At 41.6% G+C, this 571,920-nt stretch overlaps 7 protein-coding genes and 2 long non-coding RNA genes across 29 annotated transcripts; 4 read left to right on the forward strand and 5 right to left on the reverse strand.

The window, feature by feature from the left end:
- Positions 1 to 1,521: 1,521 nt before the first annotated feature.
- Positions 1,522 to 58,439, forward strand: LRRC28 (leucine rich repeat containing 28). 3 transcript variants are annotated; one of them, XM_082060545.1, is made up of 11 exons: positions 1,544 to 1,613; positions 3,009 to 3,089; positions 4,242 to 4,470; positions 8,551 to 8,591; positions 11,248 to 11,285; positions 12,042 to 12,179; positions 37,705 to 37,911; positions 44,793 to 44,895; positions 48,106 to 48,281; positions 50,842 to 51,001; positions 53,918 to 58,439. In XM_082060545.1, the coding sequence occupies exons 3-11, from the start codon at positions 4,303 to 4,305 to the stop codon at positions 53,988 to 53,990; spliced, it is 1,104 nt and encodes a 367-aa protein (XP_081916671.1). In that variant the 5' UTR covers positions 1,544 to 1,613; positions 3,009 to 3,089; positions 4,242 to 4,302; the 3' UTR covers positions 53,991 to 58,439. The 3 variants fall into 3 exon arrangements, with proteins under 3 accessions (XP_081916670.1, XP_081916671.1, XP_081916672.1); XM_082060544.1 differs by lacking the exon at positions 3,009 to 3,089 and having other exon boundaries at positions 1,522 to 1,613; XM_082060546.1 differs by lacking the exons at positions 1,544 to 1,613; positions 3,009 to 3,089; positions 11,248 to 11,285 and having other exon boundaries at positions 4,376 to 4,470.
- An 18,923-nt stretch (positions 58,440 to 77,362) lies between these two features.
- Positions 77,363 to 87,048, forward strand: LOC309443536. Its single transcript, XR_014184813.1, has 3 exons — positions 77,363 to 77,484; positions 86,653 to 86,781; positions 86,960 to 87,048. It is a non-coding gene; the product is annotated as an uncharacterized lncRNA (long non-coding RNA).
- Positions 87,049 to 104,733: 17,685 nt separating this feature from the next.
- On the forward strand, positions 104,734 to 188,737 carry MEF2A (myocyte enhancer factor 2A). 6 transcript variants are annotated; one of them, XM_082060543.1, is made up of 12 exons: positions 104,734 to 105,130; positions 138,688 to 138,886; positions 143,098 to 143,301; positions 160,986 to 161,117; positions 161,183 to 161,320; positions 164,238 to 164,457; positions 164,684 to 164,743; positions 174,492 to 174,682; positions 176,191 to 176,214; positions 179,791 to 179,917; positions 184,196 to 184,322; positions 184,813 to 188,737. In XM_082060543.1, the coding sequence occupies exons 2-12, from the start codon at positions 138,833 to 138,835 to the stop codon at positions 185,180 to 185,182; spliced, it is 1,647 nt and encodes a 548-aa protein (XP_081916669.1). In that variant the 5' UTR covers positions 104,734 to 105,130; positions 138,688 to 138,832; the 3' UTR covers positions 185,183 to 188,737. The 6 variants fall into 6 exon arrangements, with proteins under 6 accessions (XP_081916669.1, XP_081916666.1, XP_081916664.1 ...); XM_082060540.1 differs by lacking the exon at positions 161,183 to 161,320 and having other exon boundaries at positions 104,735 to 105,130; XM_082060538.1 differs by lacking the exon at positions 160,986 to 161,117 and having other exon boundaries at positions 104,736 to 105,130.
- A 132-nt stretch (positions 188,738 to 188,869) lies between these two features.
- LYSMD4 (LysM domain containing 4) lies at positions 188,870 to 197,894 on the reverse strand. Of its 2 annotated transcripts, none has more exons than XM_082060548.1 (3): positions 197,881 to 197,894; positions 195,553 to 195,840; positions 188,870 to 191,701 (listed from the first exon to the last, which is right to left on the reverse strand). In XM_082060548.1, exons 2-3 carry the CDS (start codon positions 195,823 to 195,825, stop codon positions 191,150 to 191,152), a joined length of 825 nt encoding a protein of 274 aa, XP_081916674.1. In that variant the 5' UTR covers positions 195,826 to 195,840; positions 197,881 to 197,894; the 3' UTR covers positions 188,870 to 191,149. The 2 variants fall into 2 exon arrangements, with proteins under 2 accessions (XP_081916674.1, XP_081916673.1); XM_082060547.1 differs by lacking the exon at positions 197,881 to 197,894 and adding an exon at positions 197,083 to 197,146.
- Positions 197,895 to 201,676: 3,782 nt separating this feature from the next.
- LOC309443729 lies at positions 201,677 to 213,873 on the reverse strand. Of its 2 annotated transcripts, none has more exons than XR_014184853.1 (4): positions 213,698 to 213,873; positions 212,433 to 212,603; positions 208,171 to 208,435; positions 201,677 to 202,524 (listed from the first exon to the last, which is right to left on the reverse strand). It is a non-coding gene; the product is annotated as an uncharacterized lncRNA (long non-coding RNA). The 2 variants fall into 2 exon arrangements; XR_014184854.1 differs by lacking the exon at positions 213,698 to 213,873 and adding an exon at positions 212,839 to 212,924.
- A 2,801-nt stretch (positions 213,874 to 216,674) lies between these two features.
- On the reverse strand, positions 216,675 to 395,992 carry ADAMTS17 (ADAM metallopeptidase with thrombospondin type 1 motif 17). Its single transcript, XM_082060557.1, has 23 exons — positions 395,860 to 395,992; positions 394,822 to 395,186; positions 386,003 to 386,168; positions 369,841 to 370,013; positions 359,434 to 359,517; positions 358,684 to 358,841; positions 351,680 to 351,723; positions 325,493 to 325,598; positions 306,853 to 306,993; positions 305,422 to 305,572; positions 293,624 to 293,725; positions 291,791 to 291,936; positions 286,563 to 286,729; positions 286,021 to 286,148; positions 275,746 to 275,866; positions 267,664 to 267,744; positions 261,312 to 261,469; positions 256,987 to 257,146; positions 254,942 to 255,077; positions 242,767 to 242,971; positions 238,623 to 238,775; positions 224,114 to 224,291; positions 216,675 to 221,120 (listed from the first exon to the last, which is right to left on the reverse strand). Exons 1-23 carry the CDS (start codon positions 395,927 to 395,929, stop codon positions 220,969 to 220,971), a joined length of 3,345 nt encoding a protein of 1,114 aa, XP_081916683.1. The 5' UTR covers positions 395,930 to 395,992; the 3' UTR covers positions 216,675 to 220,968.
- A 12,741-nt stretch (positions 395,993 to 408,733) lies between these two features.
- Positions 408,734 to 458,995, reverse strand: CERS3 (ceramide synthase 3). Its single transcript, XM_082060856.1, has 12 exons — positions 458,937 to 458,995; positions 457,907 to 457,977; positions 440,697 to 440,879; positions 439,000 to 439,117; positions 436,489 to 436,607; positions 432,776 to 432,833; positions 431,835 to 431,885; positions 430,574 to 430,666; positions 430,163 to 430,291; positions 428,329 to 428,435; positions 426,770 to 426,926; positions 408,734 to 412,353 (listed from the first exon to the last, which is right to left on the reverse strand). Exons 3-12 carry the CDS (start codon positions 440,876 to 440,878, stop codon positions 412,225 to 412,227), a joined length of 1,143 nt encoding a protein of 380 aa, XP_081916982.1. The 5' UTR covers position 440,879; positions 457,907 to 457,977; positions 458,937 to 458,995; the 3' UTR covers positions 408,734 to 412,224.
- LINS1 (lines homolog 1) lies at positions 456,091 to 470,222 on the reverse strand. Of its 11 annotated transcripts, none has more exons than XM_082060849.1 (8): positions 469,232 to 469,264; positions 468,021 to 468,077; positions 464,775 to 465,318; positions 464,580 to 464,669; positions 463,245 to 463,386; positions 462,399 to 462,989; positions 458,937 to 459,117; positions 456,091 to 457,977 (listed from the first exon to the last, which is right to left on the reverse strand). In XM_082060849.1, exons 3-8 carry the CDS (start codon positions 465,180 to 465,182, stop codon positions 457,062 to 457,064), a joined length of 2,328 nt encoding a protein of 775 aa, XP_081916975.1. In that variant the 5' UTR covers positions 465,183 to 465,318; positions 468,021 to 468,077; positions 469,232 to 469,264; the 3' UTR covers positions 456,091 to 457,061. The 11 variants fall into 11 exon arrangements, with proteins under 11 accessions (XP_081916975.1, XP_081916979.1, XP_081916978.1 ...); XM_082060853.1 differs by lacking the exons at positions 468,021 to 468,077; positions 469,232 to 469,264 and adding exons at positions 466,094 to 466,112; positions 468,661 to 469,164; XM_082060852.1 differs by lacking the exon at positions 469,232 to 469,264 and adding an exon at positions 468,661 to 469,164.
- ASB7 (ankyrin repeat and SOCS box containing 7) lies at positions 469,761 to 502,066 on the forward strand. Of its 2 annotated transcripts, none has more exons than XM_082060857.1 (6): positions 469,761 to 469,899; positions 470,702 to 470,796; positions 476,149 to 476,246; positions 479,760 to 480,073; positions 486,418 to 487,023; positions 497,069 to 502,066. In XM_082060857.1, exons 4-6 carry the CDS (start codon positions 479,863 to 479,865, stop codon positions 497,206 to 497,208), a joined length of 957 nt encoding a protein of 318 aa, XP_081916983.1. In that variant the 5' UTR covers positions 469,761 to 469,899; positions 470,702 to 470,796; positions 476,149 to 476,246; positions 479,760 to 479,862; the 3' UTR covers positions 497,209 to 502,066. The 2 variants fall into 2 exon arrangements, with proteins under 2 accessions (XP_081916983.1, XP_081916984.1); XM_082060858.1 differs by having other exon boundaries at positions 479,813 to 480,073.
- Positions 502,067 to 571,920: the final 69,854 nt, after the last annotated feature.

A 571,920-nucleotide genomic window follows, 5' to 3' on the forward strand; every position in this document is an offset into this window, starting at 1 on the left:
AGACACTGGCAACTGCAAACCTCTTAACTAGATCTACTTCTTCAAGTTGCACTTCAGAACAAGTTTTATTAGTTTCTCTATACAGGCACAGATGAGATCAGCCGTCCTTTTGAGTAAGCTATAAATTTCAAGCCCCTCCATTACTTGCTCTCAAAAGCACAAAATTAAGAACTAAACTGGTGAAAAAACACTAAAAACCTACTTAGCAAAGGGTCTCAGTTGTTCAGTGGTAATGACGTGGCAACTGTGAGGCAAGCGCTCTCCTTCACAGAAGATCAGATTCCGATGCTCCCTGCTCTGCTTATCATTTTTAGCCTTGTGACTACACAGGCAAGACTGCACACCTGTGCTGTGCAGGATTGGAGCTTCAGAGATCAGCTTTCAGATCTGAGAGGGAGCAGCGCTTTTTAGAAACACTACACAGAATTTGTATGACGCAAACCTGAGAGATCGTGATGGCATTGGTTAAGGAAAAAAAAAATCAGATTGGGAATGAATGAGTGTGATGATTGCAGGCTATCTGAGACAATAAAGAGAGAATGCTGAGTGACTGCTTCAGGAGGAAAGATGTAAGAGAAAGTGATGTGTGAACATTCAAATCACATTAGAGTTTAGAAGCAATGGCTTCTGCAAGGTATTGATCTTCTACATTCAGCTTCTTGGTTCCCCTGCAGACCTGCTTTATGAATCTTGTTAAGACAAGTTTATGTTAGTCTGCGGGAACCAGAAAGAGGATTTCTCCAGCTGGGATTCCTTTTCTTAAGCACCTGGAAGAGCTAATATTCAGAAAGAACTTTTCGTTCCCTTTAATGTTAAATATTCTGAATATGAGGGAGGTTTCTGTCATTAGAGTACTGACATAACACAAACAAGACCTTCCCCAGGATAGGATTTATGTATTGGGTCATCTCAATAGCTGTGAATAAATGTACATTTAAAGTGAAAACCAGGTGAATGGCACATAAGTAAATATGCTTCAATACTGTTTCAATAGCCAACTATCATGGGTAAAAATGGCCATGATGCACAGGTTGGGGTGTAGGCAGGATTGCCTGAGTGTCTCCAGTAGCTGTTAACAAATAAATAAAAGGCCATCTTAGTTGCACCAAAATTTAACTAGGAAGCTGGTCTCTGACCACCACAACTTTTAGCTGCAAGTGATGTTCTGTTAAGTTGAGATAACTGCTGTCAGCACCGGCCCTGTGTAAGGCCCGGGAAGGCACCGTGAGCCCGCAGGCCTCCCCAAGGACCGCCCCTGTCACAGCAGTGGCCGCGCGGCTCCCACCCCGCCACCCCGCCCCACGGCAGGCGGCGAGCGAGGCGCTGAGGTGGGGCGCCCTCTCATTGGCTGACAGCGGAGGGGACCCACGTCTGGGAGGGAAGTTAACTTGTGATTGGATGGTGGGCGCCCAACTGCTTTGTGATTGGATGAGAGGCGGGATGCGGGTGGTGAGTGGGCGGTGTCGTGGCGGGGCGCGAGGTCGGGCGGCGTCTCGCGAGAATCCCATGGCGGCCGCGGGTCTCGCGCGGCTGCGGCCGCCCCGCCCCCGGGCGCTTGGGCCGGCGGCGCCGCCGAGCGAAGGCGATCGCAGCTGGGCGCTCCGGCGACGCTGGTGAGTGACCCTTCCCCGGGCGGATCGCGGTCTGGGGCTGTGTGGCGTTGCCTCCCCTGCACTGTCCCCTGCTGTCTGCCCGCTGGACCGTGTGGCCACGGCTCCTTCTCCGTGAGGGGCTGTGAGTCTGCGGCAGCCCCCCGCACTGAGGCCCTGTGCTCCCCGCTGCTCTCCGGCCCGCACTTGAGGCGCGGGGGCGGCCTCCCGCCGCCTCCTCAGCCCTCACAGGCCTCACACACACAGGCCGGTTCCCCGCATCCACCCGTGACCGACCGGCCTCTCACAGGGAGCACCGAGCGGGGCTGCCCCGCCTCACAGACTCGTTCTCTCGTGCCCCGCGGCTCCTCCAAGTTCTCATCCCACCAGCAACCCCTCTCGGCCGGACGTCTGGGGGTTCTGAGCCTCCCGGTGCCAGCCCTTTGCCTGCCTCACAGATCCTCTGCTCAGTGTGGGCTCATTCCTGCCTTCTCCCCGCGCTGCGGAACGCTGGGTTTCTCCCCTGAATGACCCGACTCCTCACAGGGCCATCATCGCTGGGTGTATCTGTCCCCATCCTCCCTTTTCCCTTTCCTTGCAGACTGGCATTGTCTCCCTCTCTGCTAGTACTGTGTCTCGTCTCTGGCAAACCAGATTAGTTGGAGAGAAAAAGTTTGGCTGGTGGTGGAAGGGAGTGGGAGGGTTTTCCTTTGAAGTAAGAGCCAAAATAGAGTCGGGTATGACTGGACTTTGCATTTATGGACTTGCACATTTGTGTATTCATGTGTGCCATGGCTGAGTCTGGTCCAGGTGGCATGTGGAGTCAGCTCTGAAGAGAAGTCCACACGTGCAGAACACCTGAAAAGGGTCTCCGAACAAATTGGAAGGCTATTAAATGTTGATGTGTTTTTTGTGACTTCACAGCTTTTCATTAAAAAATATTCAAGGGGAAAGATCAACTTTACTATTTCTTGTATTGTAGCAATTAGTTTTCAAGTACTCTTGGACTATGCACATTAAAAATTCTGATGCTTTTCCTTGAGTTATTTTAATGCTGATCACATATCTGGAGTCTGGAGTTGTGGCTTAATTTCATTTATGTGTTGAACTGAGGGAGCTTTAGTGTTGCTAGTGCCCAGGGCCAGCAGTGTGTGTACCCTGTCTTCTTACAATAGCTAATGAAAGCAGTTATAGCAATGGTTCTTCTCATATAAATACTGTATAACCAAAGTCGCACTGATACTTCCTAATCTTATGTAGGATTCTCAACAGGGTAATAATTTGATTACAAAACCGATATTAGCATAGCTTGAATTTGGGATACCTCAAAACTAGAAAAGGTGTGCAGAATATTACATCTAAGTTGTGATTAGTCGTGCTTATAGGACTCTTAAGAAAATAAATGCTGTATTCTCACAGAAGGACATAGATCACTGGTGAAGGCTGCTTATCTGCAAATCAAGAGAATTACTGAAACTGATAAAGTAGTTTGGTTTGCAGGTACGGTCCAGTTGTGAATTTTCAGCTTGGTAAGGAGTTTTGTTTACAATGACTACCGTGTAATCAAATAGGATTCCTGTTCTTAACTCAGTATATTCTCTTCCAATATCTGTTGTGATTAGGAATCTCTCCTTCAGTAAAGGAATTAATTAAAATAGGAAATGCTATTGGTAGAAAGCAGTTACAGTTCTTCACCTTTTGTTAATGGAAATTAATTTACGCATGAGTCTGTAGCAAACTGGTAACTTTAAGTTAATAAGTAGTCTGCATTTATTATGTTCTCCTGACTTCTGAGACAGTTGAAAATATGGAGCATTGTTGTTGGTATCTAAATCTAGACAACATAATAATAAGTAGAATTTTGGTTATACATGGATAAAGGCTAAAGTCTGATTTCAGATATGAGTTAATTTTTAATTTGTCTACATACTTTTGTTGCCTGGTTTTGAAACTGTCAGTTAAAGCCTGACATTTAATTCTTGTTACTAAAAATAAAACCAGAAAGAGCTGAAGATCTGTCACATCTAGCTCTTTATAAATTTCCTTGCTGTATGTTTCAGATTTCTCATATATTCATTATTTTAAAAAGGTGTCGCTGGCTGTACATCCCCAATATCTTTTCCAACTGATGAATTCTTCCAGTAGTTTTCCATGGGAAAGCCTAACAAACTTTCATTGCATTTTGTCATTCTGGCTTAAAAGCTACACAAAAACGTTTCAGTCATCTGAAGATAAGAATTCTTCTAATAGTGCATTTTTCTTATCTGTGGATTCTTCTTTTAGCACACTTCACAGAATAGATGTAGGACATCAATAATGGTTAGTTAGAGGTTGTTTGTTTGTTTTGTTTTTTCCTTGTGGCAACTTTGACAAAATATCTGAAAGACCCATGGAAAATATATTTGAAAGAGATCATTATGAGTACCGTAAGATCTTGTCAGTCAGACAACATGCTAAAACTTCATGCAGAAAATAGTCAAAGACTTGTGTATAACATGCTGTGGATGTTCTGGGTACTTTATATATTGACTGGAACAAGTGTGTTCAGATAAATTATCACATAGTATGTAATAACTAACTTTCTGCAAAAGAATGCATGGCATACACCTTGATAACATTGTGGGGTTTTTTTTATCTCTTTTTGTCTCCTAGAAATGGCTATGCTTTCAGAAGATACAATGCACTAGATGTTGTGCTTGGAACAAGATTAGTCATGGCATCAGAACTATGTAAAACAATCTCTGAAGCAAAGCTGGAAAGGCACAAGAACTTGTTCTTAAATTACCGAAATCTCCATCACTTTCCTTTGGAGTTACTGAAAGATGAGGGGCTGCAGTACTTGGAGAGACTTTATATGAAAAGAAATTCCCTGACCACATTGGTACGGCATCCTCTTTATTGTAAAGTTTGCTGTCTGTATGTTTTGATTTTTGGAACAGAAAACACCCATAATTTTTAAAAATAATAATCTTATAGCAAATCTGATCCTGAATCATGCCATCCATTGTGAAATATGAGTATTTGGTTGTATTATATTTGAACTTGCATAGCTAATGTAGAGTATAATAAATGAAAGTTTATGACATTTTATGTTACCCATTTGAAGCTCTTTGAATATCTGCTGGGTGTTTTATTGTGAGGTTTCCTCTTTGTTTTTAACTGCTATAAATTTTGCTCATGTCAATGGTCAGGACTTTCTACTGTTAGGTGATAAAATACAGTCTAGTCTATATTCCTTCATTAAGCTAAACAACTTTTACCTTGATGTGTTGCTTATTCTAAAGACCTCGTCAATCGCAGGGTATAATTCGAAGCTTACTGTTAAGGTGCAAGTGAAAACTTGTATCTGTGAGCTGCTTTGACAGGAGAACAGTTAGTTTCAGGCTTGTGGGGTTTTCTGTTGTGTTTTTTTGTTTTGTTGTTTTTCTCTGAACTACACAAATTTTCACTCTGAATTCATGTTGCAACCACAGAATTTGGTGTAGGGTAGTTAAATAACTGCATGAGACATTCTGAGCTGGTAAGACTCTTATAAAAAGAGAGTCAAAACTTGCCACTGCCAGTAGGCTCAGGTCTCCAACTAATTCAGGTTTTTTTCCTTGGGCTCTTCCATGATATGTTAAGTAAAATAATAGTGCAGAGGAGCTGGAGGGCCTGACTACTTAAAATTCACCTTTTTTTTTTTTTTTTTTTTTTTCAGTGCTTCCTAGGAAAAGTCTAGTACTCCAGTTCAATTAATTGTTTTTAAAGCTTTGACAATGATACATTAGAATTCCTCAATGAGGGTTTTACTTCATGGGCCAAAAGCTGAAAGGATTCTGATGATTTTATGCCTTTTCTTCATCTTGAATGAGTCACTTAAGTTTGCATGTACTGTAGAGAATTATTTTGGCCTTTTTTTTTGTTTTGGGCAAGTCCTTTGCTTATTGATTTAATAGCAGGGTAGGATTCATGGTTACAAATTAAAACTACTTGTAAAAATAATCAAAGACTGTAAGCAGTTCTGCTTTGACACTTTGTGAAATTCAGTGATTATTGAATGGTGTAAGGTTCACAAAGTTTGCACTGCTCAACAGATTAAACAATAATGAAAGTTTTGCATATCACTTTTCTGCAAGTAGATGTTAGAACCTAGCTTGTTTTTTCTCAAAGCAATTATAAAATAGAAATCAACTGTTACCTGAGAAACTAGTTATTGAGAGGGAAAATTAACTAAAAACCATGGATATTGTTAAAGCATAAGCCAGAGCAAAGATTGAGTTTGGGGTTTCATATTTAAGAACAACCTGTGAAAATTGGAAAAGAACCTAGAAAGCAGCAACAAGGGATTTTTAGAGAACAAGCCCTATGAGAGAAGGTGGAGGGATTTAGGTTAATTCCTCTTGCAAAAAGAGAAGATGAAGAGGAAAAATTAAAATAGGAGGAATGGAGGAGAGCAGAAATCATCACGATTTTTGCAAAGCAGTATTTTAATAGTAATTTTTTTTTTAATTTCCACTGCTGGTAGGACAAGTTACACTCTCAGTAAAGAAGTATAAAGTAATTTACGTTGTGGCAGGAGGTGGGTGAATCATCTGAGAACAGTTGAAAACAAATAAGTTATTGAAGGAAGGTGTATTCCATCCACTGAGACTTTTTGAAAGAGAAAATGCACCAATTTCTTTGAGGGGTGGTCCTGTGTGAGAAAAATAATTTTAATGTCTCTTTCAGTCTTGTGCTTCTTTGCTTCTGTGCAAGATTATGAGCATTAGCTCATCAATAAATACTTTAAATTGTATATGGATTATTAACAGTCATCAAAACTACACCCGCACCATATTTCTTTAAAGTTAGGTGGTGCTTTCCTCCCACCATTTCATTCCTTCGGAGTTCTGAAAAATGTTGACTAAATCAGCTTTTGTTCTTTGCTCTTCTAAAATGACTCTAGTCCTCGACAGATGGCTCCTATGAAAATGTCTGGAATAGTTATTCTGACACAATTTACATATACCTTGCCTAAGAATAATTTTGTTTTTGTCTTCCTTGATAAGATGGAATTGATAAAGGGCTAAGGCATAATGAATCGATCAAGAAGCTGTATAGTGCATCTGGATCCCAGCATCAAGTTTTCCAACTACTCCTCATTAATGTTTGACTAATAGAATGTTAGCCTTGTAGTAGTCCTGTCTCCCTGTGTATTAAAAGGAAATGGGAGTTTGCAGTGTCACAAGCATGATCTAGTCATATCAAAGAACAACTGTTCTTCATTTACTAACTCACAATATGCAATACTGTCATGTTCAGACACAGCAGGCTCACTTTTTGAAAACTGTCCAGTGGGTGTGAGGGTGAGGCAAGGTTCATTAAACTGGTGACAGAATTGGTGATTCATTTATCATCATTGTTGTTGTCATGTCACCAGTAGAGACCAGAATTAGTCTTACCTCTCAACAGATGGATCATGTATGGTTTGGGGTTTTTTAATCTTAATTTCATTGTAGGATGTTCTGTTGAGCAATTTTGGATCAGATCCATTTGTTTTGTGGTACTCGAGAGGATAAGCAGTATTTCTATTATAGACTTGCTAAACTGTAAAATTGTCTCTCTCCTGTGTTTAGCTATCTTAGAATATGCAGTGGTTAAAGCAAGAATAAGAGCATAACCTTCATGTATAGTGTGAAAATAGTTTATGATTTGAATTAGTATTCCTGTTCTAATAAAGTGTTTAGGATGAAAGTGAATTTGTTTTTTCACATACCCTCTCTGTTTTTTAAATTAAAGCTTGAATTTTGTATGTTGCAGCCTTTGCATATTTCCCAACTTAAGCTTTTATCATTGACCAAATAAAATTCTGTGCAGAGGAGATAAATGTACTGCAGCAAACCTTCCAGTAGGTGGCAACAGTGGATTAGTTATAGCCTGGTTCTTGGGTCTTGACGTCAAGGGATTCATTTACTGAGCCATCATTTGCTGCTCCATAGTTAAAACTGATTTTTGCACTTGGATCTATGATGTGGCATGTTTGCTACATAAGAATATTATGCCTTCACTTTTTCAGGTTAGCATATGCCTTCATAATAAGTTTATAAGTACAAAGTTAAGTATTTTAGATTATAATATACCCTAAACTTGCATTACAGTGAAAATAGCATTTTTTTTTTACCAGGAAATTGACCATGTGACCAAGCTGCTTTTAAAATTCATTTGTCTCTGCATACATGTGTATTGTAAAAACTTTTTGAATAAAACATATCTATGTTAAAAGTAGGTTTCTTAAGCAATAAAACCATCTTAACCTTGAATAACTTTGAGTGTGGTTACCAACATATAATCTGAAACTTGTGAAGCTGATTTTATGATATATGTTCATGGTCATAAATGCCATCAAGAAACAATTGCAGCTAGGGATCAGTTAGCAGTTAGAAAATGCTATGCATGTTAATGTGTAAATATGGAAATCTAGTTTGATGGATTCAGCACTTCTGGCTTGGTGGTAATTGATTAAGCTACACAAAGTTTGTAGGTCATTTCCCAACTTAGCATCATTATGAAATAAAATATATCATGGTTAGACATCTTGTATAGTTCTTGTTCTGCTTTAAGTCTGTAAAGACTGCAGCCTCTTAGCAGTCTCTTAGCTTCAACTAACTCAATTAAATATTTTCAAAACTAAGGTTTTGATGATCTGTCTTTTCAGCCTCAGAAGTCTGACTACGTTTGTTTGAGGACATGTTAATGTCACGTCTAGGCTGCAGTTCTGTTTCAGTAGTGAATTGCTCACCTTTGATATATCCCAGATTGCACTGACGGAGAACGTGGGGGATGTGGAAATAGGGTGTTGTATACAAGCTCCTCGTTGCCATTTTTTGATGTGACTAGCTGCTGACATGTTTTAGTGTGGTTATTAAAATTACTTGGGTACACAATATGTGTGTGTCTGTTTTTTGGTTTGAAACCTAAAAAATCTCTAACTCTTTTTCAGCCAGAAAACCTTGCACAGAAGCTTCCAAACCTCGTGGAATTGTGAGTTTGTGTAGGACTTCTAATATATTTTTATTATGCTGATACATCTTAAAAATAATTCTAGAACGTATTGCTTGTACATAACCTACCTCTTTAAGTGTGAAGGGTTTACTTTAGAGGTCAAGAAAGGGTTGTGTTTGTTTTTTTTTTAAGGAGGTATATTCAGATGTATTTAGTCCCATATTAATTTTTTTTTTGTAATTTCTTGTTTATTGCATAACAAGAACTGTTATACAAATGTCTACACTGCTAAAGGAAAAAAATACTTGGTCCCCAACTCCTGTGTGGACTGTTGTCAGCCTGATAAGTACCAGAACCTGCAAATGCAATGGTCTGATGGTTGTGGCAGAGCCAGAGTAACAGGTTGCTGCCTCAAGCCCCTTTCTAGTTGCACATTTCCACCCCAGCTACTAGGAATATTGTGATCTCAGCCTTACTGGTTGTAGTAATAAGGTTTTATTTTTTCAACTCAAGTCACAAATTGTCAAGTAGGAGCACAAATGAGCAAGTAAGGGTAGTACCTATTTAATCATGATTGCTGTAGGCAGAGTAGTTTCTCCAATCTTGTCCAAAGAATGGATGTCACATGAACTGTGATATTTTGGCGATTAAGGTGTAAGTCCCTGAGTCAATGTCTTCTTCCCTCCTCTTTTTCTCCTTGTGAGTTAACTGTTTCCTTGTATGGCAGTATTGGCAGTGGGAGGGCTAAAAGGGACAACCTCCCTTTCAGTTGAGTAAGTGATGAACCATGGATTCTGTTTATTTAATTGAAAGCTCCAAAGAGGAGGAGGTGTATATCTGAGCAGTCTAATGCATTCAACTTTCTGATCTTGTCATCTTAATTTGGCCCTTGAAACCACACCTTTCTAGTACACGCGACCACAGTATAATTGAACCGGTTTGCAGGTCACTGCAGTCGCTGGCTTGCTTAAGAGGCAGTTTTGTCTCATCATGCCCAAGTCTTGAGAGTATGTTTGTGCTCTGAAAGCAGTAAAATAAATATTTTTGTATTTGATATACCTAGTATTTAATAATTAGCCATGGGGCATCAGGAAATCTCCCTGTTATCTGATGGTGCCTTCAGGAAAACCTGTATAAGTTTCAGCTTAAAATAATCTCTCACAAACACTGAATTGTAGGAGTCAAACCTAATTATTTGAGGTTCAGCAAGCTTAGTTGAACCACCATTACTGCACACATTCTGGTGGTCTAGAGAGAACTGCAGTGCGCCTGTGGTTTGTGTAGCTCTAATAGTACAAGTCAGTTCCTGATTAGACAATAAGAGATGTTTTGTTGGCTGAGAGGAGACCACAAAATCAAGATTTATTTAAAGAATAATTAGTTACAGTAGCTTTAAATTTTGAAAGACAAACTTAACTGATTTTCTGTTTCCTGAAAGTTACATCCTTAGCAATTTCACTATATATTTTTTAAAACGTCACTATTGTCTGTGTTTCTTTGTATATTGTGCCCCTCATACTGGGATATTAGGTGTAGTTCTTTATACCTTTTTTTTTTTTTTGTAGCTTGAGTGAAATAGTTCACAAGTATTTTCAGGAGCTGTGGCTGGAATAAGTAGGATAATTTTCGAACTGAGGTGTATATATAAGGATTTCTATAAACTATCTGCTATTCTTACGTTTGTTACATTTTTAATAAACTCTAAATGTTTGTAATTTGTTGAAAGAGAGAAAGAGAAGGCTCAGATGCTTCATGCAGTTGAAACGTTCATGTGTCTTTTTTGTTCTGCCTCTATCTCACCAAAAAGACAGGCTCCTACATTTGGAAATGCTGTTTGAATAGAATGGAAAAAAAATATGCTGTGCAAATAATTTCCAGGTGTGCCTAAGCAATTGGACGTTGGGTACGCAGTTTACCTTTACAATTAGATATCAATATTTGAAAATTTTGTTATTCTTACTTTCTACAAGACCGGTTTATTAATTTAAGCAATGTTGCTTGAGAACTAAATTGTGTGAAATCTAGGAATAAAGTTACTTGTAGAACTGGAAGTGCTCCAGCAGAGGGTGCTGAATATTCTTAGTGAGACATCTGGCCACCCTCCCTACCAACCTAAATGACCATGTGCAAGACTGGGTTTTTCTTTTGAAAAATGTACCCTAGGTTTGAAAAATCCACTTGCAGTGGGTAGATCATGTGCTTGTTTCTTCAGTCAATAAAGATGTAAGAGTTTATATGCAGGGGTAAATGTTCGTAATTGTATAACTTGTGTGGGTTTAGGCTTTTTTTTTTTTTTTTTTCTTCCTTGCCCAGCATTTAGTGTGGAATAACCTGATAAATCAAATATGGTTCATTCTGGTTATTCAATCTGCTTTATTCATATTCCTTCTTGTTTTTCTCTCATGACTCTCAAAACTGAAACCCATCATTATTGTAATTGTGTATATTTTGTTTTAAATAATTGTATGTCATTCTCTTTTATTTTTATGCTAATCATTTAATAATCTAAGTGAAACTTAAGTACCTATTCATTGCCAGTTTATACAGTTTCCACAGCTTTTGTGGTTATAGAGAGGAGTGGCTTTGAGGGTGCTCTTTCAGTCTGAAATTGGATATTTTGCAAACTGATTATGTAGCAAAAGTCCTTGAGGGTAACAGGTGGTGTCCTCTCCTTTTTTTTTTCTCCTCCCCCCAGGTACCTTCATTCAAATAACATAGTTGTTGTACCTGAAGGTAAGTAATCTACCAGCTCACAATAAGTGGCAGGAATAATGAAATATTCATTTTTCTTCTTTGAAGAGGCCTATTTTTCTTTATTTTCTCATAAAACATTAAAGATTTTCATGCAAAATATACCAGTGTAGTTCTTAGTCAATAATATCCTTGTTTATGCTATGTTAAATTATTTTAATGAATTCTCAAATGCACCTAAATGCTGTTTGCTTCAGTTCTAATTGCAGCAAGTGAAAAGGCTAAACGGCACTAATCTACAGAAACAAATATCCAGAGTGTCTTCTACTTTCAGCCAGTTAGCACACAGAATGCTCTGCTGCTTTGGATCGTGACACATTTGAAACCTGAAGTATCAGGAACTTGTACTAGTTTCCCTTCCTTGCCTTAATTGTAGAGTTATGTGCCCAACTTCAGGAAAGTATTTTAAACTCTTTCTGAGTATATAAATTGGATAGACTCAAAGCAAAGGAATGGAAAAAGTTATTTCAGAGCAGAATCAGCTGAGGAGAATGTAGAATTGGGAGTATTCTGTGCATCATTTTTTTTTTTTTCCTCCTTGTCTCACTGCCAGCCGTACTCTTTGTTAGATAAGTGTTTCCACAAACCGTCATTCAGTTGTGAGACCGGCTTTAATACATCAAAATCTGCTCAGACATAGGTGTTAGGTGCTTTGGTTTTTTTATCCTCTCATAGTCTTACTAAGATTTTAACATTACCGTTGGGTCACATTCATGTTTTAATCTGTTCTCTCACAAGCCATTGGCTCCCTCGTTAAACTGCAGTTTCTGGACCTAAGCGATAATGCCCTCGAAATTGTGTGTCCAGAGATTGGCCGCCTGAGATCTTTACGTCATCTTCGTTTGGCTAACAACCAGCTGAAATATTTACCTGCGGGTAAGTACAAATGCGGGAGGGATTACAGCAATGACAAATTCCGTTCGAACTTGATTTGCATAGTGATCTGCTCTAGGTTTATTTGTATCTTAGGGCTGAAGCATGGTACAACTTGTGTTTAAAGGCTAGGCAGGCGTTGTCATTGTATGTGTTGTACTAAATATACTCTGTAGTTAGAAAAAAGCCACATTGTATGTACTTAAGGTAAAGGAAAGTCCTGAAAAATGCTTCCAAAGTGGGGGAAAAAAATGTATCTATTCAACAGTCTTGGCCATTGTCTCAAGAAAATACTGAACTTCCTTGAGAAGACACAAAATGACAATGACAACTGCCATTATGATAAAATGATGCTTCTTCCAATTTTCCAGAATATAAAGGATTCCAGTCCTTCCTTTCTTTTTGCCCAGCAGCCCCGTTCTTGTATTTTCAAAAAAGACACATGTCTAGTAGGTTTGCCTATGGCAGTTCTACCTCACTCTGACAGTAAATAACAAATGTTTGTCTTGCTAGTTTATAATAAAAAAGCAAAATTTATTCAAAGTAAATGTGACAGAAAGAAAAAGTTGGCCATAGGCAGATTTTGATTTTTTTTTTTCCTTCTAAGTACTTTGATAAGCAGACATAACTGATTATTCTTCTCTCATTTGCCTTATATCTTTCCAGATCAGATGATGGTGAATTTTAATTTTTTTTTGTTTTTATTTTTTAATCTTTCTATGGCATATTTGCATCCTCTGATCTGCAGAGATCTGAGGCAAGCACTTCAAAAAACTGGTCTAACTTAATCTAACAGGATTAGCTTTTGGCTCTAATATTAACTAACTTCTCAATGTGACCTTCATGTGCTGGAAGGTGACATTGCTTATGCTCAAGAAGTACATTGCAATTGCTTCTTCAAGTTTTGGGTACAGAAGTCTAGCTGTTCTTTCCTTGGTACTTTTCTAGGCATAATAAGCTTAATAAGAATGAGTGAAAGGATGATTATGATTAAAAATAATAAAAAAAAATTATGTGACTATGTAAATGCTCTGGAATGAAATTTGATAAACCTGTTAAACGTTATGACCCAAGGCCAATAAAATTTCCATCAATTTTCAGATGTCCTACATTCAAAAGAAAGGAGCAACTTGAGTGTGCTTTATGTTCCTCAAAGATAATTTACCTTATGGTGCTGTACCATGAAAGAAAGACTTGTTCAAAGAAAAAGTGACACATTTTCTGCAAAACTTCACACATTAACTTAAAAAGATTCCAAAAAAGACTTTCAAAAGGATAATTTACATTACTGAAGGGTTGATTTCAAGTCTACCACATTTGATTAGGAACTGGTCTCAGCTGCATGTGTACGCTGCGTTTAATTTCTCCTGAAGTTTACAAGATTTGGTACTGAGCATTGCCCCAAAGTGTGTTTAGTTTTGTGTGCATGAAAATTTTGCATGCTTAGAATAATACTATTGTTGCCAACTTTTATATCAGAGAAGCCAGTGGTGCCTGGTCTTTCTGGTTTTGCTGGTAGTGTCCCATCAGTTTATACATATGGCATTTCTGTGATCAGAACTAATCCTGTCTGTTCAGATGCTGTCACTATCAACATGACTGGATATCATACAGCTTGAGTGTTATCAGTCCAAGCGAGATTAATCCTTCACTTACACTGGAGAATTAATCTATCTCGTTACGTGTTTACTAAACAGAACGCTTCCAAAAGAGGCCTTCCAAGCTTATTTTTGTAGTTTTCTTCCTAAAGTTGTGAAGCTTTCAAAGATGACTTTATAACAAAATCTTTGAGTTTGAAAATAATGTCTATGTTCAACAATTGAAAAAGCAGAGCAAAATAGTAAGTTCTGATGAATTGTTTTATCTTTATTTATATTGGTAATATGAATCTTCGTGATAGTGTTAAACAGTATTCTATCAGGAAAGGTAGCCAAGTTAATAAATGTGATGTGATTTCACTGCAGTACATCATTTCACTGTGTGTTAACTGCTTTCTTCACAGCAGATACGGCATTGCAATACGTGGTTAGGGAAAGACAGCTCTTAATTTATAATAAGTAGCCATTTAAGATATAATTTAGCTTCTACTAGTGGAGCTTGTGCAGAATGTAAAGCTCTGCAGTAAAAAATAGCTTTCAGGTATAGGTGATGGTCATTTATGGAAGTAGCTTTTCAAAACTTGGGACCATCATTTTCTTCGAGACTTAATCCTGCAGATATCACATGAATGGCTGTGAACTCTATCGCAGCAGAGGGTCCCGTTAAGAAAGGCTGACGAGTGTTCGTTGTGTAACCAGAGAGGCCAACTTGCGGCATCATGATGTCATCTCATCAAAAGCTACTTTGGACTTGTTCCCCTGTCATTCCTCTTGTCTCTCCCTTCTCAGGGTCTGGTGTTATAAATACCCTCAGGTTTTGTTGAAACTACATGGATATCTAGGAGGATACTCTTAGTAATATCCTCAATCAATTGCTGAAATGTCTGTTCTTTACAACTGCGGAACAGTTGTATGGTAAATGTTTGCTGTTAAGTGTCTGGACACCCACACTTTCCTATTGCATTTTGTATTTTAAGAATGATTCTCTGTTGTGTCTTCCTTAATTGTGATTAAGAACTGAAAGAAGCAATGCAATTAATAGCATGTGTTGAGTCATTATCCGTTTTAATGTTTTTGTTCCACAGTTGTGCTTTTACTGTTCTTTTTTAGTATTTAAGCTTTGCCTTACAGAAATCTAGCATAACGCTAATTTTAAAACAATTGACATAGTAAAGCTGGGAGGAGCGGCTGACACGCCAGAAGGCTGTGCCACTATACAGCGAGACCTGGACAGGCTGGAGAGTTGGGCAGAGAAAAATTTAATGAAATATAGTAAGGGCAAGGGTAGAGTCTTGCATCTGGGTGGGAACAACCCCAGATTCCAGTGTAAGTTGGGGAATGACCTGTTAGAGGGCAGTGTAAGAGAAAGGGACCTGGGGGTCCTGGTGGACAGCAGCATGACCATAAGCCAGCACTGTGCCCTTGTGGCCAGGAAGGCCAATGGCATGCTGGGGTGTATTAGAAGGGGGGTGGTCAGTAGGTCAGAGAGGTTCTCCTGCCCCGCTTCTCTGCCCTGGCGAGACCACACCTGGAATATTGTGTCCAGTTCTGGGCCCCTCAGTTCCAGAAGGACAGGGAACTGCTGGAGAGAGTCCAACGCAGGGCAACAAAAAGGGAGTGGAGCACCTCCCTTATGAAGAAAGGCTGAGGGAGCTGGGTCTCTTTAGCTTGGAGAAGAGGAGACTGAGGGGTGACCTTATTAATGTTTATAAATATATAAAGGGTGAGTGCCATGAGGATGGAGCCAGGCTCTTCTCGGTGGCAAACAATGATAGGACAAGGGGTAGTGGGTTCAAACTGGAACACAAGAGGTTCCACTTAAATTTGAGAAGAACCTTCTTCTCAGTGAGTGTAACAGAACACTGGAACAGGCTGCCCAGGGAGGTTGTGGAGTCTCCTATTCTGGAGACATTCAAAACCCGCCTGGACGCCTTCCTGTGTAACATCATCTGGGTGTTCCTGCTCCGGCAGGGGGACTGGACTGGATGATCTTTCGAGGTCCCTTGCAATCCCTGACATTCTGTGATTCTGTGAGTGTGCATAAAGATGTATGCCTTCAGTCTGATTGCAGACATCCTTCAGACTCTACTAAAGGTTGAGGCTCTGCTGCGGTTTCTCTTCAGTGTGGTAGGCAAGATTTCAGTCTCTAGGTACCTGTTTACATAAAACTTGTGAAAATTTAATAATGAGCACCTCTCTTCTCCGGTTTGGTCATGATTGTCCAACTAGCTTTCAAAAGTTACTTTGAGGGAGGAGATGGGGAAGAATGATGAAAATACACACAGACAGCGTGAATACATAAGCCTTAGTTTCCTGAAGAAATCAGGTAATACCGGACCAATGAGGGGGAAAAGGGCATTAGGTGAAGCATGGAAATCGTGTTCCTTGGGGATTAGAAAGCACTTTCTGTGCTGTGCCGCTCTTGGAGTGTAAATGATAATCCTACCTTTGTGCTTAGCAAACGCTATCAAATTGGTGTCACCCATGGATAAGATCGTGTGTTTTGGCCTTGAGGCACCTTGTTTAATTGTGCACTAGCACTGAAACGATGGAACGTCTGTCACGCATCATTAAATTGTGAGAATTGTTGAAAGATGACTAGGCTGAACTCAATGAGAAGCAAAGAGAAAATGTTGTCCAGAATAAGCATGTTGAAAATGAAATAGAATATAAAATGGCTGGAAGAAAAGGCTCTGTGAAATTCTCTTGAAGTTATGTTTTGAGTGTATTTTGGATAAGGTTAATAAGCGGACCAGCTTCTGCCTAATGCAGAATCCTCAGTAACTAGATTCTGTGGTAATCAGAATCACTAACTGAGAGACTCTGTCTTTGAGGGGAGAGCCGATTAAAAGAGTTGCAGATAAGTAAGAAGATGAGATTTAATATTACAAGGTCCTCCGGAGCCCTTTTTTTCATTGAAATGCACGCTTTTTTTGTTGTTGTTGTTGTTCTGCAAACTGTGAATCTTGTAACTTCTGCCTTTAACAATTTATTGGTTTATTTGGCTCTGGTACGTTTAATTCTTGAACGTGAAGTAAAGTTCTGGTGAAGTTTTCTACTATTTAACTGTAGCACTTAAATAATCTAAATTCTTGAGTGCCATCTGGAAATATGTAATGCCAGAAATGGTTTTTTTTGCAAAAATCTTAGAGTTGCAGCACAAACAGAAGATGGTTATCATTTCGTATTACATTAGCTCATATATAAGCTTGACTTAGAGTTGACATTTTCATAGTAGTGTAACATATTTTTTTTAGATATTTCTCCTTATTCAGATAATTGCTGTCTCACCTTAATTTAGAATTGTAAAGCTAGTCCTGAATGAATGTGCTGTCAGCAGTAAATTTTCTGAATCTTCTCACTTATGAATGACCAATTAGAAAGTTCCCCTTTGTTTCTCATGTTCATAATGCATATGATATTTCAACTCCATTCTTGAGAAATTCTATTTATTTTCTACTTTTATGTAAGAATGATTGCATCATTTGCAAAAAAAACCCCAAACAAACAGTGAGGTGCACTGGAAAAATTATTCTTCAGGAGTCCCAAAGCCAAGGTTGTCCCTCTGTTTTACTCTGTTACAGATTAGACTTGATTTTACTTTAGCCTTGGAAACTTTTGCTGTGAATTGATGGCTCTTCAGGTTTGAATTTTGGTCTTGTGCTTAGTGAATGCATGTTTGGACAACACATGACTTGAGAGACGGTGGGTTATACTGCAAGTTGGACTTAAGTTTTCGTATTTGACCAGGATTAGATTTTTTTATTGCACATTACTAGAGAAATACTTCTCCTCAGAAATGGCAAGTTGTAGCATCTTGTTCTAAGATTTAATTAAAAATGAGGTTATGTTTACTCAGCACACGGTGGAGTTAATTATAGATTTACTAAAATGAAAAGCTTAATGTTTTGCCAAGTCAAGAGCAAAAGCTTAAGTAATTAAACAAAAAATAGGTTATGGTTTATGATCCCAGCCCATCTTTTGGCCAAGTCCTCTTCAAGAAGGGAAAAAAAAAATATCGACAGTTATCTTTATATGGGCCAGACCAAGTTTTGCTTTGAGATTGTTGTGAGGGAACTTGAAAAACTAAGAGCTGAGTGCATTGATCAGGGAGAAAAAAAATAATTCCATACTTGATGTAAAGTGTCTGATGATATTTCTGTAAAATGCAAGTGGGGGTGACTGGGGAGCACCAGCAGCTGCTGAGGCGGGTGCAGATCTCTGCAACAGTCACAAGCAGGTTTAGCAAATGCCCTTACTTCGCTATATGAGAAAATGGGTGGCTTCCATTTCAAATTATCATTTCTGTGTGTTCTCTGGACGCTTCTGCATATTGCACCCACTGGGTGCCATTTTGCCTCATTTTGGTAGAATCTGAAGCAAAATTTATTCATCTGCCTTTAGAATTTTTGAAGTGCAATCTGCAGTAATATTATGGGGAGGTTAATAGCAAATATACTCTTCATTTTTCTTCAAACCCTTTTCCTTTTAAAGGTAAATTGTTTTAGAAATATAGTCAGTTTAAGCCTCATTAAAATACATTTGTAGGCTTGTAAAACTTCATCTTCAAAGCATTTGAGAAAGATCCTGCGAAGCTGATAAGGGAGTGTTATCCTCATTTTACAGAATGGAAAAAGGTGTTTTTAACAGAAGTGATTTGCTCCAGGCCACAGCAGGAGTCAGTGTTAGCCAGAAATAGAACTTGGGTGTTCCCATTCCATTTGTTAAGACCACACCTTTTTGAGGTTGCTCATATTTAATATTGGGGAGGATTGAATCTTTCCACCCGTTATTAGGAAATTAATAATTATCTCTCCATAATTAATAGCCCTCTAAGTTAATAGGAAATTAACAGCAGTAAGATCAGTGAGTTTTTGTAACTGAAACAGCTTACGCTTCCAGAAAGCTGCAGGAGTTCATGAAGATGAATTTTGAAAAATGTAACTTACAGATAAATACAAGATAATTTTCTCTTGCATAGGTAACTTCAGTGGCAATGACAAGAAGGCTTCAGTCATTATTAAAATTATAAATCAAACTGTAATTCTTCATTAATGCTTTGTCAATTTATAGAGTAACCGTCAGAATGTTAATTAATTATTGCTAAGTCTGTTTTTCCTAGGAATATGCTTTGTTATTCGGGGGCAAGAGAAACTTTGAGACATGAAAACTGCATATTCATTTCTCTCACTTTTAAAAAGTTTCTAAAAAGTACAATATCTGTAGTTACTATTCATACCAGTATTTCACTGGTAAAGACTTCTTGAATACCCAACCTAGTAATTCTGAATAGAGCTCAGTATAAGGTGTTTCAGTAAATCTTAATGAAAGGCATATAAAAACGACTTCTTCCTTACTTCCTTTGCACAGTAGATTTCCACTGATTATGGGTACAGCATGCCAATAATTCTATTCTTATTCTAGACCCTGGCATTAAAATATGTAGTCCTAATTCATTTTTTAAAACTAGTTTTTCATATTTTGATTTACAGCCTTCAAAATGTTAGGGAATAAATTTGGTGCCTTCTTCCCCTCCTCCCTGCCCTGTATTTCCCTTCTACTCTTATTACTGTCTCTGATTAGGGTAGGTTGCTTTGATACTTAATACTTAATTTTGTTAATAGTGATTGTGACTTTAAAAGCAAAGGCACAAACTGATGCAGACTCTGCCTTTTTTTCAGAGTTGGCATAACCTTAGTCCACTCTGCTTTCCTAATTTAGTAACATGTATAAAAATATGCACTACGGGACAGGTTTGGTACGCCAGGCACCCATCCAGGAGTGTGGTGTTTTTAAGTAAATGGACTTGTGGGGATTTGAGGAAAACACAGATTAGGTTACATGAGCTTTGCACTCAGTAAGTATGTGACTATTTAAAGGAGCATGGACTTCTAAATAAAAATCTCTTTTAATTATTAGCATAATACGTTGTTTTCCTTTGAGTAGGTTGAAGCCTAATTATTAAAAATAAGTTTTTCTTTGCACACATCTGTAAAATATATGCTCTGTTTAATAATGAATTTCTAGATGCAGTTTACTGTATAAAAGCAAGAGTCAGCATACTGAGGTTTACATTAGCTCTTATGTTCAACAAGAATTGGGGTTTTTTTACCTAAATCAATGCAAAGCTTACCCACACTTGCCTATTACTGTATTGTTTTTTTCAAATCAGGGTTAGTAAGGCTTCAGTAATTATGCTGTGCTAAAGTAGAAGAACAATAAAAATACCTGATATTATCTTCAAGACATTCTTTGGATTTCAAGGAGGAAAAGATTTTCATGTTTTGATCTTGTATAAACTCCAATAGAGGCCTGTCCTGACAGCCTGTGAGGACTGAAACATTTTAGAAGAAAAATTTCCCTTAGGAAATTATAGCAGAGAGTCATCTCTGAAGAGTTGGGAACCAAACAGCAACACGGATGGTTACTGACTGTCCTTGGGCTTTGTGACCTAAATAGAGGTGATCAAAGCACAGGGTGACATATTGTCCACATGCTGTTCCTGACAGATTGGCTTCCATGCATGTCCAGAGCGGGACCTATTTAATTAAAGGATGTTGATTCTGTGAGATTCTAGAAGACACTGCCTTGCTCGAACATTTGGTTTGGGTTAAATTCTCAGGAGAACTACCAGTATTTCAAGTTTATAGGGAAGGAAGTGAAGACAAACAATAAAAAAACTTCTATTAAATTCCTGGGAATTTTCATTAACAGAAGATTTTCCTCACCTGTATAGTGTATCGGAATGAGTCATCTGTATATACAGAGCTGCTCAATATTCTTTATTTGTCTGGTTGCCCCTTCTTATGGTTATTTTTTTCCAGTTCCCCCCTGTTAAGGGGCTTTTAAAAGCCTCCTTGTCAGCATCATACAACATTTTTAGTATACAGTGGAAGGTTTGTCATGTCACTGGATGCTGGGAGCAAAAACAGTAGTATAAACATACAGTCAGAGAAATTCTAGAGAATGTTTTAAGCTTAGAAAGTTGTTCTAATATATGCTTTTATTCCAACACTTCTTCCAGATAGGCTTCCATTGGGCGTACTGGAACTGAAATATTTCCCGTAACTGTAGCAGAAATGACGTTAAGAAACGAAAAAAACCCAACCAAACTATCTCTTTCAACAATGGCCTGTGGGATTCCTCATGGTGTTGCACAGCAGGTTCTCAAAAATGCATGTGCTAAGTATGTATGTGTTGTAATTCATTAATCTGAAAACTAATAGGAAACACTTGGAAGAAGCCATCAATGTCTTTCATTATAACTTTTAAATTACATATTCAAATATCAGCATCTCATGTGGCAGGAACAGAATAGCAAGTAGAATTGCAACCCTGGACTTCAGCAGGGCTAACTTTGGCCTTTTCAAGCAATTGCTGGGGGAAATCCCATGGGCAAGACTGCTTGAAGGAAAAGGGGCCCAAGATAGCTGGGTGGCATTCAGTGATTGCTTCTTCCACGCTCAGGATCAGAGCATCCCCACACGTAGGAAGTCAAGGAAGGGAGCCAGGAGGCCTGCGTGGTTGAATAGGGAGCTGTTGGGTATGCTCAAGCAGAAGAGGAGAGTTTACAGGTCATGGAAGCAGGGGCTGGCCACTTGGGAGGAATATAAGGCTGCTGTTAGAGGATATAGGAAGGCAGCTAGGATAGCCAAGGCCTCCTTAGAATTACAGCTGGCGAGAGGGGTCAAGGACAGCAAAAAGAACTTTTTCAAATACATAGCAGATAAAACTAATACCAGAGGCAATGTAGGCCCACTGATGAATGGGGTGGGTGCCCTGGTGGCAGAAGATACAGAGAAGGCAGAATTACTGAATGCCTTCTTTGTCTCTGTCTACTCTGCCGGAGGCTGTCCTGGGGAGCCCTGTACCCCTGAGACCCCGGATGAAGCCAGGTCAATGGAGGAGTTTGCTTTAGTCGATGAGGACTGGGTTAGGGAGCAATTAAATAGTCTGGACATTCATAAATCCATGGGTCCAGATGGGATGCATCCGCGGGTGCTGAGGGAGCTGGCTGAAGTCATTGCTGGACCGCTCTCCATCATCTTTGCCAAGTCTTGGGAAACGGGAGAGGTGCCCGAGGATTGGAGGAAAGCAAATGTCACTCCAGTCTTCAAAAAGGGCAAGAAGGAGGACCCGGGTAATTATAGACCGGTCAGCCTCACCTCTGTCCCTGGGAAAGTAATGGAACAGCTTGTCCTTGGTGCCATCTCAAGGCATATCAAGGATAAGAGGGTTATTAGGGGCAGTCAGCATGGCTTTACCAAGGGTAGGTCATGCTTGACCAACCTCATAGCCTTTTATGAGAATGTAACAAGGTGGATGGATGGTGGCAGAGCGGTGGATGTTGTCTACCTTGACTTCAGTAAAGCCTTTGACACAGTCTCCCACAGCATCCTCACAGCTAAGTTGAGGAGATGTGGTCTAGACAATAGAGTAGTGAGGTGGGTTGCAAACTGGCTTAGGGAGAGAAGCCAGAGAGTGGTAGTCAATGGTGCGGAGTCTAGTTGGAGGCCAGTATCTAGTGGAGTGCCCCAAGGGTCAGTGCTGGGGCCAATATTATTCAATATATTCATTAATGACTTGGACGAGGGAATTGAGTGTACTATCAGCAAGTTTGCTGATGACACCAAGCTAGGAGGAGTGGCTGACACGCCGGAGGGCTGTGCTGCCATCCAGCGGGACCTGGACAGGCTGGAGAGCTGGGCAGGGAATAACCTGATGAAATTTAACAAGGACAAGTGTAGAGTCCTGCATCTGGGCAGGAACAACCCCAGGTTCCAGTATAGGTTGGGAGATTACATATTAGAGAGCAGTGTAGGGGAAAGGGACCTGGGGGTCCTGGTGGACAACAGGATGACCATGAGCCAGCACTGTGCCCTTGTGGCCAGGAAGGCCAATGGCATCCTGGGGTGTATTAGAAGGGGGGTGGTTAGTAGATCGAGAGAGGTCCTCCTTCCCCTCTACTCTGCCCTGGTGAGACCACATCTGGAATATTGTGTCCAGTTCTGGGCCCCTCAGTTCAAGAAGGACAGGGAACTGCTGGAGAGGGTCCAGCGTAGGGCAACGAAGATGATTAAGGGAGTGGAGCACCTCCCTTATGAAGAAAGGCTGAGGGAGCTGGGTCTCTTTAGTTTGGAGAAGAGGAGACTAAGGGGGGACCTTATTAATGTTTATAAATATATAAAGGGTGAGTGCCATGAGGATGGAGCCAGACTCTTCTCAGTGGCAAACAATGATAGGACAAGGGGTAATGGGATCAAGCTGGAACACAAGAGGTTCCACTTAAATTTGAGAAGAAACTTCTTCTCAGTGAGGGTGACAGAGCACTGGAACAGGCTGCCCAGGGAAGTTGTGGAGTCTCCTTCTCTGGAGACATTCAAAACCCGCCTGGACATGTTCCTGTGCGACCTCACCTAGGTGTTCCTGCTCCAGCAGGGGGATTGGACTAGATGATCTTTTGAGGTCCCTTCCAATCCCAAACATACTGTGATACTGTGATACTGTGAAATATTGCTTTGTGTACTAGGCTTATTGGACTAGAAAATTCCTTTGTAAAATTTGCTATTCTAATTTAGCTCAATCACTGGAAAAAGTATTTTGAAATTAAGCTATTTTAATGAGCATGGCTTTAGTTAAAAAAAGAAATTGTGATATGGCTCAGTGCATCGTATTTCGAAGTACCTGCAACTTTATAAAACACACAACTTAAAAACAACCTCTGTGGTCATTACGTATCTAGAAAAGTCATCAGGGATGAACTGAAACTGGCACTGAGATTTCATGGCAATAAATTAAGGCTAAAATTCTACTGAACCAAAAGCCTAATGACCGTTTGAGTTTTCTAATATTAGTATTATAATACGTGAAAGTCTCTGAAAATTACTGGTTTCAGGTTTTCTATTCTTTCTTATGTATTTTAACAAGATCATAATGATTTTGGATCAATCACACTTTTTCTTAGGTCCTTCCTTTGGTTTTGGTGATGCTTCAATTTGAGAAATCTCTTCATGTGGCTTGGGCAGAGACTGACCTGTAAAAGGTTCCCTTTCTATGTGACAGTTCTTACTGGCCACAGAATCGTACTGAAAGTTACGGTGACAACACACGTCTGGAAAGAGATATCTCTCAGAATGGCATCATGTGAGTTCTAAGCATTAATTATACTGTATTCCTGGTAGAAGGAACATGATTTTAGAGGGTAAGAATATGTCAGTGCAAGGCTGCCTGTGACCTGCTGTTGCCCAGTTTTTTATTTTCAATTTTGATTCCTTTTCTGAGGCAACAAAATCCCAGATACCTATGTTTTTAGTGCATTGAAACTGGTTTCTGAGAATAGGCCGGTGCTGCCATTTATTCCCTACTACTCCATGTGAGATCCTTGTGAAAGTTGTCATGCATCAAACTTTCAGAATCTGGCCCCACCAGCCTCAGACCTTTTTCTCCCTCCTGTTCTTTTCCTCCTCTGAAAAGGAGTCAGTGAGAAACCTAGTGAGGAGTAGGTGAAATCAGGACGGAGGAGAGAAGAGCCAACCTCATTATTAGCAGCGATGCTCTCAAGCCTTTTGTGCTTCTGGCTTTGCAGTGCTCCACTTGTGAAAATCAAAATCTTTGCAGGAACACGTATGTTTTCTGAGCTCTGGGCCATGGGCTTTCCCCTGGTAGCCATCCTCCTCAAGGGCTTTTAGGTAGGAGATAAAGGACTTGTGCCAAGATAAAGGAGTTGGAGTGCTGCTTCTCATGTTGAGATACTTGGACGATTCGCAGCATTCCTGAGAGTATGGGAGCGGATTTAACCGGATTCTCTATTGTTCAGAGATTTGGTGCTGCCTCTTGAATCCTGGCTCACGCTTCTCTTTGGCAGCCCTTGGTTTCTCAAGTCACTGTAAGCCTTTTTTCTCCAGGGGTTTTCCTCTTGTCTGTGGGGGGTGGACAGGAGTTTTGAAGATGTTGAGAGTGCTTTAAGTAATCATGACAAGCATTCATCTGCAACTTAAAACTTTGTGGAGATGTTGGAGATCTTAAATATAACTGTAGAAACATGGAAGTTATGTTGTGTGGTTTTATGCCTTTTTATTAAATAAGTAGTCTTAAGAACAACTAATTTCAACAACATTTCATTAAACATAAAATTGTGTAATATTTTTCTAGTAAACTCAATTTGAGATTTCTCAAATCTGTATTGTTAAAATACAGATTAAAAAAAAGTTGTCTTGCATGTCCAAGTAGCTTTGAAACTTTCCTTAAAAAAAGTCAGCCAGTCACGTGGCGTATGTAGAATATTAAGTGGAAAGGAATTGAATATGAAATATTGATTTCAATGCTAGAGTGAGAAGAGGTCTTCGGATGATAAGGAAATCAGTAATAGGGCAGTGTGAAGATGCTGCTACCACATACAAATAGTTCCTACAGTAATGTAGTCTTTCAAACATCTGACAAAAGAAATGACAACCTGAATTTTCTAGGGTATATGAGAACAGAGCCCTGATGGAATGAAGCTACCCCACTCTCATCTCCACTCCTGCAATCGCTAGAGCTGCCACTGGGGAACAGAGGGCTCTTGCAGAGTCTCTTGACCTTTGAATAGACTCCCAATGACACGCTGAGCCGGAGGCCACAAGACAAAAGTGGGAAGTTTATGCAGCAGTATATAACTTTAAAGAACATTAAGTTGTCATTGCTGCTTTGATCAGTGATGGAGTATACTTTGATAAAACTCAGATAAAGGGCTTCAGGCTGTAGCATCAAAACAATGCATTCTGTTCCTTCTAGTTTGAAAAATGTATTTCTACAGTCTGTTTTTAAAAAGTGGAATGTGCTTGTGAGAACTGATTAAACCTGGCATACAGACCTAAATAATGAAGGTCAAATAGAATTATTTGGTTTTTGTGTTTTGATTGTTTGAAAACGTAGGTTTGAGATTTACGGAGGGGACTCATTGTGACTCAGTTATATACCACAGAAAAAAAAAAGACTCAGGAAGTGGCCACAGTTTAAATTCAGTAATTATTCCATTTGTGGTGTTTGTTTTATGTGAGTTTATTGACTGCATAGCAGAAGAGAGGAAGGAGAAGTGGAGGGTCTTTGGTTGCTTTTGGTCAATCTTATTCCTGTGGAGTTGAATCAAAGATGTAGAAAAGCAGACTAACAGGAATTTAATTTTGTAGGTGTGCAATTCTGTGTTCTAGTCTTGCTGAGTGTTTGAAGGTATTAGTTATATAGATATCTGAAAATCCATAAAGACTATAAACACTAACATTCCTGGTTGCTCTAATTTTCTGCATTACCTGCATGGGCTCTAAAGCTCTATGGATCATTACTCCATTCATAGCTCTGGGAAATCATCTCCTGCTCCCCCAAATTCGTGGTGGCATCTCTGATAATCTTGGTAATGGGGAAGGTGTGATGCTTCATTGCTTGTCTGGCTGATCTGCTGTACAACTGTCTCCAGTACTGTTGGAAATGAATGTAAACTGTTGTGTTAATTACGATAGAATGCTTGGATCTATGGTAAGATGTTGTGGGGGGGAGTGATTTTTGTTTGCTTTTGCACTTTAAAAAAAATCTAACCCCAAAAGGAATCTTTAGGGTTTTCCAACTTTATTCTTGCTCAAGCAAAAAACTACACTAAAATAAAATTCACGTAAGCTACTGTAACATTTTTTAAAGGTATCATCCCTCTCCTTTTGGAACTTCTTTGCTCAGCGTGCTAATCCTCTGCTGGAAGCACAGCAAAGCCTTTTCTTTGGAATTTGATACAAGGGTTTCTCCATGTTATGGCTGGCAACAGTCGCGTTCTGAGCAACATACCTTGGGGCTGTCACAAGGCGGATTCTCCTTCTTGCGCAATGCATGTAGTAGCCTGTCTTTACTTCGTGAGAGGAAGAATGTGGCACTTCTAATACGTTTCTTCCCTTTGGGTGTCTGTGCTTACAAAAATTGTCATTTATTATTGAGAGTTAACATATTCTGAGAAATTAACCTGAACTTGAGTGATCATATAGTGCCTAATATCAGACTAGCTTCCCAAGTAAAGGAATTTCAGAAAACGTTGGTTGGTAACTCATCTGTCAGCTCTGAATTCTTCTGCTGAGGATTCTGATAGTAAAGATCTGACTTGTTGCCTGGCTCAAGATACATGTGATATATATGAAGTTCACTTCTGAAACTTTGGAACAGATGCTCTTTAAAATACTTGTAAAAGTCTTTCTTTTAGAACTGTTACCGAAAAGTAAAACGGAACATAAAGGAGTTTTAAGAAGCTCAGGGCCTCTCTCATAAACGTTTGCCAATAGCTGTTCACATAGGTGAAGTCAGATGTGTAATTGACGGGGCTGAGCCGAAACCTCTAAACCTCTGTGCTGGGGAGTTGGATGTATGCTGGGAAAGATGTGTTTCATATACAAATGGTGTTTGTGTTTCTGTAGTATGAAAACTTCTTTAATACAGACAATCTGTTCAATAGTGTTTAGTCAGGCTTTCAAAGAACCTCAGCTGATATTAAACTGAGGGTCTTTTTTCTCTCAAATTTTTCATCGTTTTGTAAATGTGTGAAAAAGGAAATGGCAGTAGTAACTGCTTTGCAAATTCCAGGTTTACTTTAGAAGTGCCATACTGATTTCAGTGTGCTCTGGTGCCAAAGGCCTCTAACTTTGGTTGGCTGCACTGGCTTATTCCAGGAGGGTCGTAAGCAAAGATGAAGGAAGCCATACAAGCCAAATAAGCTTTTCAGGAGGGTTATCTCCATGCTTACTGCCTTTACTGACTTTGTTTAAAATAAATATATAAACGGTGAAAACTGCAGTTCATTGTATCCTTCACCACTATAACAAGGTTGGTAAAAGTTGAACGGTGTGTATCTGGTGTGGCTGCAAACTTCTTCATGACATTCAAGAGTCGTTAGTTCAAGAGCCACTTCAGCTGTTTAGTTTTGAGAAGAAAATTACCTGTTAACTAAACTAAAATAATTTGCTGCTCATTTTTCATGTGAAACCTCTTACTAATTAGAAAATTTTTCCGAGTCTTTTTTTATTACACCAAACTAACATTTGTGACCGGCACCTCTTGAAGCTTAGTTTTTGTAATTTTGAGGGTTGGGTGTTAGAAGGTAACTTTTTTCCCCCTTAAACTCTTAAGTCCTTATAAAGTTATATGTGAATGTACTTTTGTCTCTTTGGTTCCCTTGTTGATTTTTTGTTCTTTCCCTAAGCTCCCTGTAAGTTATGTACAGTGATTAGCTATATTAACGGCTGGTTGATTTTACTTGTGCATTAAGCAAATGCAATTTACTAGTAGGACTTAAGTGCTCAGGGAGGCTTGGAGAACAAAGTCATACAGTCTTGGAAAGTGAACAAACACAAATTGTTAGTGCTGTGCAGTAGAAGAATATTGCAATGTATTGATTTCCATTTTGACCTTGCTGGCCAAATATAATTTTCTTTTATACATACCATTGTGAGAGAGTTAAAATACTGCTTCTTATTGACATCCTTGTTTTACTGAGCTAGTCTATTAAATAAATAGGCAAAATAAAATGCATCATTTACTGACACTAAATCTAAATGGAAAAAGCCTTTAGAGAGAATGTGTAGAACTGCAGGTATTATGTGAGATTAACTTTCTTGTGGTTCATGTCACACACACAGAGTTTGATACCTGTATTTCAGTTATCTTAATTTTATTGCAGTGGTATTTAAAATAAAGCCCTATGTTTAACATAGCATTGTTCAAATCTGCCTTAAATTGTCGTTCTTTATGGAAGGCTTTGATACTGAGCAACTGCAAGTATACTTTGGTTGGTAATTATTTAATGTTTGAGAGCTTTATGGTCTAAGACTACTTATTGGTGTACCTAAAGGAATGCAGTTTGGAATGGCTGAGTTGGGGGGGTTGGAGTATTAATTGCAAACCCTGCATGTCTCCTTTGTGCTGATTTGGAACACTAAACAGTGGAATCTTCCCCTGATTAAGACAAGGCTTGCGGTTGCTCTCAGCATTTTGGAAATCAGGACATTGCTGGTGTGGTTTGAAGTCAGATGTCTTCTTTTTTTGGTGATAATCTTCGTTAGAAACTGCTAGGAGTTGGTCTGTACCATTTTCTCACTATGGTAGTAGCTCCTGCCTGCCCTTCTCAGGTGGTGAGTTGGCCGGTCTGCTGGTGGCTGCACGGACACCGCGCAGCACAGACGAGGAGCCAGAGAGGCTCCTGTTACTGCTAGAAAAGAACATCTGAGTCCTCAGCTCACACTTGAGAAAGATGCTCCTCTGTTATAACAGGGATATTTCCTGTGAATGTTTAGCCAGTCCCTCCCCTGTAATTACTGTTGCAATTTGTAGTAACTTCCAGTGGCCTGGTAGAACTCTTATTTTCATAGGACCAGTTAAGGCTATCCCATCCATTAGCATTCCTTTGAAAAACAAATATGGTGACTCTGCTGCTGTAAGTGTGGTTCCAAACTAAAGCTCTTCCTTGGATTCTTTTCCTTTCCCTCATCCCACTCAAATTTGTAGTTGCATTGTTTCGTTATGGAGGCAGAGTTTACCTTCAAGGAACAGGGTTCTTTGGTATCTCCCAGCAGTAAGATAAGTGAGCACAACTTGGCTTAATATAGCAAATACTTTTTCACTGCAAGATGGAAATCTAACCTGGACTATTGCTTCTGTTATGCATTTAGTTCTTGGAAAGGAATGGAGAAAAAGAACCCCATGAACCTCAAGAAAAAGGAAGAAAGATGTGTCTCTTTTGAGTTGGTTGGAAACGGTTGATAGCAACAGGCACAACAGATAGGTCTTTGCTTGGATTATTTAGACACTAGTGTAGTAACAGCTTAGGAGCTACTAATCTGTGTTTGTCAGAGGCCAGACCGTTGTGTCGATCTGAAGGTTTTCCTTTGAAGAAGAAGAAAGGAAAAAGCGGTGTGAGAATTTACAGCCAGGACTGGCCCTGTCTCTGTGGCTTCCTGAGCCATCCTTAACCTCTCCTTAGGACACTCATTTTGTTTGCCTTCGTTTTAGGCTACTAGTGGTTTGTTGTACTTAATCAAAGCAGGGCACTTAACTAGTCATCTCTGTCTGGCCAGCATCTTCAATTCAAATCATTAGCTCTTCACTTGATGCATGGAGTTTTTCTGGAAGGCTTTTTTCTCCTCTTCCATGTATTAATATTAGCACACAGTGAATTGTAGACGATGCGCAGCAGCAAAGACGGTAAGACATAAACAAAACAAGAGGAACATAACAGGTCTCATGCTTTATTCATGTCACATTTGTTTATGTCCGTACCACCCAGGAACACAAAAAGGAAAACAGCTGCTCCTCAAAGGAAAGACAACAGCAAAACTACATCACTTCCTAAATAAGAGACTTTTCCCTAAGGTGCTAGCAGAGTTTTTCATGCAATATACTTGATAAAGTACCATTCTGTCTCTTCACACTTTGTTTTGGCTCCTCTATCCAAAATTTGGGATATCATTTTAATAAAACCACAGAATAATATTAATATAGTAATTTCACATCTAGTACCTAGTTCTGTAGCAATGGTACCTTGCTGTGGGGCAGTGAGGTACTAGGCAGAGTACACTAGAACAAAATGAAAGGGTAGGTTGTCTTCTAAAAAAAACCAAACACCTAAGACAAACAAACAAAAAACCTCAAACCAAACAAACAGCAAACCTGATTGTTTCATGGCCTTGGGTTACCTTTGTGCATAAACAATTTTTTTTCCCTTCTTGCCCCTTCACCCACCTTTTCCACTTTTCTCATGCGTGTTAATTTCTGGTATTTTTACCATCTGATCTGTTCTGAGTGTTCTCATTGAGAGCATCAGATTTGGGACGATAATGGAATTCCAAACCTGCGTTGAGGGACACAACCTAGTAACTGTTCTGGCTCTGCACTCTCTGTCTGGTGCTTCAGTGCCGATGCTGTGGAAGAAGCAGAGTGCTGGATCCATGAAATACAGAACACTGCCAGTTTAGTTAATTTAAGCTTAGCTGTGATAAAAGACGGGAACCAGTGTCCTTTAGAAGAGTTTGATTTAACAAGACCCTCATGTCTGATGTCCATTTTCAGCGGCTTTTACCTGAACTAGAATTACCATTTAGCAAGACTAGACTTAGCCACTTTTCTCACCTTTCCTTGTGATTGATGGTACAAAATAAATAAGGTTTGGTACTAAATTTGCATATGGCATTTAGCAAGGTTGAGAAAAAAAATGTTCTATTTGGGTATGTTCAGTAGATGTATGTATTTTTCACTTGGTTTGGGGTTTTGTCTGCCCCTTAAGTGTCTTGGAGAAGAGTCTGTGGAGTTTATATCTGAAGTAGGTGAAACTGAGAATCAGGAACATCTTTTGAGGTGTTACTTACATGATTATATTCATTCACAAAGACAGTCTTGCCCCAGAAAAATCTTTTTCCTTTTGTTTCCAGCCAGGCTATTTGTATGAAATGCAACCATCAGGATTGCTTTAAAAGTAATAGATTCCAGTTTGATCAGCTGGGATAGAGTTGTGCTTTTTTTTCATAGAATATTTATGGGTTTGAACTCTCATTCAGCACCTTATCAAAAAATAGGTTATTCATAAAATAGTTTCTGCACTATCACAACATCTCTTGCAGTTTCTCTTCTTTTTTTTTTTTCCTTAAAATATTGAGCACATATTAGCCTACATAGGAAAAATACAAGGAAAAAAATCATCCTGAGGTCTGTTTGGCAAGAGAAACAGAACATTTTTCAAGCTCTCTCAAGAAACACAGTAAAAGATCTGCATACAGCAGTGTCAAATGTAAATGTGATTCAGTTTGCCTCCCCCTTTCTTTGTCCTTAAATCTAATTATACCAATTTTCAGTTACGGTCAAGCCTCCTTGTTTGAAGATGGCACAGGTCTATCATAAGTGCCAATTTGTGCTAGAAAATTTAATTTTTATAGGCTATGAAATGTGAGCTGTGTGGTAGGACCGTAAATGTAATGTAATGTATAATAGGCTATTTAATTTGTTTTAACCATCTTGAAATCTATTTAAGTTCTCCTGAGACATCCCAGAACCGATCTAAAGGAGATCTTTTCCCTCAAGCTCATAGTGATTTAAACTTATATTTCCTGTCCAATACAGTTTTAAATTGATAATAGGATCACAATTCAAATTCACAGGCATGTGTAGAGACTTACATTCTTTTTCTAATGGGAGAAGTAATAAGCTTTGTAAGTCTGAAAGACTTAAACCACCTTTTGCTCACCATTGCATGGTTTTACAGCTCGTCCTGTACTCAGATTCGTGGAAGTCGATTAAAACGGCATATGAAGGTTGAAGTATGGCAGCCACTTCTAGCACCCTCTATTCCTTTCCTGAAGCAACCAACTTTCTTTTTAGATGCCAAGATCGAGAGAGATCACCGGGTGTGTGAAGCCCAGTGCTTCACAATCGCAGCTGGTCATCACAGCGCTTGATTCTGGAAGAATTCACAGGAACGTGTCCCTGTGGGTACCACAGGCTGGCAGACATTGCTCTGTGGTATATAGCAAAGATTTTTAGTATAGCGTCCTGCAGTCTTGGGTCATCAACATGCTGCTGGGGTTACAGAGGGGATGGTGGGACGAGGGAGGTTCACCTCTGTGCTAGAACCCTTTGGTAGCAGCGTGTTAGATGCAAATGTTTGGAGGATAGTAACAAGACCATCATTGCCTACACTACAAAGGTATGTTAACATGTTTTCTTGCTCCTGATAAAATACTGACTACATACACAGATTGCCTTATTTTCACTGGGGGCTCATTATCCTCAGAGCAGTGGTGTCTACAAGATCTCAATGTAGGAGTAGGTACATTTTTGCAGTCCTAAAATTACATTTGGCACTTTGGAAGCAAGGACGAGGCTGATGTGGCCCCCAGTGAAAATGAGTTTGACACCCCTGCCTTAGAGAGTGAACCAGTTCAGAGTTCCTCTCTTTGTTCATTGTCTCAGAGGCCTGACTTGCAGCACCTTCTTACTCTGCTTATTTCCTGTTCCTTTTAATTTCATTTCAATCAGTTAAGTCTAAAAGTTCTTGATCTTCTTCCTGTATGATAATTTGGTTCTCTACCACATTACCAGTACTTTAAATGCTTGTTTCGATAGCAAACCGAAACCTATTTTTTTTTTACCAAGGTATAAAATGGAAATTCAAAACAAAGTAGACCCTTGAGCAACACTCCCACTAGTAATGTTTTCTCCATCCCAATAATTTGCCATGAGGTGTTGATACTGGTGTGTTACCATTAACCAAGAAATTGCATCAAAGAAAGATAAACCAGTGTAACATAATTTACATTCAGAAAGATCTGGGTTGCATTTTCATTCTCCTTTCTATGTATGTTCTAGTCATTGGTTACTCTTGGTTGCTCTTCCCTTAGAACAGGTGTTACAAGACACGGAGGAGGTTCACATTAACAGGGCTTTTTTGAACACAGGTTCTGCATTTCTTCTCCTAACCCTAGGCTGCTATCCCAGAAAATGTCCTATTCATTGAGAATCCTCATGCCTGAGTTTGCAATTTAGATATATAAACCATTTTTTTGGTGTTCTGGGATGGAAAGTTTTTAGTAGCCTCATTTCATTTTAGTAATGGATGTGGTAATTTTCAGTGCTTTGTCTTTGTTCCCTGAGGTATTCTGTCTCTGTCCTCATACGCAGCATTATTCTTACAGGAAAAAATGATGCAAAAAACTAATTCAATATTTGGTCTGTCCTCCTAATTTCTAGCCCTTGTTGACACCAGTTTTTCATTTCTTTCTCCTTATTTCTTGTTGAGAAACCTTTTGTTTGTCTGCGAGCTCCCATTTTCCTGGCCTCCTGGTGGTTTTCATTGAACTTCTGTGGCCTGACCTCCAAGTGCCAGTTCTCTTTGCTCATCAGTCCCTTTTTCCATTCCCTATAGGTTCTCTGCTTTCTTTTAAATACTGCTTTGAGGTGCATTCTCATGCAGGTAGGTCTGTAGCCCTTTCCTGTCCCCTTTTTTCTTTTACTTGGATGGAAAGACTCGGATAACATTTGATTTAAAGTAGATCCATGCCTTCCATACGCTCAAATCCAATTGTGGATGTGTTTCATATATCTTCGCATGAAATTTTGGGTTATGGCCCAACAGGGGAAGGTGGGATTGCTCTTGAAATGTAAAGAAAACTGTAAGTTATTTTTGAGTTATGCAGTTGGTGAGGCCTGTACCCGCAGAAGGTTAAGGAAGTTTAAATTGCCTTTGGCAATTATTATATGTTGTATAGGCTGCTTACTTCCAGATGGTATCTTTTCCTTTATGTAAAACCATGGAAATTAATTTTAAAAGCTGGTATTAATACCACCTGAATCAGAAATAATATTTTTCTTCTTTCTTCATGCTAGGTGTGTTTATACAAATACAGTCAGTTTTGTTAGAAGGTCAATTTTGGAAATTTCCTGAAATTCTTTCAAGGTTTCACTTTCTTTTTTACCATACAAAGGTATGCTGGTGTTTCTTTTCTCGTTGTGTTGAGAGACAAACTCGTTTGGCATTTTTTCATTGGAAAACCCAAACGTGTATGATGACGGTTCCCTGTGCCTTTCTCCAAGTGGCTGGGAAAGCCGTTACCAAGAATGCCAAAGGCTGCTTTTTGGAGCCACAGTAATTGCTTCTGAATCTTTGTGTTATCAAGGATGAAAATTGCTCAAGTGCTGGCAGTCTTAGAATACGGTCTGGAGTGTTTATGTGTACATCTGTGTCACTGGAACCACCTTCAGAAGGCTATAGGCAGGACTCCGGGTATAAAGGTGGGGTAGTGTGTAAATTTACAGTCTGTCAGCCGCTTTGCGTGTACTACACCACGAACATGTTTGTACCATATGGCCAAGCCATAGAACTGCCCAGCTGCCTGTGACGGCAGCAGTTCATGCAGATGGACACAGCTGAAACACTTGGGTCCAAAGAATCGGGCAAGAACTTCACCTTTGGCCTCAGGTTTTTCTGAGTCAGAGGTTTAGCAAAGCTACTGACGATTTGTTTGTTTGTTTTCTGGATTCTGATATCAAAATGGGTCTCAGTGCTCTGCCATGTTGATTTTGATAGTGTTAATCCTACAGCTAATATAAATTTGGAATTACACAGTTATGAATTTCATCAAAATGTAATTGGAACTCTGTGTAGTTTAATAGCAAGGTGTAATGCTTGTCTCTTTCTTAGGGATGGGGGGTGGAATCTCTGAATAAAAGGCCCATCTTTGTCAGTTCTTTTTATTTGGGAATAGCTATTTTCTTTTCTGGGTCTTCCTGAAATTTCCGAAGTCCACCTTTCATGTGCCTTAGTGCTTGCTGAGCTGGTAGCAAGAGAGAGATTTGTACATCCTTCCCTGTGTTTGTTAGCCAAGGCATCCTTCGGTATTTATGTTGCACGATTTTTAATGCATGGATAATAGTATTTTGTAACTAAAAGCTTGAAAAACTTACTAATGGGCTGTTTATATTTTGTGTTATTCCTCTTTATTGTTTTCCTTTAATGAGACTGAAGCCAATTTAGTGTTATTAGTAAATGTCTGAGCATGTTCTGCAAAATGAGTGTTCAACACTCTGGTGGTGAGGCTGCGTGTTGTATATTTAATGTGATGGCACTTCTAAGTTGTTTGGAGTACATTTTAACTTCTGCATGGGTCGGTGGGTGTTTCTGTAACATATGGCACTATATGTTGAAAGCGGATGTTTACATCTGGTATGCATTGGAAGATTAAGGTAGAGAGGATGAAGTTTTGGGCAAGTATGTGTTTTTTGGATGAAGGATAAAGTGAGAATACTTTTATTTCCTCTTAGATTTGAAACATATCATTCTAGCAATGCCTTTGAAACTCTGCCAGCTTTGCCAACAGTAACATTTATGGGATTTTGGACCTAAACTGAATTAGAAAACTGTTTTTAGTGGCAGAGAAAAAGGTTAGTGCATGAAAATAGCTGGGCCTGTTATTGACTGCATGTGGTCAGTGGTTTGGCTGAATGTAGGTGGCTCTTTTCCTGTCACTATTTTCAAGCATATGGCTTTGTTTGTGATGAATATAAAACTCTTTAAAAATGAGTTCTACTGCAGTTCTTTTGCAACAGTAGTCTTTTGCTATTTAGTAGTGATTATTTTGCTTTTGCCATTCATTTTCAATCTTGTAGTAAAAAGGAAACTTTTAAAATAAAGCTTGTGATTCCTGTTGGCTTAAAAACTAAGAGGTTTGAAGAATGTGGTCATCTGTGTATAGCAGCTGCTTTTGTCACTAGTGTTTTCTGAAAGGTTGGATATACTGCGGTGTTGATTCTGTATTGTAGTTAATGCTGGGATTGTTTGCAGTGGGCAGAAACTCCTTTTAAATGTGCACACACGTTTTGTTCAATTAGTACTTCTCTGAAAATCTCTAATACTGAATTATAATGAACTTCCCTTTTTTTCCCGTTCATGTTTTCGGTTTTGAAAGTAACATTTATAGCAGTTTTTCCGAAGGTCAACTTCAGACTTGCCTTATTTTTTCCCCATTGTGTAGAAGACAGCTTGAAATGAACCTTGAATTTGTTTTCCTCTTTAGAGGTTGTATACAAGGTGCTACCTTAAGCTCAGGGAATAGCAAATTTTGTAGCTCCTGCTGCAGAGAGAGCTTAAGGGCACAACAGACTCTGTTTAGCTTTAACAGTGTTACCGTATTTATATATTAAAAAAAAAAAAAATCTGTGTGATAGAGCTGTAAATTGTGCAGATTGTGGATTGTGTAGATTGTCTGATCTTCTCAGTGTAGAAAATTCCAGTGAATCTTGTTTTAGCATCTATCAGATGCAAGAGCTGGTTTCATTTAGCCGACAGCAAAGTACATTTGGTTCTCCAAGATGCTGAGAACTGCAGTAAGAATTAGGGGCACCAGGCACCTCATGAGTTGGTTCCATCGCTGTAAAGTATTAAAACACAGAGCAAAAGTTTCCCCATGTTTGGGGAAAATAAAGTATAGAATTATCCAATTTTTGGAGTAACTGTAAAAGAATAACAAAATAAATAATGGGAGAACCTGTGGAGATGCTTAATAAATTCATCAGTCAGTCCTTAGAGAAATACATCCTGGTCCCACAGACACAAGGAACTCACACTGTTGCATGATCACATCGTACAGGCTCTTAAGAACTTCATTTGTTACCTACAAAAAATAGTGCGATACTATATAAAATACAAAAAGTGCTTTAAAAATTCTTAGAATGTTAAAAAAGAAAATCTCTAGAAGCTGTAATTATTGCAAGTATAGGTTAGAACTTACTGTAGTATTTCTCTACAATATAACATAACACTGTAACTTGCAGTTTATTAAGAAATTTCTTTTCTAATTTAAACTAGGTCTTTTGAATTGTATTATGAAGACAGAGTTGTTATTCCTAAACGTGCTTGGTGAAAGACTGCCACTAAGCAAGAACTGCTATGCATTTATTTGTAAGTCTTGTTGCAAGACAATTTAAGTAAGGTACATATAAGCTTTGCATCCTTAAATTAAAAAAAAAAAAAAGAAATTTGCATGAGTTTGAGTTCATGCAAAACACCCGCAGTAACAAGAAGCTATTTAATGTGAGTTTTTTTGATTTTGGGGTTTTTTCCTAGTTCTGATTTGGGACCAGGAACCTACTTGATATGTCTGACAGTAGTCATTGTCACAATTCAGGAATGCTCTGTCTTGAGAGATCTCATGTTTAAATGTACTGCCTGATAGTTGTTCCTCATCAAAAAGATTTGAAATATGAAGATGCTGGAGATTATAATTATATCAGTTCTGAGCATGGATCAATAGACCAGTGAATTAAGAGAAAACCAGCACAGCTAACTGATGACCTTTGGTTTTGATTTATATGAGATATTTTCTTGTGGTCTTGTTTGTGAAAGTAATTCTATTAATTCTCAATGCCCCCTGTTTGGATTGCAGAGGTTGGAGACCTGAGGGAGCTGCAAACGCTGGACATTTCAACCAACCGTTTGATAACGTTACCTGAAAGGCTGCACATGTGCCTTTCGCTGCAGTACCTGACTGCAGACCGAAACCACCTGTGGTATGTTCCCCGCCACCTCTGCCAACTACCAAGCCTCAACGAGCTCTCCATGGCTGGGAACCGCCTCGCGTTTTTGCCACTCGGTGAGTCACCACCGTCATTGTGCTGGGGGGTGGCTCGGAGGAGGAAAGCAAACTTTCCATCCCAAAAAGAAAAAAAACCAAATTCAACAAGTAATTTTCTTTGATGCTAAGCCATACAAACTCTGTTTATAGAGTTGTCACAGTGATCCTATTGTTGGAAAATATGCTAATAAGTGAAAAAATATGCAGGTTAAGGTTTCATGTCTGTTTTAAAGCAGTAGACCATCTATCAAATTTACTTTATTTTTAGCTAACTGAGAAGAGAAAAAGTTTAAATGATGTTGTGTTTAAATATGGTACTATGTAACCCAAGCTCCACCACTTTGGGTAATGATCTGTTTCTATTTGCTGGATCTGATGATTTAACTAAGATTCTTCAGTTAGGGTTTAAAACTTGCCATGGAATCTCAGTAACTCCACGGAAACTATTTTTCATCATTAGGAATGTCAGTGCTGCATAATCTAGCGAAGGGTTTAGTCTGTGCTGTGTGGAGGCATCCATCAAAACTTCCATGGCAGTATCACAGAGTTTATCTGCCGTTCTCTCAACACTTTGGAAATGTCGAAACAGGTTGTTGTGGTTTAAGCCCAGCTGGCAACTAGGACCACACAGCCGCTCACTCACTCCCCCTCAGTGGGATGTGGGACAGAATCTGAAAGGTAAAAGTGAGAAAGCCTGTGGGTTGAGATAAAGATGGTGTAATAAGTAAAGCAAAAGCTATGCATGCAAGCAAAGCAAACCAGGGAATTCATTCACCGCTCCCATGGCAGGCAGGTGTTTGGCCATCTCCAGGAAAGCCGGGATCCATCACATGGAACAGTTACTTGGGAAAACAAAGGTCATTATTCCAAGTGGCCCCTCCTTCCTTTCTTCTTCCCCCAGCCTTCTATGCTGAGCAGGCTCCATGTGGCAGGAATGTCCCTTGGGTGAGCTGGATCAGCTGCCCTGGCTCTGTTCCCTCCCAGCTCCTGTCCCCCCAGCCCAGGCTGTGGGTGCTGTGAGGAGCAGAAAAGCCCTTGACTCTGGGTACGCCCTGCTCAGCAGTAACTGAAACATCCCTCTGGTATCAGCATTATTCCCATCAACACAAAACACAGCACTGTACCAGCCACTGGGAAGAAAATTAACTCTATCCCAGCCAAAATGAGGATACAGGTCTTCACGAGCAGGAGATGCAGTCAGTGCATGGTGGTTTGTTGTGGAAGTAGTTGTGTTGTCATTAAGTGTGGACTGTTTATTCTGTTTGTGAAAACCAAGTCCTCTTCCACAAGTTTGTTACTTTTTAGCTCTGCCATGGGCTAATCTCTGCTGCAATACAGTCACACATGCAGATCCGCCTTGTCATTTGAATAGCCAGTAATGGTTGTTATAATAGTGTCAGATTTTGGTGTTAATTAGATGCAGATGAAGTTACGATAACCACATTGAAAAGAAGCTGAACATTGAGGTGGCTAAGAATGAGATAATAATTTCTAAATTAATTACTTTTTATAGGTTTAACTTAATTTTTCAGCCTTAGCAATTTCATGTTTAAAGGAGTTTGATGTCTTTCTGATTTTCTTAGCACCTTAGTTTATATTACTGGAAAGTAAGTGCAAGTAATGTCTCCAAACATAGTGTTTTGGTTATGTCCCAACATATGTCATTGTATAAATGAGAAGACGAGTGCCAAGACGCATCATCCAGATTCCGCAGTACTAACTAAAACAAGCAAAGTAACTTCACCTATTTTGGCAAATATTTCCAACTCCATTTCATGAGACAGGGAAGATGAATCCTTTCAATTTTGCAAAAAGAAGATGCTGTTCAGTAAGATGAGATGTGAAATATTAAAAGGTAAAAGATTTGCTACTTTTGCACTAGTAGCTTATCGGTGAGTGAGCTGTGACCTGGATGAGCCATAGATCTGCTGAAGTGTTTCAAGTTCAAAAGGAGGAAATAAATCTCTAATATAATGACACACCTTCTTTTTTCTTTATTTTTAGACTCAAATTCAAAACATTCAAAAGGAACTTTTAAAATAACGGGAAACATCAAAGACTATCAATTGACCTTGTTCAGTAGTTCTTAATAGTGCCTCACTGGTGAACATTTGGAGATAATTTGCTATCTGTGGATATGAAACTGAACCATAAATCCTAGAGTTCAGAGGAAAAGGAGCACAGTAGAAATGTAAATGTTTAATCCTTCCTCTGAAGAATCAGAAGGCTTCGGAGTGGTCAAATGTGATGAAATAAAGTAGAAGAGAGTCAATGCATTGAAAAGCAAAAAGATTAAATCTATATTCTGTTGTATAGGAAAATACTTTTCTTGGTATACAGCACTACACAACAATTACTGAAGTTAAGGCATAAAGGTAGCATTATTTCTGCTAGCTGCACATGTTGGCTAATGTTTGTGTGTATTGCATCCAACTTTACTAGTTAAGGGCTGTGAGTAAGGAAGTTAAATAACAGTGAAAGATACTGCAGAAATATCTACAAGTGATATTCAAGCAAGAATTGTCAAATGATTTTTTTCCACTAGGAAGATGAGTAGAAAAGCAGACATTTTATTAATCTCCTGACAGAATGGGGTTTTTGTCTCTTTTTTTATTAGACATGTCCATGTTAGAAGAAATATGTTTGGAACATATTGCTTAATGCTTTTTAAAGTGTGACTTTATTTATTTCATATGGCGGTTGACATCTACTATGCCAAGGAATCCATTCTTCCTCATCTAAGTGTGTTCCTCTTAGCTGCCAGTGGAGCCTCTTGTTGAGTGTAATGGAAATCTGCATTTTCCTGTTCCTAGATTGATCAGTGTAAGATCCATTCCAGCACTGCTGGAGAGGTACTATGTAGTTTTTTCTCCTGTACATTCTTTCAAGGGAGGTGCATCTTAAGAAAAAAAGTGTGACACTATGAAGCAATTTCACAAAATACAATTAAAATACCTGATACCACTCTGACTTTCAGAACTGGTGAGTGAGCAAGCAGATTGGTAAACAATAATGAATTAATCATTTGTTTTGCAGAATACACTTAATTCTTGGATATGCTAGTATTTTTGTTTTAATTATTACTTTTCAGCTCTTGGATATTCCAGTCTACATTCAAAGAAACAAGACTGCATGGATCTGAGCCTTTGGGCCTTCCTAATAAATTTATTCGCATGGGGGGCGGGAAAAAGTGGAAACTCTATCCTGGACAGCCCTGTTATTGTCAGCTTTCTTGTTGCCCTAATAAATGGTCTTAGGAATTCTGTTCTTGAAGGGCAGATGGAACTACCGATCATTTTATATCAATCTACTTGAAATATGAATTATCCTTTGATAGAAATTTAACTTTAAAATTTTACCATTACCAAATGCTCCAATGCCTGAAAGCAAATTCCATTGCAAGCAGAAATTTGAATCTGATGACATGGCAAAAATAAAATAATTTATGTAATGAAGTACAAATAGAATTAAAATAGGCCAGAAAATCTCAAGTGTACTGGCAGTACAGGGTATGTTATGACAGCAAATATTCAGTGTTATATCACTTTATTGAGAGTTTATGTGTACTTTTTGTTTAGAAAATGGGTCTAGTAATTATCAGTGCACACTAAACAAAGGTCTTATTCTACCTCAGTATATGCTGCTTTTGTGTCTGTGCCCTCACAGTATGGTTAAAAGAGCATCAGTGCAGACACACAAGAGCTTTTGTTCCATCTTCAGCCATGTGGAATGCATATGCCAGGGCCCTGAGGTTAAAAAAAAAAACAGAGGGGGGAGGAAAAAGAAAAAAAAAAAATAGAATTGGGGTTTGTTCAGGACTCATGGCATTGGGTCATTTCTGGAGAAAGGTCTTTGATCTGCGGGCCTGGAAGGAGGAAAGTGGAAATGTTTTAGACACAGTACAGTGCTTGCAAAAGCCACATGAAAACCTTCTTTGTAGCTTGAGCCTTTTCATAGATGGGCAGCTTCCTTCTTTTACAGAGTTCTTCAGAAGCGTGTTTTCTAGAGAACTTTTAACAATATTTGTTGACTGATATAAGACATAAAAATTAATGTGGATGGGATACAAAGAGCTTTTTAAAGTGGTGATTTATTTAAATTTAAACTTTATGGATAGTGTTTGAAACTGGAAAAAAAAATCTTTTGGGGACTAGAAGATGCTTGGTTATTTAATGCAAAGAAACTATATCAAAGAAACATTTATAGTTACAGGCTATTTGGCTTTGGGAATTGAATTTTTCCTACTGAGATATTTTGTCTAACATCCAAAAATTTGCTTTAATTACCTAGGAAATACAGTCAACTCAGAACTCAGAATCTAAACATAGCATAAGATAAAGACAGAGGGAAGAGATGAGATGCAGCCCGACTCCCCCCTCAACGCATATGAAAAGAACAGCTTTAGGGCTTTTTTTGACTTGCCTGATTTTCAGTCAATTTGCATACATCTGGGTAGAAATGAGCAAGATGAGCCTCTGTTAATTTTTTTTTCCATTCTCTAAATTAATAACAGTAGCGCATTCAAGCTACCCAGCAACCCATGGTTTTGTGTTCACGGTGGAATTGGCTCTGCACCACGAGGCGATGTTCTCGGAGCGGTAGGTGTGCCGCGCACACGCTGGCTGCTTCACGTTTCATTGGGTGATTCTTTTCCAGCCTTACAGTATTTCATGGTGTTATAGTGCCTCAGCAGTGCAATATTTTTATTCATTGTAGGATAACAATGTTTTTGTTTTATCTAAAAATATCCCAGAGCTTCACTCAACTATTTTCAGCTGCAATACCGAGCCAAAATAAATCATCTTTTTGAGGTGTTAGCGCATAACGACGCACAGCAGCATCTCACAGCGGTGCCCATCAGTCAGCAGAGATATTTGTACTGGCTGCTTGGGGCAGGATAGTTGGTGGATGCAGCAGATACCTCTGTGAACTGGAATGTCTTTGGGACAGGCTCAAAGAGGCATGTGATGGTTGAACGGGACTCCGGATTGAGCAAAGCTCAGATTATGGTCCCTGAAACCTCTATAGACTGTTGCAGAACAGGGCCTGTATTAAAAGAAAAACAAAACAAAAGCACTCAGTTTTTTCTGTGTTAATATTTTTATTTCAGAGAAGGAATGTATTAATTTTCCATTGGTATCATCACTTGTTCTTTATATCAGAAGTTTGATAATGTGACACCCTCTGCAACTTCTTAGCAGAAGCTTTTCGGGTTTTTGGTACTTACAGCTGCCATTCAAGTGGATGACAGCTGGAGACTTTCAGTATATTTTAAGATGGCCAAACGTTTTTGGGGGGAGATCACTCAAAATATCAATTGCTTTATCTGCACTAAGTGGTGTCCAGAGCTCTTGCTCTTGTATTACCTACTGTCATAGTAGGAAATGATAAGAAATCATTACTCCAAATGGCATTTCTGAACAGAAATATAATGGAATTTTTTTAAACTTCCATTCAGTTCTTCACCACGATAACAAAAGGCTGATTTCTCTGGTTATGTGTATCTTTATGCAAACTGATGTAATTGACAGTTGATAGAGACAGGAAGTCAGAATTAGTCGATATTAGTATCGTCTTGCAATGTGGCTGATTCAGGCAAACACTTGCTTATTTTGCCTAGTTTCTATAACATACTCATAAAAGTTTAAGAAGTTGAATGGCATATGGACATTTTTGTTTATTTTTTCATAATACAATTTGTCTGGGTTGCAGCTCTCACCCCCCGGGCACAGGGCTCTCAAACACTGTTCACTCGCTTTGTGCTTTGTATTAAACACGTGTCTTTTCCCAAGCCCGTATGGTGAGCGGCGCAGGAGCTGCAGATGAAGCAGGCTGCCCAGATGACCCTGCACGTCAGCTTTCCTGCCACGTCAAAACTCTTTTAGACTATTCTTTTTAGTTCGCTGTTGGATTTGTCTTTTTTAATGTCTCGCATTAGCATGTTTTTCACTTGTTTTAATAGCAGGCAGATTTACCACTGACTAGTCCATGCTGACTAGACCACCACTGACTAGTCCACTGACTAGATCATGCTGATAAGCAAAATTCTTGCGTCTGAGAATTCTTCACAGAAGCCTAAATTTTAATTTTGTTCCATTTTCTCACTTAAATTTTCTAAACAAAAAAACCTATTCCATACCTGTATGCTGCTATCTGGAGGTATGTTAATATATTTATACTCTGTGAAGATATTGCTTAAACATGCTGTACTTTTAACTGCCAGCCATGAATATTTTCACAGAAGTCATGCAAGCAGCACACCTTCAGATGGAGTGATCCTTTACTTGGAGCCCCAGCCTTTGTTGTATATTATTCTGCAGTTTAATGCTTGTATATTTTCTTGTGTTCTGTAATTTACTGTGTCACATGGACTTGTTTCCAAATGATTACTGATTGTACTTGCCTATGGCTGATGTAATCAACCAAATATTTCTTCTTGGAGAAAAGAAAGAGTGGGACAGACCACATAATTGTTTAGATCTTTACCGCTTTACTAAAGATAGTGATGCTGTGATTTCGGTGACATGAGGTGAGTTAATGAAAACAGGTTTGACCTTATGAACTTGAAGTATGCACTGTAGATTTGAAATCAATTGTCCCTTTGCTTCTTCAAATTGACTTTAGAGTTTGTCAATGTTAAAATTTAATTATTTATAATGTGATTTTTCAGGGCTACTGGAAAGGGGTTTTTTTGTAGTAATTTAAAATGCTATTTTCTAAACAGCTTTTCAGCTCATCCATAATAAAACCATTGGCTGAAGTTTTACAACTAAGAAGTACTAATTTATGTTTGCTTAAATTGAGTCTAATTGTCTTATTTATAATTCAAGAGCATTGCTTTGCTTATAATTGTCACTGTGTCATCCCTTTTCCCCCTGACTTTTCTTTTCTAATCCCAGATTTAGGTCGTTCTCGGGAGCTACAATATGTTTATGTGGATAACAATATTCATCTGAAAGGCCTCCCGTCTTATCTGTATAATAAAGTCATTGGGTGCAGTGGGTAGGTATGAATTAATTCACGTCTTGCATACATGTTACTTGTAAAATTTCTCATAAATATCTTCCTGTATGATACAACTGATTTTGTGTGTGTGTTATTCAGAACTGATGTTGCTTTGAGGGGATTACTGCAGACCCTGGGGCTGTTATATTTTCATAATAAATCTTCTGTCGTTATTGCTGACTTTCAATATTTTAGTATTAAGCTGTAACAAATAGTGCAGTTATTCTGAAGGAATTTATAATGGTAATGCAAGGCCTAGCTGCATTTAAAGGTTGGCCAAAAATGTAGCCTTCACAGGCTTTCTAGAACTAAAGAATAAACCAAATATTTTTCAATGTGTTGCAGCACCTCTCTGGTTCATAAATTCCCCCACTCTGTAAGTTATGGGCCGTATCTGTCACGTGCAGCTCCTTCACTCATTTTATGTCCCAGTATCAGCTTCTTGTAGGTCTCAGTACCTACCAACTAAAATAAGTAACTTTTTTTAGGAATTGTGGATTGACAGGTATATTTTTACATGTGGATTTTTAAAAATATCCACGGCTGTCTCATGTTTGTGGTTAGGATGTGAGAAAGAAGTGGTCTGTCTAGGACACAAGCTTAATTCTTTCTGCACTGGCACTGGCAAAAATTAGGATCAGCGTCACCGATGAATGGAGCCTTACTGGTGTAAAACTGATCAGAAGCGGATTGTCCCCGTTGCCATCTAATTATAAACTTCTGGTATGCTAACTCTCAGCAAATCTTGCATTAAATATAAATTCCCTCTCTTCAGCCTGCACTCTACTGCAATATGTGAGATGCTGAGTCTTGGCATTTTAAGGTTTTTCTAATATTCCCGTGTCAGCTGGTTGTGTGGTATTTAAATACTTGCCGTTGGATTATAATTCTGCTGAACTGTGTGCAGTCTCAAGCTTCTACTAATCTTGTTTTTCAGAAAAAATAATTTCTAGCCTTTGTTCTTTCAGAACTGATTGCAAATTTTAAGACAGACATTAAATTGACCCTAAACGTAATAAACTGTATTGATTGTGACTGAAAACACTGGTGACAATGCAGGAAATAATATTTGTATTTGTGTACCACCAGATATGTGTCTTTATGTTGTGAAACCATCTCAAAACATCATAGATTATTTTCAAGGAAAATTTTCAATACAGGAAGAATACTTATATATAATATTAAGAAACCAAAGGTTTTATTTGATAATGTGCTGAGTGACATTAAAATCATGTAATAATGGTCGTGTGAAGAATTTCTGTGTTCTTTCCAAGAAGGCATTAGTAACCAATGTGGTGTTTTCATGGGCCAGGCCAGAGTTGAAGATCCGGGCTTTAGTGCTCTGTCTGGTCATCCACTGGAGAATGGAATCTGACATGCTACTGTTACTAGCAGAAAGCTCGATTTCTGAAAATAGAATAGAAATTGCATTGTGTAAGTAATGAATGTCTGGGAATCCTGCAGTCAGGCTGACTGAAAAAAAAATCTTTTTATGTAAGAGGTGATGATCTCAGCACTTAAAATAAATTTTGATCTTATTTTTTGCAGATTGGATTTCATAGTCTCCAGCTAGGTGTATGTCAGTATTGTTGAAGGCAGCCAATAGGTGGTCACAGCTTTTTCTTTTCCCCCAGTTATTTATTCACCAGGGTTCTTCTGCAGTTTAATTTTTTCCAGCTAGATAGAATGTCCTCTGTTCTACTTTTTAACCTCCATGGATTTTATGTGGGTTCATTTTTTAATTCTTTGTTCAGGCACCCAGTGTTACTCATAGGTTGAGACTCATTCCCTAATCCATCCTGATTTAGGGGTGTATATCTCTTGGATTATTCCTCTTGTTTTGTTTTGCTTGTTTACCTTGTTTTTCAGTGTTGTGGTCGGGCATTAATAGCCTCACCCTTTATGTAGAGTAAACCAAACAGGCCAGCTCTGAACTGCAGAAACTATGATGATCTTATGGGTGTGTGTTCTAGCCAAGTTGGTAAGGGGTTAATCAGCTTGGAAATAAAACATCCTAGATGTGTTTGTTGTCATAGCTAACTCATTGGGTATGGATTGCTGGGAAATGGATTGTTGGAATATTGGATCTCTGAATTCCCAATTATATTTTAACCCCATTAATGGTTTGTGGGAAAGTATTAAATATTTAACAAGAGGCTTATTGACTTGCTGTTTGATGCTGCCCTTTTTTGCTGTTTCTCTGGTCTGTTTTTCCTTTAATCAGAGGAGATGAGATCCTTTGTTATCAGAGAAGTACTATGAGATTTCTTTCACATCCGATAAGGTCAAATGCAGTTACCTCAGTTTTAGGTCCAATATCTGGGAAGGCTGACAAATTTGCGTTTCTGTTCCATTTGTTAGGACTGGCCCTAACAAGTTCCTCTTGGCTTCAAATTTAAGTTGTCATAAACAATTCCGATTCCCTTGTTGACTTCCCCAACCTCTCAGTAGAATTTTCCTATGCGTGTGTCTTTGGTATGACAGCTTGTAACAGGGATCACGTAAAGAGTTCTTATTTTTACTACAAGCTAAGTTTCTGTCCTTGGATCCAGAAAACCTTCCTTTTCCTCATATAATTTGGGAAGGACAAGGCTCGTAGACTTGCCAGGTATCTTCCCACTACAGCTTAGGCTGATTGTTTTATTTTTTGTTCACCCATCCACCCCCCACCCTCGCAGGGAGCTCTGTGGGTGAGGGAGGGTACAGTACAGAATCACCCGGTGGCACTTAAATGATATTTTTTGGTGCTTGTACTTTGCCTCACATATTCTAGTTGAGAAATCCGTTACCACTCTCAGCTGTTTGATCCAAAACACAGGAAGACAACTGTTAGGTATGAAACTGCTCCCCTATGTAAAATATTTAGTAATAACGGCAGAGTCTAAGAGAGATGAGCGTGTTGGCAAGGTAAGGGGCATGTAGTGCACTTGGTTCCCCTCCCTGGGATTCTGTGCTAATTTCTCCAGCTTTTGAATGTTGTTTGATAACTAAAGACCTCCAGATGTCCCATGACTAGCATGTCACAGAAGGTGGGGGTCTGTAGAAAATGTGTGTCAACAGATAATGCGTTCTGCAAGGAATCCTTGAAGGATGCTGCACTGAAGAACAGTATCAAGGATACTTTGGGTTGGTCATCTGGGCTTCTCCATAACATTACTTTCGTTTGTTTGTTTTCTAAACATTTTTAAATGTCTTGTGTCTTTCTAGTTGTGGTTCTCCAATCCAAGTTTCAGAGGTGAAATTGCTCTCTTTTTCATCGGGCCAGTTAACTGTGTTCCTGCCAGCAGAGGTGAAATCCATCGGGACAGAAACAGATCGCGTGCTGCCTTTGCAAGAACTGGCCATGAGGACCCTCTATAACACCTACTGCAGGTTTTTAAAAGGTATGACATTTCTGCATTCTTCAGATTACAGCGTGGAAGTGCTTTTCTGGCAGTGATAGGAACATTTCAAAGAGCTGGGCAAGGATTTATATTTTAAAAGATTTGTTTAGTCAAATTAGGTTTTAAATGCTGTATTAGAGCAAAAATGTCCAGTATCTAAGAACAGAGATCCAAAAACTATTTCTAAGGTCGAGTGGTGTTTACAAATGGTTTCTTTCTTGAGGACTGTATAAAGAAGGATGCTTTTTGCAGGAGAAACTATTTAATGGAAATAGATGAGAATTACAGTTCCTGAGGCAAGATTAGATGCATCAGCCACCAATGCAACCTCTTGCCAGGCTGCACACTCCTAAGCTGGCAGACTTGTTACACGTAAGGCAGAAGAAATGCGAGCAGCCTTGGCCGTGTCAGTACAACGTGACAGCTGAGCTGGTTTAGTTCTGCCCCAGTTCAGACTCTTTGCTCATCTGGTTGCGCATCGTGGGATCACATGACTTAGCAATATTTTATAATAACCTGCAGATTCAGATTTTTGTCAGATTTAGATGTATGGTGACTCCCCCCCGTTCACAGCATCTTTGGAATTCGTCAGCTTTGGAGGTGGAAGTAGAAAGCAGAAGGGCAGAGTTACGATGCGGAAGATCAGAGGGTTGTAAGGGGTCACTTGTACCATGGCCACTGGAGGAAATCATAACTGCAGAACTATTGCTTTGCCAGAAAAAGTGTACGAGAAGGTCTGCAGCAAATACACGGAAGGGAAGAAGCTTCATGTTGAGGGGCAGGGTGAACAAACAAGTCTGTGTCCATGGGACACGGCGCTGCTTTGTGGAGAACGTGTTCCCTGGCATAGACAACGTATTAATTGACCAGCTTGTAGTTGTGTATTTCTGTGTATCAGGAGAGGAGAAGCTTTTAGTTGTTTGCTATGAGGATATCAGCTGCACCAAAACTGCACAATGACAGTTGCTGTTTCATTTTCTTTTGCAAATTCTAGTCTTTGAAAAGGAGTTTGAGAACATCAGGTACAAGATCTCCTAAATCAGTAACTGCTTTTCTCACCCCATTGTGATTTGCACAATAATTTCTGGAATATGACTGTGAATGTGGTTCTTGAAGATGCTGAAGTTTGGTTTAGGAATAGCAAGTTAACATTGCAAAATCAGTGTAAGAAATGGTTCGTAGATGGCTTATACAAGGCCTTGAGCATGATATCTGTTTGCAGACAAGGTGTGGAACCTTAAAAGGGTAGTGAAACTTTTTTTTAATGATCTTTTCCGTTTCAGTTTTCTACACTGTACTTTGTAGTCTTTTTAGATATTTATATACACACACACACAAATATACCTTATTCAAGACTGTGCATCACCACTGGCGACACCCACATTTCACTGAGGGAGGAGTAATGCAGAGTTCAGGCAGGTGTTAGATAATGGGTGTTGGGGAAGCAGGTGGCACAGGTGATTAAAGTAGCAGATTCGATCTGTCACTGCCTAAATTTGCAGTTTCAAGGGTGCTGTTAAATACTTAGCTCCTCCTAGGTCAGTATGACAGAAGTGATTGGACTGCTTTTCCTCAATCTTTGCTTGGGTACAGAATGTAACCTTTTCTTTCTGACGCAAATGTACTATTAGTCACATTTGTCGTCTCAGTTGAGGCTGTTGCGGTACATTGTGTATAGGGTTAAACCGTACAGTGTTTGAAAGCTGAAACTGGTGTGATATCACAAAACTGATTTATCAGGTACTGCGTCTTGTCTTGATTACTCAGCACCTAAACTCATTCACCTGTCTTGGCTGTCTCTCAGTTTCTAGATGGAGATTAGCATCTCGGTTTTAATTTCTAAACCAGAATGTGGCTGGGGCAGAGGCTGATCAAATGATTGCTCTTTCACATGAAATGACCCCTTTTGGTGAAAATGAAGGCATTTTGTAAACTGTGGGGGCACACTGAAGAGGTGGTGAATGTACTGATCTTTTTAGAGTGGTCCCTTTGGTTGGACCTGTGAGAATTATGCTCGGCTGGATTGTATGTCGAGTAATTCAGAATACTTCAGATCCCTTTTTGCTGATGGTGGAGTTCGGGCTTTTTAGTGAGTTTAGCTATCCTGCTGAGTTGGTTGCTGAATTATGTTGGTAAAATAATACTGATATCCTTTTCAGAATTTTAATTATCATTACTAATTATTTTAACTACCAGTTATTAATTACTAAACACCTGTCTTGTTCATCTTTGTGTCTAACAATGCTTTATGATCTATTAATGGCTTTTATTATTTGCTTGAGCCATAATATTTTTACCTGGATATTTGGGACCAGTTAATCTTATGCCTGCAGATGCTAAAATCATACATTTAACTTCAACTTTTTGAACTTACACATGAAAAGCACCATGTACTTCACTCTAATTGTGGTAATTTGTGTTACGTTGCTGTTCTTTTGACAAAATCTTAAGAATGTGAGACAGCTTATTTTCTGAATTGTTCATGGATCTTGCTTGTTGTGCTTGCCGTTATCATGCAGTTGTTTTGTTACAAACCTTTTTTGTTTCTTTTCTTCTCTAGATTTGAACTTTCTGACCCCAATCTCACTACCCAAAAGCCTCTTGGAATTGCTGCACTGTCCCTTGGGACACTGCCACCGCTGCAGCCAGCCCATGTTTACCATTGTCTACCCAAAGCTCTTTCCCTTGAGGGAAACTCCAATGGCAGGATTGCATCAAGGGTAATTATACAGGAAATTACACTGGGGTTTCATTTAGGAAGAAAAACACCTTATGGAACAAAGCATAATTCTTAAGGATTTTTTTTAAAAAACTTAGCAGCCTTTCAAATCTAAAGCCCCTGTCATATGATTGCATATGAAGGCTGACAAATCTTTTCTTTTACATACATGTGTATTTATTAATACAAGACAACCAGCATACTGCTGTTAGGCTGTTTAACACAGGCTATAACACTTGCCTCTTTCAGACCGCTGTGTGATAGTGGAGGGTTTCAAAACGATGGGATTGACTTGGCTGTGGTGGCACAGCACATGCACGGCACTTCTGTGCCTTGGGAAGGAAATACTGCCTAACACCCAGTATTTCCCCTGATGATCTCAACCCCGAACTCAGGAGGATGCCACCGCCAAATAGAAGTGCTGTAGGATTAAAGGCAGAAAAAAACTCTAAAGCCAGAGCTTAATTAAAATGTTCTGTGGTAAAATACTCTTGTTTTTCTTTCCATGCTAATTAACTTGAGATATGCTGTGGAAACATTCCTACATTGTAACATACGTTTCATAGCAATACATCTCTTTAAACAGTTGTGTGTCCGCAGGATTCACAAGTCAAGCACGTTACAGTCATAGAAGGGACTCAAAACTGGGAGGTGGTTCAGGGAATATTGCCCTCATGTAGATAAAGATTTAAAATACCTTTGAGGTGAGCACTAATCATTTTTCAGTGATTCTTTGCCTAACCCCTATGAATCTGTAGCCTGCCATGAGCTAGAACATCAACAAATATACTTTCTGCAGTGGAAGAATATAATCAGAGAAATTTCAGCTGGTTCTACTAGGACAAAAGTGCAGTGCTGTTTGTAACTAAAAAAGAAAGTTTATGGAAAAGTAATTTGCAGTTAAGTAAATCCAATGCTCAGGTGCTTTTTAGAGAATTCATGTCAAGCCATTAGTTGCAAAGCATCTGCGTAAAGGTGGGGAGCAGAAAAGTGCTCTAAAAAGCAATGTTTCAAAAATTACTTGTTGGTATATATAATGCACAAGGATGCTACTTAGTTCTTGTCCTGCTGAAACCCTTGATTTGACAGCTAACTTCTATAAGAATAAGAAACCGCGTTTCAATAGATAGATCTTAAAAAAAAAAAAGAGACTAATTGGTGATTCAGGTTGATGGTTCCTATTTTCACAGCTGTATCACAGGTTATTTTGCTGTGAGTTTGTGACATAAGAGGTATCTGATTTGTAAGCAATTCAGCTTTATGAAATGAAAACAACTTAGGTATGCAAAATCAGGACAGGAGCCAGAACACTGCATAAATGTTATATTGGAAAAGACATCTTTCTTAGAAAGATCTGGTTGTGGTGATTGCATACTTCAACTTGCCATTCTGTTACACTTCAGTCATATGTTGAAATTCAATGGATTTCATGTTGAGTGAAATAAATTACTTTCACATTACAGTCATTATATTCAGGGCGGCATAAGATGTTATAATCATGCTAGAAAGAATTTCATTCAAGCCTTTAGCTCCACTAGAATGGTATAATTTTCTAAGCAAGTGTTGCAAAACTACTTGGTGGTCACTAAATCCTTGTATTATCCAAAATAACCCAACAATGGGAGAGTTTGGACTAGAGGCCTCTACTTTCTAAGTAATTGCTAAGCATTGCTCATTGTAGAATGCTATGAGATGACAGACACATCAGGAGACAGCTTTGGGAATTATTAAAGTTATGACTCAACGAAAGCATATCTGAAGGCTATTTTGGAAGAACAGTATATTAACGTTCTAAAATATATTGATGGAAACTATTTATTTCTGCATGGTTTTCACTTATTTAAAAAGTGATTATCATTCCCTCGCTTCGACAAGAATGTACTGCAAAATGTTCTGCAAAATGCCATGATGAATACAGTCTTAAGTAGCTGACATTTGATGCAAATCCAGAGAAAGTGAGATCTGAGCAGAGTAGCCCATCATCCTTATCTCTGTAGCTTGTGCACTTGACGTTGTAAGATTATGTGGAATTGTAGAGGTGTGATAGCTGGTTTAGAGAGACGTGAAGGACGGGGTTTCTGTTCTAAAGAGCTTACAGTGACCATGAAAACACACAGAGTAGGGATCCTGAACATTGGAACAGTGCTGATTAGCACATGCCACATCCACGCCAGTAACTTCTGTCTGCATTTCCTTATCACGTGCTGTATCCTCTTATAGGAAAGGATATTTCAGTGTTGAACTGGATTTCTGTATCAGAAGAAGCAGAGATGACATGAGTCCTGGGTAAAGTGGGATTTCTCAGTTAGTAGAAACCAGATCTTAGGATTTTTAAAGCGGGTATCTAGGTCCCTGCCGGGATGGGGGCAGGAGCAGGGTCAATGTGAGCGCAGCCAGGGCAGTGTCACACTTTCAAGTTACCCCCCCCGCTGTAGTACCAGGCACAAAGCGACAGCCCTGCGGGTCAATCGGCCTTTCTGAAGATCTGGGCCCAGCTCGTTCACTCAGCTGAGCCAAAGGAGGTCACTGGACTTCAGTCATTTCATGCGTACAAGCAGTAATTTAAGAAACACATGAGCAAAGCTGGAGCAAAGAGTTGCCCAGCTATTTTCCTTTTAGCTGTTAAACCTACTGGCTATGACACCCAGCCACACCCTCCACAGAAAGAAAAACCACATGCTGCTGCTTTAAACCTAATACATTAGAAACCAGGAAGGTTTTTGAGAACCCCTGCAATGTTTCCTTGCCTTTGTATCAGGCACTGATTATAGAGCAAGTGAACCTGCTTTTTCTAAAGTGTCCAGATCGGCTAATCCTGTATTTTACAAATCAGCACATTGTCTGCTGTGGAATGGGGCCAGGAGCTTTAATCTTCACTGACAACTGTTTCTCCCCCCCTTTATTTTTTCTTTTCTAGGAGGACAACTGTTAGTTTTGTGGCATACTGCTGCTCCACCCAGTGTCTGCAGACTTTTGACCTACTGAGTTGATAAACATGTAAAACTACTCAGGAGTGCTGCCAGTTTAAAGCTGCATTAGACGTCGTATCCCATTGGTACTGGAATTCTGTGTGTGCGCGTGTGCCAAGGCAGAAGTGCCCAGTCGGGAACAGTAAGAGGCACTTAAATCCTGCCCTATCAGGTTTGGATGAACTGGAGAAACTTTTCGGAAGTGTAAATACCAAGCCTTTAAAAGTATTAACTTCTCTCTCCTCCAAGACAGCGTACAAACCAAACAAATTCACAAGCTCTGACTTCAGGATTTCCAATATTTTTCAAATGCGGCTGTCTTCACGTTGACCCATTGCATCACTGGAGGCTGTTTTCATTCTTTTAACGGGGGGAAAAAAAAAGTCCAGTTATGACAAACCGGTTTTCATTTGTTCCCCATCATACTCATCACCCCTACAGCAGGATTCAGGTGTATAGATCTGAGCCTACAGAAACATTTGATGGATCCCAGTGACTTTCCCATTTAGCTTTATTTTCTTCCTCACATCTGAGTATTTTCCCCAGTGGAGTTATCCCAGTTGTATACCAGGTCTTTGACAGTTAACTGTGCTTTAAATCCACATATTTAAAAGCAGATCTTTCTTTCTGGTGTCATTAGAAGCACCACAGATTTATTTGGAGTAACTAAGTTATGATTGGAGACTAAGGATTCTGTTTTGGTAGGGGAGGCCGGTACTGCTGTCTGCACTGAGTGCTCTCGCTGCAGCATGTTTGAGGGTGTGCTATGTTTATTTCATTGCTTGAGTTTTTTATTTTTAAAAACACTTCCCCTTTTGCTTCTTTCAGTTCTTCAGGAAGAAAATGAATTTAAGGACAAATTTCACTTGGGGGGAAAAAAAAGCTAGGAATATGATTGTAATATTTATCTATATTTATTATATTTTTACAATTGCAGACTGTAGATCTGCAGAGAGTTGGTTTTCACCTTTTTCTATATTCAGCATTTGGCTGACTTGTGATAGTGTGTCAGTGGAGTGTGTTAACCTCAGAGACGCCTGGAAATCCGGGGTGGGGACGTATGTGCATCTCCATGCATAGGTAAATATGCATATATTGTTATCTTCACAAAGGGCTGTAAGATTTGTTTTCATATATTAATGGCAGATGTAGCACAAATTTCCACTATCGTATTTTTGGGAGTCCTTTTTTGTTAGATCTTGTTCATTTTAAATAAAGGACAATGGGTGGGGGAAAAAAGGGCCCAAAATGTCTGCATGACTTAAAATTTCAATTTTACCCTGAAACAATTTATACAAAATTATCCCCTCTTGACTTGTTTTGGAATATACCATTTTTAAAATACAATCCATTCTTTTCTTTTTTACTTTTATTTCTTAGATATAAACTACTTGTTGATTTGGCACAGTATGCTGCTCTGTGCAGTAGGTACTTAAAAGCTGAAATAGGAATGAATGAATCAATTTGTTATAAAAATGGCAAGATAAAGAGACTTATTTGGTAGAGCATTAGCATATGTTGTGGTGAGGTGTACATACTTGGAAGGGAGGAGGCACTAAAACATTTTCCTTTTGCCAAAGAAGCATTTGTCCCTGCTGCAGGCTTCCTGGCATCTCTTCAATAAAGAGAGTATCTTAAGAGCTTAAGAGAGGTCCAGAAAGGCAGGTTTTGAGAGCAGAATTTTTAGGTTGTGCATGTCACTTGTAAAAGCTTTGCTGGTTTTATTGGGTTGGTTTTAGAGAGTTGAATTAGCATTAAGAAATGTAAAACTAATTGTTCAGGAATGCAAGTATCATCCACTGTTTAAGAATTGTGAAACTTTCTAAAATAAATCCCATTTATTAAATCCGCCTTGCAGCAGGGGAAAGAGCCATGTCCGAGCAGACTTCGGACTATTGGATTTCTGACTCTGTCATTCCACTGATTGGTTTCCATATTGATATCCCCACCAGGCCTTCCCACCCAGCGGGATTTACCGCTGAAGCAGCAAAATGAATCTTCAGCTTTTTCCTTTTTGTTCGGTACTACACAGCTGAGATGTAAATCACCCATGTACAGTTATAACTGTTTCAGAAATGTACAAGTGTAGTACAGAATCTGTTTTTTTAATGGATAAGGCAACTATGATAGTGTTACAAATAGTATTTTTTGATACAATGCTCTGATCAGGAGTTTTCAGTATTATTTTTGCTGTGGCTTCCTCTGTTGTCTTTGAAGGAAATGTTTTGTTGAAAGTTTTTGTCCTTTTTTTTAGCAACTTACAGACTTCGAAGCACAGATTATTTCTAAATTCAATCTATAAAGCTTATTTTGGAGCTAAATCTCTTGATCAGCTAAAAGGCATTGACATTTGTTTTGTTAGGAGTCAGATCGTAAGAATGGAGCTTGATCTTTTTAATTACTACTATTTAAGTTCTATTTTCTTTTTTCATCCTATAATTGAATTATTTTTTTATTGAGTTCATACCAGTCTCTTTATTATTATCTACAAATGCAGTTCAGAAATTTAGTCTGTTCTATAAGCAGGATGACTCTTAACTAACACTTTAATAGATGATATTTCAAGAATGGAATGTTTAATGAATAAGTGGCTTAAATACGCAATGAAGCTGAAATGTCATACACTATTTTTATAAAACAAGGAAGAGGAAAGCCAATATATAGACTGAAAATGCAGCTTAAATTCATGTTTCTCTGTTTTTTTTTTTTTTTAATAGAAACAGTGTTTGTATTCATCTTTCTTTGGTTGATATTGTTCTATTATAGATTAAAATAAATCCATTCTCACTTGTCCAAATTTTTCTAAAGTTGTTCTACTGTAAGAGTATTTTGTAAGTAGCTGACATGATGAGAGCCAGCTCTGCAGGCTGCAGAGGAGAGAGGGAGCTTCTTGCTGATTGAACTGTGCATCACTTGTTTTTCACTACAAGGTGTTGCGATACTTGGACTTCTCTTTAACGCATATATTTCTAGGTGATTTTTGATTGCTTGCTCTTGTTCATCAGGTTAGTTCACACTGAGTTAAAATTTTCCTTGTACTGCAAAAGAGTCTGGTTCCAGCAGTTGAAAAAAATTACCATTTTAAAAGGGGTTTTGATCGTAAAAAGAGATCTTAACTCCTTGCTTTTTCTAGGTGGTATAAAGAGAGAGGTACAGGAGAGAAATGAGGGAAAGTAAGTCTGCAACCCATTGATGTCGCTATAATTTTTTTTCTGAGTAAATATTAACTTCTGATGCAATTAGGGAGCACAGCATAACTTTTGTTTATGTTGTGATAACAAGCACCATATTAATAAAATTGGGACCCTGCTGCTTATAGAAATAGCTTTTTGTTCTGCCACAAAGAAGCCAGAGGAATCTCTGGCTTTGTTTAAAAATCCTGTGCGAGAGGTTTTACCACGGCCACTGTTAGGTTTGGAACACTTCTTGGGAGCCTTCCTGTGACTCCCCGGGAGGATCAGAAATACAAATGTCCTTTCCTGTGTGAAGAACAAGGTCTAATATCAAGAAGTTCATATTGTTCTGGTTTGGCCTGATCGTTCTCTTGGGCTTTTACTGAAGTTCATGACAAACCTTCTGTTTACTTCGTTGTGGTGAGGTTAAGATCTTTCACTGAGCAGAGCGGAGCTGTTCGTTGCCAAGTTGGCTTCAATTCTTATATATCGAATTCTGCTGAATCCCTTTTTCTGGCACGAAGGGAGGATGAGACTGTGGTGACATCCGTGTGGCGACAGCGTGTCAGGTTCTACTGACATCCCGGCCGAGCTGACAACTGGAGGATGACAAACCTTTCACCAGAGAGGATGACTTTTCTGTGGAGGCCACTGCAGCCCCATCAGAGCACCACTGATAACAGAAGAACTTTGGCTTGATGTCAGTGGAGGTTGGATCAAGTTTTAACTGATGAGAGAGAAGAATGTGTTTTACCTTTTTTGTATTTCTTGCAAAAACTGCAACAATGATGTTGAAGTCCATGCCTGCTGCTAGGCAGCCTTTCTATCTGCAGCTGAATTTACGTAATTCCAAGATATAACTATCTTTGCCTCTTACCTCCCTCTTAATACTACTCACATTGTTGCAAAATGTTGTAGTTAACTTGAGATGGAAGAGGCTGAGTAAATTGAATCCAGAGTTTTTATTACTTTTTGTATTACAGACCTATTTTGTAAGAGACCAAAGGTCTGGTGGAAAGAAATAGCAAGGTTCATGTGAAGTCTTCATTACTTTTGCTTTTATGTGCCCTTCTTTGGATTACAACTTGAACTTGGATTACAATTAAGTTTGTTCTATGTCTGTTGAAAGCAAACGTGTATTGCTTTTTTGCTCTGTATTAACCAAATGTCACTTGGTGTGAAGGTGAGCTTGCTAGATGTTTTATTTAAAGTTAGTGGTGCAATTTATTGTATGTGCTTGTTAATAAACTATATTTTTTGATAGAATTACACTTTATTAAAGTTAACTAAATTCTTACTCCTGGGGCTATTAAGCTATGTTAAAATGTAGCATTTCATTTATATTTCAGTTCATTTGCGTAGCAAATAGCTATTAATATGTCTCTTGTCCCAAGGCTGAAGAGGTGGGGTGAAGACACTTCTTAAAACACCACCAAGCCAAACCCAGTTTACTTAATCCCTTTGTCTCAGACAGTGTAGTTCACCAGAGATTGCACAGCAGGAACAAAACCCATATGGAAACGTTACTTTAGACCCTTCTATGGATTGATCAAAAGAAAAGCAGCTTTCAGTAGGGCTGTCTTATGTGCCACCCTGATAGTCCCTAGATGTGGCTGTGGTTCATGTATTATTTACTAAGCAGCATTCAGCAGCTTTTTCCCCTGATCTAACAGATACCATAGGAACAAGGCTGCCAAAAATAAGTAGTAATTAAGCATCTGTTTTTCCAGTTATTTCGCTCCTTACTGTGCAGCATTTTGCTTCAGTCAAAGCTGCTGCTCTCTTCTGATGAGTTCTTTGAGTTGAATTATTGTATGTGTTTTGGGTGAATATGAGCATTCTTAAATGACATCTACGTTGGCCAAGGTGACTCTGAACATCAGTTACAATGGGTGCCTTGAAGGGTTTAGACATCGTTCAGGCTTCCCTGGTGCATATTTGCTAGTGAGTTTACAATGACTCGCCTTTTTAGGACTGTACAAATGACAACATAAATTTTCCTACCCTTGCAGCATCGGTAACCTCGGTTTTCGAGCAGCAGGAGGAGGTTGCGAGTCCCTCAGTAACTGAGATGGAGGGGGAGAACAACCCTTCACCTGTAACTTTGACCAACCGCTGCTGTGTCCCGTATGAATTAGAAAGAAACAAATGGGAAGAGCTTAACATCCTTTTCCTTTGCAATTAAAAGTACTTGGCATAAATGCAAGTGAAGTGGAAACTTCACGGACTGAATAATGCCATTGTGTGCAGGAAATGAGAGGAGCTGAGATCTCGCTTGGAAAGGCACTGGATGTTTTGTGACTTCTAAGCCAAGATTTAGGGCTGTTCTATGTGCTGACATTTTGGGAACTTGAGAGCCGAATTGAAATACTGCATCTGTATCTTCAAACTTCAGTGATCACTTAGTATTACAGTAGATCCCTCTCTGTTCCACACTGAAGAATCTTACCAGTATTCCCCTTAGGTGGCTCAGGGAGCCTGTGAGTGGCCATTTATAGTGATCTGATCTCTGCTACTTCACCAAGGAAGAGAGAGCAAGAGATAATCAAATGCTTTCTCTATCTTTTGACATTTTAAATAATTTTTTCAGCACCCATTATGCTGTTCAGACATCCCCTGCGCCCAGGCAAAAGACCTTGACACATCTGTGAGAAATCTTGAGTCTCAAGAACTAAAGCAGTTCTGTTGTTGGAGGTGCTGAAGTGATTTGACTTTCTGATGATGCCTTCCAAGTGGCAATCAAGAGCTCATTTCTCAGGTACCCTGATGCTCTTCTGTATGTTCGTGAGGAATGTAAATATTGACTGGCTCTTTCTGTCAAAGTAAGCTGTCAGTCATGGATGGCTGTTCTGTTGCTAAATACGACTACAACCATGGTATGAGGACCGGGGCCTTGAAGGTGTTCTGCTGTCATTGTCTGTGAACCTCATGAAGTTACAAGGCTTAACTTTTTTTTCTTCAGATCAATGGAGAAAGCTTTTGTGTAATGTAAAATGTGATGCTGAGTTTGTGTATTGATTGGTGCTACGAATGTGCTCTAAGTGCACTTCTGTAACAGCGAATCAAGCTATTCTGGTAAGAAAGCAAAAAATGCATTGTTAAATTCCTGTTTGGTGCAACTAAGGTCCACTGGAAGACTAGTGTTTTGTTTAAGAATGAGAAACCGCTCCGGTACGTAATCTATGGTAAAATAGAGATATGGTCTGAAGATAACTGGCAACATTGCCTAGATCTTACGAAAAATATGTTTAAAAAGAAAACCAGTGTTCCTTGTAGGAGCAAGTATTAACTAACGGTGACATTAATATGCCCCGTTCTGCTTTTTTTGATCCACTTTCTGGCTCCCAGAATTCTGCACTTGTAGCTATTATGTCAATATTATTATGTTTCCTTTATACTTTAGAATTTTAACCATTGATTTTTATTGTTAAAGCAATTAGAAGAATCAAGCTTAATATTTTTGGGTCAATTTGTGATAACTCTGATTGCTTCACTGGCACTGAAGTACTGAAACAGCCTGAGCATGGACTTGAATTTGGCTGCTTTTTCTTTTGCCCAGTTTCTGTTGGCTCTCTAATTTCATTTTACAAAAAGCCAAATCAATGTAGATTATACAGGAAGAGGAGAATTACCAAGAAAAACAGCTTTAACTTTCTTCAGAAAGCCTATCTTGGAATAGGGCTGGCAAGTTCTCCAAACGAATTCTAGGTAAGTGCTCCTTTCAGAGTAGGATGAAAAGCAGTGAGTTGTCCAGGCAGCAGAGAACCCCATGTCTGAAAGGACCAGGATTCATTAGTCTGTGTAGTCACACCTTACTGTTCTGTATCCTTGTTTCTATAAAAAACTGAGTAATTGCCAGGATGGGGAGTTAGTTTGTATCGTACCTCTTTGTAGAATTAAGATTGATTTTTATACTTCTATTGATACGCTCATTAGTTTCGCAGTTTAATACCTCTTTTGTTTCTCCTCCTGTACAGTTGCAAATAACAGCCCTTCTTTCCTTTCTCAGTGCTCACTCCTGGCTAGAAAATGTTGCTGTGTTCTCTGCTCAGTACACAAACTCATGCTGTGGTCCCACTGTCACTAACGTGAAAGCATCACCTGTGCGTTACCTGCACAGTGACACAGGTTTGTTCTTCAGCAGGCAAAAGCACCTAGTCATGTTTCTGTAAAATTATCCAGATCACAAATATGCAATCTATTCCTGGCTGCAGATAAATAACTTAAATTAATGGATTCCTTTATATTAAATCAGTACTTCGTATCAGATTTTTAGATCTAGTGGTATCTAATCCTGGCTCTAAAGCCAGGATGTTATGAAACATGGGGGCTTGAATTTCTCCGGTAGCTCTATCTAAACTGTAGCCAAACTTCTATCTGATTCCTATAAGGATACTTGGAAGCAGGTTTGAATTGAAAACCTCTTTTTAATTATCTCTTTTTTCCCTCCTCCCTCAAGGAAGCTCAAACGGTGCAGAACTGGTCCCCACCAGACAGACGGTTCTTTCCAGGTCAGTGCTGAGCCCGTTCCCCCCCAGCTCCCGCTGTCTGACACCCCTGCCCCGCTCGCTGCTCTCTGGCCCCAAGCTGCAAAGATGAAAAATATTGATTCCAGTCCGTCTCATTGAAATATTATCGTGAGGTGTTCACAGACATGCTTGGACTAGTCCTTACTTACAGGAACATTTATCCAGAGGGATCTAGTGTGTTTTGTAGCAAGAAGCTGCAAGAGAGAGAATGAATTTACTGTATTCATTTACAGTCAGTAGCCTGAGACCTTGCTGTGGCTTTAGCTATTCTTGATTAATTTCATATGTGAATGCTCCTATTCCAGAATAAAAGTGCCTTGTTATGAAAGAATTTAATTCCTTTAATTGCGTTTGGGAATAAGAACATCCACACACCTGGTGTTTAAATCAGAGACAGCTATTTCTCTATGAATTTACACCCTGCTCTCTTCTGGATAAGATCTCACATGTATTATAGCTAAATCCTTGTATTCATTTAACAAGACCTGATTTATTGTTTAAATTCTTTCTTTTGGGAAGTGTGTGGTTGGAAAATAAAAATTCTGCTTCCAAGGATAAGATTGGGGAGGGGGGAGAATATAAAAATTCTGAAAACAATTGGTTTGGAAACACTGCATTGGAAAACAGTTATATGTCAGATCTTATTCTACTGATTTATTCAGAAACATCTGTCTTTTGACACTTCAAAACCAGTTTATTTTGATATAATATTTCAAATTGAGAAATACAGCTTTGAAACATGGCTTTGAATTGTTTAAGTTTTTTTTTGCGGTGAAAATGTCTTCTGTGTCTCCACCGTCACATTTTCTGATGCAAACCCACGACTGGCAGGAATGCTTTGGGCTGCCTTCGCTATGCCCGGGTGTCGAGGTAAGAAGCTGTGCTCAGAATTCACTCTTACACAGCCCTCCTGGCTGGAGGTGGTTTGAGGTCCCTTGACACAACCTGAGGCTGCTGCAGGGTCTCAGCAACTGCTGTCACCTCCGTGTCCCTTGGGGGACTGGTGAGAGAGGAACCAATGAGGGGATATTCTCTCTGACCCATCCTCTGATTCTGACTCTGAAAAGCACAGTCCTTGGTTCTGCAGAGCAGCCTGGTGGGGACAGTAATGTGTTCCCCCTTGTTTTCTGTTTTCCAGTGTGAGTTGCTGCTCTGTTGCAGTGGTTTCATTTAAAGCTTACTGCTTTTTAGCTGCGTGGATCTGGTTCAGAGGGTTCTTGCTGTCAAAGGAAGGTTGGGCACTTCCATCGTGCAGCATGAATGCGTAAGCACAGGGAAGAGCTTTCCTGAAGATGCATTACTAAGCTCTTTAAGATTTAATGCTCTCTTGAAGTTCAAACCAGTGTAAGGGAAGGCTTAAGCAGCTTAATGGGTTAAAATGATCCATGACTGTGTCCTTCAGACAGTTTAAAGACCCTGTGGCAACCCAACGGGCCACCTGTTCCTCTCCCAGACAAACAGGTTACCCTCCTGACCTTTATTCTGCCACCCTTCAGTTTTGCCTGGCCCAGCTCCACGTGTGGAGTGATTGTTCTGAAGTTTGTCATTGTTTAAAATGCCACTTGCCAGAGTTTAATGTGCACAGCTGCAACCTGAGCCCATCGCCGTGTGTTAATAAGACTAAAACTGTTGGACTGGCACCAAAAGATCTGCTTGCACTTGGCATGTCATAAATTAACATCATTCTTACCTGCCAGGGATGATTCACTGCTGGCTCAAAGAATATTTAAACTTTAGAGGATGCCAACAAACTGGGCGGTGGTTTGACCTGCCACGTGGCCCGAGACGGCTGCTTTTCCCTCGGCCTCCGCCTTCCCTCTGTTGCCATGTCGGGAAACAGAAGCTCTTTATGGCGCTATGAGAGCTCGTGTTTGTGTGCTGCCCTGGCCCTCCTGCCCCCAGCTGCCAAAGGGCTGGCCTGTTTGTGGGAAGATCCTCTCTGCCTTCCAAATTCCTAACTGGATTGTTACTGCCGGGTTTGGGAGTGGCTGTGGGGGGTTAATGCTCGAGGAGGCTGCAGCCTGTCATTGCAGCAGCTTCAGGAGTCTTTCTTCCCACAAATCCTGCCTACCCCACGCGGGCAGGCTCGTGATGGCCTCTTAGCATCCCATAAATTCCATGGTAGAGGAGCACACTTGACCAACTAACAGCCCACAGCAACTCGTGCCCATGCCAGGCAGCATAGGAGATGGAAAGGGATGTCCCACGTGGAAATGATGGAGATCGTGTTGCAGGGTTATATGCCAGAGGTTGAACGTGCTCCTTGGAGCCCAGACTCTTGGGCTCCAGCATCACAGCAACTGACCCGCAGTGGGTGCTGGTCTGTCCCGAGGTGGGGACAGTGCTGCTGTCACGTTTATTCACTTGCTGCATCCAGGGAACTGCGCAGGCGGAGCTGCAGTGCTGCCCTGGCAGTGGGGACAGTGCCCCTGGGCTGCTGCAGGGCGGAGAGAAGTAAGATATGAAGGGACTGGAGGTAAAGACATTTTTGCTCTTTCTCATTGAAGTCTGTGGATGGGGGAAGAAGGTGGGTATCTCCTGTGAACTGGGGAGGTATTAACATATCTCCTTAGAGAGCCCAGGCCTTTTTATAATGATTCAAGATTTGTCTCCTCACACTTTTCCCTCAAGGCTCATGTGTTCTTCATAAAATAATGTGAAGGCATAATGTGCTCCTTCAGTTAAAACTGCTCCTTTGCTTTCCATGGTGTCTGCATTGCCTATTTACCTTGGCTCATCCAAATCATTTGTTAAAACCAAGTTTGCATAAGCAGTCCTGTGTGGACTTGGGACCCTTGAAGTCTTGCTATAGACATCAGGAGGGACAGAAATGGACCCCACATCTGTCTGAGACGCGTTTGAATCTGATGGAAATCCAAAGCGTTGTATGGAACAGGGTGTGACCATGATTTGGTTAGGGGTAATTACGGTACGCAACGCCAACAGCAGGCTGCAGTTCTTCTCATGTTCCACACCACAACTGCACGCAGGCTGGCAGTTTAACCCTCATGTAACTATTTCATTATAACGATATTCAATACCTTTTGTTTTCTTTTCCAGCAGGGAAAAAAACAAAACAAAACAAAACAACAACAAAACAAAACCCACCCAGCAAAACACAAATGGTCCACTATGTGGAGATCAGAAATGAGGAATCCTGGGAAGGGATCATCCTATTCAGCAGGACAGAGAGAAGACCTGACCCTGCAGCCCCAGCTCACCTAAAGACCTGATTCAGACCGCACTGTGCTCACCTCCTGCAGCAGCACCGCTGATGCATATTCAGAGCAGGAGCTGAGGTTAGATAGTGCCCAGGACAAGGACTGCAGCTCTGCTCAGCTTGCAGGCACATGGTGATTGCTGCCTGAGCTGCATAAAGGCTTGTGCTGCCTGTATTTTATTCTGCGGGTAGTGCATGTTGTCGGCTTTTATTATTTTCTCTTTATGCAAGGCTAACATGGAGTGGAGAGCTGGTTGCTGGGCAGTGGGGACTGCAGTTGGTAATAAAGGTCTGTTTTCTCACTTTCTCTATTTTTGTCTCTGGGCAGGATGAGGCACATCAGGGGAAAATCTGACTTGAAACAGAAGCTCAATTTTAAGTTGGAGTTAGACAGTCCTGCAGAGAGAGGTTTGCTTACACCACAGCTGCCCGTCATCTCAGGGTATGTGGCTGTGACTCCTCACACAGTGGCAACCCCTGGGGTTCACTTGGGTTGTGTAAAGTATCGTACCAAATCCCAGTCCCCGCGTCAGCCTGCGAAGTGGTGTTGTGATGCCTGGTGAAGGATGTCTGCCTGATTGATTGTCCCCCAGCTCCCACAGGTCTTGTGACCACACTGAAAAGGTGACATGTATCCTCCTGTAATGAGGGAATGGTCTTTATCAGGCATTGGAGTCAGGATTCCTGGGCCATACAACTTTTCTACCTGTTTGGGCCACCTACAGCAATTCTATGTATCCTTTTGTCACAGAGATGTTGCTTTGTGTTTGAGAGCTGGTGGTGGTCTGTTATTTGCAAAAGGATTTTTTGCTTGCAAGGAGAGTTTTGCAATCACCAAGTGAAAACTGCTGTTTGGAAGAACCCTGGGTTTGGTACAAACCTCTGAATCTCTCCAGGTGAGTCTGTTTTCAAACAAGGTCACCGGATATCTTCACATCTGCTCGGATGAGATGAACGAGTCCAGCTGGGCTGCATTTTGTGTATGCCCTGTCTAAAATGAACTGCAGAGCTGATAAATTCTTTACTTCTTGCCCCTGCCAAGGTCTGTGAATTACAGCTTCTTTCAGAGCTCAAGCTCAAAGTGCAGAGGCTGGACTGCCACAGCACCATGGCAAGTGTCAGCTGAGGGACAGGCTGTGACAAGCCTGGACATGCACTGGAGTCACTGCCCAGTCTGGGAGGGGGGACAACAACCACACTGCTCCATGGACAGCACTGGGATGTTTCTGTCCTTGGCACTTCAGTTTGAGGAAAGGTACAATCAGTGCTCAGCGCTGCTGGAGGTGGAAGGAAGGATTTGCCCCTTCTGCATTGCTGGTTGGTGGATGTCGCAGCAAGAGTCTGTAGCTGATAGAACTGGATTTTGCTTTTTTGCTGGTATAAAGCAGATCAGGATCTGGTCTAGGGTGAGGGTGTTTGTGCTTTGGCAGTGGGTGTGAAAGGAGAAACTCCAGAGGGTTGGGCGGCAACACGCTAGTTCTGTTCTCTTCCGTAGATGGCCTTCCGGAGACACGCTGGGTGAGTGGAAAATGTAATGAAATTCCCAGAGCCTCCTGGTGCACTACCAAGGTATTTTTGCCAGCTTTCCAGCTCAAGATGTTGGTGCAGCTGGAGGGGCCAGCTCTGAAGATAGAGCTGATTGCGGGTTAACCCCACCACAGCAGGAGGATTTCTGAGAGAGGTGTCCACCTCTGAAACAGCACACACTATAGCCACTGCTGCCTTTGGGGTAAAATGAGCTGAGTAAAGGACTCAAAGTACATCACGCTCTTTTCAAACAGCCTTTCTTTTTTGAAAGCTCATTTGTTTATTCTGGTTCGCAAACTGAGCAGTACAAACAGCAGTAAAAATGTGATGCATCCCAAATTCTAGCTGTGAGGATGGGTTTCATGACTGCTGCAGTCTGCGCAAGGTCTTTTAGATCCAAACCATGTGTGGGGCTTAGAGTATGCAAACTATTCCTGTTGTCTTAAAGATTTACCAGGGAGTGGGGCCTTAATGCGCCAGAATCTGTAAGAAGAGAGACCTGCACCACTGACGGTCCTGAGGGTCTTGTTTTAAGCTTCTATTGAATAGATTGATCATTGTCCTGCAGCATTTAGCGGCAGAGAAAAAAGCAGGCAGGGGGTTTAACAAGTGTCTCATATGGTTTGTGTTGTCTCTGCTCTGCTGAACCTTCCTTTCTGCTCACGCAGCAGGGTTTTTCTTTGCCTCTGTTTCCTTTGTGCAGATGGTAGCAATAGGTTTCGTTTCCCCCCCAGCCGTCAAATTAACAGCCTTGGCAAGCTTGCGTTTGCTGGCTAGTTTTGGGTGGTGCTGGAGGATTGCTCCACTCAGTACATTTCCAAGACTGGCTTTTTAACCCAAGCTCTATAAAAATAAACTTTTGTTGTTGTTGTTTATTTGTTTGAGAGAAGGGACCTTGGGAAAGCAGATATAAAATTTGCTCTGACTATATTTTGTCCGCTGAAGGAGTTGGCTTTGAGTTGCATTAGAATAGCAGATTGGCTTCTTGCACAAATCTCCCACAAGCAATGGGCTGAATTGGGAAAAGCTGGTGGGCAGAGGTACTGGAAACAATCTTCTGTTGTGTTAAAGCATCTGCAGGAGGGACTAATGAAAACTCTGGCATCATATCTCCAAACTCCACAGCAAAGCTTTCCAATCCATCCAGTTGCACTGATCGGCTTCAGAATACAAGAATATCCTGAGCTTGTGAATTTGCAATGTGATTTTCTCTTATTTTCCCCAGTCACAGTAATCCAATACAATATCAAAGAGCAATTGTAGAATGACAACCCCTCACCATTTTCCAGCGGCTTTAGTAGCAATATTCAGCTTACAGACAAATTACTGGTCTGAACTGCTTCAGTGATACAGACGCCGATGCGAGGGGATCCTAACCAGAAACAGGTGAAGAATCACCATTTTTCTTTTACAAATGTAACAACCCAACCCAAAGGAAGACACAGGCAGAAAGTTTCATAAACCTTTACAGAAAGCCCATAGGATGGCCATAAACTGAGGCAAGCGCTCCTGAGTCCTTATGCCTTCACTATTCTGTGTTATATATAAAAAATATAGAGTGTGTGTATATATATATATAGTAGATACAGTTCATATGCTAAGGGAGCTTAGCACAAATTTAAAGTTCTTTCATTGCCTGCCTACATGCCTTTCTAACTCAAAAAGCTCTGCTCTTGGCATCTTGCTGTAGTACAGCAGCATGTGTGGGCACATTAGGTTGGCAGCTTTGTGCATACTTGGTGAATCTTCACCTTTTGGGGTTTGGTTTGCTTTGTGGCAGAGACCTCTAACATGCTAGAGAGTGCAGGACCCAGGCTTTTGGCTATCTCCTCGATCTTGAGGATGTAGTTTGAAATGTTCACTCGCTGGGTGTTTCATTTAAACTTGGTTCTACTTGAAAAAGAACCTGTATATCCAACATGCTGCCATGCCAGGAACAACAAAAGACACAGAGCCACTGCTCAGCCTTGCATTTGTTTCTCACATGTGTTCCAGGACTGCTTTCCTCAAACCTCCTCACTGGTTGTTTTCGTCTGTTGTTAGAGCCATATGTCTCCGAAGGAAGGACCAGCTCTGCCATTTGAACAATCCTCCTCCATCTGCTGCTCCTGCTCCCGTTGCTGAAGCCGTGTGTGAAGTGGCACCTCGGTGGCATCAGTCTGTCTGTCATTGCTTGTGTGTTTCCAGTTACCTGTGCTAGGTGAGGTCATCACAAATATGCATTTTGGTGCTGGGCTTCAATGGTTTAAGTTTGTTAGGAATAAGAGCACTGCCATCGGCAATAGGATAAAAATTCACTGAGCGTTCAGACCCGCTGTTCTTGGGGAAACAGGGAACTGCTGCGTCTGTGAGTTGGCTCCCAGACGTGGGTTTCACAAGCCTGCGCTCACCGTGAGGGATAAGACCAGCGGCGACATCTAGTCAGATCTGTTCCATAGTTTCAGCTCTCTGTAGGCTAAACCTATGCTCTAGGTTTAATTCCCACCTTCAGCTAGACTTCTATTTTAGTGGAACCGGTAGTCTGCACAGCTGGCCTCAGATTTCCTGGTGGTAATGCAAAAAGGAGTCAGAGATGCTTGTGAAGTTTTCTGTCTTTATCAATGTGCAATATTCAGGGTAAAAACAGGCATCTCAGAGAGCACCAGATGGGCCAGAAGGTCTCCTTTGCACTGTGTGGGGTTTTATTGAGATGAATGTGGACTGCACAGCCTGGAACACAAGTTGTTTGTTTTAATTTACAAATTAAAAATAAAACCATGTTTATTTGCATCAGTTGAGGGGTCTTTTTCTCACAGCTGCTTGAGAAGTGAGATCTGTCTGCCAACTAAAATAAGGTTTAATGTTACAATGTGCGCTGGGAAGGGCAGAGCTGGTAATTACTCTGCGAGCAGCAGACACTAGTAGGTACAATATATAGAAATCCTTGTGAAGCGCAGAGCTCGGCTCTGGCTTGTGGCAGATACGGGACTGAGCTGCAGGAAGGTGTTGCAAAGCGGTAGCCACCTACAGCGAGTAACCCCTGTGACCACGTAGGTGAGGACATCGCATCTTCAGGGAGGCTCTGAGGAGCAGTTCTCTCTGACCACACGCTCCCAGCCAGCCCATGTCTGGCATTTCTGTTATGGAAAGCTGGTCGGGAGATGGCCAGAAACCCTCGTTTCCTTTTAGTCCTCTCTTGTCGAGCTCTGTGCTGCTGGAAAACACGCTTGTTGTGTTGGGCAGTGGTTTGCTCCCTGATGAGGAGAAAGCTCATCTTCCCAGGTCTGCTTTCTCCTGTGGGGACGTGTACAGGCTGTGAGGTCTGCGCGAGCTCGGTGTGGGGAGCGCTCTTTGCCTGCGAGATCCCCACAAGCCTGCAGGGAGGACACTTGTCAGACGGGGCTCTGGGTTTTTTCATCTCTGTTTGATGCCGATGAAGCGGTCTGCGGGGCAGCCATGGCTGGTGTGGGCTCAGCTGTGCTTCATCTGACTCATCTGGTACAGTGGAATAAATGACCGGGATCTGAATGTTGTTTTACTGTGGCTGAATCTCAAAGCCCAAATAACAGTTCAGTGTGGTGCTAGGTACGCTATCTATTTACAGACAGAGACTTCTCCTGCCTTTAGGGGATAAATGCAGGAAAAAGAGAGTAGGCAAGGCAGGGGAGGCTCAGAGAGGCTGGACCGCTTGACAGCTACATGCAGGGGCAGGAGTTCAAGTCAGATCTTTTGATGCCTACCAGAAAGGCTGTCTTTCCTCTTGTTAACAGCAAGGAAACATGGAGGAGCCTGACGGAGAGCTCAGATCAGACGGAGGCAGTGTCCTCTCAGACTGCCATGGGTCTCAGGCTTGTTGTGTTGTCTGGGCTGAATGAGCCCTGCTCAGCTCGGGATTTCGCTGTGACCAGAATTTAACAAGGCACTTTACAATGGCTTTGACACTCTTTGGGTAGATGAAGCTGGCTCAAAAAGCATCCACCCACTTGCAAAACAATGCCTCGGGCTCCGAACGCATTAAACTGTTGTTCTGCTGCCTACACGCAGCTTTCCAGGTGGAGCCTGGTTTTGATGTTATCCATCCGCCTTGATAGCTTGTGTGCCGGCTCACTCTGACTCCACCTCTCATCTCGTCTGTCTATAATTTGTATTCTAATTTTTGGGAGCCTGCTCGTTGCGAAGTCTTGCACAGACAAAGAATGGTCTTCATTTCTGAAAGTGTTTCTGCCCTTCTCGTTGGTCAGTCAGCCAAAAACCAGGAGCAAGACTTTGATAAAAAAACTGAAGGACACTGGATGTATTTGTTGGAAAACTGAGTCCAGTTAAGCACTCATCTCACTTATAGGGATGCTAAGGTGGTCATGTTAATTGCAAATTCTATCCCTGTTTTTTTCTTTAAGAATTGGTGATTTGGTGCTAGTTTTGACTTATTAGAATTGGAGAGACAAGATTTAAGTTCAGTTTGATGCAATGGAGATTCCAATTCTGAGTCAAGCTTTTTAGAAAAAAACACCAATCATCCCACCAACAGCTACGTTCCTTTTTTAACCTGGAGCATATAATCTTCCTTGGAACTCTTCTCAAGCACCAGAAGGGTGAAGAGGTGGATATTGTGGGTTACCAAATTTGGGGGCAAGGTTCGTGGTTTTTTAGTCTTTACTAATGCAGATTAACGTGTATCTATGTTGAAACTTACAGTGGGTAAAGAACCAACAGCTATCTGCCATAGTGCCGCAGTTGGCTGTGAAATGGCCCAAACACAGAAAAGATTTTTTAAAAAAAGAAAAAAAAAAAGCGGAAAAAAAGTAGCTGTCTTCAAGTATGTTTGAAATAATGAAAAGAACTGATGTGCAAAGCGATTAAGAGATCTTTGAGGATCAAAAGCCTTGATTCAGTTTTGCCAATGGAACAAAACTTTTCATCTGTTCTTATGTGGACCTTAAAGTAGGGCAGAAGGGTGTCGTTTTTAAATTATTTCATTTCAAAATTTACTTTGGGCAGGGGGAAAGGGTTCTTTCTGTTTGTTCTTGCTCTTGTTATTCAGTGTCCTTAACACAAAAGGCCAGCCTGGCTCTGAAATGAAGAGCAGGGTCGTTCTATGAACTGGTGGTTCATTAGTCTCCTTTTGATATGTCAGAACAGTAAGGGACCCTTTTATTTTTTTTCCCTTTCTAGTAGTGCCTGTGTTCTTAAATCAAGACATCTTCCCTCATCATGCTGCAGTGGCTGAATCTCTTTTAGAGATTTCCAAAGAGGGTTGTACCAATAACACTAATCTTGTGCAGACAGAGTGTACAGTCAAAAGTTAGATGCCTAAGGAAGCCAAAACCAAATGTTTTCAGTGCTTCATCCAGTAAATCCTACTTCCCGGCTTTGTATTTATTTGGAGCAGGATGCCATCCCCCAGGGTAAATCTGTGTTTTCCCTGGTAGCTTCTTGCCAGCCGGACCATAGAGCAAGCACAGCCTTGGGAAGGGGCGATAAGGGAGGCTCAGAAGTGCAAATTGCTGGATTCCAGCACTGTGAACTCATGAGCAACATGCCCTTTCTTGGGGAAGGATTGATGCAAGTAACAACAAAAGAAGGTGAAGGGATAGAGAGCAAAGACAGAGCAGAGAAAAGAGTTTGGGAAGGAGAGGACAAAGCTCAGGAATGTCCTTGTGGTTGTGTTTCTGCAGGGGACAGTGGAAGAGCTCCCTCTTCCTGTGCAGCCTGTTCCAACCATTGCAGGAAAGAGCCTGTCTCAGTGGTCCCAGCATCCACATAGCAGTATATTTCTTTCTGCATGGATCTGCATACTGGAGAAGCCACAGGACAGCATGGATTTGCTCTGCAGGTTCCCCAGACCAGCCCTGCTGCATCATACACCCCCACCAACAGGTTAGTTTTTAGAGCATTCATGGCTGAGTTGCAGGTTTGTTGGGTTTAATGACAGGAGCTGTGTGTTGGTCCTGTCTCATTGCAAAAGAACTGGTGACAGCAGAGAGGTTATGCGTTTCTGTTGCCTTTGCAGATGTTTTATTAGTAGGCATGTGGTGCCACAGCAGCACAGGTGCTTCCTGCGGCCTGGAGCTAATGTGCTTCTGGTGTGCGGTTTCCTGATCTCTTCTAACTCAGGTCAGATGGTAGAATCAGAGAACAGTTTGGGTAGGTGTGCTCTAACCTATTCAGTAGGGCATTTGTGAGACACCAGTTTAAAGCTTGTTCTCGCCTCTAAAACTTAATTAGTACAAGTCATATTTTGTCACCACATGTGCAGCAGAGACGGTAACTCCCGTTCATGCTGCTACGGGAACCACATCCGTGCTCTACACAAACTATCATGCTCTAGTGACGTACCAACAGCAATAGTGGAAACCTGAAAACATCATCAGCAAAGGCTGAAAACTGGATGTTCCCTTGACAGAGCAACATTCTCTGTTGCAAACCGGAAGAGTTGTGTTGGTAAAAAATTCCAGCAAGGTGTGGACTGCAAAGTGAACTGATCTGCTTTCTTTTTTGGCCTGTTTCTAGAGTAGCTCTGTCTCTTCCTGGCACTCCAATGTCCATACCAGTGGCAGGAGTGAATTGTCACCAGTAATAAAAGCAATTTTGTGAGCAATATGACGGGTGAAAAAATTACCTCCTATAGGCTGATGACTTCCAGCCTCTTGGACTTGAAAGCAGGCATTCATTAATTTACTGCATACATTAATTTACTGCATAATTTTTATACTGATCCAACATCATTATAAGCATGTGTCATTTCAGCATATTATCAATTCTAATACAGCTGTGAGCAGCAAGAAGAGTAAAGAGGACAGTCCTCATGCCTGTCCTTGCAATCCAGGGGTAGAGATGAGATTGTCCCTGTATTATCTTCTGACAGTAGATTCTCTCCTGGTGTTCACGTAAATAGTTATTTTTAGGAAGATCATATATTTCCCGGTAATTGTTTTAAATGCATCAAAGAGCTCGTTGATTTGAAGCCTGTGATTTATGGGTTCTCACTACTTTTTAATAGCTGAACTTAAATCCTGGATTCACTGAAGCCATTTGGAAAATTGGGATTATTCCAAGCTGGAGCAAAGGGAGGGAGACTGGTATTTTGCCAAGATCAGCAGTGATTCATTCCCACATTCATGCTCAGCATCCAGCGAAGGGCAGAAGCTGGGAATACTGTAAGGAGAGCTAGCAAGAGATTATCATGTTGAAGGTGAATCTGCCCTCCTCACTCCCTCTGCTGCTAGATAAGGTCTTTTGAATGAGAAGGACCAAATTCTGTCATGTTTTTCTTTCATCCCCTCTAAAAGCTGATTTATTTATAGAAAACCCAAGCCAACTAACTCACCTCCTGTCTGTAAGGCACAGGGAGAACTGAATATTTGCTGTCCTGAAGAATGTCCCTGTGGAGGTGAAGGACTGGAGAACACCTCAGGATAAATATATTCTGGAAATCCCTTACAAAGAGATGTTTTAGTGACCGCTTGGAATGAAGCAATGCCTGGTTAGCTCAGCAGTAAAGGGGCAGGGTGGACTGGGGACTCATCGCTGGCACATTCTGTCACACTCCTGTGATATTTGGCTCCTGCACACCCTGAGTGAGAGATGATCACAGAATAAATTACATTGGTGATAGTATAGTTTAGATCAGGTGATAAATCTTCAAGAAATATAAAAAGTGGACGCTTGCTGTGGTCTAAGATTAACGCAGTTTTGTTCAGCCTGAGGACATTTATGCTTCCAGTGCTTGCACCAGGGATCAGCCTCCATCTCCTAGGACAGACAGCTGGACAAATAGCCAATAGTACCTGGCTGTGAGCAATGAAAGGGGCTGTCTGTCCGTCCGGGAGCCCGTCCTCCCTCCGTCCCTCCCGCGTCTGTGCAGCTCGCGGGGCCGTGCTCCAGTAGCCACAGCCGTGGTTGTGGGGAGAGCAAAGCTTTTACAGCAGGGCAGCTGAAATACTTCGTAGTTGTGAGCCCCTTGGGACCCGTCTTTCCTCAGAGAGATCTGTCGTCCTTGTCCTCGGGCCAGCTGACGGTGGAGTAACATTTCTCATGGTGTTTCAGCTCTCCCAGCCCTGGGAGAGAAGCGCAGGGAGATGGTAAAGTAAATGGAGCTGAGTGTCCCAGTGTGGTTCAGTCCCAGCAGAAAGAAAAGGACTTTTTTTTCTCCCTCTTTTGCAGAGCAGGGCCACAGCCAAAACAGTATTTTCTTCTTTTCCTGATGTGATCATCCCTGTTGTGTATGTTTGAAGTACAGTAATTCTGAGAGCACTGCTGCCATGTTCAGGAGGCAAAAAATAAGCAAATTTATATTTGTGGATGAGAGGCAGTAATAAACCCCTGAATTTCCAAACACACAGAGGAGCATTGACATCTAAATACCAGAAATTCTGAGCCCTTACCTTGCTAATTCATGTGGCATTTGGAGGGGCTGTGGATTTTTATTTCATCCTGGCATTTGTGGTATTTCCTGCCATTAGGATAGGAAAACCCTTGTGTGGTAAATGCCGGCTTTTTCCTCCGTTGGTGGCAGCCACTGAGACCTGGGTTCATGAAAGGCAAACCATCCGTTTCAATACTGAAGGATCTCAGAGGTACCTGGGAAGGAAAATCTCGTCGGGGTTGAATAAGGACCTTGGTACTGTGACTGGCTGCCAGCTGAAAGGCTTTAAGCAGAATAAAGCTGGTCTTGAGATCCAAGAGTCTGGGGCTTAGAATTCATTGGGTGGTTTCAAAAACTATAGCTTGGAAACACTATGGATAGTAATTTTATTACAATGTCTTAAAAGTAATCTGCATATAAAGGTTTCAGGTACAAGTGCTGGCCCCAAGTCAGTAACCCAGGCTTGAGAAACTGCTGTTCGTATTGCAGATTAAACTGTAGATTGGGCCGTTCAGATTTGTAATGGAAAAATATTAGCCAATGTACTTTTGTCCCCTCCACCCTCTATCATCAGGGCATATATCGGATTGCATTATCTGGCAGGGTGTTCCAAATGCTATTTGAGAAGAGAGAGGAATGCAAGCGATGTCAGCAGAAAACAGCTGAGTAGCGGTTAAATTTCTTTGGCCTGAGTCTGTTCCACAGGGAGAAAGAAACGCAACAACTGGCCTTGCTTCGTTTCACCCCAACACAGACCATCCTTTGGAAACAGATGATTGTGAGCAATTTCTCTACAGAAGCCGGGGTTTTGGGGTGCTGCTGGGTGGACAAATCCTGCTCTGCTGGAGATGTGGCAGGTCGAGCTCAACAAGGCCAGCACTGGGTGTGATCCCGCAGTGGAAGGACTGGACCTTATGGGGCCCTGGCTATTACTGTTCCCTTGTGCAGCTGGAGGCTGTTACTATAGAGGGGCAGCTTTAGGTTGCATCTCCATGACCTGCTAAACTTTTTATCTCCATTGGCTTTAAAGATAAAAGCCTTAAGAGGTGGCTCAAGTGAACTTGCCCAGCACTGCAAAAGAGCAGTGGAGGTGCGTGCAAGGATACTGTTAGCTGAGAAGTTGGACAGAGTTAAATGGTACCCTTAATCCCCTTGATGCTGGCAGAGTCAAGTTAAAAGGTCTCCCCCACTTGGGGTGAGGGCTTTGCACGTGTAGATGCTGGTTCACGTAAGGGCAACGCTGTCCCTGCAGTGGGAGAACCCTCTGCTCCGCTGGCGTTTGCTGCAGTGCCGAGGGAAGGAGTCACTTCTGCAGCATCTCGTGTCATGAGCTGGTGGCGTGTGTTGAATATTTGGTCCGTGGAGGCTTTTTAACTAAGCAAGAATAGAGGCAGAAAATGCCTAGAAGCAGAATGGCTGAACAGCAGAAGAAAATGCAAGTTTTTCTTCTACCTGTCAGTCTAAAGCCTCACCTGACTTCTTTGCCTTGCATTCCCCATTTATCTGGATTTTGTCTGGTTCTTCACGTGGCAGAGATCCACATTTTTCTTCTCGTTCTCACAGCTGTTGTGAGCACCAGTTGGTTGCAGTCCCCTGACCTGGTCCTTCTTGGGATTTGGGGTCCTTCTTGTGATCTTTCTTGTCTGACTGGGGCTTAGGGTCCCTTCCCTTGCCGTGTTCTTTAGTTTGTGCCATTTCCTGCCTCTGGACCACTCTGATGGGACAGTTTGGTCTCCTCTAGGATGAAAACCCAAGTGAGCAAGAGAACAGGAAACAGTTTTTCTGATTCCCTCCCCAGCTTTGTTAGGGCTCTCAGAGGGAGATTTTCAGCAACAGCAACATAATTCCTACTTAAATACCTGAGTCAGATATTTTTTTCTAGCTCCTGATCTTTAGGGTTGTCTCTAGCATCAACCAGTGTCTGTTCTTCACAAATGTTTCGTATTGAAATATTTTCCAGGTGTAGTGCCCAAAAAGCTTCAGGTACTTGGACCTAATTCCCTTCGACTTCAGTAGGAGTTACGCAACTACCATTGCAGAACGTGGACAGGTGTTAAGGGCAATTTTGGGAGTTTTTTGTAGCTGAATGCAAGAGGAGCAAAACAGACCTAAGGAAGACAGTTTCTGCATCCTCCTTCTGTTGCAGTCAAAGGAAGATCCCCCATTAATTTCAATAAAAGGAGAAATAAACTATAAATCAGGAAATCAGAGGAAAATCAGAGAATTTGCCCATGAGTTTATTTTTCTGAGGGGTATGGAATAATTTCATATTCCTTAATGTTAGAGATCTTCATTCTACACTAGAAATAGTGTGGCTGATATTTTTGTATATAAAATTAAATTATTCAAAAAATTGTATGAATAGTTTTTCATAAGTGACTGCAAGAGTGACACTGATGTATTGAAACAGTATATTCAAGATCCTAAGCAAAATCCTATCTGGATCTTTTTTCTTTGAACGCATTTCTTCTCTTCCTCAATCCAGTCATTGCTGCGCTAGTTATATTGCCTAGTACAGCTTTCTAAAACAGAAACATTTTTATTTGCATGCAAATTGGTAGGAGGCAGCCTGCCTGTAGATACTGTGCTAATCATTACAGGTTCCATGGTTCATCAGGACTCTGATGCCTAATTGGCTGTGGGATTGCCAATAACTCTGGATAGCCTGATTCAGAGCAATAGGAATTGTTGAATCTACATAATAAAGCGAGTGTGATGAAAGGTGAGTGCACACCTACTTTATATATGTGTTATCATTCTCATCAAGGTCAAAGCATTTTTTTTCCTTCCAGATATACATATTCATAGAGCCTGTGCACAACTAATGAGTCGGAAGATTAAATGGTTGTGGATTAAGAACAAACCCTACTGTTCTCCTAATTAGATTGAAAGTTACTTAGTTCATCTGATTAGAATTCTGAATTCAAACCAGCTCACGCACCGGTGCAGCGCTCCTCAGCTCCTTGCAAAACCTGAGCATAAGAGTTCCTGGAACAGCTTAATAGTTTGTTTCATCCAGTCCCTCAAATCTCGGAGAGGGCAATGCCACCTCCAAGGGGTCACTGGCATCCCCCCCGAACTTCCACATGGGCAGAGGGGCCGCGCTGCCAGGGTCAGCTGGCACACGAGATCAGATTTTTTTAAATATTCCATCAGGGACGTTACTACTTCTAGTCCCTGCCAATAGGTATATTACCTAAGGTGCTGAGATAACTCCTTACTCTTGTAACTGCCGTGCATTAAACTGAACTGCCTGTTCAACACACACAAAGGTATATAATTAACTGCCATGACTCACAGGAGTCCTTGCCCTAAGCCCCAAGTGTCACTGCTTTCCCCAGAGCTTGGCAGCAGTTGTGCTGGTCCCAGGGCTCAGAAAGGGGCTGCAGCATCGTGGGGCTCAGAAAACCTGGGGGGACAAAGAGCCAGGTCTAACAATAGGCGTGAGTCAGTCGCTTTGCAGGTCGGTGATTTGATTTCCTGTTGCTCTGCTCTCTGGGCCGCTTGTTTTGGGGAACAAATCCTTATTAGCGCTTTATCTATAACCTCCTTGCTTCCACCCAGAGGATCCCCCTGTGCGTTATTTTCCTGACTTGTGCTGTGTTTCGCATCCTCCTACTCCCCAGCCGCGCAGCTGCTCCCGCTCCAGCTGCCTGCGCAGGGTTTTGGCAGCGCTCCGTAATGAACGCTGCTCCAGGATGCTTGGCTGAACTTCATGGCACCCACGAACATTTGTCCTTTCCCTCTAATCCCCTGAATTGCAGGAGTGTTCAGTATTTGGGCTTTAGATCCTTCCTGGTTTTATTCAGGTGTAGAAAAGGGGAGAAGGGAGGGTGACAGAGGGTCTGTTTAAATATAAAGAAAACAAGGTAATGGTTTGGGGCTACATTGCCCTAGTTATTTTATTTTATTTTAGCTTTTCTGTTTGAAGGGTGGGAAAGGACCGCAGGGTCTGACCTGTGTATTTAACGAAAAGAGAGCGCTGGAAGAGAACTTCAAGAAGTTTTCACAGGTGCATTAATATAGCGTAAGATTCCTGTTTCCTTAATGAAAATTGAAGTATCTTTCCATAACAGGTATGAAACAAAGAGGACTAAGAAATGTGTTGGCATTCAAAAGAACGGGAAAGTGACACTGTTCCTGTCACTGCTAGAAGGTTAAAATCCTGCCTGGCAGCCTATAAACTATTTAAACGATCCTACAGAAATTCCACTTACTGAATCATCTTTGGGATTTATAGCTAAATCCTTCACCCCAATTGAAGACCCAATGTACTCACAGTCCTGCCGGAAAATACACCTTAATGAGGGGAAATTGTAAAACTGGACTGAAAGAAAAAAAAAAAGCCCTCTTCAGCAAAGCGAGGTCCTTGCTGCAGTCCTCGTTTCACATGGCCATTGAGATGATGGCAGCTGTGCTGCTGTGATCATATGTGACCTAGATTTTCCTCACAGTAGTCCTGTGCTCTCCCTGATCTCGCGTAGGCCTGAATGAATTGAATAGAAACATTTCTGGATGCTTTCAGAGAGCAATGCTATCTTTTTCTCTCTCTTCAAACCGCAGCATCTGTTCCCTTGTGGTTTTCTCCCTTTGCTCTCACACAGTGGTTGTGAAAAAGGACAGGGCTGGCGGCGCTTTAATTTGGGTAATGGTGGATGGGGAAATCAGGGCAGGTGCGATTCCTCCGTGGTGTACTGCGGCACAGCGGAGCGTAGAACTCGCGTCTGTGGATTTTAGCGCTGATTGCACAAAAGGAAGACGGGAGGCTGTGGGGAGGATCGAGGGGTGAGGCCACAGCATCAGGAAGCCCCAAGTTTCTGCTCTGACCACAGGTCGGAATCTGGTGTCACCACTCTTAGGCACCACCCGCGTTAAGTTCTGCTGCCTGGGCTCAGAAACTACCCCAGTGCAAGATCCTAAATTGGAGAGACTCAGCTCCTCAGTGCATGCCCAAAATCTTGTTAATGTTGTTCGGCGGGATTAGGTGCAGGCAGGAATATGCTTGTTGCGTTGTAGCACCCAACAGAACGCCTGAGACGGTCCCCTTCCCAGCTCTGACACCGATACTATCTGTGTACAAGAACAAAAAATCACTCCATTTGGAGGGTCTGGGTTCAGGTGCTCGGAGGAAACAGATCTAGTGTGATTTCCTTAGGGGGCACAGCAAGGCTTTGCAGCAAAAAAGGCTGAAGCAATCTGTAGGGCAGACTGCTAATACTTCCTTCCTTCCATGCAGATCCTGCTGAGTCTGTTGAAAATTGAAGTTTCTAAGATCAGATGCAATTTTTTTTAAACTTAAACCAAGCAACTAGCACTCACAGTCAGAGTCCATTGGAGACTTTGAGATACTGTTCTGATAGGAACAAAAATAAACACTTATTCTCTGCCTCAGCTCATATGTAAAATGAAATTGTAACGATCCCATCATCTGCTGTGCAGAAAGCTGTGAGGATGACTTCTCTTCAGTGCTGTCTTCAGTTACAGAGCTGTTCTGACAGTGGCGAGTGAGTGTTACAGGTGTGGGTGGGGGTTCCTTCCGAAATTTTATATAACTCCAATATTATCTGTTCCTGTGATTGACTTGACACATGAATTCAGAACAGTTGGAGCTTCTCTCCCACTCTGGTGTAGCAAACTGGATGTGAAAATGACACTTCCCCCTGGGAGCTGATAGTTTGCTGTTCTGTGCATGGTGTTGTGTTCCTTTGTTCGCTGAACGTGGCATTTGGCAAGTGGTTTTTGCCACTTCAGGGTTGTCAGTTCTGTCTGCTAAAGGCCAAGATAAAGCTTCCCAAAAAGCCTTTCACTCTGAACAGATCTTCTCTGTAATGTACTGACTCGATGACAAAGGAACCGGGAGCTTAGAGGTGGTTTGGATTTTTTTTCCACCCCTAAGTGTGCACTCTTCCCTTGTCATGCTTTTATTTTAATGTGGTATTTCCTACCCTGCTGTAAACCCCAGGGTGGTTTTTGTCTTGTGACTCGGCAGCGCTTTGCCATGACATTCCTTTCATAACGCGTTGCTGATAGCACTAGATGTGCTGCTGGCTGCTTCCAAGACTTATCAGAGGGTTTGTACCCAGTGCACTTAGATAAATCCCGTGAGGAGGTGTGTTAGCAATAAGAAACCCGTTGTGATACGTTCATGACAAAGAAGTATTAAATACATGCGAACAAACCTGCGTTCCTCTAGAAAGTTGTGATTTTTTATACAGTATGGTGGAGCAACATGTATATAGTGTGTCCTTGTCCATAATGGTTTTGCTTCATCTGTAAGGTGACCTCAGTTTCTCGTTGACAGCAAAGCTGAGCAGCAGCATCTGTCCTTCTGAAACCTGGTGTGAAATACACATTGGTCATTATAAATTTGAGTAACAGAAATGTGAGAATTATCCATACCAATGAAACTCGCTTGGCTCTTGTTTTTAGTTGAAGAAAACAGACGAAATTTGTCATAGCATGCACAAAGGTGTCTGAATACATAAGAGATCCTCAGTAGATGTGACTTGATCCATCTTAGTGGAATTTGCAGCTTTGATTGTTGAGGTGAAGCCTCGCCATTTTTCAATGAGTTGTATTATTCCTTACACACCAAAACATATAGGATCAGACATGAATTCAGAATTACTGTGCTTTCAAATTATATGCAAATTGACCAAAGTAATAAATTAATATTTTGGCCTGTTTTTACAGGCTTCTGTAACACAGAATACAAATCACAAATCACCCAAAGATACCGGATCCTATTCTGTGCACCAGACTTTCCCCCTGCCATTTGGCAGTTGTCTGAATGCTCAGCTCCTAATGAGAGAGGGAGGATGACAATACACATAGGGACAAGGAAAAAGCCATAACTCATGTAAGAACATGAACAAAAGGAAACTTTTGTACTGAAGGGACCTCTCCTGTGTATTGTGTCAGAACTGTCACAACCTCCAGCTGCCAGAACAACCTCCAGGACAGGCAGATGAATATCGAAATGTAGGAAGACAGCAGTAGTGGGCAATCAGTCTGCAAAACTGGAGATAAAATACATGCAGTCCAACTGCGGATCCCATTATAATCAATGTATGTTGTTTTAGGGACTTTGCAGAAACCAGGGTTTGGCTTCACAAGATAAAATGAGAAATTTAAGAGGGACGAAGAAAGGCATTACCATGCTATTCATAACACTCCTTGTTAGAAAGCTGCCAGCTTCTTCTCGCAGAAACTTGAAGGAAGCTACAGGTGATGGAAAAATAAATTGGTCCCTGTGGGCACAGTGATTTGAACTATACATGTGTATTAGAGATGAGGCCGACGTGCTTTGAACTGCAGGTGAAATGGCAACGATGGTCCATGGAAATCTGGCATGTGTCAGTGATGCTGCTCAGACATGGTCAGGGTGTAATGCCACATTTTATTCAGGCTGAGGCTAAAATAAACCCTTCCAAGAGCACAGAAGTTGCTTGTTGGAAGAGTAAATGGCAGATTGCGTGAATGCTTCTGAATTTTCTGTCCCCTTCTCACGGTTGTACCTTGCAATATGGGGTTTGCTGAAGCAGTAGGAGAACATCGTGGGACAGTGAGGAACTGGATGTAGTTTCCTACAGGTCAAGCCAGCTGCCCATTGCTGGCTCATCCCCTTGTAACCACTTTTAAAGCACTGAGTTGTATACAGTACTGAAAAATGTCTGCAGCTTTTATAACCCCCCATACAGCTTTGGCTTCAGTCTGAAGCACAGTTACGTGGGCAGGGAGAAAATGTTCTCTGAATGAATCCATCATAAACATAGCGCCCGTCCTGTAATAGCTGGGATTGGAAAATAACAAACTAATAAACCAAAGTCTTTTATTTCTTCCCTTCTTGTAGATCACATGCTGAAGGCTTCTGAAAAGCGCCTCTGTCTCTCAGCCACAAGCCAGGAGCAGAGACAACCTTAGAGCTTGCATCAGTCAGATGTGCTGAAGAAGAAATATTTGCTGAGTTTGCCTGGGAACTCACAGCTGGGCTGGGCTTTAAATCTAATGGGGCAGGGCCGACGTTTTCCTATAGCTTTGTCTTTTGTAGAATAGGACTGTCTAGACCAGGATGCCTCTGACCACCCCACTGAGGCTCTCTAGTCTCCTGAAGGCTTTCTGCTCTGTAGTTATCCCTGGGGATTTGGCACCAGGAACCATCACAGAGCTACTGTCACAGAGAGCAGCTGTGGCTGGGTAATGGGAACTGGACTTGCACGGTTTTGTCTGGACTTGTGTGAGGTGACTGAATGGTGACAGAGAGGGAACAGGCTTGTCTGGAGGACCTGGGTTTGCTTTCCTAGATATGGAAGTCCAAGCAAAATATGAGAGATCTGAAAGCTGCTCTTTCATCTCTGGCTGTGCTGCCCAGAAAGAACTGAGCATGGCCAGATGTTGTTCACCCTGCAAGTTTCCCAGCAAGCTCAAGGTGAAAGATATTTTTCCTCAGTCCCATCCTACCAGCAGCGTGCACAATGAGCCCAGTCCTAGAAAATGTCAATGCTATGATTTTGTATATATAAGTATATAAAAATATATATAAATAGAAGGTGGTTTTGCTATCTAAGGAAATGCAGCACCTCTGTTCTTTGACCTTATAGAGAGTGTCTTTTTATCTTTCCTGAGGCCAGTTTTGAGTTGACAGTTTCACATCCAAGAGGTTTTCGTTATCCATGGAGTGTTTTGTGAAACTTCGCTCAGCTCTGTTACAAACATGAAGGTTTTCTTTTACGATTCAGGTGCGCAAAGCTAATGACTAAATGGCAGAGGAGAATCAGCCTTTGGGGGATAATTTGGTGCCTTCTCTTGAGCTAGAGCTCATGATGCTCTTGTTTCAATAACAGGACTCTAAGCTCACCTAGTGTAGTCTGTGCTTCTGATGACAGTCTGTAAGCTTGAACCAGCTTAAGGAGTAAAGTGTCCCCTTCCAGGGGAGCTCAGCATATGTTTATGGTGCTAGAAATCATCTGGATGCTATAGCAGCTTGAATTATAAAGAGAAAGACTAGAAATTTTGATCGGGGTGTCCAGGTTCATATCAAAATCAAACAGGCCCCCATGTCAACTATGGAAAAGATGACTTTCCGTGGCAGCCTGAAGGCAAATGAAATCACAAGAATTACAATCTGTTTCTCCAGACTCATTTGTTCCTCTTGTTTATTGTACTAACCATGTGGTCTAAACCCCCCCAAATTAATCCCAAGTTGACTACGCAATGAATTGCCGTTCCATTCAGGAGATCCATGGCTGTGTCCCCTTTTGGCAGTGCCAGTCTCTTCTTCGGTGGCCTCTAAACTCCTGCCTGGCTTTGCCCACTTTCGAAAAATCATCCACTTGTCCTGCTGGCCATATCCAACAGCTTATCCAGTCCCTAAGGGAGCTGAGAAGTTCTCTTCAAGTTACAGAGCTCTCCCATCTCTGTTCTGTCCTCCTTCTCTTTTACTCCTCACCATCTTTGCATAAATTCCACCCAGAATGGAGTGGTAGATTTTGCGTAGACGAGAGATTGCACAGGGCATATCTACCAAGTTGTTGCTCCTTTTGCTGTCACTTTTCTCCCCAAACTCTCCCTGGACTCCACAGACCAAGGACAGAGATGGCAGGAAAACGCTGCCTCAGATTAGTTTTTCTCTCCACTCCTTTTCCTGTATCTCCACATTTTCTCTGTGTGGTTTATTGCATTTGGGGACAAAGATTTTTTTTTTTTGTACCGTGCAGATAATACAATGGTGAAATACAACATTTGGTAAGTGGACAACCTGTAATCTTGTCTTCACAGCTCTTTTCCTTATGCTTACATCTTGAATGTGAGATTTGGATTTGCACATTTTCCTTCCTCTGCAGCACAGCCTCCCTGGTACAAAGCATTGGCTTTATTATATGTAACAGATCCTAGAAAGTTGCTTAGATCTTTATTTCTGAGCTTGGCACAAATAAGGTGGCATGAGCATTTTCAATGCTGTTCTCATTATGAAGGTACAAATTTTCCCTGGAACTCTACCATCATTTTTAGAAGAGAATTGGGAGCAATAAGAGTGAGTGACAGCTTTCCCCTCAAACCTTTTCTATTCACTGACAAGAAAGGATGCCATTTGGTTCCTTTGCAAATAAAATGTACAAAACAGTACTAGTGATACCTGAAAATATCACATAAAAAGTGGTAGTGAAAGGCAGCCCTGGTATCTTTTGAGAATGGACATTGTTCTTATTCAGTCTCAGTTGTGATGTGAAACTTGCCTTCCAGACCTGACTACACAACAGGCTATTTTGTGGAGACAGTCTCTTTACATTGCTTGACTGTAAAAGGCTTTAAAAATATATATATATTAAAAGCAGGCAAAAGGATTACATTACAAAAAATCATGCATGCAAATGAAAGCTGCTCAAATCTTTGAAAAATCTTCCTTAATATTATATAATAAGAAATACATAACTGTGCCTATTTTTACCATCATTTTCTTTCATTTGATGACATTCAATAGTAAGATTTATTATTACCCGCATGGAAAATATCCTGCCTGGGGGTGGTTGAAATAGATCCTGCAGACAAGTCATCAATCAGCTCGTGTTTATCTCTTCGGAGATCAGTGATATCAGTGGCAGGAACAATTTCAACCAATCCAAGAGTATTTACTGATAATAAAAGGAAATGTTCATGTGGATTTATACTGCGTCTCTCAGCAGAGGTCACAAAATATTTTTGCGGGAGGGCTGATTTATTGAGCCTCGTTTAAAGATGAGGCTGGGAGGGCTCAGAAGTGCTGGAGCTCCCTGCTTAGTCCTTACCCTGACACTTGCTCTCTTTCTGGGACTGGGTCTAACTTCCCTGGTAGAGGGTGACATGCAGAGGGCTTTCAGTTAATCCTGCTCTCCCTGTACCCACTGCTCACGAGTTCCTCTAAAACGATTTAAGACCAATGCAAACAAAAAGATCTTTTACATCAGATAAATATCATGCAAAATGATTGCCTTACTTTTCTAAGAAATGAATAGTAGCTTTTAACTTAATTCTGCTGTCATTTTAAAGCAGAAGGTCTTATATTTGTGTCCCTGATAGGTTTTTTTCAACATTTTATGACAACATTCAGAATATTTATAGGTATTGACTGAAGGGTTCAGGACAAAGATCTGTTGTCCTTGAGGCAAAATAACAACACTGACTTTACCTAGTATTTGCATCTCAGAGTAACCAGCCTGGAAATGAGACTGCAGTTGTTTTTTAACCCATGTATGATAGAAGTTTTCTTTCTCTCACTTTTGCGTTTTCTTCTTTGTGAAACTCAGTATTTATACTTACTGAAACAAAGAGCACTTTGAATCACGATTTGAAGTGTATGTTTTTTAAGAAGTTATAAAGGGGTCTTTTTTTGTTTGATTTTTACATTTTTGTCTAAGGAAATTTACTGGAACATTCATTTCTGTTTGAGAGGAAACTTGCTCTGTGTGGACAATAAAGATGTTGAGATCAGGATGAATGTCTATGGGAGATAATAATAGTGAATAAAAAAATGCACCAGTCCAGTACTCAGATTTTCCAGGAACTGCAAGAACTCAGTTCTGGGTTGTGTTTTAAATCTAAGCCCCATTGTTCCTGACTGGGTTCTGAGTCTGTCAGAAAGACTTCTTCTTTGTTCCTTTCAGCAGCTTCAATCTGAAGCATTTGGACCGGTTTCGTACTTTAAGCAAAATTTTTAAGATGTACATGTATTTTAATTCTTCCAGCTTTAGGATGTAAAGCAAAACATCTTTTTTCCTATTTCCTGTTGAACATGAGCAGAGTACGCTGGCACCAGCAGAAGTAATTCAACCTACAATGTGCCTGTGTGGGGATGGCCGGCGGTTATCAATGGTACGTGGTGTGTGCCATTAATACATTGCTCCTTTTCTGCCAGGGAACATGCCTTGTGAGGCAGCACAGCGCTAGCGAGAGCTTCACCTCCGCCATCCTGACAGCCTGGCGTGCGCGTCGTGGCGATGCTGACTGGACAGGCGCCGTGATTTGTTCTCCCGAGAGATACAAGGTGAGTGAGAACACTTTTTTCTTGTTGACGCTGTTGCACTTGGTAGCAATAATCACACAGTTGTACTGCCAGGACCAGAATTGAGTTGTGCCCTTTTACAAGTGAATGCCCTAGGCTGATAGTACAGTGATTTTTCTTCCTTTCTTTTCTTTCTCAGTCAGTATGGTTTGTTTTTCAGCCGAGAAGCTCTGGTGGTGACCCATGCTCTAAGGCATTCATTCACCTGGCCACGTGCAGGAGCCTGGGAAGCTGCTCCCCATCCACAGGTGGGATTTATTAGTGGGTAAAGTTACTCTCCTTGTAAGAGAAGTTATTTGGAAATGCTGTCACTCCCCCTTTTAACACCAACCAGTTAAACTTTCCCTTGCAAAATGCCCACGTAAGGTTTCCTGGCCCAGCCCAGCACCCACCTTTTGTCTCTGTGGCCGTGCTTGTTCTCCAAGTGTCACATCATGTGGGAAACAGTCTTTCATACCAAGAACTGCAAGAGTCCTAGATTCCTGTGTCACACTGCATTTGTAAGCCCAGCTCTGCTGTTGACAGACTGCTGGTCTTTGAGACAGCTGTGACAATACAACCCGGCAAATATCAGCCTGGAAAACACTCAGGAGTTTGTTGCCATCAGCAAACCTGGGGTCCCCAGGAGGTCGTTGTCAGCAGCGTGCGCGGCACAGCCGTCCAGTGAGATCGTGTTAGTGCTACCACAGAGCATGAACTCCTGCGAGGGGACTTGGCACTGGCTTCTGCTCAAGGGCAATTGCTGGAGCAGCTTGTGAACAGGAAGCTCACCAGCGAGACGGGCATCGCTGCGGACGGCGAATAGACCGTCTGTGTGCGCAGGGAAGGCAAGATGCACAGCTGGGAAACGGGAAAGAGATTTCTGTAAACCCGTGCTCTGAGGGGTAAGAGTACATTCAGGCAATGCCAATCTGTGGAGGAGTAAAGAAATTACTTCTGGCAGCTAAGACAGGTTCCTGGTCCTGCTGAATCTGACAGAATGCTGTGGGGAAGAACTGGAGATGTCTTGGTTAATGAGTATGGAAATTATATCAGTAGCTTGGCCATCTAGGTTTTAAATGTTGTCAATCTATAGCATGCAATGCTTCAGTAACATTTTCTGCCTGCCTAGTTTAAGGCATAAAAGCAAGCAGCCTCCCTGTAATGAGTCAGTATCTATAGACAGCAAGCTGTTGATAGCAGAGCAGGAATCTTGGCTTCTCATCTCAACAAGTTAAGTTTAAAGTAATCAGAAAAGATGGTGGGCAGGAGAGGAAGAGGGGTTGTTTTCTTTTGTTTTCACATCTTTGACTTACCTGACAAACTGAATTCCCCATGATTTTCCTGTCTCCTTTCTAGGCCCACAGGAACATTGTCTCAATTCCTCTCCTCTCAGCTCTGTGTGCACTCCAGCTCATGAGGTACACACCGACCCTCTTGCCCAGTTCATCTTTGCATCTTGGAGCATCTTCAGAATCTGAGCCACAAATGCTGGGATAAGGCAGAACCTATTTACTGTGAACACATTGTCACCCAGCATTTCAGTCCAGCAAGGGATAATTAGTAAAACTCCAAGACAAAGGTGGTGTGTATTTTTTAACTAGTGTGTGGAAAGGATCCTCTTCAAGGCTAATGGGTCTGTGGCTGTTGCAGACATCCAAGTGGGCCTTGCTGGCTCCAGAAGAGACAGGGAGTGACTCTGAGAAGGCAGAGTGAGGAATCTGACACTGCTGTGTAATTGAGGAAAAAGAGGCCATATGCATTATTTATGAGCAGAAGGCTGGGCTTAATGTTAACAAGTGAGAAGAAAGTGGCTTCCAAACACCGGCTTTCTGCTCTTCCCTGTAAGAAAGGCTTCTCTTTTAAATTGCTTGCATTTGAGACCAGGAGGGAGACAATGCTGTTATTTATACCGTGCCTTATTTTGTGTGTGTGGCGTTGTACAAGATTGAGGGAGAGGCAGGGATTGCCCCAAGGAGTGCACTCTGTTCGCTCAAGCTGTGGCAGAGATGTGTCATGCGTATTGCCCTGTAACTAGCTAATCCCCATCAGCTCCAGGCAAAAGATTTCGCTGCAAGACAGAAGCAAGCAGAATTGCTACCAATTTGGCATTTCCATTGGGCAGGGGCAGTTCTAAAAAGCGGAGGAATTTTCTCTGAATCATTCTGTCCACCGGGCGCCTTGGCCTTGCCCTCTCCTTGTCCAGCTTTGGGGCTGGATGAGCTGATCTTGTGGCTTTGGGCCTCTTACGGATCCCCCACCAGCGGGGTCAGTCCTGGCTGCCGTTGGGGTACGTGCTGGAACTGGCGTGAGCAGTTCAGCTCATGCTGTTGCAAAGTCTCACTGCAAAGTCTCACAAATGTGCTGCAGTTTTGTTTTTTAGCTGGTTTCCGATGATTTTCTAGAGAAACAAGGCCTGGGTGGCTAATGTCAAGTTTTGCTCTTAATGATGGCAACAAGTGATTATTGCTAGCAAGAGATATTATGTTCTGAAGAGCACTGGATGCTGAACTGCCTGTTTTTCAGGTAAAACACAGTGTGGGCTGAGCCAGGGCAGGTTCCTCCCTGAGGAGAGATCACTTGATTACTGAGCCAATGCTGCACTTACTGTCTGTGCAGCAGTCACACCTGGAGTCCCCAGGTAGAGCCTGAACTCTCTCCAGACCTCTTTCCAGAAAAGCCCAGCCATTAAAGACCCCACTGCAAAGTGGCTGACACATTTGTGTTGCAAATCTGGCACCCAGCAGTGATCTACAAGCCTGCATTTCCAAAAGTTGTATCCTGTTATTTTTTGCCAGTCCCAAAAGGTAACACCCCCCTGCCGCCATTTTCTTCCCTTTATAAGGCCACTAACTTCTCCTGTCACCATTTCTACATTACTGCTGGTTGTCCTTCCAATGGCATAAAATCCAGGTGCTGTTTTTGCTTCCTGATGTGATCCTGAGCAGCCAGTACTTTGTTTCTGGGAAGAAAATTAGCCCGGTGGGATAAGATGAGAATAACTAGGCCTCTGTAAAAGTCAGGAAGCAGAGAGTGAACACCATTGCACTGGAACTGATGGGGGGAAGAGTATTCTGTTCCTTGATTTCTAACAATGGCTCATTGATTCTTCTCTTGGTTCAATCAGCAGTTACTGCTTCTCCTTAATCCTGGTTCATAACAACTTAGTAGAGTGGGTTCTTAACAGAAATACCCCTGAGAAGTCATAATAATGGGGTGAAGGCGAAGCTGAAGAACACTGGGATCTTACCTGTGGCCCAGAACAAATGTATTAGAGCAAGGAATTGCTGTTTATAATAGGCCTTACTCCACAGTCCCTTTGCAGACAGGTTTGTGTGTGTGTCCAGAGAGGCCAGAAGACACATACTTGAGTGGTGAGAATGAATAGCACTTTCTTCTAATATGGAGACTACCGTTAAGTTTTCCCTGTCCTCAAGCTTATTACAGCAAAGAAGGTACTGACAGGAAGGGGTAACGAATAAGGAGGATTGTTGTAAAGATGGGATTGGAATAGGAGAGGCTGGAGGTGAGGCACAGCACCGGGGGAGGGAGGCAGACCGTGGGGGGACTCGTGAGTCACACGTCCTCCAGCAAGAAGCACTGACTCACTGGGAAGATGATCGCTTTGCTGCTCCCTTTCTGCTAAGACTGAGGAATCAGTTGATACTCAGCAAGCTCCCTGCTTAGAGAGTGAGATATAAAAGGGAAAGAAGCTGGAGACCGTGGAAAACTGAAGTGAGAGGCAAAGGTGAACCCTGGCAAGCGCGGCTGGTGTTTCTGCAGAGGATCCCTGGTGCATGGGCTGGATGTGGAGCAGCAGTTCGGCTCCTACAGCCCGGCTGTACCACCAGAGCCTTCAATACCTGTTTGTGCTCCTTGCACCGCAGGGTCAAGGCTCAGGTGCTCCCCCAAGGAGGCTCAGAGTCCTTGGAGCCAGACTCCAGAGCTGCCACCCACCTCCACTGTGAATGAAAGTACAGTACAATCAATGGGGGTGTGGTTCTGATGCTTGCTATCGCCTGTGCAGATCCTAATGCTTAACAGATGAGGAGAGTCATCACTTATTCTGCAGTATCTGCACATTTCTGAAACAAAATATATATATTTTTTATTGCTTTTGTGCACAGGGAGTAATTCTGCGTGGCTGGAGAAGGGGACAAGAGGGCCACGTGTTTTTCTCTTTCTCTGACAGCAGAGAAAGAAAATGTCTAAAAAGAATCCAAAATTACCCTAAAAGCTGATCCACACTCGGATTGTTACAGCTTGAGATTTCTTACAAGTGAATTGTAAAGAACCTTAATACACAATGTGTTGCTGTAATTCTTTTCAAAGCAGCGAATGAGTCCGAGTGTGTTTGTGCAGTGAGAGTTGAGGGCAGGGGCTGTAACTGCAGAGTACAGGCAGTCCCCGGCTCTGGGATCACAAAATGTGACAGCAATTGCAAGTCGGTGCTGCAATTTTCTATCCCTTTACAAGTTTTATGTTGGTAATGTGATGTAATTAATGAACCAGAGCAGAGCTGCAGAGGGGGAATAATTTTAATGCTTTTTTTAAAGATGCTACTAAATCAATGGGGCAGTTTAAAAAGGAATGATAGCCTGGAGATCGGGAAACTTAATACAAGAAATTAGGCAGGGTTTTGAGAGTGATCGAATCTCAAGTAGGCAGGTCGTTTGTGATCTGCTGCGTGGGCATTTATATGTTTGGCACACGCTGGCAAAGGCAGAACTTGCTGACTTTTAGGCCTAACTTGTCAGACTCTGCAGTCTTCGTCACAAGTAAAGATCCCCAGGACGTGGAAAAGGCACTGAGAGATTGTAAAGCACAAGACATGCTCCTGATTTCCACTGTGCAGGAGCAGTATTTTTCCACTCCTTTCATAGGTCTTCTGCCTAGCAGCTACGTGAGCGATGTCTACATGGTCTTTTGAAGGCAGATACGAGCTTACTCTGGCTGCTGTCCAAGAGAACCAGAAGCCATGTAGCTGCAGCTGATGTGCTACATGCCCAAGTTACTATGGCTTGCTGAGAAGCAGGATATTAGGTTGGGTTCAGGGCTCTGGCCAGCTCAGACCACAAGTAAAGCAAGTTTTCATCTGCATGCAGGAAAACATGTAGACAAGACTGAGAGAATTGGGGTTGTTCAGCCTGGAGAAGCTCCAGGGAGACTTTATTGTGGCCTTTCCATACTTAAAAGAGGCCTGTAAGAAAGATGGGGATGGACTTTTTAGCACGGCCTGTTGTGGTAGGACAAGGGGTGATGGTTTTAAACTGAAAGAAGGTGGATTTAGACTAGATGTAAGGAAGAAATTTTTGACACTGAGGGTGGTGAGAGTCTGTCCCAGGGTGCCCAGAGAGGTGTTGGATGAACCATCCCTGGAGACATCCCAGGCCAGGCTGGACGGGGCTCTGAGCAACCTGAGCTGGTGAAGATGTCCCTGCTCATGGCAGGGGTGGCACTGGGGGAGCTGGGAAGGTCCCTTCAACCCAAACTATTCTGTGATTATATGATTCTGTAAGGACAGCCAAATTGCATAGGATTTAGAAAACCATGTGTTGTTATCAGTCAGGGCAGGCAAGCTGACCCCGTGGAGCTCAGGCCGACACAACTGACTGTGCATCCTGCCCCAAGCACAGAGAGCAGCACCATGTGCTTGGCGTTGGAGCCAGGCAGCCTCTCCATGGCCAAAGAAAACTGCCTCGTGGGCTTGGTCCAAATTCTGTGGGCCTCCAATTGGCTACCCCTGTTGTAGAAACCCAGAGTTTCTCTTCTGTTTTGGATAGCAGTGACTCGTTATGGACAGGGAGGATTTGAATTCAGTCTTCACTGGCTCTGTGAGCTTTGGCAGGAGCTTTATAATGTGACACCTGATTGACCACACTGAATTCTGAACCATGAAAGGGGACAAGCACATAATGTGTTTGTGCAGTGCAACTCTTAGCTCAGAAGAAAGGCTGTCTCCACTTTGGATGGATATCTTTACTGGGTTTTTTATCTTCCTAACATTTTTTATTGTCTTAATTCTGAAGACTGCTTTGCTTAATTTCCTCATGCATTATTATTTAATGTTAATGAGGGAAGCGCTGTGTGTATATATATATGTGCTTATGCACACACGCTATGTATAATACAAGAAAGCAGGTATGTTTATATGTAAGTACATATGCAAAATTCAGTGTTGCTTATCTTAGAATGATACATAAAGATATTAAGGGTCCACAGCAAAACTGAAAAATGCAGTGTACTGTGTACTAGGCAGTATTGTGGTGCAGTGAACCAGGGACCTCTTTTGCCTTTCACTCAACACATGGAGTCCCTCCTCTCCTTCTCTTATAGTCCCCCATCTGCAACACTTCTGGAACATTAAAGCATTTTAAAAGCAGAAATTTGAGTAACTGCCTCAGTTACTTAGGACAGAACTACAATGTGAACAGGAAGAAGCTTTAATCAAAACATACCCATCAGGTGAAATCCTGACCCCATTAGGATCAAGGGCACAACTCTCACTGACCCTCCATGGAGTCAGGACTTTGCTCGTATCTTGTAACACTTGACTTTCCTGAATTTGAGGCATTAGTCCTATAACAGAATAGATAAGCTAAAAATAGAAAACAGTCTGACCTAAAATATTTTGACATCCATATCATAGTGCTTATTGTCTGAGAATACATCTATGTTGATTAATGCTAAACTGAGGAAAATGTGAATCATTGGAAAGAACTGGGATTGTACCAATAATTCAGTACTAGAAGCTACACAGACATGGACTCAGTGTGCAGTGTTTCCAGGAAAACTTTATTTGCAAGCTGTCAAATTCATCTGCCATTTTCCCACCGCCTTGGATTCACTTCTGAGCGGCCTGGGTGAAATATTCCAATCCAGTTCTTGTGGGCTATCAGTTACTCTACTAAAGCAACTTTTTCCTCTGCCTTTTACTGAAAACAAAGCAGTCACATCAAGTCAGGTTGCTGTGAGCAGCTTTTAAGAGAGATGTCGGTTGCACTTAGCACACAGCTGGGGCCAAAGTGAAGCTGTGTAAGAGCCTGAGCTGTTCAGCTGGAAATTACATCTTGTGCAGGAACCTAAATGTCAAGCTCCCCCGTCCCCTCACAGCCACAACTCTGACAACTCCCCTTTTCCCATGGCTCTTCTTCACTTTCCTACAGATGCAACTGTGCTTTCCTTCAGATACAATAAATCATACATGGGAATGCCACAATTTAAAGCAAGGCGAGCTGTCACCCAGGAGTTCAGATGACACTCAGCCACATTAACGAGTAAACAGAGCCCACAGGAAAGATGCCTTTTGAAATGTGCTGTGCAGTGCTAAAACTAACGAGCCAAAACAACGAGGGGAAAAAAGGGAATCATCAGATCCACCTAAAGCTATAGGCTATAAAGTCAGTTTGGTTGAGAAAAGCTCAAATACGAGCAAATCTTTGGGACAGTACATAAATTATATTTTCCATAAGCAAAAAGACAGCATATACTCCCAGCCTTGAGATGAGAAGAAAGCACTAAAAGAAAGACTAAATGTAACCATGCGAAGAGAAAGGAGCCAGAGTGAATGTGTTTCTTATTTTGGAACCTTCTCATGGCAAACAAGCAAGACTCGAGCCAAAATCTTCAGGACGCAGAAGGAAGTTGGAACCGTTAAACAGCCGCATGGCTCACGAGCAAGCTGGCATGAAGAAAGGGATCAGCTATACATTGTTGGGAAGGAGGCACACAGAGCGTGCAGTATGGAACAGGCATCCCCAGGGCATTTGGAGGCAATAACTATCAACAGTCAGTGGAACTGGCCCAAATTTATAGCAATCTAACTGAACGATAATTTCACTTTTGATAATGGAGAGGTAAAATGTGCACCAGAAGAAAAAGAAACAACTGGTGGTAGGGTATGGAAATGGTACTTTGCTTTACTTGCTGTTGCTATTTCCCTCAGTTCTGACTCTTGTAGTACACAAGTTTCTCTTCCATTGAACCACTTCTTAAATAATAATCCTCTGAAGGAACCTTTCAGATCTCTAACATGATGAGAGGAAAACAGCATTAGCTACAGTTCTTATGTTCGTGGTTACTTCATGTTGATACAAACAAAGTGCTTGATCTTGAATTAACAATAGCTGTGGTTTAGGTTTTCTTCCTTCAGTGAGCCCCAAATAACGCTTGCGTGCATAATTTGGTACTAGAGGCAGAATAAACATAAACTGTAATAGCTGAATTTTAAGGTTAATATTAAGGCTAAGTACATAACATTTTTTCTGAAGGAAGCATATATACTCTGGTTGAGAGGAAAGATGAAAACCATGTCTGGGAGAGCAACGGCTGATGGCTTAGTTCTGCATGATAAAATAAATAACTTCGATTAACTTCAAGCTCCAGTACCTCAGATGTTTGTTGTCACAGAGCAGCAGCTTGGCTGATTGGCAGCTCTGGTTTAGTCGACATGTGTTCACAGAAATTGCTCAATTTACATGGAGTACTTCAATCTGCTGGTTTAGAAGTTTCTGTCCCGCATAGACTAGCATTTCAGCTTTTGAATAAATGGAGGACTTGTAAGGGTCATTAAAGAAATTACTAAAGCTTCTGCAAATGCTATAGGCCAGATTGCTGACTGAGGTGCATAGTGTGCACGTGTCACTGCAGATACTTTCCAGATAATGGTACTGATTGAGATTCTAATCTGGACAAAGTGCTGGAGGCAACTCTCTTTCCAACACTCAATTATTCTGATAATGTCCTTGTTTTTTTCCTGTGTTCAAAATGTGTGGTCTGCTGCAACTGTGCAGCGCGTGTTTGGAGTGAGGGGGGAAAAATCAGTGAACAAAATTCATGCCATGGCAAAGGGCACTTGCAGCACAGTGGGGAGGACAAGGTGTTTTTACCATGGATGGATGAGCCAAGTAACCACCACGAGGAACGGCTGCATTTCTTCCCACAGGCTGCAGGACGACTCCTTACTGGTTCTCAACAGCCACATAGGAATAAATGTGAGGCACAGCCTGCTGCTAGGACTGTGTAATACGTTGTAGTGGCAAGGCTGACATTTTATTGTGCATATGCATCTTGTATCCTCCCTAGTGGGATGCCGATCCGTAACACAGTCTTCTAAAATCTCACATAACACAAAGAATTCAGACTAGTTTCCCACGGACGTTGCCCATAAAAGAATTTCTTAGAAGAGATAACTCAGCCAGGAAATGGGAACTAGGGGGCCGAATTCCTTCATTCAAGTCCATCTCCCATTGGTAAAGGATTTAAAAAATGGTCCCTATATGACTAATCCCAACTATGCTTCCCTAATTTCAGTAACAGTTTCTAGAGACGAGAGGTGAAGCCATTTGAGAAAATCAAGCTTTATTTGCTTTTTATTCATTAGGGATTTTTCTGCTAGATTGAATTACTAATAACACTTCATTTATTAAAATTCATGAAACCTAGATTTACTTTTCAGTATCTATATAATCTTCTGATCCTCAATACTTTTCATCAGGCTCAAGGAATGAAAACAAACCCAGCTGTTTCGTGTTTGCTCATGATCAACCTTTACTGGGATCATGTTAGCATTGTTCCGTACTCGTTACTAAATGATGGCAGAGTGCACGTTTCTGAGGCAGCGCACATCACCCATTCTTACCTTCAGCAGTTGACAACTGAAAATGGAGTGTACCCAATCTGGAAGGAGAGCCAGAAAATGCATTGCTGCTTTCACAGCTACCTCTGTCCCTCTCTCCACGCCATAAAATCTGCAGAGATAGCTGTGAATTTGGCTCACTTTCATTTATGTGTCCAATTGCATTTGTTGCTTGAAGTAAATGCACAAGCCCTAGGCAATGCACATAAGATTTTTGGCTTTTAATGGCTAGTTGAAAGTCTTTCCATATATGTTAGATTAAGCCATATTGGATTTAGTTAAGCTAGTGCTGGGTAGCCACTTTTATTCTGGACTAAGAGTGATTTGTGTCAATTTACTTTAAACCTATTCCTAATTGACTTGCACTGAACTGAACTAACACCTGATTTATGCCTTCAATTATCCCATTTTAACCCACAGCTCAGGCACGCTGTCCGGTTCCAGCAACTTAATGAGTTACCGCACATCAGCTGCGGCACGGTAACTGCAGCGTGCTTTCCTTTAGCCCACAGCAAACCTGAGCTGCCATGTGCCAGCCTAACCTCAGGGCCAAGAAAAAGAAAAGTCTAAACTGGTTTCTTCCATCAGAGATGGCCACAGGCGAGGAGCAAACACACACGGTCAATTACTGTGGCTCGGCCAATGCGTGGTAAGTTGTCGAGCGTGTTGGTACGTGAATGAGATCACTCATTCATATGTTCTTACCCTGAAAGTATCATTTTAAACTGGTGTTACATAAACAAGTGTAACTGTGGATATGGACACATGGACAAATTAGCATGGGGATAACAAGCCTTTATGTGTCAGCTTTTTCCATATGCCTACCTGCATGAAATGCGGGGTGATTTGAGGCAGCCTCCTCCTCTTTTACCAGGGGGAAGGTGTAGCTAAGGCATGGTAAGCTCAGAGCCTGGCTTCCATTGCAGTCGTGGTTTTAACCTCCTGTAGAGCAGTTCAGCTTGGCTAAAGTGTAATGAGCCAGATTTAAACCACTTTACACCAGTTAAACCATACCTGTTGCATATTCTACTCCTTGCTTAGGTGGTGCAGTTTTGCAGGTCAAATCTTTGAATTAATAAGAGACTTTCCATTGACTATACAGAGCAGTATCCTATGGAGAAGTTTGAAGATCCTTCATTGTAGAATCTAATGTAAAGATGAACTTGCAGCTTTCTTTCAAAACAAACCCCAGGACCAACAATCCTGAAATTTCAGCTTTTCTCCCAGATAACACTAGTTTTTGTACTCCACCCAGTGGGAGAGCTAAGAAGAAATTTACCTCTTTCCAATGAGGAGCACTACAGGATTTATTAAACTGAAACTAGAGATAGAAAAGTTCCAAATCCAGGATGAGTCTGGACCCTTTCAAACTATGACTGGGGCCAAAGAAACACAGGATCAAACAAAATCTTCGGGTGCTTTTCCTTTTTATTCAATAACTTGAACTCATTCTCAGTTAATCTTTCTCTACTTCCATATAATGAAAGGAAATATATTTGATTAGGTTATGTGAGATCACGTGGACTTGCAGGACCAGACATTATTATCTCGACTAACACGGACACATTTTGAACACTGCTTCTCACTCTATCAGCCACCGCCACCTCTGCAGTAATGTGACAGCAAGAGAAAAAGGATGGGAAGGCGATAACGTTTGCCCACGCAAGTAGAAAAGAACTTTCTGTCCAAAACCAGCTGGCTTGGCTTGGAAATGAAATGGCATTTCAGCGCGAGGTGACCTGTTTGCATGTGTGTCGGAGCTCTGTCTCCAAACACTTGTCCTAGATGCAACGGCGGGGTCTGTGAAGCATTTTATCATCAAGTAACCATGGGAAACAGGTGAGTTGTCTCAGTGCCAGTTTGTCTTTGAAACCGTTTGACAGATCAGAAACCATCCTCAGAGACTGCAACAAATGTGCTGCCATGTTTCATGGTTAGAACTCAGCATATTTTTAGTAAAGGGCTGAGAAAGTATGCGATAATCCTAAATCACAGCCAAGAAAACCATGAACCCCTTAACAAATGCCTGTTCAGATACAGAACTTGGAAATACATAACAGTTGATCCACATTGACACTCTGGTTCAATTTTTAAGGCTTGTTTTCCAAACCAAAGCATTTTTGCCTTTACCTGAGAGGGCCAGAGGGAGCAAGGAAGCTGATGTCTGATATTTATCCTGTGGGACACAGACCAATCATCCTAAATGTACCCCCAAAGAAATCAATGGGAAACACTCCAATGACATATTTGTACTGAGGAGTCTGGACGCCATTATCAAAGATTCAAAATGCACCTTGTAAACTACCCAAGTTTAAGAATTAAGCTTTATTTCCTAAGTTAGCTACTTTAAAAGTTTATTTGTGATGCTTTGTACATTACAACAGATCATGTAGAGTCACTGTGGGTTCTGTACATGAAGCTTACAAGTCAAGGCAATAAAATGTGCCTTTCTCTATGAGCAATTTGGTCAGTGGAGTTTACAGTGAAGCAGATAAAATGCAGGGAAAATAATGCTTAAATTTACATCTTAAGAGCAGTGCTAGCTGATCGCAGTGGGAGCTGAGGGTGCTGTGCACAAGTGAGGACCAGCTTATCTGGCTTTTAAGAGTTCCAGGAGTCTTTTGTCACTTGACGAGGCCCGTCAACTTCAGATCTACTTTAAAAAGTAGTTCAAAGACTCTTCAGGTATTATGGTCTCCTATATCTATTTCTGTCCCTTTTGTTTCCTAACAGCATGGGATACTGACCACACATACTGCTGTCAAATATAGAAATTAAACTTACAGAAAAAATGAGACATTTTTTCTTTAATCTCTTGGAAAATTTTCCAGACTAAAGCATAGTTCTTAAGTTGATAATACCCCTTTAAGAATTTATTTGCCAGGTAATGTTAGAAGACAAAAGACTTTAAGGTCAGTTTGAACATTAAAAAGACCCCCTTTAAAATCAATTTCAAATCTATATTAGAGATAACTGCAAGCAGTGTTTGAACAGGTCTCCAAATATATTCTACACCTTAAAAATACAAATAACTTTAAAATAATTCTAAGTGATATCTAGTTCTTTGGGAAAGGGGCAAGATCTGTCCTAAGAAATACTTTGTTGCATAAAAATAGTTTAGTGTTGTAATATATGACAGTCATAGTATGTATAAAGCTACAAAATTATTAACAGATGAAGGGCTGCAGTTTTTGAATAACATACTAAATATGATTGGGTTTTTAAGAGAAGTGAAATAATACAGTGCCATCAGAAGAGAAACGTACATTTTAATAATGAAAATATTGAACATAACTATTTTTCTTTAGATCTCCTAAGCAATCTGTGTGTTCTCTATAAGATGTCAAACTATACTGTGCGTATGTACTTTGCTCTCTATAAATATACATGTGCATGACACATTTCTAAAAGAGGTAAATAAGCGCTGGGGAAATACAGAAACAATGAAGTTCCTAAGAGAGGCTTATTTTTTCAAGTTATTAAAAGAAGGTGGCAAGCATTCACGAGGATATGAAAATTTAAAGCCGTCTGCAGGAAACTCTGAAAAATCTCTGGTTAAGGCTGCTGCCAAAAAATCTCAGCTATGTTATGTCAGAATGTTTAATTGCAAGCTGAAATTTTAATGAATGGAAAGATATGGCAAAAGCAGGAAGTTTCTGAAGCAACATAGAACAACCATGAAAATAAAATACCAAAGGTTGTAATCCTGAATGCTGTTGGAAGCAAGAATTTCCATCCGCGCTCTTACTCCTTTTCCTACTGTGCAGAATTCACCAGCTGTCTGGCTAAAGAGGTGAGTGGTTCTGGATATCATCTCCTGGGCTCAAGGCAGCACTTGTTATGTCTATGTGCAGAAATCAGCTTCTTTGCGTTTGTCATTATGGGTGTTTACAGAAATGCAGTTTAGGAATGAGGGGAAGAAAGGCAAATGTCAGAGTGCATTAAATAACGTATTTTCTTTACTTTCCAAGAAGCTCGCTCGCAGCATGACGTTACTATTTATATCAGATCTCTTAAACCCAGCTGTTGGTTCATGTTAACATGCAGAATGGTGAGAAAATCCCAGCAGAAGAGCGTGAATCCCAGAGAGACCTGTGTTCTGTCACTGCGAGGACCTATAAAATATCACAAGTTTTGCTGAGGTATGGATCAGGCATGCAGCCAGCCAGGCATGCAATACAAATATTTCCCGTGTTGATCCTCCAGTATTAGAGGGCCAACAGCAAAGCAAAGCGAAAACTGCCAAATGCTGCAACAGGCAACTTCAGATAACTTAGCTCGCACCCCTGGCTGGAAAAGTTTGAAAGAGAACTTCTACCTGTAACTCAAAACTAGAAAATATACTGTACACCCACATAACAGCATTCTTAGACAAGCTGTGTCTGATCTAATCTTATGTACCTTGGCCACAAGTTCTGGAAAAACAAATATTCCCAAGGCAGTCAGATTACTGAACGCAGCATATAACGATGTGGAAATATTAGTGGTTTACAGAGGGCAGTTTATGAAATGGATTGAGCGAATTTAATTCATGCATTGTCAGGCAATTTGAACTTAACTAAAATAAGGAAATCCTTACTTAATTATATCTGTCTTCAGTGGGACACCAGAGCCAAATAGTGGAACGGCAACACTCCCATCCACGGACGGGGAGGTCGGGGCAGTTTGTTCCAAGCCAGCCTTCTGAGAGCAAAAATCTGTCTGCGCTGACGTGGTCATTATGGGGTTAACAGGGTTACTCAGAGTGTTAATGGAAAGGAGCCATTATCTGCTGCTCTCTGGTTTCCTGCTCCCTAGGTGGGAGTCCCCCCTGCTCCATCCTTTGTTTCTAACGTAAGTTCCCATCCTGAAATGCTGCCAGTACAATTTGGTTTTGTTGCAAGAAGTAGTCCTTTACAAAATCTTCATTGATGGAGTATTTCCACCATTGTAAGTGAAACAATGTTAGGAATTAATCTGGCCTGTGATTTTAAGAAACTTTGTTCTTAAAAGCTTGTTCTTAGACCCTCTTTCCTCATGAAGGATAACTTAATTGTTTGGTTAATATGCAAAAGCTACATAACATCCCCTACTCTTCTCATCTATAGAAGTCCTGCATTTTGTTTTTAGACAAAGTTCACCTTCAGAAACGCGAGACTAAGAATTTTTCTCCAGGACACAAGATGAAAAAGCTGATTTCTGGAATGTAAGGAACATTTGAAAGGAGGCCTGAGAACAGCCATGGTACATCTCTGGGGTGTTTTGTAAGAAGGTCCTAAAACGTAATCTAAAAGTTAGAAACAAGATTTTGGTGGTAGTGCCTCCAAAATACCTTGAATGGGTGGGTGGAAATGCACTGGAATAGAGATGCAACAGAAAGCTTTATTACCATAACAACTGCTGGATGATGACTCTATTCAGCTGTGAGGCTATTTAGTTAAAATGGAAAGTACTGGTGACTTTAAAACATTTTTTTGCATAGCTTTTCTTTGTATTTGCTATGTCTCTGGGTTTATTTTTCCTTGGATATCATGGAAATTATGCTGGCCTGCTATTTGGACAAGTGAACAGATTTCAGGTGGTTCTTTTCGGTCTCTGTGTTGTATGTAAGATGGACAGAAGTGTGTTCAGTGGTTGTTCTCTTGTATCTCAAGAGTGATCCTAGCAGATGCTTGTGATAATTTTTCACTTGTCATATTGACACTCAGGTGTGAGTTTCTCTGGGGCTTTGTTATGTTGCTGCTTCTACGGTCTTATAGAGATCATTATTTTTTTCTCTGTACTGTGGATTTCTCTTAATCACCTGCAGCTTTGTATCCTTTGGATTATCCCGGTGCATTTTGCCTGTGCAGTTGTCCTGGAAATTAAACCTAATGCAGAATGTGGTGGTCAAGTCGTGCAGTGGTTTTAGTCATTATTATATTTAAATTATTATATGATTTTATTCTTGTCACCCTGAGGGGTGATACTTTTCACTTACATTATTGTGACATGTGAGAACATCTGTGACCTCCCTGCCACCCATTCTTTTTCACTAGCATTCCCAAGAGGGGTCTGCAGGAGCAGATGTCACAGCACATCATCACATATGGAAAACAACATCTGTAATTTCAATTGGATGCCATATTTTGCACTTCCTTTTCTCAATTGTTACATACAGCAGAGTTTCAATTGAGGGAGGAATGCATTTCAGTGGGAAAGCTGCTGCTCTGTACCCCTTAACAATGGTTTGCAAGGCATATATAGAAATCCCTTGAGCAACACATGCTTTGCTTATTCTCGTAGTGCCACTGAAAAGGACAGATTAGAACCAATTATTTATCTTTTGGGCTCCTGCTCTATTTTTGACAGCTTAGACTAGTATGATTACATACTGAAAATAATTAATGAGTGTATCCAAAGTCCTTGCTCAGGCCCTGCTTCACTGTCTTACTCAGACTGCCACAAACTTTTATAACTTAAATAAAGAATTCAGGATTTTATCTAACATCTTTTCAGCATATTGCTGCCATGAGAGGATTTCATGGTATAAATCATTAGATTCTAGTAACAGACCTTACAGATATTATGGATGATAGGTATAGTGACGAAGAACTATATTCATATAAAAATCAATGACATTTGGACTGTTCATGTTGAGAATTGTAAGAAAACTGTATACATTTAAATATCATCCTGATTATTGTAGGTCAGTAGCAATCAACTTGGAAATATAGTAGATGGCAATTACTGTATTTTGTGATTTGTCTTTCACACCTCTTACTGGCTTTTTCCCAGATGCACATTAAGAAGTGCATACTCTTGCACTTCTGTTCTGAATGAAAAGTGGATGTTTCAGAAGTTGTTCAGCTTATTTACTGGCTGTATGTTTAAATCCCAAGTAAAATGTACATTATAAAATCCTGAACTTCAACATTTCTTTGAGTTGTGAATTACTACTTCCATTTGAACTAAATGTTTGGAAAAGACAGTAGAAATTTACATTATTTTTGGGGGGAATGATCTTGGAGGAAATAGCTTTTTGCTTCTAATGGAGTGGATAGCAAGTTGATGTTTCTGTTGTTGTTTCTTGTATCTTGTTTTCTAACCATTTGTGGAGCTACTTTTTTGGTACTAGGTTAATAAGTGAGTCTTCCAAATATAAAGAACACCCCCTGATTTCTGTTTTCCAGAGAAAGCACCTTTGATTCTCATGTCCTGAAGCAAAGATGTGTGTGCACTCTCCATTGGTGATTTGGTCCTTTCAAATGGCTCCCACCACTTCACTAGGAGGCTGCAGGTATCTCTTGCAGGATAAATCTGGAGAAGCTGTAGAGCGCAGATGATTTTTGGCAAGTATCTTTTCATCATCAACATTTCATTTTTGGGTCATTCTTCAGCTGCTACCTTCTGTGAGCGACAAAGACGCCAATTTTATGTCTTTTATTATGAATTCCCTAGTAGTCTTTTTGGCTTCAAGCACAATTAATGGGAACTCTAAAGGAGATGTGAGGTGGGGACACATGGAGGAGGAACCAAGGTGGATTGTGGCCTTAGCCTGGAAGTGAAGACAGAGCTCACATCCTAATGATAATACAGCAATGATTTTCACAGAAAGCCAGTCATATATATATATATTTTTTTTTCTATGTGTGTATGTTAATGCATGTATATAGTGGGGAAGTGGTGGTGGTTTCTGTGCTGGTGACAGGGGTCGCTGGGCTATTTGCTGGTGGGAACTGGCGTTGATCTGCACGCTCCAGCTCTGAGAGGATGAGGGATCACTTATTGACCCGCTGCGCGGCGAATGCGGGACTTTTCCCCGCCGGTTTCTCCTCCCCAGGCGGGAGGCGAGCTGTGGCGGGGGCTGCGGGGCCCCGCGGTGCCGGACGGGACCTGCGGAGCAGCGACCGGCCGGGTGAGGAGGCCGCAGGGCCCGGCCCGCCCGCAGGCCCCGCCCGTTGCCCCTGGCAACCCCCGGGCACGGGGCGCGCGCGGCCTTGCCCTCCCGGAGCAGGCGCCTTGGCGCATGCGCCGCTGCCTGGTGGGGCGTGGCTGGCTACGTGCGTCACCGGCGGCTAAGTGAGGGACGGGCCCGCCCGGAGCGTGTGTGCGCATGCCCTGCCGCCAGGGCTTGGGAAGAGGGAGCAAGACCGAGAGCGCCTTTCGCAGTACGCCCGGCTTTGATTGGCTGTCGCTTCCCTCGCCTTCTCTCTGATTGAGCAGTGGCCTGTCAATCAAGGCTTCCACGTTTCATTACGCCCCGCCCACCAACTCCTCTCTGGTTGGCGGGCGCCGCGGTCCTCAGCGGGTGCTGTGATTGGTGCTGCCGCCCTTTCACTCCGGCGCGCTGGCCTATCGTCTCGCTGCTCCGCAGCATTGGGTCGGCGGGGAAGAATGTAGACCCGGCCGCTCCCCATGCTAAAACAAAATAATCCGGCAATGAACAAAACCGGGGCGCTCCCAGCCCCGCCGCCGGGCGCAGGTTCACCTCGTACTTCCCCACGCTGCCCCCCTCGTCCCGGCCCTGCCTGGCTCGGGTGAGCGCCCTCAGCGACGTCCGAGCTGCTCGGAGAAAAGAGCGGAAGGATATTCTTGGGAGACGTGTGACAGAGGAAGTAGTTCCGGCTCCGATTGGGCCTTGTTTCCCAAAAATAGCGCCCAGCGGGTATCCGTGCGCTGGTGTCAGTGTCTCCTGAGGAGCCTCAGCGGGGAGGCGGCAGGAGCGGCGGCGGGGAAGCGAGGGGACGCGGGCGGGTGAGTGAGCGGGGGGGAGGGGGACCCCTGATTTTGGGGCCGAGTGGGGGGGTTCGGGAGCGTTTCCTGAGCCCGGCGGCTCCGGACGGTGGCGAGGGTCGGAGGCGAGGAGCGGGGGGAGCCGAGGAGCAGGGTCGGGGGCAGGGGCAGCGGGCGGGGGCAGCCGCCGAGGGGGGCGGCTTGAGCAGAACGGAGAAGGCGGGTGTCCCCCCCCTGCTGTCCGCTTTCCGCTCCGTACAGCGGAGCGGGGGGTGCTGGCGGGGAAGTTGGTGCGGGGGGCGGGCGGGGGAGGGGCGGGGGCGGCGGGCGCGGGGTCCCGCGGGTGCGGGGGGTCCTTCGGGTGGGCAAGTTCCCCGCGGCCTCCCCAGAAGTTCCTTCCCGGCTCTCTGGAGGAGGGAGGATGGACATTTATGGACCAGGCCAGCCGGGTCTGCCCGGGGGCTGGTGCAGCAGGCAGGGTGGGGTGCGCGGCCCTGGCGCCCGGGGAGCACGGAGGTAAGATCGGCTTCCCCTGCGCGGCCGGGTGCGCTGCCCGCGCTGTGCGCGGCTGGGAAGGCGGGCAGGAAAAGTACCTTTTGTCCTGGTTCTCGGCAGCCACGTTGGGTAAGCGGCATCGCGCTTAAAAACAAACAAATAAACCCCCCTCCCAGGAGTGTGTCCGTGGTGTACGCTCCGAAAAATGAGGTTCGGGGAGGGAGGAGGTGAAGGTAGAAATAGTTACGGTAGTTGTGCAGTGCATAAAGGTGTGTGGCGAATGGGAGGAGAAACTGTTCGCTAATGTGTAAACTAGAGGATGTTTTTGTCCAGAGGAGGAAAAGATTGAAGGTACAGCTGTGTTCTTATTGCAAGGAGGATTTTGCGTTTGCCAGCTCTGTGCACAAGTCATGGGGATCGGAGACCGTTCTATTTCAGACTGGAAAGACAGTAAATTCTTTTGAATTTATGAGGCTGTGTCTTCCAATAATTTTTTTTACCTGCTTTTGAGATACTAGGTGGTGACGAGAATGGGATTGCTTAGAAAAAGTAAGCCATAGTGACTTGTTTGACAGGTAATTAATTTCAGAGTTGAGAAACAGAAGTTCTGTAGAAGGTGAAAAAAGACAGTTTAAGAATAGGGTCTTTTAAGTTGCTTGGTGTAAAACCATGATGTTCCATAGTCATGTGAAGACTAAATTTATTGGGAACAGTGGGGGAAAGGGGTTCTGGGAAGTACAGAGGAACAACAAAAAGGAATAATTTCTAAACAGGAGTAAGGGAAAAAAAAGTGGCTTGGTATGGAATTGGTCATGTTGACTGTATTTATTTTGAACCTTTTTAACAACCTGGTAAATTTTAATGGAGCATAAAGAAGGCTATAAGCTTTATGTTAACTGTCTACACAATTGTTCCTTATACAAGTGTTCTTTCATTTTTAGGACCTAGATAGCTATATTTTGGTATTTCTGTTTTATTATTGCTAGCTAGTGTGCAAATGACCTGCATGAAAGGTGTCAGAGCTTTCCTATAATCTGTCTGTTTTAAAAATTATTTTAAATGTTTATCTCTAACTCTTACATGTTAGAATATATTCTGTGGTTTTTTGCTGCTCTCCAACAAGGGATTTGCATTTGAGGGAGAACCGTGAGGTTCCTCTTTTAAACTATTTATTTCATTTAATTGCTAGAATATGTACAAAATGACATGTCTTTCAATTACATAATTTAGAAGAATTGTAATGAAGGATGTAATTTTAACACTTTTAGTCAGTAAAGAGCATAATTTCAAAATGATATTTTAAAATTTTGTACTTATTCAGCTAACAAAACAAAAATGAGAGAATGGAACAATGTGTCTTGATATAAGGGATTGTACTAGTGCTGGCCAGTTGGAGATGAGCCTTGTTTGATTGAGGGCATTCAGCTTGGAATTTAGGAAGGAAAATAACCCAGTGCCCTGGTTAGTTACTTTTCTCCTCCATAATTCTTTTCTAAATCTGTAGTTGACATGGTCCATTGGTAGTATTAGAGGAGTATCATCAGTAAATGAGAAGAATCCTTCAGTGAGAGGGATGGGATCTTCTTCAGAATGATTGGAGTGGAGATGGCAGTCTGTCTCTCTGCCACTGTGACTCATCTCAACCAGTCTTAATATTCTAGCATTTCTAATGATTTATTTGTGAGAATACCTTTGCAGATTGTAAGCTATGGTAGAAATTCATTAGCATTTGGCTTGTATATTTGCTTGTTTTCCTCATTTTTGTGTGTGCATATTTAAATCAATGTGCTTACAGTGGGACCATAGAATGCTTTGTGTATCTGTAGATATCTGGATTTAGATTCCTGAAATTTCACATAATGTTTTCCCTCTGTGACACGAGGGATGAAGAAATAAGTGAACACTGGTTTTTATGAAGCTACCTAAATTGATCTATAGAATTGGCTCACATTGGACTAGTAAGATGAGAAGGACTTGGCTGAATTAAAACTTGAAATAATTCTGGATAATAGAATATCTTATTATGGCAGAAGACTTGTGTTATTTAGAAACCTTATTGGAGCTGAATTGTGTGCACCTTACCTTAAACTGGTTAGTGTGGGCAGCCAAGCTCTGCCGCGTTTTATTTTAGAAGGTTAGCCAAGTTTCTCAGGTAACTTGTTGATGTCGTTCTGTGGATTCTGCACCCAAGTGCTGCTGCAGAGACCAGAAGCGCTGTGCGGTGCTGCCTCACCTGCGCTGGGTCATGCTGTGCATAACAAAACACAGCTGATTAGTTGTCTAACAATAGTAAAAGTAGTGTAGTAGAATGCTGTGTAATGTGCAAACATGTATTAGCTTGGGAACTGATTTTTTTTTTCCTAAATAAGAAATACCTTGAATTAGTACTAACTGTAGTTCATTATGCCTTGGGTGAGAGATGTGTGTTTCAGCTCTGTTTTTAAAACATGTTTTCTAAACTATAACATTAGCACATCTTATTCACCTCACCAGATTTTTATTTTGAAGAGGCACAGGCTTAAATGCTCTGTATAAAACTTAGGCTTTAGGCCTATTTAGTTGTGACAGCAGCCTGACAGTGTGTGCAAAACACTGGGACATACTTTTCCATCTCATTGAAACAAAACGTACTTTGAATTCGAACATCATGTGGTGACGTATATGCTGCATAACTTTTTAATACACTAAGTGGCTTAAGTTTTCACATTTCTTATATTTGAAAGATTTTATTTCACGTGTGTAATAATGTGTTCTGCAACTGATCAGATGGAACAAAATTCAGAATTTTGGTGCCTATTGTCTTGCATTCAGACTTGATTCTTTCAGGTCTGGTAAAGTAAGCAGGGAAGAGAAATGCACCATTTTTATTTTCTTGTATGTTTTACTGCTTGTGCTGAAAGGCTCATGTAATGCTTATTTGAATGGACTAGCCAGTGCATTGCTGAAGTGATACTGAATGTGGTTTTAGTTTAACTCTTTCTCCTATCATGTGAAATGAATAAAGTCTTTGGAGATGCAATCGCATCCTGAAATACCTAAATATAGCTGACTTTTTCCCTGAATGTTTACAAGGTGGTTTTGGCGTCTTATGAAGTTCATAAGAGTACAGCAAGACATTATTTTACTTTTCTCCCCCAAGCTAATTTTGTTGACCTTCTAGTAAAAGAATTCAGGAACTTTTTTGGGCAGCTAATGAAAATACATTTTAGATTATTGCTAAGAGTTAAAAACAGACTTCAACTGTGTAATGTGACAATAACCCTCCCCTCCCTCAGCATGTGTTCTGTGGTAGAGTACCAGCTAATAAATAATGCCATGGAGGGTTAAGTGTGTAGCCCACAGTAGTGTAGTTTGCTTTGTTTATTTTAAAGTAAGCATCTGATCTAGATTTCTAACCTTTACCACCCCCTTCATATGGTGCATTTTTATTCTAATGATCTTTCAAGTTACTGCTTGTGGAGTTGAAAAGAAGGGATGTTTTTTCTTCCATATTAAGGCACTTCGTATTTTTGTTTGTCAGCTGTACTTGTGTTTAATGGTTCTGTGAGACTTTTTCTAGATTTCTTTATCCCTAACTCAACTATGCTTTTCCTTAGGAACATAAACCCTTGTACTGTATACTCGCATTTCTATTTGACACTAAAGAGGATCTAATATCTTACAAGACAAGTCTGTTCCTGAGATTTCCACCCCTCCACCAAAACAGTCACTGAGATGGAGTATTTTAAGTTGTATGTATGTATGTATGTATGGTAGTCTTCCTTTCTCCTTTTGTCCTTAATCTGAGGCTGCAGTGAAGAATTAGGCAGGAATGACTATCAGATAAAGACAGGTAGATTTTGTGGCCACTCTTTTTCCAAAATTTTCATGCAGGGGAATATAGAACCTTTTCTACAGCAAGCACTGTGCTTTTTGTTCCCCGTGTGTTGTAACAGTACAAGTATGCCTGTATGATGAGAATACATCCTTCTTAATAAGACTGTGATTAATTGAATTATTTTTCAGAGAATTAACTACTTTATATTCAAAATGTTAGTGATGCTTAATTAGGTAGGTCTCCCAGTTATATTTGTCTCTGTCTGTGAAGAGCTTCTGAATTCTGCCGAAGTCCTTATGGGCCAGCCTAGAGTTTTGAAGTGCATTCTGTATTGCTTTGTGCTCAGCTGGATTTCACTGGTAGTTACATGCCTATTGTTGCATGGCTATTTTAAGTATACTAAGTTAAAAAGTAGGTGTTAGGAATTATCAGCCAAGCATTGTTGTAGTTTCTTGCTTTAAGTGCTTGCTTTGAGTATCTGTGTACCAGGCATTGGTGACAAAGCACTTTTCACTGTGTTGTGTTTGTGGTGTTTTGGTTTGTTTTTGAGAACTAGGAGAAAAATGTGTTTACCTTCCCTGTGGTGGTCAGAGATCACCTAAAAGGGTGGGGTTTAAAACGGATGGGTTTGTGCTCGTGATACTTTTACTGTGATAATTAGGGGGGAAGAAGGATTTTTTTTCCCATTTACTTCAATTTTTTTGGAAACTTGGCTTCATTTGAAGACCATATTGCTTCCAACATTGTAATATAGAATTGCATGGGTTGGACTAATGTTATTTTTATTGTTTGAAAGCTAACCATAGACCTGTGAGAATATGTAAAGCGGATATATCATCTCAATACTTGCAGCAGTACTTGGAAGCTGTGGTCAGTATTGAATTCTGTACCAATATACACAAGTCTGATCTTGTAATTTTCTGTGATCGCTTAAAATGTTTGGAAAGTCAAGGGGCATAAATTATTAAATTTTTAGCTGTATAAGCTTAAGCACAAATACGAGCTGTGCTATGGCCATGCTGTTAAAACATTTATTTCTTGAAGATATTGGAGTACAGAGTTGAGAGAAAGAAGTCAGAGGAGATGATTTTGGCATTCCTCAGGATGCATGGGAAGGTATTATAAGTCTAAAACGATGGGATATGGAAGAATTACAAACCGTTGTAATAGAAGAGAGTAAGCAAGTAGTTGAACCTTGAGAGACACACAGATACACATATCCATACAAAAAGCTGAGAGGTCGTAAAGGTCAGAACAGCCTCGCCTTGGCAGTGTCCATTAAAGAAATGGTTGAAAGGTGTCAGAATAAGGTGACTGCCTCCCCCTGCCCTCTGAATCTCACAAAATCCACAATACTTGAGTTTGGGAGGCTGAGGAAGAAGTTATAATAGTGTTGTGGTGTGTTTGTGTTTTTGTGGGTTTTTTTTCCCTCAGGTATGAAAAAAGTGACTGTTTTTGAGTGGACATTTTTCTCTAGATGCTTTGAATTGTATTTAATTTACCATTTTACTGTTGTGGAGAACTTGCGTAGTATAGCTCAGAAACATTGTATAAGGTTATCAACATTAAGGACATCTTGTTTTTGGTATCATTCTTTCACAGCAACTGCCCTCTTCCTGATATGACTGCATGCATCCTGTCTTAAAAACTGTAAGCTGACGACAATGACTGCTAGTAAGTTGGCATGTATAGCAATTCAAAAATGTTGCTTTTTCCAGTGTGAACTTTCAAAGCACTGAGTCTTCTGAGAATATTTGGAAAAAATGGGATGTTCCATCATCGCTGGGCTTGAATTATGTTGTCATGCAGTGAGGGTAATAAAGTAAATTTTTCAGTACCTAAATATTTTTATTTTTCCTTGAAGCTCTTGAAATTGTGTAACGTTATGATGATGTTATTGCAATTCAGGTGTCTTAAATTTGTGCTCAAAAGCCTTGGTTTTGGGGTGTAAGGGAGAAAGTAAAAGGTATGGCAAGGGATACAATGTTGCACTTCATGTGTACAGAAAGGGAAAGTGTTTTCTGGTAAAATTTTTGAGCCTGTAGGCTGTCAAAATATGTTTTTTAGTCTGGGTTTGATAATACACATTAGCTTGGCTAGTTGGCTTTTGGGATTTGAAGCGTTTGAGTGCAGAAGAAGGATTTCCTCTGAGACACTTCTGTAATAACCCCCTGTGTTTCTTTTGGAGGGCTTTTGTGGCTTGTGTGTGGTGGGTTTGGGTTTTTTTTTGTTTGTTTTGTTCTCTTGTTATTCTCCTTATCTTTGTTCATAGCACTCCAAATGGCAGCGTCTTAACTTTTTGTCGCTGAAGCATATATGAAGATCTTTGCTTTGAGAGATATTGGGCTCAACTATGAAAAAAGTGCCAGCAGTAAAAGTATCAATGGTTCCCATTTGGAAGCACTAAATTAGATGAACTTCTTCAGGGGAAGGAGGCAAAATCCTGCATGGATGAAGAGAGATGTGGGCAGTAGGTAGAAGCAGGCATTCACTGGATATTGGATAAGTGGAATATGGGTATATTTGCAGAAGTTCTAGCTATTAATGCGCGTAATCTGAAAATTCATGAGGACTATGTAGAGCATGTAATAACATGGTAGAATGTCAAAGAGTAGTTTTCAGTTTTAAGTAGCTGCTTGATGTTTTGTTTGTCACAAATATGAAAACTGCTGACCTGAATAGTCATCAAAAAAGTAATGGGAAACTATCAGTTGAATTAGCTGAAATATAAAAGGTATTTTATTTTACCAAGTCTGTTTTACAAAATCAGACAGAAATACAGAACACTTGTTCCTGGTGGAGGGCACAGAGAAATTCAATAAGTCACTCAGGCTTTGTCATGGGTAATGAGTTGAAATGTGAGGGGTGTAGCAACAAGAGTTATCTTGCGATAATTGTCAAATAATTTTTTTCCTTTAAAAGAAAAGAAAGCTATTGGTTAATGTATTGATCACTGCTAATTTAGGAGCTTCGGGGAACTAGTAAAATGTGGTATTCGAATGATTGAAAGTCCTGGATTTTAAACCATAAGTTATTAATGTTCCTGAAAACTGGAGTAATTTAGATGCTTTACAGAAATAAGAGGAAAGTACTTCAAAAGACTAATGATTTGTTCAGGAGATGGGGAAGTTGAAAATTTCAACTGCTGTTACTGTCTTAGTGTTCTGAAGGATGCTCCTAGTTGGATTGTTTTTTAAAGGCAGATGTTCATAGGAGGTTTGGATTCACAGTAAGATGAAATATAACCTGAGAGACCACAGTTACCCACTGGCTGCTTTTCACTAAATCTTTCTGCAGGTACTTTTGTCGTGCCCTGTGTATGAGACTTTTCTAGTTCAGTGGGTTGCAGTCTTTTTTTCTGTTATTTGTAGGTTCTGCATATGTTTTTGCTGAGGAGATGGACTCCTGTACTGTCAAGTTAAACCTAATGGTGACATCCTTGTTTTTAGAGTTATCTTTTGAGGATGCCCTAAAATGAGTCCATGAACCCTGTTGTTGTCAAGTACATGTGTATTTACAAGGAACAGTGTGTTAGCGCAAGGTGCTTATGTAAAACTCGCACTGGATTTATCAGAAAATAATGGAGTTGTTCACTTCAAAAGAGGTGATTGGAGAGGAGATCAAAACGTTAATGGCTACTAAGACACCCAATTAAAAACCTCTTTATTTTTTTAAAAGCTGGGAAAAGGACTTGCCCCATGTCAGAAGGCTATGATCCAGGCCCCCATCTGCTGTGTAGTCCTGTTCTGAGCCCCTGCAGCACCCTCTGGTGAGCCAGATGTGCTTGTGCAGCAGTTGGGGTCCTGGTGGAGCTTATGAATGGACATAACCATCAGGTCTTGCTACAGGACTGAAGAAATACTGCAAAAGAAGCCTAGGCTATAACAGACTTGATGTTACTAACGGGTGCTGTTGGGTTTTGCTGCCATTTCTTCTTCTTTTCGCCTTCTAATTTTTTGTCTAAGAGGAGACAAGTCATTAAAGGATCTCTAGACCTGTTAATATTTGCTCTAGGCAAGCATAACCAGTGTGATTGCATGAGATAAAAGGATCCCAGCTCTATGGCTGGGTTGCTCAGGAGCAAATGAAGTGTGGTACGGGCAAGAGGTAAGAACAAAGTATGTTTATGAAAATTTTTATTCTGTGTACTATAGCCCATTTTATTTATGGAATTAAAATACGGCTTGGAGAAACAGTGGAGATACATTTAAAATAGTCTGAACAGTAATAGTAAAGTAGTGGGTTTGCAAATAATAAAACTTGTAGAACTTCCACTTCCCTTATTTTTTAACTCTTCTGTTATTCCTTGATCTTTCACACTATCCCCTGTATACAGTATATTTCTTTTAAGTTCTTTAAATATTTTAACTGGGCTGCTGGCGGTGGCTGGTCTGAGTGCACGAGTGATCCTGCAGAACCTGCTGCTGCTCTGCTCACAGCAGGTCAGGGGCTGAGAGCAACCACTGGGTCAAACATTCTGCAGCACTTTAGAAAGTCTTAAAAATAATCAATACTTTTACTATTGCACAACTGCCTAATTAAATCAGAAACTGTTAACGAGGAGGAGAATAGGCTATGTTCATGTAAACCTCATTTTATTAGAAAAGCAGGTTTAGAAAGCTTTGGGTAATAGTTTTGTCTTCAAGATATTAGTGCCATCATTGAGAATACCCTAATCTTATATCAGTAAACAGTGTTATTTTCTTAAGTGTTTTTATTTAATTTTATGGAAATAAACTCTTAAAGGTAGGATGATTTAAAGCTCTGCATTAAGTTTCTTAATTTGCATTCCTTTTAATGTATTTGATTTGATCTAAATGTTAGGCTGCGATTTGTTCATTCAGCAGAATAAAGTTAAATCCCAAAGACATCTTCATTTTGATGATGCCTGTTTGGAAGTATATGGGAAGATGGTTGTATAGAACACTTGTGATTTCTTCCTACCCAGCGAGTCTGCTTAGGATGCTGTTTGCAAAATTCTGTAGTGTTTGGGGATTTTTGTGCAGGGAATTGACTAGACAGCATTTATGCTCAGGATTTGATTCCTGTGATCTAGAACGGGAACTCATTGGGTTGTGATTGCAATTGTCCTCAGCATTTCCTTTGGGAGATGTTGGACCATAATTGCATAGAGTTTCAGACAGCAGTTTGCTTCTCTTATACGTATGTTCTGGAGGTGGGGGAACAAGAGCTTATTTGCATCAAAGAAAGTCAGAAGACCTGTTTGTCTAGAAACCATTTAGATTTTTCTGTTTTAACACCTTGTTTATAATCTCCTCTGCACCTCTTCTTCTCCCCTCCCCCCCAGGAAAGAGAACAGAAGAGTTGAGGGAATATCTTGTGTTGTTCTTAGAGATACTAACAAATTTATTTTAAATCACTCTCCCCACCCCTGCATGTGAGGCTCATATCTGTGTTTTATTAAGGACTTTCTGGATCCTATTTTTTAAAAAACATAGTATTTTTAAGGATGAATCGTTCAGTAATAAAAACCTACTACAATATTCCTGAAGGTACTGGCTGACTAGTCCTCAAAAGAGGTTTCAACCTGCTTTTCCATCATGCATTCCTGTAATGAAATGTTAATGAGAAAATGATCTGATAAACTTCTTCAAAACTTCCTGTGTAACAAACTCATAATCTGAGGATTTTTTCTTCAGATCTAGTTCTTTTAAGGCATCTATGTTTTTGTAGCTGTCTTGTGTGCATGTAGATAATGCCTGCAAGCAAGTGACAAAGATTTTGTTGTGTTGTTCTTCAAAGACTTGAATGACTAGTTTTCTGAAGGTGTAAGGAACAACAGCCCTTCATGGGAAGTTTCTTTTGTGCTTAGAAAAAACTGTTAGAAGCAGGAGAAATTAAGTACAGACTAAAATTTGGATTTGCAATCTGATGAGGAATCCTTCAGGCTGCTTATCTTGAATAGTTGAGATTACAATTCTTGCTTCTGTTTTATCTGTACTTCGCTGCTTTTAATTCTTCATGGTCTCTTCTGCTTAATCTTAATGGCTTATAAGATACTTCACTGGCATAATTAGCTTATCTTAAAATAGTCTGACCTGTTAGCACTATTGGAACAGTGAAGGGACAGCCAACCCAATCATTGGGTTTCAAGTAGTGCACCCTCAGAGATGTGTCAGTGTTTGGGCCACAGGGGAGGAAGGAAGGAGTAGGTATATGTGTGTGTGTGTATATATATATATATATGTGTGTGTGTGTGTAACCGGATCTTGAACATGAATGCTTCAGCCCACCTGTGTTAGGATTTACAGATATTTTCCTTCAGGATTTTGTCAACAGCCAACTGAAGTAACTAGAAAGCAGCTTTTGTTTTGTTTCAACCAAGATACAAGTGGAATGAAGATACAAAATTCAATTCCAAGGGTTTTCTTTTGCTTTGGTTGTGTTTTGTGGTGTTTTTTTTTTTTTTTTATATATATATTTGTATTTTGAGTGTGTCTGGCTTGGCTTATCAGCTTTTATGCTTGAGACAGAGTGAGCCTCATCTTACCTTAAACTCCTCTTTGTTTCAAATTTACTTGTATTTCTGGTCTCAGACATTTAAACTTTGAAATGTTCTACCATTAATGTGTCTACTTACTTGAGACTATGTGTCTGGGTTTGTCTACTTTCTGTAATTGTCTTGTCTTCCTTTTGCATTTCCATCTCCTCAGACAAATGTACAAATTTGGACAAGGAAACAATTGCATATATTAATGAAAAAGAGTGTTGTGGGTATATTAATTCTGAAGGGTAAGTTCTGCATTTAAAACACATATTTTTGGAAGAGCTTGTGGCGTGGTTGTTATTGTAGTTGCTACAATATTGAACAAAGCATTAGAATATTTTTTGTTTCTTGTAACTATGCAGGAGAAGGAACTTTATATACAATACATTCAGGATGCTCCTTGCAATGTGATTTATTTTATGTTTTCTGGAAGACATCTTTTTGTTTGGATTTCTTTAGAAGGCGACCTCTTTTTCCGAAGTTCACAAAAACCCAAAACTGTGTACCAGGTTGCCATGCTGATTGAAAATTGATTTCAGCATTTAGTGTGATTCAGCTGGCCATTTGCTTAAATGCTCAGATCCTCAATAGCTAATGTTAGGTATACAACAATTGACTTTAAGCAGAGAATGTAGGTCTATTATTTCAGCATATGAAGTGCTTTTTGGGGAAGGTTTATTCTAGTTTTGGATTGATAACTCTATTCTGGAGTCTAATTAAACTTCTACATCAGTATGTTTAGGTGCTGTTTTTTGATCTCTCAAACTCTGCAAAGAACCCTGCTATTATGTAGTATTTGAGTTTGCACATCATCATTGAAAGACTAACTTGGACTCTGTGAAACATAGTTGAAAGCTAGTTATCCTCATAATGTTTCAGTTTCTGCTTCCAGGTGGATTTTATATACTGCCTCCACAGAGGAAGTGAGAAAAGTAGTTTTAACTGGATGTTAATGTCTTGTGTGTGCTGCAAGATTTCTTGAGCTTTTCCTGTAAATGGCAGTAACTTGGCAAGTCCTATGTGTAGTTTAATGTTTAAAGTAAGTCTGGTGTCATTTTGCTGGTATTGCTAGTGCTCTTACATATAGAGTTGCAATATAAGTGAAGATTGAGAGGTGGAACTTGATTCCCTTCGTGTTAGAGCTATGCATCCCAAAAGCTTGGTATAGACATCATTTTACTATGGTTCAGTTTGTTACAACAGAATTATTCTAGTGAAACTTCTAGACCAGGTTAGATGAAGTCAACTTTCAACGGAATTTGGTGCATTTCTTGTAATGCTTATGTTTTTGTGGTGTATGTGGATTTCTTTATTTTCCTTTTTTATTTATTTATTTATTTATTTATTTTTTATTTCTCCCCTTGTTTTTCCCACGTTCACTGACTGTGCTTACAGTGAGTTTTAAGTGAATTAGTTTTTATGTTCTGGCTAAATCCTTGGCTGTGGTGATGGTGTAAGTGTTGGTGATTTTATTCTGGTATTCTGTCTGCCATGTTTCTTTGTGTCTGTTAAACATATTAGATGAAAATGCTGTAAGGTGACAACACTGCCTTGGTGCTTGTTCCCTGTTATGCTACTAATGTTTATGTCTTAGAATTATGAGTAGAGAGATTATTAGGAGAAGTAGTCTAGCACAGAAAAGCTTCCTGTAGAACACTTGTCATAGTGGTGAATTATGACAGGGTTCCCATGGTAGTGAATGTGTTTTCTTTCATACCTATTAGTCAGATTTTGCTATTGTGTTCTTTATAGTACAACATGTTGGCTGTATTATAGTAAATATACAAGTTGGCTTAGCACAACTTTCTAAAACACCGTTTAAAAAATACGTAAAACCATGTTTGGCAAATATGTGAACGGGTTCTAATGGTCCCTGCGCATATAGGGAACTGTCTTTTTCTCTTTTTGGCATTCACAGAAGGTTTTTAATCCAAGTCTTTGTCTCCTTCTCCTCTGCTGTAGTCCCATACTAAATTAAATTATTTAACTTCTATTTTAGCAATAGGAGACAATTTGAGCATGATTAAAGTAAACTATATGTCTAAATGAGTGATACCTAATTCAACATCATTGTTTAGAGAACATACCTGCAGTCCTTCATTGCAAAACGGTACATTTCTATTTGAGAGCTACAACAGATGCTGAAGTCTCGCTGTTCAATCTAATGTATGTAGCTCTAGATCTGCACTTGCATTGCCACTCTTAATTTCTAGAACGTGCTAGTGGGCTGAGAAATGCTGTTCTGGAATTCCAGAGCTTTGGTCAAGGTGAAGGGAACTTTTCTCTCCTTTGCCTGTGGTGCCTGTTACAGGGGGTTTCAGCCTTCTTACTGCCTATGGGAGGATCTAGAAATGCTCACAGTCATTTGGATAATGGGGGAAGAGAATGTCCATATTGTTTTCATAATTCTTCCTTGAAAGGTGTTTCTGGGTTTTAGTGTTGTTTTGCTAGTCTCAGGCAATTTATATATCAAATGTCCTAAAATCAGAAGGTTCTTCACCCAGACCTTAGACCTGTGCATCCAGGTCTGTGCAGTATGTCTAGACATGTTACAAGCTTATAGGCCTTACCAGATTAGAGACCAAAGTCAGGAAAATAGGTGTTTAGTCTCTTTAGCTAGGATTCCTCAGATCCCCTCTTAGATCAGGGTAAGGCTATATTGTGATACATGTGTGTAGATAGATGTATGCAGGCTGCCTTTAAACTAGTTTAATGTACCTGTGTGAGTCAGTGGCATGTTAAGATACCCACACAAACTATTTAATTGTTATCCCCACCACCTGAAAATCCATGGTGTCACAAAATTGAAGTACCTAGAAGAAGCAAACCTGTTTCTTCATGGAGAACACGTCTTAAGAGTCATATTTGTCACTTATTAAAGTCTTTGAGAAACTGAGTTAATATATTCAGTTATGACTGTTCACTAGTGAGATGTGGATGGCAACACCACCTGCATTTTGAGGTCTTGTGTGGTTTGTAGCTGTGAATTCCTGTTTCTGCTTTTCTTCATATCTTTAGCAGAAGAGTACTGAAACTATTTGATATGTTCCAGTAAAACAAATGACAGTGAGCACCCACCAACATTTATGCTTTTTCCATTTGTTTCTTTATTAAACGTGGTTTGATAAGTTTTTGTGTATTGTGAGAATGTATTAATATTCTTTGATTTAGCAAGCCTTGCTGCATGAAATGCTTTCAAAAGTAGGCTTGAAATTCTTCATAATTGTGTGACAAATTTAAATAGGTTATCCTTACCAAAAAAAAAAAAAAAATCTTATTTTTGTTTATGTATTTCATTTTGATGATTAGACTACAATGACGTTTGTGGCTTTTAGTAAAAGTTGTAGTTCTAGGATTTGACTGTCCTCAGAAGAAAACTTTTGCTCAGGTGGCTTTTAACAAATCAGGAAAACTAGGGAGGTAAAAAATTTTGCCTAACTTTGATCTGTGTGTATGACAGAGGCTTCTGAATTGTTCAGAGTACAGATCTTGTGGTGTTGATAACAGGTAGATGATGGTGGTGGTAGTTTCAGCTCTGCTGTAAGTTGACCTCACCAAATGGATGTCTGACTCTGGGAAGCATTAGCTTCAACTATGGACTTCATTCTGCCCAATGTAACTCCCATCAACTCTTGCTATATACAAATATGGAAGATGAAAAAAAAGTAATAATTTTCTGGTGAGAGTGCTGCATTTCTGCATTTGTTTTTAGTTCTCCAACTTATACCTACATCTTAAATTAAAAATTTAAGTTGTGATCTAGAGGACTTCTGTGCCTCAAAGTTTGTCTGCTAATCTGTTGCTTTAGCTTCAAATGTTACTTTTATCAGCAGACCTTGCCTTGTTTTGAGTGCTTTGCCATTGAGGAAATTCAGGATTGGTGCCTTGCCTTGGAAGTTGACTGATTGCTTTCTGACCCTGGTGCAAATGCCTTAATCCTCATCTCCCTGCCTAGGTGCAATTTAACAATCTCTTGTCCTGTTCTTTGGCAGCGCGACAGAGCAGAACAGGATTTTGAAGAGGGGTATGGCATGCCATGTGACTGGGCTAAAATGAAGTGATAAGAACAACTGAAGCTATGTTGCATATGATTTTTGGTGTGAGGATCTGGAAGAATTAATGTCAGACTTAAGGTGTTTATTCTTTGTGGTGTGTCTTTCTTTTTCTTTTTTTTTTCTTTTTTTTTCTTTCTTTTTGAGATAGTTGCAAGTAAGCCAGAAGTATTTCTGTGCCCCACCCCCCCCATCTTTCTCTGCTATTTTTTTGAGCTTTAATGCATTTATCTTCCCAGTGGGTAGCCGATGGGTTTTCTGTCAGATTTATCTATTAAAGAGATTCAAGATTGATGCAGATAAGGAAGTGATGGCTTAAATATTTGAGCCAGTAGCAAGTCAAATGCAAAGTTTAGCAGAAGTAAACAATTGGAACATTACAATTCATCCAGGTGCATGTTTTTGAGAGTTATGCAGAGATGAAGCATGGTTCTTGAGGAGGTGGTGTGTTGTTGTTGTTGTTGTTGTGGAGTTTTGTTTGTTTTGTGTGTGTTTGTTTTTTGGCTAGTTATGTTTTGTTTGTTTGTTTCCTTTTTGGTTTTAATTTGCAGCGACAACTTCTGCACTCCCATGGGCTGGGGGTTGGGGAATTCTTACCAGCAGCTGCACAGAAACCTGTAAGTGCAAAGATGGCCCAGATTTGATATTAAAGCTATCAGGCAGAGGACTGCTGTGTATTAGCACTTAGTCAATATGATGCTATTTGACTACATAAGGTATCTCCGTTGCGCTTATGTGTGACACTATGTGAATACTTATTCTGCATCTAGCTAATATAAGTGTTTCTCCTGGCTCATTTAAAAAAAATAAAAATCTCTGCTATGATAGAGATTATTTGGTGATTCTAATGTGATCTCTTAGTGCAAAATGAAAGCTAGTCAATAAATGAGGACCATACTGTAAACTTCAGGGTATGGTTTTTCTAGAGTAGCAACAGGCTGAGATTTTTATGTGGACTAGCTGCCTAAATATTTACCAGAGTTCCATGTGATTCCCCATGCGTCCTACTGCAGTGCTGGAGCTTACTGGGAGTTAAGGTTTCCTGTGTGCTTATAGAAAGGATTAATTCTTCTAGCAGAAGACTGATACTTTTCTAATCTCTCTTGACCCCTGTGATCAAGTCTATTCCCCTTTTATTTTAGCATCCTCCAAGACAGCAGTCTGAGGCCTTGAAACGCGTTTTCTGAAATGTCCCCCCGTATTAGTCTATAGGCAGTGTTAAGAAGAGATTACCTTCCTTTCCCCATTAGGTTGCCACTCTCTGCAGCGGTATCCTCTTCTGTAGTATGATATCGGAAAGCATTGTGACAGAGGCAGATAAAATATTTCTAGTGTGTGCTTCATTAATTTTGACAACTCAGATTTGTTTGTACTTTTTATATGCCAGTGTGTGTATTTCTGTATATGTCAATACATGTAGAGACAATGTGTGGGTTTTTTTTATATGTTGGTATCTTTTATAGAGGACATCTGTTGTGAAATTTAGGAACAGTATGCAAAGATACTTATATAAATGTGTCATAGTAGTTACTGTGTATGCAGTTGGTTTAATAAACCAGTAAAACATTTCAAATATGGTTGAATATCCTATTCAGTTAATAACATCTGTTTTGAATTTCATCAGTCTTACACGTCATATATTATGGACCATAATTTTGTGACCTTTTCCTTAAATTTTCATAGTAAGAGACTAAGACAAACTGATTAGCTTTGGAGTTTTGAATCTTAAAAATTCATAATATAGATAACATAAATGCAAGGCTTACATGTGTGTTTTAAAAATAGTAAATGGGTTAAAGTAGCACTGGCATACTTAGGACTCTGTTGGCATGGTTTTTCCCTTCACATGGCTCTTTGGAATGTGAGACCTCTTCCTATATTTGATGTAGCAGAGCTAAACTCTCATGTCGCTTATAGGAGAAATTTAATACAAGCAGCTTGTACAGAACTGACCTGCTGCCGCGATAGCATGCAATATATTTAGCATGCGTGTGTCTAGTAACCATGTGATCTTATGCAAGAGAATAAAACAGTGAAACTCTCAAAAGTTACAATTTCTCTAAACGTTTTCAGCATTCTGTTAATTAAATAAAATGTTATCAAACAAGGTGAAGAGACTAGGTTTGTAACCGAGATATAACCAACTGCAGGATTTGGAATCATACAGCATTGTGTCTGCGTATCAGTGTAGGAGAAGACTGAGAATTCAAAATTAGTTGGATTTGTTTGTTTGTTTTTGGTTAATCCACCACAAGTTTTGGAGTATTTTGTTTGTTTTTTAGGCTGTTATGATTTAGTTTTCTGTTGCCATGATGACTAAGGATTAATTTTTAAATGAAATCTGAAAATAGAAATCTGATCCTCAGGTACTTAATCTGTAAGAAAAGTTACAAATATAAATTTTGGCAATGCTGTAGCAGGTTTGTCAGTGCTATTGACAAATAATTATTAATTAAAGTTTCATGATTTAGTTTGCTTTTTCTCATGGTTCTTCTAAACACATTTTCTTTACAAGAAATGAGTCTTGTGCTTAATTGATTTTGCTTTCAGAAGGCCAAAGAATCCCATGTGTGTCCTTGAAAGACCTTTTCTTAAGTTGAAATCCTTAAAAGTGAATGAGAACTGATTTCTTTTTAATGTCTGGTTGAATCTACTAAATTTAAAAATCTACATCCCTCCCTTTGTTCTATGCTTCGTGGCATCAAATTGGATAAAATGCCGCAGATAAAACTCCCTACAGATAAACTTACGTAGATTCTTACTGCTGCTGTCCTCCATCTTTTTTTTTCCCCACTTGTGAGGTCTTCCCCTTCTCTTTAATGCCTTTCTTCCGTCTGCATGGGGCAAGCATCTTCACTGAAGGGAACTTGGACTCATCCCAATCAAGAACAAACTGAGGCTTCAGTCCTATCTCACCTCTATATGACAAGACTATAGGGAATATTGCCCTCCTGTTCAGCAATAGTTTGGCCTCAGTTCCACCTCCTGAAAGAATTAGGCAAGGGCACCCATTTGAGTAAAAGGAGATTTTGAGCCTAAGTATTCACTAGAGAGACTAAGTACTTCTTTCTTTCCACGCCCACACTGACATCTTGCAAATAATGCAAATAGACTGATTTGGCAGCATTACAGTGGAAGAGCAGAAATCTTAATTTACTCTGTTTAAAGCAAAGCTCAGTGCTTTGCCGCTTTCTAGATGCTGTACACCCATGCAACGGACCCAGCTTATGCTTATATACTACTGAACTGTGCACTTGTGGTAGTCTTAAGATCTTTCTGATGCAGAATCCTAGAGGGTTTATTTTTTTTATTTTTTTTTTTTTTAAAGTGATGTATGTGGAGGGGTGTGCCTGCCATCTCTAAAGGCTTGCCGGTGTAGTTAATCAGATGTTGCAATCAAAATGAAATCTACTCAGTGGTAGGCAAAGAGAAAGGAAAATCTACAAGAGCTGGAAGGAAGAATCTCCACAAGTAATGAAGAGGTAACATGTTAAGAGTAGTGCCTGCTAGAAGTACAGGCTAAGCTTGTTTTGGTTTGTATCTTTATTTGGAAAGCAGGCAAAAGTTTATAGGGTAGAGGATGTCTCCACCGCTCCCCCAGTGAAGCTCTGTGCTGGGGAAAGTGATGACAATGTATGTTGGTGAATTCTTACAAATCTAAACATAGACCATAATCATCGGTGTGTCCGTGTAGGGGTAAAAATCTATTCACTTCAGATGAAATAATAAGCTGAAGTTTTGAGAACTAGGTCTGACTCAGTGGTCAACGTTTTGGGTTATACTAAGAAGTCTTTGTTTCAAATCTCTGTTTAAAAATCTGTTTAGCTTGGCAGCAGGATGAAATCTGCTAAAAAGCAACTATCAAATCTGCAGTTTGTCTGAACTGCAGAGTGAATTGCTGGAAAGACACCATTCTTCCAGTGGGAAGAAAGAATTTTGTCACTTTGTGTTGTTTTAATTTTCTTTAAGCAAGTCCGAATTCATTTCCATACAGCTTCTGTGATCCTGTCTCAAAGTAGAGGTTATGAGATGAGAGAAAAGTAGAACTTAATCACCAATACAATTTTATAATTTAAGGTCCACCTTACTAATTCTTTCTTCCCTTTCTTATGTGCTCTCAGGATGATCTCGTATTTTGGCATACAGCTTTTCTTGTGTTTGCTCTAAGTTGACTCTTTAGGGTTTTTTTTAAGGAATGTGTGGCCTCATATGCAAAACTTGCTAAGCATCAGCTGGGGAGAAGGAGCTGAGCTACGTAAAAGCATGAAAGGATGGAAGTGGATGCTGGAAGTTTCTTGCAGTACAATTTGTAGCCAGACTTAGAGCTTTATTACTATATGTTTGTATGGCACAATGGGATTTAATAGTTAATTGAAGATTTTCTAGGATGGTATATGAAAGCAGGTAAGTTCAAAGGTACTCCAGTCTTATTGAGGGGAAAATATACTTTTAATACAGGCAAAAGCAGCAGTAATACAGATGAACATATGAGGCCCTAGTTATGCTGTCCCTTCCAGGCTTTGTCGGTGCTGATGCAGGTGAAATTGGAGACTCTGAGCACTGGTATCTCTGCTGTTTGCCAGCTAGCTGTCAATATTTATTGCTTCAGCTGCTGTGAGGCTTCCAGTCAGAATGTTAGAAGAATGACAGCTCTAATGACCTGAAGGTCTGGAGTATTCAACAATAACTTTTTTTTTTTTTTTTAAGAGGAGTGTCCTGGTTTTGTTAAAAACAAGACCAGTTCTCTTTTAGTGTTTTTTCCTTTCGGCTAAGTTCTTCTAGGTGGCTGTACTTTTCTGAGTTGCTGCCTGCATATTTTTCCTCAGATGCTGTCCTCAGTGCTGATAAGAAGACCAACGGAATGCTGAAGAAGCTTATGTTTAGATTTATTACTATGGTAGCCAAGAAAGACTGATAAGTTTTCCCACATTCTGTCATGAGAGGGGGGGTGTGTTTGAGGAGGGTTGGACAGAACAGGTGACTAAGACTGACCAACTGACTATTATTGTCATACCCCCTATATAAGAGGGTGATCACGAGCGTCTGTCTCTCTTTGACTGTGGCCAGCATCTAAAGAGGACCCTCTCTGTGTGCTTGTGGTACTAGGCCTGAGGCCCCGCATCCCTTAAATCCAGTTTCTGGTTTGCTGTGAAGTGCCGCCCATGACTTCCGGGCCTGAGCTGCACCTGCTGGAACCACCACCAGCTCCGCACACCCAGCTCCGCTGGGGCGACGCCAGCTCCATATTGGGCACTCAAGATTGATTTTGTGTGTTTTGTGTGTTTTCTCTGTTTATTAGTAGCATTAGTAAAACCCTTCAAAACCTTCTAACTTGAAGTCTAAGTCTTTCTTCCTTCCCTCTTATGTCCCTATCATCTTCCCAATCAAAAGGAAAGGGTGGCAGGAGGTAAGAGTGTAACAGGGAGCTTCTGCCATGGTTTATTGTTGCCTTGCCTTAAACCTTGACAGGAGTTAAGATTTCTTGCAAGGTGCAAGAGTTCTAAGCAGGTTCTTGAAAGTGGTGTGTAAACTGCATGCCAGTTCGCTTGTTCCTATAACTCCATATAGTCAAGTTCACAGATTATTTACTTAGAATTAATAAAAGGAGATGCTGCAGAATAATTAAGCGAGCATCTGGTTCTAGTATACAGAACCCACTTTCATGAATACATTTAGTATGTGAGATTTATTTATATATAGAGTTTATTTATATAGAGAGTTTTTCATGGAGGCACAATGCTTTGTCACACCAGGAAGAAATGGAAGAAATTGCAGCCTCTTCCTCATGTACTCTAGTGATACTGTTAGAATAAAAAAAATCATTTCTATGTCCGAGTAAGTCTCCCAGTTGATGTGCAGGAATTCAACACTGGCTTTAACCACTTGTTTCTCTAAACTCAAAGAATGACTGAAGTATCTGAACTTGCACATTGCACACTTCCATCTGCCAGGGCTGCAGGCAGTATCAAAGTTTTACAGTGGGATGCAACTGCTCTTACCAAAATAAGTTGCAGTTACAGTTAACATGAAGTGCAGCAATTAGTACTAATACCTTCAAGGAGAAGTTATTAATGTCTGGCTACTACGTATTTGCTTTACAACTCAAATATGCTCCCCAGGTCTCTTTGCTAGGTTTTAGTCACGGGTGGATGAGAAGACAGCATGGAGGGAAGGGATCCAGCAGTGTGTGTGAAATGAGCAGTGTTTTGTGTAATTTTCCTAGCAGGTTTAAATCATTGATGCAATGATTAAACGCTGAAGTGTCCACTTTGACCATCTAATAGTGCAGGAGACTGAGGCTGATCATGCGGTCTTCCCTTCTGAAGTGGCTTCAGGGCTGCTTTTTGGCATTTCTGGCAATTTCTTTGATAGTGAGGCTAATTATTTTTCCTTTTCCAAAATCAGGATAGTAAGCTGTGTTTTCTAATGCATTACTGCAGGTGTGGATGGCCAGCTATATTTATAGTGTCTGATTCCTGACTGATCCTGGTTATTGTCAGGTCACAGCAGTCAGATAGTACTTGGCTGACTGAGTAGTAAAGATGAAGAATGTCTGCCTTACAGTTCCAAAAAGCTTGAATTTGCATCTCATGTTTCATGTAGAAGTTAAATGAATATACTTGTTTAAATTGAAGAGGTTTCCAATAAGGAAAATCTGCAATAATCTGAGCCTGTTTGGGTTTATCTTTCAGATTCCTGGCTGCTTAATGCAATTGAAAATAGGCTGCCTTTCAAATACATTAAGATCTAGCTTTTGCAATGTCTTGCTTTTCTCAGTATTCCTTGCTCTTTTTTAATTCTTGAGTGATGTACTAGTTTATTCATGTAGTAGTTTTATCAGTAGGGCTTTTTATATTTATGTATGGATCACTTAATTGATTCTTACTTGGGACCTCAATCAAATTGTTTTTGGTCCTTCACTTAAACTTCTATCAGCTCTATCTTCTCATTCAGATTTTTTTAGTGGCTCTATTCTTGTGTTTGTCAGGGTTCGTTGACAGAAAGAGAAATTGAGATATTTTTAAAGTTTTGACAATTTCTGTTTTTAATACGATAATGGGAACAAATGGCTGATGCTGCTTACTTTTATTTATAGTCATTGAGTATTTTATTCCAGAAGCTATTGAGACAGATATTTTAATGCATCTTGCTATCCACCACTTGAATCATGTAACTTTTCCTGTGAAGCAGTAATTTTAGTTAGGGTCAAATGACTTAAGTTTTCTATTTGCAGCAATCTGCAAGAAAGGTGGAATAACTAGAATTTATCATTTACTCTGCCATGCAGGTATAGCAAGTAACAGTTACGGTAGCGTCATGAATTTCCACGTCATCAGAACGGTATCAACTGACTATATATTCTGGTTTGTTGCCATTGCTAAGGAAAAAATAGTTTCAAAGTTAGTTTTAGAATTTGTTTTATATTCAGAGAACAGTTCCTGTCTGAAGATACAGTATACTATAATGAGTGTAGTTTAGGTAACATTTTTGCAAGTGAATCAAAGCGGCTAGGTTAATGCTATATTAACGATATATGAATGTTCAGACTACCAGACATCACGTGCCAATAAAGGAAAAGGTTTATATGCACGAGCAGAAGATATTCTAAGTAACGTTCTTGCTTCTTTCCTTAGTAGAAACAGGGTTTACTATCGTATGCTTAGATGTTGGGGTATGTATCTTATGTACTTTATTTTTAGTGGCCTGCCCGATACTTGCTTTGGACATCATTACCTTGTGATTGCCTTTAAGAATATAGATGTCCAAATGGAGGGCAGTAACACCAGCCTTGAGGAGGGAGTGTAGAAGGGGGAGAAAAAAAGGATTATGAAGTACTAGGATTGGTAAGATGTTTTAAGTCTTAAGGAATTTCATTCTAGACTCCTTTTAAAAGTGGCTGCTGAAATTAGGGAGTCTGTGGGAATGAGGCAGTTTCCTGACCATGGGTGCCCAGCACTGTCTTCCCGAGTTCATTGATGTTGCCTATATTCTGCATGTATTTAATCTTTTTCCAATATATCACTACTGAGATGCAGCTGAGTAGATTCATCTCACTTTTATGTTATTTTATTGTTTGCTGCCTGTCTGCCTCACATTCTGAGACCTTGAGATTATAAAGAAACTGGTCTCTGTGCATGTTTGGAAAGGACCTGTCCTATGATCTGCTGTAGCATGTCAACAGTAATGATGGTTTATTTAACTTAAATATAAAAGTACTATTTGCTTAAAAGGATGCAGGGAAGGGAATAATTCACTGAAATTTTGTCTTAATTTCTTGGAAGTACACTGTAACTTTAAAAAAATATTTAGACATTTGAACTGGAGGTATATCTGAATTTTAAAATAAGGTTCAGTTTTGAACAAAGGCTACGGTAGCCCCAGAAAAAAGAATCTTACCACTAATCTTTGTTAGAAACTTGTAGGCGTCTTTATGGTTTGCGGAATGTCTTAGTGAGGCACGCAGGCTGTTTGAAGCATTATGTTGTCGTGTCTGTCTGGTTTTTAATTGTTGCACTTCAGCAACATGACTGCATGCTGTCGTTTAATCAGACGTCGAATAAATTATCAAGAAAGCTTTCTGGATAATTGTTCAGTGATTTAAAGCTTCTTATAGATTCTTTGGTGTGTGATATCTCTTCTGTTCTCAGTTTTCCTGTTTTCTTTAAAAGGGGGGAGGGTGCCTGCATGATGTGGAATCCTCTGGAAGACTGGAAATGTACATTATTTTTGTTAAGAAAGAGCGTATGCTCAGGAGGGAGATAGTTGTGGAGACTACCTGTTACAGCAGGACACAGGGGAAAAAAAAAAGAGGAGCCTGCAACTTGTGCAGAGCATGAAGAAAAACTGATATATTGGATCTGGAAGAAGCAGATAGTTAAGAATGAGCTAAACCTTAGGAAGTAGTTTCCCAAGTACAAAATGGGAGCATACACTGCTCTGCATCACAAAGCCACGGACTGAAGCCAAACTTGGAAACAAAGGCCTGTCTGACAAGGAAGAATCTTGTTTATAATCCTTCTGTATCTGTTTTGTCATCTCCTTGCATTTGACCCCTGTTAAGAACTTTAATACAATCTGGCAGTTTTTAGTTTGAAGTCTGGTTTGAGGAAGCTCCTTGTAGGAGAAGGTATGAGCAGAGCCATGCGAAAGCTCTGGCTGCCTTTGTATCCCGTTACATTCCTGAAGTCAGCTGTAAATGTTTTTGATGGCCGTAATGTTTGTTCAGTAAGGTGTTGAAGTTGCTGTCCTGCAGCTGTTTGTTGCATTACCTCAACAGTTTGTACTTTGTGGGCAGGGTGGACAGTTTTCCTCTTTGTAAAAAGTAAAAATGAATTATTAGAACTTTAGTCATTGGTAAGTGTTCAGACCTTCACTGAGTTTTGGAAGTCTTGCTGCAAATCACAAAATCAGTTTGCTAAAGTACCAAGTTAGTACAGTTGTCTACTTCAGGTAAAACCAGTGCTAAATAAGATGGTTACCTCATAATTTATGTTCTTTGTTTTTTTTCAGTAGAAGAAACTAAAAAAACAGAGGCAAACAAATGCCTCTTATATACATATTTCCTAAGGAAAAATCTGCTGTGGTTTCTACTCTTGCTGTAGAAAACTGTGCCAGTTATACACCAGTCAGTTTTAATATACTGAGAAGAGATGCTGTTTTACTTAACTGGAGAATTGCTTATTTGGCATTTGCTACAAAGAAGCTCAAGTGTAGCCTGCAAAATTTGAATACCATTTTAAAGAGAGTTTTTGAAGGATAAGAGTAAAAAATCTCACAACATTGCCCTTTCTGTCTTCATTTCTATAAATTATAAATCTTTGTTAGGATACTGTTTGACTTAGCTCAGTTGGCACCTTGTTTGATTTTGAACTATGTGTAAAGTTAGGGAGTTGTATTTTTGTGACATTGCTTTCAGGTATTTGTTTGTGTTTTGTTTTGTGGTGGGGTTTGTTTGTTTGTTTGTTTTTCCCATATAATCCAGCTGTGAGTTATGATGCATCACAGTTGATATAGAGGATTATTTTTGTCTAGTTTTTGGTTATGAATGTTCGGTTGTTTATATGTAGGTTCTTTGCTGTTCTGAATGATTGTAAAATGAGGAAAAACAAGCGCTCACTAAAAATCTCAGCACTCCTTAGAAAAGGTAATGTACTTAAATCATGTACTTCTCATCGACAAAGAGGAGGACAATACTCCTTATGGATAAAGACATCCAAATAGAAATGCCAGGAACCTGAATTTTTAATGTTACTTTGATATGTTGGTGCCTGTGTTTCAAGTGCTGCTCCCCCTGAATTCAGCCTGGCATGGCCATGTTAAGGAGTCGGAGCAAAGCTTCCAATTTATAAAACAATGAAAACAGTAAGTGACCACATACATGAAAAAAAAAAAGGTGATGCAGCTTGTCTAGAATTCAATAGAATTCATAGAAATTCAAATTCATAGTCATAGAAATCTGACCAAACAAATGTAGTGCTTTAGAACAGTATTCAGCTCTCGTAACTGAAAACATCTTCTGCCCACTTACAGTCTTATTCACTGAATGGACTTCAATTTGCTGTGCTCATTTCCATCCGGTTAAATACAGATGTGACAAGTGAGGCAGAGGTGTTGTAAGAATAAGGTATACCTTTGCCAAATGCCTGTTCTTACGCTGAATAAAGTTATCTGTATTCTTCTAATCTGTTGATAAATTGAGATGGGAAAAAAAATTAGCCAAGATAGCAGGAATTTGAGTGTCACTGTGGTAACTGATGAAATATGAAGACTTCTGGAAATATATTTCCTAATTATAATGCTGCTTCTTAAAGTCATGACTTAACTCAGTGGTATATAACACGTTTGTTATCTAAAGATGCATCAATGAGCCTGAATAAGGTTGATGAAGTGTTAAGGTGTTGCAAAACCAGAACAAAGCTCCATTCTGGTTGGTAAATATATTAATTGGAAATGGAACAGTCCTGCATATGTACTTTATTCTCCCTTATTGCAGGATGAAGAAAAACATTGAAACGAACCTTTTAATAGTCCACACTATTATAGCTACTTACCAATGCTTGTGAAGATGTCTCCTCAGCTGATTCTTACTGAATCATTAGGATAGATTTAAAGAAAGGAAATTATCTTCCCAGCTGAGAATAGCAGCATTATTTTAGTGATTTTTTTATTTTATTTTTAAATCCCCCCCCTTTCCCTACCCCTTCCTTAAGATGAACGTAAATAATTCATTTCACAGGGCTCTGTTTTGTCTTCTGTAACAGAGGAGAGCTCTTTTGTAGCAGCTTTTTGTTGTGGGTGAAATTGCGTGTAATTTAAAGCCATGTCTAGTAGACATGTTCTTGGAGGCAGAAAGGACTTTTGATAAGAAGTTTAAATGTTTTGAGTTGCACTTTGAGCTTGCCGTTGTGAAAGTCATGCCAGTGCTCTTCTGTTTCGTTATGGAACAATCATATCTAAACTTGAGATTTCTACCTCTAGTTAATTAGTTTTCCAAGAGCTGTAAATGGGGGAAAAAGGGAGGATTATCTTGTCAAAAGATATAAAACTGTGATCAAACTGACATTATTGTACTAAAAGCTGTGGTTTATTCACTAGGAAACGAGTCTTTCTGGCCATAGCTTTTAAATATTGGGTTTTATTATCAGCATTCAGAATCCCCTTTCTTTATGGCTATTTTTGTATACCATGGAAAAGTCACATATTTCGACAAATTATGTGATAAATTAGGAGAAGTTCCTTGAGAAACTCTGTGGAGCATGTTTTCCAGACTGCTATTCAGTCATGCAGTTATTTTCTTAATCTGTTTGTAGAAGTCTGGCAACAGAATTCTTGAGATGACTTAATATTTTAAGTTCTGCTTCTATCTAAAATTGGATTTTAATCCAGTACTGAAAGTTTAGTTCTCTTTCTGTGGTCTTCTTTGTCTACTATTAGCTCATCAGTTTCCAGATCTCATTTTCCAACTGCATTCTAACGTGTTTTTGAGAATGTGAAGATAAAGTCTTTTAGAAAATATCAAGACCAAATTTATGGATGTGAATAATAAAATAGAATTTAATGTCACTTGAAAATGTGGTAAAGATGTATGCTTTTTCAGGTAGCTTGTTAAAGATTATTTTACTTCAGGGGAGTATAAATGCTCAGAATAGGATGGTACCTATTTTTTGGACTTAAGCACTAGGCCAACAAAAGTTTGTAGAATTTAACTGTGAAAAATCTTTGAGTATTGCATTTAGCTGAAATGTGAACCCATTTAATTTGAAATAACTAACTAGAGCAGAATTCCTGGCTGTCCCTGGTCCTGGACAAGGCCACATTTGTCATATTATCCAGGAGTGCATGTGCTGTCATAGGTGATGCTGATAATTCTTGAAAACTGTCTGGTCTGTCAGCTTGGGAAAATCTCCCTTTAAAGAAAAAAATGTGCATTCTGGGAGTGATAAAACTTGTTTTTAAAACAGGCGTCTGAATCTTAGTTCATTTTGCATACAGCTTAGATTTCTGTAGTTCTGTTTGCAAGAAAAGGTAGTTATTCAACTTAAACTTAGACAGGACTTAAAGCACACAGAAGAATGGCAGAAAAGGCCATTTTGAGCAAAAGTATGTTTAAGTAGTATTTGGGAGTTGCAGTTCTTTAGTAAGACCATATGTTTTGAAAGTACTTTGAGATGTTTTCTAATATGCCTTCAAAGCTTCATTTGAAAAGTTGTGTAACTTACAAATGAGGAGCTCAAAAATGGATTTGATTTTAGTGTGGAAAGTGAGGACGATGTTTAGTTGCAAAACTCCACAAATTCACTCTTACAAGTACAGTTTACTGAAATGGTGTAGTATCGAAGATGTGCATTGTTCTTCCCAGCTGAAAGAAACAAGTGTTTTATGATGCGTAAAAAAGAATGTCAATAAAGAATTGTTCATCACTTCCTTTTGGTTTTTTGTTGTTGTTGTGTGTGTTTTTTTTGTTTTTTTTTTTTTTTTTTTTTTTTTCTGTTGTCCCATTTTTAAAAAAAGTTATTTTGGCTAAGGGTTGTATTATTGTTTTCTAACAATGCCTGTGTATTACTTGCTCGCTGAGGACCTTGGAGCTCTGAGGCCAGTCTCATTTTCTGTAAATCTCTGCTTGAATGTAGAAGAATGGCTCCTAAACTGAGGATGGAAAAGAGATTTATTTCCTGATATTGTGATAACTGCAAGAAACACGAGATAAATGACAACATGTAGTCTTGTTTTGAAGGGCTAGGCCATGCTATTGTTTTACACTTGTATTTTGCATTACTTAGAGCATTGTATGATGAGAGGGATATGGAAATGTGGCTGTAGGACACATTTTTGTGACTGTTTTTGCACATTTGAGTGTCATCTCTGTTAAGTGCAAACATGTAGGTAGACAGAGTCACTTTGCGTGAAATATTAAAATCTTGCTTCAGAGTGGTAGCAATGAATTTTGGAGCAGGGCTGGTAGAATGTCTAGAGCACAGTAATAACATCCCATGGCTCTCAATATGTTTCAGTGCAGATCCAAATCTGAGTGAATATATTTTGTATAATTAGTTTGGGATTTAACAAAAAAGGTGCCTACAGTTGTATACTTTTTATGTGGGTTTGCATTCTCTTTGAGATTATGAAGAAGAAAATGTTCTTATCTCTCACTTCTGGACATCCAGGTGGAGTCTAAGAACCTTTTAATTAACCTTTTGATTAATGAGTATGAAGACATTATTTGACTCATTTTTTTCCAGCTGTTTCCACTTAAGAGTTATGGGCCAGGGAGGGAGGACATCATTACATCATTACAGGTACTATGGAAAAATTAGATACTCTTGTTATCTGCCTTGTTAATGTATAAAACAGTCAACACCTGGTAATGGGTCTCATCTCCATCTTGATATGTATGGGAATATTCATATTCTGGTCACATGCCAAATGATAGTTACAATTTCCAGTGAATGTGCAGTTTGGCTGTGATTTGGTTGTGCAGTCCATACCCATCAGTTCATGCTTAGGGACCACATTGCAAAAATACCTGCACAGGCTCATTTCAGACTAGAAAAAGACCTGTTAACCACAATTTAGTCAAAATTACTGTCTGCTATTTAGTAAGCCTTACCTAAGGCTTACCAGTGTAAGATACATCTATACAGATGTGTGTTTTCATGCAGCTGTGGCTTTTGGGAGTTACCATGCAAATTATCTGATGTCATGGCACTAATTTCTCTATGTGCATTGCAGTAAATGAGCTCTGATGAGACTGTAACTGTCAAATGTAACCTGTCACTGTGGTGGTGAAATGGAAGTTCCAAGAAAACAAGAGAGGCCGAGGGAAGTAAAAGGAAAAAAAATGAAAGGAGTGTGATTCTGACACATTTTTTCCGAACTTGTTCTGCCAGAAGGCTTTAAGACCTTGTGGAGTCCTGCACAGATATAATTTGTTTCCACTGAACCCTTGAAAGAATCTTTTAAAATAGGTCAAATACAGTTTCCTTGCTTTAAAGTTGTATATCTCGCACTATTTATGAAACTGTAAGCAACCTTGACAACAAACAAACTGACCTGGGTTGCTGAAAATATGCAGTCATGAGGGTATATTTTTGCATACAGTTCCGTTGTCTTTCAGTATTTACTGTGGTGTTTTCCCATGTATTGGGGAAGGGAATAAATCCAGGTAATTTGGAATAAAGTTTAGTTTTATACAATAATAGAAGCTTTTACTTGAACAGCTACAAATATAATTTTTCGTGTTATTATTGCAAGCTGTCATTATTTTGTTTGAAGCTCATAATGAAGCACATGGAGATTTTTTTCTTCTTTTTCCTCTACTTACTCTTATTGTTTTGTTTAATAGATGCCTGAAATTCTTATTAAAAACAGAAAAGGAAAATAATTTGCTTCTGTGTGCCCATGCAAGTGATGTAAAGCAGTTTTTGTGGCTGTAATTTGATTTTTATCACTTAAGGAAGCAGAACTTTACCTTTGTCAAGGTTACTTCGCATTAGTTTCACATTTACTTTCAGAAATAAAGGTGCATTGATCTTCATAAATGCCTGCTAATTTTCCTTTATTTGGGCAAAAGTTTGTTGGTGATCTAGATGAAATAGCTTTGTGACTTAAGAATTTTACCTAAGTATGTTTGCAGTGCAATTGTGATTTAGCAAAAATAAGTCTTTGCTACTTACACTTTTGCTGTTACCATCTAGTGGACACAATTTTATGTCTTGCATAGTTTTGTTGTTAGTCAGGATGGAAAATAAAACTCCAGTGGGATCAGGGATTAGAAAAAGGAGAAGTCATTGCTCCCATGAGGAATGTGCGTTTGTCGTTGATGGTAACTTCCCATTTGGATGTCCTGAGCCCGCATGAAAAGTGGCTTTTTACTGCACAATTTACTCTGATTTTGCAGTTAGTGTCAAGATCCTTTCTATGCTAAGCTCATGCCAAACTTACCTTTCAGTTCTTAGCTTTGAAAATCAGCTTGTATGTGACTTAAATGCAAGGGATGCTGTATTCCAGAGCTGGGTTGCCTTTGGCAAATGTGTTTCAAAGGCAGGTTTCTGGTGTCCATAGTAACCTGTGGAGAGGGAGCAGAGGCTGGAACCAGACGGGGACAGACGTGCAAGGGGGAATTTGGAATCTGCTGAATGAAAAAAGTGCTTAAGGTTGAAGAAAGTAGTAGCCCTGAGACAAGAGGCAACACTGGACAGTTGTAAATGGGAAATGGGTTGAAGTGTTTATGCCTAAGAGTGCGTACTAATTTTAAAAGACCGGAGATAACACCCCAGAACTAAAGCAAAACGTTGGTGAAAATTACTGTCAGTTTTCCTATTTCTCTTTGTATGATGGTACATGGAGCACATAGTGTTTCCCTGCTACTGTTTCTTCCATTAGCTTGTGAAAAACATCCATGCATCTCTTTTATTTTGTATCCTTAAGTATATATATTGCACAATCTGATGTCATGTTTCTCTTCCTCTCTACCCTGTTCTCCCATGAGTGCTTTATTTTATTCACTGTATAGACTTGCTTTTGGATAAATGTTGCAGAAGGTGGAAGAGCTGAGTGAATGATATAAGACCCTATGAAGAAAGTGTCGGCTCCACAAAGGAGTTTTAAAATTGCATTCCGGAGTGGTTGATTGGGGTAGGATTCTTTAGTTTTGAGTGAAGGTAACTAAAGGAAGATGCACTATAGGTGTCAAAATCGGGACTAACATGGAAGGTGAAGGTGACTATTCATTTACTGCCTTGTATAATTAAAAGTCTGTGGATACCAAATGTAAGTAGCAAGATCAGGCTCAAATGAAAGGATATATCTTCTACTGTGATGATAACTAAGCTGTGAAACTCCTTGCTTCTAGGTGCTAAAAATTTACACAGATTCAAAAGTAATATTCATGGAAGAAGATTTGATGGACAGCTTTAAATCCGAGATTCCATTTATGACTCCAGAAGTTCCTGATTCAAAGATCACTGAATATCTGGAGAAAATGCTTAAAAATACTGCTTTTAAGTGATACCTTTTTATTCCTATGTTCCTCCTTTACCCATCCTAGTGATATTTGCTAATAGCCACAGATAAACTGCTGGAGCAGATGGATCTTTGGTCTCACATGTGGTGGCTATTTGTATGTACTTGCTAGGATGTTGAGTGCTTTTAAAAAGCAGAGGAAGGAATCTGGTAATCTCTATTTAGAGAACTGTTTCAATAATGTATGGTATATTTAAAAAAACAAGCGACACATGAAGGAGGGAATCAATTTTATGAGCTGCTTATAGACACCCTTTTATTAGTTATGTTCAAGGCATGCAACAAGATTTTTGCAGAACTAAATATAATATGTGATCATAGCATGAGCTGACTTTTTTCTTAATGAAGTGGGGCAGTGGGGCAGCTGACTTAAGACTGAATGTTTTATGAATTGAAGCTTGGAGTCCAGCGAACATTCTTGGTGGCGTGGGGTTTTTTTAACAAAAAAGGTATAAATTTATATGCCAGCTGTTGCTTTCCATGTAAAATATTTGTTTTGTGCCATTGGTTGTGTAGAGGCTTGTTCATCTGGCCTTAGCTAGCTATTAATACCATTTTAGCAGCACCCTGGATTTTTTTTTTTCTTGAAGAAAATGAAAGGAATGCAATGCCGATCCATGCTCTTAAGGGTGTGCTGTATAAAAAACGTCCGGTGCATATCCTTTTGACCAATGGACATCATATTATCTTAGTGTTGGTTTGATCTTAAATTCCATGGAATAGTATTTCTAAATACTGTTGACCATTTTATGATGTTTTAACAAAGCAGTCCTTTGATATCAGGTAAATATAAAACGGCATCCCTTCACTTTGTGGTGTTCTTCCACCTCTTTTTTTTTTTTTATTTTATTTTCTCTTTTTATTTTTTTCTCCCAAGCTGCATCTGAATGTCATGGTTGTTTCCTCAGTGTAAATTGAATGTACTGTGAAGTGTAGCCTGTGACTAGTCGCCTGTTGCTGTCTCTACTTATTAACTGTCTGACGGTGATGTGGTTGCACCATTTTCTACACGTGGCCTCCAGGATATGGCACTGTGACACCCATAGTAAAATATGCAAGGCTTGATTTCAAAAGACATTTTGGGTTGGAAAGTTAGAGAGGTTATAAGCTAATATTGTGGCTGTCTTTACCCTTTTTATTTTAGTGAACATTAGGTGGTAACAGAATAAGGTGTACCTGTTTTCATGTTTATACATTCTAGGATACAGATGATGCTCTAGAGGCTATTTCTTCTCAAGTGTTCTCCACCTTTGTTGAATTAATGTTATCCTACACTTCAAGCAGTACGTTTGAGATATGGCTTAGCAATTATTTCTTCTGAAAATCCATTTAAATTTTGTTAAATATCAGTGTTTTACAAGTCAGTTTGGTGCATTAGTACCAGAGTAAAATACTTTGATGGCACACTGTCTTTTCAAGTTGCATGTGCTCTTTCTAATCAATTTACCAAAATGAAACAAGTGCTGGACTGGTAATTGGTTATGGGCAAAGGTGTAAGTTACAAGTTATTGTAGAGCGAGTAATTACGTGAATATCTTCATTATTGACTGGTGTCTTGATTGCTATGAAATAGTTGCGAAAATATTTTCTGTGGTCTTTATCCTTTTTAAGTAAAGATATCCCCTTTTTCCTTCTCCCTTTTGCTTCCCAATAAAACCCCAGATATTGTCTTATGAAATGAGTTGTAATTTGGTTTGGGAACAGAAGCTTGATATTCTCATGACTTTGTTTCGTTATCATGATGATGATTTTACAAGACAAGCAGGAAACACAAAGTATTTTGTTTATAAGGTTTCCTAAGCTCATTAATGGAATTTGCCAGAAGCTTGCGGGTAAATTTCTGAAACCTTGGACAACTCAAGGCCTAAAGCTTTTAGCAGTGAGCACCACCCCCTTTGACAACTATAAGTCATTCCGTACACTTTCAATTGGATACCTTAAAAAGGTATCCAATTGAATGTGTATGAAATTAGTGGCCATTTTAAATCTGTAGTTTGTAGGTAGAATCTAGCAAACTAGTTGGAGTTTATTTAATTGAAAGGATGTAGTATAATATTTTACTAATGAAAATACTTGGTTCTTCACCACAATTATTTTATGCATGCACATGTTTTACAGCTATACAGGTGTTTAATGATGCTTCCTCCTTAATAATTTGTAAATTTTTTTCAAAAAAAATTTTTAGGGGCTTATAAGAAGAAATAGGAAGCTTTTCTCAAGCCGAAGACAAAGCAAAAGGAAACTGTATCATGTGTTAGAATACTGAAGAGCGACATTTCTTGGATTAGCATATTTCTGGATTGCAAAGCAAAAGAAAGAAGAGGCCAAAAATGGGGAGAAAGAAAATACAGATCACAAGAATAATGGATGAACGGAACAGACAGGTGAGAAACAAGGAATGTGCATGAAAAAGTTCATCAGTAATCCTAAAAATGAATGGAAACTTTGAATACGTTTATCTTAATTCGCTCATCTAATGCTGAGTTTTTTCTTCATGTACTTACAGCTGGCATTACCAGAATACAAATGTGTCTCAATGTTTTTACTACTGTTTGAAGGAAAATTGTTGTTAAGTAATATCAATTACTACTTTAAATCCCATTCACTGTAAAACTACTATTTCTATTTAAATGATACCCTAGTCCTCACTTCCAGTAGACTGGAGGATTCTGTTGAAACAGATACCTTGACCTGATAGCTGCTAGGAACACTTAACAATGAAGACAGAGAAAGGAGGAGAAATCCGGGAAGGGATGTAGTTGAAGTATTTCTGCAGCCGCTTTGACAGAGAAGTGTGAAATAGCTGTGGACAATGATCTACAGCGATTTGGATATAGTGATGAATTTTGTTAATATGATTCTATTGAAAAGCATTGATTTATATTCCTTGTAAGAGCTGTTTGCTACAGCAGTCTTCAAAAATTGGCAGTCAAAAGGGAAGAATACTCCAAAGTGCACTGTTTTAGGGAAAGCTGCTTAGTTGGGTGCTCTCTCCCCAATAAAGTCATGTCCTGTGAACTTCAGAACTACCAAAAGTTAATGATTGTACAGAAAGTTGTATTTCCTCTTTAATTCTAAATTGCTACGTGAGATATGAAAAAAAGTTTGAATTGGATGTTGAAATGTATAGTGGGGTATCTGGAAGGATATGTTAAGGAAAAGTGTTGTAGGAATGACTTGTGATCTTTAAGAATAAGCACAGTGGGTCAGACTGAAGATGCCGCTAGGCCACTGTCTTTTGTGCGATGATGGTCGTAAGCAGTAAGTGTAGGGTAGAGCTGCACATGTTAGACGGCTTTGTAATCCTCTTCCAGCCTCTAACTATTCTTAGCTCAGGGATTTCCTGAGCTGGAAGTGGTTTCCGTATATTTAGTAACCATTAATGGATTTTTTTTGTTGGGTGGTTTGCGGTGTGTGGTGTTTTTCTCCCTGCCCTCCTCCCCCAGTGAAATTGTTCAGTTATCCTTTAAGCCCTTATAAAGTTGCAGCATTTACAAGATCTTTTGGCTAGGATTTCCTATAGCTCTGTTACCTATAGGAAATCGTTGTTTCAAGAAACACCTCTTCATTTATCCTTAGTCATAGCTCTGCTAGTTATTTAGCTCTTGCATGGAAGAGGCAGCTGTCACTCCCTGTCTAGTCTGTCCATCTTGCTTGTTATTCTGTTGACCTCTGCCACGTTTCCTTATTTTCTCTTAAAGCACCTCTTTCAGGCTGAAGCACCCCAGGCTCCTCAGTTGTTTTAATGTATTTATAGTATTTTATTAGCTTTTTAAATTTCTCCTGATCCCAACTTGATGTTGGGGTAGTGTCAAAATCCCATGAGGCTGTCTTGCTGCCGACATATCAGCTCAGAGCCCATTGTTTTGTTTGTGAAATCAGGATTGTTTTTCTCCCTGTATCACTTTAAAGCAGCGTAAACTCTGAGAAGACTATATATAGCAAGAAAAGTGTTATTGAAGTTTGGGAGAAAGCCAAGTATTGTGTTTGAACAGCTTTAATCACATAGTGACTGTATGTTTGATGTAGATAAATGTCTTAAGTAGATGTAGTAAAAGCAGATGAATTAATAACTTCAGTTCTTTCAGATCTTGCTCTAGAACTTCAGGCAAGTTGAAGAGGTGGAAATTGATCCCTCTCCCCACTCTTTTTAAACTTCTTTGGATTAAATTAGACAACCTTGGTTCTGTTCTGCTTGAAATACAAATAACATTCTACTATACCCTGACTTTGATGTAGTGGGTTTTTGTCCGGGAGAAGTTTGGGTTTTGTGTTTGTTTGGGGTTGGTTTTGGTTTTTTTTTTTTTTTTTTTTGGATCTCCATCTCATTGTTCAGATTGGAACAGTGGAGAGGAGGAGAATTCATGCATTTGTATCAGTTTTTATCCCACTTGTACCATGGCTGTGACTCAAGCAAAATATGGGTATTAAAGTTTAAGTTTTGTTTTTGGCTGTTTTTTGGCTATCACTTTTTGGGGCTTTTTTGTGACTAGGAAGAGGCTTTAGGCTCTAACTTAAAAATGGAATTAGGGTTGCCAAACTCAGAGATTATAATGTACTGCATCTTGTTTTTAAAAGGTTTTAAAGAGATTTAAGTAGCTTTTCTTAGCGGAAGCAATTTTTTAATGTGTAGAGGTGTTGATGGTGTTCTTGAACCCCACTGGTGTCCCATGATTTTGATAGCAAGTATATAGAGTTTTAATATAGTCAGATGCCATGATGCACAGGATATTTATTAGGTACTAATTGACTACTGAGAATTCGTTTCATTGACTCAGGTAAGGAGGGCTTTTAGGGTTTGTTTTGCCAAATATAGTTCAATTGTGTTCTGTCAGATTTTCTGTGGCACATAGCTGGTTAGTAGGTCACTCAAGAACATGCATATGATGTCCTGTTAAGATGTTTATTACGATGTTTAATTTTTTTTGTTGTTGTTTTAAAATGAGTAGAATGGGATAGAGCTTTGACTGCAGAGCAAGTTCATATAATTTACGTGAGAAGAAAAGCTGTAGTTTTATCAGAAGCATCTTATTTCTGATGGGATTGTATGTTAGCTCAAAATGGAATATATAGACCACTACTCTGGGGGGTTACAATTGTTATGAGACCGTCATTGTATTATTAATTAAACAGTCTTATCTGCCTGAATGAGCTGCAGGACATTTATCTTCATTAAGCTGAAGAGAATAAAGTACAGTAAATTAGATATCAAAGGAGCTCAGTCTAGCTGTCTTTGCTCTCTCCTCCTCGCCTCATATTGCTAAGCAGTATTTAGAATAGTGCTGAGGAAGCCATTGGCCTGCAGTAAAGATATTTTTGGTTTTAGTGTGGTCCTAAATGGCACACTAAGTGGCAAGAGGAAAAAAATAAAAGATAAACGAAGACTGAGTTTATAATAAACTATGCGTGTTGAAGTAAGGCTTGGACTCCAGTGGTAGTGGGGTTTGTGCTAAGCACTGTGCAAACACAGAGTGAGAAATTGATGCTGGCTGAGAATTTTGCCTGTAAAAAAATCTCACAAGTAAAATAGCCTTATAGCAGGCGAGAAAGAGAACATTTCAGAAGTTAAGATTGTCTGCCAAGGATCATACAGGTCCTCAGTGGAACTAAGCCTTCAGTCTCTTCGCTTAATGACTTTTCAAAGTAATACACACACATGTTGTTTATGATGCCTTTTTCCTGACAAAAGCTAAACAGTAGTACCTGTCTATACCTGCTCATACTTGAGTAACAAGTGTCTTGTAATTGAACTATCAGAACAACAGCTATTAAAAAAAAATTAGTTTCCTCAAATCCCCAGAGAAATTCTAAGTTATTCATAATGTCTCATCCAAGACAGGATAAATATATACTAAGTTTTGTGAAAGAAGGCATGTGTAAAGTGACAGAACTGCTAGGAGACTTACACAACCTCTGTTTTTAAAAAGTGGCTGTATCTTGTTATATATGGATAGTAAGATTTCCTGCATTTGGGAAAATCGCAGCCCAGTAAAACTTAGGTTTGTGTGGTCAGTGTGTTGAATTGATCACTGAAAATAAGATACTAATAGAAGATGCATTAAAGTAAAATCTGCCAGATTTTTTTGGCATCTTGTCTTACTAATGTATTATAATTGTTAAACAATAAGTAGATAGAAAGATCTGCTTACCCTAGTTGAACCTTGAATGTGTTACAGCACTTAAATAAAATTGTCTCAGAGATAATCTTGTATCTTAATGGAGCTTCTCACCAAATGTGCTTTAAAAGGGTTGAATAAAAAGGTTACGGTAAGTACTCTTCATCTGAACATGGATTGTGCAAGACTCGTAAGAGGCTCTGTTATTAGTGGTCTTTAAACCCTAAGAATTTTCTAAGTTAGAAACACTACACAGGAACTTAGGGGGAACTGTGCTTACCAAAATATACCTGAAATTCCGTATTCTCATCTTTCTTGGTCTTCTGTTTATTACCTCCATTGCTACTGTGGCTAATCCAGGTTTTCCAAAATCGTAGGCCCAGTGAATCTGGGGGAGGGGGTGCATAAGTTAGACAGTGTGGGGCATTTCTGTTGTCATGTGTTTAAAAAAAAAAAAAATCTTATTCTTTCTTCTCTAGGTCACCTTTACAAAGAGGAAGTTTGGATTAATGAAGAAGGCATATGAGTTGAGTGTACTCTGTGACTGTGAAATAGCACTCATCATTTTTAACAGCTCTAACAAACTCTTTCAGTATGCCAGCACTGATATGGACAAAGTTCTACTTAAATACACAGAATACAACGAGCCCCATGAAAGCAGAACCAACTCAGATATCGTTGAGGTAACAAATTGAAAAGACACATCAGTTTTCTTATCTCCTTAATACCTCAAGTATAAAGCAATATAGAGTATTATAAGCTATTTTAACCAAATTTATTTAATAACTTGAAAACCTTGTCATAAAATGTGAACTACTGCTTTTAGCCTGGTTTCTCTAAAGCAATAAGTTGTCTTTACAGCCATATTGTTTTCCCATCTGCCCTCCACCCCCTGCCAGTTTCTGGGAAACAGGTTTGATTTCAACCACATTTGGCAAATAGAAATAGAGGTGTGAAGGATGGTTGTTTTTCTGGGGGAGGGAAAGGGGGAAGTGTTCAAGGTTTTTGTCAAAAAAATCGATTGGATGGAGAATAAGGTCCACAGAGTGCCCTCAGCCTCAAAGACAGTTATGGTTGGCCCCTTTTCTCTTCTGAGGTAGTAGCCACTTTACCTGTCAAATGTTGCACACAGATCAGATCAGCCACAGCCTGTGCTGCCCCTTGTTCAGGCAAAACACCCCAACAAATAAAAAAAACCCAACCAAAAACTAAACAAGCAAACAAACCACAAACAAACAAAAAAAACACCCACACAAAAAATCACACACAATAAATGAATCTGTGGAGCAAATGAACTTAATTCAGTTTGCTGTCCAGTCACTCTGTATGTCAGTTAAAGCATAGCAGAATGACGGCAGTTTCTGCAGTAACAGAATAGCATGAATATATTTACTCCAAAGTATTGGTTTAGTCTACTTTTATTAAGCTTGTGCTTTATACGGAAACTCTTTCCAGTACATAATTTCTAAATTAGGTGCAGTAGAAATCAAGGATTTTCTTGGCAATTGGAGCCTTTCTCTGCTGTAACTGCGTTTCAGATAAGAGTCATGTCTCCACTAGTCCTGTAAATAGACCAAAGCAGGTGGCTGACTTAAGTGTTTCATTTAAATTCTGAAGTTGTCTTCTGAACGGATGCCTTGCTTTTCAGGAATGATTTAGGAATAGTGATTAGCCTTGTATAGCTGAAGAGTCTATTGCCAAGGGGATCACAGAGTACAAGAAGGATACTAGCTGATGTTGTAAATAAGTTTTTGATAAAAATCAGGTTGACAGAACTGAGAAATAGACAGATGCCTTATATTGCTTCCTGAGAAGATTCTCTACTGATTTGTCAACGGCCTTTTATGATCAGAAAGGAAACCTCCTCAACTTCTGTCTTCAGCGTTGAGTACTAATGAGAGGGATAATACAAGCTTTGAAGAGTTGGAGGAGTATTACTTAGTCACTGGATTAGTATAAATAAGGGTTAGTCACTGTAGAGGAAAGGAAAACCTCATTCTTTCAAGATGAGCTTTTGACTGTGACAGATGTGAATTCGAAACAGGGAGGCAAGCAAGTCAGTGGGGCTGATTTTTGTTCTGCATCTGAGGCCTCTTTGTGTTATGACTTGCGGTAACAGTGCTTCATCACATCAGGAGGAGCAAGAACCTCTTCCAAAATAACTTCTATGCAAGGCTGCCTGTAGTTTTTGGGAGTTTTTATTGGTGGGTTTTTTTACCGGTGTCAAGCGTTTGACCCCTGGCAACTACATTAAAAAAAAAAATACAGTACCCAAGTGCATATGTGGTTTCTATTCTGGGGGAGCATGCAAGTACTCATCTGCAGATTCTTTCTAATTTTCCTCTGTAGGTTTACTAGTAGTACACCAGTGTGGCATTTGGGGCTTTACTCTCATTTTTCAAACATACTGTAATTCAGGAGTGCATCTCCTAGGCTTTTCAGATTAGTCTTGTGTGCTCTTCAGTCTGCTTGATTCTGGTCCCCCCCCACCCCCCCAAGTAAAAATTTATTTATCCAGAGTGGCGAGTGTGTACCTTTTTGCATGGTTCTGTTTACGTTCATGGTTTTGTTTACCTTCTTTAAGTTTAAGTTCTGGTAGGATTAAATATTTACAAGCTCAGTATATGTAAGGTAGAGTGAAGTTTTGTCGCTGGATTCCAGGGAAGAAAATAATGTGTACAGTATTTCAGAGAGATACTCCACAGTTTCATTTTTTGCAACTGATTCCATTTCAGATTTGCTGTGTGTCTATGGTAACTTTGTAGTCCATTAGCTGGTGTTCCTTAGGCAATTAAGAGAGATCATGCACGGTTGGGTTTGGATGGCTTGCTTCCCACTCTAAGAAAGAAATGTCTTTAATTTAGAAAAACATTCGTTTTCAGTAGAAAATTATCTACATTTTTGCTTTACAACAGAGCTGAACTGGTTCAGTGGTGAATATGATGTGCTTTGGAGCAGATGCAGCGACAGAAACAGCATAGGTAGGGAGGAGCATGGGGGAAGAGTAAGACCCCTGTATTTAAGCAGTAGCAAGTTGCCAAAAGCTCACGGCTTTGTTTAATTTCACCTTTGGCAGATGCTTGTGGCACAATAGAGGTAAAGTTACAGCACCAGCATTTTGGAAACATTGTGAAAGAATAATTTAAAATGGTTTCTCTTTATTGCGCCTACATAGAAATACAATTTTAACAAATAAAAATAACAAAAAAAACCCTAGAAATCTGGCAAATATATACTAAACCAATTTAGAATAAGTAATTCCATTTTATGGAGTAATAGCTGATGTATATGTCTTAGTTAACATTTTAGTAATTCACTTGCCTCCTTGAATATGACAGATGGTATTTATTGTGATGTAGGCTCACCGTGAACCTAGTCTTGACCCACTGTGTTCCTGATACGCATGACAGGAGGGAATTTTTTGCTGTGCTAGAAGAAAAGCTAATTCTACGTAGCTCAAAAGCTGTATAAGGGAAGAAACAAATCTACTGTTACTTATTTTCAGTACTGGGTAGATGGCAATGTTGTAAGTGATTAAGTGAAATTGATGAGACATTTTCCCCTTATAGTTACCTCCTGTTCAGTTTTGGCACAGGAATTGCTTTGATATGCCCAGAGCTTGGTATCTTCTGTTGCTGCTGGAACCTTTGTGTGAAAACATAGTAGGAGGGAGAGCGTTGGCATCTTAAATGAATACTTGCTTTTTTTTTTTAATATGTGCTCTTATGCCTTTCACTCTGTGTTACTGTAGATGTGAATGCTCTTCTGCTGCCCTGTACCTATTATTTTCAAATTTTTTGTTTCTTTTGTGTTTTTCTTGGTCCCATTTTTGTTTTTAATTTCTGTAATATTTCCTTGTCCCCCTCCCTTATTTTCCATTCCATTTCTAAACAGTCTACCTATCAATAACTTGTTGACTTTTTACCTATTTCTTGCCATGGGTTTTTGTTATTATATTTTTTTTCTTTGGTAGCTATTTGGTAACTGGTATGGGTATAAGGAATACAATTTTTCAACCATCTTGCCAGAATCATAGACTTCTGAATCACTGGTATTGAAGGTTACAGGATTTCAGTTAAATGTAAGCTTAGCTTTTTACCTATCAGTAGTCTACTTGAGGATGGTCCCTTCCCTGCCGTTTGGTACTTTTAAAATAAGGAGAGATCATCTTGCAACAGCCTGTAACCAGTTTTAGAGGATAATGTGCGGCATTTTTGAGCTGGGACTCAACCTCTGTGATCTTCTGTTTTGCAGCATTGGAAAACAGAGGTGAATAGGGAAAACAGGATTGTTTGAAACACTCAAAATCCTCAGAGCATACACAGGCCTGCAAAAAAATTCTCTTGTTTATCAGGCACAAATGGCTCTAATGGGTTTTTTAAGTTAATTTCTGCATCCCTCTGTAATATGGAAGGTGAAGACAGCTGATGTGGATGAGGCCAGTGAAACTTTGCTTATGGTTGGTGATCTCCTGACCTTTTCCTACGGTATTTACTTCAGAGGTGGTGAGTGGAATGCTTCCTTTAAGCCTCATGAAAGGAAATAATGTATCTTCTGTTGATATTCCAAAATAACCCTTTAATATGATTTTGGAAATACAAATTATCATTTAAAAAATTATTTGTTTCTTGCTCTTGAAGAATGTGATTCTTTCCACATCAGATGAGAGAGGTTTTGGTCTGTTGTACAATAATGTTTCATTTGTCTTATTTTTTCATAGTTATGTGAGTCAAATCTAGTGCTCTTGCACATGTTGGGTGGACCATATAGGAATATCGAAAAAAGTAAAATTTTCATTCAGTGTGCGCTTTGAATTCTTGAAATATTAGGCTCATGTATTTGGTTTTACAAACTGTGATGGCACAGTTGAAGACTGTTACTCTGAACTACTCTATAATTTGAAGGACTTGCTGTAGGTGTTACAGCATTTCATGCTTTTATGTTCATGGACTTTTTTTCTGTAACACATTATTCTCAGCAAGTAATTCTGTTTCCTGAAGAAACAAGTAGAGTACTTCTGCAGAGTAAAATGGGAAGGATTTCAGGTTTTATCAGGATTCTATATCCATATGGTCAACAGAATGTTTTAATATATGTAAGACAATTTGAGACTTTGAGCGTTCATCTCTTTTTTAAATCAGAGGAAGAGAGGGAAACGAACAGGCACTCGTACTCAATCTTCTTTAGTGTAGGGGGTGTTACAATTATTGCAGCTTCTCTACAAGGTAACACTTCCATGTTGGGTCCCTCTGTCATTCAGAAGGGCCTCAGAAAGCAGTGGTTGCTCAGTTGTTCCCTGTCTTCCAGCCTCCATTTTTCTGGGAGTCTAGAGCTGAAGGCAGGCCCTTCTTGCATGTTTATTTCAACTTTTTGTCTCTTTTCCACATTTAGATGTTCCTTGAGAGCCACAGCAAAGCAGGGTTTGTTTGGCCTGTGCTTGGGTGTGGGTGGGTGGGGTGTACACGTTCCATTTTATCACCTCATCAGACCCAGGTGATTTGATTTTTAGGAACCTGTCCAAAACATGATCTACTTTGCCAGTTAGCATTTGTGCCCATGAGAATTTCGGATAGGTGTCAGCTGATGAGCCTCTTTTGTGTTGTATAGTTTAATGCTGTTTTCAGTACACCATAATATGCTGTATAAGGCCTATACCACACATTGACAGCTGCCCTTGAAATACACAATCTGTAATAGAATTCACAACTAAAAAGTATTTTAAAAAATCTATCCTAAATAATATCAAGTAATTATTGTAAACATACTCATTCATGTCATAGTTTTGACATAAACAAGACAGAAAGCAGTGTAAGTAAGCCAGTTGAATCTTACAGAACCTGGATTCAGTGCATCATCCTGCATTAAAATACCAAATGGGCACTCTGTTTCTCTGCCTTTTCACAAAATTTTAATGAAGAGCTGTTATAGGAGCAATACGTGTTCTTTAGTCATAGATTTGTAGTACCAGAGATGCAATTGTCAGATCCCAGCTTTGAGTAAGCACATAGAGCTCATCTGTACATGGAGAGCCTGCAGCATAAAGAAGCAGATGCACCTCCACAGCCAGATGGAGCATATGCCAAGAGACAAGTGGAACAGTGTGGGGAGAATAAACAGAAAAGTTGGTGTTGAAACACTATGTTTATAAACCAAAATCATTTTGATTTTGGTTTTTTATCCAGTCTTCTCCACCTCCTCAGCATTGCTTCTTTTCCAGGCTATGGATTACCAACATGTATTTTGAACTGTTACTGGTGTGTCATTCAGTATAGTAGTCAGTTAACCATAGGATGTTATGAGATTTTGGTAGCACTTGAATTGGTTCATAGCTTCTATTTTTTTTTAATTGGACTGAACTCCATATGAAATCGAACAATTAGGAATATCTCAGTATAAGTGGATGCACATATGTAAAATTAGATGAGAAAGATGTCCAGTTAGTTGATCCTATTTCCTTCCTTGCTGGATACCTGGTGTCTGCAATTTGGCAACCAACTGCTATTAAAAGCTGAAAAGTAAGATGGTGGAAATTGGATCACATTTTAAAGTGTATTTCTTGGCAATGTTTCATAACAGAAGTTACTGATAAGTTTTTGAACGTCTTTTTAAAAAGGAAGAGAATATAACCAGCTTCAGCTGAAAATGAAAACTGATGCTTAATGTAGATGACTAAAACCTCCAAGTTTACGTGAAATTTCAACACAGCTTTGTAGAACCGAGACGGGGCTGAGCAGTGATACCATGAATGTTGATGTTTAGGCACAGACTAGAGATTGTGGGGAGGTTGACAGTGCTGATTAGTTAATGTTGTTTTTTATTCTTTCATATTTGATAGATGGGGAGTAGCCGGAAGTGACCTAGACTTAAGGGAGAAAAAAAGAAAAAAAAAAAAAGCTTTGGGCTGATACAAGAATACATCTGAGTGCTCTGAATAGTGTTATTACATGGTGGTGTTGTTTGGACCACTTGGTTTTGTCCCCCGATAGCATGGACCTCACCGTGGATAAAAGTGGTATATATTTGGAAGAAGCTTAGAAATGCTTTCAGTGAAGTAAGGAAATGACTTTGTAATCTGCTCATGATGCTGAGAAAATGTAGGCATTATTGGACTTGATTTGCAAAATGATTATGTAAATGTAATTATACTGCATATAACATTTCAAATAATTTGTAAGCGGCACACAAATGCCTTTGAGACATTTTTAAGGAGGTGATTGAGGAGTATTTCTGTATGGTTAGGGACTAAAATCTCACTTTTAGCTTAGCTTAAAAAGAGAAAATGCATGAAAACTGAAGTGGTTTGGAATATGATTCATCAAAACCATAGCTATATAAATATATATGTTTATGTGTATGTGTAGTAGATTGAATCTAATTTTTTCTGGTAAAGTGTTTACTATAAATGTGGCTTTTCAAAGGGTATGCTTTGGGGTTTTATTGCCCACGCAGGGTTGAAGAAGAAACAGTTTTCTTGAAAAGTTTAAAATGTGGTCAAGGTAACAAATAATTGTTTTTAATATAGTGACAGAAGACACCTGTGTATTTTGTGCTGAGCAGAAGTTACCCCTTATGCTGCTGTCTCTCTTCTCTCCCCCCCCCCGCCTTTTTTTTTTGTAATGTGGGAGATTAAGTTCAACACTTAATCCCCAAAGTCATTTTATTTGAGCTGTTTACTGTTATCATTAGTTTTTCCATATCTTGCATTTGGTAATATTTTTCTACTTTAAAATCTCTTAATTCTTTGGCTGTGCTGAAATTGCTTTGGGCACAGTGGTGACTCATGTTGACATGCCCCGCCTTTTTTTTTTTTTAATCACACAGAATCGACTGGGTTGGAAAAGACCTCAGAGATTATCAAGTCCAACCCTTGGTCCAACTCCAGTCCATTTACTAGATCATGGCACTAAATGCCATGTCCAGTCTCAGTTTAAAAACCTCCAGGGATGGTGAGTCCACCACCTCCCTGGGCAGCCATTCCAGTGCCTGAGCACTCTCTCTAGAAAGAATTTCTTTCTAATATCCAGCCTAAATTTCCCCTGGCAGAATTTAAGCCCATGCCCCCTTGTCCTATTGCTGACTGCCTGGGAGAAGAGACCAATCCCCACCTGGCTAGAACTTCCCTTCAGGTAGTTCTAGAGAGTGATGAGGTCACCTGTAAGCCTCCTCTTCTCCAGACTAAACAACCCCAGCTCCCTCAGCCTCTCCCCATAGGTCTTGTGTTCAGGTCCCTTGTTGGTGACTTTGAGAGCTGACAATGCTAGAAAAAAGGTTTTGTTCCTATTTAATGTAATTTTTGGTTCCTTCATTTCTGATATGTAAAGAATTGCCAGAAGTAGGATAGATTTTTTTTTTTTTTTTAACAGCTTTGGCTTGCCTGCAAATAATCCAAAGCTACACTTGCCTCGCATTTAAGCCGGTGATTAAATTTAGTGTTTTAGGGTTAAGAACACTAGATTTCTTCTACCTCTTCAAATAATGCTGGTGTTTTAAACCTACCATGCTGTATTAATTGTCTAAATTTTGATGAATTCCAGCTTTAGTCACTAGTTAAAGCATATATATATATATGAAGTTTCTCTAGAATACATCTTAATGCGTAGTTCCTGAAGTCCCTTGCTAACAATGGTTGTGCTTAGCTGATGGATTACTGCTAGTAATTTTATGTACTTCCCGTTCAGATTGCTCTCCGTGCTACAACAGTCCTATGACAGTCATAGTCATACTGAGATTATCTTAAAGCTGTGACATTAAATTTGCTGTGGTGTTCTCCTTATTTTTTTAATAAACTAACAGACAAAGCTAATTGCTTGGTTGATGAATGACAGCTTACTTGGCTGTGTATCAGTAGAATCTCAAATGTAAGCAGATGGCTCTCTAGGAAACTCTGCTGCTGTGAGGTCCAGAGTCTGAAATCTGTGTCGAATACTGGTAAAGGACCTTTGTGTGGTACCTGTCTACCAAATACTCTGCAGAAACAACCCTGCTAATAGGAGATCTGGATGTATTTTAAGAACCAAGATAACTTTGTACTTCACTTAGCTGACACACCAAGATTTTGAGTTGTTCACAACACCTTGTTTTTCTCTTTGAGAATTTCTTTTCCCGATTTATGTTAGTCTCTCTTTAAAGGGGAATGGATGGTGTCACAGGTACAAATATAGTTAGTAAAAAGAAAGAAAATACCTTAATCTTTCCTTATTACAAGCTATCCGTAGTTTTGACCTGGTTGTCTTAATGAAATGGTTAATTGTCCTGTGAACTACAGGGTGTTTCAAAAAGATAGACCGATATAGTGAAATCACTATATCTCTGCAGCCATGAAAACACTATATCTCTGCCCATAAATGAACGCAGAACATGTATAAAAAGCTTACTAAAACTTGAGAACTCATTAAACAGTTTTTAAATTTTTGTGTGATTGTAACATTGCCATTGTGAAATACAGGGTGTTTCAAAAAGATGGACCCAATTTCAAAGCAGTATCTGGTCAGCTACATAACACTGCTTGTCCTCTGTTATGAAGTCCTGTATTTATTTCCCAGCTGTGCAAATGGTGGTTTTGGAACTGATTCTGCAGTGTGTTTGGAGAATGTATTTACATGTGAAATCTGTAGGGCAGATACATAAAGTCCAATTCTCACACTCACTGCTCATGAAACACGTATCAAAGATCTGGTTCTGGATGTAGCTGTTCTGGAGACACTGTGTTAAGTGGGATTGAAAATCTTCTCCAAGAAAATCTGTAAGAGCTCACTGCTTGGTAATGCTGGAGTTCATGCACGCAGTTACACAGATACATAATTATTTACTTGCATTAACAAGTTCTTCAGCTGCGCTGGTCTCATTTTGTCAGCAGCCCTTGCGTTGCTGCAGAATTTGGTGCATTTTGAAATTCCGTATTGACAGTTAGAGTCTATTTTTGCGAGGACCGTGGCATCTGTTAATCAAGAGTGAGTGACTTTACACAAGCTGTGCATCGAAAGAGTAGACCCCAAAAGGATGCATCTCCTGGAACTACAGTAAGATAAATAAGTGTTCTTTCCAATGATACGCTTTTTTTTGTTGGTAAATATTCCACAGTAACATTATGAACTGGGATAATGCTTGCATGTGTGTGTGTGCACAACCACCACACCTGTTAAAAGCACACACATGTGCCCATACATACTTTTAGCTATTTGACTATAGAGTTGGGCACCTTTTTAGGTGAAACAAAATGGCATTTCCATACCAACATTAAAGGTAATTGAAGGTTGTTCTGATAGATATTAATGTAGCCAGTTCCCATAATCCTGCATGTGAATTATATTTTAATAATCGCATAAATCCTTATAATCCAATAGAATTTTTATTTGGGAATAGTTGCTATTTGTGTTATAATTACAGTTTTGATAATACTAAGTTATCTGGAGAACGTGGACTTTGAAATAGTTTCTGTTATCCTTTTCCATTTTCAAGATCTAAGGAGAAATTCAGGTCAACGTAGGCAGGTAGACCAAAAGAAACCCATTCTTTTTACATCATTGAATTGTAATCAGAGTTGAGAAAATTTTTCTTGGTGAACCATGAGTAGGAGACAATATTTTCACTGAAGAACTTCCAAAAGATTTTGAAGGATATTATGCAGATGAGTTGCTACACTTGGAAACTTTTCATGTTCCATATGGCTTATCTGCAATATACTGTTGCTCAGAGGAGGCATCCAGTCTGCTACTGCTCCTGCTGATTTATATTTTAACCATTAAAAGTAAGTGAAGAGGTATGTACCGAAGGATGTATGTGTACATGTATATAATATGTTGTCACTTGAGTAAGGATCAAAAAAAGCATTTATGTACTGTAAGGTATCTCTAACGTAGAACTGTGTTTTACTTGGTTTTTACATTAATTCTCTTTGCTGCAGACTGCAGTCTCTGAAAGGGACTACAAAAGAGATTGAATTTATATGCTAAGGAATAGTTTCTGCTTCCTGAAGATGAAAATAGATCTACTTTGTCTTTTGTTTTTAATAAAAAGATTGAATAAGATCAACTTAAACTGCCAATTTAGTACTCTTTAATGGAAGAATGTGGTTGATTGTACTTTCTGTGAAACAGGGGAAATGGAAACCTGTTCAGTGGTATAATATAAAATTTAATAAATAGTAAGCTATATAGAAAGTGAAACAGAGACAAATGCATAAAATCTCAGACTTCGGGAGCCTAGCACTGTGGAAAGAGTATTGTCAGTGCTAATGGATTACTAGTCGTTTTACATCTCAAGAAGTTCATTTAGGAACGAGCAATCCAGCTTGTTTGTAGGTCAGTAACTACATTATAAAGTCCACAGTTTACAGATAGTGTTTCTCAAGAATCACAAATATAAGTCTGGAGCTTCCCTTCCTATATCTTATAGTCCAGTGGATTGTGTGATATTCTAGGGGTGAAAAGAAGACTAGATTTTATAGCCCGTAAAATTGTTATTAATTAGTAATAGCTTATTATGTATTTAAAATCATGTTTCACAGCAAAGATGCTTCAAGCTAGAGTTGCACTTTATACCATATCACGTCTAAAAACCTTTTGTATGTGTTATTTTATATAAATGAGAGTTTGGATCCTGAGTGCCATCTTTATCATATCTTGGAGGAATTTGACAGCTAGCTTTCGTGTTTGGCAAGCTCAGGATACATGTTAAAATTTGCCAGATACTGGAAGTGCTCCAACATTTGAAACAAGACTGTGTCTTTTCTTAGAGTGGTATGTAACAGGGACACTGATAAAATTTCAAATCCTGAACATTTTTCATCGGTAAACGATGAATACCTTTGTCTAAAACTGAACATAGCAGAGCGTTGCCTAAAGGGCTCTTTCTTGTATTTTTATGACCTGTTGCTAGGCAGGCTTGTAATTTTTGTTTGTAAAACCCTAGAATAAGTAATCCTAAGCCTCCTTTCTTTCCTAACATACTATGGTATTTGGCCAAGAAATATAATAATGGTAACAAACTTTGTTAAAGTACTGTATTCAGAATTTTTGGTGTCTAGATTTTTTTGCATAATATAAATTATTTACATTTGAACTACCACTACTAATTGAGCACAAGTATGGAAAATATTATTTAAGTAAGCTAGGAGTATATAGAGATTTTCAGACTTTACTTAGGCTCCCCAGCCAAAATAAGGTATACTACAAGAAAGATTGGTGAGCCCTTGTTCTTTAAGAAGTTAAGCTCTCCAAGTTGCTTAGCTTGTGGAAATGTTGGTCGTAATCTAATTTGACCTCCTGTGCATTTCACTGAAGTTTTAAAAGCTGGGCACCTCTCTGCTTTACTGTGCTGTTCTGGGATATATGTCTTTGTGGCTATAATTAGAATGTGAAATTCTAACTGATAGCATAGCAAAAAGTAATTTAAAGTCTGGGAGGGGTACTAAAAGGAATTGTATTAGGGCTAAACTCAAGTAGCCTCCTAACTCAAAGGAATGGAAAACAGCTTCCTAATGAAATTTGCAGATGTTTCAGTGATTGAAGTTGAGAATATTAATAGAGCCTGGGGAAAATTTACAAAACTTGTAAACGTTACATAAAATAATGTAGTATATCTACCTATGAAAAATTAAAGCCTACAGAAATAATGTTGATGAGCTTCAAACACAGAACACTGTTGCTGAGTTGAATGATACGGTTTTCTCTGGCTGTTCACTTTTGATGCGTATGCTGCATTTAGGATTCATTCCTGCTTGTATTTTGGACCGTGGTAAAATTTGCATACGCAATGCTACTGTTTGAAAGCTAGAAATACTTTTCAGTCACTAAGAATACTCCTCGGATACTTTAATATGTTGTGTACATAATAAAGGAGACATAATTATGTGTAGAGGATGATACACTGTAGTATTGTTCAGGGTGATGAAAGTGAAATATTTTGTGTTATAAGAAAAATCCAGCCTGGTTTTAGGCTCACCTTCTTGATAGTATGTAACAGGAAGCAAAAAATAAAGCAGTTGTCATGTTTCCAGCGTTACTTTTTGCTGTGTGTAAAGTCTGCAGTGATACATCTGGTTCTTGCCCTCTGAAGTCTCCGTGTTGTGGGGAGCTAAACTGCGTTAAAGGAATGTGCCCTATTTTTTTTCACTGTTTCACATAAGAATGAAAACTGGGTGGGAGTCTGGTGCTGTGATTACTGTATTTGTCCCTTGTTTTGTGAATATCTCAGGAAAGAGGTGAGGCTTTTTGAGTAGGATGTGATTGTCAGTGGTGGCTGAGGCAATGGTTTGCTGCTGCCAGAACGGACAGGCCGTTCCTTCTGCCTGCTTTGTATGGCGTGCTCAGCCCATACCTTGCAAAACCAGCTTATTTCTGTTACAACTGAAAACCAACCCAGCAAAAATAAGTTAAATGAAGTATAATCATGGAGAATTCTCTGTAATTTCAGATAAGAAAAAAATGACTTATTGCAGGCTTGAACAAACATCAAAGTTGGAGTAAGGGTGGTCTCTAGGATCCTGCACTTTCGGTGTCAGTTATTACTCTCACCTTGTCAAACAGCACCCACAGAGATTTCAGCAGTTCCCTTAAAGCTTGGGAAAATAACCTTAAAGCATCGATCTCTATAATCGTCTGCAGAGATGGAATGTGAGACTGATCCTGGAGGCTACGTGATGGCTAAATAGCTCTTGGCTATCCTTGGACCTCTCCTTTGGGAATTATTTTTCTTTGATCCTGATAATTTATAGGAGAGGCACTATTGCAACCTAGGGTAATGGTAACAGCTTTTGCATTTTATTGGTGTGACTGCAGCTTCACAGTCTTTTGCCTCAATGATCTTATCGTATTCCCATCGCAGATGACAGAGCGATGCTGAGTCCTGTCCTTCCTGCACAGAGCTGTGTGAGCTCTTGGCAACTGCATCATCTGTGGATGAGGATTCTTTGGAATTTGGTGCAAGTGGCAGTGGTGTCCTCTCCCTATTCACTGTACTTAAACTTTTTTAAACTGACTGCAACAGCAGAAACAACTAGCCACTGGTTTTAAGTGAAAAGTTTGCCTTTTCCAAAGAAAATCACATTTTATTTCAATCTTAGTCAAAATTTGGAAGTGTTTTTTGTGATAATTTGGAATGAAACAACAACAAAAATGCTGTTTGACCAGCTCCAGTAGTAAGTGCAAAAATAGAGCTGTTAACATGATACGTGGTAGCATTGATAGCAACAACCATTTCCTTTTTGTGTAATATTACAAGAAACCCAACACTGAAAATGTTTTGAATGAACTGACACTTTTTACACTTCATAACACTTTTTACGTATGAGGTCATCCTACTTTTGTACTTTAAGGCAGAAAAATATTATTTCCTGGGGTGACAATGAACATAATCAAGTTCTCTGCAGTTTTGCCAGAGTTGGTAAGGAGCTCAGATCACTAATATCAGACATCTTGGCTTTTTAACCACACTCCCTAAATCAGAGCACAGAACACGGTGGTTGTGCTCTTATAACCATTAGCAACTCGTCCTTTCGAAGTCGGGTGTAAAACCCGGGATCTTTCATGGGAAAGGAGGGCAGTCGGGGGCTTGTCATGTAACTTCATCTGTGGTAGGAATAATCTGTGTTTATTAGAGCGGTTTCTGGTTTCCAGAGCTGCTGCTGACTAGGATATTGAGCCAGTGTAAGTCTGTGTGACAATATCATCATTGCTTCGTTGTGGATCATACAATAAATAACTTTATTGTATTTTTGTGCTCTTTGGTATCTGTATTCTCAGTTTTAGTAAAACTTACATTGAATTGCACAGAGAAGCAGATTATTTTGTTGTTGTTTTGCAAGAAGCCCTTCTTCTGTAGATGCTTTTTGCCAAGGCATGATTCTTTTCTTACATTAGCAAAATCCAGTGCAATTTAAAAGTACCTTACATATGTGTGGGGAAGTTCAGGAAAATATTTGGGCTCTTCTACCATGTGCTTGAATGTAATGTTTAAACCTGTCGTGGCTACTCCAACTGTTCTCATACAATGTTTTCTCACCTCTGTCATTCAGAAATTTAAAATCAGTATTAAACTAATAGTTATAATGTTTGCATATTTCAGTTTTACACAGCAAAAAAAAAGTGTGTAAAAGTTTTGGGTCATTCTGCAATATCAGGACAACCACAGCTGTATGGAACACTCGTACGCTTACTTCATGTGTCACACAGCTATATTGTTGTGTTTGCTTGATTATTTTAAAAAACTATTTCATACCTGCCTTGTTTCCTCATAAACACTTTGCATTATTTTCTGACAAAATCAGTACTTTCATCAGTTAGTTAATCCAGTTAACTGAAGGCACAACACGGTGCATTGACAAACATATTGGAACAATTTCCAGTAACTTTAGCTGAGTCTTAAAGGAAGTGGAAGATAATGCAGATTAATTCAAAAGGCTACACAGTGTCCCTTAGGTGATACAGAAAATCAGACTTAACACCAGAAGATAATTGCAATGAGCATCTAACAGCAAAACTTTAAGACTAGTGTTCTTTTCCCCCTCTTGTTATAATAAGAAAACTTATGTTCTATATTTATTAGCCTCAACTGCAAACCCTCTGATTTTTACTCTAAGCAAGCTTGCGTACCACAGCTGAGAAATAAAATTCATTTTACACGAATATTCTCTGGTCTCACTAATTGGTATTCCCCCCCCATCTTCAGAGTTAATAAAATTTCAGTCTCCAGGATAATATTTTGGAAACAGCTCAGGGAGGGCAAGTTATTTGCATTAATCAGAGAAATAACACATTTTAGCTGTAGAGAACCTCGACTCTCGGGGGTGGAGTCAGCGCTCGTTGCTGGGGTTTGGCTTCCCTGTGTCCCCGCAGCCCGATTCCCGCTTGCCGTGCCTTTCTTTCCTTGTTTTCCGTGGAGCGAGGGCCTGTTACAGTGTTGGCTGGGGCCGGGCTGTGTCGCGTGGGCCGCGCCTGCCCGTGTGAACAGATGCCAGCATTCCGCTCGGCGCTGCGAGCCGCCGAGCACCAGCGCTGGGCTGTTCTCTTACCGGGCAATGATAAAGCTGGCAGGCTTTTTATGGTTAGGTCCTCAAAGTGGCAGTTCGTGCTTTAGTGATAAGGAGACAGAGCTTTGGATATCAGACCCAGACTTATTATCTGTAACAGCGAACTGTGGCTTAAATCCTTCCACAATGACAGGAACCCTGTCTGGCGTGAAGGTTTCCAGAATCTTGAAACAGGAGATACTGAGGCATTTTCCTTCCTCATGAGTCAAAACAGAGTTAACCCCTTTCTTATCAAAAATAAAAATAACCAGTCGCCGAGAGGAAGGATGCGTTTTTATATTCAGCTAAATCTCTTCCTTTATATTAGAACTTACTTTGAATATAATTTTCAGGCAGATCTGGGAGGATGAATTGGCAGCATTACATTTAAAAGCTTTCACTTGATTGTTTTAGAATATGGAAAGGAGCACTAATGAAACTCTCATGCTGTAACACTTAAAATCACTCTACTGTGCTTATCAAATGAGGTGGAATAGACATTATGCATATTTCTTGTGAGATCTTTACAGTATCTAAATACAGCTTCTAATCCCGTCTCGGGCACTGCATATGCACGTTGCCGCTAAGCGCCATGTAAAGACATATTTGGATTCTATTTACAGAATTCGGTGGGTTGCAGGGGTTAAGTGTAATCCAGATTATACAGTGTTAACATTTTTTCTCCTGATATCCAAGTGTAGAAGACTGGCGGGCTGACTTGTTAGGAAGGGCTGGGAGAGGGATAACAGGCTCCGACCTTGAGAGGCCGAACGGCCCTTGTATGGCCAAGTCCATATACGTGTCCAGCTGATTGGTTAGAGGAGCAGGATCGGTGCCGTGACAGGTGCCGGAGGAACCTACACCTGTTTTCCCCATATGCTGATTTAGTGATTACATTTTTGTGGGAGTTCCAGAGACTGTGGGGGATACGCAGAGCACGCCAAGAAACTTGAGAAGGAATTATAGCTTATGGTGACCTGTGATATTCAAGAATTTCAGACGGCGTAATTGAATTTTCAAGTACCGCTTTAAAATCGAAGTAGAATTAGGCAGTATTTTGCATATGGATGAATAATGAGAAAGTCTTGTGTATTTTTTTATTGTACTAAAGATCGGTAGATAGCACTTTGAGCAAAAATGCTAATAAATACTAGGGTCTAAAATTTAATTATTGTGTCTTTTTTTAATCAGAAATTCAGTGTGTTATGGAAACATAGCTTCTCTAGGAAAACAAATGCAATTTCTTTATGGTGCTGAGAATGTCAGCTTGCAGATTTCCGATATTTATTTTTTTAGTGTAAAATCCATAGAATATACTTTCTCACAAAAAGAAAACACGCAACCTACCTCATGCCTGTATAGTCCTGCTACTGCTTTATGTACAGTACCTGGTTAAAAATTGGTATTGCTTTCCTTCATGTTTTAAAAAACATGAAAGATTTTTTCCATAGGCAGTATTTTAAATCTTGTTTTCTTACGAATGAGAACTTGCAAAGAAAGATTGTGTAACAGAGTGAAGAAGAAAACCAACAAGGGATACCAGTCTATCTTAAAATTTAATGAGGAGACCTGTAGTTTCACATCCTTTCTTTCAGTAGCTCCTTTGTGATGCTTAGATTGTAGATGAGCTTGTTTTTTTTTCCAAGGGGTGTTGATGTGAGTTCTCCATCAGAAAACAGGAAGCAGCCCAATCAAGCAGTTGCATCAAGTTAGTCTAAAGGAGTCTGAAAAAAATCATATTTAGGAAACTAAGTCATTTTAGAGAGGGATTATGTAATTTTTTTAAATACTTTTTTGCGGTTCTTGTTATTATGCAGGTTGGCAGAAGTGCAGGAATATTCTGCCTTTATAAACGACTGAGCCCAAGTGTTACATATATTAATGTACTGCAGTTGTTGGATTTGATGGAAAATTTCAACCACTGTGTTTCTCAGAGTTTAACTGTCTGCTCTTTAAAATGTGAATATTAAAATTAGAATGCTAAAATAAATTTATTAAAGATCCAGTATACTGGCTTTTAATTGTCAGTGATGACATTAACTCCTTTGCCATAGGCTTGAATGTTCCTTGTATGTCAGGTGACATCAACCAGTATCTAAAAAGGGTTTTGCATGGAACGCTGGTGAGATGAAGCGGTTGTAGGTTAAAGTTACCCAGGAGATGGCACCTGGGAGAGTCGGTGCCTCTGAATGAACCTTTTCTTTGTGTGCTATGCCACTGTTTTGAAATAGTCTATTGAACAGTGAGTTTTGTCTGTGAAAGTTTCATGTCGTTTCAGTGGCTCTGAATGATTCAGTAGTATACAAAAACTTTTTGGCAAGTTAGTATGATTTGTATGTGAATTTTCCAATTGTATTTCAGACCTTAAGAAAGAAAGGCCTTAATGGTTGTGAGAGCCCTGATGCTGACGATTACTTTGAGCACAGTCCACTATCGGAGGACAGATTCAGCAAACTAAATGAAGATAGTGATTTTATTTTCAAGCGAGGCCCTGTAAGTACTTTTATTTTATCTCTACTTTTTATTTGTTGATCCTTTTTATTAACTTCATTATTTAGGCTCTGAACAAGAAGGAACACAGAGGGTGCGACAGCCCGGACCCTGACACTTCATATGTGCTCACGCCACATACAGAAGAAAAATATAAAAAAATTAATGAAGAGTTTGATAATATGATGCGGAATCATAAAATCGCAGTGAGTACTAAAGTATGGTTTGTGCTTCTATTACATGCATGAGAATTTTCATGGCGTTTGCTTACCACAGAAAACCACTGCAAAGACAAAAGGACATAATGGTTTGAGAAGGGAATATGTGTTTTTGAGGAAAAATGAGATGCTGATACTTGATCTTTTTAAAATAAAAGTTATCTTAAAGAATAAGAAGATGTATTTCTAGCGTCTCTTTTGCACTCATAGTTTTTCATACCTTGTGAACATGGGGTAACATTTCTAAATTTCAGGAGCCTTGCTGCATTGCCTAATCCTACCTAAAATATTTTTATAAAAATAGATTTTATTGTGGAATGTAAGATAGTTAATTTACATCTTGTAGCTCTTTATCTGTCTGTCGATCAAGATTTTACAATGTGTTACAAACAGGCAAATATAATTGGATTAATTTCGTTATCAAATCAGTGGAATCTGTTTTGCTCAAGACTGGATGTAGGAAGGTATTTAGATGTTTAGAGATAAAGACTGGTGCACAATGGGAGCCTGAAAAGATTGGTGTCTTACTGCTGTTCAAATTCTAACAGGTACTTCCTTAGACACTAAAAGATCTTTGAAATTTTTCTCCCAGGTGCCAAACCCCTTTGCAGCCATAAGTCACTTGGCTTCAGAACTAAAAAAGTTTGGGGCTAACAGCAGCCTAAACTTTACATGTTTTTCATGACGGTGTACACGATGAAATTTAATTCTCATCTACAAAACCCAATTACTGTTGATATTACAGGGAGAAGTATTTTCTAAGAAAACTCATACAGGGCTCTGCCACAGCCTTTGAATTTTTTAACATGGCAAATCTTGTAGCAATTAAAGTAAATGGACTAGCTAAGTTAATTGGCACAGACCCTGGGGCAATTGAGCAGTGTCCCCAGATGACTGGCTGATACTAGAAATTATTTCATTGTTCAGAGCAATAAGGCCGGATCTGGGGACTTGACAGCAAAACTGACAGTCGTGACACTGGCATCGCTTTTAGCAAGTTCTCTATACTCGAATGAAGTCAGTATCTTTTGTTCTTGCTTTGTTTTGAAGCTTTTGTGAACACTTGTGTGTTGAGACACCTTCAGGCCTCACCTCGCAGGGTGTTACACCTGAATTGCTCTCCCTTGATTCTCTGTGGTCATCAAGAACAGCCTAAATTGTCTGTGTAGACATCTGAACATGGAAAAGGCAACATTATTTTTTAGCTCTATAGTTCTGGATTTATAGCTTAAATTGGACCAGTTACGGTTCTGATTCCAGTACTTCTGGGTCTGTGTAAGAAGTTTCTCTTGTCAGGGATGAGGCAAAGCACGAAGAATTCATTCAGAACCACATGAGTGCCGTAGATGGGCAGAGGCAGCCATTACTGTAAGGTGTGAGGGGAAGCTGTCATTTATTAGTTCTATGTTGAGAAACCTACAGAAAAAATGTTCCAGCTGTTAGCTTCTAGCATTGTTTAAAGCATACTTTCAGGTATTTCAAGATTAGTTTGAGTTACTTGACAGCATGCTGTTTAAAAACAGGGGTTTTTTTTGTAGATATTGAAGAGTTTCTTGAAGTAGTTTCTTGTGAAAACAGATATCAGTACAGCTTGTCATTAGTTAGATACTGTGAATGATTTGCTGGCATTACGTCGCTGCGCTTCATTACTTTTTCCTTCCATCTATGCCAAAAATTGATAATTATTCTTAGAATGCCTCAGCAGGACAGTGTTATTGGCTCTCACTAGTAAGAGATATTATTTCTTATAGAAAATGTATTCTGCTCTTTTCATTAGTACAGTTATTGTTATATTTATAACATTGGCAAAACTTTTGTACAGAAGTATCATTCTAAGCGAATTTTAAGCTGCATATGACAAAAGTGCATATTTTTAAGTATACTTGCTAGGTCATGAGTGTTTGTCATCTGCATTTGACCTCTAGACCAAAGCTATTATCTCTCTGTTCTGTCAATAAATACTACCCAGTTTTTACCCTTAAATTGTACTTGTCATGGTTTTGTTCCAGTAATTATGAGAGTTGTGAAAGAAAATAGTCCCTTTTGTTTCAGAAGCTCGTCACTGTCAAAGGAAAGGAATGAGACAAAGGCCAAAGAAGTTAGTCAGAACCAAATGAGTACCATAGATGGGCAGGCATCTAAGCTTTTGATTCAAATACTTGTTGAATAACAAACGTATATACTTCAGAAAAGTAGCTGCCTTTTATATAATGCTGTAAAAATTAGAATTTTAAAGAATGAGACTAGGAAAAAAAGAAACACGGAGTGTTATTCAAGCATGGTTTTGTGGAACGCTACTCAGAATAATGACAATTGAAATGTTTAAATTCAAATTGCTGAACTTACTGACTTTCTAAAGATTTGTTTACTTCTTGTAGTTTGAAAAAGTTTGAGAGATTAATAGCAATATTTTGACAAGGTTATTAGTAGAAAATGTTATTACTAACTTTTTTCTTTTTTTGTGTAATAACTGACTATATAATGTGCATGTTTATGCTTACATTTTGAAGGTGCAACAGTTCATTGATTTGTAGATGTGTTCAGCTTGTTGCTTTGTAATAATCCAAATTAACTAGTAAATCTTGTATTTCTGAGCTTGCATATTCATATGAAGATCTTCAATTTTTTGTATTTGAGCTTTTGGTGTTTTAGACATTTATGAGTAATTCATTTGGAACTGTATTTACATGATGTATAAGTTTAACACCATATGCTACAACAAATGGATGTTTTAAGATTGTATGCTTAATAGAGTTTAAAAACTAACATAATTAACTTTTTTTAAAAAAAACTTGAATAATTCTTGGCAAACTTTAATGTGTATTTTTATAACGTGCTCTTTCTGCAAGCATAGTTAACGCTAATGTTGTTATCTTGTGTGTGTCCCTCGTCTTCTTTCCTCCAGCCTGGCTTGCCTGCTCAGAACTTCTCCATGTCGGTTACGGTTCCAGTGTCCAACCCCAACACTTTAACCTACAGTAACCCGGGGAGTTCCCTTGTGTCCCCATCCCTGGCAGCCAGTTCATCGCTAACGGACACGACCATGCTCTCCCCACCGCAGACCACTCTGCATCGCAACGTATCCCCGGGGACCCCGCAGAGGCCGCCCAGTACTGGCAATGCAGGTAAGATTTCAGTACCATTTTGCTTTCCTTTTATACCCTCTTTTAATTTTGTTTTTTAATTAAAAAACTCACAAACAATAAAAAAAGCGAGTAATAAGTCCTCAATGGTATTGATGCATTTTCCTTTTTTTTTTTTTTTTTTTAATGCTTTAAGTTTTGAAGTACAAAATGATACAACACTGTAATGAGAGCAAGTCAGTTTAATGCTCTGGTTTATTTTTATTAGGTGGAATGCTGGGAACAACTGACCTCACAGTGCCAAATGGAGCTGGTACCAGTCCAGTTGGTAAGTGTGGTATCATGTCTTTGTTGAAAAATAGTATTGTGGTTTTAATTTCACAGTTATTCAGAAGCAGTTTTTTATTTTGACCTCATTTGAACAAGTGGCTGTGGAAGAACAAAGGTCACCATTTTCTTAGTTGCCTTGAAACTGTCAAGTCTTGTAAATTCTTATCAGGCATTTAACTTTTTACTGCCTTGCACTTTCCACTTCAGTAATATTTGCATTTTTTATGTTAGTGGTTTTCAGTAGTAGCATGCTTTTGTGGTTTTTTTCTACTGGTATAATTATAGCACTCTGAAGAGATTTTATGTTCGCTAAATTACTTTGTATGAAATTTACTGCGGTTTCTAAACTATTACAGTAAAGACAAATGATCTGTGTTCTCAACTTTGGTTTTCACAATACCTGGATGTTTGATACTGGTTGTGGTGCCAATCAAAATGAAGAAAATACAGACTGTATTGTTTGTATTGCCATGTGTATCTTGCTAATTGTTTTCTAGCAGTTGTACAAAGCAAGCAATAAATCTTGGAAGCTGATAGCTAGATTCTGTCCTAATTTTGGAAGATGATCAGAATTTCTTTCAAAAACAAATCAGAGATCTTGGCAAAAATCAAATTCACAGTGTTTTTTGGTCTCCAATAAAAAGATATGATAGCACTTTTTCATTTAAATAATATTTTGTCTCCTCTAAACGACATTCAGTACTCTGATCGAGGTCAGGCAGCCATTGAAATTTATCACGCCACAGAAAGACAAAATAAATGACAGTTCATCCATTTCCTTCATGTTCCTCCCATGCCTGGAGATGTCTTGGTGACCGAAGGTCAATTTTGGAAATACAAGTAACTCTCCTTGGTATGTGTTCATAGCAAGGACTCAGAGGAGCAACTGTTGACCTCTCAGTATTTGCCCACTGGCTACTTAGTGTGGCAAGTGGGGAAAAGTTTCTGAAGATAAAAAGTCAGGCAATTGAATTTATAAATACAAAATGCTGCAACTACAAGGCTGAAAGCACAGGATTGACTTTCCACTCTTTATACGTTCTTTGGCTATGTGCAGCAAAGATATGAAATATTAAAGTGTGGTTTCCATCAGGTAAGCAAGATTTTAAATGGAGAAAACTTCCTCAGTTGAAAAAAGATGGCTATTTTTAGAAACTGTGGAGGTCAGATGTTGATTTCCATAGTATTTCTGAAGTCAGACTAAATAAGTTTATTATCAGGCCATTTCAGGCCTCTTCCAAAATCAGGCTTTGGTAACAGCAGCCTCAGATTTAAGACTCCTGCTTTCAATAAGCAAGTAAAACAGTTGTTTGCAGCACTTGCTATAGAATATTAAACTGTAGAAATACCCAGTTACAGCAGCTTGGTGAACATATTTAATGCAGTAAAATGTTTTCCTTCTTGCATTTATTAATAGTTTATGTGAAAAGTCAAAATGCATCACTTATCTCTTACTTTCCAGAACATCGCACCCAAAATGTTATACATATACCCACTCATTTCTAGAAGGGTCTTGCATACAAGTAAGAGTTGTGGCTGTACAAGAACAGCAGAACATCTCCCTCTAGCAAAACTCACATAGCTAGTAAACACCAGAATGCTGAACCAGAGAGTACCCTGTCAGAGCTCCACTTTCTGCTGGGATATGACATGGCTTTTTAAGTGCTGTCAGATGCACAGTAGTAACGGTCTCAAATGCAACCAAAAGCAAGAAACCATGTTGAGATGGAGTAAATCTGCTGGCTTGTCAATTTCAGCTTTATAGCTGCAGTCAAAGTGTGTGTATCAAGTTAATTATGTCTGCAGACAACAATGATTTTAGTTTCTTGCTACATTTGTTGTAGAATTCACTTTAAAAAATATGTTTTCTTTTAGCTTTCAATGTATTCTTTTAAATTTCTCAGGAAAGGGCAATTCTACAGACATAGTTGTGAAAGGTCATGTACCAAATTTGGAGCTCGCAATTTATAGGAGAGATGTCAAAGTTAAAAAACTGGAGTCCTGGCATAGCCATATTCCCAGATACTCTCTTCTAGACAAAGGAAAAGCTTGACAGAGTCTCACTCGACATTATGAAGTTTTGAGCATTTGAGATTGTGTTCTCAATTCATTGAAAGATACAGGTATGCTTTTATGTCTGAGTAAAAAGCAGGTAAATTTTATCTTTTTTTGTTGAGACCCAGTTCAAAGAAAGATGTTGCATAAAGTGGCTCTTATTTGGTTCACATGAGTCTTTTCTCAAGTCCTGTGTAACTTGATTGGAATAGATACAATTTGCTGTAGCAGTCAATCTGCCAACTTAACAGGTTTTCTTTGGAAAATATCTTTGAGTAAAAATATCTGTGTTGTAGCAAAGATTGCTAAGTGGCTTTTTATGTCTAGAACAGAAAATTTTGTGATAATTGTATAATACCGAGAGCTTACTTCAGACAGCTGTCGTTACTCTAAAAAAGCATATTTATTTTGTAATAATGAATTCTGTAAGTTCTTCCCAGTCTGAGGTGATTTTGAAGGCGTTGTTGGAAGTGGTGGCTCTTTCAGATCTCAAAAGGACACAATATTATGTCTGTACATTTCTTTATCAGTAAAATAGCCCTTCTGGTCAGTAATGCAGATCATGGACCCAGTTAATATTCTGGGAAATTATCTTTCCTCTTAGAGTTTGATCATCAGGAGAATGGATAAGAAAGATGTAGTCTTCTTGAGTACTGAATTTCTCCTCTTTCTTCAAGAGCTGTATCTTCTCTAGTGTCCTCACTAAGCTTCAGGTCCTGAGAATGTGAAGTAACTCTAGGAGTATTGAATTTCTTTGGAATAGAGCTGAAGGATACACCAGCTTTGAAAAACTGTGTCTTGTGAGCTCTTCAGTCTCTGTTAAGAGCCAGTCTAGATCTTGTGTGATCTTTTATCCTGGCCTCAGGACGGATTATGCCGAGGTGCAGTTGACAGCTTGCACGTACCTGTGAACTGCTTGTACGTTGCCAGAGAGGGATCAAGACAGAGGACTGTCAAAGGCCACACCTGTGAATGGTTCCCTTTGTCTCGAGGGCTTGGCTGGTTGGGAGAGCTCTTTCTGCCTGTCTGAGGATAAAAGAACCTTTCAGCTTGGTCTTTCACAAGTCTGAGTCAAGTGACTAATAAGCTGCAATTCTTCAGAGTACACCAGAAGGCTTCAATAAGAAAACAGCTTTCTGTGTATACCTTTGTATTCATGTTGGTTTGTTTATTAAATGAGAGACACTCCAACAAGAAGTATCCAAGTAAATCCAGAAAAAAACATAGCTCTTGCAGAAATTTTGCTGAAACTGGATTGATGCTATCAGCTTCTTCCTTAAGAAAACAGACTTACTTCTCCTTCCACCCCTACTCTCAAACTCAGCAGCCTGTATCATCTGCATCAGCTAAAAAGCTTGGCACTTCTAGACGACCACCATAGGAAAGCAGTTGTAAACCTTGAGCATATTCCTCCTTAAGGTTCTGTGTTACTGCTGGTATTTCTGATCTGCTATACTGGCCTTTCAGTGCGACAGGTAGTATCTGTCACAGACAGTCTGCCACTAGACAGAGCTCCTCACTTCCTAGCTGGTATTGAAGGGGCTTTGACTTAAGAATGTGTGTTCAATTGATGCTAAGTGCAGTGGACAAAGGCCTTGCTCTGTAATGTCAATATTGTTGGCATAATGTTTTGCCTTGCTCTGATCTTACAGATTGCATAGATCAATACAATAGTGGTGCTTCACCCTTCTCCACGGGAGAAGTTGAAGGATCCCTGAAGAACACTGAGAGCAGCCTATTTATTCTTACAGCTTCCCAGTTCTCCTCAAGGAAAAAGCTGAACTGGAACTGGCCTGCACTCCAGCTGTTTCACAGGGTGCAAGCTGAACCCCTTTGCTAGATGTTTTCAGCACTTAACAAAGTTTGATCCATCCGTCAATCATCCTCTGATTATATGAGCTCACAAGAAATGACTGGCTGAAATCAGCATGAAAAATATGCTGATAAAAGGAAGGATTTGAGGTGTTTTTTTTTAATTGTAGCAAGATCTCCTTGGAAACCACCTATCCACATTTGGTCTGTTCAGTCCCTGAAGTACCCTTAGATTTTACTTGAAATTTCATATGTTAACTGTGTTCATTATCTTACCAAAATTTCTGATTTACTAAGAGCTACAAGACAATTCTGGTTAGAATTTGCCACATGTATAACAAATCATTAATCTCCTAGCTGGATTAAAGCATTGCAGCGTATCTGTTTGTGTGAAGTCTCGCCATATATGATGTCACCTTGCCCAGGCTACCACAACACACATCCCCAGATGTTCTAAACATATCACTTCTGTGGTTGGTTCTTTACCTTTCTTTACATTGGCTTTGTACACATACATAGAAATGAACAAGTTCAGAAAGTGGAACTTGGATTTCATGAACTGTAAGCTATTTAGTTGACAAAAGACCTAAAAAGGCATTCAATTGCCACTGCTAGTGTTTTGCACAAGGTTGAATAATGTTTAGATACAAAACCACTATGCCTTTGCTTTAGGTGTGCAGCTGCATTCTGAATAATAGCTCCTGTCTTGAAGAAGGCCCATTTAAATTCTAAATATCCTTGAAAATGGTCTCTCCTTTATGTAGCTTTAGGGGAAAAAAAAAATTCCAGCAACCTGGGGAATGAGGGTTTTTTTTAGTTTTGTAACATGAGTAAGCGTTCCCTTGACACTTAGTCATGTGTATTCCTCTTTGGTGTGTTTTAATATCTAAAGTACTGCCATAGAAGTATAAATCTTACATGTTAGACAGGTTTCAAAATCTTACACTACTCTCAGAGGAATACTTTAATTCCAATCGTAATATTACCTGAAGTATTGATTTGTAAAGATCAGTGGAAATATATTTATTTCAGCTTCCTCGAGATTCTATAGTAAAATCTTTCCAAAACCAGCAGAGAATTCAGGCTTTTTGAAATAATGGTAGAATCAACAGTGATTTCTGTGCAAAGCTGAAAATGGAATGAACTGCATATGCTGGTGGCCCTCATTTGCACTAAAAGCTGTCATACTCAGGAAAAAAAAAGATCGAACAGCTAATGCACATAAAAACGTTATTGTTTTATTTACTTGCAATATGTTTGGTTCCCCCCACCAAAGTCCTCTATGTAAATGTTTTTCTTAAGTAGATTTTTATCTGTTCTTCTAGATGCGTAGTGAATCAGTGGCTTATTGCAAACAAAGTTTTCACTTTATTTCTAATTATGTGACATTTATTGGGTTGTATGATGTCACTGAACGCATAAATATTTATTTACTATTGTTCTTGGTTTTGCTTAATCTTATATTGCTTAGCTGCATGCCTGCAATTATTTTCCAAAACTGCGCATAACTGCTCAGTTTTTCCAAAGGTGAACCGCAAAAAAAGATTAATGGCATCAATGACTGTAATTTATTCCTTGAGTAGTAATAAGTACATAGAGTACTTTCCAGCCACATGTGCTCATTGTTTCAGCTGATGTGATTTATATAGTGAAATATGGGTCTGGCTCATGTAATTGATAGTTACGTCCTGGGCTGCGGGACAATAAATGAGATTAAGCTGTACTACGTTTCTGAAGGCAGGATATACCGTTGTTGAAATGGGTGTGTTTTAATATTTAGCTTCAGAAAAGAAGTTATTTCCAAAGTAAACATTTTCTGACTAAAGAAGTAGGCTAATGTACATTGGCAGAGTTTGTTATCATAAAATCTAATTAAATTATGATTCATATAATTGAGAGCTTATCATCTTTGCATTGGTGTCTGTTTTCCAAAGGAGTGTTTTGAAAATGCTATCATAGTCTGTTTTAAACAATTAGAGTTAAATAAAACTCTTCCAATGGAAGTAAAAACAGTAGACTTATTTTACACTTAGGCAGGATTTTGTATTCTGTTTTTTCCATTTTTCAGTTTGATAGTGGTTTTAAGCATAAAATAATTGTCTTTGGGAAAGATCTGTAGTGGGTGGGGTAGATACAATTTCTGTCTTATCCAAAATAGTTGTTGTGGTTCAACCCGAGACAGCAACTAAGCACCACGCAGCCGCTCACTCACCCCTCTCCCACAGTGGCATGTGGGACAGAATCTAAAGGGTAAAAGTGAGAAAACTCTTGGGTTGAGATAAAGATGGTTTAATAAGTAAAGCAAAAGCTGCGCATGCAAGCAAAGCAACACGAGGAATTCATTCACCGCTCCCATGGCAGGCAGGTGTTCGGCCGTCAGCAAAGCCGGACTCCTGCATGTGTAAGAGTTACTTGGAAGGAAAACTCAGCTTTCTATGCTGAGCAGACGCCATGTGGCAGGAATGTCCCTTGGGTGAGCTGGATCAGCTGTCCTGGCTCTGTTCCCTCCCAGCTCCTGTCCCCCCAGCCCAGGCTGTGGGTGCTGTGAGGAGCAGAAAAGGCCTTGACTCTGGGTACGCCCTGCTCAGCAGTAACTGAAACATCCCTCTGGTATCAGCATTATTCCCATCAACACAAAACACAGCACTGTACCAGCCACTGGGAAGAAAATTAACTCTATCCCAGCCAAAACCGAGACAACAGTAAGCAGAATTAATGGGGTTATTAAGGCCTCTGTTTGGCAAAGTGCCATACAGTTGCATCATCCTGTCATCATCATCTTTCTGTGGTTCCTGACTTTAGTCTAAGAAATACCATGCTTTTAGTTATCCTTTCACTCTTTAACTTGTAATGTGATTTTCCTATTAGACTCCTAACAGGAAAAAAGGCTGTTTCATATTAAAAATGAATATTGTACAGTCTTATTGCAGCCCCGGCGTAAGATCCTTCAAATAATCAATATGTATGCTTCAGTGTTTGTTAAATGTTCAGTGCTTGCTATTTGTAGCAAAGGGCTGCTGTTTGATTTATAGCCGTAGTATTACACACTTACAGCACTTTTGTTTCTCACATCCTTACTACATTTTTTCGAAACGCTCATTTTAAGAAGTGCTCAGCCTTTTGTCAGGAGAAATGCTTTGGCTCTGCCCTGCTGCTGCATGATACTGCGCAGGGAATGCAATGGCGAGGACTTTGTTGTTTTTGACAGCACCACGAAAAGCATGAAATGTTTCGGAAGGATTGGCAGAGCCTTGTAATAAGGGCTGCAGGAAATGACTGTATTGGGTGTGGAAGAAAGACACTGTCCAGATTTAACACACGAGCTACCGAAATACTTGAAAACAGAGGACAGGAAATGGTACCATAGGATAGACTAAAACGCTGTACAGAGCTTCATTGTTTATACAAAGTGTTATTATTCTGAAGTTTAAATTCAACTCAGAACACCACAGCTTTGGCTTATGAAAGGTAACACTGACAGCCCAGTGAGTAATAAAATGTTATTTATTATTGGAGCCCAGACTTCACTTTTTTATGACAGCAAGTTATTTAAATGTTCTGGCATTTTTTCTGAAAATGGAAGAACCTGTAGCAATTTTTTAGATATAGTTTAGTGAAAAGTATGTTCTTTCCTAACAGTTTTTCCTCCCTTGCATCTGTTTCCCAATCCACTTATTTTCACTTTGTCTGTTGTATGAGATTTTTCTTGTGATCTGATGCTATGTAGGCTGTCTATAACTAATGCTTACATTCATTTATAATGGATAGGTATTGATGCATAACTGTTTTTAACAAAACTATGATTCTGTGGAAACTGTCTCACTGTTCTGGAACCTCGGGGTGGCACAGAACTTAATTTCTTTTCTTTTTTGTTTGGTTGTTTTTTTCTGTGGCTGCAGCTGGTTTTCTCCTACCAGTCAGGAGCATATTTATCTCCAGTATGTATGCTCAGCTCCAGCCCAGCTTTTCAACCGCTTTAACTAAATTTTATCACAAACCTAGAAGCATCCCAATAAATTCTGCTGTTTTCTGCTGAGGAATGTAGATGCTTTAATCATGAAATGAGATTTTGCTGTGGTTTTTAGTACAGGAGGAAGAATGCTGACATAAAAAGCTTTTTATTCTTTCTGCTGTGTTCCTTCTTCCCCCATAACTTCTGAGTTAAATGGTAGAATTCTCATAGAACATATTCCCATACCTCCCATATAGATGCTTCAGGAAAATACTAAATTATAATAACTCCTCCTTGCTCTGTTAACCTTGAAAACCTCAAGGGACATATCAGATCATCCATGTATGGTCAGGCTTTTGGCACAGCAGGAAATCCACAAAGAAAGTAAATCCAGAATTTGAAATCCTGGCTTGAAAGCTGTGAATTTGCTGCTCGCCCATCTGTGAACAAGAATACTGTGGTTGCAAATTCCAATAAGTTCTAACTATTTACAATTTTTTTAATCTTTAAAAAATAATTGGCAATAACTTTGTTGCCAGAAGAGCTTTATAAAACTCAGTAGAGTATCTTCAGATCAGCACAAGAGCTTTGTTATTAACACCTGGTGAATTCACACCTACATTCCCAGCATACACGGGTAACGTACCTTAGCAGTACCAGTCACCTTCATCAGGTGTCGTGCTGTTCCTGGGACACGTTATTGTTCTTCATTCTTGCTGGACTTTTAAAGGCATTAACAATTTAGCTAAAGAAGGTAGAATGTGACACTGACAACTTTCTTATTTTAATTGCTTTTAGATTAATATGTACTTAATGTAATAAAATTGGATTGGGCATAGGGGCCTATTCAAATTAGAACAATAATACGAAATTCATGCCGGTGCGGCGTTATGGGCTATTAGAACAGAAGACTGAACCTGAATTGTGACTATAAAGGCCACTTTCAGAACTGGAATGTTAGTATAAACATAATCTTACTATGAATTGTATTTATTTATTCACACAGATACACAAGTTCTGTAGTGTGAACCATAGGGTTTCCTGTTGAGAAATTCCCCTCGCTTAACAACCTTTTTAATTTTTTTTTCATTTGCAGCTGAATGAGGGGTGTGTGTGTGTTTTGGAAATTGTTGCTATAAATATGATAAAATGATTGGAATGTGGCTTTAATTTTTTTCTTATAAATATAGTTGGGTGAACATGATTGATGGTTTTGTCAGTAGAAGCCAGGGCCTATAGGCTTTGCCTTGTCTAATTCTACTTAGAATGAGTATCAGGAGTAGGGTAGAGAAAGACCTGTGTAAAATAAGCCGATGGGCATAAACGATGAGTAGAACTGTGTTTAAAGCTTGGAATGAATTTGAAGGGAAAGGATTTGTTCCCCTCGTTGTTGCTGAATGTAATCATTGGACAGTATGTATGTTTTGAGACTGAAATTAATTTTGTTTGAGAATAGATACTGGAGTCCTGCAGATCTTGAAGATACTTGAAGAATACATTTTAGAAATTGGGACTTTTAAGAGCTGATTTTTATTCTCAAGACTCAACAATTCAGCGTAGTTTGTGTCCCGGGGGGTGGGAATGAACTGGGGTTGTACAAAAGCACACGCTTTTGTGCAAGCTCAGCCTGGAGGAACTTCAAAGGGCAAAAACCACAACAGATGTTATTAGAAATAGTTCTTTGACAACACGCTCTTCTCAGCATTTAAGCTGCCACAGTGTGCCCTTGAGGTGATATTACCTTTGCATATTGATCTTCTCGTGAAAGTGGTTTTCGTTCGTTCGATTATTCAATGCTGCGCCTCTGTGAGAAGTTTGTTACTGGAAGTTCTACAAAATAAACATTTGGTAATTTATACATGTGCACCAAATTTTCGCATTGCTGCTTCTCTTCAGTCTTACAGTACTTTGGTTTTTCCTCTTTCAGGAAATGGGTTTGTTAATTCTCGAGCTTCACCAAGTCTACTCGGAACTACTGGTGGTGGGAACGGCTTGGGCAAAGTCATGCCTACAAAGTCTCCACCTCCACCTGGAGGAGGCAATCTTGGAATGAACAATCGCAAACCCGACCTCCGTGTTGTCATCCCACCCTCCAGCAAGGGTATGATGCCACCATTGGTAAGTTAAAACATTTGTTCCGGGACTGGCTTTGTAAAAATGTTTTGTCCGCATGCACAGGGAGAAACTATCTCATGTGCTTACCATAGGTTACAGTGATAGAACGGTGTTTGTTTTCTGAAATTTCATTAATGGAAATCTAAGTTATAAGTTATTGCATTTGGAGAAATTAAATCTGTAAGGATTTTTTTTTTTTTAAGGGTAAAATAGCAGCCTGACCTAGATGAGGTTAGAGCGAAATCCTAGAGACATAGATTAGGATTTTGGTGTTTTGATTTGACATCTCACAGACTTGGTACCGAGGACTTTGTTGGTTTGGAGGATGTGGGTTTTAAAAAGGATAATGCATTACTCTATGGAGGAATGGCTCATCTTATTGATGTGAACTGTATTAACGTGCCCTAAAGCACATTTTGTACCTGTTTTTCCTGGATCGTAATGGTTGTGGGATGTAAAACGTAGCTTGTGGTAACGATGGTCTGAGAGAAACACTCGTTTGATGTGGTGTGCTGGAATGCAACCTCGAGTGTCCTATGGTGGACGTCATGTCTTTGATGAAGACATGAGAGAACAATGAGGATCAGGCTCAGTCCCTATTTGTGTACATTTCAATAGTATATGTGGTTTGGCATGTTGGCAGCAATGTTTGTTCAGCCTACATTTGGAATCGCACACAAGTTTCATGTCAGGTGTGAGGCAACCACAGCATTGAGACCAGAACAGGTCTTTCAGGAAGAGTTACTCTATTTTTCCTTTAATTTGGTGGACCAGATCCTTTGGTCCCAGTCTTTCACTGCCATGTAGAAATCTTAAACATCCATGTGCACATTTTCTGTTTCCTGTGTGTGGAACAATGAACCATAACCAAGAGGAGCAGGATATAAGCAATACAAATATATATTTTTTAAAGATACCACAAGTTCTTATATTTGTTACTGCCATTCATGATGAATAATATAGAATTAACCCAAGTAACAAAAGCTATACTTATTCTCAGAGTAATGATTCTTGGAGTTCTAGGTTTTTCTAGGAATGCTGAAGTGTAGAAGACATAATACCCTGGCTGATTCTTAAAGTGAAAATTAAACTTTAAAATCAATTAGAAATCGATACAAGAAGCGGGTCTTGTTAATGTGGTTGTCCTGATGTGGGTAGCGCACAGTACCTGTGTACTGTTGAGTTGTTGAAAACAACACAATATGCAGTGTAGGCCTTTTCGGTCTTTCTGAGGAAGCTGGAAAGAGATTTCAGAGTGGGGATTCTGGGATGGTACAATGGCTGTATGTGAAAAACATTTTACTACTGACCTGGATGCTTATTGGATTGGTCCAGCCAGAAACATAAATATTATACTTTCTATTAGTACTATTTAGAGAATCAGGTGGCAAATTCACATTATTAATTAAAATAAATAGAAATCCTGAAGCACAACCATGACTTTTTATTTCATTTTTGAAAGCAATGCTATTTTTAGTAACTATGTTATCCCTCTTGTTTGCTGAGTACAGTCGGAGGAGGATGAATTGGAGTTGGTGAGTTTGGGCTGCTGTTTGAGAGAGCAAGATGCTGAAAATGTCTTTTACTACAGATTTTTAACTGTAGTTTCATTACATATCTTAAATAATTCCAGTGTTCCCTTGGTAGCAGACAAAAATACATTTGTTTTATCAAACTTTAAAACCTGACCAATTCAAGTTGAAAACACATCCAAAGTCCAGTGCTTTCCATTTGTAAACTTGTATTATTTTTCCTGAAAATATTATTGTTTTTCTTGGAGGGAACATTGGAAAAGAGCCTTACAGAGTAACTGTCCATGTGTATAGGATACTTACTGTCTCATATAAATAACCACTTAACATCCCCTAAATTACTGGAATATTTTTAGAAAGTGGCTTCACTTCTGAAGTTCTTCAGATTGTAACACAAGCCCTGTATTACTTCTCTTATTTTCAAGGAGATTACATCATTGCTGGTGAGGTCACCCTTGTGGAGTTTAGAATTATTTCATCCTGCGTGAGATTATCAAACCACAGGGGTGTTCCCTGTTTACCAAAAGGAATAGAGAATTGCAAATGAACAATTTTACCTTTTTTCCAGTGGAAAGATATTCTGCTTTTGAAAGGAAACTCTTGGCACTTGTATTTTTCTCTATTTTTTTTTCCAAAACGTTTTAACATTTGGCATTCTGTCTGGAAAATAACGTAAGGCTAAAATCATTTGTAGCTTATTTTTAGAGCAATTTGCAAATTGTTTAGCTGCTGTAGCATAAACCATGCAGAAGATGCTGCATCAGAGTAAAATTGTGAAGATACACAAAGAAGTCTGCATATTACACACCTTTGGTTTTGAACATGGACCTGTTGCTAATGAGGCTCTAATTGCATGAAAGCATGGAGAATGTAGTGATTTAGATGTATTTCTTGATGAATGCATGCTGTTGGTTGATTTTTTAAATTTTTTTTTAGCTTAACCATGATTTACAAAAGTAAGGGGAAATTATTTTTGACAGTATTCAAGTTTTTAAGGTTTATGATTACAAACAGCTGTCAGGCACGTTCCTCTGAGCTTTATAAAGGAGTGTCTGGTTTCTTGTGCAAGGAATAGAGCTTTAGTTCAATGTAAAAACACTTAATCCAATTAGCATTGCAATTGGGATGATACAGAAGCGCCTCAGTTGAGGTTATTCCTACCTGTTAAAAATCGCTGTGCCCTTTGCAGCGGGAAATAGCGACTGGCGGGTGGGGGTTCGGGTGCTGCGTGGAGCCGGGGCCCTCTAGTGGCACCAGCCTGTGCCAGGGCAGGCGCTCACACCGGGAAAGTGCGGTTGTGCCTTCCTCTGACGTGGTAAAGAAATAGGAAGATCCACCTGCAACCTTCCGTCTCCTGTAATGCCGATTTCTGATGCGGTTCCAAATCACCACTGCAAGGATTCAGCGTGGTCGGAACCGAGCGCTGAGTACGAAACACTGATAGGAACAGTAGCGTAGCGTGAAATAAAGATATTGAATTCTTCCTGTTACTGCTGGCATTTGCACCAGGTAAAAAAAAAAATAATTTAAAAATTCCTGAAAATTATCAGGAATCTTTGGCTGCATCTCTGAGTGCAACAAATATTAGACACATCTAAATATTTCTTACTGTCTTTGTGTGGCCGAGTGTTCAGGAATTATATTCAGAAATAACTTACCTTAGAAAGCCACCTGTATTAACCACTCCAATAATAAGAAGAAACCAATCCCATGGGGAAATCCTTTGGTCTGGATTGTTTCCCAGGGTGCTCCTCTAACTTTTCCATTATCCAGTAATCCCAACTTTATAGGCCGCCATCCAACAAAGCTTTGGAAAAAGGTCAATTCCTGACAGACACAAAAATCTGCTCTAATAACATATCTTTACGCCAGATAAACTTGCTCTAGCGGAGATTTTCAGAAGTACGTAAGTGATTTAAAGGGATAAATGACACAGAAAATCAGCGGGGACTTTCCCTGCGACTGAGGGCTTGGAAACGTGGGAGCTCTGGAAGCAGCGGGTGCCTCTGCTGAGCAAATGCCAGAGAGCCTCCAAATTCTAACAAGGCTCGAAGGTGGGTTTTCAACAGAGCCAGACAAAGCGGCCATCAGGAGCTGCGAGCCAGCGGAAGACTGGAGCTAACTGTAATGGGGTAGCTGTGGTACGTGTTTTTCTTTAAATGGGGAAGATGTAGGATTGATAGCCCTCAATCCATCTTCACAAATTTCAGCTTAAAATGGAATAGAGCCATGTTTCTGTACCTGCTCACACTGTTATTATAAAGGGAATCACGCGTTTTTAATACTGCTCGCTCTCTCGGGATCAGAGCGGAAGGAAAAAAAATACTGAAATACTTGTGTACCTGTCCAAAATAAAGAAAAAGTAGTAGCAGCTTCAGTCTTTTAAAGCTGGGAAATGGAACTCTGCCAAAGAGATGAAAACCTGCTACTTTTCGTGGCGAATATTTTTTCAGGCAAAGGGAGAGGCTTGCTTTAAAGCGTATTTTCAGCAGTTTCAAATCGAGCTCCCTTCGCTGCGAACAGTTCTCTAAGAATGTAGAAATACAGGGTGTAGAGACTTGTAGTATTTCTAAGACTTCTATAGGTAAAGCTAAGTGCCTGTTGTTTTAAAAATAAAAAATGTGGCATTTCCTGTTCTTGACAGTATCTGGCATGGCTGGATAGTGCTGAAATACGTATTTTGAAGACAGATTTCCAGTTGCCTCCCTGAAGAGCAGTATGTTCTGGGACAGCAGCTGTGCTGTCTGGTGGTACTGACCACGCTGGTTAACACAAGGTCTTATAAACAGCAAATTTGGTTCAAGAGCTTAATTTGAGTGATACGTTTCCTACAGATGTTCATGCCGGTGTATGGGAAAGACAGACTTATTAAAAAGCCACGTCGTGCCGACAGTTAGAACGGATAATCTGAGACAATCTAGTTCAGCTTTTTCTCCTGTCAAAAAGCACAGTTGCTCTGTGTGAACTCAAATGTCATTTGCTTTGAAACAAATCTGCATTATAACAAGAACTCTCTCAGTTTCTCGGGAGCCATGGGAACAGCAAGTTTATTTTATCACGGAGGTCTTATCAACATAAATTTAGAAGATCTCTGTGTTCCTTCCAGGACAGGTGTAGTCACAGCGTCAAAACTGGCAGCTAAAATTCTGAAAATTGGATAAACAGCTGGGAAGTGGGAGACTTTTCTGGTGGAACTGCACCTCACCATCTGTACTAAAACCCCTTTAGAAAATAAGACTAAAAACTCTTAAATCACTTAAGAACTTCTGAGAATTGTTGTGTGTATGCCTAAGAAATTGCATTTATTTTTCTGTCTAACACTATTGAGATCTGCATGCACGGGAAGCGGGCCAGTGAGTCTTCATTAATTTTTCATTTCAATTTGCCAAGATCACTTTGGTTGTCTTGAAATGTTTTGGCTTGTTTAGAAGATCTATGCTGACAAAAAGGATGTATTTGTAACTAAAAAATAAAGCAAAGAAACACATTTTAATTGAATGCTATTTTTATATTAATCACTTGATTTTTCTATTGTTCTAACCGATATCACAAGGTGTTGTTATTTTTAATCGTTTATAGAATACCCAAAGGATAAGTAGTTCTCAGTCTACGCAGCCTCTTGCTACCCCGGTGGTGTCGGTGACGACTCCCAGTTTGCCCCCGCAGGGACTGGTGTACTCGGCCATGCCCACCGCCTACAACACTGGTAAGCTAAGCTTTGTTTGCCAGAAGTGGCTTAATTTGTCAGATGTACGAGGCTTTTGTGATTCATAAGCCCAGAAGATTTGCATTTCTGTGACGCTTCGCTTTATTTTCCTCTTCAGTTCAAATGAAGGCTCTTATTCATCAGAAATGAGCCTTTAGCTTGGAGAATGTGTAAATGTTGAGACTCAGATCAGGAAGCAGCTTTCAGTCAGGTTGCACGCAGCTGAGCACAGAGACAATAAAACATGTTACTTACAGCAGTGGCATTCGAGCGCTCATGTTGAAGCCAGAACTGATACTCCAGAGCGTACGGTCCCTTTCGTTCTGCTCTGCTCAGTTCCAGCAGCAGAAGGGATTCGGATTCTTTAAATTTACAAAAAGCCCAGACGTACAAAACCCAGGTAGGGCCTTGTCTCTATCGAGAGTGAGGTGGGACTCGCGGGAGGGCACTTTGACCGTTTCACCACTGCAAGTCTGGATTAGCTGAACGACCTTAAAGCTACGTTTTACCCAAGATGGGTGGGATGCGAGGAATTTGGTAATGTGATCATTGGTTTGCCGGTTCAGAAAGTATTTTGTGATGTGGTGCCTCCCACTTTGTCTCCACATCAATAGAGTTAATTTTGACTTCAGTCTCACGTTCTCTATTTGTTACAAACTCTGTGTGTAACTGGAGAAGGAATTTTTGTAGTAATTTTCTTGAAAGTCTGCAGCCTTGATGGTGCCAGGTTGATTACCAGTGATCTGGGATGCATCGTTTCATTTTCAAATGCACCTGCAGAGAAGCTACATTGCAGATAAGTGTCCATATGTTTTGTAACTCAGAGTTAAAATAGCTGTTGGTTAAAACCAAAAAGGAAAACAATGGAAGTAATTCCCCAGTTAGCCATTCTTTTTATGGAAGTCCAGTTAAGACATATTAATGTAAGTGCTGGAATGGTTGAAACAGGAGTTTCTGAATGGGAGACTGCTGTGTTGGCAGTGTTGAGATTTAAGTCTCATTTGGTAGACTTTCAGATTTTTCCTCTGCCAAAGAAGATGGGATTTCATACACTTTCGGCAGCTTTTTTGCTAGCTTCAAAAGCCGGCTCTGCAGTTTTGAGTTTAGACTTGTAGCCGTCTTCCCGCCAAACCACTCACATCTTTTTGTATTTGTATTTTGTTGTATTAATGGGCTCATTAAGTGCCATTTATTGCCCTTCAGCACTTTCTGCCTTGGTTTGCCCAGAGGTGCTGCCCCCGGGCAGTTCTCAGCATGTGTGAGGTTTGTGTTTGGAGAGGGACTATTTAGTCATCAGCAACAGTAAATATTTATACCTCAGCAGCACTAAATTGTTGAGCATTTATGCAAATAATCGCTGCCCAGAGCGGGGTTAAAGTCTAAAGAAATGAATGAAGGAGAAGATGGAGTTGCAATAAATGAGAGAGTGAAGAATTGTGCTTGGTGACATGTTTTGGATTATAAGCCTTAAATATGAATTTGCTGGACATATAGATCTTTGTTTGAGAGTTGCCACAAAGATGGCTTATATATTGTATTTAATGTCTGTTTAAAGTAAACAAATAGTTCTGGTCCCTGCTCAGAAGACCCACATTGAGTCCGAACTGTCGGAATGTCAGGAAGCAGCAAAGACCTTTGAAACTGGTGTCCCACACATTCGACAAGTGCTGTTGTCACTGGGATATGGCTTTAAAAACCAGCCCATTTCCTGTGATAATTCAATAATTTGTGAAAAGCTTTCAGCCTTCAGTGTTTTTCAGACATTTTAAAATTGTTTCTATTTCATGGAGCCTTTCAGGGGATTTGCAAAAAGAAATTAGATGTTGAAACCAGCTTGTTACCTGGGTATTCTCAGGGTAGTCACCACTTAAATAGTAATTTCAGGTTTGCAGTTCAAGGACTAAGATAAAATTTAGATACCTGAATTGTTTTTCTGGATTGATAGAGGTTTTTCCAGGGCTGGAAAGGATAGATTCAGCTCTTAGATCCTTAATTAAATCATCGGATACCCGTTTTGAACAAATTTACTATTCTGTATAATTTGTTTTGCTGGAGAAATATTCTTTCTGCAGATTGCTGGAGGAAGGGCCAGAAGAACTGAGTTACTTACGGAAAAAGTCTAGGCATTTAAAAAAAATACTCCAAAACCACAGAGATCAGTTAAATAGTAACTTACTCTTGACAGAGCATATCTAGCCATACATTATATTACTGGCTTTAGGTCAGTTATTTTGCAAAGGCACAAACTCCAAAGGTTATTTTGTTGTTGAGGTCACAGCAGTAATGTTTTCTGTCACGTAGAAGACGCTCATTTGTCTGAACGACTTTTCCATCTTGCACATTTAGAAGTTGCTGTCCTGCTTTTAACTGCCAGCAGATAGACTATGATTTAGGGCAATGGTAATGCAGCTCATTGTGTGCTGGTGTGTGTATTCTTTGGGAAAGTGTCTCCTCAAACCCCTGTCATCAGACACGTTCTGTCCGAAGCACCAGGAGTTAATTGGCCATTACCATAAAAGCTATAATTGCAAAGAAAAAACACATGGAAATGGAATTCCTATGAACATTATCTTCAGGTCTGCTCTTCCAGAAACCCCGCTGGCACAGGCCAGCACCACCAGCTCACAGGTTACATTCACACGTGCACGTTGCCACAGCTCTGGCTGCGTTGGAGGCTGAGGGCATCTCCCACTCATTGGAGGGCTGGATTTTTTTTTTCATTTTAGTCTTGCAAAAGGACTTGGATTGGTCAGCTTGGGAAAAATCTCTCTGAATCAGTGCAGAAATTGTGAGGGTTTTCTAGAGTTCAGATAAAACCGTCGGCTGAGAAGAAAGGAAACAAAAGGGCAGCTGAAGTAGCGTCACCTGCCGGGGCGCAGCTGGGCCCCGTCTGGGGAAGGGTCTCACCGTGGTGCGTTCGCTGCTCCAGAAGGGACACGAGTGTCCTGCTGGCGCTGGGCTCCGCTCCCCCGGCTGGGAAAGGGACACCTGGAAACGGCCACGGCAAACAAGCTGCTGGATGGGAATGGCACATTGTCCAAGCGAACTTACCTCAAGAGAGAGAAATCATCATGGTGGTGTCATTTTAGGACAATACTAACCCCCCCTTCCCAACCAAAAACTGAAATAAATTAAAACCAAAGCCAAAACACAAACCCTACTCAAGCAGGATTTTTGGTTCCTCTGCTGGCAGTATAAAATAACTTTGGCTGCCAGCATTTTGTTGTATTCTCAAGAGACTAGAAATTATTTTAAAGAAGGCATGCTACCAAATAATTAAAAGCAGAGGAGTGTTTGTGGCTTTGTTTTAAAAGTGAGTGATAATGATAAAGTGAAAATAACTTCCCCTGTGTGAATGAAGTGAGAACTGTCTCAGCGTTACAGCCAGGCCAAAACTAACAGCCAGTCACTAGTGTTGATTAGGAATATATTGTATCTTCTATTATTCATGTAAGTTGTATTTCTAAATAATTATTTTTTTTGTTCTAAATCAAGAGGTTCCTTTTGTTTATTTGATACAGAGATGACAGTTTAATCAGACATAAATTAACGAGTGAAGCTATCGTGGGGAGAGGGAGAATGTCACAGTAGGACTGCAGACACAGGGTGGGCAGAGGGGTCACTAAGGTCCCTAAGGTCCCAGTTGCAGTGACATGGTCACACTGTCCCTGCCCCTGTGTCCCCCTCGTCCGGCGGGACCAGCAGCCAGCGCGGCTCCAGGGAGGGTGTGGGTGTGGGACTGTGAGCCGGCTGAGCGCTGTGTGCATCGCTGCCACAGCTGCTGCCTCCCCGCTGCGAGCTGAGCCAGAGCCGGGATCCTCCCTGAGTGCAGTGCGAGAAACACCATCCCTTTCTAACAGCTCGCGTGAATTCTTCCCTTTTTGTTTCATTTTGGAATTTCCATGGAGACTAAAATCTTAAAAAATGCAAATACTTGTGTTGGTGGAAGATAGACACATACCTGTCTATATTAACAATGCATAAATATTTTGTACCTGTGGGTTTAGAAGAAGCTATGTGGGACAGCAACACATAGGAACTGAAAGCAGAATGCAAAGAAATGGGCATTTGGAGGCTCCTGTCCTGTTAAGCTCCTTGTGAAGTCAGAAGCACTTCCACGTTCTCACCTTTGAGCTCCTTTGGGTCACTTGCATTTATTTGGGCAGAAAGCCTTTCTATTAGTGTGCATGCGTGTAGCGCAGATTCTCACACGGATCTATGTATGTATCTATATAAAAATAAATCTACAAACTGCTTTCTTGTTTGTTTTCCCCTCAGATTACTCGTTGTCCAGCGCAGACCTGTCGGCGCTGCAGGGGTTCAACTCCCCGGGCATGCTGTCCCTGGGGCAGGTGTCGGCCTGGCAGCAGCACCACCTGGGCCCAGCCACGCTCAGCTCCCTCGTGTAAGTACAGCCGGGCCCTCACGGTGCCGCCGCCCCTCGGGAGCGTCTGCCGCTTCGGGCTCAATAATCTGCGCGTGGGGATATTTAGCACGGGAGCATTTTGATTTCTTGTCTGCCGGTGCTGGTGTGTTGCCTTTCAAGTTTGCTCCTCAGCTGGAAAAGCGTTGTTGTTTCACGTGGTTGTCCCTTTTGTCACTGCAGTGCTCAAGCTGTGTCCCTGCAGGCCCAGCTTCTGACACAGGCATCACCTGCATGGTGAACTTAAATGTATGGAAATAGGAAGTACTTGTTTTTAACTTGTATAAATGTGTTCAGTCCTTTAATTAATGCTTTCTTCAACTTTGTTTCTTTACTTCAGTAAGTTGCATTTATTTACATACTTATTTTGAGGGTGCTGAACCACAAGACCGCACCGTTGCACAGACACTTGAATCGTCACTTTTCCTTTTCATGTTTTCTTATTTCTGCCTTTCCATTTTCTCTTTCCCAGTACTGGCAGCCAGATATCTCAGGGTTCAAATTTATCCATTAACACCAACCAAAACATCAACATAAAGTCTGAACCAATTTCACCTCCTCGGGACCGTGTGACTCCCTCCGGGTTCCCGCAGCAGCAGCCACAGCCGCAGCAGCAGCCACAGCCGCAGCAGCAGCCGCCGCAGCCGCCGCCGTCGCGACAGGAGCTGGGTCGCTCTCCTGTCGACAGTCTCAGCAGCTCCAGCAGCTCCTACGACGGCAGCGACCGGGAGGACCCGAGAAGCGATTTCCACTCGCCCGTGGTGCTGGGGAGGCCACCGAACTCCGAGGACAGAGAGAGTCCGTCGGTAAAACGAATGAGGATGGACACGTGGGTGACATAAACTCGCAGTGTTGCCTCTTCAGTTTTGCGTTCTCAAAATGAACTGTCCTGACATATCTAAATTTATAAATAAGGACATGAAATAAGTATATTTATATGTATATACATACGTGCATATATATATCTTCACATGCATATATATGTGCTAGTGTGTGTAGCATACACAAAATCATCAGGCACTTATGACAAACTTCTTGTATAGCTGCAGATGTCCCATGGTAAAACGTAACAGAACAATCCCGTAGGTATTGAGCTAGTCTGGCACTTACCTGGACTCGTCGTTTTAATAATAGAACCTGTTTTGCAGAGAACCGTTGTACCCGCATTATACTCCTACCACACTAGATTGCAGAACCAAGAGGGCTCGCCTGTAGTAACGTCCCTGTGTGTTTTATTCAAGCTGTATGGTTACTCGTAGTTAAGAAATAATGCTTTGTAGCAGCAGAGCAGTAGAAAAGCAGGAAGAAGAAAGCAATACTGTACATAAAATGTCCTTTATATTACCCACCGTGGCATGGGTCTCTATTGCAGAGGGTGCATGGAGAAGGGCTGATGCTATAAAAATAAAATAAACAAAAACCCTGTTTTGCACGTGCAAAAAAAATAGTGTATTGGGTCAAAGAAGTGATTTTTTTAATGAGTGAAAGAGAGACATAGAGAACTCGCATGAAATATTCAGAAAATATTAGCCTAGAAAATAGAACATTAACAAAATAAAATTAATATATTAAGTTATAATTGGAATATGTTTGACAAATTTGTTTTTACGTTCATACCTTTGAAAAATATAGAAACGGATTTTAGCTCATGTATATTTTATATTAAAGAAAACAATACCCTAATGAATTGAAGACTATATATAAAGTTATATACAGTACTTTTGAACACATTCTGCTATGAATTATTTATATAAGCCAAAGCTGTATGTTGTAGCTTTTTTGTAGAGTATAGTTTTATCTTATTTTGACTTTCTAGTTTTTGCTTTCAAAGATGAAAAGGAAAAACTTGCAGGCGGAACCTTTGGGGGAAAAATAAGCCATGAACACTTATATGTAAATTTAAATTTGAGCCAAACTCTTTGTGTATATAGCATCCTAAATATATTATCACCTTTGGTGTAAGTACCTATGTATTGTACGTTCACCAGATTAAAAAGTATATTTTTGTGGATTGACGCCAACTTGAAAAAAGGCGAGGTCCTTATTAAGTAGAGTATTCACTGTTTAATATTTACTATTTTGTTAAATATACTGTACTTTCTTTGGATTTTAATTATTATTAATATTATTATCCAGATTTTTCAGAGGGTGTATAAAGGGGTTGTCCCCCTCACTGGTGGTGAATGTGTGCCGTTAAATTGTAATCTCTGTGCTGTATGGTTAAGCTTCATTATACATTTTATATATATGTATATAAATAGCAAAGTGGCAAAAAAAAAAAAATCCGGTGTTAAGTTCATCCTGCATAAATATAAAAAAATCTGTTACAACACATTTTAAGGCATCATTTTAAAGCTGCCTCTTCTGAGGAGTTAAAAAACAAGTGGAAAAACTTGACCTAATTTCTCCTGATAGGGAAGTAACACATATCAGAGGAGCACAAAAGGTTTTTGAAGTCGGTAAGTGGTTTGGGATAAAGCCTGGGCAGGAAACTGCTGTTCCCGGTGCGGGTCCTGGCCCTGCCCAGAGCAGGTTTTGTTGCAGTGGGTCGTGTTCTGCCGCGGGGGCTGCTCTGCCGGGCACCGCCGGGCCCAGCCCGCGCGGGAAGAGCCGCGGCTGGGTTTACTGGTGGCGCTGGTGGCCGCGCTGGGGAGGGGTCTCGTCTCGTGAGGTCTGGTCTCTGTCCAGGTCCCTGCTGTGGAGTGTCTGGCCGTACTGGGAACCAAATTACGTAGATACAAAGAAATCTTAATGCTGGTTGTTCTGGGGAAGAAACTGCAGTGCTGTCTTGTTATCCAAACTCCTTTAAAATTATCCCTCATATTTACCGAATCTTTGCTTGGGCTTTAATTTTTTTTTCCCTTGTAATTATAGAATAAAAATCCCTGGATGGTGTAAGAAAGAAGTGTGGGCAATGGCCATCCAGGGGACAGCTCTCCCCGCAGCTGCTGCTTTAATGTGGGATTGAAGCACAAAGTCAGTACATTCAGCTTCCAAAACCCACTCCTGTTGTCATGGTAACCTTAAAACAGGTTTCAATTCGGTTCAGCCACTTACCTTTGGAAATTGTTCTCCATTTATTGCAGGTAGTTGCTGGTTTCCAGAAGCATAGAGGAAAATGAGACTCATTCTAATGGTAACTGTGTTTCCAAATGACTGAATTCACTTACCACTGCAGAGAACCTTTTACTGCTCTGAAAAGTTATGTGATTTTTTTTGGTTATTTATGCACATATATGAACTTTGCTGTACATCTGAGTGGGAGTTCTGCATTCACATTTACTGTCTATTTTCTTGTGTGCCTTATAAGATGGCTTTGCTGACTGTATCTCTATAGTCTTTATTTCTATGCAGGTTTTTAAACAGTACTATTACTGTTTTCTTAAAGAAAAAAAAGGGGTTAGAGTTTGTATTGAAATTGCACCAATGAATTTAAAAAACAAACAGATCGGTTCTTCGAATCACAAATGGGACTGTTCACATGTTGCCCCAAACCCTCCAAGAGACTCGGCAGAACGGATCTCCCGGCCCTCCCGGCGCTGGGAGACTCTTATGCCGTTGAATAAATGGGAATCCTGATTTTTAATAACTGACTTTGGAACATACTTTTTTTAGGAATTGTAAAAATCTTTTATAAAAAAGACAACATAGCACAGATATTTCAACAGGTTTAAAGAAAAAAAAAGATACTTTTTTTTAATTAACTCTACTGATGAAGTTGCAAGGGGATCCAATCCTGGTCTGAAAGATTTAAGATTTTTATCTGCTATTGTGACAAATCATTTCTCCATCTTCAGCTCTCACTATGGTATTTAAAAATAAACGTTATCAGGGATTTGTCAGAGAAAAATGCTTTAGCCTTTCCTTTCACTGAAGGACACTAACGCATCAGAAACTTGCGAACTATTGTGCGCACAAGAAATACATAGTAAATAAGGAACAAAATAACTCCTAACAATTGATCATGGGAAGAAGTTAAATTAGAATGTGAAAGAAAGACTTAACAAATGTAAACATTTAAATCTTAGTAGAACCTTTCTTCACTTTGCTGTGCAAGAAAACACTGCTTTGCTATATTTAAAATGGCTTTTTTAAAAGAGATTTATGTATTTGGTAAATGTTTGTAGTCAACAGTTCACAAAGAAGCTGTTCACGGTTTAATGATGATAAGCCGTTTGGCGGCACAAGCTGGACTTTGTTGCCATCCTTGAGATGAATCTTTTAAGAAAAAATAAGTTAATCTCAATTTTTTTCCCTGAATGTGTTGTTTTTTCTTCAATATACAATAAATATTCTAGTGAACTTTTTATCAAATGGTTAAGAAAAATGCTAGAGGTTGTTGTAAAATATTTGTATCCTGCATTCACTAAAGTAAAGATACTGGCTTTTACTGTGTACTCCAGCCTCTCTCGTATTTGAAGAGCGTGTTCCCGTTTGGTGCATCTTTGCCCCTCTCCAGGTATCCGGAATACTCCTCAGATAGTCTTGAAGTGCTGATTTAAACCACAGCAGCGGTTCTCTTAACATGGAGTCTGGGGGTACATACACTTGTCATTACATTCAAGTTGAGACCTGATGCTCTGTAAGAACCTTATTACAAAATGTAACTTGCCAAAAACCCCGGGTGCGTTCAGGCTGGGGAAGCCAAGGTGAGTCCGTCCCTCCTGCTGCTCTCCGCTGGCCACACCTCTGGGTGCTGCTGTGGCTCCCGGCCCTGGCTGTCAGCACTGCTCTGAGCTGGACAGACAGACAGACAGGTACAGGAGGCTGGTGTGGGGCTGCAGGCAGAGCTGCGCCATCCCCACTGCGGCTCTGCCTTGGTGGCTGTAGTTCTGTTGTGAAACCAGTGCCGAGGCCATGGGGTCAGCTCTCAGGCTCCTGCAGTGGGAGGGTGCTCTGTCAAACAAACAGCTTTTGGGTGAGGAAGACTTCGGCAGAGAAAACCGTTTTGACTTCTTACTCTTTCTTGTGCAAGGCGCACAGCTGGCTGAGGGAGCGCTCAGCTGTGTGACAGCACAGTCTAGCTGTGACAAAAACCCACAAGCTGGCTGGGGTGGGTGGTGCCCCTTGTGCTTTTATTTCATTTTGCTTTATTTAAAAACGTAATACCCCCCTTAGAACAAAGAGAGACACGTGTCCTTCACAGAAGAAAACTTCAGTAGAGTCCTCATTTACCAAGTTCGGTTCCCTCAGGCTTTCCTGAGCGCTGTTTTTGACAGAGGCAGGACACACAGGTTATGGTTACACCATTACACAGCTCTGCTTGCTTGGTGTGTTGCTCCTGGGATGCTTCAGTCCTGTCACCCCCCACAGACACCATCAGCCTGCTGTTCCTCAGGGCAGGAGGAGCTCGCGGCTGTACAACAGGCTCACCCACCCTCACCTTCACGCACAGAGCTCTGAGTAACAACCACCAAGAAACCCCCAGTGAACTCTGACACACCGGCCAGAGCAAGCCGCTGGGAGCTGGCTGCTCCTCACAGCATCACCGCACCACAGCCTCAGCCAGGATTTGTGCAACTGTGCTGCAAAATACCTTAGTGCTCCTTTCTAGGAGAGTATTTGCCCAATTAAATTTTCGAGGCAAATTCTTCTCCACAGCAAGACTCTCAAAAGCCTCATTTTCTGCTCGCCTCCAGCAGAGTTCACTGACACATCCCAAACAGCACCGACCTCAGGCTACCAACACCACCAGCCTCCAAAGCCTCACTGGTCCTTCCTACACACTCAGCAGCTTTTTAATGCAAATGTCAGCCGTTCACAGCCTGTAAAGCACTGACCAACTGCTTTCTGTGACTAAGGTAACTCAGGGCTTCTTTCCTTGACCTTGAAAATTAAATGCAACTTAGCAAAGCTTTCTCACTTGAAAATTACAAACAAGGAAACTCAAGTCCATGAGTAAAATTGGGGATTTGAGATGCAACACTATGGATTATTCTTTTATTTTTTTAAGTAACACTGGCTCGATCTCCCCCAACAAACAAGCCCTTAAGAAATGCATCCTACGTACCGCAGGCCTAGCGCTACGCTCCCGTCCTCCTCCAACACTCTGGCCACCTGTGGTCACGCTGCCCTCTTGGCTCTGGATGAGCAGGACCCTGGCAAAAGCACGAGCTCTGCAGTGAGCTCCATCAGCGGAGACTCAGGATTTCAAGAGAAGGATTTTAACTGAGGAGAAGCAGCCTGGGCTCACCCCTTCCTGCATGGTTTGAACCATCCTAATCAACACAGCTTAAACCTTTGCTCAAAAGAATGACAAAATGAGGTGCTGTCAGTGGCCTCTGTGACACACCCAGCTTAAGACACCAAAAAAATCACCATGTTAGCGTTAAGTATGCAAACACTGCCATGGTCTGCAAGAGATAAAAATGACAGTTCAGAGAAAAAGAAGAGACCCCATTTCTAGTCTAAGCAAAAAGTGTTGTCTTAAAATGCAAACAACCCCCAACTTTCCAATCACATTAATACTGCACTCTTTATCACAGCAGCAAAGGATTCACTTCTTAGACACAGCATTAAGAAATACCTGAAGCAACCACGATGAGTCAATTGCTACAAAATACTTTCCCTCAACAGATTTCATGAATGTCAAGCCAGCTGCCTCATGATCTTTATAAGCAACAAAGCATCCTTATTCTTCCATAAAAATCGCATCACCGCACTTCCAGGCAAGTTCAGGATTACAACATCAGCCACTTAAAAAAATAAAAATAATCTGTACTGTTATTCCCCTGAATGCACCCCAGTCAGTCACCGGTGCACGGGCTTCCACGCCGGGAGGAGAGGCCGCCTTTGGCTCCCTGTCCCCCTCAGGATTTTTTTCCTACAGCTGAGCTTTGTGGTAATTTCCCTTCCAATCCACCTGCTGAAATATTTGAGGGTAGTGTTGTGTTAGAGGTATGGGCCACCAGGCTTTGTGTTTTAAAATAGATGATATAAAATACTGGCAGGACAATTCCTATCAGGAGCATAATAAAAACCGCATTCCACCACTGGATTCCACAGTCCGCACCATTACCAGTCTTCTGCTTCCCTGACTCGGGCAGCAGCCTCTCCCGTGCTTCCATACAGTACTCTGTGTTGAGCCGGACCTCCACCTGCACCGCGTCCTGGATGCTCTGGTCAATCCCCCTGAAGAAGTCACTCAGGTGTCTGCCACCGGCAGAGCCGCTTGCCCCCTCGTCAGGCTCCGGTAAGTCCACGAGCGTCAGGCCGGTCTGGGTGGGCGCAGTCGGGAGCGGCCTCAGTTCGCTGCCATTCTCTGTCAACAGCCCGTGGGTCTTCACGGGGATCTTGATGGACTTCAGCGCGTACAAGTCCTGCTCCCGGATGAAGTTGTTGACACGTTTGATATCCGCAACCTACAGAATCCAAATAGGACAGGAATATTAGTGTAGGACAACCCAGCGCTGAAGCAGGAAGTAGTTGCAAAATTTGTGTGAAAGAAACAGCCAGAAAATAAAGGCAAGCCCTGGCTGCAAGTGGCTCAGTTTCTGCAGAGATTCCAAGCTGTTCCAGGGATGCTCCAGGTCCTGTAGAACAGAGTTGGTCCCTGTCAATCCAGTCTATAACCTCCTCTAGAGCTCCTGTATCTCTCATATGTGGTGTTCCGCTTAATATTGTTTTTCCTTTTGCTTTCTTTACCCTTCTCTCATTTCTAATCCAAGTTAAGGCAAGAAGAGTCTTTATAGCAGATCCTTTTCAAAACAGTTTTCATACCTTAAACAATGTATGAGCAGTTAAGTTGAGTGGACAACATCAGTACGAGCAGGTAAAACCCTCTCCCTGCTTGGAAAACCATTTCAGAGTGAGCAGAGCTCCAGCGTGACCACAGCCTGGCAGCAAGCACACAAGCCTCCCCCCGACAGGCATGAGCATCCTCTGCTCACGCTCCCAAGCACCACCCCTCTTCTGCAGGACAGCAGCTCCACACAGCTCCTTTTTCCGGTCGGTAAATGCTCCTGCTTACAGCAACAACCTCCGTGCATTTGTCATCATATCTGGCGGGTTGTGTGTAGGGTCTCCATCCGTGACTGGTGTTCCCACCCAACTCAGAGATGCAAATAACAGTGAGAATAGCAAGAAAGTGCAAACCATACCTACAGCATACGTCACAAGGATGGTATCAAAAAGAAGACAAATGCAAGACAGTGTTCCTTTGTTTAAATAAAGAGAACACAGCTCAATACTGCGTTCGCTGACAACAACCAAATAAGTACATGAACTTCTCAGCTGCTCTAAAAGCTTCACCAAAGAGAATGAATGGGACTGTCAGCGTGTTCAGGGAGCTCTCCAAAGCCACCAAGGAGACGAGAAAGAACCTCAAGGGAAAGGCTGGAGGATGCAAAACAAAGAAAAAAGCAAGACCCCAAACCAAAGAGAAAGGCAACATGAACAGATTAACCACCTCTGATATATCATATAGAAGAGACATAGTACATGGACTGCACTTTCAGACAAAGTATGTTTTCCTTTTAGAAATCTCATCACTGTATGACTTGCATTCACTGTACAAGCTTGAGGCTGCCAACAAAAGTGGGGAACTGAAAACAAGAACGCACTTTACTTCCTAAGCAAATGTCTAAGTGCCATCAGTGCCAGAATCATCGATAGTTCAGGGCGAAGATCTCTGAAAAGCCAGTAGGTGAATACACCAGAAGGGAGTGTGACCATCTCCTTTGCCATCACAACAAGTGTTTGGGCGACATGCAGGCTGTGGTGTCAGGAGGTGCCCCAAGGGAGGGCAGAACCCCGGCCCCACAGGAGCCAGGAGCTGTGGGGGCTCCCCCTGCGGAGCTGTCTCTCCCCGATCTCCGCTCCGGCCGCACGGGCTGTCAGGGAACCAACCTCACATCAGAACTCAACTGCTGGGCAATCCCGGAGAGGTGGCGTCTGCTCCAGCCAGGAACCACAACTCTGCTGAAGGGCGGAGATGAGACGAATGCCTGAATCTCACATTTACTCTGCAAAGCTTCAGAAATATGAAAATTGGATGTTTAATCTAGATCCTAATCTGGTGTCCCTGAGGAAAAAGGAATCCTCAGCTGCTGGTTCCGACTCCTTATGCTTGCCCCAGAATAACAGCAGGACTTAAACCCTGCAAAGCTCTTTAGTTATAAAATAACAATCTCACCTAAAGCCTTCTAACTGAGGTGGTGCTTCCATTTTTGTTTTTTTTTCCAATGACAACAAATTACTGGGACAGTAACTATCCCCTGCAGAGTCTGCAATCAAACACTGCAACGTTGTGCTAAGGCTCTAGAAAGAGAAAGCGGAGCAGCGCTCACGCAGAAACAACAAACAGAGCTGATGGGCGGCATGCAGGAGCACTCGGCTGCACAAGCCATTTAGGCTTATTTTCTGTACTTTTTTTTTTTTTGGCTGCAGTGAGTGGCTCTTGTCCCAGCTAAGAACAATGCCAAAACCAGGCCAGAACTATAAATGGTCAAGAGTGAAAATGAGAAATTTGAAGTGCTTTGCATCTTTGCCAAGTTCTGTAGCACACACAAAACTATTTGCTGCACTGTCTTAATATGTCACCCCAAGCAGGCCCTGACGATTCTGAAACCTTCAAGTTCTCATTGATTTCAAGAAGAAACTCATCCTGGATTCTTTAAACACAGTCACATATATTTCTGGCTACAAACCTTCCTCACTTGTGTCCTGGTAACCTTTCAGGAGCTGCCTAATTGCGCAAGTAAAACAAAATACATGAACATTGACCAGAGCCAGTCTGTGAACAGATAAATACACAAGTCTCCAATAATAAGGATTTCTGTACCTCTTCAATTTAAGGGGAACAAGTCAAAAGTGCCCTTTCTGGAAGTGAGGGAAGCAGTAAGATGTTTTTTTTTCCTATGGGAGCAGAACACTGACTACCTGGTCCCTCACCAGCCTGCTTTCCCCAGCAGGGCAGGACGGGGGCACAACGGGATTTTTCATACCATAAACCAAAAGAGTTGTTCAGAATCTTCCTCCTTTGAGTTCACCAAACTGCTGTGATTCCACGTAAAAGGCAACAACAAAGCAATTCCCACTGCTTAGCACTGAGCAGTCACAACTGCAAAGCCAACTGCTGCAGTTCTGAGTTCTCAGGCTCTACTGGTGCCAATCAAGGCTTATTCAAGTCCTACCAGACTCGCTGCTTCACATGCATCGGGCTCGTCAGCAGAACTTTGAAGGGCTTCTTTTTTGTTTTGTTTTTGTTTCTAAGGGAATGGGAGGGGAGGAATTGTCACAATTCCTCTAAGCCATCTTGCTTCAGCTGCACCACACAGCTGTTGTGTTGTTAAGCAAGACAGGCCGCAACAGCACAGCAGCAGTTGAGCCAGTACCGTATCATTATCCCCATCCAGGTCACCGTCCAATTGTCTGCATCATGGAACTTTTTAATCACAGTCTAGCTTGCAGATAAAGGAAGCTCTAAAATTACAGCTTTAACTGCAAAACGACAGGGTACTTCTGATGTTCAGATCAGGTAATTAAATTTCTCAACAGTTTTTCTATAAAGCGCTCTGCTTTGGAACAAAGAAAATGTATTTCGTAGTATGTTGCAACTCAAGAGAAAATTCATGGCGTGTATGCATCCCTTCTGCCTGCAGATGGCTGAACTGCACATGCTGCTGGGTACGACAGCAAACCATCAAAAACATCGAGCACCGACAGCACCTGGGCTCTGTGACCTGAACTTTGGTATCTCTCCTCCTCCAAGTCTGCCCCTGTTAGACTTAGACCTTCCTTGCTCGTGTCTTTCGAAAAATAAGTGGAAACAAAACCCAAACTAGGCCCCACTGGAGTGGCATTTCTTTGTGCTTTTGGGTTTGCTTCAAAACTGTATGCTCCTCAAGAGCAGGGCTCTCACCCTCATTTCTGTACTCAGCTTCCTACTTTTTGCCCTCACTTAAGTAACTAAGTACAAATCATGATGGCTACACTGCCCTTAGTCATCCAAATTAAACAGGAAAGCAGGTCACACAGGGTGTGGGGTTAACATCTTCCTAGGCTGTTAGCTGAAGAAATCTTTTTGTTTGTTTGTGACTTCTTCCAGATCAGTTTTACCCAGATACTGACCAAGATATTGACCACTCAAGAAATACACTTTTCATTCTCAAAACTATTACACAACAGCACACCTTCCTGAAATTCTGGAAACTAAACTACAGTAAAATACCTCTAAAGTAATCAAAACCAAACAGAGAGAGATAGCTCTTACCTTACAACCATACTGCAGGGCTAGCTTGTTAAGATTATCATCCTCTGTAATCTCTCGTTCCAGAAGTACCACATCTCCAGCTCTGTCCCGAGAAGTGCTGCATCGCTGCTGCTCCTTGCCCCGCGGTCGCAATTCCATAACGTTGAGTTCCTCCTCTGACGAATCTTCTGAGTCAGATCGGCCATCGGGAAACACGTACACCTGCCTGCCCAGGTAATTGTGGACGGTGACAGGAGCCTGGAAGGACCTTGTCCGGCTCTCATTCAGCCTCATCTTTTATTCCAGCTCCTGGAACAAAAACCAGACATTTTGAATTTCCTTAATACCAGTATTTATTTCTTGGCATGTAAGGTATGGGAGAATGGACAAAAAAGCACAGTATTTGCATGCATGCGCACACACACACACACACACACACACCGTTTTCCATCCACCCAGATCTGCTTGGGGCAAATACAAAAGATGCTGCTCTAACAGCAGTGACATAAATACTAGAAACCTTATGGACACAAACTTCAACAATGGGCAGATTATTTTCAAACTTCTATTTTTTTTTTGTCTACCTGGGGACAAACCACTGCCTGACACTATTTAGCTACACATCTTAACAACCACTTTCTATAATTTCATAAAAGCAGCAGAGCCACGTGAGCCAAGTGTCTTTAATTACAGTAAAAAAGATAAAGGAAACCCATCAGATCTCCTACCAATACACATTAAAAACTGGTCAAAATTATCCTTTATGTCACCTTCCCAGAAGTCCCTAGTTCTCTATGCTTTAAGAATCCACATTTTCATTTCATGGAAGTGCACTTTGTTGTTGTTGTTGTTATTAATGACAGCTCAAGCCACACTTAACTTCAACCTGAATGACAAGCTCGTTTTGTCATATAAACACAAGAACCCGCCTGAGCACTTCAATTGTTGCTAGGCCTACACCAGCAAGTTATTAGGAAACTACTACACTACTGTTTTGTTTTTTTTCTTCAACCCTCAGCCCCATAAACAACCTGTTATCATGGGCAAGTTTAGATCAGAAACCCTTTCTCACAGACTCCACTGGCTGAGGAGGGTTCGTGCTCTAAAGCCTGACTCCTGTGGGACGCCTCGGCCTGCGGTAACCCGGGGTGCGCAGGGCGCCCTCCCAACACACTCCACTCGTGGTTTTCCCACAGGTAAGGTCAAAACTCTTCTCCAGCCCGGCTCTGGCCGCCAGACCCCCGCACGGCCGGGCCGCGGGGACCGGGTGCTGTCCCGGCTCCCGCCCCGCACGGACACACGGACACCCCGAGCACCGCAGGCTCCGCGCGGCGCCCCCCGGGGCGGGGTCGGGGCGCCGCTGCCCCAGCCGCGCGGGAGGGCCTCGCGCCGCTCCCCTCAGCGCCCCACAGGGCGCCGCTCCCCGCGGGGTCTCGCTCCCGGAGGGCCCCCGGTCCGCGGCGGGTAGGCCCTGCCCCTCTCCCCGCGGCCCTCGGGCCGGCCGGACCCCGTTCCCCGCGGAGGACCCCGCTCCGAGCCCCCTGCACTGACCCGCCGCTCGCCGGCCATCGGCCACACGCCACCAACCTACGCCCGACTCTCGCTCAGCGCTTCTCCCATTGGCTAGCAGCGCTGGAAGGCGGGACTCTCAGCGCCGCCTGGCCAATAGGCAGCCGCTAAGAGCGGTGAAGCGGGGTTGGTTGAGCGGTCAGCGCTGGAACGTATGGGAGGGAGGGGCGGGCCCCACTTAAAGGGCCCGCGCCCCCCGGCCCGGCCAAGACTCGTGTCCGCACCGCCCGCAGGGGTGGGGGGAAAATATTCATCGGTACAGCCCTATGGTATCATTGCAATCACATGCATTATACTGACTGTACATACAGATACAAAATGTCAGTTATTATATTGTCAATATATTTGTCATACACACACATGTATCAAATCTAGAGTAAACTTGGCCTAATTTCGGGAAGGGCGAGGCATTGCTGGGAGGGTGAGTGGTCACTCCAGGCCTTGGGCTGCCCTCCCTTGGCTGGCGAGGGCACACGGACACGGCTCCCGCGCTCACACACCAAGTCACCTCCACTGAAGTTCTGTGATTTCCACAAAAATCAGCCTTTTCCCTCCCATTTTGCGGCAAGCTCAAGGCAGCGCCGCGCTGCGCAGGGCCACGGCTCCCGGTGCCAACGCCCCCTCCAGCCACGCCGCCCCGTGGGCTCACTGCTGGCGTTTGGCTCCAGCCGCAGCGAAGCCGGTGCCTGCGGAGCTGATGAGGTGTGTTCTGCGCTGGTATGTTTTCCTTGGCCCATCCTGACTTGTGGCTTATGTTTAAAAAACAAGCTCAGGACAAACCTTTAACAAGTTCCACATGCAAAGCTTTTCTAGTCGGGGGGGGAGAGGAGAAATATTTCCTTGTAGCTGGTTGCAGGAATTAACCAGGCACTGCTCGCCCCAGGGACTGGCGTGAAGGTCTCTCCTGAGGTGCAGCCTTGAGGTTTTGCTCAGAAGGGTGAAGGGCTGCTGGATGCTCCTTGCCCTAAAGGAGATGGACAAACCTACTTCTAAGTTAAAGCTGAACGCAGTTGCTGGCAATCCCTTTGCCTTCTCTCGTCCAGGCAGTGAAGGAAAGAGGGGAGAGTATTTCCTCCCCAGATCTTGCTACCACTAAGTTAGATGGACCATCAGCTGACAAATGTCACACACTGGAGAGGAAGGAAGGTTCCCCAAGCATCGACGTTATTGTTTCTAAGCAACAGCCATTGCTTCCTCACGGCTCTTGCTCTCCCGCACGCCCGGGCTGTGTGATTTCGGCAGGGCAGTGGGAGAGCGGCCAGGCAGGACTGCGCTGAGCCCACCTCCTCCAAGGAATGAGCCAGCACCCCATCTCCCATCAGGTATTAGGATTCCCTTCCCTCCATTCCTGGGCCAGCTCGTCTCATGAGCAGATGATTTTGGGGCTCGGCCAGCTTACGTACTTTTCTGACCCACCAGACGATGGATTTAGTGTGCTGGAGAGGGCTCTACAAGCATGGGGACTAGATGAGATGTGCCAAAATGCTTTCCCTGAGCCTACTGAGGTTCAAAAGTCAAGGAATAAACAGGCTTTGTCAAACAAATACAGGTTACTCAGGGTAACCTGCTCAAATCTGGAAAATACAGCTGCTAAGGTATCTAGAAACAGGGGTAACAACCAGACTTTGCTGACAGTGTTAAGTCTGGGTTGCCTTACTTCTCCTTAACTGTCATTTACTGCTTATTATTTTTCTAACTTTTAAAATATCAGGAAGAATTATTCATTGATCTCATGGCAAGACACCAGGAAACATAGATAGGAAATTGCTTCATCCTCCAGCTGAAAGGTCCTTACACAATCCTTTTGAAAAGGTGGTTTTCTCCCAACTGCTGGGATGAAACAGCTGTTAAGAAAATCAAGCAAAAAAGCTTTTCATCGTCGCACTCAAAATCACTTCCTTTCTCAGGATTTGTCTACGCAAATTGTAAACATGGAAACAGAGAATTACTTGACTGGCGTCAATTGATTGCAAATAATTCAAGCTCATTCGTGCATTTGTACAGGCTGAGCTGGACATTTGCTGGCATTCCTGTCCTGGAAGAAATGTGTGCAGTGTCCAGACCACCACGCGCAGCGTGCCCTAGAACACAACGTCATGGCTAACCTGTCACCTGGATTTAAAGTTCCCTGCACAGACCAATCTGCAGGTTTCTCTGCTGCCTCTGATACACACTGACCTCTTTTCTGTCTGTCCAGAAAGTCTTCCATATTGGAGAAAGAATTAAAGCCTTAAGACAAAACCTGCCACTTTAGAGCCTTTCAGGCTTTCATTACCAAGTGGAAAGAGCAGAAGAAAGGCCCATTTCTGGTTTGTTTGGTTTTTGTTTTGTTTTTTTGCATTCACAGGCACTCATACTGCCAATTTTCTTCCTGCCTTTTATGGGAAATTAAACCAGCTCAGGATTTTTTTTTTTCTTTTTTTTTACTATGGGAAGATTCTGCAGGGCCAAACTCTGCACTAGTTCATGGAAAGGTCCTTCACCATTCCTGCTTCCAGGAACCTGACATACAACTCTAGTGGTACCCAAAAAGGACCTGGATGGATCTTAGCAAATTCACTTCAAACAGGACATGGCGAAGCTCCTAGTCCATTTTCTGGTGGTTTTTGGACCTAAGACATTGCACGGACATAAACCACTGTTGGCTGCAGCAGCAGGATCCCAGGTACCTGCTGCTGTTGTGGTCCCATGAAATGACCCTGCTCTTCCTCCCAGTCTGTCTGCAATAAGTCTGTGCTGCAATAGGATCACAGTCCCTGTGAGAACTTGCTGCTTTAAACATGTAGCATTCTTGAGCTATAGGGATTTACAAGATTCCCTTTATCTTGGCCTAAAATTCAAGTGGCAGATGTGACATGTTTTACCAGGAATGAATAGGGAAATGACAGGGAATGAGTGTCCATTTGGTGAGTGCAGCCCTGTCCCTTCTGCCCTTCAGGACCTTCAAACTATCGTATTTTACATTCAAATATTATACTTGTTGTCATTTCAGCAAGAAACCTGCCTCTAGCAGACTGGGATAATTTCACTGTTAAGTAGTTAATCCAACAAAGATTTATAACACTGAAAAAAGCACCACAACAGGAGGCTTTGCAACATGTTTTAGATACCTGTGTGCTTGTTTCAGACTTTTTCAGGGTGAGCATCCTCTGCTGATCTTTCTGTTTACAACAGCTGAAGTTCAGCCTTGTGTCATTTCCCAGCAGCTTTTGCTCCTTGGCCTTTCCTGAACCATTTCACTTCACAACAGAATAGCTCAACTCTGCACCTCACAACAGCCTCTCCCTCCTGGTCCTCCAAGCTCGACTGCTCCCCACCACCTTTTGTCAAGCCAGATTTGTTCAAACCGAACCAGGGAGACATGGTGACATGTCAGCAATCAGCTCACACCCGGTCCCCAAGTGACCTGAGGGATGTGTCTGCTCAGCAGCTTTGTTACTGCAAATGTTACCGCTTCCCAGTGGCCACACCATGCTGGAGCTCAAGTGATGCCAAATGTGCTCAGTGAGAAGAATCTGATCATTCTTAAGAAGAAATAACTGTCCGTTTTGTAGGAGAGCTGATGTTGGCTCTGGACCAGTTGCATGGGTGATGTCAGCATTCCAAATAATCGGAAGATTTTTTTTGTTAGCGGATAGATTGTGAGAGCTGCAAAGCCCCAAACAACTGAAGTCTGTTTGAGGGCTGAATGGTTCAGTCATCATACACATTCAAGAAACATAAGGGTCATACGTCCCCTGAATTTCAGGAAGAAATCCTCCTACTCCTGACTTACGTCAATGCAGAGGGTAACAGAACTGAGAAATTCTGCTCATTTTCATTTAATCCAAAGCAGCAATGTGTCTGTGATGCTGGGCACCAGCCAGCACTCACATCGATGCAAGCTCCTTCCCAGGGACCGTCAGAGTTAATCACTTTGTGATAAAGAATCAAAGCTTTAGTGAAGGTCTTGGTTGGGGCTTTCCAAAGAGAGCACAATCTAGCACAGGGCTCTCCTCTTTTACCCCTGCAATTCCTGTAAGCTCTTGCTCAGATCCAGAATTGCTGTTCTCTTAACCACTTGGGTTTTGTCCCTCTTCTTTCAGGCTCATTTCAGAAGTGTCAGAAGTGTCAGATACATATTCCTTGTGTCTTTCTTTGCTTCTCTTTAAGCAGCCTTCTAAGCTCTGCAATAAAACCTATTATTTCAGCTTCAGATCACCCAGTGTTAATCTGCTTTTCACCCTTGGGAAACTAAAAACTGAATATGCAGCTCGCAGAAAGCAGCTCCAGTCTCTCCTGCCCTGGTATTCAGTTAACTCGCCTGCCCAGTGATGGGCCATTTCACGCAGCCACACACATTTCGCTCATTGGTACTAAAGGCTGCAGCTGCTCAGGCTGGCATCTGATGGTTTCCAACTCTCTGGGATGGCTAGGAGTAAAAATCGCAATTCATAAATCACCAGGGCCACCATTAATTGTGACTTGATCCATGATTTGGGATTAATAAAAGCAAGACAGAGTGAAATTGTTCACCCATTTACTTTGCCATACGGGGCCATTAACAATAAAAACGTATAATGTACAGTCAATAAAAGATGAAGGAGGGGACCCTCACAAGCAGCAAACTACTGTCCTGATACTACGTACAGCACAAGTTAAAAAAATACTTCTTGAGCATCTGCTTCTTAATATCAACCAATTATTCCTGTTTAGTTTAGCATATACAAAGGAAAGGCTTCTATATAGCACTGTGAAGCAACAGGAATCTGCTGATATTTTGGATATTGCAGAATTATATATCAAAAAAAAAAAAAGAGTATTCCTTTCTACATTTATTTTGGTGTTTCCTACTGGGAGACTAGGAAGGCAGCTGTAGCAAACCACACCAGTGTTCAGGACATAGAATCATAGAAATTATGATGCCTCTATTGTAAATACTTTATAAATACTGGGCCTTGCTCTGGCTTTGGACTAATGCAGCATAACCAATTTCAGTAAAGTTATCCCTTGTGTCAAGGCAGAAGTATGAGCCAAATACAACAAAATAATTCTCTCCCTAGTGTCTGGAGCGACGAAGCTTATGCGGGTACTGTATGTAATTTGATTGAATTATATACACAGCAATAATATTACAAAGTTGATGCAGTAGGCACACAATGCAGGAAGAAAACGTCATTTAAATTAATTATAGGCATATACTTAATATAGTTAATTAAGCTATGTAGGTTACTTTGAGTGCATGGTTAGTATCACAGGGTTGCGCCTTGCCTCTTTTAGTGGTTTCTCCTGTTGGAAGCACTTGTCTAGCTCAGCAGGTTCCAAACTCAGCCATGGGCAACTCTGCATATAAGCAGCACTACTCCTGTTGCTGACTGTCCTTGCAGGGTCTTGGGTTGAAGCTGAACGCCCTCAGGTACAAGCTGATGGTTTAAGTGGTCACACCTGGAAAGAAGCACAAAGCCCGTGTCTGTGCTGCTGTGCAGGAGCAGCCCTGAGACTGGGCTGACAGCAGCTTCACACCTGATCTGCTGGGGCATCCCAGGCCCAGTTTTACCCAGCCTGGACATGGCGTACACCTTCCTTACTCAAAGGTACACCCTGCAGCGATGTGACACCCTGCAGCCACCACCTAGCCTGTCCCTTTGAATATGGCAGCCACTGTGGCCTCTGGCCCTCCCCAGGTAGGACTCTGCTATTTCCAGCAATGAGAAGAGGGATTTGTCATCCCCCTGAGTCAGGGTGGGAGGCACTGGGTGCCCTGTACCTCTGACTTCTTCCAGGGCAGAAGCACAGCTCTTGCCTCCATCCTCACAAGCTTTTTCTCCTGTTTATGTAGCAGGTGTTCTAACAATGACTCAGCTTCATCATCCATCTCCAGCTCAGACATCAAATTACTCCCACCTACGAGTACCACATTTGCAAGTCTCTCCCATACGCTGTGACTCTTAGGAATGAGACTTTTATCTCGGGAACCAGAACGCAGATCTAAACAGCACTGCCGTCTCCCAGGGGAGATAACGTGTCTTTGCTCAGAGACCTAGTTCTGTGCTTGTGTTCTATCACGCAGCACCATTTGGCAGGGACTGCCTGGTTTATGTGATAGGAGACACTGAATTACTTCAGAAAAACAGAGACTTATTCTTTATATAAAAACAAATGAGTAATTAAAAGTGGTTTTAATTTTGCAGTTCATATTTTCTTGGGATTGTGCCAAATCCTGGAGTCCATACTCCACACCCTGTCCTTCTGAAGGAATTTGGCTAAAGAAAGCACTGTAAGATTTGTTCCCTTTCCTCTCCCTTACTCTTCAAATCCCTCCTCCCCATTTCTCCCTTCCTGCAACTGGTGAATTGTGAAGAACAGGAATGTTCCTGGGAAGAAACCCAGGCAGAATCGCATTCAGAACAAGTCAAAGATTTCTTGCATAGCTGAAGCATATGTTTGCAATCCCCAATTGCTGGAGCATGTTGTTCTCTCCAGATGTTCTCAGAGAGCTCTAGGCAATGTCCAGGGCAGTCTGTGGACAATGTTTAGCTGAGGCATTGCTCCTTGGCCCAGTTGTGCCAGCTCCAGAAAAGCTCTCGGTGAAAGGATGGCAAACAGCCAACTCTGTCTTTCCAAGAAGCTGTGTTAGTGATGGGCAGAGCCATCGTTCTGCACGACCTCCCTGAACCACGAACTGTCTCCATTTGGGGCACTAAGAGTTTGGCTGCTGCTAACATCCCATCAGCCCAGGCTTCAGGCAGCTTCCAGGATTGATGAACTCCAGAATAATTAGCATGTGCAGCCCCCCAAAAAGTACTGCCCACAAGAGAAGGTCAAAACCATGAGATCCCTAACAGGTGTCCAAAAGGGAAGCAGCAGGTAGATAGCCAGTACCTACAGCCTGTTCTCCCCTCTGCTTGAGGGGTGCCACTGACCCAGAGGGAATGTAACTTTTCCAAAATATGCCATTTAATGGTTCAAAACTGGAATCTGACAGGACCAAGAGAAAAGGGAGGTGGAGGCTGAGACACTGGTTGGAAAAACACAGCTGCGCTTTATTTGTGAGAAAGCTTTTGTCCTTGGTGCCATGTGGAGCACAGTATATTACAGGAGCACTGAGTCCTTGCTCAAGCTGGTGCTGATACTGAGGAAAGGCAGGTTGATGAAAGCATCACTTGTCTTTCCAATGACCTTATCATGTGAGCTCAGCCTGCCAAGAGCTGTCTCTCGCTCTGCGCTCCTCGTGGTCGGAGCCAACAAGCCTGAACGCGCTGTGCTGATATCCGATATCGGTCCGCATCGCATGGCAGTCTCTGAATGTTGCACATGCGTCCTTTCAGAACAGGACGATGACACCTCTGTGCTTTGCTGTGTATCGCGTGTCTCCACGCCGTCTCCAGCTTGTCTCACTTCCAGGCATGTCCAATCTGACTTTGCAATTTTTTTAATATAAGGTGCCCCAGGGAAAGCCCTGAGCTCACAGGAGGAACAAAAGAAACAGAAGAGTTTTCTAAAGCAAGATCTTTGATCTCAGCAGCTGAGAGGCTGTGCTGCGCTTAGCCTGGCTCACCTTCATGCTTGCCAATAGGGTTCCCACGTCTCTGCTGGTGCGTGGCAACAATAATGAGCAAGTTACACATGGGGGCAGTAGCAGGCTTTGCTTTCTTGTCAGTCTGGGAGTCTGTGGTTGTAGCATCCTTGCAAGGGTCTTGCAGAACTAAGGTGCTCCAAGATTTGAGGGTCACTGTGCTGGGCACAAGCCCAGAGTGACAGCTACAGCTGATCAAACCATGGGAAAAGCACATCGTAGGAGAGAGGGACTTTGTGGCTTGACGGGACAGGATGTCAGCGCTGAAACCTGTGCTTTTGTCACTGCATCTGGTCCTTCTCCAGTTCCTCTGGTCTCAGCCTAATCAGTTCTGTGCTCATGTTACAAAGCACATTAAACCGGCAGGCAGTTACAGCATTGTCTGCAGTGGCAAACACAGCTGGAGTGAAAATCCCAGGTCTCAGTTCAGATCCCACCACATCCCATCGGATGAGCCTTGCTGAGCTATAGGCAGGATGGAGCCCAGCATGTCCCTTTCAGTGAGGTGAAATGCAAAAAGATGCTCTTATCTGATTGCACCATGAAGAAAGGTGCAGGGTTCATCTGCTACCTTTTATTCTCTTGGAGATTCTGAATGTTCAGGTAATGGAGAAAAGCCTTGATATTGGCTGTGAAGGTCTTAAAAGCCAAGTTTTCAGAACAGGAACATTTCAGTCAGGCAAGTGGCCATAATTTACATAGCAAGGCCTTGGGATCTTCTGCCAGGGCTATTTCCAGAACAGGGCGTCTTTTTCCTTGCTCTGGGTGAGCAGTTGCTTGCACACCTGATATTTGCCTGGTCACTCACATCAGTGCTCCCCATCATGTGAGCCCCCAGACAGTCATGATGTGGGTCTTATGGGCCCAACCTGATGCTGGAAATAGTAAGATATAAAAAACCCAGCAAAAGCCAGCCCCGTCACCCGAAATGATGATGGATTCATTATAATAAGGGATGGGAAACAAAACAGCCCTTTGCTCCATGAGTAATTAAAAAAAAAAATAATCAGATAAATGCCCAGATAGGAAAAGCTTTTTCTGTAACTGAGGCTGCTCCTTTAATTGGAAAGTGCTGTTAACACAACTGCCTGACAGAAGTGAGTGCAACAACACAGCAGGGCTGTTGCAGATCTGCAAGTAAACAGCTGAATTGCATCTCTGAGCTTCAATCTGCGCATTTCTGAAGCCAAAAGAACAGCTTTAAATTTAAAACTTCTGTTGGAGCTCATGCTTCAATTGGGCTCTGTGCCAGGACTTGCAAAGACTTGGGGCATTAAGAGTCTCATGTAGATGAAGAGACAGTGAGGCGGCATTTGAGTTGGCCAGTAATGTGCTTGGCTATAGCAGGATCTGCTTCCATTCCCTTTAAACCAACTTGTGGGGAGAAAAGTTGGGAAAATTGCCATTTTATCACTTGTAGATGTTACAGCAAAAGGGGCGGCCCTGATACAACTCCTGTGTCCTGCACACAGCCCAACCAGTGGGTCCCAGCCCCAAGCTGGCTCTGCCCTTTCTGTAACTGGGCTGTGAAGCAGCCCCTGAAAATGCCCCAAACCACTAACTGACCACCATTAAGTACAGCCGAGCTTCTCTATTGGCTGTTGTTTCCTATTCGCTTCAAACCATAATCTCAGGGAACCCTTTAACCACAACATAACAGGACAAGTTTGCACTTACCCTTGTTCTCCCGAGGAGCTCAAAGTGCTTTATAAAGCTGCAGCCCAGTGATGCTATAGTGGTACCCTGGTTATTGCATGGCGGTTCCCTGAGTTACAGGGAAGGGAACTGATTCAGCCAAGGCTGCACAACGTGTTGGCATGTCAGCACAGCCCAGACAGCTCTCTGGGAAGCTGGGGTGCACATGCATTAAGTAACGAAAGATGTGTTGGGTTGTCAATAAAGACTTAGAAAAGCTGCAACTGCAAACTGTGAACAGAGGCAAAGTGACACAAACACAAGCAGCATGAGCACCAGGTACCAAACAAAGCACAAGCAGCCAAATCCGTTTCTTGTACAGAAGAGGAAGAAGAGAACAATGTGTTTTACTATGTGGGCTGTGTCCCTGCTGGTTAATGATGCAGCTCCCTATACAGGCAGGCCTTAGATGGACAGGCTGAGAATAATTACCAGGAGTCTATGCAATCCTTTGCTAGGACTCTTCACTGTCAGAAGCTGTTTTACAATACATATACACCCAGCCATTTCCCTAAGTATCCAACAGACTGGACAAAATTAAAAAAAAATGGGCCTTGGACTTCAAGACCACTGGGAAGTCACTCATCAGGCTCCCAGCTGAACCAAATGCAAGGAAGAACACTGTTAGCAATAAACACAGACAAATCTTCTCTAATTAGAGCCATGGAATGGGTATGTGCTTCTGGGAAAACCTTCACCTTCCCTCTGGACCATGTTCACCACAAGAAGAGGGGCTCCCATGGGCAGTGGGGGCTTTTACCATAGGCCTCAGGTGGTAGGAGAAAACTGAGAGGGACGACTTTGTAGGTTCAAGGTCTGGATACAAGAAGGGAGATTCTCCATGGTCCCCTCCATGAGAAGCTGGCTCTGGGGTCATGTCCACGAGGAGACTGCCAACATGGTGTGTGGGTGCACAGGACCATGTTGGCCATGATGCATTTACTTTACCAGCAACAGAATGAACTCCATAGAGAACCAGGTGGCAGTAGGTAAGGTAACGCCCCCTTGCCCCATTCCTTAAAATTCAAAACACACAAATGCTGAGGTCCTGCTAAAAGCAAAATCCTGTCCCCTCATCTCATCTGTTACATGTAACCAAGAGCCTTTGGATAGCAGCTACAGTGAATTAACCTGAGCAAAAGTAGCTGGATTGAATCTGCTAATGGAGAAAAAAAAAATACAGGCATGTTGTTAAGAAAGAATGAACACTAATTCCCTCTGTTTATTCTGATTCTTTTTGTTTGATTGTGCATACCCTAGGAAACACAAGAGTTGATGGGGATCATATTAGCAAAGAAAACAGAAGAGCAACAAGTAGATAGTTTAGAGTTCATGCAAACACTGTGCCAGTCACTGAACCAGAAAAAAAAAATGTTGGCTCAGAGGCAGTCACTAAGTTGAGAAAGGATCTATTGATAAGATAGGGAACTCTTGGGGAACAATCTCAGAATGACGGGAAAGACGGATGGGAAATGGTACTACGGAGCTAAGCTAAGCAATCAGGAGAAGATACTGTATTGTGTATGTCTGGCTTTTTTTATTATTCTTCCTCTTTACTTTCCTCCCCATTCTTCCCCATTTATTTCTTGAAGAGTATTTTTGCCTGTAAAAATCTCGGTGCCTAAAGAGGTAACACTGGGGTGGGCTCCTGCACCAGTGCTGAACTTCTGGGTAGCTTTGCTCCAACTCACTGGAGGAAACCATAGTAAAACTATTAGCTGTGGATCTCTATATGATCGGCATTACCTCAACTTTAAGCATCTACATTTAGAAACTCCTTGCTTGTGAGGAACAAATATATCACAATGGTTTCAACTTACCAGAAAGCTGCTCTCACCAGCTGCCCTTTGTGGAAGTGTCAAAGGAGTGAGATCAAGTCCCAGATGGCCAGAGGACACAAGCTATGGCCAGGAGGAGAAGATGCTGTCAAACACGTGGCATCTGGAGGGGTGAGGAGAGCTGGGGCAGCTTCTTGATCCAGGAGAGAAACCTTCATCCGTTTTTTTATAGATGTGATGCACTTACAGATGTTTCCAGAAAGGGGCAGCAGAGACCAAACCCACACACTGAACAGGAAGATATGACCTGATCAGGGAGAAATAAAGAGCAAGAATCATTTGCAATGTGTTTTTTTGTTGTTGTTGGCACACAGAGGCTCCACCATGTGTCCATTAAAATAAAAACAACAGGGCCTGTATAGGCCCAAATGGGGCTGCAATAATCTCAGTCCACTCTGAGATCACTTTCTTCACCTTCTTTTCAGAGGAGGGCACTAACCCTGCCAAAACGTGGATGCCGTGTGGGTGCAGGAGCTGCCACAAGGATGTATAATGCATCGGGGAGCACCATATAGTGCACTGCTTAACACTTATATCACTACAGCAGCATGACAACTTATTAGCAGGGGGAACAACAATAATTTGGGAAAGGTTTACTGTCAGGCTCACGAGTACCTAAGCCATGTTTCATCACTAATGCAAACTGGCTGCCACCTCACCTTGAAAGAGAGGAGATGAGAAAAAGGGGTGCTTGTAAAATCAAGATTACCAACAGCTCACGTTGGTGTGAGGGTGTGAAGCAGGGAAGCCCAGCCCTGGATCACCTTTACAATCTCTTCAGGCTCTCTTGAACCACACAGAGTTAATTCTAGAGCTAATTCAAGCTGCTGCCTGAAGGAAAAGGCAGAGTTATTTACCTGGAGCAAGTCCTGTATGTCTTACTTCACTTAAGTCACCTATCCCAGCCCTGTGCTATTGCTTTATGCCATTCTCTTGCACTGTCCATAATCCACAATGGAGGGGGTGATTTTGCTGGTGGGGATGCCTAGGAGCTCCAGTCATGGGACAATACAGCAGGCACATCCATGTAGCTAGTCTGTTCCTCAAAAACTTTCTGGCCTAAAAATGAGATTTGAAAACATGACAGCAAGCAGGGGGCAATGTGAGGTGAGAGACCAGCTAACTGCAGCAGAGGAGCTGAGGGAGTAACAGCTTCATCAGGAAACCAAGAACCCTTTTTGGTCCTGCTCTCAGCACAGCTCAACACACCAGCAGATCTGGCTGCAGACTGAAATCTTGGCTTCCCCCGAAGCCCATGGCAAACATCCCACTGGCTTCAATGGGAGTAGGACTTCATGCCAGATCTCGTGCTTCCCATTCCTTTGCCGTAGCCGTGAGAGCAAGCTTCCCTTCCAAGGCTGTGTCTGCAGTTTGGGCCTTCAGGAGCAGAAGAATCGCTCTCCTTGCAACCAGAGAGGCGTCAATGGGACATGGAACACTTCCCTTTAACAGAAATGCTGACTGCCCTAGAGAACAACTTGCTTAGAGTTATGGGGGTCTCTGGAGCCCCATTCTTTCTCTTTGAAATTTTTCCCTTAGGCTTCAGCTGCCCACAGGGTGCAGAACAGCTCAAGCATGCAGCTTTTGGCTGTGATGAAATCACTAGTGGGACAGATGGTATGAGCTGGGTTACGCAGCCAGCAACACTCATCTCTCCCAGACTTAACATCCCTCGTTCCGTACCTGCTGACATAGCAGAACCTATACATAGTATGACTTACAGCAACAGAGCAAACAGACAGAGGAAGACTAAGTTGGCCCATTTCTGTTTTTATCACAACAGAATTGATGTCTGTTGGAGGCGGTAAAGCAAGGGATGCTGGAAGGGCTGTGCACCGACCACACAGGGCTCCACGTTTGCTCTGGCACAAGCACCTCTCTGCTGAGATGCGCATCTTGAGATCTCCAAGCTATTTGTGAGGTGGAAAGGTCACAGCTCTCATTTCCTGCAAATCTTTGCTTTCCTTGGCAGAAGTCAATAATTTTGTTAGGGAACTCTTCGTGGGTGTTTTGTGATCAGTCAAGCACAGCAGATTACATTACTGGAGGGTGTATACAGGACCTCCCATCTTCTGGACATCGTAAAATGAGTCTGTTTGCTTCAGAAATCGAGGAATCACCAGCATGGTGCTGACCACCTGTATTATTTCTTAGGTCATGTGGCATGTCTACTGGACAGATTGATGTCTGTACAGCTGACTGTTTGCATATCAATTCTAGAGACAGAGGAAATTCTTCAAATCCCTGAGCACAAATGTGCACTGCTACAGAAAAGCAGGTGGAGATGTGCCAAGTTACATCTCCCCAGTTGCTACCCCTGTAAAGAATGCCCTGCAAGGAAAATTGGAAAATATCTCATGAAAGAGCAAAGATAACACAAGACTATCCAGCAAATGGTCGAATGTAATATTAATGGCTTTCCTTTAGTCGCAGTATTTCCTTTTCCTAACTTAACCCTCTAAAATCAGCAATGGTCAGAGAAGAGCTATAAACTTTTGCACATCTAAAAGGTCTTTCACTGAGAGATCTCAGAGAACTTTGCAAATATTAGGGACTGCTGAGGGATGTCTGTCCCCTGAGGAGACTGCTCATGTAGCCAATAGGCAGATGCTCCTTTGGCTACAGAGGCCAAACACTAAAATTTGGCTTCTGCCTCGCTCTGCAAGATCATCTTCCTTTTTTGTCTCCCAGTTCATCACAGGAACTCAGGAAACAAGAGGAGCTCAGTTCCCCTTGAATTCAGGCTCCAGATTCAGTGTGAAAAACCCCTTCCCCATGGACAGATGGGTAATCAATACACAGCAGTGATGTGACTGGTGTCATTTCAGCCCCTCAGCCACTTTATGATCTTGTCCCTGGAGAGGCTGAGGGTCACATGGAGACTGCTCATGGCTGTGCGTGGCTCAGCTGCTGGTGTATCCAAACATCTCCATTTAACAACAGCACACTGAAGCTTGCTTTGGAAGTGAGCTGGAGCAACCCCATCTCCCCAGCCTTCCTTGCCAACCGGTACTTGCCTGGAGGGCTCCAAATATTAGTCAATGTGGACGAGAGATGCACAATATGGCTCTTCTGAGTCCCATGGCCCTTCAGTCAGAGAAGATCCTTCCATGCCACCCACATCTTCCTTTAACCTGGCAAAGCACTCAAATTACTGAGCTGACTTGCCAAGAGATTTAGGCTGGAAAGATCTCTAGAAAGATGGCTCGCATTAAGGGCTGAGGCCTGTGAAAGAGCACAGTGCTGGCTGGGGCGCAGAGGTGGGGAGAGAAGCGTTAGTCATCGCCTGCCTCGTGTTCGGCCCTTCGGACAGTCTCCTCTCCTGGAAGATGCGCTGTTTTGCCTGTTTGACTGCTGGCAGAAACTAATGAGCCGAGCTGGTTGAAAATTTTCCATCAAAACAATATTTCTGTTTTGCCAGAAGATAGTTTAAAAATTAAGTGGAAAAATTAGAGAAAAGAGCCTGGGTTCTGGCTGATACTGTTGGTCAAAAAAATCCCAAACTTGACATTTTTTAGCCAAAAATGGAAGTATCTGTGGCAATGCAGGGGAGGAAAGGGGAGGAGCCTGGCAGGTCTTAGCAATACCCTAAAAAATATCTAAGAAAATTTTGACAAATATGAGGATGTTTTTGTCAATTTTTTCCATAGTGCAAGATACTTCTGCTTTTAGAACCATTCTGCAGGGAGGCTGGAAAACAAACAAGTAAACATGCTTTTTCATTCTTACACATATGGCTATAGATACTCCATAGCTTATTGTATAAGTATAGGCCACAGTTCTCCTAGAGAGATACATAAGAAAGATCAGATGTCTCATAGGAGCTTCCCAAGAGTCTACTACCCAAAACCTATAATTCTCAGGAAGAGACACACACACAGAGCTGATTCTGCTGTGAGTTTGTACAGCTGATGGAAAGCCTTGATAACCTCACAGTTGCTTTGCATACACATAAACCGAGCCATGGGGGCAGCCAGGGAAAGGGCACTGCTTGCGAAGGAAGGTACTGTGCACACAGCTGTTGCAAAACAACCCATACTTAATAGTCAGCCAGCCACAGGCAATGTTGTTGCTAAGAACATTGCAGAGACGATGGCACATAAATACCTGGGAACCGCAGAAAGCTGTTTTCTATCTTGCTTACACAATAATGTGGTTTTTCTTTTTTTCCCCTTTAAAATTGTTTCTTCAGCAAAACATAGTTGGGGGAAAAGAAAAAAAAAAAAGGCTGGAATCTTCCTTACCATCCAGGAAACGCGACTGACGGTGTTTCTTGGGCTCAGTGTCACAGTCCTCTCCTCAAGATATTGTTGGCCAGTGTTGTGAAACGGTGCAGGGAAAAAGTTGCAAGCGAGAATGGCTGCAGGGACCGGCAGTCTGGTAGTTCAGCAGGACTGTCCTTCCTTGGCACAAACCTGGGCATAAAGCAGAGGTGACAGTGCCGAAGCCAACGCAGCACAAGTGGCACAGCATCAGCTCTGTGAGAAAACTAAGACATGACATGTTGCTATTAGGCAGCGGGGAGCAGGAGAGGTTTGATTTATAGCGATTTTCTAAGGAATTAGACCATGATTCTGGACAGGATTTCTATTTTAAACAACACTTAATTTTTTTTAAAGGACTAATTCAGTCTAGATGTGGATTTCATACCTTTTCCTTAATGAGAGCAGCACTGGGGGAAGCACGCTCAGAAGTACTGACGTGTCCTGGCAGGGGCTCCGACGGCTGCAACTCGCCTTGCTGACAGCCCGAGCTTGACTCTCGTCCCACGACAGCCCGGGGTTACAGTCCCGGCGACTTCCACCACAAGCAGCTCTGGCTCTGAGCCACCAAAGTGATAAAAGGCTTCTTGTGCGATCATCTCAGGAGGAAAGTTTGGTGCCAAACAAAGCTGCAGTCTGGTTGGGTCTTTTTGCTGTTAGAGACAAAATCAAGGGGAAAAATACAGAGCTGGGGAAATAAATAGAAGCTGCAAAATGTTCAAATAATGTATTTTCCAAGAAAATGAAAAAAAACCACTATGAATGGTTTGTCTGGCTTTGCTGGCCAGGCCATGTTTGTGCTGATCTTTGTGCAACCTGAAGATCCCATTAGAGGATACCCCCTTTTCAACGATTCATCGACTGAATAGTTTCACCGCCTGTCTCCAGGATGGCTGCACAATGATGTTGTACTACAGAGTGACCTTACAGAAACTGTCAGTGATTTTTCAACAGCTGATGCCTTTTGGAGTAGTGGAGCCAGCCATACAGACTGGCGTGCTACCAGCGCTCTCCTCCTGCTGAACGAACGAGCATTTCCCTCTCTGCCAGCCCACATTTTGAGCAGCATCCAGGCTTGGGGCTGGATCTTACAGCCCAGTTTCTGTAAGGGGCATCTCTGAAGTGATGTGAATTTTACCCTTTGCTACTTCCAATAACAAAAAAATGTGTCTGAGGATATAAAACCAGTGGGAAATATCCCTTTCCCTCCTCTGCTGGTGCAGTAACCGCAGTACGGGCTCACTCACTCGATTCAGAAGCAGCCTATGCTCATCTCCATGATTTCCAGATTGCTGCTGCCGAGAACCCCATGGAGCTGCTTGGGGAATCTGCCTTTTCCTCAGGACCACGTGCAGTCTGTAAGATCTTGAGAGAAGCACCATTTCTCTGGGCTTGGCCTTCCAGCATCCACAGGTCTGGTTGTAGCTTCTAATTGCCACTGCACAAAGAACAAAGAATCATTACAAAAGGCCTCAGAACAAAAGCAACAGTGAAGGGAGATGTAAGACAGGAGTACAATGAGAAAAATAGTTTTCTTCAGAGGGCTGAGGGAGGAGATTAAATGCACTTGAGTAGACGAGGGAAGGTATTTTGTAGACTGCAAAGGTGAAGTTTCTGCTGGGTGCAAAGCATGTTTGTGGGGGGCAAGGCAGCTGCAAGCAGAGCAAGAGGGGAAAAGGCCAATGATCATGCAAGGCCACGAAGCGTGTCTGGGGGGAACAGAGGAGGAAGGACAAGGCAAGCATCTCTGGAGTTACACTGGGACCGCCAGAATTCCCTGAGGCTTGGGAGAGGCTGGAAGGATGCAAGGGTTCACCTGGAGAGCGAGTTGTGCCAGGAGCCGGCCCCACACACAGATGTCCCGTGGGTTCCACCATGGCGAGCGTGCAGAGTCGCTCTCTCCCGAGGTCGAGGAGGACGCCAAGGGCTGTGGTGTGACCCAGACAAGTCACACTGAAGGCTCCAGCTCCACCCAGGCCACAGAGGGATGAAAGAATGAAACACCAAAACAGGAGCTTTTCACAGCCAAACAAGAGGAGCTGAGGGAAACCACAATTTTCAAGAAAGCCCAGCTGCTTCTCTCAGCGGCTGAGGCAGATACTTACCCCAGGCCATGAGGACCCGGCCAGCATCTCGGCTGTGGCAGCACACAGGGAGCACATTTGCAAGGCCCAGACATCAGCTGCAGGACTCTGCTAACTGGGAAAGTCTGTCTGAGTGTCTGGCCACCATGTGGCAGTCACAGCAGTTCTGACAAAATAAGCAATGTGGTAAAGTGCAGCCTCTAGGCGTTCTTTGTGGGGTCTGTCACATGAAAGTGGCATTAAAGGAGACGAGGTGATGCAAGACACATGGAGGTCAGCTTTGGAGACTCACGGATTCCTTTCTGGGTAGTTACTGCTAAGGGGAGTTTGTGGTCCATCTCTGCTTATATTCTCTCTTGTTTAAGCTTTCCTTTTATAAGCAGACAGTTTTTCCCATCCAAAGTGAAGATGCTTCAGTCCTGCTTGTCCAAGGCAGTGATGCTATTGGAAAGTCTCTCTCCAGGAAAACCAGCCCATTTCTAAAGAGTGTGAAGAGAAGCCAGAGACATGGTAAAAGGACAAAAAAAAAACACACACAGAAAAGGTAACTGGTCTTTGTCCATTAGTAGCGTTTGTGGAACTTCTGTCTTCCTACTGACCTGCCTCCAAACCAAGATAAAACAGAAGAATGCTGGAGTGCAAGTTGTATGGAGATGTATTATCAAAAATGTTCAGCACACGTCCAGGTACTTGAAAAAGAAATGCTGTTCGGGAGCAGTTCCCACAGTCTGCCTGTTTCTGGGCGTGCTATATTCATACAGCAGCAGGACAAGTGTGGCAAGTAACTTGGCAGTAAGTAGGTTACCAGGGTTTCTTCTCTTACACCGTCAGAAGTGTGAGTGCGTTGAGCATCAGTGCAGCTGGCATGGTTCTTCTCTGCCTGGAACTCCACAGCATAATGGTGTTTGTGTCGACACTCTTCGACAGGAAGAAAACATACCTTTCTCAATGGATCATGTGGTGTTGGGGAAAGCACAAAGGAACATGAGGTTTTCACTCCACCAACAGAGCAAGGTCCTCCAACAGCAGTTCCCTGGGTGATGCGTGGCGCTGATGCCAGGGGAAAAGAAATTTCCTTCCAGAGAAAGCAGGTTCCCCCCAGCTTGCTGCAAGGGACCAAGTGACAGCTGAGGCTGCCATGTACAGCAGGACTCACAAGACAGTGAAGGAAGCAGGTGGAGCTGGCAGAGGCAGAACTGAACTCCAAGAAGCTGAAGACAGATTATACTTTCCTCCTGGTACTTTTATGCCAGAGCACGAGAGCTGTCTGAACCCAACCTGATCTTGGCTGAAATGTCTTAAATAAAAAGACAGCTGAGATCACAGGGAAGGACAATTGGCTTCAAATCATCTGGTTTCTTGGTTAGAAGATGGGGATTAGGAGTAAGAGAAAACCAGCAAACTGCTACATGCAAAATAGGCAAACTAAGTATATAAGCCTACTGGATTTATAGAAGAGATATTGGCACGTACCAGGAAAATTTCAAGCCAAATATATGACACCATTCCTTACACCCCTCCCAGCCACTGCCATATCCCAGCTTAATGTAAAGCCTTTTGGCTTCCAAAGGCTCATAGCTATTTTTTATTGTTTAAACAGGTCAACAATTGCAATCGTATCTTGACTCCAGGCAATACACAAACACAATGATGTGTTAATATACAGCAACACTTGGATGGAGTTTCTACAATTTTGCTGCTGTTAACAGTCATATGTAAGATCCCAGCTGGATTGGTATCTCCTACCTCTGAAAACCAGGGAGCCTATCAGTGTTGTGCCATTACCAAGAAGCCAGCGTGAGATCAGTTAATGAGCTCTACTTTTAATATAAGTATAAATTCAATTTCTGGAAATCATTTTGGGAGGAGGACTCTCACACCAACTGTACTTTGGCTTGTTCTTCAGGCTGCTTTAGAAAGGTGCTGCTCCCATCTCCAAGAAATGTCCTTTTAACAAGAATTGAGCTGGAATAGGATATGGGTGATGGCACCTTTGTAAGACAGGATGGGAGAGGATCCTCCAGGCATATCTGTGGGCAGCTATCTGCCAAAAATACCTTCAGCACGTGGAGGGGGGGAATTAAATAGTACAAAGATTCTGGCTAGTGCCTACAACAAAGACATCCAAAACACTTGGCACTGAAGTAATTCTGTTTATTTGACACCAGGGAAGTGTGCAGCTCGGTTACGCAGATCCCTTCCAACGGATGGGATAGTTTTGCTCCAGTATAAATTTCCACATGCTCAGCAGCCGGCATTAGCAGGTTGCCCCTGTGGAGCAGCTACCATTAAACACACAACAAGCTTCCACTTCATCTCAGCTCCAACATACATCGAAAGCCATCTTTCTCAAAAGCACTCCCAAAATGTTTCTCCCCCCATGTATGAGCTTTGGCTTCCCCGCAGCCTGCGCAAGTGTCCACAGAGATACCCCAGAGCCTGCCTCGCTCTTTCCAGACAGGCATTTTCTACATCTGTGTCACCGACCACAGACCTCGCAAGGCATTCATCAGGTATTAACATTCCCTGTGCTTTATTTTGCAACCCAACCGCGACAAGACCCATCATTTCTTGATTTGTTAGCACACTGGGAACTCTGAGATGCCAGAATTTTTGTGACAAATCACCTTTTACACCTACCCCAGCTATCAAACAGTTGGCCTTGACTCAAATAAATCCCAGTCTCAGTCCAGGATAGACGGATGCATAATGTACTAATTACAGCTTCATTCCCTTCTCTTAATTTTCCTGCTAGCTGTTAGGTTTCTTTGTATTTTTTTTCAGTTCAGAAACCTTATTAAAGTTGTTATGGAAAAAAATAAATTTATTATTCATCAGACTCAATTTTTTCAAAATGGAATGATCCTATTTTCTTTTTTTTTTGATTTGCATTTACAACTGGTTCCATTCCATTTGACTGTTCTTATCTTTTCTACTTATAACCAGCACCAAAAAGAAAATTACCATGGATACAGTACATACGCAAATTAGCTAATGGAAAAATACATACATTTCACTCTGTAATGAAAAACTTAAATGATATTATTGCCATGGAGGATATATCCCTGTATTATAATAAAATATCAAGCAATAATTGACTGCTAAGATTCTTTCCCACCGACAAAAAATAGCACCATACATGAGATAGTGAGAATCTATACTCAATAACACAACTGTGCAACTAGAAATGTACAGTACTTTAGTAACAGTACAGAGTATTGTTTACAATATGGAAATACCACCACTGTAATCAAAAGAGCGTCAATCTCTCAAGAACAACTAAAAAAAGTATTGTCATAGATACACTGAAACAAACAGCTTTCTTTTCACCAGTATGTAGTAACTGAGGGCAGAGCAGAGCTGTAAATTCATAGTAAAGCTCCTACAAAATGATACAAAACAGAAGTGCAGGAGTATTGAACAGAATTAAACTTTTTTATTACTATTATTTTTTTTTTGCTATTATATAATGGGACGGCTGTCATCACATGAAGTAAGAGAATGTAATAAAATGGAGCTGTGTTGTGCCATTGGTTTTTAATTCATGTTGGTTTCTGATCATTAAAAAAAAAGGTGATGCATGCTAACCTATGGGCTGGGGAGAGCAAGTAAGGTGTTTCTTTTTCAGTGCTCAGACATTCAAAAGCATTCTTTGTGAATCTCTTAGGTAGGACCCAGAACTTGGACCGAAATGTCCTTTGAAGTCCAGGACCTTGTATATTGGGACAGGTCACAGGTCTAACTAGCCTAGCATCTTGTTCTAGACAGTGGACAGTAGTGAATTTTTAGTGAAAAACATAAGAATTAAAAACCTTCCTCTCCTATGCACCTTTCTAGGAGCCCACCTTTTGCCTAGAGAGGGTGACAGATGAGCACCAGAAGAAAAAATTACCCCTGCTATTTAAAAGCACCTTTGATTCCTATTAATAACAAACGCACATATTATTCTTCCAAGATTAAAAAAAAAAAAAAAAAAGCCTGGTGGCAAATCCTTCAACAGCCCAACAGAAGTATTAGGAATGCCAAAAATGATCTGCAAGGGGGATGGCGTTGCATGGGGCCAGGCCACTCCATGGGCAAACGTTGCTCATTAGAAGAAAACCAGCCAGCTCCAAAGCAAGGGAAGGATGAGGATGTAAAGGGACCCAGCTCGGCCAAACTGCTGGGGGCAGCACTGCGATAAATCAGGTCCTCTGGGCTTTGTCTAATCTCTTGGAACTTTCTCATTAGCAGTTCATCTGCCTGTTAATTTGCCTAAATTGAAGATCACCATGGTATTGCCTAAAACTTCCCTGGCACCCCTGCCAGCAACATTTTCCACCGACTACTTGTTAAGTAGTTACACATCCTTTGTATTTGGGCTACAGGGTGGGATTAACAGAAGGAGGAGGTTTGATCCTGACTGTAAGATGCCAAAAGAACATCCAGTATAATAAAAAACAAGTTGGAATCATTTCCCTAATAGAGAAAATCATCTGGGGCATTGGAAAGCAGATCTGCTTGAGACAGGCACTTGAGAAAAAATTGTGTGCAAAAGTGCCTTTGTGCATACAGGCCAGCCCTGGTGTGCACGCAGGCTCGTTTGCACTAATTAGCACAGATGTGAATGTGAATCCCACATAGTATTAGTCTCTTCATGAGCATTATGTGCTTGAAAAACTTAGCCCTTAATAAAATGCTACTAAGCAATTCCAGTGAAGTCCTGGATATTGAAAGGCTTTTAAAAGGAAGAAAAAAATCACTTTAAACGTATGTTAGGTCCTAAGAATCTTTACACCTCCTTGCATTGAAAAAAGGAGACAACAGCAATAAAGACAACTTGAGGACGGGTGTGAGCTGCAATCCAGACTGGCCCAGGGCTGGGGGCAGGAGCTGGGCTTAGTTCTGCACTCATCTCCAAAGAGTAAAACAGTAACACGAGTTCTAGAGTGAGTACAAAGCTGCAATTCATCCAAACAGCTCTGTTCATATCGTGAAGAGTGGACTGTAATTTAACCACTGGTCTTGCACCCTGGCAAGGGAAATGATCCGTGTTGGAGCAAGATATGATGGAGAGACATGGATCTGTAGGGCTAATGGTGGGGACAACCTCTGCCCTGGGTAGAGCTCCTGTTTCAAGTCTGACATCTCAGAGAGGAGTTGGGTTTAAAGTGCAGAGAGATGCAAGAGAGTATCGTGTACGCAGCACTCGCTAAGTGCTCTGATAGCACCAGTCTGATAGCACCAAACCTGATAGCACCACAAAAGACAGGAAGCACTAAAATACAGTGAGTAAAATCCTAACCCTTACTGAAAACAATGGAATTTTTACCCTGACGGCTTCAGCAAGCTCAACATGGAGTGCCTTGTAACCCTGACTACTTTTGACTCAAAAGGCTGCATAACCTCAGATGTATACAGGAGTCCTGCTCTCCACTCCATCCTTCACACAAAGTTTGTTCCAAACCCTGTTTCTGTACCAACCCTATCCAGTTTCATGGCGCTCTTACAAGTAAAAAAAAAACAAAAAACAACCAAAACAAAAAACATTCAGTCTCATTATCTGATTGACTTCTAAGAACTGGAGGGAGATCAGACCAAGCAATCCCTCAGCAAGCTCTACTGGATGAAATGATTTCTGGTTCCTCCCATCTCATGAAAATGGGTCTTGTTAAAAATAGCTACTGCTGTTAAAAAGCTTCCATTTCATTAAGCTCAGAGAAAAATTAGGTTTCATAAAAGAAACTATATTATTCTGGGGAAAAGAGAGAGAGGATTGTTCTTTAAAATTAGAAAGAAGATCAGTCTCTATTAGTTGCTCTAAAAAACATGACTTGGAATGTTGGACATAATTATACTGAGTTTTCTGCAGGAATTTCAGAGATGTTCATCCTCTGCTATCCGTTTTCACAAGCTTTTACAGCAAATCCTCTCTTTAAATTAAGCCTTTCATTTATGTGTGTCCCTCCAAGCCCACTCCACAGTGGGATAACTGTTGGGAATTGAAAACATCAGATGAAAGCCAAGATTAAAAGATTAAGTAACGTCTCTACCTTCGCTGAATTAGTTTGCCAGAGGCCTTCCTCCATGGAGGTACCCATAACCTTAGTCAAGGTAATCACTTTGCAACTCTTGTCCTTTTCTTTAATGGTAGCAAGCCATCCAGTGGCTGGTGATTTAATATATTAAAGTAAAAAGCATTAATGAAAAATGTAAGGATGTCAAATTATGATAAAATGATTGGCTCCTCGAGATGCCTTTTTCTGTTTTGTTTTTTTTAAGGTGGATGAGTGGATTACTTTGGTATCCAGTCTGTAGAATCAGTTTCAAGTCTTATTAGGTATGCTTTGGAATCCACCACATTGTAGCAACTCATGAAGTTCCAGTACTCAGACCTACTAGTCCGTGATTTACATACAAATAGGTGTAACACCCTAAGAAGTAGCACAGGTTCATTAACTCTTCTGCTGCATCTTGTTTGCATAAAAGTCTCTGCAAGTCTGGCAACAGCGCTGATACCACCGCATGTCTTGGCACAGGTTCTTCTCGCGGATCACCCTGCAGTACACTGTCCACTGGTCGCCTGTGCACTTGTACGTGAGAGCAGCTTTGGACAAGAAAAGAGAGGAGAAACTAGCAGATTAGCCAGAGAACAGCATTGTGGGTGTGATCAAAATCACTGCACATGAGGAAAGAAAGGGCCAATCTTGCTGTCGGCACTGGATCAGATGATGGTTCTACCGAAATATCAGGCTTTTGGAAGCGCTCACTGCAAGGGTGTAGCTGGACATGACTGCAGGAGCACAGGCCTCCTCACATTGTCCCTGTTTTGTCTCAGTGACAAATAGACCTGGATGACCAAACCACGTAAAGTGCTGGCATAGATTTAAGCCCCTGAACACCTCACAGTGGTGAGTGGGAAGCTGTGTGCTCCCAGGAAGGGTGCTGTGCCAAGGCGCACTGTCAGGAGTGGCCATCGTCCTCTGGGTGGAAAATACTTTTACAGAGCAGCAAAATCAAACCCAGTTTGATGGATGTAAAGCTAAATTAATAGGAACCGAAACTAATAGTTCTTACTGTAGCAAAACCAGTAGGACAACAGTTAGCTATTGGGATGGGGGTTTGGATGGCAAAAACTTGACAAAAATTCATGTATGTAGTGAGTGCTTTTTATGGCATGTCATTTATAAATTGTATGTAGTGTTCTTACAAATGCTGTGATAATTGGAAAATCTTCTAAATGAGTATTGTGTTCTCCAAGGTTGGGAAAAAATGGTCAAATTAAAGACCTCATCTCTGCAGAAAGAGATTAGCTTTGAGTCTGAGTGCCAAGCACCAGAAAATGATGGCAGCAAAATGGGTAGGAATGTTTATCCCTGAAGCTTCATTCAGTTGAAAAAGATGCAAAAGTTTGACAGAATCTGATGAAATGAAGTTGAGCTGTCCCAGAAAAAAAGGAACATGAAACCAATTACAAAAGAACCCAAACAACCGATTGTGAGAAAAAAACCTGAGTGGAAGTTACCATCCTAAACAGAGCGAGGGTAGAATTACTATATTTCTGAGTCTGCCAGCAGTGGAGGGGCTTTTCAGGGGGGCCAGATCTGCAGCACTCCCCACTAGCTATGGGTCCAACCAGGCACAGTGTTCAGAAAACGTGATGTAGCTGAATAAATTATACATCTTGCAAGAACATCTGAGATAAATCTTATGAATCTGAGACGAGAGATTTTATAATAGAAAGACACTGAGCCACAAACAAGGTTAGGGCTCTCATAGTTTAGTGGTCCAAGGTTCCTCGTGCATTGTGAAGTAAGACAGGAACCATGTCCAGGAGCTGACATGGGTCAGGTTCTGAGGGACAGAATGAAACACCCGCTGAATGTGTCTTCACTGAGGGACACCGGACACAGATGTAAAAGTCAGGTGAGGTGAACTCCACACTTAGATACTTCTGAAAATGCTACTTGGGATGAAAAACATTCTGGAGTCGGGACAAGGCAATACGGGTTTTGTAGACAACCGGCGTTTGTTTCTGTGTAATTTTTTGTGAGGTTTCCATTGCAGCAAATAGAAAATTTTGTTTAAAGATAATCCAATGAGAACTTGTTTAGAAGCAGGAAGAACAAAACACTCGATATATCTTTCTGCTAATATCAAATACCATTGTTTCTGGCCCTAGTGATTCCAATCCCAAATTACTTGCAGATTATTTTCAGCAGGGACTTGAACCTCCTCAGTCTTTTGAGCACATGAGCTTTTTATTGCTTTGTCCTAAAATGTGAATTAAGATGCATTTCTTGTCTCATCAGTGTACCAAGGGCTTACTTCTCAAATTAAATGTTTCACTTCCACTATATTCTTATTGCTAAAATATCTGGGAAGTATTCTCATATGTTCTTAAAGAAAAAGGGTTTGAAGTTCCTCAGTATGACTACATTTGCAAGAAAAACATTTCCCATATTCTTTTAAACATCTGTTAAACTTTTAGGAAACAAATTTCAGTTCAGAAGCTTCAAGTCCAGTCCTAGTTTAAGTGTTGTTTGATACTGGACAGCGTTATTAGAAAATGGTTCACTGTTACTTAGCAGCTCTTGCTCTTTGTGTGTATCAGAGGCTTCTCAGCCTACAAGATGGCTCTGCTAAGAGGGTGGAGGTTGTTCTTTTTGGTAAACTCTTTGCAGCCTTGTTTACAACCCAGCCTCTTATACGGAGAAGTAATGGCAAGCACCGATGCAGTTGTGTCAGTGTAGGTGATGGCTGAGTTTAACTTCATCTTACTGGTGATGATGTGTGAAATGTGAAGAAACCAGTTTGGTTCTTGGTGCTGTGGTTGAACACACAGGGCTTAAAGTTTGGAAGTATATATTTTCATCCCCTTCTAAACTGAGAAAATATGAAGTGGAAAATCATGGATTCCCACAATTTTTTATTAACAGGAGCGTTCTTAACTAGAGCCATTTCTTAAACACAGTGTTAAGGTGTTTCGGGAAACAGATGACTTATCACCATATTCTCATGTCAGCCAGGTACACGGGGTTGCAGGGAGGGTGAGGGCAGTGACAGAAAATCAAAGGGTTCACAGAAAGAGGCTGGATGCTCTCTTGCCTCCCTGGGTGAATTAATTCATGAAACCACATTCTTGGCAGCAAGTGAAAAGCGAAAAAACAGCAATGCTCTTACTTGTCAAGGTCATGTACTTTTCTTGGGGCACAGGTGAATAAATTATCATACTTTACACTCACCACAGCAAAACCAGGGTTTGATGGTGTTTATGAAGAGAAAGACATGCCTGTCAGCTCCCTCACCTCTGCGATCAGTCAATCAATCACCCACCATTTGTGTGCTCCTGTTGGTCTCTCAGGTCTGTCCACTACTGAGTGGTCCAGCTTGGGCCAAGTGTAGGGCAGGGAACGATGGATAAGAGAGGACCTATCACACTAGACCTTTAGTGTAGAGTCTGACTGGGGGGCCCTGTTCTAATTTCTGTCCCTGAGCAATCCTCTGAAGCCCCGCTTCTATCACACTGGACACACTGGGACCCTGGACTTTGTCCGGTTCTTTGCAGGTGGCATCTTCCCCCCAACACCCCTCACTCACCAAGTCTGGGCGAGGTAATTGTGTTGACGTTTATCTTCTCATTGCAGACCTCTTGGTGGCACTGCCTGTAGGCCGCTGGCTTGGACAGGACAGGGCACTCATTGCCGTGGCGCCCGGTGACCTTGTGCATACACTGGACCACTCGTGACTGGAGGCCCTTCCCACAGGTTGAGGAGCACTGGAGGAGAGAAGGCACTGAGATATGGCCCAAGAAAAGTAGTTTCAAAATCACATACACCAGAAAAATCACTGCCAGAGCTGAAGTGTGCAGGTCACTATGGCGCTGAGGACTCAACCACAGGGGCATCGTGTCAGCCAGGGACCCTTCATGCTGCTGTTGCATTTGTCCATTACGATTTTGCAGCTTCAGGGAGTGCTGTAAGCAGAGGAACTGTCCTGGCACAGGGAAAAAAAGCTGTTGTCTTTCTGTGTGGACTTGCTCTGAGTCCACCTACACCAACTGTTCCTAGGGATGCCCATGAGGTTCAAGGAGGCAGAGATGCAATTCACTCCACCAGCCACAGAGAGGCAAAGCTGGAAAACGTTTACTGCTTAATTATGGACCAGCAGCTTCCATCTCGCTCTGTATGAGGGACCCAGTAGTGCTGGCTGTCTTGGTTTAAAAGCCCTCTCTAAGACTTGGATGGTCTAACAAGGCTTCCTCCACAGACAAGATGATCATTGCCAGGTACTGATATAGGATAAAACCAAGGATTACAGCAGGGGCAGGCAGCTCCTACTGCATGCCCAGACCTCTAGAGAAGCTTAGTTCCAGTATACAAGAGAACACATCAGGTATTCAAGTATTCACTCTCATCTATCCTTACTAACTGTCTGGCACTTGTCTGTCTTCCTGGAAGCAACTGCAAATTGTATTCCATGAGTTTTGGCTTCTATTAGCCAGGAAGCCCAGTCTGTTTATATGCTCCTTGTTGTCATAAGACTGGAGTTCCTACCTCTGCCTCCCTCTTCCTTTGGCCCAGTCACTTGTGATTTACAATGTCCTACTTGCACACTGTTCCATTTTAGTAAAGCAAACACAGTGAACACAGTGAGGTGCACCAGCTGGAGTTAATAAAAGAACCCTGTATTTAAAATAAAGAAACAATGGGTTGCAGAACTTTGGTAAGATTCCTGTTTCTGTGAAAGCCACACACAAGGAAATGATGGGAGAGAAGAGGAGGTGAGGGAAAACTCAGGAGATATAATTAGGATGATGTAAAAAAGATCTTGTTTGCTGAACAAAGTCAGCTCTCTCACTGAAAAACACCATCACCTCAGAGCAGTAACTCTTAAAAAGGGCATGAAAAGGCTCAAAAGATGAGCACCATTGAGGTTGGACTGAAATTCAAGTACGAAGGATGTGTATGCAATGTAAGACTGGGACCCAGGGGTAAAAGAACACGTGTAGGCCTCCACTTTTCCCATCTATGGGGAAGTACAGGAGAGCTGCTGTCATTTTGTTCTGTTAGTGTCACAAGAAACTCCTGCTGCTTCCCAAAGACCATCTGACAGAAGCAGCACAGCTTTGCTCGGGGTGGAGCACAGGGAATTTTCCTTCCTGGGTGAATCACTGAAAGGCCTGAGAAAAAATCACCTCAGATGCACAGGACCATGTAAAACAGAACTGATGCAGTCCCGCTTCAGACAACCCAGTGCAGAAATAACTTTACACAATGCGAACAGTTTATTTCTAGGTAAGAGGGGCTGCAGGATCAGTGAATCCTGTTGTCAAAAATAACACAGACTCTCTATCTAATTTTCTTCTTTAGTCACTCATATTAGTGTCTGTTAACTAAACAGGCTTCTTGTATTTGGTGTACTCATCAAATTTGTATTTGCTCTTCTCTTAATTTTCCCCCTATATTCCACCTGCTCTTTATTGCTATTCTTTCTCTCAGTTCATTTCTCTGGGACTGAATTTCTCTATTCTGGTACAGATCCCCTCTTGACTTTGTCACTGGGTCACCCTGGTGTGCAGCTTACCTCTGTGTTTCCAGCTTTGCAGCCCCCTTCAGGACCTGATTATTGTATTATGCAGGTAGCAGTTGTGCTTTATTGAAATTTTACATGTATTTTGGAACTTCTGGTGGTTGTTGTTGTGTTTATTTGTTTCCCCTTTTCCTTACCTTCTTATTTCAATTTAGGATCAACATACTAGATTACAACAGATTTTTTTACACTTAGACTTTCAGATGTTGAATTTACATCAGACTTTTGTCACTGTCTATTAATACCTCAACAATGGTTATGGTATTTAGGATTATGCTGAACAAGCCCTTCCCTCATATGCCCACAGTGAGCTATTCCAAGAGCGATCATTATGGTCCCTTATTTAAAACCCCTTCATAACGTGAGTTTCTGCGGTGAGACGCAGGCATTTCATTAGTGTTGGGTGTCCCTCTGCTCTTCCCAGCACTGTGTAACCTCAGTGACTTCTACCAGTCTGGAAACCAGTCAGGCATGGCCATTGCGTTTGGATTTAAAGTTAACATTTTTTATCCCGATAAACACAACTATTAGGCCCTTCCACTTCACTAATCATATGCAACCTCTAATCCTCAGGATTTCAACGGCACTTTCAGTCTTCTGAGAGCTTTACTAATCCTCACAAAACTCTTTGCAAGGGGAGTGAATTGTACATCCATTTTACAAACAGAATAGCTGTTACCACACAGGCATAAAAATAACACATCCAGACCATGGGGTTCCTTCACATGATTGTATTATAGTGAGTCTGAAACCTCAGTCTCTGGCTTTTAGGCACTCCCTGTGCTTACCAATGCTCTTAAGAGATGGGGAATAAAAGAAAGAAGGAAACAAAGGAAAAATAATTTTCCTCGTAAGGTGAATAAGGTTTTCAGATACCAACATACAAACACTCGCCCACCTTTGCCTGTGTTCCTGTCTCTGCATTTGTTAACCAGCAAGGAGGGCAAGCAATGAAAATTTTTCCACAGACACTGCCAACTCCAGTCCTTAGACAAATAACAGCAGAGTTTTTGCCCGAAGCAGTTTTATTCCTTCTCCTGAGAGACTGGGATCATCACCTATGCTACGCAATTAGCTTTTCACAGCCAGGAAGACAGATTTTAACATCTTTCTTGAGCTCTTTTGGGCTTGGCAGCTAAACCAAGGTTGGACATCTGGCTTATTTTAAGACGGAATTTTCAACTCTGTACTTGGATGGTCTCTTTCCTAGGAATATCAATAGGAAACAGGAATAGATACAAAATACATACAAAGGGGTGATTGTTACTCATGCTGCACTATGAAAAGAGGATATCATTAAAAGAGGCATAAAAATCAAACACCAACTGCATAGCAAATTCCCATAAACACCTTCCCTCCTACTCTGGACAGCTAAACACACTGCTATGGTCTCCCTATTCCTAAATATTTATGGAGCAATAAGCATATCCACAGAACAATTTTCAGGGTTAGATTCACTCTGTGCCCTCTGATATAGAACCCTCAGGCTTGGACACAGGTTATGAGGAGTCTGAGTTGGGAATGCTGGGAGGCTCCAGTGCTGCACGCTGAAACTGCACCGGTCGTATTGAAAATGCTGTTGATGGACACTGGACTTTTAGGGGCAAATATTGAGTTCTTACATTGCTATTAACAAACACGGCCTGAAAATCAGAAAAGCCTTTCTAAACATTGATGTAACTCTCAAGAAACACACATGTTTTGATGCCATGATGAAGTAAAGTGATCTGTGAGTGTGGAAGACTCGTTCTGGAACCTGGTTTGGAGCTGCGTGGGTCTCCACCTGCCACCTGAGCTGCTACACGAGTACAGAGAGAAAAACACACAAGGAACTTGCCTGCTCTGGGAAGCTGGCGACTTGGACAAGTGGTTGAATAGAGATGCTGATGTCAAACAAAGAAGTGTTTTTTTCCTTCCACCATGTATTGCCAGTGATATCACCGTCAGAAAAATGCATACGCAGAATTCATGTAGTTTAACCATAATGCACTGAACTGACAATATAGTCATTGTAAACTGGAAATCCACCCACATGCAAAGATCAAAGGATTGTTCAGCACTGCAAAAAAGAGGGTTAATGAACAGTTACAAAAAGGGAACCTAATGAGAGCCCTTGTAACTCCCAGTTCAAACACTGCTTGAGAAGGCACAAGGAATACAAAAATGCCTCCATTCACATTCTTTGGCAGTAACAAGCAAGCCAGTGGGGATATCCAGAAGGAAATAAACTCACAAATTGTCAAGGCAGCAGCTGCATTCATCAGCTTAAAGAAGATTTACTCACTGAAAAACTCCAACCTCAAGACTAAGCTATGATTTTTCAACTGGAATGCTATTTCCACCTTAGGATACTGATATGAAAGCTTGAACTCTAGCAAAGGTGCTGACAGATGTCTAATTGCTTTGAAAGCAAATGCCTCAGGAGAATATTAGGTATTAAACCAGAATGAATTTACAGTAAGTGCTGAGATATGTCAGGGACTTCATCAACTCCTGATCTACAAAGGATATGCAGAGAAAGAGAGAGGAATAAGAATGAGTGTAGCCAGGGCAGGGCTGCTGTTGGGCAGCTGGAGGAACACACAGGAGAGACCAGTGCAAAGAACCCCTGTATTGAGGCTTAATTAAGGGGACAGTAGAAGGTCCAGATTTACCACAACAGAGGACAGGCTGTGATCTGCTGAGGTTTGAACAGGATAATGAACCACTGCTTATGCCTTAGCTGAGGGCTGCTGGGTAGGCAGGGATGCGTTCAGACCATGTGTCACTTTTAAAACTATCACTTTTCTAACCGCTAAGAGATAGATGCCAGTCTTTTTTGTAAGAAGAGACTTGCTTTTTCCAGCAGAAGGTCATAGCATCCCTTCAGTCAATCCTGAACATACTCCAATATTTAGAAAGCTGATCTGTTGGAGGGAAATACAGTTCAAGATGACTGTCATAACTAAGCTGAAGGCAAGATTTTTTTTTTCTTTATTAATCATTCTGCAGTCATCTGATATTTAAAGATACTGGTTTGTCCCCAATTTGCTGAAAGCTGCTGAAGCCAAGGATAACACTATGGCTAAAGCTCTAATATTCAGAGACAGAGTCACGCTTTACTGACTTCAGAGTTCAAGTATTTCAAGGCGTTAAGATAGGGTAGAGTGTTTTTTTCCCCCAGGGGTCTTATTTCTTGCCTCTATGAAAGTCAGAAAGAAAGCAAGACAAGTTCCTATTAATAACATTCTAACACAGCATCTGAGATGAAGGACAAATGTCCTGTAATTGCTCCCTTCCTGAGACCTTAATAGTATACATGTGTGTCCTCTGAATGTCAGTGCTCCACACACCTTAACATCAGGCTTTTTATGAAAAGCAGCGTGCAATGTGCTTTCATAAACACCAGGTCAATTTTCACCATGGCATCATGCTAAAGAAAGAGATTTCTGTCTTTTCACTGATAAGATCTAATTAGCCCAAAGCTAACTGTAAGCTGTTTTTCAAGCTTCCTTGTTATTTTCTTTTCTTTTCTCTTTTTTACCTTCTTTTTGAACCCCAGATCTGTAAAGAGAACATATCTGGTCTTGCTTGCAACAATCTTTCATTTAGAAACTTTTGTGAAATGACTGATTTGTTTAATTTAGCCAAGAAAAAATGCATACCCTTCTGATTCAGTATGTGAAGAAACAATAAATTACAGCAGAAAATGCTCATGGCTGATGTGACAGTATCTTAGAAGGAAAAGAAAGAAGCAATCTTTGCAAACTGCCTACAGCTGTGCTTTCAAATGGCATGACCCTAAGGAACAAGACCTGACCAGTACATCCAGCATGTCTCACTTCATAATTAAGCTTGACTTTGCTATTCTGAAAAGCTCCATTGTGTGCAGAGAGTTCAGAGATTAAGAACTGAATGCATGAATATTCTGGGTAGTGACAGTGCCCCTAAGTACTTGTGCAATGCAGCCCAGGTGGATGTTAATGAGGAGATGTCATTTAATTCATTATACCAATCAGACGGAATTTACTTCTCATAAGCTTTCAAACTGGATTTCAAGAACAGGATCAAGTAGAGATGTGAAATAATAAGGTAATGCCTGCAGGGTGCCATATTATAGCATGACACCTACAGCACGTGTGCAGTGCTTTGATTTGTGGCACGTACAAAGTGAAATACTCCATAGCTTATTCCACCTGAAAAACTGCAAGGAAGTGATGCTGAAAAACACCTTAAGTAAAAGGCATAATCAAGCTAATTTTAAATATGCCAGATAGTAAGGGACAACACAAAAGTCAGGCTGACTGCTTGAGAATTTACCCTGCTCCTCAGCAGCGTGTGCCGCTGCCGCTGAGCGATGCTTTTATGGGCTACATGAGCTACACTCTCACATCGACTTCTGTCACAGGTGTTAGCCTGAAAGAACGTCTTGGGAACCAAAACTCCACTGAAAGCGTATTTTAGTGATTCATCAGTTAATGACCAATGCTACCTAAATGCAATTTATTTTTAAAAAGTAATTAAACTCAGGACTCCCTTGGGATTACTTAACTTCAGCAAGAGGCTGTTTATCTCTCTCATCTCAGTCCTGCCTGAGAGTTTTCTAGACAGGGAGCTGCTCAGCTTTGAAATGTATGATGCTGAACTAACACGGCATTTCATCTCTTTGCACAGTCAAACAAGGGATCACCAGCAGGCTGATATTAATTGCTCTTTAAAGATGTTCTGGAAGATTGTCACCTTAATGCCTCAGTCATCATAAATCTCAAAAGGTTGTTGGAAAGACTGCAAAATGATTGCAATCACTGCTAGTGATACATATTGAGAGCTGTAAGGATTTAAGGGGCAAAGACCTGTTCAGATGAGTAGTACAAACTTTAAATAGTGAATTAGCTATTGTTCATATTTTTAAAAACACGCTGTAACATCTCAGAGTAACTCAAAGTAAATGAATGCCGATATGTAAATAGGCTTGTCTTTCATGCTTTCTTCTTTTTCATATTAAAAAAAAGCCTAAAGTAGTCATGGTGGAATTCCATTTCCAATCCACTGATCTTGGTTGGGAGGCTTCAATTCTCCATCAAAAACATGCACTTCATGAACTAGGCGTTTAAATATAAATTATCAAAAAGGAAAAGTTATTCTTGCAATTAATAAGATCACTGGAGGCTGTGACAGAACATGCTCTACTTCAAACAAAACACTGATGAATAGGATCTTTTTGCAGCACATTCTCTTTTACTGAGGAACCATCAAAACAATTTGCACTGTGGATGTTCCCAGAAACTCCAGCAAAGATGAGCTGTGCAAATTATTGTGCAAACAAGGAGCAGCCACTGCCTCAAAGGCATGAGCAGGACTTGGTTTCCGTAGCTTACTGTCGCCAGGGGGATGACACGGCCATCCCGCACTGCAGTCAGCATCTCTTCACTTTCCATGCCAAGGTTTCCAACTACAGCTGCATCGACCAAGGCTGGTAGTTAGCACACATCTAGATAGAGGTTCAACCTTGTTTTAGTGCCATTACACAGCATTTTACACCTCTGACCATGGCTAAATGTTTCACAGACAGGGGGACAAAGGTGGGATTCATCTTACTGAACTACGTCTGTTCACATTCTCTTTGCAGTCAGCAGAGATCACCACATCAAAGGGCAATTCAGCCTTTACTAAGGAAAGGAGATAAAACTACTACCTGATCACACGCCAGAGGAACAAACCATGGGGAACCACAACTAGTAGTACAACTTGGAGCAGTCCATAGGGGCAGCAGGTATGTTTAGGACACTGATGCTCTGCCTTCTTGTCATGCCCAGGACCAGAGAAGCAGAGGGTTTGAATACTAAAGCTTGTTGAGTCCTCTCCTGTCATATCCAGCTCTACCACCTTCTGGAGAACAACTGATTTGCATTGGCGAGGCCTGTAGATGATCTTCCAACATCGGTTTCTAGCTGTGGTGCTGAATGTATATGAGGAACCGTCAATCGTGAAGTCATTTGCTGAGCCAAAGTGAGTAAGAGGCAGGAAAGGGTCTGTCAGCTGTGATGTGTGACTGCAGTTTTAAGTGACCATCCATCCCACGCGGTTTTCTCTCAATTCAACAAGAAAAGTTATTTTCTCCAAGGTAGAAGAGGTTGAACTTAGTTATGACCTTTATGAAGAATTAACAAGTTGTCTATAGTTTATCATAAACAGATGGCAGGTCAAGCCATGAATTTGTAATGAATGTTAGAACAAAGGACAGTTTGCTTCTATATTTATAACAGCTTTGGATATACCTCTCAAATCACAGCTGTCCTTGATTTACTCTTCTTATCATGTAATGTGAATGAATCATTAAAAGTGAGGCCTATACAGGATTTTGTTGATGTTCCCAAACACTTGGAACTCAGAAAACATGCCTTCCCGGCACTGCAAGATTGTTTTTGTTTTTTTTTTAATTAAAAAAAGCCCTAAAAAACAAACACGCACACAAAAAACAACCAAAAGCCCCCAACAAAAACCAAAACCCAACCCCAACATGTCTTTGGTGTACTATAAGTCTAGAGGTTTTATCTCTTAGAGAATACAATCTACTGTAACCCTGCCAAAACAATTAATTTGCAATTACAAAATCCTTGTTACCACCCACTGTGATGAATGACTGCTGATCTTCAGTATGAAACACCTCAATGTCTGGCACAAAACCAGTATTTTTCTTACAGGAAATTAGATTTTTTTTCCTCCCTTTTGTTAGTATCCTCTTGGGATGAGAACCTACAGCCTGTGTTTCATAGACTGAGCAAATAGTGTAAAGCCGTTGGCAACTATTGATGTCCAAGGAGGGCAGGTGGCTATAGGTAATTTTTCAGATGTGCTTCATCACTGTGGATGCTATTTAGCAGCAAGAATATTGTTTAACATCACACTTTGCCAAGCTGATCCTTACTAGTGCTTTCCAGTTTCTGGGGTGTACAATCTTTCTGAATCCAGTGGAAGTTGTGCCAGGTGGTCATATGAGATGTGAAGTGATACAAAAAGACTTCTCCTCCACTTCCTCTCCTGGCTGACGCCTGGTTTGATATGTCATAAATTTCTGTTTTCACCTGAGAGCATGAACCTGTGATCGTTCCTACGCAAAACCCAAAGATCTTGCACAATCTGTCAGGTCAAATTCTGATCTGCAGGGCATTGGCATAAGCCTGTATTAACTTAAGTGGTTGAATTAATCTAGATTTACACTAATGTAATAGAGACCGATATCTGACCCACAGTGCTGAGTGAGATCCGTGGCTTGTGGCCAATGGGTTGTAGGGAAGAATGAAAGACAGTTACCCTGGATTTACATTGGGTTATCCAATATTAATACAGGCCTTAGTATTTACAGAGGACCTACTGTAACTGCAAAGAAAAAATATGGCAAAGCCAATATACTACAAGGCTTCTATGTATCTTTCTTCTTCTAAAAATCTTTTCATTGGGCTATGTAATATAATAGGTTAATGAGCTAAACTGTTGCCTGAGGGACCCAAGTTGCATGTTTAAACTTCTACCCACAAAGCTGAAAATGCATCCTTGTGGAAGTCAGCACTAAGGATGGAGCTAGTGTATCTTGCTTGTAATTCTACCTCTACATTTGCACCTTAGTGCTTTCGCTGCTTCATTATTATCAGAGCAGAAGGGGAGAGAGCTGAGGATGTGTTTGCTGGCACAAGCACCAAACAGTCACTGGGGAGACCTTATTGCGGCCTTTCTGTACTCAAAAGGGGCCAATAAGAAAGATGGGGACAGACTTTTTAGCAGGGCCTGTTGTGACAGGACAAGGCATGATGGTTTTAAACTGAAGGAGGCGAGATTCAGGGTAGACATGAGGAAGAAATTGTTGCCCCTGAGGGTGGTGAGAGCCTGACCCAAGCTGCCCAGAGAGGTGGTGGATGCCCCATCCCTGGAGACATCCCAGGCCAGGCTGGACGGGGCTCTGAGCAACCTGAGCTGGTGAAGATGTCCCTGCTCATGGCAGGGGTGGCACTGGATGAGCTTGGAAGGTCCCTTCCAACCCAAACTATTCAATGGTTCTCTGATTTTTTGGACAGATGTTTTCCAATGTGTGAGTCACGTCAGGCTCCAGTGCAAAGCCCAAATCCCACAGCTGGTCCCTTCAAGTGTAGCTGAAAGCAGAAGAATGGTACAGACCCTCCCAGAGAGCCACGTGCATAAAGACACATTCTCTTCACTAGCTGCCTGCATTCTTCACAAGAATGTAATCCTTGACATAAAGTTTGTCAGCAAAATGCAATTCATCATGAAAGAATGAACTACTGTCTTGCTAAAGCATCGAGAAACATATTTTCAGCAGCCAAGGAGTCTGAGGCAAGTGTTGGGAAACTGAGAAACCTATGTTTGTTCTTTTCAGCCACAACAAAAATGTAAAAATGCTTCCAGTGTTTGAACATTTAACAGCTCAGATTTCAAACAAAAAGGAACTATTTCAAAACACAAAGAGTGTGTGAGATGTTTGTTTCTTTAACTGAATGCAAACTGGATGTGGAATTTCCTTTTGGAAGAAATGATTGAATGGGATGTGGCTGGATTCCTGTTTGTATATTGCATCATATATAAAAAAGGATGATATAATGAATTGTAATTCTGAAGAATCCAGGCAACAATGAAAAATGATTTCAGGTTAACACCTTCAGTGGGTCTCTTATCTTTCTACTAGGTTCAAAGACTCTCAGGCCAGGAACAGAGTTGTTATATGACTCATAATAACAATGCTGCGTTGGTGCTAACGAAATGCTACAAATAATACTTACATCCCTTTAAGATAAGGGGTTTAAAAGAGAAGCTGCAGTAGTGCTGCAAAGTTGCAAGTTGAATAGCAGTGGTAATGGAGGTTACACATGGTTACTAGCACCAGAACAATACTGTCTCTTTAGATGACAGTACACAGTCTCAAGCACTGACTAACAAAGGTAACCTCAAAGACATTAAAATGACTTTACAGACCTGGTCCTATGTGCTTGCAAAGTGAACTAGATATATTAGTTCCTCATGCAACGCTTGAAATATGCTGCAAATACATTGGGAATATACAAATATCACAGCCAAGACTGCTTGCTGAATCTGCTCAATTAGCGCCAAATGCTTTCCACAGATATAATACAGAGTAAGGACCATCTGCAAATAAACCTGACAGAAAATGGAATAAAATTCCTCTTCTTCAGAGCGTGGACAGAGCTGCAGAGCCATTACTAAGGCCAGTGGACAAGGTTTTGGATGGCAGGTGCAAATTAAAGATCAGCACGGCCATGTCTCCAGCCCTTACCTCTGCTACGCAGAAGTGGATCCAGGGTCTGAGAACATAAACCCACAACTCGCCTGGCATAGATTTGGAGATTTTACATCTGTCCATTCTTGCAGCTTCTGAATGCAACAGGATCCAAGATCTTATATAGGATAACCACATCCATTGTTGTGAGACTCAAGGTGAGTTATGTATATAGGGCTGGGAGGACCTTAGGGAAGTTATCTGTCTTCTCATGCACAGAGTCCATGTATTCTATAAATACTACTACTAATAATATAAAAATAACAGTCTGTCATTACCACCCAAACAGCCTGTTCTATTTACAAGCTGTATTTAGACTTGACTTTTTAAATGAGTTTTTGCCTCTTTCTTATATTACTTCCTGGTACCTTTAAAAGATCTTGTTTGGGGAAATTAAGGATTGGAGGCCAAGTCATCATGCAAGCTGTTTGCACATAAAGCATCAAAGCTCCTTATTTTAATATCTGATTATTACTACTGTTAGATAAATCTTGCTTCCCTAATGATTCTTAATAAGTAACATATGCACCATGCATTAATTGCAAAAAAGTTGTTGCTTGTTCTGAGATCAATTTGTATTAACAGAAGTAGTTTCCCCTCTCAGTCAGCACAAAGCTCTTGCACAGTGATTTTTAAAGCACAAGCAACAAATGTTTTACAACAGAATTTTGCCCTGAAAGTATGAATTTTAAAGAGTTCACTACAATCTAACTGCCGCAGACTTTGTGTTTCCTTGAAGAAGGAACTGTTTAAGCCAGACAACACCAAAGAGGAGTTTGCTGATAGCTGTCAAGGCTCTCCTCCTAAGTCTAAGCCCTGCATGAAAGCTTCTGGATCCTCATGATGAAAATCCCTCGCCCAGGATTTGCAAAGAACTGAATTCCACACCAAGCATCTCAGTTATCTGGGTTTCTGGGATAATACATTTTCTTCAAAGAACTGTGTCTACCCATACCCTTTTCCAGCAATCCAGTTTTGCCTTTTGTTTATCCCTCTACTCACAGAGTAAGAATCTAATTCTGTGATCTAAGTGTCCAGTCAGAATTAACCAATATGTCTAGAATTTTAAATGCTCATTATAAACCAAATCTAAGTCCAAGAACATCCTGCTGGACTCACACGGGGTGAAATTCCAGGGAAGCAGAGAGCTGGCACAGAAGCAGGTCACATCGGCAGCACAAGAGCTTTTGTGCCCTTCTGCACAGGGAGGATCCTGATCCTGAGTTCAGAATTGCAAATAACAAGTGATTTTGCACTGATCCTGCCCTGCTCACATGCAGAGACTAAATCCATCAACAACACTATTCACTGTGACCCATGTGTGATTGCAGCCTTTCTAGCACTGAGCCAACATCTTTATCAGATTGGAACCATTCATACAATACTGAACTTCCAGTCCATGTAATCAGTGAATACACAATTATTTCATATTCCGCCCTGTAAAGAGAATCCGGGTCAATTTGCATGCCAAAATGTTTTAAAATTCCACAAATAAATAAATAATGTTATTTCACCTGTTAACACACAGGAACTGTTTGTTTTGGCCAGCTTGCATGGACTGTGTGTGCCAGGTTATGAAAAAAATAATGTTCAATACTCTAAACATTCTGTGATACAAATTCCTGGCTCAGCATAAATACAGACCTTTTGTATGTGGCAGGTTCTTAATGCATTCTCCAGCACTGACACCATTAAATTCATGTATCCATGACAGAGTATATCTATAAATATTTGTAATTCCTAAACACAATGTAAAAAAATATGCAATCACAGATAAGCCAATTTGCCCATCATGGGCCTCTGCTTCACTGGATTTTGCTTGCAGGAGTTTGGGTTTTTGGAAAGCAAAATGCAACTACTGTATTCCAGTGGTTTCTGCACATGCCGTACATTCCAGAACACAAAGTAGGTTTCTGTTTAAGGAATAGTACAGTTACAAAGATAAGATAAAACCGAACTGGAATATAATATTCCTGGGAAATTTTAGTTCTTTTTGCAAACATGAAGTCAGTAATGTAAAGGATGCTTTATGTGCAACACTGGCAAAGACTGGGTTTCTCACACTGTCGGGCCTCCTTCCCAAGCAGAACTACCTGTTACTTTAAGATCAGAATGCAAATACAGAGCAGACCCTGCTCTGGTTCAATCCACTGCACTTGGGAATTAATTCCACTGATGTCACTGGAGAAACTAAGTTCAGACAGGCCTAAGTGAAGGTAAAATCCAGCCCTGAGGAAGGGACTGATGGTTTTGGCTCTGCCTTTGAATTCATGGCTTTCTTTCATTTCAGGTGGTTGGAATACATGTAGGACTGAACTAAGCTGTGCAGGTTTCAGACAAGCATGAAATTCAGCTGCACAGCTCTAGTCTTGGAATAAAATAGTGTATGGTCTGACTCTGCATGTGGGACCTGCATGAGGCAAAGGAACAGAATTCAGCTGTAAGTGCTCTCAGTTGCCTTCTCTTTCTGTGTGAGTCTGCTAGGGCTTCCCTGCACTCTCCCCCATAGTATTCAATTTAAAAACAGTTATCCCAAACCTTCAGATTTATCACCTGTGGGCTAAGAAGACTAAGGTCCAACTTTCTTCTCAGCTCCACATTGATGCTTTGAGGGATGCAAAACTTTCAGCACAGCCCCCTTGCAGGATTTCCCTTTTTTTCAGTGAGCAGGTTCCTAATTCGAAGTACAAATTTTTAGCATATTTATGCTCAAGGAAACCAACTTCTGCTATTTTCTTTTCAGCTTGCCCAGGCTGGGCATGGGACATCTCCTTAGCTCCCTGCACTCCTGGAAGATACTGCTAATGAACTTCTTTCTGTAGAATTCAACCTGCTAGCCAGAACTGTTCAGAGTTTGCTTTTTGAAATACGGAACGCAGTTTCAGCATTGCTTATAAAGTAGCTTTTTGACAAGAGTCCACCTGCAGAGGGGATCTTGTGTAGGTTTTGCTTTTGGATGGTTAAGCTGTCAATTAATATTCATTTCTATCCTATTTGGAATGCCCCTCTCTAAAATTGCTGGACCATATCCATAAGCCCACGTTGCAACGTTTGGGTCATAAATCGCATAAGGGGAAAGTGCAAAACACAGCAAAAACTCCAGTCAAAACCAGTTAAGCCCTTCCTTTCCAAATATTTAAACTGCAAATTAACACAGACAGCAGATGGAGGCATAGCACTCTGAACATCTTTGCACTTGGGAAGAAAATACCACGTAGAGTTCACTGTTACCTTAGACCAATCTCCTGTTTTCCATTCGTAACAGCCTGTGTGATCCTCACACTCTTCCTCATCTCTCGGCCTGGTGGCTGCATCACATTTTCCTTGAGAATTTGTGCACGTCACTGTTCTTTTCTGAATCCCCTTGCCACAATCTGCAGAGCACTGCAAAACAACAGGTATTTGTTTTCTGTTACATGATGCCTAGAAATGATAACTTCGGTCTTGGTAACAGAGCTAAAAGGAAAAGTGGGTTTTATGAACACAGAGAAAAACTGATAACCCTAAGATTTTCTCCCAATAATCTAAGCCCTTTTCAAACATAAAAGAGTAATTTGAAAAGCACGATATCTACCTGTGAAATATTTTACTTACCAAAAATGGCAACTCTGAAAATCAACTTTCTTTGAAAATATCAGCTGGCATTTTGCTAGAATTGGTGTTAGAGAGGAAAAACCCACTAAATCTTGAGATTAAGAGCTCATCATTCATACTGAAAAATGACACACTGAGATTTATAACACAGAACTGCTGCATGCCTTGAGGTATCATGGGAGTAAAATGATGGTGATTAATGCATTTTGAACTCACAGTAGCACGAGACCACAAAGACATTTCTGCAGTAGTTTGTACATACCATGGCAAAGTCACAGCTCTCACACGTGTTCTCACGTGAAACACATACATGACCCTCACTCTTTGTTTTGCCATATCTTCATCACTACGTTAGTTCTGCAGAACTTCAAACGTACAAAGGGGGTGGATCAAGACTATTCAGTGAGCCACAGTGTTGTGATCAGCTTTCAAGCATGGCCAGCAAGCTAGCCAGAGAAATCAGCTGGGCTGACAGACAGACTTCTCAACACCAAAAGTAAAAGCAGGGACTGTTTGAAGTCCTCCGAGAAAGCAGCAGGCTACTAGAGCTGCCGGAATCAGCTGCTGAAGGAAGATGCGGGAACTCTAACAAAAGTTCATGTGAGTGAGCACAAATTGTCCACAAATATTTTTGTGCTTGGGCAGTATGAAGGTGGCTTCTAAAGAGCAGGGATAGCCCATTTGTTACCTCTGCCAATGGCTGGCTGGAAATTCTGTTTTACTAGAGAATCTCTCTTGATTGCATTGACTGTACCGGGTGGGAAAAGAACACTGGCATGAACTGAAACTGAGAATTTTAAATAACCAGTTCAGTAACAGAGAGATCTGTTGATGCTGTCACAGCCATCGCAGTGCGTGTCACTGCAAAACAGCACAGCCCGTCTCTGCTCTTCATTTTCATGCCGCTGCAGTGGTTAAGAGTGAGAAATTTCCTTGAAGAGCCACTGGGGACAGGTGGGTGGAAAAATGATATATGTACCAGCTGAGATAAAAACTAACCCCCTCCAGCATGTCAAGTTCTCCCCTTCAGGGGACCAGCATGGAAAAGACAGTTGATTTGACACTGAATAAATAGTGAAGATATGAGATATTCTGTGAGGTCTTTTGAACGTATTCCAAGAGGCTTCTCCATCCAGGGGGTCTATGCTGGAAACAAGCGTCAGCTTGATATAAATTACATCAAATGGACAAATCTCAGCATGCCTGTCTAACCGTCTTAAAAATACAATCCAGGCAGTTCTGACCTGCTGGCCTTGTTAAGGACATGAATGGCAAGCGTTTATGAGCTGGCAAGCAAACAGACATGCCTTTAAATACTTCAGAGCACTACAAAGTGACTTCTTGAATATCTGGGAAACCTTCCACTTAATTTACTATGTGCTGCTCATGGCGTGACCTTTATGGATGCAACATCTTTGTAACAAGCACAATTATATAGTTCTGCTAGATACGGGGATGAATTTTTCCAGGCTTTGCAGAATTCCAGAAACTGCTTTGCTGGACTCCTCAGAGCACAAGACTTGCCAGAGATCCCAGGCTGGAGCTCCCCTAAACGGTACCTTAAAGCCACGAATTTGCCCCAAGTTGTATAGACTTTCCCAATTAAATATCATTTTGCTCAGTCTTCAGAGTGGACTCCTCAGGGTTGCACTCGTTCATCTCAAACTACAAAGCACAATATATAAAACTCCTTCAAATGATTCAATTTACTCAAAGTAAATCAAACTGAAAAGGGAGTATTTTTCGCAGTAGGAGAAATCTCTAGGTGGGTTTTACAAGCAAGTCTGGGAAAAACACCAACTGTTTGTTCTTCCCACAGCTTTTAAGTCATTCACAGATTAATACTGCATATACTTTCCTAGACAAAACAGCATTTGCAAAAGGTTTCCAACAGATCTTTGGTGGTCACATATAAATCACCCTCTTTAAGAGGTTTTTTTCTTTCCTCAAGTCCTCTGTTTTCATGAGGAATTTCTTCACATACAGATTTTATAGAGATTCCACAACAGAGCAGCCTACAAATTAATATGCACAGTCCCCGAGTGTCCAGCTGAGATCACGAGGTCTTATTTTACTAAAAAAATACTTAGTCAAATCCCATTAGGTTTTGTAAAGAAGCAACACATCTTTGCAGTTTAAACACAGCTCCTTTATATGAAGGAAATACATATTTTTTTCTACTCTACTTCCCTAACGGTAGAAACATTCACCTTTTTGTGAGAGTCTCTATTTTTGCCATTAAAAATGGGTTGAGCAGCACTTCGTCCAAAACAATCTCAAGTGTTTGGCAATAAAAGGGGAACTTAATTTTTTCCACAATGAAGATTGCATTGGAATTTGCTTTGAAAACACACATTTTTGACTGGGGACCAGATATCAATGTGGTCAACTGTTTTTTTGTTTTATAACCAAGAAGTTCAAAAACATACATGAGGAAATTGTTTTATAAAATGATACCTCTACCATGATATTTATGCCATAACATCAGATTAAAATTTTAAGGATTAAAGTGATTACCACTGAAGAAAGCCGTAGTTATGAAAAGTGTTCAAACTGGCAGAGCATCAAATGTGTCCTGGAGTCAACTGTGCTACATAACAGCAGAAATGTGCCAGAACAAGAATGGATTTAAAATCATGAGCGGACAATTACAGACACAACAAAAGGTAAATAAATTTATCAAAGGAAAAGTAAACCAGTTATTGAAAAAAATACCTAAAAAACTATGTATTTGCAAATGAGTTACGTGATCAGAACCAGGGAAGATTAGCACTCTGCAAAAAGTCTTCCGTAACTTGACTTCATAAAAAGGAGAGAGAAGTACCTTGGACTGTTAACAAAAGACTCATGTAAAAATTCCCCATGTAAAACAGGTAGGAACTGAGCCATAAGAATATTCTCAGCTATAAACTGGAGCTGGTTCAGCTCTAAGAAAAAAAGAGGGCATCATCTGAAAGGGTTACTTCTATAACACACAAAGGCCTATCAGACAACTTATTAAAACTTTGGTGTGTTTCTCCACATCTTTTGAAATTAAAGAACTCAGGAAGAAAATGAATCTCATGCATTAGGGAACAGATAGTGTCCTACTGAAAGGAAACGCTACTCTCGCTTAACTATTAATCATCTCACTTGCCGAACAAAGATTTCCTGTTCAAAAGGTGGACAATGGAATCACATTGTGTTTGTTAACAGACACTGTTCCTCAGTGCAAGATCCCTTGTATCCTGAGCTTCTGTGACTTTTAAGCACATTTTTAACAATAAAATTTTGCAAAAGCTCTTTGACAATGTTTTAAACAGGAGCTCACTGTTTCAAAATAGAGATTAACAACAAGGGAAGATCTTTCCCACTGAAATAACAAGGTTGGATAAGGCCTAAATGTTGTACATTCTCTGTAACATGCAGATGCTTGATAAATCTGGTATTAGTTTCATACTGTACTTAAATGGAGCCAGAAGGCCTGGTGGGTTACTACACGTCTGGCTACAGGTCAGTGAAATGGTTTTGCTTACTGGTCAGAATTTTCAGATGGAAAGATATAGCTAGTATAGCATGATAACTAAAACTTGCCTAAATAACTCATTTGGTATGGAATACAAACCTCAGCTCCAAACTGATCACCTCAACAAATGACAGTCCTGCTCAGTGCCCCAATATTGTGAGCTGCTGAGCGTGCTGACCATGAGAACATGCTTAATTTTAAGCACTTAAGCTGGATCAGGGCCGGCGTATCCAGAACTGTGTGCAGTCTGCCTCCTTTCTCGAAACAGATTCCTACCTTTGACCACTCTGATGCTTCCCAGATAGAAAGGCAGTCCCGTCCTTCACAGTTTTGTACTGTTGCTGGTTTGTTGCCAAGGCAGTAGAGGTCTCTTGTGTTAACGTAGGTGCCATTTTGCAACTGATAAACACAGGTCACTTCCCGGTGCTGGACACCTTTCTCACAAGTAGCAGAGCAGGGACTCCAATGGCCAGTCACCCACCTGGGAAGGAGCCAGAGATGGAATGTTAAAAAACTGGTGGGATAAAACACTATGCTTCACTTAAAAACAGAGAGCTCTTCCTAGATTCGTGGGTTCTTTGATGGTGCTGTGTTGCTGTCACACTGAGATCCTCCAGCCTTTGGGAGCTCAAGTGTGTAAAGCAGAAAAGCATCGGTATATAAATTAATATCCACTCCTGTCTCCATGCTAGACAGAAACACAAACTCTGCATAGTGCCCTTTAACCTCCAGATTCTACAGTGAGGCTGCATTTTTCCCCCAGATAAAGCCAGACTTGTCTGCAGACCATCATACCCCACAAATAATGTTGCCCTTGAGAGGTACCTGGGAAACCCACTGCTACATCTGCATGTACATCTTTTTCTGAGCAGTGGAGCTGTGCTGAGAACCTGGACTGACTGGGTACAAACTGGGATGGTGCCACAGCCCAACACAGCTTTTCTGTACCCGTTACCAGAATCAGATTCTCTAGTCCTATGTTACACGACCTCAAAGCATACAGATTCTCTACAACCCAGAACATTACAATGCAAAGACAAGTCCTGCTTCACTTTCAGTTCACCCTCTCACAGCTGCTGGTAGAGATTTCGCTTTTCATAGTTGGGCTTGCCAGGATGTTTAATTGAAATCTCATCTGTTTGAAGTTCATGGTTTAGGGGCCACAAAAATGGAGAATAACTGGCCATGCTCATTCTTAGAAAATGTGAATTGCACTTAACTGCCAAAGCTCAAGGAGTACTTAAAAAGATAACATTTTCCCTATGGAAAGGATCCTACAAGATTGTTTCAAAGCTGCTGTGGCTCACAAGGATGTGCCATAACCCAGTCTGGGTGGGGTCAGGGGGTATTTCTCTATACCCATCATTTTGCTGAGCCTTTGGGATTCATCTACTTTGTAAGCGCATTTCAGTTGCCATTTCCTTCCCCTTTGATCAAAATGTGCTGGGAACAAATATATGGCTTTTTTTTTCGTGTGTGTGTGTGTGTTGTTTGCTTTGCTATGTGTCTTTAAAAGCTTTTGGCAAACACCCAGCACAAAGTTGTGAGGTGTTGGGCTTCCTCCCAAGGAAGGAAGGTGTTGCTGCTGTGAGCGGTCACCAGCCATGGGTACGCATGGGAAATGAGGAATCCTCACCCTCTGTCTTCCAGCTCAGTGATGAATAAACTGTCTAAGAAGAATCTGAATTAGGAGGTATGTAGGGCAGGAGGATTTTTTTCCTAAAAATAAGCAGCATCGATCTTTACACTTCCTGCAATCTGTCAATGTTCTCTGTAATTACAGGAATTCCTGTATGAAGTGAAAGGCTGGAACAATAACCCTGCACCGGAAAGCTATCATGCCTTTCTCACCAGGTAATTGACCTTCTAGCCTGTTATTTAGGATTGTCATCTAGATTAGTATCCTCATACCATGAATCTTTTACTTGTCATTCAATCCTGGGTTGTCTATTATGATAAGTGGCTCAAATAAGAATTCTCAAAACCAAGTCTGCTCAGAAACACTACTTCATTTTCCCGAAGGATCCCATAGTCCAGGTAGAGCACTGTATGTACCAGCTTATTAACCACATTTCTTTTGCAGTTGACACATCTCCTCAATCAATCAACTGTTTCCCATCTTCTCATTTCTGAATAGGGAAAAATCAGTTCAGCACAGTTTGTAGAAACATCTTCATTGGTGTGATTGTCATGAATTCGTTTCCCAAATGCTGTGACTGATGACCCGGTGTGACAGTACTGACGACTGCGTTGACAGTGACGGCAGAAGCCATTTGGTTTGGGCAGGACGGGGTTGGGCAGGCTGGCCACCTGTCTCTTGTGGAACAGGGCCCCACTCAGATGTTTCTGTGCATTAAAGCAGTTGACACATCTGCGAATTTGCGTTGGCTAAAACAGCTGGCAAGACACCAAACGTGTTTCTCTAGACAGCAGTTTTGGTGCATCTCTGTGGCCGAGCGCTTGGTATTTTGCTTACGGAATGGGAAAATGCCAGCTGGGTAATTGAATACTAGGGCTGAAAGACTGACAAAAATAGCTTTGAAGTGCAGAAACCAGTGTTCATGAAAATTAATAGCCAGGCTCCCTTGATATCAGCCCTGTCACAGCAAATGTGGAGCGAGTTATCTATCTGGGTGAAGGAACCACTCAGCAAGGGCACGGAGGGGGACGAGTGACTTTGCTTTATGAGCTGAATGTGAGTCACAGTTTCTGTACAGGCTCCACCGAACTAATACTCACTTCAGCACTGTGCTCTCTCGCTGTGATCTACAGCCACTGGCAAAAGAAAAAGGGAAAGGGACTGAAAGCAAAGGAGAAAGATAAAAATGCATTCTTGGCAGAGGCTGTCTGTGAGCTTGCATTCAGGATGGGCAGCATGCAGTGTACCAACTATTTCCAAGATGCCTTAAGAGGTAAGGTTATGACTTTCCTTTCGGGAAGGAAAATTCCTTTTTGTTGTTGTTGCTTTTGTGGAGGGGAGAAATCACCTTGTTTCTACCCTGTTCAGTGTTCTCTAGTTAGTGCCGCTCTAGCACAGAGTGTAACAGGAAAACTGGCACAGAAAAAACAAATATCATCATAATCATGAGAGGAATGATTGAACAGGGCATGAGTGAAAACCCAGGGAATCAATACAAAGCTGTGCCTGTGGTGAAAACACAACCTCCAGCTTTTTTGTGGCAGCTGCATGGCCAGTTTCAGCTACCAATCCACGACGTCCATCCCTGATCCAAGCCCAATAGTTACAAATAAAGTGACTCTGCACTGTCAGGGACCTTTGAAACCTCACAGCCCACTCCCTTGTACTGGTGACAACTGCTGCTAACATGGAATCAAAATGCTTAGAAATTTAAGGCTATTTTAAAGTGATGGGTTTAGTTTCACATCCAAGAGATCAGTGACAGATAAAATGTTTGAATAATAGTAATATCAGTAAAGCGGGCTATATTCAAAGGCATCAAGAGGGTGATCACTTTGACCACAAAACTTCGTCTTCTCAGTGGAAACTCTGTTTGGTTCAACGGCTTGTAAAAATGATCTGGCAAGCAAGTAGATGCGAGTCCTATGCGCAGTACTGGCAGTGCCACGAGCTTCCCCCACAGTTCTCCTGAAGCCCCGTTCACAGGCAGCTGAAAATATTATTTTAGTGCCTGTAGAATCGTAGAACCGTAGAATCATTTTGGTTGGAAGAGACGATTAAGGTCATCGAGTCCAACCATAACCTAAATCTAGCATTAAACTATGTACCTAAGAACCTTGTCTATATGACACGGAATCACTGCAACTATATTTCAACAACATCATTCACAACTACGGTGGAAAGACAAGGGATTTATGGATAAAGTGATTAAATATGAAAAATCCTGCCAGTTTCATATTTGGTAAAGGAATGTGCAGCAAGGTATTAGCATGATTACTATCTGCAAGTAATATACACAAAGGGAAGCAAAATGTGATGAACAAATAGTATCACATTATGGTTACTATTAAATTACACTATAGAAGGAGTTTCCTCTCTGCACTGTCATTACACACTTTGAACACACCTGGATATGTTTAAGATTAACTTTTTATTTTTTTAAAAATGGTAAATATTTTTTCTTATGGCAACGTAAAAAATAGTTCCAGTATTCTAACTCAAAACACCAAATTTGCTCTGTATTAGTACATAAGCCAATTAACTGTTGTACACTAAGTTCTGTGTATATCATACAGAGCATTTGTCTTCCAGTTAGATTTTAAGCCTGTAAACTGATCTTAGGGATTGCTTTGACACCACAGGTCTTTTCCGTTTGGTCTTTCCCCCCCGGGTTATAACCTGTCTCCTGCTGGCCCATGTGAGTGCTCGACTTGGAGTCCCTGGAGAGTATCTCATTTTTTCAACAAGTCCTGATTTATGGGACAAACACACTCATCTTTCTCTCAACCACAGGGATGGCTTTACCTGTAGTATTATTGTTTGTAGTCTTACCTCTGTAAAGATTCAAGAGCTAGATGATCCCTGCTAGTGGTGAGATTTAGGAAGAAAATGATGAGCTTTTAAGCACAGATTTTTTGACCCAGTCAGTGGCTGTCTTTCTAGCTAAAAAATGTCCAGAAAGGTGTGTTTTTCTACAGCCTCAAAAAGCTGGGATGGGCAGGACATGCAATCTGAGATGGCTGTTTTAAATCTTTGTCTTCTGAGTCTTCCTCAGCCTCTGACCTCTCAGTATCTCTGCAGAGGAATTGGGAGTTTTTCTTCTAATCTGCTTTGGCAACACTCATCTGGCAGGCCCCTGAGGCAAACTTGAAATATATTTTGGAGGTTCAGTTCATCATTTGATCTTTCTGGATTAGTCATTAACCTTGAATTATCCACTCTACCTACTTGCCTAAGACTCCCACATTTTCTAGGAAATAAATTGTCTACAGCACTACGTACATAAACCCAGAGGAGATGAATGTCTGCAAATGAAGACTTGTAGCTAAGGATTTGGGAAAAAAATGCTATGGAGATAAAACGGGTCAAGGCTGAAGGATAGGGTGGAGGAGTGCGATCTAAAGATGTGAGGTCACTTCTCAAGAGATTTGTAGCCTTTTATAACACAAAGCCATTACATGTTCTAGGGTAAATATTGCACCCCATTACATTTCACCTGGTTATTTCTGTCTCGAGATCTCTGGAAAACTGGTGCTTTCTCTGGGCAGCCTGTTCCAGCACCTCACCACCCCCATGGGGAAGAATTTCTCATATCTAATATAAATCTCCTCTCTTTCATTTTAAAGCCATCACCCCTCATCCAAATCTAAAGCAGACTAATCTGAGGGTCCTATTTCTAATAGATTTTATTGCATGCATTTTGGTTTAACATATGCTGTTGCACTGATGTACAGGTGAGGATAACTCCAGGTCTAGTTAGCACTGGTTGTCTTTAGCGCCAGTTTGTGATGCAAAATCACGTCAAATTCACTCTTAGTGTTCCGAGGTACCTGGGTGAAACTGTGCCTCTATTGATGTTGGGCAAAACTCAGACCCATTTGCAGTGGGGCCAGGATTTCACATTGGATAATTTTAGCAAGGAGAACTGGAAAAGATTTCTGAGAATCAGTCACATGGAACTGACAGATATTTTTTGCTTACAGCTATCAAACTAAATTCATGCTTGAATACGTAGAAGCAAGAAAACTCTGTTTACAAATGGAGTCATAATTTCCACGAAATATGCACAATCTTCTATTGTATCTTTCTCTCCCTACACAGTTCTGAAACTTTCCACCATTTCTCTGCCGTACTGGGGTCAAAATAATCAGGTGAATCTTGACTTTTGGGAACAGGTTGTGCTACACCCAGTCACTAGAAGGTTTGGGGTTTTTTTGGAAAAAAGTACAAGGAATCTAGTAGAATAATACAGCTGCTGATGTCGAAAGTAGGACTCCAAGACTAACATTCCTGTCTGATTGCCTTTATAAACAGTGCTCAGTAATTTTCCAGTACAGTAGTCATTCTGCTAACAGACTTGCCAACTTTCACTCACACAGGTTTCTTTTTTTTTCTTTAGTGATTATCATTTTGACAGCTTTATTTCTGAAAATTTCCCACCAATTATAAGATCAGCCACAGGATAATGTTTTATAATTTACATGCAGATCACCATAACTCAGTTTCTGAGGACTCGCCGTGGCGTCGGTGTGAGAAGGTATCCTTGCTGGCAGCTGCCTCACTACATCAAGGCGCAGAAATCAACATTTTCAGAGCCCTTTTGCAGCGAGTTATCCCTGCCCTGATCCATGGCTGGTGTATCTTTGATGGGACAACTGGTGTCCAGCTCCATTCCCTGCCTTTCCAGGAAGGTGGTGCCTTTTCCTTAGCTCACACCAAAGGATGAAAACAGTGTGAAGACCACCACAGCAGGCAGCAGTAGGAGTGAATTTCACAATTAAATATTTTGCTAGATTATCCTGCTAATCCTACTTTGTGGGTAAAGACTACATTTGGCCTGAAGAGCCTCAAACCAAAGCAACACGTTTAACATTTAACATTTTAAAACAAGGAAATGTTTAACCATAAGGTAGTTGAGTCAAACATTATAACAGGAAAACTGTGATGTAAGGCAGCGTGGGGGTTTACACCAAAGCTATGAAACCTCTCTCTTAACTCCATGTTAAAACTGACGCCAAATTAGTTTCTGCTCTAGCAAGTCACCTTGAATTATTTGATTTAAATGCATTCAGCAGCAGCCAATAAGCCCTCATTCTAGTCTCTGTTCCCAAGCCTTCTCTTACTCTTCTTCCAGAATTGCTTCATTTAGTTGGATTTCTGGATTTGCTTAAAAAAGTCTTTATATCTTTCAGTAGCTAATTACCTACTGATTGTCCATTGCTGTACTCGATGAACCACCTACAACCTGGAACACAAGTGATTTTGTCTCCTTCTAGTGGATGGTGATAACCAGATGTGCCCATGACAAGACAGCAGCTACTCACTCACGAAGGTACCCAGAAGTGTCTCAGACTTTCTGGTCTACAGGATTTGGCTTCTACTCCTGCAAGACCGGAGGGAGACCCTCAGCACTGCCCGTGGCCAGCAGCCCCGTCCGGGTTCCCTGAAGAGCTGCCACCAGGGCGCAGCATCTCCCGCTCGCTCAGCCGCCTGCAGCCACCGTGGCTCGCACAGTGTCCAGCACAGTCCTGGCAAATTCATTAAGCTCAAACAGATTCTAGAGATCCCAACTCCAGTTTTGGGAAATACTTCAAAATGAGCTCTTACGTGGTGCCTCCTTGGATCAGAGGGTGCTAACATTACTGTTTATGCCAGATTTCCAGGCTAAAATGATTTGAAACCCTCCCCATGGCTGTTCCTTCTTTTCTTTTTTCATGTAACCAAATTCAAAACACACCAAAGGAGATGTTTCTTAGCACAAAGCACAGATAAGGTTTTGAACTCATTGCCACTGGACTTTATGGATGATAAACATTTGTACAGGTTCCAAAAGAATCCGACTGCACTAATGAAAGAACATAACCATTTGGAAGCATTAAATGTCTAGCTCAGTCCCTTCAGTTAACAGACACTCCCAATATGTCCCTCCAATTTAGTATAATTTCCATACAGCCCTGCAAGTAATTTGCTAACATTCTCAAGGAGTTTTCCATCATACTGCTCCCCCCCCAGCAATTCTATTATTTGCAAGATTTTCACCTCACAAAATAAACTCAAAACTGTTCTACTCACCATCTCCCTGGATGATAACACGAACAAATATGGTGCAAACAGACCAGAATCAGGGACACTGACTGATTTCTGTATTCTTGGGCTGTTAACCAGGGCACTGTCAGAGGTATATGGTGGGCTCTAAAGGAAGAGGTGGACTCTCAGACAGTAGGGATCATACAGATCAGAACCATGAGCTTAAATCAGTCCAGGAAGCAGAGCAATGGGCACTATCAACCATCAGACACTGAGGCACTGTGCTTTGAGAGGTCACCAGCCTTTTGGGCAGGTGGTTGTGGTGCTGAGCCAGCTGGCGCCTTGGCTGACCCTGAACTAGCTTCATTTTTTCCCCAGCAGGAATCACTGTGATGCATAAGCCCTTGGAGAGAATGGTGTTGGATTCCAGTCCATGGATGGAAAAGTGAAAGGGGAAGAAGAGAGGAAGAGAGGAAGAACGGAGGAAGAACGGAAGAGGAACAGAAGAGGAGGAGAAGAGGAGGAGAGGAAGAGAGAAGGGAAGAGAAGAAGAGGATAAGAGATCCACACAACCACAGACCTGACCCCAGCAGCGTGCCAGTTTTTAGAGCGGATTTGGAGGGAAACAATAATCAAGGACATAGTGGTAAATGGATGCAACATAGGTATCCTCCAGGTAAAACTCATTGGCTGTATTTCTTTGATTAAAATAACAACTTTTCCAGGCAAAGGAAGCGTGGTAGATTTAATCTATTTGGTTATCAGTCAAGAACTCCTTTTGCTGCGCTGGAAATGCACATGTAAGTTAGAAAAACTGGTGATATGCTAGGAAACATGGATATCAATGTGTAAATCATATGGCAGGTGAGAGCAGGCCACAGTGTAATGCTGTAAAGAAATATCAGGTATCAAAGGAATCCAGATTAGTTACCAGTGGATTTCCTGAAAGATGTCTTGCATTTGATCTAATTTAGTATGTTTAGGAGCCTTTAGTATGTTTAGGAGCCTTTAGTATGTTTAGGAGCCTTCCAGTGAGGGAAGGAGACTGTGGAGCAAAATCAGAAAGGAGTTAATGAATTGCTATTGGTAGCAGCAGAAAACTAACCCTTGGATTCAGGAGATACTTTCAAGTCCTGAATGGTAAAAATAAGGACTTGGGTCTCCTGCGGTTTTCTGTAGACGAAGGCAGGGATTTCTGGCTTTCATGCCGCTGTTAGGCATCTCTGTAGGAACACCACATACTCAGCAGGTCTTTGAAAGAACTCAACCTCTATTCAAATCTATTACAACAAAGAGGAGAGAAAATAATGGTGTTTGCATACACCATTACAAGTCTAACAGTTGGGAAATTTCGTGTGTTTTTGGTTGTTTTCCTGCATTAGAGGGGAGCAACTTCATATTCATAGACCCAACCAGGCTTGTTGAAGTGTGTGGCCACTGGCCGACCTATGTTTTCAGTAATAACAGCTGATGTGATCTGTGATTTCTGAGTCTTGTGCCAACATGAGTGCTGGGCTTGCCTATATATTTGGGTTGGTGTTCAGTGTGCTGGAAACAACCCATACGCACCGCATGCAAGAATCCAGATTCCATCTGGTTACAGCAGGGTTTTGTAAAAAATATCTAAAGAGCTAGGCAAAGGATTAGAATAAAGAGGTGCTAATAGGGTGCAGTTGGGACAGGAAAGGAAGCTGTAAAGAATTTAATGGAAAAAGAGGGTCAAGGAACATAAAAAATAAAATAGGAAGAAAAAGAGGCATTTTTTTTAAAAGGTGAAAGAGTAACAATAATAAAGAATGAAAGATTCTTTTATTTTTGCCAGTTTCAACACAACCCTCAAGAAAATTCTGTTCTCTGACGTTTAATTTTAAAACATGTCAGCGTATCCAATCCTTTTTTCAAACCTGTTATGTTTTTTTCAGATGCTGGGTTGGAGTTGCAGAGCTCTAATCTTCTCCTTGGCCTCATGAAACTACTGTCCCCTGCGCTATTTGGCTCTCCCAAGAGGTGGCTGAAGTTCAAAGGGATATATAATTTGCAAAGCACTTTGGGATCGTGCAGGAAGAAAGACACTGTTATTAATATCGTACTATTTTTTTTTTCTCCAGATCACTTTACATATGTAACATGGGTTATTGTTTTTTTTATTTTTATTACAATCTCAACAGCAATAGGCTCCTCCTCTTCTTACATTTATACAACATGATCTCACTCCATCCCAAGGACTATGCAACCCAGATTTATACATGGACTGAGCGAGGAAGCAAAGGGATGGTGTGGGAGAGAGAATTAAATTCACACAGCACATCCGAAAGAGAAACACAGACTGAATGTCCTATGACCCAGTGCTGTGCTGGCCACAAGGTTCTCCCCTAAATTCTCTGTAAGGTGATTCTTTTACGTTTTGAGTAAAAGTGTAAATGTAGATCAAAATGCCCCAAACAGAGCAGGTATACTACAGAAAGGAACACATTGTTCCTTCTTCTGCACTCAGGTAAAGGGCTTAGGCCTGAGTGGAAATGGGAAAGGACCTTATTGTAACAAGATGCTACAATAATTTTACTTGAAACCCTAAAACAAATTCAAGGCTTATAAAAAAAGCATTGACATGGTGAAAGAGAATGGTTTCTTTAAGATGTTCTTGGTCAGAGAATATGCTAAGCATGCATTTCTAATATCTGGGTGGGCAAACGCAAGTGGAAATTTAAATTCTACAGAGGCACAGGGAATGTGCTTCTGAAAATGTTTCCAGTCAAAAGCATTTTAAGTGTGAAAGTGTGGTCTACACAGAGGGAGTGAGACAGTGTGGTCTATCAGATCATCAGCAAGGATTTTGTAGCCTTTACGGGTACTAAGCACATTTGGTGTTCACTGTCATTGCTCTGACAAAACATGGACCAATGATAGTACCACCGTGACAGTGCTAATTGCTCCTGGGGACAACCGTACTAAATTGTGTCTATAAATTGCCTGGTAACTCCATATAGAAGAGATATCTTGGAATCCACAAAATAACACAGTCTGGATACAGGAACAGAGCATTCTTTTCTCAGGAGGTTTTGTGTGATTTAACCTAAGCCACTGTCACTGCCTGGACAGGCAGCAAGGTCATGATGAAAGTGTGCAACAAAGAGGGGACTTCACCAGGGGCCGAGGGTCATGGAGAACCCGTTGAGAAACAGCACGGTGGGTCTCATGGCACTGACAGACCTGGTGACCGAGACCTCCCTTTGTTGCCCTCAGCTAGCAGAGGCAGAAGCTGACTACTTCCTCCAGAGCTTTGTAAGCTGCTTTTCTTCACCCCTACCACCCAGAACCCCTCCATACACCTGCCTGGGCTCACTCCAGTCTCCTCCTAATGGTTTCACAAAAGGTCTACAAGAAATTTCATGCTGATGCTCCTTGTTTCTGCCTTTCTGAGAGAAAGGCATGACAGAAATCCGAGCATCGCTGAATTTAGGAAACTTTCTCATGGAAATGACAGCTGTTTCCTTGAAGTCACTGAGAGCCTGGCTCTCCTTACACACCCAGAAGCACACAGGTATCTTGTTATACCTTTCAGTAGCACTGAGAGCAGTGTGGCCACAATATGGTGCAGCAGCAATAAGAGGCAGTGCAGACAGAAAATGAAACCTGGAACGGCCCGGCCTTATTGATGCATTACCTGACACTGGATATTCCAGCTTCAGGGCACTTCAATCAGAGTGCAGGTCTAATTAGAAGGAATTGTGCTGTTTCTCATTTTCCCTATTGTTTCTGCCAGCAGGAGTAGCTTATATCTTATTATACAAGATGCAACAGATAGAAAGTTGTTTTGAATATGCTTTTTTAGATATTGTTGAGCTTTATCCTATATTGATTTTGTGTTCTAACTACTATTAAAAGTGGAGCATCTACACTACTCCACAATGCTAAACATTACTGCAGAGAGAGAGTGAACTTTTTGTTAGCAGACAAACTGAACAAATTAATCTGCCTTCCTGCGTTTTGTCATTTTGGCCAGAAATAGCTTTTTTTTTTTTTTTTTAATATATATACATTGCAGATCACAATTAATTCAGCTAAAAGTGCTTGCTAAACTAAAAAGAGAGCTTTTTATTATTTTTAGAACTTATTACTATTAGATCTCTAATTACTCCTGCTGATGCAGAAAAGCAAAGTAGTGAGGAAAGCATCTAAAATGAGCTTCATCATAACTTCTTGATTACAGCAACATTCAAGTATGTTTCCAAAACTATGCAGGTGTTTCTAGATACTGTATAAAGTTCATACAAAGAAGAGACACTTGTTGCCTAGAGACTCCCAGTCTGAATGATGCCAATACAGATCAGGCACACAACACAGCAGGTCAGCTATAGCAGCTTGAAGGCTGTGAGTTGTTCGCAGTGGTTTTTTGTAGCATTGTTTGATAATTAATCAGACCTTACTCTGTGCTGATTCAAAATTAAAAAAAGGTTAGATATGCAGTCACTGCACTCTAGTCTTATATTGCAAGCTGCTCCATCACCCAGGAGGCAGCCAAGGGTAAAAGAAAACCATCCCCAAACAATACGGGAAGACAGCTTGTGTGGAATCTGGCCTTACTGGCCACAAATTAAATGGACTCTGAGGTAATGAAAATCTGACCTGCTTAACAAAAGGAAATGAATATTACAGCTGGTTACCATGGCTAACAATATGTCCCAATACTTTTAGACATTTCCATCATGTTCACCAGACGGCAGCTTTGGAAATGGGCAATTTGTGAAGAAAAAGGATATTGGGTTTTATTTTTTAACTCCTTACCGTGACTGGCAGGGGTGTGTGTTACATTTCCTGACCTGGGGCTCGGGGCGATTCACTCGTTGGCAGTCACTGTCATTCACCAGTGTCATGGTCTTGTTAATAATTCGAGTACAGGACACAATGGTTTTCCGTTCACCTGCAAGTCAAATAAAAAATAACTCTGAAAAAGGTAACCAGTGGCTAAGAACAAAACCATGTCAACCAGTTAACCGAAACTCAAAAGCTCCCTGCTATGTCTACAAGATGTAATCTACACAGACCTACCATCTCTGCAAGCAATCTTATTTCCCACTTCTGTCTTATCTCAGTACTGTTCTGTTGGGTTTTGTTCGGTTTCGTTTTCTTTTTTTTTCAGAAAAGCTACAAATCTTTCCCCAATAATTGTGAGATTGTGTGCTTCACAGGAACAACACATTGGGCTTTCTCTTTCTAGTGTTTAAGGTGGAAACAAGCTTGAAAACAATTTGCTTTTATTTCTGGTTCCTCCTCCACACGTAGCTGTGCCCTGTAATCACCTTGGACAGATGTTCCAGCTGTGTAACCTGAAGCCACACAACCACCCACCACTCCGTGACTGATAATGACAGGACAGCTGCCTCCTGCTGCTCCGCAGTCAGGAAGAGACAGGTTGAAAAGGAGTGACCGAGTTCAAGAGTGATAAACTGGGCTTGTGTGTGTTTCACCAAGAGCTGAAATTAATTAAGCCACCAAAATATTTTTTTTTCCTATCCTCTGGTCCTCCAGACATAGTACTTTAAAAACGCTGCCAACAGGCAACATCTCTGGAGTGGGCAGCATTTCTCACATCTCTGTGCGTCAGGATTTTCAGGGCAGCAGTGTGGCCCTCAGGGTTCAGGAAAGCTGTGTTGCAGGACAGCATGACAGTGACCAGATGTGACAAGGAAAATGCCATCTCTGCACCATGTGACTTTGCCTTACTGCTAATTATTTTGGTTCCTCAGCTCTTCTTCTTAACCCTGAGTCTGCATCAAATTGAGTTCATTCATTATCTGCAGTAGATAATAAAAAATAACTCAAATTCTGTTAATAAAAATTTTGTGAAAGTCTACCTGGAAGGAAAAAGGCTCTTCCCAGCTCAGGTAAGTAGTAAAAGCATCTGACAACCAAAGTATTTGAGATCAATTGTCATCCAAGCTACTACTTGTGGGAGCCATATTGCCAGGTACTGATTTGATTCAAAGATGTGGCAACCTTGCAACACAAATCAAAAGAGCCACAATTTCCCTGCTAATTCCTGTGAAACTTTAATGGCTCTAAGAAATTAGGGCAGTGAACCTGCAAATGTCAAGATGAGCACTCTCTCCTTGTGTCACGTAATATGATAAATAAAGTGGGTCCACTGGTGAGGAAAGACTGGCCAGAATGCATGGAAATGATCCATTTTCCTCAGGGAAAAACCTACTTTATCCCACACTGAAAATTCAATGGACAGTGGCTGACAAACCAGTCTCTGGTTTCACAGGCATCAGTTCCCCCCAGGGTTTCAGCAAATCTGTCTCAGCACATCCCAGTGATCATCTGAACAGCATGATTTGCAATGTGCTCATGTATTCCCAGAAAGTCCATCCCACATTCAGAGCATCTGATGCAATCTCCAGGAGCTGTCACAGCAGCGCTGCCCCCATTTCATCCTTGGGGAAGGAAGTGTCTTTGGGTGAACATGCCTGAACACCTGCGAAAATTCTGCTCCAAAAATGTGACGGAGATTTGAGATATGGGGCTGTGCACGGTGCCTTAAGCCATTTGTGGAGCACTGATCCAGGTGCAGATCCAGTCTACAGTAATGAGCCGACAAAGCTACATCCCTGCCAAAATGCCGGGTGAAAATTAACTGTGGGGACATGGATGATAGCTGGGAGAGCTGGTGAGAAGGAGCTCTTCTTTGAGGTCATTATGGCAACATCCATTCACATGGCTCATTTTCTTCATGCTTTGGCAACACTGTCTTCTGCAGGCATCTCTCTAACGGCTGCTGTCTGCAAACACCGGCCTGCAAGTCCCACCAAGCTTCCAAATGGCCTTACCTCCTCCACACTGCACGCTGCAGCCTTCCCATCCGCTGTGCGTCCAGATGTACAGAGAATCCTGTTGCTTTTCTGGCTCGCTTCTGTTTTCAGCAGTATAGTTTACAGGAATGGTGTATTCATAATGAATTCCATAATTCTGGTCATGAAATAGCAGCACCTGGTTCGGCAGGAAAAGGAAAGCTGTTACAACACACTGTGTACTGGGAAAGCCAAGACTGCAGAGACAGTAATGCTGGAAATGCTGTCTCGGGCCAATATTTCTAAAATACGAGTACCTTGTGAAAGGCAACCAAATCTTTATCTAGAAACCTGAAATTACAGTGGTATTGGTAAAACAGGGCATCTGCGGGAGCAATAACTGCTTATAATTTGTGAACATTTAAAACAGCCATGGAGATGTCTGAACCTGGAATTCAGTGCATAAAGTTAAGTCTCAAATGCGATCAGCAGGCCACTGGCTATCTAAAGAGAAATAGTAAGACAACAGGAAGCAATAAGTCAGCAGTTTTCACATAATAACTATTTTAATAAGCATCTAGAGTTAAAACATCATTCATCATCCTGCCCTTGTTTTCTAGAAAGCAAGTTGTCTGCAAACCTCAGGTAGAGACTCATGCTTATGGCTGAGCACCTTTGTAGAGAACGGGGAAAATCTGGGTTAACTCTGTACTGTTTATGGATCACAGTCCTGGGCAGCCTGCTCTACGCCACCCTGCTTGAGCAGGGCGTTTGGACAAGAGAATCTTCAGAAGTTCCTTTCGACTTCAACCATTGTGTGATTCTGTGAGCTGCAGCATTTACAGTTGCGTTTGCGCTGGGCTGCAGCAGTCCCTGGCTTGAAGGCAGAAATGTTTCTGACACATTTGGAGGAACAAGGTGATCCTTCTCAAAGTAAAACAACTAATGCAAAAAAAGAAGTCACATGCCTCCTGGGAAATGTGGCACTCAAACCGAGCATGTCTGTTCCTGCTGATGTCTATTCCTGCTGACAAGCTGTAGGAACAGGATTTTATTGTCTCAGGAACCTGAGGTTGACAAGGAAGAGCCATATCATCCAGCTGCTGGCAACGTATATATTTTCATACTCTGAGTATTTCTAGAGGAAGGTGAAACCTGCTTCCAACAGCAGGCTGATTATTTCCTATGGAGGCATATGTGATGTCTCTAGCATTATTACTCCAAAACTCGCTGACTATTAAAAAAGGCAGAGGAACAGAGAAAATGATTAATTTTTCACCATAGGTTGATGACAATTCTCGTCATGTTTTGATTTACATTTTGGCCTTTGTTTGGCTCTCCCTTTCACTGCCTTGAGTCAGAAGTGATTAAAAGACATCGAATGGAGTAGGAGGCCCATGGAATCCGAGTTACCACACTATTAACAGATGCCATAGAAGCACTACTGTAATGTCGACCATGTGGCTTTAGCCTCACTTATAGCTATTATCCCATAATCTCAGCAGCATTAGACAGGTGAATTCTGCTGGCTCTTGTCACCTGCTGAAATAGGAGCAGCACCTTATCAAAGAAGATACTTTAAGCAGAGCTATCATAAGTGAAGCAAACAGCTCCTCAATTAAAAAAGGCAAATTTGCAAGTGCTGTTTTCTCTTGACAATAATTGTTTCCCATCAGATTGGCAGAAATCACTCCTACTTAACCAATAATCTCACTAAAGCTGTCATAAGCTCATTTAACCAGAAAAATAACCACATGTGCAGAAGGAAGGGGTCCAGCTTGCAGGCATCGACGTCCTGGTGGTCTATGCAGTGAACACTGTGGGGCTACACAAACTTAGCACCCCTGAGTTGCTCTGCACAGTGCATAACCTTGGGCAGGAATGTGCCTTCCAGAAAATGTGGGGAGAAAAATATGATTTTGCTTCAGCTACATAGGGAGCCTTACTACCAGAACTGAAACCCAAGGTTGAAACTAGCCAGTCATCATTACAGTTTCAAAGATGAATGTTTTTTCTTTTTTTTTTTTTAACACAATTCAAAATACCAGGCAGTCAGAGACAGAGAATGCAAGTCCCGCTCTGGCTTTCTTTAAGTGCATGAGACACAAACAGCTTGTTCTACAGATCCGATCAATCAGCTTTGTATGAAGCATCTTTATGCTCTGGGAGCGTTTGGTTGTCCTCTGTTGCCAGGAGGAGGTCTAGCACAGGCCCAGTTACACACACATCAAGTTCTCCAAGAAATATACTTACACCAATGCACTTGGAGTAATGCCTCAAGTATTAAAAAGCAGCTAAAAAGAAATCCTTATTATCTCAATATGGGTGCAAGACTAGTGAATCTGAAGGCCCATATGAAACCAATTTCATGCAATTTTGTAGCCATATATAATTGGGGTGTATGTGTGCGTGTGCATAATTGGTTTCAAATGCAGGTCACAACGGACTGACTGAAGCTTCTGGCTCTTTGTCAGTCCAGTGTATTTCACCACTGTTTGAACAACAGTTTTCTATTTAGAGGTAACTGGTAACCATCCTGCCTTTCCTGTGTTGAAAGAATGAAACCCAGTACCCTGTATCAAGGAAAAGATTAATATCCGATTTGAAGAAAAGACTTCACGTGTGCCTTGTTTATGACTGGCAGTGATTTTAAGCCACAAGTTTTTTTAATGGTCTGGTAACTTTTACTTTCCTCCTTTTTAATAATTTCTGGGGAGGAAGGTGAAGAAGGAAAATTTCCTCCTCTGTACCTGGAAAGGATACCCATGGAGAACCTCATAATTACTAGTTTCCTATGTTAGTTACTTACTCCTTAATGAAGGGGAAATAAGTATTTCTTTATAAACAAATCTCTACTAATGCTGAAGTCTGCAAAATGCTGGTACCAGATTTGACTGCAGTACAACTCAACCAAGTAACACCCTGGAAGGTTCCAAGAGCAGGCAAAGGAACCCTGCACAGCATCTTCACAAATGGCACCTGTGCAACCCCTTTTTCTTATGTGACATTAGGAAGACCTTGGTAGTACAAGATACTTTGCCAGAGTCCTAGTTTCAGGAGGGAAGACTTATCTTAAGGCTAAAGTCAAGCAAAAGGTGATTTTTCTGATGATGAAGAAGGCTCCTGTATACACCTCACTTGTGTGGGCAGACCTTGACTTACATGGCTGAGTCAGGAAGCCAATATTTTGACACAGAGAAAGCACTGACAAAGTGGAGTATTGTGATTATTTTGTATGTGTACAAAAAGTTCAAGAAAATTTTGAGCTTTTCAAACTGGGCCATGAAATGTTGCACAATGAACACCAGCAAGCCAAAAAGTTCAGGTGAGGAAAGGGAGAGACACCTGATTTTTAGCAGTACTTACAGACAGCCTTCCATAGCAAAAAGTCATAAGGAAAAGAAACAGCACACAGAAAAATGCGATTGGATAAAAAAGTTACAGGCAACAATGCATACATTAAAATACCCCATGTTTGTACGCAAACCTCGCCATGGAAACTGTAAAGCCTTTTACAGACTTTCTACTAGTAACGCACATATGAGATAGACATTATTACAGCTATTTTACAGAGAGAAACATTAAGGTTACCACCAACATTAGGGGACTGGCTCATGAGTCACATCGCCCATTAGTGACAAGACTGGGACTATGATCCTGTTCTTCTTGTCACGCATGTTCTCATACAGCCGCCATATGACTATTTATAAAATTACATGCCTGGTTAGCAGAAGGACTGTGTTGAACAATAGGAAAAACTTTCAAAAACACCTTAAAAATGAAAAAAAAAACAAACAAACAAACAAAAAAAAAAAACAACAAAACATAAACCAAGAAACATTTATGTGTGTAACTAAGTCACTATGGAGGCTCAAATTCACATGTGTCATCTGTACATGCCAAATCTGCACCTCTTCTGTTAGAGCAACAGTGTGCTTAAATGCAGAATAAGTTCTGGCGTAAGCTGAGAAGATATTTTCTCAAATATCCTTTCAGGTGTGTGAGCAGGTATGTCCATGAAATGAACAAGGCCTCTGAAAATCTATGTCCTCTAGAATGGACCTGTCACATTGCCTGTGACACATTATAGGATTATCCTGTACTGGACACAAGTCTCCTGGGACTCTGCATGTTCTCCCAGAATAAAGCATCATTCTCTATTCTATGAAAACATCATTTATTTTTAAGCAGGGAGCTGGGTTTCTCCAGCCTTTGCAATGCTGTAAAAGAATGCAAAGAGAGGCACTACAGCATACCTTTAAAAAACTGGTGAGGAAGCAAACAGTCAAAATTAACTTTCAGCTAGAATATAAACCCTAGCTGTTGCATCACTTAAGAAACACAAACAAAGGATATAAAGTTACCATCAAGTGCAGTGGTATTTTAGTTGGTCCTTTGGCAGAGATTTTCTCCCACAGACCCCTTCGCACGTACCGGACAGTAGTGCCTGCGATCTGAAACTCACCAGGAAGCTCAATTTTCCAGTCGCTGTTAATGGATCTCTTACTGGAATCTTTTAAAGCTGGAATGAATCAAACACCATGGAATGAAATGTAAGCAAATTTGTAATTACAATATAGAATACTGAGCTTCTGTATCAGCCCACCTGAAGTACAAGATGCAGTAGCCTTGTAACAGACATGAATGTAAAAGAAAAAAAAAAAAAGTCTAATTACAGTATAATTATAGCTGACTCGTCATAATGTTTCTAATTTGAGCATATTCTGCATTTCCGCTGATGAAGGCATTTGTACTTATATTAACATTGCTGTTGAGTAAAAATAATGTCATATACACTGGTCTTGCTAAGGTTTTACTACCTAAAGCTATTAGGTTTTGCTTTCAGAATAAGCAAGGCTCTCCAGTTTCCAAACTTCGAGGCATTCTCTGTGCCATTCCACTGCCGGAAAATGTAAAGGGAAGAAAAAAAGGGTAGGCAGGAGAAGCTACAAAGGAAGTAAAAGGAAGAAAAGATAACTACCAAATGTCCATGAAAAAATACTACTAATTTAGGAGGAAATGGTAGCACACTTCCACAGTTTGACCTATTTCAAGAGTATGTCTAAAACCCACACATATTCATGGCTGCTGTTGAATTCTGCTCTGCATATAGTTCTGCTTTTGCAAAGGAAAGCCTACACAGCTGAGATGTTTTTCTTTGACCTTCAACGAAAAGAGACTTAATTTGGATTTAAAAGTTATACTAAAATACTACAGCATTGTGCTAACAAGCAAGGACCACAAAGCAGAAGTGCAAAACTTCCTAACCTGTTTTCTTTATCCAAATGAGCAGAGTGCAGGTTGTAAACAGAGAGCATAATTAGAGACCAATCAGTTAGAGCCATAACTTGTCCTGGAATAATCACAATATTCTTTGTCAGAAGTTACACAGGAAACATGTGGGCATGTATGTAAAGTGAACATACCTGCGTCTGGTATATTGTAAATTAACAGTTCATTTTAAGGATTATTCTCAAACCTAACAATTTAGATTTTAATCTTAGAGAAATGGACGGTACCATACATTTGGACACATAAACCAACTTGGCAGACAGGATGTAAGAATCTAATACCACAGAGCAGCTGTTAGAGAATGAGCTGAAGATACTTCTGGTAAAACACTTACATACTTGCAGTGTTACAGTTATTAAAACTGGTACTTGGGCTGAAATAGTGTAGCATACCCATGGTTGTAAACCAAAGTCTGGTTTGCAAGGCAAGACCTGTACATTATTACGTAGACTGACTGAAGTCTGGAAGCAGTTGGGTTCAAAGATTCTCATTCAGATAGTACGCAGGGAAACCTATTCTGATCTTCAAGTATTAAGAAAAAATTAATACATCATTTATCTCTAAACCTTCCTTCCAAATGCAGCAAGAAAACTCTGCTTTTTTTTTTTTTTTTTTTTTAATTTCCAAACAGAACTGACTTTTGAAATTGTATTTTCATAAACTTTCCTGGAGAAAATGATCAATCAAATCTCTGTGTTGATACACATGTGAAAACGCAAAATAAAACACTTCCTGAGTTTGTGTGTGCTCCATAACACAAACATTGAACAAGTTAACATTCAGCTGTCACGGTTTTAAGGAGAAGCCAAGTTACAAGGCAGAGACCGGTCAGTGGGCAGAATATGAACTTGGCAGACCAGCTTTATACTCCCTCGTGCTCAGCCCTGGAGGGCAGAACATTCCAACCTGCAAGCACCAGCTACAGGCCCGATTTTAGAGTGGTCCTTAGGCTGTTCTAAATTACTCCAGAGGCTTTTTTTTTTTTTCTGCCAGCTCCAGCATCAGAAATAAGTAGAACTTACAGACAGGATACTCCCTGATGCCTTCTTTGCTTCTCAGAAGGCAGAAGCAGGTGAGATACCATCTACCTCTGGGTTTCATGGAAACAAGGCCACAAATAAAAGCCATCACCAGGCAAAGAGCAGCCTGCCACAGTCACCCTGAGCTGGACACACCTGCAGAAGGTCACGTGCTGTAGGATCATGCTTATCTTGTCAGGAACCTATATGCACCATCCATAGTGTCTAAGCTCTGGGGAAGTCCGGAGCATGTAGAGGTTGCAATGTTCTCTGTGTCTGTATGTGCTTTTCTGAGGATCCTGGGCAGGTACTGGAGAAAGGTGGAACAACCTTCTGTCCTGCGGCACACAACCTTCCTGACAGCTCCCGTGGCCCCATTAAAGGCTCCAAAATCAGGGTGAAGGGAAACTCCAGGTCTGGTTTCCCCAGGAGGAGTGGGATGTGTAGGGGTCAATGTTTTTTCCTGAGGAAAGTTCCCTTTGGCACATAAAATAGGGGTATGATGTCCTGGGATTTGCATCCTACAGCAACATAACTCTGTTTGCGGCTTACTTCTGTCCCTGCTTTGTTCCTTGATCTAAAATGTACCTTCTGCAAACTTCAGACAGAGTTCTGAAGCAGGATTGCTTTCCTCTGCCAAAGCCCAGTGGCTTCCAGGCAGATCAAAGCAGCCACGACACTGCCCTTGAGGAGCCGTGAACATGCAGTATGGCTGACTAGTAAAGATATCAAGGCACATGCTCAAACCCGTGTATAAGAGCTTGAATGACTTAAACTATGCTTTGGTTCCAGCTCATCATCAAAGGAAGATAACTTGCTGATGGAAAACAAAGCATTTAATCTTGTGGACCTCTTTTTCTGAAGCACAGCTCTTGCTCTTCTCCCCACTGTGGGCACATTTAGGCAGCAGCAAGAATCCACCCTTACATCTCTAAGCTGTTTCTGGCTCAAAGTTGTACAGTAGAAGAGCAAAAGAAAAAGGAACTCCAGCAACAACCCATAACTTTTTTTTTTTTTTTCTTTTTGGCTGGAAGACAGGATCTGACCAATCTATTTCTAAACCTGGCAACTACTCAGATCTTTATTTCCACCTTGGGTCCCTCCAGCTTGCTTCCCAGTCTGTGGACACAAACTGCCGAGGCGTTTCCTGTTCAAGGTGTTTTTTCAGCGTTGCAGCCAGCCAAGGCAGTCAGCGTGGGTTGCCTGTAGGTGGAGGGAAATTCTTCAGGCACCGCTCCCAGCACATGGAATAATGATTCCAAATTACACTGGGCTTACTTCCAAAGTGCTGTACCCGGTTCTGAGTGGAAATAGGGCCTGATTGGACTCCACGTTGTCAGTGTATTTGAAATAGAAAGTCCTTCCATACTCGGAACCGGATTTGCAATGCATTGTGAGGTGTAACAGAGTGATTGGATTTTGTTTTCTTGATCATCTTTTTTGTCCTATTGGGACATTCCTGCTGCTGTTCTTCAGCTTAGGTTAGCAAGACATGGGGCATCTTTTCTTTGTGTTCAGTGTTCCTTGAAAGAGAAAACCCTGGAAAGCTTAGAGAGGTTCTCCTGGCTCCTGACCATGAACCAAAGAGCTGAAAGCATTCAGAAGCTCTAAAATAGCCAGATTACCAATTATTTGATTCAGTTTTTGATCTAAGGACCACAGAAGATTTTTTTATCTGTATTTATGTCATGCACACAGGGCCAAGTCCTGCTCTCGAATATACACAGTCCTCATCTTCACCACCCAGTGGGGAAATACCTGCTTTAGTCAAGGTTATGTGGTCGCAGCGAAGGGCAGTCACTAGCTCCACGGAAGACTCTCAGTGCTGCAGTTATCTGCCAAACCCAAGGCCCTGACAAATACCCTGTGCAAATCCCACCAAGACAAACAAAAAGGCTGGCTTCCAGAAGGCAGAGTATTTGCAAAACCCAAGGAAACAGTGGCTCTCATTGTTCCACCAGCACTTTGCTATTTCAAACATCTTACGTGTAGGCGTAATCCTCTCCCAGCAAGCTGGCTGCAGCATTAGTGGAAATACAAGCAGCAGTGATATGTGCTTCCTACCAAGAAGTGGCATAAATGCCAATGCTTTTGACCTAAGGGCAGCTGAATGACATGAGCTGCCCTCTTTCTATCCCCCGAATCTGGAATGAAAGAGAACAAAAGCATCTTTCCCAGTGATATTGCCAGCTTTGGTAGCATCTCAAGACAGAACACCAGCAGCACTACACCTGAAATCTTAAGACGCTGTCCTGGTTTTGCTAAAAACAAGTTTCTCTTTTAGTGAATTTGCCTGTCAGCTAAAGCCTTCATATTAATTGCATTTTCCTGGAGAACCAGACACATGTTTTGGTAAACCTAGCAATGGAATGCAAACTTATTGATAAGCACGGATGGACATCTCGCGAGAGGGGCAACGAGAAACTGGTGACCAAGAAACTGATCAACTGTGTATAACATTCCATTCACGTGAATACTTCATATAAAAGTGGGAGATCACGAGGATCTCAGCCCTTTTTCCCTTCTGCTTATGGCCGACATTAGGAGAGGACCTTGCTAGTCGTCCCTGTGAACTGAGGCCTAGTGACAGACTGAATCCAGCTCCGGTTGGCTGCAGAGTCTAATCCAGGACTTTGGGTGCCGGCTCTGCAGTTGCTGAGACTTTCAAGATTGGTTTTGTATATTTTGTATTATTTTCTCTATTCTTATTAGTAGCATTAGTAAAACATCTTTAATTTTTTGCAACTCTCTTCTCTCTGTCCTTCTTTTCCTCCCGATCGCCTGTCCTGAGTGGGAAGGGGGGAGAGGGAGGGGCAAAAGGAGGAAGTGCGGGGAGAGGAGGTTAACAATACATCTGCCAGGGTTTTATTGTCGCCCCGCAATCTAAACCCTCGACAGACACAATCAATATGTAAATGTGTTCCAACCACTGCAATGAGAATATCAGCATGTGGAATGGCTGAAACATTGTTTGATAGGGAAGGACAAAAATCATGTGTTACTGAGCTCATCAACAGCACAAAGAGCTTAAGTTTGACAATGCAGGGACCTGTAAGCTTCAAAAGGTGAGTGAACAAAGGGGGAAGTTTGGGATTTTCTCTTATACTTTTGTTTTCCCACACATAGCTCCCCAGCATAAAGAACTTTAGAGACACAGAAGGATTTCCCCATTTATGCATGGCCATGTAGCTCCGAGTGTGCAAAAGACATTTCAATGTGCTGGGTGTTCTTTTGGGCCTTGGACAATTTTCCTTCAACTCCCTGCTCTGCCACTGGCTTCCTGTGTGATTCAGGGGCATGAAAGTTTCTATTACTTGGTCTCTCTAGAAGTAGATGGGAGATAAAGCTGCACAGTGCCAAGATGAAAAGAAATATCCCTACCATTGGAGAGAAGAGGCAGAAGGCCAGACTGGCAGATGTGTATTGTAGATCACTGGTTGCATTTTACAAATGCCCTTCCAACCTTTAGTCTAAGGCAGGGGTATCAAACTCATTTTCACCGGGGGCCACATCAGCCTAGCGGTTGCCTTCAAAGGGTCGAATGTAATTCTAGGACTGTAAAATGTAACTCTTACATATAAACAGTCCTAAAATTACATTCGGCCCTTTGAAGGCAACCGCAAGACTGATGTGGCCCCCGCTGAAAGTGAGTTTGACACCCCTGATGTAAATAATTAGTAACTGGACAAGAAATTTGTTGACAGGCTCTACTGTACAACCACCTCACATACAAATCTGACCCATCACCCCTGCCCAAATCTTTGTTTGCAACAGTGAAAAAGTCTGTTCTCTTCAAAAGGAATGCAAAAGTAGAAATGAGACAAGACTGAACAAATTGGCCTGAGAAAAGAGAGGCAAGTGACTAGAGGCTGCAGCTACCCCATCTCAGAGTGCAGCATCAGGGCTTGGGTACAGCACCGAGTGCAATCCTATTGCTGCAGGAAATGGCACAGACAATGCTACGGTCAGGTTACCGAGGGATATCAGCTGCCCTGTCCTGCCTCTGCTTCCGTGTGAACTGGGTGCCTTCCTATCGGTATTTCTGTCATTTCTTTCTCTAAAGGCACTGTTCTTTTTCTCACTCCCTCCCAAAGTGCTGTGTGATCCTGGCAGCTCAGTTCAACCCAGTGCCAAGTTCTGTTCAGGGACTCCTCTGTCTATATAAAAGTATTTTCTGGTCCCTTCAGGTTGCACAGGGCTTGTAAGTGTCACATACTATCACATCAAGCAAACGTTATGAAACCAAGCAAGAAAAGCAGAGAGAGACTAAAACAATAATGAAATCAATAACCTCCTTCTGACAAAAACAAATCCATCATCTTACAGGTCATTCAGAGAAGGGTCATTTTAACAGAAAAAAGAGCTGAATTTTGAACCAAAACATTTTTTTCCTTTGTATTTTTACCCAGAAAACTGTGAGCAGGTTTATCCTCAACCACTCTGATCCGCCGGGCACCTGCAGGGATCACAGCTGCTTCGATGTAACCTGTGGTAAGAGAAGGGCAGGGGGATGAGAACGAGCCACAGGTAGCCAGAGGCACCAATCATTCAGCATCTCACCATGAAAAAATCAACTCCTGCTCAGGTTGGGGAACAGGTGGGAAACACTTCAAATGAGATCCCTGCACTGGCAGCCAAGTTTCACTGCTGTGACACGCACGGCTGTGACTGACATTTCAGCCTGAGAAGAGGGAGAGAAATGCACGTGGGTTGCTTAGTTGTGACTTAAGGCTTGTGCTTGGGCTTAATTAGATTTGCTCCCTTTGAATCACCCTGGCTCTCCTGAGGTACTGACAGGGATGCATGGGGACCGAGCTGATGGAAAGTGTCACTGTCAGGAACAACACTGCACAGAACAGAAATCTGTGATTTGAAATGAGGTTTCCCAACAGATGCTACTGCTTTCTGCTCCCAAAAAACCCTGCTCAAGGCTGTGATTAGTATTAGAAAGGATTCACTTCCACAAAACATTTTGGTGATGCTAAAACAAAACAGCAGGAATTAGTGGGACAACTCAGGGGAGGGAAAAAAAAAAGTTTCCATTTACATTTCAGCTTTATACAAGAATTCTGGAGGATATAAAGGATAACGGTCTCCTTGCATACAGCTGCTAAACAGAATTTCACAGCTCAGATTTAATGTAGCAAGAGAGCTGAAGGTTTCTCAGGGGCTGACCATCATTCTCCTCTAATGGCTGCCAGCAGATGTACATGTCAAATTAGACCATCTGAGCACCTGACACAGTAGGGAGGTTTTTACAATGCCCTCTCATATTGTTATAGAATTCTCTTGATTTTATTTTCCTGAAACTCTCTTGTCCTTTTCATTCTTCCTTCAACAATGAGCAATACAACACAATGACACCACCTTTAACTAACAGAGTAAAGGTAAGAATAATTAGGAGACACAAGGAAATGTAGCCTATTTTCCCCCACCACGGAGCCATGTGGAATTACAGACTTATTCCATGGGGTGAAAGTGGTGTCTTTATATATAAAGCTGAGGAACATTAGGGGCCATTTCAAAGGTCTGAGAGCCAGGCAGAGGTTTTCCACCGGCTTCATTGGACTCTGAATCGGGCCCCTGTAAATGACACTAATCTCATCACAACCATGATTTGATTCCTTGTAATTGGCCACCCAGTTTAGTTTGCAGTGTATAACTTGTCACCTCTTTTAGGTTATTGCTCTCCCTTTTCTTTTAGATGTTAAGTACCTTATCCTGTATGTTCCCTCATTCCTTTTTTTTTTTTTTGCTTTGAAGGGCTGTGTGAAACTGTTCTGGGTCAGCCCTGCCCTTACGGAAATCAGGGGTAGTCTAGAGCAATGGGTTGGGGCAAGGAACGGTCACTCCTCCAGCATTCAGCAATGTTTGGGGAGCTATTTCAGGGGTGCTTCTGCTGCCCTGATACGGCAGGGCCTTGAAGGAGGATGCTGGCAGCCTCATGTATCTCAGGACTAAGTGATTCTGTTACCACTGTGACATGGAGTGAGACAGATGGAGATTTTGGGTCTCAGGTTATGGATTCATTTCTACCTGTCTGAACCAGCAAAGCACCCGGCCCCTTTGCTGTGCTATGAACAGGGCTTGAGTTCTTGGCTTTCACAAGGAGCATTAGGTGGAAGGCTGATCGGCACTAGACACTTTCTCTTTCCCTGATCATTGTATCTGAACTGCACTTTCCACTTGATCTTTCAGCTCAGTTTTTTTTGCACTTGTCCCTCCACTTCTTGATTACTCAACATATCTCAGAAAGAGTAATATTTTGCAGGAAAAATAGAAAGAGGGAGAGTAGAGCTGCAAACCGCCTCTGTGTGCAGAAGCCAGGGCAGCGGCTCTCCCATCTGCTGTTTCACTGGGAAAAATCACTACTTCCAGGGTCAATTTTTTAAAGGCAATAGTGAAATTTGTTATGAAATCAAAGCAAACAGATGTTGGGTTTTATTCTAGACATTGCCAGGAGTTGATTTTTCATCAGCTGAGATACCAAATTACTGTCAAAACAGAGTGTTTCAGAAATCAAACATCCTCGCCGCACCCCATGCATCTGCATATAAACCCAACCGACAGTCACCACCAGAGATGAGCCCACAGCGAAGGTGTGATTAGTGACAGTCCATCACGGGGAAACAGGCCCTATGACACACCTGAACACCTCTGTTAGGAAGCCAGTTTGGAACATGCCCAAGGTTCAGGTAATTTAATCTACCTACTGGGGGACTATTTACCTGTTTATTTTTTAAATTTCATGCCAGATACAAATGCCCAGAGCTAAATCACGCAGAGGTTGGATACCAAGTGACACTGAATTTAGTGGAAAGCCGGTCACTAACTTCAGCGAACTCTGGATCCGTCCCCTGGGCCAGCAGCAGCCAGGAGGGTGTCCCAGTGCTTTGGAGGTGAGCGAGCTGCGGAGCTGCGCTGGAGGGGTCAGGTAGGGCCATAAATACACCCTCGTTTCATCACTGTGCCATGAGAGAAACACTACATGGAAAAGTTGACTTTTATGTTACTTTTTACAATGGTAAACAGTGGAGTGTAAGCTATTAATAGCATATTAGCTCTGGAGACTGTTTAGTTTGGTTTTACACCAGATTTTTCTCCTCATGTAATTTCTAATCCTGATTGATGGCTTTGGGGGGTTGTATTCACAGCTCCTGAATAAGAAGAAACACACTGTGCTAACTCACCGAGATCGCATGGCACAAACCCAACCTCACTCTTCTGTTAGCGAACTGCAAACCCCTTTGCGGTTGTACAGATCTGACCTGTCCTTTCAGAGAATTCTTGGGCATGTCCCACTGGGAGCATCTTGACACTCTCATTCATTATTTCCAGCATTATTGTGTGAGTTAGTGGTCAAATCCTATTGCAAACAGACTATATAACACCCATGCAAATTTCCCACAGGTAAAAACTCCGATCACTACCACCACTCCAGTCTGGTCCTTAGAGCTGAAGTGAGGCTTCTGGTCACAGAATATTCCTGATCTTGGAGATAACTGCACCAGAAAACACCTCCATTTTTTTCCAGGCACACTTTCTTAAGCAAACTGTAACTGCAGATTGCCAGAAAGATTATCAAGTGTCAGCCAGTAAAACCAAAAAAAAGTCTCAGAGTTGGCCGTGAGTCAAGGACTCTCAGAGATCTGTCAGGTCTTAGGATAATTGTCTGCAGCGCAGGGGTTTACAAGGTTGGGCTTAAAGTTCTGCTTTAAATGAGGAACTGGTTAAAGACTGATGAGATTTGGCAACTATTGGGCAATATTTCTAGTAATTTCACCCATAAATCAGCCTGTTAAGATTAAGCTTTAAAAGTACAACAGGAGAACTTCATTATTTGATAATTTATACTGCTGTATGTAGTATACTCCACCTTGGGAACAGTTACTTTGGCACGCACCAATCTTTCTGGATAATCTGCATTACATCAGCGTCTCAGGAATGTAAGACCGTAATTGAAACAAATCCTAGATACAAATGTATTAGGAGAGACACCAGAACAAAGAGGTGGCTTTGTCATCAAGGAGATTAATTTGTGAACAGTGGCTACTGTATCTTCATTTAAATGCTGGAGAGATTTGCAGGAGGAAAGCAGCTCACACAGGAAAATCCATTGTTAGCCATTGTTATTATTCCCAGAAAGAACAGAAAGTTTAGTGTGAACTCCAGAATGTCTCTGATCTACTAAAAAACTGTTCTCCTGGTTCACATTGCAATGAAAGATGGACTCCGAGGAAAAGGAAAAATTATCCCATGGCTGAAAGTACCGATCCCTGGGCACTGTACCTTCGTGTCTTATCCCTGTACACACATGAAAATTAGGTCTGAGAAAGTCAACTGTGCTCATCCCATTATCAAACTTCCTAAAAGTGCTTTAAACAAAGATCTCAGGGTAGAAGCCAAGAAAATCAGACTGCTCTGCCTACCTGCTAGTCATGGCCACTGCAGGTTCCTTAATATTTTAGGGTTAAGCACTAACTTCCATGACCCTTCTCACCTTGCACCTTTTGTTGAGTGTTCATTGTTGCAGTGGAGTGGACATATGTCCAGTGGTAACTACACATCTATTTTCCGAATAGTTGTGATGATTCTCATTTGCTATTAACTTGAGAGTAATTCCTCCATCGGTACTTGTCCACTTCCAGCCATGGGATAGCTCATTTGGAAGAAGATCATTTCACTGGGAAGCCATGGATAGATTTCAAAGCCTCCTACTATTGCTGTGAAGTTCGTTGGTGGGATTTCTAACTTGCATGTTCTCCTTAAACCCTTACAAGGCACCCAGAGTTAGTCCTAGGGCTCTGTTTTCTCATAATTTAGAAGTACGTCCCATTGACAAAAGAGTTTCTTGTATTGGCTAAAGATGCTCCTAGCCAGCACTACAGCACTACTGTTCAAATACCCTTTCTTTTTTTTTTTTTTTTTTTAATATGTGCTGGATAAGTAATGTACACAATAAAAAGTCTGCTTTTTCACCATCTGAAAAAGAAAAATTTCTAACAATGATACATTCTTCATTTCCCAAAATGGTAGTTACAACAACTGGCATATCTCACCTTATTATGTTCTGCCATTAAAAAAATCTAAATATCTGTGGTCCTTCTTCTGGATCACAAGCAAAGGGCGGCAATGAAAATCTTGATATGGCTGAGAAAAGAACAAGTGAGACAGATGCAGGTCTCATTCTCAATGTAGGTCTCTGAGCTTTACAGGCACAGCCTTAGAGTCTGGACAGAAGAAGTTAGTGATAAATCAGCCACCCAACAGATACGATCCAAGGAGGTGTCCTTGATTTCTAGACCCTCTGTACAGTGGCAGGGAAACAAAGATGGACTTCAGAACAAGTCTGTGTTTGGTTTTGAAAAACTATTTTGAAGAAATAGGGACAGGGCATGCTGCCAGTCAAAAGGAAATCTCAGTCTACACAGTGCACTCAGTTGGCCTACTGAAGACAGCCAGCTGCACACAAGTGTATGTGATATTTAGCCTCACAAATAAAGGCTTTTGACCTGCTCCCCAAAAGAGAAATGGAATCCGTTTACAGCTGGATCACCCTGGGTCACGGGTGGCAAGATCTGAACTGCTGGACCTCCTGTGAGGCAAATTGAATATTCCACCATCATGGCCCACCAGAGTGGGAGAACATTAGCTGTGAAACTAAGGTTGGAAAAAAAAAAGAAATAAGCCTGGTCGTTTTTATTTGATTAATGAAAATTTGGCTGTCTTTCATGTAAATAAGTTTTCTAAAAGGGAAGGATCTGTGCTTGATATTTTGTGCTTGATATTTTTCACAAACCAAGCTAAATAGTAAAAGGACTTGAAGTTTATCCATGGCTTTTGATACCAATCTCCCCATCTAATCCAACAAAAAGAAGACAAAGAACCAACACCAAAGGATTTCACCAGCACCCACTGACACTGCAAACAGCATTCAAGTATCTTACACGAGAAACACTTGGGAACAGCCTTTGCCTTTGCCATCACACATGTGGAAACCTTCTTACAATGACTATTGGTTACTAAGAAACAGAAAGGAGTTGGCATGGATTTAGTTAATAGGGCTTGACAACATAATTTGCAATCACAGGACATGTAGGGACCAATCCTGCCATTAGCAGAGTCCCACATACAGAGCAGCTGAGGATCTGGCCCAAAGGTTGCAGCTGCAATTCCCAAAACAATAAATGTCTTAAATATTTGAAGTCTGTTCTCTCCTGAAATAATAAATCAGGGTACTTGACTTGGTGTGTTGGCCTTGACTTGGATCGCAGCAAGTTTGTGGGGATTTGCCACTGACCTGTGCAATCATTTACACATCCAAACCCTGAATATCTTACCGTTGCCATATCGTGTATCCTCCTTTGCCCCAACTTTTGTCAGATTTTTGTACATATTTGTTTAATCATCAATTAAAAGAAAAAAATGCCCATTTTTTTCTTGAGTAACCTCAGGTTCACTTATGATACCTCAGACACAACACTGCTTTGTGAGATTCAGCGAGTTGATCTGAGGAGTTGATACTGCAAACCAGCAGTATATGAATGGAAATTGATGGGAGTAAGTCACAATGTGTAAAATGTTTGCAGAATAGGGGCTGGTAATTGTAGGTGAAACCAACAAGTCTGTTTTCACTGTCTAACATAAAAGAAATTCAAAAGCAGGAAAACATGAAGAATGAACAATTAAAAGACTGTAAATACTCTTTGCATTTTAGTAGGCTAGGATGCTCATTAAAAGAGCATAATTTGAAAAAAAATAACAAGCAAAGACGATTTTCAACCTAGAAGAAGATTGTTTGGCATATCGTGGATGGAACTTTTTAAAACTACTCCCACATAAAATTTAAATTCCCTTTAAAATTAATAAATCAAAACATCTAATAAATGTTTATGAGATTATAATTGGCAAAATAATTGTCTTGTAAATTATGTCAGATGGGTAACGGTGGAAATATTGCACTGACAAAGCAACATTTTGACAGGTTTGCACTTCTGAGATTGTCGGCCAAGGATCAATAAATGCGTGAACACTGACCATGATTCAGTCAGTCATCTCTTCAGACTGGGATGCAGGGTGCTGGGCCTCCTGAGGTGTCCTGGCAGCCAGACAACCAACTGAGGCTGGAACTGTTCTGTTCCTACAGCCTTGTAAAGTTACCACCCTCCAGCAGTCTGTCTAGTTGGAAACGGGTGCAGCCTCCTGGCAGCGACCCAGAAATTTCTTATTTATCTGCACAAGATATTTTGTAGTCTTGTTGGAAAAGATAAAAGATGGTTACTCTTCAGAAGCAATTAAGAAGTTCATGAACAGCTATAAAATCTACTACAGAAATGGAGAATAGCGGTTTTTTTTTTCCCCCCAATGGAAATGAGAAACTTTTCCCACCTTTTGCAACAAATGCAAACACCTTGACTGGGACAAAAGAGTCAAAGGCAATAATGCAGGAAATCATTCGACAGGTTGGCCTAGCAATGCAACAGCACAGATGTGCTCCAGAAAGACATGGTGGAGGTGGCATTTCAGAGGAGATGACAGATCACAGCTGGCTCCATGGATAAGGAGAAGGGTGCAGAGGGAGAGGTCAGTGAACAAAAGCAGAGCCTCAGACTTCAGTGCCGAGACCTTGATTCAAGGAAGCTGCTCAGCACTGGTGCTGCTTTAATAACTGAGCAGAACTGAAGCGTGTGCTTAAAGGGAATCTTTAGGTACTTTGCCGAACTCAGTGCTGGTGTAGCATGTGTTGAATGCATTGCTCCATACAGAAATGGTAATTCTGTCTTCACTGGATGTGGAATATTTTTTTCTGGACAATTCCTTCTTCTTGCAGCAGCTTACAAGTTCTGAGTCTCGCTTTCCCTCCCTTTGCCTGATTAGGATGTGTGATAACAGGTTTCTCAGAAGTGCAATACAGAAACTCCGGAACAAAGACTAATTCAAACACCAAGCCATATACACATTAATGTTTAACAAGAGAGGGGAAAGTCTTAAGTTTGACCAGAAGTTCTTGTATCCTATACTGGATCCTATTGCTGGCAAGGAATTGGTAAAAATATTCAGAGGGGAGTGCTCTTTCATTTAGCTGAGATATCCTGATTATAACATGAATCATCTGGAACATGCAACATGCATCACTGAGCTCTCAAAGAGCTCAAAGATGGTGCTGAAATCAGACTTTCCTCCCACTGGAACAGATACTGTGATTTTGTCTTACTTAAAATCAACAACACCAGTAGCATTCAGAAAGAGAAACACAACTTCATTCTGAATTTCAGACAGGCAGTGGCTGCTACTTGGGCAACTGAGTAAGATGCAAACAGAATATCACATTTGAATGGAGTTGGGTTTTGTTTTGTGTTTCTTAGGTGTTTACTAGAGCAGATGAGTCCAATGCTAGCCAAGAAGAGCTACTACTACCACTCTTTAACTCTCCTCCAGCAGTTAAGAGAACCACCACTCCACTAAAATGCTGCCGAGGGTTACTCACCCATCCCCTTGGTGTGGTTGAAGTCGCCTTTCACCACTTTACAGGTTTTGCCATCACCACTGCAGATTCCACAGCGATCCTCTTTGGCAGCTGAGCCAATGATTCCATCGCAGCCAATTTTCTAATGACAACAACCAGAGGTCCCCATTATTTTGTTTGCAAGGTTAAAGTATCTCTAAACATTGTGCTCAAGACTAAGAGAGACATCTGCCTGAAAACCTGAATGGGAAGAGGACCCTGTGGATCACTCATTTGCAATGGTGTTGTGTCGGTTATTCAGCAACCCCCTTCTCTAACTGTAAGAGCAAGAACTTTGATTCAGAAGATTTAACTGAAGGGAATTTCATAAATAATGATTATTCCAGATACAGATTTCATACTAACCCACTCTAACTTCCTTCAAACACCACAGATTAAAACAATATTTCATGTTTGTATAGCAATTTCCAGCTGAGGAGCTCAAAGACATCCCAGAGAAATGGACCACTAGAGTGGTACTTAGTTTAGAGAAGCGAAAAATGTGATTTCCTTAAATTAAAATTAACCCAAATAACCAGAATCCTGGCCATAGCCCTTCACCACACAAAACTCAGAGTGCTGTTACAAGTTCCAGTGTGCTGCTCACTGAATGAGCTCTGCTTCGGATCGGGATCTTAATAGGGACTGGAACATTCAGTTCTGATTACCGTTTCACAAAACCTGAAAAAATACCTCATTAATCAGATGGCTCAACATACCTGCAATGCAAAAGTATTCAAAGGAAGCAGGTCAGGTTCATATCTGACTAATCCATACCATAAGATTGCTTACACAATTATGAAATTTTGTGTATGCTTGCACTGTATTAAGCTTAGACATTCAATTGTAAAAAACAAAACAAACAAAAAACCAATTTAATCTAAAGCTTGGTTTTTAAAGGTATTTTTCGTAATTTTCTGTACCTGCATAAACATTTTCCCAACAGAAGTCTGCAGCTTTGTTTCCACAGACAGGTATTGCTAGAATAGTCACAGTATTCTCTCTGTAGAGATCAAGAACGTCATGGTAGTCTTCCTTATTCACAAACCAGGTTCCAGTATAGGTTGGGAAATTACATATTAGAGAGCAGTGTAGGGGAAAGAGACCTGGGGGTCCTGGGGACAGCAGGATGACCATGAGCCAGCACTGTGCCCTTGTGGCCAGGAAGGCCAATGGCATCCTGGGGTGTATTACAAGGAGGGTGGTTAGTAGATCGAGAGAGGTTCTCCTGCCCCTCTACTCTGCCCTGGTGAGACCACATCTGGAATATTGTGTCCAGTTCTGGGCCCCTCAGTTCCAGAAGGACAGGGAACTGCTGGAGAGGGTCCAGCGTAGGGCAACAAAAATGATTAAGGGAGTGGAGCACCTCCCTTATGAAGAAAGGCTGAGGGAGCTGGGTCTCTTTAGTTTGGAGAAGAGGAGACTAAGGGGGGACCTTATTAATGTTTATAAATATATAAAGGCTGAGTGCCACGAGGACGGAGCCAGGCTCTTTCCGGTGGCAAACAATGATAGGACAAGGGGTAATGGGATCAAGCTCGAACACAAGAGGTTCCACTTAAATTTGAGAAAAAACTTCTTCTCAGTAAGGGTGACAGAGCACTGGAACAGGCTGCACAGGGAAGTGGTGGAGTCTCCTTCTCTGGAGACATTCAAAACCCGCCTGGACATGTTCCTGTGCAACCTCACGTGGGCGTTCCTGCTCCAGCAGGGGGATTGGACTAGATGATCTTTTGAGGTCCCTTCCAATCCCAAACATACTGTGATACTGTGATACCATTTACAGGTTAGGATGGAAAACATCAGACGTGTTGATCTTGAGGTTGATAAGACTATTGTCATTAGTCTATGTAAATTGTTTTCCACCCATGTAAGACCCTCAAAATAAACAGCAATTCACTCTTAAAGCATAAATTTCTACTGAAATAAGAGTTGTCATTATGCAAGTTATTAGCAGAGATTCAACTATTAAAGGTTAAGATCTATTCTCTGTAGATAAACAGTTTCTTGGCAAATGAGGTAGCAGGACTGTCACTAATAATACTGATTTGAATAAGGCTGCCGGGTCTCTCCCTTCTTTGCCTTCTTATAATAAAGCCAGAGGAAAGTTGGACAGATCTCTTAGGGAACAATCAAAACAACAAACATTTTGAAAAATAGGGTAAGCAGGGAAACATTAAGAGAACTTGGGCTGTTTATCTGAGGCTGTCTGCGTGTGAGCAATGTGATTTGGAGCTGAACTCAAACGTTCCTCTTGTTTCAGAAGACACTGGCCACTGCCTAAGTCCAGATGTGTTACAGGGATCAAAGATTGCCAGCATTCAGACGTGTTCTGATCCCGTGTTTGTCTGGGTAAATCATTAGAGACAGACACATGCTGAGAGGGGATGATCATCCTAAACACATACAAGGGAAACACTGCCCATTAACTAGAACAGCATGTGAGTTGGTGGACAAGAACTGCAGGAAAAAAAACTGTATAAAAGGGAGTTAAAGGAAGGTAGGAAGATGATCACGGAATTTCTGGCAGTTGCAATTCTCAAGTCTAAACTTTACACCCATGTCCAACAAATAGTTTTGGGATATTGAGTGTGATTCTGCCCCCAAAACAGAAGGATGTCCCAGCAGTTCTCCTTCCAGGAATATAAATATGATTTATTGATGGGGTTGCTGAAAGGCAGCTGGAAATATATGCCTGCCTGCCACCCTGCTGAGATACTGGAAAGGCTGCATTTAATTTAAGACTCTGGTGCTATCTTTTATTGTACTGCATTGTTATTAGCACTATGTGAGCACACAAATGAATAAAGGGAATATAATGAGTGTTGAACCACACTTATTCCCAGCATTACATGAGGAGTCTGTAGGACTATAAGGGAGGCAGGCAAAGAATGGGGAGTCAGCAATCACATGCTTTGCATTTACGCTGTAGTTTCCCAGATAATGTAAAGCAGCACAAAGCAGCAAAGCTTTGGAAAGAATAAGTCCCGGCTCTCCTGACACAGGGGTTCAAAACAAGCCTTTTCCTCCCACATTTACTAGGTCACTGACACACTTTAACTTGAGAGACCCTCTCTAAAGGCACAGAAGAGAGCACTCGTTGAATCCACAGACTCTCAAAACCTTTGCTGTTTTTTACTTTCCATCTTCACTGTAATTCCCTGTGGGTGGAAGAACTGGGAATGGCCCTTGCAGCCTCCCTTCAAGGGCACCATCCCTTCAGCCCAGGCCTGGAGGATTAAAGCCCCCACCAGATTTGGGCCAGAAAATGGCTTCTTGAAAAGGAAAATCTTTAAGAGAACAAATGAGTTTTCTTTCTTGGCTTCAAGTAGAAAATTGCTGTGTTCTTGCTACTTCATGGGGGAAAAATACCTTGGGAGCACTTAACTTTTGTCTACATAAGCATTAGAGCCCATTTCCCCACCCCCAAGCCTTCCAATAATTTCCAAGGTAAAAGTGTATTTAATAACAGTAGATACTGAAAAAGCTTTTGTTAAGATATAACAATGGATTCCAAAAGCTGCAAAGTCATTTAGAAACACATTACATTGACCACCTTGGTCACTCAGATCCTTTTTTAACCAAAGCCAGCCATGGGAGTGCTGGCAAGAAAACTCAAGATAGTCTTTTGGGGCTTCAGGTCCTCAGCACGGACAGTCACAACTATATCTACAGGCTTCTTGACGGTCTTCAGCCCAGGCAGTCTCCTGCTATGACACCATGTTTCGGAACTGTCCCCTGACCTTTAAACTGGCAGGTAACTGCACGTTTGCTGAGCCAAAGGCCTGACATTTATTCTCTCTGAGCTGATATCCCAGTCCACCCTTCTTTCTCTCCCTCCCCCATCTTCTCATTTTTATAATTAAACATCTGAAAATACTGCTCATTGGGTGGTATTTCCAGCCTCAGTCATCGCTGGCTCCAGCATAGGAAAACTCCTCTTCTCTTCTGAATTCACATCATTTGGATTTTTCTGTGTGAACTGTTTTCTCTATTGTTTGGATATTTTTTAATGTTATTTTTATTTGTATTTTCAATGGCTGTGCAAGAGCTCAATTGATACAGCCTGTGTATGTTTTGCTACATAAACACAATTACTTTTGTTATATACACCCACCCTGTGTAAGAATGACACTGTAGGCTCACAAAATGGTAATGCTTCCCACATGCTGAACGAACTAGCTGTCTCAATAGATCAAGTATAAATATTGATGGAGCATGTGCCATGTTACAAATTAATCATGTACAAAGCATGCTTGTTATGAAAGATTCATCTACACTGCCAGTTTTTTGTCCGTAATATCCAGTGTCCACTGATACCTCCAGGATGGACCACATGAAACAGGAATGTACATATGTGAACAACCAACACTCAATCTGAGGGGAAGAGAATTCTTTTTTCTTTGTTTTAAACACAACTGCCCTTTTTGAGGATTATGGGTGTCTGTCAGAATTTGTACAGGAGGGTGAGCCTAGATCCCTCATCAAGCAGTTCATCTGTAAGTTAATTCTATTTCTGTTCCATAACAAATCCTGTGTGATGGATTGGAGTCCATGTAGAAGTTCAGCAAATAACCTCCTGTCATTTCCCAAGCCTTGAGATTTCATCTGAATCAGAGCATCTCTGCTGGAACAGGAGATATGCACTGCCTATTTTAAATTAGCATTATCTTATCTGCATTAGATATGCAATTACATTTGCTCATTGACTTTGTGTTTAGATCTCTTAGCAGTTCATGGGATGTTAGACACAATTATTCTTGATAACCACTTTTTCACATATAGAGCTTGAAGGTTTTGTGTCAAAACCTCTCTGTTCTGGCAGCAGAGCAGGCTATGTGAGTGAACATGCAAATAATACGAAGCCTTTTCCCATCTCAAGAACAACTTTGCTTCTGTTCTTTGGTCGCTTTCTGTAGCTGCCCCTTTCTGATCCTTCCAAACCAGCTTCATCTGAATTGACATCTCTGATCTGATTCCACGCTGCCTCTGCCCTGGTTTGTACAAATGCCAACAAGTGGCAGATACCACAGGATTTTGTATCAAGTGCCTGTTCTTTAAAAGAGGCATCTATCATGCCGATTCTGGATTTGAAAATAATATATATTTATCAGTACACGATATATCTGCAGCCTCCCTTCCGCTCAGTTCTTGGCTGTTCAAGCCACAAGCAAAATCTGAAGCCTTCAAGGCAGACAACACAATGAATTGTCTATTATACACTCTCTGGGTTAACACAGAAGAAAAATAAGGGGAAACAGCATGATTATTTTTTTCATATTCCACTGTAAATTACACTAAAAAAATAGTAAGATATCAACAAAGTCATGTTTTTTCTCATTATGCTTAACTCACCAAAAGCACCAATACTCCTTTTAGGCCTCAGATTACATTGCTACAGACCCAGAAATTAAAAAAGGCAATTATACAACAGGTTTCTGTAGTTCAAACAATCCTCCTGAATTTTCTGCACATACACTAAATAATTTATCAAAGTACAGTGCTAAGCCAAGTTGTTGCATGGAGACAAGCTACCCAGTCTGGAACATCTTGTACCACAGTTTGTAATGCAGGAATATGAATAATATATGGAAAATACTCGAGTGAGGAGGCAAAGCCAGAGCTGCAAGCATCAATCAAATGCAAAAAGTGGGTACTGAGTATGTAGAAAACTGTTTGCCAGCAACAGATCCAGTAGACAACTGCAGTTTAACTTCTGCACCTCTCCTGACAACCTGCCTATCCAATCTGCAAAAACTATTTTTGAAAATTTGTCCATTTTCAAATTTGTGCTCCGCTTTCATACTGTATGACAATTGCTTTTTGGAAGAAAGTCATTCTATAATAATTTTGTTGTGCCAGGACAGCATAAAGTGTGGCTTGTCATCATTGAATGATCTGTGGATTCATTAGCAAGTTGAAAGTAGATATGACAAGAGAAAACATTCACGAGAAAAGTGAAAAGCCAAAGCATCCTCACCTCTTAAGCGCTAAATCACAGCAAAGACTGCCCTTATCTCTAGCCCAGTTCTGCTATACAGGAGGTCTCTCTTTTCAAAGGGACCTTCTATTACATCCTGAAGTACAATCTGTAGTCCCCATGGGAAAGTTCTCGTGCTATCATGAATCTCAGACTAATCCTCCTTTGAGAAAAGCCAGCACAAAGTCATGTGCGTCATAAGAGTTGGCTGAGCAGCTTGTCTTCTCCCCACACCGTTGCTGTGTGACATCTGACACCTCTTTTAGCTCTACTTCTGCCAGCAGTTTTCTGTTAACATCAGCAGCGCAGAGTGAAAAACTGTAAGAGGTTAGAAAGTGTACTGCTTCCATGAATGTGGACTCATGAAACATACACCAAACAGTCTTCAGGAACAACAAAACCCTCATGGAATCCTCCTCTGAAAGCCACTTGTTGCTTGAAGAGAAAGATGAGAAGATAAAAGCAATCTGAGCTGCAGGTTGCACTGCACTACCCGCGACCCGCGACTGCCATGACTGTGATGGCCATGCTAGAGAAAGCGACCTGTGGAAGCGGGTGAGAGAGAGAGATGAGCACTCACCCTCCTCCTCCTCAGATGCATCACACTGCTCTTGCTCTCCAGCCTGCTACAGGTTTTCTGCCTCTGAAAATCTCAGAAGAAATTCTCCTTGCTAGAAAACTCTGCACATTTCAAGAAGAAAAGGTCAAAGACCTACAAAAGCACATTCAACAAGGCATCTAGCTTGCTCAGAAGATGGTAAGGATAGGTGCATTTGTTGATACTCTACAATGTTTCTTCTAAAGGCATAACTTCATAATATGCCCTTCAGTTTTTGAGACCAACTCCTGAACCTCTTTACACAGGATTTATTTTGTCCTCATTCTGGAAAACTTCTCTCACTATCAAGGATGAAATGTTCAGCCTCAAAACTAACTTTAATAAATAAGGACGGGACAAAATTGCCTGAAGACCTTGTGATTTGTCTCAAAGACAAGGAGTAAAATTATAAAAGGTCTAGGTGACTTAGGAACCCATATGTTAAATTTAGGGCTGACTTTGTTCTCTGGTGTTTCTATGCATGACCAAAGTTATTAACCCAGTTTACTCAATCCAGCTGCCTTCAGGTATAAGGGATAAATACAGCTGCTTATGATGATTTTGCTTCAGGAATAGTGAGGCTGACATCAGAAGGCTTCATTCACACTGTTTAGATTGGTGCTCAGCTCGTGGCTTTAAAATGAAACCGTAGTAAGTTCACAAAATACAACTGAAGGAAAACTCTCCTCCTTTAATGCCCAAACACAGTTAAGAGTATTTTGAGGCTTCAAACAATCAGTTCCTGCTTTCTTTATCAACCCACGCCCCTCCTTGCAAGAACATTTTCTTTGCCATGTTCATCATGCAACAACGATGCATGAGTTTCGCTCAGGATCATCTACTGCCGAAGGGAAAAGAGCCGTTACATTTCCTGGACGAGACGTTCACAGGCAATGGTAACTGCTAATTTGTCTGTTACACTGGTAATGTGTCATTCCTGCCTTTGAGAGCCTTTAACTAGAAGGATTACACAAGAAAATAAATAACAGTAATACCACCCTCTAATTTCAGCACTTATTCTCTTCTCCAGGCCCCCTGCAATGCTTGTTGCCAGTCTTTGTCTACAGTGGGTAAAGAAATAAAGAGAAGAGTAATTAAATAAATATGCTGATTAAATTGGTTTAATAGGCAGCTAGTTAGACAAGTATCTGTGGCAAACAGGGTACACAGTCACATATGGCAATTCTCAGCACCAAACTGCATATAAGGCAGAAGAGCATTACAAATGAGTTCACAAGGCTTTCAAATCTGCTCGGCTTGAGTTGATCGTTTTGCATTTTCTCTCAGCCAGCTGCAAATGGACTGAATGTTCTGCAGCTGTCATCGCCTCTCTGCGCAGTTAAAGGCAGTTGCCCCCGACTTAGAGCGCAATTTGCTTTTCATGATGTACCTCCAAAGCTCTGTGCTCATAAAGGTTTGTATCTGGAGGGGAGCTGGCTACTGCTTCTCACTGGAAGAAGAAAACGTACATCACCATAATGTCTGATTTACCATTTGTGGCTGATCTAAAGGTTTGGAACAGTAAAGCTGGCCAGCCCAGCAGAACGGTCAATGGCACACAGCTGGAGGTGCACATCTGGCCTGACTACAAAAGGTTATTAATGGATTTTTTAGATTTTTTTCCGATACAGCTGAAAACAGGGAAAAATTATGTAACTTGGGATGCATCATGAACCTCCCTCTATGCAAAGCACTTTGTATTAAAGAGCATATAAAGAATTATACTTGTGCTGGTTTCCCAGCATCTTGTTGTTCAGATTCTACATCTGAATAAATTAGAAGTATTGAATTAAAAACACCTCTTCAGCAGTATTCTGCAGGAAAGAGTGAGAACCATCTCCTGCAAACATGCAAAATTCAATCCAAACAAAGATTTTTCGCTCATCTCGTTGCATTGCTATTAGTAAAGCTGCATTATGCCCCCAAAGCCTCTCTTATACCCACATGAATATCATGTTCATCTGTCTCCCTGCCTAGAAAGCTCAAAGCAATAAAAATCAATAGTTCCTAATACTGCTCACAGAAATCAGAAATAATGCCAAATTTGGTGTGCCCTGTGCCCATAGGGCAAACCAGCAAATCTCCAGTGAAGTTAGAAGTAAAGGATGATGCAAGAAAGCTGTTCTGGTGGATACAACAGGCTGGTTAATAACGAAAAGAGGAACTTCTACCATAGGATACAAATCTAGATAAGGATAAACTTAGAGGAAGAACTGCCAGGAAGAATCCAGCGCTGGCAAGGTTGCAGTAGCCAACTCAACTGTTGTGCACATCACTAACGTGTGAGCAGCAAACTTTGAAAACATGCTACATGACTGAGGTGAGAAAAAACACTAAGTGTCTTCCCTGCCATAGTGTCTGTGATAAATGACTTAAATCCAACCCCAACACGTTCCAAGGCCACCCATTCCAAATGACTTCCTGCAATTTATGATCTCTAAATAAACATTTTCTTCTCTTCCTTCCCTTGTCCAAAACTTAAATCTCAAGTTAGTATGGGTCTACACAACTCCATTAAATTTGCAAGGAATTTGAAATACCAGCTCTAAGAGATGGCCTCCCTGAGCGTTCAATGTGCTGCATTACAAACTGTCTCACTGCCCAGTAAACCATGAAGAGCTGTATTACAAAGACCTCCCACACCTAATTTTGGTTCCATATGTAATTTGGCTAGAGAGAAATAATCATCATTGCAATGGTTATAGGCCATCACACCTTCAGGGAATCAAATCCAAGACTCTTGAACAGAGTCCTCTTCCTTTCTGTTCTTGACTTACCTGAGCAGAGAGAGAAGAAAACAAGCATATTCGGGTTTGACCATCCATCCATGGACAACCAAGGGGACACTGATTGTCCCACTGTGATCCAGCAGAAGGAAGCCTACCCTACATTCTCTCTGGTTCGCGCTTTATCTGACCCAAGCAAGACCATGCAGATGAGAGGCAAAAGAGAACTGGCTAGGCTGTGCTCTGGACTGCAGAATCTGCTCCTTTAAACCTATATTCTCTATTGCCTGGAGCTTTAAAACCTAGTCTGTGGGAAGGAAGTGAACCTTTTTTCTTACTGCAAGGGAAACAGGCCTTTCAAACAGTTTTGATGGGCCCCTACAGTAAATCACTTTGGTATTATATAGTAATACAGTCAACAGAAATCACAGAGGGAAAGCTACTGGCTCATGCAGCTGCAGAAGTCAAGGAGAAAATGGCAATGAAAAGCTTTCTCAGTATTTCTAGGCAGGAATCAGGTAGACCTGAAAAGCATCGTGACGCTGGAAATATAACACTTGTATAACAGGCTACTGACAATTCGTAATCCAGTTTGCAGCATCAGTGTTTTTTCAGTGATTCCTCTAACAGCCAAAATGGAGCAGCTAAGCAAGCCAGATTTCCACTCCCATCTGCTCCCCTCACAGAAGTCCCTTCCCACCCAAGTCATCTGATGACTACACACAAGCAAATGTGATCATTGAACATTCCCAGCTGTTCAGTAATAATCTCATATCTTGGGCATTTATCATAATTCTCAGACCAAGACACAGGGTTGTGAAACGCTTGCAATAGGTCTTATAAAATAGAGTTGCCCTCTCAGCTCAGAGCCAGCCTCCCAGCCACCCACATGGATGCCTGTTCTTCTAGGATATGCATAATACTAGAAATAAAGCAAGAGAAAGTTACTCCACCTGGCACTTGCCATGTACACAAAGGTCAGTCTCGTAAGGCCCACAGGGAGTACCATCGAGGACTCTGTCTGTCACCAGCACCGGAGAATCCTTCCCCAGGGGAGAGCAGAAGAGCTCACATGGCTTATCTGGAAAAAGAAATACAAAAGCAACCAGCTTTAGGAATAGCAGGATTGACACACATCAAAGATGTCCCAGGGAATCCTTCTCTTTTTCAGTTCCAAATTAATTTGAACTTTCTAACGTTTAAACTCCCATTCCCAAATACCTGCCTGTTCGGGCTGAGAATCAAGTTAAGGCACTTCTCCCATTGCAAAAAGACAAGTAAAGAACTGACAGCTATCTTCTGTTAAAAAGGCTAAAAGAACAGCAGGGCAGCACCAAGAACAACTGATTGTAATTAGTCTTTCAGCAGTAGCTAAGAGGAACATACTGTAGCCTTCTCACCAACGAATGGGAATCTTGCAGATGAAATCAAGATGGCTCGAGAAGCTGAAGTAAAACAACAGCAGGGAATTACAGAGCAAGACGAAAAATCTTACCATCAACAACGACAGCTGTCAGGAGGCTTTTCTTCTTGTTGGTGTACCTGTCATGAGCCTGGCACTGTTGGTCCCTGAAGCTCGGCACACCTTTAGGGCAGGGTAGGTTCTCACACACCGTGTGTTCCACGCTGGCTCCCCGGCAGTTCTTCCCACCTGGCCCTGGGCTGTGGTGGGAAAGACAAACCAGGGTCAGCAGGAACAGCACAGCTTCTCACAGATACACCTTCACCTATGCTCCCCTGTCCAAGGCAACTCTTGAAACAGCAGGAAGGATCGCTTGTCTCAGGTTTCCCTTCTTGGACAGCAAATCCTGCTCTCAGTGGCTCTGACAGAAAATTATTGAAGCTCCATTCTGGGTCTAAAATTGGCTCATCATAACAGATGCTCTGGAGTACTTCAGAAGCATGTTCTTTTGTAGTATCCCATATGCAGATCAACAAACAGGAGCTGCCTACACATTGCACAGCTCAGATAAGAGGTAATCCAAAATGCCATTCAGCAGTGGGCATTAGGCTGCTTTCTTAGAAGATATAGTGTTTAACTGTTTGTATTCTGGTCACAAACCAAGGGGGATGTGACTAATTTTGCACTGCTGACCTCAATTTCTTCTTTGACTTCAACAGCAATTTATTCCTGTTCTAACCTATTTTCAGATGGAGCAGGTAAACGATTGAGAAAGACTGGAGAGAATGTGTGTGTGTGCGTGAGCAGTTTCAGAACAGGACTTGAAGCAAGGCACTCCCAAACTTTGGGTTCTGCTGTAACATCAGGCCTGAGCTCTAACTTTCCTGTGACTTGGGACAAATTTCTTAACTGGTGGTGACTTGTGAGGGTCAGGCTTTGGAAGGTGTACTGAGCATGACACCTAAAGTCTAAGAATTATTTATGTTTGCACAGGCAGTTCAGAAGATAATTTGTGTTTCCATCACAAATACCAAAGTTAAGTATTTTTATTCTTAATGGGGGACCTAGAGACACCAAGATGCCATTACTGTGCCCAGGATCACACCAAATACTCAAGTCCTCTAAGTTTCTGTCTTCAGCAGTTTGAAACAAAAATAACACAGAAGTAGCTATAACCTGTATTGTAAGTAGGGTATCTAGAAACAAATTTGTGCAGTAGATAATCTCCATCCATGAAAACCATGCCATTTTACACATTTGGTTTTTAGACATGCAGGAAAGGCCACAAATCCAATCTCAGGATTAAACACCTGCAAAATCTATGTATTCTTACTTATGATTCCCCAGAGAAGAACGAAAACTCAAACTCTCAAAAAGAGCCTATATTTTCTTTGCAAAACAAAATAAAACACAAATAAAAAACCCAAGTAAGCAAAAGACTTAGCCATCCTAACAGATAATTTCTTTAGCTAGTCACTGATACTCTCCTGAATTTGTCGCATACCTGTCTCCCCAGCTGTAATCAACAAAGATGGATAAAGTCATGTTCTTACTTCTCTTTAACAGATGGCTATGAAAACAAACTCCAGCCAAATTCCAGTTTTTAGTAGTAGGGCAGTTCATTCCAAAAGTTTCTTCCCTGCTCCATCCCAGGAGAGCAATGAACATCAGGTTATATCACTCAGCTAATTAGAAACCAAGGCCCTCACTGTATAACATTTATTTGTGTCAGTGGTCCTAGCAAGGGTTGCCCTGTTCATTTACTCACTGGCTGTAGGGCTGGGTCTTTGATTTCCTTGCTGTGCAGGATTTGATGAATTCAGCATTTGGTGCAACAGCATTCTGCACAGAAGAGCTTTATGCTGAATCTCAGCCTAGATCAATTTTTTTACAGTAGTTCCATTAATCCCAGAAAGAGTGTTTTGGGGTTTTTGAAATGGAATCGCTAACCTCCAATGACACTGTAACATCACGGAGAGTCACCAGAAGAACAGCCTGAACAAATGCCTGCTTGCACGGCTAACGTCTCTTTTCTGCCATGGACACGTGCAAAGCAGCAGATGTGCTGAGACTGATGCAGAAATATTCTGGGAGGATTGTCCTGCTGCCTTAGGATGAGGCAGACAGCCCAGATGACTGGCAGCATGATGGAGGCTTCTTCTCACATGAACCCTGCGCTCGCATAAAGATGTCACATACATGAACTTTGGTTTCAGCACCATCTCTTTGGCTATAGGAAAAGCGACGTAGCCACTGAATGTGAGTCTGTGCATGTTTGTGTGTACATGCACAGGAAAAAAACAACAACAACAACACAAAACCACCCCCACCCCTTCGATAAAAGAATAAGTAAAAAAAAAGGCAGTCAGAATACCCAAAGAATAACAGGAGGTATCAATCTGATGGCCATGGAGCAGGAGACACAGCAGGACTATTTACTGTGCTCATCAGCACAGTCTTTGGCTTTAATCATAAGGCGTCATTAACTTGTGAGGGTCTTTCTATGAGTTTGCCAATGTAGACCAGAAGGAAGCAGCTGGCACTGTTGGTAATAATGGTCACTGGCAGTAATAAAGTGAAAGCCAAAGCTATTAGGAGACAGAGATTTCTTGAGCACCACCATCCTGCATCATCGGGAGCTGCAGGAACATTGCGCCTTTTGGTTGAACTCCTCCTTCAGCAGCCTGACCTGTCTTCCCTTTCTAACTAAGAAATAACATGAACTGCCTCCTTCTGATGTAGTTTATCCCAAAACTGAAGAATTGGATGCACTCATCTCATGAAGCACAAAACAACAGAGCATCCTACAGATCTGGGGAATGTTTCTCTTCCCAGTAATCTAATAAAAAATAATACACCCAACACGACCTTCCCACCTCAGGTGCCCTCTGTCCAACAGCATAATACTTTATTTGGTAGGATGTTGCTGCATTCTACTAGACAAGCTCTAGTAAAACACGGGTAGAAAATACAGCATCTATTCAAGGGGTTCAGGGACAAACAGATAAGCAGACATGGACAGGCAATCACACAAATGGACAAGACACAGCTCTGCCATGCTGCTCTGTTACTCTTTGTGTAGGGAACAAAGAATTACTGACGGTAATCTTTTACTTAACTGCCCTCTGTAATAGTATTTCATTATTACAGGCCTCTTGACCCCATTAAACAGGATAGTGAGGGTTTTTATCACGCAAGATGAAGAAAAACAATCACAGTCACTTTCTGGTCTCCCACAAATGGTTACCTGGCACTTCTTCATATACTTTTCCTGCTTCTCTCCATTTTTGTAGCTTCATCTTTGTGTCCCTTCTACCTTTCCAAATGCTAAGGCCAAGACTTTGGGCATCATCTCTACCAGATTCTGCAAAATAATCTGAAGGGAAAGATCCCTGTAATCCTAGGTCCCAAGCCCTGTATAATGCGGGCTCCAGCACCACCCGGGATTTCCAGTAAATAGTATAATTCAAGCCTAGCCTGACATGGGCCTGAAACAGTGACTGCATGAGATGTCCTGGTAGACAACTTCACAGCCATCTTCCATCGTATTTGTGCCAAGAGGAATCATCTCACTAACGGAACTGAAGAAATCAAAGCCCATTAACACTACTGTGACCCTTTAACAGGATGAGGGGACTGGAGAAAGGGTGGAGATCTCAATCTGATGTTCTGTTTAAGCCAGTGGTTTTCTCTTCAATCTCACTGTATGACAATAGTCCAAAGCCTAGACAAGAACGCAAGGCAGTACAACCCAAAAGTCTGCACGTGCAAACTGGCTCATGACCCACTTGCCTTACAACCATTTGGAGGCAATGTATGCAAATCCTCACAGAAATTACAGAAAGGAAAAATCAAATCAAATCAAATAGTGAAGCAACTGGTTTAAAAATACTAATAGTCCCACAGGCTCAAAAGTCAGCTGGCAGGAGTAGTGATTCCAGTTAAAAAAAAAAACACCCAAGACCAAATATATATAAAATAAAAGATAAATCCCTTAGCCAATATTTTTGGACAGTGAATAAACCAGCTGCAGAAAAAGTGGGCTTATGCCAGGAATTTGAAGCAAAAGAAGATCACGTGTGTATCGCCAGCCAAGAATGTATATGAGCAAGAGAATTTTAAAATCAGTGTGCAATCTGGGAGGGAGCATTTCCTGTAATTTAAGGAAGATGATGAATGGATTTAGGTTTGGTCAGCACTGTGGTTAAAGAGACTTTTTGGAGCTGACAGCAAAGAAACCAGCTCAGTCCCTTGTTCAGGAAAAGGAGCTGGTAAAAATCAAGCCTGGCCATTATAGACATTCAGTTGCAGTTCAGCATTATTTAAGGAAAGGAACAAATAAAAATATCCATTTCACATGAATACAGCTCTGCAGCAGCCAGTGTGTGCTCTTCCATCACCCAGGGATGTCTTCAAAGTGACTATGTTGCTAGCCAGAAATTCAGCCCCTATTCAAAAATAAAAGTTTTCTGTGTTTTTTCTGGAGAGAAAACCTTAAAATATTAATAAAATTAGAGATACACAACTTGGAGGGCTGCTCTCAAGATTGTGAGCACTGTCATTCATCTTGGAAGTTACAGAGCACACAAACGGGGTGGTCAGTTAAATGGCCACCAAGGTAACCTGTTCAGGCCTGCTGTAAGAAAAAGAGATTTCCAGATCTACCTCAGTTGACCTGAGGGATGGAGGTTGGCATATGGGAGATAACATCACTTACATTTCTTCCTGAATCAGAAAGAGAGCCAGTCCAAGCAGAGAGCATTGCCTTATTTGCAGTCACTGTGCAGGTGCTAAACAGCACCCACTGCACTTTGTGTGCGGGGAAACTTTCCTTTTCTACGCAGCACATCCCAATGTGCCAAATATCTTGAGGTGCTTTACCGACACAGCTCTATGACAGTATGGCCTCTGTCAGCCACTCTCTCGCTTCCCAAGCCTGGAGCCGGCACTCCCCACTAAACTGATCTTTAGGACATATTGGCTCAGTTTGGTCTGTAGTTCAGAGCAACCCCTCCTCATTAACTGCAGTGCTGGAGAGGAAACACAGTATCATTTTTTCTGCCAAACTGCAGGTCTTTAATTCAATTGTATTTATGTCTGAATAATTGTGATGGGCCACTTCCAACGGTAACACTTTAAGCCACTTCCACAGAACCTACTGAGTCCCTCCAGGATTTTGATCTGGTCCTCACTGCTTGTGACCAAGAAATCTCTCCTGTCCCCTGCACAGCTCTCCTGTCCATTTCTTCCTTGCACTCTTGCAGTAAGGATTGTCTAAGTACTGCATGCAAAAAGAAATCAAGCATGATGTGACGACTTACGGGGGATTGTCGCATTTTCGCTGTCTGAATCGCACTCCAGTGCCACACGTCCGGCTGCACATGCTCCACTGACTCCACATGCTCCAGTCTCCATCCACGTGCTCCGGGATGGGAGTTTTACTGACACACTCCCCAGCTCGGCACCACTGAAATGCAATTGCATTAGCATAGGCTGGAAAGAAGCCCTGATCTTGCAAACATTCCTACACAGGTGGACTTAAAAGGATATGTGAGAAATTACAAGGCAATGTTTAAGTTTTTAAAGAGTCAAGGCTCCAGTGAGATGGAGGTGGGAGAAGGAGAAAGGGAGGAGGTGAAACAGAGAAATGTGTCACCCTCAACGAACCCCTGAAGGGAGTTCTGTCATTTAAAAAAAATAATCACAGAATTGAGCCCCTTGCTTTATAAAGCAGATAATTATCTAAGTGCTAAGACTTAAAGCCACAATCTTCAGAGAAACAGAGTCCAAGAAATTATACCCCAAAGCAATGTCTTCATTAGCAATACTCCCAGTATGTACAAAATAATTGAAGTATTTTGGACCTAACTTGGCTAACAACCATTGATTCTAATAGGTTGTGCTGGCTCCTGACCAAGCAGCAAACTTGGCCTGTTCTCCTGCTCTGTGCAGGATACGATACGGTGAGCATTGCTAAGCAGTCTTACGAAAGAATCACTTGGACTCCTGTAGTTACAAAAACATACATCTAAACATCTTTTGTCTCAGTTTCCTTGTCATGCTTTCCAGGACCCAGCTTTTCTTGTCATCGTTTATTTGCAAACAAAGAAAAGGTCTCTAACCTTTGATTTTAGCAACATTTTTTTAAATTTTACCCTTTATTACCTCCCCAACCATACAAAATAATAATAAAAATATATTAGAATCCAAAACAAGTAAGTAGGGAGCTGACAGTTTCCAAACCAGTCAAGCTCCTTTGTAGCCTCACAAGTTATCAGCCCCACTGGGAGAATCAACCACATACATTTATGAACCACACACCACCCAGCACAGCCCGTTTCAGAGGTTAAACACGTTCACTTCAGTCAACTCCTGTACGCACAGCAGCTCAGCTGGAAGCAGCAGCTAAGCCTCGGTAACTCCCACTCTTATGGCACTGAAGCCAGTTACTGGAATTTTGATTTTCACTGGAGGGAGATCCACTAATCCAAGAGATTATTTTGCATTTCTTGTAACAATTTTCTACATCGATCTGGATTCTGGAAAGTCCATATATGCTTTAGTCATCTGAGTATATACATACAGTACAACAAATGATACTTCACAAATAAGTGAAGAACACTGAATTGGAGCTCAGCACATCTTGAGCTACTTTTAGACACTAGGAAATTTTTAAGCAGCCTCTTTTTCTTTCTGTCTTTCTCCACTCTCCAAATCACAGCCTAAATGCTCTCCACACTTTCTACCTCAAATATAGCCAAGAACACAACTACCTTGGCTTACACTGGAAAACACCTCACTCAGGAAACGCCACCAGCAGCAATGAACAGACGTGACGGGAGCGAGCTATGAACTAACGTGACTCACAGGATACTCAGGGTATGCACTTAGAGTGCGGGATGGGGTTTTCCTGCAGTGTTTGTAAAGTGCCTGAGACCACAAAAATTTGACTACTGAGGTCTCCAGAGGCTACTGGAATATGCATAACAGAAAATCAGAAAGACCTAACCCAACTCAGCCGTTAATTGAGCAGTTTTTGTAACAGAATCAGTAAAAAAATATGGGTTTAAGGTAAATACTGAACATCTTGGAAACATTATTACATAGACAATGCTGGAAAAAACAAACTGACGGCTACTGAGCATGTCGATTACCTTGTCTGCGCCACATTCAGTGCCATCCAGTGGGGGGTCCAACTTTGTTTTACAGGATGTATCTCCTTCCACCAGGCACCAGAGCCCAGCACACATCAAATGCTGTAATCACAAAGCAATGAGGTGCAGTTATTACTTTTGGAGATGTCACCTATTGTTATGGGATACACTGCAAAGGTCAGGCACTCAAGTGAATCCAGAGACATCTAGATGGTTGGGAGCAATTATATTTTAAGGATAGATTGGCATTAAGTGATGGGGCTGGAAACGTGAGATTGACGGATGTTATTGCCAGGAACAAAACCCAACCAAATCAAGAAATGCATTATTTAAAGAGATTTCTTGGTGCTGAGAAGTAGCTGCTAGAGACCAATGTGCTGGGTATCATCACTCAGCGTCGCTGCTCTGCCCAGCCAATGTGTGTTGCAGGGATATTAACACTGACCACACTTGCGTGATCTGTCAGATCAATAACATTTTCAGAATTTGAGAAAAAGAACCAGGAAAAGGAGCCTTTACATCATTAACATTTTCCACAGTATCCGCCGTGCTTTGCATTCCACGAAAGTGGATTATTTCAATACAGCATTACAGATCTGAGTACCAAAAAAAGAAAAAGAAGAGTTATATTTCTTTCCGCTATTGTTCACGTTTCAATGTAATGGTAAAAAGATGAGAAGCCTGACTCCAGTGCCAGCTGGTCTTGTCAAGATTTATTGCACCTCATTAAATAGTTGACTCAATGTGCTTCAACCTTACTGTTCTTTCACAATGTAATGCAAGAGATCGTGGGTGCATGTGTGTTTTGTGTACATGTATGTTGGTATGTCTGTATAAAGTAGATCTGTACGCAGAGAGTGCAGACGAGATAAATCCCAGTACCAAGAGTGATGATGTAGAACATACTGAAACAAAATAGCTATCGCAGCAGTATCTGCATCATGTTTTATTTCCACATTTCTTTCTGGAAAGAGGATTTTGCACTATTTAAACCAAAAGAACATTCACAAAAAACTAGAAGCAGACAGCACAATTCAGCAACATCTGTATTAACCACAATGCAGAAAGTCAAACTCAAACAAACAAACAGCAGCACATACACCAGGGAAGCCTAAATCAATGAATTTTCAAGACATTTCCCCCAAACTAATAGAGCATATATGGGAAAATATCCGACTTCAGTAATTTTGACTAAATAACTGTGACTAATTAGTGGTTTGCCCCCAGCTCTGAAAGCACTTAAGTACCAATTAGCCATAAGGACATCACATACTGTTTTACAGATAAGTATACTGAGGCAGAAGAATTAACAAGCCAGAGATTTCAAAGCTTATGGAGAAATCAATTGTTCCACACCACAACTCCCTGATTCTCAAAACTCGCCTTCCCTGGGGAGAACTAAAATCAAAAAGTACATCAATTAACTGTTCACAAGTGTTGCAGAAAGAGCACTAATCTAGGCAATAAACCATATAAACTGAAAAAGCTTTTCCCCAAAATGCCAAACGTACAGATCTGAGAGGATGCTTATTTTCCTGGTTGTAAAGCTACAGCAGCTTCGCATCTGGTTTAACTCACGGGGATCTAAAGGTGACGAATTATTCTTTACATTAAGACTACAGAAATTAATGATTACAAGGAATTCAAAATCAGTTAGGATACATTAAAAGCATGTCACAGAGCTAAGTGGAAAGTATCACAGGAGGTTCTAAGCACAGTGACAGGACATGCTACATGCAGCTGCTACAAGACACAATGAAATGCAGTCTATGAACATGACAGACTTGCTGAACTCTAACAGCTTCTTTGCCATTACAAATAATGGTACTAATGACCTATAAATGTTGCTACTGTTAAGCCAAGTTCAGGAATTAATTGGCAATCTGGACTCTCTCTTCTCCCTTGATGACAGTGGGCAGTGATCTGGTGAAAGCTCTACCCGCAATGTCACCTTTCACACTGTGGTTGAGGAATATCGCTACATCAAATGAAGGGAAACCTCAGAGATTAAGGGTGCAGATAGCAATATTTCCACTTTTCTAGGCTTCAGCCACTCTCTTGCATATAATCACAAACCTTCAGAGCAGAATGTGATGAGAAACCCCCAGCCTGATCTCCTGGATAACCCAAACAGAAATTTTGCCTTGTGGTTCCAGAAGGAAACCCTTGCTTCTGACAGAAGGACAACCTGGCTGAAGATGCAATGGAATTTACTGCATCCCTAAAGCAGTTGTTCTAGACACATATGAGCATCATTGCTAAATATCTGTGAATTATGCAAGGCCAGTATTTGTTAAGCCTCAGCTTTAAGTCCCTGGATTGTAAGCTGCATGTAAATTAGTCAGGGTTAAAATCTCCTCTTTGACATAAAACTGGGAGGAGAAAGGGGGTGGTAGAAACAAAAGTTGTAAAAATGAAGCAGCTTTTTGTACAACTTTGGTTGCGAATCAGAATTTCTCCACAGCCCACAAGAAGGTGGAAGGTGATAATGGCAGCTGACGCGCCTGGGTATGAGCCACAGGCACAAATAACCCGAAAGCAGAACTGAGCCCAGCCTATGGATGCAGCGGGTGCAAATCCTCATATATATGTGTATATAGAATCATAGAATCAGTTTTGTTGGAAGAGACCCTCAAGGTCATCAAGTTCAATCATAACCCAAGGGACGGTGACATGTATACGTAAGTATGTGCATATATATATATATATTTATATGTATACATACATTGCACACGTACATTTATAGGGAGATAAAGAAAGGAAAAATCTCTCTTAGCAACACTAACATTTCTGAAATTTCCCATCTTTGAGGTATGGAAAACATAGGGTTTTTATAGTATCCCTGTGTTTGATTCAGAATACTAAATGCAAAGCATATTTCAGGAAACAGTTATAGAAAAATCTGGTAACTGCGCTTCAGCTCTGTGTTCTAGTGCCATACCACTACAAAGCTCAAACACTCATTAGCGCAGTCCCCCGTATTTAATACAGCATTCGGATACCCCTGCAAAGATTAAACCATCAGCTTTGGTATAGTATGTTCCCAAGATGTTTTATCATGTTAATAGCTCATTTCAAAAGAGATCATATGTCCTCAGCTACAATAGAAACCCAAACAAAAATCCCTGTTAAACAGTCCTATAGCAAACCAGTCACAGTGGCTGACTTTTCAGTAGTTAAGTAGCCAGCTTTGTGGGGAAATACCAAAGTGAGAAATGGCAGGACTTGAAAAAAAGTTGCCTGCATATGACAGGCAGTTCAGACCTTACACCAATACAGAAGAAGCCATCAAAAGAGCTGTATTATTGCTAATTGTAAATTCAGCAAACAGCTTTTAGACGGCAGGTCTCTGCCTGTGAAGTCTTCCTTACATCGTTCAAAAATTGCCAATCAGGGTTTTCCAATTATATTTTTCACTTAAAAATTATCGATTTGTTGAAACCGTCTGTTAGGAAAGGTCATCTTTGCATCAGCTCCCAGTTTGACATATTTCCAAAAGCAAAATAAAATTTTTAAAAGTGAGATGGTTGTTGAAAAGTAATATTTATATATATATATATACATATTTAATTTTTTTAATTAAATGCTTGTTCAACTGAACCCTTGCAGAATTTATACAGACAGAAAATAAAATACTGGGAGTTTTATAAAGGTGCAAATTTGAGACCCTCAAAAACTCCTGGCAGACAGGAAAACGTGTCTGCACAGCTGCTAGAAACCAGTCCTGAGAGAAGTCACAGTCCAGAAACCCCCCAGCTGGGAGATACCTGCTTGGCAGGTGAACGACGCTTCCGATTACAGGTATTATAATGGCATCTATTTGAGAAAGGGGCCTTACTGTGCCAGGTGTTTTCTCTTCCTCAGAGAACTTGCAATGTAAACAGACTCCCAGGAGCTTGGACATAAAGGAAGCTTTATCCCTCTCTTATAGGTGGGAAGATAAGGAATAAAAAGGGACTAGATGTCTTGCTGGTAGTCAGAGACAAGGAGAACCGCTGCTCAGAGCTCTGCAACCCCCTGCTCAGTGTCACAGCCATAGGTTCATGCTGCCTGCTCTGCCTAAACTAAACAGCGTAAAACCAGAAACTGCTCCTGGGATACTCCCAGGAACATGTCTGGCTCCGGGCCTTCCCACCTTTCCCTACTTTTGCACAACACATACGGTGTTCACCTTCCATGTAACTCCACCCCACACGTGTGCCAGCACAACTGGCAGCATGTGAAGCTCTACGACCGCTCACATACCGCTCTAGGAAATAATCTATTTCAGGTTCTTTAACTCAGTGCTGCAGTCGGAAACAAGGAGAAGCCAGAATTCAGCCAGCTCTTTGCCCACAGGCAGTAAGTCTAGAGTCTGCCCGTTTCTGGGTTAGCTATTGCATCATTGTTTTTACTAAAATCAGCAAGATTCTGCCCAATGACCTCTTGTGGTTTCAGTGGGAAGAAAGGGCTCACAATACTCTGCCGTCTCAAAAACTCACATTATCACATATAAGGGGGACCTTCCAAATCTCCAAAGAATAAAGAGAATCCAATGAAGAAAGATGTCCTTCCCATCAGGGAACAACTCTACAGAAGCTGCTTCTTTCCCTCCACATTCACTCCCGCACCTTGGATTCATCCAAAACCAGAAACACTCATTTCTCCTGGGAATGAATTTGTTCCTGCTGCCTACTGCCCACTGGAAAGAGGAACCTCTTATTTCTAGCAGCAGAATTAAACCACCATGGAAACAATTTTGCTGTCAAAATGAGGGGATTATGAAGAAAGATTTAGAGTAAATATCCTGAAGAAAGAGGAGCAAAAGACCACGTAACACACAGGCATGCTTATAAATAGGTTTGCTTTCAATGAAGTATCAGGTGTTTTTTCTTTTGCCAAGGTTTTGGCTCGGCACATAGCTAACTGTGAGAGAAAACACCCTTATAAGCAGAATCCAAATTAACACCTATTTAGTACAATAACCACAACATTTACAAATGCTCTCCTGCTCAAAACACTATGTATATGTTCTTGAAGCCGCACAGCATGTTTCTGAGGAGGAATTCTTTACACAACAAGGTGTAAAAAGCAATTCCCCCCCATTTCTACACCGTCGCTGTCCTTAATTTTGGGTGCATAATCAACTGACAGTCTAAAATGGATCACGAGGGAGGCGAGCGCTACTGTTTGCCACTGCTATTAGACGGAGCTTCTTGCTGTTGAAAACTAGATGAAAAGTGCTCAGAATCAGAATCCTGTACAGTTGGAAGGCAGTTTTCAAAAGGAGTCATGTTGTACACAGACAAGATAACTGAGCAGCCCAGAAACACGTACCAGTGGCCAATTGCTGAGCTCTCGCTGGAGCTGACATTCCAAGGAATGATAGTGGAATCATCTGTCCAAATGACAGACCTGATCCAAAAGTCAAGGGAAGGCTTGAAAAAGAATCACAAGGACTATACTAGAATATTCAGGCAATGGTCAATATCCACTATCTTCTAATTTTAACAAAACCAGGCAATGATCCAATAAATTCATACTGAGTGATCTCTTTACTGTTGGAGAGAAAGCATCTCAAACTGTATTATAAAAAAGCAACCATGTAATCTTCTTAGATGCAACTAGAAAAGGTTTCTTAAAAAGACATTTCCCTATTTTCACTACCCAGTGATCACCTTATTTCTTCAGAACATGGGGAAACTGATGCACACATTATGTTTTTTGGATAACAGGAACAATAACCTGCCTGCTTGGAGCCAACAAACAAATTCAGAGTTGATTCTCCTTTACATTAGTTTTTTCTCATCAGTGTAACTCCACTAACTCAATGAACGGCCTCTTCAGCAAAACTTGTGTGAGTGGAAAGTCACCAACGTCAGCCACAAGTGGATAAAATCAACGAGATTGTTTTACCTCTTGAGGAAATGGCCCTTGACAGTTAAAGAACTTGAGAGTTAGCTGCTTTCCAGTACTACTCTTTTCCTTGTAGAATAGTACAAAAAATTAAAGTCGTTTCCGAGATTTGTTAATGTTCTGTATGAGAGAAAAAAAAAAAAACGGAACCCAGCAAACATGAAGGGTGCCATGCTGGAGTTTTCTCCTGAAGTGTTTTGCAGATGAGAAGCTCCCAGAAGGCCAACAGGAGAGGTCTGAATGCCCTTCAAGCTTGTTCTATGCTATTTTCAGGCTGATACTCAATCGTATTTTGGCTAATTTTGTTAAGTTCAAACTTCAGCTGTAGATGCCACATCACAAGGCTACAAGAATTCTTTCTCTCTCCCCTTGTGTCTTAATAAGAAATGTAGGATTTCCAAGTTGAAGTGCTTGATTCTTAATAGGCACTCCGTATGATTTTTAAGAGCTTATTATTTTTATATTCTTAAATTTCCACATTGTATTTTTATAATTTTATTTTGGTTCCCCTCTCTTTTTACTTTCCTTTAAACCACTGCACCAGAATGTGTTTTGACCATCTTCCAAACTGAAACATGTACAAAAATTTCTGAAGCATTCCAATAATTGTAAACTGGGCTGTGCTGCCCAGGCAGGAACTCTGCTTCTCTCTCTTTCTTTCTCTCTCTTAAACAAAAAGTATTTCCACTGAAAATAAAGAGAAAAAGGTCTTTTTGCAACATACAGAAGGAATGAAATAGGACACTTCAGTTTTGTATGAAACAGGCGATGTGAAAATAGTCTGAATTTTAACCATCTACATTAGGAAAACTATAAAATATAGTATAGCAATTAAGTAAATTGTTACCTTTACTTCTAAAAAATAAAATCTTCTCTGTGTTTTAGAATTGCCAGGCTTCTGTCCTGCAAGCCTCAAGAAAACCAAACCCATCCTATTCTAGATTATTATTTTATTTACACGGAAGCTAAAGTATGTAATGGAAACTTAGGCAGAAAAAGTCCCTGGTTGTACAGAAAATGACAATGCAACCTATTATTTTCAGGATAAATCAGCTCTCATTCTAATTACCATGTTCTTGTAAATATTCTATACATTACTAAATAATAGGGTTTACTTTCATTGTCTGGATCTTGCAAATGACTCTGCAAAGATAAAAAAAGACAGAGGCCCATTGATACCCATGCATGGAGTCCAGGAGCCAACTCTGACAGTCTATTTGCAAGATCAAGACCACAGAGAGACCCACAAATGCTGAATTATACTCACCACCATACCACAGAATATTAAAACTGAAGGGATACGTAAAATTCATGTGGTTATTACAACTGTCGCATTTGTTTTCTGTTCCTCTCCTTTTCCATTTTAGCACAGAAATCTAGTTTACTTGATCGGTTTGCAATCAACTTTGCCTTCTTGTTCTGTGGCTTATAGATACTGGGAGATTCCTGTATTTGTTAAAAAAACCCCTTCAACTTAAGAAGAAACAGTGGAGCCAATTCTAGCTGGTTTAATTTTTCTATAACCAGTGGCATGTCAAAATCCACACTTCCAGTTACATCCAAGTTTACAGTGTCCTTTCTTCAGAAAAAGATCTTCGTAGCAACGCTAATCTCTTTTCACTTGCCATTTTAGCCTAAGCACAGTTTTGACTCAAAACAATACTGAAAGATAATGGTTATGTAAAAACCCGCAAAAATGTGTTAATAATAAATAAGCCAAAAGGCATACAAAACAAAAAGCCAAACACTGGATACAAGAGATAGAAATCACATTTTTTTCCATAAATATAATTTCAGTGCAAAAACCTCTCGTAGTAGACATGCCAGTCTGAAAAATAAACCCAGTGTTCTGATTAAATACACAGCATATTTTCCTGTGAGGTTACGAACAATGTGCTTTTACGCATTTCTGGTGGAGAAACACCAGCTCTGCTCCGTGAGAGATTCAACATAAACCATTTGCGCTTTCCCTCTCATGGACAGTGAAGAGTTAACGGCAGAAGCCTTTATTGCTTGAGTGGGGTTGAAGCTTTTTGCTTCCTCTTGCATAGAAGTCCAATGAAGTTACAACACCCAATTCATAGCGCAGTGTGGATCTGAAGAACAGGGGTCAGAGAGATTGACTCACATCAACTTTTAGCACCAGAATTCCCCCGTTTGGGGAAATGCACTATGCAGTGCCAAAGGTGCGTTGCTGCTTTTTACACAACTCATATCGTTATCTTCCTCAGTGCTTGAGAATGATACCATCATCTACTTAATTTCTGCTAAAAGCAACTAATCTCCCTCAACATAAAGATCATTGTGCAAAGTCTTAGGTGGGCCAGAAGCTCTTCTAGCACTGCAAGGGCCATGACTGTGCAGCCTCTCACCTGAAAACCTGTGGTAGAAGCACATTTGTCTGTCCTGCTAGAAAAGCGTTCACCTTGATCAGACAATGCCTAACACTTGCAATAGGAATGATTACCAGAAAGCACCATGTGAAAGCACTTCTGATGCCTTTGCATATTACTGGAGAAAACTACGTAACTTGGATGTGAAGGGGGAACCACTGAAGCATCTTGAGATACCGATTATCATTTGTGAATTCATCTCACTTGAGAACTGCTAATTTCTATTTCCTTATTCAGTTCTTCAGATCAAAGCTAATTCTTCGTGAAGCCGTGAAAGCGTTTATTTTCATGACGATGAGCAAGGACTCAGCCACCTAATACTCAGATTAAAGTGAATGAAAAACCAGCCACCTGGATGTATCTCAAACCAATACAATTATGAACAGAGCACACACCAAAATGAACTTGAACTCTCTCGAGGAGCTGGCGGGTAATAGTGATATTTATTATTCATATGGTATCATAATAGAAATGGTGCTTTTCAAATAAATAGAAATTGATTGTTCCCTGCCTAACAATCACGCCACCTAAAAGTCTGATTCTACAGCTCCTTAAAGAGGTGACACACACTAGCAAATCTTACCTAACATCAACATTACAGAACCAGATAACAAATTATACATATTGGAGGCCATAGATTACAAACAAGCTATGATTGAGTTGATTATCATATACCCATGGTGTTAATCAGTTCATTTTATGAAATTTTAGTATATTAAAATGCAGATGCAAGGTCCAAGCAAATTAAAAAGGAACATCAAGAGGTATACTACATGTAACACTAAGCCTACTTCATACATTCTCATTTTTTTCTGCAAATTTGGAGCAGAATAGCTGCAAGATGGCTGGTTTGGCAAACTTCTAATTCCAAGAGCTATTCTTTTGTACTAGGACACCTGAGTTATCATTAAAGACAAACACAGAAGAATAATTTTGGAGATGCCACCTGAAATATCCCAGATAAGGTGGGATATTCATGGATAAACTATCTCTTTGGACCAGTGTCTGAGGTCCAGACAGTGCCAAGCATTTAGACACCTGACTCTCTGTGAAGGCAAATGAGATTTTATTCCTTTAAAAATCTGGGCTTTGATGCCTTTAAGGGAAACAGTTTACTGCACAGAAAGTTTCTGCAGTTTCTCAAAAATGTAGAAAGTTTGGATTCATCTAATCTCTGAAATTTGCTCTACAACCAAGTTGTACAGCATTTTTGAACATAGGTCCTTGAGTTTGCCTGATACAGTTATGTAGCTCAGCTATGAAATATTATAATGTAGCTATTTTATTAAGTTAGAAAATAGACAGTAGACATATGTAATCATATAAAGATTGAGCAGGCTCATTTCCTGAAGTTTATTTCCTTTTTGTAACAAATATTTACTGTCAAATGTTTATTACTTTTACATTTGGATTTTTTTAATACTTTATTGAATTAAAAATACCACATTACCATTGGCTAAAAGAGGAGACAGCTATATTTGCCAATAATTTCTACAGCTAATGCCAATGACTAGTGCCAATTTTTTTTTTTTGGTTCATATTTTCGTAGACAGCTTTGAGACTTAGGATACAAGCATTCTGCAGATGGGGCATGAGAAACACAAAGGTGAAAAGAACACAAACTTTGGAGGTTTAAAAATTAAAGCTGATCATTTCCTCTAAAGAATTTCCTTTCATTGCCTTCAAACACCAGTTCAGGGTAGCATAACAGGATGCGTATATTTACTTTAATTAATGGCGTGTGACATAAATGATCCAAAGCTTCACAGTGTGAATGCTAACTCTGAACACGTATCTGTAACAGGAAAATATTTCTAAATAAGTGAGTGCAAACTGGTTTCAATCTGCTAGAGTTCTACAAGGCTTTTCATTAGAAAGTGCTCAAGTCCTCAAAAATATGCTTTTTTGGGGGGAGATATTAAAGGAGTGATGGAGGAAAAGAGCACAGTTTTCATTGTGTTGTAAAGAAGTCAAATAATAAGACTGGTGAAAAATCTTGGGACACACAAACACCTGCTCTCTGTATCTTAAAGAGAAGAACGGTGCCTGTTGGCTCGTTATTCTGGCAAGCGACTTGTCCCTGAAGCAATTCCAGACTGGACATGCAATTTCTGCCTGAGAAATGTTTGACCACCTACCTGACATTCTCATTAGGCACTGGGCTATCCAGAAACAGAATGTTTTTTATCGTAACAAGGGAAATAGCAAATATCTGTTCCAACAGCAGTCGGGCTGGGTGACACCCACACAAGTGGAAGAACTTTAAACATTCTGGGTAGATCTGGGGTTTTCTTTACAGACCTATATTCTAATACCTTGTTTCCAGTACAGTAGTCCTGGTGGTCTGCATTTTCTTGATGGAGCTGGAAAATACAACCTACCCAGATTCTTTTCTTATTGTTTTATATTAGCTAGTTTCCAAATCCAAAATAAATAAAACAGCAAATGTGAAACCGAGAGAATGTTCCCAGGACTTTCATGTGTTCAACAGTTTTAGTAATTTGGCACTTAGAAACCTCAGTTATCACTGATTCTTATTTTCTTTGTTAACACTGATTTAACATCCCAAGATCATTCAGAATGGGAATAAGAGACAAGTAAAAAATACAAACGGTTAGTTAATGAAAGCAAGACACTGGGCGGTTTCATGCCTGCCTCTATAGGACAGAATGCTGCCAACTGGTGCTGGTGACAGGACAGAGCACCTCATGACTTTCTTCTGGATATCTCTGAGGCCAAACTGGAAGTGAACATTTCTTCAGTCTCTATCTAAAGTGGGATGCAGACAACCTCTGTGCAAGACCTTAGGAAAAGTTCAGCTGTCTAAATTACACAGGACAAGTCAGGCAACCTCATCTCAAATGTGACCTACTTCCAGAGACACCAAAAATCAGTGTTTCCATTTTGCCAAGCAACCATGTGAGAGAAGCCATTTTGCACCCAAATCCTGACTAAACATCACGTTGCTTGAAGAAACGCAGCCTAATTCTGCACAAATCTCTAAATGGCCTCATCGAACAAGCAGTGATTATTATTTCCTCGGCACAGAGTTAGGCTGAGCTTTGTAGCAGTCTGACAGTGGAGTCTACTGAACCATCTAGACAATCATCTAAGCTGCCTGCGTGGAAGCCAGCAAGTGCTCCTGTGAGAAAAGACTTTCACCTCAGCTGAACTTCCAGCAAAACAATCTCTACTGAGTACGGCGGCAACACAGCATCAAAAGGGAACTGCCCCTAAATTAAGACCAAGTACAAAGAGAAATTTTTCTGGGTCTGCTCTAGGAGATTAACAAGACCAGTGTGGGGAAAGGAGAAGGACTGCCTAAGTGTGTGCTGTTGACACAAAGGTCAAGGGCAGTTTGATTACTGATTTTGTAGCAGCAGTGCTGAACACGCTACAAATCCCTTCAAGTAGTTCCAAGAAAAGTACAGACTCCTTTTCCTCCCCAGTACTTGACAGCTTTATCTCCACTTCCCACCTTGTTTCCAGGTACACCCTGTGAGCTCTTACCTCCATATTCTTACAGAACGTAGCGTTGGTCCCAAAAAGTATCTGGCACTGTTCATCGGCACTGTAGTGCATTCCAGGCAGCTTGTGAGGGAGCCGCACTGCATACTGGCTTCGGGGGTCTGTTACCAGCAAACAGGTGCTGACCTTGGACCTGTGGAGTGTAAGAATTAAATAAGCCTTTAAGGGAAAGCACCTTTGAACGGGAGTGTTAGATCAGTGCAGTAGAGAAGCTGTTGTCCTCTTTTTTAACAGGGAATCTGATGACCTCTTGTGAAAGAGTAGTGATTTTTCCCAGTATATATCTGGAAACGTTCTAAATCATTGAAAACTATGGATAGAAAGGTCCTTGGGAACTCACCCCTGGACCCAGATCTCAATGCAGAATAAACTATCATTCTGGGTTAAAGATTTGCCTAAAATATTCCTAAAAATCTGATGGAGCATCAGTTCTGCCCTTAGGCCTTACATTAACAGCTAGAAAGTCCTCTATCATGTCTCACCTGAATCCGCCTAGCTGAATTTTAAGCTCTTGACTTCTTTTCTTATCCATCACAGACATAAAGGAAAGATGTTTCCCTTTGCCTTCACAACAATCTTTTACAAATTGGAATATCACTTTGTCATCTCCCCTCTATCAGGGATCAGAGTGTGTTCAGATGCAACTTCTTTTTCAACTTCATGCCTTTAATGTAACAGTAGATATCCCATTTTCTTTAGTTATTTTACTTTCTCACCTCTAATCCCTAGAGTGGAGAATTTTCCACGCTGAACCCATTTCTAGGAACAAAAGCACTGGCCACTCTGCCGGATACTGTTCGTCAGAGAGCTGCACTGTAGGTTTAAGACCACAATTACAGAGTTCAGACAATTCCAGTGCTTGCTATGGTACATGAGTGTTAACAACCAGCAGGACAGAAATCCTTCCTGAACTGTTGAATATGATGAACTGAAATACGGATGCAGTGGGAAAGAATTTTATAGTGAACTATTTAAGACCTACGCTCACTGAGGAGTGAGAAAACACATCAGAATTACCTCCAGGCAAAGTAAAGTTTCCTTTAAATAAAAGCTACCTAATAACAATGATGACAGTAAAAGCCACAGAATAAAGCTGGCAGCATCCTTCTCTTCAGGCCACCTACATGCAGATTTCTGTCATGGCAAATATGAAGGCCATTTTTTATAAAATGATGGTGATCTGGGGTTGTTTTTAAGAAGCAGTCAGTCCATTGACAAATGCACATAATTCTTCTGCCTCTCTGCAAACCTCAGTTTCAGAGAGGCTACTGTAAAGGAGAAAGATTCAAGCTTGCACACCCTAGTGACACATACACACACTTTTTTTAAAGGAAAATTGTTTAGATTTCCACTTTGAAATAACACATTGGATTCTTGCCTGATAAGATTTTTGATAATCAGCACAATCCTTACTTTAGGAAGTTTTCAAGGTCATCGCGGCTGCATGAAGACCAGGAAAGGTCACTTGGGTTCCTGCCCTTCACCCATTCTCCAGACATAATATGAGACCTCCCTGCGCAGGGCTGATGATCATCGTCATGGCTCATTCCCATGCTGCTTGATTAAAACAAAACAAGACAAAAAAACCTATCAGGTTAAGATGTGAGTTTCTCATTTCCCATTGGACTCAGTAACGACACTCTTAGCAATTAAAAAGTCAAAAACGGGCTATACTAATATCATTCACCAATCATTCACCTACTGCTCTGGACGCATCTTGAAAGGTTAACCCTCTTCTTTCAATTGAAACATGAAATGGTAAATGGCTTTCAAATGAAAGGTGTCTTGTATGGCCAGAGTCACCTTCTACCAAAATGACAGCCACCAACTTGGGGCTAAAAACACAGATTAATAGAAACTCACTAGGTCTCCACCTGGCTGGACTGAGCGAGCCAGAAGCAGTCCCTTTAAATATGGTGTTGGACTCTTTAATCCATGTTATTTCTCTACAAATCAGAGGCTCCTGTTTGCTTTCTGACTATGCTCTTGGCTTTGCTTCTGTCCAGTTTTGAGACTCAACTGTTCAAAGCCTAAACACAACACATATTTCTAGTTGAAATGAACCAAAACCAGCTTCAGCAGTTTGATAATTATGGCTTAGATTAAACCGCCATCTATGCTATTTTTAGCTTAAAGTGAAGGTTATATGGTAGAGTCTATTATTTTAGGTTTATCTCCAGGGACATTATTATTTCTAGAAAAACTACATTTAACATAATTTTTAGACTCAGAAGTCTATAGTTATTCTTGTTTTTAAACCTTTGTGGGTTTTGAACACAGCAGAAACATTAACATCAAGCACATTTTGTTTGATGCACGCAGGAATAATTTAACAGTCTATTAGTAACTCTAACTTCAAAACAGTAAAGAGTGAAATTACTGCTCCACTGAAGTGAATGGGAGTTTTGCCATTGACTTCAATGGAGCCTGGAATTCACTCCAAATATTTTACCCACGTTGTTTCTACACACAGAGAGAACTCTTCACATGCTAGGAAGAAAGTTCCAGCAGTATTCCTCCAATGCAAATAAGCCCATCTACAGTTCATGTTCCTAAAAGTCAGGAAAGGAAGATTAAAGTACGGCGAAGCAAGGCTTGTAAGCTTGCTGGATGTATTTCAGAGGAAAGTTTGCCAAAAAATGCCAGTTTAGAAGGCTTGCGGGCACGCAGCAATCATGTTAACTTTTTTCTAACGGGAAGGAGGCAGGTTCCCAAGGTTTCTGTCAGCTCGCCTGCCTTGTGACTGCCACGGTGCTGGGACTCCAAGTTGGGTCCTTCATGTTTCTCCGTCAGGGCTCTGTGGATGGGACTCAGCAGCACGCCCGATCTGGCAGCTCCCTGAACGGCCTCCTGGTCGGCACCTCAGCTGTTCCACTTGAAAAGGGTGAAAACAAACCATCTTCCTGATGTTCCAAGTGCTTTTGGCTCCCCGATTTTATCTCTTCCATAAAAGACTAGTGTTTGGTCTAGAGCTGTTAATGAAGAAATGCCTTACCTTTCTGATTAACTTCATTTATTCTTTGTTAGATTTGTTGAAAATGGGATTTTTTTGTTGGCAAACAACAAGGGCAATGGTTACTAATTAGGACATTCCTGTCCTTAACTTTATTTTAAACCTGACCTCATGAAAGATGTCTGCCTAGGAGAAATGCTGAGGGTCACAGTCATTACTCAGCTTTGATTTTGCAGGGGTGTTTGAAGCAGAGAGAACTTATTCTCTATAAAGACTGAGTCAGAACTCACATCTCAGAGTTATTTACAGACTTCTTCTGAAATTCAATCAATTCTTACCTGTGAGGAAATCAACAACTTTCTGAATAATTCCTGAATCCTTAGCAGAAATTCTTTAAAAAGTCATAAACATGAAGAAGTTGAGCCTGAGCTATTGGTATAAAGCAAAGGAGCTGTGCTAAGCCCAAAGAACCAGGCCAGTTTATATCTCCTTGGGATCTGGCCTTGAGGTACAGAGGCAACTTCCACTGGCCTCTCTGTGATGAGTTTCTGGTAGAAAGAAACCAGCAACACCTTTGGAGCCTGTTTTAATTGGCAATACAGAACTTTTCCCAGCATCTACTTTACCTTACAATGACTCACTTGAGGAAAGGATTAAATGACGTGCAGGACTAAGGTATACCCTAGCATGCTAACACATTCTTTTCTGAAGTTCATGGGTCTCCAGCTACATCAAAGGGATCAGTTTTTCCTAAACACATAGTAAATGTAATGCCATGCTGATTCTATTCACTAACGAATAGTCCCCTTCCTTTCAACAGAGATAAATCGGACAGAGAATTATGTGTTTGTACTAAACAGCAGTGCGAGCGCTGATTCCATACTTTGCATTTTCTTTGTCATCATCTAATCTTACCTGCTATTCAGAAGTTCACATGGAATGAGAAGCAGATAATCAGTCTCTTGAAATATTCTGCTATGGGAAGGAGTTCTATTCTTACATGAACAGATCTTGAAAAAAGAGCCGGTAAGAATGGCTCTTAGATTAGAAGCAGGAATGTCAAAATGGCACCACATTACCCTGCAAACCCTCTGCCCTCTGTGCTCTCCAAGTCAAAACTATCCATTTTATCAGGAGCAACAAACACAGGCTGTACATTATTCTTTACGCAGCAAAGCCAGCAGAGCCATTACAGATGAGCAGGACTCGATTTCCCTTTGTGCGGATACTACCACAGTCACCAGTTCCATTCTAAGTACAGGGCAAATTTCAGCCTTTGGTTCATCACATTCCCCTCCCAAAGACAAGGAAATTCCACAAAGGGAAGCAAGAACAGCTTAGACTGTCAGCCCTTGAACTCCTTTCATTCTATGTTTATTCAGAGTAAGCGCAAGGGGACTCCGGTTTCACACTGCAGCCTCTTTTCTAATATAAATAACGCATTGGTTATCAGTCAAAGACACTACGGCATCACCAAAGGAGTCCTGCAGCATATTTATTGCTGCTCATCATATGTGAATCCAGAAAAAGCTGACTGACCAGTTTGAGTTCTGACTGTTAACATAATCACAGCAAGGCAAATTTTATCAGGAATCACAGGGAGGCAGCAACAACAGATTCCTTTGATGCTTTAAAGTAGCATTGCTGTGAATAAGAAATAGCACGCAGTCTCTCAAAGCCCTGGCCCCTCTGAAGTCTGTGCTCCTTTCCAGGACACTATTCTCCGTCAGAGCCTACGCAGCAATCGGAACAGGGTCGGAACGCCAGAATTACACTCTGGGCCTGAGCTGGCCAATTCTTTGTGCAACCCTCTCTAGCTAAATGCAATTAACAGCTGTTTGTTTTCCCACAGCAATGCTAAATAAATGCACTTGCTTTGTTTGTTTCGGTCATTAGCAGAGCTTCTCCTCTAGACAGTTAATGTAACTAAACTGCTCTGTTTACTCTTGGTGCGTTTTCCACTGCTTCCTGTTATTCTTTAAAAGCCTGAGCCAAAGAGCACCAAAGCCTGTGGAAAACTTCCTACCGCCTTCAATGCACTGTGCGTTGTACCTCCAAGTTCTTAAGGTCATGTATACAAATCTTCATCAGAACCACTATGGCTCTCAATAGGTTTCCAATTAAAAGCCCCAAATCCGAGTTAAAGGATAATGCCAAGAGCTGGGGGAAACTGATTTAGGAGATGCTTTAAATTTTTTCAAAAGCTGCAACTTTGTGGCTGGTAACAGACCACTTGAGAAATCCCCAGGATTATTATCATAAACTTCCCCTCTGGTGGGGAGAGACTGTGAAGTGGGGGCAAGAGGCAAGTTTGGTAGAAAATACCATCAGCAGTAAAAGAAGAGTTTTTCTTCAGAAAAAGCCAGAAAAAGGCTAGCAAGTGAAAGAGAATTATGAAGAAGTGAAGCCTGAAAATAACACACCCAGAAGTGGAAACACCATGAGCTTCTACAGTCCCTCTGTTTCAAATAAGCACTTCAGCTGGCTGCTAGGAAGAGTTTCTCCATAGCCTCCCTGTGAAAGCCAAACCATTCCATTTGTCTGCAAATAATTCAGGGGGAGTCAAACGCTGGTTCACTTTAGAAATGAGTGACACTCAGGACTAGCAAAGCTACCCAAGGCGATCTGGCTGCCACCCCAGCTGCTTAATTAACTTCTGCACAACACACAATTGATTGCTCTCCACACAACCGGCACTAACCTCAAAGTCACTGTTTGTCTAAAGGACAGCAAGGCTATCCAGCTACCAAGAAGGAAACGAGGACAGTGGCCTGTCTCTATCTTCTACAGACAGAGAAATCCCCAAGAGGGTCTTTCTCTTCCTGAAGAACCAACTCAGAAATGGCTCCAACTGTGTAAGCTCGGCAACACGTGGAAAAGGAAGAGATCGTTGGGGCCACTTGCCCCACAGGCCAACATGGACTCAAAGAATTGAGCAAAGGACCTGCTACAGCAGTGTCCCAAATACAGAGTGGGACAGGAGAAGGCAGTGATACCTCTCACTCCAAGTGAAAAGCTCAGTGGAGCCACGAAGGTTGTTACATCTTGGGTAACCTTGTTTGCTGGAAAGCATGTTTTCTCTACCTGTGTTTGTACCAGAAGGCTCTTAGCCTGCGGATGTTCTCTGAAAGGCTCTGTTTCTGCAAGACAACAGTGAATTGCTAAGAGCTCCATGCAGTACCAGGAGCTGCATGTCACAGCAGGGTAGGTCACAAGTGACCTTCTCAAAAGAGCATACAGAAGAAGCTATTGCCCGTGACCCAGCTTGCCACAACTCACCCAGGGTAATCTTGCATTAACTGCAGACCCAAGATTAAACACAAGATCTCTTTCTAAACTGCAATGGAGAAATACGACTGCAAAGGGAGGGCAGACAGGACAACATCCTCACATAGTGTGAGAGGAAAGGGAGAAGGGGAGCTATAATTTACTCTGGCATTTCGGTGTGGGCAGGATGACAGTGCCCCATGGAAAACATGCTATTTAGACAGTCTGTGGGCACAAACACCATCTGTTTATCCATGTGAAGGACACATCTGAAGGACAAAATTCCTCCCACTTCCTATCAGGTCTCCATGAATGGCTGAGAAGGGAGTCCTGGCTCTATAGTCCATCCAATGTCAACCACAAAGGAAGATGCTGATATGGAAGGAGGTTATAGAGTCTCCATGGCTGACAGCTGAGAACGTTAAATATGGCCATTAAACTCAAATCAATATAGGTCACTAAGCAGAGAATGTATATCAACAGTTCTCAGCAGCTACTTGCTTGGGCTGGACTTAAACCAGCAACTTAGAAGTGGGAGACAGAATATCACATAATCAAGCTTGTGAGCCGTCCAGTCCCAAATCGAATTCAATGTTAGGAATTTTTATTAACGTTTGAAATTGAAGCTGCATCACTGGAAAGATGCCTACTTCTGAACTGGTTCAACATGTTTAACATTTCAATATGCTGATATCTTGCAAGTTATGAGGTTTCCAACCAGTTGAGAATAAAGGCGTAACAGAGGCAGAAGTGAAACAGGGTTGCTCATTAGAGCTGGAATTATAACAGGAGCTGCAGTGCAAAATGAGGACAGTAATTTTAAGAAAGTGACCTAGGAAGGTGATGCATCTGGGAAACAACTGAAGAGAGGCAGAGAGAGCCGGAGGGGTCAGAAGGGAGTCCAAGGGAGGCTCGGATGAAGGGCAAACTAACAAATGCTGGGGAGACGCTGAGGTGAGCTGAGCTGGGAGGAGGCAATGAAACAGCTTGCATAACCTTCTTAAAAAACAGCGGTCACTGGGACTGCTGGCTTAATGGAAAACAGGCTTTTTCACCTTGTGCTTTTCAAACATGTAAACACGGTCACTTAAATATAACTTGGCTATGTCAGAAGCTGTCAGGAGGTACGTTGAGAAGCTGTGATGAAGAGAGAGAGAGATGACTCAAAGCATTTGAAGTAATCAAAGATGGTCATCATGCACATAATAGTATCTAGAACAAGGGTGTTCAGGATGGGTGGTGAGCTTTTTCTTTTTTTTTAATTAGGAAAGACAACATTTAAAGGCAGCCATGACTACTGGACTCTTGTTTTCATAACCAAGTTTATGTCACTCTCCAATAATGAAGTAACCAGATATTTTATATGGTTATCTACTCATCAAACAGCCAGGAAGTCAACAACAGCGAGTGAGAACACATGAACGCCTATGGTGAATAACAGCATGGAAAGCTGTGGTTTATTCAGCTGCGTGACAGATCCAGCCCTTTATGATATGGTTTTCATTTAAAAAGAATTAGTTCTTTTGCCATGGAATCTGGAAGGCAGCAAGTATGAGCTTGTGCCGCAAGGGACAGATAGCACACACGAGAGACTGACACTCAGGAATAGGCAGTGTGGCCTTTTACTCACCCAAACATTTCATCCAAAAGTTCACTGCCCGCGTCGTCCTACATACCTGTAACAGAGCTGGCCAAACCCCACTGACATCAGTGACAGTCCTTTTATATGGTTTGATTGAAGTTAGACCAAGGCCATGAAGAACAGGGTGAATCATCCTAAGATCTTCTCCTCAGCAATAATATCACATGCCCAGACGATTGACTACTTTTCCAGTGGACATTCGCTCACGCGATTCTCTCTCAAGAATCCTTTGCCTCTTTTGTATAGTGGCTGATTCGGGGCAGGCGTCACCTGATGTATTCCAAGATGTTTGGTAAGATGAAGGAATCCAGTTGCAATGCAACTGAACTCCTACCGTTCCCATGGCCTGCCTCCACCACATCGAATTTGTAGGATGTGGTCCCAGCATAGCAACTTTTTTCTAAAAAACTTCACAGTGTTTCTGGGAATCAGCAGGTTCAGAGACTGCAGGGGGTAGTGTATCTTGTGGCAGAAAAAGGAGTGCTCCACCTAATATCATCCTAGAAAAAGCTTGATCAATATATGTACAAAAAAAAAATTGGTAGAACTCCACATTGAAAAAGTAGCATTACCTCAGGAAAACACCTTTCTTTCTTCAGATCTTACTGCTCACTCCTTTCCAAGCCCCATGTAGTATCTAATACAAATCTTTAAACGTGAGAGCTGTCAATCGGCATAGCTCTAGCAGTACGTATTCAGACTCGTAAAAGACTGCAATTACACAGCACAGCGTAAACCATTCAGTACTAACACGCTTAGCACAGGCAAGGTCCTGTCCTGTTCAGAATCCCGTCTCTCTGAAGGAAAACTTTTAAAGACGCAAACTAAGCTACAGCTCTGAGTTAGCAGGGGTGAGCACATAATGGCTGGAACAGCCCAGCTCCCTACTGCAGAAGGACTCAAAATCAGCCAGAGTGGTCCAGTCTGCTCATGCTGATGCGGCAGGGACTCACCTGAATGCACGCAGGCAATGGAGATGTGGGAAAGGCTCGTGCAGTGAATCCAATCACATCACCACTGCCAAATGTCACACGGGAACGACTGCCCAGGGCTAAAAATACTCCTTCTCTGCCGTCACACCCGCCCAACAGCATCAGGAGCTCAGCACTCTTATGCTTATAGTAACAATTTCAGTATTTTTTGTGATCAGAGCACACAGTGGCTTCGATTTCAGCCTTTCTTTTTTGGCCCTATGAGTCTTAACATCACACAGCATGTAGATTCCTGCACCCTTCACATCCCTAGACCACTACCCCATCTCCAGGGCAGCCATCCAAGTGGATGCTCAGCATCTCTAAACCCTTTCACATGCTTTGATACATGCCAACAACACACAGAAGCAACAGGTTTCTGACACAACAACATTGGCAAGAGTCAAGGATTGCTTTAACAGTCCCTCCGTGTTGAAAAGGTGAAACATATACCAAAAAACACTTACTGTAAAACATGCATCAGTGACCATTTACTGGGAATCACTTCTCTCAAGCTACCAAAGAAGAGACACTGGCTACTTGTCATGTTCACCTTAGAGCAACAACACAGCTATCTGAAAGCCAAAGGGCAACATCCCCATGAAAATGTATGCATTGAGCAGTTTCCTTTCCTTCCACGAGATTTAGTCCACTTCTTGGACATGAAAAAATGCTCCTTCTCTCCCTTGCTTCAGTCTGGTTTCAGAAAGCAGGGTGTTGTTGCAGAAGGAGCACAGTGACTATGAATGGAACAGTGGTGGGCAGACACAGACTGTTCATTTCTCTTGTCTGGTGAGCAGAGGCTGCTGTGCTCCATCTGTAGCTCCTTCTTTATTCGCAAAGCACCCTGGCGCATCGCAGAAGCAACACACTGAAGGGGTAACAAGCTGTTTGCTTTCAGCACTGCCTGAAGTGGGTGAAAACGAGACCTCAGAAAATGTGACATGCATTTCCTCAGAGGATGAAACAGGAATATAAATTGTAGGGTGGAAAAAAGACGAAACCCTGGGATAGCTGGGTGGGATTTCCCACCCACTAGGGAAGAAAGACAAAAGCTCAGGAAAACAGGAGACGGGTCTGTTGCTCAGTGTCAGCAACCTAAGGGGAAGCTCTTGCATGCAATCACTTGCGTACACTTCTTCAAAACTCCTGTGAAACCAGTGAAAGCCTCCAGTCAACTCCATTGATGACTGAGGGTCAAACCTGAACAAAGAGATGCAACCTGAGACACCTGTAAAAGAAATGCAAGAAGGGAGAGATGGTGGAGCGTATTTGCCAAATATGTGCAACACAAGTAACCACAAATGTCCCACGCTGTCCCCACCAGGAAGCCACCCACCGCCGAGTGCTGGGGGGAGCAGGACAGCCTGGGGAATGAGCTGTAGGAGTCAGGAACGCTGCCTGCCTTCCTCACAGTGGGAGGCGGATTCTCCGTTCCTGGAGGTGGGAAAAGGGAGATGGCCAACATCAAAAGACAAAGAGATGTGAAATAACTGTAATATATATAATTCTGAAGTTCCCAGACAAGCCACTGGATACATGCTTTATGTTCCCAGAGCCACAGAAGTCCTTTTTCACAGAATCTTTTAGTCTTCTTTCTTGGTCTATGTTGCCAATCACTGTGGGCTTACAGATTTGGTCCAAGAAGAAATCCATCCATCCAATCCAATCCATCCAATCCATGTGACCCTCTTACACCGATTCACCAAAATGACAGATGACTGTAGTGGGCAGTGACAAACCTGTGTGTTCACTTTGCTTGCAAAACTGTCTAGGAAAAAAGTTGCACAGGAAATGCATGATGCAATTCTATTAGTTGCAGTTACAATCTAGCAATGGATCAGTCTGCAGTAGCTCAGTTAAAGCCATTTGCTTCAGCTGAAGACATTTGCTATAAGGACATGACATTTTCAGTGGTATCCCTGTCACAGCTATTTCTGTCACTCAGGAGTGCTCCATATCTAGTAATGTTCCTACTATATATCGGCTCCCTAAACTCTTGGGATTTTTGATAATGGTGCAGCTGGGAAGATAATTCATAATCCCAGAACCATAAGGCCTTGGCTGTTCATAAATGATATTAAAAGCTCAGCATGCTATCTTACTTAGTCTCACTCATTTGGTGAGCAGGGAGAGACTTGATATCAAACAGGAGTGTTGCAAATCATGGCTTGGTATCAAAGCAATTGGGAATTATATGTTCAGACCAATCCCAAAGTGGAATTCTTTGGGTAGTGGGCATGCCTGGTTGGCTACAAACCTCCAGGCTAATGAAGCCAAGTTTGCTTTCATATTGGCTAAGAATGCCACAAGAAGAAAGTAAAAAGCAACTCAAAAGAGATATTAGTGCTTTGAATAACTTTGGCTTGAACATGTTGATGTGAAGACAAATTGCAGAGGAACAAAAAAGTCTGTTAACTTCACAGGAAGAGATCTCTTTAGAGGGTCTCTAGCTGATAAGAGGTGCAATGTTCATGTCATTTAACTGATGACAGATTTCTGGAAACCACATAAGAGTTTTTCTCGTGAGAGTCTGTTCCTTATACTAAGAGATGCTGCCTGCAATAATGCATTTGGCAAACCTGGTAAGGTTACTTCAATGAACACGTAAAAAATTCAGAATGAGGTGCAGGTATGTGTTGTAACACTTAAGGTATAAAAAGAAAATATGAACAAATTTTTCAAAACAAACTAGGTCCTGAGAGAAGCCTCAGGACCATATCTGGATTAGTATTGAAAAAGTGTCAATAACTGAATGAAAAAGAATCATAGACTCATTTAGGTTGGAAAAGACCTTTAAGATCATCGAGTCAAACCGTTAACCCAGCACGGCCACGTGCACCTCTAACCCGTGTCCCTAAGAACCTCATCTCCGCGGCTTTTAAACACCTCCAGGGATGGTGACTGCACCACAAGCCTGGGCAGCCTGTTCCAGTGCCTGATAACCTTTTAATGAAGAAGGTTTTCCTAATATCCAATCTAAACCTCCCCTGGTGCAACTTGAGGCCATTTCTTCTCATTCTATCACTTGTTGTCTGGGAATGGAGAAAGAGGTAACAAAATATACCAAGTGGAGAGGATGACACTCTTGCTTTGATTTGTTTCACCAAAGCAAGAACAAAGGCAGAAAGCTGTGGATTGTTCTTCTCTTTTTTGGAAACTGAGGTTCAAGTGAAGACACAGATGACAAAACTCTCTGCTGGGTTGGATCCAGCAATGGAAAGAGGCCCAGCATCTGATGTAAGGAGGATTTTGCAAATGGAAAAGGACCAGTGAGAACAAAGAAGGCCTGTTTATTTCGTTTGTCTAGTAAACTCTTTTTGCTGAATTTTACTCCCCAACACAACTGTTGCCCAAGAGGCAGTGAACTTCGTTCCACTACAGTGCAGCCTTCCACTGACATAGTGCTAAAGGGAACCACATTTTTAGAGGCAACAACATTTCCACTGGCGTTGCTGCTGCTGAGTTACTACCAAAGGCTTTTCCAAGTGACAGGCTGGGATTTATCACCTTCCCCAGCTCTGCGGTCATTTTTACCTGGAACCTGTTGAACTCAGCAGGCCAGGCAGACAGCGTGGGTTACAGGCTATTGGAACCCAACTGCTAGTGGAAAAGTAAATATCTCAGCTAGATTGCTGCCTGTGTATAAAAACAAATGATTATTTGGTAAATGGCATTTGCAAACCTAATATTTCCTGTGTTGGTGTGTACTGTAGAGGTTGCACAATGGGGACTTGTACTGTCCCTGTGTTTTGGGTCATTGGATGCACAGGGCTGTTGCCAGCGAAGCCAATGAAGTATGAAACCAGAACCCATGTAGCTGGAAGCATGTGCAAGATTTGCCAAATCATTACAGGCCAGCTATTTAACATGGCTGTGGCTTACTCAGCAGAATAAGCCTTCAAAAAGACAGACGTAGCTGGCAAAGCCACAAAGCTATCAATTAAATGAAAATGGTGTTGTCTGGGAGTTTCTAAATGACTGCTGTTTGCCCATTTGATGCAGTTTTATTATGTTAAGTAAAGCTGTACAAGATGCTCCAAAACAAAGAAATTAGAGAGACTGCAAGAGAATGTTGTTTCACTAGGGATTACGCAGACATCCTTCACAAAGCGTACAGTAAAACCATAGAAACCCATGACCAGAACCACACTAGCACTTGCCACGAGAGCCCAGAAAGCAAAGGGAGGTGGACATTCCCGTACCCAGTTCCAATGTGGTTACACTCCAACACTGTAAATAAACGATATCAAATTTGGAAGATATAAGAGCGAGAAAAGACACACATGATAGAGGGAAGGTACCCACCGCCACGCTGGGCTTAGCAGGCTCAGGAACCACACCTGTAAATATCTTGAAGTTTTACATAAAATTAAAAAAAAAAAAATCCAAACCCAGGCCTGCTATCCACAGTCTGGCATATGTTACTACTCGCACCTCTCCATTTCTCCTTCCCAATCTTCTTTTTCTCTATGTGATTTCTGTATGTGATTTTTCTCTATGTGATAGCCTACTGTCAATGTAAAAACAACTTGCCCAGATAAGGTTAATACAACAGGGATATTCTACTTCTGAGATTGAAATTAATTTGCACAGGTACTGTATTATGTTGAGCAAACACATCAAGATACCTTCCATTTAGTGGTACTCCATCAAACCATCCATGCTTGCAGAAGTATACACTGAATTTTTTTTCTATTCACATGTGTTTAGATCTGTATCTGTCTTTGATCTCTGCTTGCTTTTGACTAATTTAGGACACAGTTTTCAAAAAGCTACTAATATCAAGTTATTATGTACATAATAATTTTTTTTGTCTAACACAGACCCCTCAGTGTGTTACCAAAAGTGGAAGAGGCATCTCCTGAAATTTTAGTCTATACCTAGTTCTCTCTCAAAACCAAAATAATTTATTAAATAATTGCTTTGACTAGATCATCCCAATTCTGATGTACAAACATTTATGATGAAATAAGCAGTGTTCCATTATGTCCTGTTGGAGTTGTACAGAGAAGGGCAACTTAACTGTGAAAATGTGCTTGCAATTATCTGTGGAAGAACAAGGAAACCTGGGAGGAGGGGAACAAGAAAAGGGAGCCTGGGAACAGAGAGAGACATTCCACAACAGCTTTACAACACAAACGGCAGAAAATAAAATTAGCAGCTCCAGGGTGGGTACAGAGCATTGCCAGCGCTGTTGGCCAGCTTCAGGGTATGTCTACACGGCAGTCAGTCACTCCCAGTAATCCTGAGACTGCAATATACTGGAACAGCCACATATTCCTGTGAGATTTTAAATGGAGAGTGCTGGCACTGGTAGAATATCACTGGGGCAGTAACTACCTGGCTACTCAGGAAATCTTGGTGCAGCAGCACAGTGACTAATACTTGAGCTTGCTAGAATAAAGCTTGCATGGGATTCTCTCTGGTTCCAGTCCTCCCTGGGATCCAGCTGACCTTGATTTTCAAACCCTGCAAATGCAGGCGTGTGAGTTCCAACACATTGTCTTTTGCAACAGGGTCAAAACAGCCACAAGGGTTTTTCACAAAGGCACAGAGGGAACTGTGCCACAGCTCTCTGCCACAAGACAGAATCTACACCCACTGGAGAGGTTTATTCAGCCACAGGCTGCATCCCTGAGCCATCATGTACATGGATACTGCCCTGCAGGTCCACAAGATGGACATTTCTTTGCAAGGTCTCTCTTCGGTGAAACATGCTTGCACAGAGTGAATAAGATGCCTGTGGACACAGGTTAAACTGGAGTCTCTAACTACATGCTGAAATACTACCCTATGCGTAGAAGTTCAGCCTCATTTGCAAGACAGCAGGACTAGAGTTAGAATTGAAGTTGTCCAGATAACCCTGAAACTGAGACTTTGGCACTTCTACATGTTTGATTCTGCAACTTTAGTAATGTTGTTTTTAATGCCTTTCGGGAGGTAAGAAGTAATCTGGGGACAGATTGCTTCTTGGCAATTAATTGGTGCAGTTTTGCAATAGCAATGAAGAAAAACATTCCCCAGAAACTCAGGTCAGGCAGAACCTGTCTGATAAATGGGGGACTAACTCATGCCTCTGCTACGCTTCAAACAGCAGTGGCAAGGTCTGCTTTCTTTTCTGTGACCGATCTTGCTGTCAGCACCATAACACTCTAGGATCCTACTGGTTGCTTTGCTCATACATCTAAAAACCAGCTCTTTACAAATGCTACGAAGAAATACTTGCCTTTGCCATCGTTACAATGCAGATGGTCAAAAGAGCAACACAGAGCAGAAAAAGAAGCCCAGATGGGAGCTTTTCAGAAAAATAGGGTTAATGTTTAAACCCAGCCAGGATATAAAGCACACTCAGCTGCCTACATTGGTAGAGCCATGTGTTCAAGGCTAGACTATGGTGGGCTGCTCTAAAGAAGACACAGAGGGTTGTTTGGTTTGGATTTTTTTCTTTCAAAACAGCTTCTCTGCTCCTACACCCTGCACCCAAGTGTTATAATCCCCAGGATAAAATGAGAGAATTTGTAGTAAAGGTCCCTCCATTTTTATATCATTTCCAGAACCACTCCTCTCATACCACTACCATGATTTGGCTGGCTGGCTCCATCACTGCGCTGACTGGAATCACAAAACAGGCTGCTTAAGAAACAGAAACAGTTTTACATCAGCACAGTGTGCGCTCCGCAGCGCTACCTGACTGCTCAGATCTGCATCCCGCTTACTCTGGTGGTCCTTGGCTTCCACGTGAAACTGTTCATTTTAAAAATGCATTATGACCAAATCTTTATAAAGTGCAGGACAAGGGGGACTGCTAATTTCCTGTTTGGTTCTTAGGAATGAAGCTTGTATGCCTGCAACAGTGTAAGTTGTCACAGGACGTTATTCTGCACTTTTGGATCTGCTCAAGACACATTCTCCTTCAGCCTGCAATATTTTCACATTCTGCCTTATAACTATTTGCATGACAGAATCTCTGCTGCGTGCTGCACTAGACAGATCAGGGAGGGAAGTTTATTCACAAGTCTAATAGCACAAGTATCAGGCCACAAAAGGAATATCCAGAGAGTGCTTTTCCCTCACCTGCAACACCACTATTGCTGGAAACACAACAGAAATGCCACAGTTAGGTACACAGCACATAATTATCCACCCTAAAGTAGTTTTAACCAAGCTACATCTATCAATACTTAATATCTAAAGCAAATAATCATACTGGACAGAAACCTGTCCGTTCTAAACTCTTCTCTTGGCTAATTCCAAATCCAGGCCTCTTTGGTTTGTGCACTATAGGCTTTTTACCTTTGGACTCGTTTTTGTCCTCATCTGTTTCAGCTTCAAGTTTGAGGCCATGCGGTTTCAGACTGTTGGCAACTGACTGCACCTTCCTCATTGTGAGTTGATTTTGATTCGCTTTCCTGAGGGCATCCAACACAGCGTGGCTTCCAGCCATACCACCTCCGGCTATGCGCTCAGCATCCAGGCAGTGCCAGGTTCCTCTAGCTCATGAATGGGAATCCTCCCTCCCCACCCAAGCCTGCCCTCCGTCCCACGACAGGAAAGCCGAGGCTGTTGAAAGAAACAGGAATGGCAACAAAGCTGGCATTGTTGTCCTGAAAAACCACTGGCTACAGTCCACCCACTTCACTTAGGGAATAACGGATATAAGGATGAATCCCAGCTTTTGTTTAAAAAAAACTTATTTGCCTTTTTCTTTGGAGAAAGACTTGAAAATGGTAACAATGTCACTGCTGTAGGCAAAAAGGGAACAAGGGAGGGGGAAGTGGCACTGGTTTTCTAAAAGTCAGGGTTGTTCAGGGTGGTCTGTGGGGTATGAATCTCAGATCAACTTCACAGTGGGCAGTTCATGGAGGAGGAGAGAAGCACCATTCAGGATCTTGTCAACAACAGTAGAGCATTTTCAAGCTCCTACTGATGGAGTTGCCCTGCTAGTCTGACAAAAGAAGAGAGTAAGAAAGTGTTCAGCATATTAACCTGTTTATAATAGCCAGACCTTTGACTTACACTTTTTGAGACTTCAGGGACCGCTGTGTTCTCTGTGCCTTCTCTTTTGTGTATATCAGAACACAGTCCTCCACCCAGCAATCCCTGGACAAAACCCAACTCACTGTGGTTACATTAAAGTGTATTATTTTAAAAGACACCCACTGTTGACCATGCTGAATGGACAACACTTGCTGAGGGTTCCTGCGTGTATAGTAAGAAGTTTATCATTTGCATTCTCATCGCACATTCAGTGGTCTCTACCCTGTCTGTTACTTTTTCGTAACAGTAAAATTCTTTTCCTGGACTCTTTGTAGGAAAAATTGTATCTAAATACAAATGGGTGCTCTCTTTGTGTCTAAGGACCAAAATTACTGCTCCAAATTTGAAGATACAAATACAACAGATCACAGTTATATTAGTCACCCTATCATCAAGCACAACAAGTCTATAGGTTAAACCTGAAGATGAACCTTTATATGACCTATAAGCATCACTCTAATGGACCTAATTAATGATGCTTCCATGTTTTAACAGTGCAGCTGTCTCTAATAGTGTTTTTTGCAGTGAGTCCAAATGACATTAGTGGCAGATTAGGAATCTGACATATCAATTAGTAATCCATTCACTTTTTCCAAAGTCTACATCAGAAACTATCTGTGAATGCCAAACTGGGCTTGTAATCTCCACAGACATTTGTTAGTCTTAGGGCAAGAAGTAATAAATCTCAGCTTTTCTACACTCATAAGGAAATCAGCCTTCAATAAAGTTCACAATTACAGCTCTCCAAAATTTATATTTTTGCAAATAGGGATGTAAGTTTTGACTGGATTTTTTAAATAAAAAAATCTGCACCCAGTTTTCCTTGCTTTTCATTTTATAACTTGAATCTCATGTCAGCTTCTTTGTCTTTATCTCTGCAATGGATTTCCTTACAATTCACTTAAAAACTATGAGTTTGTAGGTGAAGTCTGCAAAGAATCCTTCTATTTGCATAAGACGTGCTGAAACAGGACTGCTCAGAGCATCCTGTTGCAGTTCAAAAACAAAAGAATAAGGAGACACCTGACAGTGAAAAGACTCTTGTTGACTTCAAGGCCAGAAAGGCACCAGTAAATCAACCAGACTCTGAAATAACTAACTAGACCACTGGTGGATGACAGTATAGATGGATGATTTTGATGCTCGGGTTGGGTGGTGAGAAGAGAGAGAGCGTTTTTTCACCTCTCTTTGATTTGGCACACTGGGGTTTGATTACGCTTGCTTATGGCTGGGCTTAGGAAAGGCAAGAGGGGGCAAAAGGGCTTGCTCCAGTGTGTTACAGAGAATTGCAACTCACTGTGAAACGCGATAACCTGTTCCCAAAACAGCCATGGCAGCAGAATGCTGCCAGCAGTAGATTCCCCGCACAACAGCACACTCACTGTCCGAATCCTCCAGGGTACTGAACCCAAGCCACCCTCTGTCAGTCCCTTTAGACATCTCATAGCCGCCTCTCAAAATAGCTTTCCAAGTCAGAGGTAAAGAAAGAAAACCAGCAGAGAAAAGACATTATGATCTTTCCACCAAAACTGCACTCAGAAAAGAAAATGGAGTTTGCTCTTCTCTGCACAGATGGAGAGCTATATCTGAAAGCATTACATCCCCTATTTATGTTGTGGATTTTGTGCGAGACATTATTAGAAAGAAGCTTGACAGCTCTGCTGGGAAACTTGGCAAACACCATGGCAGACCAGTCTCACTCTTTTACACAGCTGGATTTTCTGCAGCTCAAGTATTTTTCCCTCCTGCTCTTGGCCCATCCAAAGATGAGTGCTGAATTTCCCTTAACATCACCCACAGGTTAATTTTTTATTAAATTTAGGCTCAGTTTAACATCTTGGCATGCAATTTAAATAAAACCAAAACCAAATGTCCGTCATTTTGGCTGAAACCACCCTCGGTTTGGCTCAGCTGCCTTTGGTGTCACTGAAGGGTGAAGAGGAGAATCATTTTCATTTTGTCATTTTTGGTAGTAACCTAAATATCCTCCATGCAATTTTGAAACATATTGCCATAAAATAATTATTTGTCATGGAATGAGATTAGCCAGAATCTGAACATGATACCTGGGCTCTTAGCTGTCAAATACTTGTTACTGTAGGAAAGGAAGATACAACAGACACACAAATAAGAGTCCAGAAAGGTGCATACAAAACTTACACACTGCTTCTGACTGAAGGAATAATGGTGGAATTTCCCATCTTGCACCCCAAGAGGCTAAAGGAAGGTGTGCTTGAAAATCTCATAGGCACAGCCCTGGCCCCTGTATAAATTAGTTCCTGGTCTAATTCTCTACCTTCCACAGTCTAACTATGACACAGTGCAACCAGAGTGATGTCAACGGAAAGGGCAAAAAGCTTCTAAGTACTATTAGTAAGTGCGTGTTATACTTAGGCTGGAAAGCAGTGAATGTGGATGCTGACCCTTGGTTTAACTCATTAACTGCACTAAGACGATGCAGTAAGTGACTCTTCCAGTCAATTTTGTTTCCTTCTGTCCGTGGGATATTTACAGGCACCTTTAAAAAGCCTTCAAAGTCACCTGCAGAAAGTACTCAGTAATCCCATTCTGCAAATTTCCGTGTGACTAGGAATTATCGCATTCTTTGTTGTTTTTTCCAGTCAGTGTTCAAAGTGTGTTAGTTAGCTGTGATTAAGCTGATAAATCAAGTAATGTGATTTCTTTCTGTTGATCAAATAATACTGCTCAAGGGCATTTCCAAAATTCTGATGTTTACAATTTCAGCCACAGTAGATTACCTCACATGTAGAGATGAAACCATTACCCAACAAACCATTTAACTATTAAAATCCTTGACATAAACATCTGAACTTCAGAGAAAATTTAGCAAGTTCAAAGATTTTGAAATTGATGTCATTTTTGTGCACCTATTCTACAGCATGAACAATAGCAGAATTTGTCTCTACCTACCACCATCAATCACCCAACAGAATGAGGCCTCAAAACGTAGAGTGGAAAATGGGGGAGGGTCAAATAGAAAGATTTATTTGTGCTGCAAGGAATATTTACATAAGCCTCCTAAAAACTAAGTTCCTTATCAATCTGCTAGATTTATGAAATCCTAACAAACATGCCACACTAGTAATTTCACTTGTGTGGCTCTAAAGAAAAGTATGCTACAGTGGCATCAGAAAAGCCAGAAACAGAAGAAGTTCTTACTTGTGCCCAAGTTCATGCGCAATTGTAAACGCCAGATTGAGACCGTTGTCTTCAGCAAGAACACACTTTCTCTTGGCACTGCAGACACCTCCCAGGTAAGCAATTCCTGCAACAGAAACACAGAGAATGTTCCCATTAGAATGAGTGAAACAGCTCATTCACCCAAAACATACAGCAGTAACTCAACCAAAATTATAAAGGATGCACCCAGTGAGATATCAGGGCTGTTCACACACAAAAATATTTTGTCAGACAGGAAACAAGTTGAACACACTTACCTTCACTGCTTTCACTGGAAAATACATTTCACCTACTCAAAAATTAATCTAATCTTGTCTGTTAATGCCCCCTACTACAATGTTAGAAGATGCAGTGAAGTTGTGTTTAAATGGAGTTCTTTCCATTTTCAGAATAAAGTTGGGGAGAAGGAATAGAGCAATAAACAGAGACTCTCTGAAAAGATGTTACATTTTCCCTTATTTTCATACTTAAAGAAAGCAAGAATGGCAGAGCCAGCAAAGCTGGCAAAACCCTGATGGTGAGTCACAAAACTCATGTAGGTGGCAGGAGTCTTCTCTGACTTAGTGGAATTTAGGATTTGATCCCACAGACAATTGTGCAGTGCTCTCCTAGACTTGTTTGTGTGGGCACCACAAATGGTTGTAGGCTGAAGTGAAAAAGGAATTCCAAAGTTAAGGCATGAAACTTCTGCTATGGAAAAAAACAAGAGCCCTTATATGCCCTTCCTGCATCCAGACTGTCCCCTGCAGAAAGTGCTGTTGTACTTGGAAACCTTGTGATGGCATCATGGGCCACCCATGGGACATTTTGCTGATGAGATTTTCTTTCACCTGCTACCTAGTTTATCGTAAAACCAATAGCAGAAAGTCTGAGATCAAGAAGAACTTCCAGATTTTGATTAAAGGGAAGCAAAAAGTGAGTATTTGAGTCACAGAAGCTAAAGATGAAAATAAACACTTAGGTGCCTCAGCCAATCCTCTGCTGCTTTAGACTGGTGCCTTTTTGAGTTCTTAAATCCCCTGCCAGCATGCACACTGAACCAGGGCACTCAGGAGGAAGAATGCTGCATGCCAAATCACCAATCCACTCCAGAGCTGCCTCTCCACTGGAGCATACTGTGTTATCACAAAAGATAAAACTGTAATGGCCCATCAGCTGCTGGTAATCTCGAGCCCCAGCTCTGAGAGAGGAAAACTGGTTGAGTTTTCCTTCATTCACCACCTTGCTCAGGCTCTGCCCCCATGATGTGCTGTGATCCTGTGGCACAACCACCACTTACTTCAAAGTTGCTCCTGGAGATCCTTCTGTCTTTTGGGGATGAGGCAAACACAGCTCTGTAATAAACTGACCCAACAAGTTTGATGAGGAGCAGTTGAGGGAGCTGGGGCTGTTCAGCCTTTAGAACAGGAGGCTGAGGGGAGACCTTACCACTGTGTACAACTGCCTGAAAAGAGGTTGGAGCCAGGGGAGAGTTGGTCTCTTCTCCCAAGTAGCAAGTGACAGGACAAGAGGAAATGGCCTCAAGTCAAACCAGGGGAGGTTTAGATTGGATATTAGGAAAAAATCATTCATGGAAAGACTTGTCGGGCATTGGAACAGGCTGCCCAAGGCAGTGGTGGAGTCGCCATCCCTGGAGGTGTTTAAAAGCGTTTAGATGAGGTTCTTAGGGACACGGGTTAGTGCTAGAGTTAGGTTATGGTTGGACTCAATGATCCTGACGGTCTCTTCCAACTGAAATGATTCTATGACTCTATGAACTTGGCTGAAATACACTTCCAATAGGGAGAGGTATTTCGGTTACCTTTCAGCAGCTTAGGTGCAGCTAACAGCAATGACCAGAGCAGGATTCTTTCTGAAAGTGTTTTATTCCTACTAGTAAACCTGATTTTTCCACCTTTCTCTTCCATTTAACCAGTGCCAATATATCTCTGTTATATTTGACATGTGAGGTTTTAGCTGAGAAGCAGTATTGCATCTCGAGCTCAGTGCTCAACCAGGCAAGGCAGTTTAGCTTGAAACGATTCACCTTAATTTCCTTCGAATAAATTTCATAAAATGAGAGTGACTCAATGTTTGCTGTCACTTGGAGGTGGCAGGGGGCAATATTTCTATGTTTGGGGGATGTGGTGTAGCAAAATAGTCTAGAGTTACGTCAATATATTAAAAGTGGTTAAATATCAATTAAAATGTCAAATACATTACCTCAAACGGTAATTCTTCTGAAGTCCTTGTTTAGTGGTTCTAATCCCCACTAAAACTGTCTGGCAATAACACTGCTCAGTGCTAAAAGCCTCATTATTCGAAGGTGGAAAACTAATGATTAAGGACTTGTTCATCTATCAGTGGCTGAAAAATAAGTGACTGGCTCAGTTACAGACTCTTAGTCACATGATTTTTATTAGTTATTTTCACTGCTTAATGTGAATCCTGTGTGGCCAGCTCATAAGCAATGACCAATTTAAAAATGTAGACATCTAAAATGAGTTTATTATTACCATTATTAAAGGCTTCTGCTGCAGTGGAGCCCAGGGATCAGACAATACAGGAACAGAAGTGGACTGGGCAGGGAAATTTATAATTCTGGAAGAGCAGACAGCCCAAAATTTTGCAGTACATGAAATGAAGTCGGTAAGAAGTCCAGCTCATGAACTGCTGAGTGCTTGTTAATAAGAGCCATGCTGGAACAGCAGGCCAGTTATAACAAATTGTTATAACATTTTAAGCTTGGAAAAGCTTGCCTCAAAAATGTTTTTGAAAGATACATAGTTTCTATCAAACTATTTCCTAAGACTATAATTTTCTTTTGGACAATATATTTCACATAAATAGCAAATATGCTATTGATTTGCAAACAGTACAGTTCTTTAGTAAAAATATCTGAAACATTAAGGTAAATGCAACTTTTTTGTAACCCAATACAATGATCCATATAATTGACATGCAGAGAAAAATACACCTTTAACCAACAATGATAGCAGTACAATGCCTTGGTAGCTGCATTAATATGATTTATTTTCTTCACTGAGATGAATGGAAACTGTTGTTTGCCTCATAAATTCCAGATTGTTATCTGAGCCTTTCAAGTTCACAGAACTGGAATAGAAACTTCATGAATTCAGACACGTTCATGAAAATCCTGGCGTGCTGTAGCTCTACCAGGCTGGGAATAGCATAAGAGGAACTTCTCTTATTGCTCTAACTTTGCTTCTGGCCCCATTTGGGAGACAGGTGTGTGAAAATGAAAAATGGGGGAAAAAAGTAGAACCAGGTTTTGCTTTTGTTTGGTGGGGTTTTTTGGTTGGTTGCCTTTGGTTGGAGTTTTTGTTTGTCTGGGGTTTTGTTTGTTTGTGTTGTTGTTGTTAAAAAAAATACAACACCAACCAACTAACAAAAAACCCCAAACCAACAAAGAACTTAAGCTGTACTCATGCAAATACACAGCAGCTCTCTTCAGGGACACAAAGTCCTTATCTTCCCAGATACACAACTAACAGTCAGCAATTACCACAAATCTATTTTTAATATCAAAAAAGGTCAAGTAGGAGAACCAGTGGTAGAGGGAAAGCCAAATACTGTCTTCAGAATTACCAAGTGTGGGTTTTTTTTCCTTTCTCTCCTGAGAAATTGTATAATTACAGTCCATAACTTCTGTGCTTGGATTTGAACACGCAAAGCTATCTGCACTTCCATAGCAAACCTCAGGACACAGGCAACTGTGTAAACTCAGATTTATCCAAAAAGTTGTCATAGATAAACAGTTCGCAGCTGTTGGCCTTTCTGCCAGCTAATGAGCCCTCTGCTAGCAATATCTCCAAGGGGAATGATTACATTTATCCTAGCAGCTCAGCTAGGCATTAGGATATTACATACTTGCCACAGTGATAGCCAAAGCTGCAAAAAGACAAGTTCTGGTGAGTGGGTTTACATTTCATCCTATTTGAAACACCCAGGGCTTCCTTCTGACAACTGGAATATTCACTCAGCAAGTGGTTTATCCAGGTACTACAGCTTTCAACTCTCTAATGTCTTCTTTTCATTGCACTCCTAATACTTTAATCTCTCCTTTTGCCAGCCACCTCTGGATACAGAACTTTTAGTTGATTAAAACTTGGCTAGCTTTCCTCTTCCCAGTGTATTTGCTGTTGGGAAGGGAGCCAAACTTGAAGTCCCGAAGTCTGCTTGGCACGGATGGAGACTCGTGCGTATCCCCATACACAGAGCAGCCTCCCCCTCCCAACCATCACTAGTCTGGTGTTGAGCTGATGTTTTTCTCATCCTCCCACGATTTTCAATTTGTGCAGCTCACACATTGCCATCAATTGCACTCCTGCATCCTCTCCTAACATCCTACATAAGTAAAATCAGGAAAGCCTAGAAGTGATTCATGCTCTGCCTTTCCGCTCAGTTGCAATGATACGTTTGACAGAGATGTCCTGCCTGTATTTACACACCAAGCCAGTCACCAAGGGAATCTTTCAGTGCTTATGATACTTAAAAATGAAAAATACTTTTCGTCTCTATAAGGCCTACATATAAAAAGTTCCAAAATTTAAAAACCATTAAAGAAGTACCCACTAAACTGCCTCCAGGATAGGTAATAACACAATCCCCGTTGTACAGCTGAATAAACAGAGGTCTCAAGAAGTCAGCGGTATCCAGGTGAAATAAGAGTAGTCTCCATGGAAGGAGCCTCCTCAGCATGTACAACATAGAGAGGGAAAGGCTGGTACTGTCACAGTCCTGCTGAGCCCCCAAGTCCCAAGTTTGGTTTGCAGTGATCATCCAGAAGAAGCTAACAGGGTGAGCTGGTCCTTCCTTCTATGAGAACGTGCTAATTCAAAGCCAGACAAGCAATTTTAGTGGCACAGTTTAATGTGGCTTAGTGCTGGATAGTCATCTGGATGCCAATTTCTGTTAATCTTGAAGTAACAACATGGTTTCCATTAGAGTTTAATATTCATGTGTGGAAACTGTTTTCCTTAGTAATAATTTTCATTGTCACTGTACTTAATGAAAACCACCCTGGAAACAATACACTCATTATGAATCACAAGTACAGGAATTATTATACAACCATCTAATGCATGAGCGACAGCTACAGTCAGGTATGAAAACAATTAACAGTCATGCCAAGTGCTCTACCCAGTGCAAGTCACAATATTTTGAACTCAAGTATTTATACTGGAAGAGCTGCTGATGCCACAGACCATTTGACGGAACAGGCGCCCAGACACTGGAAGAAGTCAGTCATAGCCTGTTTCAAATAGGCCTTGACATGCTTATCCCTTTACCCTTAAAGGGAATGTGAAATATGAAACAAGCTCCATCTCTATGCGCCTGAGAAAGAAATCTACATGGACAATGGAGACAGCATTTTCCTCTGCTTGTACTTAATCAAAGGACAGAGAACATAACCCACTGTCTCATTCTCTTGGTGCCATACATGAGAGAAAAATGAGTCTGGGGAAGAAATTACTTCACAATTCACTTGACTTTGTTGAGGGGCAGAACATCCACTCCCTGCTGAGGGCTTAAATTCCCTACTGGGTGGGAAGTGGTTGAACCGTATCAAGGAAACAAGGCAACACAGGACTGGTCCAAATACAACCCTCTACACAGGACTGGGGAAGCATTCAGATAACAAAGGAATAGTCAGCAAAAGTCCTCAAAGTGAGCTTGTAATTCTGCAGAATTTAACCACGAACACCATCCAGACAGGTGTATTGTGTTTACAACTCCCCTATTTTTAGCTGGTGGAGTAAAGTAGGAGAAGTAGTTTCCAGCACTAAGTTTTTTGAGCACTGGTAAGCCCATGCAATTTCTGCAGGCAGAAGATGACCTGGATTCCTGGGAGTCCCAGAAAACCTCTCGCCAAGGGCACGTGAGGTTCACTCCTCTGACCCTACAGCACACATTTCTTTTAATACAAGATTTTCAAACTGGTATCCAAGTCCCCATATATATTCCCCCCTGCCTTACTGAGAAACTGGCAACTACTACAGCAACTTTACAGAAAAGTGAGCTAAGACACAGCATTCAAATAACTGGTAAGATCACACAAGAAGCCACCACTATTTCTGAGAACATACATCAGACCTTGACTTTCTGTACTTCACCAACTTTTTGCAAATGTGCCCATCATCACAGAATCCTCTTCTTACTTTGGAGAATTTACCTCATGCCAAATTTCAACATGACGTCTGTAAAACTCTGTTCTTGCCTCCAAACCAGCATGACCTGCAGGGATGCAACACGCTTTCCCAGAACTCAGTGTACCCTGTGGCCAGACACCTCCCCTGTGGGCCCAAGTCTTGTCCTGTAGTGCCCAATAAAATCTTTTCTTCCTTGTAACTCTGAAAACACTGTCACTTCCAGTATACACAAGTGCTGTCAGAATCCCAAAAGCCCAGCAAGAAAAATAAATAGCTGAAACACAAAGCATAGTTACTTTCTGAATCTCTTGATCTTCATTACTCACACCCTGAAAGACTAACAAATAAAATCTCTCCCTGATATTCACAATCTCAGCTATGATGTTTCGACGGCCGATAATGTAATACTCCTCAGAACACAAGGTCCTAATAGCACAAATTAATGAAATACACAATACCTTTTATAGGGGATACTTTTCTGACTGCTGGGAAGATATTTGGTAGTAAAATATTGCTATGGCACCCAAGGGTCTAGTGACTGGCCCCAGATAACATTTCACAAGACCAGTATTCAAACTTTGAGAGCCAGATTGCACCATGGGCTTTAGTCTTTGTGAAATGACTGCAACTCACGCAGATATAGCCAAATCTCAGCAATGGCACCACTGAAGCTCAACAGAACTTCTCAGTTGACTCCTTCACCACACACTGATCTCTGAGGAATGCACTGCACCCATTCGCAAACAGATTAGCTGACATCTAACCAGGGTTGGGTCTGTGCAAGTTGCTTTGCTCTATACCTTTCTGATAAAAAGGCCTTTGTGAGGCTAGACCTCTTCATGTCTGTAAACCTGCAAAGAAGGCAAGATACTGCAAATCATTAGAGCTCAAAGGCGCGCTTTTGCTATGTTCTTTTTTTCTTTGTTTAATTACCCTGCAGGACAGCAATTAATGGGACATGTGGAACCCCTTCCCCAGCGTGGCCAACTCAGTTTTAGCTTTCAGTCTTTCTGCAGGGCTTTTATGTTTCCTAGAAACCCTCCTGTGGTTTCCTTAGTTTAATGGATGAATCACTTATCTGCTCCTTTACTAACTTGCCCACACACAGACAACCCCCAAGATGTCAAGAGCCTTATTCTAATTCTACTTGCATTGGATTCACACTGTGCTAATTCACCAATTTAGGCAGAACCTCTCCCAGTGCACAGGGGCTGCTCAGGCAGTCGAAAAGCCCTACTAATGGAGACCTCTCATGACTTCAGGGACAGTTGTCCTCACCCAAGCTAATAAAAGGTTGTTTCATATACCAAATACATTGAGACGAAGAAAGCTGACAGATGTCCTAACACCTTTTTTGGCCTAGAAGATGCTTTAACCAAGGCCTACAAAAACATGCCAAACAGGCAATTAACATTGTGTTACATCAGCAAAGAGCAGACAACCTTCAGAAACCCCCAGAGGTTTGGCATTGGTATCTTTGAAAACCCCATTCCTTTCCAAGCATGAATATACCTGAAGAGACGTATGGTGCTCACAGTAACTCAAAGCAAGCTGGAAACAAGTATACTGGTGAGCCTCACGGAGCAGATATCCATCAGGAGTGACATGGGTATTGCTGATCTTGCTTTGGAGCAAAGGAATGCATTAAGAGACCACCTGAAGATTTTTCTAGACCTAATTTTCTAAGCTTTTACAATAAAGCACTGGGATCTAAGACCTCAGCAAATGAGATAAAAAGAAATACCTTGTTTATTTGACATCTGCTCTTTGTTCAGCGTGACATCCTCTATGCTATTAACATGACTCCTCCCTTTTGGCAAACCACTGCTTCCCTAGATGACAGCATATTAATAAATCCTCTCCATCTAAAGTGACATGAGGAGTGGCTTAATTAACTGGCGCAGAAGAAGCAGGGTATCATCTACATGTTTACTCTACCTTTGATATGCTAACAGCCACATTCCAGAGAGCTTCTCCGCACACTCCCCAGCGACAGGAGTCTGGGCAGCTGCTGAATGCAGATCTCAAACACGCAAAGCACAGTTCCTTTCTGCATTCCTCTTTCTCTAGTTAAATACCAAGTTTGGGATATTTAGTCCAAATCAGACCACCATCCCTGAACGTAGATTCCCAAATCCCGGCACCTAATTCACCAACTCTTTATAGATATCATTACACAGTGCTGAAAGTCTCTATGCTTGTGCATATGCATGGAAATATGTGGGGTTAATTACTCAAAGTAAGAGAAATTACAACAGCTGTACTCCTGTTAAGAGGACAGGTAGGGGAAGACCCAGCAAGGTGGATCTGAGAGAAGGACTCTAGCTGGGGAAGGACTGATGGGCTGGATGAGGAAACACATAGCACTGGGAAATATACAGAAGCCTGGAATAATTCACATTTAGTGAACAAGGGAGAAAGACAGATGGGAAGAGATTAGGGGATGAGAAGAGACAGGGACAGAAATGTAGTAAATGGAGATAATATAGGTTTTCCAGGAGTCTTCAAGAAACGTGACTTTGATCTCATAAGGAGCAGGGAGTCACTTCTGTGGGAGGCAAAGGTCAAGGAGGGCAGAAGATCAGAAGGGAAGATGAGCTCTCTCAGAACTTCTGTGTGTACTTACTGCTGGAGAAAAAAGGATCTACAGCCCTGGGTCATATGTCTCTGGCATCATGGGTTCACTTAAGGAAAGGTAGGAGCTGGACTGCAATAAGGCCTGCTAAAGACATGGAAGTATTCAGGCAGGGAGGCCTGAGCCTTAGCAAAAAAATGGCAGTTAGCTTAAGGAAGAGACAGCTGTTAGAACTGGTACAGAAACAAGCAATAGAAATCAGTGAGACACCAGCTAATGAAAAAAAAAAAGAGACAGGCATGGGGGACAAGGTTAGTCAAGGGTATCTTACACAAAAAAGGAATCAGATTCAGCAGAAGTCAGGAGAGATCTGATGCTTTTGAAAGACTACAGGAACATGGAACTGTGAACTCAAAGAAAACATCACCAACAACGGTGAAACCAAACTGTGAATCAGGATTTGGATTCTGGCCCTTGAAAGTCACCTCGGCCTGGGGCTCAAAGGCATTTGGATATTAATGTCTTCTGTGGGCCTCACCTTGTTCAGTGGCTGTAGAGATGAACATGGTGGTCTTATCTACAGGCTGCTGTAGAATTCAGCGTGATCTTCCCTTCTCACATGTATGCAAATATTGACATGATAATACGCAAGACAGGCAACCTGCCAAGGCAACAGGAGGACTCAGCACTGGATTCAGGATTTGTAGAGCTGTGTGAAAAACTGTCTTTCACTTCAACGGCTGAAGCAGAGGGACATGGGACAGAAATGAATCTACATCTCTCAACTGCTGGATGGCTTGAAAAGAGGAGAGAGCTCCACCTGTTCCTGCTCTGAATAGCCTTCATGAATCTCACTCTTCACTTTCTCAGATGTTATTAAAAAAATCAAAATTATTTCAAGATTTCAGTGTTTTCATTTTGACCTGTCCTATTTGCTGGAATAGGCCTGTATTCAAGAATTGCTCCAGTGTTCCTTAAGCTGCATCTTTCAGGAAATAAATAAGTCACCAAAAGAAATGGACGTGCCTGAGGGCTGCCATGTCCCATGCTCACACTCTGCCACATGCCTATGTTAGTCTGCTAACACTCATCCTGTTCTCAGGTGTTCCATAATCTTCCAAGAAATGGAAAAAGAACCCTGGCATTGCCTGCAATAGTTGCAGCTTTGCAAACTGTGTAGGGTTCCAAAACCACCTTTGAGGCTATTTTCATCTTGCTTTTTCAGATGAGCTCTGTGGCTTTCAGTTTTGAATTTGTCTGTTTTCTGCAACTCATCTGAGCCATCTGCTTCAACAGAGGGCCTGAGTTCAGAGAGAACGAAGAGGAATGAAGAAAAAGATCAAATTAGAGTTTTTAATGAGACTGCTAAACAAAGAGGAACATAGAATTCAGCAGCAGGGATCCTGGAGCCTTCAAATTCCTCAGTATCTCCCTTCCAGAATGAAGAGACAAGGTCAGACTTGGCAATAAATCAGAAAAAATATTTGGAGTCTCTGTACCAAACAGCATCTGCTTTAAGAGCTAACAGGGTCCAGCACTCAGTTCCAGTTTTTATTTCTTGTAATTGCAAACACTAAGAAACTCATGAAGCTATTCAGATAAATGAAAAGATTCTTTTAACAGCTTCAAGAGCTTTACTGAGCCATGCCTATCTCAGTCTGCCCTGGTATTGGTCAGAGGTGGGTTCATGAGCAAGGATCAGTCTTGGCATCATTAAACAACATTCAGGAACACATCATGAACAATGTTGGAGTGTCTGGAGAGTTTCAGCGCAGTCTGCAGAACAGGACAGTTTTAGAGATGGCCGAACACCTGTGTTGCTGATGAATGGCATTCTTCCACGGCTCCCAATTAAATTCTTTCCATGTTCTTAAAGAATGACTAAGCAATTGTTCACAAAAAGTGAATGAATCTATACTTTTGAAACATGTTAATATTTAAAGTGTATTTTATTTTTAGGCACTGTATGCATGTCAAGCTGTTCTCTTGGCAAAATAAGAGCAGCTCAGGCGACTAGCAGAGCAGGCCAGCAGAATGGGATGATTCACGGTAATCAAACTTTGAACAGATGCTTTTCCAAATTGCTTCTGTGATACTTCTCAATTACAGCTCCTATATCTTGACTTACAGGGCTGTCTAAGCTCCTGGCTTCACTTTGTCAAGCTGCCAGCCAACACACGCACTGATAAACTTATTTAGCAGTTCTTGCTTCAGCCCTTCTGTTTTAATTCCTTGCTGACTGCTGATTTAACCTCACAGCCTGCCTGACTTGAGAAAACTGACAAACCTGCGGTTTGTGCCTGATAATTCTGAAGTCAGAACGTGGGTCAAAAGCTTGTATCAGGGAAGAGAATGAAGCCGATCCCAAATACCCCAGCACTGGTTATTATCTCTGCTGCCAGGAGTATGGAGTGAAAATTATCCTTCCGTGTTTGCACTTCCACTTGGGGTTTCTGATGTAAATGAGGGTGATGCATCTTTCCCTCAGTGGCAGCATCAAAGGGAGAGACCTTTCTTCTCCACTCAGTTTCTTAGTTTTCAGAAAACTTCCCAAAATCTCATATTTCTGAGATACATCTCCTCAAATTGGAATCTAATTGGCCAATGGGTTAAAAAGCTACTAGGGAAACACTGGGGTAGACCAACAACCGCATAAAACATGCACTCACCAAATCAGGCTAAAATTACTATTAATTTACAGGGCGCTCCTCTGGGTTCTCAAACAGAGCTGTCCATTCTGGCTTCCATCCCACAGAAGGGAAGGCCCCATGTGGTACTTTATGCAGATTTTATATATATATATATATATATATATATATATATATATATATTTGTATATAAACACATCACAGCACCAGCCTGACAGAGGAGATGTCTAATTTCAGATGTAATATAGCTGGACATATTTTAGTATGTCCTGAGTCTACTTTCTTTAGTACCTCTTTCTCTAAATTACTCAAAAATAAAATGTCACTGTTAAAGTCACACAAGCTAGAGAGAAATCTTCACTAAGAAAAAGACCAGCATGAGCTTTTCTCTACACTTAAGAAATCTCTCATGTTCAAACTCAAGCTCCTGTGAAAGAAAACACAAATTTGGCTGAATAGTGCTGAGATCTATGTGATGACTGACAGCAGCCAGAAGAGTCCCTGGTGCCTCACAGACACAAGTCAAGGCACAGTCCCAATCCCGAGGCCTTTCTAGTCTGAAATCAGCAATGACAGCATGTGAGGCTCAGGGGGACTGCACCTGCAGGCAGAACTAAAGAAACTTACTGTCACAGTGTCCTGCAGAAGCCAGTGGGACATTCTTCTGCACACGTGTTCATGTTATTGCTCTAGGTGTTTGTGCTAAACTATCAAGAAGGAGAGAAGTGCCTCTTCTAGTCTCACGCGCTTCCAAATAAAACACCCCTGAGAAGTTCAGAAGCTCCTCTATATTAATACTTGGACACTGTCTGGGTGACATTCCCAGTTTTGAATCAAATCTGTGTGCCCCTGACTGAAAGCTCTGTGTTGAGTCTGCACTGTGGTTCGTTGGGGTTTTCTCAGCTGTCAAGCACAATTCAGTAAGTGGCTCGTGGAGAGAATTTGCAACGGTAACAGCTGAACGTCCCAGCTACGCAGATGGGCTATTTTTGTATTTTTGTATTTTTTTTTGGTGCCCAGCAGCCTCTTGTCAGCTGTCATGGCATGAGACACATTTCCCAGCAAAGCTACCTGATTAATGACAGCATAAACAGCTTCATGGCATTCACCAAAACCACGGTGAATATGTATTACATCCGATCTCATTGTACCAGCTATCATAATCACCATGGGCTTGATCAAAATCTCACTGAAATCAATACTAGTATTACCACTGGGTTTGGAGAAGGTGCATTAAGCTGCTTCCTGGTTTCTTTTACTTAGTTCTCACTGCCCAGAAAGCTGGTCTTTTTTTTTTTACTTCAGTGTAAAGCCAAAAAGCTTTATTTTCTTCAGTGTTTAGACCATATTGTGACTCACAGACATTGGTGCATGAATATTCTGCATCTCTGTAAACACACCAGTTCATTGAACAAATACGGACTAGAGTCTTCCCATGTTTGAAAATGGAACAAGCAACAAAGAGATAAAAACAGAAAACAGAGGGATTGTTCTGAGATACTCACTCGAAAGTTATCACTTTTGAATCTGCCATTCAGACAATAAAAATCTCAAGGATCTAGCCATCACAGCAAACACACCTCTGCACTGCAACACAAACCAGAGCAGTCAAGAGCTGGGGCCCATCATGGTAAAGACCAAACACTCTGGGAATTCAGGACCTTTGCTCTAACCTAGGAGCATCCCAGCCTTTCCCTTTCCTGTTTCAGGGAGACATCACAAAGAATGCAAACATGAGAGAGAGAGCTGTGTCAAGAGCCTTTTCTCCTCACTTCGCTCCCCAGAGGGAGAAGGGAAATGAGAAGATCCAAGGGAGACAGATCAATACATTGAAAAAAAAATCTGTGGCAAATCAGAGAAGATTATGGAAGAAGGAAACTAAAAGAGGAGAGAATCAGCCTAGACGTAAGGAAATTTTTTTTACGATGAAGGTAGTGAAACCCTGGCCCAGGTTGCCCAGAGAGGCGGTGGATGCCCCATCCCTGGAGACATCCCAAGCCAGGCTGGACGGGGCTCTGAGCAACCTGAGCTGGTGAAGATGTCCCTGCTCATGGCAGGGGTGGCACTGGGGGAGCTGGGAAGGTCCCTTCCAACCAAAATCATTCTGTGATTCTATGAAATAAAATACAGGGAGGAAGAGACACAAAACAAAGATAATTAAGTTACCAGACTCTCATGAGGCAACTGACATCTCCAAAAGAAAACTACAAAGCTTAGGACTTCAGTAGTCCTAAGCAATATTTTGCAGGATCTGAGGTCCAGGTTCAGGAGAGCATCTCTACTTCAGCTGCTGCTTAAGTCTGTGTCCAGATACAGAAGGTCAGGCAAGAATCACAGGGAAAATCATCTGGCAGGACAGAGTAACTCCAATGGACAATGATGCTTTGCTGATTCCAAGTCAACAGACACTTGGAAGAGGCCATCAAAGGGAAGGAGCACCAACACCTCCCCAGAACTGATGGGGACTCAAGACATAGGGCAAGAGAGATGTCATCAGGAACTTCATCCATACTTGGACCCAGACAAGACCAAGATGGAGAAAATACTTCCTTTCCAACCAGCTAGTATAACTAGGATAGCAGACAAACTAGGGCGTAGAAAATAGAAAACATGAATCCCGACTACAGGTTTCTTAAACAGACATATAAAATATAAATTATAAATAGAAATCTAACTTCAATCTTTTACTTTTCTCTCATTTCAACAACAAATTCTGATTAGACTGATGGACTCATTTTAGAGCATCAGTTTAACTTTCCAGTAAACGAAAACATCCACATGGAGTTTCCTAACTTACTGGCCAATTTTCTTACAAATAACTGCAGTGGGCCAATTTTCTTACAAATAACTGCAGTGTTTACTTTGTCTACAACAGCACAAATATTGCTGTACACGCTAGAGCTTGATGGATGACATTATAAAACCAAAGAGCAGATCCTTGGTAGTATGTTAATGTGTACCAGCAGTCAAATTGTGGTCAGACAGAGCCTTAATGCAAACAGATCAGGCAAAATGGCTACACAAAAACGTGTGACACAACTACGCAAAACCAACAAACATCTTCGACCTGCTGACTGCTCACGACCACTAACTAAAGTAGAAACACAAGGCTAAATCCAAGCTAAGCAAGCACAGAAATCCTCAGCATTCTACAAAACATGCTGAAAGAGTACATCTGAGGGGTTGGGCCTAGGATTTTCTTTTTAATTTTAATAAGTTCAACATATTTCTATCAGCTTATCAAAAAGGTAAAAAGATAAACTATTTGCAGGTTATAGGATTCTGAACCTGAAATTTAAAAGTGCCTATGGCAGAACGCCGGTGCCCAAATAAAATTCCAGGGGTTCAAAGGACAGTTTAGAGATATATATAGATATATATAGATATATATATTTTTATATATATATTTATATATATATATACACACACCTCAGTAAGAATTAGGCTAAAATTGCACCATGTCCTACAGTCACCTTCCTATCTAAACTGGCAAGAACTTGATAAGGAAACACCATTATTTTCTGCAAGGAAGATCTGGTCAAATTCAGGTATGTAAAATTCAAAGTATTTTGCCAAGAATTTAAAGACAGCATTTTTTTTTTCCAGAATGTGCATTATTGAAAGAAGACGTATACATTCACATAGATGGATACAGAAATGCAAACATACACACAGATACATACACATAGTTTTGCATTGATCTAATCAGGAAGGAAAAATGAACAAAGAAAGAGGACAAGCTTCTCTCTAGTCTGTATCCCAACTCAGAGAATCATTATACCTCTTCAAAATAAATAATTGTTCAGGGGAAACACAAAACTAAAAGTCAAGCCTATCAGAGCCATTGATCACAAGTGCCACACTGTATTCACTCAGGGTTAATGAAGATCAGTGTAATTTCCCAGCTGGAAGCCCATGCGATCTGCAAGAGAGTTGAAAAGCCAAAAAATCCTACAATATCAAAGTCTTTCACTGTACACCAGCACTGTTGATTAGTAATGACTCCTCCCTGGGATGCACAAAAATCTTATTTTTGACTTCATCAGCTTATCCTTTTCTCAAAAGACAGAAGCCCAGAGGCAAACTTTGTTCCCTGCAGTATCTGACTAAAAGTTTTGAACTGGCAGAAATATAAAGGACTTTATCAGTACTTTTTCCTATTTATTCTTCAGGCCACTGAAGCCAATTATCTCTCATGTTCCTTGACCACGAATGTCAGACACTTAACTATTGCAATGAAAGTCCATCATAAGCTTCTAGAAAGAGCTAGGAATGGGAAGCCCACTGCATTTCTGCCTTCTCCTTGTCTGTTCTGGCAGGAAGAGTCTTCAAGAATTCCAACAAGTCACCGAGCCATGATCTTGCTTCTTTTCCTAGAAACCACATTGGCTTTCTTTGATCTTTTTTTATTACTTAGGCCTGTTTGTTCACCTCTACTCGTCCAAACTTTCCCAAGAAATGAAGTTAAAAGAATTGTTCCAAATTTTTTGGACATTAAACAGAGAAATGTGATTTTGCTGATTCAGCAGGTGAATCCTTAGCTGAGCGTTATTTCCATGCCAGATGTTCTAAGTTGAGGCCAGAAGATGACCCAACTTATCTTAAAGACATAAATTCTGACCAAATTATTAAGTTACCATCTTATCTTTAGACACAGTCTCCTGCAGAGTAGAAGAACAGGCTGAGAGGGCTGACGTGATTTCTGTTTTCTGCACCATTGCCCTCCAGAGTTTGCTGTCGGGGAGCAGCTCAGGCTGGCTTCATCCTCTTTCTCAACTTCCTATAATAGGTGCTTCTCTAAATGTCTTTTCCCCTTTTACAAGCAACAACTACTGAAGGAAGTTTAGCTCCTCAATCACTCCCTTTTTATGATCTACCATGTAATAAACCACAGGATTCACAGTGTCAACATACAGAATCCTTGTCCAACAGCCAAATATAAAGGATTAAAAACAGACTATGCTGAAATAGGTTGGATTTTTATTTACATGGCATGATTTTTCAGGTTTCATTATTTTTTTCCACTATGGGTAACAGAGCATTTGCACCACTTTAAATGGCCTTGTTGAGACCTCCAAGTAGGCGACATTTACCTACCTTTTCATTCACAACTGTAGCACAGAAGAGTCACAGCTGATCAGCCCATGGTGAGGGAACTATTAAATACAATTACATCACTTACACTTTGCTGCACTGTAACCATTACTCAAGCGCAGGACAGAACATCTAAAAATAAGACTGTGTTTTTAGATGCTTAAATACAGCTGTGACCACAGATCATCTTCATCAGCCCCTCAATTTTGCTGAACTGTGCATACAGTGCAAATCGAACTCTGAAGTGGGATTCCCCATAATATACTGATTTTGTCAAAGCGGAGATGTTTCTCTCTAACACATGATGCCAAAACATGGTCCGTGCATTCTCAGGTCAGCTCAAAATTTCATCACCTCTCCCACAGCACTTGCCATTAACATTTACAGCCATGAGTTGGATGTACTGGATCACAGCCGGAGCACAGTTCCTGCTGCATTTTCAGAGTGATGGTAAACACAGGGAAGATTTTTCAATGGTGAAAAGGTTCTGCTACACACCCAATTCCTATTTGCATTATGTGTAGCACAATCACAATTGAAAGGCTTAGAACTTGTGCTGAGGCAGTAGAAGTGGGAGAATTGTTGGATAAAAAACAACAACATTCCAAGGAGTTAAACTGACTTTCAGTCTATTGAATGCACTTGGTGTAGCGAAATCCTTCCAGGACCAGATACCCTGCAAAATAGGCTAAGTATTATATTAGGTCATGTTACCAGATGGTTAACCAAAATTGAAAGAAAAAAAAAATCAAATTAAAATCAGTGCAGGTCAAGCTTCCTTCTTGGGTATGGGGCAGGGGGGAATTTTATGCACACTTCCCAGTGCTGTTTTCTCAGTTATCACTAGTAAAATATCATCTCTATGTTATTTAAAACTTGCTCTCAAAATTGCATTTAGTCTTGGCAGCTGTAAGGCAAAAGAAATGTAAAAGTACAGTAGGCAACTGTCCTTCATTTCCTTCCTTTACTCTTACATATCCTGTGTGCAACTGGAATGCTTCTATTTGATTATGCAGTGGAGCAAATGCTACAATGAATGCAATCATGCTGTATTACCCTACATGTCTGTAGCCTATTGCACAGTTATGTACAGATGTTTTTACATAGCTTGGTTTTTTTAGCTACAGGGTCTATAAAACAAGAGAAACTATCTGAAATGTTTTCAAGCCAGCAAAGGATAAAGGCACTGTAAAGCAGTCAACTGGATAAAAGCCATCTATGTCTGACAGGAGAAGAAGAAAAACCTCAGAGGTTTCTCTATTCTAAATGTGTCAGCCTTCTTAAACAATACGTGGCTGCAGTCTGCAACAAACTGACCAGGCTGGGACGCGTAAACAGAGGTAAAAATAAAGACCCAGGCACTGGAAAAAAAGAAACACAAACTTCTGGCCTGTTGAAGACTTGAATCATTATTTTACTGATCTGAATAACTGGCTTCTGCCCAAAGAAGCTGAGCTTCCACTGGGAAGGGCTGGGAAGAGGTAGCGTTGCCTCCAGCTGAGGGCCCTGCACTGAGACTCAGGAGCTGTGGCTTAGTCCCCAGCCAGCTCTGTCCTTTGGCATGTCCCTTCCCACCTCTAGGTTCGTTTCCTCACACGCTACCATGGGGACAACAGTTCTGATCTCCTTGGTAAAGAGCTTTGCACTTTACTGAAGTGCTATTTACAAATTCATTTCCTTCTCCTCCCAAGAAATTATTTTTTTGCAAACACAATAAAAAGAAAACAAAACAAACCACAACAACAAAACCTCGGTGTATTGTCTAATAGCACAGGTCTGTCAGGGAGGCACCATGAGTTAATGGGTAAGGGACTGGACAGGAAGTCAGGAGTGAAAAAATCTGTTATCTCTTGGATAACAAACAATGAGCAAATGCCTTTCCCTGTCCACCTGAAATGAAAGTGTGTCATAGCAGAAAATCTACCTTTCTGCTGCAGTGAATCTTGGGTTGGCATTTCTAGCACAGATAACAATAGCAAGAGATGGGTTATTTATAGCATACTGACAGGAGGTTTCACACTGCAGAAAACAAACACTATCTCTCTTTCCACAGCCTGACATTATAAAAGAGAAAGAAGGAAGCAGGTTGAGCTATGAGAGCAGAAGAAATGATTTTATTTGTTTAATGTTCATTCTTGCGAGAACCCACTACAGAAACGGATCCTCAGCAAGGGGAAGTGATGGAGCTGTGGTGTGAAGCCGGTGAAGCAGTGCAGAAAGCACAGAAAATCTGCAGTCTGCAAGTCTCCTTTTACACAGATGAGGTGAGTGTCAACAGCAGAAACCCTATAAACCCCAAAAGCCAGAGATGGCCTGTCCGCAGACCGAATATAATGAGATTTCTCTGCTCGTGCCTGCCTCAAAGGCTTCTCAGCTTCACATACACAGTAGCAAGGAGCAGTTCCAGAGCTTTTTTTGACAGTAGTTTGGCAGTGTGTTCTTAGCTGGACATCACTTGGGCTTCTGCCTTCAGCTTGTCTGTTTGCAAACACAATGGCCACTTTCAGAGATTTCTTTAAGTCACAATTAAACAGTATTTAGCCTAAGCAAAGCCTTGGTGTCCCACAGATCACCCCTAATCTAGAAAATAATCAAGGCAGAAAACTTTCTAGGAGATAAAACTATAATTCAGAAATTCTATCATAGTATATTCAGGTGAACCAAAAACGTAAAAACTGCCTGTTGTACAAAAGAAAAAGAAACATTAAAAGATTATGCTTCTGATTGTTTTTTACTCTATGCTAGCAGGCAAATTTATTGAATTGCTTCTGAGCGTCACTATCGCATAAATTCATTTGGAACTGTTAGTACAAACAGTGATAATGAGTACTTTTCCCCACAATTATTGCATGTCAAATCCCCAGATGTAGGAAGGGGGCGAGGGGTAAAAAGATGGGGAAAAGAACATCTTAGGCAGGTATCTGCCCTTTAAGCTAGGAGACTGAAATCCCCAGGTGCTTTGTGTACATGTCTATATAATTTCACACAGACATAAACGGCCCTGGAGTGGAATGCAGTACATGTTTGCACCCGTACCAGTCAAACTGTTCAGTGATTTAGTGCATGAAGTGAGTTATGACATGGGGCTGAAATGAAAGAATAAAGTCAGAGTATCAGAATAAATATCAACAAAGTGATGGCAAATATTTTCTCTCATGACATACTCCTTTCAATTATGCCAACAGGAGCAGAGTTACACACCAATTCGAGACCCAGCTAGGATATGGAATCCTAGATGCTGGATGGGAAAGTACCATAACACAATGATTGTAACCAGTGAGTTTTCTGAAGATATCTTTCATTCCAAGAGTAATCAGCACCCACCTTGTGCAATGATGAGATGTGATGGCCTGAAGGATTTTTACTCAGAAATACATTGCCTGGTAAAGGAATACTATGGTTCCTTTCCACAGCATTTTTGGCAATTGTTCTCTTGTACTTATCAAAACACATAACTATGAACCATTAATAAAACCACGGGAGAAGGTGAAGTTTTCAAATTAAGATAAGCTTAACTGTCCTGCACCAATTTTGGGTGAGTCACAACGAGGAACATAAAAAAGCCTGACTGGAGGTTTTGAGTGAGCAACAAAAAAAAGCAAGAATTAAGATCAGCAAAGATACCTTAACAAACAAAAGCAGGGTGGTAAGCTGATGAGAAGACTTTGGACATGCTGCCTTACAGTTGACAAAGACTATGTATGTATTTCAGCAAGCCAGCTTAAATATCTATGAACATTAATTACCAATAGCAGATTGATGGTAGAGGCAATGAAAGGCCAGGTACAGAGCAGGAAGTGTGTTATTCCTCCCCGCTGACAGTGTTTAGCTCCAAATTACTAAGAATAAGCCAGTTCCAAACAGACAACAGCACTGTGAGGCCTATTGTTTTATCTTATGGGATGGGTGCTTACTAAAAAGACAGACAGACAGATAAATAATTGGAAAATAAAAGTGCTTGAAACACATTTGGGTGCTACAAAAGGAGAATGATGCATGGAGGAGAACTAATAAGGACTGCTGGAGTTTTAGGAAGAACAAAGTGTAGTAAACGTAGGGAAATTCCATGACCTCAGTGGGCAAGCCATGCGGTTAGCGTGATGGAAGACAGACCATCCAGGCCTCTCTGGGGAGAGCAGCCTCTTGGTGTCCAGGCCCAGCTGAACAAAGAGAAGATGCAGGAACAAAATTGAGCAAGAGCTTCTAAGAGCTCTGAACCACCACCACAACCACCACCACCACCACCACGATCAAACAGATCCTCAGCAAAAATGCAAGAGAAGGGAGTTCATTACATGAGCAACTGAGGGTCTGTGACACTGCAGAGCTAGGGACTGGAAACACAAGGAAGAAGGAACAATGACAAATGTACAGAAAAACTGTCGCTAACCCTCCCTCCACTAAACACTTTCATTTATTTTAATTACGTAAATCAATTCTTGCCCCAAAGACATGAAACAACAGAGAGAAGATGAAGAAAAACTTCAGGTAACTAGAAATTCAGTCGATAGCACTCTCAAATTAATAAATTTTAAGAACAGAACAGATTGATCAATCGCCTCTTTTCTACCTTGCAACGGGACCTTACAAGCTCCAAACTAAGGACAGTATCTTGTGTCTGGCTACTGTGCCTCTTCCATAAAGACATTCATTTTTCATCTAAGGAGACCAAGAATCCACCACTGCCTTTAGTATATGGAATGAATAAAGACAAACCTAAACAAGACTACTGAGTTGCAAAACAAACCCAAAGGCAAATGAAATTCAAATGCTCTACATTCTGTAACAATAAAAAGAGAAAATACATCTCTATGAAATAACATCAGTACTTCACTTACCGAACTACATTGCACACATTGTAAGTTTTCATATAAATACATCAAAAGTTGATGTATTTAACAACAAATATGTAGTCTGGTAAAACCGGCATCCCCAGATTTTTTATTTTTCACAGACTGGATGGAGGGGAATAGATTGTGTATATATAGCCTTTCTTTGTATTTTCTGTTTTACTTGCCTTTCCAAAAGCAGACCAGTCAGCTTCACTGTGGCTTCTACTGGGTTTCATTTTCTGGTTCTCACAGACTATTGTTTCTTTGCAAGATTTTAAAATATTTCAGTGATTTTGAATGCTCAAATAGACAGCTTAAACAGATGTCAACTGATTTTCAGAAAATACAAAGCACCATCCTCAGGATATCAGGATTTCCAAAGATGTCTCAGGTACCCCAAACCAACTAGTTTCTCTGGAAGAAAACTCAGGCAGTTTTTTGACAGAAGCCCAGAGTAGGTTTGCATGTCTCAGATAACACATAAACACAGGACCAGGATCCTGATCCCACTGAAATCACTAACACAACTCTCACTGAGTCCAGGGCAAGCAGGATTTTCCTCTGGTCTTTAGCTGTGAGCAGCTGTGAACATGTGAAGCAGCCTGGCTGAAGCCACGTCCCTGAAACAAGACAGAAGGAAAAGCACTCACAGGCCACTGAAGTGAGGAAGAGCAAGGGTTACGGGAGCAGGAATTCCTGATTACCTGAGTGGCTGGGCTCATCCTAGTGCTTCTATTAAGATTTATGCAATCTTACATTACACTCCCTTGGCACACAAATTTTTAGTGTGAATTTGGAAGAGGAGAGATTGCTAGCTGGTGAAAAGAAGTTGGAAGGCTGTTGTGGGTAGTAGTGTGGGACCTGAGAGATGGTAGCGATGAATATGCAGGAGCTCAGTTCTGCACTGTCTGGGCTGTATAGCCCAGTATTTATTCCCTAGCAACCAAAAGGCAAGGGAAGAAGCCTTCCTGCACTGTACCATGGCTCCCTTTGGGTTCAGAAAACCAGCAACCTGATTCTCCATTGCCCTACACAACTACAAGTGACATTAAAAATCTGCAATGCTACGAAGTCCCTTTCACAAACACCAAATCAACCTGACAGTGTGTCTTTAAGGGACATTTTAACCTAGAGTATGTTCACTTCAATGCATTAAAGTGTGTTTGATTCTGGTCTGAAGGACAATCCCAGCAAGGTTTTTGCTAAAGCCAGCCACTGCTTCTCTAATGAATTGTTTTAAGCAGCAGGTATTTCTATTTATTCTGGCATCAAATAAAAACCCGCCCTGGAATATAAAGAAACATTCAACACGAACCACTATGGAAAATGTTTTTAATGTGAGAATTCCTTTTCTTTTCCACTCACAGCAAACAGCTAGTCTTTTCCTTTTCCTTGGGGATTCATTCTCTGTTGTGACACTGTTAGGGTACTGGAATCAATACTACAAAGGGAGGAAGATTTAAATGAATGGGACAAAGAACAGCCAGGATCCATCAGAACTGTTACTTGTCGTAGTCAGGCCACCCAACTGCACAAGCAAACAGGCAAGGAAAAGGTAAAAAATGTGCAGTCCGTTATTCAGGCGTTTACACAGAACTAAAAGAGATCAAATCTACTTGGAGAGATAGACCCAATATCTCATTTGCAAAAGCTGGGCATATTTTGAAACACTTTGCTACGATAAACTCATAAGAAAAAGCAGAGTATAGTTACAAAGGGAGGGAGAGTGGCTGCTAGCACCACAATATGCAGCTTTCTGTGACAGCACTTCTCACCCATAGCCCTCTACATACTCTTAAAAGAAGGACTAAGTTCTTAAAACATTGGTACAGCAGAACAATGTCATCTGTGCAGTCACCCAGCAGCGCAGGGGCAAACGCAAAACCCCATTCACGCATCAGCATGTGGAAGACTCAAGAAAAAAAGACACAAATTGTGGAAGGATTTATAATCTTCGGGATTCTCAGTAAGTTATCTTTGAGCTCTCTAATTAAAGCCAGCCAGCAGATGAGAAGGTTTTTCACAAAACATTGATTCACTTGTGCAAACAGTCTGGAAAACTACATTTCTCAACCACCTCTGCTCCAATGCTTGGTTTTCTCCAGGCAGCTCTTCCTTCAACTAAACTTGCCCGTCTGCAGTACACGCACTATACTCTGCTTGCTTTTCCCTGACATCAAGCCACAGAAAAGCACATGTGACTGCAGCAGAGGTAAAGACATTTTTTAACCAGGGCAATTTAAGGATATTTAAGACACATTCTCATTTTCCATTTCCCAATTCCACACTGCCCCCACTTTCATTATTATAGCTGAATACAGGGAAGCTTCAGCTTGAATCTGGGGTAACATGCGCACTGAGGAATCAAGGACAAGCTTTGCCTTGAAATATGCAGGATCATTCCTAACTAACCGTAAAGCTGCTTATTTGGCACTCACGGTGGAAATATTGAACGAAAGGGGCATTCTCGATCTGCTTATGTCACAGAAAGGTTGGATTCTGACAACATGCAAGTCTCCAAGCTGTAGCCTGATATTAATAGTGAGACATTAAACTCCCAATTTGGCTGGCTTAGAGGCAGCTCAATTGGAACAAAGATTTTTCTGCAGGAAACGGCAGATCTGGGTAGATTCGCATCACGGGAGATGAGCCTGAAGCGGCAGCAGCCTGCAAGCTTTTTGACTGTTGTGTGACAAGGCTGCGTCACACGAAGCGAATCTTCCATGCTCAAATTGCTGAGCAGATCGGAGGGCCCACCACTGAGGTTGCTGAAACACAATTGTTGCAAATGTGTTGTACACAAAAATATTGTTTTCCTTCTCCCCACCTCTTTTTGAATCCATTCGTTCTTAGGGCTGACTTACACAACCAAGCAGGGCAATGAACATTAACAATCTATTTCTTAAACAAACGTGGTTCTGTTTCTTGATGCAGCCAGTGGGATATCACCCCACAAAGACATACCTACATATTTTCACCATTTCTGAGCTTGTTTCAGCCATTATGTAACCTTCCACACTGCCTTGGCAGCTAGACCAAGAAAATTGGAATGAAGTCCCCAGAGCAACTGGTTTCAGTGAGAGGCCCCTGCCAGAATACAAATACAAACCTCCTGCTGCTGTTTTCTCTCTGTGTCTGCATGGCAGGCAAAGATTCCAGACAGGTTTTTCAATACGGATCTTTTTGAGCACAAATGAACACCTCTTAGAAGCCATTTAAACTTCATAATCCCATTTCCGAAAAGCAGCTGGGCCTCAATACTTCCACCAGGGAAAGTTTTGCTTCTATATTTCTCACGTTGTAAAGAAAATCAAGGCACTGTCACTAGAAAGCCCATTACCTAGAGCACTCTGAGTGCTCTTATTTCAGTACACATCATCCAACAGATTCTTTATAGTCTGTTAAACATGACTAAGCAACACTAGATTCTGGACTTGTATTGCATCATATACTCAAGGACATCACACTGCTTTATAAGAGGACTTCTTAAGCCATGCAATCTCCTGTAGATTTTCACTCAAACTCCTCATTTCATAGAGGTAGACAGAAGCATTCAGACTATAACTTGCCAAATGTCACACAATGAGTCAATGCCAGAGCTGGGAATAGAAATCAGGAGTCTAGAGTCCAGATTCTCTGCCTTACATAGAGCAGAAGCCTCAGTCTCCTAGTTTAGAAGAGTGCCTGCTCACCAGAAAGATGTTTCTTCCTTTACGGGATGGCAAATTCATCCATAATCAGGTATAAAAACACATATGCCTCTGCTGAGATCATGTTCTTCATACATAAAAGCAAACTACAAGGCAAGAAATGAAAGCAAGTTGCTGTTCTAGAGAACGTTGGGGAGTTCTATGACCTCAGCATCACTGTCAAGACCAAACGCAATGTCACTCTTTGGACTAGCTTCTCACTTTCACAGGCTGCCTTGATGATTTGGAGAGGACTTTCACCTGATCATTCTCCACAACACAGAGAGGGAAAGACCTGCAGGTAATATCAGAGCTCCCGCTGAAGGCACTTTCCCCCATGTTCTTCATCACCCACTATTGTCAGCACGGCACGCCCTAGTCTGTGAGTGCCTTTCTGAATTCTGGAGTGTAACACCAGCTGAAAAACAGCATCTACTCCAAGTTTACACAGAATGTAGGATAAGGGGCTGCTTGTCATTAAGGCAAGTCTGAAAAATCATGCAGTCATCATAGAGAGGATGTTGAGCTACACCTCCAAACACTGCTGCTACTGTGGTGATTAAAAAAAAAAAAAATACCAGGAGGATACTGTGAAGGTTACTACCACTACCTAAGTTGGATAAATAAATAGACAAAGTATTCAATGTGTAGGATGGAAGGACCCTGTGTATCCAGGGTTTGCATAAGATTAAAAGCGGTTAGGAAGTAGAAGGCAGAAAAGAAGATTTAGCTTGGCTTTCCTACAATGAAGTATTCTCTGGTGTCTGAGCACCCGTTTGATCTGGGAGTGTCACATCAGTTCTTACAATGGGAAATACTTTTATTAGTTATCAAATTCTTCGTTTAGATGAGAGAGCACTGAAAGGAACACTATGCAGACACACCAAAAGACAGCTTCTTAATCTCCAATTGTCTAATTCTACACCTGCTCCAAAGAAGTAGAAATACTTAAGATTACTTCCTGAACACAGAGACCTCCAGTGCTTAGAAGTGGTTAATATTTAACAGCTTATTTATAGTTCATACGCTGCTCAACTAATCCATATTTGCACCACAGAGGTATACAGAACAGCAAAAGCAATGTTACAGCAAACCAAAGAATGAAAGATTGCCCAGAAAACTCCTCTTGGCAAAGAGTCGGCTATCAAAATACTCTCCCCTACTTCTTTGACTTACCCACAGTGTCACAAGGCTCGTCTTTGTGTACGCAGAAATCTGTCCTAGAAAGAAAAACAGAACAGAAGTGAAATGTATCCTGTGCCTCCAGACTGCAGGCTAGGAAAAAGCAGTGATGCATGACTCACATATCATGGGTGCTGAGCTTTAGGTTTTTTTTTTTTTTTAAACTGCTGTGCAGTCTACACCATGACAACACAGATAACAGCATTGATTGCTACTCCAGGCTTACAAGCAATTGTGTGAATCAGCTCCATATACTACAGTCAAAATTAAGAGATTTAAGATTTAGCATGTAAAAGAGTACTGCCCCACTCTATGATGTCAGACTTCAGCAATTGGATTAAACTGGAACATCATCTTTTCACAAGAGAACTGTAACAAAAAGGAGCAGTCAGCCCATGATGCAACAGCACCATCAAAAGTGAGAGGAGGAGGTAATGTGGGGACACTGCCTGGAGACGAAGAACTGATCATGTACACTCAAATTCTCAGTTCTTCCATTCTTTTGTTCTTCCACTGGAATAGAAAAGGACAAGAAAGAAGGAGGACTAAACAGAGAAAGGCAGATGTTGACATGGAAGTAGAATGTCAGGATTTGCCAGGTAACTGCATGGTGAATTGGCTTCAGCTAAACTTACTACAATCAGATTTGCTATTTTATTATTTGAATCCAACACAGAGAGGCTCAAGAGACTTCATTTGGTCTCTGTTACTCCTCCACATCTCATCCAGATTCCTCAGATCTCATCAAGGCAAGAATAGATAATACATATTCCACTGGCACCCACAAATCAACGAGGGATCCACAGAGCTGCATTAAACAGGCACAGACTAAAAAGCCTTGAAGTTCACATCTAAGTGATGTGAGAAGATTTGTAAATGAGATTCCTCATGACAGAAAAACAAGTATGGAAAGAAAAGCTTTTTTATAACTGCATTAATGGTTTGAATACATTTCAATAAGCACTTAAACCTAAACTTCAGGAGCCATCCTCACCAGACCTGCTTTGCAGTGCTGTCTGCCATGAAGAGGAACAGGAAAAAAAGCATGACATGTCCTAAACCATTGCAGAAGTTCCTTAACCCAAGGGGAGCTGAGGAACCATAATCTCTATCATTATGGCTTTCCTCACCCTGTGGGGAGGCTAGTGAGGGAATCGTATTAATACATTGGGAGTGTGTCATTCAAAATGTCTGAGTCCCTGATGGGATTTTGAGTTTAAGAGCTTGGCAGAAGGAAGATTAAAATTACTTAAAGAAAGATAACTACTTAAAAAAATACTTAGAGAAAGATTAAAAATACTTTTTTCTTGAAGAAAAATATGAAATTAGGGTTTATAGAAAAGGGGATTTAAGGCCCAGGACTGTGGCTGATGAACGCAAACCCTTCACACCAAACTCCCTTGAAAGTCACAAATCAAGTTGTTAGGGACTTGGAAGGAAAAGAAACAACAGCTATTTCCAGCCCTTGTTAAGCAGACATTGAAAACTAACCATGCTTCAATGCAGAAAAAACACAACAACCAAAGTGTTAAAAAAATCAGATAGAAACAAAACAAAATCAGAAGCTACGACCACACACCGGCCCCAGCTTTCATTTTTCACCGCAGCCTTACTGTGTCTCGACACCTTGGCATTCCAGCCTTTCCAAAGAAGACTAATGACTGTCTCCTGACGGAGCTGGCACAAGCGCGCCTGTTGAGTTCCCAGAGCCAGCTCGACAGAGGTTTATTTAAGGACTTATTATGTTATATAAACTGGTAAATCAAACAGATGCTTTTCTTGTGACAACAGATAGCTGAACTATTAGTAGATGGCAGGAGGCCATTGCTAGAAAAGCATCTCTCTTCAGGGGCTGGCCAGCTCTGCAAATAAAGCAAATTTGCTCCTTGTGCTCTGTGTTCCGCACCAAAAGGCGCCTGACGCTTTCAGGCAGGTCCCTGGAGAAATTGCCACCATGCCATAAAGTGAGGGGCCTTGCAGAATAAATGATCCAGCATAACTTGTAGACTCTCCTATAGAGGCCGAACAATCCTGGTCTGTAAAGAGAGTGCTGGGATGCTGTCTGCTCAGGGAAGGATTTGAAACAGGTCAGCAAGAAGAAGGGAACGTAGCTGCTCAGTTCACTGCATGTGGGCCTGCAAGTATGAAACCTCCTCAGCCCATCCTTTAAAGTGCCATAAACACAAGTCCAAGAGACATCATCCTTCTGTTCAAAGATCTGCTACCAAAATGCTAGGTTTGAAGTCATCCAGACCTATTGTAAACGTTTCACCCCAAAACTCTGTGGCCAAACAGAAAAGCACATCCAAACCTGAGCCTGGTGGGTCTCAGTCTTCTTCCAAACACAAGCAGCCACCTGACACGGTTTAACCCAAGCTGGCAATACAAACACCATAGCCACTCTCTCACCTGCTTCCCTTCCCTCCGCAATAGCGGAGTGAATCAAAAGGGAAGGGAGAAACTTGGATTGAGATAAGCACAGTTTGATAAAATAACAAAACACTAATACATTACTAGTAAATATATATATATATAAAACAGAAATAAAAGATACCCAAGGCAATACCTCACGGAACTCTGTCCACACTAAGCAGCCAGTCCCAGAAAGCGGCATCCCAGTCCCAAACAGAGAAGAAAAGAGGAAAAACGCAGAAAGGCTCAGAGGCCTCTGCAAAACGGCAAAAAGGCCGAACTAAATATCCCGAACCAAAACTTCCCGACCTCTAGTAAAAAAGAGCGAAGAAAAAAAAATGTACGCAAGAAAAAACACCCAAGAGCTAGAGCCAGAATGCCCGAGAGAGCAGAAGATCCACCCCGCCCCTTAAATATGAAGCATGACACTAATGGGATGGAATACTCTTACTGATCAGTCTGGACGTCAGTCAAGCTCTGCCCCACCCGTGCCCCCCTTCCTCGATGCCTCACACCTGTGAGCAGAGCACTCAGAATGTCCTTGGTTCTCAGACCAGAGCAGTTAAAAACATTAACTCTGTGCTGGGGTGTTCTCTCTTGTTCTCAAACTAAGTCCAAATAATGACCGTGATAGCTATGAAAAAGAAAGGTTTCTAACTGCATGAAGAAAATTAACTCATTTTTAGTCAAACCAGCACAGCACCCCATCACAAAACCCATATACTGAAACTCCTACAGTCCTTTCCTGGCAACCACAGGGGAGCAAAAGACTGAAAAGCCATTAAGGAAGATCTGCCTCACCTGTGGATCAGTCACATCTGTAACTAAGGTGGCCCTGAAACTGATCTGCTTTTAAAAAGGTTTCAGTCACAGGTGTCTCTCTCAAGCATTTTTGAGCCTGACTGCATCTATTTTTTTTAAGTGAGAGCTTGACATGAACGATACTATAATGATGCCACAAAGATATAAAAAAGATATATTCATTGCATGTGCAGAGGTCTCTTATCACAGAAACATAGTTTTGTTAGCAGAGTCTTTTATGGAGCTACACTGGAATAAAATTCTTGGTCCAGGAGCTGCAGTTCAAATCCAAGACCTGACCTTATCACACTAAGTCTTGGGTATTATACTGAAATCACACGCTGTAGCTGTGAAGCAAATTTACTCCGCACTTTTAGCCACTAACTGAATCAACAGGACATGTTCTCATCTTCTAGGGACCTGTGAAATTCTCAGTCATTATCACTTGTGGTACTGTACAGAATGTTTCCTTTATCAGACTTAATTCTAAATGACAAGAAGTCAGTTGGTTTTTTCAATAAAAATAGCCAGAAAATAAATGCTCAGAACTCCTCCTACAGTCACTCTTCCATCTGGCTCACATGAACTGGAAAAAAATACCTAACTGTGCTAAGCTAAATTCTGCAATTCAAGTTCTTCCTGTAAGAAAGAAGGACAGTAGTTGAACTGTGCAACATGAATAAGAAGTATTCTGTTTAACGGCCACTTCCCAGCATCCTTCAAATGACATCTTTTGATCAGTTTAACCCACAGGGTCATAAAGCTAAAGGACAGAGGAAACTGTATGGTGAAAAACCTGCCAAAAAAAACTTTGCACATACGCATATATATTTAGTAGCACTACATGCCCAGTTTCCGCGATGCACGTTGAATTGCCTCATTTGGGAAGGCAAAGGGCTGGAGAAATGTGGAAGGGAAACACAGGCTGCAAATGGAGTAACTACACCAGTATGTCAGGAAAAAGAAACCACAACAAGTCTTTGCTTAATGACAGCTCTGAATTCTGTTCCTATCAGTGCTGTGTCATTCTCTGCTCTGCTATCACATCACCTGTAGTCTAACAAGTGACCCAAACGCCAGGAGGTGGGAGGACATCAGAATGTCTGAAGATATCCTAGGGAATGCAAAAGACAGAAGATCAAGAGGGAGACATGTTTCAAATGAGACATGCTTCTAAGATCACCAAGGTACAGATTCTGCAGACAGAAGTTATTCTGCTCAGCTGCCCGTTAAAATATGAAGTACATTATCCATAGATAGCAGAGATCTGAATTTCTGCAAGTTCAAAACCAGAATTTGAACAAGAAAAATCTGATGATTAACAGAGACTACAACACTATACTCAGACCTTCAGGGCTATAACAGATTATTCCCACTGTCTCATTTATTTACTGAGATGGGCAATGGTACATCTTATTTCACAGGCATAATATGTGTCTTATCTGGAACTCAATCAGGTGGATACTATTAAAACCCCACAGACAGGATATTTGCCACCTAAGTCATCTACTTTTGCATAAAAATGAATATATGGCAAACATCAGTTAGAGGTAAAGTTTGGAAAAGCAAGCGTGCCTTGGTGTTTCATATGAACACAGCTAGATTGGAACCAGAGGGATTACTTCAGAGGTTGACCCCAAAGAATCTGTTTCTAGTCCTAAAGCAGCTGCAGCTGCTGAAAATTCAGCTTCTGCTTTTTCTGGCGCTATCGTTTGTGCTGGACATGCTGTTGCTCCCATATCCTCTACCGCTGGCCCATCTGTACAGTCTGGGGAGGGTCCAGGGACACACACAAACACACACACACTTCCGAAGCCAAGAGCAGAAAACTTCATTTCCCTGATGCAGGAGTCAGACTGCCAGGCCAGAATTCTTCCAAGCAATGCGGCATCTTCTGTGCAGCAGGAACAGGATGGGTTAGGGATGACAAGACACAGCAAGAAGGAATGAAAAAGACTGCAAGTACACACTGCTGGTCTATCAAACAAGAAAAATGCTGCTCTTCTGCACAGCAATGTGCTCCCTGGCCTGAACTTTCTCACAAAATCTGAATCTGGTCTCTCACCCAAGTGAAACTGTATTTCTCCAGCTATTTCAGCTGCAAAACCCTGCAAACTTATTGAAAAATTCTTCCTACAAACTCTTCCTGCAATTCCTCCTCAGATGGCTGAGTTCAACTCAGCCTGACATTATGCATTTAATTTTATAAACTGCAGAGAGACTGCACAGATGAAATGCTCTGCTCATTCCCCCTGTTCCATGCTTAGAGCCCATCAGAAGAGATTCTGTATGCCTCGCTTGTCATGCAGGACAACTGGATGCCCAGATGAGTTTAACAAAAATGTTAGTTATTTATTTAGGCCCTGATCCAATGAAGCACATGCTTAACTATAACCAGGATGTGCAGCCCATTGACTTCAAAGGAACTATTCACCCTGTCTAAACCGTTAAGTATCTGCTTAAGTGCTTGGTTGGACTACACTGAATACAGAGAAGAGAGAAGGATTTGGGGGAATTGCACGCATGTCTGCGAAGGTGCATTCTTAGGAACTTTGCTGGCCCCATGCCCTGCTCACTGACTGTTTGACTGAATGCTCACCAAAATCCCATGGATAGCTTGCAATGTGACTGTTAAGACAAGAGATTATTATGATCAGAATGGCAGTTTACGCAAAAACATGTATTTCTACTTGCATTGTTGGCAGAGAAAAAAAGGTGAAAGAAGTGAATTATATTGAACTGCAGTACAGACATTTCCTGTCTCAAACTGGAGAGGAAGGGGGTTTTTCTAGCACATAGAGTATTCTTCTTAGACTATATTTCTATGCTCACTTTAATTATTCAGAGATCATTCCTACAATGATGCATTCTTCATTTACACCTTAAAGTATGAAATCCACTTAAAAGACTGTGGATATGCTACTCAGAATTTATGGTGATTGTGAGGAACTTGGGACTTGCGTTGTATTGTGAGGCTGAGCTCCAGTAGTGAAGTTAAAAAGACTACAGGACAGTGGGGACAATTGCCCTTTTGCTTTCTTTATCTGGACCATACTCTGATGTGTTCGATACATCAATAGTTACAGAGCTGTGAGCTGCAAGGAATTTTGCTCAAATATTCATACACAGATTATTTCACATCTGAAATAGATGCATTGGTTTTCAAACATATAAACAAATTAAGAATGACAGCCCTCCTCTATCTCAGCTGTGATAGGGGAGAAGTGTTAAAGTGGTTACTTCCTGGGGCAAAGAGAGAAAATTAATTTAGTTTATTGTATTCATCTCTCATTTTCTTTAGGAGATAACTCCCCCACCACCTCCCCACAACTGACACACTGTCTCCTCTGCAGGCACCAACCGTCTTTCCTCTCAGACCATTCAGCTGATTCGTACCTAATTACACTCAGAGCACTTGTTCTCAGCTGTGTTCTCACCTCCACAGCTTCATTCTTCTAGGAAGAAGAGCTTATGCTCCAAAACCTCACCTGTTTTGTCCACTTATACCAGCTGGTGTGAGGAAAATCATCACCTATGCTAGAGCCATGTTTTGCCCTACCACAACACTCTGGTTCAAGAGGAGAGATGCTTTTGCACAACCTTGTTAATTATACGCAGAAACAAGACAAATCACTTTCATCTGAGCCATTCAAATGGCATCTAGATGGCAAATATATCAGCAGAAGCAGATCTTTTTCTTGGATTACTGCTGAACCAGATAACCCCATCATTGACTATGGGCCATTATTGGTTGAAGTACAGTGATAAACCAGACCTCACTATACCTGGTTACAAAAACAGCAGCATCCACAGGAGGGGTGTCATCCCTTGCGCCAGGTACCTGGTTATTGCCAAGGTATTTTGCCCCACCATATTCTTCATTTTGCCATTGACAAAAGCTCTCCAGAGATCTCTCTCCATGATGCCCAATAGATAACTTTGCCTTTTGGGAAAAAAAAAAAAAAAAAAAAGAGATGCAAAAGTATCAGTCACAGTCTTTACATAAAGCGTTAGACCTCCGATAAATAATCAGAGGCTCAAAGATACCGATGCAACAGAATAAAATGTGCAAAACCAGCTTCATCTGGGCAGGTGAACTGTGGACTTTGGAATCCACAGTGAAATGTGTCATTTGATCTACAGAACAAACTCCATCAGCTGGCAGCACTCATAAGCTAATATATCACAATATTCAAATATTTTATAAGTCTGGAAGTTATTTATTTGATACCAGAACCATATGATTTTAGTCTTAGTAACAATTAACTCCTGAAACTGATTTGCAACTATAACCAGACAAAGATTTACCAGGGAGGATAAAAAAAAAAAAAGGATGGTAGCTCCTTTCACTCCCACAGCTCCCTATATTTCCCACCTCTCATACTGCCTGGTGAAGCATGGCAGGTATTATTCACAATTTGTGATTGTGTGGCCTGACATGCCCCACATCCCCCTTTCGCACAGGGATGCTGCTCTGCATGCGAAACCACCACAGTGCAATTATGGCAGCAAGGCCAAAACGAGTCAGCACTCACAGGACGGCTCCGAAGCAGGACAAGTTTGGTGACTCGAATGTTGACTTTAATTCCGAGACTTTGATGTTGAAACATGTTGTACACCTGTCAAAATGCAAAGAAAACATCCACAGTATATCAGTAACAATGTCAAGACCTAGTAATAGCTGAAGGAACTAATTGTGACTAAAGTTAGACATTTGGCCTTCAAAAAACTGACCCAACCAAACCCAAATGAGTTGTGTTACTGCCCTCAATAAAATGAAGAATTTTTACGAGCTACTGTGTTCTACCATTCTAACAGTTCCACATACTACATTGTAGCTAAAGCACTTGCAAACCCACAGTAGGTTTGCTCCTACCATACTACACTGGGCTTCACCACCTGATCAATTTGTCACAGATTAATCTGAGCAAGATTCAGCATTCAGGGACAAAAAACATTCGAAAAAAAGCAGCTAGCTGCAGAAAGAAAAGTACTTTTAAATGGAATAAACAAGAGAAAGGAGCAACAAAGGAGAGAAATGTTCCAAAGGAACACTGAACATAAACCAAAGTCTCACGAACCTGGACAGACATTATGAAGCATCCAACTAACGTGGATCTTCAGCATTTAAACATCAGAGATATCTGAATGCAAGATGAAATAATGGTGTGTTTTAGACTTCAGGAAATAGAATGGAAAAGCAATTTCCCTCTGTTATTTTCATATCTTATATAAGAGAATAGTAATAAGGCTGCACATAATGACAGAAGCCTCAGAAATACAAAAATAGCACCGGAAACTACCTTAGTACTTTCTCCAGATTTTGCATTCCAGCTCAGATACTTCACCTCATTTTTATACGTTAGAACATAAGATCTTAATTGATGCCAGAATTTTATTCCACTCATTTCTCTGTGTACAAATGCTTTAACTGAGTTGTATGAAAAAGGTGAGGGAGGGGTTTCTTTTAAGAAGGTGTAAAATACTGCATAATAACATTTGGATGAGTAGTGTATTCCCTATTCAGTCAAAAAAATAAAACCAAGACCACTGAAGAAAGACTCTTGACTAATGGGAGGCAGGATTTGGCCTCAGGTAAGCTATATTCCTTACTCACATCTCATTTGGCTGGGAATATCACACAGGCTCAGTTAACTTCCTACAACAAACCCCAGACACGAACACATTTTGGGTATTATGTTTTCAACGCTTGGTATTTTTCCTATTTGTGCAAATACTCAGGAATGTGCTCAGTGTAAGAGCGTTCTTAAAGCTCTTCAGTGTTCGGGGTTGGACTTAAGCACACACATAAATGTTTCCTATAATTTAGGCGCAAATTGCAAGACAGACGCTACTCAGTATTTGACCCACTGACCTTCAGTATGAGCACAATAAGCCATTTATCTTCCCTGCGGCTGCTATACAAATGCATACAAGCGCTCATACTATTTGCTTAGCTCAGGGGTGTATTGGCAGAGTCATTACAGCCTCTCACTATAGACCTGGGGGGATAAACTTGACACTTGCAGAGAAGGGCTCTGACAGTTGACCTGTGTGCAAAAAGAGACCTGGACATTCAGCAGGGAAGGTCAATGGGGTATCATGCTGATCAAGTCAGTCTCTCACAGACCACTACAGAGACTAACAAACATCTGCCGGTGATGGACGCCTTTGATTTCCCCATCTCACTGCTAGTTCTGGCCATCCCATAAAGTTTCTGCTCACAAAATGACAGTACAGCGGACACGTTCTTATCATTACGCCCAACAGATAGTGGTCCTTGCCCTTCCATCAGAGCAGACAAGCTGCCTCCAGAGCCAGCACAGAGAAGTCCAAACATCACCGACTTCAAAAGGTGGTTCTCACTGGCAAAACTCGCATAGCAAGAACCAGAGTTTAGCTTGTCATTTTGAAGGCTGTCAGCCCTTCTTCCTCTTCACTTGTGCTCTCTGTCCTAATAACTTCAACTGCACTTTATTTGCATCCATCAGTGATCTCAGAAGAGCTCAACCTAGCCAACAGCAGCAGCAAATGGATTCTAAACCAAAAAGACAGCGGGCATGCAAAAGAAGCTTTAATTTGCTTGTTTATTCAAGCTTGTTTGCTCATTTTCTTAAATGGAGCCCAAAGAAGCCCCAGATTGATGACAGTTTGTGTTGCCTAGTACGAACAATAACCTTTTCCTCTGCTAAATAAGCTTGACTGGTACAAGCGGCACAACTAAAGCATTCAGAGACAACCTGCCTAGAGAAGAGACAGACCCTTTCTCGTCAGAGATCTGCCCCAGCTACCTCTGTGTCCATCCCCCGCTCCGACTGCCTCAGACTGAACCAGACCTTTCAGTCCACGAGCTCTGGCTGGATTAAAATGGAGACACTTGCTTTAATGCAGTCAGACTGGCTCCTTTGTGCTGCAATCGGTACTTTAATGTGTGTACAGATAAACATTCTGTAACTTGTCTGATAGCGCAGTGCTGGACTACGGGACTCTGGTAGTGACAGGATGCTGATTATTGCTGCGAAACAAACCCAAGTTTGTTAGCAAGAAGTGTTTCTCCAGATGGTTTGGGATAGACAGTGTACAGAATGTGGAAGATGTGGTGCAAACAAAAGTGCATCTTCCGGCCATGTTTACGGGTTGTTTAACTACAAGGATGAATCTCTAGGTACCTGATTTATTACTGGGAAAAGGTTAGAAAGTATGATAGCTAACAATACCCACATGTCGAGGTAAATAATTTTGTAGTGAAGTTTTAAAATTTTTTCTCAGCAATTAATAGACAGTTGCCAGAAGAAGAGTAAGCCTTTGTTTGTTTGACACAACTCCACACTGTTTCTCAGAATTTAAAGTATGATCATAATAAGTTCAGCTGAAAAATGGTATTAATTAGCACTGTGACTTAAGATGGTCCAGTTCCAGAGCCGCAGGACACTGTCAAAATATCACATTTACCCACCTGCCCCACCACGGTGTCTCCATGGCTGCAGGGCAACCTCTGCTCCGGCCCCTGGAGCACCTCGTCCTCCTCCTGCTCTGTGGGTGCTCACATGGATTTTCCCTCACACTGCCTATGCAGCCTTTTGTCCTTTTTTGAATCTGTTGTCACAGAGGCGCCAGTTGGTTTGCTGATGGGCTCCGCAGTGTCCTGTGGTGCGGCCATTGCGGAGCCACCAGAACCGGCTGGAACCGGCTGTGTCCAGCACGGGGCAGCGCCAGGTCTCTCCTCAGAGAGCCCCCCCCCAGCTCCCCTCAGCCAGCTGCACCCAATACACACTATCCTCTTAAACTAAAATCCAAACTGCTTCAAATCACAGTGGTTAAGGGTAGAAGGAATCCCAGTGAGAAGAAAAACAGATACTAAATTACTTGAAAAAATACACGACAGAGTTCAGCACAGGTTATTCACAGCCATTTTACACAGCCACTGTTAACCCAGACCGTGCAAGGTAGGTTGCGTCCAAAGGAAGCATTATCATGAAATCTGGGTGTCTTTTAAATAAAATAATTCAAATTCATAGATCTTTCCTGCTAGGAATCAGATTCCATCATGGCTGTGACCACCTTCTGCCCTTCTCACCCAGCCTACAAGTAAACCATCATCCACGACCCTGTGTCAAAGATGTTCAGACGCCATGTCCAACTTGTGAGCTAATGGTGCCCAGGGAGGTGGCTGAGATAACTGGGAGCAGGGGAGGAGGAATGGGATTTCCCAGTGCAGAGGTGCTCAAGATCTCCTGCTGTGCAGACAGTGTGCATCCACAGACAGACAGACTCACAGACACCTCCCTCCCATTTGCAATGCTCTGGGCCACCTTCCCTCAAGCCTGCAACTGTATCACACCCTTGAGGCTTCTGTGACCACTTCCAACAAGGGAAAAGTAAAAATATTTAGGGTATTTTAGAGCTTTTTAATTAAAAAAGGCAGCTGGGAGTGTGTTAGCTGCATGAAACCCACTAACACACTGCCGTGGAACAAAATGCAAAGGTTAATTTTTCAGGACATCAGCACAGTGTCAGAGAAGAGCAGTGGAGGTTCTAGGTCACTGGGCTGAAGGGAAGGGAAGGGATGTGAAAAGTTGTCAGGGTGACTGAAAGCATGGTCATGATCACTGGTTGCCATGTTGCAGGTGAACTTCTACACTGTGTTGACTTCCATCCTGTGAGGAGTCATCAAAAGTAAAGAGTGAGCTTTGGAAACAGAAAGAGGTATGGTAAAGAGTCATATAAAACTGACAGAACAATGGAAGGGGAAGTGCAGAAAACCAAGAAAAAGAATAAAGCCCGTCTCCAGCATCCCCCTCCTTCATCTACCTTTCCCCCAACAGAGCTTTACTGCACAGATGTTCTAGAGAAAACAGAAAGTCTTGAAGTCTGAACCATCCTCCTCCTCCTGTTTGCATTCCTCCTGCCTTTCTTTCTCATGATAGCTTTGACATGGAAGGGACAGAATAAATGCAGCTTTGCCATGAGCTCTCTAGGCCTGCCCCAGCATGCACAAAGCACAACCTAGACATAAGGAATTGGGCTAAAAGAGGAACTAAACTACATCAGTTTAATTTTTCTTTAATTATCAAGAGCTTCCTCTGCAGGTGGATGGTGGGAGGGAGATGTGTGTGTTTCAGATGTTTTGAAGTTCAGAACAGCAACCCTGAGGGTAAATTGACTTCTTTTCTTCTTTCTTCCCTAAGTGTTGCACTCAAGCAAGAGCCTCCCCATTGCCTTGGCTGCTGGACGACATTTGGACAGCAGAAGCATTAGTCAGGTTACTGAGGTTGTCTTTCACTTGTTTTGAAAAGTGCTAAAGTATTTCTAACACCAACCTAAAGCCAAGTTTTCAAATTATCCCATTAAACATTATGAAAGAGAACATGTTCATGGCTCTTTATAAGATACAGTTGACATAACTCTTTCTCCTTGGGCTGCTGGAGCAAAAAGAGACATTTGTAGACAGTGATCAAATATCCTTTTCCTTTACATCCCTGTTCCCATCATGAAAATTCCAGATCACGGTAAGGGAGCCGATTATCAGTGGCAGCTCTGGAGCCCTTACGTGCCAGCCCCCAAGAGCACAGAGAGATAAATCCATCAATGCATGCACGATAAAAATGATTTTATCTGCTCCTTCAACATAGAAGAAAAAAATTCTCAGGGGGGAAATCCAAAATGAAAAATGATCTGCAGAGTGTAAAATAAAGCTTCAGAGAGCAAACCAGTATTATTCCTAAAGAAAAACATAAAAATTTTCCCACTTAATGACATCCAAAAGATGACTAACTTCAAGTTACTGCTTGCTGCATGCTAATCACATGTCTTAGCAACAGCTGCAGGAGAACTAACACATACTACAGTAACTTACTCCTGCGTGTTGTATTCTCTCACAAAAAGACAAGCTCAAAACCAAGCCACAGTTGTAATTTATTCCAAAAAATGCACTTAGGGGAGAAGGAGAAAAAAAAAATAAGATTCTTTTTTTTTAGGTTTTCAAACCAAAGAAAGCAGCTTTTAAATTACTATCTTGTGTGTTGGAAATTCAGACATCTTTGTCTCCAAATGCTCAGAGGGTCAGTCTGAGTAGTTGGTTTTCAAAGTAAGCTCTGCACTCTCACGAGGAGCCAGCATTCACAACTTGCTGTTCAGGTACTAGCTGAAACCAGTCACTACGAAACCTCATCGTTCAAAACACTATGGCCATGGACAGAACTTTCCAAAGGGTCTCATACCTCATTTATCATGTGCTTCGGAATCATTTGAATGAGAGTTTTCTCCGGGAAGCTGAAGGCATAAGTCACAAAGACCAGCCACAACAGCGGTCAGTGCAGTTTGCCTGTCTATGAGGACAGAGAATTTCCTTTTTGCTTTGCTGACCATTTCTCTCAGATGAAAAGAAAACACAAGAGGAGGTGGTGTAAGAGGTGGACTTGGCAGTGCTAGGTTAACGGTTGGACTCAATGACCTTAAAGGTCTTTTCCTACCAAAACAGTTCTATGATTCTATGGTTTTATGAAACAAAAGCATGAAATTCCTGCAAGAAAGCAGCGCATGCCTCATGCTTCAGAACCTGCTTGTGATGTGAACCAAGCCCAAAAATGGCAGATGTTGTAAGCAGATACACAGAAACGCAGGGGAGAGGCAAAGAGAAGGCCAATGCACTGGTCTTCCAGTTGCTGGCTGAGAAATCTGAAGTTCAGTTTAGATGAAGCCATGAAATGTCACAAGAACAACACGGGACTTCATAAGAAACAGAACATCCATCCAAACAGCCTCAACACAGATGAAATGCAATAATGAATTATAGTTGCCAGATGAAGACTAACAGAAAGGGTGAGCAAAATAAGTGTGTTTTACCACAAAGGGATGTCCGTTTGGAATTCAGAGGAACTTCTAAATGCTGGTGGCTACTGAAGAAAGGCACGAACAGGCAATGTCCTCAAGCCAAAGGATGCAAAGAAGAGGCAAGAGCTGAAATGCAAACACTGCAACACTGTGCAAAGCTCAAAAACAAGGGAGTTTAACTTAGAAAAGTAAATTGGCACCTATGTTTAAGTAACTGGTTTTGCATTTCTATAATTCTGCTAATGTCCCTCTCTGTCCATGTCCTGATATTCAGCAGGCCCATGAACTCACTGCCTCACTGAGGCTGCCGGATGTACATGGTAACATTCGACAACTTCTTTATCAGCTTATTTAACATTATCACAAAGCCATCAGATACCTCCCATTAGGAAAATCATGCTGAATAAAATACCTTGCCAGAAACAAGAAAAGATTTCATTTTCAAGGTGGTCATTTACAAAATGTCAACTCGAAGCCCTGGAGCCATGCTTGTTCCTACTCATACATTACTGAGTCCCTTAGAGGGAAATTCTTCTGTGATCTTAGAAAAATCTGTCTTAAAACTTCAAATATTAGTTTAGTAAATGGAAGAGCCTGCACCTCTAAAATGACATGAAGAAAAAGAAAAGTACCTTTAATGTGAATCTATTATCTTCTCAGGGGGACAGTCAGAACTAGAGAATATTGTTAAAAATACAACATTTGCTATATGAAGTACTACCTGTTATTTCTGGGTTGCAAAAGGGGTTTTGCTGTGTTTCTTAGATGTTATTCTAGAGGAGGGTGGTGGTTTGGTTTTCTTCCCCCCAAGATTCTCATTTACCAAAGGAGCAATAAAACAGTATTTTGGAATGCCGACTTTTTTTTCCCTTCAGAAATTCTTGTAACACAAATAAACATTAAATACTTTAAGGCAGATCACTTTATTTAAAATGTCTATAAATATAAAATGCATTAATAAGACCTCTTAATGCTTGTTTTGTGGTTTGACAGTAAACGTAATAGCTTACAGAGAGGAGTTAAGTTAATATAGCCCTGACCAGTAATGTTCTATTTGCTTAAATGCAAGCATTCAAGCCAAAATTAACATTCTGGTTTCTTTTAGAGGCAGCCCGCCATCCTGCAGTGGAGCTGAATAAGCACTGCCTAATTTCACGGGGCAAATCCTGTCCCCCAGCTAAGACTCACAGGAGGCTGACAGCGGTCACATTGAGGCAGGAGAAAAAGATCCCAAGCGGGCAGGAGACTCTCATTGGTGTGGTTACGTGGAGCACAACTGACTCTGCACCAGAGAAGGATGTAACAGATGTTGCCCTAAGGAGCTGGGGCTGTGCTGTTCCTCCTATCAAAGTTTTACAGATGAGAAACTGCCACACAAAGATTGACCGTGCCTGGTTCAGGCACTGCCCAAATAGTGCGGCTGAGCGAGGTTCAGCTAAGGCCTGCCTAAACCACACCGCTACCTTATCTCTCTTCCTGAAATATTATACATTTTCTGAATTATTCTTCAGCCTCTTTTGCTAGGATGAAAATCAGCTTCCATTATGGCAAATGGAATGCTAAAATTCCCTTTTATAGCCTCAGAATGAAGGATCTATGCAATGATACCTATGTGTTTGCCTATTATTTTTCCTCAGTATCTTCCAATCTTGCCAGCTACTCAACCAATTTCCTCAGGGAGGTAAGATGCCTGAAAGACACTACGTTCTTACAAGTCTGGGAATGTAGGTGGCCAAACAAAGGAGAGACACTCTGTCAGTGCTCCTGTGAAGGCTGAAAAGTTGAAACACAAATTCAGATCCCATCAGACATCAAAAAAATCACATGGGTGAGCCTGTAGGAGCAATGACTTAACAGTGGGAAGCATTTCAGCTGGACTTTGCACCTCAGGAGATGTCAGATAAATGTGTTCCTCAGCCAAGACTCCTCTTCCATGTGCACTCTCTAGTGTCTAATAAAGAGGTGAGCTCACACTACAGCATCAGAATCTAGCTTAAAACTCCATCAGCTAAATCCATTGGAAACTAAGCTTCAACGTTTGCATAATAAACGGGTGTACAGAACGCAACCTTATCTATCAGTACCTCTCCATACATATATATTCACACCTGGCAAGCTGATGCTACTGAGGTCTTCTGCAGTACTCCTCAGCCTAGACAGACAACAGTAGTCATGTCCGTCCTCTGTTTAGGACTTGGTTTGTCAGTGTCTTCACAGGCTGAAAAAGCTACACAACGCAGAGATGCACTAGTGGCTACTCTGAAATAATTCGCCTTTTGGTACATGGATCATCAAGACAGATAATTAGACACATGTTTTAAGAACTCTCACAGCCATAACACCCTGTCCCAGCCCCAGCAGAACTGTTGGGCACAATGGCAGATTTTTATTATCTCACTGATGAATCAGTGCAGAACAGATTTTAGGAAGACACCTGGGCTGTCACTGAAAAAAAAAAATACCAAACACATCCATCACCCCTCTAGAGGTCCCAAGCATCTGACATACGGAAGAAACTCAGCCTTGACACATACTCTACATCTGAATATGCATTTTTGTTAGATAAAAAAAATGACTTGAGAAGCAGGTTTGTTCAGAGCTGAACTTATGTTCTGCGTGCTCGCTGCAGATCTGGTATATGAATTTAAAGGCAGAGAACCGTGGCTTTGAGAAGAAGAAGGTTCTTGTACCCCCAGCAAACACATCCTCAACTGCAAGAAAGCCAGTAAGTAGACTCTGAAATGATGGTGGCACAAATAGATTTGTTGCAAGATGACATTTCCTACAAACCCATCCAAATAGATGTACAGACACAATAAAGCCCTATTAAGTGACTCTTGCCACAGCATGCTAGAAGGCAAATAAAAGGTAGACAGACACAGAAAAGCCTCTTGTTAGTGGAAAAGACTAGCTAAACAAACTCCCTGCTTAATCAGCAAAGCATTTCACTACAGGAGGGCTCCCTCACCCCAGTGCTTGATAAAGGAATACAAGAGCTCTTCAAAAGCTGTTGTCCCGTAGCCGGATTACAGACTGAGCATCCATCACTCAGCTCTCCACCAGGAGGCATGACCAGTTAATTACTATTAAGAACTGTTATTTTTTTTTTTTGCAAGCCCATTTGCTGCTCATGAACAACAATGGAGCAGTAGTCAGGAGAACAAACTCTTCCTGGATGTTACAATAGCATGGGCACGGGAACACAAACTTCCTCCAAAACTTCCTTGTGCAAGTACTTCTGGAAGGACCCCTGCCAGCTCTGACCAGAGTCTCCAGTGTCCACACACAATTTAGCCATTATCTCTTTAATAGGACTGCCAACAAGTGAGTAAGCGAGCACTCATGGTGGGAGGCTTTGTGTTCCCTTATCAACAGAGACGGAAGGCTTAGCTGCTAGAACAGCTAACAAATGAACACACACACACCTCATACAAACTTGCAATTTCAAAACGCAAACCTGACAGATTCTCTGCAGAATTTCTAGAATGCTTCTAAAGCCCACCTCCATCAACTATTCAGAGGTAGGATCAGCCCCACTTCACATAGCACAAGAGGTCCTGGGGTAAAGAGAATGGGATCAGGGGCAGTTTGGTGAGAAGTTCGCCATGTTTTCTACAGCAACCATTGTCAGTATGGAAAAATCAGAGATCAAAAGTGTTTCTAACTGACTTAAAGCCAGGTTTTCTGCTGGAAATCAATATAACTGCTGGTTTCAATAACACTTTGACTACCCGCTAGAAAATATCTTTTAAAAAAGACATCATGTCAGACAAGACCATCTATCCATTCTGGGATACTCTCTTCTAAGGTAAACCATAGCAGTACAAAAACCATGGTGGGAAAATACAACTCCTGAACAACTATGTCCTAACTGAAAACTTGCAAATTTTCAGTTTCAAAAAAGTTTTATATTGTGATGTCCTTGGGCAAAAACAGGGAATCACACAGATGGGAGAGAATAGGCACATAACAAAAACCCAAAACCCTTCCTAATACCTCAAGGTCAAAACAGCTACCCAGTTCTGCTGCCAAGGAATCCAGCTTTAACCTACCCTGGATATGATCTGTTTACTCTTGCTTCTTCTTTTAAAAGTAAAGTGCCCACTTACCATATTCATAACTGTGAGGATGAATCTCTGGGCAGCCTCTGCACCGTGGTATTGGACCATATCAGCATCTGCCACCACCAGAGTTTCTACTGTGTACTCGTTGGTCAGTCGAATGGCGTTTCGTCTCTCCCTCCAGTCACTGGTTGATTTCATTTTCTTGTGTCTCTTCTTTTCTACAAGTCAAAATACTTATTAAGGCTGGAAGATCATAATAAAACATTTATACTCCTTTAAGCAAATATTCTTGTGCAAATTCAGATTGCAATGACCTTTATTAAAGTGTCCTTTTCTGATTAAAAGAAGCAACCAAGAGGTTCCATTGCAAGTACATCTGTACCTCTGTGTGCAGATCTCTACGAGACCACCAGATTACATCCAAATATGAAAGGGAAAAGAGAAGTCCAGAACAGTAACGGATTAGCTGCAATTCAAACAGAGAAGTCATGCTCTTGCAAAAATTTGAGAAATTGTAAGTCCTGCTTGTGAAAAGCATAACATCCCATTGTAATGGAACAAGTGCCAACTAAAAAAAATCTGCTCAAGAAAACTTTAGGATTGGAGACTGTCCTTTGGGATACAGCATACACTCTAGAGTCTGCAGGTTCTCCTTAGCCAGAGAAGCTGTAAGATATTCCTGGAGTCAGTATTTCCATCGGTTGCATTTTTAATTGCTACCAGCATTACTAGGGCAATGTAACAGAACACAAGATAGAGCCTCAACTTTTTAAAATTAAGTCAGATTGTTTTGGAACATGCATTACTGGCCAACTGCAGAAGTCTCTGGACAAAACCCAGAAGGTCAGGCTAGATAAGACCTTCTCAAGCTTTCTTTGCTCATTTATTGCTGTTGGCATGAGCACCAGCACCAGCAGCTGCAGTCACCGGCCACCTACGTGCAGAGCTCACATGCCTCGTTACTGTGGTATGTAGAGCAAAAGCAGGGGACTCCCTCGACCAGCTGATCCTTAATGAACCCAAGTTACAAGAACCTGTGAAAAGGACCCATTCTGAGGACTACAAAATGAAGCAGCATTCAGCTAGGATTAACACAAAAATTAAACCACACAAGTTAAACCTCCCTTACTCCAAACTAAGAGACTCATTTGTACTCTGCTAAACTGAAAGGTGAAACGTGTTTCACAGCTCAAAGGCAGATGTGCAAAGCAGCTGTGACATGAACAAAGGAGAAATTAAGTTCAGATCTGAAACTGAATCTACTCACTTCTTTGCAGTTACAAAAATACATATTTATGTTTTCAATTGTAAAATAAAAGCAAAGCAAATTAAGTCATTAAAACAAATTTATTTTGCAATAAGAAACAAACGGCCAAGGTTCACTGAAATTACACCTGCTTACTGCTCAGCCTGCAATATACTGACACTAAGATACCGACACTGGTATTAATGCCCATTTCTTCCCACGAAAAAGGGAACAGAACACACAATAGGCCTTGAAACAGCATAAGCACAACATTCAGTGCTAAAGTGACATGGGACAGACCATAATGGATGATTACAGTTACCTCTTATGTCACATTACACATGAGCATTTCCCAGAGCAGAGAATCCCTTTTTAATTTTCTATAGAATTAACCTGAGACCCTGTCTTAGCAAAGCACCCTTCTGCAGCAGGCAGATCTGAGTTAGTGTTCACTGATCCTGTTTTTCCACAGTTGCCTACCAGCTCCTTTAACATAATTCAGCTTGAATTTCCCTTCTTTCCCAGGCTGATAAATACACTCATCCAGACCATCAGTTTTCCCTGACCAGCTCTCTTGCATTCAACTCAGGGATGATAAACTCTACCAGCTCTAAGGCCCCAAAGCCCACCTGAAATGGAGTCCCTGTCTCCTGCTCATTCCCCCATTTTCTGTCTTGTCAATACGCACATTTGCGCATGTCCATCCCATATCCCCGCTTTGAGTAGTCCAGCAGTCATCCAGTATGGCTCTGCACACCCTTTTCTGCCCAAGGCATCAACTGTCAACACTGGGTACATATTCTAAACTGAGAAAACAACCACGAAATTCGATTTGAATCTTTAAAAAAAGATTTTTGGAACTATCCCCCCCTGGGTCTAAAAAGACAGAAAAGGGCCTATGGACAAGCAAAAAATGAAAACCTGGGGTGCTCATAAATAATGGAAGGTATGCGCCAGCAGCAGAGATGAAAATAACCAAATTTCAAGGCTTGTTTTCACAAGGACTGCAGGACAGCTACAAAAAAGTGCACAATCATGACAAAGCTGCCTCAGACCACATCTGTATGTTTTTAAGTGCTGTGGAAAGGCAATAAAATAAAATGGAGCGACCACGGCAGAAAGAAGGAAAGATGAATGCACCTTCGATTTGTCAACTACGAAATGGAAGTGACTTCAAATGTTTGTGAAAAAGCTCGCATGTTTGTTTGTTTATTCACTTTATTCCATTCATCCAGCCATCCCTCCCTCTGCACAGCCATCCATCTTTAGCTGCTGTGCTTTCAAGGTTATTATTTAAATACCAGGGGGGGAAAAAAAAAAAAAAAAAAATCAGAGAAAAAGGAAGTGAAGGCAAATTATTTCAGAAAGAACATGGACCTTTTGGGTCTTGCTGCTAGCAATCAGAACCTCCCTGCAAGTTACAGCACTTCCCCAACAAATTCCTATTTGGGTAATTCCCTAATAAATTAAAAGTTTCCAGTTGGTAGCAGCCTCCTACCTATAGAGGAATTGCTTTTATGGGGGGCTAGGCCTGAATCAGAGAAGTCTGGGTCTGGCATTGAATGAGCTGTGTAAACGGGTTGAAGTAGAGGAAAATAAATTCAGTGTACTCTGGGTTTTCACTTCAAAAAATCTCAGTTTTGGTAGAAAAGAAGCCGCTTGTGTCAGAGGAGTCACCCACTATGCCAGACTGTACCTTGCATTTTGTGGAGAAGAGGCTCACTTGCCATAAGATTGCCCAGTGTGGTCCCTGCTCCGGAGGCAGATGAAGGAGCTGGCGAGGCTTTGCCGATTCCACTCAGTACCTCTTTGCAGAAGGCAGCTGTACAAAACTCTAAAAGGTGTGATTTCTGGAGAGCAGCAGTGTAAAGGGACTCCTGGCAAATTGCTGGGTAGTCTTGGTTCACACGAAGCCTCTGGCCCCCATCCCTCCATAAGCTTTATGTGAAGCTGTGGACTGGCTGCTTTCCACTGGGTGGTGGGGATGAGAGGTTGTGTGTGGAAAACCACCACCCCACAGGCCTGCCTAGAAACACGGCCAAAGTGACCTCACTGCTCTCATCCTCTCCCTCACATTCTCTAAGTGTAAACTTCCCGAGCACTCTAAACCGGCAACATGTAATGGACTCAAGGGAGCCTACAAAGAGCTCAGGTGGTCACCAGTGAAACACAACAGAAGAAGGGAGAGCAACACAAACTACCTGAACACAAGTGTCATGAGTCCTCCTCCTCCTCCTTTCCCTTTTGATGTTTGTAGCTCCTCTACAGGGTAACTCTACTTTATTCTTTTTGTCCTTGCAGAGGGATACTTAAGGTGGTCTCTATTTGCATCTTCCTACCTACCACACAATTTTCCAGCGTAATCAAGCACATACAGAAAATACAAAACTAGTCATTTACATGGATGAACCATCGCAAGCAGAACAGAAGAAATACACACATCCCGTATCGTAGACATTTGACGAAGCAGAGAAAAAGATCCAAAACCATTAGCAAAAATCCTCATTAACTGCATCTGCAGCTCACACCTGAGGTGAGTCAACTTTATGAAGGTATCAAAAACCGCCCCCATTTCTAGAGCCTCACTTCAGAAACAAGCCAGCACAGAGAAGTCTCACTCCTGCCTCATGTGATTTATGGACTATGGGCAGAGAATCCCTCCACGAGTGCATGAAACTCCAAACTAAAATAAACATCGGCCATTAAAGCAAGGATTAAATGCTTGGTGGATTCTTTATTTGAACAAACTGATGTTACAAATTTTGTGGTGCAGATGTTAAGTGTTAGTGTGAAGGCATGAGAGGCCATAAAACATGGGCAGGAGCCTGTCATAAGAGTTTACATTGTGGGGAACATACATAACCAAACTGCACGCTATTTTAGGAGTCAGGTGTTCCCCGCTTAAGAGGTCAGACAATTTCATGTGAAATACGAGCTGAAACAGTCAATCTACAACACAGCACGTATATGCTGGGGGTGACTAGGTGCAAGGGACATTACTCTCTTGCCAGTGTGTTACACAGTCTACCTGGCCAAAAATTCCACAAAATTTAGGACTGTTAGGTGATAGGAGAAGGGTGGTACACCCCCAGATCCTCACATCACATTCTGCAGTCCAGCAGTCTTTGCAATCTTCCTGACAATGGCAAAAAAATACAGTCCGTGCTGCCATCAGAAGCACAACAGAGCTCTTCTGAAGCCTCAGTAGAAAACTCCTGATGTTCAGTGCTTTTTATGGCAGCTCAACAGATGTATAATTCCAAAGCAACCGCCCCAAATGACCTTTTCCTATTACACACCAAAAGCCCCGTCTAGCACTCTCTGCTTTTTGGCACATTCTTGCTGTAACTGCAGAGTCCCTTCCTGCTCCTCCTCCCTTCCCTTCCAACATTATTTCCCAGACTCATCTGAAAAGCAACCTCTTCTTTAGCCTTTCACTTTTCTTCCTCCCTAATCTTTCCCTTTGTAACTTTAGCTACCTCATTCTAGTTAAATCTACTGAAAGTTCCTGGATGTAGTTCAATGAAAGCCACAAATAAAATTAATATTGCTGAATCCTTTATGCAAGGCCAGATTTCTCCCTAGAAGCTCTGTTCTATTGCTGCCTTAAAAATCCTCTCTGGTTCTTCCTCAGAAGCCCTTTGCTAACTTCACCCATGACCCCTTTAACATCTCTATCTACCCTCACACAGAGTGCTGACTCTATTTTCCTTTATACTGTTACCTCAGCATCTTGAAAAAAAGGAGGGAGGATGCAATTGGGGCAAACAGCCAACATTAGTTTTCCCTGTGCCCCAGGAGTTTCTAGAGAATCTTTCACTGGCACTCCCATCAGGTGGGTTTTATTAGTTTCAATTAAAAATAAAAATCATCACCTCTGCAAAGCAAAAGACAGAAAGAAAAAGGAGATTCTGCACACAAACCAAGCCTGGAAATTAAAGAACAGAATTTCTTGAGGTGTATGCTTACTAGTTAACCTGAAACCATATGTCAACCATATGAAGGGCTAGTTTGCTGCATTATTAGAGGGACAAGATCCCACAAAGTTACTGTGGTACTAGATGTAAGATACAAATGCCTCTCAAAAGGCTAACAGTTCTGTGTTTGAACAATCAGATCACTGTAGCAATGTCTCTTACCCATTGCTGTTTAATCTAGAAAATCATTGCTACTTAATCTAAAAACTGCACTAATTAAAAAGAAAAATAAATCAAATCTATTTTAATGGCTTGATTTCATGTCAAATCGAAAAGCCGAGGTGTAAGGTGCAGCCCAGGAAGGAAGCGAAACAGCAAGTGGAAGTTAACCAGGACGAGAGCAAAAGCAAAACCTGAACAGAATACAGGCAGGCTTCCTTCTTAGTTTGAATTAAGATCAAGGGATGGTGGGTTGAAACATGGACAGTGCTTATTATTTAAAAACACATCAAGAGAAACATGCTATGGTTAAATCAGTCTACTCATGTCTGGATCTGACAGCAGAGCTCCTTCCAAACTGTTTATTGAAGATCATCTTTCAAAAGACTGACTGCACAGACAGCACCAACACAGCGGATGCCCACGAACCATACAGGTCAGCAGCCTTGTTTGCTCAGCCTGGGGATCAAGTTGCTCATGGTTAGAAGTTGCAAGACAACTTCGAACAGGTTTAGAGCTCTGAGACTTCCAGGATGAGGACATATGCTAACACAGCCTGAGCTAAAGGAGCAACCAGAGATCACAGGACAGCTCAGAGCTGCAAGATCGCCAGAGGCACATAAAAAAGTCCAGTTCAAAATTAATGGACACCACCAGAAACAACCCTTCACTGCCTCCTGTGTGCTTTACATCCACAGCTCTGTGCATCGGTTACCTTGCAGCTGCAGCTTTCATCCATACAACAACAGAGAGGTTCTTCTCAGAGCAGACACAAGCAAGGATTGAAAAAAGAAACTAAGAACAACAGACACTATTGGAGCTGCTGCCACATCCAGAACTTCCCAACCTGTTTCCAGCCACGGGAACATGTAGCCTCCTTCACCTCTGTCAGGACACCGCACAAAATCGTCCCTGTGCACTGGACTTTTATACCCCCATCAAAAGCTTGGGATTTCAGATTTACCACCACCAGCTGCTGCCAGTGGGAAGCTCAGGGATTAAAAATGCTTGCTCATTCAAATCACACCCAACTGCAGGCTGAGAAGTGTTTTCTCATTTTTAAAGCCTTGTTCTACAAAATGGTTATGCACCTCCAATTTCTTTCTGACTGGAATGGCAGACTGAATCGTGCAGAATGTAGTAAAAATCACTGCATAGCAGAATGATACATTGCTCCCTAATCCACCTCCCAAAAGTGTTATTTATTTTTTCACATGGCCACTTTCATACCAAATCACAAGTTCATGACTATTTGTCTGGCACAGCAGCAAACAAGAACTTGAGACCAAAGTCATGAACTCTTGCCTGCATCTCAAAACACCACAGAGATTTTATTGCAAGGATTGTTATCCAAGTTAGTCTGTGGCTTGGACACATAGTTAAAAACTTATTCTCCTGCAAAACACACTCGGTCATCAACATAACACATCAGAACTTTGTCTTAAATGGCAGGCCTGCGAGACACCGCAGGATTAGCACTATGATTCTCTGTCCAATCACTGGTTCACTCTGGCGGCAGGATTTCAAAGACTGCCACCTCCTGAACTATGTGCACTGATCGTCTTCTTTTTAAAGGTCACCTTCACTGGAGGCTTTCCATCAAGCTACAAAAAAGGACTCACGTAGGTGAGACAGAGAAGACAATTTAATGGTACAGAAAGCAGGGACAGTGAGTACAGCTTAATGGTAAGACTGTTAAAGTGGGAATGGAAATACCTGCTCTGCCACTCCCTCTTAGCCTCTGTGCCTCAGTTTCTCATCCTATATTTGATTTGCTCTATTACTAGCTGTAAATTCTCTGAATGAGAATTGAATTCTTTTCTTTTCTTTGTGATAGACACAAAAAGGTTTCACCTTGCCTGGGGCCATGGGAGAAGACCCTGTAACAAATATAATTATGTCCAAGTGATAAGGAGTGATACAAGACTCTGAACTCAGACTCCTCAGTTTTAACTGCTTAAACTCTGCTGATCTGAGACCAATCACAAAGCACAGTTCTAATCCGCTTCAGAGCTTTAGAGACTACAAAACGCTTGGCTGCAGTTGAAAACTGGCATCATTGGCCTCCAGGTTTATTTTATTTTAATGAAAGTGCTTAGTTTACAAAGAATGTTTTTACAACTGCCAGCCTGCCCAACTCATCCCGGGCTTTGGCAGCTGAACTCCAGTTGCTTCTGCTGGGCTTGGGAGAGCTCAGGGAGTCACCAAACCAGGGGCTCCCCACCTGCAGTTTGGCCTCACCATGACACCTGTACCTTAAGAGTGGTGGCACACACCTTGAAACCGGCCAATCTACTTCTGGTGGTTTCCAAAGCCGGTAAAGAATATAGGTTCATCTCCCATGATGGTGTTGGCTCAGCAGGTCAAATTGAAGTAAGTAGTGTAATAGTTATTTTTAATCCCTAATGTATACAGATGTGTCAAACTACATAGGGAACAGATCAGCCAAGAAATAAATGGGCAATGTAAAGAGCAACTTTCAGATCCAAAGGCTCTCGGTACCACTGCCAACTCAGAGTTAGTAGCCCTAATTTGCAAATAAAGCAAATGTTTGAGAGTTAGAGGTTATAGTCTAAATGATCTCTAATTTTCTGCACCTTCAGTCTCAGGTTCACATTTTGGGACACCTATGACTGATCACTCATAATTACAAACTACCTCAAAGAAAGCTTAGAGCTTTTGAATAGTGGCAAAACCTGCCCCAAAGTGTTCCCATCTTGGCCATACAAACATGTAGCTGCACAACACTCGGTAGCTTTTGTAAGTAAGGTCCCAAGTGATCTGCTGACAATCAAAGGTCAAACAACCTTAGGAGTTCAGCCCAAAGTCCCAATCCCCAACTCTTGGCTCTAACCCTGTGCTATGTTTTATGACAATATAGAAAAAACAAAGACACCTAAAAGGTAAATGATGGGCCTTAGTCTCCTTGGGGCCACCTGTCTGCCTTTCTAGCCAGAACAACCACTGGAATACCCGTGAAAATCCCAAGACAAGGATGGCATGCACTAGACAACCTAGTTTATTGCCACCTGCCAGTTTGGGTTTCGTTATGTTCCAGTGGAAACTAGCACTGAGTTTTATTAGGAACCAAGTGAAGGAGCAGGACAGCTCTTCTGTGTGCAGCTGCTCTGGGACAGGAAGAAATCCATACGCTACACATATTTGCGTGTCCTCTTTTTTTATTGTCTCTTTTGCACCTTGACAGTAGAGGAAGAAGAAACTGGAGTCCCTCCTGCTCCACATTATCCACATTGAGGGCTTCATCCAGAACAGACCGGCAATAAAACTTCACTTGCCACATGCAATGGAAAAGGACACTTCTGAAAGGTAAACTGCTCTAAAAGGCTGCTGTTTATCAGCCATAAGGAAACAATCACACACTTACAGGGAAAATCCAGACTCCCTGTTTGGAAGACCAGGGACCTGGAGAAACCAAGGGATTTATCCACACAAGTGAGACACATTCCCATGGGGAAAGTGCTGAATTTCAGGAACAGGGAATATTCTGTGCTTGCAAACACTTAATCACATTACATCTTCTCTATAGCTCATTGTTGAAATCCTTGCTTTAATTCTTCAACAGATGCTTCCTAATATGGACTAATACAGGTTGCATTACATCTCTCTATTTTTAGTGCACATGTTTTTTGGCCATAACAACTGCTACTTCAGGCCAAGTCAAACCTACAGAGAAAATGCAGCTAAGAGACAATGATTAGAAATGGGGAAGTCCAATGTAGCAGTAACATGTGTGTAGGATTTATACCTGTTCAGGGAAAGCATTTCCTGCATTCGATACCTGCATGCTAGCGCTTCTTTAAATTATTACCAGATTTGATCAATTGTTAAAACAGGTTGAGAAGTAACTGAATAGAGAAGCAACGCATAGTTATTTTGTGAATTAAAATGCTGACCTTCCTGTTTTTCACTATCTGCTTTTTTCTGCATTAAATGAAAAGTGGTTCATTTAAACTGACAAAAGGGTTTAAAGCAAACGCGCATTTAAGAGTGATTTATGAGGTATATATCATAAACATGAAATAACAACCTTCCCTCCAAAGACAAGCTGCTCTCTCTCATGCTTCTGGACTGTACTTTATATCAAATCCCTTCTATGTAAGGGGACTTTAATACATCACTGGAGACCTTTGTCAAAGTTATAACAGAACTTAGCTCTCCCGAAAGAACAGAAAGTTTTATGACATGGTCAGAAGAGATCCCTGTGCTTTCATACCATGGCTTGATTCTGTCTTAAACATTGATATTTTCTTTCACTAAGAAAAAATTAAACATTTTTCCCATCCGTAGACTTTGGCTTAGCAAACATGCAAAATATGTGACCAGATCTTAGCAAATTAGTTAAACTACTATTGTAGTTAATATAACTATATCCATTTACTGCAGCTGAGGGTATGATGTATATTGCCTCGTGGAAACAACTTTACTGTATATATTACAAGGTCACAGAGAGACAGGGCAATGGAAGAAGCCTTATCTCAGGTGTTTTCTACCCCCATTCTTAGCTACAGGAGATGGTACAACTCCCTGTAGTCATCTCTGGTCGAATCATTTCCCCTCTGCCATGGGCTCTTCATACACGGTCAGAGGTCAGTGGGAATCACAGATATTGCCAAAACACACAACAGCCCTCCAGCGCCCACACATCAGCCCTCCAGCAACCTTTCATCCCCACAAATAAATCAAGTAGTCTATTTGTGGGGATCTAGGCCGAACCAGAAGGCACTGCAAAAATGATGCATTAAAAGAGACCACTTTCTCTCCCCACCTGCCTCATCTGTAGATAAATTCTTACTTATTTGTACTAATACCTACAAAAAAACCTCTCTCTGAGTCCATTCTCTCTTCAGAAAGGCTAGTCCAGGACCTTTGACAAGAGAGTTGTCAAACTTCTTTAAGATCAGAACACTGTGATGGCAGATTAGTACCCCAGATGCAGCCCAGTGTCTAGAGACAAGAACCAAAGAAGGGTTTCACATCACTGGTGTGAAGCTATTTCCCATGTTCCTAATGACACCATGCTTCAGAGAAAATGAAACCCAACCTTTCCTTCCTTCCCCCTCACGCATATGCACCTGGAAACCTTTTAATAGGTTTTCTGTTTGCCTCACAGGGGCTCATGTTCATGCCTGAGCAGAAATGTGCATTCTGACTTGAACTCTTTCTCCTGGTGGATGACAGGTGATAAAAATAATACATATACACATATCATATGACTAACAATAGCACCTGGCCCATGGTGATGGGATCAGCCCTTTGCTGCTGGAGAATTTAAACAAAAGAATTAAAACATCAGCCCAGAATCCACAGACCTGGGATTCTTTTTTTTAACCCATTAGGAGGCACTTTCAGATTCAAGCCTTCAAGATCCAGTCATGCACGACCCTAAGTGCTCTCCCACTCCCAACTACATCCAGATTAATCCTCTTATGCAGATTATTCTAAGAAAAACTTGGCTCCCACAAAGTTCTCCTGTAGCTCTAAAAATTATTTGGAGTGCTGTACGACATGTTGTGCCACTTAGACTAAAGGAGTTGTTTTAGAGATTTTAACAACCACTTATCAAACCAGACTTTTAGGATCTGTTCAGCTCAGTTTCCCTCTCCCATGGCTAGAGTCTGCAAGGAAAGTACCAGATTCCTGGGTGAAACACAAGCAAAATAAATACCCTGTGCTCTCTATCCCCTCAGTAGCACTGACACTTCTGAGTAAGTTCATTTTGCTTTCTTAAAATGTTTTCTTCCTCCCCCTACAAACACTCACACAAGTCATTACATCACCATCACAATTGTTTGAATTCTTATGACATGATCAATAAATAACATTAAAAACTCAGCATCTAATGCTTTGTATTGTATTTGAAGCCCGGGTACTGCTGAATTACAAAATTTTGAGAAGAAAATTTCTTTAGAAGTCATTCTTGTCTGTTCAGAAAACACAAGAATAGCAAAGGACTGGAAAACACCCAAGCATGGCAATTCTGTAGCTTTGAAAAAATACTTGTTTTATATTGTGTTTACACAAACATGCACTTTTCTGTCTATGTTGTTCCACAATACAGGACATGTATGTTAAATGTCTAGCATGTGAATAATTCCAACCTCCATTCTTTCCTGCCAAGTTTTAGCTTGGGTGAGCCAAATCATAAGCCAGTGAAAAAACCCTCTAGTACAAATCTGAGTCCTTCACTCTGCCAATGTTGGTGCCATAGTAAAGAGGCCTTTTCCCAGGAGAGACTCTGGAAGCATGCCCCTAGATCATCATTTTCACACAATTTCATTAGGAATGGACCTTTTGTGTGACAGAGAGGATTAATTTTTTTGTTTCTAAACTCCTTGCACACAAAAGTTAATCCAAACCAGACAGGAGTCAATTAGGTCATTAAGGTGCTAAGCCTATTAACAGCCATGACTTACATTTCTTTCCCGCAACAATGAAAAGCATTCAGGAGTCTGCCTTTAAGTGGCAAAACCCATGAGCAATTCCATTATTTTATGACACAGCTACTTGAAGCGGTGGCTGTTTGCACTGTGCAGCAGCCGGGTGCTTCGCTCCCTTTTTTGCACAGTCAGCCTGCGGTCAAAGAACCAGCATCCAAAGCATATGAATTCTGTTCCCAGCTGTTTTGCAAACCCCTGTGTGATGCTGGGGCAGGGAATCGCACAGTCCCATATTTTCCTCACCTAGATGCTGAGGGAAGGACTAACACTATCCTGGTATCATACAAGAGTCAGAGAAGCTCACGCTCTCCCCAAATCCAGTCCTAGATCAGCCCCTTAATCAGCACCAGGTAGGGAAAAAAAAAAATCCAGTCACAGCACAAGATCCATTGCCTTAAATAAATTTTACATCAGACTATCAATCTCCCTCTGCCTCAGAACTCGGACACACGCTCAGGCCATGTGGCCTGGCCACCAGCTCATGTGTGCTCTTAGCCCAACAAATAGGAAGAATTTCAACAATTCTGCTTGCAGTAGGGAATTCTAGTTCCTCAGGCTGCCTATGGATTAGAAACCAGCAGATACGGGACAGGACTTGGACCCAATGATCCTTGTGGGTCCCTTCCAACTCAGGACATACTATGATTCTATGTAATTAATTTTGCTGACACAGAGTTAAGTGCAATCATTATGTTATTACATCATGTCAGACTAAGGGTCCCCCCAGCCCATGCCGTGAGGTCTCCCAAGCTCAGGACCTGCCTCTCAGTCACCTCTGGGCCAACGTGAAGAGGACAAAGCTTGCAGGGAGGGTCCCAGCAACTCTGGGATCTCTTCACATTCCCTTTTGGACAAAACAGAGAACAACATCATGTGGTGGGTCCCCAGAAGCCTTCAGGAAACAGTGGGTGCTACTGGGAACAAATGTTTTAGTGTCCCCTTTTAGTGTCTTATTTTCACAGTTCTGATACCTTGGTGCTCACTCACTCTTTCTATTTTTTATCCCGTATATTTACCCAGTGCCTCCCCCGTCTCCTTTCCCTCTTCTCAGGGAGGAAATTTCAGTTCTGCTAGGGACCCACAGCACCCTGGCCCTGGGCAGGAGGTCAGAAGGAGGAGGCAAATTTCCTGGACTGATTTTAGTTCAGTTCAGTTTTCAACTAATGGCCGTCTTATTTCACAGTGTAAGAATTTTATAATGCATTTTCTATGAATACAGTGCTGCAGCACCTACATACTTGGCTGGGAAATCAGAGTGGTTCTGAATTCTGGTGATTCCTCTAAAAAGAGACATAGGGGATCTGTAACTCTAACCAGAACCAAGACTTTATATACAGACAATCAAAAAGAAGACTGGCTTAGTCTGAACCCATGAGAACGATAAACCTGCTGAACTACTAAGATTTCAACTCCACGCCTGACCAAATAAAGTTCCTGGCCACAGGATTTACCAAAAAGCAGCGCCAGCTAGGAGGCAATCTTATGAGCAAGCACAGGTCATCTCTGCTGGTGAACAGGCTTGGTGAAACACAAAATCCAAGAGATACAGGCAAACTAAATTCATGGTTGCCTGTTTCAGTCAGTTCCTTCAGACCTTCTACCACTGTTCCCAACAAGGAAAAATTTTGTGCCTCTGGCTGCTGCCATGTCCCTTTGTGTCCAAAACCAGCACTTGTTCCTGACCACTGTTCCTGTACCAGTGGGTCTCACTCCTGTACCCATTAAACCTGCCAGTCCTGTTTCCCATTTGTCCCTTTGAGAATGCAGCAGAAGATGGCACAGATGTCCTAACCCACTGCAGCCCAGTCGTAGAAGGCAGAGGCTGGAATAATGGAGAGGTAATGAGGCAGGAGAGGAATAAAAGGAACAGAATATATAGGCACATACTGAAACCTAAAGAGATTTCACAGAGTTCGTAAAAAATACCCTCTAAGCAACCCACCCAGACAGATTTCCGGAAAGTATAAAATTCAATTGCTCCAAAGAAGCCAAAAACTGGATCAGTTTATACTAGCTGACAATCTGACTGTTTGGCTTTAAAAATGGGAGAAGACAGGATATAATCAGTGAATAGAGTTAGCTATTTTCTCTTGAAAAATTAAAGGAAATAATAACATCAACAGCTGGTTTATTATTAACACCAAACAAAGGAAACCCACCCAAATTAAAAGGGTGCAAAACAGCTGCAACTTTTCAGGGTTTCAGCTGCTAAGCATTAGAACACCAGCAGCTCACAGGCACACACTTTTAAGTGCAGAACTATGGTAAAGCACTGACCTTCTGTGGTGCCTAGACTGGAAGAAGGTGAAGAACAGGAGAAAGATATTGGCAGGAGGACCATCAACAAAAAAATGAATCTCCTTACTATTAGTTTCCCATTCCAATACAGACTCTGGGGCTTAAAAATCAGATCCACATCATCACTTTTTTTAAATTTAAGAAACAACTTTAACAATGTCACACTGGGTCACAACTGAAGACTGATGATTTGGAACACCTGACCAGCACCTCACATACCCATGGAGACTCACAGGATTTAAGTCCAGGATCCTAACATGGGTAAGGTGTATCAGCATGACACTGGAAACTGAATCCAGAGCATTACAGAATGTTTATTAACTGCCAGACACACAACTAAAATCTAAATCACTGCCATTTCTCAGGAAGCTGTTTCATCTTCCAATCCTTGTTATACTACAGAAACCTCACTGAGTCTGTTCAGCCTGGAGAAGAGAAGCTGAGAGTGACCTCTTCTATGTTTATAAATATCTGAAGCGTGGGTGGACCAGACTCCTTTCAGTGGTGCCCAATGACAGGATGAGGGGCAACAGGCACAGACTGAAGCACAGGAGGTTCCATCTGAACATGAGGAGAAACTTCTTTATTTTGGAGGTGCCAGAGCCCTGGAAGAGGCTGCCCAGAGCAGGTGTGGAGTCTCCTTCTCTGGGGACATTCAAACCCACCTGGACACGCTCCTGTGCGATCTGCTCTGGTGACCCTGTGTTAGCAGGTGGGTTGGACAAGATGATCTCCAGAGGTCCCTTCCAACCCCAACCACTCTGTGATTCTGTGAAACAATATACCTCACATTGCTAAACTATTTAAGGAGAAAAGCACTAGAAATGGCTTGGGAGGTTGTTTGGGCCAGAACAGCTTCACAAACAAGAGACACACCTGCATTTCGGCTGCTACTGTGTCTGCAGCCAGCGTAGCAGGATGGCAGACAAAAACTGCTCAAGCACTCTGCCACCTAACTACACAGCATCCCTGCTGTCACGGCTCTAGCTCCTTCAATACCCAATCTGACTAGATTAACATTAGCCCAGGGATATCTGTATGAGCTGTTACCACATTTTGGACTCTCAGACCTCAAGTCTGGGTTCACAGATCCCCAAGGAAAGCTAAAGACCTTAAAAGTTTCTTTGCTGTCTCTATAAGCTCGTTCCCTCTAACACAAGGCAAGAGGGAGGGGGGGGGAGGGGAAGGTTTCTCACAAAATCTTAAAGCAAACAATTTAAACGTTGCCACTCAAAGAAATAAAAAGTCTTATAGCACGAGAGCCAGACCTTGTCTGAAGAGTCAAACACCAGAAAGAAAAAGCAAAATCAAGTTCCTAGTTAAAAAAAATACCTTGTTCACTACATCTGGCAGTTTCAAATGCAGCCTATACAGAAACAATAAAAAACAAAACAAAATTAAGTCTGCCCAGTTGACCATGTACCCTGACATACATTATTATGGATGGTGTGCTCTGCTAGACACAAGTAAAAATTATGATGTGTGAGAAGATGAATAAGAAAGTAGATGATTGTTTTACAAATGAAACTGTGCGTCTCTTCCCCTCTCCAGACATCTTTTCGTCCTGTTATGAGCTGGATCCCTGGAGCTGGACTCCACAGATGATACTTCCAATTAAATTATATTAAAGGATCTGAAGTGACGCTTTCCGCATTCTGAAATGTAAGGATCACCACTCTACCCACGCTACTTGGCACAACTCCAGCGGAAAGATGAGGCAAAAGAGCACCCCTCACCACGGACTTTAGTTTCAGAACTTGGGACTTTGCTAAAAACGTTGTGAATACCTTCCTGAGCAGTGGTCATCTTGCATGGTTAAAGCACAAGTTTACTCTGATCCATCATAAAGTTTATCTTCTCACCAATTGAATGCTACAGCATATGTCCTAACAATTTTCATATTTGTGATGTGACTGCAGTAGCAACAGGATTCATTAACTCATACCATTTCTCACCAGCTTCAGCTGCCTGAACACTTGAATTACAAAATACAGACATATATGGCAGAACAACAGTTAAAAACATAATTGCATACTCATGGCTGTTCTCTTGAGCCACTTCATGCTCACCTGCTACAACCTTGCAGTGCTCATCAGGAATGCGTGACTTCACGGGATGACTTGATTTTGTGGATCGCCTGTGCCTGATGAAGTGTTCTTTTCCACTAAAGGAGGTCTCTGATGTGTTCACTGGTTGTATTAGCATTTGCTCTGATCCAATCTGGATATAGCCAACCTGTCCACAAAAGAGAACACAGAACCTCATCAGACAGTTTGGTCTCCTAACCTTGTCTACCACAGTCTGAACCAAGACTATTTCACTCCAGTTGTTATTTACAAGGCAGGGAAATGAAAAGTTATTATGATTGTGTTCGGCCTGCGTAATACGGACTAAAGAACTTCATCTACTTTTTATATCACTGGGCACTATTTAAAAACATCATCATACAAGATGCTGTACTTGCTCAAAAAAAGATGTAGGGTTCTTGTCAACACCTTTCCTTCCCATTCTGCCTCCAGCTGGCACACCACTCTAGCTGGAAGCACAAATATCTATGTCCTGTGAGATGCTCAGCTCACGTGAGGACAAATAAATCCTATTAACAGGAATCCTTACATAAGCACCTTTCTAATCGCCAGCTAGAATTGCAATGCTAATAAATGGCATTTACCATCTCAGCAGAGCAAAGAGGTAAGGTTGGCTGCAAATGTCACTCTTAGAGACAACACTGGGTGTAATGAAGTGATGTCCTAATTATGACTTGCAGAGCCACCCACACTTTTTTGTATGGGAACCAAATACCTGTTCTTGACTACAAGAAGGGCCACACAGCAAGCACTGCTGCCCCTGTAAGTCAGGGGTTGGGTTTTAGGGGTCAAACCAGGAACAGACTGTTGTACCTTCCCACTTACAAGATCTTCCACCATCCCTGGAATAAGTGACATAACAAAGGCAAAGACCACGTCTAAACAGCAGCAGACTCCATAGGCTACAGGTCAGAGCACTAAACCTCTGCCTTCCTTGCACCAAGTCCAGACCTTACACCAGGGCTGGCAAGAACGTCTTCGGAAGGCGGCTTCTACCCCAGGAGACCCCTCCTCCACTTGCAACCCCGAGTTTGTAAGGTTCTTTTGTGCCTTTTCCACTCTTTTTCTGGCATAAAAAGGACAGAGTGAAAGCAAAGAGATCACCTTAAAACTTTACAAAGCCTCTGGGTTTAGTAATCAATGCTGAGGTTATAACACATTGGAGAAAGTGAATATGTACACTGCGGGTTTCCTACTTACTTTTCATTATACTAATCCAAAGATTATTTGTATTGCAATTAAAACTCTCGAAATACAGCTCTTTGCCATCTACCCTCTTGAGAGAAATTTCTAGGCCAGAGCCAACCTCTCCTGCTTGCAACAGAAGGTTTCATCTGGCCTGCCACGAGACATCGGATTTTGCATACGGTACAACTGCATACAGTAGACAAGCTTACAAAGGGGTCCTGCTAGGCCACATGCCTATAACACCCATCCCATACATACAAAGAGACACCAGACTTTTTTTTTTGCCTCCCCACTGCAATCTGTGCCAGCCAGGCAACCATCCAAATAAATGCTCTGCACGTACATGCGAATACTATATATTCAACAGCTGACTGTACTAATATGATTTATAATATACATTACATCCATACTGTATATTGTACATTTCCACACCGCCCTGCCAAATTCAGTCCTCACGTACACCCAGGAAATCCCTTTGGCCTAGTGTTTCCAGCAAGAGGAATTTTCTGCTAGCAGAAATGAGAGCTCTCCTCTTTTGACAGCAGTGCTAAGTGAAGAGCTCTCAGGGCAAACCAGGATCTCCCAAAAAGGGTCGCTAATTTCAAAAGTGCACTTGGGAAAAAAAAAAAAAAAAAAACAACATAATAAAAATCAGTGTCTCTATTTGCCACAGCTGCAAAGCACGGTGGTAACAATTAGTCCCCTGCCTCAAAAGATACAGGAGATGGTCTTTCGAAAGAGACCTCGACCTAAGGGCAAGGTCACTTATTAAGTATAAAACGCCTTGACACCTCCCAGAAGGGCTCCCATTTACAAAGAAAAATTGACATTATTTCTTGGCCCTACAGAATGCACACCGGTTTACAAGACCCACTCTGCCCTGGAGTTTTCAAAGGGGCTGCCTCTTCATTTAAATTACAAGCTGAACTTGGTTTGTCAGAATTGTTTCAGAGGCAGCAAAAGCTCTGGTGACTTATTCTTCCAGCCTCCTTTACAATGCCCTCCACTACTTCCCCTCCTTGTTCCAATCTTCCAGCTGGGAGGCAGCCCCAGCCCCCTTTTTTTTAATATAGGTTTTAATTATTTAGAAGAGGAGTTGTAAATCTGGTGCCATGGTACTAAAAGCCACACCAGAGCTCCTGAAAGGCTGCCAACCATTTTTGTTGGTGCCAAAAATATGTAAGAAGAAGTCAGTTTCATCACCACCCGACATTATCCCAACTTTCTGGCATCAAGTGTGAAAATAATTTAAACCATTGGAAAGGACTTATGTTTCACATTTGCTTTGGAATTGTGAAACCTATGGAGGGAAAGAGCCATGTGTCTTCACCCTGGAATAGGTTAAGAAGCAATCTCAAGTTTAATCTGACAAGCCAAATAGAGTTTCGAGTAGGAAGCATTTGCAGGATCAGGCCTGTAAAGTACTCCTAGGGAGTTGAAATTTTCCCCAAACTTGCCAGTTGGGTTCTAAAGACTCCTCAAACCTGTTGGCCCAGATGAGATCTTTTGGACCCGGTAACTTGAATACTCTGGTCATTATTTTGCTTTTTCCATAAGAAATGCATTCCTCATGTTGCCTTCCTCAAATCCTCCAACTACCAAATATTATACTGCGCTAATCTCAGCATGAGATACCAGATATCAGAACTAGACAAATACTCATGGCTTTTCTTCTCTAGGCTGTATGATGTTCAGAGAGTGCAAAAAGCTGGATTTTGAAGATAAACAAGTAAAACAGAAGACCACATAACTGTCTGAGCTATTTTTCCTACATCTCTGGAAATCATTCCAATTAAATAAGATGCTTTGGATCTCCCAATTCCTGTTTGCCTGGGGAGATGTGTATCAAAAGCTGGGATGCTCCCTCTCGTCCTTCGCTGTGAGAGCCCATACGAACGGGACCTGCCCCAGTATCGCCCAGTGCCTGGGAAAGCAGCTGCTGCCCAGTCGCACCATCCCGGAGCACCCGAGACACAGGAGCCATCAGGAGCCCCAAAATTAAGATGGGTACAGAAGTTCATCATCATCTGTGTTATTAATTTAACCTGGGTTTTACAGTTAGTAGGACAAGACCATGCAGCTGACAGGATCATGCAGCTCAGATGACAGGAATGGCTGGGATGATTTCAGCCTCAAAAAAGCAGGCAACCAAACTGGAGAGTTGATTAAAATAAACAATAATCCACACTTAGCACCATGGCCCCACTCAGCACTGTGCTTAACAGTGGCTACACCTTTCATATTAAGGATATTTCATATCCTTAATTTAGATGTCAGCTCCCCGTTGCTCACTAGTAAAAGAGGTTCTGTTCTCTAAACCACCAAAATATTCTCCGATGTTCTGATCCGGAGTTTTATAAATACATTGGTCACTCAAGCAATCTACTCACTCTCTACTCTTGTACTACCAGTAGTTCACTCTTCTACTCATTATCTTCCTTGCCACTGGAGCTTTTCCCAGGCTAAATGACAGCAGGGAAAGCAGGAAGGTCCTCACACTGTATCACTGAAATTACAACAGGACTGTTAGTGTTGGCACTCAAATAGCGTTTGCAACCACATCGCCCCACTTCGCGGGCTTCCCTGTTCTGTCTCTGTCCCCTGGTAGCTCTCATGGTGCTACAACAGCTCGAGGGTTAACTCGGGACAGGAATCCAAACCTTCCATGTTCTCTGCACATGGTTCTGGACCTTCTCATACATCAATACTCTCCAGCAGTTAGACTGGTTTTGCAGCCCTTTTTATTTTCACAGCATCTTTGAACAAGATCTGTGAAATGCTGAATCTTTAACAGATTTTTCTTTCGCTCCTTAGTGTTCATTAGTTACATACATATGAACATGCTGAAAAGAGAACAGTTCTAAACATCTGACAAATTCCATCCCCTTCTCAATTTCTCAACTGCTACACTGTAAATCTTAGTTTAACCATTTCCTTAAAGTTAAAAGGAAGTTAATATTTAAAGTTAAGAACAAAAAAATACAACACAAATACAGTTTAATAAACTTCACTGGCTTTTAGCCCTGTCCTCAATAACCATGCTTCAGCTTTAGGTTAGTTGTTGTTTACAAGTGCAATTCAAGCAAATTTAAAACAAGAGCTTTAAATTAGGTCTTGCTCGAGAGTCACTTCAGCTTTACACACAGTCACAAGAGCAGATAATACCCAGGAATACCTGATAGCTCCTCTGCCCCAGACTCCAGGTCTGCTAAACAAGGAAACCACAACATGCTCTCCCTTTTGTCCACAGTGGAAGGGGGAAAAAAATAAAAATCCCAGCATTGTAATTTTAAGAGGTTTAACTTTTCAGCTTGTGGACCAGCTATGGATGAACGCCAGACAGCTCCTCTCCCAGACATGAGAATTCAGCAGAGCTGAATGTGTTTCCTCAGGGGAAATTGTATCATGCTATGATCCTGGCTTGCCTGTGCTGCCCTGCTCCTCACAACAGCAGAGGCTCCTGCATCACCTGAAGGGCAGCACCACCCCGTTACACACCACCAGACAAGGACTGAGCTCACCGAGCTTCAGACTTCTGCTCCAAAGTCAATAAAGTACAGCAAACACCTCCAAAGTGACAATTCACCAACCTAAAGTACCTAAGAAACAGGACGAACTGTTCTGTTAAGTGCTCTTTGGAAATGCCAAATGTCTTTATCACCCACTCTCCCCTTGATAACCAGAGTCAGGCTTAAAGCCAACAGACTGTGACTTCTTCTGTATTCTTCTTCCTCTGCTTCACAAGGATATAGATGATTTACCATTTCATCAGGAGTCCTTTGAGTTACTGCTCATTACCTGGAGCCTGCAGTCCAGCCTATTCAGTTCTCTTTTCCCTGACTGGCCTTCCACATCACATCCAAAACCACACTGAGACATCCAGTTCCTGCATGGGCACTTACACCCACTTGTAAACCCATGGGAGTCCAGAGACCCTAGAAGAAGCCATGCATCCAAATAGTACTTGTAACACTAGTACAACTTGGTACACCAGATGTACTGGTACAGACACTGCAGCCCAACGCACTGCACAGCAGTCCAGTACCTCAGCATCCGAAAGCGACCCTAGTGTGAAAAAACAGTAAAAAAAAAAATATATCAAATGAAGTCTTTGGGAATCCCACATTTGCAGATAGCTTGAGGCAGCACTCTGCAATGTACAGCTGGAGAATAAGCCTCTCCAAAAGGCAGAGTACCCTGCCTATCTCTCTTATCTTGGGTCGCACGACTGGTAAGCCCTGCTGGGACTCACTGCAGTACAAATATGCGGTGTTGAAAGGGCCTTCTCTACTGTGCTCTCCAGGCTTCAATCAAAAAAGCTCCACAGAAGGTAACACTGATCTGCCAAACATTGCTAGAGAGGGTAAGGGCAGCATGCAGAGAGCAACAGTCAAAACATAACTGTGAAATTGCACCTGAAAGCAGTGGATGAGAAGTCCAGAGATGTATCGAGCAAACTGGAATCTCCTTGCTGGAGAGACCAAACATACATCCTCTAGGAACTGAGCTCAGAAGCAGAGACTTTAATCCACTGCCACTGCACAATTCAACTCAAGGTAACATGCACCATGACCTTACACAGCTAGAACTTCCCAAAAGACAGGCGATTCGCTGTACTGCCTGCTGTCGCTGGTCAGACGAGCTGCAGAACTTTGCTCCTGCCGGCATCTCCCCAGCACCAGGAAAATGCAGTTCAGTCCTGTGTAAACAGTTGGACTCTGCCCATGCCACAACTGCATTCCCCAGACAGGACGCAGTCCTGCCAAGTTAAGGTGCTTTTCAGGAACATAGTACCTCTTGTCTACGCCACAGTTAACAGGTTGCCAAGATGAACAGGAGTGCTGAAGTATCCTTGCATACAGTACTTTAACTACACAGATGAGACCTTAGGTACAGCAGTCCTAAGCATGCTATAGCCTAACACAGCTGCAATAGTACAGCCACCCTTCTTGAAAAGTTGCAAGTTGTATCGGGAAACTACAGCACATCACATACTGGATAGCAGCAGCATCTGCAAGCACTGTTTAAAAACCAAAACACGACCCTTAGATGCCACACTGGCAATCTGATATCATTACCAGGTAGCTCAGTTTCATGTCACTGTGTCAGCGATTTTGTTTTTATTAGAACTCCACTTGCCCTGATCATTTTATATCACTTTTCGTGTGATTTATGGCATAGTTGAGGAATAAGATTACAACAACGTCTGAGCCAGCTGGAGATCAGGATACAGTATTATTACCCACTCTGCTTCTCAGCAACCAGCTTTTCTGAATGAGATGCCCTGATCACCTGATTCGAGTCCAACAGTGGAGTTTTCAGGAAATCTCCCATTGCAGCAGTAGCAATGCTTAGAAGGCAAATACCAGGATCAACAGCCTGCGAGGTTTCCACCACCAAGGTCTTTCTTCTATCCCAGCCTGCAGGCCCTGTCCATACCCCAACCTGTGCGGCCGCGCTGCTGCTGAGGACAAAGTTTCATTCTTTCTGCTGCAAAGAGGGCTTAAGGAAGCAAGGGGAAAATTCACAAACCACTGTAGTGATGGTCTTGGTATTTCAAATTGCTGAACTAGGAGGCAAAAAAATTTTGAGCTCTAGAGTCTCCTGATGGCAGTTCCACTCGTGGCAGATTCAACACTTCCTAGATAATTTGAGAAAAACTCAAATTCCTCTGATCCCAGAAAACATCTTAATATTAAATGGCACAGCTCTCACTGCAGGTACACTCATTTAGTGTGGCCATTGCAAAAGGCTGCATAAACACTAAAAGCAGGCTAAAATCTGACATGTTTCATGTTTAAGAATAGACTTAAGAAGCAAAAAGGTCCATTTAGCTAGAATAAGGTATATCTACCCAGCAATGTGCATCAATTTAATGAAACCATTTCAAAAGTTAATGACATTAACCTTCAGTTTAGGTTCACCCTTAAGATACTTGAGTTTTCTGTTCTCTAGTTTTCAGTTCACCAGGGTGTTATAAACCTTAACTCACTCATGTGTATCACACACCTGCTTTTAGCCCTTTTCCAGCTCCTGGTGATCACCTGAATTTGGATCACCTGAACCACCTGAATTTGAATTCTTCTCAGCAGAAAGGAGTATCCACAAATGGGCACCTTTGACAGTGATCACATTTTGATGCCAAGCTCATCTAGGTCAGTTATGTCAGCTAAGTAATTGTTTAGAATTCATGATACAAACAGATATTGCAATATCGTAGCTCATATTTGCAGAGTAATGAACAAAGACTAACTAGTCCTGTTCCATTTCGAACTTTTCTACTGGGAATATTGCCAATCTTTTTCACTCCCCCTCCTCCATTCCCTGATCTCAGGCAGTTAATACTGTGCCTACAACTACATTCCTCTTTTGAAAAAGGTTCCTTCTCTGCTTGTCTGTGCTTTTCAGCTCTGCTAGAACAGGTAGCTTTGGAAGCCCAGCACTTCATGAACAGGGTTAACAAAACGTGCCTGGTGACAAAAGAGCTGTTAGTGATTTAAAGCTTGAACTAGAGATATTAGTTTTAAACTCTGAGAAAGCCCTCAGTTGTACAGAGCTCAATTTACAGTGTCACTCAAATACTCAGCATCTCAGAGGCACTTTATTAGTTTTTTTTTTAGCCCTGAGGCACAGCGCCCTCATATGGTTCAGGACCAAAGGCCCAAACCTCAAGCGTAGAACACATGAAGTACTTCTTACCGCAAAGTTTAAGACTGAATCTCCATCAACAGGTCCATACTGAGAAGTTAAGCACACCTCCCTGGACCATGTACTAGGAATCTATACTTAACAACCCGGTGACTTTCTGAAGTACTTTTACACTAGCACCAGTAATTACACACTAGCAATTGTCTTAAGTATCTAAGTCTTCACTACTGATAAACAAAAAGGCCATCCCACACAAATCACCCCTTCTTATCAGGACACTCGGAGGAGAACCCAGTGAGAGAGAACCTGAAAACACTATAGCCTCAGGCAGAGAAATCCTAACACTTGAGGTGGGAAAAGCAACCCTGAGCAGGATGGTTCCTCCCGACCATGCCAGAGTACCTGGTGTCTCTACACCACACCTCCCACAGAACACCCTCACACACCAGCACCGATTACACGAGCAGGTGGAAGGGGCTGGATGAAGAGCTGAGGGTGTTATCCCAGGCTGTGCTGCTGGCACTGCGACCCAGTCCCCCATAGCAGGACCCAGAGTGCAGGGGCATAGTGACAAGAGGAGCGTCCATCAGCCAGGATGCTCCTCTATGGCACCCCAGGCTACCCACGCTGCGGCTGAGGTCTCGGCCTCCCAGACACGGGTGAAGCTGAGGCAGCTCCCACAGCAGAGAGCCCGAGAAGGCAGAAAACCCGCAGGGGGACAGTGGCCATGCTCGCCGGGGCCGGGGGAGGTGAGGGGGCGGGCAGGAGGTGCACGGTACTGAGGTGAGGTGCGGGCCTGGCCCAACGGCCGCTTCCCGCCCTCGCCGGGCGCGGGGTGGGGGCTCGGGCTGCCCCCGGGGCTGACAGGAAAAGCCGCTCCGGGACGGCGGGGGGTTCCCCGCGGCCCGGAGGGGGGCGGTCGGAAGGGCAGCCCGCGCTGAGGAGAGGTGGGTCGGGGGCAGTACCAGCCCGGCGCAGGTGCTGAGGGAGGCGAAGGAGTCGCTGCGGTTCAGCACGCGTCCCGTGTAGAAGCAGAGCCGCTCCTCCGGGGGCCGCCGGGGGCCGGGCGCCCGCCGCGCCTGCCCGGGCCGCTGCTCCACCACGAAGCCCCGGGCGAGGAAGCGCAGGTCGCGGTGGAGGTGCAGGTAGAGCTCGGCGCCGGCGGCGGGCAGGCGGAGCAGCAGGGCCCCCTCCTCCGCCGCCCGTTGCCGCGGCAGCGCCCGCCGGCGCCGGGGGCCGCCGCGATCCCCTCGCACGGCGGGCGGCAGCAGGTGGATCTTCTCCAGCGCCACTCGCTCCGGGATCACCACTTCCAGCTCCGCTCCGCCAGCTGCAGGCGAGAAGGAGAGAGGCTCAGGCGCTGATCCCGCGGCCCGACGGGGCGGCCCAGGGCTCCGTGCCCCGCCGGTGTCCCCCCCACCTCCCCGCGGGAACACCCCGTCCTGCCGGGGCGAGGACAGCCCTGTACTCGAGTCTCATGCACCGCAAAGTGTGAACAGCCTGCAGAGACAATGGAGCCAGCAGAGGAAAGCCATTTATTTCTCTCTCTATATATATACACGCACATATATTAGAGACAAAAATGTGCAAAGAAGAGAGGAATAAAGCAAATGCTAAGGCTACTTGTATCATTAAAAAAGAAATATATAGCTCAGACACAAGCATCGCATTTCACCAATCCCAATAAAAATCTGCAGGGAGAAGGGGAAAAGCAGAGCAAGCCGAAGCCGCAGCCAAGGACAGTCAGCAGCTTTCCACATGAAACGTTACAGCAGCAGCAGCGAGAGGACAGGAAAAGAAAATACAAAAGCCTGGAGCAATTCATCCTGCAGACTGGGACCGCCGCCACGCAGGGGATCCGGTGCATGCCCTGCGGTCCGCGCCTACCCGCTGCCGCCCGGGGCCGGCGCCCACCGCCCGCCCCACCGGCCCCGCGGGCCAGGGCGTCAGCGCCGCCGGGGAAGGGGATGCCGGCGCGGGGAGCCAAGGGAGGGTAGCGCTACCTGTGCCGGCGTCCAGTCCCCAAAGCAGCAGGCAGGGAAACACGAGAGGCAAGAGGCAGCCGTCAAACATTTTATGGCAGCGGCGGGGCCCAGCGCGGAGCGGAGGCGGCGGCGGCGGGAGCCCGGGCGGACTGAGCCCTCCCCGCCCTCGGAAAAAGTAATCGGCGCCGACAGCCCCGGCGTGGTGGGCGCCCGGCCACGCCCCTCCCCGCGGCCCCGCGCTCTCATTGGCGCGGGTGCCCCCTGGGCCACGCCCCGCGCTCCCCCATTGGCTGCGGGCTGAAGGCGCTGGGCGGAGGGGCGGGCTGAGTGGGGAGGGGGGTGCACGTGGGTGGGGGCGGCCGGCAGGGGGCGCCCTCTCCTGCCCCAGGACCCGCGGGTGTCGTGTCCCCCCTCCAGTGCTCCCAGTCCTGAAACTGGTCTGGTGCCCGTTGGGCCGTTGGGAACACCCTCGCAAGAGACACGAAGAGCTTTCTTCTGTCACGTTTTCTGCATGTCCTTCATTGTTAAAACAATTTAGATGCTGATATAGAAGCGCTCTTGAAAAATTCACCTGCTCTCTCATTTCTGCAGCCTTGTCCACCACCATCTGAAATATTGATCCCAGGACTCTAGGAAACCAGGAGAAAATGAGGCTGGCAATAAATGAGCACACAAAGATTTTAGGTGGTGATCTTACACACTCCTGGAAGAAAATAAGAAACATAATGCAAAAAGCTCAGGTGATACAAGATTAATTTCTGGAGTAGTGGAGAAGGAGGGGTCACTAATTCAAAGCAAGGAGCTCGTGTTCTTCGAGGTGGTTAAAAGAACAGTTTGGGAGAGGAAGAAGAGGAGGAAACCACCTGCCAGCTCCCTTCATCACTCCATGTGGGGGACATTCACATCCTCACCCAGTTACATCAATTCCTGTTTTTGCTGAGACCCTGCAGCCACAAGAGCTCCTTTCTACCTGACGGTTGGGCCATGTCCTGCGTGTCCTCAGCTGCCCAGGGGCGGGAGAAGTCAACTTGGTCCAGGGGCTGCTGAAAGCACTACACTGATTTCCAAGAGTAAAGAGATTTCCGCCGCGTTCGGTGGGCTTTGGATCGGGTTCTGTGTTCCTGGCATGGCCGAGTCACGGAAAGCGTTAAAGACCCAACATGTTAGCAGCTTTAAACTGCTGTGGCCCAGCAGAGAAGCCTCCTGGAGTTTAAACTTCTGCAAAAATATGCAACTTTGTTACTGAAATCGTAGAAGAATTCGAAGGAAGACCCATAAAAGAGTGCGAATGACTCTGGCAGATCTCTGTGCAGCAGTTACACAAGAATTGTCCAGAGTTGTACTGACAGTGGTAATGGCTCTGAGTCACGAGGGAAGGGAATTCGATTTGGATGCTCATCCCTGCGAGGGCAGGCAGCTGGGGTAGCGCTAAGAACAGGGCTGCGTGAATCTAGGAAAAGGACTGGTAAGTGAGATGAGCAGGTTAACGCTGTTTTCTCTCTTTCAGATATTGGACAGTCAAGAAGAACCATGTTTTCTTTGAGATCTGCCCCTGTGATGAGTAGAGAGGCTGTTTGAGACCTGCAATCCTAAAGATGCTCTCCTGAGCACCCAGGGACACGCGGCAGCACACAAGGGGCTGGCACAGCACCCCGGCAAGACATGCCCCGTGTGGGGCCTCTGCAGCACCGTACGGACACGGGTGCACACTGATGTCCCACCTCCTGCTGCTGTCTCAGGAAGCTCCTCGTCTCCCCAGCACGGTGGCACTTGGAGGACATCACCAGTGATCAGCAGCAGGAGCGAAACTGAGGGCCTGCAACCAGCTCCCAGCAGACAAAAGCTGCGTAAAGCCAGGACCCATGGCCCAAATTTACTTTCTAAACATGAGGTCAGGTAAGATTTAATAGCTCTGCGTTTTCCTGTCTCTTTCGAGGCTCATTCTGCTCTGTAGCAAGAAATTACCAAAGCAAATTACTGGCTCAGGACCCATTCGAGTGAGACAAAAGCTCGGTTTGGGGCTGCCTTGCTGTATGTCAATAGTGTAGTGTAACAAGGTTAAAACAAAACCTCAGAGACTGAATTTCTCTCCTGACCTGCTGTGAACCAACAATTTCAATTCCTCCTTTCAAGACCCAGGCCCCGGCTGGCACAGCAGCTCTGGGCAGCAGAGCCCGCAGCTCTTCCACCCGTGGCAATCCTCCCCTCCCGAGAACCAAGAGACAGTTTGATTTGTGAGCTGCCAAATCTGGCCTGAGCCCCGAATAGTCGTGTTTAAACCCAGACCACCAGCTGTCTTCATTTGCTACGGGACCAATGCTAGTGCCTTGTCTCTTCCCTCACAAGGGTTTGATAAGGGGGCTTAGATTTGCTTGGGTTTTTAGAAGTTCCTTTCTCCCACCTTCCAAAGTCCTCTGCCAAAATAATAACAACAATACAGAGAAAGAAGAAATTTAATAGTGCAGGGGAAGAGGGTCACTAATAAAGAGGAGTCTGTAACTTACTGCATGGAAGGACTCGCTCAGTGGATGGGCTGGCGGCACAGACCGCATTGGGGTACAGCCGGTGCCCCCCGAGCATCACAGGGTTGCAGAGTGTCTAGGCAGGGGCCAAAGAGGCTGCAACACCCCCCAACAGGGACAATATCACAGACAGGTCTTGGTGTTGGCCAGAAGCAAGTGCACAACCCCTGCAGAGGTACCCCCACAATAAAATAGGAAACTGTCTTAGGAGCAGTGGTGATTTTATTGAATCCAAATCCCAAAGCTCCAGCGAGACACAGACTTGCTTTATTAATTTAACACCGCAAGCTTTTCAGAAATGTCTTTAAATTGTTATTGATAAGGATAATGTGTGTGGCAGGAGGGGGCTGTGGTCCTGTGGTGGTGATTGCATTTTCTCCCCTGCCACCAGCCCGGGGCTGGGGGGGGTTGGTGTTTCTCCTCCTCTCACCACCACCGAGAGTGGATTTGGCCCCGCAGTTTCTAGGAAACAAGCCCTCTCTCCCTCTGAAACTCCTGTTTTATTTTTTTGCAATTTTAAATGTACGTCAAGAAAGCCAAGTTTCATGGCCATTATTGCACAGTTAATAACCCTTTGGAGACTGCAGACATATGTTATATACATCTTCCCGAGCAGTCATTTGGCTTGCTGCCTGGAAAATGCCAGCGTGCAAGGGGTTAACTTGGCCATTACTCAGCCTTCTCTCCAGCCACCCTTCTCCAAACCCTTTCTGTCCTGGTCCTCAGTGGGCAGTCCCGACGTCATGGGCAATGCTTCCCTGTCCAGGACACTCTGATGTCTGTCCCGCTCTCCCCACAGCTCCTCACCCGTCCTTGGGCAGCGGGATTTCCATTCCTGCTGCCGGCTGCACCTGCCCTCACACTGCGGAGTTTGGCCGGACTGGTTGGGTGCAGACCCAGCGGATGCTGCTGTTACCCATGCAATTGCCTCCCAAAGAACACAGAGATAGTGTAACGACAGGTAGGAACCAAGAAAAGGTCTTTTGTGATTTAAAACAATCAAATATATAGGTATTTCTATAGGTGCCAAAAGCGGGTTTCCTACCGACTGGTCTTTTGCAGTGAGCCAGAGCTTTGACAAAAGCTTCTTCTCTGGATAGAGGGTGTTTAAGGGTTTGCTCCTTCACATGGAATCTCCAACATCTAGAACCATTGAGGTGGCCTTCAGCAGAGGCGCTTACGAGGTTTTTCCTTCCAGCAGCTTGAATTCTCCCAAGCCTGCGAGGGAAGAACTCCTTCTGGGACATCTCTGTCAAGTCTGGCTGAAAACAGCCAGCCAGTTCCTGAGCTCCTGGGTATAAGGAGCAGAAAGAAAAGCAACTGTGATACTGGAGACGTCCATGGACAGAGCCCAGCCCCTGGCACCTGTGTCCTCACGGGACTACGAACCCTCCTTCAGCTACAGTAAGTCCATGGCAGGAGACCTGTCCCATTCTTTCTCCTAGCAGGGAGCTTTATTCCTGAGCTGACAAGGGTTCTCTTTTGTCAGAGAGAGTTTGCTTTGGTTGAGATGCATCTGTCTCACAAACAGCGTGTGCATTGCATGAGGTTTTCCCTGGATCTTCCCTCCAAACGCTTCCCTTCCGTCTCCAGGGGCCTCACAGCTTTGCTCAGCTGCAATGGGGAATAACATCCTATTTCCATGGAATACAGAGAAAAGAGTGAAAAATGCTCTTGTGGGACAGCGGCTGAGAAATGGAGTCCTGAAATCTCAGTTTGCTTCACAACTGCCCCCATGGGAGTGGAGATCTGGCTACATCCCCACGCTGGTGCCGCTACTGTCTGCACAAAACCCTCCAGGGCATCTTGCTACCTTGGTTTGGAAGGATCAGGGTGCAACACTGTTGGGAGCAGAAAATAACATTGCACACATGGCACTGTGGGCAAGAAAAGCCAGGAATATAAAAGAACACACTCCCAATTGAATAAGATAGCTGTGAGGTGCCAGGAGAACCCGCTCTCTCCAGTACAGGCATCACTTCGTGTTGAGAGATCAGAAATCGAAGTGTGTCACCACCTCTATCCAGTTCCTGCTGGGATTTTTAAACACAGACGAGGCTGGTCGGGGATCTGTTTGGCATCTGAGGGCTGTGCAGAGATAGCCATCAATAATCACCAGCCACACGTCACTCCCCAGGCATGCGGGAACAAATGGACAAAGGAAAGAGCTGCCGTTGTTTGAGCCTGACCCTAAAGTTCAGCCAGGCTTTTAATGAAGTCCAGTGTTGCCACCTCTGATGATGTTATCAGGAACCTGGGAATAGCTGGCACTTTCTTTTGTTCTGTTATATGGTTTGTTTGAGTTTTTCCTCTCCAGCCTTGGGCTCCTGCAATCATGAGACTGATTTCTCATTTAACTCCATCAGTCCATGTTTGACCCCATGACAGGCTGGGAAATGTGAACTGCAAGTAGCAGAGAGATTTATTACCTGGGAGCAAATGAGGAGGTTCCCAACCATAGGATTGTTTAAAACAAACCTTTCTCAAAAAACTGTGCTATTGATTTCTCTTTTGGTGTGGAGGCAGATTTTCTGACAAGAGCAGAGCCCTTCATGGAGGCACCACTGCCCTCTTTGCCTGGCACTGTCCTTCACCCGGTCATATCCCACACTTGGTGTTGTTCTCCTCTCAAACATCTCCCTTTGTAACCAGCACCTGCTGTGGATAATGATCATTCCCCCCCAAAGATAATATTTCATACAAGGCTCCTCCTCTGCATTATCCTTCCAGGAAGGCACAAGAATCCAGAGGAGGAGGTTTGTAACCCAAGAGGTGGAGTGGAGCTCAGAAGAGAGACAGAGGTGATGCTGAGGAGATGCACAAGCCAGCACAGCCTCTGCGTGGATGTCCGCAGGGACCTGGACATGGTGGCCCAGTGCAACTGCACAGACCTAAGTGACTTCTTCCCATCATGAATGTACTAATAAGGAAAACTGCCAACTTAAAACACTCTTAATAATGTTTTCCTATTTCTTTAACACCTCTCCCTTGAGCACTCTCTCCTCCCTTCACAGCGTCTTGGCCAATTACACTTGCAAAGCAAACAGAAAACTCAATACCCCCACGAGCAGGGATTACCGGGAGTCAGGGACCCTTGCCAAGTGCTGTGACAAGGTGGTCATGGCACTAGTTCCTGCTCCCCTCCAGCCAGCAAGGCCCTTTCCCATCCCCAGATAGGGGGGAGACCCCACAACCAGGCCCTGCAAGACCGGGGTCCCCCCTCACGCCCCACCAGAGCTGCAGGGCCAGGAGCTGGGGGACACACCGAGGTGGCCGGAGCTGCCCTTGGAGCACAAGCACCACTGGAAGGTGGCACAGAGCTGAGGAAGGACCGTGTCCCCAGGCCAAGCCCTGCTGGCTCCCCCGCGTGGGTCTGTAAAACACCCCTTTTCTCTTCTGGAAGTGAAATAGCCCCAAGCACACATGCTCAGGTAATTGTTTCTCTGGGCTTTTGTTGTCTAACCCTTCTTCTTTTATTGCACATTCAAGCTGCTCCCAAGTTGCCCTCAAAGCTTTGTCAAACAGTTTGAACAAAGTTTTGCACAAATTCACAAATCAAAAACCTCCCCCTCTTATCCATGAGCAGTGATAGGACTAACACCACAACAGCATTCAGTTACTTTTCCCCATGGGACCAACCCTTTACTCAAGTTTGTGCAAATTTTCCCGGTTGCTCCCATTTTGGATGCAGAGCCGTGCAGCAGCGTTACTGTAATGCTGCTGTCAGAAGCTGCGCAGAGTTCACAGCCCAACTCTGAATGCCTGGAGCTTTTAAAAACTAACAATGCAGTTTTGCCAGCCTTCTCCCCAGCCTCCGCCGCTCCACGGTTCCCTTCCTCTGGACCACTCAGTCTTTGCCCCCTACCCGTCACCCCAACTGAGTCAGCAAATTCCCCAGCGCTGTCCCAGGAGGACAAACACCCCTGGCAGGGACGGAGCTGTGGGCACTGAGCTCCAACACTTGCCATCCCACAGCCTTTAGGATGAGCTCCACAGCCTGGAGATGCAAACTGGGACATTTGGTCCACTGATGATACATATCTATGCAAGTTGTCTAGTCTAGGGGTCACTTGGAGCACCGACTTGGGGAAAGACCCCCATATTTCAGGCTCTTGAGCTGACCTGAAGCAGCAAAAGCATCTGTGTTCTCAGTGGACAAAGGAGGAGGGCATGCAGGACGTGCTGTGACCATTGCATGGCCACGTCTGTAATGCCGGACACTTCGATAGAACTTGTGCGGGTCAGACTCTGCTCAGCGACAGCAAGGGCTGCCTTTTCCTCCAGAGCCAGCGAGGAAACCCAACTGCCCACGTCAGCAAAGTCTGCTCAGAGTCACTAGGTAAGAAGCGGCCAGATGCAGGGCCAGTGCGAGGTCTGGAGGGAGCAGCCCTTCTGGAGTCTGAAACACATCCTGCTCTTTAATCAGCAACAGCCACCAATACCTCATCCCCATCCATTTGGGGCCAATATTGTCATTATTTGCAAGGTTGTACAGTGAACCAAGAACAGAATCGGGATCCTCCTCTCATGCTGGATCCTCTCTCCCAACAGAGCTGGCAATTGAGTTTGGCTCAATTGCAAGTATTTGTTCATAAAAGCAAAATATGAGCGTCACTCTAGGACTCGTAACTGCCTGCTTTCAGGCTTTCTGGGCTGGACACCCACAAGGAATGAGAGGAGATGCGTTTCAGTGAACCTGCTGGCAGCGAGGAGTCCCACCGGCACCGGCTGCGATGGGGGAAACCGCGCCAACAGCTGGGTACCAGCCCATGGCAAAGCCCACGCACAACGAGTGCCAGATAGGCAACCTCGGAGCTTCGACCTCTGCTGGGACAGTCAAATCAAATCCAGCTGCCTCCTGGCTCCAAAAGAGAAGCCTAGAGAAGAGCTGGGGTCAGATGGGAACCACGGAAGCTGCCACCCACAGTCTGCAGCTTCCGAGCACCTCCTGCTCATCCACAGCCACGCGCGGTGAGAGATGAAGGAAACACTTCACCCCACTATCAAAACAAATCACTTCTCAGCTCTCTACGCAGTCCTACCTGAGTGCAGCCTGACCACAAGGATTAAAAAAGCTTGTTTACACCAACAGATCCCTTTTCCTGCTGACACTTGAGGGAAACCTTTTGTGGAGCCCAAGCCATCCTCCTGCCAGGAACCAGCCACAGCAGCATAAGGGAGAAGGAAGGCACTGTGCCTCTCCACCCTGGGTTCTAGGGGAAAAACTCTTAGAGCTGCTAGATTTTGGGCTCAGTTGTTTGTGTCTCTGCTTTGCATTTATAGAAAGCCTCATTAAAGAAGTTTTGGAAAGGCTTTCTATAGGGAGTACTTTCCATGGTGCCTCCTGCCAGTGCACTGTGGCATTTTTCGGGATGTTTTAGGACAATGTCCTTGGAGCACAAAACCCAAAGCTGTCAGGGCAATGTAGCCCCTGTTCACTGAGCAGCTTGCCTTGTACCCTTTCCACCACACAGCCAACATGTAATTAATTCATCCTTCTACCCTTGTAAAAGCTGTTGGTGGGGAGATGTTGCCAGGTGATGCCAGGTGGGCTGTTCACAGCCTCAGCCGAGGATCCCCAGCCGTTCCCCCTCTCTCCAGCCAACCTACTCAGCTCACGGGGTTTTTTTTCTTACACAAAGACACTTCTTGGCATTCCCAAATCCTTAGGTTGCTCTAGCCAGAATGCTCAGCCCCTGATGGATTTAAGAGGTTGGAGACGCATCTGTTCCTCAGTCTCCATCTCCTTTTGTGTTTGGGAGGTGATGTCCCACTGCTCCCTTCCTTGCACATGCACACACTGAGCCTGGCCTAAACCCTTCTATCCTTAGAGCTTCGCTTTATTGTTGGCAATGCTGCAAAACACAGAGCACCTCATACACTTGAGGTGGAGAGTGTCTCCTAAGGTGGAATGGCACCATAACCCTGGTTATTCTGAGACATTTATCATCCTTATTGCACTACAGACATTAAAGATCTAGGTGAGAATGAAGCTTCACTTACTAGTGGCTGCAGACTCTGTGGCTTGACAAATAAGTTGTTTAAACAGACAATACCAAAAAAAAGTACGAGCAGTAAAGCAGAGTCAGAGAAGATTTAATGTCCTTTCTTCCCCAGCCCTTACCCCCAGATACGCCAGGTACAGCTCTGGTGCCAGGGGACAGCAATAGAGCAGGAAAAGGGTCACTGGTGACACCCAGGCAGATGCCAACCCTTAGTACACGAGCACACTCATCCTCTGGGCTGGTATCAAACACTCATTCTTGGTAAAAAAGCCCATGTTTCTTTACCAGCGATGTACCAGACACTTGTTTCACACTTAGAGACCAATCAAGTGGAAATTACCAGTTGCAAGAAACACTTTTGCACCCCAGTCTTCAATAGAAACTCTTTGTTTTAAAGGTCAAAAAGATGGTCAGAAATGCTCCATGGGAGCCACGGTGTCCTGCTATTGCCACCTCGTGGGCCCTTGCAGCAATAACCAGGTAACAATACATGGGTTTTAATGGCACAGGTGCTCGAGCTTTCTTGCCCATCACTGCACGCAGCACGTACAGACCAGCAGCACGTACAGACCAGGGGCTGTTGCCACAGTGTCCTGTTCTCTGCTCGTGTGCCATTGTGCCATCCGTGCAGGATCCAAAGCATTCAAAGGGAAAAAAAAACAACCTCCAAACATACAGCGCTATCTGACCTCACTGCCCCTTGCAATAGGGAAACATATGAAACATTCTTTGGTTGCTGAATAATTCCTCCTTTAAAATAGCAAAGGAACTAGGTATGATTTGCATAGCCTGATAAGATTTAGGAGAACCTGTTACAATTTAGCTCCCGCTTCCCACAGATTCTTCTCCTGAAATACTAGGACTTCTCCTGCATTGTATGGAGCCCATGACATAACCAAGAAACTACCCATATGTGCCAGCACTGGAAAGGCCTTTTAGCAGCTCTCTTCTGCTCTTTGTTGTAGGAAACAAACATACAAATCTTCTAGGAGCTCTTCTAGGACTCTCCATGTGTCTCGGCCAGGAAAAGCACAAAACCAGCGCTGATATTCAAGGGGCAGTCGGTTTTGCCCAGCAGCTGGAGGTGAACCCCAGGATCATTGCCACAGCTGCAGGGCCACTGGCCTCTGCTTGTGGCTACCCTGGCCCATCCCCAGCCCAGTCCCTCCCCGTCCCCTCACACACATACTGGGAACTTTCTAAAGGAGCATTTCCCAGATCCTGCTGCCTTTGCCTTGGGAACTCATCAGCTGGGCTCAATCTGGAATGTCTGGTGCTCGGGGAAAAGGAGTTGTCGTGGCTGCAGAGCTCATCTGGGAGCCCAGGCAGAGCTGGCCGCGCTGCTTGGACAGTGCTGATCCCCACTATTACCGAACTACCATGTTTTTCCTCCTCCTTCTTCTCTTGGGGCTTCTTTTCTTCCCAGCCTTGTTACCACTTTGTGATTCTTGGTGATGTCAGTTCTGTGTTTAAACTGCTGCTGTGCTGTCCCAGGCCATTTTGCTCCAGTTTCTTTCTCTGTTCCCTCTTCTCCTCTGGCTCAGCAGCCCCCTCACACCCAAAGGTGGCTGCAATAACCACAACTCATTTGCCTCTTGCTGATAAATTTGGCCCTGGATTGCAGGTTTTAACATCAGCGACCCCGTCTTTGCAGAGATTTGGACAGCATGGAGGACAGGAGGCAGACTGCTGGCTAGAAGGGAAGTTTTTTGCTTGAAAAGGGAGGGATTGCTTATGCAGGACATCTTTCAAGAGATACGTGCCCAGTTTGGGCAGAGCTGTGTTCAGCTGAGTGTCCTGCAGACAGAAGATTTTGTTTTCCAGGGAGATTTTGTCCTGGGCTATAGGAGGAGGAAACACCAGAGCTGTGTCCTGCTCCAGTGCCACACTGCCCTCCTCATTTTATCTGGTCGCTTGAGGTCTGGATCCAGTTCTCATCAGCATCACAGGAAAAGCTCCTGTGAATTTCAGTGGGAACTTAATCACCTCTTTCACAACTTATTTTTTAGAGCAGCTTCTTTTGTGGTAGGAAAAATATGGACTTTTCACTACCTGAAACAACTGCCTGGGAGCTGTTTGGTCCTACCTCAGCTCACAGCAGAGTAATATTCAATGGCTCCAAGGACATGCTTCTTGTACTTTAAAGTCACTGAGGATTTGGTTTATATTTGTAATTCCACTTAATGTTTCTGACTTTGAAACGATTATGGGGTCTCCTTTGAATGCTTTATGGGGTAACAAAACTCCAGAAGAACAGGGCTCTTTCCAGCTGAGTAAATAGAAGATATTTTCATAAATCTTTGGGCTATTGGAATATCAACATTATCCTACATGGGTTGTTATGACTTTGTATTTGCAGAGTCACATGTTGAAGCTTACACCTGTGCTTTCAGCCTTGTCTTCTATTAGCTAGAAACTCCAAGTAATCCCACAGAGGGTACTTCAGTTAAATAAACTGTCAGAGCCCAACTTGAAGTTCTCTGTAGTCAGCTCGGGTGAAGATTACATTGCTTTGATCACCTCTAACTCCTCAACTGGGAATTCCCATTCTTTGACAAGGGATTAACATCAGGGCTTTAACTCCTCGCTGCTGCTGAAGATCTTAACACACATGGATGACAGGAGTCATTCCTGCAGGAGTCCTGGTTTTCTGGCCAGTGACTTCCCCCCTCCTACCTTATGTCCCAAACCTTTGTGAAGTTTCCTCTCTGGTGTAATATACCAAACAGCTCTCACTTCAGTGGGCAAGTGTGCTACCTTAGCAGCACGTGCAAACACTGCTGCTACTACAGGTTGGAGCGGAGAAGGGGCATAGGGAACCTCTGCTGATGAGGCTCTGACCTTCTTCGGCAACTTCTATAAACCAAGTAGCATCACGCAGAAATATGGAGACAGAGAGAAAACACTCCCCTCTAAAGAGCTGGAGGAAGCAGCCTTTAAATGAGTCTTCGACACCTACATCCACAAGAAAAACCTGTGTGATGAGTTGGCCAAGCCCTCTGCTGACTTTTCTTCTCCTCGCTCATGAAGCTCCGCTCAGGGAAGATCAGCTCCCTCTCTATGGTGCTGGTCACTCAGTGCCACATTACTGACACACCTTGGTTACTTTCTGTCTCCTAAGTGTGGGCATCAGGTAGAATTAATGAATTTTCTAAGCAGAAATCACATTTTCAGTGGGAATACAGATGTTCTGTGTGACCTTCAACAAATCAGCGGTATTCTATCTCGATACCTGGTCCACACCTTGGGCAGCCAAAGTTCAAACTTCTTAAGAAACAAAACCCCAACTCTGTGTGGCACAGCCAGAGCAGGAGGGAGCCCATAAAACCAACTGGGAGACTCTGGGAATAGAGGTTTTCAGTAGTTTTGGATAGACCAGCACCATCAGCTCAGAGGTGCATTCCTGGCTCCTTCACTGCCCCACACAAAAGGCTCCTCGGCTCTTGGGCAGCTCACAGCCACCAAACCAGCTCCTCAGCGACTTCACAGCTGGGCTGTGTTCTTATTCTCAGCACAGACTTTCATTTCTGCCCACTGGTTATCTGTTGTTCTTCAAACTCACAGCTGGGGGAAGTGCCTGCAGAGATGTGTTTTTATTTCTAAATCAGCAAGATTTTTTTATTTTTTTTTTTAATTCTTCACAGTTTGCAAGTTGGTTGTAGCCAGAACTCACATATTCCTATTTGACCTGTTTTCCACCTACTCTATTCTCAGTCATAAGCTTAAAAACATGAGTTCAGATAATAAAACCAAAGTATTCTGCTGCAGTTCATTATTTGGGCTAAACACCTTCCCTTATGTTTGTTTGCCCACGGGAAGAGACAGTAAGTCAGAACCTCTGTGAGCTTCCCAGCTAGGGAAGCAGAAATGGAAAGAATAAGAAATATTCTCTGTATCTGCACATTATTCTAACATTCCTCAAAGACACGTAACAGCAGCCGTAATACGCACAACAAAAAACAACTGAGTAAAGATACAAAAACGTGTTGGCATTCTAGAGTGAGTAGCTCCTAGTGTACATAGCATCACTGTCAAGTACTTTAGTCAAAGCATAAATCTTGAATAACACAAATGATGGATGATGCACCCATTAAATTTGCTTCCTCTCCATTCATGAATTGTCCGGGAAAAGAGAAGTTAATTTACAGCAATCACTGTTACCTCTTAAGAATGGGGTGGGTCATCCAGCCTTCTCCAGGTGAGGGGAAAACTTGGAAGAGTCAGGAATTAGTTCCAGAATGGGCCTTCACTGGGAAGCTGGAAGGGAACGGAAGGCAGAGAGGAGGATACTGCACAGCAGGGAAAGCAAGGAAATCCTTCCATAGATACCTGTTTTCAAAAAATATTTATTTATAGTGTGTAGCACAACTGACCAGACAAATTCAGTGGCATTAAGAACAAAAAACAGATGATGATACTCAATGATACAAATTGACAACATGAATTCTGTGGAGTAAATGAGGTCTGTATATCAAATCCATAGTAAACTGATAACTCTATGTAGTAAATAAGCACAGGAGCAGCAGAGTACACACAGACAGAAGGACCTGAACAAAACTCAGAGGAATTAAATGGAACAGAAGAGTTTCTACTGATCCTAATGAACTAAATTTCATTTTTATTCTACTATACTTTTTCATGGTCAAAGTGACACAGCAAAACCAGATGCACAGTCCCAAGCATTAAACCAGGACCCATTTTGTGAACTGGTCAAAATAAGGAATTAGAATCTGTCATCTGTCTCGTACCCATCACCTGCGATTGTTCTGCTCTTGCATTTTGAGACCTTTCAGGATAACATGAAAAAAAAAGAAAAAGGTTAAGTGCATTGAATAGTCTGAAAATCTGGAAGCACCATGACATTAATTTCTTTAGCATGAATTGTGTTCCACATTACTTTAGCTTCTTGTTTCCGAGTTTCTGTCAGTAAAAAGTGGAAAATGCAACACGTGTCACCTCAGGAGTGACACACCTGATGTTAACAGGACATGTGTCCAGTCCCACTGTGAAAATCCATTCCCACTTCTCCCTGTGCTGTGGTTATTTGTTCCCAATACCTACTGGTTTACCTTCAGAATTTTTAGGTTTCATCACTTTGGCCTTGGAATGGCCTTCATGGTCCCGCTGATTCCACCCCTTGGCTGCCAGGTGATGTAGTTATTTGGTTGTTTACTGTGCTTGGATTTAATCTTCACCTTCAGGACTTTATTTTCTTCCATCATCTTCTGTGCTCACCTCAAATTTGCCTCAACATTTTAATGTATGAATGTATTTATCTACCTTGTTCGCTTCCTTTAAGACCCTGGTTTCACACTGATTTAAAGCAACAGGTCTGGTAATTAGGTTGGATAACTGCAATCCAAAATTGTTCCTAGGCAAAACTCCAATGGACTTAATTGGCTTCAGTGGGAGACTTGTCCGAGTAGGAAGGGCAAGAGTTGGCCTCAAGACTATAAATTCCAGTTTAAAACTCAGTAGCCGTTCAGAGGCTCGTTCCTCTGACAACATCATTCTTTGCGCTTCCTTTCCCAAATTCCTTTCCTAGTCATAGAAGGAAAGCTTTCTGGCACCAAAATTAAATGATAATACCCTGGCCAACTCCCAAAACCCCATTATGGCTTGTAGAAAGCATCGTTGTCTCCACTGCTCTCAAAGGGAGTGTAAAGCCTCCCAGACGGCGGGTTTCTACATTTTGTTAGGAAAGGCCAGTTCTTTTCATGTAGGCAATAAACAGGCCCTGATAAGCAACTGTGACCCTGCCAAACTCACTAGTTGCTTTAGATGATGTAATAAGTACTTACACTTCCAATAAACTCACAGTGCAGTATTTAAGGTATTCTCCACAGCTGTGTAAGGAAACCCGCTGCTGTACAACAACTATGGAGGGAATTCTGCCCGCTCAGCCCCAGCAGCTTCACTGAGTGCAACTACGGGCTCAGGAGTCCTGTCCCACCACCGTGCGGTTCCATCCTTCCCAGAAGCTGTAGGCCACGCTCCTGTCTCGGTGTAATTGTCTTTGTGGCAAAACACAAACATTCAGGATATTACACAGTACAAGATATGAGTAAAAATAAAGCACAGACCATATGTAGATATTTTCATGTTACCAGTCTCTAGAACAAACTACTCCTACAGTTTCTTGTAACTGCAGAGAAAAACAATTCTTCCTTCATATCTAAACTCCCAAACATTTCCCATTCTTTCAAATGCTTTAGTCAACGAACTGTATCCCCTTTTGCCAAGGAAATCTTGAGAAAACAAGTCAAGTCACATAGCACTTCCTGTAGGTCACCGGGTTCCTGCCGGAGCAGCTTTAAAGGGAAAAAAGCCTTCTCGACCCAAAAGCTCAGCCCTGGGGCTGTTTCAGCAGTGGTCCCCTGGTCTCTGTCAAGCTACTGGTTTTAGTTCACCAGATGATCTCAGCTACTGTAGAAGCACATGGAGAGCCTCTCACCTCTAAAACATGTGACACAAATCATTTATGGCCTTGTGAGCTAAAGGCATCTGGAAATGAGACTGGTACCACCCTGTTTAAAAGGCTCAGGCGCTCTCTGGAAAGCCCCGGGACTGAAAACACTGCAGCACATTGCATGGGCATTAGAAAAAAAATGTGCAAATTCAGGAGAGGCACTTTTGGCAAGAAGAGCTGATAAAACCACCACGGTTCTTCCATTTATTACAGCACAAAGAACTGTATGTTGCTTAACTCACACACTCACATTCGAGTTCGGCTCCAGCTGATGCGATTCCTTATTTTCAACAAGAGCAGAGATGGAGATACAGGTCTTGATCTCAAATGAATACACAGCACTAAGGACGTGACATTCCTGGTTCGCCCCATGCTCTCCCAGTGCTCAGGTACGTGCAGCGAACACGCAGGAACCAGAGAACAGAATCTAGCAGGGCCCCACCTGAGAAGACGGTCACCCAACGGCGCTGTGGGAGACAAGCTCACAAGAAAGGAATGGATGACATTTATTTTTAATCTGCTGGGCTGTAGACGTGCCAGGAGCAAGGGGTGTTCAGCAGTTTTGAAGACAAATAAGAAGTGTGAAAGAACTGTGAGAAGACCCAATTTTACTTCACCATCTTCCCTCCCCATTGTGCCTTCTGTTCTAACACTGGGCCACAATGACTGAGAGGAAAGATGTCTGTGAAACCTGGAGCTCAATAGAGAATTTGGGCCGAGTTTTGCTCTTTGAACAGTGACTTTCTTGTCAGGTATATCTGAGAACACAATATATGAGCTACTTATCATGCAGCGTATTTTGGAGAAAGACTATTTCTGCAGTGAAGTCGGCTCTTCACATGCAAATAATTTGACTTCCTTCATTTTACCTTGCATTGGCCTCCAGGACACGGAACCTAACTCACGAAACCAGCCATTTTGATGAAGGTTTAAACTGCCAAGTAAAGACTAAAACGCCAGTCACTGTGCATCACCGTCAATTTTTTCCCACATTGAGTGATTCTGGTTCCTAACTGAGTTCACACTATTTACCTACCACAAAATTAAACTGCTTGGTGAAATATATCGTATATCAGATTGATAACCAATATTAGAATCAACGGGACACTAAATGATCTGACACTCTTGAGCTTTGACCTTGCTGAGCCCTGTCAGAGTGGAACAGTCAGTGTGTCCAAACACTTCACAATGATCCAGAAAGTGGGTCATTAACACATTTTGTCATGTTATGCAATATTCCCCTCCCCTCTAAACTGGGCTTTTTTCCAGGTCCGGTAGCCAACAATAAATCAATCACAGTCTCTCATAAGCCTTTTGACTTGAATTCTATCCTGTAGGTTGGGTAAAAACCAGCAGAAATCACTGCAGGAGGCGAGGCAGGAGGGAGCTAATGGTGACTGCTGTTCAGATGTTTGCTTGACCCACAGCCATTCTTGCTGACATTCTTTATGGACTCCTCTTCATTATCTGTAACAGAATCTTCCTCTTCTTCATCACTCCGGTCATCCTTCAAGTCCTAGGGAGAAGAAAGCACTGTGAGCATATTCCATACTTGCAGTGTTTACTGTCTAATAAGTTACTAGATTGCTATTATCAGTGCAGTATGGACCCTCCAAAAACACCTACGGGTCCTAGACAGGCAAGTCATTTATTTTTAATGTGAAGTGGGTATCTGGACTTTTGCAATTGCTCTGAAAAAACAGCCAGTTAATTTCATTAGTTAGATGCCCCCATTTGTAATTGCAAGATGAAAAGATGGTGCACAGAAGTTGCAGAAAATGAACTCCCTTCTTTGAATTTCCCCATCTCCTCTCTTCCATTCGCCTCAGCAAAAGAAAATGTGCTACATGGAACAAATGAAAGGGGATCTCTACATACACTAGATAGTATCAAAACTACTCCCAGAAATACCCCTTCCCCCAAAATGGAAGCTGATATCCAAGGAGAGACCAGCTAACAACACTTTAATCTTGCAGAACCTAGTGTTCTTCTGACAAAATTTCTTCCGTGACCTTGGCCCAGTCATTTGACCTCTTCTTGCTTGTTTTTGCTTTCCTTTGTAAAGCGTTACTAGTAATCCCTGGGTGCCATGGGATTAATTAACCATCATGAAGTGCAGTGAAGATGAAAAGAATATTGTATAAAAGCTTAATATAGTGAATACACTCACCCAAACACAGGAGTCGAGAGGCTGCCTGCTTCTGACAGGTGTAAACTAAACAGTGACCACTTGTGCCAGCATCTCCTGGTATTAACTTCACCCAGAGAGACTTACTGACCCTAAAATGTTCTCCCCTGCTTGACGGTGTATACATCACATCAACAATTGCAAAGGTCACGTCTATACACAGCTATGATATACACCTCAGGTATATCACCCTGCTCAGGGAGTTGCCAGGGAGGAGGGGGTGGCTGCTCCATTAGCAGGGATGAAAGGGCGTCAGTGAGAGAATCTGCCCTTACAAAAATCCCTTCCCAGCGCTATAGGAACAACTTCTACCCTTTGGCACTCAACGCTTCGTCCCCAGACAGTCAAACATGGCACTTGCTGCTTAATGTTTCTGCCACGCAGAGAAAAGACATTGTGTCTGCCCAGCATTTCACAGCAAAGGTTAGAGGTAAGACACTTCCGTGCTATTTGTCACAGCACATAAAATATGCCATTAGTCTCCTGTTTCTCAACTCCTACCATAACCCAAGATTCTACAATGTGTTTAGAAGTTTGGTTCAAACAATCAAGGCTTTGGCATTAAAACCAAACACCTTTATTTTGCATTCAGTGCAACAAGCTCTCAAGAGCAGCACCTGCCACCCTGGAAGGACCTTCCGCACCAAGCGCAGCCCTGGTCTGCGGACCCAGGGCAGGATGCTCTCATTCAAGATGCTGTAAACCAGGTAAACTCCTCCTTGTGCCTCAGCACTGACTAAGAATGGAAAGGAGATCAAAGTAGGCACCTACGGAATTTCTTCCATCTCCAGCAGTTTCCTGTGTGATTAGCAGCTGCCACCGGTTCTCTCTTCCAGTTACTTGGAAGGTGCCTGGTAGACCTTCTAGTTCTTTTGTTGGAAGAGATGGGCAAGTCATCCCCTCTCCAGCATCGTATGATTTAACTGACCACTTAAACCCAATTTCCTTGTAGCTGAGGATCAAAACCTGGCTCCTCACGCTGTGGCTGTGACCTACTAGCACCAGGGTATCTAGTTTGTTAATGGGAACTCCCCAGATTTAAGAGCCAGCTGATTGGTGGCATCAATGTTCAAGTATTGAGGACTGCAGGTGTCATGGGGTCTTTTTGTAACATGTGAGTGTTTGGCCTGCAGGACTCTGGTGAAGGAGACCTGAGGCTTCTCTCCTCAACCACCTTCTCTCCTAAATCTGGTCTCCTTGTCACCTGTCGGCACCTCAACTAAACAGGCACAGACTGCACATTCTTCCTGCTCCCGGAGTGATGTGCCAGGGGCAGAGACGAGATACAGAAATTCCTGCCCAACCTGTGTCTGCTCTTGGAATGAACGAACAATTTCACTTTCTCAGCTTGCTCCTCTGAGGTCTTTCTTAAGCACCTAATGCATACAGAGAAAAATCAATGACAGCTCAGTAATAACTCATCCAATTGTAATCTCATATCCCTTTATATATTACACTTCCAGCAAAATGTATTGGACTAGAAAGAAAATTAAAGCCTAAACTCTGTCTCATCCAAAACTATAAACTTCCTGGAGATTTTCTTTTGCCTTTTCCCTAACAACATATAAAGGGCATCAAAACAAACAAATCTTACTGTAAATACTGTAAAATAAACTTGGCATGCCATCAGTTAGAGAAAAGGAAAGACAGCCTTTCCCACACAAACAATTTATGAGGTTCTGCCTCCTTCAGATCACCTCTCTCGCTCCTGGCAGTTTTGCAACTTGTATTTGCAGTAAAAGACAAATGCTGAGGGTGTGGGGGGAGCCTTGTTGCTTTTTTTGCCACCTGAAAAGTTTCAGGAAAAAATGCAAACTAAACTTAAGCAGAGATGCTGCTGTTACTCAGGCACAGGCTTAGGAATAGCCGGCAACCTGCTCTGCCTTCACTGACAGCTGATACGCGGCATCCGTTCCTGTCTCCTATAGGAACGGGCTGGCATTTCCAGTGTTGAACTGGAAACAGCATTTGCTTCTCAGCTTTAATGCTGTCAAGCCAGAAGCTTTGATTAAAGGCACTATATGTAGTAATTAAAAAACATGTAAATGTGTTGTGTTTTTTTTCCAGCACACTGCAGATCCCTGGGTTTCAGATAGTCCTACAAATTTCAAAGCACCAGGAATTAAATTTCTATGTAGTCTGAAGCAACTATCGCAAATTTTCTTAATTCTGGGAAAGAGTACCACTTCAAAAATCCTGATATTAACCAAGAAAGAATGCTGCCAAATCAAATCTGAAATCTTATGATATTTTTAATCATGAACCTGCATCCTGACCGAGTGACCCTACAAATTCTGGCTTTAGCAGAGTCTGGCCATTTTTGGGTAGCTTAAGTGACAGAACAGAACTTTAAATAGTAATACCTTCATTTGTAACTAGAAAACCAAACAATCCTGTCTTGGCAAACTGTTTAACAGACCATTATAAATATATTAAGATATCATAAGTGAGGTTTGTGCCTCTCAACTTTGACCTTCTGAGAATAACAAAAAATATAATGTTTCTTGGATTTCCCCTGCTTTAATACCAAGATGTTTTCTCTGAGCCCCTCACATCATATATTATAATTGTGTTTTCCAACTCAAAGACTCTGCTGTTACTGTCCCTGAGCAACAACAGATGAATGTACTATCAGAAACACAAGAGCTGGCAAACTGTAAATACCGCAACTGAGACCATCATTAATACTCAAAGCTTCGGTTTAATGGCATCAGCTGCATTTATTATACTTCAGATGGTTTAGGGTAACAGACAAAATGGATGTGTGTATTTTATGTTCTGGATGACTAACCAATTTAATCTTTCTAAACGGATGAACGGTTTCAAGGTTTATGAGAAGCAACACTAATGCTATAAAGTCTGCAGGAGAACCATTTGTAGTGAAGCCAAAGCCGCAAACTTTTATAATCTTTTTTTCCTTTTGTTTAACCCTTCCACCTGCTGCTCAGTCTGCCTCTTTCAGTTAAATGAACCGTATTTATTAAGGTTGTTTTGGCTTCTTGTGTTTCACTGCTGTTAGAACACATATCATTCAAGTCATTAGTGCTGCATCTGATTATATGAATAGGAAAGGACCTTCCAAGAGACTTCACTGAGGGAAAAGACATCTGAAAATTAAGAAATTAGCAAACTCCATGGGCCACTTCCCAGCCTCTCGTAAGCAGACATTGGTCAAACCTTCACCTAAACTAACAGAGAATTTCCTCCTAATTGAGCAAGTTTGTATCTCGATACAGCGCTGGGAAATCTCTTCCCTGTTGAGAAGCTCTTGGCGCTCCATGGGGAGAAGGACACGGTGGCTACAGTGGAAAGTGTAAGAGCAGAGGGAAAGACAGTGCTGAGCAGCGTAAAAAGAAAAAAAGGACAAAAGAATATTGTAGCAACGTGGATTGATCCCATCAACAGTGAGGAACCCTGGAGGATGATGCAGTCCAGAGGGTCCATTCTCCTCCTCGCTGGTGTGGCCATGGCCGTGTGGGGCTGGGAGAGGTCTCAGGTCTAACTGATCTGAGGGGATCAACACTGGCTCGAGGTTTCTCAGCAGCGTAAAGGGATTCCAGTTTTGGCCCTGCCTGGACAAGACTACAACCAATTGGTCTTTAAGGTTAAGTATAATTTATGTCCATGCAGTTAACTGGATTTCTTCTACCAAGTACAGATATATAAAAGCAATTCACAGCTAATTCCAGAATTTTAATTACGTGTTTTCTGATTTGGTGAAATTTAGAATTTTTTTTTTTTGATTTTCAAATATTTATTCTTACCCTTCAGCTGGAATTTCCTGACTCTTAAATGTATCTTATATTGAAAGCAGAATACCCTAAATCTTATACCTTAATTCTACCTTAAGAGTATTTTCATCTAAATATCTACAAACATATTGACTAGATCTTGATTTTTCAATGTAAAGACAATAAATTCCACAGCACCTGCACATATGGAAATAGCTTGCAGTACAAAGATGAAAGCTATTAGTCAGGTCAGCAACCACTGACTCAAATAAAAGAGATAATAAACAAGAGAGATAATAAAAAGTCAGTCCAAATAGATAGAAGGGGGTACTTTTCTAACAAATAATACTATAAAGTTGATGAATTTCTGAGTTCAACATGTTTAATTCAACATCAATAATTCAACTCAGCTGACATATGACTTAATACGCCTTTACTTTCCTACAGAGACTAAGCAATATACATTTGGATTCAAACAAACTGTTCTATATTTCCAGCCTGGAAGATTTTATTGGAAAATATATTTCCCTTTTCATCTTATACACACTAGGCAATGTAAATAACGTTGATGTTCCATGGAAGATGCACTGTTGGACTCCGCTTTCTACAGTTTTTAAATGAAGATACAGACTTTCTAGATTAATTGTACTGGACACCGTGTGGCCCAAACTCCCCTTATTAAAACTCTCTCTTCCATGTAATCCCCATTCTCCAAGCTTTGCACTGGGGGTTCGCAGAGAGAAATCAAAGGCAACGTGTGAAAAACAAATTAAAAGTTACACCAATTCAACAAACATCAAAAAGAATAGTCTCATAAAACTGGATGTTACTATTAGAATATGTCCCTGAGGTTGACTGAAGGAATACATTTAACCTCAGAAAAATACCCCTTGAGTTGTCACTCAGCATAACACACCTGTAACTGGAGCTGTAATACCCTGACTGTGCAGAAGAAATAAATCACTGTTTACAGTTAATCAGGTACTCTGTGGTTTCAAATAAGGTCTGCTGGCTGTGTTATTGAAATCCACTAACTAAACCTTGCGCTCAAGTGTATGTGGCTTTACGATAATGTCAAAAGCCCAGGAGGTACTGAGTGAGTCATAATGTCCCACTGCTTTTTGAATTATTCCAATTTTAAATCCACAGTTGGCAAAGAAACAAAGAACAATATAATAGGCATTTGATGCTGTTCTCTATAGTGAACTTTTTTTTACCCTAGGACAGAACTTGCATTAAGCCAAGCAGTTCAGTGGTATGAACTTGTATCAGAACATGCACTTTTATTCCTTATAAATGCCTTTTTGGCTTCAAAACAGCTGATCAGACACTCACGCTTTTCTCGGTGAGGTATGATACTGCACTTAAGATGAATGTTTTGAAATAACACAGCTGCTAAAGATTATTCCTACAGAAGCCTTCTAGCTCTATTAAACTAACCTGAAACCACCGTGTCCAGCCATGTAACTGATGGGCACTTCTACCTAATGGGTGCTATAAGGTGCTCATTTCTCTATTTTCATTGTTAGGATGCACTCTGTTCCTTTCGGGATGGATCTAAAGGTTATCTCCATACTTAAACATTATCAATCTAATTTTCAAGTCACATGCCTAACAAGTAATATCTTTTCATTTGGCATTCATATCGCAATACCTAAAATCACTTCAATACAGTATTTCTAAACACCCTGAGCTCCAGGCTGGATATAGAATACTTTAAGAAGTACCTAAGGAACAAAGTTTCTTAAAGAACATTAAAAGTCCCTAAGACTTCCGTGCTTAAGGGGCCTGGTGGGGGATGTACTCCTCTGAAGTTCAGCATTCTGAAAGTGGGGCATCGACTCAGAGTTTTTTCATCTCGGACAGCTCTATAATGAACAGAAAGAGAAAAGGGTGTCCCTGGATGATGTGTGAACTTGGCGTGTGCTGTTCTTAGAACTGTGTCTTGGAGGTGAGACTGCTCCTGTTCAGATTTCCTCCCTCCTTTGCATGTAATAAGGATTATGGAGCACTCCTAGGTCCTCCTAGGAAAACACTTTCTTCAAATACCAGAGTAATATCAATTAAGAAAGGAAATTGCTCTATCACTAACTAGCTTTTTTTCCAAGGTATTTTTTTTTAAATCAGTTCAGCAGTGCTGTGAACCCCTCTGAAAGTATGAGAATTACTCACCTCATAACAAAGTCACAATTCAAACCTCCGCAGCATATATTAAAAATAGTAAATGAAGGCATCAGAAGTTCTGCAGAAGGCCTAGGTTTGCTCTGCAAATTGGTTTTTGGCAATTGAAAAAATAAATACATATGCACGCTATTACACATATATAGTTTTTATGTAGGTGCACATGTATAAAACTAGCAACAAATGGAACATTCAATAAATATCCTGCTAGAAAGCTAAAAGATATGAGCAGTTAACAAGGGAAGTCAGAAAAACTGTCAGCAAATGCCCTTCTGTGAGCAACAAGGTAAATCAATAAATTATAAAGCAAAAACTTTACCAACATTTGTCTCTAATCTGAATTGGGAACTTTTGCATTAAAAAAAAAAGAGTCATTTAGATGAGGGAATCTGCTAAAAGTGGAGCTGCCTTGTGCCAGACATACGTGCAGAGAGAGGGGCGGGGGTGCTTGTTTGGCCAGATCCATTGCTGGTGAAAACGAACACGATCCCACTGACTTCAAGTCAAGCTCATTTCTACCAGCTGAGAACCTGGCTCTGGATCAACAACTTCTGCTGCAGCGCCTGGGCAGGCAGCTTTGCTTTCAGAATTACATACATTAATAGCTGTGATTTTCTGTTCTTAGAGGCTGCGGTCATCTGCAGCTCCTCCTCATGTCAAACTCAGTGACTCTGGAACCATTTGACTTTTATTGCATCACAGAAGGGACTTGCATCGCCCCATTTACAGCCCAGCTCATGCAGGAGGGGCAAAGGGAGCACCCACACACCCAGTTTTTGTTGGACTGTGGCCACAGGTCTGACTCTGCCCTCGCACAGTCTCGTGTGTGCACAACAGGGCTGTGGACGGGTACTTTGTCCTAACAGTCCCACCCCAGCGCACCTTCACAGCCTATCTATTCCAATCGAACAATAAGAAGTGATTTTCTTCAGTTTCTTGTTAGTTCATTCCTCCACAATGGTCCTAAGAGTCCTTACGTTTTCTAAACTTTACCTGATTTTTATATAATATTCAAGTGAAAGGTGGTGTGGAATTATGGGCATTCTAAACAGAGCTTATTTATTTATTTATTTAAAATCAACATTTCAGCAAAGACCATTGTTGCTGTTTTGAAATCTGAGAAGTGTGTTTGAGCATATAGTATAACAGACTTCCCTGGAAGTCATTGCTCAGCTGCTGATCCCCTTTCATAGTCTGGAGTAAAAAGCAGAGGCTTAAATAGCAACCTGCCTTTTAACTCACAGTGCCAGGCGATGCACCGGATGAGGCGAAGGAGACCAGACAGCGCCCTGGGATTGACACGTAGCATTTGCGTGTTAAAGACCTGGTGGCTTTTCCTCTTCCACAGGCTCTGCTGAGTTACACACTTCGACAACACACGTTACTGAGGTCAGCCCTGACTTCAAATCCCCAGCAAGGACAGGACCCCAGAGCTCCTCAGTGTGCACACAGCGGCTTTTCTCCTTTTTGCCTATCATCGTAAATACCAGCCAGCAAACTCCTCACTCTTTTATGCTTTCTTCTGCCTGCCTCTTCCCCCTCCTCCCTCCAATGAATTTGGCAGCATGAAGTGAGACATGTAGCCAGGCTTTGGGCTTAACGAGATCGCTGTAGCAGAATGGGAAATATGCAGATGAAAGAAAGTCAGAACAGGAAGCAATTTCCCTTTACTGGGGTACGAGGCTTCACGCTGCTGACCTGGCTGGCTACCTCCCCTCTCCAGGCTAGTAAAAACCCCATGTCCCAAAGGCAATTGTTTAAATCAGCCGGGAAGGTTCCCAGATAGACTGGTTTTCATCTAGAAGAGGAAAAACCTTCATTTGTTCTATTTTTGCCCCTAATAAGCTATCCTCTTGAGAAAACCTGCTATAAATACATATCTGTGGAGAATCAACAAATACAACTTCGCCATAACACATTTTCCCTTAGAATGGGGAGAAGTCAGCCCTTACTAATCTACTTCCATCTGTCTTGTGCTTGTGCTAAACCTTCACTCACGGACCTCAAAATCCGTATGGGGGCATCAGTGTGTACTGGCCCTTCCCAGTCTAGAAAGTAACCACAAAATCTCCAGTGAAAGCATTTCCACAGCTTCCCAGTCCCACAGAGTCATGAAATTGTAACTAACAAGATTATAATATATTTTATATATATATATATATGTGTGTGTGTGTGTGTGTATGTGTATGTATACACACACACACACACACACACACATATATATACACATATATATATTACTGCTTTTCAAATGACTGCTTGGAATTAAGGCAAACACACTCCTTGGTCCCTTTAATCAGCACCCTGATAGCCATTGGCACAGTACAGGCTTAACAAAATACAAAAGTAAAAGAAAACAAAACTTACACGCCTCTCGTTTAGGAAACTAAACTCTGTCCTCTGTTTAACTCCTGTAGAATAACATTTTCCTGAAACAAATTACTTCTCACTGAATGTGTTAATTCTCATTAAATTTCATTTTCCTATTATAAGTGTCCTGAAAATTGATAGATTTTTTTTTTTTTTATTTTTTTTACTGCTTCAGTAAGAAGAAAAAAAACAATGGGCTGAAAATCTGACTCTTTAAGAGACCAATAAACTGCTGTGCATGCCCAAACTGAATATATGTTTCATGTCATGCTTCATTTTCACATGCCAGTAATTGCAGGGAGTAGGGCAGTGCAGCACTGTTGCGCATGTGACGACCCTTCGCAGCTCAGGTTCAAAGTCCGGGTTTATTAGCTGGGAGCAGTTGGGCTCAGCTCACCCACCATGTGGCTGGTGCGCCCCGAGCAGCTCCAGCACGTGAACATCAGATCCCATTCTATTTGCCACAATAGAGGTTTTAAATGTAATCTCTTTAGAAGCCATTTCTAATTTCACATTACATAGAGCTTTTTCCTCTCTGTAATTTTAAAAATAACATTTCTCTTTAGGGTTAAGTATCTCAAATTATTGCACAGTTCAATGAGGAAGTCAATGCTGCCTCAGCTTAAGTGTTCACAGCCACTGCACTCTGGGCTGAGCAGGGGCTGAGGAGCGACTCTTGCTTAATAAAGCTAAACCAGTAGTTTTTAACCACTGTGGTCTAATTCTAGAGGACATAGACCTGATTCTAAAGGTAACACTACAGAAAGCAAAGCAAGTGCTAGGGGTTTAAATTTGTCATACAGAAGTCTGTACTTCCATGGGTAAATGTTCAAGGACTTGCAAATAAAAAACCCCCACCATTGCTTTAAAGAACATGCTGTGGGCCTGTGTTTCATGAACAAGAAAATTCTCACCCCAGTTCAGCACTGAAATTCCATATTCCCAGGACCCATGTGGTTGCACAATAAATACAAGATTGAAATGAATTACTAAAAATAATAGTTACATTTGATGCAGACAGATCAAGTACAAAAAAAAGGAGGAGAAATAATAAAAGGATCCCAGGGAAGGAAAGTTCTGCAGAGGCTGAGGAAAGTCTGAATAGCCTCAGACTAAACTCAGCTGAAGGCGTTTGCCAGGAGCAGGTAGAACGGCCTCTGGGAACCATACGGTTTAATTTAAAAACTTACACAAAGGGTTATAGCAAGTCTCTAAAGAGATAAACTCACAACAAGAAAGACAGAAAGTAATATAGGCCAGCACCTCTGCTGGCATAAAGAATCATTATTCTTCAATAGAAGTAGCAAGGGCACATTTTATACAATCCTATTACATCTGTGTTCCAAAGGACTTTCAGGCCTTGCTGACACATTAGTATTAAAACATATCAAGTATTTGAGTCCATGGACATGTTTTTAGGGATACAATTTTTGTAGTACAGATAAGGGAGTGACTGATTTAAGGAGTTTTTATATGGCTAATCACTTTTCATGGCAAGGACTCTACTGGTATCCCAGTATCTGCATATAAGAAAGATGCTGACTCAAACGGGCAGAGTTTTCTCAATAGGAGCGCAATCGTCGGGCTAAACAAAATGCTGAAGTAGGAGAACGATTGCTGGAAACAGCAAAAACATCCTAACGAGTATTTCACAGCTCTCATTTCAACCCCAAAATGATATTTTCTTATCATTTTCAGCTACTGCTACTCTGTCATTAGTCATTCTTTGAACACTAACTCTCACTGTTCCCTTGGGAATTTGGACCAAATAAAGAATTAAAAAGAACAACACAAAAGCACGGAAAAGGATACAGCCAAGCAAAATCATTAAAAAGCCTGCTTACTGAGTCCAAAATACCAAAGGAATAGTGAAGATACATATGTGGTACCAGCTAGTTTTTCTAAAGAGTGGCAAGTCCAAAAGCGTGCTGCACAGCGGTACGGGGGCTTCTCTGCCTCAGCAAGAGGAAAGTACTGCAGTGAATCAAATAAAACTGCAGCCAACGACTCCTAAATAATAACGACCATTAGTAAGAAGCTCAATGTGTTACTTGAAGGCAATTTGATGGTGACAAAACAATGAAAAGAGAAAGAAAACATATTTCTGGTCACATTACAGTCTGCTAAAAACCTTCTGCCATTGATGGACTTTGCATCAGCCCTGAAGTATCCGAGTCATGTGGACATCATGCTCGTTTCCTACAACTTACACATCTCTTTCAAGATTTAAAGCACTGTAGTCTCAAAACCTTAACTTGGCGTGTAATGGTTTTAACATATATTTTACGTCTTAATTTGCCATAATAATGTGGCTATAAGCTGCTGTCATTCGCTCCCTTTTTCTGACCTTGGAAATAAAACGTTTAATCTCCACGGGACTTTCCTGGCGAGATATTTTAAATCAGTGCATATGTACATACTTCTCTATATGTTTTTTCAATTCTCCTAAAATATTCTCATATGTGCAGACATGATGACTAGACATGTTTCAGTGGTGCTTGAAACTTGATACAAGTGGGTAATTTAACTATGTAATTGAACAATATTACAGAAACACACGGAGTCTCCTAGCAACAAAAGGCCTTGGACATCAAGATGGCAGCCAGCAGCGAACATTGCAATTGTCTGACCTAACCTGAAAAGAAATCACACCGGAGAACGTCCCTCTTTCCCTCGCAGAACTGATCTAAGATACATGGTACAGGTCTGGCCTCGAAGGGCTTTTCTCACATGTGTATGCCTTACGCATGGGTTATAAAATGTCCTCTAAGAAAGAATGTTTGGGTTCCTTTTGGGGTATTTTTATATTTTCCAGCAGGAAGAACAGTCTTGGATTTGAAGAGTAAAGCACAGAAGAAGCTACCAGCTCACGAGGCTGCAGTACTCAATATCAACTCTGTATTAATTCCTGTCTTTAACAAACCCTCCTGCCACAGCCTGGAGATACGAGTATTGAATCCGGATCCACAGCTCTAAGCATGATGTGACACAGCAATGTGTGACCCTTCAAATAACAGCAAAGGGGACTCGATGGGTAGGTGACGTCCTCGCAACCTGGGCCCTCCTGTTCATGTTCCCACCTTTCATGTCTGACCCAGACAAGTCCTTTAACAAGAGACAACAGCACTTCCCAATAAGAATAAATATATTCAAGCCCATTGACTTTCAGATGGTGCAATGACATGGTCCTGAAGGGTACAAGGAAGGGACCCACCTGACCTGGACAGATGGGAGGAGCTGCTAACTGCTGCATGACAGTGGTTTTCATTGCTGCTCCCACCAACACTGGGTGGCTCAAGGCACAGAGTGCACCGAAAAAATTCCTTACACCCTCGCAATGCTCAGAGCTTCCTTCACTTAAACGACAACATCAGTCCCTGTTCCCAGTTACACCATGACTTCATTTTTCCATCTGAAGTAGCTAACTGCTGCTTCAAGAAAAATGTCAAAAATCGCCTGTTTTCTGAATGAAAACTTAAAAGCCTTGGGCAGAGAAACGTGATTCTTCTAATACAAGGATAATGGTTTACTGGTATTTCACTAAAATAGCAACGGCTATTTGTGTGGAGTATGTCTATAACAAATATGTCAGTATAAAAATGCTGCCTTGCAAACACCATTCTTTTCAACGTTGCCTTTCCAGCTTTGGAGGCCCTGGCTGCTTTCACAGCCAAGTTTGCCACCGCTATGGAAAACAGGCCGCACATGCAAGCCAGCTGAAGTCATAGCGACCGAAAAGGGCAAGGCCTGCTGCTGCTACCACCCTACAAATGTTATTTGGAAACCGTCTTCTCAGAGAGCTGTATAAGGAATCAAAAATTCATAGTAGGGATGAAGGCTTGATGTTTTCTCATTTTTAAGCAATGACTAATACAAAAAAATAAAAGCTCTTATCTCAAAATAAAACATTTCTGCCCCTTACAAAGGCATATAAGCAGGCAGGGCAGAATGGCCTAATACAGCTGGCCTAGGAATGTCCTCTTCACAACTGTATCTGAAGACCTTGCATTGTACTCCCATAAACTCCACCAATGCAGATGGACAACTATGCCAAAGCCTTCCTCTTCCTCGGCTGGACAGCAGAGGGATGTCTCTATTGATTTCATCAGAGGAGTTATGTGAGAACAGCACAGAGACCAGGCCAAAATCGAAAAGAAAGTGAGAAGAACTCAACCACTTTAACACTCAGTAAGCCAGGCCATAAATAATGTTGTAATTAATCTAACAGAGGTAAGTGACAGGCAAGACAGACAAGCTTTTCAGTGTCTAAGGGAACACAGAAGCATGTTTTAGAGGCAGAACAACACAAGCCATTTCTTCCACAGATTTGTCCCTTATGTACAGCTGTTTGCTGCTTAACAAGGGTTGAGTTTGTAACTGCACTTTTCTTCCAGGGAAAACACTGGGTCTGCCAATGATATCCAGCTGTCTATCTGTATAAGATTTGAAGGAATCCAATAGTCACAGAATGATTCTTGTTATCAAACAACAATTCAATATGGGTAGAAATGAATATTTTATTTCCTTAAGATGCTTCACAGCATTAACTGCTTCAGATAAAAGGGCAGAATCAGCTCAATTAAGTTTTTGCATCCTGATTCTCAAAACAAATACCATTTTTCAATAGCACAACTTCAGTTTCACCTCCATGAGCAAAACATACCTGTCAACGCTCATGCCAAAACTAGACACATGTTCTCCAAAGTCTTTTTCTAAATGCTTTTTGCTAAATGTTTTATCTACACTGCAGACTTCATGACAAGAGACCTTGTAAAAGTGTTCCTACTTCAGGCAACCAAACAAGACCTACATGGCAGCAAAGTTTCCTTCATAAGTTTTTCCCACAAGAGTTTTCTCTGCAAGGTAAAAGCAGATTATGGCAGCACCAGACTCACTCTGTTTCTCTACTCCAGTTGAATATCACAGTATTTCACTGCGGCATATTCTAATACCAGACCAGCTTCATACGGTTTTCTGAATCCAAACCTGGTGTTCAAGTATAGCTGACCTCAGATTTAGACAAACTCATAGAACTTTGACTACAAGTTTTCAACAGTATTTAAAGATCTCACCACTCACCTCTCATTTTTTTGGTATGTTCCTACAAAGTCCAATGAGAAAAGTTTGCTTTCACTTGGAACACAGGAATTTCTAAAGAGTTCTGTGTAATCTTAGGGCTTCAGTTTTTTGGAGAGCACATTTCTCATTTGCTATCTGAACAAATCACCATATAAAGGCAAAAAAAAGGTTTTAGCTGAAGCTTTGATATTCTGATCTCAGACCTTAGGTGTGACAATAAAAGTAAGAAACCACATTTGAACATCTCTATACTTGGTAGATTCCTATCAAAAGTTCTAAAATGAAGTTCAGGAAAACAATATAAAATTCCAAGTAAATCTATTGGAGGTATTAGCATCTGTTTGATACTTCACACGTCTTTTTGGAGAAACAAAATTGCTTACCTTTAAGAAAATGAACCTTTTCAAAATCTTGAAAATTAAGGAACCCCAATATAAATGCAAGCCTTGAAGGATCAATAGCTGCCCATTGAAAAAAAAATATGCTATGACAGGAGTCGTGGAGTAGTATGTAGGCAGATACATCGTGGCACGCAGAATCCTAAAAACAAAAACCAAACAAACAAAAAAGAAAGGTGACTGTTATGGTACAAGATTTCTTCTCTACGCTATTTACAACTATTTATAATTTCACATTCCAAACTGATTAAGTATTTCCACAAAATATTAAAAAGCTCTGCAAAGATGACAGATTAATTAACAAGCCCTGTCTTAACTAGATTATGCATCTCCATTGAAATACAGACTTCAGAAGATGAGAAATTTGAGTCTTGCACGTAAGTATTATAAATAAAGTTAGGAGAAAAAAAATCCCATTATTCTAAATCTTGAGCTCTGTGTGGTCTAGATACTATGCAACACAGAGCTTGTCTGTGCCTTTTTTTAATGCAAAAATCTTTCTAATCTGAAATCCACACTCCAGAGAAAATCCTACAGGCTTTACAACAGGGCTTTTTGTTAATTAACATATGTTTTGTCCATCTTGAGACTTCACTACTTCTATATCATTTGGGGCTTTCTTCCTTTAATCTCACCCTGTTTTGCTTCCAAACTCAAGAATGAGAAATTCAGCAAAACAAAATGATTGGAGATCACTTGTACAGTTAATAAAAAAATAACAAGAGAGAGACATCAGCATTTCTGTAAGAAAATACTCCAGGAAATTAAAACCTCGTGTTGATCAACATTCAAAACTATTAATTTAACCAGCTTGAGTCTCTAAGGGTTTGTCCACATGCGGGGAGGGGCATGAAGGCAAACTAGAGCAAGTCAACGAAACCATGAATGTGAAACACATTAAACACTTTTTAAAAGCTAAACATGTTAAGCATTAAGCACACTAAGCACCCGTGTGGATACCCCAAAGCAGGTTAAATCACAGCGCTCTGAAGTCACCTGAGTATTTAGCAAGTTACGATTTATTTGCACTGACTTTGTAAATTAATTGGTTCCCCTTAACTTCATTGAATGCTCCTCATGTGAGTGAGGTACTACCCAAGAACTAGGTACCAAAAAGAAGGCTCTACAAAAATTAACTACAGTCGTATAGGAATTACACTGTACTCTGACTTTGCAGCTACAGACAGAGAGATGGAATGAATGGGAAAATTATTTGTCCTATTTAAATAGCTCAACCCTCTCAAAAATGTAGGCGCTCATAGCATTTAACTACAATTTATGAAAATAAGTAATACGTAAAAGCCTTTATGTAGGTTAGCATATTTTCAAGAGGTTCATTAAAAAACACTATTTAATTAAATTCAGTTTTTAAAGAAAATGACAGTTTTTGTCAACAGTTCTTCCTGACCTTTAGTAACAAACAATAATGAAAGTTCTGCTTCTGCTCTTTGAAGTACAATCCATTCCTTTCCTTTTTCCATCACAACCTCTCAATGGGAAGGGGAATGAAATAAAAGCCTGTGAGTACATTAAATAGCGCTTACCAGAAGGGGAACAGGATGATTCTTGTGATGAAGAATGCGATAGAAAAGATGATAAAGAGCGTATTGCAGGTTTTCTCCCAGTGAGCGTAATTAAACATTTTGGCTGCCTGCATTGAATAAAAACCATCAAATATATTACAAATATTCTCCGAGATAAATTCCTTTCCGCATTTTCATAAACAAAGACTCATCTTCCACCTAAGCAGGAAGAAATTTCCTCACTGTTTGACACATAAACCAATCATTTTACTGATACCTAATAAAGCAATGTAAAAACAGATTCTTTGTTTATATTTCTCCTTTCATCTCAAAGGAAAGGACTCAGTATCAAAGACCTAAAAGAACAGCTCTCTGATCAGAATATAAAAGTCTTACGAAATCAAAATGTGCTCTAAAAAACAGAGGTAATCCCTCATTCCTGTACCAGATTCAAAACAGGCTGAATCCAAGACAAGCTGCTGGCCATATCTGCACGCTCAGAACGGCAGCGACCCCTTATACACAGGCACTCTGAGGTATGAGTGTTACTGACACTTCTCTGCACCAAACTCAGCTGCCGTCTTCTCCTTTTCGAGTGCTGGAGATCCTACTGTTGTTCTCTATCTCACTAATAAAGATTATAGTTACTGCTTCTCCTCTAGCTGACCTGCACAACTCTCCGCGTTCCATTTAGGAATCACCCTGGGCACCATTGAATGAAATGGCCATTCTCAGGTGTGAGCAAAGCTTCATGTACCAAGGTGAAGTTTGAAACAGCAGTTTGATGAACTTTTGAGCAGCAGGGCTGAATGAAGTTACTCTGGTACCCAACTCCAGTTTCCATCTGAGTGCTGTCCTACCAGTTGTCAGCTCAACTCTTGGTAAGGTCACACAGCTAACTGGACCACAGAGCAGTTCAAGATTAAAAGTAACCCAGCAAAACCTGTATGTGTGAGTTTAATGTGCGCCGATCCCAACTGCCTACAATTAGTTGTTTGAATACAACAGAGTATCAGGACGGTGACAGACAGCAGCCTGTAAGCACTGCTTACACTGGCACTGCCACCAAAAGAGGTGATGAAACTATTCTCTGAATCTTGGTGTTAGAAAACCAGGATAACCCCATGGAAAGAAATCCAGTGTGCACTTGTCTTCCAGGAAACCCAGTAGTAAGTCTCCATGACCACAGTGCAGAACCAGACACTTCTTAACCTTAAATGTTTCTAAATATTGTTATTTAGTTCAGGGAAGGGATTTCCCCTTCAGCCCAGGGAGAGAAACCTTTCTTCTGCCAGGGGATACCTGTGATATCTTGTTCAAGGACAGCCTGAGTGTCTCCAGCCAGACGTGTATAATGTAGATGTACTCTTGAATCAACACAGGGGTGTGAATGACAACAAAATTAAGAATTTTGGAGAAGTAGCCAAAATTTTGGCTGCTAAATTTGCTTGAGAATTGGTATCATGACAAGCTGTTCACAGGCTAGCCAACTTGGCCTAATTTTAACAGCAAACCAAGAATAATCCACAGTGGCAGCTGTATTCTCAGTGCCTGCACTGTACTGAAGAATTTTTCTTGTTCTTTTCTCATAATGGATTCTGTAACAGACTATCAGCTTAGATTATCTAGATGTTTCTTATTATCTTACAATTTATGAATCTGTGAAGCCATGTCTCTGTGTGGACAGGAAGGGATCACATGAAACTTGTGGCAAAAAGATTAAAGTGTCACTGAACATAACCTGGGCAAAAATCAAAAAAAAAAAACCAAAACAGAAAAACCCAAAAAAACACAAAGTCCAAAAACACCAACAAAAAAAGCCAAAACAAAAGCCAGAGATGGAGATCAGGGTTACCTCAAGCCAGAAATCTGCAGTGTCGTGCACAAACATCACCAGCGTTCCAACACGCACGTAATTGCCACACCAAGAGCCGCTCATCAACCCAATGGCTGCCAAGTGATGAACGACGTGAGCCAGAAAATCCTGTGAAGGAGAGAAGAAACAAAGGTAGAGCCAAGTCAGTGCAGCCCCTGAGGGTCTCTGTGCAGATGAGGTGACAAGCCACACTTGTCACACACACAGAGATGCCCTGGCAGCCAGAGCACAGATGTGCGCAGGTGTGCCAGGGATGGACTGATGCTGCCCTCATGTGGCTGCGCCAAATCCAGTATCAGGACAGTGCTTTTCCTTATAAATACTTCCCCCAATCCCACCCCCAGCTCACAGAAATACAGGTTCTAGCTACAAACAAGCACCATCACTCGCCTTCCTTCTGTTGTCAATCCCGAGTGTAAATAAGAGAGACCAATAAAAACCAATCTCCATCATGTAGTACCAGTACTGGGATGGCAGCACAGTCTGTAACAAAGAAAAACACAGTTAGCTCTGAGAATAGCAAAAAGTGAATGCCAAGTGAAATTACTACTTTTTTCCTTTCCTCGCTTCTTTTGCTCCTCTGCTGAGTCTTGCTTAAAACATTGAACTAAATCCCTGTTCTGGGCTTCATTAAGAAGGATGTTCTGAGAGCCAAATATTTTAACCTTTACTCAGACCATACTCTCAGTTTCTGCAGTTCCTCCCCTACCTCCAAATTTTAGCATATTTTTTTCCTATGTTTTTGTCAGAGAACTCCACGCAGAGTGCTTCTGCCTTTAATTACAAACAACTGCAAATAAATGAAGCCTTCCATCTTGGTGAACAATTAGCATTTTAAACATTCACATATCCCATGACTAAAATGTCAGCTATTTATGCTAAAATCCTATGCATCTGCTTAAGGCTCAATGCTGGGCTTTGCTGCTCCCTTGGTTCAATCATTTCCCAGGTGGCAGGAAGCAGATGTGGTCATCAGGTCCCACAAGTAAGAGAAGCTGGGAATTCTTTTTGTGTTTGGCCCCTGAGAAGGACAAGAACAAGAAAGCAGTGTGATGGGCCACAGATTTATAAAAATAGGAGTGGGGGGCGAAAAAGAACCTCTGGCAGGTGGGCAAGAAGGCAGCTTGCTTGGAGTCATCTGTTATGGGACTGTTAGTAAAATATTTTAGGAAGAAATAAGAGCGTTGTGACACTTGGGAACAACCAGAGTGTTAAGTAGAGATCCTTGGAGCAGGGACTTGATTGCGCCAAACCAAATCACCACAGCACTCCCTCCACAGAGCAATCGGGCCCAGGAGACATAGAGCACTTGGTGTAAGACTGTTCTGCAGCACCTTGAAGCACCATCAGCGCTGGTGCAAGCTGAAAGGTTCGGCACTGAAACCCGTGACACAGACAGAATCTACCAGGCACAACTTGTAACCTGGGATGGGTGGAAATGCCAGCAGTCTGGCTGGAGGGCTGAGCTGCAGCACGGGCAGATCACAGGGGAATCCTGCAGCAGCCACCCGGAGGTACCATGGAAGGGCAGAAGGCTCTTTGGTGCCGCACCTCTCAAGGTGGTGCCCATTGGGAGGGAGAAGAGCTTCTGCGGATTAGCCCTTCCCATCGGGAAATACCTGGGCCGATGGCCCAAAGCCAAAAAGCTCACCTGAAACGGGTAGCCAACCCACGTCTGCCATATGTCGTAAAACCAAGGTTTCTGGGAAGACAGATGATTCAGAGACTGATCAGCTGAGCAACAATATGCTGTCTTAATGCAATATCTTAAATACTTAAAATTTCTCTAAGAGTAGCAGGCTAAGATGCTACAGTCTCAATAACTATTTTCCACCAATTTCTAAAGTGATCTTACATCTCTAATTTATTATATTGGTCCCAGCTCTTTGGTTTCTTTTCAGGACACCTGAAACATTCCAGTTCATCATTTCATCATCCAAAGCAGTGGGTGTGTGTTTTATTACTGCAATTACTCAAGATATGTTGCCACAGTGATTAGATTTTGTTGTGTTTACCAGCCACACGCATCACTGGTTCATGACAGTAAACATTGTCTGGGGAGAAGAGCCAGATGAACATAGACATGGTGAGAACTGTTCTGCTGCTCAGGAGAAGCATCAATGACACCCCAGGAAGTGCTCACCTAGTTACAAGCAGCGCTCTCCACTGTTATTCCCAACTTCTGACTCGGCAGCAACCCCTCAATAAATAGCCGTGCAATACACCATTGTTGTGACCCCCAAAAGTGCTGCCAGAAAAGGTTTATGGCCTCCTTTGAGAAAACCATGGCTATGGGATGCATTTGTAGGTGTTAACAAGGCAGGTTGTAAAACCACCCGCGGGACTTCTTAAAACTCTCCTTAAAAGTACTGATTGCTCAAGAAGTACTTTATCATAAAAGTTCAAAAGTTAATTTAAAAATTAAATAAAACCTCGGTGCACATTGTAGCCTATCGCCTAGATTACATACATCAAAAATCTGAACCCAAAGAGCCACTGAAGCCAGTGAGTCTTACAATGGGCTTCAAAAAGCTCTAGAAATCAGTCTTTATTTTGTTAAAAGAATATCAGTCCTTCAAAAAATTAACTTACATCGTACAGAAATATAAATCCAACAATGGAGGACGTAAGATAGAATGAAAATCGCCAGCTGCAAAATTAAAATGAAAAAAATGAGAACAAAGAATTACATATTTATAGATATCCTGAGCAAGAATTACTGCAAATAATTGTGTATCACAGATAATCTTCCCATAAACATGCCCTCACTCTGTATTAACAGTTATCATGTATTAACTATATGTGAATTATTAATATTTAAATACTTATGCTTTGACCAATTGCTAAAGCAGTATATTATTTTACATTATCACAATATATATATCTTGATTGTGATTAGAGCAGTAATTACCCAGACAGGCATGAGCTGATCAAGAGAACAGTCACAGCAAATGTAATGAATTCCCTAAAAACTGTTTGATAACATCAACGTTTCCTGCTGCATCAATCCCTCTAGAATATTCGCACTAGACTAAGAACATCTCCCAGCTCCCTGACTTCAGAAGGTTTTCCAGCCGCATGGCACATACTCCTCAATCTGATCAGACGCTGTAAGCACCAAGAGTGACTTTTTTTAATTGCTGAGTTAATTTCTTTTGATCTCTCTTAATACCAGTTGCTGAAAACAGGGGAGCCCTATGAAACTTTAACAACAACTACTGGATTATGCTGTGTCTTACTAAAGAGATCTGAATTAACTATAAACCTCAATCTTCTACTAGGTTTGCCAGCATTTAGCCTGATCTAAGCTTCTTTGTGGCTTAAATGGATATCCATCAAGGCAGAAAAAACTTCCAGGTTTTCATCACTGATCTGGTAAGTCAACAAAGGGGGAAAAAAAAAAAGTTCCTGTTTATCTTAGCAAACCAAACTTATGCTCTTGCTTATATATGTCAGAGGATGCTGTGATTTGGAGCCAGCAATCAGCGTGGTAATGACCCTGGAGCCTGCGTGGGAGGTGTTGTCCCTGGGACGGGTGCGGCTGGAGGCCCAGCCTGAGCATTCCCACTCCCACCTCCACAGGTGATGGAAAAGCACTTCCTTTCCACGCTCCTCCTTGGCAGGAACAAGCCTGACCTTTCCCAGAGCAGCTCGCCAAGTTCAGCAGGAAAACATTGCAGGACTTCACGTGCTGAGAAAGGTCAAGATCACAGACAGGCACAGGGCCCCAAACCCGGTGAGAACGTTTTATAGAACAAGAGGTATCCTGGAGGAGAGCAGCAAACATCCTCCCAGAAATCCCGAATTTGCTAAAAAGAGAGAGAAACTCAAGAAGAACACAGTACCAATGGATTGAGAAATGTATAAAAAAAGAGATTGCGCTCTTTGGCAAACATTAATGAAGTGCCATATGAGAGAAGATGATGGGAAGCTCTCTGGTAAAAGCAGCCCCTCCTTTCTGAGCCCTGTGGTACCTGGAGGCTGATACTACAGCTGAAAGAATGAGCTCAAAGTCTGAGCCAGCATTTCACAAGAAACACAAACAAACAAGAGATGAGGATGCGCAATGGTGGAGATTAGACAAGATAATAAGTCTCATGCCTGCGGAAGAAGTCAAGGAAACAGTTATAAAATTGCCACTGGTAATAAACCATTGTTTCACTTTTCAACTTTAAATCATCTTTCCTCGGGTGGTTTGAAAATAATACTTCAGAACACCCACTGAGCAGGCAGAAAAATTTAAAGGTACATGGTGGAAATTAGGAGAGCAAATGGAAGAGGGTGGAACTCACAGTAATACCTGGCTCAGAGTTAACCAAGAGATAACTATGAAAAACACCACTGTGCCATGGGACAGTGGATATAGCGGAGCTGATTCTGCACTGAGTGTAAAGTGTGAGCGGTTTTCTGAACCGGATCCAAAGCACAGAGCACCTAACAAGGCTGTGCCGTTAGTCCCCAGCCCTACAAATATATATTGAACGCACTTGGCAATAAACACTCAGTGCTTCAGATGAACTCATGATACATGCAAGATTGCCAGAGCACTACCTCATTTTGCATTTAGCCAAGCCTTGTTATGAATTTGGTGAACAAAACCTAAAGCAAAACTTATCCAAATTCACCAAATTATACCCAACACGTGCTTTTTGATCTCTGAACCTGGCCACCAGAGAAAACACCGAACAACGGCGGTGCAGAGGGATTTTCTTATTTAACTTCAAGAATTTTCTCTTCTCTTTCTTTTCTCTTCAATCGAGTCTAACAAAAAAGAATTTAGTAGGTGAAGTTGAAGGCTGGTAAGTCTCTTAAGGCAGAGAAGGTTTCGTGCAAAGGGCTTTCCAAACTCCAGTGTTGCTTAACTGAGAGCATTAATAGCTTAAGTATGGTTTAGATCTGGCTCATCGGATTTTTCCTGTGATTCAGAAAAATGAGCCTGGACATCTCACGCTTTCAAAAATTTCATAATGCTCGTAACACCGACTGTTAACATGGAATAACCCTGTTCCTCATTTGTTGTCTTGAGAATTATATCAAATTAAATTCACTGACAAAGAGCAGAACAAGGTTCACAAAATTGCACAAGAGAAACCTGTTTGCTTCGTTCTCATTCAAGCTGCCAAGTTTTAATTTCAGCCTGTGGCTGGGTATTACTTAAGATGTGCACCCATGGCAGGTAGATCTTTTATCAATAGCGGGAAAATTCTTTGTCACTTTTAAAACAAAGTTAACTGATCCACAAAACAACAGCAGAAATAAACCACGGATGTCAGTTTGATAGGACAGTTTACTCAATTCAGGCTTCAGAACAAAACATCTGTCTATCAACAGAGAACATCAAATTGTTATCATATTGATTCACACTGAAAATAATCTTGATAAAATACTCAGCTTTGAACTTTGTAGCTGTACTTTTAACCCCTACTCCTTAAGCTAATATACACTAAAAGGGGTTAAATAATATAATCATGTGAATTTTTGCCAATGTGTATGCTAGTCAAAATTCAAATACATGAGACATTAGGAAAGTGTTTTACACTGGTGCAAGTAATTTCAGTATCCAAAAGGAACGAGCTCTGTAAGTAAAGCCATGCCCATTTGGGGATTTGCAATTTGTATGAGATTTTGGATAACACTGGAATAGTTAAATAGTAAAATGCTTGGGTATGGGGAAGTTCTCACGCATTTGTGAAAAACCAGACTCTCTAATGCTTTTCTAGTTTTCAATCATACGCAGGAGGTTTCAAACTTTGTAGATGTTCATTACTGTCACTCATCAGCATATCTGAGCTCACATTTTACACAGTACCCCACGTTCAAGCTGTGACACTTCTTATTTCAGTAGGATGCTGCGATTCCTGCTCTTGAACTGGCTCTGTACACAAAATAGCATCCCAAAAATGACAGCATGGGTACATTCATACACAAGACAGAAAACATTTGTGCTCCCCTATGACTACTGGCAGATGGAAAAAATATTTTCCTGTTCGCTGCATGTTTTCATTAAGCACCAGGTAGCAGGAGCCCACAATTAAATCCATTATTACACAATGAAGAAAACTGTAAAATATTTTTGAGATTTCTTTTTTCAGGACAAACTGTTAACCTAATCTTTTAAAGTCACACCATTTGGAGAAATGCTACCAGATCCTTTCAAATTGTTTGTGTATGCACAAACCAAAACCCTGATCAGACAGACCCAGCTTTCTGTTAATTAGTCCCCCCAAAAGAGTACCTAAGGACCTCAACTGTTTTTTTTCAAAAGAGTAAAAGCCATAATAATCAAAAGCATTGTCTTTTCTTACAAAGCTTCCTGGAATTTCCGAAGCACTGTTGGGATCTCAAGGTTTCGCCGTCTCCTAAACCACTTTTCCACCAAACGGACTGTACAGTTGCACTTTTTGGCAAGGCCTTGAATCTCTGACTGCAAAAAATGGAATAACGTTAGAAACAAGGTATACTCCAATATTATTTTAATTTATTTTGTAGTTCACAGATTGGCTTTCCGTGATTGTAAGGTCTTAACTTAAAACTATTACTAACATTAACTGCCTATGGCAGTTTACCTTGCAGGCTTCCCAGTTTGGGTGATGTTCACAGAAACCTTGGATTTTCAAGACAGTAATTTACATAAGTAAAGCTGGCATGAAACATACAGATCCACAAACTGTGCTATTGTCTTTCTGGTGGCTTCAGATAGTTTCAAAGATGCAACTTCTACTGCTAAACAAGAGGTTGGGCTGGTGCCATGAATGAACGCATGTGGATGTTGTATCTAGTATCTTATGTAACTATAACTATTAGATGATAATCGAGTCTCACAGGTGAGATGTGGGCCTGGAATTAAGGTGACCTGAGCTCTGTTCTCAAATCCAATGTACTGTGGTACAGAGCAAGTCAGTTAATCTTACTGAGCAAAATCCAGACTGCCTTTTGACACCTAAAAGTCAATTATGACTAGAGCGGTGTATAGAAGTGCATCCAGACATTCGAGTGCAAGGGTCAGGTCTCTGCTTTCTGCATGTTCTGAAGGGGCGGCCACACTAGTGGTGTGCTAAGAACAAGGCAGGGTGAATCTTCCATTTCTGGGTGCTCCGTGCCCCACGTGCAGCAGCCTGTAGGCTTCTTCCCTCTCCTCTGTGCCAAAGCATGAAGGTGTGTGGTGGGTTTGGAGAGGAAGCTGTATGAGGAATGGCTAAAGTCACTTGGTTGGTTCAGCCTGGAAAAGAGGAGACTAAGGGGAGACCTCATCACGGTTACAGCTTCCTCACAAGGGGAGGAGGAAGGGAAGGTGCTGAACTCCTTGGTGACCATGACAGGACCCAAGGGAATGGCAGGAAGATGTGCCAGGGGAGGTTCAGGTTGGACATTAGGAAAAGGTTCTTCACTCAGAGGGTGGTGGACACTGGAACAGGCTCCCCAGGGAGGTGTCATGGCCCCAAGCCTGACAGCGTTCAAGAAGAGACCAGACAATGTCCCCAGACACACAGTGTGAACTGTGGGGTTGTCCCGTGCAGGGACAGGGCTTGGACTCGATGATCCTTGTGGGTCCCTTCCAACTCAGGACATTCTATGATTCTATGACCTCTCCTGGAGCTGCTGCAGGAAAGACAGCAGCATTCCACTCATCCCTGGGGAAGCTCCTTCCCTGCAGGGCTGGTATGCAAATAGTGGGTAGCACTCGTGCTGCATCCACCCAAGGTAAGTCCAGTTCAGTTGGTCTCACCCCCTGGAGAAAGCGTTGGCATGGGAGCGAAGGCAGCTCGGCTGCCGGGAGGGCAGGGGTGCAAACAGCCTCTGTGTCCGGCCCGTCCGGCTGGCTGGGGAGCTCCTGCCTGCCACGCAGGAATAGCCACTTTGCTTTGACAACAGAGCCCAGGAGCCCGCATTTCACAGCCAGGACCGGTCCCCAAGCTGGACACCTAAAGGAAGCAGCCTGAATCTTTCCTGTGTCCTCACGAGTATAAAAATGCTGTGCTTCCTTTCAGAGATTAATCAAACTGTACTCATGCAGAAGGAAGGTATGAAACACAGAGATCAGGATACTTGCCCAGATAGAGAAGAGCTCAGATGTGAACACAAATACATCTATTCCTGATGATATCAGGCAAAACACACAGTAAGAAAATAGCAGAGTTAGGGATCAAAAAGTGAAGTTCCATGCATCACTAATTATCAATATCCCTCATTACAAGAAAGCACATATTTCTTTTCAAAAACCAGTGTAGGAACACTGCAATTGTTTGGTAACTGTAGTTAAGTGAACTTTCTGAGGCTGCATTCACAGCAAAGTGCCTGTTTCCCATAAAGTTGCCTTTTTGTGATGGTAAACATTGGTTATTATTTTTTTCTTGTTCAATTTTAAAAACAAACAGCAAGGCAACAGAAAGATTGCTTTTCTTTCTCACATAAGCCAGGGTTAAGTATGCAGCAATATAACGGATCAAAAAGCTTCCATGCCAGCGTTCCAATATTATTGCTTGCAATAAATATGATACCACTTTCCAATAACAGATGTCAGCTGATGTTTTCTCCAGGCAGAATGAGTTAAAGATGGAACACTGATCTTCACTGGAAATGTTATTAACAGCCTAAGCTAGAACAGCATGCTAGAAAATTAAACATCTTAAACATATTTTCTGTTTTGGATGCCATACACCCTTGTCAGCAGAACAGCAACAAAAACCCAAATAAATTAAGTCATCTGTCAATCAGCTGGAACTCATCCCATGATGTCATTGCTGATAGCTGATTGAAACAGTAAGACTTGGGATTTTCCAAACCCAAAACTTGTTTAAAAGAATGAGAATCCTTACTTGGGATGGATGTTTTGAGCACTCCCGGAAATAACTCTCTAAAACAGGATTAGGTTGTGGCTTCACACGTCTTACATTCTTTATACCTAAGGCTTTTGCTAGAGGTATAGCAATGTATCTGAAAAGACATACCGTGAAAAACTTTAAAAATACAGCACAGTTACAAGACCTTGGCTCTTCTCATGCCAGGATATGAAGAAAATCAGTCTGAAGCAATTTAATCTGCCATAAAATACAACAGTGCACTGTGAGAAAAACAAACCTCCCTCTAGCTAATCCCAAGGGAGAACCACAGCATATTAGCAGTTACGCAAAAGAGCAGACCCACGGGCTGAAGTTTGTGGTTGTGAAATAATACGAAACTAGAGGAAAGAACCTGATTTTTTGTGTCCTTGTGTTTTTCGGGGGCATATTTGAGTTAAGCAACAGTTAAGGGAGAGTGAAACAACAAGAGATGCTCTCCCAATGTGGTCTGAAAGATTGCTCCTGCGATACTTCAAGCGGCAGATGGTCACTTAGCACATTGCTCCACCACTGCCCACGACGCTGGATTGTCCTCATGGTCTGTAGCTTGTGGCGCACAGAAACTCCCCCACAGACTAAAGGCTTCTCTTTCTCTTCCATTCTCCAATACAAATTGCTGCAGAGCATGCTAAATGCTTCGCTCTTCTACTTGGGTAGGCTTTACTGAAAAAAAAATCCCTTGCTCCTGCTGATATCAGCAATTGATTCCTCATTACTCATAGCAGCGGTCACTTCTCCTCATTCACGGGCAGATTCACCGCAGGCCAGATGTGTGGGCTAATTATTCACACAAGCGATTTCCAATAGTGAGACACAGTTGGGCAAGTATTTACTCAGGAGACACTGTGAATGGTTATAAACATATGATCCAAATTACTTTTGATCTCTTAACACGAATGATCTTATCTGGCTCTGTTTTAAGTCTATCCAACTTACGACATCCCAAATTTCCTCATTCTAGCCTGAAATAATCATAAAAACCTACTAATCACATTCTTCAGAGCAAAAAAAGAAAGTCAAGCAAAAAAAATGCATAAATAAGTCAAAGCACTGCAAATCTTAATTCATTTGTAGATTTCCTCTGTGGAGCCAACCTCTGCCTGTCCCATAAGATTCCAGCTGCAGGAGCAATTCACCTTCAGTGCCAAAGTGAGGGAGAAAAAGGAATGAGCATTACTAGATCTGCATAAAATGTTCACGTGTGAGCTCGAGATCCCTCCAGTCTGTTTAATTTTGCTACAGCAAGACACCCGGGATCTATCGGCCTCACACAAACGTTCTGGAGAAGGACCAAACGAAAGGAGAGATTTGGTTTGGCGGACAAATACATCTACCTCTCCACCAAAGAGGAAAAAGCAAAAGGAAACCCAAATGGGTTTGGATTAGTTTTATCTCTAGTGAAAAGAGAGAAGAGTTATCCAAACGCTGCTCTAGAAAAGCTAGATAAGAGATATTTTCCTTCTACATGGGACCACAGCTGCATGTTCCTCAGAGTGAAAATATTTCCCAATTTTTCACCTGCCATATTATCTGGACTAGATCTTTCTAGTCAACCACCAACTAATCTTCTTTTATAAACACAGAAAGAACATTGATCTAAAAACATATTTTTCAAACATTTTTAGCATTAATGAAGGTCAACATTAGTATAAAATTGCGTTTACATTTCTTACCTTTCACTGAAGAATCGGATAAACAGCAATACAAAAGCATATGGTATTGTAGCATATAATTGTTGTGGTTTTGGAAAGACGAGTCCATCACGGTCTACAAAATCTGCCCACGTGCAATTAATAGGCATCCAGATATTTTCCCACCAGAACCAGCTGTTGAGTGTCTTCAGTATGTGTGCCATGCTAAGCAAATAAAGAGAGAATTAAAAACTATTCCTGATGCATTAAAAATAAAACATATTAAACCTTGTTGCATAGAATAGTGGTGCCCAGCTGGCAGGACATTTCCTAAAATTAAGGTACAAGAAAATAGCAGATGAGGCCCGCAAGAATCTGCTGTCTAACAGAGACACTCTGCAGAGCCTGCACCAGGCAAACCTACAGCAAACAGACCTGGTCAGTCAAGTGTGAAATGTGTCAGTTTTCTCAGAATAAAAAAGGAAAAAAGTCAGTTACAACAAGTTGAAAACCCCTTGGTTTAGAACACGCAGGTGAAATTATAATCCATCAGAAGATAAAATACATTTTGAGCTGGTATAAATCAGTGCAAAGCCTTTGACACCTGCAAGGTGGAGCAGTGTGTTAATCTGCTGTCTCACTTCAATCATTCATGCCAGATTGTTTAGTACCTGGTCAAATCTTTTACAATAATAATTTATATTCTATTGTAGCAATTCACAAATGATAGTATGGACAACTGATCTTACCTAGTCTGCTTTCGTAAATCAAACATAAGTGGGTAAAAGGGTGGAAAAAGAAATGAGAAAGTCCAGGGGGTGCCTCAGTTCTGTAATAATGAAGACATTTCGCTACTGAATTACTGCTGCTTAATACGCTAATGGCAATATACGCCTTGATCGCGATTTTGCAAACACCTGTGCACAGGGCTAAGTATAAAAATTACAGTGCACAGCAAGCTTGGGGATTTGCAAGAAATGATTTAATTGTGACCAAATCCTAGATCAGAACAAGATGCCTAAAATCAGTTCTTGACGACAACCCCAACCAACCAACCAAACACTTAAACTAAAACATTTCATTCGTTTAGAAGTCTAATTTTCAAGCTTTGCATTCTGCATTATATATTTTGAAATTTCTGTTATCCCTCATTTAGTCGTAAAGACTTTACAGTACAAATATGCTACATATCCTATTAAAACATCCTAAAATAGATTAAAACCGTAACTTACTATGATGTTTTCCATAAGGCTGAAATAAGTATTTTTTTTCTATAATTTTTAGGAGTGATAAATTTAAATAACTTCTTCCATTCTAAAATTTCCTGTAAACCTGAGTAAAAAATGAGGGAAGAGCTGATTTCACTGAGTCACAGTTTTGATGAGGAAACAGTTGAGCTGGGAGAATTTCAGCCAGGTCTCCTCATGGCATCAGACATCCCATCTGAAGATCTCACAGGGACACGTTTGTATAGGACGAGGTGCTGAGACAGAGAAGCTGTGGATGCCCCATCCCTGGCAGTGTTCAAGGCCGGGCTGGATGGGGCTTTGAACAACCTGGTCTGATGGAAAGTGGTTGGAACTGGATGATCTTTAAGATCCCTTCCAACCCAACCCATTCCATGGTTCTATGACGCGCACTGGGCTGTTCTGACTAAGCTCAAGCCTTGCGGCAGGTTTATGAAACAGCGACTTGTCTCCATCAAGCAGAGCTGGGTTAACAGACACTGTGAATCCATTTACTGACCAGGCACAGTAGCCAGTATTGAAATATTAATAACCCAGCCACTTAATCTTTTTAAATGCCGAAAGGGGACAGTAAAAACCTGCTGAATGAATTGTGTGTGTATAAGCAAAGGCAAAAATAAAGGAGGGAGAAATCACAATTGTTCTTGTGCTGAGACTTTATATGCCAACTTTCAGCCTAGAGCAATTTTTTTACTGCTGAATTATAAACTCCTGGAAGTAGGGATTTATAAGGGGGCTGCTAACAGACCCTTAACTACAGCTACCAGGCGCCATGATAATGAAGCAGGGCTTTGAAACACGACATTTTAGGTCAGACAGAAAGGCTTGCAGGCAAACTGCCCTAGACCAAGGCAGAGACTCATTACACAGTTCTGCTTCCCAATATATTTTGAAACTAGATTGTGTACTGCAAACTATCACAAACTAACTGTAATAAAAATAGGTCAGCCTACTATAACACAGTGGAAAGAGCCCTAACAGTTGGATTATAGCAAGACAGGTTGTGACTGAATAGGCACCCAAAACACTTAAACCCTTGGAAAACCCAGTAGTGCACATTTTCATATTGGATTTTTCAGATCTCGCTAATTCTTGTTTTCCTTCCACACGTGGATGCCTCACCATATGATCACTTTTTCAGGGCTTAAACTAGTTAATACACCTCCATTAAACTAAGCTCATAAGCACAGGCTTAATCTTAAAATTTAAGGGAATTCTGGGATTTGAGGTCCGATTTCAGTGGAAATTCTTCCCCACAAACACCAAACAGAGTCATAGAAAGGTGGGTTCTCTGAAACTTTCTTCTGTAGTCCCCTGTGCTTGTCCCAGGTCTTGCCTGGCACACAGGGGACTTGACCATCCTGATGAATGCTGTCTAAGTAATTCTTAGAAAACTGTTGATGAGATTTCCACATGTCTGCAGCCTATTCTTACATTTCATTAGCCTTAAATTGGATGTTCACCCTACATCCAACCTATGTTTTCACCTCAGCAAACCAGGCCATTCCCTGGGCAGGCTTGAAGATTTCCATCTTCCTAATAGCATGTGCTTAAGCAGTTGGGCTGTTTTCCTGTCTCCTTCGGGTTCAGTTCTCATCATGATGTGCCTGGAGCACCTGGAAGGTGAGGAAGTGCTTCCAAACACACCTGGGCAGCAGGGACCTGAGCATTTTAGTGTCTCTTTGTGCCCTCTTTGCTCTTTAATGGCTAACAGCTGTGGCTATCTGCTTAAGTAGTTTTATCCCACCTTAAATCATGGAGATCCTGAAACATATAGGAACTCCATAAATACTGCTTTGTGGCATACATCATATACAAGCAAGGTTCTCCTCTCCTGTGCTACAAACAAGCTGTGGCCGTTTCAGATTGCTGAGAAATCTCTCATGAAACCCTCATGTACTTTGTATGTTTTTCTGTAGGAATAAATAGCTTTATTTATCATCTCCTTCTCCACAAATACATACTTATTACTTCCTAGAATCATAGGAGAGATTCTTTCCTGAGAAAAGAAACTGCAACTAAAATTAGTATCGGAACCCAATTACACTCTTAAAGATGAACCCATCTATTTTCCCATCCCCTCTGCTAAAACGGTTCTTTCAATAGTCCCACAGCACCACAGATACAAACAATCCAGCTCTGTGGTTTACTCACCATATCTACAGCAACCACGGTCCCAAATGTTAATCCTCGTTACCAGCTTTCTCCACATTATGACTTGACCACTTCATTCTAAATTATTTACTTTGAATCCTTTTGACCCTAAACAAAGACTATGTAAATTGTGAAAGAAGAGGCCAGAGGATGGAGGAGACAGACAGAAAGCACACAGGTCGTTCAACTCTTAGAAAAAACAGAGCTGCCATTTGCTCATCTCTGCTGCTTCCAATACCAGCTGCCTGGGACAATTGTGGCTGAGGGACTTCTCAGAGCCCTTAATCCCACATCTGGGTCAATTCACCAGGCAGAAATGGAATGGCCAGAGAGCAAACTCTGCTTTCAGGCCACATCAGGTTACAGCCACATTCCCAGTGCCGTAGGAAAGAAAATTTCCCATTATTGTTTGCATGCTACTTTTTCAGGGGAAAAAAAGGGGTTTTCCCCACAAGGGCTATTGTTCTAGCATATAGACCAACCTCAAGTATTTGCATGTATTTCGAATTACATTGTCTATACTGTTTAGTTTTGGTTCTAACCCAAAGATTTTTGGCAGCTTCTTAAACCCTGACAGGTCAGGAAGACCAGTAATGCTTTGGCCTTACAATCTTACACTGAAAACACCTCTCCCAAGTGCTTGGAAAGGGAAGGCACCCACCACAGGTCCTCTTGTTGGACTAGTAAACATGTAGAAGACGTTAGGATGTCCCTTCTGCCACCCAGGGGCTATGAACAGTGATGGGCATTCCCTCACATAGTGCCCAAAATCCAGGTGGGAAAACAGAAGAACCAGTTTCTTATCATTTGGGTGAGTGGAGTGCATTTTGCAGTTCTCAATAATCAGGTTTGTTTCCCTGGTACATCAGCGTAAAACCAGAGGACACTTATTTTGTCAGGAGCTTGTTACCACACAAACGCACGTGTTCCAGTATAACCACACGCAGTGGTAACCAGTTCCAGTGCTGGGATCAGGCTACGGGTCCTGAATTTCAAAGGCAGCTCATGTTTCTAGGTAGTATAAACTGTCACAAGTTGCTATTCTCCCATCACACACATATGGCTTCCAAAGAATGGGCAGAAGATGTAAAAGCCAAGCTCATCCTGATTTAGGATGAGCTCTGATAAGAAACATTAAAGCCTACCCAGCCTGAACCTCTTATTGCTAAGAGTGCTGACCTCTGAGATTATTTTTTTCCTTACAGCTTCTAACAGCACCAAGCAAGCAGGAATGAGAAATGACAACAGCTGAGCGACCCAAATTCTGCCCAACCTAGGGTGACAAAACTTCCTCTTCTTCCCAGATTCCTATCCATACACCAGCACCACCAATATTATTTTCATTGACAAAAATGGCATCATTGCCCTTGCTCTAGAAGGACCTAAAAGTCAGCTTAACAAGAAAAGTATTTTAGAAAACTGGAAACTTCCCCTGCATCTTGGAAATGAAATACTCCAAATAAAGCCATCTAATCACGTCCTTGCTAAGGAAGGATCTCCTCTGTAGCCTAATCTGGTTTTAAATGGCCTTGTGCAAAACAGGAAAATCAGGAATGATTACTTCAGGAACTGCATCTTTATAATTAAAGGAAAGCCTACACAGTAGGGAAGTACCAATGTGAAACTCCTGTCAAAGCTCTGTGCCTTGGATCCTTGATATATTCAATTTTTAAAAAATCTCTCATTTTTAATGTCATTAAGCAAAAAAATAAAAAAGGGGCAAATTTTGGTTTGACAAAAGCTATGTGGCTACATTTTGAAAAACAAGTTCAGGAACTGCTTTGAAGTGGAATTTCTGTCTGCTGCAGTCTGGGGAATGAATGAAAAGAAAACAGAGGCAAAGCTTTGTGTTCTCTGCACAAAAGCTCTTGCTTGCAGAAGCTGAATTTCCAAGATCAGAACGAAGAGAAGGGGGTATCCAGGTTTGAAGGACATGTTGGGAGGATTTCATATCTTTATTTACCAGATAAAATAGAAAACCCAAAATTCACTAACACAAACACTCAAGTGGAAGCCGCCTTAATTTCACTAAGCATCTTATTAGACTGTCTACTCAGTGTGAATTTGAAGGTGTAACAGGGAAAGAATCAGCAAAAAGCAAGAATAACATAATTCTCCTATTTCTCTCATCATTTCGTAGAACTGGTAAAACTGCTGCAGTGACTTTTGGGAAAAATCAAATCTCCCAGATATCAAAAGAGATAGAAAAGCTGTTCCAGGCTTAAAGTGGTCTAAAGGAAAAAAAAAATATATAGGATCCACTATACCACCGGTTTTGTTTTTGCTTAAGACTAAGCAATACATGCAACTGATAGCACACACATTTCAGCAACAGATTTGTGCTCTGCTAAAACCAGCACGCTGCTTAAAGAATCCCAGCTGCAATCACCACCATTAAGGGTGAAAAAATACAGGACCTGCATTTTGTTGCCTACAGTTATGTAGCCTTTTTCCTACTGAAGGACAGTATGGAAGTACCTAAGACAGGTACTTTTACAAAAATCCCAATAGCACAGAACAGCGAGTTTTAATTAAAAAAACCTCCACAAGTTATTGTTTGTACTTGTGCAGGTTATTTTATGAAAACTCACTACATTCAGTATTCATGCAAATGTTGATAGTGGCTATTGTGCCATACAGCCTTTCAAATGTACAGCAGCTGCTTCGTACATCTTCTGGACTCAGCTGCAACTTCTAAATTTGAGCAATCACAGGATGTGATGCCAAATCAGCTTCTCCACTGATCATTTTTATGCTAAAAAACTTATTAGTCCGTAAGGCAGTAAGAGCAACCCTGACCTCCACTCTTTTCTTCCACACAAACACATTGGTTCAGGCATCAGTTGATGGTATCTGCCAGTTGGAGACTTTGTTTGTTCCTGCTTCTTAGCACCGTCTTTTGCATTTGATTAAACAGTGTTTTGTCCCTAATTGGCATAAAGGGTTTGAATAATGGTTTGTGGAGGAATGAACTGAATGACAGGTATTAGGTTAATGCCACCATCCCTTTGCATCTTGCATTTTCTCATCTTGTTTGTCCAAGTGGGAAAACATGATTCCAGCTAAATTCCACACAACCTGAGCCACGGCATGAATGACATCTTACCAAAACCAGTGGCAGTACAGAACAAAGAGCTGTCAGACTTAGAGGTTCTTATGGTGAAACACTGAAATACTCTATACACATAAACCAGATGAATTAAGATTGCTATGAGACCTTTAACTTCAAATTCACTCCCTAGCTTGTACAAATTTCAACTGTAAACAGTTCAAATGCCTGGTTATAGGGCAATTAGAGTATTTACTTCTTTTACTATTCTATCACATTGCCTTGTAACTCAGTTACTATATTGTATCAGGTTAAAATAGCACTTTGAATAAATCTCAATTAAGGTGTCAAGTGAGTTTTATTATATTTTTCCCTGTTCTCTGGAGAAAAAGAGAACCAGAACTATTTGAAAGTGAACATTACCGTGCTCTCTCTACTTAGAGGTAAATAATTTTTGAGCAGCTAAAATGGTTTTAGCTGATCACAGGCAGCTGAGGAAAGTTCTCACACTGTACAGTTACAGTGCAAACTATGTCTGCTTTTAAGCTTTAAAAATTAATAACATTGATAGCGGCGGATAAAGAGCTACGAAATCACTCAAATATCTGCAATAATTTTGAGGTAAAAAAAAATAGTTATCTGGAAAAAAAAAAAGGGGGGGGGCCTTTCCAACCTACAGGTTCTTAGTAGATGCTTAATTCATAAAAAGTTTGAACAGATCTACAGGGACAAAAACAGTTGCTTCAGGAATGTAAGGAAAAATCTTTAACTATGCCACTTCTCTTCAAATTGTTACTATTGGGGAAAGATGCAAAAATAATTTTATTTTTTTTTTGTAGCTTACCAAAATTTCATTTGAAATAAAAAACCTGAAGTCTAACTTAAAACGCTAAGTTATGCAATGGAGATTTTCCCTGAGTTGTGAGCCTTCTTGGTCACTTATTGAAGGTAAGGGTTAAGGGCAGAGAACAGAGCAGCATGGGGTACACAGTGGTCACGAGAAGCATGTTATGGGAAGCACAACAGCACCACAAAATATGTGAGGACAGCAGAAAAGTGAAGAACTCGAGGGAGGACCTGAGCGTGCCGAGGCGAAACGTGTCGGCTTCTCCACCTTCGCGGTGGATGACTCAAGGTTTTAAACGAGCCCTTGGGAGGCAGGGAAAGGGACAGGGCTGGGGCCTTTGCGCTCTGGAAAACTGTTTTATTTGCAGCTCCCTGAAATGGGGTCTGTAGCCATCAGGTACACACACAGCTCAAGCTTGTCTGTTGGCTTTAATGATCTCTGACACCACCCTGAACCAGCAACTAAACCAAGTCTGTTGCGCTCCACTGTTCTGCTGTTGGTTACCCCCTCCTTTGCAGTTTAACCTGCCCAGACATCCTCCACCCACAAAGCCAACGGGAGGAGGAGCCAGAACATGACTGGTATTTCATTATTCCAGCCGCTCTTCGTCATCCCGTTCATGTCCTAACAAATGCAAGAGAGATTTTCAGCTGAACGTGCACCAGCAAAGCCTCTTCAGCAACAGCGGCACTCCAGCTGAAGACCTGACCCCAGCGGGAAGCTGGCTAAACATAGGTGTACATTACAAAAACTGACAGGGGGAAAATGCACATGGTTCCTCCATCTGAATGTTACAGTGTTACTGTGGAAGAACTCTTTCCGGTAGCTTCTTTAAATGTTATTTATGCACTAGCTTCTTCAGATCTTCAATAGGTAAGTCTTACAAAAAATCTGTTAAACTAAATTTCTTACAGAAGACTTATTTTCTTAACATTTTACAGAATAAAATTACAACTAGCTTTTTTCAATCAACTTAAAATCAACATTTTTTGTCCAATCATATTTACAGCATTAGCTAACATTATTTTTCCTGTTAATAAATTTTCCTCCCTTCCAGTTCAGAAATAAGTGCTTTTATAAGCACTTAATAATGATACAAGATGTAGAAAAGCAAAACTACTACTGTCACCTGTACTACTTTTCTCTAAAATAAAAAGCAGCTCTTATAGGTTGGAATACTTAGTGACAACATATAAAATCTCATTAAGACCTATTCTATTCTTTATCTAAAGAGTATCATGTTACTCTAATCTTCCCTTACAAAAGAGACAATATGGCACATGATAACAATGTGATCACATGTTAACGATTCACACTGTAGTCTGATGTAGGGAGGAAAAAAAAAAAATAAAGGAAAGAAAAATAAATTCTTACCTTTACGCTGTTGCCGTCAAAGGGAACATAAGCACATTAGCAGGGAAGAGGCATCACGCTCCCTACTTTGACACAGGTAAACACGCCCTATCTACAGAACCCTTTCAAATTCTTCAGAGACCCACCCAGCAAAGCTGCACTTCAAGATTTCTGACTGAAGGCAATCCTGATGTCATATGTATCTACCCGCTGAAACTCGGGAGCAGCAACGCCAAGTGCCTTCCTTGTGCTTGTTTCAACACCGCAGATGAAGAAATGTTCAAAGTCACATGGTATTTTGTTGTACAATGAGAATTTGCCTCGATTTATATGGGTCCGTACATGCACAGAGGATGCTGCACCTGCTGATTGTGCAGAAAAGGAGCCCCCAAATACATCACTTCACACTCACATTTTTAGGTGCGTTATTAGATGAGCTGTGGGTTTTAAAATAAAGTTAGAGAAAGGTTCCTGCTCCTTTTGACCAGTCTCAGGAATACTTCCAACCTCAATCAACTAAATGTTTTACATTGTAGTTCTACAGAAGATATAAAGTGAAACTTTTGAAATTCCTAAAGCAGAAGGAAACATACATTGAATGTATGTTTTGTTAGACATACCATACAAACATGTCAATTTGACTTAACCCTATGTGATTTTTGTTTTCAATCCCATGACTAAGGAATAAGGCTGAAAGTCATTCCTCGCTGGCTTTCCCCAGTTTCAAGTAATAAGTAACAGCATTCACAAGCGTTGGCAATTACTTGGCATTCTGCTGGGCAGGACACCGTAACGTTGTTGGAAGGGAAGGAGAGAACCTCACCGACAAGGCAGGAGCAGAGAACCTCTCATTAGCCCTCTGCCTGCCTGCAGCCAGCAAACAGCAGCCCACAAAATAGGAACAGACATGTCAAAATGGAAGCGAAGTTTCACCTCAGCCGGCGTGCTGCCTCTGAAGGAAGCTCATAGCAGATGGCTATGGAAGAATATGAGAACAGAATAAACACAAAATAGTAACTGATGACACCCCATCCTTCAGTAGTTTGGGGCTCATAGATTTCCTAAACCCCAGATGGTGTCTATATAAATAATACTGGTGTGGTTTTTCCTCCCCCATCTTCATTTCCACAACTCCTTTTGAGTGTATTAAACCTTTCATCATAATCCATAAGACTGCAATAAAACATATGAACCAGGCAGTATTTGGATTCTGTTCATTTATTCCTCCCTGAAGTGATTCTGACTGAAAAGTTCGGGTTTGTTCATACAGCTTTAAGGTATTGTATTTTGAAGCTATTTCAAGTCTTCAATCCTTCCATAAAACTAGGAGCAGTATTCAATAAACTGATGCACCCAAGAAATATTAAACACAAAGGACTTTTTCAGAAAGGTAGTGTCAGGGCTTTGCTGTTGCTTTAAATTATCTCTGTACTTTCCCACATCTGAACCAATATGAACCAAGAAGAAAATTTAGGAATGCTTTGACAATTAGGAAAGCCCAGGGCAAGCTGATTCATATATCACTTGGCTAATACTGTGCCAGTAACGTAATACGTAATTGGGCAGAAACACCTGTTTTTTATGCCTCAATCCATGATTTCTTCACTGTTACACTAAATTGCAAAAAACACATTTACTTGACTGGAGCTGATATGGGGCTGCTACAAACAATAAAATGGGAAAATACTTTTAACATAGTTTTTGAGGAGTGTGTGTTCGGTAGCACTCACCACCTACACAGGACTCTATTAAAAGATTAAAGATATTGCGTGGTAAATAACAAGCTAACCGTGCCCTCTTCAGTTATTGCTGCACTTTCATGGTACTTATCCTTTAGGTATCTTAAATTTGAATGCTGGAAAAGAGAAAGCTGAACAAAAAACCCTCACCTTAGTCTGTAGGTCTCACTGAGAAAGAAAAAACAAAATACACAACTAAGTGTTACTACTCCTTACTTGCAGCATAACACCTACTCGATCATATGACAATTAAACATAACTAGATAATGGAGGCATGTATGTGACTCAAATAATTATTTCACATATCACTGAAAATTATGTATAAGTTTTCAGTGAAAAAAAAAAAATTAGAGCAAAATAAGAAGTAGTCAAAAAAAAAAAATCACTTATTTCCATTTTCCAGACACTTAAGTATACAGATTAAACTACAGTGAGTTGTATGTGAGCTGTCATCTGAGCTTCTAAGCAGTTACATAAGAAAGACTGTAGTATTAGTTAACTTTCTCAGTACAGAAAACCCTCTCGGCAAATCTTTAAGACTGTATTAAATTTTAAACTTCTAAAATCAGAGCTGAGGAAAAGTAGGAATCAATATGATCAATTTGATCTAGTAATAATAATTTGGACTCTGAATTATCTTTTCACCACCAATGAAATCCACCTGCTTGCCATCTGGCTCTCCTTCAAGAATAAGGTAAAATTTATATTCCTATACTTTCTGCTCCTCAAGAATCAACAAATATCTGAAAATTAATCATTCTGAGTCACACATTCAAGGACATAAATATCGTAACTCATCATCTTACAATCTGTAGTTTAAAAGCCATGCTCCTCTTCTTCGCATGTATTCCTGTCTTCTAATATACCAACCTTCCCCTACAGAAAGGGAGGAAGCTGTCCATTTACAATCTCTTGAAATCTTTCTCCTCATGGCCTTTCTTATTAGGAAGTATGACCTCATTCATAATCCATACAGGGGTTTAAGCAGGGAGAGATTAATTTCTAATTAATTGATGATGCGATCTGTCATAACTGAAGACTAGATACCTAATTTTGACCAAAGCAAGCATTAACATAATAAGCACTTACCATACATGAATGCTACTGCAGGACTAAATCAGGAATACACACAATTTCAACACACAGCCTGAAACCTTATTGCTTCAGAACTTGGTTCCTGTGAATTTTAATAAGAATTTTAAAACTCAATACTTTGACAATCTGGGCCTTAATAACAAGAAGAAAATAACAATTGGATAAAAAGGGGATGTCAGTAGCGATACAGGAAGAATAAAAGACAGTGGAGAGAAATGAGGGAACACTAATACGCTCTACTGCTGACCCAAACTGCCATTGCTTCACTACAATGCAGAGAACAGGATTATTAACAGGCTTCAAATATATATTAGGAGAAAGGCTCCAGGAAAAGACATTGACGCTACCTGGGGACCACTTTCTAACCAATTTCTCTCGCACACTTAGCATGATTGTGGTATTTATATCCCTCAATTGTTATCTCTTTCAAGTTGTCACAAACTCTGGGCTGTATTTCATTTAAATACTGAACATACAGTGTATCAATAAGCCTCCAGGACAGCAATTAAGAATGTTCTTATATCCAGAGGCACAGAGATATGGGGTGACTTAGTGAAGGATTAATTTATTAGTTTGCTCAGCATTCTTTATGCAGCCCAGGCTTTTTTGTCTTTAAGTTCGCCTTGGTGAGATTTTTGTTTCCCCTGGATTTAGCATCACCTTGTCCATACTTATCAAAAACACTGATATCACACTAGTCAATATTTTTAGCTTAGGTGAAGAAACACTCCTGTAGATGAACTGATGTTCTGTTGAAGATGACCAAGTATTAGGTTCTCCCTTGAGGAGATAAATCATTTTTAAAAGCCCCAACTAGTTAGTTTTACATGTGCTGCGTAATGGATCTTTGCCTAATTCTCATAGAGCTGTAGTGGTATCAGCAGAAAGAGAACACCATCTGACACATGATTTTCTTGAAGAATATAAATACTACCAAAGACGCCAAGTACTGGAGCTAAGTTTCCAGAAAGCAGTAATTTCTGTTTCAGTTAAATCCTTACATGAAATAGCTGTAAAAGGTCTGTAGCAACAAAGTTACTTTAGGATTACATTTGAAGGTAAAGCTAGCAGGCAAAGGATTAACACTGTGAATGTAGAAATAAGCACAAAGGATTTTGTCATTTAACAGGAAATATTTTTTACTTAATCGGTACATGTTTTGCAAAATAGGCTTCACAATCTTACCCACTGTTTTTTACGTAGCTGTTACTTATGTTGTTGTATTCCTTCCCTCCTTGCTGTATGTAAACCAGCAGCAAGCCAGCTTGTCTACTAAAGAGTTTCTCTGACAGTTATCAGCAAAAAACTCATTTGCACAACATTTAAAGAGATAATGACTTGGAAAAGCTTAAATCCCCAGATGTTTCTCAACCAAGTCCAAGTCCACACCTGCTGTTGGGCTAGTGACAGTTAAAGATTGCCGATCATTCATTCCGACACGTGCAATTGGCTTCTAACAAGATTTCATAGTGAACCAGGTAGCCTAAAACAGTTGTACAAAATACAACAAGAATTTATCAATTAGTTTGGACAACTCTCTAAAGGAAAATACACGGAAGTAAAACTAACGACCACAGTATTTTCACTCCTACTGACACTGAGAACCTGTGATAAATACTTGATACTGACTTCAGATACCATCCCACATTGACTTTGGAAGTACAAACAATAATTATCCCACAGTGATAAACCAGGGAACAACCAAGGCTCCTTATTCCCAGCTTTACAAGAGTACCATACACATAGAAATTCTCAAGGTTGTTTTTTATTGTTGTATTACAGGATTAAAACTCGTATTACAAGTATTAAAACTTGAATGGAAAGCAGTCATAAAAATACTGGAGGAAATCCAGTCTGAAGAACCACAAGCATGGAAGCACCTGGATTCAGCTGTAACTGCAATCGAGCTCTACAAATATTCAAGGTCAAACATATTCTTTTTAAAAAGCAAATCCTGCAAGCAACTTCTAGTGCTAACTGCTTACCTCATTAAAGCATAATTTATTCTACTGATGTTGAAGGTAAACTCCGCAAAACAACTGCACAGACAGAAAATGGAGACTGCAGACCTTTGAGGATAAGTCCTCAGATTGAAAATCGTCTCCAGACAGGTCACCTAATTTGTTGTGTCTTGCTTTGAAATAACGCAAGCAAAGCTGTTAGATATCAATATCAAAAGGAGAGGCACATAAACCTCTCCGCAGCTGAGTTAATTTGCTCTAGCACGTTAAGCTCTACCTAAAAATTTTAGATAGTAAAAATTCAAGCCAGAAACTACTCAAACCAAACAAGCCAATGGATTAAAATGCGAAGTCTTTTGTAAGGTGTTTTCTTTGTGCCAGTATTTTTGAATATAGCCATAGAACTACCACCTACCTTCACTGCTCACACTCATTTTGTGTCCAAAAAAAAAAAAAGTTGATTCACATCAGTTTTACTTCATCTGAGGTCCTACAGTTCATAAATAGTAAAATATCAACACATTAAGGTATCTAGTTGCCAGATACAAACCACATTTACCCATTTTTACCACTAAAACATTCTGAAAATTAAAACAATGGCTTTATGAGAAGTGAAACATGTGGGAATGATCACTACTAATAACCAGTTGGGCACACAATCAACTTCATGCCTGTAAGAATTAAATACGGTTGGACTGCAATTGGATTTGCTGTATTCAAAAATCAAAAGTTATGGCTTCTATACTTCTTGATAAATTCTACACACTGAGCTGTCTAAACTATTACTTTAAAAAAGCTGGTTTTTTCTAGTTGCAGTAATCACTGACAAACAAGATGACTAGCACTTAAGAAAACCCAAACTATCTCCCTATTCTACCTTTCTAACCCTGGTTGGAAACATCACTGTCTCAGAAATACTGTTGCAAATTAGATATTTCCAACTGGCAAAGCATAGACCAAGAGATGCTAAGTACTCTGTTCAGTGAAAACAATGAAGTTACTCAAAATAAACCAGTCAGCAAAGGCTAGATTAGAAAATTGAGGAAAATGGAAAGGATTTCACCGACATGTAACTACCTACCTACATTTAAAATTGTGATTTTGAGAAACTCTTGCTCAACTGCCTTGCCAAAGGCACTTCCTTTGTTTGAACTGAATAGTTCCCAAGTTGTCTAGAGCGGCATCTTTGAACATGCCCAGTCCTGGCAGAAATAAGCAACTCAGCATCGAGCATAACCAAGTTCGACCAGTAAAGAGAAACCAGGCATTCTTCTGCCCTGGACAACTCTGAGGTCAGTTTTTAGCTAAAGTAACTATACACATGAACGGAACAGTTTCCATTCATTGACATTCTCACCCACTCCTATACACAAAACTTATCTCAGGAAGATACTCAAGTACAAGGAACGCACAGAATATTCATATCTCCTGCCTGCAAGTGAAAGGGATCACTCTTTCCTGCGTAACTTCCAAATGATTACAGCTGTCATCCTAAAGAATAAGACTGAGGCTCAAACCTTCCTGCTGAGAATTCATACCGTTCAAGTGTCTCTGGAGAGCACTATATAATTTCCAGCTAAACTATCCCACATAAGCTTCACCTTGTTTTCTTCCCCTTGCAACGGTGTTCATCCACCAGTTCTGAGCTCAAGGCTAAACTAGAAGATGGCCAGAGAGATTTCAGGGTCAGAGTCATCTGCTCCTGGGACTGTTCGTCTTAACTCGTATTTTATTTGACACTAAATAGCTATTTAAAAGATAGAACTTACCTGATTCTCAATCAGAATAGAGCACTTACCTTCAAGAGACAATCCTAAAAGGAAAACTGCTTCTTATAGTTCTGAGGAGGCCTGAGATTTCTACAGTAGTCCCTGTCGTCAGTACTTTCCCATTACCCAACCCTTGTCAGATCATCACGAGCTGCACGTCAAGCGTACCAACATGAGGTGGCTTCCTGCTAAGTGCACACACTGGTTTGGCTCCTGTTCTGAACTAATTCTCCCCAGGCAAAGTCTTAAGACACTTACTTTTCAGGTTATTCAAATTAGACATATTAAATAATTAAGTGTAAGAATTTAAACTCAACATTCATCTTACCATACTGCAGACAATTTCTGTTTCTGATTTAGCACATTCATTAAGTATATTCTATACTTATATAAAATATGTAATGGATGTGAGGAATTCTATTGGAATTTCACTTCTGCATTACCCAAGCTTGATTTTAGATACAATGCTCTACTAAAATGTTCTATAAATAAGCAATATATGCATTAGTCCCACATCTACCTTTTCTTGTAATTAAAGGAATATACCATAAAACATTAGGAAAAACGAAATCAAATTTTCAGTGAAATGATAACACTGCCACTTAAATCAGGCAAACAGTAAATGTTTAAAAAAGTACATCCTAGACATCAGTTAAGCACCTCAGCCAAGAAAAGTGCAGGATGGATTATTGTGATTGTGGTAGCACAACCGAATGTCCACCTAGGGCAAAGCACCAATGCCAAACACACAGTATGAACACCAAAACTGTTCCCAATTAAAATATTTTATTTAGTTCAACCTCTAAGCAGTCATGTGTTGCACTAATACTGTGCTGTAGTCCACAAATCACCACCCATCTGGCAGTGACTTCATATATAGAATAACATTAACTATATTTGACAATATTTAAGTATCATGTATTGTTGATATGCTTTCACATTAATCATTATCAAATTTTGAATACCTAACAACTAAGCCTTATATACTGTACACTGACATACATACCATGAACAAGCCTAGGACCCTAAAGTAATGGATCATGTCACTGAAGGCAGCTGCAGATTTTAAGGTGTTAACCAAAAACCAGGTTTATCCTGTTTCAGGTTAAATACACTGACAAGTGTGAGAGGCACGAGCTTTAGAAGTCATTAATCTCATGGAAACGTTCCTCAGTGTAGCAGTCAAAACATGACTAGAACTCTTCTTTAGATTCTTGTGGATTCATATTTTTACTGATCTTCTCCACATGGCTCAGTAGTTTCAACAATGCAGATGGATTATATGGGAAAAGATTTCTTCTCTGCAACCTAGAAATAGCTTTCTGAAGTTCTTCCAAACATTTTGTTGATTTGTAAAACATTATTCTTAGGGGAATGATGTTATCTGAAGACACCACACAAGTCAAACAGGATGAGGTATTAGATCTCTCTTGTTTCAGAGGCAACACTTCAGACTTGAGTGTATTCTGGTTATCACCTGAGTAGCTGCAACCAGTCTCCTTCACCCTTGTCTCACCCTCATTTAAAGGCACCCGCTTTCTATTTACTAAACAATCTTTTCCATCTGATTCTAATTCAGACTCCTCTGAGCTGTCATAATTAACAAGGCTTTGAAGAGAACCCAGCAGAGATGCACTATCAGTGCACATCAGTGAGTTGGACTGGTTAGACTCTGCAACTTCGTTATCACCTTGATCTGTAGTAAACACTACGCAGTCGTGAGAAAAAGCCAAAGATCTCAGAGTCTGTGGTTCTCGTTCACAACAAGCATTTTGCAAACTCTCATCAGTTGTGCAGCTTTGTTTTTCTTCATGGGGTGGCTTGACAGAAGAAATTGATTGAAAAGTGCCATGCTTAGTATCAAAATGGTTACAGACTTCTACAAACTGCTGCCAGTCTTCTCTAAGAAGCTTTAAGTACCTTACCAAGTACTCCAGAAAGCAAGTTTCTGATGAAATCAAAAAATCTAGTAATACTGTGGAATCAAATGCAATTTTTTCTAGAAAAAATAAAAAGATACAGTGAGGATTATATCCACCTGCATGAGTAAGGAAGTTCCAGGTTTCCTCCTCTTTTGGGATTAAGTTATCAGCAGCATCATGCTGGAACCTGAAAAGCAAGTGAGGAAATGGATTAAATTCAATGGAAGTATGTCCAGAAAATGCTATTCCTGCTCTTTTTAAATTTTTGTCAAAAAGTAAAAAACAAAAAGTAAGTTTTTATATTGGAATGAAAAAGAATGACCTAGGTGGGGCTAAGAGATCAGGCAGTTTAGGATGCCAAGGCACTTAAAAAAGGCCTTCTTAAACAGCACTTCTCCTTAGGAAACATTCTGGAATAAACAAAGTTACATGCAATCCATGACTTGTTATTTTAATATTTTTGTAAACCTGGACACAAATTTTCAAGATGCTAAGCACATTGGAATAAAGTGTCCTACATTTATTTAGGTGTCTAAGAAGAACTGTGTGTATTTAAGATACTACTTGCAATATCTTCACATTTGAAGCTTGAGGGACCTTTTATAAATTAGGACAATACCTTGTATAGTAATTTAGAGAACAATGAAGCAGTGAATGTCCAGGACAAATTAATGAAGAACACATTTCACTTCTTAGCAATAATAGTTTTTACCAACTAGCTAGAATTAACAGGGTCTAAGCCTTAGAGAGACACTTTGCCAGAAGTCCCTGAATTCTTGAAGTTTAATGACAATCACATTATTTTCAAACTGTCAGCAGTGAAAGAAAACAGTCTTGCCTTTTATCTGCGTCTAACCACTATTTTAGCTTGTGAAGTAAATTATTCTGAATGACAGGCTAAGATATTTACTAATAAACTGTTGCATAACTCCCTCATTTCAATCCAAAAAACAATCAAATTATCAAAGTTAACAGCTATTACACCACATATTATTATGTTGTCCTGAGGTTCTTTTGGTTGTGTTTTTTTTGTTGTTTGTTTTTAAAAATATTTTCTCTTTACACAAAATTAATCAATGGAAACATCACAATAACCTCGCTGAATTACAATTCTTCATAGTGTTGTCAAATAAAATGTACACTAACCTATCCAATTTTAAATAAATAAGTAATAAAGCTTTAGCAGCTTCCCACATATCATCATCTTGCTCTATGAAAATCAAGGAGAGCCATTCACAGTGATGTACAACTGGGTGAGACTGTGGCAGAGACTTCAGATGACTCCTCCAGAATATCAATAGCTGGGACATGGAACTCTGAAAGTCTCCTGAAAAAAAGAAGTAACTATGAATTTTGCTATACATTTTTAGTTACTAAACTACATACACTTTTTATGTTTTAAATGAACAATGCATAGGAGTTCATGAATGCATTCATCCTTCTTAAGCTCAACTGACTTACAAACCATCAAATTTTACACATTAGTTTTTGCTTCTTGGTACCAAAGAAATCAATAGATATTTTGCAGAAAACCATAAGCAGTTACCTAGCCTTAAATTCAACATGAATGGCTACTCTATTAAACCCTAAACATACTGGTCTTCACATGCCAATGTTAACAATTTTAAGTAACCTGCAGAAAACTAATCTACTTATTAGGCATAGAACTCTCCCCCAAGACAGATAAAACTTGTCCTTGGACACAATTTATTCATCTAACAGCATTCTTCATTTTCCTGGAGTTCAAGGAAGAGTAGTCAGAGGGGACCTAAAAAGTTCTGGGTACAACAGGGTGAATCCTCTTGACTAACAAACAAGTTTACACCTCAAAAATCGCACAGGAAACCTAAAAAAATATGACTATACCTACACAGCTGGGATTTATACTTTCCTTTAGCTCCCCAATTAGGCAGATTCATCAGTATGTCGCAAACTAAAGCACGATAACTGTAATCAAGTCAATGCCACAGATGTAATGATCCAATACGAGCACTTTGCTGAGATTTCATCTCAGGTAGTTCTTCCCATATGAAATAATACTACAGTTGTAATGTTTGACAGCACTGAAGCTAAACCCACCTCAGGATGATTCACTGTAGAAATCAACTGCAGTGATCTATAGTTGATGGAAATAAGTTGTCATTTCTACAGTAAAACAAAGTATGAGGCTTGTAATATAGCCATATTTTTTATAAAATAAGTTCTTCATGAATTATGTACATTTTCATACACAAAGGCTTGGGATAAAGGTACCTTCATGAGAGACAGTATAAAATCCTTGCTGGAAGAATTAATGTAAGCAGAGCTTTTCCTGCAAATCTTAGTTTTCCCCCTCCCTCCGAACACTGCACTCCTGGATGGGAAAAGCACTTCAAAATTTATCTCATTTTAGCACAACAGCTTCCTCATAAAAATAACTTCCTAGTCATATGACAGGTTGACTCTCTTAAGTCAAGAAACTTACCTCTTCAATTCTAATGCCATACTATATACTTTACCTCTGAATGTAATACCAGTTTTTCACGTAACACAGCATACGTTCAACATTTAGAAAACAGAAAAAAATAGTGACATACATCTTTACCCAAAGATAGTAAGAACTCACTGCTAGAAGTACACTATGGCTTGAAGAGCACGGTTGCATCATATGTATAAAGTGATTACCACTTTCGAAAACAAATTCTTACAACATAGGAATCAATTTTACTTACAAACCCATCATTATGTCATTTCAAATATTTGAATTTAAGATTTGCTTTTCCTCTTAGAAAATAATAGGAACAGCAGATTATCTTTGTTATTAATAGTTACTATTCAGACTGAGATTCTTCCCTATAAATCAAAGCTATGTGGAAGTTACTCTGAAAATTGAAATGAATTAAAGTTAAGCCACTGTAATTCATGTTAATAAAAAAAAGATAAGATCAACCAACTTCCCGGAAGGGAAGTTAGCATATTAAAGCATTTTAGTGCTTGTTTTAATCACTTAATTTAATGTCACTAAAATAGAAATACCATTCCTTTCAACTTGAAATCCCTCTTGACAGTATTTGAATCCAATTAAAGAACTCATTTTTGTGTCACAAATCTGGAAAAGAAAGGATAATTTTTTTTCTTTGAGAAAGATTTTCCACAGAGGCATCTGAATAGATTTAACCTACATTTTTCTATTCGCTTGTCTGCAGACAATCTCAGTCTCTATTCTTTTTCAGAAGGTGGGCCATAAGTAAAACTTCTCTACAAATACTTAAACTCTAAGAACGTAACTGGCATCACATATGTAACATCTTCCAAAATCTGGAAAAAGCGTCAGAAGCCGTATCACAGAAGTTTGTAGTTCTTTTGCACAGTCAGATTAATTAAAGATTGATCTTAGGCTTCCTACATTATGTAGAAATATAAGAAGTAAAATATTTACATCTAGAACTTGTATTAAAATGCCTCAAAATATTTAAAATGCTGGAAAACTTCATCCTTGCTTAAAAACTATATATTATTTTTTAGTTTTTGCCATATCACCAATTGGCTGACAGTAAGGAACACCCATTCTCACTTGTATTTGATTAGAAACTGCCTCAGAACTACCTTTCCATTTTTGTCATGGAGCTTGTAACCCAGGGCCAGCAAGCTGCTTCGATGAGAGAACTTGCACATCCACATTCACACAGGTCAGCATCAGAAGATGCGTATCATATGCTTCTCAGAGGTAAAAAGGCAAGCGGAAAAACAGAATTTCAGGAGTTTCTCAGGCAAAAAGCCTCACCCCTGTACTTCATTATATCACAGGAGGCGACTACTCTAACTGGCTACCAGTTTGACACAGCAACACATCCTCTCCTGTCAGGAACGCAAGTTACACTGCATTCCCTCGCCATCCCACTGCCTGCCTGTGGCACAGGCCCAGCACAGGAGCCAGGTCTGCTCTTCTATTAATCTAATTCATCTCTTCAGTAAAACAAACATGCTCAAGCAAGCAGGTATGAAAAGTATGCTTAACACCTACTAATTCTAAGGACTAGACCTACTAATTCTAAGGACTAGACCTATAAGTCAACCACCAACCTCTGCCAACTCCCATAATTTTCCTGTCTTTCACTTTACACCTTAATTATTTTTCACCTTTTCTACAACTGCTGGTTTTCACCCCATTACATTATTTGTGCCTGGTACCTTCAACCAAAATAATGGTACTTGCAGGTCTGCCTCCACAGACAAAAGAATGTTACCTGCTGTTCCTTTTAGCTCTCCACCCTGCATAAAGTAGATGCTGTGCTATGGGCTCTCTTCCTTTCCAAATGGAAAAGAGCCTGGTGTTCCCAAGCTGGCTCAACTATTTCAAATATTAACAAATGTTCTTAACAGGAAAAGTTCTCAATCCCAAACACAGCTGTTTCAAGCCCTCCATATTGCAGGGCTAACAACAGGATAAAATGAAAGGAAACAACTAATTAGGTAGGACACAGCAACAGCAGTAGCAGGTTTTCTGGGTGGGTCTTCTCTTTCCTCCCTCCCACCACCACTAATTCAGCTGAATTCTATTCACAGTATTAGTGAAGTGTGACTACAAAATCTGAAAGCTTAATTAACAAACCTCAAAGAGACTATTACCTTTGATTTCAGCTTCCGTAGCAGAGTTCTGAAATTTGAATTCCAGTGCTTTAAGCACAACCAGACTTAAGGCTCTGAGAACAGTTTGGTCAGAACCACCTTGAGTATCTTCTTCAGGAAGAGCTTCGCAGCCTCCAAAGTAACTGGTCTTTTCACTGAGTGGGATCTGGTTAAACCAAGTCAAATTCACAACTTCAAGAACAGTATTACTCAGCGTAAGCATATCCTCATATAAAGATGGGGTTTGTAAGAACAGTGATCCGCTTTTAACACCTTCTCTAGACTTGTAAAGGACACACTTTTTAAGGAGCATAATGAGCTTCCTCTTGATTAAATAATGAATTGATGAGCTAATGAGGTTCAGGACGTAGGAAACTTTCAAAAACAACACTCTTTGGCATCTGAGTGGTAGTTGTAATTCAATTCTGGAAGCCAAAAGTGCTTCAAGCAGATCTACAAAACTGATCAAATTGTTTGTAGCTTCAGAATAAGGTGAAGAATAGTGGTGACTGTCAAAATGATGGAACAGAATGGAATTATAAAATCCTTCAAGTACAGCATCAAGAGGAGCCAACAACTTCTGCAAAATACCTACAGCAACGAGAAAAACATTACAGTGTTGGAGTGTAATACTGTCAGCTAAATCATCAAATAAGCAGAAAACAGGCAATTGTGACTAGTCTCAGGTTTGAAGCATGTTAAAATCACTACATTTTTAACAGTACTTTGTCAGCTTCTCTGTAAGTAAGAAACTAGGTGTTCGTTAGCCAAGCTGCTCTAGATGAGATCACAAGTAACATTCCTCCCCCTGGTGGGCACTGCTATATCGACACGCAGCGACAGTACCTGCTTTCGGGACAACTTTGTCGTTCAGGATGTCCTTGATAATAGTTGTAAGAGTCCACAGACATTCTGCTACCTGGGTATTTGGAGGGAATCCTGAAAGAGTCTTCAAACTAAAGTTGAGCCAGGTGACATTTAATGTGTTCTAAGAAAAGAAGTTCAAAAACCAATCACGTATGCTTTACAATTGCTATGCAAGTTAAATAGTAATACAATAATTAAAAATTGTACATTAAAAAGATTCAAATGTAAGCATAGATTAACCACAGGTAGAAACAATACATCTGTCTAGTGCCTGTTAAGTACATAGGCCTCTATTTACAAACACAAAGACGCATATGCATGAGACAGAAAATATATGTATTTTCCAGAAAGGGAAAACCAAACCTCCTAATGTTTTACCCAAAAATCAGGTAATACTGTAGACAGACCATATCTGAATGCATAATTCCCAGACAACTTTGCAAGAAATATTACAGACCTATTTCTGAGAGAAATCTATACTCAGAGATGCTGCTGTGGAGGCTACAATACACATTCACCAAATATACAGCAGGTAAAAAAAATAATCAAGTAATTGGATTATTCAAATAAGAAAATACAGAAAAGCATTTGATCAACTTTCAATAGGTTACTACCTACTTTTATCTACTGCATCACCTAACAGATCTCAAGTAACCATAAAAATATTGACAGTCCATATTATTTTTTTAAATACCTGTACTGCAACCTTAAACAGAATATGTCATCTAGACACATTTTGCCTTAAAATAGTTTCATAAAATTCAAGATGTTTATATATAAAGACATTCTACTTCACATTACAAACTTCTGTTACACATCTGATCTCCTTTCTTTCTACACTCCATGCCACTCCTAACACACTTGAAATACTCTCTTGGGATATTTATTAAATACCTTTCCTATCCATCACTTCCAGCCCAGAGTCCCTTAAGACACACTTTATGGGAGAACTATCATATAGTATTATCTTGTATAACCTTCAGGTTGTTGCCCATACTGGAGTTAAACACACTTCAATGAAACTGCGTGGCATTTTGAGGGGAGTGACAGTCTGTATGCTGAAAAGCAGATGTGTCTTTCAGAAAGCTGGAGCAGAGCAGACATGCAGGAAAGGGGCAGTTCTGATGTCGCTCTGTAGGTCTCCTTATGAAAGGAGCCTCTTTAGAACTAATTTCAGATTTTACAGAACTCGGTGACTACTTTTGTGCCATATAAGCACTTTAAAAACTTGGCTCTAGAGTCAAATGGAACAACTTGAAGGCACATTTTCGCTAAGCCACTTTTTTAAGCTGTGAAAAGTTATGCTATACTCACCTCTTCCTTCAGCTGGAAATACACAAGAGACGCTAAACTTTTTGAAGCCATGTGAGATAACAGCTGATCATAACTACCGAGCAGGCAAATCTGCAGACATGGAGAAAGAAAACATATCTAAGGTATGTTCCTTGTTCTTTTTTTTTTTTTTTCCCTCATTTCACAAAAATCTTTCACAAGTTTATAAAAGCTTACCAAATTTGAGTCAATTTTTGCCTCCTTCAGAAGAAGGACAAAGATTTCACGGTACTTCTGTCTTGTATTAAATTCAATTTCCTGGCACTCTGCTTTAACAACCACCATCTTGACCAAGGTTAACTGAAGAAGCATCACTTCTCTTGGAGAGAATGAGGAGTTCATGTTTGCGAAGCTATTTGATAAATCCTCTGTTGTAGGAACAACTGCATCTGGCATATCAGTGTCCTGATGGCTCCTAATACCACCATTAGTAGATGACAAATGCATCCAGTTACATGATTCATCTCCTCCTGGTGACTGCTCAATGCATAGATTAAGTAAAGAGGCATAATAACGACTTTCCTTCGCTAGTGGAAGGCCTACCAGTACATCCTTATACATCTGCTGCAGAAGAGAGATCTTCATTATGAGAACAGTCAATATTCCAGAAAATGCCGTATGTCTTCATTGATTATTCATGGTCAATGCAAATCAGCTTCAAAGTTCTTTTTGTCCAGTAATAGAAACAGAAGCATCACTAGGAATTACTCTTCTAAGTTACCTAGAAATAAATAATTTGCTATTACTGAGAAGATAACCAGAAAGATACAAAAGACATATTTTTACAGCTAATACTACCATTATTAAACTTACTTTGAAAATACAAATTCACTGTTTTTCAACAGCAAGTGATAGCTGCACAAAACTATCCCAGTGAGACATTCAAATAACAGAATTGCCACACCATGAAGAAGTTTACAGTTCCAGCATTATACTACTGACATCAACATTAATTTGCTAGAACTAACAAAGCCAAAGATGATTATTACTGGAACTACTTCTGAAAGATAAGAGAACTTAGATCAAACAAAACTATGAAAACCTCATGTCCTTGGGCACAGTTTCCTCCAAAAGCAGGCACAAAGTTTCAACTTAAAGTTTCACCTGCACTGGCAATGTTTATTGTTCCACTAAGGCTGGATATCGCAACACATCTCAAAAAAAAAAACCAGAAACCAAAGGACAAGTCTTGTCTTCTGCTGCACAGAGGCCCAAGGTGAGCAGTATGAACATACAGGAGAGGAGAGCTCAGCTCTTAATCTAGTAAGGAGGACCGAAGAATTCCTTTAGGTTTACAAGTGCAGAACTTTCATTCTGCATACCTACATCTTGAAACCCAAAACAGGTTTTCATATAATGCAAAGGACCAAGAATGCCACAGGGCTGGTCTCAAGGGTCCAGTGACTGAGAAGTTTAAAATTAGAAAAACAAAACAAAACAAAAACTTAAAAACAAAAAAGTGTAAAACTTATTAAGATCCAATAAAAAATGCTCACCTATATTCAGGAAACGTATCTAAAGCAAAAAAAAAAAAAACAAAAACAAAAACAAAACTTTATCACCATGTCAATGGAACATAGCTCTCAGTCACAACACCAGAATACTCACTATAGCTTAAAAAAGAACTGTTAAGAACTCAAATCTCTCTTTAAAGTGTGAGAATCTAAGCACCCACATTTTTCTAACCATTATGCAAATGGCTAGATAGATATTCTATCTCCCCAGAAAACAAAATTATATACTTAAGAACATCAGGGTTTCTTTTTCGTCTGTATTAAGACTGATGCTAGTCTGTAATATTTATCTTTTTAGGACAGTTTTAACATGTTCTCTATGCAGAACGCTTTTAATAAAAAAAATCCCAAACTCATTACCTTTATCTACTGTGAAATTAGGAGCGGAGCTTATGTTGTTGATAAGAATTTCCTTTTTGCATGCTTTTTGGATCCCTGCTTTTAAGTCTGGTGTAATCAACCAGATACACTTCCAGGTAGATTCCTGAAGCCAGCTGTCTGCAGTTGGCTTTTATTTAAATGTTCCCCTTTCTTATCAATGGAAAAAGACAGCTCAGCCTCCTAGCTGGTTAGAAATTCTAAAGATCTTCCTGTCAATTACAACGGCATTTATCATCACACCAAATATTTTGTATTATTATTGCTTTTTTAGTTGATTAGAAAACAATGAAACGATACAATTCAGTATACAAGCAACTTTGTTTTAGTTTATAATCTTCACAAGTTTTTAAAACACTATAAAAAAAAAATCGAGAACTACACCTTCATTTTTACAATTTGATTTTTTTAACTGCAACTGAAGTATGTATTGACAAAATAGCTTTGCAAAGCTACAAAGGATTAGGGGTAGACCTAGACATGCTACCCAGACTCCTCACTTCTTCCACCATTGGGCAGCATTTCCTTCAGAAGATAATCTAAAATTAGAGAATAAGAAGTTGCCTGCAGGGAGTGATCTACAATTCACTCTGGTGTGGTATTTTTAAAGACACATTGAGCAACAGCTGACCTGACAACTCCAAAATGTTACAGTATGTTCCTCACCTGACAGAACTAAGAACACTTCCCCCATCCTTTCCCATATTCCACATTTCAGATGCTAAGAATAAAACTGATACTTCAGGTAGTAAATTCCTTCTTCTTCTGCAGAATCTAGTTGGAATTCTACTTGAGGTTGAAATTTATGACCTGAAACCTTGTAAAATGTCTCCACAAATCACTCTGAATATTTCATACAGCTTTTGTTCCTATCTTTGAGTTTTATTTCTTCCTAAATGAATACCTAGTAAAGTAAAATTATCTCAACACATTACTTCTGTGTTCAAGAACAACTTGAATTATCATCCTACATAGTAAATGAACAGATTTCTCATGCACAAATTCATACAATACAGCAAGGCTGTTAAAGCAGAAACATTTAGAACTTCTCTAGGATATGCACTATGAGATTTTACCTTCACAACATGATATCGGTTGTGTTTTCCCTCATCCTACCATAAGAAATTTATATTTCAACATTAATTTGTAGAACACTTCACAACGTTTATATGGTATGTCTCACACACGACAAAAGTTCCTGAATAGAAGTAATTAAAGGAAACAAAATGAGGGGGGTATTTTGAAGAATTTTAATTCAAAGTGGGGGGAAAATGTCAGACAATGACTAAAGAGTAAAGAGAAGCAATCACATACATACACAAGAAATTACAAACTCCAATCCTTGCTTGTATTATTTATTTCAGCTATTCATGACAGTGTCTAAAAAACAATTAAGGTAACGCCTCCCAGTGCCAGAGTCCTGCATAAGCCAGAGGAAACAATTTTAAAAACCTTATATATATACTGATCAGGCAAAAGATGGAAAGTAAAACTATATAGAAAAAACCCACAAATAAGTATTTTGTTATACCTTATTTTCATGACTACTTCAGCAGTACTTTAAAATCAAAACCAAAGTCATGTGGAGCTGCAAACAGAATTAGAGAAGAAACTTGATGGAAAAGGAGACAAAGAACTGGAGATGAAAACTCAGATGGCAGCTGAAGCCTATAAGGTCTAAGGACCATCATAAACCAAACAAGTGATTGCAAACACCCCCAGAATATTCTAAATCAGACTTATAAAACATGTATGTTTCTACAAGGTGGGATACTTAATTTAGCGCGAAGTCATGCAGAGCATCGATTTGACTGGACTAACATTGTTGATATCGCATTTTACTTTTTATACCAACTCAAATGGTTTACGATGACACATGATTACTCAGAGACATCAATGAAGAGGCATGAATAGAAAAAGCTATAGTTAAGTCCCTGTATTAGTCCTCCCCTGTTATACACACTATTAAGAATCTAATTGCATGAGAAGTAACTGGGAGAAAATTCAAATGCAATCCAAAAAAACACTATTTTCATTTAAAAATTGAATCAGATAAAGCAAAATGAGACCACAGTCCATGACTTCTGGGTTTGAGTCTGAAGGCTCTGGATCTCCTTACAATGCAATGTTGGACCATTTAAGAAATAAAATACACTTTGGACTACTTGTACCTGCAATGACTCTGTAGGCTCATCTCTCAATACACGATATGCTTCCACTCTAGTGCTGAAACACCATAAATGCCTCTAAAATAAGGTAATCTCCTTGCAGAGGTTGCAAATAACCTCTGCTGCGAGCTGCCCAATGTCTGACTGTTAACTTTGACACCTCAGGATGCCAGATACTCTATCTGCCCTTCTGTGAGCATTTTAGCCACCAGAGACGGGCCTAAATGGACTCGATCCGACCTCGCTGACCCCTTATTGTACCCTTCACACTGGCCCTTCAGAAACGCCAGCGCTGGGTTCGTGGCAGGCAGAGCTCGCTAGAAGCCAAGCTTCGCTCTGAAAAGGCCCCAAACAGCATCCCGGCCTTCAGGGCCGCTCCCCCTCACCATTCTCCACAAGGGCCCGTCGGCCTCCACAATCCCCTCCCGCCGGCCTTGAGGGGCAGCCGAGGCCTCCCGCGCCGCCGCTCCCCTCAGCACCGAATTGAGGCCGCTCCTGCCCCTCAACCGGCGCGGCTCCTCCGCACGCCCAGGCCCATCTATAAGCCGCCCCAACCCGCCCGGTGCACCCTCACCCGCCCGCGCTTCCTCAGCCCGGCTCCCTTCAGCCTCACATCCCCCCCGCTTCCCGTCCACAGCCTCCCGCCCGCTGCCGCCGAGACCCCGCCCATTCTCCTCCAGGCCCCGCCCCTCGCCTCCCCCCGACCTGGAAGCCCGCGGCCTCGCTTAGTCACCCCGAAGCCGCCGAGCACACAGGCCCCTCCCCTTCCCGTCGCTAGGCAACCGCTGCTAGGCAACCGCTGCGACTCACCCGCCCCGGGCAGTCAGGGCGCCGTAAGGCCCGACTCTCCTTCGTCAAAACGCCGGAACCGCCGCCACTCCCGCCCCCTTTCCCTTCCCCTCCTCTGTCGTAAAGCGCTCCCTCTCCCCCGCGCCTTACGGCAACGGGGACGAACCATGGGCGGAGGCACCGTCAGCCCGGCGTCCAATAAAACACGGCGGCGACGCGCAGCTGGGGGCGGGCCCAGCGCGACGGCAGTGGATTGGCGGCGGCCGAGGTCAGTCCCTGCCCGCTGACCCCGCAGCGGAGCCGAGGGGGGCGGCTCGGTGCAAAGTGTCCCCACACGGCTCGGCCCCCTCCCGCGGCCGGCCCCGCCGCTCCCCCCGCCCCGCCGCCAGCGCGGGGGGCGGCTGCGCACGGGCGCGCAGCGGCCCCTCATCCCCCGTTCCCGGCGGCAGACAGGTAACGGCCGCGGGCGGCGGAGCCCCGGCTGCCCTCCGGCTCCCGCACTGGGGGTGGGGGGAACGCGACCCCGTGGCCTCGCTGCTACCGGGCAGCCCCTCCGGCGGGGCTCGCAGCCGGCCTGCTCCGCCCCGCTGCCTCTCAGCGCGCTGCGAGGGGGCTCCCCCTCCCCACTGCCCCCCTCGGGAGGGGTCGCCGAGCCCCTGTTGTCTCTGTGGGGCGGGGGGGGGAAGCTCCAGGCCACCCCTCCCGGCGCCGGGCCCGCCGCCGCGCTCTGGGGCTGCCGGTGGAACGGGGCTCACCGGGCGCTGAGGAGCCTCGGGGGCCTCCGGAGAGCGTCCCTCGCCTCCCCAGCCCCCGGCGCTGTCCCGGCTTTCCCTCCCTCTCTCCCCCGCCGCCGGGCCTTGAAACTCTGCGCTGGGGCTCGGTCGGTTTGTGTGTGTTTGACGGTTCCTGAAGCGTGAGCTCCTGCAAGGGAGTGATTTTGATTTCCCAGCAGCTCTGGGTTACTTCCTGTCCCATTCTTCGGTACTTACCTCAGTTCTCTGGAGGAGCTGGATGACAGGGCAGCGGTCCTGCTGTTACTGCCCCTCCAACTCTTTAATATCCCGAGAGAATGTTGTTCTTTTTGTGCTAAGATCCTAACTTAGCTAAATAACCCTTTCCTTCCTATCTTCTGTTTGTTTTTTTTTTTTTTTCCTATTTCAACCTGCTATTGAGTTGGTATTAACCAGTTTTGTTCTCTCTTTCTCTCTTTAATGTCACTGTGTGGCTCAGTTCTACTTTTATTTTTTATTTTTAGGTTTAAGCTGCCTTAAAGGAGAATTAAAAATTGTGACCTCAAAGAACAAAATAAGACAGAAGAGAGAAAACAGCACTCAGAAAAAACCCAGAAAGGTGATATTTCATGTAGACTCTCAGAATCATGTTAGACACGTGGTTTGCTGGGACTAGAGCCTCTTGTTGTGTTTTTGATGGATTTGAATACGTAGCATTAGATTTCTTTGTTCTCTTAAAACCTTCTTACTACTGATCTTTAAAAGTCTGAAAGCTCTGAAGCCCACGTGAAGTGCAGTTTCACTTTCTTCTTGTAGCGCTTCTTCATTTTCTAAGCTTAATCTGCAAACATTATTTTGATTATGAATTGCTACTTAATGATTTTTTATGTCTCCTCATCTCTGGAATGTCACTTGAAATTACTTCACTCCTGGTAGTTGAAAGGATCTTTTTTTAAAGCCTTTTCACAAATTTATGGGTGCAACACTGGATTTGCTTTAGCTCTAAGATCTTTATTGGAATAGGTCATGGTAATTGCATTATGTTGGTTTAGTCGTACCTAACTTTCACGTGGATCAGGGGTTTTGTATTGTAACAAAGCTGCAAAAATTGAAATTCCTTTAATTGGATGGTGTTTGTTTTTAAGTACTTAGTTTTTTGGGTTGAGATCACAGAAGAAGGTAATGCGGTTAGGTGCTTAAGGGAAAAAATGAAAGGAGTCATCAAAAACTGAATCCTGCTGGTAGGAGGAACATTTAGTTTCAGGGAGAGAGCAGTTTGTAGGGAGAATTGCTTGTTTTACGTGGCAAGGTGAAGAAATGGGATCTAGAAGAAGAGTGGGGCAGTAGATTATGTCTGTCTGCCTTTTTCTGCATCCTGCTGTTACTGTGCTCCAAATAATGCAGTTTCTGCACATTCTTTTAATGCAGAGTCTGTCTTGAATCTATTCTAATCCATTTCAAATGTAGAGTTTGTGTTATTTTGGCAAACGTATTGTCTATATAGGTCACTCTGGTCTTTGTCATGTTTTCAGAGATGTCATTGACTGTACCAGAATGTTTTTTTGTTGTCAGCAAGAAGTTATTTTTTGGCATTAGTTGCAGGGGAAAGAGCAGTACCTGTTGCCAATGATCTTGGTCAAGCGTGGATTGTTTTTCTAATATAGATGTCTTTAGCATGTGATTAAAAGTACCTGCTATGTGTCAGAGATTAAATAGAAAATCTCCCTGTAACAGAAGCGTGACAAATTCTGAGATGCATTTTGAAAGTAGAAGGAAAAAATATTCCATGCTATTTTGATAGCATACTGCAACACCAGGAGTAATAGTGGAATGTGTGGACGTGCCCAATGTGATTGCAGGAGGGGTTTTTATGCCAGTAGCTGAGACAGATGGGTGTTAGGACAAGCTTACTAGTGTGGTTATGGCACACCTGTTTCATCCAAAGTTGGTTTGTTATAACGCTTTCTTTACAACCCATCCGGTGCATCTAACATTGGGGCTTGCATTAATGTAGCTATTCCAACAGAACACCTCTTGGTGCTGATAAGCTGTAAGATCTTTGGGATTTATTAATGGAAGGAAATGGAAGTTTTAATTTGATTTGTGGAACTCCTTCTGAATGTGAAATACCAGCACAGTAAAGTTTGATTCAGATGCAGAGGCTGGAATTGAGTTCATGGGAATCAGGGAATTGGCTTCTGGAGGAAATTTGTACATGGTCAAAACAAAGAACAGAGATAAGTCCTGCTGAAGTCCTGCTCTTGATTTCTGGAAGAAAGGCAGCATATTGCAAGTATAGCCTGACCCCTTAGATAAAGTTGCACACACTTTTTTTTGTTGTTGTTTAATCTTCAGGCTATATACTCATTTTGGTTTTGTTTTGCCTTCTTGTGCCTTCTAAACCCTTAAAGGAAATGTGTTCTCTTGTTCCAGCATTTGCGTACAGAATGATACTATCATAGTGAAAAACTTGCTTTATCCACTGAAGTCATCCAGCGGATTTTGTCCACTTGGATTCTTTTAGGCTATGTTTAAAAGAAATACAAAGTAAAACAAATCTTCCAGAGACTGAGTGAAATAAACTCTATAAGCGATGCTCATTTTGTTCATCAGCCATGCTTGTGAGTATTAGGGCTGAAGTGAGTGCTTTTATGTGGTTTGAACTAGCCATTGTTTTCTGCTTCTTTCATTCTATGAAATATTGGTATTTGGATTCTTTAATGGTGGCAATTCATGTCAAAATACATAAATCTTATACATTAATACTTGCTATGAATTATTACTTTTAAGGCTAAGCATTCATTTGACTTTTACTGTTGAAAACTTAGTAAGGGCACCGCTCTAAGTTAGAAGAGGGATTGTATTGTGTGTGTGTGGTATGCGAGGATCTCCAAGCTGCAGAGCACCAGCTCCCTGTAGTTTGTAAGCGCACGTCTTGAGAGAGGAGAGTTGTGGCCGTTCAAGTGTGATGCAGCGTTCTCTACTGAAAAAGATCCGTAAGGCCTTGCTTTAGCCTTGGGGTCCTTGATTTGGAAGGATTTGCAGTATTTTCTTCTCTGGGCTCTGCTTGTGTTTAATGCTGATGTGTTACCTGTGCTTTCTGAAGGTGAGGTCTCTTTAGCTCTCCAGTTTGCGGACCTGGAGTTACTTGAGCCGGATGATTTCACTAATTCTTCATCAGGCCCAAAAGTCAGAGCTCACAGCCTCTCTGTGAAATGGATAATAGTTGGGAAAACAATACCTCTGTGCTTTGGTTTCAGCCACCTGCAGAACGTAACAACACAACAGCTGCTGGTTATATAGAACACCACTAGTCTGCATCATGTGGTGCTACAAACACCTGAAGTTGGTAGAGTACTTTTAGATTATCTTTTAGTTATTTTAAATTTAGTATGTCCAAGCTGTGAGATGGCATTACAGAAGCTCTGAGGAGAAATGTGACTTTTAATGACCACTTATGAAGAGTGAAGGCTTCTTTCCTTGGAAGTAGCAGTTCCTCTGTGGTGTTTTTGATTCAGGCGCTGTTAACTCTTTGCTTTCAGACCCAGCAGTTTACATGTGTCGCTCGGTGATTTTTTTTTTTTCTCGAACACATGGATAGCTTGTTTGATGTCTGTCTGGGATGTAGCGTAGAAGGTCTAGCAGAAAATATATTCAGGACTATAAGGGTCTGTGAAATTTTAATATTTCACATTATTTGCAAACTTTGCACTTGTGATATGAGAACACAAATAATAATGATTGTTGGCCTTACTCTCTTGTCTGAAGAGCTCCTGAAATAGGAAGCTGAGTGACATAGGAAGGTGATAGTTGCATTTAGCTTCTTTGTCAAACACATATTGACCACTTTTAAAATGCCATTTGAGTGAGAACACATTTAGCTTGTTTGAGTTTTGAAAAATGGGTGGGAGAATCATGAATGCTAATGTGATTATTCTTGTTCCACAGGGCTTGCTTTTTTTTTTTTTTTTTAATTTTTTTTTATTCAATTTACATGTCTTGGAATACTTCAGCCACAGACAGCCAGGATCTACGCTGGTTAAGTCTATGGTAGATATTAAATGTCATGTGTAATGGTACACTTCCCTTGTTGTATAGAGTGAGGATAACATCAGTAAATTATGGTCCTTGTTCTGGTGTTGGATGTGTAATCTTGGGGCTTAGGAATCAGGTCTTGTCTGTCAGGCCATCTGAATGAGCCAAATACTGTGTTCTATAGTCTCACTTTTAGTACCAACCTTGAACTTTCTTTAAAGTAAATATATACATATGTTGGAATTAATTTTCTACATAGTGTTTGCAGTTACTTTAATGAAGTGACACAGTGATGTAGAAGAGCGTAAGATCTCTTTGACAATGAGACATTATCAACAGTGTGCTACTTCTATTACAATTATTAGTATTTTAAGCAAACTTTGTTAAGTCATTGAGTAAGTGAGCTTTACTTTCACTAAATATGACTTCTTTTTATTAAAGTTGCAGATCTTACTCTTGCCATATGCAGCTAATTTTCCTTTGAGGGGAAAAAAGCTTGTTACTTTTTTAGTGGAGCAATCTGTTACCTTGCCTGTAGTCTGTGAAGTCAGTGCAATTCTAATTTGCATCAGCTAATAAAAAACGTGTGGGTTTTAAAGTGAAAATCAGGCAATTTTTTTTTTTTTTTTTTAGAAAAGGTGAACTAATGACTGATCGTCTATGCAAAGAAAACAAGACTAGAAATGTGATCAAATTAGGTCATGGTAGTGCAATTTTGTGCAGGGCTGTGAGCGTATCTGGCAGACCTTGTATGTTTTATCTTGGGAAGCAAAGCTCTTGGAAAATGTGCATAAGAAGGATGAAGAGGTTTTTTCATCCTCCTCTTCTGAGCTAGCATCAGGAAAGCAAGATTTCATGTTGTGTTAAGTGACAGAAATTTTAACTTAAGCTAAAAGCTGCCCAGTTCATGCATTTGTTCTGGCACAACTCATTTGCAGAAGAAACAAGCCACAGTTGGCTCTGTGTGATCTGCTATACAATGAAGTAATTAATGCCTTTATTATTTATTATATTATTGCGGTGCTCACACATAAGGAGTCCTGTCATGAGAAGCTTGCAACCAAAGTGAACAAAAGGTCAGATAGAAGTTTACAAAGAATTAATGAAATAATGTTGAGTACAGACTCTCAACAGTGCTGTGAAAAATGGTCAGGCCTTGGGACTGATCCTGTTACCTGCAGGTGAGAAGGAGGGAGGACAAGGAGAGCTGATCTGAAGGAGGAAACTGGGCAGGCATTGTAACTGGCGTTCAGTGAACTTTGATGCTAAAATGATAGTTTTGATATATGAAGGAAAGGCTAGAGATTTTTGAGGTGGTGGTATCGCTTTTAGTGTGGAGGTATCTCTACCTGATCATGAAACGCGGTGTGTGTTTGATGCCTCATGTGAGGGGGAGATGACTATCTGGTGGCACTAGAAGTCCAGTTGAGGGACAGAGAAGTGAATGCTCATGTTGTCAGGTTTTATTCTTTAGATAGGGAAGCAGAGATATGATGGAGATTTTAAAAAACAAAACAAACAAGAAGAAAAAAAACCACACGCCCCCCTTCCCCTCCAAAAAAACCAAAACCAACACCCAGTCAAACAAATAAAAAACCCCACAAAAATGTGTTGGGAGACACTAAATGGATCCCAAAGGTTTTTCCTGTCATCTGACTCCCACAGGGAGATGTTGAACAGTCAGCCATAAATATCTACTGTAACCTCTGCATCCATTCTTGTTCCATGGCAGGAGCAGAGATATGTAATCCTTTGAGAAGAATTTAGACTGTTTCTCCTCACCCCAAACTCCGGAGAACTGTTGGATAATGAAAGAAAACACAGTTCAGGGCTTAATGATGTTAAAAAGTAGCATTCTAGCACAGGTGCAAAGTAAAAGTAAGTAGACCTCTCACTTTAACTCTTTGCAACTAATAAGAAATCTCTCTTTTTTCAGGGGACAGCAGTTTTTGACACACATGGGCACACAAGATTATGAATAGTGCGGGCAATGAAGAGTGGGACATCCATCAAAGAGTGACAGCCTCTTACAAGGTAATTCAGGAACACATTGAATTTAACCTGTGGTACTTGCAAAATCAATTAAGTAGTTGTTCTTGTCCTCCATTTTCATAGCACTATACAGGCATTATGACCAAGAATGTATAGGTACATTTTTCCCTCCTCTGCTTCACTTCTGTTTTTTGCTTGCATGAAGAAAGGCAGTATGTAGCAATCCAAATGCATACTGTGTTCTGAATGAGATTGATTACAGTTGCAAAACATTAAATATTAAGTGCTAAATGGCTAATGACTTCTGGTATTCTTCCTTCTTCAAAGATTGATGGTGTAAATGGGGATTTGTAAACAGGAATTTTAACTGATCTATGGAGCAGAAGTAAAAATGTTTGCAAAGCTGATGTGTACCTAGAACTATCCTGAAACCTTTAATGTTGCGGTTAAGTATTCTTGTAATTTGAATTTCATTGCTTGCCATAGGGATGAGATGGAAGAGTAGATATTTACAGAAACTGTGCAAGTGATAAAAGGAGCTGCTTATGCCTGACTTCATCTTCTGCTTTGTGTGTTTTAGTACTTATGTACTTTAGTACCAGCTCATTTGAATAAGCTCTGCTAGTCACATGCAACAAATGGGGCCAGTGCCAACTTTTTATAATGCTATGTTACAAATTTACCCACCAGCTGAGAAGTGTGATATCAAGAGCTTTGCTTTTTCTTAACCAACTCTCTTCATAGGTGTTTGCTGTCCCCTTAAATGAGAAATCCCATTTCTCTTTGGTCTGTTTAGTCACCCTATCTCTTTCTGCAGCATTTTGAGCAACTAGTTTGACTTTAATTTTCAGGATCACGTGAGATCTTACAAGTGTTAGTCCTTTACAAGAAGGTGTTGTAAAACTGGCAATAGAAAGTTTGTTTATATTAACTTTTGATCAGATATTCTCAGTTTGAGATAGGAGTTTTCATATCTTGTTTTTGTACACATTCAGAAAGGAGGGCTAAAGGGACACACTTAGTTTGGGTCTTTTTTAAGAAGCTCTCCCTGACTCATTCTTATTATCAACCACATTATACTATCAGTTTTCACCTGTAAATCCAAAAAAGATCTTTTTCTTGTAGTTGGGATTTCATTATCAGTACTATTAGTGGTGTGATCCAGATTGAAGTCAAGCTTGCTGTCTTACAGGTGAGCATGTTCCGAAGTGCTAATTGAAGTTTAGAAAAGAGCTTAGTGAAAGCTTATTAGAGGCAGTAGAAATACTTCCCTTGTCATCAGATTAACCAAGTTTGATTTTGGAATATGCTGCAAAAGCTGAACTATTGAGTTAGCAGTTGCTACTTTGTAAATCCCCTTTTCTTCTGGTGTCAGTTAATGGAGTTTGTACTATAAAACAAAACGAAGGCAGTAACTAAGCCATGTAGAACCTATTGAGCTAAAAAGTCTTCTTTCATAACCCTATGCTGAAATAGTGATTATTTTTTTTTTTCCATATGTGGTAAGTTGAAGCACTTTTATAAATGTCAAAGACAGGAATTTGCAGAATGTAATTTCCATATTTGCAGTGTAAGTAGGGTCATTGTAGCTGTACCTGTTAGTTATGAGCTTATATCTCTCCAAGAAGCAGATAAATAACTTCTTTGCAATGGGCACAACTCGGTTGTAGAAGAGAGAATAGAGTGATGCCTTTATCTGGAAAGATGGCAGTGATTGATGTTTTCGCTTTTCTCTTGTCTGTGTGTATATGTGGATCACAGGAAAATAAGTGCCCAGTGGGATATAGGGAGCTGATTGCAAAGTCTCTTGAATGACCTATGAATCATGAAGATCTGGAGATGCATATGATATTTACATAAAAGAAGGTTTAGGTGGTGTTGTGGGTTGGCATCCTGATAAAACAAGGTTGCTGTGAATTTTAAGTTTTGCTTAAAATTCATTTTTTTCTTTAGAACTTTCCTTTGTACCCTAATCTTGATTAACTTTACAGGAGCCTAAATAAATTTTTCCTTCTCTTTTTTTATCTTCTAGTTCTGTGTTAATAACCATCGTAACAGCTTCTTAATATTTTCTGAGGCTCCTATTGCTCAGCACTACCTTTCTAATATCCTGCTTTTATTCTCTTCCGATACTCATTTCTATTCTAGGAATACCTGTTAATGGGTTATTTTACCCGATGTATGTGAAAATGTAAACACTTAACAGATTATGGAAGAAATCCTGAAATATCTGTATTTTTTTTTCTCTGCTTGCTGGGTAGTAAGTAGATCTGCAGATAAGTACTTCTCAAACAGGGCATGGAATATAGTCCTTCTTTCTTTCCCGGTGTATGCTTGTGTCTAGGCTCTTTTACAGTGGATATTTTAGATAGCCTTTTGGCCCAGCTCTCTCGTGTGCTGTATCAAAGTAATTATAAACTGTATTATTCTGGTGTTTGACAGGGCTATATTAACTGCACTTACATGTTTTCAGGTCTCGTGTATTATCATCTTTGTGTTTGATCTTAGAAATATTGAGGTTCTTTGCGGTCTTCATGTATTTATAAAGCAGTCTAGAAGCCAAAATACAGACAATATTTTCAGTTTGAACATCAGTGTTACTAAAGTTCACGTGCAGTAGGTCACAGAAAAAGATTGTATTGGCAAGACGAAAATATTTTCACTGAAGCTAAGAGGTGATACTTTTCTAAGAAAAAAAAAGAATATTGCAGCGATGAGGACCAATGCACACCGGGACACAGACAAAGCTGCACACACAGGCAGAGAACTCGTTCAGGAAGAAGCTCAGAGCTGGGCAGAGCAGAGAGCTGAGCTAGGCTGAGCTCACTTTTATTAGCAGTTCTCAATTTATAGGTTTACAGATATAGGCCTGGACATTTTTTCAAAAAAAATGTTATTCCAAACACACCACACTCATGTTGTGACTGTTTTCTGTCACATTCCCATGCATATCTTGTGGGTGGCGTTCTGACCCACTCATTCACGCACCCAGGTCAAACACTCAAACATCATACATAGGGGGGCGGTTTTCTGACCTGAGATATCATTCTCACTGGCCTGGGCTACCGCTTCTTACACTCATAAAAACAAACTTCTGTATAACCTGTCCAAGGCCTTTTAGCTGGAACCGCACATCCTGCCATTCCCACAGAATATCATAGTTCAGTTCCTCTAGCAATGAAGTGCTGGTTCATGCAACAGCTTAGATCATCTGTTTAACCTGTATCTTTGGAGTTAGTGATATTAACCATGCTGTGATTTTTAGATGAATGTTTGGTTCTGGAGATTTCTTTTGGTGTATTGCTTAGATGCTTTAATTGTGGACAGTTTGCTGTCATTTCTCAAGAAAATGTTTACTATTTTTAAAATGTAAGTGTTCTTTTCTCTTGCACTTCAGTGATGTGAACCCTGTAGTATGATTTTGCTGGTAACAGTGGGAGTGTCTGGTTTTTATTCTTTGTATACTATGACTTCTCTGCATATAGAGAGTAAATCTTAGCATTGCTTTTCATTAGTGCTGACTTGTTTTTCTAGATACCTCTTTCTTTTTCCTAGATACCTCGTTCCTGGTCTCAATCCTAATTTCTTCATGCTTTACATTGATTCAAGGTGACTAGTGTGACCTCATGACGCTTCTGTAAACCCAGATTCAGCTAGGATGTTACACCATCACTGTCGGAGAAACCCTGAGCTACAGGAAGAGTTGCAGATTCAGGCTGCAGTGGCTGCTGGCGATGTTCACACTGTGCGCAAGATGCTGGAGCAAGGATATTCTCCAAACGGTCGAGATGCCAATGGCTGGACCTTGCTTCATTTCTCTGCAGCAAGAGGGAAAGAGAGATGCGTCCGTGTTTTTCTTGAACATGGAGGTGAGTTGCCTAGAGAGAAAAATCTTGCTGCCTGTCTCACAATTTTCTATCCCAATTTCCATTACAGGGCTTTCCAGCACTGATTAGGTGTCAGACTGCCTTTTTTTTTTTTCTTTCTCTGGAGTAGTACTGCATCTCTGTTTCCTTTTGTTGCACACTCTGTGAATGAGGTAATAGTTTAACTTTATATCTTAATATCTTACTACTTTTTTTTCAGAACTATCTAGGAATTGTTAAAAGAATGAATAAGCATTATGAAAATAGGGCAGAAAGACTCCTGAAATTGAATATACTCACTATAGGCTTTTTTCCCCTCCGTTCCTGGTATTATTAGAGGAATGCAGGTCCTTGAATTGAAATACTAGGGAAGTTTATTTCATAACTCTCAGGCGAGTTAACAAGTCATCTTGAAGACCAAGTTTCCATGCAGGCTTTAATACAGTCTGCTAAACTTCATTAAAACAGTACTTTTTGTGAAAGGACTTCAGTGTCAGCTGGTTCAGTTGAGTTTGCACCTCTCCTGCATCCATCCACAGTGAAGCTTTATTTCAAGAACCGCTTGAGTTTCGTTGGCTGAAGTGAGGTACTTGCTTGGGTGATGATTATTGCCCCTTAAATGGTACAGTCAGAATTTCTTTTTGCTCTGTCTTCTTTCAAGACCACTTAAAGTTTTAGAAATAGATAGTGTTAATCTTCTAATGTGGTACTGGAGAGGAAAAATAAAAATCAGTAGGTGTTCTCCACACCATTCTAGCGCTATTCTTATCAAATGAAACATGAACTAAGATGTTTTTAGTCCCAAGGAAACAAATTATCTTTTTGATGCTTTACATACGAGACCATATGGGCCCCTTATGAGTATCACAGTATTTGTCACATGTATGGATCACCCTTAAAATTGTACAGCATTAATAGGCTGTGGTATTTGCACAATTAGTGGTACGTTCCTTAAGAGCAGTATTGAAATACAGCCTGAACATCTGGACCCTGTTGATTTACCTACTGCAGGTTCTAACCATATAGTATTCGTGAACCCTCATGTGCTAATTGGAAGGGAGGGCAAAGCTACTAAATTGCACTAATAAATAACTTTAAATTCTACTTTTTAAATGTAGTATAAGTGGATAATATCAAGCCTTCAGTTGGAAAATTCAAATTTTTTAGGCTGCAGCTCTTGAAATATATTGGTTTTAATTCAAACTTGAAGATGATCTGGGGAAAAAAAAACCCTTATGTGTTTCTACGTGCTTTCATTGCATAGGTTTTGATATGAAGTAGCTGCTGATGCAGTGCTTTTTTATTTTTGTTGTTACTCTTTTCTATATGAAGCACCAGCTGAATCCGATGCCTCGTGAAAACCTCCTGTAATGAAACATCCTTGTTCTGGAAGCAGCACAGCGTTTAATCACCAGGACGAGAAAGTTGAGTAACAAATAGTGTGAGGGTTAGTCATCTACGGCAGCTTTCCTGGAGCTGGGTCTCGCTTCAGAAAATTGGCACCGTTTTGTGCCTTGCCCTGTTTTCCTTCAAAACACGGGCATAAAAGATAACAAGTATTTAAAACATAATAATGTCACAAATGAGCTATTAAGCAGCAAATGAGCTGACTCTTAAAAGCAGAGTTAATCATGCCTGCCTCATTAGAGAGGGGCCTGTGTCTACCTTCACACAGTCTCCACCTTCCTCCCTCTCAAGAAGTTTTGGAGCTTAATCCCTGTGGACCAAAATGGTACTGGAGTGAAGTAAAAAAGTCATTTTCTGGTGTGAATCTTATGGTAAACAGAGTATTGAGCTGACTATATATAGCAATAATAAAGAAGATAGTGAGAGGGAACGGATGGAGTTCTGGAGGAAAGAAGGAACTGAGATGTTAGTGGGGAGTAAGGAGCAACTAGTCATAGTTAGGGATGTCTAGAGGGGATGCTGAAGCCTAGGAGAGCTGGAAATATTTTCATAGTACAGGAATGAGAAAACTGAACTGGGTTGTTGCTGAGGATAAAGTGCTGTGACTCAAATCTAAGCTGCTGGAAGGTAACCAATGTAGTCTTGAACGGTAGTGGGATGGAGTTTGGCTGGTAGAGGCTGAGAAGGGATCTGGTCACTGACCTGGAAATCAAAGGTAGGTTCTTATGAGAGTTGTGACCTGGCCGCCTCCTGCTTTTGCTTTTTATCTTCTCTTCCATCATTGCTCACCAGCAAAGAAAAGAGGCGAGGACAGCGTTGTGCCTGCAGGTCGACTGATTTGAATGGAGGTGGTAGAACATGAGGAAGCTTTTTATTATCTGCTGGGCAAGGAGACACAGATAAATGGGAAATGCATTTAAAAACCAGTCCAGACTAAAGAATGAAGGCAGCAGAAATACCAACTAGATACGGAGGTAGTAGGTCAGATAATAAATATTCTTTAGCAAGTAATGAAATGCAGGAAGTTGATCAGAACCATGGAGAAACTCAGTTTTAATGAAAAATAGTGAATTAGACTTTCTTAGTGTATTTTTATATCATTTTAATGAAGTGTAGGTTCTATAAAGTCAGCTCTTTCCATCCATAGAAACAATCTAGAGTCACAAAGCTGAACAGGAAAGCAACACAAAATTAGGGAGTGTGGTTTCCAGTAATCTTGGATTTTTGCCTAACAAGCCTTTTTTTTTTCCCCCCCCTTCAGTGTACTTTTTTCACTTTCAAAATAACATATTGAGACAGACAGTCCCATATAGGACAAGAAATATGTTTTATTAATCCCCAACTACTGTTGTTTAAGTTACAAGTAGCTAAAGTCTTCAAAAGTATGTAGTTGTTAGCTGTACCTTGGCAATATCCTCTCAATACTAGTTGCACAGGACAGCTTCTGGTTACTCATATTAATGATTCACTAAAGCTCCTAGAAATTGAAGAGTAATAACAGGAAGTAGCCAAACAGATTTATTTTTAGTCTTTGCTAGAAAGTATCTAAACTTTAGTAAGGTCACACAGAATCCAGGAGAAACCATATAGAATGCCAAGTGCTCATCCTCCCCTAAACCAGCTCATGAAGCATTTCTGTGTCCGAATGTTGCCCTAGAAAATTCGGAAGAGAACCTCGATGTAGCAATGTTTCTAAACCTTGTGGTGAGAATGAAGCCCAAGTTGGGGGAAGGAAGCTTGAAATAAGAGGTAATTTATGGAACCAGAACCATGTTTTCTTGGCCTCCCAAATTAGGCTGCAACAGAGTGACCTAATGAAGATGTCACTGTGTTGCAGATTTTCAGTCTCAAGTGAACTGGATTGCAGTAATTTGGTACCCTTCATAGGCAGTTAAAGGTTTTTATTGCTGTATAATGCCTTGTATTTAAGAACATTAGAAGTGACCAAGTGCAGCTGTTCTTATTTCTAGGTTACGCTCTCCCCAAATTAATGGGAAGCTTGAAAAAAGAAAAAACCAACTATAATTGTTTGACAGTTAGGATGGAGGCAAGATAAAGAAATGCTGGCAACTGCTGGCTTCACCCCTTCCTAGTTAAATAGGATTGTACCAGGTACTATTTTTTTTTTTTTTACCTCTCTGCAGAATCTGAAAGGTAAGAGAATTCTCTCACTATTCTTTTTGCCTTGCTTGTGTTCCAAGGGAAAAGATGGACTTTACAGCATGATACCAATACTGAAGCTTTTTAAAAAACAAACCAGCCAAAACCCCACAACAGCCTAGATTCTTAAGGCAACATCAGCTATGCAGCATTGCTTCTGCGAACATGGGAACTAAACAGATGGAAATTATATGCGATGTAATGCAGGTCGAACTTCTACTAAAAGTCTTTGTGAAGTTTTCAAGTTTTCCAGAAGATGGCAGCAAAACACCAACTGAATAGTAACAGACAACGTTTTGGTCTTTTGAAAATTGTTTCCTTAATCAAGGGGGAAACTGGTACTATTAGCTCACTAGAAGCCCATAATTTTAATGGGAATTACAATATTTTTATCATGAGGCTTTGCTACTGTGTTTATTTTTGGAAGGTTAGTTGTTTGTGTTGCTTTGTTTCTGGAGTGAATCTTATTTTCCTGTTCTTGTTGAGACACTTCTCTTACATGACTTAGTATTTCTTTTTTTAGTGATCAAAAGCAGTGAATTTTTGGGAGTAAGGAAGGCATGGAAAGGTACTTAAAACTGTAGGTAAAGAGCATCCTTCTTTTGCAAGTAAATTGCTTGGTTTAGATTACAACAACTTGTATAAAAATGCATATATATGCACACAGAAAAGCTGGCACATACCTGATTGAATCTGGAAACAGCACAGACTAAAAGGCTGGCAGCAGTGTCCTGTATCTCAGTTGGGGGCTGGAAATGATGGTCTTATGTGTCCTATGCAGCATGGGAGAGAGAAGGCACAATGTGAAATTATTTCATTTTTTAAAAACTTTTTTTTGTGTGGAAAATGGCCCTGGCTGTTGCTGTTTCCTTTCCATTGAATCCATCTTTCTCCCTCATTCTGCCTCTCGGAACGTATCATCCCTCTGCATCTTAATTCCCATGCTTGTGCTACTCCCTTTGTTTATCGCCAGTCAGGACATGATCTAGAATAGTCTGAGCAGTGCGAAGAAGGAGACCGTGGGGGCAGCAAACATCACTTTGAAATATTATCTTTATCTTTAATGACTTAGTGGATGGTACTGATTCTTTGCTGTATTTTGGACATCCTCACAGTGCAGGTTAGGAACCACCTTTTCAGTCACCGACTTCATTTTCCTGCCAACCTGTGGATACTTTGGCAATTACTTTAACTCAGGTTAGTGTAACTTTACAGAGCGCTGAAACTCCCGCTTTTCACTGACAGCTAGGAAGGCTGTCAGTGCCAAGGGACTGAACTTTCCTTAGTCTTTCCTTGTTATTTCTAGCTTCCTATTCTGTACGCTACGGGCAATTCTCGCATTTTATTTCTCTGTATAGTCAGGCTGCATTAGTTTGTGTGTTGGATGTTTTTGTTTGTTTTCCTCAGTCTTCACTTCAAATTTAAAAAAAATCTGAAGTTGTTGGATCCCCTTTGCAGCTGTATTCTGTACTCTAGTCCACTGCTACTTTCCTTCTAAACACAGTATGTATAGATGTGGTAATTACAAAGAATTCAGCGTGCCAGGATGCAAGCATGGGGCTGTCAAGGTTGTGGAAGGTGGACAGACCCCCTTATGCTTGTGTGCATGTAGAGATGATGTGCTTTGTGCACAAAACTTGTGTGATTACAGAGCAGACAACACAAGCAACTGAAGGATACACCCCAGCAGTTGTTGCAGTAGATACAACTTCTGTGAAAATGTTTTTTTGTACTTTATTTTTTTTAATTGAAAACCTGTCAATGTGAGGTTAGTGTCTTGTCCAGGTAGTACCTCTCTTTACCAGAGAATCAGAAAAGTGCATCAAACTTCCAAACTGTAGTTTGTTCCTTTTAGCATCTGACAGGCAACATCTATGGGTGGTGGAAGGAGAAACCTTGCGGCATGGCTTGTTCTCTAGCTGGGAAACGGTAACGAGGCAGGCGCCTCTCCTTCGGTAATTAATTTGGTACATGGGAATAGTTAGTTGCTTTAGAAGTCTGGGTGTATTGAGGAAATTAAGTAAATTGATTTGTTTATTTTAATTTTTAATTTCATAAGTCTGACTGAGGTTTTTATGCTGTGTTGGGGGGGGGAGTATAACGTGTGTAATCACTTGTACTCTGCACGAACATTTTTCCTGACTCCATAAGTAGATGCTTACATTCTTGTAAAATCTTAAATTTTTGTCAAACTACAAATTCAGAACAGATTCATCATCTATAAAAACAGACTTTATCAAGATAATCTAAAATAACATATATCTTACATGCTTTGGAAATCCTGCAGACCACAGAGAAACATTTTACCTAATACAGTATTACACCCTAAAAACAATACAATGCTGCCAGACCACAAAACATCCGCAATTTGGGACAGCAGATGTTTCTACACATGCTTCTTTTTAAGAACAAGAAACAACACAAGGGAAAATAAAAAAGTTGAATGTTGAGAAAGAAATGTAATGTTGTAGAGCTGGAGGGAAACTGGATGGACAGAGATTTGAGTAATTAGCTTAAGAGAAGATGTAGAGACCTATTTGTCAAATGGATACATATATGAAAGAAAAAGTCTTTTTTTGTTTAACTCTTTCTTAAATATGATTTAACTTTTTCTTAAAAATAGCCTGTTCTTGAAAGCAAGGATTAGTTTGGAGTACAAAAAATCCCGTCATGCGATGCCTGAAAAGACTAACATTCAACTGTGTGATTATATATTTTTTTTTCAGCACTGGATTACTGTAATGCCTTCTAATTGTTTTTTAATTTTATTTTAACTTCAGCTGATCCCACGGTTAAGGACTTAATTGGAGGCTTCACCGCTCTGCATTACGCAGCCATGCATGGCCGAGCGAGGATTGCGCGCTTGATGTTGGAATCTGAATATAGAAGTGACATTATTAACGCGAAAAGCAACGATGGTTGGACTCCCCTCCATGTAGCAGCCCACTATGGCCGAGACTCGTTTGTCAGGCTCCTGTTGGAGTTCAAGGCCGAGGTTGATCCGCTCAGCGATAAAGGTACCACCCCGCTCCAGCTGGCCATTATCCGCGAGAGGTCAAGCTGCGTGAAAATCCTGCTGGATCACAACGCCAACATCGACATTCAAAATGGTTTCCTGTTACGATACGCTGTGATCAAAAGCAATCACTCTTACTGCCGAATGTTCCTTCAGAGAGGGGCGGATACGAACTTGGGTCGCTTGGAAGATGGACAGACGCCCTTACACTTGTCTGCTCTTAGAGATGATGTGCTTTGTGCACAAATGTTGTATAATTACGGAGCAGACACTAACACAAGGAACTATGAAGGACAGACCCCACTGGCTGTTTCAATAAGTATTTCTGGAAGTAGCCGACCCTGTCTGGATTTCTTACAAGAAGTGACAAGTATGTATGTAAGAGAAGTTAATCGTAGGACACAATGTCCTTTAAAAGCCGCCTTTGAATTTAGCCCCAGAAAAAAAATGCTTCCTCTCTGCCCCTTGGTGCTATTTAAATACACTAGAAAGTTTCTGGGAAGGTGAAGGGATTGTGATACTGGGAATCTCTTACTCTACAAAGGTGCTAATGCTAAGTATGTTTTGTTTAAATTAGTTTTGTTTAAATAGCTACAGGAAGCATTGATTTTTTTTTTTTTTTTTTTTTTTTTTTTAAAAAGCAAACTGTAAAAATCTCATTAATGGCCTTAGCACATAAGGTGCTTGGGTTTGGGGGTTTTGTTTTGTTGTTTGTGAGGTTTTCTGTTTTAGTGTCTCTTGCTTTTTTTAATCATCGTGCATATACTCCACAGTTGCTGGCCTTTTCATCTGGCACTATGGCCAGGGCAGAAAAGAGGTTTCGCTGCTGCTTTGTGTTCTCCTACATTCTCTTTCTCTCTCTCCCCTGCACCAGACAACAAAATGCCATAGTTCAGTCATGCAGCTTGAAGGGGTTTCATGTGCTGTGTAGCTTTGATTTGATTTTGTTGATATCTTGGAAATATGAAAGAGATTTTACCTCATCATGATTTCTGATATTTAAAAAGAGTTTTAAGTTCCTAATATTCTGGTCACTTTTGATTATCAGTGTTTGGTGTAGTAGATCTACGGAAAGTTTTCTCTTCCTCTCTCAACACTGAATGCTGTCATAATGTTTCGTAATTACGGTATTGCTCAAAATATTTAGGAGTTGCTGATCAGCAATTAGCAGGAGTTTAATTCAAACATGTTAAGATGGCTTTATAAATTATCATCCGACTGGGATGATTTCTGTGCTGCAGATGATGGGATATTTCATATATCCTGTTTCCTCCTATAGTTCCTTTTTTTTGCATGTGTTAGTTTTTAATGAGGATTAAGCACACTGTGTACTCTGCAAAGAAACTGAAATTTAATGTGGGCTGGGGGTGAATCAGCTGAGACCTGTTGTCAGTAGCTGACAGAAAAAAGCATTTGGAATTTTGGTTTTGTCTTCATGATTTGCAGTGGTATTTTTGCTTTTATTTGAAATCTAAAGAGAATTTTTGGAAAGGCAGAAGTCGATAATAAGAAATACAAGCAACTAACAGATTTTGGGTTGATTTGTCTGCCGCTTTTCATTCAAATGCATCTCTTACTGGTTTCCTTTTTGGGAGCCTCTCACTATATAGTAGCACCTTCAGGGTTATTAACAGATTATGTAATATCCAAACTTGCAGTTTTTTGCAGTCTCGGGATGTCCCGATAAGCACAAAGGCTTAAACTGCTAAAAGTGTTTCCTCAATTTCTAAAGACTAATTTAGAAATTTGGAAACTGGGACTGTACCTTACTTTCAGGTTGCACATTCCATACCTTAAGGATTTAACACTGAGAAGTAAATTCTGCTAGAAATAAAGTAGCTTCAATTCGTGGCTAATGTAACAGTGTGGGAAATATTCCAGTTTTGTGCTGATGGAGAGCTGGGAAAGCAGGGTGGGCTAGTGCTGACAAAAACATTTCAGCTTTGTGCCTCTGGGCAAAATTGTTATGAATATATGTTTATAAACAGCTATAAACAGACTCTGCTGCCCTTATTATAAATGGCCAAACACTGTCATCCATGGGTTTTGTGAATAATCAGTTTAATAAGATGGTGTAGAGAGCAAGCTGGAATTCTGGTAGTGGAGTTCCCTGTACGCAGCCTGATCTCACTGGGAATTGCTGAGATCTCACGCTGTAGCACTTCAGGGAAGAATCTTGTTTCTGAGTATATTGCAAGATTTATTACTAGAAAAAAAAAACCAACAGAGTTTTTGGAGAATTCTTCTAGCAGAAGTCTTCCTGAAATTCTCTCTTGCTGTTGGTAACAGTCATAGAGTTTAACGGGAATTTCTAGTTTGTTTATTTGAACATTATACTAAGTGCTTTTAGAAATCCATAGCTGTAAGTTTTATATATGCATCTGAAGTTTTGAAGAGTATATTTTATAGTAAAACAGGAATGTTGCAATAGATTAAAATTTTAGAGCTTAAAGATTAATATAGGTGAATTATGAAAGTTATCAAACTGATCTGTCTTCAAGTGAAAGCAGTTGTGTGCTTCACATAAACAGGATACTGTTTAGCAGTCTATAAGATTTAAGTAGTTTTTTGTTGTGGGGGTTTTTTTGTTTGTTTGGTTTTTTTTTTTTAATACTTGGAAAATATATTCACATAGTGTCAGTTCCTCAGAAAACATGGTATGTGAATTTATTTTGGTAGGTATTGTAATTGGTAATAATCACAGCCTTTAGCCCAGGTCTTTGGTTGTAAATAATGGGCGAGAAACCAAAGCTGCTCAGTGTTGGCCCTGAGAGTCTGTGAGGAGATATTGGATTTTGGGGGTTGACCCCCCAAGGTCTGATATTCTTCCTGTCACAGGTAGACATTCCTTTGCTCCTAGAATAATTCCAAGAGGAACGAAGGTATTCTGTAGGTGTGTCTCAGTAATTAAGCTCAAAGCTGGAAGTAGGAATGACAAAGTTTCTCATCACAAGTCTGATGTTTTGACTTAGTGTTTAGACAGTTATTCACATATATATTATTTCCCCCCATCTCCTTTTTACAAGACAAAGATGAATAGTCTCCTTGTGGGGGGGAAAAAACCGAACCAAACAATATTGAAGATGAAAATTGCTCGGTGATTTTATTAATGTCTTTCCTTTTCCGTATCCGTATTACAATTTCTGACTCCAAATGACATTCATCATCACAGTACAGTACCTTGGATCATCTGAGGAGTTGTTTTAGAGCACTTGTTTGTAATGTTTCAGTTTTATGAGCTCTGAACTCTTCAGGAGTGTCAATGGATTAAGCTCGGAGTACACTAATGCAGAGTTAAAATAGAGATGCATGTGTGTAGTGTATATGAAGACAGATATTCTTAAATTTTTTGGTAGTGTATATGCCTACAGAATTAACATGTGCAATTACAGCCCTGGATGGAATGATTTATGTTGAAGCTGAAGTTGAATGGGTTTTGAGAATATTAAAGCTTATAAGGAGAGTGCTGGAGGTAGGAAATAATGAGAATATTAGAAAAATACTTAAAGGTTTAATTGAATTTCTAGTATCTTTAAACTTTATAAATAATCTCAAAAAGAGGAAGATAAAAAGCCTGAACCCTTCCCCCTCCCCACAGCTCCCATTTAATTTAATCACTGTTCAGATAATGTAGGAGACAAGAGAGTCTATGACAATTTGTGGAGGCAAATAACCGAGCAAATGCCTACGGCCGAGGTAGCATCATGTGGTGTGTATGTTAACAGGTACTGAAGAACTAATTCCAGGTCTGGAACAAGATCTAAAGGTCACCAGATGAGTTAAACTACAAATATTTCATCTGTATGCCTCTTTAAAATTTTTCAAGGGGCAAATCTTTGGCTTTGACTAGAGTGTGATTTTGTAAATTTACACAGTAAACATGCAGAAAGACAAAAGTCCTGTTAAGGAAATCCTTACACAATCTTTTTCTCTATCCCTTTGCTAAATATATAAAACTTTTGGCTAGATTTTTTTTTTAACTGGAAGAACATTTTAAAAAGGGTCTCTGCATAGTTAAAACTTTGAATACGGAAGTGTCATAGTGAATAAAGTAGATTTTTACATATTTTATTATGTGGATAGTTTCAGAGTAAAAGTTATCTTAGTGTTTATTATAACATAGAAGAACTTTACTGGAAATCTTGCCCTAATGACCATGGGCTGTTTTGCCATCCAGAGTGATGCAGGGAACTGGGGTAAGAGGGTATTTCATTGTTTTCCCTTTAGCTGTATAAGTAATAAACAAATACCATCTGAATCATCTTTCTGCAGATTGCAGGTACCTGTTTTTTAAAGACCAATATGGTTTTTGATACCTTTATAAAAGACATAGCCCCATTTTTTTTCTTCTTTCTAGGAAGAGGGAAGGTACCTTTCAAATACCTCAACTTGGAATTGCCTGGTATGATACTGAAAAATGTAGCTACCAGCTCAGAGCACAGCTGACTCTATATATTAAGCAGTTCAACCATTTTTGTATAGCTATGTACACATGTGTACTTTGGAAGAGATTTTTGAAGATACCTATGTAAAAATGGGAAAAAAAAAGTGTTTTTACATGTGGCTTGTAAGGTACAGCCACCCCCCCTCCCATTTGCAGACCTATGCTGTACGCTGTTATAATGTAAAAATAGTGTAACTCTGAGCACTTTACTTACTGTCTCCTAAATGCAGATAAATGTGGTCTTGAAATTCTTAGCTGAATTTCCACAGCAATTTCAGCAAGACAGAATTTCTAGAAATGTTAAATATATATCTATAAAAAGATCTTATACAAGCATATTCAAATCTCAGTTTCATTACTTCATTGCTAAATACACCTGTTATACTTAACATTGAACTTTACTGACATTCTGCTTTTCCATTTATATAATTTCAGTCCAAAATACACCCCTCCTCAGTACATATTTTCTATGCCAGATATACCAAAATTTAATAGACATCTAAAACTCATTGTGGAGAATTATTTTTCAAAGAGGAATGAAAACATACTTCAAGCTCAGGTATTCTGAGAGGCATACTGAACACAAAAATAAAACTTTTAAAATAGCTTGTATGATATGCAGTTGAGAAGAATTAAAAGCTCTCTGTCCTGTTGAGCTAGGCAGTGATTCAAGGAGTTTGCTCACATTCTCAGTGAACGCTCTGATTTTCTTCCTCTCTAAATTCAGCCCTTCGTGTCTTCTATTAATGTGTTTCAGACTTACAGATTCTTGATACTGGTTTTTCCTTGCATTTTGACTGCTGGGAGACCGAAGATCGTCTCTAGTTATTCTGCTGTTTTTTACAGAGTACAAGTCGATGCGTTTCCTAAACCGTCAGACCTGCTCCTAGTGTTAGGTGATCGCATCCTCAAAGTGTCATCCTGTTTCTTTCTGCATCCTCATCAATGTATTTCTCGTCTGGTGGGTGTGAGTTTCCAGTTGATAAGTTCAATTATCTTTTTTTAATTTCCCCCCCACCAAAAGCCAACAAAAAAATAACTAAATCTAATTGCTGGCAGTAGCCGAGTTCCTTCGTGGTTGTGAAGTGAAGGATGGATTTAATAGTTAGCTGTGGATATAAAATACTTATTTTGATACTCTAGAGGAGCTGAGCTGCTGCCAGCCATACGTCAGCCTGCTCTCAACTCTTTTTTTAACGTTTCACAAAACTTTTATTTTTAAGTTTCCTTTGTAGCTAAAAAGAAACTACCAAATGGTTTCTTGCTACTGTTTCCAGCCTTTCACAATTCCCAGGGGAGGCAGAGGCTCAGTGTGAGAAATAGCTCTGTAGAATTAGTTTTTTTCTAGACAGATACATTAATATTGCAGAGAAAACTGTGGGCGGCTTCTGAAATATGTCACTTATGGTATTTTTTTTAACTTCCTCAGAAACTGCCTGTCCACTTCAAACCAATGACACTATTTGCTTTTAAAAGTACTTTATTTTTTCTTTTTAGTGTGTAGAACAGCACATCAGACAGGATCTTCTCACAGCCTATGAGTGTAGTAGTTTCAGTTACTCCTAAGTTTTCTTTTGGGTAACAGAACAGGTCAGTTTGTGATTTTTGCTTTTCGCAGATGCTCTTGTCTCTGCAGTGGAGGAAAGTGACAGAGATTCCATTCCCCCTTTCTACCTTTACAGTGAAAATCCCTAAAAATCAGTCTTGTCAGAGGTATCAGGTCTAATATTACTCCTTAATGATCCTTAAATACAGACCTATTAGGTGAGCTGGTGTTTTATTTCTTGGGGAGTATGATCTCCATAGGAAAAACAGGTAGGCACAGGCCTAAATAAGCTGTGCAGCTGTAACAATGATATAGGGTTCTTTGTATAGGTAGTAAATCCTAAATATAAGTTTTGTCTGTCTCTGGGATAGAAGAGCAAACTTCCAGGTACAATAGCAGAAGTAAAAAAATCTCAAAGCTGTAAAAATGAAAGGAATGGAGTGGAAATTCAGGATTAATTGTGATATCTTGCTGTTAAAACGTGCATTTTTCCCCATTTACTAGACAAGGCAAATCTATTAATAGTAATTGAAAAGGCTTATTTCGTTATTTAAGTAAAATCCTTATAAAGTATTTAAGGGCGGGGGGGAAGCTAAAGAATTTACTTCATTAGCAGTTGAAGAACCGAGTTAGGAAAATGTTTAAATTTTATATGTACTGAAATGTGCTGCCTCTGGAGAGAAAAAAAAATCTCAAAATGCAATTCCTCTTTATTTTATAAGCCTATGTTTTACATTTCTTCTGTTTCAAAGAAACTTTTATGTATGGGAAAGCACAAAAGAAGCGTGTTGGTGGGCATTTCTGCTTTCCATGACAGCACGTAGCACGAGGTGTGCAAGACAAACGGTGAACTATACATCTCTTTTTTTTTTTTTCCCCCTGTAATTAACACTCCTAATTTATTTGATTATTGCTATAAAGCTTGCATAGTAAATGGACAGAAGTCTGTAACTTGTTCCGGTGAGCACATTAGCAAACCTGCAGCTCTCCAGCAGCGATGAGTGTTTGCTGCCCTGGCAGTAACTGGGGTTGTACAACAGCCGGGCCGCCGGCACCAAGGTGTCCCTTGGAGACCCGATCAGGGACGTGCTGGTTTTCCTTTTTTTAAGGTGATCAGTATTTTTAGATCACTTTTTTACATAATGGTGGTAATTAGGTCAATCTTACCTCTTATGATTTTCTTTTTGGTGCGTTTAATTTTTTTTTTTTCCTTAATTCTCTTCCTTTCTAGCTCATTTGCCTAAATAACTTTCAAACTTGTGATGCGGGATATAACCGAAGTTGCAACTTCCTAATCGCTTTTAAACAGAACTTTATTCATCATTTAACTTGTCGTACTTTGCCAAATTACTAATAACATTTTTCATTTGCCAAACCAAGGTTCACTGACATCGCTCTGTAATCCTTTATTTTTTTTTCTTTTTCATTCAGATGCAACCAAGAATGAGTAAGTGTTCTAGACACCGTTTCTAATAAATCACAAATGCATTAATAACCCTGGAATTTGCAAGGCGTGACCTAAAGACACCAACAGCCACTAGATGTAGCAACTGGTGCTTAACACTGGAAATGTCCATTGTTAACACATTCCCAGGAAATATTTTTAGGCTTATCAGGGGAAAATGTCATACAGTTGATAATCGGGTCTTGTTGAATTAACTGATGACCAATTTCTTCTGGGTATTTTAAGTTGTCTGTTTCATTTTGTTCTCAAAAAAAAACCCCGTAGGATGTTAATTAAAAGGCATTAATTTCTGAAACCAGAAATCAGTGTCTCACAGCTGTATTATTGTGTACTACAGAAAATACAGATATAGATCTGTAGTCCTCTATAACCTCTAATGCTACTATTTGCAGTTAACTTTTGAAAAGGTGCATCTTTTCTGAATCCAGTTTGTGTTCATATTTAGAGCATTAGAACTATTTATCACCATAAAGATTCCTTTGCTTGGTTTCTTACCAAAAGTAACTTTTCTTTCCTCAAAGCTTGAATATTCAGCTGTTGTCCAAGTTGCATAAATTCATTCCTTCAGGTGGAAAAAAGAATTGCTAAGAAGAAACCACCAGTGGACAACAGAACTTAATGATCTGTATTCTAAGTCATGGCTGAAGGATATAATTAAAAATAAATTGCTGTTTAGAGACCTGTGGTGATAAGTGTAATAAAAGTATTTTAAACTTATATGAAGGAAATCCAAATTTTCATGCTCTTGAATTTCAAATATAATTTCTTTAAAACAGACTGAGACTTTTAATGCATTACTTCTGCTGGCTTACCTCGGATAATTTTAGTTCTTAAGATAAATCCCAGTGTATACCTGTCTGTCAGCCTGTTTCTATAGAAAAACCCATGTGGGTGAAAAAAGCAGTAAATTGCTAAGAGGGAACTGAGACTGTGTACAAAATGCCTTAACTAGAAAACAGAAAATAGTTTCATCTCTTTACTCTGTGCTTACCAGGAAAGTCTAATAAACTCATAATGTCACTTTAGCTGGTAGAAGGTTTGTTGCTGAACTAGGAGGAGGATGGAGAAGGGCTGGGCTGCGGGGGCAGCTCTGGGGCTGGTTGGGTCAATAAAACCCCTCCAAACAGGTTTGTGCCCAGGGAGCCGATAGCGTCCGACTGTCCTTCCTAAAGCCACCCGGACCACAGCAGCTCCTCCTCCAAAAACGTCCTGCTCAGTTGGTGGCAGCTCAGGAAAGCTAATGGGAAACGTCCCCTTCTGTTATTTAAGGTCGCTTTAGTTGGTTTTTTACTGCTTTTTGAATGATTTATTGATTCAAGTAGTCGGCTCAATAAAATTGCCGTGCCTTTCATTGCAAAAGCAAGCACTGTCTTCTACCACTAACCATTATACAGATAATAAAAGACTGCGGTAATTTGCTCTGTTGGCAACAAATTATCTTGATACCGGCGTAAGCACCTACATTGTTCACGGTGCTGAGTATTTTAACTTGGGCAGCCATCAGGTGCCGTGACTCTGTAAGCCTTATTTTTGTTTTCAGGCCATACATAGTTAAGTCAATGATCAAAATATTGACTAGCACACCCTTAGTATGTTATTAGGGTAATTTCAAAATAGGTATAAGAGAATGAGGAAAAAGTCTAAAGGCAGCTGGTTTGGTCAGAAATTTGGAGTGGTTCCCACAGTGGGAAGTTATTAAATATAGCAAATGTCTTCAGCTTTGGAAAGAGGGACCAAGCATGAGTGGAAGACAGGGAATAATATAAAGGTATGTAAAGTCATGACTGGTGTGAGAACAATTATTCGTTATTTTTTTTGTAACTCAAAGAATGGTGGGTTTGCAACGAAGCGATCAGGAAGCAGATCTAAAATAAATACAAGTACTTTGTAGTTTTTCCAGCCAACGCCTAATTAGATTGTGAAATTTGTTGCCACAGGATGTTTTGGATACTGAAAGTATGAATGGCTTCAAAAAACATGAGAGGGATTTACAAAGGGCAGGCTATTCACAGCGATTAAAGCCCCAGATCTGTGTGCAATCTGGTTCAGGAAGGCCCAAAGGCACCGGTGCGGAAGCGGGAAGGGTATTTTGGGACAGGATTTCTCAACATCTCATGTTCTGCTCTTTCTTTCCTTCTTCCTCGGGATACATTGCCGGGTATTTTCAGATTCAAGACTAAATTAGCCTTTCTTACATTATGTTGCGTGGGGGACTATTTTTCAATGTGTTTGACTTCGAACAGTTTCCTTTTAAGAATGAGTTTGAAAAGGAGCTGATTATTTTGGAAAGTCCTTGCCAGAAATTCTCGAGTTCATGGGATGTCAGCAAACCTCTTCTCTGCGGACAACAGTTAATGTGTATTTTCATCTCCTTCTCTTTGACGGGATTGTGGCTGCAACCAAAGCCTGAAGGCTTTGTCTTTTCCTTAGAATGGGGAAAAACAACCTTTAACTCCGCCATGCGATCCTTGAATAACTTTCATATGCGTTGCTCTCTGAGGATACCGCCTAGTCCTGTTACAGCAGAACATAGAACTTTTTGTCTTGATGTTCCAAAAATAGTGAGACTGAGGGTTTGTTTTTTTTTCTCCCAGGTGTTACAAGGATAGAAAAAACCCCACAAAAAGTTAACTGGAGGATTTATGCTGTTCTACAGTGCTTAAGTGTGTGTTACCACCTCGTGGGAATCCTCACGTGGATAATGTCACTTTACACTGACATCAGTAAAATTACATGCATGTAAAAGTGTTCTTTTAGGATTCATACCTTGATTTCTGTGAATGATTGTTCACTAGAAAGGTATTAACTTCCACCCTTTTTTCTGTTGTAATTTTTCCCTTCCCTCTCTCTGTGGCCTTTTCTTCTTCATCTTAGAAAACAGCAAACATCTCTGATTTTTACTGAGTTAAAGTATGTTTAAAATGTGATCATCTTACTATTTGTTCCTTTTGTCTTTTCAGGGCAGCCCAGAAACTTGCAAGATCTATGCCGAATAAAAATCCGTCAGTGTATAGGCCTTCAAAACCTAAAACTACTTGATGAACTACCCATTGCCAAGGTCATGAAAGACTACTTAAAACACAAATTTGATGATATCTGATATCCATGAAGAGAAGAACTCTAAGCAAGATTAGTTATATTCCAGATACTGAAGAGGCTTGTTGCCTTGCACAAAGTATATCCTATGCAAATTCTGATTTTTCTGTGAAGTCAGAAGGCAGGTATACACTTCCTTGGGTTTTTTATACCACACACTAGAAGGTCTTAATTTTTGGTTTCTTGGTCCAGGTTTCCAAGGTCCAAGCTTTCTATACGATGTTACATTTTAAAAATTGCTGTTGGTTTTTGTTTGTTTGTTTGTTTTCACATTAAGTGTGCAGACTTGCAGTGGAGATGGAAGGCGACCTCTCAAGGGAAGTGCTTGGTTTGAATTGGCATGCTGAGCAATTGTTCGAGAAAATAAAGTTTGGAAATCAAGGCACCAGTCCTGCAAAAGGATACAGATAGAAGGACCTTCAGAACCCTGTTGTCTGTTGGGACTTTTGTCTCTGCCAGGGTGTATGTTTTTGCAGGATGGAGGGAAGAGTTGATAATCAACATGTCCTGGTGTACTGTACGAATCTAATTTGGAAATTAAAGAAAAAATGCAATTACCCTTTTTAATTTGAGAGTCTATACATTGGCTCTTTTTATATTATTGCTTTCCTAATTCCTGTAGTTGGGATGCCCATAAAATTCAGGCCTTCTTCTTTCCTGACATTCCCTGGAAAATGGGCGGTTGTTTCAGTCTGTTTTTAACAGTGACAGTACACTACAAAGAGGCATAGCCTCAGTATTTTTTACATTAACTTAAAACAAATCTAGATTTTTTTTTTTAAAGCCAATATATTCTGTTTCTCATACAGTGCCTCCTGTGCAATAATCTTTCTGATGTATTTTCCCTTTATGTGTGATTTCCCCTCCCCCCCCAGCTATTCCTCATTTAGTCTCAGTGCATTATTTGTGAGAACAGGAGCTGCTGCCTCGCTGAGGTGTTAACGTGATGTTACTAAAGTGATGCGGCAGTTGCTGTTCATTATCGCTCCCTGAATTTCATGAATGTATAACCTCCTTTATTTCACTTTCAGTTGAAATTTACGGGTTTTCAGCCAAATTGTGTCCACTTAAAAGAAAAATTGGCCAAACTCTCTTATTTGAAAGGCAGCGATGGATTTATTTTTTTGTGGTTACTCTGAAATTCAGTTTGTTTCAGGTTAGAGAGTGGGAAATGCATATAAGTTATTAAGGTGCATTTTCTGTGTGCACTAACAGAAAAAGCCTAATTCATATTGGGAGTTTAAATTTTGCAAATATTAAGTGGTTTCCAATTAATCTGAGAGCAGCAACTGAAAGGAGTACTGAAATTTGGCTACTGAATGTGTTCTCCATACTAGGTATTTAAAATTTCTGTTAAAGAGTTTTGTTTCTGATCATAAAATTAATTTCTTACTATCAAAAAACAATTGGGCCAAAATGTGCTGGTTTTTCACTCTCTTTTAAAGGAATTACAGAGTCATCATAAGGTCCTTGTCAGTGTTCTCTGCTTTTGTTTTGCTATCCCACTGGCTCCTGAAGAGCCTCTCTAATATCAGGAGTTCTTTTGTACTGATTATACCAATGGAAAAGGGGAGGTGAAAGGAATGGTGGTAGCTTTTAAGTTTAACACTGTCACTTTCAAAATATTTAATATTAAAAATATGAAAAGCAAGGTGAAGCAGGTATGCTCATATTATTTAAGTGTATTAGTTCCTTTTAATATCTTGTAACTCTGGTCTGCAGTTCCTTGAGCAGGAACCTTATCACTGATAATTGATGCACCGGAACCACAGCAAGCAAGGAGGATTATCTCTCCCTATTGTGCCTGGCATCGCCTCAGGTTTCCAAACAAAAAGCGATTTTGGAGATTCACGGCTCAGAGGATTGGTAATGGGATGTTGAACCTCTTTATCTCCATCTTGTCTCGGTTCAAGTCCAGCCTGTGAGCAGTGACCAAATGTTCACGGCTCAGCAGCACGAGCAAGTACGTCCAACCTTCTCACCCCACGGTGCTTCCTCCAGGTTGTAAGTCCTGGTGGTGCCATCTCAGCGGGGACAACCCAAGAGCCTTTTTGGGGTGTGCGGGCAGCTCGGGTGCAGGACGGTGTCTGTTAACTCCTGTTGAAACAAGAAAGATCAGGCGTTATGATCTTTAAGCTCCCCAGTACTGAGGCAGGACAGACGTTAAGAATTGACTGGTGGGTTTTAAGCGTGAATCTTCAGGATTGCGACATGAGATCAGAACCTTTAAGATTGCTGTATTTTTTTTTTAAATGTTAGCACCATTCGCTATGTTTGTAAGTTGGTCTAAACCAATGTCCTTCCCCACTGAATTTTTTACAGTAATATTTTCTAAGGTAACCTAGAGTATATTTTAGTTGCAGTCTATCTTAAGGCAAATTATTTGTTCTGTCTGTTGCTGTGACTGAAGAAAATTACGGAAGACTTGGTAACAAGAATGCTATTTAATGAAGAAATGTGTAATTCCATTATTTATTGCTTGAGGTTTGTTCTTTGGTTATTTCTTTTAAGTAACTGACATGTCAAGGGAACACACATACATTTCAGGCCAGTAAAAGGCCTTTCTTTTAAATTATAACTTTTAGCCTATCCTCCCTCCCCGAGGTGGAGGAAACCCTGGCCCTTGCTCACAATGTGAAACCATTTCTTGTAGCTGGTTTCTCTGACCTTCATTCTGCAAAGCACCTGAGTCTCTGAACCTACCGATAGTCCCGTTCGTGATCTTAAATTATAGATGTGCTCGGGTGCCGGTGAAGTATGATTATTCATTGTTAATGCTACCCAATTTTCAATAATCGGGGATTTGGTCTTTTTTTATTGTTATTATTTTAAATATTGTGCACAGATACTTTGAAGAATGAATTGAACTTTGTTTTTCATTCGGACTAGAATGAGGAAGGAAAGTGCGTAATACAGACTTGTTATGTAGCCTAGTTCCATTACCTTAAAATTCATGGTTAAACACTTTTAATAAACCTTAAAAAAATTGGCAAGTACACCAAAGAATCAATGAGTAAAAGACTCTGATCATTAACAAACTGCAAACCTCATCCTTTAAAACAAAGCAGAAAGATTCTGTAAATATTTATGTTTATAAATGTACAGCAGAGTAAGAGTGTTTTTTAGATTATTTAATTACCATATTTCTAAACTATTTACATTATAGACAATACTTGTTAGTTTGAAAAGCTCTTGAGTGTGGCTTTTTTTTGTTTGGGTCTATTTTGGTTTTGTGAGTTTGTTTTGTTTGGTTTTTTTGTTTTGTTTTTGGTTTTTTGTTTGGGTTTTTGTTGTTTTTTTTAAATTCATTATCACTCATGCTTGGAATGACTCCGGCTTCCTCGGGATAGCGTGGAAAATCTGGTTTTCTGGCTCGAGTTGGCAATTGTAAGAGGACACATCTGGATAAACTCATCAAACAGATACCCAGAGGCGAAAGAGAATATGTAGCGTGTTTATCAGGGTGGGCCTGGGCTAGATGAAAAAAATTGGATTGTGACTTCATTAAATCTATGGAAAAGCCCCCGGTGACATTGTGACCAGAACGACTTGCAGCCTGCCCACAGGTCTGGTTTTCATGCAACGCTGTGTTACCAATATCATCATGTATTTTGTTCTTCCTTTGCAATGTAAGTTTTTGCTTTGGGTCAATTCGAATCTGAAAAAAAAAAAAAGTTAAACCTGGTTAAAACCTTGTTTTTGGTTTATGTTCTGCTTCTTTCTAATGTAATGTTTTAATAACATAATACTGCTTTACACATTTTCTCTCAATGTTTGTATGTCTCTTCTGCTCCTTGTCCCTTCTCAGGTGCACGCGATTCTGGTAATGCATTTGGTACTCAAATAGGTACCGCGTCTCATGAATTGTAATGTGATTTTTACCAGTAAATATGAGCAAAAATCTTGCTCTAGTGCTGGATTTCAGAAGGGGGAACAAATTGATCTTTACCTATGAATAGCTGGATTTTCCCTGCTGAGGTCCCAGTGCAGCCACTTCAGGGTTTTCTGAAATGTTCACCTTTCCTCCTCGATACAAAACTGGACCAAACCTCTGTCATATTTTGCAGTTGAATCTGGTTTGTGTCCATTTACTACTAATAAAAGTTGAATAAGGGGGGGGGGGTGTATATGACTATTCGTAGCACTCAAGTGGGAACTGGAAGCATTTGGTTTCAGTCATGAGTGCAATGTATAACCAAAAGTTGCGGCAAGGTTTTGGACCCTAAAAATTTGGAGAGGAAGGAGACTGGATTTAAAGACACAATTACTAAAGAGTAGGAGGGGAGGAAAAAAGATGTTTTCCATTGCTCAGTAGCAAACTATACAAACATCCCTGGGAGTATGTAGGCTGGAGAGCCAAGAGTTGTGTTTAGAGCTGTTGCTGCTGGTTACCAACAGACCGGCCAGACTGTGGTGTATTTACTGAATGCTGTGGTCAAAACTTTGTTCCTGTTTATGTATCATATTTCCTGTTGGAGTGTTCACTTGTTGAGTTGAAAACAATTAATGACTAATGGTACTACTTTAAAAGAAAAAACCTGATTTACAAGCTGTTGACAAATGATGCATTTAGAGTATACGATCTTTCCCTATGTCGGTATAAGTGTGCGATAAGGAAGCGTGCTTATTTTATATGGCAAAACACTTGTTTTTACCGCAGTGTATAACAAAACTTTTGTACTCTTGAAGGCAAAAGTAATGGAGCTGAGGAAGAGGAGCATAGAACAGACTCTGCCCTGTCTTTCCCCAAATGGAAGCATTTAAATTCTCTTTGCTCTAGTCTCTCCCCGCTGTTTTGGTTGGGGTACCCCCACCTCAAGTGTTTTATTCTGTTCCTTGAAACTGGGATGGTATTAAAAGGCTAAAGCTTGTTCTTTCCCCTATATCACCAGCATATTGAATCTCTTCTGTATAATTCTAGTTCTTGATTTGCGTTATTAGGCAAAGCTCAACATCTCATTTAATCCTATGACAGTAAGAAAAAAAAAAAAACAAACGGATCCATACATTGCTTTATGAAATGGTGCTACCAGGAATTCCTCAGCCAGTGCATTCCCCGGGGATCCACAACCTGCAGCTGGAACAGCAAAAAGTTGGGATCAAAAGCTGCGTTGACTTTTATTGGGAAGTCTCCAGCTGCCTAGTGAAGAAATCAGAACTCCAGCTGTTTCCTCCACATCTGGGATCTCTAGTGCTGCTGTTTGTGAGGTCCCAGATAAGTTTTGAATGCTGTTAAGGCTTCATGTTTGCAAAGAGGACGTTTGACACATCTACAGAGGGTACGTGTGAAGGGTCTAGAAGCATTTCTGTGCCTTCTCTGAACTCACCAGGTTGACCTGTATAAGAGAGTTGGTGTAGTTTATCACAAGTGTGTTTGAGAGTGACAGATGCTGTGGGGTGAGTATTGCCCAGCCTTGGAGTCGATCTGTTGCAGTGTTTTGCAGATCCCTCAGCATCCATGAAATACTCCTAAAAGGTCTGGGAAAGGTGACTGAAAAGCAAGCATATAGGCAGGAGCTTATGCGAGGGTAAATGCTTTTAAGACAACAACTGATGTGTGGCAAAGAGCATCTATTCTTTGTTAAAGACCACAGAGTTGGCCATAACTCTTCTGACTTGCAAAAATACAGGGTGTTTCAAAAAGATGGACCCAATTTGAAATCACTATATGTGAAATTGGGTTCATCTTTGTGAAACAACCTGTGGAGTTTATTTGCAGTCTTTGTGCTCTCCCAATATATCAGAAGATTGTCTCCTCATGCTCTGTCACAAGTAACTAGGAGTTAATGGAAGTATTATACTCAATTTCTGACTTGGACCATTGTAACTCCACTGAAGGTGGTGGTTACTCAACATTTAATCTAGCATGAAACAGCAAATAATTGATTTGGGTGGCCAGCTTGCAGTTGTGCTTCTTGCTTTATGGCCTAATGAGGAGAGTATTTTTGGAAAGTATTTACAAAACACATTGTGAAGGAGCCCAAAGAGAGATTCTGTATTTCAGGCCAAATTTATGAACAACCAACAGACTTTTCCCCCCCTAAAAACATGGCTTGTTTTGATAGAGTTGTGTAAACGCTTTGATATCTAATCCTGAGTTGGTGAGAGACATTTGTTTAATTGTCCATTTTGCATCTTGAGAAACTTAACAAATCTGCTTATTCTCTAATACAGCAGATTAAAGTAGGTCTGCAATGAAATGTAAACTCGTTTTATTTTAAAGGCTTAATTATTTTTGAAGCCATTGCAGATTATACTTTGTATACATCATATACATGTGGAGTGGTTGGAGCTGCCCTTGTGGGTGATATGTCTAAGCCTAAAGTGAGGCCAGTTCTGTGTGGCTTTTAGGTTCTCATATGTTACTGAGTATAGCATTAGCATGGGATAATAGAAATTTGGATTCAGCTTCATATAGTGCTTGATTTTTAAAGCTCAGGGAGTGCTGAGCTGCAGGACATGGGTTATTGAAATGTGACTTCCAAACCATGCCTGTGGCAAGCAGCTCAACTCAAGATCCCCAGCTATCTGGACACTACTCATCTTGTGGTGGGTTTTAATATTGCTGCTAGGAAGCAAAACCAACTCATTTTTAGGGAGCAGTCAGTCTGAAAATCAAGCGATGGGGATGTTTGGTAGGAGGATGAAGTTGACGTGGGATTGTGTGTGAGAGCAGAAAATGTGGCTTTTGATCTTGCAGAAATGTTTGGTATGTGGGTTGTTGGGCTCAGAAGTTTGAATGTCCTTAATATAAAATAATCTGCATGAGTATTTGAGTCTGTTCCTTTTCTGCTTTGTGTGAGCTATTTAATGGTTAGTAAGCCAGAAAAAAAAAAAACCCACTGTTCTCTGATGGTTCAGGCACCCTCCTGGTGAGTGGAAGACTTTAATTCAAGTTCCCACTCTGAACCAGGCAAAGCAATTAAGGACGGGGATTTGCACTAGTGTTCCTACCTGTTAGTGCTGTGATTCAGGGTTGTAAAGCTGCCACAGAGAGACCATAACAAACTCTTACACAATTTCACAGGTTGACTGTGAAAAGTCATTCAAAGCAGGTACCCAGCTGGATGGAGCTCAGCCTTATGTCTCTTGTGTGTTTGAAGAAAGAGCTGATGCTCGTGGGGGTTTTGGTTGGTTTTGGTTGGTTGCTTGGTTGGGTTTTTGTTTTTGTTTTTTTTGTCCCTTCTTACCTGTAATCTACCTGGAAAAATAATTCCGTTTCTTCTCGTTCCCTGAGCACCTTACTTTGAGCTCTGGTTGTGGTTGTATTTCTGGGCACCCACCTGCTTGCAGCTCTGGTCTTTGATAGCAGCGCTGACCTTCTCTTCTTTACAACCTCAGCTCTCCAGCAGGTCACTGAGGAGGGCAGGGAATGAGACCTTCCTCACTCTGAAAAAAACCATCCGAGCAGGTGGATGGAATGGTGGGACTTGATGCATCATGTAGAGGTGACATTCCCCACTCCCAAATCCAGTGCTCAGAACCTCGGAAGAATAGGTGGAGGGAGCTCTACAGGCATCTGAAACAGGGTCGGAGTCTGAGTGAAGCACGTAGAAGGATATTAAGACTGAGTGCAAAAATAACAAGTGTATATTTGTGTAAGTTTTGTGTGTGAGAAGGGCAGGCAGCTGAGCTGGCATCCAGGAACATGGATTTAAGGTTGAGCGGTTAGAAAAACGGGATGCTGAGAAAGCAGATACAAAGCAGATGTTAACTGAGTTGTGTAGAGCCGAACTGAGGAGGGGAGGTGGGATAATGTCTGCGATACATTTACTGTTGCTGCTCAGAAGTGTCTGGCAGCTTACACCTCCTGCTCTTCCATCAGAGGAACGTGCTGTCGCCACAGCTTTGGGATTTTGCAATGGGGAGCGACAGTGTCAACGCTGACCCCTCTGTGCTTTGCCTGTCTCGGGGACATTGGTTTCTCACTTTGTCAGCCTGTTCTGCACCATTTCCTCCAAGTACAAAGGTGGAGTAGCTTGAAAAGGAAAGGTGGTGAGGAAGAGAAGGCTGTGGATGGTAATTAGGGCGGCAGCAATAATTGTAATGTGTCTCAGACAGCGCGGGGTGGGAAGGATCCCACCTTTGTCACAGCCTAGCTGAGTTTGCTACTGATCTGTTGATAATCTACGTGAAAAATCTAATACAGTGCTAGTTTTTGTGATTCTGCTCAGGACTCCTATATGTTTTGTTTTAATCTGCTTGCTTGGCAAGAGAATCAATACTTTTCTTTTTTATAAAACCAAAGTATCTTACTCTGCATTTTTCTTCAGTTCCAGTGTTTCATCCCAGATTGCTGATTTGTCTTGTGTTGTTATTTTAAGTCTCAAAAATGCTTAGCAAACTTCTTTCTCATCACAACCAGTTACTGTTTCAATGGATCAAACTGACTAAGGGCACAACAAAATCTTGTAATGGCATATCTGCATTATTGGTACTTTATCCCGCAGCTCTGCTTTTAGTTTGTTCATGTCCAAGTAAATTAAATTAAGTGGCTTTCTTTAAGAGTCTCATCAGTTGTTATCAACCATTATTAGAAAATACTTTAAGCAATTCCAAATAAGACTTATTTGAAAGATAATCCAGATATGAGCAATTTCAGTCTTATCTGGTTTTGTGTTTTCTTCTTCCCAAGCTTGGGTACAACAATGATTATTTTTCACCTCAAGACATTTTGCCAAAATTTTTGAAGTCTACCAGTTTGAGCAAAGAGAGACTTTGCTAAACTTGAATTGCTTTTGCAATTCACTGACCTTCCTTCTGTCTTGGTAAGAGAACAGCTTTCAATGAGAGCAGACCACTTGTTTTAAAGGGCATTTTAATGGTCCCTACAATTTACCCAGATGCTCAGTGTCTTTTCTAGTACTTTGTTAATTTGTAGTTATGTTGTCAATAAAGTGGCTTTTTATCAGATACATGTAGAATAACAGTTATTAGTTATATTAGTATATGCAGCTGAACTTGCTGGCTTTGAGTATTTCCTGTGCTTCATAAATACTTACATAATCTGTTGTGCAGGCTCAGCTGTTTTTAATTCTAATGTGATTCATATTGTGCTTAGAAATCTGACATTCTTGGCTTGTCAGAAATATTAATATATGTTAGTGCCGTATCTATTGAAAATTGACATGTCTTTTGCAGTGCTTTAATTTTCACTTCTTTACATTGCAGCATTCCATATTGAGCAACAGGACATTGTTTGCTTTTAAATTTCCCTCTCTCCCTCCGTCTCGAGAAACCAGAAATAACTAGATTATATCTTTCTCTTGGCTTGCATAGTTTTCACTTGTACTGAATTATACCGTGCAAAACTGTATCCCTCCAGTGAGAATTCGGTTGTCATTGTTATGAGCTACATCTGGACTGTATAATACTGTGTACTTTGCACTACAAAGTCTCTTTGCCCGCAGCTCGGAGTTGGAAACCATACCTTGCCAATAAGTAGGAATAAGCTCTTTCTTCCAGCAGAAGTGCTGTGATTAACCTCTCCAGGCCTCTCTGCTGAGGATGGAACTGCTGTACACGCAAGAACGCTGCTCTGAAGCTCCAAAGGTGGTATCATTGTGGCTTTCAATAGTCAAAGGTATTAGGGGAATGTTCAGCTGTGTTTGGATGGGTCCCCTTTCTTCAATGGGTCATGGGAGACCGGAAGGGAAATCCAGACTTAGATCCACTTAAAGCAAATAATCTATCCTGATAACTGGATGGAAGTTTATCTTTGGGAAGGAGGTTGAACATACCTTAAAGGTCCATAGGATGGCAAATCCAAAGCCTTTACTGTTCAGCCACTTCTGTGTTTAATTACTGCAGAGGAGCTGGAGCTTTTGTTTCCAGGTTGAGTCTTTCTGGTTTCAGCTGGGAAGTCATGAATGTTGCTGTGTCTCAAAGTCTTTCCTCTTGCTGGTTATATCAATTTCTTTTATAATCATGGGGTTAGTAAATTATTACTATTCAAACTTCCTCTTTAAAATCAGACCTAAAGAGTTCGTGTCTCTCACTCTCCACATTGTTTTTGTGGCTGTCATCTGTTATGCCACGCTCTTTATTGAACATTTCCATGGTATAGACCCACCAGTTCTTTACTGAGGCAGTTTGATTCTCACAAGGCATTACAAATCCAAACCTTCTTTGCAGGAGTCTCTTGTGGAGTATTTAAGAAGAAATGCCACTTGGTCGTCCAGAGAAGAACATTAAAAATGTATTGACATTTTGGTTTGGGGTTGTTGTTGCCCCTCCAGCCTATCTGTGAGATCATGAGAACATCAAGTGCTCCAGGTAGAAGTGCCCCTGTAGGCAGAAACCTTGGAGGTTGCTCTAATTGTTCACCCCTATGAATTTTTCCTTGCGTAAGAGCCATACTCAGAGATGGTGCTGGAAGAAACACTCTTGTTAAAGCATAAAACTGTACTGATCTTGAATTGAAATAGGAGTTAGGTGCTTTTTCTGTTTGCACAGAAGAAAATGCACAGCTTGGTTTCGAAGCCTTATCTCCTGTCCTCATCCATGTCCTCTCCCATATTTTCCCAAAAATGTCATCAACAAAGTCAACTATTCTGCGACAAAAAAAATCTACTTTGACTTGAAATCCTAAATACCTGTTTCCTATACTATTAAGAAACTTAACTTTTTATTATAGATTGTAAATGAAGTCCAGATAGAGCTCCACGGATTGCTGTTGATCTGTGTAGTGTGATCTCTTGTGAAGACAAGAGATGAGCTGACGCTTAGTGAAGTTCCCTTGACTCATCCGTCTTACCGGAACGTACCGCAGCATAGATACGTCATGGTTTTTAAGTAACATTTATTCTCAAAGTAGCTACTCACAGCTGCCTTTTATGCCTGCAGTGCACAGATGTGAGGTTACAGTACAGTTGTTCCCCAGAATGATGTATTGCTATCGTGACCTTGACTTCTGCTCTTACGGAGGTTCATGGCCATAAAAATCACTTTGTTCAAGAGCAGTGGCTGTAACAAATAAGCTTAGCTAAACCATCACTTTTTCACTTTTACTGATTTTGCTCTTCTGCTTTATGACAGAGGTTAATACAGAGAATTAGATTTCAGCGACACTGTTTAAACCCTCTTTATCCTTGTCTAATTAAACTGAATGCTTTAAAGATGATTCATATTGCTTGACACTCCTGCATCTAAACATTCTTGGATGGAAAGTAAAGGAAATGTGCAGACTAGAAATTAAAATTGCCCTTTTACTGAGAAAATGGATTTTTTGTGTTTTAGGTACTTTTTTAAGCTTTCACTGGAATGCACTATAACTTTCCAATATCTGGTGTGATTCTGGGAATCTGCCTTTCTTAAAGGGAAGATCTCAGAAGCCATGGAGATAACCCATGGTGCAGTGCAGAGCAGCAGCACCACTTGTTGCAGAGTGACCGCAACACTCTTTGGAGGTTGAGACTTCACCCGAGCTGCGGGCCCGTGGACCCAGGACAAGGTACAACCTGCCCTCAACCCCATCACCATCTCCGTGTGCATCCAACTCTCCGGTCCTGGGAGCTGTAGGATTCCCTAGCAAAGATGTTTATGGGAAGGGTAAACAGGATTGTTTGATGCCCCGTCTAATGTTCCACCATAGATCACCAGTGGTCTTGTGGCACATTCTTTTAGGTTTTGTCAACAAGGAGACACTGAAATGGAAGTTTTCTGCCTTTATAATTAATACATCTTCTTAAGCTACCAGGAATTACTTGGTTTTGCGTAACATTTTGTGTACTTTCCCTTCCAGGCGGCGTGGGGAGAGTAACAAAGGCAGGGTTGAAAGATACTGTGGTTTCCCTTCCTCCTCGTTGCAGGACTTAATATTATAAAGAGGACAGTATTTCATTGATGTTTCTCGCTGTTTCTGCTTGTGGGCTTTTCACAATACTGCGGTCAGGAAGATGACAAGAAAAAGGATGGCTAGGATATATCTGCTCCTTTTAGAATAGGAATAACCCCCTTCCCTCCCTTGGAAGTTGACTCAGAAATCCATAACAAAGGAAATAAGTTCATTTGAATTTCTATTAACTCTCGAAAAGCTGCTTTTGTGAAGTCCTATTTGGAGGCTTTCAACAGTGGGTCTTTGACGAGAGCAGAGGCAAAGCTGAAACTCCCTGTCCCAGTACTCCAGTGTCAGTGGCTTGCCCTCGGCTCTTGCACTGTATCACAGAGGGAAAATGAGACTGTTACTCATTCTTGAGGATGTTTTGTGTGAGCTGAGTCCTCAACAGCTGTAACAGTAAGAATCTCTACCATACAAGGAAAAATTAGTCAGATAATCGAAAAAAAAAAAAAAAAAGCCAGCAGAAGTCTGGTTTGCTCTGTTTGGAGGTGTGAAAACAAGGAACTGGCTGAATGTGATGGTTTATTTCCCTGTGCTTTTACAAATTTTTTCGTGTTTTTATAAGTAAGAATTTGAACATTCAGCCTTCAGTTTTTAGAGGGTATTGAATGTTGATCATATGTGCTCAAACTCTTTTTTTTCTTCTTCGAGACTGCACAACTCGGAAGAACAAAAGTCTCCAATAGACACAGAGATGAAAATGTGTCTGTTCTCAGTCCTGCGTTGTGTGTGTTTCAGGAGCAAAATGTTCTCAGCACAATGTGAAAAAGGTGTGTGGTGCTGAAAACAAGAGCAGCGGTTTTATAGCTACACTAGGAACGTAGAATAGATGCGCCTGAGTGAATAAAGCTGTCATTGATAGCTTATTTTGGCATAAACATTCAATGATGCAATGGTTGCCCTTGTCAAAAGTTTAAATTTAAGGTACCATCACATTCACAAGCATTACTCTGAATTCATATCAAACTCTTACTCTTGAAGGCTAGAAATGGAAAAGCTGTTTCTGCATTTTTCATCTTCTGTATGGAAATTGGAGGCCTCTAGATGGTTAAAAAATATTGGTGTATCAAACTGAGTCCTACTTGTTAAGCGATAGTTAAGACAGAGATGAGAGCACGGCCCGAGCCTACTCCTGATCACTCTTGGAGGAGAGATTTGGTGCAAAGGAAAACAATTGGTGCATTGTCCTTTTAGCTGGGCAAGACAACTCTAAATAAATAACCTTTCCCTGGTTAACTGTGATGCTGAGCTGCGTATTTCAGTGTTTGCTGCTGTCACAGAGGACAGGCTGCCCAGCTTTATGGATTGCACAGGTTATTCAAACTTTGTTCTCCATAACTCATCCTGCTGAACTACAGCTGATACCAACAGTTTTTCTTCATGTAACACAACTCAGACACATCTTTATTTTGTCCTTTTTGATTGATAGTCTCAAAATAAAAGCGTTAAAGAGCAACCTAATGTAGCTATAAAAGATGTCTACCTGCTTTTGGACATGAGTTATAAAGGTCTGAGAACAAGTTTTCAACAGCAAGGTAATTCTCTGAAGTTTGGAAAAATCTGAGTTCAGGCTGTCAGGTTATTTTAGTAAATCAAGTTTCTGTACACTGGACTGTGTTTCTTTAAAAGGCATTTTTAGTAGTAGAGAAATAATGTCATATATGATAGGCCTGCTTTATGTAATACTTGGTTGTGTGTTTCTTTTATTTAAGTAGTTCTCAAATAGCAGGTGGCAATAGGAAGGTAAATAATGGGAGTAAAATGAGGCCATGACTTGAAATACTTTTTTCTTACATCAGCATTGGAGTTATTTCTTAAGGGTTAAAATCTGGTAAGTAACTTCCATACTTGTCCATAATTATTTACTAGTCTGGATCCACGAAACTCAGCATTCAAGTTCTCTAGTCTCTAACTTGTTTATCTGGCCAAAAACTTGGTATTTCCACCAATCGAAAATACTTTTTTTTTCATTAAAAATACAGGCAGTGGGGAGATTTTGCAGATAATCCTCAGACAAGGTCACTTTTGGCACTTTTTGCTGAACTGTTTTTGCAGCTCTTGTACCGTTAAACAGAACGGTTTAAAACGACCGGTGCTGGTGCTGCTGGCAGCGCCCGCGTGTCCTCACCCGGGCAGGGGATGGGACACAGTGTCATTTGGCCCTGGCACAGCTGCTCCTTTCTCGTGGCTCCCCCGCAAAACCTGACCCTGAATTCTCCAGACTAACCAGAAGAGATGTGTAATGGCTGTGAGAGCCAGGAAGGACAGAAAACGAATGGGTTCAGACTGCAAGGGTTTTACTTGTGCGTGGGGATGAAAATGTGCGCGCCTAATAAGAGCCTTTAACAATTTATAATCTCTATAATGAAGCCTGCTTTTAATTAGCAGCATGTTCTAATTTGAACAGTTGCGTTCTGAATTCTGCCTTCCGGTTCCTGTAACTCAGGGCTGTGTATTTACAACAGTTGCTTGAACCCTAAGGGTTTTCCCCTCAAACCACCATTTCTTATTGAGGGTTTCTAACACATTTTTTTTTAACATAGGCACAGTGGTTGATGGATTGTTCGCTTCAGGCAGTTGTTTGCATTCGCTCTCTTTGTAATAACAGAATTAAAGGGTGTGTTAAAAGACTTTACGAGCAGCAAGTGAAGCAATAAGTAAGCAAATAGCATTTGTATGCAAATACTCTAAGTGCTTTGTCATGTTCTGGGACCTGTCAGCTACCTCCACGCTTCCGAAACTTCATCCCCATCGTCTCTCTGTACTGAGGCTTTATGTCAAAGCCCAATGAAGCCAGCGGGTCATCCCACTGCCAGTGGTTTCTGGCTTGGGTCTGGGACAGGAGAGGAGTGAGTTGTACCAGCCACTCTGATTTCACCAAGAGCTTTCCCTGTATTAGAAAAGCTTCCTCTCTGTTGTGAATAAAGCCAGCTCACAAGAGAATAGCCCAGATTTGGAAAGTCTTGCATTGTTGTCTGCATCAGCTGCCATCTTGATCTAGTGACCTCAGGAGCTGAAAACATTGAGCCTGGGCTGCTTGCATGAAAGAGCCAGCCCTGGAACTGCAAGAGATTTACAGGTTTTGTAGTTTCTGGCAAAAATAATAATAAAAAAAAAAAAGACAGGAAGAACACTGACCTGTGCGTCAGAGCTCAGTTTCCTTATGCAGAGTATATGAATCTGTTGGCTTCACAGTGAAGTTGTCCCTTGAGCCTGCAGAGTAGGTGATTTCCATCCCTCTCCCCCATCCCTCACGTCTGCAGTGTCTGGTGTGAGCTACGCGAGTGCTGGGTCATCCCTCTGTCCCTCAGCTGAGACAGCCTGGAGAGCTTCCAAACTACATCCCATCAGCGACGTTAACTTTTTTATGACTAGGAATCACAAGGTGCTATAGTGCTGGGGGAAATGAGTGAAATCTGCTTTGGTTTTATATGGCTTTTGAGCTGTTCAAATGACTCTAATAAGCTGCTTTGCATTACGGGACAGGCAGATCAGTATCTCAAGAGATCTCCTAAGTTTGGCTCTTTCTCCTTGAGCTTGATAAGCAGGAAGGATGGTCCCTAATGGGAGGAGAGGGAGAGAAGGAGCAAGAAGACATGTGGCATGTGCAACCTGGAAAACTTGTCTGTGAGCTTGAGTTGATTCCATCTAGGGAAGGAAGCTGATGCTAATGGCTCTGCATGAGATAACAAATTATACTTGAGCATGTGTTTTCTGTATTCATTACAGTATGTCATGGGGGGTGGGGGACGAAACAGGATGTATCATGTGCACTTATTTCTGGAGCCTCAGGAGAGCTACCCAGATGTTGAAAAGCAAAGAAGAGTTGGAGATAAAGTAGAAAGTCCTCCAGGGTGGGACTGTAAAAGCTGATCCAGAATAGGAGTCATTGTGTTTTGCTCACAGTCACAGCAGCTGGTTTCAAGTGGCAGGGGAGCTTTCCTGATAAGCTGTGGACAGTAGGAATGTAAATCAGGAATTTGTTCCAAAAGGGTGAAATAAAAAACTGAAGGATGCAATGCACCCATAAATAATTATTTAAACAAGCTCTTCTTAAAACAGCTGCTGGTTAGGTTGTCCTAACGTGAGACTTAGGTGTGACATGAAATAGGATGACATTCTATTTGTTGATAATTGTCATGTGGTCACCTTAAACATGACATTTAAGGAAACACTTGTAATCCCATTGCCACGTGGAGCTTTGCTATGCTAGAGATGTTTCTGATAGTTGTCAGGGGCTCCATCAGTACTGATGTAACTCCATATACTACATCGCTATGTGCCCTACAGCATATGGTTTTGAATGAATCATCCCATTCTGGTCCTTCCCTGAGGATTTCAGAGACTTTCCTCCTGTCCTGTGTAGCTTTTCTGGAAGGATGACAGTGCAACCCAGTTTGGGGTAGGTACAACCCCATTTGGTTGCCTGGTGACTCTTCCATTTCTTTCATCACTGCAGTGATGTTTTGCCACGTTTTAATTTAATCCCCGATCCTGCTAGAACCAGACTTCAGCATCTCTCCTGTTGCCTGAGGATGAACTCCTTTCTTGTCCTAATCAAAGGGCATAGTTTTCTCTACACACACACTTTTGTAGAGGGGAAAAAAGCCCCACAAATTAAAAAAATGTTACAGCCTTCCCCGCTATTCCCTGTCACTTTGTGTATTTGCAAGAACCCAGGTGCTGCTGCTGTTACTAGATAAGGAAAGCCCAGAGCATTTGGCTTGTTATTGAGTAATACCATGTTTTAGTTGCCCTGAATTTAGTATGCATAAACTCTAGTTAGCTAGTTATTCCCAAAAAGACATAACCCTGAGAGATAAGAAATTAGAAACTAATTTCCTGCTCCTACTGATCTGTTCCCATGTCCTTGCTTTTCTCACAAGTGGGTTTTTGGAAGCAAGTTGTGCCTTTGCAAAGCCCTTTTTGGCAGAAACTTCTCAGATATATTAGCCCTGTGGAGTTTGTGAACTGGAAAATGCCTGTGACTGTCCGGACTATAGTGGGGTGAAAAAGTGAGTTTTACAAAATGCACAGTCTGCCAAGTGTGGTACAGGATTTTCATTACATCTCCCATGTCTCTTGCTGGAGAAGCACTGAACCATATCTGGTCACAGTCCTGATCTTCCGAGCGTTTAGGCAAGGCAAGATTTATTGGGGAAAGAGACTCCTTCTATTACTTTGACTTAAATAGTTTTGAGGGGAAGAAACAGCCCCCAAATTATTTCCCCCCCCCCAAGCTTGCCTGAATCTAGCTCAGCAGAACTGTCTGTGACTAGCAGCTGTTTGTACAATAAGCTCATGTTGCAATTAATCTATTGAAATTCTAATATGGATAGATTTGCTCAATCAATCAAACACATTGGGTGACCACAACCTTTCCAGTGTCCCAAAGGTCAATGCTCACCCTTCCTCTGCTCTGAGAAACACAAAGAGAATCTGTAGGGGTGCATGTTGATGGCTTCAGCTAAATACTTGAAAATGGCAGAATTTTATCCAAACTGTCATAACTTCTTGTCTGCTAATGTCGGAGTCAAGTGGGTGGATGAGAGTAAATCAGCTGTGAAGCTGGGGATGATGGGCAGTGCCGTGCAGCTGACAGAGAATGGGATGATATCACGCATTTCCTGGAAAATGAGATGTTTCTGGCCAAAGCATTCCAGACCCTGAGTGCTTCAGCGAGCTGGAGAATGCCTGGAATATCTTAAAGAGATATTTCAGTAGTCCAGGTGTAGTGTGATTAAGAATGAGTAACAGCAAGATATGACTCAAGTTCAAGATTTCTGCTAACTTTTCTGTAGGCAACAATAAGAGTTACAGTCAAGGAAAGAGGAGGCCCGAGAGCTGGTCGAGATGCTGGAAAAATTTAACATGGGCTCATTAGGCGGTTTAACCCTTGTCACGTTGGGAGTGGTGAGCGTTGTCTGAGCTGCGTTACTGTCAAATATGCAACAGTTTAGGTTTAGATTTTTTTTTTTTTTTTCCTCTGTAGGAGGATAGGAAGTATTGAAACACCCTAAAATGCCATAAGGGATGGGAGGATGAGGAAGCAGCAGAAAACTTGCATGTCCGACAGGTATTTTGGAAGAAGGCTGCGTTGGTGAGCTTTTGGGAAAGGGGACTCTGCATTTTGCATAGTGGGGAAGATGATTTCTGGTTACCCATTTCAGTTGCCTTCTGCTGAGTTTGATGTCTACGTTCAGTTGTAACACACGGACAGAGTCCCGAGGAGAGAGGCCCACCATCAATGCTGGAAGGTAGTAAGAGATTTTCTGGATATTACAGACAACTCAAAATACTAAGAGGGATTTTACCTGCTAATTTCTTGATTTCAAACTTAAAATGAAGCAAAAACTGGACCGGGAATTTGTTCGTTTACTTCAGTGGTGATAAATGTAAGGAAAATGCACAACAAGGTTTGGTACCTTGGGGTGTGAGGATGGAGGAACTGCTCTGGCACTGAGATAAGGATTCTTATGAGCAGACACACCTGGATCACTTGTGCTGAGCCAGATACTCTAGTAAAGGATGCTGGTTTCAGCTCCTACTGAAAGAGACTAGAAAATAATCAGGATTATAAAGGTAGAAAGAATACACAATGTCAACATAAATAAAGAGAGCTACAGGTGAACCTTAGTAACTCATCTGACATCTTTCCATCACGATTCTCAGAACCATGAAAACAAACCAGGGCTACAGATGCTTCATCCAGCCACTGAAATCGACGTGCAGATTTCAGACTGTACAAGTACCTGTAGTAGTAAAATACTGGCAGAAAAGTCTTGTCTCATGAAAATGCTCCTTGATCTTGTAAGTTGGTTTGTAAACAAAAGTGGGTCTAGAAGAGGCAGCAGCCCCTTGTAGGTTGATCAGGACAACAGAGAGCTTGAATCTCACAAGAGCTTTGAAAATTCAGCAGCAGTTTTTATTTTTACCCCAATAGAAGGGAGGTGGGAGGGTGAGTAAGAGAACCCAGAGCACCATTGAGCTTTCTGGTCCCAAGCACCATCTGCCATTAGCTGGGATCAAGCACAAGGGTCATGGACGTGCTGCTCCCTTTCCAGAAGCTCCTTCCTTAACAATTTCTCTCTTTCACTCATAGTAGACCCATCTCTACTTTGACAGTAGCTAGTGGTTGTTCCTTAGAGGAAAAACAAGAAGAGGGCTCTCTGATCCCTTCTCGTGGTTTGTTCCATCTCCATCCCAGTGCTTTGACAGCCCTTGCTACATCATCTGCCCTTTCTTCCTCTACTATTTCTGAATCAATTTATAATTTGGCATCCCAAACATCCTGTGGCAATGACTTCCACAATCAGATGACTGTTATGCAGAAAAACATACTTTCCTCTTCTGCCTGATTATTTCAGTGGTTTTCCCCTGGTTTTTTATGTTATGAGCAAAAAAGTGAATTGTTTCTTTTTCATCTTTTCCATTCATATGTCAAGCTGCCTTCATGCTTCATCTTGAGTTCCAGTTGTCATTCATGTACTCTCCTCTTTGCACACAGCCTGTCTTTTATCACTTTTCTGGTTTTACTACAAACTCCTGAGGTGCAGGGAAGGGCAATTCCAGAGCTGAATGCAACACTCGGGGCATGGGCGAGCTGTGGATTTACAAAGCAGAATAGCATCACTTATTTTGCTGGATTCTCTGTTCTCTCTGCATGTGTGACAGCTGTTGAACATTTTTTTTTTGTTTTCCTTTAAAGTATTACTCATGATAATGGCAAGATTTCTTTTCTTGGTGGCAACAGCTAATTCATTCCCCACCGCTGTCTGTATGGCATCAGTAGTGGTTTTCTCCATGTGCGTTACTTCGCGTTACCATTGTAACACAAAGGCAGATGAAATTCAGGGTATCGTAAATTTTTGCAATGCTTCACAGTAGGTTCTGATTTTGAATACCCTGAAGGATTTTGCTCCGTTGGTAGGATTAATTGCCATTGTGTTCGCTTTTACGAGCCAGTTATGAATGTGGACCATTCACAATGTTTCAGCCTCAGCCACTGAGGATAGAAAAGGCCAAGACTTGAGCTTTTCTCACCATTTGGTAAGAGCACATCAATACTAAAGGAATGGGTTGCCAGATTAATAGCAACCAGAGTGGAGCAGGGACTTGCAGCCCCTGAACCAAGCGGTGGGATAGAGGAGATGCTTTCAGCCAGAAACAAATGGTACAGCTCACGGGAAAGGGGGAGGAGCAGGGATTACTGGAGGTGGCTTCAGTAGCTATTTTGGGAACTGGCCACCATTCAAATGGATGAAGAAGGTACTTGGAGGGAAAGTACAGAAATACAGACGTTTTCCCTGCATCCATGAGCAGCTACTGGGGGACAGGCTCTTCTGGTGAATATACTTGGCTCTTTGGGTTGGTTTTTTCCTCCTCTAAGTCAGCCACTGAAGTTGCTAGGTTAAGAGATGTTTTGGAATCCAGGGGCTCCATCTGCTCCTTCAAGCACTATTGCCTCTGTTCTAGTGGGGGTTTTTGTTTTGATTCAGTTAAGTTTAATGGGAAGGGTTTGGGTAATTTCATCTCTAACCCCTTGCGGTTCAGGAGGCTCTACAGGGGGGCAGGACCTCTTCTAAACTTCTACAAGGAAGTTCATGCAGCCTGAAGCAGTTTCTCATAAACAAACTAAGTGTACATTGGGGTGGAAATTAATCTTTTGAGATATAAACAAGAAAAGTACATGTAACAAGGAGTGAAGTTTGGAATGCAAGTGCCTGAGTGTTCAGTCCAGTTTTGGGATGACCACTTGAGCTGGTAGTGTAGTGGTAGCTTGAAGAAACAACTAATCAATCTTCATCTTGAATAAACATTTTAGTGGGAGTATTTGTGTGATTCAAGTTTGAAAGTCCCAACTTTAAGGGATGAAGAAGTCTCGGAAAAAAAAAAAGCCACCAAACTAATAATCATATCCCTATTCCAGCTCCTAGTAGTAAGAATAACACCAGTAGCTTCAGCACAGAAGAGTTTTAGACTTTAAATTGGACAGGAAACAGACTGAGTATTAGACATCTTGAATTTTTCAGTATGTAACGGATGATGTTCTTTTTGCACCTTGTGCCTGCAGGAAGGATGTTCTTCCACAGGCAGAGCCCAATGAGCTGCTTAGTTGCTAAGTTTGGGTCTTGTTAGTTGATAGATGCTTTTGCTCTTTGATTAACTGCAAGATCCATTTATTTTCTTTATATAATCCCACAGGATGAGTGATACAGTCCATCCCTGCGTTAAACCAGGGACACCGTTTTTACAAAACACAGACTGATTTCTTGTTTGTATGGATGGGAATGCCTGTGTCACTACTGTGGTGCAAAGGAAATGAAATACATCCACAAAACTGCAACCTCTTTTGAGTTTTCATTTGAAAATACAACACAGGATGCAATTTTTACCCCGGGCAGCTGTGTTTGGCTTTGTTTTCAAGTGCGTGCAGCTATACAGGCAGCTGCTACATAGGAAGCGCTTCATAGGAAGAATGAGCTTGGTATTCATATTCCTCTTACTGTCAGAGGCATTATTCTCACATTTTACAAGACATAACTTATGCCTTATTAAGAAAGATATAAAAGCATTATTCCAGGAAGTTAACTTACCAAATTTCTTCATTTTTACCCCCGCCTTTCCTCGAGGGACATTCCGCAGTGCTCGAGTTACGAGCTACCTCTTCACATAGTGTTTGTAAATAGTACAGACATCCCTGCTTCCCTTCACCAACATGTTTCCTCCCCAAAATGGGCTGTCTGGAATAAACTTGTGCAGAGTGTGCTGCTCGAGGTGTCTTTTTCCTTAGGATGGATCTTCGTGCCATCTTGAAGCTTCATTGTCCTGTTATTTTTCTCCATCTAAAACTGCTGTTGAATTTCTGTGCTTGCCTGAAGTTTCTCAGTTGTCACTTGCGGGACTTCATCCTTTGCTGTTGCCTTGTGCAGCTTCTCCTTGTTTGCTATAAATTGATATTTGTTCCTGTATTGCACTGCTCAGGACTAATTCAACCTGAGTATAGCAATGCAGCAGGGAGCTAGAGCATTACTTCTGCTGGTGAGCTGGTTGTGTCCTTGTATTGTTGTAATAGAAGGATTTTTCATGATATAGTTTACTTTACACCATTCTTATCATGAAAAAGATGCAACACTGAAGATGTGCTGTTACTAGCTTTCTTTTGAACTTCAGCATCTTAAAGCAGTTACAAGAACTATGTCACCTTTGACCACTGAAAACAGTTACCTCTAAAGTGATTACTGATAAGAAAGTCTACAGTAATTATAAGAGTGAGAAAACATCCAAACTATTGCTTTTATTCTCTTAATCAAATTTGGATTTCTAATTTCTAGTACACCCGAAGTGGTTTTGTTTGCCAGCTTAATAGATGCCATATTTGTAGTTTTTATGCATATTTTCTTTAACTCAAGCTATCACCTAGCAATTACTTTTTATCATGGGACAAGTTTTACATGACTATCATGGTGTGTTTTGCCTGTTTATGGGAAGACCTGAGCATGCTTTTGTTTATCCTGTTTTGTTTATTCTGTTTTACCTGGCTTCTACACCCAGAAGTTTGGGCAGCTGTTGTGACAGTGACACCACAAGAGCCAAGTAAATAAAAGTCATAAAGTGTCACCTAATGCTGTGCTACCAGAATAAATCTGGATACACATTTATGGCCAAGTCTCTTGTAAGCAGCACTATTAAGTGTGATCGAGCAATAGCACCCAAGTCCCTTGTAGGTTTGTACTGAGGAAAGAGCTGTGCTGGCATCTCTGTGCTGTTATTACTGTACATGATAATGTCTTCTTGCTTCTAGAGTTGAAATCTGTGTGCTGCAATTGACGTGTCTGTGCTGGAGCTGCTGCCTTCCTTCAGCCATTTGTGCAGTGACATAGTGGGTCAGTGGCTGGAAACCAAAATTTAATTTAAGACATTTTTAGTGGTGTTAAATTGGCTTTCAACAGTCATTCCCAACAACCATCTTCCTGTCTCACAGCAGGATTTTAGATCTTCTGCAGGGCAAGCATGTTCCTGAATGGATTTTTAAAGCTCTAAAGCCAGGATATAACTTGAATTTTGAATCCCAAGCATCAGATTTCCAGGGTCAGTTCAGCAATGTCGCCTGCCAGACTCGCCAAGAGATAAATGCTCTTCACTCTTAATTCAGGTGTGTGAACGGTAAAGTCCCACTTAATAATAAAGTCTCTTTTTATTCAATAATGCCATGATTTCTCCTACCTCTTACCTTTCTACTGTGCTTCACATAGCAGTGTTAATGAACACAGACTTGGGATGAGGGGTTTTTTTTGTTATTGCTAGTGCATTTGTAAAGTTAGTTGGAGCCCTTTCATGCAGTAAGATGTTTTGGCATGTTTGAACTAGACTTTCCTTTGCCTTCTCCATAGGAAGAGCACTGAAGCTATCATGGAAGGAGAATTAAATCATACAGCAGGTAACCTAAACAATGTCTGTTATGTACTCCAGTGTGCAACAGAGGAGAAAAAAATCATGTCATTATTTTCGCTAGATATTAAAACCTAGTTCAGCTCAAGGATGACTTATTTGGAAAGCAAACAGCTCTCTTTCTAATATCATCAGTGGGTGCTTTTTCAATATCCTGTATAATTTAGGGCTGAAAGCACCTGTCTTCTCAGCCAGATGTACAAGGCACTGAGGCATGACCGGCTGAAACCCGGGCACTGGAATGCCCTCCTGCTGAGTTATTTCTTTAGCCATAATCTACAATCACTATTTATCTGCAATCAGACTTCATACCACATTTTCTACAGGCCTGATGAGACTGAAAAGCATCAGGAAAAATTGCTTTTGAACCAGTGACAGCAGCAACATGAGTGTGTGCAAAGTGACTAAGTCACATCTCGGCAGCTGGACATCTCTAACTGCTACAAGAGCAGAAAACAGGTTTGATACTTAACGGTGAGGGCTCTATTTCAGTGTAAAAGTTGGAAAAAGAATATGAAGCGTGAGCTGATTAGCTGAGTTTCAAATACTTGTAGTATCTAGTGATTGTCGGCACAATAGTTCATCATGATATTAGCCTGACAGGGCCAACCTTGGTGACAGCCAAGGGGCCATACGTTTCTTGAAATAATTAAGCAAAAATATCTCACACATGGCTTCTCCCTGAGAATGTGGTCTTATCAGGTTTCAATTTTATTTTGGTTTTGTTCTGCATTATGGCTTGTTCTTCTCTGCTTGAAGTTGGTTGTGGGGGTTGCGGCAGGGGAAGCTGAAAGGGAGAGAGGGAGAGATCAGAGTACGCTTCATTTATTTTGAAAGAATACATATGACTTGCAGACAAACAACTACTCTGATACATTTTTCATTACCACTTGTGATTTTAGCACTAAATGAAAATTATATTAATAATACCTCTGATGTTTCACACTCAAGTATTGAGATATCTCAATGATCAGTATTATGGAAAGTCCTTTGTTTTTAAGAGCGAACTTATATAACGTTGATGCAGAAGCCAAAGAGGATTGTTATCCACTGAAACAATGAGAATTGGCTTTCTTGTTGTTAAATAAGCCAGTAACTTTTGGTCAGTGGTAGTCAGCAGCGAGTGGGTATAGCTTTGTGTTTTCTTTCTGGTCTAAAGCCACTGGGAATTTTGACAGAAGTTGTGCAACCATGAGCCATGTCACCATAGGAATGCCCGGGTAGTTCTGATTTTTGTTTTGGTTTTTAAGCATTATTGTTAAATGGCTGTGTGTGCTGACTGAGTGCAACCTGTCCTGTAGGATGTATCTCCTCATATTAGCAACAAGGATGGATTAACTGGATTAAAGAAGATCCTTTTTGAATCTTGGTTTGGAGCGTCAAGAAAAATAAACAATTTTTTGTTTCTTTTGAGGCTTGGAAAAATGAACTTGCTGCTTACATCTCCATTCACAGTCCTTTCTTGTTTGCACAACTTCACAGAAAGTTGAGTTTGCAAAAAGCAGCCAGTGGCTTCAGTCCCTCAGGTGGTATTTTATGAGCCGTTCCAGTTGATTAAAGAAGTGAAGATGCTGCAAAAAGGTGAGGTTTCACTTTACATCGTCATCCCAAGCATGGATTTCCACCCATCCTCTCATGCCAGTGCTAAAACCCACATACCCATGTGTTCCTTAGAAGTTTGATAGACATGAGTCTTGACTTTTTTTCTTTTTTTTTTTTTTTAATTAACTGTGTGAAACCTGGTGGTGGCTGAAGGAAGGACATGAGGCCAGGAGATAGATCTGCCTGAGTTGTCAGCAGGCAGTGCTTACATGAGCTTAAATGTGGGGCTCTACTTGTAGTGCCAGCGACGTCGTCTTCAACAACAGTCAACCTGCTGGGCTGTGTCCCAGGGAAAAAGAAAAGTGAAACTCTTCTCTGGCTCTTCAGAGATTTATTTAAAGGGATGTTCAGCAGCAGAACCACCAGTGCTGGGGTCTGGTGATGCCACCTTTCAAAAAGAAGCTGAGAGCTCTGGCCCCTTGGAACGGCGCCTTTTGGGACACAGCTGAACGTCTGGATTGCCATGGTAATGCTCTGGATAACCCCAACAGTGGTCAGGGTCTCTCTCACACGCTGGTCTCTGGGAGCATCAAAGCCTCACTGTGCTGTGAGGGTACATTCAGAAGCACAGAAGTTCATAGAAGCCTACAGAAGAAGCTGTAGAAACACTTGAATGTGCTATCTCAGCATCAGGAAAGAAGTAATGAAGCGGAAATATTAATCCTTATTTACTCACCTTACGTTACTTGAAAGATGGTACTTCTTTAGATATCTTGAAAGTCAGCACATGGAAACAATTGGTTGCGTCATTTCATAGTAGCTGTTGAAACCTCTCAGTAGCTTCAAACTTACTAGCTGGAGGAAGTCATGGGACACTCACCACTTGGCATGCGGTTCATGATTTTTATTGTTCTGGGGAAGTAAGGGGAACTGTTGCAAGGAAATCTGGTTAGAACAGATGTAATATTAATAATAGATCCAGCAGCACTCACTGGACACAAATGCTGAGCTTTGGTTTCTTCTTCAAAACAGAGTAAACACAAACATCACTTTCTCTCTTGTAACTTTGTTGTCCTTTTTCTTTTTTTTTTTTTTTTTTCCTCGAGTTCTGAAGTCTAAATATTTGTGTTTAGAGGTACAGAATGATTCCTTGGGCATAACCTGGAGATTATGGGAGCTTATGCTTGTAATCTGTTGACCCATTGTATATGGAACATAGTTCCATGTAGGAAGGTGTTCCTTTGTGTGTAAAAGGTTTGTGCTGTGGAGCCCATCACCTTATTGCTGTTGGGATAACCTTGCATCCTTCTAAATGAACAGAAATCTGAGGAATTTGGGTTGCATAGTTTGCATTGTTCAGTTAACAATGTGTCTTGGCTCTAAAGGCTGGAGTTGATCTCTTTCAGTGCTATAACAAACTCTTCTGTTGTAGCAAGTTAATGTATAGTTTCGATGATTAGTTTGAACACCTTTAAGTACAGCTTTGCTGGAGGTGTGGGCAGTATCTCCCTGGTCTGTTGGAGAAGCCTCTGGTATACAGAGACCTGGTGAGTCATTCATTGTTGCCCTTTTGCCAAAGCCACTTGCCAGGACACTTGTAGAACAACCCTGTCATTGATCTGATTTCCCTGGGGCTGCATCATACAAGAAATTGGGCTGAAACAGAAAACAACACATTGCTGTTCCCATGCAGAGCTGAGGACATGATCTGAGTTTTCCTTTAAAATGAAGCTAATTTCAAAGGGACGTGTTTCTATCTGTCAGTTATCCCAATATATTTAGACCCACTAACCCAGCTGAACAACATAAGAAAGGGATGGAGGCCCCAAAGTCCTGAGCAGATTTCAGTAGAACTGGCAAGTGAGTGAGTAACAGGGACCGAGGTGCTGTGTTTTTATCACAGATGAGGTTGGAGGAGCTCAAGTGATGATAGATGGTTGCCTCAACCAACAAGTGCCCATCAGCTCATATGCACTACTGGGTGGTTGGTTCACACACAGCTCTGAGCAAGCCATGGTGGACTGGCCATGTGGTCCAAGAACATCAGAGGCAACAGGAGCAGGAATATGAAGTCTAAGGAGTAAAAACTGGGGACACAGAACACAAACATGCAGTGAATCAGTTTCCATCTTCCTGCAGTGCGGGAAACTTGGGTTCTTAGGTGCTGATTGGGGTGAAATTGGTCCCATCTAGGGCTGTATAAAACTGTGGAGTATTCTACTTAATTTTCTCCCTTTTATTTGTCTTTTCGGGGATGGGGGATGGGATTAGGTTCAAGTAGTGTTAAAGGTTCAAGTACTGGGAGGCCCTGCAGAAAATGTAGTACTCAGAAGGACAGCCGTTTTCAGTAAGTGGACTTAATCAAGCATAGATAATGGGGAGTTAGACCATCTTAGAAAATCATGATGTCTGTCACATAAAAAGACCGAAGACTTACTGTTATAAGTGTATTTAAGTGAAGAGATTTGGCTTCTTATGGATTTGAATCCTTCTAGGGACAACTGACATGGAAAATGAAGAGGGATTTTGCTGGGGAGGTGCCTGGAGGCACTGCCTCTGACTTGGTCATGTTTATGCAAACAAAAAGAACCAGAAATGGGATTGTTAGCTTCTTAAACTTCTCCAAGGTATTGAATTGAGGCTTGTGTTTCACTAAGAGAAAGCAGGATGTCATCTGCTAAAAAAGCAATTTTATATTCTTTATCATGGGCTGTGATGCCCTGAATCTAATTTAGGGCTTTGAAGTATTCTGAACCTACATGCATTACCAGCAAATCCCCTCCAGTTCACATGTTCAGGGAAAAGCACATATCTTAAAAGAAATAGCCATGCAAGGAGCCTTCCCCGTGATAGCTGAGACTTTCGAGCAGACATTGCAAAGAGTAATCTAAAACTTCCTTGGCTGCAATTAAGTAAATCTTGTGTCCTACAGCAGTGAGATAATATCTCCACAGAAATGCTTTTTAGAAGTTTCCTGTTTCCATTGTGTCCTCAATCCCCATGGGATAATATTCTCATTCACTAAGTCCTGGGCCATTAAAAAAAAAAATAATTAAACCAGGTGTGAGTCAATGGGATTCCCCAACTTTTGTTTGGTTTTTGCTTAGGGAGCATTACAACATGCTGGGTTTATTTGCGTGGGCTGGGGAGATGCTGGTGTTCACACGCAGTTGGGTGAGCCCAGAGACATGAGAGTCTGGTGAGGGAAAATGTGGATTCTCAGGATGCACGTCAGACCCTTTTATTCCATCCTTTGTCTACATTGGTGGAGGTTTTCCCTCTTTCTGCCCCATCATGCTGTTTGTGCCTTGGCTCCTCCCGCTGAGGATTTGCTGTTTTGTGGTGAACTCACCGGTACCTCGGACATGTGGACTCAGTTCCACTCTGAATCTGTGCATCCTCCAGCAAATGGCTCCGTGTGCCTCAGTTTCTCCAACTGTAATGTCTGCCAACCAAAAATAAGGACATAAAAATAATGCTGCTTTTCCCAAATCTTTTTAACTGGCTTTTGTGTGTACCCCTGGGCTCGCTACCCAGCTTGAGAGGCATTAGATCACCCTTCAGGGAGGCATTTTGAGCTTCTCCAGTGAAAGCCTTTGGACAAGTGAAACCTTGATGCAGCTGTCTGGTTGCAGATGGTGTCTGCTTCTCCAGATCAGCCTAATCCACAACTGAGTGGTTTGACTGTTTCCCGGATCTGCTAGAGACACTGCTCTGAAGTGCATTTTAAGAGGAGACCACTGTGTTTCTGAGGGCATTTTGGGTCTGTTGCTCCCTCCCAGGGAACAGGAGAAGGAGGAGAAAATGGTCCATAAAATTTCCATTACTCTGAAAAGCAGAAACATCTGTTGGATACTACAAGTGAGGTTGGAAGTGGTATTTACCAGCAAGAAGCTGGCATCTAGTCTGCTCGGACCCTCTGCAAAATAACTCTTGCTTCCTCCCATGGAAAATAACATGGAGGAACCTCTGAGTCAGGATTTGCCTCAGGCACTTGAAGGCAGCAAACTGCATTTCTTAGCCAGGCTGTTGTGCGTGTTCGTATCTACGTGGTACACACGCCTGTGCTCTGAACGAGGTGCATCTCATGAAATCGCAGTTCAGCAGTGACCTGTTTCTAATAACAAGTCTTACATAAAGTCAGCTGTTCTGCATCACGCATTTTGGGTTTAGGAGCTCAGCTCTTTAAAGCAGAGTTTCAGAAAATAAGCTGTTGGGTTTTTTGTTTGTTTGCTTTTAAGGAGGCAAGTGAAGGAAGCGGCAAAGCTCCCAACGTATCCAGAGACCTGTGGTCCCTCCATTCCCAGGAAAAACATGTTAGGAAAATGAGAATGGCCTACTTTCTAATACAGCGATGCTTGGTTACTCAGTGTTTAGCCTATGACTGCCTCTTTCATGCTAATTTGGATGCCAGAAGCACCTTCTCTGTGACTGCGGAACTGTCCCCATAGAAGCTGCTAGCAGGAGTCAGAGGTCTCCAGTGCAGCCAGTTCCCTTTTCCTCCAGAGGATCAAGTGTCCTGCTGCCCCGGCTGCGAAAGCTTCCCAATGTTATTCTGGGCCCTATTAAACCAGCACTGAAATACAGAGAGATGATCTGCATCTGGATTAGTCAAATGTCCATAAACGTTTTAAAGGAACGAGAGGTACTTGTCTGTCTGAGGTCGGTATCTGTTATTCCTCCATTGGGTCCTTCACCAGACCCCAGGTTAAGACCACGTAGGCTCTGAGTGGCAACTGGAGCTGCCTCTGCTGGGAAAGTGGCATGAAATCCAGAGGCTGGAAGCTACTGTGGACAACCTCCTCCTGGTAGCATCCTCTCCTGCTGTGTTGAGGGGTCTTGCATACCTGACAACAAATTTATCATATAAAGTATGGCAGGAAGGCAATTAACATCTTCATCTTCCGCTGCAGGATGCTGTGCCAGCTTCTTCAGTCTATTTTATTGTGGAGCATCTCATTAAAAAGCAAGGGGATTTAAATGGTGATTTGAAAATCAAGAGGTAAGAAAAGCTCTTCTGTGTCATTGTGGTGCAGTGTTTCATAGTCACAAGGCACTTCATTTGTTCAAATCCCTACCTTGCTCTAAGAGATGTGATGAGTAAATGAGTTACAGTCAGTGCTGAGTAGAGGTGGGTCTTACACTCTGAGTTTGGCTGCTTTTTTAATTAAATTAATTGTGAGCTCTACACTTGTTTTGAGCTGGGTACTTGTGATATTGGCTGATTGAATAGGTTATTTTTGTGGCTTTGTGTAAGTTGTTTTGAGACCTGATTCTGTGGCTGCTACCACTTCTCATGCCATGCAATGTTATCTGTAGAGCTGTCTCGAGTTGCCCACCCTGGCACAGGAAAGCGTGGGTCAAGGTGCCAGGCAATGAGCCCACATCTGTGACAAGATCCTGATCCCCCTCCCTGGGCTTGGTGCAATGTTCTGAAACTGGTTTTCTGCTTTCCACCTGTGCTGCACAGCTGGAGAGAGGTTGGAGCATGCAATTGTTCTGGGGGTTCTGTGCATCCCTCTCAAGCATCCAGACCGAGAGCTGTCAGGTACAACATCCCAGACTTGATCATTAGTTTGACTATACATGGCATTTCTTTCTGTCTTTTTGCCAGGTTTTCTTCTGAGAGTAATATATGTACATTGTAACGTTAGCTAACAATGCCAAGGACTGCTGGAGGAACTCTTGCAAATGACCTGGTTTTTTTTGAGAGATAATCTGTGGGTTATTAAAAAGACATATATTTAAAAATCCTAAAGTCAACAGATTTGCATGAAAAATTGTCTGCCTTGCCTGGCTTACTTGACTTTTTGGCTGTCTCAGAACAGATGGGACAGTATCCAGCTGTGGGAAAGGAAATACATTTAATGTTCATATTGTGGTCATTGAAATGTGAGGGGCACCAACAGGCTCATAAGGAACCATTGAGAAAAATCCCCAAAGCCTATCAAAGCCTAAGTTGCATAATTTTGACATAACAGTGCTGCTCAGAGTAGCTGTGCTAAATCTAATAGCTGTCCAGGCTGTTCTGTCCTGTCATGAAAGATTAGCTTTGATTAATACCAGTAGGTTTCAATAAGTCATTTGTCCCTGCAGATCCATGCAGGATGTTCTTGTGGGCTTAGAGAAGAACCTCTGAGGCAGCAGAAAGCTAGAAGTTTCTGGAGAAGGGGAAAAAACCTACCAGCTCTGCTAGCTTGGTGCCACAGGCTGAACTGGTCCCAGCATATGGAGGGCAGGTCCCTTACTGTGGCTTTCTTCCAGCCAGGTAGGGTCCCCTGCAGTATTTCATAGCTTCTCTCTTCTTATGAATTTTTTCTTCTTTTTGCTTGGAGATGAGCCTGGATTTACCCATTCCTGACTTTTGAAAAAATCGACTGATAGATCAAGCCTCAGGATTGTCTTGACTGCAGGTACCAGGTAGAACAAAAGCTCCGACCCAAAAATCATGAGCGGTCAGATCCACCTCCACACTCCACAGCGTGAGCCCATCTCCACTTTTAGTTATACCAGGCCATTCCTATGTGTCTTTGTAAAAGTCTCATCCCCTCATATCTGTAGCTGCTTTAAAATTTTATCAATTGCTGTTTTTCTAAATCCTTCTATTAAAGAAAACCTCTCCCATCCCAGCTAAATCTCTTGCACTTGAAACTTCAGGGAACAGAGCAGATGCAGTTTGATGCCCTCATCCAAACTAATGATTTGTTTCTGGCCGAGAACATGTTACCATCAAGGGGTTTTAATATTTTGCAGAATTTAGTGGAGGCCTACAGAGTAGGAGGGGGTTAGATGCTCTGCCTTTGCCAAGATGTTTATGCAGCAGGAATGTTATTTATGTAAATCTGGAAGCACTCTTGAAGCGATAGCCTTGCTTTTGCATCGCAGATTTTTTTCATTAAGTTGTTGATCTTCCTTCAAACTCCAACCCCCCTTTTTTTTTAATAAATAAAAAATCCCTCTGAAAACCTAAAACTCAAGTATGAAAAGTGCTTGGGGAAAAATATTTATTGCACAGTTCTCCCAAACTACCCACATTATACAGACCATGGCAATTTCTTGAAGAATGCTGGGGTAACAACTGCTTGATTATGGGTTTCACACATCCTTTCCCCCGCTTCTCCAGCTGCCTCCTTTCTCCTTGCAAATGAAATTATTGCAGGCTCCAGCATCTGACTGTCCTCTTTAGGATAAGCCTGTTTCACCTAAACAGGCCATGCATAAACACATTAAAAAAATAAAGGTTGGAGAAAGTCCTAATTGCCAAAACACGTGCACTAAGGACAAGTACCACTTGTCATCTTCAAGTTGTTCCTTTCTCACTGGTATGTTTCTTGCATGAAGCTACTGAATTCTAGCAAAACTCAGTTTGTGCTCCTGAGTTTTTTGGAAAGACTTGCTCTTCTTGTAAAGTTTTTAACATGTTTTGTAAATTTCCTTCCTGTAAATAGCATGATAAGTGCTGCTTACAGCTTTGTCTGTTAAAAACCAACACGTAATGAGAAAGGCTGGCAGGATGGACTGAAGGGTGCAAGGTGGACATCTATGAACATCTTCTGTTGCAGGGGAAATGGGGTGAAACCCCAAGTGTCAGAGCAGGGCATCACTGGCTGTGCTGGGTGCTCGTTGTATATATGTTTGTATCCATGTGATGTGTAGCTTTTGGGGTGAGGAAATAGGGATGTAGACTCAGGCAATAAGATAGTGGCAGGAAGAGAAAAAGCCTGGATGAATGTGTTGCTCAGACATCAGGATGTGTATGAAGCTTCACAACTTCACTCTTACCCACCTTCTCTGAAGGGACACAGGTAACAAACTTGCAGAAGCGCTTCTCCACAGCCTAATTCTCTATCCTGAAGAGCTTTAAAAGTATGTCCAAAACAGCCTATGGCAATTCTGAATACCTGTGAAAAGCCACCAAAGCTGGTGATGCTGTGACCTCCTCCCTTCTCCTTCAGGTGACCCGTGAAGCCCCCCTGTATGGAAGAGGCTCCCTGGGCAGAATTACTTTACACACCATGGAAATGAAGAGCTGCAGTGAAGTGGATGCTGTGTTTCAGGTATTTGAATGTCATGATTCCCTCATAGGAACATGTGTCCAAAATTGTTAATATGTGTTCTGTAGCCCATGTCATTGCTGGAGCAGCCAGTGGGCCCCTGATGTCATGTGTTAATACAGTGTGTGCAATGGAGCAGCAAGTTTGGTAAGCAACATGCTCTTGCAAAGCAATAACACGAACCACTTGTGGCTGGAAGTGAGCAAAGTCTGAAATACCCTGGGAAATAACACTGATCAATAACGTTGCCAATTGCTAGGGTTAATGGGGAATTTAGCCCATACAACTCCAGTTCCCGAATTAATGCAAAATTCTTTGCTTGGCATGTAATTCCTGTGACTTATTGCAGATAATTGACCTCACTTATCTTTTGGGGATTTGCATTATCTGCAGTAGCAGCAGAATTTGGCCGTATCTGATCCTCTCTGAACCTCAGCCAATCCAATGGCAAAATATAAACATCTGCCTGGAAACTATTTTTGAAGGGCATATATGGTAAGGAGGATGATTCCAAGACAGAAGAAATGCACCTACAGATAGCACGGCTGGCATCCCAGACCAGTGTAGGATCTCATGGATCTTCTGACTGTAGCATGTTTATGTAACTCCCAGTAATAGCAAAGGCAGTGAAACAAATGGTGACAACAAGCCAAATCTTAGTACTTTTATGACAGAGCAACACAAGCATTTTCTGAATGCTGGAGGAAGCAGAAGGAAGCTGTTTTACAGTCAGCACCTGATCATAGTGAGGCCATTGTCATACAAGTTTCTCCAAAGCTGAAACAGCACAGGGAAACAACTCAAATCCCCCATTAATTAACCCTGTATATTTTCATATCCCAAGCCATCTGAAATGGCTTCTTTCAGCAAAGGAGGAAAGAAATACCATGGGCCAGACCCATGAAAGGTGGCAGATCACCCCAGATGTGCATCTGCCTTTAAGCTCCATCCATAGAGCTAAAATTAGCTTTTAGAAAAGAATGTTAAAAGCAATCAATATGCATTTTTTTTAATTGCACATTTTCTTTCGTCGTGTGTTTTGGTTTTGGTTTTTTGTTTTGTTTTCTAATAGTAGGTATGAGACCAATTATCCTTATTTTCTTTGAGCAGTTGTTACTGAGGTTTATTGACATCTGGAGTTTGACCTAGACCATCAGTGTGTGGCACTGGTAGCGAACAGGATTATGATGTGGCAAGGGGACATTCTTATGTGCATAAAGAATTCTTGGACTCCTTCCTGCTAGGGATTCTTGGATCCCTCAGAGATGGGTGGGGGGGTGTTTATGAGGAGGGGTTTCTTGCTGGTTTTTGAGTCTTGATGGGTAACACCCTACCCATGGGGCAAATAGCAGGCAAATCAGAACCGGGAAGTGATGTGGCACATGCACGTGAAAAATGATGGGTGGGGAATAGTAACCAAACTCGAAAGGAACTTGGGAGAGGTGCCAGGTCATGTTCTGGTTCAAGTCCTTCACTTGGCACCTAGTTTGTGTCAACTCAGTGGCCCACTCGGTAAAACCCGTGCCTCTGAGAAGGCCTATGGAGTTAGGGGCATGAAGGAAGTATCTCTTTATTTTTGTTTTTAAACATAATTTGGACCGGGACGTGATGGGGACTGTCCCTTGGACAGTTGCTTACTCATGGCTCTTGAATTGCTCAGCACTCTTCGTACCCTGGATCACGCCGTTCATCTTGAAAGCAGCTGATGGTGTCAGCACATATTGCTGATGTGGTGGGAAAGGTTTCTAACATGTACTCGGTGTTTTCAGTGCAGCCTGACAGCAAGAAATGACTCCAGGAGCCAGTGCTCAGCCAGCAGCTGTAGCACTTCACCAGTTTGGAAGGAAACCTGGAAGTGCCTGGTCTTGGAAAATCACTGTGGTCACCTGCCTTCTGTGATCATTAAACTTCATGAAGGACAGCGGGTTTCTCTCAGACCTTAAATGTGCAGTTTTCAGTCCATTGTGGCTCGCTTGTACTCATAGCAGGGTATCCTTTAGACACCCAATAGCGTTAGTCTTCTGTGCTAGTCTAGCTGTGGTCTGATGAGGATCCAAGCTTAGGGGGACAGTAGATCACAGATGTGTTTATATGCCTCTTGTTGTGAGCCCTGAAATGAATCAGTGCTGGATCAGAGTTTTTCAGCTTCTTCATATGAGAAGTCCAGTTAGCCCTGATATCACCCTGGAATGACCAGACCATAGCAATGGTCAAGCCCTGGGTCTTCTCCTGAGATGCTGGGCTTCAGGAGGCAGAAGGGCCTGTTAGAGGGGTTGGATGGGGATTCCTGTCCGACCACAATAGCTTTATTGACCTACCACATCATGTGAGAGGTGCACAGTGACCATAACATAAGACAGAATTTATAGTTTGAAGGTAATTATTCCATAGAACCAAAGACCATAGATTAAATAATGTCCTTCAAGAAATGCTGGTTATCTGTACCCAGGAAACTGTTAGTTATGTATGATTTGATGAAATAATTAAGAAAATATGCCTGGTTTCCTTCAATGAAACATGCAAGCCACCTCTAAAAGTTCACTTGTTATGTAGAGATTTTACTGCTTGGATCCTAATTTTTCACAGCTGTAAACAGAAGACAAAGGGTGGTGGAAAAAAACAGTCTTAAGTAGGAAGGAAGAGGTGTGTGATCAGAAAACCTTTGGCAAGTTAAGAGGATTAAGAAAGGCCCCAATGTTCTGATTTTAAGTTCTCTGAGTTGGACTAACATCATGGATTAGATTTGGGTGGTTAAGAGGAAGAAAATACCTCATTAAAAAGAAGCAATTGGGTTTAAAGTTGTTGTAAGACAATGGCTGAAACAGCTCAACTGGAATGGTCTCGCTTGCTTAATTCTGGGGTTTTGTGTGTGTTTTAATGCCCTCTCCCACCTCTTCACTCCCAATCTAAAAGCCTGCAGGATTTGCTTTAAAATATATTACTTTTTTAACTTGGTTTTGCTGTATTTGGGCTGTGTCACACTCAACAGTGAAGCTGGGCTGATGTCAGGGGCCAGGAAACCTTTGTTCCAGGGAGTGTGAATGCTAAAAAGTAGTGCTGAAAAAATAAGAGACCAGTCTTATTTTTATCCAATTATTTCAAGTCTACCTCTCTCTTCCTTTGCAAAAAACAATGCTGGATTTTGCACCCTTATTCTTTGTGAGGTAGTAAACTAGCGGTAACTAAGGGAACAACCATTGCAGTGACATTAAACTCTACAAGTTGAGAAGGGGACTCAGGGCTGGGCTCTGCCGCCCCTTTCTCAGCTGAAGCTTTCTGAAAACACACACCAGCAAAATCATGGGAAGACTGGAGAGGGTCTCTATATTTTGGAGAGAGTGGGATAAATACCAATCTGATAGAGCAGGAGCAAGCAAGAGCAGCACAGCAAGAAGGCAGCCAGGAGGTCGTAGGGTGGCAAACAGCAAAGCAAAAAAAAAATATTAAGCTGTCTCTGTGACGCCCTTTCCCAAGAAATCACCTGAGAACCATCTGGTGCTGGTTGAAGGCTCATGTGGCAAGGTTACCCATGATTTAAAGTTCTCTGGTGGCTTGTTGACAAGTGTTTAAGCCAACAGAGGAGTTGAATGTGCCATGGCTTGGGCAGGTACAAGTCCTGTTGGCATCATCCCACATGGAGTTCCATCCATGGAGCAGATTAGTCCAAGAGGATGTCAGAAGGTGCCGCAACGTTCCTTGGTTAAGCAGGTATGGGTTTGAAAGGGATTTGTGTTCTCGATGGCAGCAATGCTGGGGACCAACCTTCATTGACGTGCGTGGGACCTCATGCACTTGGACCATCTCGCCATTACCTCGGCTGCCTTCTCTTGCGCCTGCCCTTCAACCAGGAAGCTTTTTTTCATTTTCATACTGAAAGCAGAGCAGTTTCTCTGAGAGAAGCTCTCTTGGCCATAATATCTTGCCAATGGAAAAAGTGACACTAAAAATAGACTTGTTTCGGAAAGAAGCAAAAGCAGCTTCCAAAAATCCCAATCTAAAGAGAAAAAGGGAAAAACAAAACCCAAAACCCGCCACCCCAGTCTAGACAGCTGCACTAGGTGGAGGCAACAACAACCAAAAGGAATAAATTAAACTGTGGTTAAGGGGAGAATTTGTCTCCCCTGATTGCAAGACAAAAGAAACCCAATTCCTTGTTTGTAGAAAGAGATGTTTGGGAATTTCTCAGGCCAGCTGAGGGCCTATTAGAGTGATGTGAACTGGAAATGGAGTTAGAGGGCTTTGGCTGTTTGCATGACCCAACTCTGGACCACACACAATATGCAAAGCTTTGACAAGGCGGCGAGAAGTGGTAGGTGGCAAAACCGCCTGTTATTCCACTGATGAACAAAATGCATTTCTGCTGTGTGACCTTGGCACCATCCGCGGTGGCGACAGAAGGAAAAACGAGTCTCTCTCCTTCCAGATGTCCACCTCTCGTTCTCAAAACTGCCCAGCAGCTGTAACTGCATCAGTAATTAATGGATGCGTGTTGTGACCATGGTTTTAAAATCCATGAGGTGTTGGATTTCCCCTTTTTATTCTTCCAGTTGTGAGCAAACCAAAGGTGGGGTCCTGCCAGTGCTCTGGGTGGGTTTTGCTGGTTTTAGTTTCATGTTATTCCTGGGTGTTGCGGCTGCACAATTGACAGAGGGGATTTTTGCTTTTTCTGTTTCCTCAGGCTTCCACGTACGCCTGTGTGCCACACAAACTCTGACTTGCTTGCCAGCTATTTGATTCGGTGTGGGCAGGATTTCATCCTGTGTCAGTCCTCACAGAGACTTCAATGGAAAAAATTTCCAATATTTGTTTATTTTTTAACTTCTAAAGAAGCAACTGAAAACTCATCTAAAGAAATAGCCATGGTTGTATTCTCAGTTGTCTTTGTCTTCTTAATAGAATCTGTCATTGGTCTGCGTATGATCTGTCTTGTGAAAATGAAAACATTTTCAAGAGAGGACATTTAAAACACACGGAAGGAAATTTAAATGTTTCTGGTTTGGGAACTGTACCTGGAGCCTGCCCTGGGCCTCGGTTCCTATCCTGCATCACACATAGCAATGCGAGAACCTACAGGTTATCACACTTTGTGTCTTCTGTCCTGGAAATAGGCAGCTCACAGACAAAAAATGAGGCCATCTTGTCCACTTGTAGTCGTTAAGGGTCACTTGACATTTGGTAAAAGCCCCAGTGTTTGCCCCAGTGTCCAGGCTGAATTCCAGTTTTGCTTATTAAGGTTTTTCCTACACTCATCCCACAATTGCAGCTGAACTCCAGATTTTTCTTCACTTTTCCTGCAGCCTTGCACTGCAGAGGGGCTGCATTTCAGTGGTAAACAGAAAGTGGGGTTTTTTGGTATGACCAGTTAGTAAAATAGCTCAAGTACACAGACATCCAGCTGGAGGGGAAAAAAGAAAAAAAAGAGTATGCAGTTGGATAATTTATTCACTGCTTGCAAGTTTCCTTTTTCTATTGAATTATTGTTTAAAAATTGGCTTGTTACTATTTTTAAGGTAGTGGCCAGCTGTTTACAACCAAGCACATATAGCTGATGAAATCCCAGTACCTTGGACCAGGAGATATTTGTTTTGATATCAAACCTGGCTGAGAGTACATGGAGAGTTGTGTTATTTTCTAAGCCCCAGTGAGGGCATTGCTGGCACGATGGGCAATTGCAGAGGTTAAACTCAAGGGGTTTAATGAAGCATCCCTGTCCATGGCTTGCGGTCTGTGGCAGGCTAGGCTTGTTTGCTTGGCAAGTGGTGACACCACATAGATGGTTTGGGTTGGGTTTGGTTTGTCATCTTCCTTTGTCAGGCTGGTTTTAATAAGCCCTATTGGGGGTTTAGCTTGCTTTCCTAAGGAAATGAACCTGATGTTATCACACCATCTACATCAGTTTACATTCCTTATCCCCTATGATACTTTCTGCACATTATGGTCTGCAAAATACCTGCCAGTATTGGGAAAGCAGTGGGCTAGGAGGGGTGAGAGGTGCATGCTAGCATCCCACCGAGGGACCAGCTGAGCTGTCACTGCACCTTGGGGTGAAACACCAGGGAGCAGCAAGAGAGGCAGACATTGTGGGTGCTCCAGCAAAAGATGCTTTACTTAGAATTTGCTCCTACATCGGTATGAAATGACCCAGGACACACAGCCACAGAAAATCCCTGCCTTGATGAGTGCCACTGGTGACAGGAAAACTTGATTTAAGGTATTTATGTTTGCCTGGAAGAAGCCACACTGCTAAGCAGCAGATAAGTTCACCTGGCAATGATGAGAAGCTAGTTAGTGTAAAGGGGAACCCGTGAGGATCTCTGCTATAATAAATCCGCCCTGTGCAAACAAAAAATGAACAGGATGATTGGAGCTGTGGTTTTTCCCAGCTGCTTTGCAAACACTGAACACCCCATGAGGTGTGGGAGCCTGACTCAACCGCAGCCGGGTTTACTGTGTGAACCGCAGGGACCAGTGCAGCCCGAACAAGGATACGGGCAGATATTCAGTGAGATGTTTCTGTATGAACAGTTGATAAAAGGCATCATGCTATTTCTCCCCCACCTGATCTGCTTCCTCCTCCCCAGCTCCTTTTGATGTTTGCTTTCACAGTGATTTCTTACCGTGTGAAATTCATCCTGGTTTTAATGGTTTGGGGATGATGTGGTTTTTCAGATGAACAGAACAAGGATGTAGAGCTCTGAAAGATGCCTCTGCTCTTTATCAGTGACTTCTTTCAAGTACTAAATGCTTTTTCTTTCCCTTTTTTGTTCTGCAAAGGTGGATTCTTCCCCTGCCCTGTTTACTAATTAAAAGTTAGTTGGTAAAGAATAAGCATATTGTCCCTGCTGTGGTTTGATCTATTGTTATTAGGGCTCTGTGTTGTTACAGATGAGATCAAAGAATTTAATTTATGATAGGTGGATAGGTCAAGTTCAGTCGGCTGCAGCGAGCACTGGGTAGAAAGCACAGTCAGACAATAATGTCTTAAGCAGTAGCTCAGGCAATAAGCTTTTCCTTATAAATAATACAGCCCCACTTTGTCCACTTGTGACTCAAGAAAGTCAAGCAGTCCTTTGGATATAAATATTTGAGGACAGCTGGATGCAGTCTATTAAAACCCCTCTGCCTTTGCTTGGTATGATATCCACAGGAGATAATATGACACCAGAAGAATCTGAGGCTTAAGATAAAGGAAAAATCCCAGGACCGTGACTTTGTGTTTCAGCCAGCCCGATTCATAGGTTTGCATCGTGTCTGCATGCATGCTGCAACTTCCTATGGTATTTTTAACAGGATTTTGAAATACCACTTGAGCTCGCAGCAAGAATCTCTAATTGAGACCTAGAGCTGATGCTGCAAAGCCTTAGTCACACCCTAATAATAAAAGGGGAATGGGGCAAGGGAACAAATTTATTGGGTCTGCTTATAGTCTCTTGCTGCAATATTTTCCTTGAACTCTGCTCAAAGAGGAATGGGTTGGATTTTTTCCATTTCATCTTTATTTATTACGCATCAGTGTGCAGCACTGTTATGAAACCAAGAAAGACACCCACCTCTCCCCTATGTCTATGGAAACCATGAGGGCTGGTTTGACATACAAGATGAGTAACCTGGGAGCAGTTTCTGGGCTCTATTATTGGTATATTTATGAATGCATGGCTAATAGATCTGCACACGTGGTACGTGCTTTCCTTGTATTCTGCCCAGCTGGAGCCTGGAAGCTGTTCTGGGTGGGAACCACATCTCCTTGTGCCTGTCTGGAGTGCACTCAGCCCACCATGGGCTGGTGGAAGAGGCAGGGTAGCTTGAGGCTGTGACTTGGCTTATAATGGGGCAAAAAGAGCTTTACTGTTGGCTGCATCGCTGAGCTTTGCCTCTCCATGTATGTTTTTCTGTCCCAGCAAGGGCTGTGGTTTCTTTAGGCCAGGCAAATTCATTACAAAACAGCAGAGCCATAGCTGTGGCATACAAGGCAAATGCAAAATGTCACTGCTTTAAAAACAAAATCTATTTATCTGTCTTGCTTCACAGTGGAGGAGGTAACTCGTTAGTGCTCTAATGGAAGGGTTTCTATGGACGAGCAGCCTTCATGCCCTGACGTGGCAGCTCAGCTCGCTCGCCCAGAGGGTCTGTGATTTCTGTGCTGGTGAAGGTTTGGGTTTGATCGACATCCCCATCTAAAGACCCCAGGGTGCTCTTTCCTGCATGGGGCTTCTGCTCCGGGTCCCTCTATGTCTTGGTTGGATCTTTCTTGTCCGTGTTGGTGCTAGTTTTAGCTCTTCATGTTGATGCCTCCGCCTTCTCTCTCTGTCTGCTCCCGCTCCCAAGCTGCAGCCTCCATTCCTTGGATGTGCGCAGCATTGCTGCCCTGAGCACAGAACATATCTGGCTTTAAAGAAAAAAAAAGAAGTGGAAGTTACTCATAAATTGGGATGTTTTTGCAGGGTTATTTTGAAGTTCAGAGCATGGCTGGTGGCGCTGAGGGATGCTCAGGGAGGGGACACCTTGCACCCGCATCTCAGCCGGGCTCCCACCCGTGAGCTGGCCCCAGGAGAGCGGCTGCAAACCACGCACGGGTCAGAAACAGTTTCTTCTGATGGTTGTGTTGGAACAGTCTCAGGACTGGCAGCGGTGTTTCAGCTGCAGTGGCACCATCACAATATTTGCAGTTCCTAATAACATCCTTTTTTAGGGACTTTTTTCTTTTAACATTGAGAGGTCAAACCATGTAAGGCACAGCTGCAGCTGGTACAACCCCACGCTGCTGCTTCGGCTCTGGGAAGGTTGGTCAGTGCTGTTCTCTTATCGCTTTCTGACTTCTCCCTCATCCGTACCTGCAGACTGATAATCCACAGCTGTGACAGGGCAGTATTAGACTATACGATGCCCTCGGGGCATTTTTTTAACCCGACAAGAAGCTGTGAATATATGATACCTCAGCACATCCCTGTAAATCTCGCAAGCCAAAAGTCAGATCCAGGAAGCTCGCACAGTCCGGATAAGCCTCGGGGATGCTCACACACATTGTGTTGCTCATCCAAGCCCCAAAACTTTTAAAATTTTCCCATTACAGCTCTGTCTGCCAGTCAGCTTGGAAGCTTTAAAAGGGGAACTGGTGGGTGGTACAGTGTCTGTCTTAGAGTCTTTGTTGCATTTACTGCCTCTTCATTTTCTGGAATAAAAGCTTAAGCTTTTATTTCTGGTGGCTTTACAATGTATCATCTTGGAAATCACTCTTCCTCTTTAGTTTACTTAATAACGCTCTCTAAAGTCATCAGCTAGAAAGCATTCGGTGGCAATTACAAGAAATCTTTTCAAACCCCACTCCCCTGTATAGTGAACAAGAGGGACAAAGAAGATCATTTACAACTTATTTTTTCTGTCTTAGTAAAATAAAAGCAGCCCCTTGAGAGGCATTAGTAACTGTTGAGAACCAGTGTTTGGATGTAGTAATTTATCTTCATGTTTATAGAAACCACAATTAAATATTTTAAAATCTCCAGAAAATTATAATTAGAGATCTCTAGCCAAATTTTTGGGAAGGGAGAAGAAAAAAAAAAAAAAAAAAGGAAGACTTTTAGTGTCTAGGGATTTGTGGTGTTTGTTTCTTTTGACTAATATGTATAGAGTAAACTGCCTGAGACCCGAGGTGACTCATGGGCTGTGCAGATGGTGAGGTTTCCTCCGGGCTCACGGAGTCAATTGAGTAGGAAGAGATGCTGCGTAACTGCTTCCTCCAGTCCTGTGTCCTCGTCCCCTGCTGCAAAAACCATAGGGTGTGTGAAAACCCCTCCTGGAGACCCAGCTTCAGGAACATTGGGTTTTCCAGGCAATTACGTTTTTTGGGAAGCTTGTGCTCTGACCTAATGTGCATGAAACGAGATTAGTTGGGGTCTTCTGCAGGCTGCCAAGGTGAAACCAAGCAGAGGATGCAAGTGTGTGGGAGGAGAGCGGCTCTTGGAGGACAAAGTAGCTTCTTTCAGGGTCAAGTCTCCCAGAGCTGGTTCCTACCTGGGAGGGGTTTTGGTGTGAGTAGTGCTCTGCCTTCCTTAAAACCATGACAGCTGAGCATTTGCCATCTTCATTAAGATCTTCAAGAAGTAGAAAAACCCCAAATAAACAAACAAACAAAAGAACAACACACAACCAAATGTTCCCTGGAGACCCTTTGTGAGTTAATCCATGGCTGCTTGAACAAGGTGCCACAGAGCTGTGGTCACTTCACCTGACCTCTTTGGACACCAAACTCACCTCTCATTTAACTGTGTGTTACCCAGCAAGCTGCAACATCCTCGCCCTTGTTGTCCTGATGACCATTGGTTCTGAACGTGAATATCCATTCACTGGTCTCATGCTGCAGAGTAATTCCCTTTATGCACGACGCAGGGAATGAAAGCTCCCACCTACGTGATGCTCAGCACAAGCTGTGGCTGATCAGATCCAGCCAAAGCGGACGGTCACATCGCGTTAACTCTGGTTGAAGTCATCTGCTAATGGTGCCTAATTGAAAACTGAGCTCCTACGCAGACCTGGCCCTGACTGTGAGTATTGAACCTTTCTGTAAATCCTGACTATATTATAGTATCTTTACTATGCAAAGCCTCTTCTTGGCTTGGGGATGAATGCAAGCTTGTAACAGCATGCACTTAGTTATAGATGTAATTTTATTTGCCTTTGTTAGAATCTTTAATATAAAACTCAGTAAAAAGACCTCTCTAATAAAAATGGCTCAGAGAAATAACAATAAACAGGTTTTATGATATGGAAGATGCATTTAAAAAAATCCTCCTAAGAAAAATGATCTTAAGAATCTCAAAAAAATATACGGAATATGTGAGATTTTTTTTTCCCAGCCCGCTACAATCAAAGATGGGTGGTCTGCGTGCCATGTGAGCTTCCTCACCCTGGCTCTTGTGGGCAGGAGAAGGGGAGCTGTGCTCTGTCTCAGTAATGAGCTCTGACTGTCCAGGAAAGCATTTATTTTTGCAAAATTAAAAAGGAGCTGGGGGGGGAGTCAATGGATCTGTTTATAACTATATAAAATGGCAGAAAAGTTAACGCTAACATATGTTGCTTCATGTTCCAAGAGCAAAAACATTTGCAGGATAGTAGTCCAGAGCACAGGTGGTAAGTGACCGATACCTTTAATTATTTATTTTGAAGGGATGGCAGGACAGCTCATGTAAGGGTGGATGTGAACGTACAGAACCTCTATAGGCACATTACATTAATTTGTGGATATTGTAAGCATTGTATTACATAAAGGGTCTATACCCAGGTACCAGGATCTCTAAAGCTCCTGACCATGAGGTTTTGTTCAGTGAAAGGTGTCCATACCATGCGTGGTGGCTTGGTCCTAAAGGGATGACATGACAACGGTGCCATGGGGTCAGTCAGTGGAAAACTGTGCAGAGGTTCTTCTCTGAATCGTGGTCATGGTCACGTCTCCTTGGTCACGCAGAGTGAGCGATGTAATGGGTAGAGCAGCAGTGTTAGTGCCCTTGTGATTACTGGATTTGATTTAGGAGGCCCTGGCTAAGTGGCACAGACCTAAACAGGCTGTATATCTTTCTTTAGGGATACATATTGATAGAGATAAATCTTTCTTTCCTTAATCTCAAATATTTGATTTGTGATTACTTGTGTATCTTGCAGATTTTGCTGGAAGTGTCCTCTGGTGGTTTCACGACAGAACACAAACTTTTCATCTTTTCTGTTGCTGTGAGTGATCAAAACTCTACTTCCTGCCTTATTGTGTCTTCTGAGGGGGTGACTGGGGGCTGCTGGTGTGAGATCATCCCCTTTCAGAGGACGAGGAACTGGGCTATGAGACCACGATCTGAATACAGATGAGATAACTGGCAAGTTGTCTCTGAGATATTGCTTCAGGACCTCATTTATCCTCCTTGCCTTCAGGCTCCAGGTGTTGCAAGTTACAGAGTCCTGACATGAAACAGGATTTCCTCAATTCATAAAACCAACAGAAGGGCTGACCACAAAGATCCAGGACCTACAGGTGTTGCGTTGATTTGATTTGCAGGGCATGTAGCACTGACATGATCTTCCACGGAGAGGGAAGGTCTAAGTGCTCGTGGTATCAGGCCCATAGTTTGCTTTCGCATTCAGACCAGGGCCAGGTTCTCCATGACAGGTCAGGAACTTTAGAGCTGGGACTCTCAGACTCTTTGCTTCTCTTTCTCTCCATAAGATTGTCTAGGAGATGGTCTGGTGGGACAACAGGCAGGATGCAGATCGCCATGGCAGGATGGGCTTTACCGGGTCTCTGCCTGTCTTCCCTTGGACCATTGTTCATATTGACATTTTCGTGGAGCACTTTGATCATCGACAAATTGTTTTCTGCCAGAAATGTTGCACCAGAGACTTTGCAAACTGCTCTGAAGAGTAGGTTAACTAATAATTAACAATGCTTTTTCTACATGCATTCCCACAGGACCCGTTACTGGTCGTTTGACTGAAAACATGAATGAGTTAAGCTCTACTCCGTCTCTTCAAGTTAGAGAAATACGTAATATTTATCTTCTTCAATAACCCTAGCAGGTTTTCAGAGCACTAGACTGGACACAACACAACAAAACTCAAGAGTTTTGTCTGTTTACCCCTAACTGTTAACAGAGTTGAACCTTGTCCCAGTGTAAATAGCAGGATCCCCCTATGCCACATACAAGGTCACCCCACATCATGTCCCATCCATGCAAGGGGCCACCTGAAGACCAGCTGAGCAAGTCTGTCTTGGACCGGGTCTAGTAAAGAGGATTGGGGAAAATAATTTGAAGGCTTTCCTCATGTCTTTACTAGCAATATCTGTTTTAAAATCAAGTGAGCTCTGGCTTGGGTCTTTATCTCTTCCAGCTGCAGTGTTATGGCCTGGGGACAGGCACTTCTAGGTGTGAAATCCTGCAAGGAGTGAGTTCATTCTGAACACAAGGGTGGCCTGGCAGTGGGCAATACCATGGAGAGAAGTGGATATACTAGGAAAAGAGCCTGAACATTTCAGTTGCAAATATATTTCAAGTTCTCAAGTTTTGAGAACGTTTCCTTGGGCTTTAATTCACCGGTTTGCTTGGTTTTGTAATGGCAATTATGATGATTACCTCACTGCTCTTGGGCTTATGCTGATGGAAGGCGCTGGGGGAAGATCAATCATTGCTCTTCTGGAGGTTTCGCCGATAACCCCTGCCCAGGGCTGGATGAAGCTGCAAATGCTGCCTTGTCTTCTGAGATGGGAAAGCACTTTTTCCCTCCCTGCCCCCTCCTCTGTTTTATGTATTTTCTTAATGTGTGTTGATGCTATATGTAATTAAAATCCATTACCTCCTTCATTTATTTCCTTTCCTCTGGACTAAATTACTTTGCATCTTTCTTTTTTTTTTTTTTTTTGAAAAGTAGGTTGAGGCTGATATTGGAGAAATAATATCCAATCTGTATTTCTTAAGGTACAGGACCAGTCTGTCAGGCTGTTGGCACAAAACAACAATTGTTTTATTGTTGGGGTAAGTAAATAAGAATAAGAATTCTTAAGTATTGGCATATGTTGATCCTTAGCCAAAAAGGTCTCTAAAACAATACGTTTTCTATTCATTCCAGAAACCTCATACTCCGTTATTTCTCATTTAATGCTGTTGCCATCTAATTTTGACTGTAGCTCAACTTTTTTAGTGCAAAGCTAATCCTTGTTATAGTTGTAAACATGTGTTTCATTTGGCCTTGTGCTCATGTGCTAAAGTGACAAAGGCAATCTAGGGTTTCCATCAGAAACGGAGATGTGGAGGTAAGCATTTCGTTCAACCTATTATACTTCATCTTTTATACAGTGAAAATCAGCCCAGTTGCTTAATAGGGAAGAATGTTTTTATAAGCCTCTCTATGCTCTTGTGCTTGGCTTGGTTCCTTGGTTTTTGTTTTTTTTTTTTTTTGAAAGATTGGACACACCATGGAGAAAAAGAACAAGGGAATCCAGGTAAAATCGTGAGAGCCATCAGGATCTTATGTAGTGGCTCCGTGTGTGTCTTCTGCAGCTTTATATGCTCTGCACACCCCAGTTTTTAATTTTTTTTTCTATTTTATTGTGCCTCGGTTTCCCTGTAGGAGATTTACTTCAGTCCTTTGTGAGGCCCTACTCAAAGTGAATCCCCTTTAAAATGAGATTTCTTGTAAGAGATCAGAGATCAGCATCCCTGATGTCACAATTCACTTTCAGGCTATTTTGTAAAAAGATTGATAGTTTTTAATGGCAAAATTCAGCCTGACTTCCCTGCCTCTGGTGGAGCAAGTGACAGACTGTTTATAAAATAATTTGACTCATGGGGGCCTGTCAGTGACTAAACCCGAGGTTCAAGTGTTGTCTCCAGTCACCAGATTTCTTAAAGTACAGCACTGGAAAACCAGCAGAAACCCCTGAGCCTTCCAAAGGCAACGAGATCAGAGAATGTCAGGGATTAGAGGGACCTCAAAAGATCATCCAGTCCAATCCCCCCACCGGAGCAGGAACACCCAGATGAGGTTACACAGGAAGGTGTCCAGGCAGGTCTTGAATGGCTTCAGAGTAGGAGACTCCACAACCCCCCTGGGCAGCCTGTTCCAGGCTCTGTCACCCTCACTGAGAAGAAGTTTCTTCTCAAATTAAGTGGAACCTCTTGTGTTCCAGTTTGAAGCCATTTACCCCTTGTCTTACCATTGGTGTCACCAAGAAGAGCCTGGCTCCATCCTCGTGACCCGCACCCTTTATATATTTGTAAACTTTAATAAAATGCTGCTAACCTGAGTCAGGTGGGACCAGACATTCCTCTGTGGTTTCTTTCATTAGGATGGGATATGATATTTTCAAATGGAAGGGACCCACAACAATGTCCAAATGCATCATCTAGTCCAACAGTTAAAATTATTCCATCATAGTGAAGCTCCTGGTTGAAGCATAGATTCATGTTGGCTCTTTTGCTCTGTTAAAAAGTCACCCAGAAATAGGTCAGAGTGAGGAGTCTGGAGGCACAAGGTGGAGTTTCATTCCTGGCTGTGGTCTGCAATGTGCTGGGGGTCAGCATGGTGGTTGCAAACCATCACCATGCTCCAGCAGTAATGCCAAAATCAGAGGTCTCCTGAGGAATTCCCCGGCAGACACAGCTCATCTGCTTGGTCTGGAGTGGGCACCACAACTGCAGCAGCTGGCAGCATAGTCAGAGTTTGTCTGCGCTAAAAGAAAAATAGTTTGCCGCAAAACATTTTTTCTATATTCAAATACACACTTGAGCCACAAACATTTCTCTGTGTTTGTGTATATGCACTGAGTCACAAATTATCTTCTTGCACTTAAATAGGTCCCAAATTCAATCCATACATTTCCAGTCATTATCACCCCATTATCCTTTCTCTTTTTTTGCTGTTTTTCTCACCAAGCAGTGGTAAACCCCAGGCTCATTCTCCAACATGTGGTTGATATAAGAGGAAAGGAAAGTTCTTTTCAAATATTAAAATGTTTTTAAATACTGTTTTATAGCAATCATGGTCATCTGCAAGAAATCAGTTTTCAAAGAAGCGTTTGATGGATTGACAATCATTTGAGCCTGGGATGAGATGAAATGGTCCAATTCAAGCCGGATTAGGACCCACTGTTCTGGAGAGCACATGAGTTTAGAAGAGACTGATGAAGCTGAGTTTCAAAACTACCAATTTGGCTTTTGAAGGGATCCAGGCTGGCAATAGTAAACCAGAGTTTTACACCACAAAGTGGTCACCTTGGTTGGAAATGATGGAAAATTGTGGCTGTTTGATAGTTGTTGGACAGCCTGAAGCATCTATACTACAGCATTTGTCAACACCTTTAGCAGAACCGTGATAGGAATCAGGGTGAAGAACTGAACGAGTCTTGTGGTGACCAAGACTAGAGAAGACGTTGTTAGATGGCGTCAAAGAAACCTGGAGGAGCAGCACATGGAGAGCTCACCTTGGTGGGGCTGTGGGGTCAGTTCAGGGCTCTGACATCTCAGGTGGCCGCAGCAGACTCATGACGATGAAGTCAGTTTCTATAGGAAAAAAATCTCCTTTCTGCCTTTAGATCGGTGCATTCTGCTTGGGAAACCTCATCATTTTGGTGGGGGTTTTTTTTGTCTGTCTGTGTTTTACTTTTTGTTTGTTTGTTCGGTTGGTTTTTTTGTTTGTTTGTTTTGTTTTGTTTTTAATAAGGCAATTTTGTAGGCACTAACGTGACCTGGGACATTGGACATGAGGCTGTGTGCATCGTGGGTGTCAGCTTCAGGAGGACCAGAGCCAGCTGACAGCTTCAGAGTGTCTTCAAAGTTTGGAAGAAGGTGACATGCTTTGTACAGAGGGCGGCAGTAAGAGAAACGATAAATGCATTGGACGAGTCATCCTATCTTTCACTGGACCAAGGGACAAATCCAATCATGACTTCTCATCCTCTTAATTAAAGGTCTGAAGTTTTTACTACTTCTACCCGGTATTTCTGGTGCACTTCTTATATACTTTCCTGTAACAACATTTATTGCTCTCCAATGCACACAGGATGTTTGTTTCCTGCAGATTTCAATTTATGGGTTTTTTTGCCATTCAATATGGATATTGTTTTGTTTGTATATTTAGAAAACTGTCAATATTAAGTTTCAACGTGTTAAAAGGGAGAAATAGGTAAAAAAAGAAAACACCTTCGTGGCTAGAATTCATCAAGTTCTCAGCAGAATGGTTGCATTTTGAGTTGCTACAGTCATGGTGCCACGTGGCTGATGTACCCACAGTATGAGCTAGCTGCTGAATTTTCCATCATTTATGTTGTCTTTACTGGATGTCTGGGTTCAGAAGCAGCAATAACTTGAGGTTGGTTTGGGTTTTTTAGGTATCTTGGATTTTTTTGTTTGTTTCTTTGAATGCCGGAAAAGGAACAGTCAAGGCTTTGGTGATCAAGAGCCAGCGCTAGTGCTGCTTTAAAAATCATTCATGCTTTTCAGGTGTCCAGCTTCCACACTGCTTAGGGCACAAGGGGAAATGTAAACATTGTTCTGTTATTCAATCTACTACATAAGAGCATTGAGTCTGACAAAGCTCCAGGTACCCCCGTGTCCTGTCTTTATCGAGATCAGACGCTGATATCCCTCCCCAGTGACACAGAATCTGGCAGGCTTGTTTTCACTATAACAATTGCCCACTGTAAATGTTGGTTACGCTTCTTCGTGCCTGCCCTGCCGGAGCTGCTTCCAGGAGCTTCTTTCTGCATTTATCAGGATTCAAGCTCGTAGCAGTTGTTTTTTCTTTTTTTAAATACCGTTTAAGTGTATTTAAATGGAAGTTCATGTGTGCGCTGTATTTACTTAATCTGTATAAGAAGGGAGGTGGTTTCAAGTATTCTTTTGAACCTTGTGTCAAAAGCCTGTCCAGACTTTTTTTTCTTTATTTCTTTTTTATTTTCCTCTAAGACAGATATATGTAATATTAAAAATTGTGAAACTTCTTGATAGGGCATGGCCCATGTTGGCTGAGGCTGTTTGCAGAGCCCAGAGCTAGCTGCAGAGCATGAGATGAATTTCGGGTTGTGCCATTGATGGACTTTATGCTGGATGCAGAGCAGATAACAGAGCTAAAAAAGCTGAAAACGCTCATTCCAGAAACTATGTACACACCTAGGGCCTCGGCAGAGGAGTGATGAGCGCAAGGTTTGTTACTGAGAGCAAATCTTGGTGCTTTGATTCTTCCTTGATCTTCTTGCAAGGAAAGCAGAGCAGGAACCATTGCCCCCATCCCCACCACCAGTTTGCCCTGCTCTGCTTTTGGTGATCCCTGACAGTGAACACAGTTCAGATTTATACCCAACCCAGCAAAGATTGTGAGGTCAGGTCTGGCAAATACTTACGGTCTGACTTTGCAACAGCGTGTGTTCAAAATGCTAATTTAAAGATGAGATGTATATAAGAATTATAAGCAGTAATAAACGTGCTCCAACCCAGGCAGGAGAGAATTACTTCTGATCAGCTGGCAGAGCTGGATTTAGAACAGGACTCTGGACTTTGGTGTAGTTTGAATTAAGCTGGGTATCTGCATTGTATTATTTTTATAGTCTCTTCCCATCTGACAGAAATCTCCATTTCTTTGCTAACGTAAAGCGTATGACTGTGTTGTGTTCACTGTACATAGCTCAGACAAGAAGAAGGCAGCAGTTCTGCTGCCTTCTGTTCATGGAATATTTGTGTCGTGATGGTTCAGGGCTCCCCAGGCTGGTGGATGTGATGGTCCATCCCGGCATCTGAAGTGAGACAACTCCTTCCCAAAAAAACCTACCTTCTATCTTGCTGGAACGAGAAACCTTCTCCACTGGCCCCAAAAGCAGCAGGGAAGCGTTCCCATCTTGAGCAGTTTGCTTCTCTTTACTTACCTTTGGCCTCAGGGTCAGGAAACCTTAATAATTTCCTTTTTATTAATTTAATCCATAGTTCCTAATAATTACCATAAATTAAGCCTGCTGGGGGGAAAAACACAGCCAATAAACTACAGAAACTGCTAGCTTTATTTGGGTGACGTCATTACCTAGAGGATTGTTTCCTGTAGGTCAGTCCCTTGGTTGTTGTGATTAACTTGAGATCAGACCCAAAGGCAGAGTTTCCCGTCCACCTTTTAAACGAGGCTCAGACGTGCCAGGAATTCTGCTAGTACACAGGGTCCTGTTAAACGCTTAACCTTGGTGTGAAATGAACTTATTCCTGTCTCTGCACAGGTACCAAATATTTCCCAAGGACCGTTTCTCTCTGGTTTGAATGGACTCATCTGGAGAGATTGGTTTGTTCTTCCCAGCAGTGTTTACACTGGTGAGGTGACATCGTATGGATGCAAATCATGCGTTACCTCCCAAGAACAGCAACAACAAAATCTGGATTTGCAGTGGGGAAACATATAGTGTTATTTTGCAAAGAGACTTCTTTGGTCCTCCCCAGCATCGCCTTTGGATATGGGGCACTCAGAGCATGATGAAGAAAGTGGGAACTATAACAAGCCCATGGGTGGGAGGTTCGTTCTGGGAGCCCATGGAGGCCCCACTAGTAAAGGGCTGCTGGTTTCCTTTTCGAACTGGGCTGAAGCCAGGCATTCCTGAGTGGCACCGGTCCTCCCAGCGCTGGAAAGGAAACATTCCCGTTTGTGAGCTGTGGAAGTGCACGCTGAAGCCAAAGGTTACCAGGCTGAGGTGATATTTTTGCATTCCTACAATGTCTTAGCTTTTTAAAATTAAATTCTTGCAACATGAGGATTTAATCCCTTCTGGTATATATGGCGCGCGTGTGTGTGTATGCATGTGTGTGCATATATATATATCTATTTTTTTTTCCTACAAAAATTTCATCAGGCAAGTTATTTGTGTTTTTGAAAATTGGCTTAGATACAGGGTCAGAAAGTTTCCACCCAGCACCAGTGGGTTTGGGGTTTGTGGCTGAATAGAGGGTCAAGTTTTAGGGTTGTACTGGAGTTGAAACTAAATCTGGGGTTGAGAGCCACAAGGGATGAAGTCTGTTGCATTGTTCTTGAATTATTTTTTATCAAAAAGAATGGAAATAAACAGTTTTCCTGTGCCCAAGTCTTTCAAAAGCAGAGTTCTACCACATCGAAAATGGTACTATGAAAATTAATGGTTCCCAATATGGAATTGCATTCGAAATCCAATTCCAGAAGGGTAGGTTTGGAGCCATAGACTGAAAATTAAGCTCCAGGAAAACAAAAAGCATTTTGTTTATAGCACTGTGATGGGTGGAGGAAGAACACAGGCTAGGCTGTGCCCTGCTCCTGCTTAGCAAAGAGTTAGAAATCACTTGGGACCAGATAGGTGTCCAGGATGGGGCTGCCAAGTGGTGAAGGCAGCTGCAGGCAAAGCCCAGGGCTCCAGAGCAGTTATTCAAGCCCAGATTTACTTAAACGAAGCCTTGGCTTCAGAGCACGGGCTTTGTCTCTGGGTACTTTGAGCCTGCACGCTCTCTGCCCCGCTTCTGTTGCCAAGAGATGAAAGTCGCGGCTTTTTCTTGAGGGGAGAAAAAAAGAAAAAAAGGCTGTGATCTAGGGTTTTTTCTTCTGCTGAGCTGCTTTGCCAGTTTTTAGAAGGTCAGACCTTGTTGCAGCCTTTCCATACTTAAAAGGGGCCTATAAGAAAGATGGGGACAGTCTTTTTAGCAGGGCCTGTTGTGATAGGACAAGGAGTGAAGGTTTTAAACTAAAGGAGGGGAGAAATTGTTGCCCCTGACAGTGGTGAGAGCCTGGCCCAGGGTGCCCAGAGAGGTGGTGGATGCCCCATCCCTGGAGACATCCCAGGCCAGGCTGGATGGGGCTCTGAGCAACCTGAGCTGGTGAAGATGTCCCTGCTCATGGCAGGGGTGGCACTGGGGGAGATGGGAAGGTCCCTTCGACCCAAACTATTCTATAATTTTATGATTCTAAACCCACCTACACTGATGTCCTAGAGAAAATACCCACAGCCTGCTTCTGTTAAGCCAAGGAACCTGCAGCTCTGGCTGTGCAAAGGGGGCGGCACTGCAACCTGATTTGCACCGTTGGGTGAATGTGAACCAGGCTCACAGCAATGGGCAATAAGTGCTCAATTGCTCTAAGCCTGGATCTAAGTTTTAAGCATCGACCTTCTACTGAGTTTCCCTTAAAAATCTGTCTCTGTCATGCTGGGGAATCACAATATTTCATTTCTGTGAAGGCTTTTCTCCACTGGAGCATTTACCTTGAGCTAAAATCTGTGTTAATGCCAGGGAAGAGCCCTTGCATGTGTTCCTAAGAAGACCTGGACAAGGCAGGTTTGGCTGTGTCCTGGCTGAAGGTGTCTTGGAGCAAAGATGCTCGGCTGCAACAAGGGTCATGGTGCTCCAGGAGCTGGTTCTCTTCTGTGCAGCTGGGGACATGCCATAGACCAACTGTTGGGGCCAGCTCAGGTTTGTGCAGTGATAGGAGGTGGTGTCCTCAGCTCTTCCCTTGTGTTGGCTCAATGGAGCCAGAGTGAGGGAAGAAAATGCAGTTTTTGCTCAATGAAGGTATCACTTTTCGGCACCACTTTCTTCTTCGGAAGAAAAATGGTTCCTCTAGGTCTTGACATCTGCTGCTATTTAAAGGAACATCATCATCACCAATCCATCTCTCCCGAGGTCTCAAGGTATAGAAAGCCTTATTCTTCCCAGCTTTGTGATTGAAAACAGATATTACATGATGGTATCCTTTAAAATGCCATGTCAGTGATGGGAAGCTTATTAATTAACAGTTTTGCAAGACAGAAGGTGGCAATGAACAGGGGAGGGCAGGTGGGAGATTTTAGGCAGCATTTAGCACCCCAGGGCAGATTGGTGGTGGCCACCAGTGGACACCCCGCAAGAGGAACCTGCAGCCTTCGCAGCTCTGTTATTTGCATTATCTGGGAATTCCCTCATGACCTGCAGTGGTTTTTCTGCAGGCTCTGGTGAATGACTGAGTCAGATGAAGGATTTCGCAGGCTCATACCCCCTTTGCTACCTGTCACGCCCATCATACACCCATGTGCACACTCCTGCAGTCGTGGAACCGAGAGAGCAATGGGAAAGTGCACCTGGAAGCTTCTCAGAGGGTCCAAGCTATGGAAAAAAGCTTATAAAACACCTCCTTGAAGGCTGTCTCCTGTGAGAAGTTGTGTGTAGTGTCCATCCTCACCCTCTGCCAGATGGCTCATATGGGGTGAAGGCTACAGCTCCAGAAACGCTGGTAGGGAGCAGCCAGCTCCTGCTCTGTATTTAGATTTTACAGGTTCAGTGCTGATGGTAATTATTTCTTCTAACCTCAAGCCACTGAGAAGTGAAGCAGCACTCCGAAGCCAATAAAAGGAGGCTGCTGTCTGCGTGATTAGCCTGTTGTTCTGACCTCCGCCTTTAGCAATACCTTGTGTTAATTAAACGTTTAATTGCTCAGTTCAGTGCAAGGCGAGCTGCCCCTGCCTTGCTCCTCTCCCCTCCCTGCCCTGTGCGTGCACCCACCCACCCACCCAGCAAATTTAATGACTTTGCTGATTGCAAAGTCATTGCGCTCGGCGCTGGTTGGTTCTATTAGAGTGTTTTGGCCCAGAGACATGGGCCTCTGCCTTTTGGGATGTTTGAATCCTTTCTCTTTCCACATCTAAAACATTCATCTTGTGTGTTTTTGTCCTTAGGAAGCAAATCCCTTTGAAAGACGTCAGGAAGGTTTCAAAGCCACGGATGCGACAGCGCTCTGATACTGTGTCATTTTTATCTTCCTCTGCAGGCTCTCAGCAAATAAACCTTTCAATTACCAGGGCAATAAAAAATGTCAAGGGTGATTAAAGATGTGACAGCTGGTGCATGTATCTCTATGCAGTCAAGTCCTTCAGGTTTTCCTGGCTCCCACTGGGACAAACTCTCCCAATATTCGTTATGTGTCTCCAGTGCTCCCCACAGTCACTGTTTGAGCGAGCGGAGCTGCTGAGCACCTGGCAGGATTTGGTACAAATTCAGCACATCTCTGCAAGCTTCATATCCACGTCGATCTGAACCGTGTCCCTCCCTGCAGTGCCGGGTGTCCTGCCTGCCAGCGAAGCTCCGAGCATGTGGTCCTTACACAGTGCCTCAAGTATTTGTTACATCTGGTATGTTTTCCAAGGAAAATGATTTTTTTAAAAATTTTTTTTAAGAAATAAGCTTTTTTTAAACAGACTAGATTTTTACTGAGGCATCTGGTTTTGCAAATATTTGAAGAAGCTGAAATTTTTTCATTCTTGCTAGTAAAAATAATGCAGCTTCTTGCCCACTACACTCAAAAACTATTGAGCAAATATTAAAGCAGATAATTTGAGGGGTTTATAGAACTGTTTTTATTTTTACTGAACGAACAGAATATACTTTTCTCACTAGAACCGGCTCAATATCCCAAATCACAGTTGCTAATTTGTTGGCTTATGGAGAGCTAAGTGATTTACACCAGTTAAGAACTTACCACAAAGTTTCAATAAACCTTTGAAAGCATGAACCAGAAGAAGAGGAGCTTTTGTTTCCTTCTGAGGTATACATATTCTTGTTAATCACTATGCACGGATTCACTCCATTGCTGTTTTGAAGCATGAGTGTTTAACCAGCCTCCCCTGGGGCACAGAGCAGCTCCAAGTTTCCCTGGGCACATTGAAGGGACCGGCGGGAATTTGGCCCCAGGGATGGGGTGAACCCGGCCACTGCAGCTGCTTCAGGCTTTTTCCAGTTGCTGCTTCCTGCGAACGGCTGTAAGGTCACAGGATCTGGCTTGTGTGTTGCTTTCTAACCTACCAAACTGTGATTTATCTTTTTTTTTTTTTTATTTTCTCTTGTCTGTTGCACTCAGATATAGATTTGACAGAAGCTGAAAGAAACCCCCTGGAGCAGAGGAATTGAATCTGCATCTCACATCCCAGCTGAGTGCCCCGACGAACACGTACGGTACAGAACGCTAACACAAATGCTTTTTTTGGGGGAAAGGGATGGTGCTGGTGGAGGATCTGGCTTGGCCCTTGGGGTCACAGCAGCCATAGCCCTGGACAGTCCCGCTTTGCAATCTGGCCTTGTGCCTTGGTTGTGAAAGGGTGCTGATGGGCAAATAGGTTGTTTTGGTCTTAATGTTTGTCCCACAGCATTAATTTTTTTAATATAATAGTTACGGAAATGCCCACAAGGACAAAGTCTTGAGATATTAGTTTTATTTAGATTTACTTAAGTAATGTTGGGCTTGAATCTGCCTGCTCCTGGTGCCAGGGTTTGTGTAACCCTCTGCTGCCTTTGCACATAGATCTACACACATGTGTGTAGTCACATGTACAACCGTGAATATATACATATGTGTTCGAAGCCAGGCTGGACGGGGCTCTGAGCAACCTGATCTGGGTGAAGATGTCCGTGCTCATGGCAGGGGTTGGACTGGATGAGCTTTGAAGGTCCTTTCCAACCCAAAGACTTCAATGATTCTGTGACCTCTTCAGTGAAACCTTACAGTGTCCAGTACTCCCACAGCACAAGCAGGACAGCTACAGATTTCAAATATTTGGTCTGAGCAGCAGCAGCCTCAGGCTCAGAGGAGCTGCCCAAGCCACTTCTCCCACCAGCCTCGGTAACCCATAGCTGTACTGGATCACATCATTCTAGAAGAGAATGAAGCTTTGAAGACAGCAAGGGCTGAGGCATCCACCACATTCCTTCTCGATGTGTGCTAGTGGTTGGCTGCCATCGTTCAAAACCAGATGTCTCCTCTCCAATTTGAATGCTGCTGACTTGGAATTCCTGCTGTTAGGTCTTCTTCTGCCCGCTCCTGAGGGAGGTGAAGAGCCCAGGTTCTCAGATGTCCAGGCTGCCATGACCACCCAAGGACCCACACACCTCAGGTGTCCTAAACCAGCTTGCTTTCCCTTGGTGTTAATAAAGCAGAGCTAGCGGGGTCAGAAAGATCAACGACATCGTAAAACACTTCAAGAGTATTCCTTTGCCTTGTGTCTTGGCTGTGATGGTCATTTAGTGGAAGTCAGGCTTTAATGTTCACAGTCCTGGTCTGGTTTTCCCATTGATGACTTTTCTTTGACCTGCTTCCTTGGTAGAATGATGTGGTTTTATCCTTGGTTCAATTTTGTTCCTCTTAGAAAGTGAAAAAATTGTTAGAATGCACATTTTATTTTGTTTTGTTTTTCCTTTTACCTCTTTATTTTTTTAATTGTTGCTTTACAGCTTGTCATAAGCACTCCAGACTATCTTACAATGATGTCTTCTGAGGCTAAAGGGTTGATCCAGTTTCTGGTTGAGCAATGGACATTATTTCCATAAGAAGTTCGCAGCAAGGCACAAGGAAGGCAATGGGCAGCCTGACCAGCAGCGCTGGTGATACCAGCATGTGAGTCCTCACAAAGAAGACACCAGGGATTCTCTTCTTATCACTAGTTTAAAAGTCAAACTTGTTTTTGTTGCTCAGCTGCACGTGCAGAACAATTTAGCTTTCCTCTGTGATGCTGTCCTTCCACCCCCGTCCCCTGTAGATTTTGCTCTGAATTTAATTCATTTGCAGCCCAGCCTCTGGTAGCCAGGGCAGAAACACTGGCAGAGACAGCACACGAGACCAGGAGTTTTCCCAGAAGGGCTCTGATCCTGCAAAATGCTGGGGCATTTGCTTTTGGGGTTGAATGCTGAGCTTTTCTAAATGGAGGGGGCACCTTGTCTTAGCTTGTTGTAAGCAAGATTGGCATCTTCTGAAGCAAGTTAGGAAGACTGAAAGGAAGTTGTGTCCATAGAGCCGACACAAGTATTTGTTCTCTCTCCCAGCCCATAAGTACATCATGGTAATTCAGAGGAGCAGCACGTGCCCATTTACAGAATATGTGCTACAGAAGAATTATCACTCATGAGAGGAGATATGTGCTTAATGCAAAAAATAACGTGAAATTGCAAAGCTGCTCCGTGAAGCCCATAGCTGAAGCACGTTGTGATACCCCTGGGTAAAGATCAAACTGAAAAGGACTTACCGACATCTGATTCTCCTCAATTTAAGTTGGATCCAAATCTAGCAAAAGGGCATTTTTATGTCTGGTCGCAGTCCAAAAAGATATAGCAAAATCACCTGGAGTTACAAATGTGTTGCAGAACCTGTCCCTAATCATATTAAGAGCTCTAAACTGTAAGGCTCAATTGTTTGCCAAATGAAATATTCTCCTCCGGTATTTGCAGAAAGGAATTACAGTCTGTGAGTAATGTTTTTCATTTGGTATCGAAGTACGGTTTCTGTTTTATGAACCCAACCCTGAGACTGGAGAAGGAGTCATTAAAAAGGATTTGTTTTGTTGGGGAACAAGAGCAAGGTTACTCCATCTTCACACCTACCTTAGGACTGGGATCCACGGACCTGGAAACCATGCACTTCCAGTATAGGCTGGCCCACCAGTTGTGGGTGCTACCTGGCCTGTGTGAAGCCATGCTATTGGTGTTGGGTCTCAGACAATGTATTTTTGATTCTCAGTTTCCAGCTTGGCTTTTGAGCCTTTGGGGTTCACCATGTCAAGCTTTCTTCTGAAGTTCTGAGAGAGATGGTGGTGGTTGTTGGATTTGAGGTTGTGCTTAGAAGAATGGGAAGGCCACATAATCACAGGACTCTGATCTCCAGAGCTTAAATTACAGCCCTGAGGATGCAAGACTCACTGCAAAGGTGCCTGGCAGCTGCCCGGGGTGCACTGGTGTCCCTCCAGCTGCTTCAACACGTAACACTGACCAGTGGACTCTTGCTTCAAGTGCCCCCAGCCCTTTCTTTCACTCTACTCTGATATTAGCAGCTGTTGACCACCACCTGTGGCCTCTGGTCTGCAGGTCACCCATGATTTGCGCACGAACTCCTGGAATCCATATCCCCTAATAAACTGATGAATCAAGAGATGTGAAGCTCTTGCATCAGGTTGGGGAGGGAACAGTGAAATCCAAGAAAGCAAAATATTCAAAGCACCAAGTCAGCTGCTGAAAGGAGAAACAAGGGAAGGTGATTCAGAGAGCTCCAGCCTTCCAGCCATCGGGGACGTACCCGGCGCAGACTTTGTAAGTGTGAGCCCAGAGCTGTGGGAGCTCAGTTAGCTCTGGCAGACCAGGGAGATGCCATTTGCTTAAACCACTGCACTTAATTACATTTGCTCTGAAGGAAACACTTGTTGAGCGTCGCTCTGTGTCCCAGGGGAAGGGGAACCCAAACTGGTGTTATACTACCCCATATTTTAAGCTATAGGCAGGAAGGATGATAGAGAAGTACTGTAATCCCTAGGGAAAATGGTTGGACTCAATGATCTTGAGGGTTTCTTCCAACCAAAACGATTCTATGAAAAGCAGAGCTGTCCCTCCCCGGCTGCCACAGCCTGTCCCCGACGTGCCCCCTCCTCGTCCCGGGGCCGGGGGAGCAGCCATGCCCTGGGGATTTTGGCCTGACTTCTGGCAGTGTCTTAATATGCCCCAGCTGGCAGCAATAATTGGCGAGTTATTTAATAACTGTCTGCAGTGACATACAATCTGCAGAGCACTGTACCAATTATTTTTCATTTGCTTCCCTCTATCTCAACGTGTCTCTATCTACCCATCCTACCCCACTGCTGTTCCCATGAACAATTTACTGTACTGATTGTAGGGCAGCGAGATCTTCTGCAACAAAGAAACTACTTTATTTTCTGCCATGGTTAATGCCCCAATTTAATGAGTCCCTCATATCGTTCTCACCACCCTAAATTAAAGGGTAGCCTATGCAATTAAACTGTTTAGGTTTCAGAATGCCCCTCTCACAGTTATCTGCAAAATGGGTTGAAATGCAGCTGCTACTAATATTGCTCGTGTTAAAACTGGCAAAGGAAAAACCACTTTAATCTCTTTATTTTTAGTAGTGTGCCTTTACTTTCAATTAAACTAATTATTTGCACCGTCTTGTTCCTGATCATTGTCCCATGAGATTTTTCCTAGCCAGGAAATATTTTATGCGATACATAACAGTAGATGCTCAAACCTTAATGTTTGTGTCTTTCAGGAATGAGGAGAGAGCTGGGTTTGGCAGGCAGATCTTAGCCTAATTTACACCAGCATTAATCCAGAGTAAAGCTGTAGTTTGCAATGGATTTACTCTGGATTTAAGCTTTGTTAGAGGAGAATTTGCTCTTTTTTTTTTACTTTTTTTTTTTTTTTTGACATAAGTTTAATGAGGAAAAGAAGTTCCCCCAAAACCTTCTCCCCAAATCTCTTCTTTGCATCTGGAGCCTATTGCTGTATTACCAAGGGTCAGGTAATAACCTGCATCGATAGAGCGTCCTCAAGGGCCCCGGGATTCTTTCCATCAGGATTTGCAGCACCCATCCCTGACATCCAGCCCATTTGGGGTGAAAAGCAGCTGCTCTTTGAGGAGTGGAGAGAGATTTATCACTGCTTGGTTGGGAGCAGAGCGGGACAAACTGGGGGCTTGCACCCACAAATCCCTCCCAAACCCACCTCATGCTCTGTGGGATTTTGTCAGGGTAGGGAAGGTTTGGGCGAAAGAAAAAGACTGAAATAACAACCAAGGGGTGGGAGAGAGTGACTCTGTGTTTATTTTTGGGTGAAATGTAATTATTCTCTGGATTTAGGTGAGTCAGTGGAGCTGCAGATCCCAACCTTGCAGCACTCGCAGGGGTCAGGGATCTTTGCAGTGACAGCAGTGGGTCATACACATTGGCTGGGACGTTCTCTCCTCTTCACATTGGTGTGAGCAGAAGAATCCAGCCCAGCAGCCCCGTCCTCTGAAGCACTCGCACAGGTACACGTTGTCGCATTAGCAGGTTTGTCTCTTGTAGGCTCCAGGATTCAGATTTTCTTTCTTCCTTTTGTCCCCAAAGTGCTGAAACTGAAGCATGAATAAATGGCATAAAAAGTTCTTTTCTGCAGAGAAAGGCTCTGCAGAAATCCAAGCTATTATACTTGGGATGCATCCGCAGTGAAGTTTCTTCCTGCTCCAAACCTGTCAAGTTCCAATATTCATTTTAATGATCTCATTGTATAATAATGGAAAGCAAAACAATACATTCAATAGAAATGAGATTAGAAATGGGAGGGGAATGAATTACAAATGCAAGGGTCTGTAGTTATTCCAAGGAAGATAAATCTCATTTTTAGTGGTCTCCAATGAAACAGTGTCTTGCTAAGAATAAAACAAAATAAACCTGCTTTTGTTGATAAATAAAAATGTGAGGCAGTGACAGGGAGTGTTTTTTAACACTAGTTGGGTGTCATAGTATCTTGAAACTAATGATACCTGGGTTTTATTCTTGGCCTTGCCGCTGTCACTCTGCAGTAAATCATTTAACACCTTGTGCTGAAGTTGCAGCGTAATCTGGAAAATCAAATTCCAGTGAACAAATGCACAAATGACATCAGTGTGTGACTCGGTGAAGTTGTCATTGCCAGGTTTCTACCTCAATAGGATCATGAAGTTGAGAGTGCATAATGAATTGAAAGGTGCAAATTAGTGTCATTTCAGCAGCCCACACATAATTTGCTTCAGACTATTGTGGGAAAGGCTGTCACTGGGAGAGGTATTTTCATTTAGGACTGGATCTTGCATGGCAATGAACCTCTCATGTGTCTCCCAACATAGACAAAATGCCAGTGATGGCTTGAAAAGTTTATCCTTTTTTTTATTTTTTTTTTTAATGTGTATTAGGTCAGATTTTCTGTCTGCATGAGCAGCAGGAAGTGTGTTTGCGCTGCAGAACTCCCCCCAGGTCCCTTCTCCATCGGATGCTTGAGCTGCATCAAGGAAGGACCATGTCAGAGGTTGATAAGAGGGACTGAGCTGCAAACACCCACCAGCACAGCAGCTTGGTAACACCACCACGTTTGCTCTCACCTAATCAAAACCAGATTGGCCTTTTCCATCCTACACCTCAACAACTAGGAGGGAAGCACTGGCCTGAGCCATCATGGATGGGGTGAAGTATCCCCAGAAAGAATGTACCCCTGGGAACTGGCACGTGCCGAGACAGGTTACATAGAGCTGCACAAAATGCAATCAGCAGCCACGTGGGCTGGAGCTGGATGGTGGCTGACCCTTCTAGCTGGGGAGCTGATGATTCCCTTCAGGACTGAGTCATTATGAGCCGATTTGGGAAAAAACGTCAGAATTCCTCACTGAGGAAACAGCTGGAGCTGTTGCAAGAGCCTCCTGTTGGGTAGGTGCTCAGAGGCATGGCCAGCACCTCACAGCTGGGGCCATGAGTGGTTCAGAGACACTGAAATCACAAAATATGCACCTGTGCAATCCAGGGACAAAGCCCCAACTGCTGTCAGCCCCTTTTTTGTGGCCAGACAGTGAGAGATTTTCCTGCCCTGCTCCCTGCCTGCTGCCTCTGCCAGGTGGGCACGACCTTGCACAGCTCTTCGCAGGGTGGGTCTCTCCAGCCATCAGGAAAAGCATATTCAGCAGATACAGTAGAGGGGCTGGAAAGGGGTTCAGCATTTATCTTGGAAACCCAACCAAACTGCATGGCTGGTATAATCAGCATTTGGGCTACAACTCATTCTGCAAAGCCACTGCTGAGCCACCGCAGGATTTCTACCCCAAGATCACAAAGTATTGGCTTCAGAATGCGAAGTGAGGACAGAGAACATGGTGTGAAGGATGGCTGAAGGTTTCAGAGAGTAGCAAGAAATAAAGAGCTTGAGGAACAATCCAAGATCAACACTGACACACTTATCTGATCATCAATAAGCAGAGATCAATTATTCAGGAAGTTTAAACATGTATTAGGAGCGCATATTAACATCAGCTTGATGACTAAGACAACAAGAGAATGGAAACAGATGGGATGGGTGGATACAGGCCTGGTACTTGCCTCTGCAGAAACATTTTATTCCCAAATAATTGCTGTGATAGACCGAGCTGTGACCACTGAACATATTTGTTAATATGTTTATAAAGATGTGAGGCCTGGGTGTTCACTGAAAAAGAAGATGCTGGTGTCTTTGCAAATAAAATAAGCAAATGCTTGCCTAATGAGGGAGAAAAAATTATTCACAAATACACTGAATAATGGGGAAACTCCTGAAGAATTAAATATGGTGAAGCCCCAGTGGGGTGAGCCAGCAGGTGGGTAGTGAAGATGAGACTGGACAGACTCACTGAGCTTCTCCTGTGTGTTATTTTCTAGGGTGCTGCACACCATGGATGGCTCATCCCAGGTGAAACCTCCACCACCTCAGAGTGACACACCTGGAACGAGGAGACTTGGAGGAACAGAGAGAGGTATATGGTAAAGAAGAAGATTTCAAATACAGGGCTTGGGGCATCACTGTCCTCTCATTACTCCTGCCCCACACGGTACTTACTGTAGGACTAGGAACAGAAAAAAAAAAGCTTTGCATATCTGAGGGATCTTCTTTCCTTTTTCCCCCAAACTCCTGGCAAAAAGCAGCAGCTCCCAGTAGGATCAGTTGTTTGTGTGAGGGAGAAACTCAGTGAAAACGTGGTGAATTCAGGTATAATTTATTTCCTTTGCTTCCTTAGCAAAACAATGTCTTACTACAAATAACTGTGTCCCCCCAGCCTTGTTCTGTCCTGGGTGATGCTTAAACTGTCAATAATCATAAGGCTGCTGTCACAGTGCTGCTCAATGGGGTTGATAGATTATATCTCTAAAGTCCCTTTATTGGACCTTGTTCCCAGAAAAGCTTGCAAATTGCTCTGATCTTACCAGACAAAGGCGTTGCTCACTCTCCGAGTCCTTGGATACCCTACACAATAAGGTAGGAATTGGTGAGAAATACCTGAGATAAAATATCCCTTACAACATCAAAGTTCCTGATCTCTTAGCTGTCAACTGCGGGTATGTGAAAGTCCTGACAGGCTGAAGATAGAAGGAAGAGATAAAGCAAAAGAGAAGAGAGGGGGGGAAATGGATAAATTCTCTGAATGAAACGTTATATCATTGGATTTGGCACAAAGATTTCAGTGCAACGGGTCTATACAGTGAGCCGGGGTGCGGGCAAGACACGGGGCTTTCGCCTTTTGAAACAAATAAGCAGGAACTGACACCAGGCAGCCAAGGACAGATCCTGATCTTTGTTACACCAATGGATAAAGAAAGTAGGGGTAACAGAGATCAGGACATGGCTAAATCATGATCGTACAAACCCCACGTCTTCCCCATCTCCTTTCACTCAGCTCATGGTTGGTTTTTCCTGGTAAAATGGCTGAGGTGGGTCAGCTACCAAGGGGGAAATGCTGGTGTAAACCAAGACACTGTCTTTTTGCCATCTTTGCTCTGTCCATTCAATAACAAAGCTCCTTGTGGAGGCTTGGCTTCCCCAGGTTGTCCCCAGTAGCTGTGGCAGGAGAGCTAGGGCTGGACTTTCACCCAACACAGCCCAACCTGAATTAGTAACCTGCTTGCAAAACCCCAGGTTTTTGGCAGTAAAGATACAGTTAAGTCTGAAATCATTTCACTGAAACACATTCAAAGAGGTTGAGCTGACATGAGGTCCATCTTGTTTGTTTAAAATCCTGCCCTCTGAAGCTGCAAAGACTGGACCTACCTTCCCTCTGCCCACGACTCCCGCTCACCGAATCCTCCTCCCAGGACTAGGTTTTAGAGCAGATCAAATACCTTTAGGTTCTTAGAAAGGACTGGTTTTTGGCAAACACACAAAATACTTTTGTCAAATGACATAAATATTGCATGTTATTTGCTGCCTTGCCAAAATGCAAACACACACATGCACTCCTAACTAAGCAACATACTTTAAAAGGTAAGGTCATTGCTTAGAAAGAAATATATAACATTTTATAAATCCAAATTGATCACGCACTGTGTGTGTTGAAAATATGTACAAAAATGGGACCCCAAAACTCCATTAAACCACTTCTGAGACAATACATCACTGCACCTTTATATTGCACAGAGGGGTTTAACAACCCTTCTCCAGGAAAATATTTTACTAGGTAACAAAAAAAAAAAAAAAGGTTATTGAAAACACATATATTTGATACTTTTGGCAATTCATTTTACTACTTGCATTTCCAATTCATTGGTATAGTTCATGAAAAAAAATATTTTTGCAGTTGGGTCATGTTATTATTTCTCTAATTTTTTTTTTTCCTACTTGAAAGTCACAATACAATTTCTTTCTGCGAAATGACAAATAAAAAAGCTGCTTGCCTGCTTTGGTGATCCTGTAGATGTTTTAGCGAAACAGGGTCTGCTGTAAGTGTAGAATACACACAAACATGCCTACAGGAAATGATGGCATCTTTGTGCATTTCTGTATAACTAATGTTATATCTGAACCAGCTGAAAAAGAGCCAGGGGAAGAAGTAGTGTGTTGAAGCTTATAAGGAACAAAAAGAAGATATCGTTTACTAGGCAATATTATTAAAAAAAAAAAAAAAAAAAAAAAAAGATAATTTTGCATCAGATCACCCAAACTGGCCCTGCCACTCACCTGTTGTGTGACTTGGATAAATCACTTCAGGTCACCCTCTAGGACGTCTCTTCTCTTGGCTGGTGTGAACCCAGCTCTGGCTGAAAGCCTGGCTTGCATGTGGCCTGCCCACAAACAGTCCCAGGAAAGGACAAAGGAATGGAGAGGCTAACAGCACATCCACACCACAATCCTAACTTAGGTTTGGATTCAAGTCTTCTATTTCCTATTTGAGAATGACTTTTCACCCACGGCGGCTTGTGCTTTAAGCTCATTTTAGCTGGCTGTCATGGAAATGTGGACATGTGCTGGGCTTTTTCTACACCGTGCGCATTTTGAAACAAACCTAAACCATAGGCATGACCCTTCAGTGCCTGCCCAAAATCCATCCACCCATCTCCCTCCCCACCTGCCGCTTTCCTTCTCGTATCTCCAGGAAGACTTGAATGGAGAGGCTCCATTTACTAGTGTGCAAAGAACCAAGTAACTGATGTCCTTGGAAGCACTGGTGACATGCAAACCTGGTGACAGCAGAAGCACAGAGCCAGTTTGCAGATTGTGGCTCCCCAGGGTGGTCTCTGATTCCCGAACCCAAATACTGGTCATCTGTGAAGACCAACACTGAAGATCCACATGAGGATTTCTGCTTATTTCACAGAATCACAGAATGTTAGGGATTGGAAGGGACCTCAAAAGATCATCTAGTCCAATCCCCAAACTTGTCCTGGACCATGTGTGTGCTTCTGAAGAGCTTCTCACAACACCACAGGTAAGTCTAACCTTCACTTTGAGAGAGATACTGTAAGTACCCACGAACATTATGTGTCTTTATTTGCCTAGAGAACAGTGATTTTTCCATTTTAATTGCTTCCTGTATGACACATTTCATTAGGTCTCAGCTTCCTACCAGTTGATCCTTCTCCACACTACATGTGTTTCCTGCTATGCTTGTAATTATGACCATGAAAGCCCATCAGCAAAAGTGCCATCAATTTGAAAGATTTATGAATCTCACACTTCCCCTCTCTCCTCCCCCCAGAATTGGAAAGCCCACTCTGTAGTTTCCAGCACACATCTATCATTACACCCTCCCGGGTCTCAGGTAAATTAGCAACCTGATTCTTTTCCCTGCTGTCACTTAGAAGAAAAGAGCTTCTTATTTGCCATCCAAGGAAAAGTACAGTAAACCTAGAACTAGATAAAAGAGAAGTAATCAAATATATTTAACTGTACTCAGCCAAATCCCATTATTTGTATAGATGTTACCTGGTGCATTTGAAGAATTAGGATAGTCTGGTCTCTAATAGGAAATAATACTGTTTGATTGAAAAGTGCAATTTCTCAGCTAATATTCTTCTACTTACTTAAAATTAGAAGTTCATCTTTATCTATATATATATACGTATGAATTACCGTGGTAAGCTTGGCAGATATTAAAAAAAAAAAAGCTTACATGTCCTTGCTCTTCTGCTAAGCCTGTGCTTTTGGGGTGAATACAGCATCCCTCTGTTTTTCTTTCATAGATGGGAAATGCCTTCTCAGTGTGTGAAGTTTCCTTGTGTTGTCCTTGTCTCTTCTACCTGAAGGAAGTGGGGAAAATAACTTTAAATAAGTCATCTCCTGCATATCAGAGAAGAACAGCTTATGGGGTACAAGGAAAATGTTCAGGGAGACTGAGCAGCCATGGCAAAGGAACGTGTTGGGAGTATCTCATGGAGATAATAGCCATGGTGAGGGGTGTGGGAGAACACAGAAAACCTGCAGCTGGTTCTGGGACCACAGGTTTTGAAAACATATGGAGAACATCACTGCAGTGCTTGTCCCAGGGGTGGTCCTGCCCTTGGCAGCTGGCTGTGTGGGGAAGGAGGAATGCGCCACCTCTAGACGCCGCGATGGATGCTCCCACTCACAGGTACCTTCCCCTTCAGAAATCCCTCCAGTGCCAAAACACACAGAGAACATGGATCAAGACTGATCTAACTGAGAAATACAGCAAAATTACCTCCTCACCCTCATCCACAGGACTAAGTTATCTTTTATCTTCCCCTGTGCTAACAGGTTTTGCTGTGAAATGGTTCGATTAAGATGTTCCAACACAAGCACTGAAATTCAGGTCCACAAATCAAGGAAAAGTCTCCCTTGGACTGTGCTCATGCCAGCACACAGGTTTTTTCAACTCGATTTTGAGCTCAGAAGATTCTGGTTTGTGTGCTAATCAGCCAGGCAAGTGACTGTGGCTCTGCAGGTAACTGGACATAACAAGGTGAGACACATTTTGGTCCCAGACTCAAGTTTTACCTCGCTCAGATGAAACATTACAACTCAATGTTGTATCAGTACTTTGGGGAGAAGAAGGAGAGAGACAAGAGTCCCCACAATGTTTCTTTGCATGCCTGAGTCAAATTACCCTCCCTTCTGCAGGGCTTCTTCTGAAATAACAGATCTTACTGTAACCAAATATTGCCATCCAGGAAAGCCATTCTGCAACCAGCAAGGAGGCTTCTTCCCTCTCAGCAGCCCCTGAAAAGGCCCTTTGTTCTCAGGCTGAACACCTGGAGAGTGTTATCAGCCGTGGCCTCTCTGGGCCGGCACACTGAGCAGCTGTGACAAGACCCAGTGGCATTGGCATCGAAAGCAGCACCTGGGAGCTGCTGGCACCCAAAAAACAGCCCATCTTGGCCATTGTGTGTTCAACTTTGGGTTGCTCCCCTCTTCTGTGGGGAGGAAAACTGACTCAGCCTGTGTTTTCTTTCTTTTCCCATGCTAAAATGGACAGCCTCACTCCTAATGGTCTTTAGACAGCCCTGAGGAGAATCAGAGAATAGTTTGGGTTGGAAGGGACCTTCCCAGCTCCCCCAGTGCCACCCCTGCCATGAGCAGGGACATCTTCACCAGCTCAGGTTGCTCAGAGCCCCGTCCAGCCTGGCCTGGGATGTCTCCAGGGATGGGGCATCCACCACCTCTCTGGGCAGCCTGTTCCATCACCCTCAAACGGAGGTGACATTTGTGTAGAGAACAGAGAACAAGCCTTAGGCAGTACCATGCCTTTCTGGAGAAACTGGTTATGCGGGTGGCAGAGGGCTGACACAGAGCACCGGCATCCTGGGCACATGGTTTGAAACGTCACCTTGAAGAGTACAAGGTGGAACTGTTGACTGGCACGAGGGGTAGGGCATCTGCCAGAGGAGGACTCACCTGATGTGACCCAGGACAAGCCTGCGTGCCAGGCTGGCCCCAGGCACAGCTTTCTGCTCTTTCTTTACAGTCAGCACCACTTCTGTTTGTCTCCATAAAAAGACAGTCAGACCCATGTCTGCTCGGAAACTCAAGGAAACCCAACAAATCCTCCCCAGCAGGTATTTCCCTGAAGGCAGACGGTCCTTTTCTATACACCTGATGGTAGAACTGTGCTGTATAAACCATCACTGCCAGGCAAATCAGCTTAAAAACCCAAAATGTGTTCATTCTTTCCCTGTATTTTACATGATTAAAAGAAAAAATCTGCACAGGAGGTGAAAACCTGGAGCGTCAGAAAGCAGGAGCTGTCAGGCGTAGATCTGCCATGGGGTAACCTGGAGAGTTGCCTACACCAGCTGAGTCTGTGCTGGGTCTCTGAGGATTTTACCAGTGGCCTCAGTGGAAATTGTATCTGCAACCTGTGAGTTCTTTGGCAGGTCCAGGCCTGTGGGCCTTCCTCTGCATATTGATTTTCCCACTAAAGTCACAGGCTGGACAGCCCACACCACAGAAAAAGAAGAAAGAAAAAAAATCATCCTTTCCTGATAATCCAGATAAAAAGCTGACTCTTACAACGGAGTCATGTTCAGGATTTCACCAGTGCCTCATTGCAGAATGCAAAACTCTGTGTAGTATTAGTTCTGGAGTAGTTCTGTCAAATACCGAGAGCAAATTGCATAAGGTGAGAAGGGGCAGACCACAGCTAAAGCTTCATCCTCCACAATGGCAATTTGGGGTTAATGCCATGAGTTCTTCCATACATGATGGCATAGTTTCCTTTTTTTTAAAAAAAAAAAAACTGTAGCAGCGAAAAAGCAAACATTTCAGAAGGTTCAAATGAGACCCTTGAGTGCCGGAGCTGAGTCTCTGTGAGGCTTAGATAAACTGACAAAATAACATCTCGCAAAAGCTTCACCTGGGACAAACCGCAATTTCTGTTCTTGTTCAGGCAGTTTGTAGCATACGAGTCACTTTAAACCTTGGTCTCCATCCAGACACCAGTACCAGCTCTCCCATGACTTTATGTTTGCGTCTCTTTCTAATATTCCTCCCTTTCTTCCTCATGAAGGGAAAATTTCCAGGTTTGTTCCTTTTAACTTTGTTCATGGTAGCGGTCTTGACAGAAGGACTTAGTGTCTATTTAGTGTCTTTGCAAGGAAAAGGCAGAAACCTCTCAGTTACATAAAAGTTTGTATCAAAATTCAAGAATCCGGATTAATTATAGGAGACTTGCCTTGTATCATTCAATTGGTTTGAATAGCTTTAAAGATTAAGCAGATCCAGGGCCTAACAGAACCAGAGCCAGTAAGACAATAGCTGAGATTTTCCTTTGAAACAAAATATACAGGTGGTTTCTGTGAGTTTCTGTGTCTATCTGCCTGGCTTTTTTATTTTTATGTCGTATCCAATATCACAGAACCTGGCAGTAGAAATCATATAGCAATTTGTGAAAGCTTGTTGCTGTTCTAGGTATCATATAGTCTGTTCCACACCAGCAAAGACAAAACCCAATGCCTTTACTCCTCGAGTATTCATTCAAAGGATAATGATCTCTGGTAACAAAATATTTGGCAGTAGCATTATTTAAAATGCACAGAGGAAATGTTTGTCCCTAATTCAAGGGACTGTGGTCACACAGTCTCTTTTCACTTGGTATTTAGCAACGAATGCCAACAGCTAATCTGCAGAAAGACCAGGAACAGAGTTGTTTATCACACTCCATCCTCAACCAATGCCATTGGAAGGGAGAAAAAATTAATTACTTAATTTCTTTGTGGCCAGAGAACTTACAAACTCTGTGTTATACCCAGCAGGCTGCAATGGTTCCTTCGGTAAATATCTAATTAAGCGGCTGGGGTGGGTTTTGTTTTTTCTTTTTACCGCATACTTCTGTGTTTTAAAATCCCTTTGCATTAAACGATTTCTCGAGTTTTCCAAATTTCTCACACGCAAAGAAGAGGGAAGGTAAAAAAAAAAAAAGCAGAGGGGAGATTTCGGTCGTGGGAACAGGAGTCAGAGACGGGGATTTGCAAAAGCTAAAGGCAAATCCTCCGCAAAATCTGCATCTAAAACACCGAAAACTGCAGGCACGATCTGCCTGGGACCGCTGGCTGTCTGGAGAGGGAGAAATCAAGCCAGTCCGAGGGCGATGTCCGCGTTGGGGAAGGGAGGTGGGTCGGCCCCCGAAAACCAAAAGCAGTTAAAACACTGCGAAGGACTCGGCCTGGCAGCGACCCCTCGGGAAAGCGACGGGTTTCCTTTTAATTGTGCAAATGCGGAATTTGGGAAGTTTTATCGACATCCCCCCGCCAGCGGGTGCCCTCGGCCGCCCGGGACCGCCAAGCCCCGTTTTTCCCCGAAGCAACGAAAAGCGCTGAGCGGTGTCAGCCGATCGTACGATCGCGCCCGGCCCTGTTGGGTGACGCTGCAACGGTGCCCAAGCGTCCCCGGGATGGGGAGAAACTGCCCCGGGGAGAGTGGGAGAGGAGCCGAGCATCCACCCCATCCCGCTTCTCTCCTTTGGGAAAGGTGCTCGGCTTCAGCGGGGATCGCAGGGAGGTGAGAAAACTGCGGATCTCCTGCCGAGAAAGCGCGGAGCCGGCGCTCGGGGAAAGCTACCTGCTCCAGGGAAGCGTCTCGCCATGGGGACGGTCCCAGCTGCTGCCCACCTCGGTCCCAGCGGCCACCGCCTCCCCGCAGCATCGCTGCTCCTCCGGGCACCCCGGGGACACCCCTACCCTCTCGGCCGAGCTTAAACCCGGCGAGATCAATCGAATTTTTTTCAGTCGAGCCAGGTCGAGGTGCCGGGACTGGGACTGGAAGGGGCTGAGCCCTCCCGGGGAAGCCGGGGTCAGCTCCGCATCCTGGCTCAGCCCTGGCCGCCGAGCGCACCGGTCCCGGCCCCGGGGATGCGGGTCGCTGCCCGCGGGGACTAAGCCGGGGCCGGAGCGGCTCCTCCCCTGCGCCCCCCGATCTCTCCTGCCCCTTCTCCCTCGTTAAGAAAGTGTTAGAAAGTTGCTGAAGTGCGAAATGAGCCTGCGAAAATCTCGTTGTCCTCATTAAACTTTGACAAGGAGGATGACAAGAAGCAGCGGAGGGGAAACAATGCGGGCAGTGTTGGGGAGAGCCCGGCGCCGGGGGCAGCCTTTGTGCCCGCCAACAAAAGCTCTTGTTTGCATGTGTTAAAGTCCATTAAACCTCGGCAGCTCCAGGTGCAAACGCCAGCCCGGAGCGGCCGCGGAACCTTCCGCACCCGCTGAGCGCGGCGGCAGCACCGCGGCTCTGCCCTCAACCGCCGGTATTGTCGGGGCTGCGGCCAGGGACACGGCCCGGGCGGGGTGTGCACGCCGAGGCCCCCTAATGAGGGCCCGGGGCTGGCTCTTCATTAACAGGCGTGCAAACCTGGGTGGGTTTCACTCTCTCTTTTTTTAATGTGTCCCCAGATTCGTCTGTCCCTCGCCTCGCCGTTAGTGGAAGCGAGAGAAGAAGCTGCTGCGGGAGGACGGAACACAATGTCGCCTATTGTGCTGCTCACCCCCTCGCCGGAGGGGACACGGATGGGACCCCGCAGCCCAGGGTTGTGGATGTGGACCTCGTGTGAAAGAGCCCGGCAGACATGTGGTGCGATTTGGTTTGATCAGCTGTGGCTCGTCAAGGTGTGTCAGGAGGTTGTAAAGTTGAGAAATCCTTATAGAAAGTACCCTCAAGGTCAGGAAGAGAGTGGTTTTCAAACTTCTGGTTCAAACAGCAGAATTCAACCCATAAGGTGCAAAAGAGAGAGATTGTGCAAAGACTAATCACATCAACAACAACAAAAAAGCCTTGCACGGGTCAAAGCCTACAAAAACAACCTCACCACTGTGCTAACGTTTCATATAACTGGCACAGCGCTTTGTCCAAGAAAAAAAGTATTTCCAGGTTCTGTTGCAACAAGTCCACATCACTTTATCCCCAGTGGTTCTGCCTGGGATCTGCCCCATGGCTATTTTAAAGTGTGCTGTTAATAATGATTCATTGCAATTGATAGAACTGGGAGACTTGCCTTTTATTTTGCAATTAGACATAAAGGCTCTGATCTGGCAAATGCTGTGCACTGTGAGCATGTGAGTAGCTCTGCTGAAGTCATTGGGACTGCTCATGTGCTTAACATTAAGCCCGTGTGAGTTTGCAGGATCAAGGCCTGACACAGGATCTTCTTTAAGGATATTTGTTTACCTGTTCTGTATTTTCTAGATTCGTGACTGTGCCCTGCAAAACTATTTCTCTGGGAAGACCTGCCATGGCTGGAATCAGCTGGATGTAGCTCACAAGTAGCCTTATGAAGCCAAATGGTTCTTCTCTTAAAAATTGTTTGCAGGAGCTTGATTTGGAAAGACATGACGGCACTGGGTACATTGCATTGCAAACTGTTCAGCTGTGTGAGCCTGTGTGTACTGAGGCGTTAATGCAGAATTGTTGGGCATTGGGCCCAGAACAGATGTGATGATGAGTGAGAGCAAAGAGACAGGGAGGAAGGAGCAGAAGCAACACATTTTAGCCTCCTCAATTCAAGCAACCGCTGCCTCCAAAACCTGGGCACCAGCCCCAAATCCCTCTTATCAAGAGAAAGTAGGAAGCAACATGATCCATGGAGAAAACAAACATATTTGTTTTTTCATTTGCCAATCCTGTGAACAATAGCTGTTTGTAGGCAAATAATCCTCAGGTCTGCATCACTAGATCAACACAGGGAGTGGTTCCCATCGGCCCAGCAGTGCCAGACACACTGAGTGGTTTGTAATGAAACAGGTCCTCGAACTTCTTCACAGCACAGACACTATCTTTGTAGGTTATCGTGCACTTGCTTCTGTTCTTGCTCCCACTCTCCTCATCTTCCAACACTAGGCCTGGCAGGGGGAAGCAAAGGCAAGAGGAAACAGAAGTTGTTTTAATATAAAAGGCTTAAAAATGCTCAGCGGTTTGCTATTTCCCTGCCACTAACTTTTCCAATTAACTTCTGGAGCCAGGCAAATTAAAGGGAAGGCCAGTCCTTGTACGCACTTACAGCTTAATACCTATGATATGTGTGAAGAAAATTAATTGGGGATTTTGCTTCATGAAGTAATCACAGTGCAAACTATAAAAAGGCTGCCTTTTATTTTGAGCTGCCAAAGTCCTGGTTTGCATCATGATTTTGTGTTTAGGGTTACAACTGCTTACACAAATGGCATCTCACAATATCTCAAGTCTCTACTCATCTTTACTGATAGATTTTGTGGAGGTGGAAAGGAATAGAAAAAATAAATTCTTCTTCAGCTCCAGGTGTATTAAAACAGAAGCTCTAACTTACACAGCATGAGAAGGACGATAGAAATACTGGGAGAGTGGTGAGTTCATGGGGTAAGACTGCTTCCAACTCCAAGATTTATCCAATGCCTACAGCCCTTCTCCATTTACATCATTCAGCACAGCCCAAGTAAGGTTGGATTAACTTTAAAAAAAACCACATAACACATGTAATTTCCAAAGGATCATCAGGAAATTGCATGTGAATACTTCAATAAGCAGCACAGAACTTGTCCTGGTTTAAAATGGCAGACATTTTTATTATTTTTGTGTCATTTGCAATGTCTTTCACAGCTGAAGGCAGCGGCTCAGTTATCACCATT

This window comes from Streptopelia decaocto (genome assembly GCF_964273445.1).
Source record: "Streptopelia decaocto genome assembly, chromosome: 9".
In the NCBI taxonomy this organism is placed as follows: domain Eukaryota; kingdom Metazoa; phylum Chordata; class Aves; order Columbiformes; family Columbidae; genus Streptopelia; species Streptopelia decaocto.

Excerpts from the sequence above, each read along its gene's own strand:
- LINS1 (XM_082060847.1), bottom strand. The coding sequence starts at position 465,182 with ATGAAGATCTCTCTTCTGCAGCAGATGTATAAGGATGTACTGGTAGGC. Across the intron at positions 464,670-464,774 it reads CAAAAATTGACTCAAATTTG|ATTTGCCTGCTCGGTAGTTA; the intron begins GTAAGCTTTTAT and ends CCATGTCTGCAG. Across the intron at positions 457,978-458,936 it reads ATTTATTTAAAATTGGATAG|GTTCCAGCATGATGCTGCTG; the intron begins GTTAGTGTACAT and ends CTTGCTTTTCAG.
- ADAMTS17 (XM_082060557.1), bottom strand. The coding sequence starts at position 395,929 with ATGTTTGACGGCTGCCTCTTGCCTCTCGTGTTTCCCTGCCTGCTGCTT. Across the intron at positions 351,724-358,683 it reads GCTGCTGTTTTTGTAACCAG|GACAGATTTCTGCGTACACA; the intron begins GTATAGTGAGGT and ends TTTTCTTTCTAG. Across the intron at positions 286,149-286,562 it reads GACAGCTGTCGTTGTTGATG|ATAAGCCATGTGAGCTCTTC; the intron begins GTAAGATTTTTC and ends TTCTTTTTCCAG.
- LYSMD4 (XM_082060548.1), bottom strand. The coding sequence starts at position 195,825 with ATGAGGCTGAATGAGAGCCGGACAAGGTCCTTCCAGGCTCCTGTCACC. Across the intron at positions 191,702-195,552 it reads CCCTGCAGTATGGTTGTAAG|GTTGCGGATATCAAACGTGT; the intron begins GTAAGAGCTATC and ends TGGATTCTGTAG.
- LRRC28 (XM_082060544.1), top strand. The coding sequence starts at position 4,303 with ATGGCATCAGAACTATGTAAAACAATCTCTGAAGCAAAGCTGGAAAGG. Across the intron at positions 48,282-50,841 it reads CTACTGCAGGTTTTTAAAAG|ATTTGAACTTTCTGACCCCA; the intron begins GTATGACATTTC and ends TTTCTTCTCTAG. Across the intron at positions 51,002-53,917 it reads ATGGCAGGATTGCATCAAGG|GAGGACAACTGTTAGTTTTG; the intron begins GTAATTATACAG and ends TTTCTTTTCTAG.
- ASB7 (XM_082060857.1), top strand. The coding sequence starts at position 479,863 with ATGTTACACCATCACTGTCGGAGAAACCCTGAGCTACAGGAAGAGTTG. Across the intron at positions 480,074-486,417 it reads TGTTTTTCTTGAACATGGAG|CTGATCCCACGGTTAAGGAC; the intron begins GTGAGTTGCCTA and ends TTTTAACTTCAG. Across the intron at positions 487,024-497,068 it reads TTTCTTACAAGAAGTGACAA|GGCAGCCCAGAAACTTGCAA; the intron begins GTATGTATGTAA and ends TTGTCTTTTCAG.
- MEF2A (XM_082060543.1), top strand. The coding sequence starts at position 138,833 with ATGGGGAGAAAGAAAATACAGATCACAAGAATAATGGATGAACGGAAC. Across the intron at positions 164,458-164,683 it reads GCCCAGTACTGGCAATGCAG|GTGGAATGCTGGGAACAACT; the intron begins GTAAGATTTCAG and ends TATTTTTATTAG. Across the intron at positions 184,323-184,812 it reads GCCACGCTCAGCTCCCTCGT|TACTGGCAGCCAGATATCTC; the intron begins GTAAGTACAGCC and ends TCTCTTTCCCAG.
- CERS3 (XM_082060856.1), bottom strand. The coding sequence starts at position 440,878 with ATGGCACACATACTGAAGACACTCAACAGCTGGTTCTGGTGGGAAAAT. Across the intron at positions 439,118-440,696 it reads ATCCGATTCTTCAGTGAAAG|ATACATTGCTATACCTCTAG; the intron begins GTAAGAAATGTA and ends ATGTCTTTTCAG. Across the intron at positions 412,354-426,769 it reads AAAGGTTCATTTTCTTAAAG|GACTTGAAGGATGACCGGAG; the intron begins GTAAGCAATTTT and ends TCTTCTCCCTAG.